The sequence below is a fragment of the Anser brachyrhynchus genome (genome assembly GCF_964034855.1).
Source record: "Anser brachyrhynchus genome assembly, chromosome: 1".
NCBI lineage: Eukaryota > Metazoa > Chordata > Aves > Anseriformes > Anatidae > Anser > Anser brachyrhynchus.
Genome location: NC_137694.1, coordinates 61,776,677 through 62,263,817, shown reverse-complemented (window position 1 = coordinate 62,263,817; position 487,141 = coordinate 61,776,677). Strand labels below are relative to the sequence as shown.

General features: G+C 41.9%; 7 protein-coding genes and 1 long non-coding RNA gene across 18 annotated transcripts; 1 reads left to right on the top strand and 7 right to left on the bottom strand.

Moving 5' to 3' along the window:
- Positions 1-9,944: 9,944 nt before the first annotated feature.
- Positions 9,945-88,296, bottom strand: PTN (pleiotrophin). The gene is made up of 5 exons (XM_080553094.1): positions 87,903-88,296; positions 34,747-34,856; positions 33,024-33,197; positions 31,818-31,979; positions 9,945-16,564 (listed from the first exon to the last, which is right to left on the bottom strand). Exons 2-5 carry the CDS (start codon positions 34,853-34,855, stop codon positions 16,512-16,514), a joined length of 498 nt encoding a protein of 165 aa, XP_080409220.1. The 5' UTR covers position 34,856; positions 87,903-88,296; the 3' UTR covers positions 9,945-16,511.
- A 23,945-nt stretch (positions 88,297-112,241) lies between these two features.
- On the bottom strand, positions 112,242-324,459 carry DGKI (diacylglycerol kinase iota). Of its 5 annotated transcripts, none has more exons than XM_080582487.1 (34): positions 324,274-324,459; positions 249,768-249,876; positions 239,316-239,411; positions 235,935-236,009; positions 233,205-233,261; positions 231,563-231,628; positions 227,670-227,741; positions 227,015-227,131; positions 221,478-221,573; positions 221,099-221,173; positions 220,298-220,393; positions 219,213-219,295; positions 216,905-216,965; positions 213,214-213,327; positions 212,486-212,623; positions 211,239-211,317; positions 207,486-207,541; positions 206,966-207,028; positions 206,672-206,745; positions 205,099-205,210; positions 201,976-202,175; positions 186,848-186,948; positions 173,866-173,945; positions 171,989-172,033; positions 166,625-166,694; positions 165,092-165,132; positions 163,333-163,460; positions 162,636-162,761; positions 142,260-142,285; positions 128,368-128,405; positions 126,664-126,784; positions 119,318-119,354; positions 117,425-117,524; positions 112,242-115,965 (listed from the first exon to the last, which is right to left on the bottom strand). In XM_080582487.1, the coding sequence occupies exons 1-34, from the start codon at positions 324,456-324,458 to the stop codon at positions 115,849-115,851; spliced, it is 3,054 nt and encodes a 1,017-aa protein (XP_080438613.1). In that variant the 5' UTR covers position 324,459; the 3' UTR covers positions 112,242-115,848. The 5 variants fall into 5 exon arrangements, with proteins under 5 accessions (XP_080438613.1, XP_080438612.1, XP_080438609.1 ...); XM_080582486.1 differs by lacking the exon at positions 221,478-221,573 and adding an exon at positions 267,415-267,581 and having other exon boundaries at positions 324,274-324,390; XM_080582483.1 differs by lacking the exon at positions 221,478-221,573.
- Positions 260,041-260,798, bottom strand: LOC308190858. The gene is made up of 3 exons (XR_013947536.1): positions 260,774-260,798; positions 260,173-260,265; positions 260,041-260,073 (listed from the first exon to the last, which is right to left on the bottom strand). It is a non-coding gene; the product is annotated as an uncharacterized lncRNA (long non-coding RNA).
- Positions 324,460-330,780: 6,321 nt separating the features above from the next.
- CREB3L2 (cAMP responsive element binding protein 3 like 2) lies at positions 330,781-410,233 on the bottom strand. Of its 3 annotated transcripts, none has more exons than XM_080582557.1 (12): positions 410,028-410,233; positions 369,911-370,127; positions 355,214-355,380; positions 353,529-353,616; positions 351,529-351,710; positions 350,746-350,892; positions 349,121-349,179; positions 347,678-347,746; positions 340,400-340,499; positions 339,334-339,460; positions 338,412-338,637; positions 330,781-337,557 (listed from the first exon to the last, which is right to left on the bottom strand). In XM_080582557.1, the coding sequence occupies exons 1-12, from the start codon at positions 410,136-410,138 to the stop codon at positions 337,482-337,484; spliced, it is 1,569 nt and encodes a 522-aa protein (XP_080438683.1). In that variant the 5' UTR covers positions 410,139-410,233; the 3' UTR covers positions 330,781-337,481. The 3 variants fall into 3 exon arrangements, with proteins under 3 accessions (XP_080438683.1, XP_080438684.1, XP_080438685.1); XM_080582558.1 differs by having other exon boundaries at positions 351,529-351,707; XM_080582559.1 differs by lacking the exons at positions 369,911-370,127; positions 410,028-410,233 and adding an exon at positions 362,216-362,339.
- Positions 410,234-417,079: 6,846 nt separating this feature from the next.
- SSBP1 (single stranded DNA binding protein 1) lies at positions 417,080-422,114 on the bottom strand. The gene is made up of 6 exons (XM_080582620.1): positions 421,970-422,114; positions 421,501-421,561; positions 420,290-420,430; positions 419,557-419,644; positions 418,637-418,725; positions 417,080-417,242 (listed from the first exon to the last, which is right to left on the bottom strand). Exons 1-6 carry the CDS (start codon positions 421,991-421,993, stop codon positions 417,199-417,201), a joined length of 447 nt encoding a protein of 148 aa, XP_080438746.1. The 5' UTR covers positions 421,994-422,114; the 3' UTR covers positions 417,080-417,198.
- A 58-nt stretch (positions 422,115-422,172) lies between these two features.
- Positions 422,173-436,182, bottom strand: WEE2 (WEE2 oocyte meiosis inhibiting kinase). Of its 2 annotated transcripts, none has more exons than XM_080582543.1 (12): positions 436,068-436,182; positions 435,306-435,677; positions 432,631-432,830; positions 431,717-431,765; positions 428,670-428,842; positions 427,895-428,016; positions 426,888-427,034; positions 426,060-426,161; positions 425,659-425,744; positions 424,560-424,730; positions 424,337-424,479; positions 422,173-423,456 (listed from the first exon to the last, which is right to left on the bottom strand). In XM_080582543.1, the coding sequence occupies exons 2-12, from the start codon at positions 435,636-435,638 to the stop codon at positions 423,303-423,305; spliced, it is 1,680 nt and encodes a 559-aa protein (XP_080438669.1). In that variant the 5' UTR covers positions 435,639-435,677; positions 436,068-436,182; the 3' UTR covers positions 422,173-423,302. The 2 variants fall into 2 exon arrangements, with proteins under 2 accessions (XP_080438669.1, XP_080438670.1); XM_080582544.1 differs by lacking the exon at positions 436,068-436,182 and adding an exon at positions 435,898-436,051.
- A 1,801-nt stretch (positions 436,183-437,983) lies between these two features.
- DENND11 (DENN domain containing 11) lies at positions 437,984-453,562 on the top strand. Of its 3 annotated transcripts, XR_013947509.1 has the most exons (10): positions 437,984-438,302; positions 443,094-443,193; positions 444,263-444,421; positions 445,127-445,280; positions 445,540-445,678; positions 446,134-446,265; positions 446,452-446,602; positions 447,096-447,164; positions 448,299-449,749; positions 450,147-453,562. XR_013947509.1 is itself a non-coding variant. In XM_080582581.1 (9 exons), the coding sequence occupies exons 1-9, from the start codon at positions 438,056-438,058 to the stop codon at positions 448,492-448,494; spliced, it is 1,347 nt and encodes a 448-aa protein (XP_080438707.1). In that variant the 5' UTR covers positions 437,984-438,055; the 3' UTR covers positions 448,495-453,562. The 3 variants fall into 3 exon arrangements, 2 of the variants coding, with proteins under 2 accessions (XP_080438707.1, XP_080438708.1); XM_080582581.1 differs by having other exon boundaries at positions 448,299-453,562; XM_080582582.1 differs by lacking the exon at positions 437,984-438,302 and adding an exon at positions 440,444-440,711 and having other exon boundaries at positions 448,299-453,562.
- A 1,323-nt stretch (positions 453,563-454,885) lies between these two features.
- Positions 454,886-486,529, bottom strand: AGK (acylglycerol kinase). Of its 2 annotated transcripts, XM_080582606.1 has the most exons (16): positions 486,145-486,529; positions 479,825-479,864; positions 476,253-476,332; positions 474,973-475,048; positions 473,484-473,576; positions 472,476-472,508; positions 470,409-470,503; positions 468,263-468,332; positions 467,379-467,458; positions 465,283-465,340; positions 463,200-463,347; positions 462,325-462,422; positions 461,435-461,505; positions 457,088-457,172; positions 456,126-456,154; positions 455,245-455,353 (listed from the first exon to the last, which is right to left on the bottom strand). In XM_080582606.1, the coding sequence occupies exons 1-15, from the start codon at positions 486,252-486,254 to the stop codon at positions 456,149-456,151; spliced, it is 1,143 nt and encodes a 380-aa protein (XP_080438732.1). In that variant the 5' UTR covers positions 486,255-486,529; the 3' UTR covers positions 455,245-455,353; positions 456,126-456,148. The 2 variants fall into 2 exon arrangements, with proteins under 2 accessions (XP_080438731.1, XP_080438732.1); XM_080582605.1 differs by lacking the exon at positions 456,126-456,154 and having other exon boundaries at positions 454,886-455,353.
- Positions 486,530-487,141: the final 612 nt, after the last annotated feature.

The window sequence follows — 487,141 nt, the reverse complement described above, 5'->3', positions numbered from 1 at the left end:
ACCATATCACCACAATCTCCTACTGTCACCAAAAAGACTCTTACATCATGACAGAGAAAGAACAGCGATTGCATGCTGAAAACATTGACTGTATTTCTCTTTACTGTGCCGCTTCATTCCTTACAGCCTGCTCTTTAAATAGAGATAAAAGCTTTGCCAAATGGTGCTTGTAAGTGCGATGTCCCTTGCAGAGTGTCCCTCCCCTGGGATTTTGTGGTTGGATAAAGGAACATCACAGATTAGTTCAAACCCAAGCATTTTCCAAAGGTTCAAGAGTGATTATGCGTGAAACTGTCTGAAGTGCTGCTCAGGGCTCTTCCAGACTGGCTTTTTGGAAAAGCAACTAGTGCTAGTTTTTTGTTTGTGAGCCATGTTTTCTTTCGGTTCCACGGAAGAAAAGAAAAAAAGAAAAAAAAAAAAAAAAGATTTCCTTCCAAAACTTTTCAATGTAAGCAGTTAAAGGGGATTATGAAAGTTTAAAATTTTAAGAGTTCACACAGAGAAAGTCAATGAGTAGGGAAAAGCCTTTAGCTCCATCCCATGACTGTTGAATATGTTTCATGGAGCAGCCTCTTCTTGTGAGGTGAAAACTAGAAAGCAAGTAGCTTAAAGGAGCGTAATGTATTGTGACAGACAGCAGAGTATTGAAATAGAGGTGTTTCACCAAAGAACAGCAAGTTAAATTCCCTAAGCTCTTGGTATGGTATGATGCTTTGGAAGCAGAGTTTATTTCAGCCTACTGTTCCAAGCCAAAAGGTATCTCTAATCCATTCTCTCACTCATTAAAGTTTCTTGATGCAGAGCTTTAAACTGTTTTGAGCAGTAGCCTGTCTAATTTTCAAGTGCTCTTTTGCAAGCCTACCTGGTAGACTATGAAAACATACTTCTAAGGAAAAGATGCTTTCTCTGGCAGAAGGCCAGGAGGTTCATTGTAAGCACTAGATAAATGTAGGAAGAAAACATATCCTGCCATCTATACAGCTTGCCAGGAGAAACCTCCTTGAAACCACGGAGCAAGCTTGAAAGTTTAGTTTTCTTTTGCCTCATTTTCCTTGTGTGCATCACTGTGAATTTGTCATCTTTCTCACACAATGTTCATTCACAATTTATCAGCTTTGTCCTTTTTTTCATATAATTCAGCTTTACTTTCTGATCTAGCTATGGGTTATCCCATTTGTCACTGTGGTAAAATGACTGTTTAAAATAAAATTTAAAATAAAAATTGCCCATCTCTTTTACCATAACATGGCTGAGGTTCAATGCATTTTTTCTGTGAACAGAAAGCTGTGATTCCTAGGAATGTCAGTTTGGTACTTCCAAAATTTCATGCTGGTTGACATTATAAAAATTCAGATTCTTACACACAATTGTTTCTCTTCCCATGGATATGTATAAAGTGTGTTTTCAGGATTAAAGACAGCTTTATAATCTGCACCATTTCTGGTGGGAATCTGTGTTCGCTTTTTTTTCTCTACCCCTTTCTCAATCTCCCATATGTTTTTACCACAGGTTTTCAGTGTCTCTTCTTTCTGTCATCTGAGAGTGTAGGAAAGGTAAGAAAGGTCACAGAGGAAGGGCATTCTGCTGGAGCCCAGAAGACCTGGACTGTCTACTCCTGTCAGAGAGCTGGGGGGACCTGTTCATTTCAAAGGTGGGAGGCCAGGCCAGCTTTGCACAGCTGAGAAGAAGGAGGCCTGTAATCTCTGAGGAAAGCAGCACTACAGCTTTCTGACCATGCTATGATCATGTTCTAGGTGTATAATCTACTCTTTGGATTGTCATGGTAAAATTGCTTGAAAAAATCTGTATATGTAATTTGGTTTCCACTTTCCTGCTCACTTGTGCACAAGGTAATCTATATGTCTGCCACTCCTGTTATTGTCTTTAAGAAAGAAGCATGTTCTGTTTTCCTTGGTTCTCTCCCATTGTATTTTGAGGGCTACATCCAGGGTTCTTCTCTCACTGACTGAGCCAGACCAATTTACAGATGCTGAAAATCAGGTGCTTTTTCCAAAACATATTACTGTGATGGAACACTTCTTTGCTTTATGATTTCCCATTTCCTTTTGGCTTAACCTCTCTGTCTCACCACTCATACTTTATATTTAAATGAGCCATTTTCTTAGAGAATGTCCATTTCACAGTTCCTGGAAAGATTTATCCAGTTTCACTCAGAAAATCTCTCCACAGGTGAAAGTGCTGTATCAGAAAAGCAAAATCTGCACCAGCAGAAATTATATGCCTCACTACCCTTACAGTGAAGAATTTTCTCTTAATGTCTAGTCTAAATCTATCCTCTTTTAGTTTAAGACCATTCCCCCTTGTCTTATTATTATCTACCCAAGTAAAGAGTCCATCTCCATTTTTTTTTATAAGACCCTTTTAAGTACTGAAAAGCCACAATGAGGTCTCCCCGGAGTCTTCTCTTCTCCAGGCTGAACATGCCCAGCTTTCTCAGCCTTTCCTCATAGGGGATGTGCTCCAGCCCTCTAATCATCTTTGTAGACCTCCTCTGGATTCTCTCTAACAGGTCCACATGTTTCTTGTGCTGGGGGCCCCAAACCTGGACGCAGTATTCCAGGTGGGGCCTCACAAGGGCAGAGTAGAGGGGGACAATCACCTCCTTTGACCTGGTCACAACTCCTTTGATGCAGCCCAGGATGCAGTTGAACTTATGGGCTGCAAGTGCGTACTGCTGATGCACACTTCTTCCAAGGGTAACATCCCTTGGAAACTACTGCTTGATGAGGCCCATTCCTGTCCCAGTCAGCCCTGATTTCCATATCAAATATCATAACACAGTCAATCAAATACCTTATCACACTCAATCAACTGACTGAAGAGCTTTAAATTCGTTATAATGAAAAGATTATCTCTGTTCAGCCAAAGGGTCTAATTCTCTGTAGCTCAGATCTCGTATACCTGCAAAGCAAAAGTCTGGAAAAGTTTTTTTAACTCACTCTTTGTGATGGAAAGGACAGCTTGGCATCTTTGGTTGCATCTGATTCATAAAAAACACAAGTCTGAACTGATTTCCAGGTTTTCGCTTAGATTCTCAAAGGTATTTTTGGACATCTAATTAAAGTCTTGCAATATTTCAGTAGGTGATTCTGATAAAATTAAATATGGTGACTGCAATCCTCACATTGTCAGGAAACATTAAGCCCAGAAGTTTATCTGAGTTTGGGACTATTCAGCTTAGAGAAGAGGAGGCTAAGAAGTGATCCTATCAATGTCTATAAATACCTGAAAGGAGGATACAAAGAAGACAGAGCCAGGCTCTTTTCAGTAGTGCCCGGTTCCAGGACAAGAGGCAATGGGCACAAAATGAAACACAACAGGTTCCCTCTGAACATCAGGAAGCACTTTACTATGCAGGTGACAGAGCACTGAAATAGGTTGCCCAGAGATGCTGTGGACTCTCCCTCCTCGGAGACGTTCAAACGCCACCTGGATATTGTCCTGGTTAACCTGGTCTGGGTGGCCCCGCTTGAGAAGGGACTCGGGCCAGATAATCTCCAGATGTCACTCCCAACCTTAACTGTTCTGTGATTCTGTGTTTCTGGGTTTCTCTCTGCTATGAAGCTGAAGTTTTCTGAGGGCTTTGTATCCAGATCATCTGGACTAGCTCCTGCTTAAAGTCCAGAACACTGTATTTCCTAACCACTTGCTCTACACCTTCAGAAGAGCCCAGTAGGGAATACTGTTCTCACGGAGTGTTAAGGTTATATGGACGCAATCATGGGTGCTTGAACACACTTGGGCAACGAGTCCCTTAATTCAGCACGTGCTTTAGCTCCAAAAGCTGGAGGTTCAGTCCCTGGTAGCAGTAGTTATCCCAGCCCAGTCTACTGTATCTGCTGCAGAAGAGATGATTGTTTCTTTATTTGGCTAGACTGCTAAAATCATACTCAAAACCAAATTTTAAAAGCAAGTACAGCCTTTCTTTTCAGAAATGACATGACTTGGCTTTGAGGCAAAAACAGCACCAACTTGAGACATGTCAAGAAAAATGTGGCAAATTCATCCATCCATCAGCTCTAAGTCCTGTTCTTAAATCTGCATTTCTGAAGCCCCTTGACAGCACCTGCTCCCCTGGAGCAACAGCACAGCCTGCCAGCTACAGACTTCAGCCTCCATTCTCTAATGTTCACACCTCCCACCTGGCACTGAAAACACAGATATAAATACTTGGTTTTGTCCTGTCAGGGTTTTGTCCCGCATGCCAGGCATTTGGCTTGGAGCTCCTATCACTTCAGTAGCTGATATGGTTGTAAGAGGAAGAACGCCAGGCTGATGAGAACTCGCCTGTGCCAAATAGAGAGCAAGCAGGCAACTGGGATGTGAATAAGAGGGGCCTGTGGGCACTGTGATATTTTTTTTAAAAGCTTACATAGCCCATTTCAACTGAAGAATTTATAGAGATTTTTTTGTCCAGATCAGCTTTTCACAGAGAAAAGTAGTTAGGATACCAGTTTTAGGTCTCTCAGGAGATGCTGAATGCCTTGTGGGATGAAGCCCTAAATCTATCAATGGGCCATTCTAGATAAGGAGTGGTCCTGCAGCGCTGTTCCCAAACCAGCCCCTTCTTGCTCCATGGCCCCCTCCTGCGCGCGCTTGTTTCCAGGAATTACTGGCCTGCTGTTGAGAAATGCAGCTTCTCCCTGGTTCCCAGCATGGCTGTGAAAGAAGTGGGGGCATCAGCGTCCCCATGTGCATTCATCCAGGGAGAGGAGCTTCCCATTACACCTGCTGTGTCACACAAAGGCTGCAGAGCGCCACAAGGACTCAGCTCCCTCTGCCCCATGGGAGGCACAGCCCTCGCCCAGCCTCTAGACTGTGGCTGAGCCAAACAAGTGAAAAAAAGCAGAGGCTTTCTCTCCCCTCTGCCTCACTACCATCAGCTGGGCCAAGAAGGAGGCAGTGAGCTCTCCTGCTTTACCTCTATCATTCTCTCTGGTCCCATTCAGAGCCGTGTTACATGAACAGTCCTCCCTCCACAAGAAAGATTTATACCGGAACAGTCATTGACACAATGCACGGTCTTAGCCCGTTTGTCTTACATTTTGGGGGGCTCTTTTAAGTTAAGACTCCTTACTTTTAAAATTCCTAAATATCTTTGAAGTGCTGGCCTTCAGTGTTGCAGCTTGCTATCTTAATGGGAGGGCAAAGTACCATGCAAAACTCAGATCAGCCTAAAACCCTTTATTTCCCTAAGCTCCCTCCACAGCTAGCAAAGAGAGAAGCCTTTCATGACATCTATCAGATTTGTTAAATTAGCTCTCTACTTTGAATCACCTTCTGAATAGACTTGTCATGCTCCATTGACTACAGAGGGAGCCTAAGGACAACATCAGAGGTTGACCCTCTTCCTCATACACAGGGATAGTGGGTACTTAGCATTGACAAATTGCTTAGAAGTTTTGCAATCAAAGGTGTTAACTGAGAGCATGTTGCTAAAATACTGTACAAAGCATAATGGCTGTTAAATTGCTGTTGTCATTGCTACTACTAGTAACAAAAATGCATACTTCTGTTTTTAAGATTAGAGTGTTTTCCATCTCTGTTGATGAAATCCATGTATTTCAGGGACTGATAGCATAAATACTACAAGGTAGGAAGGTGGCTGCCTTTTCTGTTTTTTGTCTGTTTGTTTGTTTGTTTGTTTGTTTTGTTTTGTTTTGTTTCCTCCACAAGCTAGTTCTTCTGCTTTCTTGTGCCATCATATTGTGACCCTGATATTAAGGTTGCATAGCACTTACTGCTTTTGATATGCACTGGACAGAAATAAAATATAGTTGTCTTTTCCTTCCCATGTTGCTAGATAGAACAGTGGCCTATTTAGGGAGCTTTCCTGATAAGACAGCAAGTAGCAATGACGATACACAGGCCCAGCTCAAATTCAGCTACTTATAAAACAGTCTATCTCAGGAAGAGTGTGTTTTGTCTTTGTGTCACTCAGTTGTGCAGGTGGCTTGATGGACCCCTGTCATCAAGGGAGGATAATAGTGAAGACAACAAACTTTCTACTTTAGTCTCAGTTAAGGTTCTGATTCTGTCATTCTTTGGCTTTTTACACCAGGAAGTGCCCTATTGAATCAGTGGGATTATCCACAGCACATAAAGCACAGCACTTTACAAATTGTTACAGGACTGAGATATTACGCAGCTGAGGATCTTTATACACTATATCATGATTCTCAGGACATTCCTCCAGGCTGAAAATGAGCTGTTTCATGTTCAGAATATATCTAAAATCAAGTCTAAAATATCTAAATTCAACACAAATCTTTTTTCAGTGTACCTTGCCTCAAGATAAGAGGAGGAATTTCTGGTCTTCCTTGCAACCAGTTCCATCTCCTGCTCAGGTAATCCTATTTTGGGAACTGGGAACAGGGCTCTTCAGCATCTCAGTCTTCAGCGTTTTTTTTGTTTTGTTTTGTTTGTTTTTGTTTTGTTTTGTTTTAATTTTTCTGGCGTGCATACCTACTTTACAAAGGAGGAGGGAAGGGAGGTGGGAAGGAAGGAAGAAGGAAGGAAGGAAGGAAGGAAGGAAGGAAGGAAGGAAGGAAGGAAGGAAGGAAGGAAGGAAGGAAGGAAGGAAGGAAGGAAGGAAGGAAGGAAGGAAGGAAGGAAGGAAGGAAGGAAGGTGGGAAGGGAGGTGGGAAGGGAGGAAGGAAGGAGAGAAGGAAGGAGGGAAGGAAGGAGGGAAGGAGGGAAGGAGGGAAGGAGGGAAGGAGGGAAGGAGGGAAGGAGGGAAGGAGGGAAGGAGGGAAGGAGGGAAGGAGGGAAGGAGGGAAGGAAGGAAGGAAGGAAGGAAGGAAGGAAGGAAGGAAGGAAGGAAGGAAGGAAGGAAGGAAGGAAGGAAGGAAGGAAGGAAGGAAGGAAGGAAGGAAGGAAGGAAGGAAGGAAGGAAGGAAGGAAGGAAGGAAGGAAGGAAGGAAGGAAGGAAGGAAGGAAGGAAGGAAGGAAGGAAGGAAGGAAGGAAGGAAGGAAGGAAGGAGGGAAGTCTAATAAGAATGAGATTACACCATGTTATTTCTCTCTGGACACCACCTCCATGTTTTTGTGCTCTGAAGAGAAAGTGGAAGCTGGTCCATTCCTGCAGCTGGAGATTCACTTTGCTCCACACTCATCGCCAGGCAGCCGCTGCATTGGACTGAGGCCCACTGTGCACGCTGCAGCAGCATCAACCACACACACTTGACCAAGGCTGAGTATTTAGGTCCCATGAGTACTTGTGGTGCTACACAGTGAATAGTAGCAATACATGAATTAATGTAATGAAAAACCTAGAGCTTTTCAGATGGTTAAAGAACTGTATAATTACATGGGTGTAGCCCTCTTCTTTATCAACAGCAGGTGTCTGAAGTTGTATATCAAAGTTTTAAAAATATATTAAAAAGAAAAGTAAAGAAAAATCTGTCTGTATTTCAAAATGCAATAGTATGCAAGCTGTCACTATTATAGAAAGCTCTTTTCCCTTTCCTCCAACCCCAGCATACTGCATTTCTCTTTCACTCTCTCTCCAGAGCCTTCCATAACACCTAAGTATTACTACATAGCTACCAATGAACAGAAAATGTTTAATGTTTATCAGTTTTTTTTTTTTTAAGAGGGAGCATTACTGATCTTGAGAGGCATTATCTACTGTACAGAAAAAAAAAAAAAGAAAGAAAAAGTTGCTGACCTTTTCAGATCCGAGCTGTTGTCTTTTGCTCCTGGGGTAGAAGTGGAGCAGCAAATTAAAAGGACTACAGTGCAACTGAGAAAAAAAACAGACAGGATAAATACAAATAATAATATTCTTTGCCAATGGAGACAATAGTTTCCATGGTGATTGTGTAGCAATAAGCCCTCCTATAACTCAGGGTACCCAGAAGGGATGGAGTTATTTTTGACTGTAAAAGAGACTCTGTGTGTGTGTGTGCGCACATGCATACTTGTGTGTGTGTATGCATGTGTGCACAAGTGTTCGTCTGTGTCCACATGTATATTTGCACTTAATGTCAAATCTCCCTTGACCATAAGTCACACATAATGGTGTTTCTTGAGAAAAGTTCTCAGAAAACAGTGAAGATTTTATAACAGATGTGTTTCACTATAAGATTATGCTTTTTTTCTTTCATTTGGGTTTTTGTAGGAATGATTAGTACTTATTGGACTAATAAGTAAGATAACCTGAGAGAAGACCTCTGCAAGGGTGATTTCCCACATCATCATAAAAGAGGACAATAGGCAAGGAGCTGAACTATTATTTTGGAGGAATGCTTTATCTTGTACATGAACAGTTGATTGTACAAAATCTCGACTCTGAGCAAAAATCAGGTGTCATCTCTCATCTACAAGGCAAGGGGTGAAGTGTGTCTGCATGTGTGAGTATTATGCATTTACATCAATATTATGTATTAATTACAATTTTACCCTGTACAAGGCCAGAGGGAATAACAAACAAGTTATTAGCTTCAGCTGTAGCAGTGTATAGGTTGAGCTGTGGGGTTTCACAGTTCTCAAAGTGGCTTCGGTTCTTCTAGCAGCTATTTCTGCATGGACATCTCCACCCACTCACAACTGGCAGTCCCTCTTGTAACCATAGACTCACTTCATGAACCACCAGTCCCAGAGTGGTAGCAGAGTTCGGATCCCTTCTACGTGAAGTCCCATCCATTCATGTAACCCATGCATAACAAAACGAATCTATGTAAAGACAGAGATGGCCTTCTAAAACCCTATTCCATGAAGGCAATTACCAGAAGAGAGCTGACCCAAAAATTCCTTGCCAAGCCTGTTTATGACTTAGTCAGCATTTGTGTACAGAGGTAGAAAGGACAGGAGAAATCAGAGACCTGGGTGTCCTGAATGATGGAGCTTTGGGACACTAAGCACTACTTGAGACAGTCCTTTAGCAGCTCAGGCTTACTGACAAGATCAGATAGCTCCCAAGAACAAGAGAATTTTAAAACCATCATTACTTACTAACCTAAAAATGTAAGTAGCATATAAAATGGGAATTAAGACTTTTCTTTTGTAATTAAACAATAGTAAGCACTTGGTTTCCTTTCCAAAGAAAAAATTAGGTTGTTGAGTCCATTGATGATTCGAAGAATGCACTATCGTTTTTCGTGGTTTATAGTAGTCCATTTGCTTCCAAAGAATTTCAGAAGACTGTATAATCACCTAGTCTTTTAACTGCTATGGAGCATCTCCCTCTTTGGCGGTGAGTGATGGAATGGCTTATAGTAATTAATTTTTTCTAAAATTTTAACTAATAGTTGGGCATAGAAACAAAAGCAGGAAGAGCTTTGGAATGGAAAGCAGATTTAGGAAGAAAAAAAAAAAAGTATAATGAAAGGACAAAAAGAAATGAAAAGAAATTACATACAATGAACATTACCTGAATTTCTTCCTCATTCAGAGTAGTCCACTAATGTAATTTAACATCTTTGCTCTATTCATGAGGCTTAATCATCTGTCACCAAACACACACTCATTAAAGTCACTGTTAAAGTAAAACAGCTGAGCATGACAGGGCTGGGAATAAGGTTTTCCCATTGCTTATCTGACAGAATAATTTAAAAAAAAAAAAAAAGTAATTCCAAACTCCTTATACAGACTCCTTAAGCCCACCACAGTGTCAATTACACCAGATACTAAAACAAACTCCCTTATAGAACTGACAAGTTTGGCGAATTTGGGGCAGTTTTCAGCACTCCCAAACCAAAGAGCCATTTTCTGCTAGAGCCGTTTCTGGTAGATTACTTCCTACAGATTCTTACTCTTCCTACTCTTTCTGAATTTACAGAGCTAAATATTTCTGTGACATGCAACACTTATAGCTGACAGGAAATTAGTACAGCAGAGGCAGACCACTAAAAATATTAGGAATTAATTAAAGGAAATTCAAAAGTCTTCTCCAGTTGCAACAACCAAATGATGACACCACATTTCTGTGTATTAGTTTATTTAATTCTTTATCTAAGAGCAAGTAAATTATGTTGATACAATTGGTAAACATATACATTCGCTAGAGCCTCCCACAATCCCACAGAGCTAAGGGAAACATTAAAGGATATTACAGAATTAATGCTTTCATTCTACAATATGGATATATGGCTTTCATACAAGTTTAAAAAAAAATGAAAAGGTAACAGACTACTAGCTTACAAAATCAATATACAAACTGAAAATAAAAAGGAAATTGAACAGGGTAAAGAATGTAACCCATGAGAAGATACTATATAGCACTGGTTTAATAGATATATACAGAATTAGAAATCCACTGAACACAATATTCAGGCTTTAACATTATTTTGACTTCCATTTCTTCTTTTCTTTAACACCCGAACTACAAGTGTCAAGAGGATTCCTCTTTTATTTTTTTTGTTGTTGTTGTCTGTTTTTGTTTTGTTTTTTTTTACTTTTCCTCACTTTTTCTTTGCAGAGAAAAAACCTTTTTCCATCTGGGCTTCTACTTAACCTAATCGGTTCTTCCACTTCAAAGCTTTGAATAAAGCCCTTCCATGTAATTGGTGTGACAGAAAAGAATGTCACCTTTATACTAAGTCCTATCGGCCATTTCATTGGTGTGTGTTTTGCATTTTTCCTTCAACACAGCCATCCTTAAATTGCTTAATACCCTTAAATAGAGGAGGGAAGAAAACTGTCTCTTCAGCCTATATACTACCATTGTATTAAAAAAATAATAATAATAATACAGGCCAAAAGCTCTTTCACTTCTGCTTAAGCTTTAAAACATGGCAGCACGACTTGTGAGAGATGTTTTGAGTTATGGGTACATTTTTTTTAATAGTTTTGCTTTTCCATATATGGACACATATATATATATGCAGTATGTATGCATGTATATTTAGAGAGCTGCTGTATCTGATTGTGACAAGCTGATGAGGTGGTTCGAAGCTCCAAGCAGCAGCAGTACTAGCCTGCATCTGCTACAAGTCTCCTCAGCAACTACAAGAGTCTCTGGACTACTAGAGGCATTTTCTTCAGCCATAAAAACCTAGATGTGCCACATAATTATAACATGGGAAGCATAATGACTCACCCATTGAGAGAAGTTAGCATCATGTTGCCAGACTGATTATGATGAGGGAATTCAAACAGTGTAATTAATTAAATGAAGTTGGCTAGGATAAGACAGTCCAGCAGAGGCTATCCATTTATCCTAGCTGTACATCACAGAATTCAAGCTAAAGCTTTTGTACAGTATTTAACTTTGAATGACTTTCCAAAATGGGAACACTTGGAGAGCCTCTGTTTTGTCTCATCAGTAAAACCATATATTGGACCCATGCTTTCAGTTCTGTTGTGTTTTTAGATAACTTCTGATTTTTTAGCCACCCGGGACCTAGGGAATATAGCTGAGGTCCCATGTTTTCCTTGACATATCTCATTTCTGCTCACGTCAGAGTGATGGGGCCTCAAGGCAGACTGCCATTTTTGAAGAGATGCAGAAGAGGAATACTAGGAGAATGATTAGACTTTACCATTTACTTTTAGTCCAAAAGCACATTAAATTTTCTTCTGCTATGAAAAACACTATCTAGACCTTCTCCAAGTTCAGAAACCCATGGGGAGGAACAGGGTCTTTCCATGCTCTACCTCGCTCATACAATTCTCACTGTCTTTGAAGCTCTATGTGCCTTGTCTCTTCCCTTTAACTTGAAGGTAAAGAGCATTCAGTGGGAGAGGATGCAACGTCTTGCTCTGTTTATCTGACTAAGGGGTTCTCCTGTTTGAGGATAGCTATTCTTTCATCACTGACTCTACTCTTCCATCATATAGGACTCATTTCTTTTCTCTAGGAAGCCTCACCCAGGTTGAGCTATGACAGAGGTTTTACCAGCAAGCCACCTTCCCACTGAACCCAGAGAATCAATAGCTTATTCTTACATTTCTTTGTCCATTGTTGTCTTCTGCTGAACAAGTTACATTCTGTCATTTATTTTTAATGTTAGAAGGACACAATAAAAGGTACCTAATGGTAGGGGCTTGCTGGGGCTGTTTTACAAGCCAGTAAGTAGTGGAGAATATACCCTCTAGCATGAGAAGGATCAAAAATGTCTGCAGAAGATTGGGCGGGAGGTAGATTACCTTAGCAAAAATCGATGGAAAAACTACAGACTATCAAAACTAGATGTGAGTAGTAGAAGGCAGACAACAGGTATAGTCTGTCCCCACAGAGGAAGAACACAAAAGTTCAGAGAAGATGCTGTCCTATAGAATTTAAAAAGATTGAATAAGAGATGCCTACCCTCATTCATATACTGTTTCCCCTTACTGTAAGAATTTGGGAGATGTGAAAAATGATATTGTGTCATATCAGAATGGTGTACCTCAACAATATTTTGCTTCAGAAATGTGGCAGGGTTACATTGCTAATGTTGTTGCTGGCCAATTTCAGCAGCATCTGAGTTCAGAAAATATATTCATAAAAATAAAAATAAAAAATACTGATTCCCAGTCTGAAAGAAAGCCAGGTTGCCTCCTGGTGGACACATTCTTTTGAGGTTGGAGTGGGAATTCTTCTGTATTTTCAGTAACACTCCACTATTGTCCAGTTTGTATTAAGGCACAAACCAAGTAAAGCATAAAAGCAAATGTGCCACTCAGTAATCCTGCCTTCTCTACTCAAAGAAGAAAGTGAAAGAAGTTTACACAAAATGTTCCTGACTTAGTATATGTCTCTTCTTGACATGGGCCCTACATGGCCTGTTGAGATGTATTTATAATTATTACACTTTTATTTCTCCTTATTGAAAAAATTTCTCCCTTTTGAAAATTTCTCCCTTTGAAAAAATTATACAGTTCAGAATGTCATTATGGAATTAGAAGATGAGAACTGGTAAGTTTGCTTTCCCTTTCTAGGACCATAATACATACCTTATGCTATAGTCTTCCTGCACTTCATAATCTGTTAAATATGCCAGGCTAACAAGCAATGATTCTCTTTCAATATGGGAACTTCTGTCAGGAGACATATCAAAGTGAGAAAATGCCCCAGTCCTCAAGTACTGATTTAAATCAAGATATAGACATTCCCTAATTGCTTGGAAGCATGGTTCTGTCTACCTAGAAGAAGGAAATGGAGCTAAATCCAAATCCCCCTCAGTCTAATCTTGCTGGATTCCAGGGTGTGGATGCAGATTCACCCTTAGCTAATGTTCAGCAACTCACTACTTTCTTTTCTGACCATCCAGATCTTCTAGAAAAAGGCTGTCATTTGGGGGATTTTTATCATCTCCTCATACCATATTATAGCTGTAGCAAATGAGAATGGAAATCACTTTGTGAGTGGGACATTCTTGAAATGAGTTTCAGTCAATTCAGCTAGTGCCTCATGGATGAAGAGGGCAAAACACATACTTCATCCAAAGTAGCCAACCCCACAACACTGTCACATAAGCTTGCCTTCCAGAGGGTGGCAGATAGAGGATTAGAAAACAAATAAGAGGAAATTTCATAATAACTCTGGTAGGAACTGAGCAAGATAGGGCTGGAAGAGGTTTTGTTCAGATATTTGTCTCTTTCTTTCTTAACAATGTCACTAGTGAAGCAATTACACCTGTTCTCCTAGGTAGCAGGTGCCTCCTTAAAGAGTTGAATTGACTCGCCTCTTCTTTTTAACCTTCCTCGGTGTTTTACCATCAAATACTTTCTTCTTTTTAACCTTCCTCGGTGTTTTACCATCAAATACTTTTATCATTGCCTTCATAGCATGAGTTCCCACAGACCATTTTCTGCTGGAAATTTTCTTCATTGTTTCTAAAGTATGGCATATACAAATACAATTATTATTAACAATATGTCAATATAGATCCAAGCATATGTGGCTAAGTAGTACAAAGAAGAGCTCTATTTCACACCCTTTGCTCAGAGAACTGCTGTGCTTTCTCCCGGTCCTAACACGGCATTTTGTTTGCTTATTTGCTTCTGTAAACTCTCTCCATGGAGTCCCTATACCACCATCACAACAATGGGATCTTGACTGGCCTCCTTCAAAAACTATTAGGAATGTTCCTTTAACAATCCAGATGAGCAGTTATTCTTAAGGGCCGTAAGATAACAGGGGAAACAGGGAAATTTATTATTTTTTTTTTACTCACAGAGATGGAAATCAGAAGTTATATCTAAAGTTTCCTAAAGGAAAGTCAAACTGTTGGTCTCAGCATCAATCCCAACTCCTGCCAACTCCCTGTGAAACATGGACTAGATTAACTGGTGTAGGACAATGGTGCAACAGTGTCTACACTCAAAGCTGAACCACTTTAAGTGAACTGCACTGATGCAGCATTTAGACAGACAAACCTTTGGTGAGTGAGAAAGCTTCTTCCTCCCTTTGCTTTCAATCAGATCTACCAATGCATTAGTTTAAGTCTGAGGCACAAGCATTGGTAGATCTCATTAGACCATGAAAAAAAAATAGCACCCAGAACCACCCAAATAAAAGCCTTTATGAACGGCAACTTGTAGTTTTGGGTTTGGTCATTGCATGTCCACAACATTTGGGACATTTTTAATTATACTACTGTCTCAGGTATGTCTAATAGTATACTCAAAATAACAAGGATATCAACAAAGACTGCAAAACACACCCAAGGAGTCTGAGAAATACTTGTGTGACTAGTCTATCTTGAGCTATGCGCAGCCTTGGCTAGCTGGCTTCAAAAGGGTTTGGGAATGTCCAGAAGGACTTGACTCACTGAGGGTTCAGATCAGCCATAGTCCCCATGTCAAAAAAAAAAAAAAAAAAGGTCAAGCTCTGCTTTTTTTATTTTTTGCTTAGAAAAGGGAAGTGAGAAGTTAGTCTGGAAAAAGACTCTACATCTCTACAAGCTAATTCCAAAAGAGCAGAGTGATTTACCCAGATGAATGCACCATGATGCAGCTTCACTGAAGTCAGTGGGTATCTGCAGGAATACAAGGGAGACTACGGGTGATTTCCTGTTGACCAGCAGGCAAGCCTGGAGTCTACATAAATGATGAAGCTTACTTCTTAGACTTGAAATTTAAGATTTATAATTTAAAAGCAATGATTTTAAAAAGAATTTGGACACTGAAATCCTATATGTTTCCTCTAAAATGTCTGGTCTGAAGGTTGTTTGGTTTGTAAGACAACCCTTTACCTGGGGATATACCAACCCTTTGCCAGATATTTTTTCTACTTTGTGATTTCTGTCAGGACTCATTATCATTTGAGATAGGTAAAAATCAAACTGAAAAACAGCAGGTTATAAGTTTTCTTCCCCCCCCCTCCCCCCCACCAAGTCTTCTTAAAAATAAAAATAAAAATAAAAAATAAATAAATAAAGTACAGAACTATTTTTATTATGGCTGAGATTTCCCAAGGTCTTTTTGCTTATATAAAAATGGAAGAAAGCAAAAGGTACTATGTTGGCATTTCCCTTCTGTTTTACTAGTAGAGAAATAAAAATTAATATCATTCCTATAGGTTTCAAGTCTCACAAATTGTCCCTTTTTGGTAAAAAAAATAAAACCATTTCAGTTTTCAAACTGGTTTCTTTTGTCACTTCCCAGCAGACATACTTTCTGTTTTTCAACCAACTGTAGTTAAAATCAACAGGAAGATTCCTACAAATACAAAAGGGAGTAGGGTCAGGCAGAATCACAACAATTTCAACTAGATTTCTGTGAAAAAGATATTCTCCTCTCTCACAAAATAAACAAACAAAAGAAAGCATTTTTCGGCTTTTGCAGGTAAAACAGTGGATACTACCAGTGTTGATATGGTGTTTAAGAAAAAAAAAAGTATTTTGCAATTTGAAAAATGATTGCTAAAAAATTGTGAAAATTTAGGACTCTGCTATATCCAACCACTAAAAGATTTTAGAATTTTACTGCCGTCAACCAAAATAGAGCCAAGGATAGAGGAATGTTACTGGTTTTAACACATAGATGCTAACAGTTCGGAAGGAGCATCACCACACATAGAAGAAAAATCTTTGCCCACAAATACTCAACAAAATGCCCCTATAATTTCCTCAAACAAATAACTTCACACAGTTATCCAGAAATAACAAGAACTTAAGAAACAAAATCTGTTTTTCTTTCAGACATACAGTCCCAATCTTAAATAAAACTGCATCCAGACGGACTCCTATGTCCACACAGGGCACCACTGGCTTCAGCAGGGCTCTACACAGGTTCAGGTTCTGCTTGCATGGAGTAATTACAAGACTGAGACTTGAGAATAAAAATGTTTTAAAAACCTCTACGTTGTTCAATATATAATAGACAATTTTCTAAATGAGTTTGGAGTCCTTTATTACAGGCCTCTAAAAATTGTTGTTAGGGTTATACATTGAAAATACTAAAGTAATAAAAAAAATGATTTTTTTTTCTGTTTGCTTGTTTCCTTCTATTGTACCATTAAGCTATAAATAATTTTAGAATAAAATGCCTAGTTATAAGTGAAATCGTTAACTGATCGTGTTTGCTGTTGTCCCTTTCTCACATTGCCCAAGTTGGCTTGATTAATCCAGCATCTTCTCTTGTTTCTTGCCTTCCTTTTTCTTCTTCTTGGATTCTGTCAAGATAACAATAACCACAAAAAAAAATCAACAACAAATACCCCTGAAATTTCCCCTTATTTTCTCTATGCACATAAGAACTAATTTTGTTTCCTCATTCTGAATAGGGGAAGGGGAAACTGAAGGAAAAGAAGTATAAAAAGAACAATCAGGGAGCTAGAGATGGAATGGGGATGCACGTCCAGTTCAGATCCCTTCCTATCTTAGCAGCTGACCCTGTTTGGCATGCAAAGCATTGTCTCAGGAACTTGCTTCAAAAATAAGAAAACAGTAGGCAGCTCCTGGAGAAACCGGGTCATGGCTCAGTGGAGAGCTGGAAGAAAGCTTTGCACACACTACCCACACATATTTCCCTCCCTTACTTCCTTTCTATTTCATTGTTCGTCTTTGGCTTTCCCTGAATATGAGAGCAACTCCAGAGCATGGTGAGAAAGCTCACTTGTTTCTTCAGTTTCTCCATTGCCAACAGTTCCCTTTTTGTCTGGGACAAACACCTACATACACTCGAGAGGCAGCTGAGGTTTGGCCTGGAGTCATTCAAGCACGGTCTGTCCAGCCAGTTATTACTGATAGGATAGGGATGGAAAGAGGGAACATGTGTTGCTCTGACTAATTTGGGGTCAGTAAGGGAACGATGTGAAGCTACAAGTGAAAGCATATGTATTATACCACTGTCTGCAGTAAATTCCACCGTGCTATCAGGTAGCATAGTGTTCTATGGGTAGAGGAAACTGACAGAGAGGCCTAAAAACTAAATATGGAATTAAGGGGACGAGATATTCTTATCACATATAACCTTATAATGGGGGAAATAACTCTCACTGGGAACATGAATAAATCCTCCCAGATACCACCGTGAAATACAGCAAAACGGTTACTGAAAAGAGACAGAAACAGTTTTTGTGAAGTACCTTGCCTGGAAACAAAACAGTAAGCAGTAGACTTATGTTTGCCTTAACCTAGATTTCACTGATATGTACTTCTCTCCTTTGAATACTGCCTTTATTTCTTCCTCGTCAGAATGTACCAAAAAAAAAAAAAAATCTCAGGATCTCAGGTTAAACAATGAATATCACAGAGAATGTAAAAGATGAGCACTTGGGCCTTAAGGTGGTCTTTTTCTTCATGAATATTTTTCTTTTTTCTTTGGCTAGTTCTGGTAACATAGTTGAGAAATCATCATCTGTGGTAAAACCAGCTTACTTGCATTAAAGCCAAGGGAGCTATGTTGACATTCTTCAGCTATGCATAGGGCCACGGTACCTTCAGGAGAAAGTAGACTTAGGACCTCTAATTTCTCTGACTGTTGTTTTTCCTATCCATTAGTTTTTCAAAGCAACATTTTTTCTTCAGCTTATACAACAGGACAAAAATTTTGAATAATCCTTTCATCAATGTGAAATAAAATACTGGTTTCATTTTTTTTAGCCACATAATCAGTTCTAAAGTCTCATTCCCTTAATTTTTTTTTAAACATTTAAAGAGGTAATAACTTAAAACAAGAAGCAATTGTTTTCAGTTTGAAAATGTGAAAACTTTTTTTTTTAATTACTATTATTTTTCCTCTGCCTTTGTATATGTGTCGGTGTTTGTGTGTGCATATGTGTATGCATGCCTGTGGCCTAGAGCCATTCACAGTATGTGGCACTATTTTACAAACTGTCATTCCAAAATGTCATTTTTCAATAAGTTAATATCGAATTTACTTTCAGGTAAAGCTTCCCTCACACACACTACTTTTCTGTCTCCCCTCTTATCCTCTTTTACCCATGTCTTTCTCTTCCTCTCATTTTCCCACTGTATCACTGACCCTCCTGAATTCTGTATTATTTGGTCTCTCTCCCTTTCTTGACTCAGAAACAGAAAGATTTTATCAATCAGACCAGCAATGGAATTTGTAATATCTATTCAGTCTCACCACAAACAAAAAGTGCAGACTTCAACTATATTTACTAAAAGGAGACATGACCATGGGCTGACCACTGAGAGTACTCTACCGAAGAGTATGTGCAGTTCATGTTTGGGGTGAAGTCACTTATTATCAGAAGTTTTTATTCAAGAGTCATTATGTGACCACATCAGATCCCCATCCTCAACGACTATCTGCCTTGCACTTGGTTTGAGGTACCAGACAACTTACTGTTTATTCATTTGCACTTGACCCCCTTGTGTCTGTATCTGCCTCTATTAGCCTCTCAGTAAAAGGGAATAAGCTAAATCCTCCCCATTGGCCACCTTGTGATAACCTGCATATCATCCAAACCTCCAAATCTGTCTACCTACACAGACAAGGGATTCTGCTTCATGCCTCAGGAGAATAAAAGGCTCCTGTCTGGGATTTAATTCCTCTCACACCACCAGAGCTTAGTCTTTTGGATGGGTATGCTGTATTGATGAAAAACATATTTACTCCATGAAACCACATGTACCCTCAGAGCTGTGGCAATATATATATATGTATATATATAATATATATATTATATATAATATATATATATACACATATGTATAATATAATGTATATGTATAATGTATATGTATAATATGACATAATACATATGTATAATATGTATATATATATAATATGTATATATATATTATATATATATTCTATATATATATATTATATATATATATATATATATATATATAAAAGCTCAAAAGTTTCCCGGTCTCTTTAGGCTCTTTTAAAAATCCTACCCCAGACACCAATACCAAGGTACTAACCTCTGAAAATATTGCTGGTCATACTGTCTTGCACGAGTCTGTTCATGGGTACCCTTCACCTGTTTTGACTGTAATCAGGCTACAGACTACGGTACGTAGATTTTTGCTTTAAGATGTACTTCATGTTTTCTCACTGCTTAGACCTACACTATGCATGTATCATGCATGTATGCATGCGTCACTCAGGCTTTCATTGTTTTCATTGCTGTTCACCCTAGACTACTATCTCAACTTTTATCACATGCTATCAAGTCAGCTCACACAACCACACTGGGACCCACATCATCTTGCTCACTCAGTCTGCCAATGTGTTTCTTCCCAAGGCCACCAGACTTGACTGAAAGGGTCACCACACCAGCAGTGCCAGCCCTGACGCCCTGCTCAAAAGCCCTGACCAATTCAGAGTACAGTGCCAGTTATCTGAAAACTCAGCAGCCTCATACCCCTTCCAGTAAAGTGAAGGAAAGATCACTGAGATACACTACCACCAATAATCCCATTCAGGTTTCTTCTCCATACATGAAGATAACCTGAATTAAATCTACCTTAGCACAGATTGGATGCAAATCCTTCAGCTCAGCCATTTCCTCTTAATGTGAACCTAGCCTGCCATCAGAGTCTGCAGTAACCCATGAAGCTGTGCCCACTGGAAACAGCTTTTATGATGGGGAAGCCTCTTCGTTGCTCTCCACATCTCGCTGGCATTGCAAAGCAGCTTGATCACACTGATGCTCGGTTTTGAGGCAGAAGGAAGCAATATGGTGAATGGCAGCTACCTTGAGCAGAATGCTGCCATCTGCAAGCACCCTGGGGCAACAGCAGCCTCCTGCACCTCACCTAGCTGATTAACGCAATGTTTGCAAAGACAGAGTCGCGGAGCTGTGCATCAGCTGTGCGTTGGCTACAGGGGATGTGTTTGCCTGGACAGGTACTACCAATAATATCCAGAGTCACTATGATGAGATGATCCAAATAGTTAAAATCCAGACCATGCAAATTTTTAAATCTGAATTCTAAACTGAATCTACTCACTGCACCAGCAGCTTTAAAACCAGGTGGCTTAATATTTTCAGTAGTGAGTCAGACATTGATGGGAGGTATCTTTATGAGCTACCTGTGGTGGCGTTCAGGATCCTGAGAGGAGGGAACGAAGCAGAAAGCAGGATCACTTCCCTGAATTTCAGGAGAACAGACTTTGGCCAACTAAGGGACCTGCTCAGCAGGACTAGGTGCCTTTCTGTGACAGAATTATCCTGGAGGCCACATCTGGTTCACAGGCCACAAACTGGAACATCTTGATATAAAACCTTATCAAAGGTGAGTGAATAACTTTGATATTTACACTCAAATCCATTAAAGGCCTTATCAAAGGTAGTTATCCTATGGACACCAATACCAGGGTCAGCACTGAGCTGGGAGCTGTGTTTTCTCTCACTGTCTCTCAACACGAAGTAAGCAGGCTGTGCAGTGGAGGGAAAGGGCGCAGGTAGCTCTTTGCCTATTTCTCTGAGTGCACCAGGCATTAGTTCTCCAGCCCACCTTCCACCTCAGCACACAGCCACACTGAGGAAAGCAGCAGCAGTAGTTGGATATGTCTTCTCTACTCCACACCAGGCTTGCTTCACATCAAGGAAATACTTAGCTTTACCATCCCTGTACATCCTTGCAGCAGAACAAAAGACCAGGACAGTGAGCTATGAATGGTCCAGAATATTACTGAGGATGGCAAAACAGTCCTCAGTTTTTGTGCCTGTTTTTACAGTATGTGCTTTCTACTGTCCCTCCCCCTTCCCTCTTATCCCACAGTGAGAGAGCTCTTGCACAGCAGGAGGCCAGAATCCTGGATCAGGGCGCACGCAAAGAGCTAATTCAGAACACCTTGCTGTTCCTGCAGAGAGCAGCATCCAAGCAGTGCACAGACAGCTTGCTTCCCACCCCTGGAGTCCAGAGCACTTCCAGTGAGATAAAAACACCCATGTGGCGTTGTACAAATAGCCCTGCGAGAACAAACTATGTTGATGTACACACACTTGATATTCTAATCATTCAACAACCTGAATAAACCTATGAATCATTACCTAAGAACTATTCACAGGATTAAAAACTGCACGGTCATGGATTAGCATTGGGCTCACTTCTGTCTGCTTATACTGTCTACCAATAACAAAAATCCAGTGAATTTAAGTTGAGGACCTTAACAAGTAAACAAATTAATTTGATAAGCCCAACTTTTCATATGCAATTTAGAATGGCAATGGCTCTCCCTAAATAGTCATCTTTATTCTGGAGCCTTATTCTTACTATGCAAGCAATAAAGGAAAGTAATTACGTCAAACAGAAGCCATGTAAGATTTGAAGCCCCTCTTAATGCATAAGGCACAAAAGTGAAGTAACTGCATTTTAATGGAATCCAAGCTTTGAAAGCCAGGACTTGCAAGTATTTATTTTCATTGGTTTAGGAGAAGGTAACAATTCACTCATGGCATTGCTGAACTTCTATACCTGAAAGTCAAGCAGTGTCCCCAAAAGCTATAAAAAAATAAAACATTCAGAATAGCAAAAGCTGTGCTGACAGAGGGTTAGAGCTATGCATTTCAAGACACAGTTTTCTCAGGAACCAGTGCTCAGTCGCACTCAGTACAGAGGAAGGCAGGTTTCCTAAAGAGCTCTCTGCTTCTTATTGCAAAAAGTTTCCTGAAGCACCTAGTTACTATGGTGGTAGTTACTGGATACAGGGCACTTCTGAAGTTTAGGGATAAAATGCCAACCTCTGTAGAAGAAAGATGACTTCATTTTGACAAAGCTAAGGATTTTATCCCTTGGTGAAAAATATCTCACCCTAAAAGGCTTTACCCTGCTCTCTTAAGAACAGGAACAGTAATATCTTGTGATTTCCATGACTGTGGAGCAAATCTATTGATTCTGAAATACCCTTTAAATATAGTATTTCTTCTATTTCTAGAGGAAGAGAGTCTTTCATGGCCATCTAGTTTCTTGTGCTCCTATTTCCTGCCTCACACGAAGCATTTATTTATTCCAAATCAGTTTAAGAAGCAAAAAATATTGCAATAGCAATTTTGTTCCAAAATGAGTTCTTCTTAAAAGGCTCTTTGAACAACACCCAGTTGTACTGGATGGTAACAAAAGCAATATTCCACTAGCTAAAAAGCCATAGAAGGCAACTCTCCAATGAATCAATGACCTTGATGTGATTCTACTTCATTAATGTATTAGAATTGATTATATCCCCCACAAGTAAGCTCTGTGTTGTTTAATCACTGTCTCTTGTTGTCTGTAAGTGTTTCTCCAAGCAGGTTTTGTTCTGTTTCTCACTTTGCTAAACTTCTGTTTGGGATAGCCTTGAATTTGTTCCCAGCTGAACACTGCATTCAAACAACTTAACCTAAAGGGTGAATATATGCTAGGAAGGTGTTCTGCTGTGTGTGTTATCAATGGGGAAACAGCTAGATTTATGCCTGTAACAAACACTAACATATCTGACAAAGAAATGGACAAAGGAGCCACTTGTGGAAAAAGCTCTCTAATTTCTTTCTTATTGGTATGGCAGGAAGAAATAAATGCAGGGAAAAATTAATCCAATTTATTCTAAAACCATCCACGAAGCTCTAAAATTCTCTTAGACAGGCAGAAGCCATCATTTGAACCTGTCATTTGAAGGTAAGACTTAAATGTTGTCCAGTTTAGCATTCTAACTTCAAACTAGTCAGGTATTATAGGATTTTTATTTTTTTTTTTTCCTAAAGATGTAATTTGTTGAAATTTGTGAGAAAAAATAAAAAAAAAATAAAAAAAATCAAGGTTGCTAAACACAGACACACAAAAGACAATGGAGATTCACGCATTTTCTGATTTTGCTAGATGTCCTATTTGTCCAGTGACAAGAATTAGGAAAGTTCTTCTCATTTTCTTTTATCCTGGATCGTATGTGTTGAAGAGATTAGAGACTTAAGAGTAAGTATTCAGAAGACCACAACTGTTAAACCTTTCAAGCAATGTCCGTTTTGCACTTGGAAGCTGCTGAAGCGGTCTGGCTAACTGGAAAGTGATTTCCAGAAGAAGCTAACTTTGCTCTTCTGTTTTTCTTTTCATCTGTATCTGGCATGTTTGCACTGATGATTCTTCAAGGAATGAACATTCTTACTGCTCTTTGTCATGTGCTGCGCTCAGCACAAGAGGGACCCCATCTCAGCTGGTTCTTCAGCTATCTGTCCCTGCTGTACACAAGATTCATCTTAATGCCAGTAAGACAGGTGCACGAATAGACTAACGCATTCAGAGCTTACTGTCTACATTCACTTGTCTACAGGATACTGCTTAAAACAAAGTAGTAATAATCCCTTTAAAGTTTGGCATTTACCTACATCCACAGAGAAGCAAAATGCTACATTGAGGCAGTTTCTATGTCAAACTGAGATCAGTAAACAGTTGTTTATCAGACAATTATTTGTGGTTAACTGTGAATAGAAACCTAATTTTATTTAGCTGTTTTTTGAAAACCAGACGTGCATATTTCTTAGTTGTGCTTTCTGCATCTTCCCCAGCCTGGGCATCTTCTGCATCTTCCCTCAGGGCATGGGACACAGACTTTGCTTTGGTCAGTGCTCCACAATGAAGAGTTGCCTGCAAAACTTTTGCAGTAAGTGCAGATAGAAGAACAGCTACAGAGAAGATGATGTGGAAAACGAGATGGAGGGAGAAAGAATGAAGGAAAAAAATAAAGCTTGAAAGGAAAGGAAGTGAAGAAGTAGAAAAGGAAAGGACAGAAAGGAAGGAACAGAGCTTTCTCTCTGTTTCACTGCTGGGAACAGTAATGAGTGTAAACATTTGCTGATGGCATATCTTTTATCACAGTAAGTCCCACAGCTTCAGGCATTTTCATGGCTCAAGGGCAGCAACTACTGCCAAGGAGGCTAGATGCTGTTGCAAGCCAGGAAAGTGAGACAATGAGCATGTAAGAGAATTGGCACATAGTGGGCTGTTTAAACTTTCACCCCAAACTGGCTGCATTAAGCACTAAAAGAAACTCCTGCAGGCACAAGAGGGTTAAACAAGAACATTTGTCACATCTAGTTTTTCCATCTTCTGGAGCAGCACATTAAAGAGCATTTGAAATACAAACTAGGGGGTGAAAAAATATGGAGGTCTAGGTTTCCCATGAAGTTTCCCAGCTTTTTTCTTTTCAAAGTCATCTGTTAAAGCTGCTGAACAACTAGAAACTGAAAAATAGTACTTAAAAAAATATTTCTCTTTCTCCCTCTCCTACAAGCATTTCTTGCTCCCTGGAATCAGAGCCGTGTGAATCAGATTGATGGTGCATCTGATGAAGCATTCAAATTATTTGTCCAAAAAGTCTAATTTTTCAAAGGTACAAAAGCAGTCTCAAGGGAAACTACAGTGGAAAGACTCCAAGAAACATAAGAAAATGGAAGCAGAAAAAAAAAACATTAAATGACGTCTAAACTTTATTAGGTTAGGGTTGCACTGGCAGCTTACTAGCAACTTGAGGCCGGTCCACACTCTAGCCAATATTGTGTTTTATTTTTCACATATAGCTTATTCTTGTTCTCACTTAAATTAATGAGAAAAATCATATTTCCTGATGATACTGCAGCAGGGAGCCAAGTTACAGAGACACTTCTCAGAGAGTAAAGTTCCCACTGAGTTTTACTTCATCTTGAAATAACTAGCCACGTCCTCAAGACTATGAAGGAGCAGTGGGAAACACAACCAAGCATTTAGTACCCGATCTCACCCCTCTGGACCACTGTTTCTCCTCTTGGTTTTCACATTTCTCGGCTCCATAAGGTATAAATTATTCATGACAAAACTGCCACTCACAATGTTTACGCAGTGCTCAGTACAATGGCACCCTTTTTCAAATGGGGCCTCTGGGCACTCATGCAATACAAATAATCATGATGATAGCAACAATAATAACAGCCAACCATGCTGTTCCCACTGGGCATCCACTGCCAGTGTCTGCCCCACAGAGCACAGATCACTGAAATACAGTGAAATACACTGCAGGCTCCTGGTCAGTGCCAGGGACCTTTCTTGAATAAGCATGCCTCATCCTTCAGGGGAAGAGAAAAAAACTCCCCTTTTTGCCTTTCAGGGTTTTGTTTAACTGTAACAGCTGTTTCCTAATATGAGAAAATCTCTCATTTTTATATCTAATTAGTTTGAGCACAGCCTATTTTTCTGCCTCCTGTAATACTAATTATTACACTAGCTGCGTGCCTGCATGACTAATGAGTTACATTAAGGATGGGGAGTTCTGCAACCTACAGAAGGAAGTACAAGAAGAGAGTGGTGCCAAAACAGGAGACACCAACGTCTTTCAAACAAAACAGAGTCACAGTCATAATGGGTCTCCCCTACATCCCCTCCAGCTACTCTTCAGAAGCAGGCATTTTGTTGCTGCAGAGAGGCAAATTTGAGGGAGGGCACCACAGAAAAAGCAGATCGCCCACCTTGCAAAATGGGGTAGGCCACAAGTGCTCTGTTTTGTCAGAGCAGCACCCAGCTTGTCTGAGTAACAAATAGCTGCATATCAGGTGAGCAATTAATTCAGACATTATTGTCAGCTCCTTGCAACATATCAGCAGCCAAGTCATTCTACCAATGTGCGGACAGTCTGTCCCAGCAAAGCACTGTTATTAAGATGTCCTTTCTGCAGGTAGGAATCAAGTCTGTAGCGCTCAGAAACCACATGTTGCATTCTGCTTCTGGCACCAAAGTAGGGACAGGGATGAAACCATTCACTAACAGAAGCCCAGCTCTACGCTTTGACAGCAAGCTCCCCTAAGAAGACACAAGGCAAGTTAATGTCAAACACTGTCATAAATCCACTGAGATTACCAACATCAACACCAAAGACCCTAGTTAAGGCCACAGTTCAGACACCTTGAAGTGAATTGTCACATTCTGATAACTGCAGACTGGGACAAAGGGAACAGCAGTGAGAGCTAATAGTGAGAGCAGGGAGCCAAGGGTCAACAGCTCCTAGCTGGGCAGCTGGACCTGCCACTGATACTGTACTACCCTGGAAAATCATTTAGTCTTTCTGACTTTCAGTTATTACTTTTCTTGAAACAACACTTCCTCAGCTCCAGGGAGTGATAGGAAGATAACATAGTTGCTGCCTGTAAAGTTTCTTTGATAGAAGAAGCAATGTAGTACAGATTATTTATATTGAATTAACTCTTAAATAAAGCTCATCAAACAATGGGAAATTAGTAAAAACACTAAGTGCACTATCTTTCCCCTAATGTAGGAACATGCACACTGTGCCAAAGACAGGGAACTGCACTGACACCTTGCTGAACTCTCAGATGCCACACCTGGTCTGCACTACAGGAAAGAGATTACAGCCAATACTATCTACAGCAGGCCTTCCCACGAGCAACCTTCCAAAACACTGGGTGCTGGAGGATGCAACCTTTGGTTGCCACTCCAATTATTAAAGACGGTGGCATAAGTAATGTCAATATTTGCCAGCTGTAGTTGGAATTATTTTCCTAAGTGTCAAGGGCTGAGCTGAGCCAGAATTAAGAAACTCACAGATCGGATACACTGTAAATTGATAAAGAGTTGTGAAGGGAGATATATTGAGAACTAAATACATCTGGGTGAGAAAGTTATCAGAGAATAAAGTAGCTGAAGTAAAAAAAAATGAAGGGTACATTGCTAAAAGAGCAGGTAGACTGCTTATCCTATTTAGTTTCATCTTTATCAGAAGAATAAGTAGCTAAAAGTACAAGAATTATGGAGAGAGACAGGAAGAATGAGAGTGACAGAAAGACATACTGAAAAAAAAGAAATAAAGCCTATCAGGCTACCTAGCTCAATAAAAATAAATTTCTCCTCTCTCAGCACTAAAAGCAAAATGTTTCCTGAATCCTGACAATACCCCATTCTTTTACTTTCTGGCTGGCTGGAATCCAAACAATCATCAATCACGTTTGGGTGGCTGTGAAGTAGGCCAGATGGAGTTTGTCGGAAGCATTTTCTGCTCTTCAGTGGAAGTTGGCCATCAGAGCAGCTGCTCAACAGAAGTGCCTGATTCTTTCACATCTGTCAAGATGGTTTAGGGAGACCTTGAACATCCCCAGCACTTCAGACACTGATTAGAATATGCAATTGTGTGTGCTAGAGGAGTGATGGCTGCCTCCAAGAGGATCCTGTGATAAAAATTATCCTTTGATCTTTTCCAGCCTTTGTGACGGGCTTTCTCATGACCTCATTTGTGTACTAAATACACAAACCCTAGTGTCTGGGATACTGCTGTCACATCACTGACAATCTTTCTGTCAAAAACAGACAGCATTCAAGAACGTTCACCAATTTTTATCCTGTGATAACTGTATTTCAGCATAGCAGCCCAAGACCAAGCCGCTGTCATCCAAGCTGAGAACATCTCAGCAAAACAAAGGAGAAAAGAGCTTAACAGAAATACAGATAAAATTCAGAGTCCTGATTCATCGTCTGCTTTCCCCCTTAAATCCAATTTAAGGTTCTCAAGAGCTTCTCAAATAATTCTCCTCTTCCAAACTGTAAGCTCCAAGACTACAATCCATACTTAGAGTGTCAGCTGTTCAGAAGGAAAACACCAATACCAAGCAATTACTAAAAAGGAAAAAAATATATTAAAAAAAATTATCCAGGAAGTAACATTAGTTTCCAAACTAATGAGAGTACTTCATAAAGATTTTAAGTCCTTTCCATGAATGATGACTAATGATAAAACAAATCCATAAGAACTCTTAGATCACCAGTTTATCAGGCAGGCATTGATTGCTAAGGTTAATGATGATCTCCTGGCTTAGTTTATCAGAAGTTTTGCTGCAGAACAGAATGTTAACCCTTAGGAGTTTTCTGTAGATACAGTTTTCCTTTCCCTTAAACACAGGTCAAATGCCCATGAAACAGCACTCATATTCCAAATTGAGTGAGATAAGGGAGATACGGGATTCATGCTACCAGCATATGTTTTCTATGTTCATGAGGTTGGAAGGTGGATAAGCAACAGAAGAACAGCAGTTACAGGTGACATCAATTCATTTGTGTTATTCTCAAAGAGCAGCGAAGGTGAGGAGGAACTTCAACCACACTAAGGAAACGTGCCTGGTCAAATCTGAGGCACAATACTGAATTGGGCAAGTCTAGATGAAAAAAATCTGATTTACCCACTTACATTCATTCTTGAGTTCTTAACTAATCATATTTTTATTTTATTTCTTTTAAATAAGATTTGGGGACAATTGTGGAGGTCTCAGATAAAGATAGCTGCTCCACATGCAAGCTGTGATCAGAAGGAAAACATTTAGTTTATTTGCTGAGCATAATGATGAACAACAAAAAGGAGTATTACAATGCTGTTTTCCTTTTCAATACAAATCTGTAGAGAACATGCTTGGAACACTTTGTACAGTCCACTCATTTAATCTCAGATATAATTTAGCAATAATAAAAGGAATTTGGGCAAGTCCAGTAGAAAATATGCTTATCATGGGCAAATTGTTATACAATAAAATACTTAAGTCAGAGGTGCTGCCTTTAAAAGCAGGCAAGTGACAGAAAGTAACAGGAGCTGCAATTGATTGGAGAAGCTAAATGGGGACTTTTACTGACCCTATTTATATTACCAAATTAAAAGGAAAAGTGATGTAATGAAGAGGCTACAAAAATGATCTAATAAAAGGAAAATTTCAGGGCATGGGAAAGAGGGCTAATCAGTAAAATTATTAAAACCCTTTTTCTGAATATACTGCTACTTTTCAGTGAAATATTCTTAGTCAGTTCACATCCAATTTTCGCACTCCCAAGCTACTGCTGTCAGAGATGTACTCAGTGATGTAGTTCTTGAAGCTTACGCCAGTCCGAGATGTAACAGTTTAGCAGTAGAATAGATTCCTTTAATCAATAGGACCCTCACTTACTATTCTGCTGCCAACACTCACAAATGCTAGAGAGCCACTGCCTTTCTACTCCAGGCAATCGCAGTGGGAACTGACAGCGGTTGAGCAGCTTTTACAGGTCTAGCTGCATATATACACAGACCTTATACAACATTACATCTCAGGAAAAAGATTGCTGCTTCCAAATAATGTATTATATATGCTTGTTTTTTTTGTTTTGTTTTTTCTCTTGTAGTCTCAAGCCACTGATGTGAAGCTATGGGAGAAAAAGGAGCCTAGTATGTATCTGTAGTTCATTTCAAGTGCTCAAACAATAATTTAGATCTTACTTCTCGGTTCCAAAGAATTAAATATGGTCTATTCTAACTATAGATTGAATTTTCCTTTAGATAGATGTGGGTAGGGACTTAGTCCAGTCTGTAATTTCCTTCCCCTCAGGAAGAAAACAGAAATACTCTTCATGTCAGCACTCAGATTTTTAACTCAAAAATAAAGTTCAGTGGGGCACAACATATCATACAGTATTCTTCTGCTTGACCTAACTTCTTATTCTAGTTCCTCCTACTGCTGTCAACACACTTTCCAGCATAGTTCCTATGCAGTTATTCACACATCTGCAATATTGATGTCTTAACTTTAGCTCAAGGCCCAGGCAAACTGGAAGTGTTGACTTCCATGCTTGGTGCTCCTACTAATGTGAACAGCAGATGAACAAGCAGGTGGCACACAGGAAGATGCTGTAAGATTTCTGAGACAAAACAGGAGAGCAGAATTTCTGCCCACGTTTATTATGACCGCAAACCTACATTTGTGTTTATTTCTCTATTTGCAATCTTTCAAATCAAATGAAGTCAGGTTTACTAATTAACTTGCACCTTATTATTATCTTGCTGCAGCTAGTCATGATCCAACTTTCAGGAACATCACAAACTCACTAAAATCTAGAATCAGTTAAAAGGAACCCCAGTCCAGAAATTACACATGCTCTGCTAGGACATTGCCTTTAAAACTGTAACTTGAAATGACCCTGTACCACCCAACAGCACCATTCTCACAAAAGAATGCAGCACCAAAGCTCTGCTTTGTCTCCCTTTTCTTCCAACAGCCATCGACAGAGCCCACTGACTCCACAGGGGCAGGACAAGGCAGAAGGCTTCAAGTGGCTCGAGTGGTTGAGCTCCTCTGGCAGCACAACAGGAAGCTTCATTCAGTAAAATCCCAAATGCCACTTAAGCATGAAAACTTGCTTAAAAAAAAATGTCTTTCCCTCCAAACTAACGAACAATAAAATCACACAGCTCAAAGCCCCCTTGCTGCTTTTATTCCCACTCAGTCACTTCTGTCCCCGAATGAAGATGTTTATTGCTGTCAACTTGACCAAGTCAGCTGGTCTCTGAAAATCTAGTTGTATCCTTTCTGCTTCACAGCTTGTATTATCTACACAGGTTCTTGACTCAGCACTTATCTGATAACTCAATGGAAAGTGTGCAAGGAAGGCCAGTTACAGATGCACTGACTGCAAAGTACATGGATTCACGCACACATACAGAAAGCATCTATCACCTAATCAGACACCTCTTGGGTTGCACAAGCAGAACAGGCCACTTGCAGGTACCCTACAGATCATTGGTGCACCACTATCCACAGTTTGAAAACTGGTCATCCAAGTTCCACCTGTCACTCCTAATCACATTTATTTTTATAATTATCCAAATACTCAAAGCCTATGTTTAACCTAGCTGATTTTCAGCATAATAAATGCCAGGGTAGCATAGCTTGCATCATCCACTTAAAAACACATTACTTTGGTAGCTCAAACAAGATCTCACAGCTTTAGCTCCCACTATAAGTCATTCTACATACATAGCAACAGTTATTCCAACAAAAGAGTATATTAAAAGGCCTTAATGACTAGGAAAAAAAATAAAAAATAAACCACAAGCTTGTCTAACTTAGGACACCAGGCATCAAAATGCAGGGCAAATGCCTTTCTGTATACCAGGAATTACACTGTCACTCCCAGTTATAAAAGACATTTACATTCCATACTCTCCTCCCTGCTGTCTTTTAATAAAGAATATACTACCCACAATGTGCAGGACATCTGCATACCCTCTTTTCAGCATGAAGTGAGCAAAACAACCCTTCAACACTATGTGTTCAGAAGGAAAGCAGTCCCTTTTCTCAACTACTCATTACTCAGTACCAAATGCCAATATGAAAGGTGTGTTTATCTCACCAAGAGATGTTTTTGCATGCTATTCCTGTGGTGTTCCTGTCAACATGCAAGTTATGAAAAGCATCTGAACTCTGAAGGCCTGCATCAGCAAACTAATGGCAACACATGTAGTGTAAGGTTGAAACTGGGACCCTAATCTTCATCTCACCTCTTGTCTGTTAGTCTGCCTTGACTATACAACACAGTAATATTGCCTACCTGATAGCTGGCAGACAGGAGCAATGCAGAATGAGGAAAGACCATTAGAGTACAATCTCTCGTAGTACTGAGTTCCTGCTGAAGCACGTGGGACATCATTGATCTGAGTGAACTAGTGTACAACTTTCCATAAATTGAATTTACCTTGAGGTTTGGATTTGGTAAGCTTTCCACAGGGCTTTGAGATTGTGACAGTCTTCTGGCAATCAGCATTATGAAGGGCTCTCTTTAGGTTCCCAGTTCGAGTCTTCAGGGCAGTATTCAAGTCGCATTCTCCCCAGGCCTGGAATTGGTATTTACACTCCGCTGCAATGAGTAAGTAAATAGCAATTTTTAAAACAGAATGACAGGATGAAAGTAAAAATGGTAAGAATCCAATAGTAAATCACAAACAACCAGTGCTTCTAGACAAAACTGGTGAAAGGAATCCCAGAAAAAAGTTAAAGATGATTTGCAGTAACAATTGCTGTCTCTCCTGGCACAGAAATGCTTTAGGATGGAATCTTCTTGCTTTTGAATTATTGTCAGTTCATAATATAGATACAAAGAAAATGCAATCAAATAAGGAGATACACAATAAAGAAAAAAAAAAAAAGAAAAAACAACTACGGGAAATATCGTTCACATTCTGTATGATTGTTCCTCCATTTCTATGATGCCAAAGGTTAGCAGACAAAGCGTGAACAGTTTCAAGAATGTATGTGCAACTATGAAGTTGTCAACTCTGAAACTGCTGCACTGATTGCTTTGGTAAGGTCACACTGATGTCAAAGCCATACAAGCTGTTTACTGGAAGAAAAAAAAAATCAAATTTGCAAGAGTAATCGGAGTCCTGGACAGACATCTTGTCTAACACATATTTCTGAACTATTATAAAGAAACCTTATGAACTGAATAATATAGTTGAAATACCCTGGTCTCCATTCACTCCTTTCAATGCACACACAGTGGTAGCCACCCATGCTCCATGCTGCAAATCACATATCACAAGGTCACGTAAAGCCTGTGGTAACCACAGCAGAGATTCACAGCTGTGAGAGAACAGATGATGCTTACATTGCTGCCTTAAATAGGGTTGTACACGACAGGAAAATAGATTTAAGCATGCTGCTGGAATATTGAGTTTAAAATAAGTAGATTATATGGACTCTCTGCTGGAGGAGCTGCTTTGCTCTGGGGAAGATGCCTTCTGATGCCTTAAATGCTTTAGTTGCAATGGACTTGAAATGTGGAGGTACCACCTTCACAGACATTTACAGAGCTAAGCAGAAAATATAGGCTTCCTTCAAGACATTTAAGTAAAAAAAAAAAAAAAAAAAAAATCCAGCCTCTTGAGACTGCGATGCTTACCTCCAAATTGCTTCTTCCAGTTGCAAGGAATCTTACACTTCTGAGTCTTGGTGGTTTGCTTGCACTCCGCCCCGGTGCGGGTGCCCTCGCGTGTCCCCAGGCCACAGTCTCCATTGGTGGGCACACAGACGCTCCACTGCCATTCCCCACAGTCAGACTTCTTCGCCTTTTTCTCTGAACAAAGGCAAGGAAGCAAACCCAATCAAGAGAAGTGGTCAGTACCCACAGCTGATAGAGCAGCTTCCCTTTACTAAACATGTTAAACAGTCACAGCACCTGAAAGGGTGAGTAAGGAAGGGGTTTGTAAAACTTCTTCACAAGCAAAAGATCTGCCATTCTTTTCACAGTTGTGCAGAGCCAGGTCAGCCTCTTAGGCTTGGACTCCAAAGCAGGGTGGATAGTTCAAATTCAGTCCCACTACTACATCTAATAGAGAAGATTCTCACCTTCAGAATGGGGAGTCATCTAGACCCCCTCAGAGACCACTGACCAAAACAAGAAGGAGAGAGCACTCAGAAAGGGACACTCCTCTGTTCCCCGTAACTGATGTAAATATTTTCAGTTTCATCTGAAGCACTCCACACTGTACAGATAAGGAATTTATGTGCTGACATCGTGTATTGGGATTTGAGCACCTCTAGGGAAGAGCAGTGAGTTACAGACTTTTCTCTTGGTGAACACCATGTTACAATATGTCTCCAAAGGCAAAGAACAAACCACATAGAGAAGGGTACGGGGCACGTTAATGCGAGTTACTTATGGTTATTGATCTTCCTGCATGTAAATGGTCAGAATCTTCAGTACAGCTTGAAACGCTGATAACCTATAGGGTTTTTGTTACTCAGGGACAAAAGTAAGAAGCGAGATTTCATTTAAATCCTTACACTCAACTCTGATGAGAAAAGGCAGCAATGTTATGAAATCCAAATGCTCACAAAAATAATAAATTAGCCCCCCAAATAACACAAGTAATTGTAAATAACCTTATATGGAATGATTTGCCTTTTAGTTATTGCATATTTTCTCATGCTTCCTTACAGCCACAGTGGTTAGAAACACTCGTTTTTAATGGGAACACTCACTCTGATGGACTCACAAATCATTATTAACCAGTATGTTAGCAGCCTGTAAATAATAAGACCTCAAGAAAAACACCATTAAGATGTGATTCTTAAAAACTATCAAAACTGGGTTTGACAGATGTGAGTTTTCTGCTCTAGGCCTGTCTCTCTTGCAATGAGGTCTGAGTTCATCACTAACAGAGAGTACTTACTGCTGGATGTCAGGCTGTCTATCTGCAGCACAGAGTTAGTTCAAACCTTTGCTGAAAGATTTCCATATCATGCAGCATTGGTGTAGTATTTACATATACCACACCAAACAAGTAACATGATAACTGCTCTTTCATCACTCATGTGGCTCTCCTTAAGTCAAGCAGGAACCCATTCCTAGAACAAATTTTAAGGAAAGCTGCCTTGCAGTACCCACTCTGTGATGAACTGAGGACTCCTGCCACTAGGGCTCTCAAGCTGCTAGCTTTCATGGAAATTAATTTCAGTTTTCCTATTTAATATAGAATAACATGTCAAAGCTACAAATCCCTATCCTGCATATTAAAAGGTTAACGAATGCCCTGAATTTCATAGCAAAACCAAAAACATATGACATTCTTCCACACATCCAATGTAGCTCAGGGATTAACCCTGGATTAACTGGACCTTACCTGGTTTCTCTTTCTTGCCAGCCTCAGTGGTACTCACTGCTGCCAGAATGAAAACAAGTGCCAGGAGGGCAGCTGTGAACAGTCGACGTTGCTGTTGTTGCTGTGGCATTCTGGGGAACAACCAGACAGAGTAAAATGAGGTTTAGTTAGATTGCAAAAAGTGGGACCCCATCTAAACTGCAGCGTTTTGGGGAAGCTCTGCTTCAGGGCCTGAAGACACAAGCAAGTCAAACACAACTAGCCATTGGCAAAATTAACAATTATTGTCCTTACAAAGAGAATACAAAGATTCTTAACATTTATTTTCCATCCCTTGTACCAAATCCCTGATCTACAGCACTGACGTTGTGGATGAGTTTTGCCCCAGAAAAGTCAATAATTATTGCTCTCTGTGAGAAAGCATCAGAGTCTCTTGATGGGCCTGGAACTTCTCTCATCTTTCCTGACCTCTGGCTGTGATTTACTGTGTAAAACTACACAGAGCACACAGTGTGTGTTCTACTTTATCCATTCATACAAAGTAGGGAACGTTACATAGTCTACCTTGCAAGGTTCTTATTAGGCTTACTCAACATCTGAAAAGAGCTTTTTTTTTTTTTTTTTTTAAGAAAAAGACTTGCATAGGTTATATGTGATGCATTACCTTAATTGTTATTGGCATGTTGCTATTTATCTTTTCCTTCCCCACCAATTAGTGTCTCTTCTTAACAGCAGTTAAGCTAATTGACTGAAATGCAAAATGGGCACAGAGATAGGACTTGTGCACACAGAGGCTATCCACAGCATTCTAATGAACCCCAAAACTGTATTTGGGAAACAAATATTTAAATACAGAGAAAAAAAAAAAAAAGAAAAAAAAAGGAAAAGAATTAAAATAATTTGCTTGGTGTTGAAGGATCAGTTATTAGCCAATCACCAAAAGTCACTCAAAGCTGTCTGACTTAAATGTGTCAGATCTGGATCTTAGCCTTCATCAGGAGTGTGGACAGCAATTTGAGAGGTGATCCTTCCCCTCTACTCAGCTCTGGTGAGGCCACACCTGAAATATCGTGTCCAGTTCTGGGCTCCCCAGTACAAGAGGGACATAGAATTTCCAGAGAGGGTCCAGCATAGAGCCACAAAGATGATTAGAGGACTGGAGCATCTGTCTCACAAGGAAAGACTAAGCAACTTGGGCCTGTTTAGCCTAGAGAAGAGGAGATTGAGAGGGGATCTTATCAAACTCTACAAATACCTGAGGGGACAATGTAAAGAGGATGGGGTGAAACTCTTCTCAGTGGTGGCCAGTGATAGGACAAGGAGTAATAGGTATAAATTGAATCACAGGAGGTTTCATCGCCATATGAGGAAGAACTTCTTTATGATTTGGGTGACAGAGCACTGGAACAGGCTGCCCAGAGAGGTTGTGGAGTTCCTTCTTTGGAGATATTCAAAACCTGCCTGGATGTGATCCTGTGTAACATGCTCTAGGTGACCCTGTTTGAACAAGGGTTTAGACTAGATAATCTCTGGAGGTCCCTTCCAACCTCAACCACTCTGTGAAATGGTTTACACACATTTCTTTCTCACTGGATATAATTTGCATTGTCACATTTTGACATCATTCACCTGAAAGTAGGGCCATAACAACTACTTATGTGAAAACTGGGAATCCTCCCCGTTTCCCAGAGGTGTCTCTCTAGTAGGTAGCAGGGTACCAAGACGGTGGCCTAACGATTGCTCGGATGGAAGGTTTCCCCAACCTTTTTATTTTTTATTTTAATTAATTTTTCCAAAAGAGGTCTATGCGAGAGCCTAGAAGGAGGCATCACCAGTGCTGGCCACTAAGATAGCCTTAAACACTCCACTAAACTGATACCACAGAGTTTAGAGAATATCTGAGATCATTTCACTGAGAAGAGAGAAATAATTCTCACCACGAACAAAGAACAAAATGTATCTGAAATTTAATTTGGCACTTCTCACTATTCCTTGCTGGCAACCATCTTGTTCAAAAGCAACATAATTGTAATTGACGTGGACAACAGGAGAGGAATCTGTAACACAGGGACTTCTAAGTATCTACCTTTAGATTGATAGATAGATGCTAGAAGCCAGATGAGAAAATTGAATAGTTTTGTTTCAATATAGTTCATGTGCAAGCTACAAGATACTTGGCATTCAAGTGCCTGAAGCAGCTGTCATTAACCCCAGTTTGGTTTACCGAAAAAAGGCCCAGCAGTGTTCCCAGGGAACTCAAACAGAGCCTGAAGCTGAGGCATGCAGGAATCCTGTGTAAGGTTTGTTTGTTTGCTTTGTTTTCTTTTACTGTATGTTTCCAACTAGAGCCTCTTCTGTTTTAAAGAAAATGAAATTAATAAATAAATACATAAATACCTTATACAATAAATAAGAAAATAACCAATCTGCCTTTTTATTCAACTTAGCACACAAACTGGTTCTCTATAATTAAACATAGTTACAATAAAGACTTGATCTTTCCCCCTTTAGCCCCTATTCCTTGGAGAAACTTCACCACCAGAAGCACTGCACCTCATCTCACATCCCATTTCCACTACAGTTTAACTTCTCACTTCCTCTCTTCCAAACAACTAACTCCTTAATTAAAGAAATATTAACAGCTTGTGTGAAAACACAAAGGGAAAGAGGGACAAATATTTCTGTAATCTCAAGGCACTGTCAGATGATGAAGCAAGGCAGCACCAGGGGCTTTGCAGCTCAGGGTGCCACCAAATGCAAAGAAATACAAGAATTGGGCTGAGAGCTTCCTCCTGCATTGTTGCTGCCCACGCCGAGGACCTGGGATGTGGTAATGCACAACCCCACAGGCTGCCAGAGTCACTGGGAGCTGTGAATATCTATCTCTAGGGAAGCTGACTTATACTGAATTGAAAGAGACTCAAATTCAAATCTCATCGATTTTATTTTCCACAAAACTGGCAGGAAAAATACCTGGGTTGTAGAGTCTGAAATGCTCCAGAAGCCCTATAAACAAAACCCCATGGAGCCCTGATGTAGCATATTTGCCAAAGACTCCCTGCAGCCAAAATCCTTGCCAAGTTGTCTAAGGAAACACTAAACCTGCAGACACGTGTATCCCTCTGGCAGAGGGAGCCAAGCTGCTTCCTAACAGCCTTTGCTATTAATTACAAGCAAGTGGAAAACCATGTTGCACAGAATGAAGCCTCATCTCACACCACACAAACACATCAAAACATAACAGGTGAGACTACAGAAATTTACATCATTGTTTAGTACATAATAGAACAGCAAGGGCAGGTGCTCCCATGAAATTACAAATATGGATAACATTTCTATTTCAACCTTTGATTTAAAGAACTGTCAAAGATATTATTAGCAAATGGACTCCTCTTTGACATTTTGATTTTTGTAATGAGACTTCCATCTACACCAATGGTAACAAGATCAGGTGATATTTACAACCAACAGGAAGAGAAAAAAAAAAAAAAAAGAGAGAGAAGGAAAGAAAGAAGAATTTTGTGGTGGTATGAACTGCAGGAAACAACAAAGAAAAGGTAGAGAAGAAAAAGTTTAGAACAGTTTAAATGATGAGTTAGAACAAGATCAGAAAAAAAAAAAATTTAATAAGAAAAGACACCGCTAAAACCATGAAAAGAGCACCAAAACAGGAACTACAGAAGAAAGAAATGGTTAATGAGAGTTAAACACTGAAACAGAAAGCATTAGGAAAGCATGAAGTGTGTAATGAGGTGAGAACTGAAGCCCAGCTGAGATGCACTGTAGCAAATGGCTTCTTCAAACAACTGTGAGGCATAGGAATTACTTCAATCTTACAGCTGATTTCCCAATCAATCTCTGCTTGGGAGACCAAAAAATAAATGGGATAAAAGAAAAAAAGAAAAAGAAAAAAAAAAAGAGATCATCAAAAAATGGATGAGTTCATCCACCATCCATCTACACTGAGAACCTGAGAGAGTCAGGCAGATGTCACACTGTGTGTGGAGTTTAAAGAACCTTCTGTGCAGAGCTTGAGCCTCCACTCCAAACCCCTCATGGCCTCCTGACCTGATTTTACAATTACACACATCTTTCATGAACCTGATTCATTAAATCATTCATTTCCTGTGATAACTATAGTCCACATGACTAAGTGGACCAACTCTTCCAAGAAATACCTATCCCATGGACACACATCCCAGATCTAACGGAGACCCAAATTGGTATCCACATAGTGTAGCACAGTGGCAGGCAGACACATCCACTTGTACAAACACTACAGACACTTTCATGCAGTGACTAGCAACCCAAGAAAAAAAAAGTTTACTCTCTCCAGCACAAGACCCTGCAAACGCAGCTTGTGTTCTCCATACCCAAGTTAGCAGCCCAAGGCAGCCCTGATGTCCCTTATGTTTTCACACTGCATTCCTTAGACCTTTGGACCTCAGTTAATGCAAGTCATAGTCCCTGGAGCAAATGCTATTAACTCACACACAGTTTCTCCATTTCTCACCTGCTCCAATCAGAATAAGTCTTTTCCTGAACCCTAACATCCAGAACAAAACAGACAATTTCAGATGAGGATCCACTGGTGAGCAGCAGCCTTTATTTTTCCTATCCCTACTGAAGTTAGCATATGCAGCATATCCTAGGATCACATATGCCTTTTGCAGGTGGCTTTTTTCCTGTTAATAACTATTACTCAAAATCTCGTCCCTTCATCTGTTCTTCCCAAAGCAACTGGCAAGGCCCCAGCTTATAGAAACAAGTGTCTTATTATTAGTCCATATGAGTGTAATCTCCCACTCCAAATTTTGTCACATGATTTAACCCATCCATAAGGGGGGTGTCCTGGTAACGGGAGACGCCGAGAAGGCGGAGATACTGAATGCTTTCTTTGCTTCAGTCTTTGCTTCAGGGACTCCCCCCCGGGACTCCTCGACCATGGCGGGAGGAGAAAGGGGCTGGGAAATGGAGGGCTCCCCCCTGGTTGATGAGAGAGTGGTTTGGGAGCGCCTGAGTGGGCTCAATGCACACAAATCCATGGGTCCCGATGGGATGCATCCACGTGTGCTAAGGGAGTTGGCAGAGGTGATCACCGAACCACTCTCTATCATTTTTGAAAGGTCCTGAAGAACAGGAGAGATGCTTGAAGACTGGAGGATAGCCAATGTCACTCCGGTCTTCAAGAAGGGCAAGAAGGAGGATCCGGGAGACTGCAGGCCAGTCAGTCTCACCTCTGTCCCTGGAAAGGTGTTGGAGCAGTTTGTTCTGGATGCCATCTCCAAGCAATTGGAAGAGAAGAATGTTATGAGGAGTAGTCAGCATTGATTCACCAAGGGGAAGTTGTGCTCGATCAACCTCATTGCCTTCTATGATGGCATTACTAGCTGGGTAGATGGGGGGAGAGCAGTGAATGTCATCTACCTTGACTTTAGCAAGGCTTTTGATACTGTCTCCCATGACATCCTGATTGTTAAACTGAGAAAGTGTGGGATAGATGAGTGGACAGTAAGGTGGGTTGAGAACTGGCTGACTGGCCAAGCTCAGAGGGTGGTGATCGGCGGCACAGAGTCTGGCTGGAGACCTGTGACTAGCAGTGTTCCCCAGGGGTCGGTGCTCGGTCCGGTCTTGTTCAACATCTTCACTGATGACCTTGATGAGGGAATAGTGTCTGCTCTCAGCAAGTACGCCGATGACACAAAGCTGGGAGGAGTGGCTGACACGCCAGAAGGCTGTGCTGCCATTCAGCGAGACCTGGACAGGCTGGAAAGATGGGCAGGAAGAAACCAAATGAGGTTTAATAAGAGCAAGTGTAGAGTCCTGCACCTGGGAAGGAACAACCCGACATATCAGTACAGGCTGGAGGACGACCTGCTGGAGTGCAGCTCTGAGGAGAGGGACCTGGGGGTCCTGGTGGACGACAGGTTGGCCATGAGCCAGCAGTGTGCCCTCGTAGCCAAGAGGGCCAAAGGGATCCTGGCATGCATTAAAAGGAGTGTGGCCAGCAGGTCAAGGGAGGTGATCCTCCCCCTCTACTCTGCCCTGGTCAGGCCTCACCTGGAGTACTGTGTCCAGTTCTGGGCTCCCCGGTACAAAAAAGACAGGGATCTCCTGGAAAGAGTCCAGCGGAGGGCCACAAAGATGATACGGGGCCTGGAGCGTCATCCCTATGAAGAAAAGCTGAGAGACCTGGGTCTGTTCAGCCTGGAGAAAAGAAGACTGAGAGGGGATCTCATCAATGTGTATAAATACCGGAGGTGTGGGAGACAGAGGGATTTGGCCAACCTCTTTTCAGTGGTTTGTGGGGACAGTACAAGGGGTAATGGCCATAAGATGGAGCACAGGAAGTTATGCACCAACATGAGAAAGAAATTCACAGTGAGGGTGAAGAACACTGGAACAGGCTGCCCAGGGAGGTTGTGGAGTCTCCTTCTCTGGAGATATTCAAGGCCTGTCTGGACGCCTACCTGGGCAGCCTGCTCTAAGGAACCTGCTTTGGCAGGGGGGTTGGACCCAATGATCTTTCAAGGTCCCTTCCAACCCCTTCAATTCTGTGATTCTGTGATATCCTCCAGTTCTTCCAATAAAATATAAAATCATCTGTGCTGACAATGCTGTCACCCTGCAAGTATTGCAATGCTGTATGTGTTGCTGTTCCTTAATACAGGCCAGAGGCTTTGTAATGAGTTTGCAAGGCCTTGAGACTGAGCCTTGTCATGATTTGCTCTGTCCAAGCTTTCTTTAATCTATCCACAGTTTTGTCACATTTGGTTTAGCTGCAGCAGCAATTTTTCTAATTGACCAGCTGGCTATGGCTAATTTGATTTACTTTTGTTTATCTTTGTGTGGAGCCACTCAGGTTTTATGACTCTATTACAGTAATGTACTCTAAAGAAATATAGGACTGGTGTCTTAGCAAAGGACTTGAGACGTGGAGACACAGGATACAATGTTGAGTATGTGTATGGGAGGTACAAGATGAGGTATGGGCTTGACAGTGCAGACCTCAAAGCTATAAAAGAAATCTCACCAATGGTCAGATAAAGAAATGAAGACCTGCAGCTAGAGAGAAATAGGAGTAAGAAAGAGAACAAAGAAATAATTTCTAATATATGCAAAAGACAACACATATATAGTAAGTTTGGGTATAACATGGAGCTACAGACCAATGGAGAAACAGAAAGGTACAAAAGCAGGTCAGCAAACATTTAAAAGCAACCCTAAGCTGATCCCAAAGTAAGAAGAAAGGAACTATCAACATGGACATCGTATTCCTCCTGGGAAAGGACTCTAGATGCTGACAGGTCACCACAGCATCACCAACACTATAATGAAACCACTGACCTCAGGGCTCAAAGGAGTTGGGGAAGGGTTAGCATAATATGAGGAAAAGCAGTTGAATCATAGTGTATGTGTAACTATTCTAACTGCTATTATTATATCTGATAGACATATTCTTTCTCCTTCTGTAGTAATTAATCTAGACTAATAATAATTCTTGCATCAGACTGCTAAGGTTTCAATCATATGAACAACAAAATTCATGATACAAATATATACAAAAGGCCACAAACAATATTACTCCTTGGCCACAAGCAGTATTTTGAGCATGCTATGATTCACAATTTATTACAATATCATTTTCATCCCATGATCATGAATAAATAAAATGCGTCCCTATAGCAGACTTACGAAATCCCTACAGCCCAGTATTTCTCTTCACATCACTGTTCATTTTGATTCCTCTATAAGCTCTTTACCAATGTTAGGACAACCTTTTGCATTGATACCTACCCACCCCCCTCATATTTTTTCTCGATTGAATTAACAATTTATCATCAAGTCCCGAAACAAATACTTTAATAAGTTATGGTTTGATTAGTCACAGACTAGTCACAGCTAGAAAAATCAGTTTTTAAGTGACCTAGTTTGGGAGATCAGTCTCCTTTCAGTAAGCACATGCCATGTTTAATGAACATTTACATCTAATACTACATTTACATCTATTTCTTAAGTATTTACTTATTCAAAACACATTTTATTTTGCAGTCTATCGGGGCAGATTAACAGGTCAGCAGTTACCTGAATCCACTTATTTCTTCTTTCTAAAATATAAATATTATATTTGTTATACTGCAGTTGTACAAAAGCTGGAAGCATTTGATGCATGTTTTAACAATCATTTCTAATGAACCCAAAATGTCAACTGTCACTTTGGCAGTTCTCTGAGATGGAAGTAGTTTTCTCTCTAAAGAAGAAGTTGAGAGGATTCAATTCTTAGGAGTTCGACTTCTGCAACAGCTGCAGAAACTTATGCTTCCCCAGTACTCTCATTGACAACCTGACATGTGCCTCTATGTCCTACATGATCTCTTGTATTGAAAACTGAGACAAATGCTTACTCACTTTCAGAGCTAGACCTTTGTGAACTGTAATCACCCCACTGTAAAGTGTTCACCCTCCCCACACAAACACACATTTCCGCTATTGTCTTTGTTAGCAACAGGAGGGGAAAAAAATAAAATAAAAATATAGATTTGCTTATAATTTCCCTTGAAAGACTTAAGTCAGCTTGATTTTTGTTGATTCTCAGCAGCAGGCCACTCCTGGACTTTCAAGACACTACTTTCCTGGGTGATAAGTATGTTTTCCACAATTCTTTTAGGCTCCTGATAGCCCTTTAATGGGTTGATTCCCAGTTAGGCTTGGAATTCCTCTAGGGGCTTTCTTTTCCTTCTTCTCTTTCTTGAGGAAACAGATTGTTTTTAATTTGATACCAAGATCTGAAAAAGTCCTTTATTAAAAATCTTGCATTGGGCCAACACATTTTACCAGTTCAACTAATTTCTTTTAAATTGTCTTTTAAAACTGAAAACCTTAATTAGACTTTTTTAGTTTATGGTCCAATTTAATATTATCTGAATCAGCTTATTAACATTTCTTACTAGTGGTCATTTTTAAGGATGAGCTTTGTGGTCATACTGAAATAAACTCTAAAATAGCATCAACGTATAATAGTCCTGTGGTAGGTAGTAAAGAAATCCTATCCACAGATACCTAGCCCCTATTACTATTAGGGCCTTTTGCCATCTAATCTAAATGCAGAAAGATAAACCCTTCTATAATGAGAAATATAATATTCTTGTTATAGAAGAGAACTATATTTTCCTCATGCATAACTCTACCAGGACTTCTAACTAAATCTACATCCACCTTTGGGCTGACATTAAAAACAGACATTCTCTATACTCCTCCAAATTAATTCAGAATCATGAGTTCTATCCTCTGTATACCAGTAGTATTTATTTGATTACTGTCTATCATTAATTTTGATTACAGCTACATCATTTTTACTCTGATTTCTACTGGGACATACTTTTCAAGCCCTGGCTGCTGGCCATGTTTACAATTTCAGCTTGTGCCTGGGCTAACCCAATGATATTTGCATGTTCTACACCTTTTTCCATTTTCTCCAATTCATTGCACAGACCACTTCCATCTGATATTTCTGTCTGATCTCACACAAATGTCTTTCAGGTACCAGCTTTTCCTTACATGTCTTCCACCCTAACCACTGCAGTTATCAATACATAATATATTTCTTTGTTATAGCTGTCCCTCCATGTTGTTTCTTTATCTAATGCTATATGTTTATTAACTTTATTTTTCCTTTCTGGGTACTGTAAGTAGACATGGAAATGACACACGTTTCTCTGTATGCTTCCTTGTGGGTAAAGATCCCCAAGCCCTCCTCACGGCACAAAGCCTTGAGCCAGCTTGCTGATGTCCATCATTTAGTTGCACTTTCACAGGTCAAAGAGAAATGCTGTGCTCATTTCAAGCAGAAATATTACTTTATGTTTGAACCACTAAGGCTATAAACAAGCTAAGTTTTCTGAGGAAAGTACCTTTAATTATAGTATCATTTGGTAGACAAATCAGTTGCTATCTGTCTTGGAAAAAAAAAAAAAAAAGCCTTCTCATTTCTCACCATGGTTATGTTTCAGAAAGATTTTATTAAAGAAAAACCTATTAGAATAATCATGAAACACTGAGTTTCCATAGATCAAATTAAATAATGAAATGATATTTTACCCTCATCTAGGAAGAGCAGGGAACAACAACAACAACAACAACAAAAAAGCATTTGTTCAGAGTCCTGCAATCCTCTACAAAGCATAATCTTTGTCCTCAATACTCTTGCACCTTTTACTTTCCTCTGAGGGATCATTACAGTTCTATGATCTGTACATGACATTTTGGGGCCTGCACCAGCAACACCAAATAGCAGTACTGGTCTTGGACTGTGTGCTAACAAGTTAGTTGAAAGCAGTGTAGGAAAGCCCAAACCCTACTGGAGAAAAGCTCCTCATATTTCAGCTGCAGGAGAACGGCTGCTTGCAGGGTTCACATCTCAACTCCAGCCTCCAGGTCGCCATTCCAACACACATGAAACACTGCAGCCAGCAGGTTGCTCTGTTTGGCAAAGCAATACAGAATTGCAGAGTTCACGCTAACAGGCATATCTCAGCTTTTGTTTTTTTTTTTCATTTTTCCATCTTCCACTTCACTTCCCTGTGTGGGGGAAAAGAAGGGCCACCGCACATGGAGGCAGCTCCAGCAATGCTCTCCCCTTTTTATAGGATCAGGGAAGCTGCTAAATGGTAGCTGTCAGGGAGGAGGCAATTGCCTCAAATGAGAACCAGTACTGGAAGGAGCTGCAATTTATTCAGTGGTGTAGTAGTAAGTCATAATAATTGAGTATAACTATCTGTTTGTTGCTATAGATCAGCCAGGGAGAAGTAGGAAAACTTTAGAGAGCTGAAATTTTATTTGGTCAACTTTCTTTTTCTTTTTTTTAACCAGCATTTACCCTCAGTTACAGCACAGGGCACCCATAATAACAAGCCACAATCAAACAGTTAGCTTAAAAGGAAAAATAAAATCACAGCATGACCCTGCTGATAAGCCCAAGTCAAACACTTCACTTCAAAAATTGCAGTGTACAGCTTGGAGACTACATTTTCCAATATGTAATCAACTTCACGTTCTCTTTCCAACATAGGCATCGTTAAGGGCCAGAAAAAATGAGCACTGAGGCCAGCAGGTTATGCCAATGCTATACAAATGAGCAGGGAACTAAGAGCGGCACAACTGAAGAAAATGATTTAAATGTAAACAAAGAAAAAGTTGAAAACAATGATCAATTAACATGCCTCATCTACCTTTGTTCAAGTAAATAAGCTAAAGTAATTAGTTAACTTGTGGATAACAGTTCCCCTAGCCTTTGATATTTGCATAATCAATTGCATGCTTGTCTCTTGCATCAGGCTAGGGCAAACACACGCTGTGGATATTTCATACTTCTGGTTCTCCAGACATAAATTAATAGTTCAAGCTGATAACAGATACCCCTGGGAATTCTGCCTTTTAGTGCAGACCATAAACTCAGAATGACTCAAGATTCAAGGAAAAAGCCAAAAAACAAAGAAAAAGGTTTTTTTCCACTGAAAATGTTTTGTCAGAATTGAAATGTTTCATGGAGAACAATTTTAACAAGAAAAGACAGCAAGTTTATGAAGGTATTTTTGTAAATTAAAATAAAATTATTTTTGTTCTTATGAGCTCATTAGTATCAAACTCTACTCCCTACCATAAATATATATATATATACAGGCTTTACAAGGCGTCCTACTTATTTCACCCTCATCCACAATGCACACATTTACTTCCTCTGTTATCCTCATGGTGGGTCTGAGTGAGTCAGTGGGAACAAATACTGACTTCTGCGACTGTCTCATGTATTAACCTTCCTCTCCCACAGCACTAGTTGAAAGACTTAAAAAATAAAAATATTTAAAAAAAATGAAATTTCAGTTCATACTGCTGTATTCCTGGATCCTATCAGGAAGGTCTCTTTTAAGTCACTTCTCTGTGATTTTTTTTCTTTCTGCTCTGCTCTTTCCACAACAATCGCACCTGCTGTGTCACTATCTATGAAGTCACACAAAATTTATTTATGTTTTCATTTTTCCAAGACTAGAGATGAGATTAAACAAGCCTGGATTTGATCAGCCAACACCTAGGCAGACCACAGGAGACCCACGTCTGGTCTCTCCATTTTTTCTCATTTATAGGAAAGCCAAGCTCCTGACTCAACTCTCCTGTGCATCATCTGCATCCACACATCTCTCCTGGAGAACCTATATGTTGCAGTCATGTTTCCACAACCACAACCATCAATAAATCATCTAATCTCCTTCGACGCCTTCACAGCTTCTCCAACGTACAGAAAATAAAACTGCTTGATAATAGCAGAAGGTCCAGGCATGCCTGTCTGGGGAAGAACATGCTCTTATTACAGTTATTCTTTCTGCCTCCCTTCCCACCCCTCCAGCTACTTTCTTTGCTTTAGCTAACAGTCTTCTGGTTGCCTGAGATGTTAAGACATATAAGGTATTTTTTCATGGTTTTGCAACTCCTCTGACAGAAGTGTCTAGATTGCTACTACTTGGCTACCAAGAAACTACAGGACCAGAAAAGGGAAAATAAACATCATAATACAGAATCTTTTGCTATAAGGAGCACAGCTGACACCTACTTGGCCAGCTAATGTGTTTTCATCTACCTGAGATGAATTTGGGTACCTTCTGAAAATTTACGAGAAAGGGGTGGCATATTCCATCCAGTTGGTAAACACATCACAGAAAAGAATTTCTCGTTGTCTCTGTCGAGCCAAGAGAAAGTTTTATTCACTATTCTAAATCTATTTATTGAAAATGAATAAGCTTGAGAGGCCTCATTTTCTTTACTGCAGTATTTGTAACAATGCCTATGGATAACAGATTAAAAAAAAAAAAAAGAAAAAAGAACAGAAGCAATCAATGAATACAACTATTTTTGTAATTAGGACCACAGCCAAAGACTATTACTTCTACCATGAGGAAAAGAACCTGTGTGCAGATATATCCTGATATCACCACAGTCCCAGTAGTCACATATCGGTATGGGGAATGCATCACAATTTGAGAGCTGTTTAAACTGTGATATGATTTTCATAACATACAGCTGCACCATACAGGCCAGGCAGCTACCTCCACTGTATTATCCTTTTCTTTTTCTCTTCTGCCTCAGTGAGGATGTTTTCAGCTCAATAGCAATATAGGCAAATCACAGCATCTGTCACTGTCCTCACTTCTCCATCTATGAAACAGGGATAATAGCACTTGACTCCTTCGAAAAACACCGAGACACCCATATGAAAAAGGTGTATATTCTATACACCTAAAATAAGATATCCCATTTCTTTATTTCCTTTACTTATTATGACTCCCAGTCTCCTTCACTGTCTGACTATTCAGATTCCATTCCAAAATATGCAATACAATCAGAACCCTATTTAAGCTGAAAGCACATGCCTCAAGCCTCTCACCTATGCCCTCTATTAATCTTTTTGAGGTACTACACATTTTGAGGTACTGCACATTTTTTCACGCCAGAGGAACTATTGCTTCAAATGACAAAAATCTCACGGTATAAGGGACAGCTATGCAAAAATGAATGAGGAAAAAAAAATATGACATGCAAATGAATATTTTTTAGCCACATTGTAACATAGGGCTACAATGTGTTTTTCAGTCGAACTTCTCCAAAAGTAGGTTTGCTCCTCTGCAGGTCAGAAAGGAAACAGCATGTCCGAGGCACATACACTCTCCTACCATAGAACCAGTCAGAAAAGAAAGAGAAAAGCCCAGGCCTCAGCTTCTTCAACTGGTATTCCCCAGACTCCAAGCCTTTCCTACTTAGCTAGGGCTTTAAGAACAGCCTCTCTTATTCCAGTGCAATTTAGCAACCACCCAGAAAGGAGCCTAGTTGAATTCATAAAGGGACACACGGACCACGGCATTTTATAGCAGCAAGAAATGAGTTGGGATTCAGAGCAACTCCTTTTTCAACTATGGGAGCCTGGCCAATGTCCACAACCACTGTAGGACTCTAGGAAGAGCTGCCATTTCTACTCCTGTTACTTACTTTACCTGCATTAAGCTTCCTATTTCTATCCAAGGCAGGAAGAAAAAAAAAAAAAAAAAAAAAGTTGAAGTATTGTGGCTATACCATTAGATGCAGACAGCAGAAGATGAACTTATAGAGTATGTGATATATAGGGATGAGACTTCAGAGCAGCCTCGTTGTGTTTTAGACTGTTGGGCTCTTTTGTATACTCCATTAAAAAAAATATATATATATATAGGAGGTAAATACAGAGCTGCATACTCCCACCAAAATGCTGTTAGCTGAACAATAAATCTGCTTGCTGTTGTAGGAGTACTGTTCAGAGGTCACTGTGCCTGTCAGCTATCTTCCAGCTACACAGCAGGTCAAAATATTTGTGATTTTTTCAATGTCTGTTTCCATCTAGCTGGTTGGAGAAAGGGGAAGTTGAGGGGAAAATGTTTTCATGACTGATTAGCTTTCCTCCTCTCTTGGAATGTACCTGGGGAAAAAAATGAGGAAACCCCATTAGATTAAAAATTCTCATTATCTGACATCCCTTCTTTAGTTTGATGTCCACCATTTAGCTCTGTTCTTTTAATTATCCTTCCAAGTCTCACCTTCTCAATCCCAGATGATCTCTCCCTTTACCTTCACTCCTTGATCCTTGTGCACACATTCTTTTCAAATAATCAATTCTTGAGTCACTCTACACCTTACAGCTGCTTCAGGTCACAGAATACTCTTAGGACCACTAAAACAATTCTTTTTAAACAACAACAAGTCGCCTCTCCAAACTGGAAGACAGTGTTCATCAAACCATTGAATGTGACAGTTCCTAAGAGAAGTCACGTCCTTTTAAAGCCAGACACATATCTAATTCCATCTATGTTTATGTAACAAAGACTGATATCTAACATTGGAGGAAAACTAGGCAGGAGCACAAAGAAAAAAAAATGGTGGGTGTTATTTATACTATTAAATATTTAGCAGAATAATGGGATGGGAAAACCATGCACACCAATAATCGGACAACTAAAAAATTATTAACTAATGTGAAGCGTGCAAGACAAAACAAACTCTTATTAAGATGTGGGCAGGCAAATATGTATTTCACAATGTTCACATACTCTCCATTTTGCATCTGCCAGAGATCTCTGTATTCAATGTCCAAGCAAGAGAGAGAAAATCTCAGCAAAACAACTGGAGATTTTGGCAGCTGACTGAGGGAGGACTGAACCCACCATTATCCTGGGAGTCCAAACAGAAGAACAGGATAGCCAAAAAAAAAAAAGTATTAAACAAAATGGAATTGAAGATGGTCATCTGTGGTGTACAGAGTTAATAGCCAGACAAGAATAAAAATGATCCAAGGCCTATTTTTTCAGTTTTTTCAAGATTCAGATTGATAAAAATGCAACAGGTCAGACATGAAAAGCTTTTCTCAAAGTTGTCTTTCCAAACCACAATGGATAGATATATTTTGTTTTTTTTTTTTTTTTTAAATAAAGTCCACATTCTGTGCAGACGTGGCAAGAATTGTACTTGTAACAAACTGTATCATCACAGCATCACAACAGTGAATGCCAGAATTACAAGACTGAGTTTAGGAAGAAAGCAGTTGGCATTTTTAAACTCTGAATGGAGGTTACAGCCCTGGAGGAGGTTGTACTACTGCTGGAAGGCAGCTTTGATTTGAATTGAGTTCTTATTATCATATAAATAAGGCAATTTTTTAAAAGCTATATCTATGCCACACACCAAAATGTAATAATAACTAGGAAAATAAAAAATCAGGCTGAGAACAGCTCAGATTTGCTGTTGATCTACTGGTTGGTTGTTTCCAGACAATATCCTTTCCCACTTCCCTCCAAACTAGGTTGTATTCAGCTTTAGACCTTACATCGCAGCATCCAGCCAAAAGCTATTTGAGAACCACCCCTCTGAGACTTTGGAAGATGAGTTAGTTACACAAACTGAGTGCTAATTCAATGGTAGAAATTAAAAGAAAAAAAAGTCATTTAAGGTTATGCTTTTTGTTGAATTTTATAATGATTTCAAAATAAAAATGTGAAGCTTGGAAGATCTGTCTTCAGATCCTTTCTGTGATTGATAGTAGAGGTTTTGATTAATTTCTTACTTCTCAAGAGAGTCCTTGCTACAGCTCAAAGATTTTTCAGGTGAGCATCTCAATCTCCCATGCAGAGACTGTAACTCGTTTCATAGTACAGATATTTCTAATGGCCTCAAAGCCATTTTCCTGGAAGAAAAGATTGCTGTGCCCTAGTAGCTATTTAAGTATTTTATACTACACGATTAACTTTCACATGAGATTTGGAGACGCTACCGCTATAAAATGCCTTGTAGGATAATATTTGCAGCATTCAGATATGTGAGATTTTGGCTGGGAGGAAAATTAAAAAAAAAAAAAAAGTTTTCAATCCAACAGAGGGGGGATACAAATCAGGGTTCTTTCACTAAATGTTCTATGCAAAAGATCTGTATATAAGGGCAAAGCAGTACAATATAGAGTAACTTCACTACTCTTTCTTCCCTTGTCTGAGCAGCAGTTAGTTGTTTTTTTTTTTAAACTTAACCTGCAGTTATATGCAGCTGCATCTCATAATTGCATTTCTTGGTGAATAAAATAATTGAGTGATTCAAGAGACTTTTCTTGAGAATGTGTCTCACAGCAGAGTTGCAAGACAGTCCTCTTTTTTTCGTGTATGAAAGTAATTGCTCATGAAGGGAGGAGTTTTAGAACAAAGTTCCAAATTTTTCTGTTCCCTGCATGCTGCACTCAGTGTTAATTAGAGATTCAAGTGAGAGGACTCCACAGGCTAAAACCTGCATTTCAGACTATATTGCTAAATCTGAAGCCCAGGTGGTCTCTTTAGAGTCTGCTGATCAGCAAAGCTCAAGGGATCACGCTGTTTACATCATTTTGGATGTACATTTTTTCTCTTCCTCATGCAGACTGCCACTTCTCCTCCTCCTATTCTTTTGCACTGCTATTATGTGCAGAAATTCAGTACTGTATTTCCCCATATGAAGAAATTGGCAAGGAAAGACTGTGTATTCTTGGCAGAAGTTTATCCTGGAATTATGCCAATAAGCAATCATTTTCTGGTTGCCACAAGCATTCCATTATTTCAGTTTGGCCATTCAGTCCACTCCAGTTCTGCTCTGTTAGTGCTTCCTTAATAAACCCCATTATCAGGGGCTTAGGCCTCAGTCATTTGAATTCATGCTCAGCTGGGACTTGGTATTCAGGGGCCCAGTCCGAATGTCGTTAAAAAAAAATATTTAAACACTTTCTTTGCCACAGAGCAGAGACAATGGTATTTCATTGGCTGCAAGTTATATTTGCACTCTTGAAGACTTAAGAAAAGCTGTATTTTGAGGCTTGTTTTATAAACACTTGGAGGCTTTGATTCTGGCTAGAAGAGAAATGTGACAGCAGTCTTTTTCCTTCATGCTTCTCTGCATGTATGTGCCTGTTGTTTACCACAGAGATGGAGGAGAAAATGAAACTATTTTCGTCACCTAGATTTTTTTGGGGAAAAATGAAAAGCCTGAGCCAGCACCCAGGGACAGCACCTGAGACAGCTCCTGGCCAGTGCGGGGCAGCCACAGCGCCCCTCTGCACAGCTCCTGCTCTGCGTTCCCCTTGGCTTCTCCTCCTGAGAAGAGTCTGTGGCTTCAGGAACACCTCGCACACACTAAGTAGCAAGGTGACCGGCTCCAGGCTCTGAATTTTAAGCAAGCAACGTCAACTGCGTTGCTGCACGCATCAATTAGGAAAAACAGTTTGCCCAGAGATTAGTTCTAAATCCCAGACTGTTGTCTTTGCCACCGAAAAAGCCACCTCCTTCCTCTCCTTTGCTCTCTGTAATTATAACCAGAAATGCAAACCTCGGAAAATGCAGCATCTGCCCTGCATCCTAATAAGTGTGGCTGATCCGCTACTGCAAACTGACTTGCAAGATGTGGAAGACACTGCTGGCTTGTTTTGGAAGTAAGAATAGGAAAAAGCCAGAAAAGTATGATAAAAACATGTATGTATATCAGACTTCTCAGGTGAAATCCTCCTCCATTTCCTACTGCTAGTCACTCTGCAGGTTACAGCAGAGTGTAGTCTAACATAAGAGGAGAAGGAAAGTACACAAGTTTTGCTCAAGAAAGGCACTTTACTCCAGAGTCCCTTTAGGAAGGCTTTTTATCTTTGTTCCCATAAATCCATCTGAAACCCTTTACTCCTATTGCTCATTCAGGAATTTGGAGAATAGCCTGGTAAAAGCTGCAGTCCAGGGACTGCACCAAGACCATTCGCTGCTGTAGCAGTAACAAAGGGGAGCTGGTGTGCAGCTGCAAAGCCAGTTTCATGGGCTCCTGTCTGGGCCCTGGGGCACCCATCAGAACAAGGAGCTCCTGAAGCCGGGTCTGTGTTCATCCCGTGCACCAGAACTACACAGAGATCAGATTGGAGTCGCCAAAAGTGCAGTTGCTTCAAACAGGATCAGGGTCACACAAACTCTGAGATTGCAGCTGTCTAAAATTAAAACTGAAGCAGCAGACCTTGTAAGATCTCTACTGAGTTTGACATGCTTCATGAGGCAGTAGAGAGCTGCATACATCTGTAACTCTAAATGGCCCTTCCCACTGGCACTTTGTTTCAAATTTCTTCACTGATGTTTAATAGACAGAAAAGTATCATGGTATGCATGGCCTTTACAATTTCAGTAAAATGGGAATTGTTTCAATGACTCTACCAAGAATATGGTCCTAGTTAACTACTGAGCTATGTTATTTCTCCTCTTCTTTGTGAATATGCAAAGAATCATCATGGTGAAATAAAAAAGCCCTAATAAAACTGCAGTAGCCAAAGAAGTTAATAGGCATGTATGGGGTGGGGGAGGAGGCATGCGGGGGTTAATAAAAAAAAAAAAAGAAAGAAAAAAAGTGGGGGACATTAACTTTACACCAAAACTGTCAAGATGACAAGTCATCGTTTTATTTCTCTGCAACTCAAAAATATAATGCAATCTATCCATCCTTGTATTGGCAACACAATATTCCACCAGTGGGAGAGATTTCCCCAGCCATACTACAGAAATTTATTAAAAAACCCCAACCACAAGGTTAGTATAATCTATCTTGAATTAAATGCATGATCTCTCATTAGAGAAGATAATTCAAAGGTCCTCGAGGTAGACTCATTTGCAATATCTGTATAGGTGCAATACAGCATTGCCCTCTGCTGGATTTTAAGCTGCCTACTTGTGCTAAAGTTGCCTCTGGCTGAGCTTTAAAGGATGATTTCTAAACAAGCACTGTAATCATCACAGGTGCAACACCTCGCCATGTAGCAAGGAGAGAAGTAGCGGATTAACACTTACTCCTAAGCCTTTCTTTCCTCAGCATGTTTTCAGATAGGAGTAGCATTGACTCAATTAGTCCTTGCCTGGTCCAGCAACAGTCAGATTATTATGCATTCCTCAGAGACCAAACACTGATCAGGAGCCTTGGACATTCAGATCCACAGCATCTGAATGTGCAGAGGCTAAATCTGAAGTGAACTCTGGCTAAAGCCATGGCACCACTCTGGTACTTACAAGACTGGTCCACATTCTGTCTCTTTCCACATCCAATTGGGCACTCTCAAACACACGGCATTTCTGCTTGACAAAAGTCTGCTGCCACTGACAGTTAACTCCATTTTTGGTATCTCCTTATGAGAAGTCAAGTGCTATTTCCAATCTCTTCATACAGATACAGCATGGACTGATGTATGAAGAGTCTGACAAGGACGAGGAATGGCAAACTGGACACAGCACTACAACGTAAGGTAAAGCTTTTTGGCTGTTCTTGCTGTTCAGTGTCTATCATGTGCTGACTCCTTCATGGCTTATTGACATTTGGTGTAACTACTCAAGTACACACACATACATGCAGGTATACCTATAGGTGTATACACATTTAAACACAGCTGCCTGCAATGGGTTAATTATAACCCATCCTATCTAGATAAAGACAACAAATCCCATTCTGTACTCCTTCAGCTATTATTCCTGCTGATCATGTAAAAGACACAGCAGGGCATTTTGCATCCTATAGCTTGATGCTGTGCAAAATGGGACCACATCCAGAGAATCAGGACATCTGCTAATTCAGACTAATATATGGGAAACAGAGCTAGCAAAACACTATTTCAGGGAAAAAAAAAAGGCAAAAAGAAAGCTGTTTTTCATTTATACTGCTTCTACACCCTTACTCTCCTTAGATGATCCTTTATTGAATTATTTTTATTTTAGCTTTTGCCACCATTCTTTCATTCAGTTGCTGCTGCCACATTCCCTGCTTTGTCTCATTTTAACACTTCTTTCATTTTTAGTCTTCCACCAAAAATGCATGCTTTATTTTCTCTTTTTAACAAGCAGCCTGCAAAAACAGCTGCTTATATCCGTAGTTTTCTTATGATTCCAAATCTATTTTGCATCTCTTCCACACTTGTTGCTGCGGGAGCACCCACTCTCCTCTGTTAGTGGTATTCTTAATGATAATAATACACAACAATAATAGTAATAATAAATAACAATAGGAACAAAAACAACAGACAACTAAATTTATAGAGATACTTTCTTGCTTTGTCACTTGATGAGAATCTCTGTACTCTAAAAAGCCTCTTGTCCACCTCTCTCTGCAAGGTATTCTGCAGTTCACTGTGGAAGGCATCTTCCTAAAAATAAATGTCACAATTTGATTTCTCTCGTGTTACAGCTAATTAAATGTTGCCACCATAACATTTCACTATTGCAATATATTGTATTTCCAAAGTATCAAAAAACACTTGGTCCTTTTCTTGCTTCTTTTTCTTGAAAAAAAAAAAAAAAAAAAAAAAACCACCTACATTGCCTGATCTCTTAGAGGAACTTAGCACCAATAGTCAAGAAGATCAGATAATCTAAGTTTAGCTGGCAAACTGTGGAAATCAGGATACTGAAGTGTAATAAAAGGTCTGTGTCACTACATATGAAAGCACTCAGATGTGACAATGTCAAGAATAGTGTAGAGATAAAAGACTGACAGACACAAGATAAGAATCATATCTAGTAAAAAAAGTGGTGAAAACATTCACATAATCCAGAAGCCAAATCTTGCATACAAAGTTTATCTAGATCCCAAAGTTTTATGGTACAGACATTAAAGAAAACAATTTACAGCATCACTCCATTTTTTTTTCAGACTTGTGCCTTAATTTGCATATTTGTGTAAACAAAAGGGCAAAATGATCCATTAATATTTTCCACTCAAATAAGTGACTGAACCACACACAAAGCCACAAAATGGATCTTGTAATCATGGCAGAAAACTAGTCATGCAGTAACTCCAAAATAATTCCAAAACAATCAATAGTTGGTGTTATTAGGAGTCACTAAGGCCAGTGATGCATCTGAAGGTTACCACCAAGGGAATAGGTCATGATGCAAATGGTTCAGCAGAGCAGTCACTGTTGCCAGGGAATATATAAAAGTCTCCAGAAGCAACACACAGGTGCATTCCCTGCTTTAGGTGTTAAAGCCCAACCACTAAAAGGAAAATACGAGGGGAAAAAAAGCATTGCTATTTGAAATATTTTTATTTATTATTACTTATGTTCTTAAATATCAGACACACTGTACATAATGAATAGAGTAGCACATTTTCTACAACATTAGCTGTTGTTTTTTTTTTTTGTTTGGTTGTTTGGTTTTAAACTGGAAAATGTTTTGTGATGACAATGTATCAAAATTAAATTTGAACTGTAAAAAATCTCCATGTGACTACTGTCCTGCCTTAAGTCTATCTACTTGTAAAAATACACATTGGGAAAGAAAAAAAAAAAAAAAGATGACTTTGCAAGACTATATATGGCCACAAATAAAACAGTGACAATATATCCCTGATAATTCTTAACAGCAATGCCAGAGAGCCAATGCAAGACAGCTACCAAACTGATGATTCCTCTTTTCTTTCCCAGGGTGTGGGTGTCCCAAAGGTCTTGGCACATTCCAAAGTGGTTTGCAAAGAGAGCCTGGAGGCCAGTACAGGAGTGGGAGGACTCTGGCAATATTCAGCCTCCTTTCAAGTTAAATTCTGCCAATGCGGAAAGGGGAAAATAAAAAAAAAAAGGGGGGGGGGGGGGGGAAGGGGGTTCTCTTTATAGCTATATTATATTATTTGGAAATTACTGCCAACAAGAAGGTAGAAAATGTCTAACATGGATTTCAAAGGATACATGTCTGGAGTATGGACTAAGAAAAAGTCTCAGGAAAGCCTATCAGGGAAAATATCTATGGGGATCGAGTTCTAGTTTAAACTGCAATAAAGTGTGAGCAAGGTAGCACAGTCTAAGCTCTAACAGATTTTTTTCTTATTTGTATTCACTCAGGCCTCTTGGCATCATGACTCTTAAGAAAATTTGCAAAACAGTGCAAAATGGTGGGGCAATGTTGATAAAAGTGTAAGGAATTACTTGATGTTATTCAAACTTTATGAAAATGATGCTGTTTGTTATTCTCCATTTTAAACCATGAAAAACATGAGCTGAAAGATGCTTTGTTTACAAAGCCTGAAATACTGGACGTTTTCATGCATACACATCTTTCCTACCTCGACTTCTGCACAAATCATAAAGTAAAACAAACACTCAATGGATCTGGATTCAGGTCTTTTCTCCCATATACAACTACAGGTGCGTGTGTTCATTTCTGTAAGGTTGCACACTTTAGGAAGTATAAACCCTATATTAAGTGAACTTGTTGCCTTTAATGAATGAGAATGGAGATCCCACAAACTCCATGATTTTTTTCTGGTAACCTGCCATACCGAGAGGGTTAACCAAGCATCTGCTTGCATACAAAGTCCCAATGGACTTAAGACTTTATTGGCATATGAGATGCCTACATTCATAGTATGTGGATCTTTTTTACCTCAGTGCCCAGATAGTGCTCATAAAGTCTCAGATTGCAGTGCAATTTAAATATAGCTAAATATAAATAGAGCTCAGCTTTATCCTGGATAGCTAGAATATTGGAAATAACTGGCATCACAGGGTTCATAATAAGCTAATTTACCTAATTACCTTTTTGTATTACTGCAGCCATGCAATCTTCAGCACCCAAGCTACCACTCAGACAGCAGGCTTTTCTGGATTTCATGTGTGTGTTCTTAGTTTTCCCTGTACATCAATCTTAATTCTTGATTCTGCTCCTAAACAACTAGCTCAACAAAGCTGAATTCACCTTCTATGATGTATGCCGGCACAGGAGACAAGGGAACAAACCCCAAGTCCAGCCTAGCCATGATGCTTTTTCCCTTCTAGATAGTTTGCAATACGTTTGGTATACTGAAACCTGTTGGCTCTTTTCTATTTTTACTTTTTGCCAAGAAAGGCGCAGTTCAGCTTTTGAGTAAGATTACCTCCCTCTTCAATAAAGAATGGCTGGCAGGCATGCACGCAGGAAGGCAGGATTAAATTCAGACTTGCATGGAGTTCCAGACCATTTCAATTAACTTCCTTCTTCACCACCCCCTCTTTAGGTCACTGTATCACGTTTACAAGGAAATAAACTTTCTGCATATCTGTTTGCCAGTTACTTTCACTCGTCTCTTTGTTAGAGGAAGCAAGCAAAAAAAGTGCTGTCACAGGGCACACATATTGGTTCACACAATGTTTGTAAGTGTATGAGATTGCTTTTCAGAATAATTCTGCCATTCTTTGTAATAGAAGGAACAAAACCACACAAAGCAGCACACACAGAGAAGAGTTGAGGGAAGAGGATACTTGATCCTAAAGCGTTCCCCTATCTTCATTTCATTAGTACTCACACCTTCTCCTATGATGGAAGGAAGAAAGAACAGCTTATATTGCCAAGGATCATAACACCAGCTTCCTCGTGTGTGGATTCAGGGAGGCAAGAGGGAGCATTCCTGCAGGTAATTAGCCTTGACTGCTAATCACATCAGCCAAAAGTGATGAGCAAATTAAAGCTTCGGTAGAGCAGTTAGTCTGAAGCTCTTCCTAGATCCCCAGAGCAGCATTGATGGTTACTACGATGCTCTGATGCACAGAAATCAGCATTACATCCTCACTAGCAGACCAGGGCTTGCCTTCACGGCCCACCCTTCCTATGGATGGGAATTAAAGACAGCGTGTCTTCCATCAGCTTCTCACTCCACCCCAAGGACCATGTTTCCTTATAGGTCAGGGCAGATACTCAACTTCTGATTCATTCCACAGATTTGCCTTCATACTGCTACAGTACAAACCAAAGAGCAGAATATTTGCTTGATCTTCTCAGTCAACATTTGCTTGTTTTGCAGTTTCTCAGAAAAAGAACCACATTCCACTCATACAGTGAATGCAGTAAGAGTTTGACAGGGACTTAGATTCAAATTTGTCTGTATCCCTTGACTACTAACTCTTTTAGACCTTTTTTTTTTTTTTAATTAAAAAGGGAGGGAGAAGGAGGGCAAAACCACCATAGCACTGTGCTTCTGCAGGACCTGTCACCTGAGATACTCATTTCTGAAGATAAAAGGTAAAGCCTCAGCACACATACCCCACCTGCAATAAAGGCACTTCAGTTCAAAAGTTATAGATAGGAAACAAGCAAGCATGGCACAGTTTGCACCTACACCATCCATATCTGGGTCCTGAGGGAAGTGAGCACACAAGCAGTCCCAGCACCCAGTTTTACAGATCTCTGCCAAGTGTCATACTTGAAGTACGAGACTCAAGAGCAGATTCCCTCCAAAAGCCCACTTAGAACCAGGGCTGGGTCTTACACAGGTGGGCTGTGGCACTTGCACCTTTCCTCCTGTGTCTTGAGTCCCCAGACCTGGCCCCTCTTCCCAGTGAATGCTGCCTTCCCAACAGACTACACCTGGGCACAGAAAAGGGATGGCTCACTTCTGCTTTGCAGCTGGGCATCACACCTATCCATCTCTCATTGGGTTCAGCTCCAATATGCAACACATACTGCCATGTTTCTTTGTTCATCCCATGCTTGATATTTGAATTATTGCTTACATTTGCAGCAGAGAAAGAGAAGTAGGGCCCTTGCTTCAGAGCCATCCATGGCCTATGCTACAGCCACCCCAAAAGAGTGAGCCTGCCTAGTCTGTGCACAGAACACACAACTGTGGCTCTCTACTACAGCTAAGAAGTTCCCAAGGGGGTGAGGGGGAAAGGGCCTGCTTTTACAAGTGTTGCATATACACACAGACGTGTTATGGGAAATAGTCTCCAGAAGCTGACAGGGATGGGACAAATGCTGCCTTTATGTTAGATACACTAAACCGAGAAAGAATCGGTCCCAGCTCTGTCACCCAAGAAACAGACTCTGAAACCTTTCAGGCTCTAGGACTGTGTCACAGATGGTAAAAGCCTAAAACAGATGGGATGAGAAAGGACTTGGAAGATGATGATGATCAGGAATGGAACGGGCCAGACTGCAACAAGCAGGCTGTGCGCTGAGGAGGGTCCCTGCAGGATGAAGGCTGATACACAAGTATCTCAATATGAAGCTCAGTTCAGCCCAGCCAACTGTGCTGAAGCCACGAGGGCTGAGGCAGTTGCTCAAAAAACTCTGAGAGCAGGCAACTACTTTCTGTGGTCTGACATTTTAAGAAACTCAGCCTAAGGAAATGGAGAAAAATAAATCCTTCTGAAGATTCTCTTCTCAATCCAAGATGATGGTAGCTTAATTACACTGGAACTTATTAAAGGCTAAGCCTTAAAGAAAAGCACCCTGTGAGATTTCAAAAGATGGAAACATAGAATTTAATAGACATTACTACTAAGCCCTACAGAATCTAATTGAAAACAGTCACAGGTAGATGTCAGATTCCAAACCACTGGAAGATCAGAGTAATGTGAGTCCACCTCACATAAACATTTACATAAATCAGAGGCTGCCAAGGGATTTAACAATGGAAGTTCTGCGTCAGAAGAGTGGGATTTCCAGCACCTATTTCCAGATCTGTGATTCAGGCTCTCCTACCCCATTTTCTGCCCCCTTTCTCTCCCTGTCACAAGACGGGCTTGCTGTAAGCAGCTTTCTGCCAGAACAAGCTCAGATGATTAAGCTAACTACCTCACAAGGCTCAAGGATTATATCTCCCTCTTTACTGACCCAGAAATAACCTTAGAAAGAAAGAGTAGACCTCGTGGTGGCAAAGGCTGGAGACCGGAGGCAGGAAGAAGCGAATGCATCTGAGGAGTTCAGGCTATTCCAGTACCAAGATGATACCAACTTGTTCCTGGAACACTCCTACCAGTTTTACTAGCAGCAAGTCATACTCATGGGTTTCAGAAAAGCCGTATTTGAACACTTCATGTAGTCAGGTCATCTGGACACCACACAGACCTTACAAAACATCCAAGTGTTCCTCTACATACGTTGGAGATTTGGCACTTTCTCCAAATCAAGCACGTTTCTGATTTAGCTAGTTTCCCACCAAAGCTAGCCCTTGGCAACTTTTTCCTCCCCCCTCCACAGCCAAGGGAGCCACACAGGATGCCTAGGACTCATTTTCCTGCAGCTTGAGCATGTCTTATACCACAATAAGGTCTCTATGAAGGAGTAAAAACATTGTCCCTCCAGCCACAATTCTTTGTCAGGATGTTAGTTGGTGCACATTGCTGGAACAGTAATTGAAATGGCAGCGTTTCTATCAGTAGTTCTTTCAAGTAAAAAGCCAGTTCAGCATCATTTGTCCCCTTCTTTAAATGCAACACAGTTCATGCCCTTCTCTTCACCTCTACTAGCACACACTGCTAATCTGTATACTTATCTGTAGCATACATATTGACCAACAGAAGGGCAGAGATGGGGTAAAAGCCTGAACAAGACAATCATTTGTGAGTCACAGAACTGACATGTACAGGAATCACAGCACTGCTGAGGCTGGAAGGGACCTCTAGAGGTCACCTGGTCCAACCCCCTGCTCAAGCAGGGACACCAAGAGCCAGTTGCCCAGGACTACGTCCAGATGGTTTTTGATCATCTCCAGGGAAGGAGACTCCACAACCTTTCTGGGCAGCCTGTGTCAGTGCTCAGTCAGGAAGAGACCCACAGTCTCACTTATACTCAATTCCACAAGCAGGCCTGGTTTTATACAAAGCTGGACACTCTAACAAAGTCCTGATCAAAAGCACTTAGCGTAGTATGGAGATTTGCATCTCCCAGCCCTGGAGCATCCACATCCCTATGTGGCATCCATAATAACGTGTGCAAGTTTCACAGCCAAGACAGAGGCAAAAGTCCTGTGAATTAAAGAGCTCCTAATCATGGGTGTCAAGAGAAACATGTATTGCCCTAAGAATGATATTGCAGGCCAGATCAGAAATGCTACCATCTGCTCTCCTTAACTGGAAACAGAAATAACAGTACTTGCGAGTGTGGGGAAAGAGGGAAGGGAGATACTAATACCTAATGTACAGCAAGTAGCTCTCCCAAATCCCTACCTATTCAAGGAAACAAAGTCGATCTCTCTGAAAGGCCTGATGAGCTCACAGACTGTTAAACTTTTTTCTTTTTTTTTTCTTTAAGGTTCATGCATAACCCTAGAGCTGAGTGAGAGCCACAGCTATAGATTCTGAACAATCACCTACCAGCCATGCTACAGGTTAAATAGGACATAAAACCAATTCACCCCTGATTCACTGGCAGCAAATCCCTCCCCAAATTTTCTAAATTCTTCTTCAGCCCAGGTCTTATCCTGTCAGCAAGATACACCTTCAAGTGGAAAATACAGCTAGCTTATGCAGTGCTGTATGCTGCCTTTTAACTCTTGCAAAATGGCTTGACAGAAGAAGGGAAACTGCTTGTGCTATACCCAACCAATCCTATTACAGCCTCTGCAAGGCAGCATACTCCCACGCCTCAGATAACACACAGATTAACAAGGTTAGCTCTGTGATTGCTGTTGGTACAGGAGAATCAACATTAACAGGTGGGTTTGCTACAGAGAGGGGAAGAATATATTACAAGCGGGTATGAAAATAGAAAGAAATGGGGAGGAGTAAGCAAGAAAACACCTCTGAGGGTGAAAGTACAAGATGCTATGTGGAGAAGTTGTATCGAGCACAGCAGAGCAGGTAAATCAAATCTCCACCTTAAATCTGTTTCCTCTCTATTGTCTGCATTTTGTGCGCGTTCTGTTTCAAGTGAAAGGAATAGAGGGAGGACTAACAGACCTGAAAGTCCTGCTGGAGCAGGTCTATATCAAACAAACATCTCACCAGCAAGAACAAAGGAAGGGTGGCGGGGGGGCAGGAGAATGGGCCTATCTCACTGGTCAGTGTGCTTGTTACACATGCTGCTATTGGGACAGATTGTAGCTCTCTTGCATTAAGCAAACACCGCATTGAGCAATACTATCCAGCAGAGATATCACTGATCAAATGCCATAATTACAAATCTGATGGCTGAAAGGACAGCCTTCCTGCTCTGGTGCCTGTAGACAGGGTGCAAATCTACCAAACTAGGCCAGTATCTTCCTTATTAACAAAAACTCTCCCCCCTCAGTCCCTGCACTGCTTCATTCTACCTCTCATGTAAAGAGAGCTACAATGCTTTTATTCTCCACTCACTTCATCTCTGCCCTATTTCTGAGGTCCCCTTGGCCCAAGTTTGCATACCTCTGAACCAGTGGCTGCTGCTGTTGTTTTGATCCTTTCCCTGGCTGGTTTAGTTCCTTTATTAGCTGCAGCATGTCTCCGAAGTTAGATCTGTTTCTCTCAGCAGTCTCCTTTTGCATGAAATACATATTACAATTGATTGTCTCCCTAATTAGGGGACTTTTAACATCTCTAGAGTTACATATGACTGACAGAGTTCTCATCTCGTTTAGTAGCGTAAGCATCTATTCCTCCTTTGCTTCTCAGTTTAGGATATTTATGGCATCTCAAGCTATGCCTTCACTATCTCTTACAAAAATAATTAAGTAAAAGCCACACATGAATATCAAACTTTCGTAATAACCTTCCTAATTCCCCATTTTTATCTCCTGTGGTAACTATATAGAGTTCCGGTTCTTATTTTTACTGTATCACAAAGATGTAAGAGTTCTGCAACTTCGTCTGAAAGTCCAGTATTTCTTTTCACTTTATGCTAGTTAAGAAAGTGAAGAAATGCCAAACAGAAAATAAAATAAAAATAAAAAAGTCCTATATACCATTGGCAGGGGGAAAAGGATGTAAAAATATGCACTTGGAAATTTAAAAAAGAACCTTTTATTTTAAAAGGTACTGCAAATTATTTGTGATACAAAGGAATAAATCATAATAAGCTTTTTTTTTAAAAAAAAAAAAAGCACTATAGACAAAGAACTCTACTAGCCTCCAGCAGCAAGAACAGCAGTTTTCTAAAAAACAAAACAAAACAAAAAAAAAATAATAAAATATAACAAGATAATAATAATAAACAACAAACACAGAAAATACAGGATCCTTCTCCATCTCAAATGCTTTGAGCCATTTCTTACAGTGCCACAGGGAAGCTCAGGTATGCTAGTGAACAATAGGATATGCAGAAGAACCATTATGATGCTACAGACCTAGCTAATGTATCCTGAGAGAGGAGCAACCAAGTCTTTCCAAACATTCCAACTTGACCTGGATGCTGAAGGCTTCACATCAAATACAATTCAGAGTACAAGCAGATTTTTACAAATCTCAGTTGCTGAATGCATATCAGGACTGGCAGGGACAGTATTGTCCAGTTTGGGATCTAGACAGATTTTCCACAAGCTGAGAAATATAGTGAGGGAGGTTTGAAAGAATTCAAAAGGAGTTTAACACCCAATTTTTCACATTTTCATTTAATACAGAAAACACAGGAGAGCAAGGATAAAAGTTTTATATAGTAGAAAATTAGTAAGCTTTTCTGATAGTGCATATTAAGATCAGACCTTCAAAAAAGTAGAACTAGATAATCTTGAGGGTGGAAGGGTAACAAAAGCTGAAACTCAGTAGTGCCAGGAGCAAGATCCTGCACTCGGGAGCTAACAGCAAATCGTACTTTGAACTGCTGGCTCATCAGGCATTACAAGTGAGAAAGGGGAATTTGCACACGGGATCCTGATTACAACCATGAGGAGACCATTCAAAGAGTGGAAATTCAGAATACATCATCCACCCAGGGAAGGAGGTCCTGTTGCCTCCTTTAAATTCCTCCTCTCTGTTATCAACATTCAGTGAAAAAGAAAATCCAGCGGTTTGTGTGTGTGTGTGTGCGTGCGTGTTTGGTTTTGTTTTTTAAGTATAGGCATTGGCGAGTTTCAAAATGTAATGGTTTAAAAAGACCTAAATTTTGAATGTTTGGAAACAACTTGATACACTTTCCTCTACTTTACATACTGTCTTCTGGGACACAGACTTTCTCTCAGTGACTATTTGTACAATGCCAAGAAAATGTCCCTCATCTTGGTTGGTTGAATCCCCCTGGCACCTCTGTGAAAGAAATGAAAGCAAGTAACCTAATGAAATCTAAAACGCCCAGGACATTTATCTATATTCAATTCCCTCCTCCCATTTCTTGGAGGGGAAGGGCTGTTTACTTAACCAGAAGATTACAATTGTTGATCAAAGGCAGAGGGGAATCCTCTCTACCTCATGCACCCCATCCGCATGCAGATTTCGGAGCCCAGCCTCACTGAAGCAGCACAGTGTATGGTAACACAAATGAACTACCCCTATATTAAGTCACCAGATGTAATCCTGACAGAAACTCCAAGCTCTTGGGTCCCCCCTCCTCTGATCTCTCTCTCTCTCTTTCTCCTGCCTCCCCCTCCCTTTGCTTTGATGACTTTGACAGCCAAGTTCTTGGAGAGTTACTCCAGGTTACGTGTCACCTTTAATGGGATTCAAAGCTTTAAGTCAGAAAGTGGCCACTCTTGACCTCTGGCCCCACTACCACCCACTCTGCCACCCCCCTTCTTTCTCCATCACCATGGAAATGAATAGTGGAGCGAAAAAATGGGAGCAGGCAAAGTCTAAAGCTTTTCACAGAGCCCCCAAAAGAAAGATGAATGAAACTCATTCATCAGTGAGCAAGAGACCCAGAGAGCAACGTTGGCTGAAAAGCAAGCCAGAAGGAGAGCAAGCAAGAGAGAGAGACGGACAGAGATAGAAAAGGTTACCTCATGCAGGAAGTTATGTGATTTGAAAAAGAAAAGCACAGGAGGTGTGAGGGAACATAGTCCATTTTCAAAAACTGCAGATTCCACAATGAAAGATGTTGTTATTTGGGGATGGGGGTTTATTTCCTCAGCCTCTTCCCAAAAAGAATTTCTCAACAGTTTACCAGGAAAGGATGGAATTTTAAGGGGAGAGGAGAGAAGTGCCTGAAGTTTCAGTGGATGCCTGTTGGATGGGTAGCTCATTTAAAGGAAAAAAGAAAATAAAATTACAAACAAAGCTGTGTTTGTAGTGTTGAAGTTCCCGTAATCACATCTCCTATGTTGCAGGTATTTTACCCCTATGCAAATATCAAGGCAATTTTTAGCACTAGAGATCAGATGTACATAAGATGCAATAGTTTATTCACTCAGATATAGCAGAGATTTTCCAGCATATTCCTCTAGCTTCTACATTTTTCACATCCTCACTACAACAGCACTGGCAAAGAGCTCCTTCTTTCAGGGCATCTTAAACAGATGCACATTAAAAGAATATATAAAAAAAAAATTTAATAACACCATGTATCCCAACATCAGATGAAGGGGAGATGTCCTGCTGCATGCTGGCCTACAAAGGTCAAGGAGGGAGCTTGTTGGTGCCAGCAACAGAAAGAAACGAAGAGGGAGAGAAAGGAAAGCCTGAGATGCAACAGCTCCAAAAAGCCTATTTGTCTCCACCATCCTGGCAGGTGGGGGGGAGAAGCAAAACAGAAGAAAGGCAAGAAGCAGCAGCAAACAATTCTCTAAAACTAGAATCTAAGAGGTATTAGATAAGAGAATCCAAGATTATACTGGGATATTCATACCATTAATGAATTCTCAGAATAACCTGTCAAAATTCATCTCAAGCATACCAAAAATTGTGCAGAAGCCAACAGGACAATTCAGGATGCTTATGGGAAGAAAAGCTATAATGGGCAGCCCTCAATAAGTGGCAAATTATTACCTAAGAATGTCTTCGTGCCTTATCCTGATAGAGAAATGATAGTGTAGTTCTGCCAGCCCAAAGATTACCAGTTAAGTCCTACCCAGAAGAGAGTCTACCTAGAGATTAAGTGATAACACCTGGAAATAGTTGCCCCTCGCAGAGTGATTACCCTTCTGAACCATGAGATCTTTTTCCTCCTTCCTAAAGCTAATCAGGCATGATTCCTTTCATTCCCTCAACTCCTTTAAAAAACAAACAAACAAACAAACAAAGACACTATTCTAGTGAAAAGGTATCTCCAAAGAGATGGGAATCACTAAACTTTATTCACTGTTAATCCAGTGAACAAGATGCCAAGCTTCCTTGGAGTGGTATTAGCACCTCTACTGACCAGTGAGCTCAGACCTAGAGTTCATACTTAAGCTTCAGCTTCTTGATAATCAGTATTACTCTCTATGGTGGCTCATACTCTAGCTGTAGCCAGAGCCACTAGGCAAGGTAGTTCAAGCACACAAAGAGAAAAGCTCACTTTAGCTGTGCCTCCACTGACAGCACAGACACAATCTGCTGGAGCTTCTTGGCTCGATGGAAGGATCACCACTACTAAAGAAACAGAAACAGCAACTCAGTGTACTCAAAGTCTTTTTAAAAATAAAGAAATATGTAAATGTCCTGACTTTTTTGCCTCTCCTCCCCACTCCTCTGGCCTGAAGCATTACCTCTTCTTCTCTCCCCACCGCCATGGACCTGTCACTTTGAAAACCAATTTTTTGAAGAGGCAAACAGCAAGAAAGGTCACTATGGAAAGGTGTTTCTAGTTATCCTAAATTACTACTCATTCAAGGCATAGCAAAATTTAGTAGGATAATGCTATTTCATGAATGTAGCGCAACCACTTGGTTCTGGTCTAAAATAACTTGTTTTAAGAACAGATAACAGTAACATCTTAGTGCTATATTACTGTCTAAATGATTCTTCACTCTGGTGGCCTCAGGCTAAGGCTTTGAATTGTCTTCAATTAAGATGTCTCTGGTTGATCCATCCTTAAATCCCACTGTAGGCAAGTTCAGGTCAGTTCTGTGCTGCACATCTGTTTGTTAAGCAGACAGATTTTGGCAGCAGTAAATTGCACCACAAATGGCTCCACAGAGGTGGTAAGCCTCATTTGGTCTTCAAAGTAACCAACTTCCTACAGTAAATTTAAAAACTTCAGTGCTCCAAACCATGAAGGACACCTGCATGTCATTAAGTACTTAATGCTGAGCATACAGCTTTCTGGGTCACCATCTGTTCCGTGAGAGCACCAGCCCTGGCTGCTGTTCCCAGTTTTGCCTGCTCTAGGGTTTGAACTGTCAGCCTTGGCAGCTCACAATTACCCAAAAGGTAGTACGGATGAATCTTCTGTGTCAGCTACACAAATTCAGAAACAGTGTCCCAAGAGAGAACAATTCAGCCAGCCAGAGTTCAATCAAGTCTGTTTAAGGATTAGGAGCTAATCAGGATAGCTCATAAGGTATATGCCTGTGTTTGTTTTATCTACTGCTGCCCTTCTAATCTCATCAAGATGTCTGCCTACCTGTAATTATCTGGCTCTGGTAATACTTATGGTCTATGTCATTTAATCAAAGTTCTCTCCTGTGCTTGTAGGTTTGCTATCTAGGCAACCATACACAAAAGATAGTTCAAAATCAACATGTTCTTGCCTAATCTGTGGAAGCTGTTGAAAAGACTGTAGCAGAGAGCTACCTGCACAAAGCCAGAGAAGAAATATCTAAACTGCACTGGAAATACAGAAAGATTTTCCCTCTGCTCCATAGGAACAACATGGGATAGATGTGCCTGTAGATAGACTTTGCCAAAGTTTTCAGCCTTGAGTTTCAGTCCTTTTCAAGTTGAGTATCTCCAGATGGTTACACCACATTGATATCATCATTAAGTTAGGAAATGCTAATCACAGAGAAAAAAGAAAAGGTAATGGGTCCTAGTGGTCACTGGGGAAGCATGACCTTTACACAAAGCAAAGTAGAAGAAATGAGAACAGGCTGCTCAGAGATCTGGGGAACCGATGCAAGCTATAACCACTCTCCACATCACAGGCTTACAACTTCTGCTTTTTGCCCTGTGTCCTCCCCACCCAAGTTGTATTACACGTGAAAATCCAATTCAAGGAAGTGTACTTTGTAGAACAATTCAGTATTCTATGGGAAAGAAATGAGCAGGTTTTTCCCCATTTGGGAAAACCTTCTTTGGGATTTGATCTTTCAAAATCTTCTTAAATGAAGCCAACAATTTATTATAACTATAGTTCGTTCTTGAATTGAACTAGATTTCAAAGCTAGTAAACTCTTTCATTCTCAGTGAGAAGAAAGCCATCATTTCTTCCAACTCTAGAAACAAAACTTGCTTATCCACATGACTGCAAGTATATAAATAAAAGTTCCTCACTCCCATCAGCAAAGGAAGCCAATAAAGCTGAAACCTTCCTTCTCTCTAATGCCTCTCTTTCCTGAGTATTGCAAAGTCCAGAAGACCTCTTTACCCCTGCACACCGTTCTCATTCCCCAAGTAAAAAGTAGGTAACTAATAGCACACACTGGCATAGATACTCTTCTCTGAATTAGTTTGATTTAGTTTATTTCACTCTAAAGAGGTAGACCTTTATGTAGACAGATCTGTTTCACCTTAGATGTATGCCTTCATTGTTCAGATTCACTTTTCCAAAAGGTTTTATTTACAGAAAGTCCTAAGAATAGCAAGACAATGCTTGGATAAAAACCATTTGTGCTAAAGGACCAGAATTTCAGAAATAAGGGCTATAAGTAAGGCAGGGTAAGAAAGGGGATAAAAATAAATAAATAAAAATAAAAGGAGCACACAAATCCATCTTTTCATGGTAAATGCCCTCCCAGCATGGCCCTTCTGGTTTTAAAATGTACGTTTCCCCATTCACTTTGGTTTTGACATTATGTTTGACTGTATTCTACATCTACAGCAATTGAGTTACAATTTCATATGATAAAAGGCAACACATTAGTTGTTACTTGAAACATGTTACAGCCTGTATATGAAGTAAATTGGCACCTAAATTGCAATATTCATGTATTACAGTTAAAATTAAAACTCCATTATTTGATGAAGCATGTCATATTTGCAATCTTTTAAAGCAGACTTCTGCTCCGTTGACCTGCCTACATTTCATCTCTGAGCACATGAGGAAAAACTCTCCTGTCAAGTCAAAATAGGTATTCTTGGGCAAAAGCCCCAAGTTAGTTCCTTATGCCAATCTTCTGGAATCCATGACCCTGCATTTGCTGCCTACTTTTCATAAAATGAGGGATCCACTGCCTTCCATGAAAGCGTTTGTGAAATTATCATCCTGCATCCCATCATCTACTCTGTAAAATTGTAAATTAGTTTTTAATTGAATTTTTCCTATCCTGGTTTTCTCCTGTAAGTTAGAGGCCTTCCAACTTGCTATTTTTCTTCCCTAAAACATATTTATAATGTGGTTATCTGTTCTTCTCGAGTCTGTCAGATGGATTAAGCTCTTTAAGCCACCAAGCAAACTTATTCCAGCTATTAGGTTGTTGGAGAGGTTTTTTTCCCCCCCTTTTCCTTTCTTTTCCTTTTGCACCTTTTGAAAATGTTGACACTGATTCAAAATGCATTATTCTGGTGTCTCTCAACAGCCACGTCTCCTTACTCTGGCCATCTCATGTACATGCCTAAGAATCATTTTTAGACATTTCTCCGGAGCACTACATTCAGAACTCACATGGCCGTGCCTACCCCCTATGAACCCTAGAAATCATTTTTAGTCATTGCTTTCCAGATATTTTCCACTATGTGACTTTCATTCATACATACAGACCTAGAAAGGACCAGATCACGCAGGGCTAGGACACCTGCATCTTTATTTTCAAACCTGAAAACACAACAGGGAAAATGTCACCTATCCCTGAGACACAGACATAGGCACGGGAAGGAACAGGTGGAAAGAGGCTCCCTGCCTTTCCCTGGCAACTCTCCCCATTTCCAAAAAGGTAGAATGAGGTCTTCAGCAGCCTCAGGCTGTTAATAACAATGCCAATGATCAGTTAGTAATGAGTTTTGCAACATTTAGCATTTTCCTTAAAGCATAAAGTCTAATTCTTCATTAATGTTTAAAAGAAGAAAATATTTTTTTTCAGTCTTCAGTTTTAAAGAAAAATACTTGGAAGTGTGACCAACGGGTTGCATTTAAATAATAAAAACCTATGCAGAAGACCAGAACAAAGGATCCCATCACTGTTTTGGATTTTCTTCATCTAGTGATTTTTAGGCCAATATCCTGACAGGAAAGGAGGAGGAGTGGGGCTGTCAGTACTGTATTCAATGAGTATAATTACACTGAATTAGCGCTAAGGGGTTTAGAGAAGAAAAAAAATAGTATTCCACAGAGTTAATATAAAGTGGGCTTTCATGTACATACAAACCCACAAGGAGTGAGCTACTGCCTGCTGAGAACCATTTGAGAGCCAGGGGATTGATCAGACTCGGCCAGCCCCTTGCTTAAGAAAAAAAGCTGCAGTTGTGAATTACTGTAAAGCAGTATTCACATGATTGATGGGTTTACCCCCCCCCCCCCCAACACATTTGTTTCAAAGATCCATTTTGTCTTCTGTGCTGACGGTGTGAATTAACCCCTCTCACAACGGCTGGCTGGATCCTGTAAAACCAGTCCAAGGTCTAGCAGCTCGACGAAGCTTTTATCTTATGTAGTTGTGTGACTGGGAAAATAGGAAAGAGATGCTATTTAACACCCAGACTTCTGAGGAGCACCATAATCCCAACCTCCTCAAATAGTCTGCAAACCATCTGCCATCAGACTAGCCAGCTCCTCATCTTTCTGAAGCATCGTTACTGAAGGAGCTCTGCTACTGATTTCCCTTGCTGTCTGATACTTCGGCACCCACTTGTCCATTCCAGGAAGCATAAGATATATCTCCACTTCTTGCCTTTTTAGCCCTATTTGTTATTAGCCCAGATCACATCCAGCTTTTAAAAAGCTCCTGAAATCTCTGGAATTGATAGTATGACACAAAGACAGATTTCCATGGAACTCCGATCACAGACACCTGCTTACCAACAGGCCCACTCCATCTCAGCAACAGATTATTCAGTCAGGAATAAACTGTTTATGACAATGCAAACTGCCCTGTGCTATTCCTGGTTCCCAGTAAGGCTCTTCACATGAGTATGATTTCTTTTTCCTTTAAAAAGGGAAGGGAGAAATGTATATGTATATAAAATATACACTTATATAAAAGGAGAGAAATGAAACAAACAAACAAAAGTATTAAATGCTATTATTTACACCAAGCTGCCTGCAAACAAGTGAAATGTAGCCTTCCCACACACAACCCCATAAATGCATATCACACTATATCTGCACCATTTCACTTCTCTTGCTCTGGACTTCCACAAAACTGTGTGTCTTACCCCACAGCACCTCCTCTGCATTCACAGTCCTGTTCTAGCCACATGGAGGAAAAAAAGGAAGAGAAGAAATGATGCATTGCCACCCCAGTTATCTGTGTCACAGCTGTACTCCCTATCAGCACATGGCCAAGATTTCTTAATGGCTTCCTGCAGCATCCTCTGCCCCTGCAGTGCAAGAGCCCTTCATCCTATTCCAAGCACAGTTTCTCCAGTGGTTTTACAATGAACATTAGGCTGGGGAGCTCCTCAGGGTGTCCTGCCTTGGTTTTGTCAGGGCACATCATGGAAGTTTTCTGTTCTTGAGCTTAGAGTGCCTTGTATCTCTCTTATTGCACAGTCCTTTCTTGGGTACCATCTGTTGTGATAGTTAGGGTGGATGTCACAGGAATCACAAATGCCAAACCCAGATACTACAAGATATCTCTGCTTAAAAAAAAAAAAAAAAAAAAAAAAGCTTCAAAAGGGACAGATGCTGATGTAGTACCAAATGGCACATGCATTCCAGCCACTACAGACTCAATTCTCAAATTCTCATTTGAGGATACAAGTTTTCAGGCCAAAACTTGTCATGACTGAAAGCACCCAGTTGCTAAGTTAGCCTATGTGCAACAAAGCTATCAGGGACCAATACAAACCAGGACCAGAGCTCAGCTTTCCAGGGATAAATGGGTTAGTGGTGAATGCTCAGCATCCTCTGCAGCATGCAGTAACTGCTGTCAGACCTTCTCCTGCTATACAACTACTTTGTTTCCAAATTTTATACGAGTGCATTTTATTTACCCCAAAGGACGGCATGTTTCATTTCTCTGAGAAGAACTCTCTCAATTTCAGTGAATCTGTCCAATTTGTCAGGATCATTTTGACTTTTACTGCGCTTGTGACCTCTGTTGCTGTGATTTGCAAGTTCTACAAGTGCACCTTCTGTTCCCCCAGGCAAACAGGGAAAAAGGAGAATTAGATCAATGGCTGCTATTCTGGGACCTCATGGAGCTGCACGCTGCCTGTAAACCACATGTATTGAAAAGCAGCCCTTAAGACAGCGTAATGAATTCTCCTCGAGCCGGGGTAGAGCTGGGGCAGCAGGGTACACAAGCATTACCGGCGTGCTGATATGACACCGCCATGCTAACAGAGACATCAAGTCCCATGAACACACTGTACAAAGCTTAAGGCTCGCTCCTGCGCCAGGCCAGCAGTCTTTTGTTTTTCCTGTCAAAAATGTTTCCACCAAGCTCTGGCCAGCACACTAAATTGTTCTCTTCCCTCCCCCACTAAATCCCCTAACTATGCAGCCTGGTCCAGCAGTAACAGCAGCAGAATGTCAAACACAGGTGTGCTATTAAGAAAGGTCAAGTTATTTAACTCCCAAAGCCTATGCACAGTGGAGTACCATTAAAAGCAGACTAAACAACAATTTACTTTAAAACAGAAGCTACTTGTTGTCACCTCGTGGGCTTTTTCATTTGCCATGTTCAGCAGCAGCACAGGCAAATGATCTAAAAGCATCATCAGGAGAAGCAGCAGGTTAATTCTAACCTCACTTGGCTTCTGCTCCTGCTGATACTTTGTGCGCCCCAGCAAAAGCGGTAATGCATTTAGAGTCACATGGTGACAAGCAGCACTAAGCCCTTGTGTCCATTCACAGCATCCTGCATAAAAGCCACTTGAGCTCATCAAGAATAAGAACGAGCTCTTTCTTAAGCCCAGCCCAATCCAGTTAACAGGCTTATATGGAAATGCTGAGAGACAGGGCTTACAAGTGGCAATGCACCTAACTTGCACACACTGCTTTACTGAAAATTAAGAAAGACAGTAGGCATGCACCATCCAGCATACCATCCAGTTCATAACCCTTTCCTCTCTATATATTCCTTCAGAGATCCTTTTCTCTAAAGACATGAATTTAAGAAAAGGCCCAAATGACCTTTGAGATTAGCAATCATTACTATAAGTCTTCTTCCAGTAGCACCAAAACCAAAAACTCCTAATAAATACAGCAGCACATTTCTGTCATCCTGGTCAGTTAGCCTTCCCTTCCTGCTCTTGGCATATGCTTGTGTAAGTTGATTGACTTCTGCTAGAGATGCCAGCGTACACCAAATTAGAAAGAAGATGCACTGAGGCTCTGAGATTGCTTGTTGTGACATTAGTTGGTGATAACATACTATTGCTGAATCCATCTGTGGACAGAGATGCAAGCTAGGGAAGAGGCTTGTCCTGACAGTCTTCTAAGGCGCTTCAGGAGGTGCCTAAACTCTGCCCCCACCACCACAACCACAGAGCATATGGGGTAGCTCCAATATGAAGGATGCAACAAAAGATGCCTGCCATTTTGAAAGCCCAAGATTTGCTTTGGGATTCATTACTGAAAGGGTAATATCCTTAAAGTACCTGTAACCTTAAAACCTCGATTTTTCATAATAGAAATAAGGGGTTAGGAGGGTGGACACATCAATTTTGCCCAGAATATGGATGATTCTAGGAGTTAAATGAAAGGCATTTAAGAAGTATGAGTGTTACTAACAGAATTTAACTTAAAACATTCTCCAGGAGATGCAGGGAGACTAAGTCAGCATCAGATTAATTGAACACAGGCAGACTTAAGGGAAAATGGGTAGTTTTGACAGGATATTCCACCTCTGACAACATACTTGTTTTCAAATAGTTGTCCATTTACCACAGCTGGAAAGCATCACAGCATAAAATTAGATATACATGAGCACAATCAGCTTGCATTTCTGGTATCACAGCTTCCTGGAGCACAGTTTGCTTGAGTGTTAATCAAAAAAAGGCAGTAACAAAAAGCATTAATGACAAGCTATACAACCAATCCAAATCACAATAAGCCTACTTGATATATAACATTACAAATATATAAATATGCATATAGTTACTATATATTTAATATAGTTACTTAGGTAGACTTTAGATCAAGCCTTTAGCTGAAATGCTTAAGGGGGGGTCATTCTAAAAGTAAAAAATGTACAGTCTTGAGCTTTACACTCTACACCCCCCCAGCACATAACAAAAAGACTGTCTGACTCAGAAGTATAAACCTACCTTTTCAGGTTCTCTACAATGAGCATTTTGTTGCTAGGAGGTACATTAGGAGAGTGTTTCCAACTACCATGTTCTGATCTAGGATGGTAGAATACAAGCCTCCAATTCAGACCAGAGATAATCGATGTAAAATACACAGTGATCTAATGACGATGACGTTATCATTTTATGGGAATGTGAAAACGAGATGATTTCAATCAACGATTTCTTGTCAGCATAACCAATTCATATGGTGGCAGCTCATCTGAAGCTTACAGAAGAAAATTTAGTCACAAAAAGATGGAAAATAATTGACTCAGGAACTGGGCTACATTTTTACACTAATTTCCAAAGGAAGAGAGAATAGCCACAGTTACAATACATTTCCATGGTATGCAAATATAGGATTCTCTCACAATTCTTTGAAATCTTAACTTAGCACATTATTATGGTGGATATTATGCTTGGGAGGTTGTTACCAGTCCTAAGAGAACCAGACTTCAAGCACAGCATTTGAGAGTCACTTCCTTCTGTTCCCTGCAAGTCTTCCTCTAATAAAGTATGCAAGGATGTATGAGCACAGATATTCTGAAAGGATGCCAAAGTGCAGTCACTTATGATACTCCTGGTCACTCAGAGGGAGAAGGGGGGCACTTTTTGAATGAATTTATTCACTCAAATATCCTTAAGAGAAAGAAAATGGAAATCCAACCCAAGTGAAACTAATAGAACAACTTTGACAGGTGAGATGTAAAATGGAGATTAAGAGGTACAAGAGCAAGGCTGAGGAACAAGGAAGCAAATACATAGTGACAAGTAATAAGGCATTATTTAAGCACACGGGAAAGCAGAACTCTGGAAGAGCTCATGGGTCCTGCAGACTGGTGAGATGCAAAGAAGTCAATGGGGGCAGAAAAGGAGATTGCAGAGAATTTAAATGGTTCCTCTGCTTCAAATTTCAACTGAAAGCAGGGAAGAGAGATGCAAGACCTAAGGTTATACAAGCAAAGAACTTGCCAGACAGAGTTAGGGGAAATAAAATAAAACAAACTCCTCAAGAAATTTGCTTGTGCTAAACTGCATTCCAGCACTAGGAGCTAGAGCTGAGAAAAATCCGTTAAAGGCAGATGTACACCAGCTAGCCTGAAATAAAAACTCTACAAACTATTTTTCACAAGGATAAATCATCCCTCTCTAATCTGCAAGAATCCTCTAAAAATCCTGACTATTCTTCATTAGATATAACTTGTTTGGATTTTCAAAGACTTTGAAAAAAGCTATTACGATACCTTGGTAATCATGGGATAAGAGCTAAGGTCCTGTCACTCTTAAAATATTAGTCAAGCAACTGAGAATCCCATGTTAAGAACAATAAGTTCTTCATACAGAAGGGGGCTGGTAGTGACCAAAAGATCAACCTAGGATCAGTGTTGTTAAGTGCATTTCTGAAGCATCTGATAGAAGGAATGCAAACCAAGGTAACAAGTTGCACTACTCATATAAAACAATAAGATTAGTCAAGCATGGAAGCCTTTGTCCTCTCAACTACCCAGGCAACTGAACAAATATCAGAAAAAGAAAAAAAAATCATCATGGGCATCAAAACTAAGTGGAAAGAAAAGAAAAAAATATATATATACACATACACATTTACATGCCACTATATACCAATGATTACTGAATTAACTTACATTCTAAACATCAAAAAAGTCCCTGAGACAAAAGACGACATACCCCTGTGCTTAGCTCAATAATTGTTTCAGAGTAGACAAATATTTATAAAAGAGCTTCTAAATTTTTAAGCTGTAATATGAAAAAGAGTTTGACTACAGCAATTATAATGCAATTCTGGAATGTCAGGATACATTTCAGATACATGTGCCCACTAGATAAGGGCATGAATTATGAGCACACTTAGAAATAAACAATCAAATAGTCTACTGATTTATAACTTAGCATAGGGCTGTAAAAGGCCACTGAGAATGAGAAACATAGGAGAATGTGTAACATTTATGAAAAATGACCTACTAGACAGTTCAAGTAGAAAAGAGGTTAAAGCAAATGGTAGCTGGGGTTATGGAAATAAGGGTATTAGATACACAAGAAATCACAATTAAGATTAAGAAATCCTCAGCTATTGAGAGTTATGAAAATACATCTTCAAAACCAAAACAGTTGGTTTTTGTCCACAGGGATGGTTTATATTAGGGGAAAAAGCGATTTCAAGTCTATGCCCATTTAAAGTTAAGGAAGATAAAAACTACTTGCAAATAGTTTTAAACAGTCCACATAAGCCCCTTCTACAATGTGACCCACACTCTTACATCCACTTTCACATCTTCTGCATTTGGACTACTGCTCCTCACAGGACATGACCCATGCCTTAGGAAAAAAATCCAGATCTATTCCACAGTTTTTATTGCTGCAACAGAAACAAAACAGCAAACTGGGATTGGATGGGAACCAGAGTATGGAAACTAGAGAAGTAGATGGGGCCCTGCAATGCAGGCAGCTTACCTGGGATCAGCTGCTGCAGCTTGGAACTTCTGCTACTGCAAGAAGGTCTGAGTAGAAGACATATAAATTAGTCTTAAAAGAAAACAAACAAAACAAGAAAAGCACAAGTATCCATTTCAGAAAAATCATACACGACCATCAGGAAGTGAAAACTATACATATTCTACACTAAGAGTCTCAACCTAACATTGAACCAAAGCTAAAATGTGTTTTGCAAGAGAAACTATGATCACATGGGAAGAAAATAAAAAATAAAAAAATAAAAAAATCCCAAACACTGTGTCTTGCGGAGCAATTGAAAATGAAAGCGTGCAAGTCTTTGGGGGAAAAAGTGAATCAAAATTTCATTTGTATTAAATTGTATAATTATAATGAAAATAATTGTAAATCATAATTACAAACTATTAAAAATTACATGTAAGTTATATTCTAATTTTCAAATATATACTTTGAAAGAAATTTATGCTGATCAGGAAAGGATAAGTTTCAGAAAATGCTCAGCTTTCAGTTTCTACTCCTCATTGCCTATCGATGTACATTATACTATCCTTTTTGTTAGAAATCATGATCATCAAAATGCCAAAATGAACAGCATCAGCTGCACATCATGGTGCATCATGAAAAGCTTGCTGCAGATAGCATATCTGTCTCATATATGGTTTGATTTCTGGTTTTCATTCCCTTGATACCCGTAAAATACTGCAAGTGTACACATATGAACTATATTTTCACTGACTTGGAATAGTTACTGAATTCAGTAATCAAGAATTCCTATTTTGATAGGCCTGATGTGAAATATTTAAGCTTCAATTTTTCTTTACTTAGACATGTAATTTACACTTCACAAACTTCTCCTGCTCTGTTTTGTTTGTTTGTTTGTTTGTTTCAGAATTCCCTATTTAAATAAGATGAGAAATTCCCACCTACAATTACTTGAGAAATCTCAGTTGGCAAAATCCCATCTTGAAGTAGAGCCTTATTGCACATGCTGAAAGTGTCAATACAGAAAGAAGTGAACTTGTCATTTATAGTATGTGTTGTGCAATTGGAAAGTCTAAAGTTAGATAACACATTTGAGAGATGCATCCCTACAGTTTGGAAAGTTTCTTCAAACAGAGAGGCACTTCTGATGTGTGTGTAAAGCACAATGTTGGGGCAAAGCGTCTACACATCTAATTATTTTTTTCTCGTATAAACGTGTTCAGTCTCCATATCCACTCAACCTACTGCTGTGATTAGCACAAGAAAGAGAGGTTCTCAATTATAGGAGTACTTCCTTGTAGGTATAGTCATAAATAATTCAAACTAAACTATAGTACACAGTGATTAAATGAACAAAGTACATGCTGTAATATGGTACACTTGGTTTTCAGTCCTTTCCTCGTATAGCTGTATTCAAATTCCAGCCATTCACAAGAGCACTCACCCTTTGTGAAAGCCAGCACAGATTTGCTGCATTTGGGCACAGAGAAGCAACCAAAGGAAAGCCAGGACCACTTCTCATGTTACGCTACTGAACAGATGTGTTTGTAAATATTATCTCAGTTGCAGAAGATTATAAGGATACATTTTTGAAAGTAGCCTCAAAATAATTTCCTAGCTCAGAATTATGAGTAGGAGGAAAAGAAGGTGAAACTCCTTGTTCTCATTCCTATCCTTTTTGAACTTGGGATTCTTTCATCACAAAAACATTACCAATTCTGCAGATTGCTGTGGGCAGGTAGAAAAAATGGTCCCCACATTGCCACATTTCTGATTTCTGACAGCTTTACAAAGCCGCCTTAAATGTTATGCCCAAAAGTTATCTCCCTTCACAGGTAAAAACAGAGGCTGCTCTTAGTGGACAGACAGAAGCATCCACCTCTCCTCAGGATGAAGTCCAAACTTTTCAGTGCTAGAAGGTTGTAAGGTAAAAGGTTTGGGCAATGGGTTATGCCTGGCAGACACTGTGCCTTCAAAAAATACAGTTATTAATGTTGATGGACAGAAGCTTACATCAGAAAGCCTTGGAAAAGTACAGTTATTAATATTGATGGACAGAAGTTCACATCAGCTCTCCACTAGTTTGACTTTTAATATGAAATACTTGAGCAGCTCACAGTTAAACAGAGGATACCAAAGGCACCACAGTAAACACATTGCTCTGAAACTTATCACAAGAGATGTCATCCTCACCTACACATAAAAGGTATGCGCCTGAACACATACAGTATCATAAAACACTCACTTCAGCTGTGTTAATCTTCTAGATTAAGGCATTGATCCAGCAAAGGTTTCATATGCTTTTTCCATTGTCTAAGTAATCCCACTGTTCCCAGTGAAATAACTCATGGCACATAAAGCTGTTCTAATGCATAAGATTCACAAAGATTGTAGTTTAAATTACAAGTGACTGGTAGAATAGACTGACTGCTTTTAAAAGACAAACATACCTCTATAATCCAAACGGCCAAACGATGAGTCCAAAACACAAACTGACCTCAGCATCCTATTTAAAGCTAGAAGTCACAAAGGGCTTTTGAGTTTGCCTTCTTTATCACCTCATAAACTCAGTTCCTACACTATTTTGCCAGGGCAGGGAAATTCCTAAAACACTAGATTCAAAATAGCTACTCCTATTTATGCAGTCCATAATCCCTGTAGCTCTTTATAAATCCTCTGCTGGTGGAGGATATGTGATGATTATTAACTGAGGGAAAAGTGGGAACAACCTTTAGGCTCCTGTGACTTCTGCAGGTCTTTGGTCAAACTGCCCATACTGCAACTGGATCTCTTGGGGCTGGCTGGGGTTGTTTTGTGTTTTGTTCCCCACCTCCTAATCTTCTGTTGCTTGAGAAAGCCTAGAAGAGGAGGCAGCCTGCAGCATGGAGCAAGTATGCTAATGCCATATCAAACTAACTGCCATGCCAACGGCAATCAAACACACACGCCTGCTCACACACTTCTGCCAAATAATCACTTAAGCAAACATCAACTGCAGAGATTAGCAACAGCATCTGACAACATGCAAATCAGGCAAGAAACATGGGCTGAAGGGACAGCTTAGCAAAGTGAGGATTTAATAAGTGAAATGTGATAAAGTTCCTGAGTCAAAACTCACAGGGTGTTTGGAAGATTTCTGAAAATCCAATCTGTTGGTCTTGGAGAGAGAGCTAGTAGATTGGTTTCTTTTCACCGCTTGGTCCCTACTGCATATCAGCTGCACCTAGGCAGGCTTCTAATAAAAGAAAGTGACTCTCATGCAGACAAAAACATCTTTGTGACCTCAGGGAACGCAGCAATCCAAACAACCAACCAGGCAGTCAGTCAGGTGGCAGAAGCTACTGGGAAGCAATCAGAGCATCTCAGGGGACTTTCATCAGCACCAGAAGGTAAGCTAAGCCTCTACAATAGAGGGCTGGGCTTTCGGAATAAAACTAAGGGCAAATCACCCATGGAATACAGAAAAAGAAGTTCAAACTAGTTCCATTTGGGAGCATGGGGAAGAAAAGCTACTTTCACGTAATTTTTATTTTTCAAACTACAGAAACAAAGTACTGTCCTACCAGAATTAAGACAAAGTATCAGAAAAATCACTTTATTGGTCTTTAATTTACTAATACATACACCACTCCAAAGACACTCTCAATGAAAGTAATAAGGTTCTGCCACAAGAAATGTGAGAACAGTCACAACCATTTGCCAGCATTATAATGCATTTGGGTCTTATTTTTAAGATTTTATTACCCAAACAAAGGGATGGGCACTCTTTCTAAATCTTAAGCTGAATTCTATAATCCATCTTCTGACAAAGCTCTTGCTGAAGCATCAACTTTCCCTGAATAATGGTTGGAGAATGTGTCTCACATACTATGTCTAAGTTCTTTCCTTATCACTTTCAAAGGCAATAGACAACGCTACCTTTCCTTTACTATCTAATGAAGTGCCTAGAGGAGTATCATAGAGATATTAGTATACTAGTTTAGGTATTTTGAGCAAATAGCACTCTTCTCGTTGTTGTTTGCAGGCTACAAGCAAGAAGGAAGAAAAAAAAATCCTACTTTTTTTTTTTTAATTAAAAAGGATTTTGATATGGAACTACTTACTTGCTGTGTCAAGCATATTTCAGATAATTCTGTCACAGAGGCAAAGATGCTCCAGACTGTGGGCCTTCTGTTGCTGACTACAGAAGGGCATATATATTTGTGTTACACTATTAGGGCTCTCTAGCACTTTGAGATACATGATGTGTGAAAGCTATAGCTAAATAAATGAAAATATTAAAAAATTAAAAATAAATAAGAAATAGATCTGTTGCACTAGTGATCCAGCTGAAACAAGGATCCTTAAATGCAATAGTTTGAACATCTTTAGTTGGCCATGAAACTCATCCCACTGTTCCCAGGATTCCAAGAAACAAAACCCAAGAACAAAGCAGGTTTTGTGCCTGATATTCCATGAAACTGAATTTGAGAAGCCAGTTCATTCACGGCCATTGTTTGCAATCAGACAGGGGCATTCTGACTTCCACAGGTATCATTAAATGCTTGTGTCAACACGCAGGGATTTCCTCACATCTTAGAACACACCTGTTGAGAACAACTATCTATTTTTTACCTTTATAACCCCAAGGGACAACCTAAGGCAACAGACTAATGCAGGTAGTGAGTCAGATGGTAAAGACAACAGTAAAGTGGTCTATCTTTCTTAATGGGCTTGGAAAAATCAGGATCAAGTTTGCTCTCAAGCCTGAGAAATGAGCTTCCTCAACCTTATAGCCTGCATGCCTCGTGCTGTGCCTGTCTCCACCACCAGCTGGACTGGCCCCACCAATACCTGAGAGCATCATCCCAAGCATGTAGCAGGAGGCTTGCTGATGGAAAGAAGAACACACACCGCCTATTTTCCCTTCCAGTTGTTCCATCTGGTTTTACTCCTTCTGCTGGGAGAACTTGTTCAGATAGTGAGCTGCTCCAAAAATATTTGGAGACAACAAAAATTCAGTTTCATGTACATTAACTAGCCGCAGACCAGTGCCAAAACAGGAATTTGGACTGTGGTATTAGAGAATTTCTCTTCTTTCTCTTCCCTCCCCACAGACATCTAATGATGGTATCATCCACAACTAACCAAGGGATGCTCTACAAGATCCAAGCTACATGGGAACTCTACAGAAACTAAATGAGGAAGGGCAATTTTTATAACACTCTCGTGAAACATTCAGTGAGCTCTGAAATAGCACTGGCAGGTCTCACAGGAGCAAGGACCAGTTTAAAATTGAACTTGAGTTTACTAAACAGTCATGAACTGGAGCCTCAAGCACTATTTATTTTCAGAAGCTATTTTTATCAGAAAATCCCCACCTCCTGTAATGCTCTTTTGCTCTGCCTCTGCCCTTCTGTTGCACCTGCCATTGAATAGCACTCACCAAGCACTGTGCTCCTTGGGACCAAATTAACATTTTAATACATTTTTTCTTAACATAAGGAAACCTCGGCATAAGGTTATACACACTGAAACCAGAATGTGCTATTCAGGGAAAGCAAGAGGCTTTCTGGGAAGAAGAGGGGGTGGAAGGGTAGCATCACCTGATTGCATCAGTAATACATATAGCTCTTTTCCACATTCACATTCCCTCTTCTCATCTCCCATGAAACTGCCTACAGCTGTGTTCTCTCAACCTGCGGTCTGAAAGACATTAAAAAGCAGATTGCGAGAGGACTACACTTTTTAAGAAGTCACTCCCACATATGTAAGCAAGAAAGGAAATTAGAAAAGTGTCTTAGAAAAATGCCCCCTTCCCCCTCAACATTCAACTGTTCATATTCAGTTCTAAACAGCAGTCATCATGGTGCCGCCACAGGAGGTAGTGCCAAATCCGTTCAATAATTCAGTGATTCCATTCTTTGGAATAACATAAGGTGAGACACATTGGTCTAGTTTGATAAAATCCTACAAATTCTTTCTACCTTGATAAAGTAAGTCACTGCTGGGAACTTAAAGTGAACTACTTTAATACTACTATGTCAAATATCACCTGCGACAGGGCATTTCATGCCTTGGAGGTCCTTACTCTTTTACTAGTGAAAAGACTGTTGGAGCCTGAAGACAGTCTGAAAAGTATTTATGAACTTGCAATCACAGATTCAGCTCTTCTGGCAACTTGGAGCAAATGAAATTTTAAGCAGCAAATTCCATACTAACTGCCAACTCTTATTTCATGGACTGGATCACGTTCATGTTAAAGACATTGGGATTAAAGAGTTTCTCCAGCTCACGACCATCTCGGTTTGATACAAGATCAAAGGTTTGCAAAGCATATTTAAATAATAATAATAATAATAAAAAAAACCTGCTTGTCTCCATTTAGTGTGTAATACTGCTAGCACAAATAACATTATTTGAGGTGTCCATCCCTGGGAAGTTAATGACACATGGAAGATATACCTGTTCTCAACTTGCTTGGTTGCTGTTGTATCAATCTACAGACACATTCTTTATGCAATTATAATGCTCCGTGGGTTTTTGTAGTGAAATGCAAACTTCCACATTACAGAAGACATTGATCACTCCTTTAGTTTCATTTTTCCACAGTGTTTCTGCTGAAGAAAGCTGATATGAAACAACAGACTCAGATTTCCCTCAAATCTCCTCAAATGCACATTGAATATTTGACAATGCCCACTTCTCTATTTTCCTCCACACGGCTCCATCAGAGAGAACCCTCTCTGCATTCAGAGCAGCACAATGGATAATGATTTCCAAAGCATTAACTTGGAGCCATTGAGACTTGGATGTTTTCAAAATGCATCTATTGTGCACAAAGTATTCTAGACTACCCCAGCTACTCTAGAAGAGTCTTTTTTGCCTTTCTCAAAACATCCACCCCTTGAGCCATCCCTGGAGTGCATTGTTGGGGCTGATTCCTTAGTGCAGCGAGTTCCATCAGTCAAAGCTCAACAGATACAAATAATATCAGGATATGGATATAAATTAGTGAGACAGACCCTAAATAGTTTTGACAGGTTTACTAAGTATATATAGCAACACAGAATGCTATTCCTGCTGTCAGACATCAATATGTAGACAGAAGATTGGGGGCACCATGGAAACTCAGTGACATAAGAGTGGTATTGATTGGACAGAAAATGAGGCTGCAATTTAAGCTTAAGGCTGCCAGAGATGCCAAGAATGGAGAATGACCTCCAGCAGTGAATTTTCAGCATAAGCTCCCTGTGAACAAACCAGTCCAAGAAGGATAAATCAGGGACAAGCTCACCAGGGATATGGGTCGACCGAATGCAGGCTACCCTAAGCAGACAAGAATCACTGTGTGCGTGCGTTACAGTGACCTAGTTCATTCAAAGACAGCATTTTGAATAGTTTATTATAAAGAAGCTCGAAACAAAGAGACTTCCTCAATTAAAGTCCTGAAATGAATCCTCTAAATGAAAATGCTTTTGATACACTGATCAGCAAGAGGTTGTAAATATCGAAGCAAAGCTTATATTGTTAAAGACCAGTTCCCACAGAAAACAGCACTGCTGGAGTATAGGTTATGAGGAGGTCTGAACAGAGTGCTAAGTTTCATGAGCAACACCCATTACGTCCCTAATGCCTCAGTGCTCCACTGGTACACTTGATAATCCTATCTTCCCTGCTGCAAAACACAATAAAATAGAGTATGAGTGGGAGTGCATTTTCAGAACTCCTTAAGAAAAAAAAAAAAAAAAACTATTTTTAAATTATTATCTGAGGACTCAGGACTATCTTTTCCTAGTATGAGCAAGAAGAAACAGAGGACATGATGGGGAAGTACCTTGCTGAAGCCATGACCGCTGGAAGGCAGCTACGGAACAACGTTCACACCAGCAAGAGAAGGATGAATCTACACAAAACATCCATCAGTACAGGACCTTCCTTAGTGCCAGTATGGGTATACAGGAATACGGTAGTGGGATCGCACCGTGTTTTGTATTACTTTAGTAAAACCAACCTTCTGCTAGCAAGGATATATCAGCTACAGACTGTATCTCAAATAACTGGTGATAGACATCTGGATAATTGCAAAAAGTCTGCTTTTGTTAGGCCACTTCCGTGCTATAAACAAAGACTTACCCGTTTGTAAAAGAAAGATTTGTTGCTGGCTTCTCTTTTTTTTTTCCTTCTAAGAGCTTGCTCTGTAGCATGCTAAAGTCAGTAAGTTTCTGTCCTTCAATTTCATCCAAAGTTTTGTAAATAATGTCATCAAAGTGTTTAGCTTAGACTGGAGACAGGGGTATATGAAACCTTTCCATTTCCTTTCTCTTTACGGAAAGTTACTAAATTGCACAGCAGGGTTTGTTTGCTTTTTTTTTTCCTGTTTTTTTTTTTTAGTTCTCTCTCTCCCCCCCCCGGCCTCATTTTGTCCTCTCCAATGAAATACCCTATCCATTCACTTCCAAATTTTTATTACTATAACAAATTAATATTTCTTGTCACAGATATGCAGATTCCTTTATCCCTTCAGACCATTTCTCTTGATCAAAAGTTCAGACCTCGTTATTTTTAAAAGCACTTTTTTCTTTGCAGGGAAGAAATAGAAATACATAGAAAAAAAATATAAACACTTTGCTTTGTTGATCAGCTCAAGTCCACTGTCGGGAAAATGTTAAGGACAAGTATTTCTTCATAGTGACTTTTCTCATACCTTTCCCTTCTCTCTCTCTTCTTTCTCTCCACCTCCCTAATGCAACCAGAGTTACACACTTAGTCTTTTCCTTGGCCAAAACGTTCAACTTTGCTAGAAGCATAGAACAATCATGGCCAAAGGGGGGACGAAAGAAAGAATAGAGTTCAAGAGTTGATGAGCCACAGGTAAAGAGTTCTTCCACTGTACTACAAACCATTTAGAGCAAGTAGGATCTAATTAAAGCACCCACCACTATCCATAGCGGCAGGGTTATCTCACAGAGAAGGATTTAACACGTTGCAAACATTTCCACAATGCTTCTAAGAACCAACTAGTCTAGGACTGACATCCTATAATGCAGCTTCAGACCTTCACTGAGCTAATGCACAGCAGACTGGCTACCAAAGCGGATCACTTGCAGTGTGGAAGAGAGGTGTGTGACGGCCAACTGGAGCATGTAAAAGGTGCAGAGGAGCTCCCAAAGAATTGATTTTTCCCTTTTCAAAGTTTGCCTTTTCCCTATGCAAAGCTCTACTTTTAAAAGAGAGAAGACGAAGGAGGGCAAGGAGTTAGAAGCATCAGCGCTGGAGACCATAACACATTTGCAGAATAACCTGTATGCTTAATGGGAGAAAACTGTATTTTCACCATTGTTAACCCAGATTTTCTCCCAACCCATCCTTCCAGAGGAAATGCAAGACATAAACTGACGAGAGCAGTTTTAAGTAAATCAGCACTTGCTAGAATCAGTTGTTTCACCAACATCAAAGTACAGACAAGAAAGCGAAGTCCCAAGGAAAAAAGAAAAAAGTATATATATAACATATAATATATAAATATATGTATAATATATAAATGTATGTATTGGTTAATGTGCTCAGTCTGAAGGTACAATTTAACCTCAGTTATTGGGAGTCTCAGCCAGGACACTGCTGGCATAGGGCACCTGGGACCTGCAGGAGTTTCGCCACCCTGGGGTCCCGCTGCCCTCTTGTCCTCCCAAAGCGGATCAGCCCGAGGACTCTGCCTTCCCTTCCCCGCCGTGCCACGTCCCCTACCACCATCAGCACCACCACCAGCACCCCTCTTCCTCTCCCCCTGCCGCGGCTCTTGCCGCTCCCCGACACGCCGAGCCACCCGCACCCCGAGCGGGGCTGCTGGTGGGCACCCCCAGACCCGGGGCAGGTGCCTGTGGGGCAACAGGTACTCCCCACCACCAGCACCACCATCTCCAGCCGCTCTCCCCAGCACCCCCGAGGACCAGGTGGGACCCGATGCGGTGCCGGGGGAACCCCGGAGCCGGGAGGGGGTCGCGCCTCCCAGCCCCTGCTTACTTACTTGGGGCGGCGAGAGGCTCTTCTCCCGCAGCTGAGAGGGGCGAGCCGCGGGTGTCCCCGGTGCGGAGCTGCTGCTGCTGGTGGTGGTGCTACTGGTGGTGCTGGTGCCGCAGCGCGTCCCTTCGCTTCCCCACGGACGGGCTCTTCTTCTTCTTTTTCTTCTTATTCTTCTCCTCCTCCTCCTCCTCCTCCTTCCTCCTCTTCCTCCTCCTCCTCACGCCCCGCCGCTCTCTCCGGCCGGGGGATTTCTTTGCGAGATTTTTATACCGGAGGCAGGGAACCTGATCCTCCGCGCTTTGACTCGACAGAGCCCGGGCTGCGGCGAGCCGGCGAGAGGAGGGAGGCGAGGCGGGCGCCGGGGCAGAGCGAGCGGCCGCGCTGCCCCCTCGTGTGATGCGGCGGGGGCGCCGGCGGGAGGGTCACCCGCGGGGCAGCCTCGCCCCCGCCGCCGGGGGAGGGATGGAGGAAGGGGGCCGGGTGCGGGACGGGGCCGCTCCGCCCGAGGACGGGGCTCCGGGGGGCTCCCGGGGCGCCCCCCGCCGCCGGGGGTGCTGGAGGGGCGCGGGGCCCCCGGCTGAGCCGGTGTCGGGCTTTGCAGGGCGGTCCCCCCCCTCGTCGACAACTTTTGTCGGGGTGTTTCAACGCTTCTGGTTGTGGTGCTTTGCTGGAGTTATGTCAAGGCTCTTATTTAGGCTTTTCCAGCTTTTGGGTTCATTACATCCATTGAAAAAGAATGTTCCCCAAGCCACAGCTTAATTTAAAACGAAGTGGACTTGTTCCAAAGTCCAGGCAATTTCTGCCTAATTCCTGATCCCCAGAGCAAGTCTCCGTCTTGATTGGAAAGTCTGAGCCCATTTACTGCTTGGGTCTCTGCTGGGGTTACAGCTTGTGGCTCCTGCTCCAGGTTTGCACAGAAATCCAGTTCAGATTCTTCTCCTGTTTCCAGAGGAATGAGCTAAAAAAGTAATTTGTCTGGCACCGTACACATTGCATCATCTAACACCTACCATCTGTGACAATGGAAAGCACTGTGCGGTTAGTCCCAGCGTGGGCAATCGCACCCACCTGGAGTCTTTCTTCGTAAAGTAAACTACTCCCTTCCATCCACACCTTGGCATCTTCTTTTCATCACAGAGTTATGTGTTTAGTCCTGGCATAGCTGTTAAGGATTTGCACGACGGGCAGATTTAATGACAGTGATGTAAGTTAAAACAACAACTTTGGTTAGCAGTGTAAAGCGATGGCTTGAGATGGAGAGAATATTCTTTCTAGCAGCCAGCTGAGTGGAAATAAGCACTCTATAGTACACTATGTCTTTGTGTTTCAGTGTGTGTGAAGCTGAATGGATCCTTGACAGCTACCCTGCACCTTCCTGAGGGCTTCTTAATGAAATCCTGGCATGCTAAGCACCACGTACATCTAGAGAAAGACGCTTCCTATCAACAAGCACCTGGTGGTGGCTGACACTTTAAGCCCTCAGTGGGTCTCTGTCCAACCACGATAGCACATTTCAGATGGTCAACCATGTCTGAGTAGCAACAAGAAAGTAGGGAGAAGACAATGTCTGACCTGAAAATTCACCTTGATTAAGAACAAAGGATCGCACCAAACTGAGTCAAGAGATTTTTTCCCTTCCTTGCAGAAATCTGAGTCTTAGCTAAGGACTAAAAACTTCATTTTCCACTTCTCAGCAAACAATAGGAACTTTCTGCAGAAAGCAAATGTTTTTCACAAAAATGTGTATGATCTCAGGAGCATAATTTGTCCATTGAATTTTAGAAGCATTGGCAATCTTTGACCAAACCTGCTTGCAGCTTTTCTCCATGCCTAGTTTTCCATAGCTCAGAAATTAATTTTCTGATGCTAAGTTTACATGCACTGAAATTAGTTTTGTGTGATATGGCTTGGCTCTTGACTCAAAGGCTAAACTAAAACTGCAGATGAGATTAACACAGCTGCTCAGGGAACAAATGGTCTGAAGCACCTAAGAATAAAAAAGAAAGTATCTCGGTCTTTGATCGACAAACAGCAAAGTGTCTTTTAATATTAGTATTATTTCTGTCTCAATAGCACCTTGAGGCTTAACCAAAGTTTCCGGTGCAATAAGCACTGTCCAAATGTAGAAAGATATTCTTTACCCTAAACTGCCCAGTGTTTGATGCCTTTGAAATTAATGGAGTACAACACTTGAATTTCATGACTGAAACTTTGCTATTGAGAGAGAACTTGTGAAGACAGAAGGAGGTTAGACAGTCGGTCAAGACAACAATTTTGGAAGGACCGGTGTAACTTCTTTTGCCAAGAAAAAGCTATCAACTGTATGTTAATCACTGCCTCAAAGGTGCCTGTTGTACTGGTTCCCAGTGGAAAAGAACAGGACAGCATGAAGGGATTGATAGAAGACAAGTCATGACCATTCAATTGCCACAGGGATATTTTCCTTATTGAAAGAACTGTGAAGTTGGAGAGGTTTACCTCAAGAAGTTCTCTGCTGTTTTGTTTCTCCTGACTTTCTTTTTTTTTTTTTTTTTCCAGCCAGGGCTTTTTCCTACATGATCTTTGAAACAACAGCCTAATCTAAGCTTCTTGTAACGTACAGAAAAATCCATACAGAAAAAAAAGTCTTTTATTATTATTTTCCTGGTCTGGATGCACAGATAACCTAGAAAGGAGAATTGCTTGCAGACTGTAAGTGTCTTTAACATCCTCAATGTTTGTTTACAGCTGCTGGTTCCAAAACAGCAAAAAACAAGTGAAGAATGGACCAGCAGCTGTGGAAGTCAAAAAAGCACTTTCATGTATCCCCTTTGCTTCCCAAAACTATAGCCTAATGAGCTGAATTTCCTTTTAAAAAGGAAAGATGAGGGCTAGGAGTATAAGAAGTTATAGAAGGACTTATTATTCATGCCACATGTAAGTGCTCTTGTAAGCAATCCAAAAGTATTGGATCCCAAATATTTCTATCTGTAAATGTTCAAGGCAGTTTTGGAGAAAGAAGCTCACAACATGAGATGCGACTTGTGCCAAATTTAGAAAGATCCTCATAATAAATTTCCTGTTACTGAGGTTTTGTTGTTGTTTTTATTTTTTTCTTCCTTTGCAAAGTAGTGAACAATTCTATCCTCTGAAACTGTTTTTTTTTGTTTTGTTTTGCTTTGTTTTCTGTACTTTCAGTCAATCGTTTCACCAGCAACCTGAAGGAGACACTTGGATCTTGTCATCTTCTAACAGGAGTTTAGCACTTCCTTTCTAAGATGCCCTTGAAAAATTCTGACTCCAAAACTACAAAGTCAGTAATTTTCTCCCAAGAAGTGCTTCACTGGTTTTGGTCCCACAGCCGAGTAGAAGGAGGCTGCGCTTTTCAAAAAGCAAACAAAACCACTTGTGCACCAGTTAAAAGCTCAGCTTGGCCTGAGCTTGCTTTGTTTGTTTCACAAACACTGTAAGTATCAATTTCTTTCTCCAGCCCTCTCTAGCCATCAGCAACAGCAGCTCCAGGAAGATGTAATGTGATTCCAGGAAAACAAAATAGAGAACTGGAGAACAGCTTAAAGATTTTTTCACCTTTTGCTCCATTGTTGTTCCCAAGCTATTGAGCTGCCAAACCCTGGCAACTGAGTGCCCCGCATCCCTATTCCTCCGCTAAGATCAGATTTCCATTAGTGATACTGAATTATTTAGTGAATGCATCAAACATGGAAATCAACCACTTCTGAGCTGTGTTCCTTCTCACTCCATCTTTCATTTCAAGTCCACACAATGGCAGGCTTATTGTCACAGGGACTATCAACCCTATAATTAGAGTGGAAAAATCCATGGAGTTCAAAAATAATAATTCATACTTCATTCTCTAGTATAGGTTCTCTAGTATATTAAAAATCAGTTTTCCCAGATATATGCAGAAGAAGGCAAACAGAGAATGTGAACCCAGAAGAGCTATTTTTTCATGCACAAATGCTAAAATCTTTAGATATTTTAAAATAATAAGTCACTGTCCCAGGACTCGGTCTTATGCTTCAGTCACCAAACCATGAATACATGTTGCAACTTTACACATTTGACTGATTCTATTTTCTACAATGGGATTAAAGGTCTTGTGCTCAAAATTATTCATGTGCATATATCTGCATGTTGCAGTTTGAAACCCACAGACATAATGCAACACAGCAGGCCTTTCCAGACCCCAGCATTTAAAAGAATGCCATTCGTAAGTTGGGTCCTCTCACTATTTTCTTCTTTTGTGTTGGCAGTCCTGGGAATGGAAGTCCTACATATCCAGGATTTGAAATCCATTAGGTAGGTAGGTAGGTAGGTAGGTAGGTAGATAGATAATCATAGCTCTGGTAAAGAAATTGATGCTATGAGTAGATAGACTAGCACTTTTTCTTTTTTCTCATATTTAAATGAACATGCTCATTCCAATTAGTTTTACAGTTTGGGGAGAAGTATGAAACATAACATAACAAAATGGCATTTTATTTTGAAGGGCTGAGTAAAAGCTACTTTTTTTTTTCTTTTTTTTTTCTTTGTCACTGTATTTTGGAGTTAAAAAAAAAAGTCTAAGCAAAATGCATAAACAAAATGTTCTTCCATTGAAATAGAACAAATAAAATTGACATTTTGATTTGGTTTCTAACAAATTGAATGCAAATTTCCTTTTCAATTTATCTCAGGAAAAACTTGATTTGCAAGTGTCTATTTTTTCTCAAGACACTATGTACCCATATGCCTAAGTTCTCTAGGAAAGGACTGGCTTTAGAAGTAGTGAAGGTAGTATTCATTACCCCACCAAATCAGTCCTTAATGCTTCTTTATGACAGTCAGCAAGCATTGTTCATAGTACTAAAGAGCTTTCCACTGGGCACTGAACTGAGACAGTCAATTTTATTCTCAGTGACAAGCTAGTGGTAACAAATTTCAGGCACTAACTACACATTGAACAAGTGATTTATAAATTAAAAAAAAAATAATAATAATAAAAAACTGCTATAATCATTTGCCTATAAGCTCAGTCATAACATGCAACTATTTTCCAGTTAAAAGTAAAACTACACTAATCAAATTTTTATATACAAAATCAATACCATTTCATTCAAAGTTTATACAATTTAAATAAATATTTCTTAATATATTCCTTTAGAAATTAATTACTCCTTCTGCGGGGAGATACCATTAGGCACGCCCTGAATTTACAGCTCTGAGCTGAATCTTTGAACAAAGAATTCTGCTTATAAAAATGTTCTCTTACCTTTTAAAATGATTTGTTTGTCAATTTGTAAAGGGTTCACCTGTGTAATTATGATTATGCTAAACTTCACATTTAAAGACTTAAGTGGTTTTGAAAAGTTTTCCTTATGTGCAATCAAATGATGAGATGTTCTCCTTCAGTGCAAGTGTCGAACAGACAGCTAAATCCTTGATTATGAAATTTAGTGAAATCACAGCAATAAAAAAGGAACACTGAGAATTTAATATCGACAACTAATTATCAAACATGCTCAGAAATACCATTATCAAGACTGGTTTATAGCTGGTACGTTTATTCTGCTGCAAATATCTTCCACGACTATAGTGGTTCAGCCTCAGTTCACAGTTTAGCTTATCAGCTTACTATTTCAATGGATATAGTAAAAGCTTGCATATATTAACTGAGATTTTTGTCTTCAGTTTAGCTAGTAGCACTCACTGGAGTAAAGTCAAGCCTGTACAGACTGAAACTAACAGTCTTTAAGTAGCAGCAGCTCATCCATAAAGTAGGACATAATAAAAGTGGGGCCCTAAAAATGGTTGCTGCTGAGGATGATGGGGTCACAAAGCTATTCAAGTGCCAGCTTGGTAGCTAGATGTTTTCATAAGAATAAAATAAAAACTGAATTCATTTTAAGGTTAAGTAGTACCCTCTCCATGCTACCATTTTAGAAATAATTCTGGCAAAATGGGAAATTTAGGAGATATGTAATGTATAGACATAGACACACACATAATGAGTAACCAACATAAAGGTCTATTGTCAGAAATACAGAAACTGGAAAATGAACACCATTATCCTGCGCATGTGCATACCATATTAGTTAATATAATGGCCATGATTTTCCTCCATAAGAACAAAATTAGGTACATCTGTTCTTAACTTACTGGCAATTTCTTGCTTGAGATTTGAGCCAGTTGCATGGCCCTAATAAAGCACAATACATCTTTGATGGAAACTCCTGTGGGATGCTGTTGGCTTCAACGTCACCTTGATCTTGATCTAGGTTTTCGTGGTGGTTCTACCCAGCTGGGCAGCTGAACTCCACCACAACCGGTCTTTCAATCCCCCTCCTTCTGCAATGACCTTGGTGTCTGCAGGGCTGTTTCTGTCTACATTTTCTCACTCCTCTCTCCCAGCTGCTGTTGCACAGCAGTTTTTTTCCCCCTTTCTTAAATCTTCTCTCTCAGAGGCGCAAACATCGCTTACTGGCTTGGCTCTGCCCAGCAGCAGGCCCCTTTGGAGAAGGCTGAAACTGGCCCTTATCTAACATGGGGCAGCTTCTGGACCCTTCTCACAGAGGCCACCCCTGCGGCCCCCTACTACCAAAACATTGCCACACAAACCCAATACAGTTTTCACACTCAAGAGTTTAACAAAACATGGCATCATCATCCATAGACCTAAACCTGATTGTTATATAAAAAAAATGAATACATTAAAATCCTTTAGCACCCACATTAAAAAAATCATATTGACGTCAAATTATGGGGACTACTGTGGCTAAATGAAATGTGCTTTTCCCCAGAGACCTAGTTCTCAACATTATGTGATTGCATCAGACATGCATTTTTTAATAGCAAAAAATGAACAAGAGAACAATGGAGAGGAAGTCCTTGTTATTCCACTCCCACTTTTAAAGGAAAAGTTTGAAAATATAAATGTTAAATGGCTGTTAAAAATTCCAAAGTTAATGAAAATGTTCAGAATGTGTGTTAAAATCTGTAACATAGACATATAGATACACATATAACATATAAAACAAACATATGATGTAATATAACGTAACGATATGATAAACATATAAACGTTAAAATTTGGAAGCCTTACTTTTTTCACATTTTAAATCTGAATTGTCAATATAGTGAGAAAGACCTAACAAAATAGCCATACTTACATTCTATATTGTTTTCTTCTGGTTTCTCCTCCAGCATATTTTGCAATTCAGTGGTTCTTTCTTCATATCAGAAATGAGAAGGGGACAGAACACAAGGAAGGTATCTTCCTGTGCAGTATAAATTCATACAGCTCTCAAAAGGTCCTGATTTTAGGCTCATTTTGACAAAACTACTATAGCTATTTCCAGTAATTGTTTTGTCCATATTAGTCATTTTTGGAGTGAAACTATGGAGATTTTAAAAGGAACTGGGTCTGATCAAACATTTTTGGTTCTACTTCAAGAAGTAGGAACAATCTGTGTAACTGTACAAAATCTATGGCTGTACTCATTTGTACATTATTTGGGCTCATTATTACTACTAAGAAATGGGTATGAAGTAGGGTTTCATACTCAGTCTTCTAAGATCTATCAGGGATTTTATACCTTTTGATGACCCTGAAATCTTTTAGTGTTATATATGCAATGTTTAAAACAAAGGAACACAATCTTAGCTAAGATCTGTAGTTCCTTTTGTTCTATTTTTAGTATTAATGATAATTAGTATACTACATTATTGATGAAATTATATTAATAGGCTTGTAGAACGTAAGAGGATAGAGGAAGTTGTACCTCAGTAGCAATATTCTTTTTTTCTTTTTTCTTTTTTTTTTAATTTGCTTTTCAACACTATAAGAGATTGCATATACTTTTACTTCAGAATTGTTTTTGCCTCCCTAAGCTATTTATTTTCCAATTACTCAGGCTAAACACTGTGATATAGCAAAGTAGACCTTTCAAAACAGTCAGATTGAGCTCCTTCATGCTTTCTGCATCTCTACGCTCTTCAGCGTTCTTCCCTGCTCACTTTAAATATCTTGCATCCTCCTCTTTGTCTGAATGATACGTACAAGATCCTATTAGGACGGTGTAAATAATGCATATGTAGAAATTGCACCATCATGAAGGAGTTGAAAGCAGTAACATCGCAAGATTTATGACTGGAACCACTGTTAGCTGCCTGAAGATAGTATAATATATAATGAAATGTTCACAATATTTAAAAAATGTTCCTGCGCCTGGTATAATTTACCTACTTACATTTGCTCCATCATTTGTTTTTAGGAAATAGAAAACATGAGACTTCAATGAGGAGCTTGTACGTGTCAATGACCTTGCAGCACTGTTGTTGTCTGAACTCTTTCTTTATTAACATATTTTAGATTTTGATTAACTTTTTTGTCTGTGTTTGTGTGTGTGACATCTGTTTTGTTTCAGCTGTCTGGGGTAGGAAATGAGAAACACTTTAATTGTTGGCTTGCCTGTCTTTACTCTAGCATCTACAGGTACCATTCATTTTTCAGTTGAAATATTGTTTTGGAATGTTGTAAAATGATACTCCCCATAAGTCTCAAATTGTTCCTACAATGTTGGTCAAAAAACTGAGACACCTAATTTTGAAGCATAGTCATTGGACCAGGTCACGAGTGTAATTCAATGCTCTTTATATAATGTTTTTCCCTTGGTTGTTCTGATGATGAAAGAAGTGCTGGGAATTTATGAACTTGTTTAGCAAGTGTGTTTTCTGTGTTTTTTATTATTCATGAAATTGAAAAGTGAAGATGGGAGAGGTCCCTGCAAACTGATACACTACCTGATCTGGCCAGGAAAAAGTCATCCTTCATGGAGACCTGGTTTATTAATAGGAATAATATTTTTTTATTCAATCCTACACAAACCCTCACAGCTGGAGTTTTCTCTGCAGCCAACACTCAGCTTCATTTTATAAGAAACACCCAGGTCATACTACAGGCAGAGTACACAGACACACATTCAAACTCTTCTCGTCATGGTGCCTATTCTCACCTCTGATTTGCCCCATTGACATAATAAGCCAGCTGCATAAGTGAGTAAGAAAAATTGCCTAACACTTTGCTAGAAAAATTGATCTAGGAAAGGGGCTTACGGTAAGTTTTACTGGGTTTATTGTTACTGAAGAAAAAAAAAAAAACACCATGGAAATTCATTGGAATTTACACCTTCTTGGGCTGGGGTAAGAATGCGTTCAGAATACTTCAAGATCGCAGCTACTCAGACTCACTGATCATCAAGCTATCACCCAAGTGTCACAAAAATGCTATTTATTTAAACTCTCCTCTGACTACAACTTTTCAAAATTCAGGTCTCACCCACTAAGATTATTGAATGGAATTTGAGAGAGGCCAGCAATAGCATTTTAAAATTCAGGTGCCTTGTTACTTGGGACAGTTGAGAACAGGAAGAGCATTGTATCTGGAGCCACTTTGGAATCCAGATTGCTGTTAAGCTCAGGCTGTCTGAAAAATGAAGACAAATTAAAGAAAATGGAAAGTGATTTCCTGTTCCCTGTGTGCAGAATTACTTCACCAATATTGTGAAAACTATAATATTCATAACTGCAAAAGTTGTTAACCAAATGTCTTCCAAACTGATGAGGTTTCACTGAGATGTAGGAACATCTCATTAATACTTAAGATGTGGGACAAGACTGAATTTCTATTTTTGATGACAATTCCATTGCCAAATTTTGGAATATGACTTCTGTAATATATTTCTTAAATTAGCATATAAAGCAGAGTAAATTAGCCATTTCTGCTCAAGATTTGTTTCTCTATGGAGGATGGTAAATTATTTTTTATTGTTTTGATTGATACTTTGGGACTGCAGCTAAGAATGGATATATTTATTTCAAGAAGAGGTTGATAGATTGAAACTTTTTTTTTTAAAGGCTTAGAACAGAAATTTTACCTGAAGAATAATTAATTTTATCTAATTCTTATTAATAATGGTAGAATATTTCATCTGAAAATCTATAGATTCATCAATATTTTCATCCATATTTTGATGGTAAAACTGATGGTTAAGAAAAGATTAATCCAGCATTTGTTTTCTTTAAATTAGTAAGTGAAACAAATGAGTCTAAGTTCAAGCCGCTGGATGCTAGCTTGCATGTGTGTATATGTGTAGGATACTAACTGGATTCTCCCTACCACCAGTTTCAATCCATACTTTGTGCCTGCTCTGATCCCATGACAAACAGCAGTAGCACAGCTTGCTCTTTTGTCTTGTGGTTACACCAGACCTCATCAGACTTCTTTATTTTATGGATACACAAGTAAACACTGGTGACTGAATGACTGTGGTGTCTGAGACCTGAGTCAGATTGCTGAACTATGTCTACAGTGTTAGGTGGAGTGGTGTCATGATCAGAAACCTACACCTAATACCCTTGTAGAAGAAAGGTGAAGAATGAATTACCTGCTTGTCTGGAAATTGCTCTTGCTTCTTCCAGGCAAACAAACGGCTTCTCCAAGGCCACAGTAAGGCAAGCATGAATGCAGCTGTACCCCGGAGCAGATCATTTTTTAATTGTTGTGCTCAGCTCACACTGAGATAAAACCATTTTTTTGTTGTTCTTGGCAGGTACACTGGTGTTTGAACTTGTGGGGTAAGCAACTCCATCTTATTCTATGGACTAACAGAGAACATCAGACTCAGGCTAGGCTCCATAGTGCATTATGCTCCCTTTAAAAGGGAGAAGAAAACAAAACAAAACAGAAAACATTCCCCTATCTATTGTTTTAGGGTCTCAGAATCAGACTTTTGCCTTGTGTAAATGCGTATCAATGGAAAGAATGTGGAAGGCTGCAGGCTGTCCCCTCCTTCTCCTCCTAGTTTCCCACTTAAAGGCCCAACAGATTCAAGAAGAACAAATCTGTTTCCTATTTTCTGCACAATAGGGATGCAACTTTTAGCTACAGGGAAAGGAAGGGAAAAGAAAAAAAAAGAAAAAGAAAAGGACACAAAACAAAGTGCATAAGTTCATGAAACAAGCCTAGGCACAAGAGAGACTGCAGCAACTAGAAAACTCAATAGGAGACATATACTGCAATAAAATTTGCCAGATGTGAGGTTAAAGAAGTGGGAGACAGGGGACTTGCAGGCCTGCTGTTTTTTCTAACAGTGGTTTCCTGGGTGCCTTTAAGTAAATGAAAGAAACTTCTTGTTAGAGGGCTGTGGTGCTTTCAGTTCCTGATATGGAAGTCCCATACATTTAGTGTTGCCTCAGGTTACCAAAGTGGGGGCAATAACAGCCCATTTGTCAATTCACGTTCCCAGCTCTTCACAAGTATTCTTTTTTTTTTTTTTCCCCGCCTTTTGCTTTTTGTTTTTATATAACACCAAGGAAAGCCTTGATCTAAATAAGGGTCCTAAACAACAATATGACCCCAAACACCCTGACCAAACTTCGAAGTTAACCCTGGTTTGAGTTGGACCAGATGTCCAACCCAACATAAATTATCCTGTGGTTCTGTGTTGCTGCAATAGAAATTCAGTGCATTTTAATAAGCAAACAGGTTGGTCATGAAAGTCTGCACATTGTCAAACTGCAGCTCAGGGAACCAGACAGCTTGCTACAGTTCCTAAAGCCATCTTGCTGGAAATTACTCACAGTGACTCCCACATTCATCTTGGGTTCAGCAGGCTCATATATCTGTGTATGGTTGGTGAACAATAACCCACCTCTCCAATCAAATAGGAGGTGCAGTTAAGCCTATTGCTGATGTTAGATAACAAGAAACAGCAAAGACAATTCACGAAGGCAATCAGTCACCCAATGAGAGCTAGCCCTTTCCTTCTAACTTAGCTTAATTTCCTTTTATGACAAGATTACCCATCTAGTCAAGCAAGGGAAGCTAGCAGACATAATCATTTTGGATTTGCAAGTCCCTTCCAACTTGGGATATTCTATGACCCTATGATTCTCCTCAAAATAATCAGTAGAGTCACTCAGAAATGGAAAGGCTTTGTGCAACTCTCCCAGTAGTGGTAGAACTGGAAACCTCAAGAAAAATATTTACCCCTTGTAATTAAGGATCTCTGCTGTATTCAGCAGAAGGGGATACTGCATGCATTGCCTGTGAGGAAACAGACACTGGAGAACACACTGAATTTGTAGCATCCATCTCCTCTCCCATTGAAACAATCCATCAAGCGTGGATTAAATGCTGTGGCTACAGAACTTAAAGTGAGCTTTCTTTCCAGTTGAACAGAAAAAAATATCTCTTGCTGTATGTCCAAAGAAGGCCCATAGTCACCGGCTTTTGTTTGCTTGTGTTGTTTCTGAACTAGTGAGGATACATGGCAAAGGGCTACAAAAACTAAATGCCCCACATTGGTTAGAGTAGATGTGAAGCAGAAATAGGGAGGTTTGATATGTCTGGGTAAGACAGAAAGGCAGTTCTGAGACAATTATAAATAAGCATCTCAGCCTGGAAGCAGAAAGTTCATTTCTGACATCAAAAAGCTCCAACTCCCCAGGTATTAGGTAGAAAAAAAAAAGAAAAAAAAAAAAGAAAAAAAAAAGCTAAAGAACAAAAAATAAGAATTGCCTTTGTTAGTGCAATGATATTTCTGAACCCCCAGGTTTCTGAATCCAAGGCCATCACATACATACCACAAATTTTATAGATGTCATTTATGTCTGAGTTGCAACAACGAAAAAGGCTGACATTCAGAAGTATTCATGAGTCTGTATTTTGGAAAAACTAATATCAGTGTTTGCTAATTAAAAAAAAAAAAAAAGATTGCTGGCTTTTAAAATCAGAATACAGAAAAATTATAAAAATTATAGAAGCTAACCACTTTCAAACATGAGAATGTTAGAAGATATTAATATGCCAAATCAAACAACAACCGACAAACCTAATTACCCCTTATTCTCCTTTCCCCACATAAGCACACAGATGCCTAACTTCCAGCTACAAGTCTGACCTCCCTCATTATCAAAGGGAAAAAAAATCCAAAATGAGCTGCAGAGCACTGCAATACTCCGGAGGAGATCACTTTTTAGAAATGAGCACTACAAACACAAGTCAGATTGACTGGAAATCTAGTGTCAGAATTTCAGGCTGACTTGTGGAGTCATGCACTTATGCAGCTACAGACATACTGCTCATATGGTTTTATATTAGGGGACATTTGTTTCTGTCTACAAGCTTAAATCTACAATCTACAAACTGTCTAGTGGTTTATTGTAACTCAATTTTGGTTATATCTGTGAGCATATTCCAAATTTCCATCCCTTACTGCAACATTAGGTGATGGATAACTGAAAATTAAAAGCTCAAGTGACTGAGAAGACTGCAAAGAACTTTTAATAGCTGTATGACACTGAGAAACTGTTGGTTACTGAGTGACCCTTTATTCTGCTATCAACTCATTCAGCTGGACACGATTATATCTGTTCTTCCATCTTACATTTGGTGCAAGGCAGAATGGAGAAACAAGGAGAACGAGAAAACAGCCAGAATAATGACTCTCAAAAGTATATATGGAGCCTTGCGACCCACTATTACCTACTTACGAGAGGATACTGAGACCCATTAGCAAAATGCAGGTACTCCTGGAGATAAATATATATTCATCCATGGAATAAGAAAGACCAGAGCTTGTTAGAACATCATTAGTTCTGCCAGCAAAGAAATGGATGTGATACATGCACACATTAACAGAAGTAGGCAGGTAATCATATGCTATTTCTAGAGAACACAATCCTCAGGATGCTAGCTAAATATGTCAGCAACAAAACCACCAAATTTTAGACACAAAATATTAGTCTGAATCACACAATAGCTTTGTTTGGCTTGTTCAGACTGGATAGGGTTACAGGAGCCAAAATACCATTCAGAGCTACCTGTTTAGTCTTACTATTTCATTTTTAAATCTCTTCTTCATTCTCCTATCACCTTTAAAAAACAAAGGAACAAAAATAACCCTCCATCTACTATGTGTCCTCAACCTTTTGTCCAGGATAAAAGAAATATGCACCTAAATTGATCCATACCCACCCCTCAGTGAGAAGCCTTCTACTTCCCTGTAACTTTGACAGAATGCTGCATCCCAAAACCAAATACATCTCAAATGACAGTGAATTACCCCATACAGTTCCCTCTCAAGCAATTAGATGCTTTGGTAGCAAATGCAGAACAGATTAGGCTGCCGACAAACGTTCCTCTGCTCTTAGTACTACTGCTTTCTGTTAGCTCCCTCATTAGATAGCAAATTGATTAGAGATATTAAGCAGGGAGTGCTTCACCTGGTTTCCTATCAAGCTACAGATTGTCCATCAGAGTTTAGGTCCCAGTGGGTAGCTCCTGTTTCAGGTCCACGGGATACAAAATCTTTATTTTTCTGGGTCTTGGGATTCACAGCTCACTTTCCTACCTGCAGGATTGCTTGCCTTAATGAACGAGAGCAGCAGCACCCCTCATCCCTGTTTCTTTTTTCTTTTTTTTTTTTTTAATTTCTCTGGTAGTAACCATGCAGTTGGCACACTCATAGTTAAACACTTGTCACTACAGTCAGTCCCTCACAAATACAAATGTGCACCTAGTGCCACGTAAGATTATAGATGGATGGATCAGAACGAGAAAAAGGGAGCAGCTCTGAAAGTTCTCCTGCCCTGTGATATGCCTGCTGTGAACTAATACGGCTGCAAATGTAATACCCATCTATCAATATCAACACTTCAACATGAAAATATGAGAGCCAACACCTTGAAATTATGGGACCACTTCCAATATTTACCTATTTTTAAACTTAACAACCTTGGCAACCTCTCTTAACAAGCACCACTACCTAGTTTAAAAGATCCCTTGCGAGAGGGAACAGCAGTTTAACTGCAGGGAAATACTGAAGTCACTTGGCTGAAGTGAAACTGCAGAGATGGGTTTTTGTTGTTGTTGCTGTTGTTTTTGTGTTGGTTTTGTTGTTTTTTTCCCAAAGCAAATGGTTCTCATCAGGATTCTTTCTTTTTTTCTCCTGAGAATGGCTTTTTTTTTCCATTGTAGTTGCATTCCTACTATGAGAGGCACAGATTTTTAAAGAAACCGTTAAAAAAAAATTACATTTCAGATGTAAAGGAAGGAGGGAATTCTCCACTTAAGAAAGTGCATGAGAAAGATATTTTTATATGTGTGTATGTGCATATGTTTATATGGATACATATATATATTTCTACAGCTTTATGAAAGATTTTTGTAGGGTAAGTTGTCTAGAAACCAGCTCTGAAGCAGCTAAAACAGCTGAACTGATGAGGAACGAGGGCAAATTACAATATATGAGTGAAGCAAGAGTTGGGCTCTCTTCAGAGCTGCATCCACATTCCAGAATTTGGGGTGCAAAGATTGTATGTGAAGCTGTACTGTCATTCTTTTAAAGGCAGGCCAAGCAGCTCTGCCTGCAGGTGGTGGAACACCTCCAGATGTTGCTGTAAGGGCAGCTCTGAGCACATCAGAGAGCACCTCTTCTCCGCAGGCATTCCCAGAGAGCAGCTGGCAGCCATTTGGCACAGCTCGTTACGGCAGAGTACCCCAGAGGAGCTAGTGCTTTGTACCGCAGCACTTATAAATGCCAAAGCTGTGCTTAGTACTGCTTTCATGCTGTGCAGAAAGGCCCAGCATAACCCACAACCAGACCAAATCCTTCGCTAGCTCCAGCCAGCCCTGTACAAGCAAAACATTTAGTCTTCTTAGCACCATTATTATTAATAATAATATTCTTAGGCTGTCTGAGACAGCAGGAAAAGGGCGTTTAAGATATCTTTTAACAGAGACGAGCACACAGCTGGCTGCTGGGAGCAGTGGTGAACATCAAAGGGCCTGGGGCAGAGGCAGGGGCCAGAACCATGTGCGAGGGAGGTGTATTTGTGGCAGGCCCTGTACCAGGCAGACGGGGCAGGGGAAACACCACAAAATGATTCAGGAATATGGTTTCAGGATGGGAGAGTGACGACAAGGGAACTGTGGGGAAGTATCACGCTGCACAGGAGAGGCCACAAGGATCTCGGTGCCTGAAACAGCACGGAAGCTCACGAGTGGGGCAGGCAGGGCAGCTGCTGAAGAAGGCGAGAGAGCAGGCAACGGACATGACAGAAATTTCGTCAGCCACACACAGCTGGGCAGAAACAAATGGCGCCATTATGTGCTCATGGGTTAGTCCGAAACAGCATTAAACCAAGAACCTAAACTAAACTGGGGAGTGAATCAGTGGGTGCACTGGCGAAATGCTCTTGGAAAGCATAGATATGGCCCTGAGGTGACCTATATGCCTGTGTTACAGTCCTGCTGGTCGCTGCTGGATCTCTCCTGCTAACAATTTGAGCATACTAAGGGACTGAGAAGATTTAACCCTTTTTGCTACCCCGAGTCTAAAGCTGGCCTACCCAAAGGCCTACCGCTCCCTTCCCATCCACTCCCCCCCGAAACACACACACAGAATTTTAACCCTTGCATCCCTTTCTTCCACTGCCCCTAACTCCTCACAGCTTTTGAGTCATGCCGGTTTTACAGCTCTGCCAGAAGCAGCAGCCCAGTTCTGCTGGCAAATAACAGAAGGAAACTCAGCCCAGCCACGGCATGCGCTTCTTCACTTTTATTCTGTACATTTCCACACAAGTCACAATACAGAAAAAGTGTCCAAAAGGAACAGTAACCGGCTCTTTCACTGCATACAGATTTCCTTCTTCCCCCTGTTTAAAATCTCCTTGTTTAGCAACACAGTGATCAAGATACTTCATATAAAGAGGAAATGCAAGAAAATCGGGGAAGAAAATACTTTCTTACTTTGTTAAAAAAAAAAAAAAAAAACTCCCCCTTCCCATGTCCTCCTTCACTGCTGGTTACCTGGACCCTAATTCTCTGTTAAATGTAGCTTCATTTCATGGGTGCTGCTGTGCGCCTCGGATTCCTTTTGCCAGCTGGCAGCCTCATGATGCACAGCTCCGGGGCATTATGCATGGGGTCAGACAGCATAAAAGAGCCCTTTGTGATGTTATTACTACTCCTGGAACAGATGTAGGTTCAGATAATAGGATAAGTACAAATACTGGAACTCTGGATGCCCATGAAATGTTGGCTGAATATGTGCATTTATTATTTTGCTTTACTATTCTGTGTAGGGGACTAAACACGTTATGGATTGGTCCAGATTCTGACCTCTGTCACACCTTGGTTCATCTGGACTGAATTCAGATCAGGATCTGTATTTTATCCTCTACCACCTCAAGGAAGCAGCAAGTGAGCATCCATTATACAGTCTGATGGAAAAAGCCTTTCCATCATGAGCGTGTTCATCAGCATCTCTCGTGACCACAACTCCTTTGATAAACCACAGTCTTAGCCTCGTTCCTTTTTGCAAGTGACATCCCCAGCTCTCTAGCTCTTCACTGACTCTTGTCCTTGTTCATCAGTTTTAATCTCTCACTTGCGGATGGCCAGAGCAGACACCAGTGTGAAGGCCAGAGAGTCTTCTCCCTCAGATGTTTGGCTTCCTTCCCTAGAAACATTTTGCATCAACAGACCTCGGTGGTGATTTTTGGGTTGTTGGAAAAGCTACTATGATACCTCCATGGTAGAACAGAGGCAACAGAGAGAGGTATTTTCTGAGACAAGCCCTCACAAATGAAACCCACTCTGCTCGATGAACTCAATATGATGGTATACAACTACTCTAAAATTCAGCAAAAAATCCTCTGGAGAAAGGGCAACCACCTGAATGCTTTTCTTGACTAGACATGTCACCTGAGGTTAAAAAAAAAAAAATAGTAGTTAAAACATGGAAATTTAGAATAAAAAGTGTGAATTAGCTCATTAGAAACTTGCCATCCTCCAGCACTCTTTACTATCTCAATTAAGTCAACTCAGCTAAAAAGCATGGGACTGCACCACTCCCACCTTTCTTCAGGAATGATTCCAGATGAAGCTGGATATTAAGTGGGAGCAACATTACTAGGCACAATGAGAAACTGATGAATGGTGAATATAGAGAAGTTTTGGCCATGCAAAGCAAACCACCTTACTTGAACGTGTGGTTGGGATTGGTGGTGACATCATGCCTGTTATACAGAAAAGGAAACTGAGGCACAGCAAGGCTAAACAACTTGCGCAATAGAGACTCAAAGACAGTGGCAGGAGTGAAACCTCAGCCCCTTGATTTGTTACCCTCTGCCCTATTCCTTTAACCACAGTACCTCTGGTAAGATATGCTGATTAATTATGACACACAGTGTTTTCCTATTCTGTGACATGTTCATGTGACACATGGTTAGACTTGTAAACTACCATAAGATGGTAGCATATCATTAAACGTAGTGATCAATTTTTGTATAACCTTTATGTTTTGTAATAAAATAAGAGGTCGATTCTTGCTCAGAATAAATCCCCACTGAGCTAGCAGTGACAGCCTCATAAACCATCTCCAGCCCTTATGTACCTTGCATTTTCATTAGCATGCACTTGCAGCCTGATGAGTATTTTTATCCATAAGAAAATAATCTTTCCCCAGAACGCATCGTGGTTGTTCCCAGTGAGAGGCTACAAAGCCATAGCTGTTGTAAGAGCTGTGCAGAAGAAAAGTGGCAATAACAGTGGCACAGAGGAAGGCCTGTAGTTTGTAGCAAAATGTTCTGCTCACTGACTCAGAGAGGACACTGAAACCTCCATGGACTGCCAGAAGGTTTGCGTGGGAGATGCAGAACACAAGTCCTCAGTTACAACATTTTCTAGATTTTCCCAAATCATTCACAGACTCCTGTTTCTAAAAAACTGGCTGCATCCAAAATGACTGGCACAGGGCTTACAGCACAAAATAATACAGATAGAAGAAAAATAACCTTCATTTCCCACTGTGAAAGCACACTTCACCTTGCAGAGCCTTCTAGAGAGATGCTGGCAGTCATTCTCCCCGTTCCCCTCCCCAGTGTACTGCAGGCCAGTGGCCAAGTCAAGCAACTCCCAAACCCATCTGGGGAGGGATTTTAACCCTTAATTATTTTGCTTTCCAGTGGAGTTGCAGGACGTGGAGCATATGCAGTCCTCAGTGTGAGGTCAGCTGGATGGCACCCGTTACAAAGGGCTGTCCAGTGCTGGCTGCTGTGTGAGGAAATGGGTAGGAAACACCACCACCACCGGAGCTGCTGCCCTGTTCTAGCACTAGTAAGAGAAACACGCTTGATGAGAAGAGCTTGGAAGAGCCCTTAAGAAAGGAAGGCAGCTCCTACAGGCTTAACAATGTCCACATGTATTTTACATTCTCCCTGGCTCGTGGTACAGTGCTTAGTATACGTAGCCGCCAAAGAGGTGCTGCTTTTGCCAGTAAGATGATATATGGATTTTTCTGCACATCAGCCACCCCTTTTCCCTAGATCTGTGAGGTGCAGCACTGAGCTAGAGGGATGCAAAGTTCCCAGGGGCTTCTTCAGGCTTTGAAGGCTCAGCCACTTATTTTCTTTTCTCCCAAAGCTGTTGTGTGATCAAAGGAGGCAGATGGAAGAGAATCACTCTGCAGTGACATGCAAACGGAACAACAACAACAACAAAAAAACCTGATAAGCCTTTGCCATCTCCCTGTGATTTTTCTGAGATGCAAGCTGAGCACAAAACAGTGTGGCAGCAAGGCCAGCCATTTCACACCAGAGACCAGCACACTCGCTTGCCAATTGGAAGCAGCTGCCACTTCTTGCAAGCACGTCACAGAGCAGTATGGTCACATTTGCCTGGGCAAAGATTATTTAACAGAAAAAAAAAATGGTAAAGAGGAGGAACGTGACAGTAGACAACCTCCGCCCTCCCCCCAAAAAAAGACTTTTTTTCCCCTCTTGATATTAAAACTAAGCCTGGAAATGTCATAATCAACCCCTCAGGTGTGAAATGCCCAAGCCCATCATGCTTCACATCTGCTTAACCCTGGCACATTACAGTTACCCTCAGAGGTGCCTTTAGTGCTGCATGTCTGACTCACTGCTGGCACAGCAGAATTTTAGTATTCCTACCCATGGTTGGGTGTGGTCAGAGGACATCCAGCCATCTGTGACACTGGTCAAGCAAAAGTGTCCCAGAGGCAAACAACTGAGCAGGGTTTTGACCTTTCCATCAAAAATCAGGATAACATGAGTTAAGGAAAAGAGCAGTGATCAAAGAAACAAAGACTTCAGTGAAAAGGGACTGAAAAGGACAAAGTAGGAAAAAAAAAAAAAGCAAAGAGCATTCAAGATGATTTTAAATCAAATTTAAATAAAATTATGTTCCATTTCCTTCCTGCCATTAGCTGCCAGCAAGCTCACTTCTTTTCTTAGCTTTGACATGAACGTACTTCTCCCTCATGTCATGGAGACAGGGACACTATTACAATGGTGGCAAGACCACAGGAAAAAAAACAACCCACAGCTGCACCCACCTCCTATTAAAGCAAACATAACTAACAACAGTTATCCCATTCTGATCAAGAAAAAAAAATGGTGAAGAGGTCTGAAATGGAGAACAGTAGAGAGAAGACAGTAATTTGCTTTGTGGCTTGTAGTAGTCATGTCTTTTGTCACGATGTGGCCTTGTTTACATTAATTTGCAAGCAAAACCTTTGATATGGCTAAGGAAAAGGGAGAGGTGATGTGCATCACTTAGGGCTCTTGTATCACCTCACGAGGCCTCAAGACTTGCAAACAGAACAGTCAGTCCCAGAAGCTTGTGTGGTGATCCTAGCGGGGGCAGGAACAAGATGCCCCCTGCATATGGATGACATAAATATTGGGAGCAGTGAGCTTGGAGAAGAAATAGCCCCTTCTCACATTATTAAAAGTGGATAAATCTAATTATGGTGCAAAATTGCTCATTACAGTGATCTTCAACAACTAGCACTGCAACTCTGCCCAGAAAATAGCAACGACTATGGAATCCATTCTGTAGGGTCCCCATTCCCAAGGTTGAACTTAGTTTTACTTTTCTAATCTTGCCTTCTTTCATTTACTGTGTGAATAGCATACAATAATAATAATTAAAAAAGAGAGAGAGAGAGAGAGAGAAAAAAGAAAAAAAAGGAAAGGGAAGGAAAGGAAAGGGGAAGGGAAAATCCTAGAAAAGGCAAACTATCCATTAGAGCCGAATTAGCCAAGTAGAAATTGTTCATGTCTGTTGAATCATGCTCAAAACCTTCTTGAGTTTCTCCTCCATACCTACAAACCTAACTGGTTCCTACAGTTCCGAGACAGGACCCGCATTCCTGAATACCTGTAGGAACAGGGGCTGCCTTCTCCCTTTGCTTGGCCACAGGCTTGAGGGAAAAAAGTGATAATTGAAGGTCGTTAAGACAGTTGGAATCAGAAGGCCATTTTTCTCACTAAAATAAAGGGTAAGGCTAAGAAATGAATTGCGGCTGTGTTTCATGCATTAGCAGTTAGCTAATTGCTGCAGCACTTGTCATAATGGAGCACCAGATTGGCACCACACACACTTTGCTGAGTGGTAGGTTACACATCAAGCATCCTCCTAGACAGGGACTAATTGAAGAGCCAGGTGTTACACTCTGCCCGCAAAAGGAGGCTGGTCTAGATGAAGCAATTACATATGTAGTAACTGTATTGCTAAAACAAATAGTGCTTATTTCTTGCATGTCAAATTGCTACGGCTTCTGTGTGCTTTGTATATGAAAGCTGGAGCTGTTAGCATACTTGGGAACTCTGAAATAGTATTCCCAAATCAGAGTTCCGTTTCCAGTAGATGAGGGCAAAATAATATAAACCACTTTCTGAAGATTGTCTGTCATTTGCTCTCGCAGGTATTCACCTTTTGTATGTCTGTGTCAAGAGAATCACTGCTGCCTTAGATTCCCCAAATCTCCTCCACATAAGGGAGGCAGGATCATAAACTGAATGCTTTTAAAGGGCTAAGCATAAAATTCTTTCCAGAATTATAGATGTGTTTATGTCAAAACCTGCTTTTGTTGCAAGGCACCCCCCTGCTTAGACGTCTTAGAAGAAGACGTGCTCCATCAGAATGAGGAGTTTTAAAACAAGCTGCTTGTCTTCCCCACTCCCTAGGTAACTGGATACATGTGTACTGCATAGGATATATTGTCTTTAAAAAAATAAAAATCTGGGAAACAAGAAACTGCAGCTGAGATTGGAATGTGGCACCTTATAAATAAGGCAGGAGACAAGATGCACTCTGATGGCTGAACACAGTAAGGTTATTCAGCTCTAAGCCTGCCTAATCACTGAAGTCAAATGTAATGAAGTTACTGGCATGATCAAGGCCTGAGGGAGGAATTTTCCCCCTTTGCAGTAGCGGCACCATAGGCAGGCCAGGAAATCCCTTGGCCAAAGTGGGGGGCACTGCGCCAGCACACAAGTACGAGCAGCAAGAGAATGCTGCTCTCTGTGGGCACCGTCCTGTTCAGGGGTGCTGGAAACATGCTGGGGAGAGAAAGGGAGGGACCTGAGCTCTGGTACCTACAGAGGGCCTCAGGCAAGGCAGCTGGGAGCAGTACGGTGCCCCATGGCACAGCTTGGAGTACACTTAGCCACAGTCCCTGCTTTGACTGTCGGGTAGCTCATCCCTCCCAAGCCAGCTTTGAAAGAGAACTGTAAGGGAGAAACTTCCCAGGTACCTAGCCCCCTTTTGGGCAGCCTAAGCCAAGCTGATGCAGTCTGTTGGCATTGGTAATGCCTCAGCAAATGCTGGGACATGCTGGCCCCTCTATATAATCTGTTTGCCCTGAGTGCTGGGTGCAGGGCCAGGTTATAACTCCTCTTGAAGCATTTCCACAGTGCAGCCATGCTCTGCCTCTGGCACTTCCAAAGGGAGTTAGAGCTCGAGGCCCATTCTCCACATAAAATTCAGGTCTTCATCAATATGCTGGCAAGTCACTTTTGGCACATTACTGAGTCTCCATTGCAATCAACTAATCTTGGCAGGCAGCTCTGGGATTTAAAAGCTGTAGCTATCCATTACTAAGAAAAATAGTTGTCTGCATTGTTGCTAAGAAAGCAAAATGAAAAGATGAGTACCACCACAGCGAACCCTGTAACACTATGTCCTGTAGCTTCACAAATATCCAGAAAGGCACACATTTATGGTAAGCTCTTTTAAAGACTGCTGAAATAACTGAAGATACTCACATTTGATTCTTTAGATTAATTAGGAAGCAAACAACCCAATATTGTTTTGGCTCAGATTCAGTCAGGAAAATAAAAGGAGGAAATAATGTCTGATGAATGGAAAAGAACAGATATAACGGAGAAAGAAATGTCACTTTCAACATGGTAGAAGAGCTGTTATACAGAAATTTAAACTCCATTCTTACAAAGTACTCCTCCATGGATATTAAGTCTGATGGAAAAGAAGCAAAAAATGGGGGAGAGAAAATTGCACACTCCGATGGATCTGCATGAGAACTGCTCCCCTTTTGGAGTACATGAAATGCAAGAACAGAATTGTCCTTGGAGTGATTGCAATGCATTCATGTCTCCAGCACATCCATAAATTTCTTAAGTGCCATTAAACACCTGCAAGATTAAGGCTACTTAAGGCTACCAATGTACCTTATACCAATGTACCTTGCCCATTTCATAGCTTTTGCCCAGACAGATCTTCTCCACATGTTCTTGACAAACTGGAACACATAAACGCACCCCATAGTAGGTATCTGGGATGGCTGAAAGGAAAATAGCTACCTTCCGGGTGAGGTTGGTGTTAGTGATTTTCATTACCATGCATGTCACTGTCACAGAAAAATAATAATTAAAAAAAAAAAAAAGACAAAAATGAGCAAAAGACAAAAAATACTGCTAAAACAGAACTTCCACTTCCATACCACCAGAAAAAAAAATGTATATATATATATATATATATATATTCATCTACAACAGCTTCAGCTCTGCAAATACAACTGGGAAGATCAATGGCAACAAACATTAGTTTTGTTCTATTTTCTTTGTGCTTATGGTGCTTCTATGTGATGGTTCTTACGTAGCAGGGGACATCTCATGTAGTCAGAAATCCAGGCTACAGCACCATGAGTGGAGACTGAGCAATTCCATGTCTGCTGGGGAAAAGCAAGGGTGACAGGTGTCAGTAAAAACATCTACAGACATCTTAAAGTGCAAAACCATGGACAAGCCATCATATGAAATGGTGAAAGAGCCACTGGAGTCTGAGGCACATTTTGTAAGCCAGTGCAAATATTTGACTTGAACTCCTGTCTTATATGAGTCATTCAGACTCACACCTCACACTATTGAAGGATGCTATAATTAGTGAGAAATGTATGACACTATCATGCCTCGGAACACATAAATATATTTCTAGCATTGAAGTGTGAAATAATAAAAGTAACTGATGCTATTAAATAACAAAAGTAAGTTTATTTTATCAACATTATAAATACTTTATTTCCCTCCATTTAACTCTGGAATGAGATAGTCAAACCAGTACAATGGAACAATTCAGGAGCTCCTCAGTTCTACTGAAAAGGGTCCCCTTTAATAACAAATTAAAATGGAAAATGACATTTTGTCAGTACGGCAACCTCAGTAGCTGAGCATTCCTAGGTACTTTGTCATTCAAATGGCACAGTTCTAAAAGTGTGCATGAGTCTATATATATGCATACTGATATTCATAAATATACATATATATAGCAATATGCACACATAAATAGACACAGCCACAGACACTTTTAGTAAATCAAAATGTTTTACATGTAATTTAAGTGGGCTTCCAGCTGCACGCTGAAATCTGGGCCCTGCACAGTGTAGGCACAATGATACTGTACTAAGCTAAATCCCCAGTGCTCAAGAGATTCAATATGTATGTGTCACTGTTAACTGCTGCAGAGCCACTTGTGGTGGCTGTCCAAAACTGAGAATACAGTAGCACTGGGGAAGGAGTAGGAAATAACCCTGCAGTATCCTGGCCCCAAACTCCATCCCTTAGTGAACCACGCTCTGATATCCCTGGCTGTGTGTGAGCCATCACAGAAAAAAATGTGCGTGCTCTGTTATCTACACATACAATAGATTGCCAGTATCTATGCATTACTTGTGCAGTGCTTTGGGACACCTTGAATATTAAAAGGCACTACATACAGCCGGCTACTCTCCTATCTCCAGTGCTGGGGTTCAATTTTCATCACACGGTAACTGCCGCCTATCACATACACACAGCAGGAAGCTTTCCAGAGGCATGACCACCTCACTCTGATCATAGCATGGCACTCCAGCTGCCAGGGAAGAAAGCATGCCAGGCTCTCATCTGTGCTCCAGCTCCTTTCAGCAGCCCGAATGGCACCAAGGAGTTCAGGAAATCTAACCATTCCTGAAAAGCTGCTCCAGAGCCAGCCCCTGCTATAGACTCCCCCCAGGAAAGAGGGACGCATCACTGAGGAAAGGAATACTGGGGATGGCGAGGGACCGGACCTGGCTCCATCATAACAATTCGCACATGGCCTCTGGAGGCTACCTGTGATCAGAGCAAGCCTTTATTGTTCCACCTTCTTCATGGGACTTCAGGACGAGGGAGCTGCAAGGTGCTCACTCAGCATCCTCAGCTTAGGCCCCAATCTGGCCTCAGCACAGGACAGAATCCAGCCCCTGGTATCTTTGAAGCTTCCTCAGTTTCTCACACCAGTAAAACAGCAAAAAGATACAACTGATACTAATATCATTCATATTTTTAGTCAAATATATAGAAATATTACAGTGTTGTCTTTCCTCACAGCTGGGAAATGATGCAAGGCCTACTATGAAACCACAGCATGAGTATCTTCCTTATGCAAGTTTCACATACACAAAAATTATACTCTGATGTTTTAACATTTGCCAAATTCTGTTCTAATATGTACACCTTTGCCACAAGCCCCTGGATTATTATCAAGGGAAGAAATTTGGCTTTCATATTTTATTTTTTAAACAAGAAAGGTAAAGATAGAAAATAAGACAAAATACATTTCATGTCACCATTGATCTATAGATTACAAATATATATAGTTTCCTTCCAGAGGAAGAAATACTAAAGAAATATTTTGCTCATATCAAATGAACTTTTGAAAACTGAAAAAAAAAATAATATATATATATATATTTTAGCTCTTCCCTTTCTGCCACAACAATCTCTCTTGTCAAGAAAGAAAGGAGGAGAAAAAGGGAGGGAGGAAGGGAGGAAGGAAAGGAGGGAGGGAGGGAGGAAGGAAAAAGAGAGAATGAGAGAAGAAAGAGAGAGAAGAAAAAAGAAAAAAAATGAAAAAAAAATGAAAAAAATGAAAAAAGAAAAAAAGAAAAAAGGAAAAAGGAAAACAGAAAAAAAAAGAAAAAGGAAGCAGGAAGGAAAGAAGGGAGGGAGGGAGGGAGGAAAAGAAAAAGGAAGGAATCTCATTCATTTCATTTTTACAACTTCTACTGAGGAAGAAGAAAAACTTATCTGAATAATGACCTGAGTTTTTTCCATGGTTTCCAAATTGGATGTAATCCTGATGATCACCATCTAATGGAGATCTTCCCCTAGCAATGCATGTGAAACCAAACACCACTGGATCTTTCAAAACAAAGAGCAAAGCAAAATTCAAAAATCTATTGCAAGAATTATGCCAAAAGTGGGCCATGAGGATCTTCATAAGAACTGAGCAAAGTGGAAGCTCTGCTATTTCTGGCAGCTGAATTGTCTTTAGTGATTGAAAACCTGAAGGTGAACATTTTGCGTATGTCTGTGTATGTCTGCTTTTTCTTCTTTTGTGGTTATAATCTTTGAGGTAAGACAGAGAACAGACGAGTACAGTAGACACAACTGGCCTTTATAGTGGCTAAGCAAGTTTAAGTTTCCAAGTCTATAGTAAGTAATGAGGCAAAGAGCTGCTGCCTGTCCTTCTCCGGGGGGAGAGCCTCTTTTTAAAACTTTGTTCCCCATCCCTTAGGGAATCAGGTAGTTTACAGGCTCAGCCAGAGGAGGTTTTCCTATTCCCAATATGACCAGGGCAGTGCCTGTTCATTTGTTCATGGCTGACAGATAGCCTTCCAGGTTTCCTCTCTCCATCGTAAAACCCATCTTGCCAGAAGTAAAAAATAGCTATCAGCTTTTAGATAGGTCTGAAACCTGAGCAAACCCAGTTGGTCGTTATAAGCTCAACGGTGATGCAAGAAACCTTAGGGGTAGATTTCTGCTCTGTCATACAATGCTTTATATCCCTTATAACTCCTTTCCATTCAAACGCCTGTCTCATGAGGATACCATAACCACATACCCAGCAACAATGAGGAGGTTAGATTTTGTTACTGCTGTAAATTTAACTGTGTCCCACACCCTAGAAAACAAGGCAATAGGCAGAATTCTCTCCAACAGTGAGAAAACTCCCCAGTGATTGAACACTGAGGAAGCAGCTTCTGATGGGACAGTGAGAGAGGGAACACAGCAGGTAAAAATGTTTTTTCGTAAGGGCATCCAGAGCTCCTCAAAATTTTTGCTACTGCCTGACCATTTGTGAAAACACAGAGATAACAGGTATTATTTAACTGATGACAAGTGAGATGAATGGGAGAATTAAAGGTATGCAGGAAAATGTAGGGATGAAGGAGGGCCTGGCTTGGTGTTTTAATGTCCCAGTTAGCTTGGTTCCCCCACACCAACTTCTCTTTTTTTTTTTCTTGTTTTTTTTAATAAATTGTACAGATGAACATGGGAGAAGTTCATGCTACTTGCTGGAAGCAATAAAGGTAAATTTCCGTGGCCCATGGATTCCACAGACCTTTGAGTGTCCCACCTCATCCATCATGGGCTAACTTATGGAACCTAACTGTTCCGTGGCAAGACTCAGTAGCCCTTAGAAACTGGTGGCATGTCCTCAGATATTTTCCACAAGAGCAAGAGACGCATTGATTCCATCAGCTTCTTCCTCACACGATGCCCAAGTGCTCAGGTGCAGCCTTGCTATTTCCAAGGATCCTCTTTGCCGTTTTCAGACATCAGACTGCTGTCTCCAGATCCTCATGGGGAACCATTTGGTAGTTCTGTCGACTCTCCAGGTAGGAGGCCAGGTCTGGGTCACCAGCTTGCTGAGCCCTGTCACGAGGGGTCTTACCCTAAAACAAAGAAACATGAAGAAAAAGTCTTGTGCCAAGATATTTAGAACAGATGAAAGTGCAACCCAGAGAAATTACTACAGGAAGTACAGAAGGACATCTGGAGAATTTACTTATTTATCCAATAAATAAGGTGTCCAATAAATTGATGTCAAGTTTTTCTGCGGAAGTCATGAGATTCTGAAGATTTTCAAAATCTTTGTGTGGTTTAGGACAAATAATTCAGCTCTGTAAGGACATGCTATTTGATACATCACACAGAAGGACTCACATGCTGAAAGGATCTGAGTTTTCATTCAAGGGCTACAGTCCCTCTGTGAATGAATATAATGCATGGTACTGTAGATAACACTTGAAAAGCATACTTCACAGACTACACACAATTTTACTAAGGATGTGGAGAGTGAGATTCCTAACATTAGAGATGAGCTCAATGTGGTTCATTCTGTCTCATGTCAAAATTTTTCATTTTTCAGTGCATCATTTTGCTATTCTGTTATCTCAGCTACCTTAAGATTACTGTAGAATTGGATAGTCTTGATCATAAACCATCAAAAATATTGAAAACACATTAATTTATCTCCACAAAACCATTCTTGGTTCCTGGATTTCTGTATAGATGAAAATTAACAAGTCAGAAGCCACTTATCTGGATTTCAGATGTTGCAGAAATTATCTTTTACAATGTATAGTACTCTCATATGAAAAAGTGATGATCTCTCTCTGGTTTATAGGCTACTCCATACAGCATAACATGGAATTTTTTGTCTTGTTGCAGTGAAACTGCTTCTTACTCACAGAATCACAGAATCACTCTAGAACCCAGACATCCAACCAACTCTCAGATACTGCTCACAGGTCTCTTATGTTTAGAAATGACAGAGGGGCAGCTTCTGTACCATGTTCACAAGTGATCAGATTGTTGTATTGACAGGCTATTCCTAGGATTTATTTTTTCCCCAGACATCTTCCTCTGCTAAGCATACATGGAGAGAGGGTTGTGGTTAGCTTTGCATTAATGAACACGGGGGCAAGTGAGGGCAGTAGAAGATGGTTAGCCATCCTCACAAAGCAAGTCAGCCACAACAATCAAGCCTCACAGACACTATGCAATCAAAAACCAAGACTCCCCCAGGTGGTCCCTGCCCACAGGCCTCTCTTTTGACCACACAGGAGAAGGATGCTGCTGTGCCATGGAGATGCCTCATTCACACCCAACGCACTGAATAGTTTGAGGCCAGGCTCTCACTATAGTGAAGATGACCCATGTTGGGGACTGAACTGAAGTCTCTTGTACTTGTTTCAATCAATACAGTTTTCTAAATAAAAATAGCTTGCGTAAAAAAGAGCTGCTCTTGGCACACACAAGGAAGCCTCAATCATGCACACAGCAGGGACGGATGCTGATCAGTCTCGCTTGGCTGCAGTGTTTTATAACTGGTCGACTGGGATGGGTTACCTTGGAGTCCGTCTTTCTCAGCGAGGCTCCCGCATCCACCAGGAGCTGGCAGATGGCACGATGGCGTTGGCAGGCCGCCTTATGTAACGCCGTCTCACCCCTAGACCAAAGTACAGAAACCAGCAGTGAGATGCATCACACCAATGTACATTTATGAAGTATGAAGTGCAGTGAATAGATGATGTATTTCTGCAAAGTTGCATTTTGCCAGCAGAGGTGGACTTGTACCCTCTCTCCCTTAGCATCTACATCCTCTGATTCAGTAAGAAAGCTTGTAATGTGCAAATTGCAGATGGAGAACTTCCGAAGAGTAGGAAAGAAACATGCAGATTTTTTGTATTCAGAGGGCTGAACATCACATTCCCATCCAACCGGCAGTTCTGTTAACTGCTGCAAAGGCAAATCAGAGACCTTATTTCACAGTAGGCTAAACTGTAACAGCATTTTTTTTCTTCCTACTATTTCTTACCTGAGCCTCTTTCTTGGAGGCATACTAGAAAAATCATGCCCATCAAAGCCATGACAGCTACTTTTGCTGCCCCGGTTCTGACACCTGGCTCTCATGGATATATGAGAGGAGTTTTGTGGTTTTATTCTCTACCATTGGACTAGTAAGCTACTGGTGAAGCTTGAACACGTTATTCAAAACAGAAGGCTGTGTATTGGGTGCAGATTTATTGCAAAGCTCCTCAACTCAGGCCGGAGCTACATGTAACAGGATTCTGAGACTGACTGTGCTAACAAGGTTAAGCTTTGACTAGAAAGAAGAGGAGGTATGCTTTGCGTGGGCTGAAAGAGGTGTCCATAAGACTAGTGTCAAACAAGAACAGCTGTTATATATCCCCTAAGATAACAAATGACAAGAATTGCCTTTAGTAGGGCAGATCTTGCACATACCTGACCAGAAAGGAATTTCAGTCTCAATCCTTGACAGGGCAAGTTGAAATATTAATAGGCAACATTGCAATGAATCTCCCTCTGCTGCATGAGAGAATGGGGTGCTACCTGATTTCACACTGAGGATCAAAAGACAAATTCATGCTGGCAGATACGGCTCGAACCTTCCCTTTTCAAGAGTTAGGAGTAGAGGAACCTTTGTAAAGGGAAGACCTCACAGCTTTCACTTGAACTTTATTTCAGTGTCTGTGCTATTACAACTGCATGAGGAGAAGCAGGCAGTCCATCTAGACTCCATCACCCCTGTGATGTGTCCACCCACAGACCCTGTGCAGAACCTTACTGGCATTCTTCAGTAGCTAAGGACAACTGTGAGATGGGGAATTACAGGTTAAACCCCTATGAGAAAGGCTGTTTTGTTTCCCACATATTCCATATGCTTTCCAGGATTATTCATGGATCCCTCCCATAGTCTTTGTGATATCATGATTGTACAACAAGATATTGAACAGTTGGGAATTGGAAAGTAAAGGCTTTTTAAGTAATATCAGAGATGACTGAGGTTCTAAGTACTTGAGAGAAATCTTTGCACAAGCTGTGGCCATTTAGGACAGCTAAGGCAGAGCATTCTGGATGAACCAAAAAGGGACTAAAGAAAAGGCACTGAGCAAGAAAAGTTACGTCTTGACTTTTGGAATTAATTCTTCATGTTGGTCCCTCAGCTACTAGATTCTGGAAACACTGAAGCACAATGCGGGACTTGTATCTCTCTAGAAAGACTAATGAGGAATGGGAAGCAATAGAGAGGAAAACCTTTTTGGAGCTCAAGAAACATTTGTTTTAGGCCAGAAAGCCACATGTGTTGCTGCTGTTGTTTGCGTTTGGGGGGGTTATGATGGATTGTTTGTTTTTGAAGAGATGTGCCATTATGAAAAATGAGAGAGGTCTGCTACTGTAACACATGTATTGTGAGGAGGTAGGGTAGATTGTACTTACGTTTCGCTGTCTGCCATGTCCAGCAATTCAGATGGACCTGCAAAAGACAGTCAAGTATGTCAGGTAGCATTTGTTTGCATAACTTTAGGAGCACAACTATCAGGAGAAAATATTCAGTGCAAATCTGTAAAAGAAACCAACTGAAAGCTCAGTTAGCACAAATATGCTAAACTTCAAGGTAATGTTTGCACAAGCCCTTGCACTAGCAAAATTCTGAATGCACAGTCACTGCTGGAGTTTCAGCGTCAGAGAGAAGCAGCCTCTAAATTATACTGGGAATGAATATTCATGGATTTTATTTTCTCACTCTTCACCTTGCTCAATTAAGTGGTTCACATAAGTACAGCGCATTGAAAATGCTGATATACTGGAAACCCTGATATATAACAAGTTAAAATCTATTGTTAGTGTTAGACGGAAAATGTCATTAGGAAGTTGAAATTAGCCAAATTCTGTCGTGAATGACATCCCTGCGCTACTTCATTTAATAGCACTATACAGAATGTAGATCAGGGTGGAATATTCCCAGCGGTCTTTATATTGATATGCAAATCCTGTACTCTACTGGTCAGCAATGATCAGGAAAGTAAGATTAAGAAAAATAGAAAAGATTTTTGTTAAGTTGGACAAAATAATTCATTTACATTAATGTCCTTTTGTTCTTGATATTCACTTCAGGCAGATGTTTATAGCAGTAAATTCCATCATTGAATCACAGCAATATGGAAAAGCTAGGATCTGAATTGCATTTGAAACAAGAAGTACTTTTCCCTTTGCAGCTTGTGTTATTATTCTCCTCTCCACTGCTCTGGAGCATACCGCCAGATGGTATGGGGCAGTTAGCAAGGGGAACAGTGAAACTTTATAGGAATTTTACTTCCTGTTCATGAATATTTCTCTTCATCACACTTTGACTTTCAAACACAAGGGTCCTCGAGCTTACAGCAAATCTCACCTGAAACTGAGGAATTTCACACTATTTACTTACAAAGGCCTACACACAACTTCTCTTCACTTATTTCGCTGAACATGTGTTGAAGTGAATCAGTGCTGTCTGTCTCTCTCTCACTCCTTTTACAACATATACAAGCAGTATTGTCGGGTGAGCTGGCTGCCATGGCTCCTGGAACTGCAGATAGCTCCTTACCTTCATATTCCACCATTCTGTGAAAGAGGTGGTCAAAAAAACTAGCATGCTTAGTCCCCAGGGCACAGTGCACCTGCATGCCTACTATGGCAGTTCTCCAAGCTCATTAGTCTCTCTCCTTTTTTAAAACACAGTGCATTCTAAAGAAAATCACATTGTTCAAAAATAAATGTGATTCCCCATGGCTTACTACAACACCACATCCCAGAGGTGGGTAACAAGGAATGACCTGCAGTGTTAAGTTAATAATAGTCTATTTCTGTTCACAGATGGGACAATGAAGGTTGTGATGCAATGGTGGAGCACGGTGTCTGGACTGGCTGCATTGGACATAGAGGTACTTACCCTGGTAAGTGGAGGAAAACAGAAAAAAAGGGTTAAAACATTAGGCGTAGAGTGGGAGATAAGTTAGAAGAACATGATCTGAGAGGACAGAAGAGCTGGAGCAGAGTAGGTCTGGTGAGAGGGAAAACCAAGGATAAAGGAAAACTGGTCAGGAACAGGAAGAAACAGCAACACTAGGTCAGAGGAACCGAGTGCTGAGGACTGAGTGGGCTGTCCGTGAGTACAAACCCAAGCAGGTGCCACGTAAAAAGAGGGCTCTCCAGCAAACTGTTCCAAATAAAGCATCTCATGGGAGCAACCCAGTTCCATCCCAGACATACTTAAGGACTAGATATTTGGGTTACTCAATTTGCAGCAACATCCAGAATTCGTTCATTTCATTCCCTCTGCTCTATCTCTGAAATTAGATGGTTCCAACTCACACACAGTCTGATCTGTGCCCCGCACTTCTTTATTTTATTTTCGCTTGTGCTTCTCTTAAACCATCTCACGCCCTCCTCCTAATTCCCTTTCCCCTCTCTTTTGGACCTCATTTTTACATCAGTCTCCCTGGCGCTGCCAACCGACCATTCCAAATCCCCCTCTGCCCTGGGACAAAAGCTGCACAGATGTGGGAAGGGCTGGCACTGGGAAAGCTAACGGCACTGTCATCCTGACCCAGCAGGGAGGCGGCTGTTTTACTCTAGGACAAGAGGCAAAGAAAGAAAAGGGGACCAAGGCGCAGAGAGAGAGAGGACAAAATAACCCCATAGAAATCCGGAAGGGAAATGCATGAGTGAGATTTCTATCAAGGAAAACAGCAGGGGGGGAAATAAAAACAAAAGATAGAAATGTGTGGAGAGGTGGAGGGAGAAAAAAAAAAAAAGAGAGAGAAAGAGAGAGACTTGGGGACTAAAGAATGGCAGGATGGGGACGCGGGGGGAGAAGTTCGCATGAAAGGAGCTGAAAAGCATGACGCACTGAGGGGAAGCCCAGCTGAGATCACTTTCATTCCTTAACATCTCCGATAGACTGTCTGTGTAGAATTATTAACTTTCTTCCTTCTCTCCTTCTGCCCTCTTTCACTCCACCAAAGCCCCTCTCCAGTTTCTCAGGAGGCAGAGAAGCCTAAGCTGGGGATGGGAGGAGGGAAGGGAAGGAGACGCTCAAAAGCAGCTGCCCTTTAGCTGAGCTCACTACAACATAAAAGAGAGGCAAAATGACCATATTTCTGAGGCATTTCCAAAATATACAGCACCATGCAGTACAAAAGGCCTCCAGGCCTGCAGCACACCCTGCTCTCTCTAATGGAGGTGGTTACAGCTACCCCCAGGAGACCCACAGCTATTAACCCCTGCCAGTCCCTTGTCCTGTCAGTCCCTCCATGGTAGAACCGAGGAAGAAGTGAATTTACTTTAAACAGCAATGTCTTCCATTAGCAGCATTTCTGGGTGTTTATCTGTCAAAAACCTCTTTGGTCAATAATTTGATTAAGGTTTTTATCTGTGGGACAAAAATGTATTTGGTTCCTTACAGTCGAAGAGGGAATATTTTTAAAATAGCAGTAATATGAAAAGGCAGAACTATTTCACGTCTTCCCCCAACTCTGCACTCCTCATTTTTACCTGATGTGAAGATTAATAGTGTCTGTTTTGTACTACTAGTGTCTTTTGGCTTTGAATTTCCACTGTAACATGGACTGTAGTCTGATTATGGGATCATAGCTTCCATTTGAACAGTCTCTCACCCATGTTAACCTCAAATTTGGTAAATTTAGAAAGTAAAATAGACTATTTTATACCTTGTGCCTTCTAGGAAAACGGAGCTGTTTTCTACTTAGGCCCCTCACAAATGTCCTCCCACCATAAAACACTCTGAAAATCTAGAGATAGTAATGAATGTCAGGCATACTCACTCTCCTACAGTGTTACTTTCTGATGGCTATCCAAATTTTGTCCCTGACATACATCTCTGTCACAGAAGAATTTGCTTTCCAGTCATAACAAAAAAGTAACAAAAGCATCTTCTTGCTTACTGGAGGATGCTGTCCAGTGGAGCAAGGACATTGAGATCTGAGGTCACAGAAATGTTCAGGATGAGATGCTCTACTAACTGACTATTCCACTAGAAGTTTCCAACACAAAATCCTAAGCAACTGTAATTAACTTTCCTCTATTCTGTTTAAAACTAATAGAGAATTCTTGCTTGTCTTTTGAGCCTCTAGAGAAGAAGAGAAAAGAAGGAGAAGATAAACCTTGGATTGTTTGTCTTGAATAATGGTTATAAATTACAAATAGTTCAGAACTGGCAGATGAAGATTCCAAGTGAAGTTTGATTCCAAATACAGATGTTGATTTAGGAGATCGTTTTTCTAACTGAGCTTCTTAAGCCTTCCCTACTTCTGATTGTGTTAAGCAAGTAAATAGTTAACTCTTTTATAATGTGTAAGCATTGGGTTGTGAGACAGTTGCTGACTGCAGCCATAAGCAGATGTGGTTCTGATACCTACTGAGTTTGGCCCTCAGTTTCTTGCTAAGTGTTTCTTAGCCTAGCTACAGACAGATCTTAAAAGGTGACCTTCCCAATACAAGCAAAGGACCCCTGATTTATGAAGGCCCTCTTGAACAACATTTAGGTCTGTGTTTCTGCCCTTTGTACACAAAGGATAAAGAGAAACTGTTTTGCAGGAACAGCAACCAGCATGACCATTCCTGCAGCAGTAAGCAGCTGTCATTCCACCACCTACTACATCGGTGCTTCAGCTTCTATTCCAGGCTTGTGCTAGTCCTCTGATAAGTATCTGGCAACACTGCACAGCGGTCTGTGTGACTCATCTCTGCTTTTTTCTAACTTGCGAAGGGTTATTTTCCTCCCCTTTAACATCTGAAATCATTCTGATCGAGATCACAGAATAACCTCTTGTATTAATTCCCCTGCATGTTTGCAGAAGGCGTAAAGCCATCACCAAAAAGGACAGCCTCAACATCACAACACCATTTTTCCTCCTTCATAAACCCAGTCTTATGGATGTGGTGTGTTTGTTGGGGAAGGGGGGGGAGAGAATTTCCCACCCCTTTACCACATTTAATTCATGCCAGTAGCTTCGCACTAGGTAGTTAAAACTCTTGGTATGGTGGGTTTTGTCTTGCTGCTTTTGTTACTTTAAAATATATTCAGAAGGTTTTCCCTGTGATTAATAATAGATTTTCTGTGCTGTGTGCTGGAGGGTATTTTGCTGTGGAACTCCCATTAATGTTAATAATCTCCAGCCATGTATGGAAAGCAGACAAACTATGGGGGAAGTACGAGTGGGCAGAGGTAATTGCCAGAACAAGAGTGAGATCCATTTTTATCAGGGGTGGGTATCAGCAGAAATGAGAAGCTAGAAAAAGGGAAAGACTCGGATATTAGTAGCGCTGGATTGGGTCTCATACACTAATTAATGTTGAGAAGATGCCAGGTGCCAGAGAACGCAACAGAAAAACAAGGATATTATGATGATGATGATTCAGCAAGAGAGCTCATTTGTGACTGAGAAGTACCCAGGGTAGAAATGAGTTTCATTAATTGCTTGGTAGGGGAAGAGAGAAGGCCTCTATTAGAGTATTGTCCCATGCACTCTCTGATCCCTAGAGTATGTTAAACAAACAATGCATTTGGAGAAGCCCAGAAGACATATGTCTGGAAAGCCGCAAAAGCTTCCTGCCATCCCTGGGGATAGAGGGGGGAGAGAGGAACTGAGCTGACATTTGCTCAACCTTCTGGTCTGTCTTTGTCTAGCAGTCCAAAATCCCTCACATTTCTCTATTCACTTCAAAAATTCCCATGGATATCCTACTCACATCCTTACCAGCTTAAATGATCTCATTCTAAACCTTCACCAAAGGAATGGTAACTGGGTCAGTTTGTAAACTAAGGCATGTGAACCTAAAAAAAATCCCGGAGAGGCATCCACGACAGTGAAGTGTCACAGGTCGTGTGCACTGAGAGAAGAAACCAGAAACAGTAAAACAATGTATGTGTAATTACACCTATTTACTGAACTTAGAGGCACATATATGAACTGTGACTAATGGGATAATCCAGAGGAGTTAAGAGGTAGAGTTAGTAATACTAGTTAGTAATACTAAGACTTCTTACAACTTGCGAGAAAAACAGCTAATATTTAGATATAAGGCCAACTACACATATCTACTCTTATGGAGGTATCTACACATAAAAAAGGGCAATTCAGATCCCCCTCAGCCAAATGTCTGGGACATAGTTCAGTTGCACACACTTTGTTGTTGTTGTTGTTGTTTTGTGCCATTTGATCTCTTGAACGGCAAGCCTCGGTTTGCATTTGCAATGACAGGGATGTTTTCCTGGCCTCCAGCTACCAGTCCAGAAGGATATGGGCCTTCGACAGGCCTTGTATGTTACCTTGCAGACCCATGCAGATGTCCTGGATGTTCAGGGGCAAATTATGTTAGACAGTTATGTTTAGCTAAATGAATGAAGCACACAGGTAGCTGTAATCTGGGTCACTTGCTGGGCTCCAGTGTCTACTTTGCCTAGGATCTCCCTTTAGCTACTCAGACTAGAAGAGTGCTCTGTTAAAGAAGCTCTTCTCATTTCCATCTGACACTGAAAGAAGATAGGTCTTCGCTAGTACCTCTATCATACAAGGACAAATGAACTAGATCTCTCTTGACAGTATGGGAACTTAGACCTATAGACTACGTGACACCTGTATGTAAGCACCTAAATGTTAGGAGTCAAACTGAAGCTAAATCCCACCCCAATTAAAACAAATATTAACAGATGGATTATTGCCTCTTCCTTTACTATGAGGAGTGGTTTTTTTCTCCTCTCTGTACAGTTTCTGTGGTAACTTTCAAGCATTAGCTAACACATTCCATTTGTCAGAGACGGTCTCTGTGTTTAGTGCTAAGACTTCTGATGAATTAATATATCTGATTCTGACACCCAAAAGTCAAAATAGCCATTGATATTTTGGAGAGGGATGAGAGAATACTTACAAGAATGTTTAAAGGACTCAGAATCATATCCTGCAGAACAAGAGGATGATCACTGGACTGTAGCTCTGCATTCAGAGCAGTAACACTGTTATTGTCTGTATCTGTATCATTTTCCAGCAACCACTGAACAAGATTACTGCAGTTCCAACAGGCAGAGACTCTACGGGGTGTACTACTGCCTCAAACATATGTACACACACAAATTGTTGTATAGCCCTTATAAGCATGCCTGCAATCCCATTACTGACAAAAATAAAGAGTCCAAAGGTAAAAAGGAACATGGCAAGATCATAGACTACAAATATATATACTTAAAATAGAGATCATAATTTTTGTTACGAATCTTGAATTTAACCGAGACATAATATTGGAAGGTTGGAGAGGAAACAAGTCAAATTTAGTCAAATGCACGGTTTCCTAAGCAGAGTATTATTAAATACTGAAATAATATCAATGATAGCAGGGGCTCTGCATCGCTGTAAATGTTTTAATAGAGATTAGATGCTTTCTACAACAGATGCTCTAATTGAAAAACAAATTAGTTCAGAGGAGTCCCATGCCAGAGATCAAGCTAGAGCATCACCCTGGGTCTTCACAGCCTTACAACTGATGCAACTGTGCAAATACCTATTCTCCTCAAAAAGCATAATTACTCTAGTTTCCCTTTATCTGGAGTCATCGCTGCCATTGCTAATACATTCCAAGCCTCTTGCTCACACATGCTGCAGATGGGCATTTGGCTGAGGGTGACCACAAGGAGTGCGGGCACTCCCAGCCATGCTGTGCTGTGCAATTTTACCTACTGACACTTGGCTGAAGTACAGCTCTCTGTGGGTTTGCCCACTGTGACTCACCATGCTCCAGGATATATTTCACAATCTCGCCGTGCCCAGTCTTGGCAGCATGGTGCAGCAAGGAGCCATGGTCGGGTCCTTGGATTAACAAATTGGCTCCTTTTTTACAGCATTCGATGAACTTGAAAAAACAAATAAACAAACAAACAAAAAAAATGCACACACAGAGAGAAAAATATGATAAGGAAGGAGAAGCAGAAAAACAAATATGCAGGCAAATAATTTTTTCATTTTTGTAGGAAATCAGTACAACAATGCAATGCAATGCGATGAAATATAATATTACTTTCAAGTCAGCTTTTAGGCCTCAATGAAAAATATCTGAAACTGGAAGTATTGACAACTATATGGGTTAATAAGACCAGGTCATATTTCCTGAATAATGAGGCATTGCTGCTCTACAAGCAGTGAGTTACTGCTTGCTAGCAATGCTTACAAACCCATGCTCAGTGAAGTTGTTGGGATATTTAAAAATATACATATTTGATAGGAAATGTTGGTTCATCTGCTGAAAATTCCATTTTTTTTCCTCACTAAGGGAGGCATACCCAAGGCAAACACTTTCTGAATAAACCAGAAAACTCAGAAATCCACAGGGAGCTGGAGTTGAGCTGCCCCAGATCTCCCTTCTCACACACTCTACCTTGTCCAGGGCCCTCTGAGGGGGAAACACTATCCAGGGTAAGAAGGGACAGGGAACACCCACTGGTTAGCTCTCAGAATTGCTGCAGACTCTGGGGGGGCTTCCAGTACAGATTAATGCAGAAAAGAGGGAGCAGCTTGTCACTGTGGGGCAATATTTATGATGTAAAACATGTGAATGAAGGCAAGAAATTTCCCTGTCAAAGCAAACGTGGGCAAAAAGCTTTCAAGAAGCAGAAACCGGACAATATTTTTATGACTGCTTGCTTGAGGAATGCTCCCTGGGTTCTGCAGCCACCACAGCCGAGGAGGAGGTATGGAAGGTGCACCTGCAGGCAAAGAGTTGGCCTAACAGCGCTGTCATTTTTACAAATGGCTCCAAGCTGGCTTTTCCCAGATAATATTGCAATCATTAATCACAGCCTTCATCCAAATTCTGGAGCACGTTTGCAAACCCTGACTTGGCTACTGAAAAACACAGCCTGAATAAATGTCAGACTTTGGGAACAAAACTTTTTAACACGGGTGCCTTTTCCTCCCAAAGCAGGGTACCAAAAACTGACAATACCAAGATACTATCCATTTTGAGATGTCCATCAGACCATAAGACACTAAACTGAGTTTCACTCTACCTGATCCTGTCACTACGTAGGAAGAAGTTAAGATGCCTCTAACAACTCTAGTGACTTGGCCACCAATATCACTACAATAAAATATCATTTAGTGTGTAAGGCTGCACCAGATCTACCCGGTTCAGTGCTGCCTCTGCTAGTAGAGTAATTTCCCTGTTAGTAACTGACACATTGCTCCATACAGTGCACTATGGATCCTAGGCTGAAAGGTGCTGCCTAACACCAGATCCTATTCACTCGAATTTCACACCTCACCTGACTGATGTGTTCCCCTAATATTCAAGGTTTCCTGGAAAGGCTGTAAAATGGCATTTGCCAGCAGTCCCTACAGCAGTCTATTTATGTTCTGAGCAGAGGTGTGACATAATTTACAGTATATCAGACCTGCAAATAGCTGTGAAAACATGTACACTCAGTGCTCTGTGCTTACCTTCAGCAGATCACCAGCTATGACTGCCTGTAAAAGTGCTGTAAAAGACAAACAGAAAACTAATGTTAGGCAGAAAGTATTCTGCATATAGCTTCACAGCTGAGAACATAGCTCACAGTATGTCTGGATTAAGACAAATGCCTCAATCCACTTGTGCACTCATATACTACCAAAATTGAAGAGGACCGTGGACTGACACGTGGGGAAGGCAGAAGGAAGATTGCCCATGTTGCCCAGTGCTATATGGTTATCAAGGCAGTGTTTCCAATGCTGCCCTGGAACTTCATGCTTCTGTCTGAATTATTGCCTTGAAGCACTTTAGGGAATTTTCAACAGTGTTCACAGGGTGGGCCTGCGGCCCTGGCACCTGAGCCTTAATTGAGGACATCCATGTCAAACACGAGGAACCTGAAAGTCCATTCATAGTGATGGTGAAGTGGTTAGTCAGTGTCAAATACAGAGTCCCAAGTCACAGATGACTGAGGGGCAAAATAGAGCTTTCTTAATATTTATTTGTATTACAAGAACACGTTGATGTGCCACCTGACAGCAAGTCCCACCAGCTGGGTAGGCAGGGTCAAACACAGAACGGGAGTCAGCCCCCACCCTTTGTAATGTAAAGGGACGCAGAAGGAAAGAGAGACAAAGAGAGGAAAAGTAAACAAGGGCTCACAGCAAGGCAGGGCAGAGCTGTGAATAGAGCCCAGGTCTACTCACTGCCAACACCTGTTTGTCCCAAGTCCAGGAGAAAGAGGTTGGGCAAGAGCCTGGGACTCTGTATTGCTCTGGGTATAGGCTGCACTCAGATAGTAACGCTACTGGTAGAAAGCAAGTAACCACCTTTTTTTCTCCTTCTTGCTATCATAATATTTATAGTAAAAACAATTATGACTAGTCTTTCTGGGAAAGCAGTTATTTGGTTTGCTGATGCAAAGAAGAAGGTGCAAAGAAAGCTTTAAACATTTGCCTCAGTTCATAACTTTTCAAGTGTGCCTAACTCCATTTCTACCCTCAAGTCTAGGCAGCGCAATCAAGTGAAGCATTTGCTCAAGTATCATCCTTGATAAAGGTGCCAAAAACTCAAGTAGGGAGGAACAAGGGGGAAAGAAAGCCATGGTATAGACTTGCCCCTGAAAAATAACACACAGGAACTGCACAGTGTGAATTTCATGAGGAGCTTGTTACAGCTCCATAAGTGACACCACATCCAAGCTAAACACTGCAGAAGAAGGGTATGCAAAGACGACTCAACAAATGTCCCTTTCTTTGAAAATACCTGGAGTTGTGTGTGGCTTTCAGTGGCCTCAGCAATGCCTAATGCCCTGGTCTCACAGCAATGGGAAAAGAAAAAACCCAGTCCAGCTAATTTCTGATTCAGGAAAGCAGGAGCTGCAATCACAGGTTATTCTTGTAACATTGGATTTTGGGCTGTTTTACAGTGATCATAAGTTAAACTAAGTCCTGTAAATCCCCTGGCATCTGTTGGGGGCTAGGGCACACTGCTTTTAGGAATGGAAAAACACAAACACCAGCAGGTAAGATAATGAACTGGAAAAATACATAAACATCTTTTCCTCAGATTTCATTTTCAGTGGGATACAGCTTTTTTTTTTTTTTAGCTTTTTTTTTTTTCTTTCCCAGCATTTCTAATACTGGCTCTGCACAAATTAATACAAGAGCAGAATGTGGCCCTTGCACCATTCATTTCATCTTTTTCCACCTTAAACACAGATCAGATCTCAGAGATACTGTTATTGGGTGGGCTGCTGCAGTCTAGGATTGTATAATTATTCTGCTCTCCTCACACGTGTAGAAGTCAAATGAATTGGTGACATCAGCTTTTCATTGCTATCTATATCCAGTATTTTAAGACACAGTTGCCCTGAAACTACTTGTTAAGAGACAAAGATGCACTTTTTCATGCAAACCAGAGGTGCTAGTTAAGGTTAGAGCTCAGAAAAGACAGGAACGAGATCTAGAAAATTATGAAGTCAAAACAAAAGCCTAACAATCTTCTACATTGAGTACTCGTAATCAGAGGTTGGTCTGGTGATATTAGGATAAAACAGCTCTAAAACACATGCAACAAAATGAAACCAATCTTTTCCTATATTTTCTAAGCATCCAATCCAGCAAAGCATTTAGGCAGGTACTTAGCTTTGAGCTAATCACATTCTTGTCACCAAGCCTACCTTCAAACTTAATTTTAAGTGCTTTGTTAGAGTAGAGCCTATTGTATAAATGAATACATTACAGAGCAACAAAACCAACAGGCATAACAGGTAGATTAGACTACTGCAAAATAAGCCACAACACTGGAAGACTTGGAAGCTATTGAACTAGAAATGGGGAAAGGTTTTTCAGAACACTAACCCCAATAAATTCAGATGGGACTGCTGGGCATATTCAGGAGGAGGGTGAAGATAGCAAAAATCACCTGATTGTAAAAGAAGTGGTTAAAACAAGCAAGCAGATGGTATTGACAAGAGAGTTGAATGAGAAATTGGACAAAAACATTGTTAACATGCAATGCCAGGCTACCTTAAAATTAGAAACATTAAAATAAGAATGGTTTTATTTCTTCTGAGCAACACTGCACCACTCATGTAATATATAACATGAATTATGCAATTGTTTTATATCATAACGTACCTTCAGGTCTTAAGAAAGTCTCAAAAATTACTTGATTTAATAAATATTTAAATCAAGTCTTTTTTTTTTTCTCAGCTTTTCCTGAGACAAGCGTTTGTCATGACTAATAGAAATGTTTTATTAACTTTTTCATTTATTTAGCAAGCAGATTTATTGGTGATGAAATGTGTCAGCTTGACAAGACTGGAGACTCAAGTGTTCTGTCCATATAACTAGGAATCACTCAACCTGTCATAGTGCTACACACCCTGGGCTGCCTTCTCAGCAAAGTTCAACCCCCTGTACCAGTACACCCCTACAGACAGCCTCTATCCCATCTCTTCAGCTTCACCAGCCACTCTGCTGAAACAGCCAGCAAATGTAAATCACTGACTGGGGTGATGGATCTTGACAGAGACACCTTACCTGATAGGATATGGACAGACAGAAATTCAGATTATGTAGGTAACAGCTGCTAGAGAGCAGCAACTTGGGGTGAATTTTGACACCTGGTTCTAACCACCTCTCTGGGCCAACTTACAAAAGGTGCTGCATTAAAAATAAAAACATAACAAAACATACATTTGACTCATAAATTAAATATTGAACCGTTACAAGTGAATAATGCACTAATAGGAAAAAAAAAAAAAAAAGCCAGGTTAAAAAGGCTGCTAATTGAATTCTGGTAATTCTGCAAACTAGTGCAGCTTGAGAAACAAAAATCACCTACCAGCACATCCACATAATAATACATTTCCTGTGGTATGTCTCGTTCATGCTATTTCCATGTTAGCACACACTGTTTCTATTGGAAACAGCTATTTTTATTTCCTATTCTAAAAATAAATTTTAAGGTCACAGAGTTGTAATAAACATTTTTGTTTCCTATTCATAGAATTAACCTACAGAGCCACAGTTGCTCCCTGGTTCTGCGTATGTGTTGGCAGCATTACAACTTAGCACTGCAAAACCAGTCATTAAACATTGGGAAGATAACAAAGGAGTGAAGTATTTGTACTCAGTAACTTCAGATGCTCTGAGATACCTAGAGGAAGCTGGTCTCACAGAGCTGCCTGGATAGCCAGAAGAGAAGTAATCCTTCAGGGAAAGCAACTGGGAACTCCTGCAATAGCTCCTGTTGTGCATCACCCTCCACAGACAATAGAAGTTTTATGGGAAATGACCTCCCAGCTTGCAGTACCTAAATTAAGAGCTGAAATGAGACAGTGAGGGGATCCTTCAGGAGTGCATTATCCCAGGAGACATGCCTGATCACCTGCAAAAACGGCCAAGAATGGGCAAAATGGGGCATCCTCCTTTTAAGTACTCCTTAAAATGGGGATGATACTCCTGGTACCAGGCAATGCTCAGGATATTTAGCAAGTTAGATAAATAATCGTTAGTGAGACTGTGATACCATAAACATCTTCCAGATTTTAACAGTCATACTGCACACTTGATTTGACCCTTCCCTGATCATAGTTGCAACTGCTGAAATCATACTAACTAAGCCCCAGTGAATACTGATAAAACCGTGTGGCTTCTTTGAAGCTATCACCATCTCCAGGGAATTCTTCAGTGAGGGTGTAAGGCGTGTCACTGGAGGGAGCAGAATTATTTAAAACTGCTTTAAAGTATGAGTACCACACAAAGGAGTTGTCACGTCCATGAATAAAATGCTGCCAATTTGAGGTATATGAATTAAATACACTGTGTGAGAGCAAAGTATTATTTATGATAATACATCTTAAAATGGGTTAAAAAATAGGAGGCTAAGCATGCATCTGAACAGTGTATAATAATAAATAAGGAATCATGCATTTAAGCACATGGGAAATTCTGTTGGGATTTACCTACTATAACTCCAACATGTAACACAGTTAGGGCTGATAAAATCGTTAGCTCTTTCAAAAGACACATAAGATAGCTGATGATCTGAAGGGATCAGGACCTTCCAGAAACTTCAGTCAGACAGTGCCTACAACTATCCATTTCATTCTAAGACACAGAACGTGGAATTAATATACCATCCACATTGTAGTACTGGGTATTTCTTTCTGGTTAGAGGCAGCTAATAAATATATTAGATGTTAGGGCTTTTCTGTCAATCCCCCTGAGTATGAATCTTAGTGTGCAACACCACTTCCTGCTAGATTTGCTCAAGGGAACTCTTAAGGATCACCTCCTCAAATACTGCCTCACTCAAACCTTGCTGAGATTATAATGATAAAGAAACTGCAGCAGAAGGTGACATCATCAAATTTCTTGACAGTTATTAAACTTAACTTGTCCTATCATTAGCTTCCAGAACATTTCCAGCTCTTTATTACTGTAGAAGATTGTGAAATTCATAGAACCAGAAATTTAAAGTAATTACTGTTTTACACATTGAGAAGTTAAAACCAGACCCAGACTAGAAGGGTGTTCTTTTTACACAGCTGGATTCTTCTGAGCTATTAAGGATCAGCAATACAAAAATGATAAGAAAACAAGCTCTTATTCTTAACTTCACACTAGTTTCATAGAAATCAATAATAACTTCTATTTTAATCACTCAAAAAGCTAAGCTCTCAAGTGAGCGTGAAGTCTATATAGATTATCATTCAGAAATACATTGTTTTCTCTATAAAACAACAATTTCCTTGTAACAGCTTTGTACAATCCAGTAAAGATCAAATCTAATACAAAAAAGTGACAGTAACATAACTTTCCTAGAAATGTACAGAACTGACCCTTTTTCTATTCTAGCCACAATCTTCAACCCTGACTGGCAGAAGGTGGTCTGTGGACTACTTGCTTTCCAAGATGACTATAAAAACCAAGCATCTAAATTATACAGCAGAGCATACACATGACATATCTGAAGGGTCTGCCAGTCCCATAGACAGTTTTTAGGGATCCACAGCAAAGAAAGGTTGAAAAACTCTGCATTTGAGTTTTTACAAGCCAGTTACTTTATCCTAATATTTAATCTGCTTTTAAATTTACAGGGGAAAAAAAAAAAAACTTTAAAATATGTTTGCCAAATTATCTACAAAATGGAGAAATTAAATTAAAAAATTAATAATGCTTTGTTGGAATGACTGCAAGCTTGCAGGTCTTTGATTTATAGAAAGTCTCAAGTCTTACCAAAGCTGATGATGCTTAACCATTTCTCTTTGAAGCTAAGCTGAGTGGAAAGAGCAATTAAATGTTTCTTCATGTATTTTATGCACCTGCAAGTACTGGAAACAACTACTGGAGATAACGAAAAAGAAAAGTAAATGGAAAAAAAAGCCTTGTTGGTGGAGGGGTTTCCTAGATGCTGAGAAAAACAAACAAACAAAAACAAAAACAAAAACACACAGAAATAAACAGCTCTACATGGGTATGAGAGTCAAAAGACTAGCAAACTAAAATGTCCACAACAAAGCAAAATGTCCACTAGAAAGACTTGCTTGAACTTCTGCACAAGAAAATAACCTCTATATTCACTGAAACAGGACTTTGCATTAAGCAGCTGTCTGACTCTTACAACCAAATTTTCGTCAGCTGGGCCAAAAACCTGCACCAAGCCCTAGTAAGGGATGCCCAGTGATTTTGGAACCTATCATTACACTGGTGCACAACAGAATGACTTTTTTCTTACCGCTGCATATAGGAAAAGCTGTGTTCAGGCGAAAAATGCCCACTTTCATGAGAACACACTGTAAAATCTGCCACGGGAATCTGCCTGAACATAAAGCTGAGTAATGGTGTTTCATAGCAAGACTTTTGGGTGTATCTGTCGGTGATAACCTTGATCTTGTTTTCTTTTTATGCTGATTTTTACCTTCACATTGAACTAAAGCTCATATATTCCAGCAGGAAAAAAAAAAAAAAAAATCTTGCACCAAGCAGAAGAATATTTTTCTGTCGTTTTTGAACTCTGACAATTTTGATGCTGAGCAAAAATATGGTTACCATACCAGCCTCACGTTTCAATACTTGAGAAAGAAGCTCCATTATAACCAAACGGGATATTTTGGCAGGGAATTTGATTGCCTGTAAGCCCAAAGACACATCAGCTTTTAAAGGTATTTATAACTAAAAATAATAATAATTAAAAAAAAAAAACTCTCACTATCCCTTTTGAAAAGCTTATTCCTTACCAAAGGAGCAGTGTGGCATGGGGACTGGGAAGAGGCAAAGGTTTCTTGACTTCCTAGAGGAGTTATACCTCAGCCTAAAGACTGTTTAAAAACCATGATGGAAATAAGACAGGAAAAATATATAGAATTTAGTGATTTCTTGCCTAGGACACAGTGTTTCACATGCTGACTACAGCAAAGATTGATTGATTTTGAAACTTTACAAAACGTATCTGTTTGCTGCCACTATACAGTACCCAAAAGAAACTGATGGTAAACAAGATTTCCCCACAGGATTTCAGCTTTGGGAAAGGCTTAGGCTTCTTAGAGAATCTGAGAGTTTCAGCGCTGGTGTAGGTTGCTCACAAGAGCAGTGCTGTGAGGCACTATTTCCATGAAAGAAAACCAGATAAAGAGCCCGAGAGTTCAAAATCTTCCCAAGAGACCAAGAAAACACAATGCAGCAACCTGCTGCAACCAAAAGCTCAAAAGCACATCAGCTGAACAGCAGCCAGACAGCAGAAGTCTGACGACTATTCAGCAAGGGGAATATTATGAAGGCCTTCACACAGCATCTCCAGCTAATCCATCTGCACAAGGAAAAACGTGTGCATAAGCATACAGTCTCCTGTGGTTTAAGAGACACCTTTGAAGCATGCTGGACACCTGAATAAGTCATACTTCAATAACATTTATTTCTAGGATTGCACAAAGAGTTAGAAAGTCCTTCTAAACATTTTGGGTTGTCATTTAGCTACAGCAGTACCACATCCTGTGCAAATCCAAAGGAGAGAACTGACACAGTTTTAACTGCAGCTGTTTGGGAATAAAACAAAAAACTTATCATGCAAAAACCATCCATTACTCAGGTGGTTATAAATATGCATTAAAAACCTTTTCCTTTTAAGAATTTTAGATTTAAACAACACACAGTATCAAAACACTGTTTAGAGAGAAAAAAAAAATAACCACACACAAGCTTGCTGAAGGAAAAGAAAGGCCAAATTCTCACTTACACAGAAGTTCCTTCATAAAACTCTGGAAGGATAAAGAGGCTTTTAAGCAGATGTAAATTACACTCAAGCTGTCTTTAAGGCCCCATTTGCACTGTCAGCCTAGTTTAAAGGTAATTTGATGCCAATTAGAGTCCACCCTGAATTGTTTATGTGGCATTGGTGCTGAGCTAAGAGTGCAATTGAAAGTTAGGAATGGAAGTATTCAAACCCTAATGCTGAACTTTTCCTGCAAGACCATTTCAACCAGTTTTACAAAGGGAAAGGATGACCATAAGGAAAAAGGACTTCCTTTATAAATGGTCCAAAAAACCAAAGAGCAGTTGCAGATAAACTAAGTACCATCTGGCAGGCATCATGACTTTTTTTTTTCTTTTTCCCATCCACCATTTTTATTTTTAAGCCAAGACAGGAACAATTACTGTCATTTTCAGGAGTGATGTGGTGGAAGAAAATGTCTCTGATCAAGCAAGAACACTGGGCAGGGAGACTTTGGCCGACTAATGCAGCCACTTTATCAGCGGAGTTGTATTACTTTGGCAGGAAGGGAGTTCTAAGTAAAATGATTAAGCAGTGATTTATTTTTTTATTTAAAAATAAGAAAGGGTAACAAAAAAGGAAGAGTGTAGGTCATGCTATCCATGCTATCCCTCCCCCTTCCCTAACTTGGTGGACCATTCCTATCACAGGCTCTCCCATTGCAATCCCTTCAGGTTTTTGCCGCTGCAAGGCTGGCTGAAGTGCCTTTGCCTAGGAATATCTAAGTAACTCATCTTCAGCAAACAGGTCTTCATAATAGGACTAAATAATCTGAAAGTCAATTCAAGCATTTACTTGCTGGAGGAGGCTTTGGGTGGGTGGAGGGAATTGTTTTCCTCTTTTACATTAATACGGTTATCCAACCACAAACAGCATCACTGCCTCCACCAGGAACAAAAACCAGGAGTGAAGTACATTGCAAGGTTACCCAGGGCTTCTGCTTGAAAACAGGTGCCCTGATCCAGACAACACTTTCATTGCTCCTACTTCCTTCTAAGAGGAAAGGAATAAAGACAGTGGCCATCTGGAAAGAAACATTTCCCAGTTTTCCTCTACTAGTCATTCAGATGCCTACATCTGCCAAACCTCTCCCTCCCAGCTGCCTACTGATCCCTCAGCCTGCTTAGATATAACAGGAGCTGGGGTGTGGGCACCTTTTAAAGATTTCAGACTAAGAGGATCTCCCTCATCCCTAGAGGAGTGGTTTGACAGAACACTTTCTCTTGCTCTAGGTGCCATGGCTTTACATCGATCCCACCCTCTGCTGAGCTGAGAAGTGAATGAACAAATTCAGAGCAGATCCCCACACAACTGTTGGCTCAGCTGGCCACAGACAGACTTTCAAAACACTGTCCAGGAGGGCTTTCTTCCCAAAGTGGCTAATTAATCAAAATAAATACCTGCAGTCAGGACCCCCACACACAGCACTGTCTTTGATTTGCTCAGTGAAAGCATTCCAAGACATCTTAATATGTTGCTAGGTAAGTGGCTGCAACATCACTCTGAAGAATATAGCTTCTCAGTTGGAGCTGTGCAAAACCATCACTCTCTTTTGATGGAATAGAGTGTATAAAACAGAGGTGCCTTTTTTTTTTTTTTTTTTGATGATTCTACCAGCACTGAGAGGTTTAGGTTCCTCTGGGGTTATCTGCTCTTCCTTTTATTCAGGACAGCAGGATATTTAAAAAATAAGAAACACAAAAGACTCCTGAAAAGACTGTTCTTTTGCAGACTATGACTAGCAAAACTAGTGGTCAGTAACTCCAAAAATAAGAAAGGATATTGACAGTGTGAAGGCCAGCTTCCTAAGGCTTCCAGGGAGAACAGGAAATCCCCATGTGCCAGCAAGTGTTCTCAGCTCATGTTCTTTTCTGAGACTCCCACAGCCTTCTCCTTTTTCCACAGGTTCAGACTTCTCCTTAATGGGGCAGACAGTACTGGAGTACATACCATAATGCACAGCACATCCTGCCTCAAAGGGAGAAGTTCATATTGGTCAGCAAAGCATTTTCCTGTATGGAATGGAGATGCCACCACCTTCTATACACACACTTGATCACTCCCTTCCTTATAATTCATACAGCAGCTCTCTTCATCCAGAGGGGCATCCAGAGACAGACTTGTATCTCCCACCCCAAGCTTCCAGTCTGAAATTATGCCAAGCAATCCCTGTGGAAAATTCCTTTAAAAATGTTAATTTGAAGGTCACCATTTAACCCCCCCTTCACTTCTAATGTACCCCTGGCTCTGCAGAAATGCCTCCTAAGGATAAGATATCCAGACTGGATTACTATCATAAAAGCATTCCCTGACAGAATCTGACAGATCTTTGGGTGTCTCCATTTTTCTTTTCAAGAAGAAAATCACTCTTCATCTTCACCCATTGTGGCATATTATGACAATGTAATAACCAACTGTCTCCAAAATATCTCCTTTGAATATATTTGCCTCTTGCCTTAATTTCTCACTTGTGCCCTACTCCCTCATGAATTTGGAATCTAATGCAGCAAAAAGATATTGTTTAACATAGCAGAGCTTGCTAGAAATTATGCTGATGCAACATAAACCTATCTGCTAGAAGAAAAGGCAAAAAGCTCAGTTTCATGGGCTTCCACCCTAAGCTCCTCTCTAAACTACTATGCTTTGAATTTTACTTAGCTAGTTCCATTTTGTCAGACAATTAGGGAATTTGGGGTTAGCTTTTCTATCTGGTCTTTTTGTGTTTTGGTGTTTTGTTTTGTTTTAAAAAGAAAGTAGATGAATTTCATTCTTTAAATGCTCATTTCCTAAATACCTGTATCAAAGACAAAGACAAAAACCTTCTCAAAATCTTTAAGAGATTTTGTTTGTTTGCTTTTGAGGCTTGGGATTTTCTATTAGCACTGTTTCCCTTTCTGTGGCAATTAAAGTGGTTCTGTTTTGTAGCTGATAAAGGTGCCTTTAACACGTGTCCACAACAAGGAGCATTGTGCACTGTTACAATTGTTCAATAGATGCCCAGTCCCAGACAGATGGTGCTTTATCCTCACCCTCTCCTCAATACAGCACAATGCGTTGTCCTGTCAGGGATTAATGGAAGTGACACTCACATAAGATGCTAATTCTGGTAGCAACTCTGTTACTACACTACAGATGCTGAAACTACTGCTTACAACTAACCTGGGAAGCAGGTGCTGAACACTGAACATTGAGAAACCAAAGTGAGGAGCACAATGCAAGAACCTGTTCACAATGCAACCAGAAGATCATGGACAAGGAGAAAGAGACATTTGAAAAGGAAGACAAGGAAGATGGGAAAGAAAAACACAGAAACAGTAGGGAGAAAAAAAAAAAAAGTACTGCAGATTAAAGAAGAAAAAACAAAGACCAGGAAGAACCAAATGGGAAGTTAATGTAAAAGATCCAACACAACAGAGAAAGTGTCTTTTCTCAGTAATGGCCAACACATCACACCATCAGTAAATCAGCACTAGAAAAGTGCCTCGTAATAGGGAAAAACAGATGAAAGAAAGTGATGCCACTGAGGTAGATTATTCTATGGTTGGATTTTAACCTGCTGTACACCCCAAAGCAATACTGGCTTATAAATCAACTTATAAATGTTTAACATGTTGAATAGGCACACAGTTGAGTACTGGTTATTAATGAAAATAAAAGCCCTAATAGTGATTCTTGGATCCCTACTCCAAGAAAAATATGCCAGTAAAAGTGTGCATAAACACTGCAAAATGCAGACAGTTCAGAGAGAAATTTTCAGCTCTGTTGTGGATTAGCTCATTTTGTGCTTAGATAGATTTCAGATCAAAGACTAATTTGAAATGCTTCCTCAGTTATGCTTAAAGTGGGCTGAGAAGCACCTAGGCTCAAATCAGCTTGTGCTACAGCACATCTGTCATGTTTTCCTTTTGGTATTGTGCTCATTTACCATGGTCTGCATGTGGCACAGCGGGGCAGAGGAAATCCAAGGTATTGGACCTCTCTTTCTGAAAAAATCATTGGGGCATGGGAAATCTCTTGTGTCTGAGAGACGTTCTTACATATTTAAATGTTTGACAAATCTAGCCAGATATGTCACAGTCATGAAACATAAAAATTCGAATAACTAGCACTATCCCATCAGTAATTGGTCAAGGAGACACTGGCCTTTCATCCTACACTTCAGAGAAAGTTTCTTATAGCAGAAAGGGAAGAGTGAGAAAGAGGAGGCTACTCTGAGATGTTTATCAAGCCTGAAAAGCCAGACCCTGGCAGCAGATGGTAGATGAAAAACAGGAAGATTTTGAGAAAGAATAGAACAGCATAAAAATACTGGAAAGAAGGAATGCATTAAGATAGTAGAAAATACTGAGGTTTAAAGATATAGTGGGAAATACAATCTACATTGTCTGTTGCTCCATTAATAGATAAAAAATAAGCAATAGAATAAATAGAAGGGAAATGGAAAAGCAAGAGCAGTCTATCGCTAACAAGCTTATCCACTAAGAAGAAGATTAAGTCCTGATCTTGAAACAGTATAATAAACTGTAATGTTTCCAAATTTATTCTGAGGGCTAGAGAAATGGTAAATACTGTTAACATCTCACAAGTCTCTAGCACTTTGTATTAAAAAGATATGGTCATGCTAAAAAGCAGATGAACTATTAAATAAGAAAGCTACCTTTCGCTCACAAAGTCAGTGTGCTGCAAATCACTGGAAGTAGAGTGAGCAGCAAAGTCAAACTGCATGCATCTGCCATTCTGTTCTTGTCAGGGGATCCACTGCTATCAGGCAGTAGGAATGGGCTAGATGGATCTTTGGTCTAACTTCTTTGTCCATTTCTATAGCTTTCTTTACTAAGAAATAACATGTCAAGGAGATAGAAGAGAATTTATTAATGATGGTATGTTTGACAGCCAGTATACTGGATTAAAAAGGTCTTGGTTGAAGCCAAGGACAATGCAGGTCAATACCTAACTAGTAACCCCCCACTCCAAGCAAACATACATCAGTTACACTCTGTAGCATCTCTTGAGTCCCACAAAACCTGAATTAGTATTTTTATTGCTCACTTGTGTAGCACTCCACACATTTCCAGGCTCAGACTCCCCTTACATCCTCATATGCAATTGTCTTTGTTATTTCACATCTGGACCTTTCTTGAATAATGTTTATTGTATTGTCTGGAAATTTTGCTGATTTTGTAACTGTATAAAATTTGGATGCCAGAAAAAAAAAAAAAAAAGATATTTCTTTTGCAGTCCAAAATAATATTACAGATTCAGAGCTACATAATGAACTTTCCCCTCTCAATTTCAGTCTCCTTTTGCTTTTTTTTTTTTCCCCATTCCTTGTGCAACTCTGCCAGTGTGATTCCCTCCTGACTTGCAGTATGCCTCTGGACTTCAGTATCAACACCACCTTACTTTAATGTCCTCTAAAGGGATATATGTACAACCTAGCTCTAAGAACGTAAGTTGGTCAAGTTATTAACCAGCTAGTCACTGCATTCTTCCTCTTTAGTCCATAGGGAAAGATTAAATCCTTCAGCCTTCTTCAGAACAAGCACATTACCATAACCTGCAACTCTTGAAACCTGAAAATCTCTATGATTCTTGCTACTCAAGCAATGATATTTTTACATGTAGAAGCTCCAAGCTGTGCTAAATTCCATACCCTGCTACCAATTTTATTTTTGAGGTAACCCAAGATAACTTAGGTTCAAGCCTTTAAAGCATAATCCACTCTCCTCTGTTACAAAAGTGCTGTCCTGGGAGCCATAAGAGATCAGTTCATCTTCGCTAAAACCATGTATTGTCCTTTAAGTCCACACACAACTTTCCATAGGTTCTCTGTGCAGTCATGTGAATAAATTGCAAACACTTTCAGTGGTTCAGGTTGCTTGAGCAAGATTCATTTTACAAATAACTCAGCATAGCATTAGCTTCTGCCAGGTCCAGCTAAATGAACAAGAACTTCATGTCTAGGTGTGAACGTTTGAGCAACATTGAACTTTCATTTTTATAAAGTCATTTTTGCCCAACATAACTGTGTTAAAACAGTTTCCTAGCTAGTCATTAATCTCATTTTTAATGTTATTTGTATACATAAAACAGATCTTACCTTGATCTTCTGAAGAGACTGGTGACCTGAAATAAAAAAAAAAAAAAGAAAAAAAAAAGTCCAATCAAACTTTGGCATGAAAAGGTCACAAAGAAGGTTCAAATCGTACTGTGGGGAATTGGATATGGAGGAATTGAAAGGTTTTATTCTTGGGCTTAGTTAGAAGGAAGGACTGGAAGGCAGCTAACAAAAAATATGCAGAAAAATGCAAAGATGTTCTCTAGCAGCAGGTCCTGCAGACCGGAGTAGCCATATTGAATCATGTTCATAAGACCATAGTCTCACTATTAAGCACTCAAGCCAATAGTTTCTTTTGGCTACATGGCAAAGAACTTACCTACTACTGTTACTGTCAAAAATAGCTGATGTTACCTGTTGAGAAAGTCCCGATCCCCCAGAGATTATCAAAGGGACCATAATTAAGTGCGAGCCAGGAGGAAACCTCATGGCTAGAGGTGGTGGAGGAAATAATAGCCTTAGAGGAAATTGCAGTTACTAAGGAGGCCATTTCTCTTACTACTCATAATTAATGAATTCATAATAATAATAAGCCAACGCTGCTTTCACAAAGGCAACAGAAATGGACAAAGAAAAAAAAAAACAACACTCTCTGGACAGATGTAAATGCCATAAAAATAAACTCAACAGCACCAACACAAGAGTTAGAGGATACCCTACCAGTGACTTAAGCCTCTGACAATACTCCAAGAGCAAGGGGTTATAAAACATGAGGGACATCTCAGTGCTCCAGCTGATAAACAGAAGGTCTCCACTGAATTTCAGGGATCTGTATCACAGTTCCTCTCACTAAAGAACTCACTCCTCATCGTATTGCCCAACATCCATGGCAAAAAGAACATAAAGAGGTGCAAACTATTGGCCCTTCATTTTTGCCTTTGCTGTAGTAGCTTGGCTCAGAAAAATGGGGCTAATTGTACAGCCAAATCTGGGATATGCCTTGGTCATCGAGACTCAGCTTGACAACACAGTGGATTGGACCATTGCCTCAGCGCCTCCCTGACGATTTTCAACTGCATATATAGTCTTCCCACACACGTTAACAAGAAGTTTGTTCCTGCAGTGAATGGAACAACTCATGCTTCCTTTCCAAGATATATTTAATTCTGCACCAATGTACAAAACTAACAAATTACTAAAAATTTAAAAAAGTTAGAGTTGTCAACAAATAGATCAAAGCTGGCATCTGAAAATCACCTAGAGAAGGGAGAAGGGAAAATACACAAGGAACAAAAGGGGAAAGAAAATACATATATTTAACTGAGTCAGCGAGGGATGGAGAGAAAGCAAAGGGTTGGAAATCCTGGATTTAGAGGAACAGAGGAGCTGGAGAAGGAGTCTTGATCTTATTCCATAACAGGGATTTGAAAGGTAAGGTTGAAGGATCATAGGACATCAGAAACAGATATGCACATATGTGGATGGAAAGAAAAGATGGAAAGAAAAAAAAATAAGCTTTCCTAATGAGGTATGCAGAATTTTATTTTTAAAAGATAAAATTGCAGAGAAAGAGATGAAAGAGTTACAGCACGGCTGGAGCAACGGTCACTGTGAAAGGAAAAATGTGATTACCTAATTAAGATTCTGACTGTGCTAGAAGCCAATGTATCTGTATGGATCAGAATTAATTAATTCACTACTCCCATTAAATCCTCTCACTACTGCTGCACATCATAACCATGTTTCCCACTCTGTTGCCAACCAAACCAGCTATGCCCTTCAACTTCAGCCATGTCTCTGGAAATATGGTAGGAATGCAGGTAACCCAGGGGATTAGTAGGCATCACTAGGACTCTCACAGCTTTAATCAGCAAGCCAAGCCTCAGCAGAAGCCCTTATGAGGGTCAAAACTCAAAACACAGATTTTCCTACAAGGTTACACCATGCAGAATGGGCCATATCAAAAGGTGTAATGTTTAGGTTCTTAAAGATATTTTTACATTCAGGAGTCATGCCAGGGTCCTTAGCTCACATATCCTGACACTAGACCCATTTCTAACACAGTATCCCACAGTATCAGAGGAATTTAGTCCTTCATTTCATTTCTTAATTGCACAGTTTCATCACCTTTTAGATCTTTGTGTGGAACAATAAAATAAACTAAACAGTTGGATTATCCTATAATTTAGATCATCATTATGTATGGTAAACTAGATGTCACTTGCTCCTTAAAAAATAAAGAAGAGATACTATCGCAATAGCATGACTATCTCCATTAAAACATTGAAGTGAGAAATGAAAAATATGTTTGTGCACATTTAACGTGCCCAAAATTGGAATGTATTTTACAAAATACTAATCCCATTTAGTAGATCTTCTGATCCTTTTTTGCATTCCTTGAACTTAGTGGTTAAACAGTGAGTAATCTAACAGTTACTACTGTCGCTACTAGCGGTGTTTTCATTTGAAAAGCTTCATCAAGCATCTTTTCCATAGGCTGGTATCCTGAGAAAATAAGGTTTATGCACACACCAAGGTGCTCTGATTATGTGTGTATATCTCTGCCTCAACCTAATAAAATTTGAGCCAGTTGGCTGATTTAATCTATCGTTAACAGAGGGGGCAGAGAGCCAATTACTGCTTTCACAAGGAAATGCAATAGCATGAGCTCAAACTTTCTGAGGTAGCTGTGAAGACACAAAGAGAGGTTCTGAATATCTCAGCCACAGGAAAGCCTCAACAAGAGCTTCCACAATGTGTGATACCAAAGGATGAACCACAATAAACTAGGCTTCCTTTATTCCACTACTCACAGAAAGAGTATTTTGGCAAAGAATAAGGCAGACTTTCAACACTCTCCTACAATTTCAGGCCATGCATTTAAGCAGGAGGAGAGATTTTTCCAAAGCATTCAAGCACTGGCCTAACTACGCCAAGGGGAGTCTTGCTTGTAACTCTAGCATAAGGAAGTGAGGCTGCTGAGTCCTTTTAGGGTCCAGGCTGATAGTGTTGGGCACTTCATGCACTGTCTGGGCTACCCCATGCTTATGACAGGGAGGAAGGAAAGAAAGGAAGCCTAATGACCTGCTCTAAACCACATCCACTCACTCCACAGTCACAGGGGGCTTGCCTGACAGCAAAAAATCTGGTGGATGCTCATATTTCCGGTCACACATCTTTCTTTCAGTTCTTTAAGAAGTGTGAGGGATATACTGTGGCAGCAATGGTCACCAAATGGGTGTCCTGAGAAGGGTGGATTCTCAGCTGCTAATGTACACATAGTAAACATCTAGCTGACCTCTGGCAGCTGCCCTCTGAGTATGATTTTAGTTGTTTTACAGTCATAAAGAGTCAAGTTATCATTCTCACAACTTCCATGTCGTAAAAAAGTAGAGAAAAGTCAGTGATATTTCAGAAGAACTAATATGCTGTCAAGATGTGTGCCCCTACCTGGATAAATACACTTTGCCAAATGGAATCGAGAAGAAATTCCATTTTTTTTTTTTTTTTAAAAAAAAGAAAAAAACGCACAAACAAAAAACAGGAAAGGGATCAGGCACTGCAATATCCTTATCCATTATGTATATATATATATATATCCTTAGCCATTTCAGAACAGAATTGCTTTTTTTTTTTCGTAACAACAGTTACTTGTTTGTGCTCTTACCTTCTGGAAATGTAACTTGCAGAAAATTAACAGTGCTGCCAAAATTAGCTTTTAGGCTCATCACCCCACCACCCCATCCTTCTGCAAAAGAAAGTAAAAAGGATAGAATGTCTATGGCTGGCTACATTTTCAGAACTGTGACATTTTTCTACCAACAATGAACTTTCACACACTTAAGTGTGAAAGGGAAGCCCAATTTCTAACATTTTCACAAAAAGGTAATGATTTGACTTCTCCCCTGCCCTGAGTTGGCAGAAGCTTTATGAAGAGCTATTGCTTTAGTGAGTAGCTAGACAAATTTTACTGTGATGATAAGAAAGCGGATGAGAAGAGAGGAGGACGGAAAGCATGTTACCACCTCCATTTTCTTTACACGCTGTTTGTACCCCTCCTTTTGCTACAGGTCCTGCAATGGCATTCTCTTCCTGTTGCAGAGTAGCAAGTTCTGCTCAGAAGAGATATCAGCCTCAGTCTGCAATGGAAGCTGCACTTTGCCTGCTCCACCATTCCTTAAGCAAAAAAAGCAGTACTTCCTGTTTGTACATGAGATGTGTAAAGCTCTCCCAGTAAATATTTAGCAACGCACAAAAAAGCCTGAATAACAATGTAAAAAGCCCCCTAATCATACATTCATGAGATGCTTCCAGGAAATCGGAAGACTTATGGTACTGAAGGCATGAGATGTGCCCACCTAAAACAGCACTGTACTTCAGAGTTCAGGGTCTGATCCAAAGTACACTGGAATCATTCCACTCTTACAGGCTTGGGATCAATTGCTGGCAAAACTCTAATCCCCAGTATAGCCAAGACAGCCTTCAGCATCATGCAAGCCTTCCCCAAACAGCCAAACACTTGCAGCTGTTTCCCAGTGCACTCTCCAATGTGCAAGCACAAGATTTATTCAGCACTAGAGGGATGGAAGAGGGAATATTCATTTCCAAGGAAGGCAGGGCAGGGACTGTCACAATTTAGAGCCTAGTCAACCAAGGCTTAAGAACCTAGAGAAACACAGCCAGCCTCCAGCAGATGAATTCTAACAAAATTGCAGGAACTGGGTACATTATTCATGAAGACAAAAGCCTCTGGAGAAACAAACCCAGAGCTGATGTAAAGCAGCTATTTTAATCAATAAACCTGTAGCAGAAACCATCTGCACCAGGTCTATTTAAAACCAGCCATTTAGAATTTAAAGGCCAAATAACAATCCATGCGCAGCAGTTCTGCTGGGTTTTATGACCATTCCTCTTTTTCCCTGCTAAAGCAATGTATTTCTGCAAACTTTCTCATTCACTCTGACAATACCTGCCTGTGAGCAACGGAGGGGAAGAGCTTTTAGATTAAATCCACTCCTCTTCATTTTTTGAGTACACCTCTTTGGAACTGACAGTGGCATCCGTGTGGCACTTATTCACATATTCTCCAATTGTAATGAAAGAAAAGTTTTAGCACATTAAGTATTTTTCAAATAAACGTGAAGAAACACCCTCATTCACCACTCTGCATCAATCCCTCTGGGACTGGCAAGTTCCCTGCAGCCCTTGCTGCAGATGGTTCCTTGTGTCTTACTGGCAGAAAAGCAGAACTGCTTGCTTTCCTGATCCCTCATCATTTCCTACTTGGAGAGGCCCAATAAGAGTTAAATATAGTGTTCAGCCTGGACACCACTATTTTGTTCGATGGCACTTAATGGAAAATACAAGTCTAGGAATTACTGAGAGCTTCCCCATCTTTCCACTTTCAACCTACACATGCCCAATTCTGAGTGACCCTGCCAGGCTGGAGGAATGGGTTAGCAAGTCCAACAAAGGCAGATGCGAACCCATGCGAAAAGGCAGGCTAGGGGCCTACCAGCCGGAAAATAGCTTTTCAGAAAAGGGCGTATGATGTTAGATGACCACAAATTGAATGTCAATCAACAACGTGATCTCATGACAGTGGAGGCCAACTGTATACTGTGCTGTACTTGCAAGAGCATAGATGTAAGGTAGATGGAAAGGACTTTTCCCCTCTACTCAGTACTTGTGAGACTGCATCAGGTGTATTGTGCTTAGTCTGGAGCTTCCCAGAACAAGACAGACATTGACAAACTGGAGTGAGTATCACAAAGATGGTGAGGGCATATGAGGAGAGGCTGAGGGAGCTGGAGTCATTCAGTAAAAGAAGAGAAGGCTCGGGGGAAATCTTATTGCTGCCTTCAGCTATCTAATGGGAAGGTATAAAGAAGCCAGAGCATTCTTGAAGTAAGAAGGAGGAGGAAAAACAGGATGAAAAACAACAGTCACAAGTTGAAACATGGGAAATTCAGAATGGATAATAGGAAAAAAAAAAAAAAAGTTATCATGCAGATGACCAAAGAGGGGAACAGGTTGTGCAAAGAGACTGTTGAATCTCCAGCCTTGCAGACATTCAAAACTCAGCCGGACAATGCTTTGAACATCTTCGTCTATAACTGGACTTATTTCAAGCAGGGGTGTACATTAGATGACCTTCAGAGGTCCTTTCCAACCTATTTTTTTCAGCAACCTTATAAATCTCTCTACAAGGCTTTCTTCTACTATTAACCCAGCTTTCCTGTCATTCTCTTCTCTCAAATATTTCTCACAGGCAATAGCAACACTGTCTCTCACACGAGGGAAAAAGCTGACCAGCAATGCTCCCCAAATCTAAAAAATTCCATACAAGTTTTTTATTAGTTTGCAGAAATCTGTTCAGACATACCCTGTTAATCGGTACCAACAGCCTGGAGAGTCTAATTTTTTTCTAATTCTGATAAAGACAAAGATCAGCATACCATTTTTTCTGGTGTCTCTGTAGCTTCTTCCTGCAGCCTCAGTCTATACCTGCACATAAACTGCTGCCTCAGGCTGTTCATAAGCAGCCCAACATGCAGGAGTGTAGTCTGGTGCTTCTTACGAAAATGAAGAGAGCTCTGATGTATTCCTTATTGTGTCTCAGACATATCTGCCCCTTAAACATTCTATATCTTGTCTCACTACTAGCCATATTTTTACCTCTTAGCATTTACTGTATTTCTCTGTCCACTGTAAAATACTTTGAATGAAGGTGTGGAGCACCACAATGCTGCTATACCTGAAATTGTACTGACACCCAGAGGAGTGTCCTGGGAATTGCTGCTTGACAAAGGAATAAAAAATTCTCAGAACAAAATGTTAACCCAAGTGGGAAGGGAAGGGAAGGGAAGGGAAGGGAAGGGAAGGGAAGGGAAGGGAAGGGAAGGGAAGGGAAGGGAAGGGAAGGGAAGGGAAGGGAAGGGAAGGGAAGGGAAGGGAAGGGAAGGGAAGGGAAGGGAAGGGAAGGGAAGGGAAGGGAAGGGAAGGGAAGGGAAGGGAAGGGAAGGGAAGGGAAGGGAAGGGAAGGGAAGGGAAGGGAAGGGAAGGGAAGGGAAGGGAAGGGAAGGGAAGGGAAGGGAAGGGAAGGGAAGGGAAGGGAAGGGAAGGGAAGGGAAGGGAAGGGAAGGGAAGGGAAGGGAAGGGAAGGGAAGGGAAGGGAAGGGAAGGGAAGGGAAGGGAAGGGAAGGGAAGGGAAGGGAAGGGAAGGGAAGGGAAGGGAAGGGAAGGGAAGGGAAGGGAAGGGAAGGGAAGGGAAGGGAAGGGAAGGGAAGGGAAGGGAAGGGAAGGGAAGGGAAGGGAAGGGAAGGGAAGGGAAGGGAAGGGAAGGGAAGGGAAGGGAAGGGAAGGGAAGGGAAGGGAAGGGAAGGGAAGGGAAGGGAAGGGAAGGGAAGGGAAGGGAAGGGAAGGGAAGGGAAGGGAAGGGAAGGGAAGGGAAGGGAAGGGAAGGGAAGGGAAGGGAAGGGAAGGGAAGGATGTTCTAACGTTCATATTAGAATAGAACGCTTTACCTTGGAATCACTGTCAAAACATAACTTAAGAAAGCTGTGTTGCATCCATGGAGTAGAAGGCATTGCCAAATGACCAGCATGATCACTTTAGGGTGATCCAGGTGATTTTTTTGTTTGTTTTGTTTTAATACTTGGCTCCTGTTTCTCTCACCACCACATGACACCAAAGTATCTCAGGGGAATATAAGACATTCAGTTTTAAGAAGTCTGATCCAAACCTCTTTGAATAGGTATTCTTCCATTTCCAGACTTGAACTAGATATTTAAAATTTTCACTGGCCTACTCTGAAAATTGTTGAACAAATCCGGGGGGGAGGGGGGGGGGGGGTGCGTGTAGAGACTGGAGGAGGAGAGGCAAAAGAAAGGCAGTGGCTGATGTGGTACTAACCCTAAAAAAATAAAGTGAGATCTAGACAGATCATGCAATATTCAGTTGTAATGACAGACTGTTAAGGAACTGGCTGCTGGATATAAGCACCACCTTAACTTCCTACATGAAATTAAAAAATAAAAAAATAAAAAATGTTAAGAGCAAGCAGGTAGCAAAACATCTGACTTCTTTTCTCAGTAACCAATCTGTGTACTTTTACATTTCTCAGGAAAAGAATAACCCAAATGTCATTTTTTGTGACTTTAACTTTTTGTTTAACACAAAGAAACAATTGGTTTTTGGTAACTGCAAAGCCATGCCAGCCACACTGCTGGCACATTAGGTATACCCTGATTAAGAAGTCACATCCCCAGTTTTGCCCTGAGGTTGGATAAAGGCAAAGCACAACAGCAGCTTGGTATCCTGAGACACCATCCAAATAATCTCAGGCCAGCTTTGGTTTCTAAACAGCTTAGAAACTGCCCTAAGTGGTGTGTTTATTACCTCAAAGCAAACCAGTGACTCCTGGTAAATTGCCTTTAGTGGTTTTGGGAGAAGGGAGACTGAAACATAGGAATCCTTTAGAAAAAGGTTCTTGCAATAATGTTCATAAGTAAGTGGCCTGATTTTCACAAGTGCAAAGCATTAAGGAAACCTCACTTGTTTACCATTAATTTAAAAAAAAAAAAAAATCACTTCATTTAATGCACATAACGCACAAGTCTTTCTATAATCCTAGGCAGAGCAGAATTGCTGAGCTCTTTGCACTCCTGCTATGGGATAAATAATGAAGAATAAAACTTTGTAATGGGAGTTTCATATATGGTTTTGTGCTACACTTTTAGAGGCCTGGCAGAGAAACAAGAATCTAGGAGTCAGGGTTATACTGGCTCTAAGCCACCTCTGGCTCTCTGGTTTCAGCTCTTGGCATAATTTAGCCAGGTCCATCTGTGTCTGCTTGCTCATGGGCATCGACGCTGCCAGGAACCGCAGCAAGGCTGTGTGCTACAGCCCCGCTCCTCATGTATTTCCCTCCCAAACACACACCGCTGTGCCAGAACTGCTAAATGCTCACTCAGTCTCAGCTCCTGAGACAAAGCTGTGGGTTTTAGTGCTCCTTTCCCAGCACAGAGGGGCAGCAGGCAAGCAGGGACAACTTTTCTCCCTCTCGCCTTGAATGTTTTCCAGATGTCAGAATTTTCTCCTCTTGCCCAAGACACCCTTCATGAGGCTATTCAAGAACAGACAGTGTCTTCTACATTGTGACATATAAGCCTGCAGCCAGGGACCTAGAACATGCACCCAAGACATGGAAGAATAAGGGCAGTAATGCCAAGACACCCAGTCTAGAGAAAGGGCTTCCTCATCCTCAGCAATTTCCAGACAAACTGGAGAGTCTCTCCCCAGCCCAAGCATGCTAAACCCAGGCCATATTAACAAGTAGTTTCTTTTTCCACAAAGCAACATTTTTCCACAGAAATAAACCTCCAACACACACACAACTACATCAAGCAAAAACAGATCACCAAAATATTTTTCAAGCAGCCCTAGTGAAAAAAAAAATCACTTCTAGTTCAAGAGTCAAGTGAATATTCATGTCAAAATATTGCTCTCAGCCTCATCAAAATACTCTGAATTTTGTGTGTCCAAAACACTAAATTGCAAACCTCAAACAATGACCTATTTTCATATGACTGTGCTTAGCCTCTAACTTTTTCTGCATAGTATTTTGACACTTGCCTTTCCAGTTTCCAGGCACAGCTGAAATTAAAACATGTAGATATCTAAAGTGTTAGAGAAAGTTGGCAAAAGTTTAACTTTTAGGAGTGTAACACCGTCAACTCAAAGTAGTGCTTCTGTGTGATGATTTAGAGCAGCTTTTTGGTTTGGTTGGGGTTTTTTGTTGGTTTTGTTTTATTTTGTTTGTTTTACAATATTATGTTTCTATTCTCTTTGCAAGCCTGTTAAGCCAGAACTTAAGAATATGAATAGGAAATCAATAAACACAGTCTGAATTCAAATTATGAGATGTCCTAGTGTGAAAGATTGGACACACTATGTATTTAAATGCATGTGTTACGTATGTACAGAACTATGCATCATATCCATGCCCTGAAGCTCTTAAAGCTTATTAGCCTTGGCTTTGATAAAGCTTAGTACTGAATGAGAGCACATTAAGAACTGGTGTCCTCTCCAAACAGATGGCTGATCCTTATGGCAGGGACAGAGAACAGGGACACGAGCTTGCTGCTCCTCTGAAATGCTCAGAAAACTAAGACCTGGATGTTGGTTGGTTTTGTTGGGTTTTTTTTTTTTTTGGTCTTACTTAAACTCTTACAAATAAAGAACAAGTATACACAAATACACACATACATGTTACCTAAGACAACAAGGTTCACTTCTTTTCCAGTGTTTATTGGACTGGAAGCTTGCAATGCCGGAGGACATTTATCCTATATTTATCAGAGTACTTAAAGCAAGCCCAGAAGAATACAGGCTCCCTTTCTGTCAATCATCCTGTATTACACAAGTAAACCCAGCTAGCCCTTCTTCCAGTGCCTGTAATGTCACTGGGGGCCCTGGGTCTGCTATTTCCACTCCATAAAGCCAAAGAGAGGGATATTCATATCCCACAGTGGCATCATCAGCTCCACTCTCTCCTCTACCCATCTCTTGCCAGTTACAGTTATCACATGCCTGACATTTGCAGGAAAGCAGTAGGCCTTAAAGATCAAATTATCAGATGTCATTTTCTTTTACCCAGCCAAACAGAAAACAATTGTACAAGAAGTGACTGCCTTGATATGTTCCCTTGTCTTCCATGCTATACAGCTGCTTTACTTCTCAGCATAGATTTTGCTTCTCACTCCAGGGACTAAACTAAGCAAGCAAGAATGGAAGAAAAAAAAAAAAAAGGGGGGGGGGGGGGGGGGGAAGAGTTGTAATGAGAAAAGAGAAAAAAAAAAAAAGAAAAAGAAAGAACTTTTCTACTTTGGCCTTAGCAGTCAGCCAGAGAGCAAAAACAGATTTATAGCTGTTATGGTAAACAATTTAAAACTGAGGCACCCAGCTATCTGTACTCTGTCAACATCAATTTCATCCTTTAAATACACTCCAAAACTTCCATTCCACTTTGAAAACTCATTTCCCTTGCCTTATATACTGGAAATATTTGGTAAGTGTTTTCAAGCTAGATGGCAGTTGACTTTCTCAACATCCAGTAGGTAGGACCCTTTGTCAAGCACCTGCGTATTCTGTTGCTTCAAGTCATAAAAGAAGAAGAGAACTGGACTGCTTGCATTTCTCTTTCGGAAAGTGGCTTGCCAGTCTAGAAGCAAGATCTCTCTAAGAAGCCAATTTGTAGTCTCATGGTGCATAGGAACATTTTGCATGTCACTGTCTGCCAAAATAACATGTTAGCAGGATGAATATCCTCAGCATCTCAGTTGAGATGCTACAAAATCATTAAGAGCCCTCATTCTGAGGGCTCAGGGGCAGGTGGGCGGGAATAGAGGAAGCTCAAATCCCACCCCATCCACTCTGGGGAACTACATCCTGAACAATAGAATTATTTGATAATAAGTACTGACGAGAGGAAAAAACATCCTACAGGATACAGTACAGGATGTACTCTATTTCTACCACATACTGAAGGGGCAGAAACACAAACCCACCTCTTCAGATGTGCCTGCTGTTGTTGAAACCCCTTAGAGTTGAAAGGGTTGCTAAGTTGAAAGGTTGCTAAGGTTGAAAAACCTTAGCAATTCAGCATCTCAACAGCACAGGCTGGAGACTTAATTCTGGAAGAAAAAATAAGCTCTATTTGCATTGCACTCACATGTACAAATAAGGTCATACACATGTAAATCAAAATCAAATTCTAGTTTCTTCCTTTTCTAATTACACCTAACAAGAGCAGAAGCAAAAGACAATGTCCTAAAGCTCAGTATTCCTGGGAAAGGGGTTGTCAGGATGATGTGTCTAGGTTCTGTAAGTACCAAATACTAATGACTGTTGAAGACATTTTAGTAAGTAAAAAACATGTTTTTCTACACAGCACAAGTTCTCTGTAGATAAAGTTAAATTTTGGCAGTAGTGACATCAAAATCTTATCAATTAATAGGAGAAGTGGTGACTAAAGAAGGTCTTCCATGGATTCAATCACTTAACAGAGACAGCAGAAGTTGCTAAAAGTTCATATTAAACAATTTTCAGAATCATCTGATTTTCACTGTTTGTGGAGGTTCTCTCAGGTCTAGTGGGTGCAATAACTGTAGAGGTATGGTTCATCCCCTGATATAGCAGGGAAGGTATGTGGTAACAAGTTTCCTAGTCCTGTATCTGTATCTTCAGATGTCAGAGCAAAATGCCACGATTTCCTCATGCCCAGAACTGTCACCAGATTAGTAACATCATGGCCAAGGTCATGCAAAGCCTCTTGAATCCTGAGCTGAAAATGACTCTTCTCAGGTTTAGCCTCACATGCGACGTCTGTGTGAGATACACTCGGGATACACCGAAAACATATATTTTGCAGGCCAGTCTTTGGAAAGATATTTTGGTGATAATATTCCTCTCCATCCCCCATGATTTTAAGCATTGCTTTTCTCTCTAAACTGTGTTCTTTTCTTCTGCAGTTTGGTCAAGGTATAGTTGACTGTATTCAGACACGTCTAGGAATCCCTCATCCTGACTATGATAGGGATGAGTATGACTACAACTAGATACATTTCCCAGGGAAAGTGGACATGAATTAATTAACAAGGTGGGAGAGGCTCAAGACTAACTTATGAATTAACGTTTGTCCAGGTATAAGTCTTATTTCCAGTTTCATGACATGCCATTTAAGAAATTCATCTATACCCTGTATCTACCAGCTACCCTGTAGCTGGATATGATCAAGCTTGCTGTACAAGCAGCACTTGAAGGAAAAAGAAAATTTCTTCTGGAAAAACTGTAAGAGCTGGACAATCAAATTAGCTTCCAGATAGTAATGGATACCAGCAGCAGCAGGTGTCCTTAAAGAAACTTTTGAAATCCCTCAGGCTACAAAGCAGCACTTCACTAAGCAAGATTTTTATTTGCTGTCAATCTGGAAGGAGTACGAATTTTACTGGGAAGTATTTCTATCCACAGTTCTACAGTCTCCAGATTGTTCTTATATACAGTGACTGTACCACAAAATAAAAATAACTATCCTGTTTTTGAGAATCTCTTTACTGAACTGATTATACAAAGAAAATAAGAGATTCAAGAAATTTCAGGCAGGCCTTGATTTTAAAAACATAGGGATGTCACATAGAAAACACACTCCTTTTTGTAAGCCAAATTCCACCATTTTAAGAGCCTTGCTATTTGTCAGGATGGAAAAAAAAATATCTTGATGGCAAGAAATGAAGCTTCAAAACAAATTATTCAAGTAATGCCACAATTCTATGGATTTCCATTGCTACATAGTAAGTTTTTTAAAGAATGTGAAAGGGCAGGAATATTTCTTCTCAGAACCACAGGCACCTATCATCACAGAAGAATTCCAAAGGAAAGCAATAATTGTTCCTTTTTTCCAACTGAAAATCTCCAGAGACAATGAAGAAGGCAAAAATATTGAAGTATATGGAGAGAATAAATATTCACATCAGGAGCATAAAGTACTTGAAATTCACTATTCACCATGTCTGGGTGCAAGAACATAGAACAATTAACAGGTGCCTTCTTTGTCAGGAAAGTCTCCAGAAATGGGGGCAATGGAAGATTTACAAGAGCAACTGAAGAAAAGATATCCTAATGATGAATAACTTTTAGCTTCCACCAGGAATTTAGGCAAGATTTTAGCTATTGTGACTGCACCACACTGACAGTAGTGAGAGCTTTCAAAATACAGGACCAGACCCCACATTCAGATACATCAATTTTTACTGCTCAGTCTTACTGAGGGAACTTACTTTCACTCAAACAATTTCTTACCCATTTGCTACATTCTTATAATTACATTTTTTTTTTGCATTCTTCAAAGTACTTTCCTATTTAACCCACATATACCTTTCCCTGAACCATTCTCAGTTCTCTCTACAACATTTTTCCTTTTCTTTTAGTCCTCATCTTTCCTTTCACTAACACTTTTCATTTTCAATATCACTATCCTAGCAAGAGGTGGAGAGCTGATTTAAGCACACCTTTTTCATGTTCCATCTTAAGGTAATAAGAATGATGCCTGACAAGCTATTTGTAAAAGTGTCTAGACAACAGAAGAAAAAGGAAATGGAGCTGAGCACAAACAGACACTGCATTTCATTATATTCTAATTCTATTATAAGGACTACATGAGCATACAGTGAAAGTGAGATATGATCTATACCATCACTCAAATAAGGTTTCACTGAAAGCAATCACTACTCATGTAGCATCACCTGGGACTTTAAACAATAGAAGAGTCATTTGTACAGTTGTACACAAACATGCATTTTACTCTTATGGCTTTAGCCTGTAAACTAAGTATCAAAACTCACCAGGACAGACTTCTTTGATTGTTTAAGAGCTGATGCGGAGTTTTCCAGTGCAAGAGTTTTGGGGAAACACTTGAATTTTTCTGTCCTTCACCAACCTTTAAATGTTCACTATCACTAGGCAGCTCCTGCACAATACATTCAAATGCAAGTGAACTCTTTATATTTTCCTAACTTTCACCAGATGAGAATTCCTTTTCCTTTCTGCATGCAAGCTTGTATCCCAAATGCTCTTTTCACCTTGTACCACATGAAAATTTCCCTAAAAAACAAACAAAAAAAAACCAACAACAACAACGATGACAACAACAAAACTTGTAATGTCTGTACAGTCACACTGATTTCCTGGGCAATGATCTGATTCTTGTGGTTGAGTTAAAACACTTGGCATTTAGCCTTTTTCTTCTTCCCTCTCAGGAACTTGGTTATTATTGCCTCATAAAGCAGTGCCTGGGTGGTATTACTAGCTAATTAATGTCTATTTAGTGTAAAGGTCTTCCAGCCCCTTTAGCTGCTTTTTCTTCCTTTCCCTGACAGGGCCAGATGGCACTCTGGCCAACCTTCATCCACCCTTCACGAGCCATGCACTCAATTCAGACAATGAATCTAGCAGCTTTGGAACTCATTCCCTTTACATGTGTTAGGTGGGCAGGTGCTAGAGGAGTGGTTGTTACTGCTCCAAACAATAGGTAAATGAGTGACTTCACTTAAAAGACATAGGTTAAACATCTACCAAGGAATAATCACCTTTTCATTTTTGTATGCTGTTGTGTTAGTTGTTTTTATTTTCTATCTTTCATCATATAACAGGATGACAAACACATACCTACAAAAAGAAATACATGTTCAACAATGAAACAGGCAACAGGGCAACAGGCTCTAAGGCAATGATTATGCCCACCTCACCATACCATTTGATCACAGGATAAATTAGGATGATGAACCCACTCATGTTCAAACAAAGAGTCCAATTACATGCTTCTGTGAAGCCAGCCCAGAGTACTTGGCTTTTTTCAAGATCAAGCACCAGTAATCCAAGTAACTGTCTTCCCCTTAGTGTTGTATGCACCTTTCACGCTGATTTGATGTTCTTATTAAGATATGATCTGCCCCAGCTCCAGATTACTGCATCAAGATGCTAATTTTCATGTCCTTTACACTCCACAAATTGGTCACACATCAAAGAGCCTTCAGAAAGGGTAAGGGAAGGAGGAACAAAACATAAAATATCATTAACCAAATGCCATCTGAAAATTAATTAGCATGAAGCTCACCTGATTAAAAGTGTAAATAATTTTCTCTCAGAAAACCACTGCCTCAAAAACATTACAGACGAATTGTTTTTTACCCCAAAAGTTTGTGATCAGAAACAATTCCAAATATCATCATTATTTTTAGATAACATATTCTCTTCTCTACTTTCATTGAATTAAGTCATTTAAGGCATCTCTGTATTAGTAGACTTTGTCTTTTTATCTACATTCCTCACTTCTCAGAAAGCATTATTACATCTTAAAGAAATTAAATATATATAATAAATTAAATTTAGGTTAAATATATATATAACAGTGCCAGAGACACTCCAAGCAGCCTGCAGCCATGCTATGATCAGCTGTGGTCTAATCTGCTTTCAACATCTGAGGAGTGTCATTCCCGATTCATGTTTCAAAGACAAATGACTACTGAGAAAACAGCCCTAGCTGGTCAACTGAATGACGCCTTCTCTCACTGCAAGTCCCATGTCACTTGCCCTAGTGACAGGATATAGGGTCTCACACGTTGAGCTGGAGGTGCTGTGCAATATTTCAGGCCAAACATAAAACACTGGACACAGATGACCTTCAAAGGGTCCATGAGAACTCCATGGGTGGGAGGAGGCATCTCCTTCATGCTCTGCCATATTCCTTTTTAGGGAACTGTACTCCAACTGGTTAGGATCCTCTCTGCAAATTTTATTCGAAAAAAAAATAATCCGAAAGGACAAACCTCTGAGCTGCTTTCAGCCGCCAAAAATATAAAAGAACTTTCTAAGCTTTTGCTTTAAAATGCCAGGTTATAAATGTTTGACTTTCCAACATAAGTTTGGTTGGAAAGTCAAATGCTTGGTTGGAAAATCAATACTCAGAAGCTTGGAAATACCAGAGCTCATGTCATCTAAGCATCATGCTCCAGCCCTGTTGCACTCATACATTATGACAACCTTTAATTACATTGCCACATGCTACTTTCTTCTATTGGACTCTTGCTTTGATGTTTAAAAAGACCTGCTTAATATCCTTTTGTATTCTGTATATGCAGCACACAGCCTCAAGGTTCATTTATCCCACACTACCAAAACTGTGCACAGAATGTAAAATGATTAATTTTCTCCTAAGCATCTCTGACAGAGTCTCCCCATAATATCCAAGTTTCTTGTGACTGTGAAATTTACCCTCACTGTGTTCCTCTAAGGTGAGGTTGCAACATTATCTGTATTCCGCAGGTGGGAAAATGAGAGTCGGAAGAAAGAAGGCACAAACTTCCCATTAATTTTAGTAACACAACCTAAGGCACACAGAAAGCATATTACTCAGTTTCCAGTCCTTCGCTCTGTTTCAAAGTCTCCTTGCAATGGCCTCCCAACCTACTTCATAGCAGACATGCATAAAATGAGGAGCCTGTTACTGGCCATTTGTGAAGTTTTTTTTTTAAATCTGCGTCAGTCAGAAATTCTGTGGAGGAAACTGAGGAGAGAAACCAGTCCTCCAGAGTAGCTTTCAGCTGCCTTAAGTGTAATATCTTGCTTTCTCCACTGCAATCCTCTGCTTCATTTACAATACATCTTTCAGCTTTGCAGCAAATGAGGCAGTGTCTAAACATACTTCAGAGCTTGCCCACCTGAATAACGAATAATCTGCATCAGCTCAGAACTCTAGATTGTGGTGAGAAACAGCCACCATGTTCCTAGCCTGTCTCCTTCTCTTATCTATCCGCACCCCATGTTCTCCTCTTTTTGGTTTTCATTTCCCATTGTGATTTCGTCTGTTCTTTGCTTTCTCTGCTTCTCTCCAACAGCCCCGAGCCTGCACAGCAGCCTGTCCCTTCTCATATGTTGCAGTCCAAAGTCCCTGCAGGCTGACATTTTCTCCTTCACTTCCTTTTCCCATTCAGTGTCATCAGCCTTTTCCTCCTGTTCCCTCTTTCTCTCCCCCAGACATCTGACTGTGCCCTGTGCTCCTCCATGGCTACTTCCCATCCCCTAACCCTATTTCCCAAGTTGCTGCATACACTCCTTTTTTATTTTTTTTTCTACTCCTTCTTTTGGATTTTTCGTCCTCTTTTCCCTGCTCCTCCATACACCTTTCCCAACCTATCCCCATTTGACCAAGATTGTTCCTCCTGGTTTTTTCCTTCCTGCTGGAGATCAGCAGCACAGTGCCCCTCCTCAGCTTCTGTGGGCCTCCTGCAGCCAGGAGTAAGCACAGAGAGACCCCGCTCAAAACCTCCCTGAGCTATGTACAGACACAAATTTTTGAAAACAGAGCTCCTGAATCTGAGGTGTCTCCAACGGGCATCAACAGCCTCAGGGCAAACTCAGGAGCACAAGACAGCAAAAGGCATTTCCTCAGTATAATGGGGATACTTTTAAATGTAAAGCCTCAAAAACTTCACTGCACTAACAGCACTAAAACTTCTCAGGAAACAATTTCTGGATTTACTTAATTTACAGAAAGTAATTTAAAGCAATACATTTTCCCCAAATCTTGTCTTCAGAAACTACTGACTTGTGTTAAACTTTAAACTAGAAGAAAAAGAGAAAGAATTGAAGACTGAGTCTTACCATGAAAAAAAAAATCAGCCAAAACAATTACAGTTTAGAGAAGCTTTCAAGGAAACAGTGCCTTACAGTAAACAGTGACAGGTACACTTTACTCTGGGCAATGCTACTTTGCTGATAATGAATAAACCTACCAGATAAACATAATTGTTCCAGCTAAACAAACATTTCCAGTCACACTGGCATAAATAAAATCATTTCTTTCATCAATTAGAAGCAAGTCCACGTGTTGTCACCATCTCTCCACACTGCCTAGAAGTGTCTAGGCATCATTTTTCCCCCAGCTTTGCAAGATCCAAATTTCAGGTTGTCCATTCCTATCTGTTAAAAAGTGCACCTGAGTTCGCTATCCCTAGCACAAAAACAAGAACTGATCCAGAATTCCCCCAGAGTAATGGGGGAAACCCTGGTGAGCATTTTCTGTCAGTGAAACTGCAGATCACCGTTCCTTTCCTCTAAAACTCCTCCTTTCAACAGCATCCATTTTGCTGGGAAGTTTCTGGTTTGTAGCCATGCAGCTACAAATTCCCATCCACACTATCTGCCCTGAAGCAGTACTCAGCAGGCACCGTGCAGCCTCAGTTTATGCACATCTGAGACAGAACACCTGGTTTTGAAAATCTAAAGCTGAAGGACCAAAAAGCTGAGAACCACTTCTAAAATGGGCTAGACGAATTAGAGGTGCTCTTACACAAAATCTGAACAAAGCAAACAGGATCACAGAGTCCATTGCCCATCTTTTGAACTTTAAAACTTTTCCTCTCCTAGAACAATAGTTTTATTCCAACTGGAGTTTTTATAATTTATTATTCCTTAAGAAATATTTTTAAAACATACTAGTGTAGAAACTGATGCTCATTTTACTGAGTCTTTGGTGAAGACACAATTTTGTATATCTTATCAAAAGGACAAAGCTGCACATTTTATTTAAACATTTAATGGCCTAAGATAACATTACATTAAAAGCTATTTTACAAACATCTTGCTCAAGAGCTTTCATCATGGCCATGGCAGCCAAAAGGGCCAAGCATACCCTGGGGTGCTTCAGGCACAGCGTTGCTAGCCAGTTGAGAGAAGTGACTGGCCTGCTGTACTCTGCCTTGGTGCAGCCTCATCTCGACTGCTGTGTGAAGTTCTGGGTGCCCCAACATAAGAAGGACATAAAACTATTAGCATCCAAAGGAGGGCTACAGAGATGGTGAAAGGTCTATGAGGAGTCGCTGAGTGGCTGAGGTCCCTTGGTTTGTTCAGCCCAGAGCAGAGGAGGCCGAGGGGATGCCTCATGGCGGCCTGCAGCTTCCTCACGAGGGGAGCGGAGGGGCAGGCGCTGAGCTCTGCTCTCTGGGGACAGCGACAGGACACGAGGGAATGGCATGGAGCTGGGACAGGGGAGGGTTAGGCTAGCTGTTAGGGAAAGGCTCTGCCCTGAGAGGTTGGTCAGGCATTACAACAGGCTCCCCAGGGCAGTGGTCATGGCACTGAGCCCGACGGAGTTCAAGGAATGTTTGGACAGTGCTCTCAGACATGTGGCTTGATTTTTGGGTGGTCCTGCGTGGAGCCAGGAGTTGGACTCAATGATCCTTGTGGGTCCCTTCTAACTAGGGATATTCTATGTCTATCAGCAGCAAAACCACTCTTTAGTCATAGAATCACAGAATATCTGAGTTGGAAGGGACCCACAAGGATCATTGAGCCCAACTCCAGTCATCCTATACCTGCAATGATATCACTGGCTAAAGACAATATGAAAAATATTGCCTACAGCTTTGAAAGTAAGCAGTAATTGTAGAGGTTTCTGCTTTTGCATGTTGCATCAGAACTACCTTAACGGTGAGTGCATCAGTCTTTTTCATTACCAATTGCTGTGAAGGTTCCTGCTGGAACATCAGATATCCTAAAATAATGTATTTACTTTTGGAAACATGGATGTACATTTTTAAGAGAGTGGAGTGACACAGAGGGGGGGGAAATAAAAATAAAAAATAAAAAATAAAATATACAAAAACACAGAAAAAATACCAAAGGCAAGAACATATAATAATGGAGAAAGAGGATGAAACAGAAGTGAGAACAAGAGAGAAGAAGTAGAATGACTTCTCTTATTTTGGCATGTCAACACAACTCAATAAGCTTAAAGAAGCCACTAGTCTGTGGTGATGGTGACAGCGTGTCATCAAGCAGAGAAATGCAGAGGGCTCTTACTGCAGCATATGGGTCTGGCTGGCGTCCTTTTGTTTGTCGGGTACCTCGTAGTGCGGGGAAATCTTGCCGAGGCCACTGTCGCTCAGCATCCTCTTTCGAACCGCAGGGTTCCACCGATCTGATATTCTAGGGAGGGAAAAATGAAGAGAAAGGCATTCAACTCCAGAATTTACTTTGCATGCTCCACTTTGAAGCTCTTTTATGTCTGTTTGTCCCCACCATTTTTCAGCCCACAGCAAGCTAGCTTAGCTAAATTCACTGTGAGTACAAGACTCTTCCTACAGAAGAACAGGAACATTTCTGGTCTGCCCAGAGGACGAGAAGAAAGACGTTCCACCACCATTCTGACGCTCAAAGGACTTCATGGACTTATATACTGGTATCAAAGCCTTGACCATGCAGAGAACAGGTTTGTAACTTGTTAGATACAGATTTATGCCAGGGGCATATATGCTCAGAGGGTGTGAGGACATTGAAAGGTGCTGAAGATACCTCTTTAGTCCTGCTGTTTGCTTCAGGATGTGTAATAGAGTAGATGTTACTCCGCTGTCCTTCTGTCATTACCATTGCTGCACCTGATCCTTTCCCCAAGTCCCCACCCTTTCCCATAACTCCCACCCCCTTCAGAAAAGGGGACCAGAAAAGAAATGCCCAACTCTAACATGGCTGCTGAAGGCCAGATTCTAGCACCACTCACCCAGAGGCCTGCTCCACTACCAGATCAGGCATTCCGGGTGGCGTCCCCCCCTGCTGTGACATTACCAGCTCTGGGTCCAGAATAAAAATCTCGTCCTGCGAAATTTCCGTCACAAAGTGCAAATGTTCCTGTCGGAGTGATATAAGGAACAGATAACGAACCTGTGGCATCACTGGTCAAACAGAAAGCCCAACTGGCTATAGGAAACCTGGTGGTAGATCAGTCTGAAGAGCATTCATGTGACTCTGTGTGTGTATTTATTTAAGTGCATACATATACACACACAATAATAGCAATGCTACTGAGGTTGTAAATAAGCAATTCTTAGATTTTAAACAAAACTAGATTCCCAACCATCAAGCTTCACATTCGCAGCAACACTTAAAAGACTGTTGCTCAGTGACTCAGGTCCTGTCAACGCCATTCAACTGAAAACTGGACGTCTACCCAAAAAGCTGAGGTTTGCATTTCCAAATGAGGACCATCATCTAAGGTCTGCCCTCAGCTGACATCTGACAGTATTTTTCATAGTTTGCAGGTATTTTCTCAACCCTCAATTGCTTGTATATTCTGTTTTTGCATCTCCATTACCAAAGCTCTCTTTCTCAATCCCTCTTTTTTGTTATTGACACAGAAGTCCCATTGTCTTTCAAAAACACTGTGTGAGTAGGCCTGTCTAAGTAGGTGGATGGACAGGAAACTTCCGACATTTCGTGCACAGGGACCATAACACAGTATTGGTCTTTTGCCCACAGAAACATAGGGCGATGAAGTAGGAGGGGAGGATAACAATTTGTACAGAGTCAGAATTAAAGAAATGCAGAATAAACCAAACAGAATGACACTGTCCAGTTTAACCTGTAGCAGCATCTCCTTCATCTTTGCTTTACAAATGTTAAAGCACAACTTCATCAAAGCATGTATATGACTGTGTGCAAAGGCCCTTGGTGGCTATATGCAGACACTGAACCTGGGACCTCTGAGCTAAAGTCACAGCTTCTTCTGTTGAAATAAACCACCAGCTGCATATGTCCATATAATTCAAAAACTGCTTACATAGTTCTTAAGGGGACCAGGTGCAAATTACCAATAGGTGAAGCAACAGTTTACACTTAATGCTGAGCCACTAATTGATCTGTTCTGGCTACAAACCAGAAACACCAAAAGCTTTTTTGCTTTTGCAAAAACTTTTGCAAAAGCTTTTTTTTTTTGCAAAAAAAAAAATTTCAGTGTCTTTCAGAAAATAAATTCAGATTGGCAGATCTACACCACAGGTTTGAATCTAATGAAACTACATGCTGCTTTGGGTTTCCTTGGGCATATCTGATACAGCTCTGTTCATCATTCTCAACTGGTAACATCGCATTAATTTCCACAGCTATTTCATGTCACACAAAGGATCAGGACTTCTGGTGACCAAAAACATTAGTGAAAAGATAAAATCAAATAAGCTAGTGTCACACAGATACCCTTAGTAAGACTTGATAAGAATGACAAATGTAGAAAATCCTGATTTGTATATCAGGTTGGCAGTTAAATAGAAAAGCACACCATCAGAAGATATAAATCTTCAGTGAGCTCAGTGAAATGATGTGAATTATATCAACTAAAAAAAGGCCCAGAAGTTTTTCTCTGATTTTCACAAGACATCAGCAGCATTCTAGAATACACGAGAACAATGGCAGAGAATTCATTTTAAGCTGCATGTGGCATAGCTTTAAAAAAGATTTATAGAAACAGTAACCAAATAGAGATTTACCTGAGATCTGTCAATGCGGTAAAAACGATCAGCAGAAGTTGCTGCAAGGAAGACAAACAAGAAAGCAGCAGTGAAGCAAGTGGTCTGAGCAGGACTGCATGAACAAGATGGGCTGAACTGACATCAGCACCATGTAAAGACAATCTCTGTGTCAGTGAAGTGACATGGGTGTCATAAGAATATAATTTGATTAATTCATTATTTCCATATTTCTACCCCATTAAATGATGAATTTAAATGTTGGGCTTAACAAAACAATATTCACTGGAACTACTGACTTGAAATAAATAGTTAAAAATGCAAGAAAATTAGGTTTCAGGCATATAAGAAGACTTAATTACATTAAAATATGTGACAGAAAGAGCTACATTCTTCCAATGACAGTAGAGCAAGCACATCATAAAATTGATAGGTCTAATAGTATTAATTCCAATTTTGAATCTAAAAATAAACTGTAATATGCTTGGGACATCTTTGTAAATCAAATGCTCAAATATTCCACCTGAATTACCAATACACTCAGGAAAATTTATTCTGCTCATGAAAAACACATGTACAGAAGGGAGAATCACTAAAGTCCTAATATGAATCTTGGCACTGCCAAATAATCTCTATTGATAAAAACAGAAGTACTTTATCTCCTACAATACGCTTCATCAGATGCATTTTTTATTGTTGTTTTGTTTCTGCTTTGCATTTAGTTTGGCCAGTGAAATCACAGATTTGCTCATTCTGGGCTTTTGACACAGCAGTGCAGTAATACAGCATTGTCATTTTTGGCTTTGCTAGGGAATATCAAATACCTAAAGACAAAAACTGAATGCATCTACCCAACCAGCTTTCTCTGAGAACCAAACAGATCCTAAATGCATGTTTTATCAATTTCCCTCATGAGCGACAAGGAAAAGTGATTAGAAACCATCAAGGAGAAACTGGTTTTGTTTAGAACAATAAAAAATCAGTCACCACATGCTGAAGCTTCTGCAAAAGCAGATGCCATCCATTTTAGCTGCTAATTCTAGTGTTCTGGAGCCTGATGTAGAGCCCAGTTAAGCTGTCTGCTTTGGCAAAGTTTGGGTCAAATATAAGAGTTACACGACATGCACTCTTACGGGGAGGGGAACACTTTTCCATCACCTAAACACTGCAGTACTTACACAGAAAAGAGAATGAAGAACACTGTCTTGCTGACAGCAGTGTGCTGCCACAACCATCTGCACTATGAGTCCAGGTACCGCCACGTGATAAGTGCTGCATCACAGCATAGACACTAATAACACAAATCCCAAGCCACACATGGAAGAACACACCTCCTGGGGGCAACAATGCTACAGAAGACATTTTGATTGCTAAATGAAGTCCCTGTTTCATTTTTCAGAGGAGAAAGGGGGGCTCACAGCTCCGTTTTCAACTGTTCAGCAAAGCAAGAAGGAAAGCTACCCCTTTGTGATGGTACTCTTAGATGTGTTATCCTTCACATCTGCATCAGAAGCAAGCACTATGCTAGGCACAACAGAAGGGAAATGCACTTACCATCTAGGAAGCACCATCTAGGAGAGAGCCTCTGAACAGAAAGCACTCTTGGGAAAGAGCTTTCTTGGTCCTGGATAGGGCAGGGAAATGACATAAAAAAAAAAAAAAAAATTCTTAAAAGGACTATTTCCTAGCCTCCACTTTTTTATTTTTCTCTACTGATATCACACAATTTGCAATACCTGCATAACTCAAATTCACTGGATATGTTCCACACTGACATCAAGGTTCTAATGTATTATAACAATTGCTATAATTAATGTATATAACATAATGTATTATAATAACTGTTATAATTGTTATAATTATATTTAATGTATTATAACAAATTTAATGTATTATAACAAGAGAGCAAACAATTTACTCTTTGTAAAGAAACTTCAACTACATCCTCAGCTATCTTCCCTTCAGCTCAGCAATACCAAAAAGTGTTGCATCAAAACTAGCCTTCTCAGTTGTCTACAGCTCCCTTTGTTTGTAGGGACAGGAAAACAGAGGGAGGTGAAAGAGAAGGTCAAAGATACACATCAGTAACAAACAACAGCTATGAACTCTAATTACTATGCTTGTTTGATGTGTGCCTGTCATTTTCCTTTATGCCAGAGCAGTGTTTTTACACCGTTTCCCACCTCTGTCAATCTGCCACTCAAAGCAATTGCCCACTTTGCTTGTTCCTAGTATGTCCCAAATGCACATCAGGGTGAAAAAAAAAAATTATTCTCCGCATACAAAATACAGACAGTGCAGGCATGGGGACCACCATCAGCCAAGACAGCAGACATCCTGCATCAACTTGTTCCCATTCTGGCTAAAAAGACCTGCCCCTTGGGAACCAAGGGACATTACTTCAAGAACCAAACCAAATGGCTGGGGAGGAACAAAGGACTTCAGACAGCCTGCCCCTTGCTTTCTCAGCTCTCACTGAGCTGGAGACAAAAGGGATCTCAGAAAGGAGAAGGTGGCCATGGCTCTGTGCCATGCTGCCAGTGGATGGCCAGCTAACTTCCTAAAGCCACTGGAACACAACATCGAAACACAAACAGATTTGCACAGGACAAAACACAACAGCACAGGTTGTGGGCACCCACCCAAAATTTGCATAGAGCCAGATTCTATTCTTATTTACATCTTAGGCAGTAAAATTAGCACACCTGCAAATGATGTAAATTCAGGCACATACTGGCTCAAGATCAAAGTTTATTCTTCCTGAAGACAACAGGCTGTGGACGGGTATGCCAATGCACAAGGCAAGAAAATGAAAAGTGGAAGCAACGGGGAGGAAAAGTACCGCTATGCACAGAAAGCACAGGATGTGTGTATCCATATATATTCATAACATAGAGATGTGACCACAGACGAGGATACAATGAGAGCTCACTAGGATTTGCCAGAATATCATACAGAAGCCCACCACCTTTCTTGTCTGCAGGATGCAGGACAAAAAATTTTTGTATTGGAAATTGTACAGCTATATCTGGTGAGTAATCTTTTGAGGGTCTAGCATCAGAAAGTAAAGGCTGGCTAAAGGAGCAAGTTCCAAAAACAGATTTCAAACAATCGTGGGCTTTCAGCCAGCCTTCTGACAATGGGACTATGAACTCTTAACCACTAGCATAACACAGAAATCCACCCTACTGCTCGTGCCTCAAAGTTACCACTCCAGTCCGAACTACAGCAGACTTTTAGAAAGACATCTAGCCTAGGTGACAGACTCCAAGGGACACAAAACCCACCAATCCCTCAGGCAGCTGGCATCATGTCCATGGTTTGAAGGAGGAAAGTGAGACTGCTTTGCATACAAGAGGGAAATTGTAGAAACACCACCACAGAAAATGAAAGTTTACGGTACATCATACACATCCAACACACCTGGAACACTCATACAGATTCTCAAAGGTTTGAATTATTTTATATGTTTTACTCTGTTTTTACTGCCTGTTTTCTCATCATTTTCTTCATCAAAAAACACTAGAAGTATTAGTTATTTCTCGTCAACTTATCTTACATTTTGCAAATCTGACATATTCCTAATCCATTTCTAATCCAAACTGCCATGCATCAGAAAAAGTTAAGAAAAAAAATAAAGAATATATCCAGAGAAAAATGGGTGTTTCATTGTCTCACTTCCCCAGGCTGCCCAGTCATGAGTAAGTAAGACTGAGAGGAAGAAGCCCATTGCTTTCTTCAACCTGAGGAAAATCTCAGAGAATACTGAAGGAAGTTGTCATTTCCATTTGAGTGGATAAAAAGATTTCTAAACTGATTACAGAGCAAATGATGCCCTCATGTGTCAAGAGACAGACCTCACTCTTTGATTTACATAAAGGTATCTGACACATTTTCAGCCATCTGAGGAAAAAAAAAAAAAAAGAGGTTATGTTGATGTTGTATGGATACACACGAGTTTTTGGTTTCCCTATATTCCCGGTCAGCAGAGTGTCTGCATGCGCTAAGTATTGTTTTCAGGCAGCTGTGATGACAATTAGCACTTTAAATTTTGATAGATACTCATTTCACAGCCAGGTGAACTGATCTCAGTGCCTGGCATAATGCCATTGCAAAATGTTAACAATTTTATCTGGTATCATTACAGGTTTTGTATGATTCATCTTATTAGCTTCTGCCACTGGAATTGACTGAAACCTCCTATTATTGCCTTTCCTTTCTGGTTATCCAGGACAGAAAAGCAAAGACAGCTCCAGACAGCTCATGTGGCTTCTTCTCAGTGCCCTAGAATTTGGAGCTTGGCTATTGTCCTGGCAACAGATCTTGTCTGCAACGTTACTGCAGCATCTTAAAGATTTTGCTCAAGTAAAAAAAAAAAAAAAAAAAAAAAGCCTTCTGATTCTTGATACCTGCATCTATAGCCACCCTGACAAAAATCAAACTTCAGTTGTGTCCCATATTTAGACTCACAGATTTTATTTGATCCCTTAAACATTGCCCTAATGTACTGGTTTTGTCTCCAACTTCTGTGCATTACAGGAGAGATGAAGAGGACGGCATAAAACTCAACAACATGAACTATTTCTGCAGATATGGACCAAAAAACATATCTCAGTGGTTGAAACATCAGATTTTAATCACACTTATTTCTTTCTCTAGTATGGGTTTACTGAGCTGTGGGATTTAGGTCTACTTCTATCACAGTCGAGTGTAATGTGTGAGAATCAAGGACTTTCTGAAATCCACTACGTTTGCTAACTTCAATATATCTAAATGCATGAAGCTGTATGTGTCTTAATATTTACCCCACTATTTGAGTAAAGGTTTGGGCTGGGATACAAAGGAAAGAAGAAAGAAAGCACCCAAAAATAATGATGCATATGAAAATGATAGATGATACGAACAGGAGACATGAGTAAAGGATTTCATAGCTGGCAGAATACATAATGATGGGAAAATGAAGATGGTGATAATGCTGGTAAATGTAAACTCCAGTCACGAACTGCATAGGCTCTTTTGACAAATCTGTTCCAGCTCAAAAGCAGAACTAGCTTGGGAAGTCTCAGGCCCATGAGAATAATATTTCGTATACATTTAGCTTGTTACAGAAAGAAAGAAGAATGAAGAACAACTCTAGCATCATTTTTCTCATTTGCACTCAGGCTTGCTGATATTGTTTTTGCTGACTCCACATGTGTTAAGCTGCAGAGGAATCACACAAGAAAACCATGTTTATGAGACCTAAAACAACCCACGACACCTTATTAGTGAGATAAGACAGTTTCATCAACTCAAGAACATTTTCATACCCTTTATCCCCTTCTGTAATTTATAGAGAGATGCCAGCAAATGCAGAACAAACTTCAAATTGACCTAGCAAGACAGTTTGTAGAAACGACCTGCTGAGAATAAAGTAGTGTTTGAAGAATTCAGGATAAACAAGTACTGGAGACAAAACACAGAAGGGGTGCATTCAAAATGCGGCATCATAAAAAATTGATAGAAAGTTAGGGATTTCACACTGATGTGCACTAGAGGAAATGGCTGGGCAATTAATTTATATACTGCTGTAACTGCAGAGGTTAGAGCCAAGTATGGGGCTGATTTCTGACATTTCATTCTCTGTTTTGGCCCTCACCATATGCACAGATTTAGTTCTTTATTTTACCTCAGGCAGTTTCCTACACATGGAACAGTCAGCAGCCACTCAGGTTAATTTATAGGCAGTGGAACAGAATAATACATGCTGGTTTATTAGGCAATTCACTAGACAATAATGTTGTGCTAAAACTCAGTTCCAGGGCAATGATTGACACAAATGTCAAAAATATGAGGTTAAAGTTGGATGCAGAAATGCAGAAACAAACCATGAACTGGTATGAAAAAGACAACTTTAGAAAAACATGCCAAATCTGCGTTTTCTCATAGTGTCTTCCTGGGTTCAGCACATTTACTGGAAGTCCTGCCAAACTGGAATTCTGTATCACCCAGGTAATCATTAAACCCTGAGAAATCATCTACAGTTTCACTACTATGCATTCCTATCCACTGGATCTCTGCATGTTTTCTCAGTGAACACATTCCTGCTGATCCCAACAAGACTTCCATTGTTAAACCTAGGAAAAGGCTATCAACACCATGCAAGCTTAAGTCTTGTGGTCCCAGGCACTGTGTCAACTGACCATTGTTTGTGTCAAGTCTCTGCGCTAATGTCAAGTTAGCTTGGGAGTCAGTAGAGAGAGTCTAAATTAGTTTATTCCCAAATAAAGCATTGTGCAGTGCAATATTTTACTGAGAGTAATATGTGCTCTTGAACAATGTTTCCAACTATAAAGCCAAGTTCTGTACTGTATAAACTGTAGAATATAGCTGTAAAACACACAAAGAACACAATTTTGAAAACTAGCCACCTAGAAATAGAATGTCATCACATACAAAAGACAGATTTGTGTTCAGGATGGATCAAAAAATTACTCTGAAGATTATGTTAAATGAGAGGTAGATGACTGTGGTGCACAGAATCATTAGAGGTTAGGCCTTCTAGTACACCTCTTTTCTCAGTGGTAGACATTATTTCTACGTCTATGCAATATAACATGTTGTTCCATTTCTCAGAGAAACAATTTTACTTTTGTCATTTGTCCTAAAGCACACATTTTCCCAATCACTTCAAGAGGCAAGGCACATCATGTTGTGCTAATTTTAAAGATTCCATAAGGTTGCAAGGAAAAGGATTGTCCTAGGGAAACCAGAATGAACTTCCATCATTCGGGGGTAAGTGATAATCGAAAATTCCTCTAACACATTTTCTCATAAAAAGAAAATCTGGGTTCAAATGCAGAGTGCAGTTCACATTGTTAAGTGTCTTTTTTCTTTTTCTTTTTTTTTCTCATTTAATAAAAAGAAATTTCATCTTACCTGGTAGTGAACTCTCTGTGTAGTAGAAGATACCGCCTGTAGGTCCTAGTAGGAGGATGAAAGACGTGCCAATGATGAAAAAGTTATTTGCAGTTCTGCTATATGAAGTGGTTGGGCAAACACCGTAAAATAATTTTGCAAGTATTTCTCACTGTTTTTAAGGGCATTGAACAAATACCAAAGAATAGCAGGTATAGAAAGCTCACTTAAAGCTTAGATTTGCATGCATTTGCATGCATGCATCAAAAAAAAAAAAAAAAGATGCCTACAAAAACTTATACAGAGGTTATGTTAATGGATCTTTACCATATCATAGATGTATTTGTTCCATAAAAACTATCTAAATTTAAAAATATCAGCAGCAAAATGAAATAAAAAAAAGCTATAAGCCCTAAATCTTTTTTTTTGCAAATATTTCTGAGCAATTAATACACTAAAGAAAACCACTGGATATTCTCCCTGTTTTAAGACAACCTCATGCCAGAGAGGTCATATCAGAATGACTGTGCTGCTTAGCAGGCTTCAGGAATCTAATTTATTTTGACAGGTATTTTGTCATACAATTTTAGCTTATGATATAGCCTACCAAAAACCTGGCCTACAGGCTATAGCTCCCTAGTTGGCATGCAAGTTGGCAGAGTGCAGAAGGCCTTGGCACCTCCATTCCCAGCATATGGGACTGAGCCAAATCAAGCCAAATAAATAAATAAATAAGACCCTTGCAAAAGGCTGGAGAAACACAATTCCTCCACAACAACTGTGGGTAATTCATTTTCTAGCCATGCTTCCTCCATCGCTGCAGAACCACTCTCCATCAAATACTGTCCATATTAGGCTGTTCTGAACACAGTCAGAGATCACATGTCATTTGTAATCTGCTGTGAACACCATCCCAATTATTTTATTGTATTTTTCCATCGTCAGATACCTTAAGTATACATTGCTTTACAGTAAGTTTTTATGCCCAATAATAGTCATAAATCAGGTCTGAAATGCAAAAAAGGTGAAAACCTGTAGTCAGATACAATGGTCCATATTCTGGATGCAAGTGGCAGTTTCAAAATCACAGCAAATTCAGTGCCTCTCAAGTAGTTTAGGGGGAGAAATGAGATCCATAGCTCCCATGTCAATTGGGACAGCTATTTAGAAACCCATGTAGAGTCCTCACACTTGAAAATGGTTTTGAAAGATATCAGTAAAAGATTAAGAAACAGTGAGAGGTACTATGCTTATGAAAATACATCAGCTTTATCACTAATGCATACACATTTAAAATTACTCAGGTAATGGGGTATTTGGATTCTCCTTTTTCCATACTGTATTGTAGAATGAACTCTCTTATGGCACAACATTCAAGATGATAAAAGCAACATTGTTTTTAGTTTATCAGCATACATTTCTGTATATTTGGAAATTTCAGATTGATACCTAGTGTTGGTGTCTCTGTTTACTCCATAGCAGTGTTAGAGAATTACATTTTCATAATTAGATCCATTCAAATACTATGATATTTATCCTCACAAAACACACTTTCTAATCACAATTTTGCTTAGAAATGTGTATAATTTCAGCAATGTACATGAAGAATCCTAGTATTTTGTTCATGTTCAAGCAGAAGTAGACACAATAATCCATGTCAATTCTGCTATCATTTAAATGGTTTCAGTGTGATCTATTATTTCCTGTTCAGGAAATGATGTTCAGTGTTACTCATCTTTTTTTTAGCATATCATAACTCTAAGTTTTGCTTTCAGCAGTAGGCAAACTGCAGTACTCTCAATACAAGGTTGTTGCAACTATTAGACCTCTGCACGCGGGACTAGAAGAAGCAGAGCACAGATTAATAAATGACACTTAAATTCACAAAAAAAAATCACCTCTTGAAGACGGTCAATGTACATCCGACAGGTCTCCAAGTCACAATCTCCTCGTACAACTATAATTCCTAAGGGGATAGCTGGGAAAGCAAAAACAAAGAAAAAATGTCCTTAAATGAGGTCTGTTGCACTTTAAAAGAAGATTTGCAATATGTTTTGTTGTTGTTGTTGCTTTTAATATCCTTACTAAATCTCTTTGTTATCTATATCTTAACAGTCACTTAAAAACAGGAACATAATATTCATCATTATGATGAAAAATATCATTAGTCTTACCCATTTGTAATTATCAAAGATTCTGGCTTTCAACTGCTTTTCATCCTGAAGAAGCTAAAGCAGATTCAGTTAAATTTTGTACTTCATTGTCTAATGTGAACATCAATTATTTAATGCAAAGAAAAGAACACACTGCAGAACCAGAGTTCAGGGAGGTGTTCTTGTGCATTCAAATATGAGTGAAATTTCATTTTCAAAACTTAAAATTCTACAGAAATGATTCAAAGTATTGAAAAATAAGAAAAAAATACTTAGATGGTTAAAAAATAAATATATTCTCTAATTTATTTTTAAATTCTACTAGGATTTTGTTGTAAACAGTATTCTTTGGATTTCCTCTTTATTCTCCAGCAGATCTGTCCTGGAACTGCATCAACTAATATGAAAGAATAGGGCTGCTTCTGTTTTCCAGCCTGAGCTTGTTTATTTGTTGACATAAGTAAGGTTAGAGACATACTTGTTTTATAATTATACATTTACTTATTTTGGCAGGGAAAAAAAAAAAAACAAAAAAAAAACTGCAGCATGGATATTACTTCACTTCATTTTATACTAGCATTTAAGGGAAAAAAAATACTCAGATGTTATCAGCTTCAGCTTTGTATTTCCAAAGCCATGTGACAACCATAGTAAGCAGCCACAGTAAAGGTCAACCAAAGTTAAAAGGTATCCCTGAAGTCACAGCCTCACTTAAGACAAAACTATCCAGCGTTGTACTATTTTGATGTAAGGGTGCTTTTAAATCAAAACAGGTATTATTCCATCTACAAACAACATTGACACATGTCCATATTTTCTCAGGGAAAAAAAAATATGTAAAAATACAGCAAATAATTTCCCTCAGATGAAGGCAGCATTTTTAATAACATGCTTTTCACAACCATTCCATTCCTGCAGCCACTAGGAGGAAAAAAAAAAAAAAAAGAGAGAGAGAAAGAGAAAGAGAAAACATATGTGAGTCTACAAGGAAGGTATCAGGAGAGCTGCCTACCAAAATCTCATTAAATAAAAAGGAAACAAATAAGAAAATCCTCAAGCACCTGAACGCCTGAAACTGAATCTCTAAATTAGGTTCTTTTTCCTCCCTGGAGGGTCTTTAATCAAACAATGCCCCCAAACATAGGGAAGCAGCAGGAGAGAGATTTAAATCATCACATGAAGTATTCCAGAAGGAGAGAAGAATATCATCTCATAAACAATTTTGGTAACTGAATAACAAGAAGCAACTTAAGGTCACTGACAGTACTGAGGTAACTAGAAAAAGTAACTGTTCTGCAGCTCCTCCTGTCATTCAAAAAAAGTTGATTAAGAGGGACCCTGAGATACTTATCTACTGAGAAGCTTTCCATCCTGATAAGTGAACAAGACAGTGACAAGAGGTAATGGGGAATGTCTCTGTGGCTCATGTTCTTGTGGCCCACTGAGGCTGGAAGCATACAGAGAAATTTAGTGGTGTCAGGGAGGAGAGTCAGGCAGCACCTACAGCTGCCAAGGTCATTATGCGCCTTAGAGGCCAGTGCAGGACTCCAGAGATACATCACCAGTGCTGCCAGCATCATATTCAGAAGGCAATTTAAACAGCAGAACAGCTATGAGTCTGGGAAAAACAGAAACAGGAAACAAACAAACAAACAAACCACCAAAACAACAACAACAACATCAAACAGCAGGGAGGGAGAAATGAGGAAATAAGGAAGGGCTAAGCAGAAAAACTAGGAAAGAAGAGAGCTGCCTGCACGTCTCCTGAAGTAACACTGACATCTAACAATGATCCCAATCCACCTGCTCTTTTTCAGAAAGGCCAGCAGGGAACAATGCTCATTGCAACCTCTAGGGTTTTTTCATTACACAACAGAGCTTGTGAGACAAGTGGAACGAGGGTCAATTGCCGGCTGGGTTTGTTTTACGTCTGCTGACACCCTGGGTTACAGACTGATTCTCTTTGCTTAGTGTTCGCTATCGGTTAACGTGCTCTGACAGCAGACCCTTAAGCTCTTTGCAAAGAGTACTTAATGACTATCTAGTTTCAATTCAGGAGATCCCTCTGCAGCCCTTACTGAAGGAGTGTTTGTTAAGATCTTTTATAGCACTAAAAAGTGAATTGCAGCAGACATGACTACTCCTCCAACAGTTACAAAGGCACTAGGGAGCTACACCACTGTCATAAATTGTCACCACATATTTTGTCTTGTCTATCGATTCCTTCCGCCATGAAGGAGTGTATGCACTTAATGGGGACCAGAGCTTTGACCCACTGAAACGATGCAGTTAACACAGAATGGCAATCCTTAACCATCACCGTTCCTGACAGCCCAAAACAGAAGGACCTTAGAAATATTTGGAATTCTAAAGAAATACACCAAAAAAAAATCTGAAAAGAAAGCACTAGTATGCAATACATAGTTCAGCAGTGGCACTTCTGAGCCTTTTCCGCATGACTGAAGAAGCAAGTGATAATTCACAAGTGTAATTAAATTACATCACATCTGTTCTTGGTGGCTATAGAAGAATTTTGGGTCATGTGACTTTGCTCTTAAAAAGAATTGTGTGACTTCTGCTACCTGGAAACCCGGAACAAGCACAGCCTCTGGTTTTATGGGTCAATGGCTAGCCAAGAACATTGGGTGGGTCTCAGATGGTTCCATCCCGCTTGGTTCATGCTCGCTTAAAAACCTTTTAAAATGGATAATACTACAATATAAGCTAAAATTTTGCTTGCCAAAAGTTGCTTTTGGGGAGGGTGGGTTGGGGGTTGGGAGACCCATTTGTCTTCCAGCACGTAAAATGTTTCCAGTCCTCATTTATATCATAAACCACAGTAAGCATGCACAATACATTGTGCAGACAAGATTTTCAAAACGCTTCACAACAGCTGCTGTTTGGAAACAAAAGCAAACCCTTACAATGGGATTGAAAATCTGAGATTGTTGTTCCTTCTAAATATAGGGCAACAGTGTGCTACAAAGCCAAAATGGGGTAAGTTATGATGAATCAGTTAAAGGCATAAAGTTAACCTGCATGCAATGCCTGGCATTCAGTGTCATTGTGGACACTTTCATTAGGGAATAAAGGGACTACTACCTTTTCTGAATAGCTCAGTGTGGTTGAGGATGTGAACAGTACAAAACAGTGCTGTGGGACACAGTCATTACTAGACGTGTCAGGTCAGAGGTGGGAGGGGAAGACAAAGCCTTGCACGTGTTAAGATCACAAGCGCCGCAGATCAACTTTCCCATACACCCACACACTGTCCATTCCTGTGACTACATGGATATATCCATGTGTGGGAATATGCCAAAAATATCAGATAGTCTCAGATCACAAGCCAAGCCACAGCATTCAAGTGCCAGAAATTTTTCTCCTGAGGCGCCTGCTCTTCTGGCTGCTTGCATCCAGCTCCCAGCTTCTTTGTGTTCTCTAAATGGTGAAAAGAACTTTGTCCAAGAAGCTGTGGATAAAGACTCTAGTATTGCAGTGATGAGCAGCAGTGCAAGAACCCTAGGAGATGAGACAGGCATGCAGTTGCTTCATATTCTGAACCAGCACCATGGAAAGCTTTTTGTTCCTAGCAGTGCTAACCACAATCAAGTATCAGCAGGAGGAGGGTAAGGTAGGTACAGCAGTATGGCTAATGTGATGCTCTAATGACTGCAAGATTAGTAGTGATTTCCTAAGTCTTCATGAAATTAGCTATGGAATTTATAAACAAAGAAAAAATATTCCTATTAACTGTCCATTATGTTGAATACCTAAAGCTATCGACCTCTTTAATAGTACTGAGAACATAAATGGAAGAAGCCTGAAAATATTGCATACTACACCATCAAGAAAAAGTAAAATTCAATTAACTTCCCCATTTATTGTTATGAAAGGATTCAATTTGTGATCTTAACACCATGATTAACCCACACAAATCCCAAACAAAACAGCCCCAAGACAGATCATTAAGGTAGATATGAATGCCAGGAAAACTCACTCCTATTCTGACATACCTCAAGGGGGAAAGGGAAGATTAGACATTAGACTGTAAATGTTTAATGTAGCAAATAAAGGATCCTCACTACTGAAGATGTTATAAGAATGTCATTTTCCTGAGGGGTTTCCACTGATATTAGAAGTGTGTAGAACCAAGTAAGTTCTTGTGAGAGAAATCTAAAATATTCAGACACTTAATTTAAGAGGTTTGACTTTTCCAGCATGGTTTTAATACAACTAAGTTTGTACGAAAGGATTTTCTTCCCAAACAAATCTAAGCCATGTGTCTCTTCAGATCTTTTTTGTTTATTCTACGGACAGAAATTAAGCCTCCTTCGGTTGGCTTGGCTGTTTGCTAGTTTTTTTCAGCACTAGTGATTCAATTTTAAAATCCTCATATGTCAGGAAGTAAAACACAATGGAGGTAGTTACCAGACCTGTTTTAGAACATTTGAGAGGGTGGTCATCCCCTCCAGGCCGTCAGTGACTTCTCCAACACCTTGCTACACCAAGGAAGAAGACCGTGAAGAGCTTGGAATTGAAACTGGTAAGGAAGAGGTATTAGGACTAAGATCTGAAAGAGGCCTGGCTGAGCAATGCATACACATTTAGCATTAAGAACAGGAACATGAGCTGTGAGATCTGAAGAAATACACAAAGATAGACAGGAAGGATATGAGTGGGACAGGACACCAAAGAGGAAGACCAGGACTGAAAAGGTGAGAGGAAATCACACAAGGAAAGTGATAGGAAACAAAACAGAAGTGGAATATGCACAGAAAAATCTCTCAGAAAAGTCTATGCCATAAAGTCAAACTATAGCATGATTTCCTGGAAAGTCTGCAATGGAACTTAGTATTTTGTTTCTCCTGCTCCTATGGGGTCAATATATATTTATGAAATGTACTGGAATACCACCCATCTCTTCTAGGTCAAAGGAGAGCACAGCCTTACACTTGACAGTTCCCCCACTAGCTCAAAAGGCAGGAGACTGTGTTAACTGTGGATGTTGCTCTGTGTGGAATCCACTCAATGACATAAGATGTAAATTCAGTGGTTTGGGTTTATTTTTATGCTGTTGTTTCTTTAATCCAGGCAATGACATACTCTGTTAAACAAATGTTGTTACGACTACAAAGCCAACAGCTCAAATTAGAAAAAGCCAAGATTAAAGTTGCCTATTTCAAAATGTGTGTGTATACTTATTGTGCTACTGCCTTTAATTATCTGATCACATCATATTTTTTCTTCTGTTGGACTCCGGTGTCTTTCTAATCTTTGAATACATCTGTGTATGCACACATGCATGCGTGTGTACATGAGTCAAAAAGAGAAATGTAATTTATTGTACTGTCTGGACAAAGCCCACAAGGTCTCATCCAAAAAAAAAGACCGAAAAAAAGACAAAAACAATGCCTTTGGCAACTTCACCTTTGTTTTTGTCATTTCTGTTTCATTTACAAACATTTATCACTGGTTTACATCTGTAAACACCAGCATGAGAATCTAGGAGCACAGAAACAGCAGTTTCCAATATTTAACTCACTGCTGACTTCTAATCCTCTTGGTTTATCATCTTTCTAGGTGACTTTAGGCAACCTATTCAACCCTCTCAGTTTCGGATCTTACTACACCACTGTGAGAGAAAAATGCATGAATTAGCTAATATCTGAACAACACACATTGAGAAAGCAAAGCTGTTAGAGCAATGTGGTGACTTTTCAGCTGAGTGAAATCTAGTAGACAGTCTTTGGGCAATGTTGCCTTTTACAGAACCTCTACAAATAAGCCACCATGTACTCTAAGACACCTCCTGACAAGTGACCATTGGTACTTACTTTACAGGGCAAAAGAGTGGGTTTGTAGCTATGCAATGCATTCCACCTACACCCATTCAGATCAAATAGCCTTCCAATCTGAGCACATTTCCTTAAGTGGCTAATCAGCCTTGTCCTGGCTTCATCTGCTAGATCAGATTTCCCTCTTTAAAATAGACACCTAGTAGAAGATCCCATGTCCTCTACATTATGAGGATTCAAGATGTAAATACCAAATCCTCAGCACTGACCTCTTATTATTTATTTTGTTGCTCAAAATCATGTGAAATTCTCTCCAAATTGTATTTACCCACTATATCCCTGAGCTTTAAAGAATCAGAATACATTTCATAGATCTGGGAGTCTCAAACTGTGCTAAGTACACCACCGGTATAGGGAAGCCACGTTATCTCTGTATATGTACACATCTCAAATTACTCAAAATCTTGTTAGTCCGTGTACTCAATAAGAACTCATCAGATGACCCCCAAACTCTCAGATAACCTACAGAAATTGAAGGCAGTGACATATGCAACATAGATATTTGGCTAGATATAGTAGGTAAGGGACAGATTACTGGAGAAGAAATAAGAATCTGAGGTTGATATCACATCATGTTACCCTCCATCCCTACACACACACACACACACACACACACACACACACAAAGCAAGGAGGTAAAAGAGAAAGCTATTTAATTTACTGTGCCATTTTATTCCAGAGGAGATAAGGGATGGCTGGTTCTGTGTTAAAGATGGTGGTGTGAGAGAGTCAGAGCTGTCACAGAGCTGAGACTTATTTCTGATACTGATGCCACTGTGGTTGAGTGTGATTCCCTCTTAGTCTTAGTGGTGTTGAGCTACTAAGATGGGATCTGCAGGGCTACAGTATGCAAAACATGTAAAGGGCACTAAGAACTGACAGGTTATATTAAAAAATAAAAACAAAAAAATATAAAAAATAAATAAAAAATATCGTGTGCATTTACTGCTGCTGGTGAGCTAATTCACCCCTCCATCTTCATGGTGTAAATCTACAGCAATGTTGCTAGGAAGGACAAAGAAGGTGTGAGGACCTCTTGAGCACTAATTAATTTATGGATGTGCTTGGTTTCAATAATTAATTTCTGCATATACTTCCATTGTCAAGAATTTCTTAGTGGAAATGGAATGGGGAAAATTGGGTATCATAAACAGAAAGATTTTGCCTTTTTAAGAACAATTGTCTTGTTCCCCCATGTTCAGACGGTTGTGCTTAGTGGTGTGGTCTAGTTGGAGGCCTGTAGCTAGTAGTGTCCCTCAGGGGTCAGTACTGGGTCCAGTATTGTTCAACTTAGTCATTAACCACAAGGATGATGGAGCAGAGTGCACCCTCAGCAAGTTCGCTGATGACACAAAGCTTGGAGGAGTGGCTGACACCCCAGAGGGCTGTGCCGCCATTCAGAGGGACCTCAACAGGCTGGAGGGTTAGGCTGAGAGGAACCTCATGAAGTTCAACAAGGGCAAGTGCAGTGTCCTGCACCTTGGTAGGAATAACCCCAAGCACTGGTACAGGCTGGAGGGTGACTTGCTGGAGTGCAGCTCTGCAGAGAGGGACATGGGAGTCCTGGTGGACAGCAGGCTGACCATGAGTCAGCAGTGGGCCCTTGTGGCCAAGAAGGCCAACGGTATCCTGAGCTGCATTCGGAAGAGTGTTGCCAGCAGGTCAAGGGAGGTGATCCTCCCCCTCTACTCAGCCCTGGTGAGGCCACACCTGGAGCACTGTGTCCAGTTCTGGGCTCCCTGGTACAAGAGGAACACAGAACTACTGGAGAGAGTCCAGAGGAGGGCTACTAAGATGCTTAGAGGGCTGGAGCACCTGTCGTACGAGGACAGGCTGAGAGAGCTGGGCCTGTTTAGCCTGGAAAAGAGAGGATTGAGAGGAGACCTCATCAATGTGTATAAATATCTGAGGGGAGGGTGTCAAGAGGATGGAGCTAGTCTCTTTTCAGTTGTGCCCAGCGACAGGATGAGAAGCCACAGACAAAAACTGAAGCGCAGGAAATTCCAGCTGAATATGAGAGGGCATTTCTTTCCTGTGAGGGTGACAGCACTGGAACAGGTTGCCCAGAGAGGCTGCGGAGTCTCCTTCTCTGGAAATATTCAAAACCTGCCTGGATGCCATCCTGCGCAATGTGCTCTAGGTGTGTTCCTGCTCATCAGGGGCATTGGACTAGATGATCTTCAGAGATCCCTTCCACCTTTGGCCATTTTGTGATTCTGTGATTTATAATGCTGCTTTGGATCAACTATCATATTGGGCAGGAGGAAGTGAAACTGGTGATTAGGGTGACAAGTGCTTGGGACATATAAGGAAGGTGTTAGAGTTGACAACTATGTTTGCAGCAACAAAGAACATTATAACATAAAATGAAGAGGATATATCCCTTTCCTAAGAGAGTGCATGGAAGCATTCACCCCCTCACAGAAGGATCAATAAGCATCCCTTGTACCAGCATCAATCATCGCACAGACAATACTGAGATGCTGACAGAAGAAAGAATGAAGGAGAAGAAGAACATAGGGGAGAGAAGGAAGGGGAAATTCAGAAACAGTGTCTTGGTTAAATAGCAGCTGCAGTGCTAAAAAAAAAAAATAATAATGTAGAGAGCAACAGAAGAGACCAGGCTAAGAAGAGTTTTGACCTTCAGAGGACAAAACGACATTCTTTAATTGCTCAGAAGGTTTTCAGAATGAGGTGTCTACCTCCAGTACAGTGAAGATTAATCTTCATGGAACAGTTTGTATGACGAGTTGTTAGATGTCAGGAAGTACAATTTCAGATGAAGCAGCTGATAGAATCAAATCAGTATTTCAAGCAAACAAGAGGAGTGAAATGTATTTACTGTGAGTTAAAGTGATCCAGATTATTACACTGATGTCAGAGCTTTCAAAACTCTATTATCTAGACATGTGACAGGCAAAAACCATAATAGCTTCTTTGCTATTGTTCCTTCAGGGATAACAGCATGAGTCGTTATTAACTGGCTTCCTTTTCCTTTTCAGATTGCTGTGGGATTCTGGTTTAGTTTTCAAAAGATCTGGGGAGGTAGAAGTGCTTTTAATTGGTGTGGGCAGAGAATGAATGGTAAGGCACAGTATTCTGGAATTAAGTTGCAGGTGTTCTGCCAAAGCCTTGACAGATATGTAAAGCGAGTCTCTTGTGAGTATCAAGAGAGACACACATGCACCTGAGAGCTATATTTGTGCTGCAGGAAGCTACCCCTCTTAAAATAGGCCTTGAAGAAATACTACTGTAACAAGACCCAATGTGACTGCTCTTAGAATCATAGAATCACAGAATATCCTGAGTTAGAAGGGACCCACAAAGATCATTGAGTCCAACTCCTAGCTCCACACAAGACTACATAAAAATTAAACCATATGTTTGGCAACATATTGCCCAAACGAACGCTGGCAGGCTCGGTGCCATGACCACTGCCCTGGGGAGCCTGCTGCAGTGCCTGACCAACCTCTCAGTGCAAAACCTTTTCCTGACACCCAGCCTGACCCTCCCCTGTACCAGCTCCATGCCGTTCCCTCGAGTCCTGTCGCTGTCCCCAGAGAGCAGAGCTCAGCACCTGCCCCTCCACTCCCCTTGTGAGGAAGCTGCAGGCCGCCATGAGGCCTCCCCTCAGCCAGCTCTGCTCTGGGATGAACAATCCAGGTGACCTCAGCTGCTCCTCATACACCTTACTCTCTAGATGCTTCACCATCTCCATAGTCCTCCTTTGGATGCTAATAGTTTTATGTCCTTCTTATGTTGGGGCACCCATAACTGCACACAGTAGTAAAGGTGAGGCTGCACCAGTGCAGAGCAGAACAGGACAATCCCTTCCCTCAACCAGTTAGCAGTGCTGTGCCTGATGCACCCCAGAATGTGCTTGGCCCTTTTGTCTGCCAGGGCACACTGCTGACTCCTATTCAACTTGACATCAAACACAGCCCCCAGATCCCTTTCCATGAGGCTGCTCTCCAGTCTCTCATGCCCCAGTCTGTACATATACCCACTGTTGCCCCATCCCAGGTACAGAATCTGGCAGTTACTCTTGTAAAACTTCTTACTGTTGGTGATTGTCAAGCCCTCTAATTTGTTGAGTGCTCTCTGCAAGGTCTCTCTACCCTCAGGGAAGTCAACAGCTCCTCCTAACTTAGTATCATCCTCATTGTATTTTGCTAGTGCACAAATATTATCTGTTTTAATTTTTGATTAAGACTGGCAAAATTTCAATCATTAACTTGTTATGGTCATTTATTTTGGACAGCAAAACTCTTTCTCCTCAACCCACCCTGCCCATTATAGACTCCTAGGTAAAGAATGAGAGTTACTTCTTATGCCTCAGCACTCCCTCTTCCTCCTCTAACCAAATAACTTCTAGTGGCAATGCTCCATGAAAAGGTTTGCTGATGAGGACTGAGACAGCATGCTTATTCCATAGACGTGTTTAGTAAATGATAGGGACAGGCAGGCAGTGATCTATAGACTTCCCATCAGAAAGCCATTTAATATGTATCCAATTATCTATGTCAGAAATACAATTAAAATGGCTATCTGCTCTTCTTAAAAGGAACATTTATGTGATTTTCCAGCTTCCTTCCTCAAAAACTGAGGTTGTGCAGTCCTCTAGTATAATGATTCAGCTTGATGTCTGACTACATCTCAGTTCCCAGAGGAGATACAAGCATTTTGCAGTAAGTCACAGGGAAGCTGGGATCTTAGTTCTAGAACCACAGGGATTTTCCATTTTTCTGCTTCATGGAATTCAAGGAGCTGGATGAAATTCAAGGAGTTCATATTTTAAACAGTTTGATTTCTGACTGTTTAGAGAGTGCTTCTCTTCCCATACAGGATTTTCTTCAGCCATAGTTAGCATTAGCTAGGAATCTTCAAATCAAGATCAGCCTCCTGTAAACTTGTTAGTCCAGCCTTTAGGTTGAACAATTCTGATAGGACACGATAGGATTTATGTCCAGAAAAACAGACTGATGACTATCAGTGTATGCTGTGAATTGTGTGTCCTTATACAGGGCTTTCCTAATATCTGCAGAGGGTAAGGTGAGATATATTTTCTGATTTTTTTTTTTGTAGGCTGGTGGGGATATTATTTGCTTTCTGATATTTTAATGTGAAAACAGTAATACGTAATAATCATTGAGACGGGTAAAGAAGGACAGACAGGAAAAACAACTTCATGAACAGAGTCAGGGAAGAATACTCTAGCCCAGCTATATTATATTATCAATCTGATCACACACGAATTTGAAAAAGATACAAAAGGACCCCCCTGAAGATGGTCTGCCAATGTATGAAAGCAACCATTTTAACTTTTGGTGTGCAAACATCTACTTTTTGAATAAAAACCTCTTAAGCACATGATCAGCAAGTGATCAAATGTGTGTATAGTCTAAAACCAAATTTGAAAGCAGCTAGATCATTCTCTGGACTTTTTCTTTTTAAAAATGTTATCATTATGGTTTTTGAAGGTGACAAATAACAAGTACTTATTTACAGTTGCAGTGACAACAGTGTAAAAGGTTGTATAACTCCTGTCAGACCACATAAATGGCTCTTAAGATCTATTTAATAAATACTAAATAAACAAAATTTACATCTGTAGTGAGGTTGGATGAGAATAGTTGTCCTCAGCTGGAAAGGCATAGGAAGAACCACCAAAGGAACCAGACTGTTTCCAACAGGATTGAAAACACATCTATCCAACATGGCCCTAAGGATACTCAAGGTCAAACTCTCAACTTAAACCTGAAAGAAATTCTTCTCCAGTGAGCCATAATACTCTTCTTGTTATTATTCCTCTCAGTCCAGAGATGAAGGCTTAGATTGCTTTAATTATGGCTCAAATGTACTAACAAACTTCAGAAAAGGCTGTCAGGACCTCCATTAAAATTCAAACCATTTCAGTTCTTTTGTTGGATGGAGAGCAGATGAACTGAGAGAAGAATAAGGAGGGGTGGAACTGGAGGGGTGAAAGTGAAGCAGTTTAACTATCTTCCAACAGTAAGATAAGTAAACCAATTAAAAGGAGTGTCATCCTGTAATTACCAGAGCACTCTATATTACAGAGGGAGCTGAAGCTTTGTTACACAACAAACAGTCATCCTTGTAATTTAATACGAATAATGAGCCAGATGCATGAACAAGACTCTATTAAATTGTTATCACAAGCAGACGTGTCCCTCATTGATTAATGACTGTGTGTCACCAAGGAAAGGAACTCCATTTCTAAGCATGGATCATCATCATCAGTGTTGCCAACGCAACCGTCTGTCTGCTTTTGACTTACCCCTGAATGTGGCAATTAAACCATTACATGAGGAAACAAAACAGTGATTATTTTCTTACGTGCAAAACTGAAGGCTCTTAAAGAGTAAGGGAAACCAGATTTGCTTCTCAAGATAAATGCACCTGTGCCAAACCCATGTTCAAGATCAGACTGCTCTTGCAATATGAAATTAATCATGGTCATTCATTCAGTTTCAAATTTGGTACTAATCATAAAACCTTAATAAGTTTCATATGCTAGGAGAAACCCAGTAGAATCAACAGAGAGACGCAAATAAAATAAGAGGTATGAAAAACACTTATTTTACAGCAAATGAAATCAACTTGCAGAAGGCATAGTTAAGTAAGAAAACACATGAATTCTCTGTGTATGCCCTTTATACAGGCAGTATTTATATAGACAGAATGTATATATGCATATGCACAGATCGATAGATGAACATATAGTCCACATAGGACTCACTCAAAATGTGTGCTTGACCCTGTTTTGTTTTTGTTTTGTTGTTACTGCTAATATAAGATCTATACAGAATGCTCTACCAAAAGCAGCTACAACCTAGCTTCTTCCAACTTACAAGCTTCACGCAGTTTTTCCTTGTCATAAAGTAGCCCCTCATATTCTTGCAAATTAATCCGGTTCACTCTGATCCGCAGGCGATCTGGGATGGAATGAGGACTGTAAGAAAAGAAGAAAATTTCTTAGACAAGGTTTTCCATGGAAGAACAAAGAGAAAAATAAGATATGAAGAGATTTTAATCTTCTGTGAAAGAAGAATAAGAGCAAGCCTCTTCTAAACTGGGCCAGTTCCTCCCAGGCCCATCACTGTGTTTGTACAAGATTAGGACTACCCACCGTACAAAATACCTGTTACATCCTAAATGACAAGCAAGATCAAGAAGCCCATTTGCTGGCTGTGTGGTCTGGAATTGCACGGGCTTTTCCGAGCTCTTCAGTCTCTACATAAATAGCCCTCCCTGCTGCAATCTGCCTTTTTGCACATCTCTACAGACCTATTAAAGTCAGTAAATCCATGAAGCTTTGATTCAGGATGCAGATGATTTCTTGGGACATCTCTCAGGACAATTATTTCTCTGTCCATGAGACCATCCACCCAGATCTTCAGAAGATCCTGTTTCAGCAGCTCTGTCCTGGGGAGCAGGCAACAAATGTTGCCAAGAACTGGATTTCTAAAGTAGAGTCCCATACACAAACTACAAGGGGACTTAAAAAAAAAAAGATACCTCTTTTCTACTGATTTAGATGATTTAGATGCCTCAGCTGCCTGCATACTTTTGAAATTGCCCATGGGTTCCCATCTATAAATTTGAGTGCCCATATGTTGACAGAAAGTTGTTCTGAAGAGCTTTGTTTTGTTTTCATATTTCATCTTGCTGTTACTACTTGATTTTTTTAACCAAATGCTATGTAAATTAACTTAATCACATTTGCATTTTACAATTCTAAAGAGAGAAAGATAGCTTCTGTATTATAATTCATATATCAAAAGTCTGTCCTGGCAGGTCTGTCCCATTTAAAAGTAGATTCTTCATTCAGTGCTTCCACTGAAAGACTATTTCACTATGTTTTATTTTAGTTAATGACAGAACACCTAACATACACACAGCCTTTTAAAAGTTAGCATTCTGTGCACTGTCATAGACAGAGTTACTGTTCCCTTTGTTTCAGTTTTAAAATATTTGACCTACAGCATTTGCACTGCTAGTTTAAATACCAATGAGCACAATCCACATTTTTTTTTCCTTTTTAAGCAAGCCATTTTCTTTTTGGCCTGAAAATACTGCAGATCTAACACACAGTTTGTAACCATCTCTTGGTAAAGATTTTTTTACCACTGAGATGGTAATTAGCAAATATTTCAGACTTTTCTTAACTGCATACTTTTTGTCTGTCACTTATGGACAGCTCTGTCACACAGGGGCAGATGAAAGTAAAGATTAAAAATCAAATCCCAGTATAAAAAAAAAAGCTCTACTGGCACAAGTGCTCTCAGCCTAAAAAGTGATAAAGGATAATGAATTCAGGGTGCCTTGATAATTGAAGTGTAAGACAACATGTTACAAAGAGCTGCACTCCTTCTGTTCTGAACAGGAGTTTCTGTATTAAAAATGAAAATAACCCTAAGATACATGGAAGATAACTTAGAAATCAGTAATCCTTAATAGTAGCTCTAAGACTGATGCACCCAGCAGCACATAGGCTGCCCAATGTGTTTCATTTGCTGTATGATGGGGACTGTTGTGTAAAAGCGCCCCAAGATATAGGCTCATATATAGGTTCATATTTAAGGTAAGCTTTTGCAGTTTGCTTGACAGACACCTGGGATGGTAACTTCCAGCAGAGCTTCAGGGGGCAGCCTGCTAACTCAGGTGCCATTATATTATCCTACAGATCTGTGTTCTCCACGTGCAGACTCTAAAGCTGGCTCAGCAATCCAGGGAATATTATCACACGCAAGCTGGAGGGAAAGGTATGTAGATGGAAGAAGACTAAATGCAGTGAGTCTGACACTTTTTTTTTTCTCAAAAATAACTTTAATGTCACACTGCTGGATCAGAAATGAACATAGTCTGAGGAACTGTGTTCCTTCCCTTCCAAATTATACAAAATGCAAGTTTCAGAAATAAAAATCATGGGGGATTTTATTTTTAGCCAAGAAAAGATAAGAAAATGTTTAAGTCAGGAAACATAGAAATTTAACTGCATAGTCTTTGTCTGAGGGGAAAAAAAAATAATTCATTGCACTTAGTAGGGTTCATGAAAATTACAGACTGACAGCCTTGAAAAGTGAAATCTTTTATGCACTGGTACAACATGAGAAGAAGCTATGCTGCTACTACCACATATTATTATGAAGGTAGCTCAGTCTTCCAGCAGATACGTTTATAACCTGGGGATTATCGGTAGGTTTGGAGGAGTGACTGGTTATGAATCACCTCTTCTTTGAGCTCAGCTGGGAAGAAACAGGGTGGAGAGACAGGAGAACTCAGCAATGTCTTATTTCTCCTGTAACACTCAACCACGCTATGAAGACAGACATCATTCTTGTTATGCCCTGAATTAAGCCAAGTGTAAACCCAAACCAAAAATTGTCTCAAACTGCTGTTTTGTCTGAAACCAGAACCAAATCTATATTATTCTTCTGAAGTCTGAACTACCCAAACTGGAACTGTACTGAAAAAAAAAGAAAAAAAAACACGCCTTCCAATCCCCAGTGAAAAATAAGCATTTTACCAAAAGCTCTTACCCAAGTAGGACTTCCTTAGCCCCGGACTGGTGATGTTTGCACTCCAAACCAGAACCATGCCATATCTGTTCCCTACTCACCCTTTTCCATTTCTTCCTTGCTACACATCTCATTAGTGTGTAATGTTCAGGCCTCCCACTTCCACTCTGTGACCCCAGCACTGCTCTCCACACCAGAGGGAAAACACTTCAGTACAGGTTTAGTTAACAACGTAAGCTGCAATTGTAACTCCTAAGAGATCACTTACTCCTTTTTCTCCTTGATTAATCCTTTTTGATCACACATAGCAGATATCTGACTGATATTTGTCCTTCTACCATATGTTGTTTCCCACCAGTCTGGTTCATCCAGCACCTGCTGGCGTTCTTCGCTTTGAGTGATGATTTTTTTTTAATGTGTTTTTGTGTCTCTGCAATGTCTGTGTGGGATTTACTAAGGCTGTGAAGTCTTTAGTACTTCCTACTCAAAATTTCACTTCCTCTCTTTCCACACACTGTGTCCTTTCTTGTGTTCCTTGGTGCACGGCAGGACAGGAATGTGCCGGATACAGGCAACTGTAGACAAGCTATGCTCTATTGCAAGAAATATCGGGTGAATTTCCTGGTACATCAGTGCACTGCATATCTCTGAATTAGCATCCATGATGAAGCAAGAACACTATCTTAAATGTAATGTATTACTTGAGGAGAAATAGCTCCTTTCCAGGTCAAGTGCAGGAGCATAATCAGCTGAAAAGTGTCATCAGGGTTTCCTATTTTCTTCTCCTGCTCACCACCTTTCTTCAAAGACATGGAACATTAAGATAGTACTACATAAATAAGTCGTATGTGTTGAAAGATACAACTGAACTTGCCATTTTGCCCATTTGAGAAATTCAGCTATCTTACTCATAAAAGCATAACCTCAGAAACTACAGTTTCTAGACAAAATTAGCTATTTTCAGAAACATGAGTGCTCAGAGGCCCTTTCTAAGGGGTAGAGATTGTATATACTTAGCTAAGTCCAGACACAAGTAATGCAGTCACAACTCAAATACATATAAGTACATGTATGTGTATATATGCACAAATATATACACATATGCAAAAACATTTATTCAGTGGCTTAAATCTGAACTTTTGGGTATGATTTATTTCCAAATACTCTTTTCTGCATCAGAATATAGTTGTTGGCTGACATTATACTGTCTTACTGAATTTTAGACCTATTTAAAATAGCTTTGCCTCTGAAAATTCACTCTGTGAATATTCACTCTTTGTGATATCTTACGTGTTAGAATATTGTCCTCATCAACCAGCTAATTGACTCATTCAGTCACACAACTCATGAGCTGCATACAGTGCTCTCTTAAACACAGTTGAGCAAAACACTTCCACCATAAATACTTCTGTAATCACCACAGACACTGTATAATAATCCTTACTATTATACAAATTGCACTATTCCTTTTGTTTAAACATACTGAGCATATTCAGAAACCACAAAGCTCAAGGACACAAGCGTATCTATGCAAAAACTAATAATACAGTGCTGAATGTCACTGAAAGCAAATGTTGACATTGTATTAATAGAAATTGATGTTTCTAAATACTGCATATAATAACTTGCCCATGTGTAAGGACAGGAAGAAAAGCATTCCAGATAGAGCAGTAGAAAATTTATAAATAAATATTTACAAACTGCTGCATTGCAATTCAACCTAACATATTTAAATTTCTTGCACCTATTATTCTTCAAAATAGTGTATTACATAGTCAATGAAAAGTAATCTAAAGTACAGATGAATGAATTCCATTACTTCCTATAGAACCTGCTTAAGAACCTCGTTCCCCAAGCAGGTCAATCCACAGAATTACCTTCTAAAGGTCATATGCCCCATGGGACCATAAGTACAGATTCAGGTCAACTGAAACATTCTGTTCATTCGTGTTGATTAGCTAAAATGGTTTCCTTTAAACACAAACCTAAATATCAAACTTCTCAAAGCAGGAGCATGGATAGGCTATTTTACCATATTGAATTTTATATGATGGACTTTTGATTAACATGGACCAGAAGTGCACATTTGAGGCATTATTTAATAACAATCCAAATGAGCCTTGTAGAAAAAGCTATGCACATTAGTTCATTGAAACAAACTATAAATGATTGTATGCAGATGTTATGAAGTCTTCTCAAAATTACTCTAATTCACCCTCATCAAATATTATGTAATTTCAGTAATAAAGAATTATTTTCTTTCCTTTTCTAGCTTGCAAAGTAGCTGAAAAGTACAAGGAAATAGTATTAGTTTCTATCAAACAAATAGGATTTCATTTTTCCGCAATACAGAAGATGACAGATATTGAATAATTCTTAATTTAAGGAAAATGGGATGCTTTCTGGGAGCTCTTAAAACTTGTAGACAGTCATAAAAATAGTTTTAAAAAATTAAATGTAAATAAAGCATAAAATTGTTTGCTTTAACATAAAAATGGCATAAAAATAAAAAATAAATAGCATAAATATAAAAAATAGCATAAAAATTGTTTGCTTTAAAGCCTACTCCTCTCTGAGTAGATATTCACAGAATGGCACACCAGGGTGCACATTGGAATTGGAACCACTCTTTGTACGGGGTAGCTCTTAGAAAGTCAGTGTCATGCTGAATAAACTGTTTATAAGGTGGACTCATTTTTAACACACACACAAACCCCCATACCTGCTGCAAATTGCTTACTGTAGAAGTATGTTTGCTTCCCTCCTACACCTGAGCCATAGCATTTCTGTAATTTTAGAAATGTTGAAAAAAATAAACAAAAAAAAACACAACAAATACCTTACAAAAATGAGAAGAGCTTTTTTTTCCCCCCATTCCATTACTTGTGGTTCTAACCCACAGAAGCAGTCGCGTGTACCTATTCTGAGACTGCGAGCTGCTCTACTTCCACTCGCCGATAAAACCCACTCAGCTTTTCCTAAAGCTGTGACTTCCTTCTCTCACCCCTATTAATCATTCAGCAACTGGCAAGAGGATACCAGCCAACTCACTTGGAGCACAGCTGTTTCTCTTAAGAAACGTGTTCCTGCATCCAGCCACCCAGGAAAGAGAACACAGGCAGAGCAAGTTTAGGTCCTGCCCTAGGCGCTCCTGCACAGCAGCTGGATAACGCTTCTGCTATGTCACCAGGCTGATTCAACTGGGAAGAGGAACTTTTAAATTATGTATGCCCTAATCCACATATTAATTATTAATAAACCCTGTGAACCATTTCTTATTTTTTGTGTCTGCGTAACGGAAATAATGATGATGATAAAAATGGTCCAACAATTCTACAATATCCAGTGACAAATTTCTGATAGGCCTTCCAGAATACAAACCACATCAAACTACCCACATACAGCTTTTAATTTGATTAGGCAAAGAGTAAAGGAAAATGAAATCTTCTCCTGCCCCTCCCTTGCAAAAACTAAACTTTAGAAAACACCATATTCCTCTGGGGCACGTTTGCAGTGACAGATTAATAAATTGCCTATCTCCTAGAGAAGAAATAAACATGCAAAACTGATTAAATGTTCCAGTGTTTAGAACAATTGGAAAAAGGAAAATAGCAACCAGAGGAGAAAAAGAAATTAACCTTACTTTTGAGATCTCATTCACAGAGCTTGCAAATGATATATTAAAAATGTGTTTTTGACAGCTTTTCTCTGCTTAAAACATAAGTACTGGCGCAACAGACCAGAATAATCTAGCTTCTTCTAATGGACAAATTTCAATACTTCAGAAAAGTCTACTGCTATTTTAAGGCAAAGCTCTTTCTGAGCTTTTTACCAAAAATATATATATATAAGTTCCACCAGGGAAAGACTTTTTTTTTTTCCTTCTGTTTGATGAGTTTTATCCCAGATAAGCCAGGTTAACCCAGTTGTACTAAACCTTTTTGCCCTTTTTTACCTCACACTTGCTCCAGCAAGAGCTCAAACATTTTGCTGTGTAAACGCTAGACCCACCCATACACTTAAAACACTTGCCCAGGCGCCATGGTGCCATGTAGAATCCCTATCTTTGTTTTCCTTAATTTCACCAGGCTAGCTGTGGTCCTCCCATGCTTTGTGCTCCCAAGCACTGTGGATTCTCCAATAGTAACGATCCCACTAAACAGGTGCCCACTTGCTAAACAGGAAAATCTGTCAAAATAAAAATGAGACTCAATTTCTGATAATTCATTTAGCAAAGAAAAGGAAGATGTATACAAGCACTTTCATCTTTAATTATGGATTTGGAGAATAGCTCACTTTGTAACACTTTCTTCCTTTTGCCTCATTTCCCCCCGATCTTCATTAGATTCTCCTTCTATAGACAATACCCATATTCAAACCAACCCACAAAGCTGACCTCTACACACAAAAATTATGCCTTTCACCCCTTTTTTATTCACATAGCCTGCATGCCATGCATACAGACTCTCTAGGCACACCCTATTGCGATCAACTCTATTAATAAAATCTCTTTACCAATAAGGCAGTGTTTGTATTTTCATTTGTGCAGATGTTGTAATTTTTTAAAAAATCACGGTATATCCACAGTGTTTATTTTGATTGTAAAAGGACTGTACAACCTTTGTGAGTCAATTTTTAAATGGTAATTTTTTTCAGAACTTCTTTGAATTAAGCACATAATGCAGATGTACTATCATATGTATATCCTCCTCATCTCTAATGAACATCCAGCTGGAAAATGCAAGTCTTTACCTTCCTTTTAAAAGAGCCCCAGTTAAAAATTCAGCACTTGTATTTACTCATGCACCCTGTACAAACATTTCAAACACATCACACTACAGTCCCACTCTCTCTGCAACAAAGACCATATGTGCCTAATAATTTTGGCTGCTTCAAGTTCCCATGCCTACACTGCTGCAGAAAACTTGGAATTTATCTAATACAAGCTGTATCTATCTCCATGACTCTGAAGAATCCGTCATGCTGTTCAGTACTAACTATAACTCAGGCTTTTTATATATTGTTCAACAAACAAACAAACAAAAAAAAAACGCATTTGAATCTCAAAGCCATCACAACCCAAATCAAATTTCCTTGATACATCATGGGTTCTTATTTTAATTTGTCAGACACATTAATTGGCAGCCACAATACAGAAGCATGTTTAATCTATTTTTGTTTGTTTGTCTTTTACAGATTTTAAGATACAGAATATCTTTGACTTTCAAATTAGTTTGGGACTTATGAGTCTCTCTCTCTGTCTGCCTTATCCTGAGAACTGATATCAAATGAGATATTTAAATGAACTGTATCAAAACTTGGATGTCATTTTCCAAGGGATACCCCTCAACTTGGCAACAATCCTCCTTCTCCCAGACTTACAGCTTGGTTAATGTTCTGTGTAAGCAATAAGGCATATCTCAAGTATTCTTAAAGGCTTGCTTAGGATACTAAATCATTGATAGAGAAGTTATTTGTATTATGTTTTTTTCCTCAGCTGAGTACAGCCAATATGATACGAGGGTAAGGCACACTGAATTGGAAATCATTCCTTGTTTGCAAAATAACAAAGGAGGAACTTGCAGCTTTCTGAAATGTGACCGAATCGCTGAGGTTGGACAGGACCTCTGGAGGTCATCTTGTCCAACCACCCTGCTCAGGCAGGGACACCCAGAGCCTCTAGCCCAGGACCATGCCCAAACAGCTTTTGAGTATCTCCAATGAGCAAGACTACACGACCTCTCTGGACAGCCTGTGCCAGAGTTTGATCAACCTCACAATAAAAACACTTTTCCTTATCTTCAGATGGGACCTTCTGTGTCTTAGTTTGGACCCATTGCCTCTTGTCCTGTTGCTGGAAACCACTGAAAAGAGCCTGGTTTCATGTTCTTTACACCCTCCCTTTAGATACTTAAAGATATTGATGAATCCCCACACCAAGCCTTCTATTCTCCAGACTGAAGAGTCACAACTCTCTCAACCTTTCTTCATAGGACAGAGGCTCCAGTCCCTTAAACATCTTTGTCACTCTTTGTTGGGTTTCCTCCAGTATGTCCATGTCTCTTGTACTGAGGAGCCCAGAACTGGACCCAGCACTCTAGGTGTGGTATCACCAGTGCTGAGTAGAAGGTAAGGATCACCACCTTTCACCTGCTGGCCGCATTCTTCCTAACACAGCTCATGACACCATTAGGACTTCTTTGTCACAAAAGCATGTTACTGGCTCATGGTGAACTGGGTGTTCATCAGGACCTTCAGGTCCCTTTCTGCAAATCTGAGATTTGCTCTAAATATATATATATATATGTATATATTCAATCAATTTTCCACATAATCCTTGACTGGCTGAAAATTTACATTGTCTATTGCACATACCCATTTTTTAGAACAGAGAAGTGTTGGTGTTTTGTTGTTGTTTGTTTTTTTTTGTTTGTTTTACATAATCCATTGCTTTTCTTCTATGATGAAATAAGAATTATGCTTGTAATCAAGTTTCTGCTCTGAATATTTGGATTTATAGCTCAGCAATTTACTATTTTCCATCATGCACCTCCAAGTTATTTATTTGGTAGTCCCACTTGAAAAGATATCCAGCATAAGACTGGCAAAGCAAGAAGACAAAAGGGATGTCAATAAAAAGCAAAATATTTTGGTTTTTTTTTTGACTGAATAGTCAGAAAGTATTTCTGAAGCCAAACTATATTGCCTGAGTTGACATATTAAGTTGGGATTTTTTTTTATTTTTTTTTTAAATTGTGCATACACAGATCTTTTCATAATAAAGCGTGTTCCCATAAAGGGGATGAATTAGAAGATACACACACATAATTGTAAAAGTGCCAATTCAACATACTTAAAAATATTAGTCTTTTCAATACTGTAGCTGCAATCTAGCAAGTTACTACATGGGACTTGCTAACAATCAAAATATTATTGAGGTGGGGGGGTGTCTCCATCTTCAATGCAGCTGCAGTCAATATCATGACACTTATCGTGCTACTCCTTTGGTAGACCAGTTTTCTGTTTTAATTTCTTATCTAGAAATGTTTTATGGCTGTGTTCATACCATGTTTTTTATTTAAACCAAAGGACAAAAGCCTGTCATCTAAACTTGTCCTGTGGGTTGTACCTGGCACTTCTCAGACGTGCCTGTCGCTATGGATTTGTCTGGCAATCTGTACTCTGGGCTGAATATAGTCACAATTACCAGACCTGCCCTGCTCACTTTCCTTAGGTACTGTGCGACTGCACCTTAACTGGCTAGACCATTGCTCCACGCCTGCCATGCTGTCTCCTGGGTTCCCATTTCCCCTTTGTTATTGGATTTTACTGGCATGTCTCCTGGTTGAACAATGCACAATGTAACAGCAACAAATTGTGGAACTTCAAAGGTAGAAAAAAGCCAGATACTCACACAGTGAAGGAATCAGGGGGAGCTGAGACTCTCCTCAGGTCAGCAGACTGCACTTTATGGATACTATAGGCAGCAGGAAATGAGTGGCCAGGTGAAAGGCAGCACAAGTGTGGACAGACAAGGAAAAAGGAAGTAGAGAGAGAGATTGGAAAGAAAGAGCAGAAGAGAAGAAAGAAAGAGAAAGACATACAACATTTAAACAGAAACAAAAGGAATGTGTCACATAAAAGTTGAATGAGAGACATGCAGAGCTCCAAGGTCACACTAAGAAGCCAAAAGCAACAGAAGACATGCAAATGGAGAAAAACACTTCTACACAGCACTTAGGAGCTTTCTAAAGACATGAACGAGGAGGACCAATGACAAGCTAGCTATACAAAGAAGACTAGGAGCCCCAGGATATGTGTTCCACAGGCACTGAAACATTTCAAGGCAGCAGACTTTGGAAGCAAGTCCAGAAATGCAAACAAACATCAAAGCCAAGATCCAAATGGATGGAATTGTCTACAAAGACTGGTTAACTTTAGTTAACTTTTAAGAAACAAAAATACCCTTACTAGAGATTTTGTATCCACAATGAAAAATTGCAGTCTCCATTCTTCTTTCATGTACCTTAGGGAAACATGCATTTTATATAAAGTGACTCCCAGGACTGACTCTTGGTGTTTATATTCAAATGGTCCCTTTGATTTCTTCAAGGATATGGAACATCATTTTACCTATAAGCTGTTCCTTCTTCTATCTCTTCTATCATGCAGACCATTCTTCCTCAACCTGAACTAAAATCTATCCTTTGGGGTTCATACAATGATCACTAACTGAAACTTACTGAGCAGCATACTAAACTGTAGTTTCCAACTAGAAAATGATTCCTGTAAAATTGAGCCATGGCTTCTCTTGTTATTCCACACACGTTTTACTTTTAATTCACAAGACCACATTCCTGGCTTGATCATAGAAAACCATGTTGTCTCTCATGTTGTCTCTTTCACAAACTACCTTCACTAATAGAGATTAAGGAATCAGAAATCAGCTGGCAAGTCTTTTTAGAGAAGGAGAGTAAGATTATTATTATTATTATTATTATTATTAAAAAAAAAAAAGTCTGCTGATCTGACTGTAGCAAAAACTTGCTTTTGCTGGTACATTTAGCAAACACGATGGGGAAAACCAACAGAAGAGACATATGAGAAGAAAATAAACCTGCCTTTTTTGCCACAACCTCAGTATCTGCCTTGTTTCCATCCATAACCAAGTGTCAACTGCATCACCTCATTCTTGCACCTACATTCCTTGCATCTAAAAAGGTGTTTCTGGATTGTTACACTTTATTGTTTGTTACTTATCTCTATTTTTAATGCATTGTAGGATCACAAAGAGATTGTGTCTGCCTTTTATGTTTGAACAGCCTCCATTAGAAACAAACTAGAACAAGCATTGTAACTGTCCACCAAGCAATGACTGTCCTCCACTGTTCTCCAACTCAAAAATTTAAAATTGTCATGAGAGTACAAACTGAAAATAGGCCATCTTCTCTTGCTCAAGAGTATGTTTATAATCTGTCATATCAACAAAACTTAACTTTCCAAAAGTAAATATTGAAAAATGAATGCTTGATGAACAATAAGAAGAATTCACTATTTGCAGCAAGTAGTCCGTAATTAATTTGAAATGTTTAATATACTGAGAAAGTCATTTTTTGTTTGCAGGCAATTCAGCAGTGAAAGAAAAATTAACTAACTAAATAAAATATTAATTACCAGTAATTTGCTCAGCTCAGACAAAATTCAGCACAGCATATTTACTTGTTCCCTAGTAGCTTGAACGAAGCTATTCACTCTGTTGCTGCTGTCAACAGGAAAGGCAAGCTCCTTCAGTTCAAGTAACGCCACAAAAAGAAGTGTTTTTTTTTCCTTAATTTGATTGCATAGTCACTGTTTTAATTAGTTATTTTTAACAAACTAAGAAATTTTACCCTGTTCTAAAGTGCTGCTTAATTTCCCTGACACCTTGAAAAGGTCATATTATTCAGTAACAGATAAAACAGAATCAACATAGAGGAATTTCAACCCTGAAGGGTTGTGTAGAACCATGTGAGGCAATGTCTGTGCAATTATAAGGTGATAGAAGCATAAAAGTGGGAAAATGGAGGGAACAAACATGTCAAACAAGGCCCAATCCTTTTCTGCTATATACAAGTGTCCTCTGTAGGAGCATCTACACATTTCAAAGGAGAGCAACTGAAATCAGGAAGATGGGCAACTCTTACAGTCTCAGAAGAACTATGTTTCTAAAGCCTTCTTGCTCCCAAGCAAGAAAAGGATGTAATCTCTGTTCCTTCTCAGCTACAGTAAATATGGGTTCTTCAATTTTAAAATACTATTTCTCCCCAGAAACTAGAGCACATCCACAAGGCAAATGACAAACTCACTATACTCTAAACACTCTCTCCTCAAAACTCCCAGAACAAAGAAGAACATAATAAGAAAACAGAAACAAAGGGTAAGGCATCTTAAAAACCAAATCTTTTTCCATTTATGACACTGGATTAGATAAAATTGCAAAGAGCTCTCCTACTTATTCTCCTCATCTATCAATATCCTCGTGGCCAGCAATAATAGCAACTCTGAGTTACTGTGATACATGATAATCTTATAATCACTTTCCTTGCAAGGAGCCCATGAACAGCTGCCTAATAATTGAGGGAGTAGCTCCAGACCCACTCACTAATCTCAAACATATAATATTCAGATGACAGTCTTAAGAAAAAAAATAAGTATGTTCAATCAGATATAAGAATTTCTAGTAGATTTTAATGGAATGAGGAGACATTCTAGCTATCAAGTTAAGAAGTGTAGATAAACATATTTAATTGAATATTTTCTCTTGTGAAATGCTGCAATACAGCCTCATAATGAATGTACTTCTTAAAATATTAAATGCCTCCTAGAGTTTAACCTTTAACATGCCATTTACTTTTTGTCACACTAGAATAAGTAATTCCTATCTCTCATTCCCCTTCCACACTTGAGAGCAACGTACATAACACACAGATATATACACACCATGAGGTTCACACCATGAGGCTGAAACTAAAATAGTCAACAGATCATTTGTATTTTTCCAGAACACAGGTCTACAGAGAAGCATCTCAGGCAAATCAAAAGACTCAGATAGCAACAAAGCATGTCATCATAACTTATCCAAATCAAGCTAAACCAGAAAAATTATCTTCTTCACAACTGGCATACACTATGACTGTATTTCCCTATGACAGTTCAAATTCAGACATCAAAATCCAAGCCTAGCCATGCTAATTATCAGATCAAATTATCAGATCAAAATACCAGGAATTTTCTTTTTTCATTTGCATTAGCTTCCATTGGTGTAGAAGGAGATGCCTCAGGATTGCTCTCTGCCCAATTTTAGCTTTCACAAATGATTGAGCTGTAGTGGCTGGATGAAATCAGGCATCACTGCTCACAGGCTATTCTTTACTCTTCAAGAGCGATGAGTATGCCTTATGCATTTTCCTGACAAACAGGAATTGCACATTACAGACACGAGGGTCTACTGAAGCTTAAAGCATCAGTCTCGGTAAGAGAACGCTAAGTGCTAAACTGAATAGGAAGATGTTGAAAGTAACCAAGGAGGCCTTGATTACGTGAACAGATTGACAAACAGAATAACAAGAAGCTCTGAAGGGTTGAAGACAAAGTTTGAAGAGAAACAATATCTTTCACTACATGACACAGACCGAAAACACAGACAACCTTTAAAATACCTAAAGAGAAAAAGGTGTGTCTGAGACCTTGTTGGCTTTTTCCAACTAGATTAGTCTAATGAAAGACATTATTTCTCTTCACAAGTGTTTCCTCACTTATTCCCTGACACAGTAACACCTGCAACAACAAAATCTCTCACCCAGATCCCCAGAAAAGTGAAATCTTCAGTGCATGGATGCATAAATGAACTGCGTATCCTTCATAACTTAAAACTTTTAGGTCCGTACCTCTCTATAGAATGGACAGACTGTTTTGCATCACTTCAAAACTTGATGAAAAACAGCAAAGGCACTTATCCCTCATTTTTAGCACAAATGAAGACCTCCTGTATGAAAAGTATAAAAATTAGGTCTACAAAAATAATCTGAGTTATTTTATTGAGTGAACATTTTCATAGGTTAAAATGAAAATATCTTTCTTCTATTAAAATATTTCTGTAATACAAATAAATTTTAATTATGAAAAGGAAAGTTAGTCTTGTATTTTCTTCTTTGTGTGTTCCTGGTTTCCAATTGTTTTTGCTTTTCTCTGTTCATCTTTACACTACTTGTGCTACCTCCATCTCATGCTATGTATTCTTATTTTCTGATCATCATTCCTTACTCTTCCCCTAGTTGCTGGTTCCTTAATCCACCAATCTAATCTTCAATAGTACAATCTACTGCCATTGAGCACAGGAGACTAGAGGAAGAGTTCTTACTTTTAGCTAAGTCGCACTGGATTTTCTCGTTTGGGTTTCTATACTGGAGATTCCCTATAAAAGTGCAAAAATCCCTTTCCAGGACTCCAGGACTCTCTCCTTTAGCAGTCCCAGGCAGCACGCTCCCACAGTACAGACTGCAAGATGTCCTCAGTAGCTCTTGTTTGTGGCAATTTGTTATAGTCTCTAATGGAGCTTAAAAAGCAGGCTGATAGAGCTCAGAAAACAAACCATAAGAATTTTAAGGGCAAATAGCATAGATATGCAGAGCTGCCATAAGCCAAGAGGCATACCGCTGAGCCTACACAGACATCTCTAAATATATAACTGAAAGATACAACACCTTTCTAAAAGCAAGACAGAGGAGAACCCAGAAGGTAAAAGAACAAGAGGAAGCCAGTAAATTAATTACAATACAGTAGAAAAAAAGTTCAGGAGATGTGATTGATCTTTTTTGTCTTTTTAAATGCACTGCAACTCCAGTACATGCAAAATCTATAACTGAATACACTGGCTCAAACAGGCTTCCTGGCATAGGACATGCACATATCCAACTCACTCATTCAGCAGAGGCATAGATGTTCTCCTCTTGCTTTTCTGCACCATGTTGGCTTGGTTCCTTAATGAGATCCGAATGAGCGAGGGAGCCAAACGACAAGGTTCACCATCCACTTGCATGGGGATTGACTTGTATGTTAAAAGCGTCACCTCACGGCACTGATGCAGCCTCTCTCCGTGACCACCCACTTGGAGAGCGGCCTGGAAGGGGGAGGGAGGAAGGAGAAAAATACACCTCAAAACAGATATTTGAGTCAGTTAACAAAATCCAGAATGCACTGTTTTGCTGACAGCATGAATTACACAGCATTATATGTGTAAGACGTTCTAATAAGGGACAACGGATGTACTTTGATTCAAAAATTTAAAAGGAGGACTTAATATTTTACAAAGAAAACTGGTACGCAACAAGCAGGTAAATCAGGACAGGTACTAACCGTATATGCATCACGTCTCATCACCTTGTATAAGTCAAGGATATTTTACACAAACTTACAAGATACATACACACAAATGTATATCTGTGTTCATTCCTAAGAGTTTCAATATGTGTTTTGTTGCTTTGTTTTTACACTAACAGCAATGTTACATTTTTTTTTCTCTTTGAAACTACCACCATAATTGTGTAAATCTAGGAGACAGAAGGATGATTTCCCCTTCCTGAACAGAATAGAATCCTTAATGTGAATTAGATAAATCTAAAATCCTTAATTATGAGAGGTTACGCTGCAGCTCAACATCAAGACCAGACAGGCTGAAAAGAACAAGAAGGACCTTGTTAAAAACAATTACATATAGTGTTCAAGAATTCATTCCAAAGAAATGAGACAAGAAAGGCATGGACATGAGCAGATTCTTCAAGTTTTAGGCAGACATGTTTGGGCAGAAATGTATTTTATAAGTGAGGAATATGACCATTAGCTATCAACTGTCATATGCAGAAAAAAAAATTAAATGTATTAATGCACTATTAACAGAGAGCAGCCTAAATACTAGTCAGGAACTTAGTCTGGCTCTGTGCACATCATATTGTGGAAAAAATTATAATATGATTAATAATACAGCTTATGAAGTAGTTCTCCTCATTGATCTCACAGACCTTCTTGGGCATGACCAAGCACATCTGGGAGTCCTACAGAGCAAGTCAGAATTATGTGTGTGTTCTAGAGTTACATCCTCAGCACCACAAGCAATACAGATTTGTAGATAATCAGTTTTGAACTGATTTTCCTTCAGAAAAAAATAGCAGCTCAAAGGTCCATGCTTCTTAAAAAAATATAAAATAAATAAATATTCAGGGATGAAGTGATAAAAGGTTCATTCTACAAGATCTATCATGTTAATAGAATTTTTCCTACCTGTAGGTTATTTCCCTAACTCACTAGATTGATCAAAAATAGAAGCTGTAAAAGAATCCATAATATAAACGGGCTAATGATTGCTGGTCAAAATGACCTTTTACTTTTTCTCACTTTGAAGATCTGATTTGTCTAAATATATCTTTGAGGAAACAAACAACATTATCAGAGGTATTCACTGATTAAGAGCAGGGACCTGAGGATGATCAATACAAATTTGCTAAGAAGCCCAGATACCTGGCCACATTAAGTTCAAGCCTTTGGTAGATTAACACAATTATGGCAATATCTACCACTGCATATAATCATCCTCTGAAGAAACTGTCATTGTGTTTGACCACTTTGATAGTAGAACACTGGAGTACTTTTGTAACTCAGCTTTAGATCACTTTAAGGACAGCATTGACAAAAAGTTAACTGCCAATTTAAAACTGTTGGTTGAATTTTCTTTCCCTAATGGAACAAAAAGAACAATATTACTCAATTTTCACAACATTTTGGATGGCCATACGGAAGTTATTACTATTCTATTTTCAGTAAATGGATTTAGACAATTATATAAACAAGAGTCACATGGGAGTGAGAAACGGTGATGTTTCTGGATACCAGTCCTATGTTGTCCTGTTATTTGGTATATTTATGTTATGAATGTACAAGGTGATGACCTGGTACTAAGACTGATAAGGGATGCTCACTCTTATTTGTGTACATCTTCTGTAATAATACATTAGCATCACCTTAGGTACTGACATACAGTATAAGAACGTATTTTTAATGTCTGTTTTGGTTGATAATAATTTCAATTTAATATCTGCATTGGCTAAACTTATTCTGCCAACAATATTCAGAAAATTCTGATTTTCTTAATGCATTTTTTTTTTAATTCCCCAAGTGAAAAGAAAAAAGAATGTTTTTAGGACAGTAGTACAGGCAGTCAAATAGAACCAGTTAAGTTGTCAAGAATGACCCAGACTTAAACTCAGATTCAAAATGCAGACATTGCCTTCAAAGACTGTTAAGTCCCTATACTGCAAAATAAAAGCAGGATGCAGGTCACTTCTACAACCTGACGATCAACACTGATGCAGTACATATCTTTCAAATTGTGTCTCTCTCTTTTGCTGAGAGAATGCATATGAGAATGCAAATGAGAATGTACTCATCTGAATAGCATGCAGTTTTTCACTAAGTACCCTAACCTTCAAAAGCAGATTTTCCAAAGTATTTTGAGATAAACACTATTGTAATCTGTCAAAACAGCTGGTTTTTAGGAGAAAAATATCTGCTAAGGAAAGTAATTTCATATAGTATTCCATATTTTTCTCCAGAAGCCAGTTTTAGGAAAAAAAAAAAAAAAAGGAACTTTTATGCCACGGATTGAATTATACAAAAGCTAGAAAGAAACAGCAGTAATTATTTGACCATAGAACATTCCCACAGTAAAAACATGCTTATATGCTGTTTGTTTCACTGTCATGATCTTGCTGTTTAATTTGAGAGCATTTTAAAGCACTGCTAAATATGTGTAAATTAAAAGTATGCTCTTTGCAAAATATTGTTATTATTAAAAAACACTTATTTACAAACTACAGTTTTTCCCCCTCATTAAAAACCTAACAGCAGAGCATATTTTGGCCTTAGCTGAAAACACAGAACTGTGGTGTTTTTTTCAGTATTTAGAACAAATTTCTCCTCTGTAATGCTACCCACAGAATTCACTGAGTCTGGTCCCACCTTCAGGAGGGCAGCAGCTTCCATATACTCACCAGTGAGGCCATTGTGAACCCAATGACTTCAATGTAGCCATCATCATGCCGCTGAGGCTCGAAGTCTCTGTGATCTCCAGGGTTTCCCCAGGGCATTGTGCCAGCACAATACCTATAGAAAGTTTGGAAAGCAAGCTTTGAGAAAACAGTTTTCCCTGATGGGTCCTGACTATTAGCTTGACTATTGGCCTGTTCTGATCTCCTCCAGAAGAAACACCGAAACATCTGTTTCAGGATGTAGTCGAGGGACAATTAAAAGTTATGTTGACACGGAATGGACAAAAGGAGAAACCTGGTCTCTAATTTCTAAGCTGGTACAGCATCCACAAATTTAACCATCACAGTCTTCGGAAGGTTCCTCCCCAGCAGGGAAGTGGGAGAAACACTAAGCAACAGGCAACAGAGCAGCACCATTTTGTTCTCCCTATTTGCTCTGCTCTCTGCAGATCAGGAGTTGAGCTTCACTGGCACCTGTGATTTCCCTTCCTGAAATTTGCTTATCCCCTCTGCTAGGAAGGCACAGGGGTGCAGCAGCAGCCCCAGCCTCAGAGCTTTGTTGCTTCTCTCTCTGCTGGCTCATAAGCTCTGACAGCATAAGGACTGCAAAACGTCGCATGGCTTGAGGAGGCAAGGGAGAAATAAACAGGAACAGACGCAGCTGTCATATATACCTTTCCTACCATTAAAGAACAAATGTAAAAGTGATCTAAGAACAGGAGGGAGCTTCGGACAGGAGACACCAAATATCTCCTTACAGCAAGGGCAGTGCTGGACTACCCGGTGTTTGGGCTTGCACATGGAGTAAAGAGATAGGCTCCAAAGTGTGGGGCACAAGACAACCCATTTGAGGTGCAGGAAGAAAATATTTTTTGTACTGTTAATAAATAAAACTATTACTTCAATAGCGTTTATTTCATCTTTGTGACTTCCTTTTCTAATTTCTCTTTTTGTGTCTGTTTTATAATGTATATATTAGTATACTAATACATGTATATAAGTTGTAAATAAACATATATATTCATGCTCATTTTTTATTTTTTTTTTAACATTAGGGGTGCACAAACAAAAAGTTTTGGAGACCACTGGTCTAGAGAGCAGGAGACAGACAACTTTTAAAGATACAGACCTATTTATATTTTGACCACCTTCTACTATATTAAGAAAAAGCATTTATTTCAACAAATTTCATGTTTGTTTCTTGAAAAATATTGATTTTCTTTTTCCACGTCCCACACTGTTTCTAATTAGGCAGAAGACCAGTCATCTTTGTCTGGTTTACTATCTGGTTTGCAGGTTAGGCGCACAACTTTTGAAAGTAAGTTTGTTAAACAATCCTTTCTACTAATTCCATATCAAAGGATATTCAACTTTTTAAAGAATATTGCTGCACCCTGAACTCCCATCCTATTCCATGTTGCTAATTAACAGTATTATAAGCACCTAGCTCTCGGGAAAGCAGCACAGTAGCAATACACTTCCTGCACATCCACCCAACCTAGGACAACTTGCAGATACTGATTTTATTATTAATATTATTTTCTATTATAACTCCAAGCATCTGTCTTGAGCTTACCTGGGAATATTTAAAAACACTATACACTGGAACTTCAGCTCCTGGATCTTTGGAGTCAGGTCTGTACCATCACACTACAAAGCCAAAGTGACAGAGCACAGAGAAATTGCTGAATGGAGCCACAGACAAGAGAAGTGTTGCTGCTTTGTAACAGCTTTCCCAAGACTTTCCTTGGAATGTGATGCAAATGTCATGCTCAAAACTGAAAAGTAACAGAGCCATTAAACTCTCACCTCACTCTTTCTCCATTCCCCCCTCTTTCCACAATACTATGACACAATTTCCTATACTTACCACAACTTTAACGTGCTTGGATAAATCTCTTGAGCTTCTTTGCAGAAAGTCTGAAAAGGCTGCCTACAACAGAAATAACAGTAGGAACCATCATCATTGTCTCCTCTCCTCTATTTCCTCATTTCTTATCCCACCAAAGAGCTTATTACCAAATGCCATTATTTTGTCAAACCTATTCTTTCCTGATGTCAGGAAATATGATTTTTTTTAATATATATATATATAAGTATATATATATAATTGTAAAAGTTATGATACTTCTCCTTTTGAAAGGTTAGCAAGAGAATGTCCTTGGGTAAAATATGATCAGTACTGTATCCAAGGGAATACTGTAATACAATCAGCACTCTCCAACAGAAACGTGTGTGATTGCCAGAAAGAGTATATGTGTGTTTCTAACTTGCAGCAGGCAAAATGAATCGGTACAAACTGCTGGTGTGAGAATGGGAGGGAGAAAGGATATAGTAAAACATTCAAGAATCTAAAATAACATAATTCTGTAAAATGAATCACAACTCACCCCTGCATAAAACATTTTATTTCTAAATCGGCTATTGAATTTCTCTGGATTTGCTTCTGTGAAAAGATACAAAGGAAAAATATGAGCACCTTAATAAATTGAGTAGATTCCATTGTACTTTCAGATTTTCTATGAACATTGTAGTGCTTTCAGCACACATCACTCAGTAAAAGTATTAACATGAATACATTTTTCTCGTGTGAGGTTTCTGCATCCGTGCCATTATCTGCTATCAGATTCCAAACATTGATATTGAATTCTTCCCCCTTCCTGTACAGTGAAAATAGATGGAAACATGAGCGAAGAGGTAACAAAAAAACAACCAGCTTGCTTAGCACCTCTCAGACTATTCATCTCACGACCCCTCCGTACCATCTGTGAGACTTCTGTTTTCACCAACATAGAACAGATTTCTTTAAGAGTTATTAGAAACCTGTGAAACACTAACCCATGCTCCAAAGCAGGACTAAATTGTTAGTAAATTATGAGACGAAAAAGAAATTCTGATGCATTACAAAGAGGATATCCAGAAAGGTACTCAGGAATTGCCATCTCTACCCGAATATTCCTGCAGCAAAATATAAGTGGTTATTCCAAAACCTATTTAGAGAGCTGTTTCATTTTGATTAGACTCAAAGGAATAGGGAATTTCAGTAGTCCAGTAGTAATGCCAATGCAATGGTTAATTATTCTCACCATTAAAATAAATCTGTGGATCTTTTTTTCTTATTTTGAATGTTTCTGGCTTCTACTGCTAACTGCTAAATCTTATCATATTTCTCTGTCCATTAGATTAAAAGGCCCTCAACTATCAGATATCTTCTCCCTGAGTAAATACTTATGGGCGGTGATTAAATCTCCTCCTAACCTTCTCTCCGATAAGCTAAATGGAGCTCCTTTGATCTTCCAGTATACAGCATATTTCCCAGAATACAGGTCACTTTCATGCCTCCCTGCGGACTGCTTTCCAAGTCTGCAGCATTCAGAGATTTCAGAAGCAGTCCTTCTGATACTGTATACAGCAGTAGAACCATTCACCTACTCTTGCTCAGTGATTCTCTAGCAAAATCATCCAAGAAGTGACCTTAGTCTTTCTGGCTAAAGCAGAACACTGGTATAAACACTTCCAAATTACTTCATCTCAAATGACTATTTGTAACAACTCATCTAGTTCTCTTTGAAGTCACTACATCTCACAATATAATGCTCCATTTCATAAGAGTGAGTTACGTTGTTTCTTGTGTGATTGTCTGCCCCACTATTGTCTCATGCATATGTTCTGTTGTGTAGTCAGGGTCACCTCTTCTTAAAATTATTCATTTAATTGCGTAAGTAAATCTCATCTTTTATTCACTTACTGAGCTGACAGTTCTTTACAGAAATTCTCAGAACCCCATTCTAAGAAGTGGGTGGCTCCCAAATGCTCAAGTCCCCATGCTTCATGTTCTCTGATGTGGTTATCCCCATTGGCAGCAGCCACCAGGGTACTGACTCTTACGCAGATCTTGTGACAAATATTGACCTGAATCAAAGCCCCAGTTTGGAGCCAGCTAAACAGAAAAGGAGACTTTCTGAGGCCAGGGACTCAGCAGTCTTTAAACATACCAAACTGCTCCTACCACTGACATGGCAGATGAGCATGGGCAGGGAGGAAAGACTGTTTCTACCAAGCTGAATAGAGCCTAAAGTTGACTAGAGTGTGAGTTCCGATTGTAGAAGCAAATCACTGATTGCGTATTCAAAGCTCACTCCATCCTCACCCTTCAACATTAACAATGTCAACAGGGATGAAGTAAAATGCTTAGTCCCTGCTCCACCAGAGCATAAACATAACAAAGGGGTAAACTGTGGCTCTGGAAAGAGTTGCTACCCGGAATGCTTCCTGAAGAAGCAAAGCTTGGAGCCAACCCTCAAGGCTCAATCTCATTAGTCACAAGAAAAGTGTAGAGGTTGCCATGGAAATAGCCACAGTCACATACAGGTTCCTCTGAGACACTGCAATCACTGCTTAGTTAAAATATAACAATTGAGCAATCTCCATAGCATAAAATGGCCCAATAGCCTGAGAGTTCAAATCAATCTTAATTTATTTTGGATTTAGGTTTTCTGTGTTTTTGTTGTTGGTTTTGTTTGTTGGGGGTAGGGGGAGGGAGGAGGGGAGGGTTGATTGGTTAGTTTTTGTATGTTTGTTTTAACACTACATGTGATTACAAATTTTCCACATAAGAAACTGCATACAACCACTTGTCTTATCGGGCCAAGTGCAATGGCCATGACAGTGCTACAAGTTTTCCTGAATCCATTGACTTCTAGAGTTTCTCTGGATTTTCATGACTTGTAAAAGAGGTCAAAATCTGTTCTGCATTGCATAATTCCACATGAAACACAACAAAACCCATGCATCAACAACACCTCCAAAGCTATAAGCTTTTCTCTCCTACAACATATAGGAGTGACTTCATATTTTTTAGCATTCAGGAGGGTAAGGAAACACTAACAGAATGACTTGTGAGAGCAGGCACTAGTGCTACGAAAAACTCTTCTGTCCATACATATCCACTCACAGATAGACAGCTTTCTCTGCCAAGTATTTTTCACCCACGTAAATTTTTAAAGCGCTGGCATCTCTGGAATAACATTCATTCTTTACAGGGCTCCATAATTTCATTATTAAGTAATGCCTCCATTAAGTGAGAAAGTAGCCATGCATTTCATCTGAACAGTATATTCACAGTCACATTAGCAATTCATGTTGATATGCATTCACAAAAAAAAAAAAAAAAGCATACAGCTGTCATCATTTCATTCATGTGCCCTTTTATGCCCCCTCATTATTATTCCTAAAGCTTGAAGCAGTCTTAAACATTATAAAATATGCATTAGCTCATTCCATCATGTACTCTGCTCTTTATTTAGCATGGCATTCAGGTGCTATCTTTTCATTTTGTAATGACACTGATAATATGAAAGTGAAGATAAGGGAGGCTGCTGTTCAGAGGAAAATCATGAATATGAAGCTGAAATGATCAAAAAGGGAACACAGGCAATTGGACAAGGTCTGTTTATACAAGCATGCTTGCCTAAACCATACAAATCTAACAGTTCACATCACTCCAAGGTCTACCTGTTAAGCCACATGTGGATTGGGTGGTAATAACTACCATCAGCAAGGGGACAAGCAAGATTCTGCAACAGCTCAAATTGCTGACAGTTTGCGGACTTCATTAAAGCCTTTCATTTGCTGAGATTTATTCTGGGTCTGTACCAAGTCCAATGACATTATGTTATACTCATCCATAGGTAACAGTTGTTCATTTCTAGATCAGCCATCCTCCTGCTACCCTGCTACCATCCTCACTGATCTTATCCTTTCTCCACCGTCACACTGTAGGAAACGCACCTGGCTTGCATTTGTTCTTCTTTCTGCTCTTATTCTGACACTTGTATGTCAGTGTAAGCTTCCTTTATAATTGTATTTGGCATCTCCTTTAAAAGGTCAAGAAATATAAAATCTCCCCATTTAGCCATTTTACTCCAGTGAATGCCATTTTTTCTTGTACTTTTTTCATTTTTAAATCACCAAATCCCTTGGAAACTCATGATACAATCATTTCCTTGCTACCTGTGGTTTGTACCTTGGGTTTGTATGTCCCAGCACTCTCTGAATTATAAGAACATAGCATTAAATTCAAAGCCATTTGTAATTTATAAAATAACTGTCCAAGGTTAAGAAAAGAAAAAAGCTCCTCTTACCTCTGGATTCATGGAACTCCAGTGTAACATGTGCATCAAACCCAAGGCTGAAGTAATTATTGAAGACACTGAGTGGAAGCTATAATTGGATAATAGAAAGACGTGTAAAAATAACACGAATTAATTATTCCATGACACACCAGGCATTAACTACTTTAAATCTGGCACCTCATGAAAAACTAAGGAAATGGAATAATTCAGGGAAGTGTATGCAGAAGTTGTTCTGAAGGCTAGTAACAGCTTGTGGAAGATATTCAAATACAAAAGCCTGAAGAACACAAGCACATCTACAGAGTTTTATGATCATATAAGTGTCTTTGTAAATACATCACAAGGTTCTTCATTTATTTTCTCATTGAGATTTCCCTGAACATTGCTCCACTTAACATGTCAATACAAAGGTTTTCCTAATTGCTGGCACTTCAAGCTCAGCATGGCGAATGAAACTCAAGCTGTGTTCTTCCTGCTTCATATATAACCAGGAGCAATGCAAGTCCCAGACAAGAAGCCCTAATTCTATTGAGGACGCATGAAGCAGGGAAGAACACATCTGGCCTCTTCATCATTATACTGGCCCAGCAGGGCTGTAGAGAGAGAACAGTAGCATCCAACAGATAAAATGGAAATTATAACTGAGAAGAGGAAAATGGTGCACAGAATCATTTTTTGATGACAGAGACACTTTCAACATCTCCAGTCCAAATGACATACCACTACAAATGTGATCCCCTCACAAAGATTTTACTGTTCTTCAACTCTCAAGGTACACTAATGGAGATCATATGGAGACCCACACACAAAGATGTTAAATCCAAACATACACTACTCCTTGCTGAAAAGAAGGGAACAGTTGGTATCCATCAGCAGAATCCTAAGGAATATAATTCTACATCATTTTTTAGATGTGCCTCTAATGGATGGTGTTCACAGTGTTCCTTCTCCTGCCACCTCAGGTTAACTAGAGAAAAAACAGCGACCTTTTAGATAAGATGCCATGGGGGTTTTGCCAGAATTTGGTTCTTAAGATAAATGCTTGAAATCTGAAAGTATAACAACAAATATGATGGCTGATACGCATTATGGTTCGCATGTCACTGGAAGCACTGACACAAGAAAAGAGCAAAAGGTGAAGATGCAACTAGAAAATTAAAAAGTTTTGGAACTTCCCCACTCATACATCTTATGGTGTATCCCAAAAATGCTCTTAAGCATACTACAGTCTCCCTGGGAAAAAAGAAGGCTCTAACCTTACGAGCCCCATCCTCCAGCTCATCCTGTGGCAAATCTGGGTTGCGCTCAACCTGGAGATTCCACCGGTCCAGCTGGACAATGGTTCCATCTTCTACATGGCACAGGATCTTGGACACTGGCTCATCCGTGTAACCCTGGCAGCGGAATGAGTGTCACCAGAATATCAGCCATGGATAGACAAAACAAAGCAAGTCATTCATCAATTACCTGGAAGACCTCCCTCCTTTCATACAGATTTAAAACAGTGGATCAAATGTTCTTTAGAACACCTCAAAATATTGCTAGATTTTGATATATGAAACATTTTGGAAAACTATTGCTTAGGAACATAAGTCTTGGACAGGCATGGTAAGACCATAATGAGAAGAAATAGAGTGTGTTTGCCCTGTGTGAAATAACTCCAGTGTGTAGTCAAGGATAAATATTGAGAAAAAAAAAAAGTTAAATATATGCTTAAATTATAAGTCTACCTATCATTCTCATTATTTAGCCTGAAATACCAGACAGATACATCTATGCTCCCTTTTATTACAACAATTACATCATTAATAATTCAAGCCACCAAACTGGAAACTGAACTGAGCTGTTGTGTCCAAGTGAAGCAGACCTTGCACAAAGCCCCACCAGCTATTTTAGCCAAAAGGAAGTTCCACACTACTACACCACTAAATAAGAGCAGCAAGTTGAGAACCCACATGTAAGGGTAACCCCAGTCAGTGCTTACCCCACCCCAGTTGAGGGTGCGGGCAAGGTCATTCCCAGTGCCAAGTGGAAGGACAGCCACAGGAGGCTGGGGGTTGAGCTGCAGTTCATCTAGGATGGAGAGGATCCACCCAACCTATAAAACCAGAAATGCAAAAAACTGTTAGTCATGATGATGAAAAGGGAAGCAATGAAGGAAAAATGCATGCTTTGATTGTATCCTCACCACACAAAAGGTCAAATAAAACAAAAGGGAGAAGGAAAAATAAGGATATCTGAAATTTAACTCTGCAACTGCCCCATCCAAGGTTTTGCCTTCCAGAGAGCTAGTAAAGAAGTCTTCATGAAGCTCCTGTGCAAGCAGAAGCAATAGAATGTAAACACTGGCTATTGTTAATGGCACACAGAGATTCTGAGGAAAGTCAGCAGAGAAGTTGCTATTCTTAAGAAATGATAACACGTAGAATCACACCAGGTATTTGTAAGGCTGCCTAAAAAAATTTCTCTGAAAAATATGGTAAGTTAAAATTAGTGAAGAATGATTAACAGTGAATTAGGAATAATATGGACAGTTCAAGCTAAATATTTTAAATTACCCGTATGGTAAAGGAAACTAAATCTTTGAGAACTGCCAACTCAAGAGATGCTTTAGAACAGCAAGGTATCTCAGAGCATGTCCTGGAATAAAGGGTCTAGATCAGATCAAGCACTGAGGTCCAGAGGTCTCCCATTCCCTAGATGAGAGACCTTAGTGCTGAATTATTTCACTGTGGCCAAAACATAATATAAATATAGATAGACAGATAGATACAGGACTTGTCTTGTTAAAAGACTATCTAAACTATAATGCTCAGGACTGAACACTGTGGGTTGGAAAAATGAGTCTGGATCTTTTGCACCATAAGCAATTTGGTTATTTTAGAAAGCTGATTCTCTCTCTTCCCCTACTCTGGACTACATAAAACTTTTCAAAACAAATCTGGCCAAAAGGAACAAAGTACCATAAAATATTTTGGTTTCATTAAATGGTAATTTCCATCAGTGAAAGGAGTGTTGCTGAAAATATTCTCAAGCATTTTATGACTGAAGCTCTTGCTATAAGAAAATAGCACCATTACTTAGATTAATTCTCAACTTAAAAAAAAAAAAAAAAAAAAAGTTGAAGGAATCTGGGGTGCATTTTAAATAATGAATTAAAAAAAAAAAGGCAGATAAAGATAAGGAAAAAAACCGATTTTTTTTCCTGATGCCAGTGTTCAAAGAGTTCAAAGATGCCATCTGTCCTTAAAATGTAATCTTTTAAAAAAGATATAAAACTACTGACTTCACCTGGATGGGACTTTTCCTCTTCCAGCTACTATTTCTGTGATTTCAAATAGATTCTTACCCCAAACTGGAATAAAACTGGAGCTTCCGGAACTGCAGCTAAAACATGAAGTACTGGAGAGGGAGTGGCCTGGTATTACAACCACCACCCTATTTGGTATTCTAAGGTAAATTTTTTTCCAAGTCCCTTCACAGAGAAATTTTATGTTGTATAAGTAGCATTTATCACACAATTATTTATGATAACCTACTGCCAATTGTTAGAGTGTCCATATGGGATGCAGTCCTACATTAGAGTTCATTGTCTAACGGTCATATGAATCACTTAAAACTCACAAAATTGGATGTTACCAAAGGTACTTGAGTTTATCTTAGGCACCATGGTACAACTAAGTGCAGTCCTTAATGGATTGTCAGAGGTAAGTAACCTTCCAAAAACCAATCCTCTGGTATTGAGAACAGGATACATTAGAGACCTATACAACTCCAGAACTACTTAAAGAGCCCTTTGTCATTGCCATTGACTTAATCCATACATCTGTACCTCTGTCTCCCACTGGGACAGGTAACATTACAAATACCAGCCACTTCTGTAAATGCTATAACTGATAAACTTCAAATTACTAATTTATATTTACAACATTGCTATTTAATTTGAGGTCATTTCTAAACCTTGTACAATCAAGGATGTTTTATAGTCAATGATGACAAAGAGTATCACTTCACTCTAAAAAGAAAGCCCCTGACTGCTTCGGAAGCAAAGTTTTCCACTCACACCCTCGAAAGGAACAACAAGCAGCGATGATGGAAAAGTTACAATAAGTTCTGACTCACCTCAATAATGCAAGATAACATCTGGTCTCATTGAATATTCACGAAGTCCATTTGAGCCAGATTTCTCATTTCTAGATGTAATGGCTTTGGGAATAGCTAGATATTAATTTGCTTCAAACTGAGAAGCAGCAAAGGTAATAGTGGAGTGCTGCTCATACTAATGAGAAGGTGCTGCCCCCTGTTGCTTGCACTGCTCAGTGAAGAAAAAAGAGAGGATGCCAAGATTCAACATAGTTGTATTAATTTGTATTTTAATATTTTCAGAAACAAGGTATTCCTCCTATTAAAATTCTGGCTTCCTCAGACAGCAGCTCCAAATGCTTTCAGAAACAGACTGAAAACTTCTCTTTTTTTTTTGCAGCTATATCTTCTGCTGAAGGAATACCTCACAAGTTTCTCAAGGAGTGTTCCCAATTCAGTGACAGTAATATTTTATTGTCCCAGGTACCAGCATGATGGCACTCAAATCACATTTTTTCTTCATTCTTTCAGGGGAAGCACTAGTATTAATAACCTTTATATCTGGGGGTTTAAAAGAACCCACAGAAGCTGAACAGAAACTTCCCTCAGAAATTCAAGCAGAGAGTGGTTGAGAGCAGGTTCAGCTCACTTATTAAAAACAAAAACAAAAACCAAACAAAAATAAAAAATAAAATAAAAAATAAAAATAAAAAATAAACAAAAACATTGTTTAGGTGCCCTAAACATCTACTTATATATATATCCTGGCCAGCCATTGCACCTTTCAGCCAGAAATGCATTTTCCTTACTATAGGGTTATGAGTATTATCAAATGTATGTCTGGGGAACTGAGCTTCACAGAGACTAAAGGTCAGTTTTTCAACTGTATTTTGACACTCGGTGGCACAGAGTGAGATTTATAATATTCTTAAGTACTGGTAAGATTAACACAGTTGTAATTACTTCATTATCATTCTTGGCCTCCAGGCCCCAAAACTGCAAGAGCCCATCCCCATCTGAAGGTGCCTAAATTCTTTAAAGATCAGATCCTACTCACTTACACAAGAACACATAGAAAATCAATAGCAAGGAAACTCCTGAACCTAAATCTGCCATATCCCAGGCTAGTAGTATGACCACTTCCTCACAGTGAATTTTTAAAGAAAGTGAGGAAACTTGAGGCACAGAGGAGAACCCCATTTGACTGTACTCAGACATCATGAAGACAACAGCAGAAAATTATAGAAGTTAAGATTTAATGACCCCCAGACACCGATTTAACCTGCTAGATCCTCAGATCTGTGCAAATAGTAAGAGAAGGCCAACAAATAAGGTCTTTATTTTTTAAGCTGTGCCAAATCTTTATGCATAAAGCAGATAGAACCTAGGACATTAGACATAAGAATATAGCCCCATCACTAAGCAGGCCAAATCACACAGAAAAGAGGAAAAAATGAGTAGATTTAATAAACGTAAGGTGGAGATACAATCAAAAATGTTCTCTACAGGCACTACATGGTGGGAAACCCATGACTGTGACCACTTTCATCTCTAGGCAATGATCAAAGGGCTGCCAGGCACTGGTCACCTACCGTCCCATCCCCACCACAGGCCAGGATCCGCAGGTTTGGCACTTTTCTGTACAGCTCCAGCCTGGCCGAGGAAAGCAAAAACAAAAAATAAGTGAAAAAAAAAAATTCAACAGAACAATGTAGGTAATATTTATGCATTTTGCTGAGTGACAGTTTAACAGCCACTTATTTTTCTCTAGAATATCCATTATCAGTGGCATAGGGTGGAGTTAGAAAAATAAAATTAAAAAAATGACATGAGGCCTTCTTTCACAGTTAGACAACCCCTCCTGAGAAGTATTTTTTCTGTTTAACATGGGAACATGTAGCCTGAAAGGCCAGGTGCTCATCTCCCTCTGGAGATGATAAAACCTTCCATTGTCCTCTTATCCTAAGGCAACAAATGTAAACATTGGGGTTTTTAAACCAAACATAGTGTTTCTCATCAGAGTTTGCTGAGCTCTGTTTCTGAAGTGTTTAGAGCATGACAGCTCCTTCAACTGATAATTGTATTTCTTTAATACCACGGAAGACAATATCACCTAACAGAGCTCTTCTTTGGCTATCTGGTATAAGATACCAACAGGAAAGCCAAAAAAGGCCTGTTCTATCAGTTGCATGAAAGAGAGGCCTAGTAAAATGTCTCCCAGTGGAGGGGATCTAATTCTCCTTTAACTCCATTACACAGCTCTGAAAACTGTAAATCTACTTTAAAGCTTCTGTACATCATGAGAAGAGTGGCAGGTGTTTCAGCAGGAAAAAATAAATAAAAATGAGTGCTTTAGAATATGAATAGCAAACATTTGGTCCATTCTCATATAGGTAAATATATGATTTTAAATGATTGGTCCTTTTGTGCTGCCCAGATTGTCAAAATATCACTGAAGAGACAGTTAAGTAAAGCAAAGATCCTTGTCTCAAACAACAAAGAAGGGTGGTCTTTTAGCAGTGAGAATCACCCCTTTAAAGACAGGTCCTCCTGAGGGACACTCATCCTTCAACCACTGCCCAGATAAGCAGCATCAGTTAGTCAGCAATCAAAGATAGTTTCATGCTGCTGTCATCTATGGAAATATAAAAGCAGCTTCACCCCTTTATAATGATCAGCCACTAGGAAATGGTCAGGCACTGTGGGATCCGCAGCCCATAGACTCTACTGAGATTTAGGCATAATGTACTGTTCAATGAACTCCCTACTTAGACTACCTGAATCTGATCAGCCATGCAATTGCCTTCAGTTGGTGCTCTGTTGTACATTTTAAAGCAGTAACTATGAACAAGATTCAAAGATGTTTTCCTAATATGTGATTTTGTGTTAAAGGATTGCCTTCTACAGGTTTGTCTTACTTCTCTTGTAGACAAAATTCTTAAAACATCCTCTATGTATCTATTTACAATATGAAGATCGTGTAACATCCTTTGTCTCTGCTTCTGTCACTTGCTGTGGGCACTCCCAAGCCATTTAACAAAAGGAACAACAATCAAAATCTGGCCAATAGAGGGTGCTCCTTGACAAATGTAAAAGATCATATCTGAACAACAAAGCTGCCATACCTCTCACACATCTATTAGAATGGTGTATATGCCATCCCCATCTTGTTTCATATGAACTACCTTTTCCTGAATAGGTATCACCCACAATACCAGAACGTCAACTCCAATTGGTTGTCTTCACACATGTATAAATGTATTTATTTAGATACATATATTTATACGTGAGGATGGAATTTGCAGACAACACAACAGAGAAAATACAATAGAAGTAACCTCCTATTTAACAGAAAACCTATTAACTTGTCATAGTCAATCACAGAATAACAAGACAATTTGAGTTTGAAGGAACCTCTAGTTCAGCTCCAGCTCAAAGCAGAGTCAACACTGAGATCAGACCATGTTTCTCAGGGTTTCATCAAGCTGAGGCTCCACATACGAAGAGAACCTGTTCCGATGGGTAACCGTCCTCACAGTGAAAAAGTCTTTCATTATATCCAGATGGATAACCTCTCATTTCAAGCATCTCTTTGGACAATTTGTACATTGTTTCTTGCCCCTCCTGCCACAGTGCTGTAAAGGGTCAGGCTCTGTCTTCTCAATAGCTTCCTCATAGGTATTTAAAGCTAGTGTTAAGACCCCCAAGCCTTGTCATTTTCATTCACATGCTGAAGCACCTTATCTGAAGTCATTTTAAGGGCTTAACTATACTCTGAAACTGATTCTGGATAACATGTATGAGCATCATTAGTTTACCAATCTATCCAAGCTAGATGTTCATCTGCTTTCCTGATATAAAAAGAATTATGGTTCACATGGTGAGTGCTTGAGAACTTACGCATCTTTTGGCCCTTCCTGAGAGAGATCAAAGACTTGGCGTGGATTCAAATACCACATAAACGTTTGGAGAATCTTGGTACCCTGGGAAAAGAGAAAAATCAAAGGAAGGGAAATTATGAATTGTATAATGATTATTAGAAATAATAGTGCTCATTATTCACTATATTTGGACTGCTTTTCCTTCCTCTGTGCTTTATAGTGCAAAAATAAACTAAGAAAAATACAAAATAAAAAGTGGTGTAGCTGATGACCCCCCAATAGAGACCCAACAATTCACGCACAATGCACATGTATACATATAAATTGAATTTAACAACACAGATCACTAACAGTTCATAAGAATAAGAACTCAGGTTCAGACCAAAGATTTATTTCCTACAGAAACCTGTTCTCCTACCTCTGACCACATGCAACTATAAACCTCTGTTATCCCGCTCATCCTCAGCCTGCCAACCATGACAGCAAAAAGATGAAAAAGCTTGCAGGCAAAGTCACCATAGTGAACAGTGTCCTGCCCATCATTCAAGCAATGATGCTTCTTTGACACCCACCATCACCACCATGAACACTTATAACCATAAGCTTCTACTACCTTGTGAAGCAGGAACCAAGGACTCTGTGGGCAGTAGCTGCACCACTGCTCCCTCAACTCAGTGCAGAATGGTCAACCTTTCACTGAAATATCACCTGGTTCTCTAAGGTATAGTATAGGAACAGAAGTGATTTCTTAAATGCCATAACAATGTGGCATTTCACATTCACTGGGCTTTCCTTGTAAAATTACATCATATTTTGCATAAAAGAAGTCTTAGATACTTCACCAGGAATCTAAAATTTCTGTGGAAACATGAGTTCTGAAAACTTCCAAAATAACATTTCAGATTCCTTTCAACTTGAGACAACTGCTCATATATTCAAGTATACTTTCTTTCCACTTCAGTAGAATTAGATGGAGGTATAAGGGGAATTCTACAGAAAGCACCTCTTCTAGGAAACTGCAATTCAGTTGCATAGAGTTCTTATTCATGACTGACTGAAAACTATTCTTATCTGCAGAAACACTGTTATTAGACTAAACTTTACCTGGTTCCCTCCACTTTTTGGATTGACAAAAACCAGCAATGGTTTCATGAGTGGAGAGGAGATAGGCTTTATCACAAATGGCCGACCTTTGTTATCCTGAGAAACAGAAGCAAGAAATAACTTTAGTAAAAGCTATGGAGAGGGTAAGTTTCACTGGCACAACATGCAGAAGACCCAAAACAGCTCTGGCAAAACTATTTTGGGTATTGGAAACAGTATAGCCATGATAATATGGTGCTCAGTTGAGACTAAATGTATCCAGCTAAGACAATTCGGTAAGAAAATAAGTAAACCTAACCATAGGACCATTAGTATGATTTTTTTCTCTGTGGCCCAGTGTCAAATTTCACACAAGTAGAATATCTCCAACTGGAGATCAACCAAGGGAAAAATTATCCAACTGGACCTGCAAACCACCCCAAACTGAGACCCTTGCAGTCAATACACTCATCATGGATTTCACAACCCCATTTTTACAATCCTGTTCCACCTAATTGAACCCAAGTGTCTGAGCTGAGTCTTTCACACCCCAAGGGAATGCTGTTTCATTAGTCTGCTGGTAGTCCTGGAGTCTGCTATGTTGTTTCTTGAAAAAATTAATTCAGCAATTAAGAGACTTCTCATATGAGTTTTTGACAAAACATGTCTTTTCTCACAACAAATTCAGTAATATGGAATTTTCCAGTAAAAAAGAATATTTTTTTTAAATCTATATTTAAAAAAAAAAGAAAAAAACTTTAAAATCTGCAATTATACATTCAAATAAAAGGAGACTGATTTTCAAAGCTCTGAAATACTTACTTCATTGCCTCTTTTGCTGGCTTTTCTTTTAAAAGATGTTCTCTTCTTTCGTCGCGTTGAAGTCTTTAATGAGTTCTATGTCAAAAAAAAAAAAAAAGAACACATGAAAAGCAAAACAAAATTGAGAAGACAGGCACAGACAGAGCCCCTTTATGAAGCTCTTCCATGCATGTCCACTTGGAGAATGATAAGAGTATTTGGCACATGCTCAAGATTTAAATCACATGCGCTGCATGCTTTACACTTCCACACCACCGTTTATGGAGAAAGCCACACACGGAGACCAGACTGGTGCTTTGGAACTGGAAACTTTCCCACGCTGTGAGGGGGGAAAAAGATCAGATGCTCCCATAGACTCACATAACACCACATGTTGTACCTGCCAACCCTCCCAATAGGGGTAGGAGACGCCCATTTCCCCTTCGGGGCTCCAGTCTCCTGCCCAATCAGGCTCGTCTCCTGGTATGGAGACCACCTGCATAAAGATGTAATAAAAAACATGATAAATGAGATATTTTTCATGTTTTTTTTTTTTTTTTTAGGAAAGAAAACAACAAGTTTTAGCTCTGGCAACCACTATGACTCAACATAACGTAGGCACCATGGTGTATGATGCTGGCACTGCAGAGTCAGTTCCAGCTTGTCAAGAAGCTTGTGTGATCATCTGGTGAGGAACAATGTAAATTGTTAACATTTAAGGATTTGTGGGTTTTTTTGTTTGCTTGGTTTAAATAATATCACTGAACCACAGGAAAAAAAAATGGAAAACTGCTTGTATTTTTGCAGAAACTAAAAAAAAATGCATGAAAGCTGTTCTCCAGGCTGGCAATAGCCTACTTAATAATACTGGACCACAAAGGTCTTCTGGTTGATAAGAACATACCAAAAAAGGAATTATTGTTTTTCCTTAAAATGCAGTACCTGATGTCATATCAGCAGGAAAATCTTTCCTTTTCCATATGAATGAGATTTTGTATTATAGGAAATACTGTAAATATTTCCTAAGTATTTCAACTGTTGGTCTGTGCATTACTAGGAAAGAAAGTAACACAGGAAATTAGAAGAAAGTTAATTGACTGTTTTCTGACTTCAAGAGGGAAGCAAGATCCACTCAGCTCATCCAGAAGTTAATTTCTGTCCTGATGTTATTCAAAAGTGTATCATTAATGAAAAGAAATTAATGATCAGACATCACCAAGTCTGTAAGTAGTGATATGTCCCTACTCAATCCTGTTCACTAACCAGTAATGCCATTACGTTAATAAGAAGAGTTACTAGATTCTCCCTTGGTATGCCTAATACCTACTTCCAGAATTTCAAAACCCCAGTACAACACATCAGATGCAGAAGTTAGTTTTTCCTGACTTCTCTGAAATGTGGAAACATTAACAGCTATCTAAATCAAATTGCTAAAGACACTATCCTCTTCTTTTTCAACCAGACCAAGAGAAGCCTGCTGTAGAGCAAAAAGTCCCAAACTTTTTGTCACCTCCCAACTTTTCTTGTGGACATTGATGTATTCATGCCTCGTTGCTTACTGAAAATATTAAAGACAATATGGTTCAGCAAAGGAATTCCTCGGTACTTGCCCTCTTATGTCATAGTTTGAGAAACTATCTAAGAAGGCATTCTTATTCTTCCCTACTTTGATACAAAGTGATCTTGAAAACACAACAAATCGTGAAGACTGCACTGACCACAGAAGTGGATGGACAGTATCACCTTCATAGTCTTTCATTGCCCTACATAAAGAGTCAGACTGAAGGTAGACAAAAGTCTTTATGTCAATATAAAGGTACAGTACATTAGCCTCAAAGGTCCAGCAGGCAGCCGCGAGCAGTAGGGTTCTTGGCCTATTTTCTCAGCTGATTTCTGCTAAACAATCCTCCCTGGCGTGGGGCAAAATAGGACAGATCAGAGATTAGTCTATCCACAGTCTTCCCAGCTATCTGCTGAAAGGTCATGGGCATATCAAGACTTTTCCTTGTGCTCCAGTCTCTCCAGGTGTAAAATTTAAAATACTTATCTTATTAGTAATGTGCAGTGAACTCTACTGGCAAATCGTAGACTGTAACTCAAGTCAGGTATTATGTCAGGAAAGTACTTAATTGTACGACTTGAAGGACTGTACATGTTAATTCGGCCTCCACAATAGATGGACTTAAGGCCAGTGAAATTCTTCTGGAAAGAGTAAAGATAGTTCAACAAAGTATTGTCTACTTTAACAAATAATGTAAAGACTGTTTAAGTGTAGCTGTCATTAAATCACATCATAGCATAACTCTTTTCTTGCCTATGGTTGGGATGGGAAGAGGCTATACAACTATATTAAGGAAAGAGTTTTAGTCTAAGCCTCTATCATAACATTTTTTCATTTCTACACTCAAAAAGCAATAACATATGTTACAACACAACTATGTTATTTTGCTTTTCTTTTTTTTTAGCATGCTTATTTGTATAGTGTTAAGAGAACCTAAATCTTTGTTATAATAATGATAACTGCACATCTATAGCAGATGAAAGGCAAGAAGCTGATCAAACATATGCAGGTTCTCTTTGCAAACATGCAGAAGAATAACAGCCAAGAGTAATCATCAGTCTTCACACATGGAACTGAAGAAATGGATGTGTACTACCTTGTCCACATAACAAGGTGATGAGTATTTTTACAAACATATAATGTTATTCAGCATAATACTTGATAGCAAGGCATACCTTTAACTGTGCACCATAAGTAAATCCTAACTTGCATCTAGAGAGGAAACCTCTCCTTTGTGGATGTCAGTTTGGCCATCTTCAAAGAGAGATTTTTGGTATTATTGCATGGTCACTATAGTTCTAAGCAAGCTTAGCTAAATGAACAGAAGAATTGGAGTCCTTGCATGGTATTGGTTGGTGTGAGGGCCACAGACTATCTTGAGCAGATCTTATGAACCTGTTCAACCTTTTCCTTTGCAACATTTCAGTCTTCATTTTCAAAGGCTTTTAACATGTTGGGCTTCAAATGATGTAAACAATTAACAGCTTCTGAGAAGGTCAATCTTAACCATCTTCTGATTGTTCACAAACCGCAGTCGGGCAAGACAGCTGCAGCCAGCAATTGAGGAAGGGAAGAAATAAACCCAGAAGTATAAAGATTCACTAACGCTTTTTGAAGGTCCTTGAAGGAGGAGTAGAAGGAGAAAATACCATGTTTACTCACCTTGAACAGGAAAAATAAAATAATAAAATAAAATAAAATGGAATCTTACAGTCACTGCCTTTGCCTTCTCAAACAGAAGACAGATTGAATTCTAAGTACATCAGCCAGATGTACACCTTCTCATTGTCTTCTTTTCTCACACAGCAAAAGCATAGCTAGTCTATTCCTAGCACTAACACCACTTGGGCTACCATGCCTGACTTATAACAAAATGTGACAGGGCAATAGGGTTGACAGCTTTCACAAACTAGAAGACAGAACTGATTTGAACCCTAGGAAATCAGAGATGGTATCAAAGTGCTGCTAACACAGTACATAAATACTGGAAATCAGTAAAAGCATTACAGAAGTGGCTCACATTATGAATAAAATGAAATTGGTACCGGGAATTTTACATTTATGAAAATGGGTCATTACAGACAGGGCTACCACCTATCCCAGCACTATTTGAACCATTCGTAATATTCTTCTACTTGTAATCAATTGCTTGCAAGCAGCAAAAGCTCCCCGCTTAGAAAGCAAACGGTGTAAGCAGAGATTTTTCCTTAACCAATTACATCACCATGTTTTACTACTACAATATTGCGGGTAATCAGAGGGGGAGTGTGCTCTTTATTCAAATCCAGTATCTGAAAGGTGGTGACCCATGTTGTAGCTAAGCATGGGAAAACATTTTTCAATAAAAAGAAAAAGAAAAATCAAAAATCAGGACAAGGGTTTGCTACAAAAAGCCACCTTATTTGCTTGAAATTAAAAAACAATAAAAAGGATGAAGGCATGACTAAAATCAGCTTTATGAGTAGGAAATTCATTTCAGGAGTTGCCCGTGATCAATGTGAGTAGTTAACTAGAGCTGAGAAAATAATTTATAACCAAAAGGCTTCTAGCCAAATTTATTCCAATTATGGAATACGTGAAAAACAGATTGCTCATTACACATATTTATTTACTATCTCAATTTACAAAAACTTGAATATTGTGTTTGTATTATGTGGACTGAATGCAACCATAGTGTTCACCAAACACACATATAGGGTTAAAGGGGTCACAGTACACAGAAGTAGAGCTGGCCAGAAACAGCAGGAGGGAAGAAAACTTCCTAAAATAATAATAATAATAAAATAAGAATAAAAGCAAACAAGATTTCTGCTAAAAATCTAAAGATGCATCTGAAAGATGTGTTAATATTTTCCACAGCAACAGATGCGTTCCACAAAACTAATACTGCACTGGGTATTGTTGTTCAGAAATGTTGTGGAAACTTGCCCATCCTCTGTGCTACATATCATTCCAATTCATCTAAAGCTTCAGTTATTCAAGGTAAGATTTTTGCATGCTACTGACCATGAATTTCAAGGACTTGACATATGATGGGAGGGAAAATTGGACTGAAATACTTCCTCTCCATTCATGACTCAGGCACACAGAACTAATAGACACTTTCATTACGCCTAACATTTAAAACACGCATTTAAAGTACATTTTTCCCTATGAATTATAATTAACTAGATCAGATTTTCTTTTGAACTTTTCTGAAAAAATAATGGACAAGAAAGCAAACTGTCTAAAAATATTCTAAGAAAGTCATCCTTTGGGCAACCACCAAATCAGGAGAAAATTACAAGTGCAATTTTTTTAATATAAAAATAAGAAAAATACAAAATAAAAAATGCAAATACAAGTAAAAAATTAATAGAAACCCCAAAAAATAAAATAAAATAGACCAAAATAGCTTAAAGAAAGACTTCTTAATTAGTTCAAATATGGATACTATTGTTTTTATTAGTTTATTTTCTTTTTATTAAAATTAGTATTTGTTGTTTTTAATAACCTTTTCCTGATTTTGTTTAAAAATAAAGGTAACAGTAGTGTATTGTTGGCTCACAAAAAAAAAGGGGGGGGGGGGCGTTAGTAAGCTAGAAATTATATCACAAATTCAATAATCTTCCTGTTTTTGTAAGAAACTATACCAAAAAGCATATGAAAAATATTTTTTTTTTCAGTGTGTGTTCGTCTGTTTCTTTTCTACCTAGAATCAAAACAACAACAACAACCACCTACTTCTTGCATGACGGGAATCTCCTTTTAATTTTTGGCCAGTTTTCTTTTGGATACCTTCTCTCCCTATTGCGTTGATTAGTGAATTAACCTCTCTAAAACATATCACATCTATTGCAAAGCTTTGAAGTCTTGTCCTTTTTACCTGCAACTAAATGAGCATGTAGGCTTACTGCTGGCATTCAGCAAGAGCTGATGTGAATAAGACATGATTGTTTAAGAGTCCTTTGATGAAAAATTCAGAAGCATGCCAGACCAGCTACAGTGAATTCTTACTGCAGTTCAAGTGAATGTTTGTTAACAGTTTTTCCCCTGTATTTGCTCAGCTCTATTTAATGGAGCATGCTTGACCTCCAACACAGTGTATTGCTTGCAGTATGCTAGCTGAAGTCACAGTTAAGAGGAACAAACCCGAGCTGCATTGCTCAGAACAAAAGTCATGTTTTCTGCTAATCATCCCAAAGAGGGAAACCTACTGATGGCTAGATGGAAGGGAAGGAGGGTACAGGTTCATAGTCACCATGGATGTATGCTGGGTATCAGGGAGAGAGACAAGGTTGAACAAGCATGCCTTAGTGGAGGACTACTGAGTGCCGAAGCCAGGCTGGCCCTGTACAGCCATACAGCTTCAGAAACAGACATCAGCATGCAGTTACCTGAGGTTTCTTCACCTTAATGATCCAGGTGGGAGGCACAATGACAGCTGCGTGAGCCCCCAGGGAACACGGCTCCTCGATGTGGTGTAGCATGAAGCAGGTGACTTTGTTATGAAACTGGAGAAGAGCAAATGAGTAGAGTCAATAAGGAGGTCACGAAAGACAAAGGCGGAGAGGAAAAAGAGAATGACACTGAGAAAACTGGATCAATGCTCCCAACTCTGTCATCCTCAAGTTCCCACCTCAAACCCCGGGAGCTTTAAGAACATAAAACTAAAGATCACCTTTCTTAGCCATGCTTTATACCAATGGGGAAAAAAAATCTCTCCTATGTAGATAAACACAGATTAAAGCTCATAAACCAGCCTGACAGTGCTAAATGTATTAAAATCCCTTTGACTCTTTGAGATGGCAGCAGCATTGTGTTGATGGTAGGTAGCCAGTGACTACACTGGGCAGCAAGACTCTTCTCCTGGAAGGATTCATGTGTTAGCCAGCTAAAATTATGGTGGTTTTGAGCGAAAGGAAAAGAAAGAGTAAAACTGGGGGTGATTCACTGAGAGAAGAAACCTTGAAAGCAGGGACAAACAGAATTAATTGCTTTGAGGCCACTCAGTGAAACTGCTACCACTTGCCCTGAGTATTGTCCACTTACCGCCAGCTTGCACCAGGAACAACTGATGGCCACAATCTCTTTACTATGGAAGGAGAACTTCTGCTGAAAGCCCTACAACAAACAGGAGAAAAAGAAATAAATTGCTCTTGACTACAACAAAATTTACAACTTGAGCTCTTGTCGGGAAACTGTGCTAGGCTAAATCAGTTCAGTGCAGTCAGATACTTTGGTCCAGCCTCAAAGCTCTTAGCCATCAAACTGATTTTGTAGGGATATAATAATAACAGGATTCATGGAGAAGGTTCTTCAGCTAGGGCATGTGCGCACTTCTCTATCTCACTCTCTCATATCCCCCCCCACCCTCCCCCCCAGTCTTTAGAGACACAAACATTTTAATGCATTTTTAAAATTGTATAGTTAAAGAGGGAAAGGAAGAAGAAGAAACAGACACGGAATTACTATTTTAATGGGTTTCTAGAGATATGACTAAGATTCAGATTTTCTGTGGAACAGAACATTCTTTCTTTGCAGTCTTTTTTGCCCTAAATACATATATATATATTAAAAATAAAATAAATTATTTTTTTATTATTGTTATTATTTTTTTTTTTAATGCACAGTTGAATCAACTACCATGTCTGTCTGGAAATGTTTCTTTTGGGAAATTAAGTTTGTTTTATTAAGCTGACTCAGATCAAAATCCTTTTAGTCAACTCAAAAAAAAAAAAAACAAACATTATCTAATTCAAATAAAAAAGTTATTTGTATGTATATTTTTATAGGTTTAAAGAGAAAAAAATCACCGTTATCAGCAAATACGAGATTTTATTCCCTTACAGAGGAGTTTCATTTTGTAGAATGCTATTTCAGCAGACATATCTTTTTCCTCTAAATTCTAAGTCTGGAAAAGACCATTGGGTCAAATATACCCTTCTTGCACATAACACAGGTGACAAAGTGTAACTGGAGTTATAGTCTAAAAATTTTTGTTCACTTAAAGCTTATTTAACCTGAAAAAGAATTGATTTGGGTTAATGTTCAGCACTCCACTGAACAGTTTGTTATAGACAACTTCAATGTTGAGTCTGGATTTATTTCAAATTTGCAGTTGTCTGGAGCCTTTGTTCTTTGTCGTTTATCAGGCCTTTCTTTACCACATTAAGCAGCCCTTCAATACCCAGAATTTTCTGCCTAATTGGAAGTCTCTCTATCAGGTCAGGAGGTTATGAGTCAGTTTACTTTTTGACAAGCTGAGTACTACCCAAATCTCCCACATGCTAGTCAATATCCAAGACCCAAGGAAAAGAGTTATAGTAATCTGATTTAGTAACATCTATAAGGACATATCTTCACTGCATCCATAATTAAGGTCCCAGCTGCTGTGGAATGAGATGGATATATGCAAGATGGATACATGCAGGAAAAACGAGACTATTAGGACACTAATGGTGTGCTTGACAATGACAAACACAGCAAGGAGAAATAAACAACCAAAAACTCATCCAGAGGTACAATGCTGTTGTCAGCTGAGAGACTGAGCTACAGTCTGTCCATAAGCAGTAGCTGAGGACAGCCCTATCAATACACTGATGGGGAGGAGGTTCTCCCCATCTACCTGCTGTGCAGAAATACACATTGCAGCTAGTTCTTCTGGTGTCCCCAGAGCATATTCAAACCAGCTTGCCAATAGACCACACCACCAACATAGGACAAGTCCCTGAGCTTTTAGCTTGTGCCACTTCTGTCTAGAATTTTTTTAATCCTTACGCTGGTATCTAAGGTTTTAAGAAAAAAACTCAGAGAAACTCAAAGAGCAGGTTCTTCATAATGAAGGTGATTTAGTGTGTTCAAGTTTAGTAACAGATCATGGCTAAATGGCTTCACAAAGACAAGCCATCCAGCTGCTTCTGTCTGGGCAGATCCAATCTTCTATTCAGTACAAAAGCATTTCCAGTGCACAAGAGCAGAGTGACAGTATGTATGACAAGTGCTGAAACTGGACAAAGTACTTTATTCTTATTCACTTAGTCTAGTGCTTCGTACTGTTTCTTACAAATCTTACTCTTTTTTGTCCCAAAGTATTAAAAATAATCAGCCTCTCATGGTCATGAAATGTTTAGTTTTGTTCTGGTTTGTAACAAGCAGGAGAGAAATCCTCTCCCAAAATCTCTACTAAAAACCTAAAATTCAATACATTAATTCCACAGCCCATCAGTGATATATTTTAAACATACGGACTGACTGAGCAGCTCGTCTCATTCTGGATGGACTGTTTTTCTTTTATTCAGTAAACCATTTGTTTTTTAGGGAGTCATAAGAGAAAATGATACAGCAATAAAAACATATTAATGATAAGTAATAATGAAACACTTTTCATCCTCAACTTGCATTACAAATGTGAACTAATTCTTCTAAAGATATATAGTTTGAAGTAAGATAATAATTATTTGAAAGCTAACTTTTCAAATAAAGGAAGTGATGAAATAAAGTGATGTGCTGGAGGTCACAGTGAGATTTGACATGGACTATCAGGTTGAAACACTGGGGGACCCCATACTCCACCAAAAATTCGCTCTTCCTCCTTTCCTCAGTGAGAGAAACTTTGTGAGAATATCAGCCTATCAGTACCTGATTAGCCCTGATTCACTGGCAATCAATTTCTGTGCAACACATGAAATTCCATGCTGTGAGTTGTTCCTGTGGAAGTAAATAGTTGTGTATACCAGAGGAAATACATTTGGAGGAAAAGAGCACCTGAATCCCCAGTTTGAACTGGTTATTACAATCTGCCTAAATAATTGGGATCAAAGCCCCCATTAATAAAGGCACTCACACACACATACACAGCACATAGGGTTCCATAGCTCCAGCGTATTTTGGCTATATCCTTTAACCTGTTTATCATGACATCTGCAGAAAAATACAATTCCTTCTGAACTTCCCCCCACCAGTAAGGACTGATAGGAATTTTAGGACAGACTGGTTACACTGGCCACATGCATGTAACCAGCACAGGTCTTAATGTGACAGACTGCAAGAACTCCATATGTAAAATGAAATCCTAATGCCTTTAGGGGAGATCCAATCTAGAAGGGCAAAGGAGGCATGCCATAAGAATGCTGCCTGTGAAGTGCCTCCTTGCAGTGTTCACGTCACTTTTTATAAAAGGGTACCATATTCGTATGGTGTGCCTTGCTGCAGCTGATAATCTACATCACTATTCAGATACAAATCTGATTTCTTCTGACTAAAGTGCCACGCCATGGAGATTAGACACAATCTTTCTTACTAGTTGATGGTAAGACGGAAACAAAAATATAATACAGTGCTAGAGAAGGGAAATCAAATCCCTGTGTTATTTAAATATCTCTCACCAAATTTCAGGGGTTCATAAAATTTCAGAAGAAATGTCCTCAGGACATAAGGCTCTTCTTACTCCTTTTTATACCTTTTTAGAAACAAACTTTTGTTTTGCCACATAGATAGTGAATGTGAAGCAGTCTCACAAATCCTAGAGTCTGCTGAGACAGAAAGAAAGCAACAGCCTTTCTTTTTCCAGAAGCCTGAAAAAATAGGCAATCACAATTTTGGTGCAGAGAATAGTACTATGAGAGCACAATATTGGCACGGGGTTGGTTTAACCAAGAAAAAAGCTCAAGGAGCCACTGCCTTCTTCCTCATCATTTTCATTGGCCAGTGCAGCGCAATGGTCCAGGTCATAAGATATGCCATTCCTGCACAGATGCAACTGCCTTTTCTCTTCCCATGTGTGAATCAGGGCTGCTACCACTCAACACATCAGTCTTGTCATTTTCTGCTTAAGAGAGGCTAAGTATTTAGCAAAGAAAATATTCCATGACTGGAAGTAGCTACTGACTACCCTGAATGCATATGTGCCCAGTGTTGTGTTTGTGCTGCATGGGCAGTCTTACCTTTCCACACTGCTTACATTTCCCCTCCTGTCTCCGCCTGTGCACCCAGTGATGTCGGACAAAATTCTGCAAGAGAAGGACAAAGAAAATGTTACAGGAAGTGATGGCAGCTTACATTCAAAAGGTACCATCCACGTGAAATTGATTTACAGAGATCAAAGAAAAGGTCCCTTCAGCCAAGGCAATCATTTCTGGAGTAAAATGCAGTAGTCCCCCCTTGAAAACCTCAGACACAGCCAAAACCACATGAAGAAAAAGGACAAGATAGGGTTATTTATCCATGTCAAAATGTGTCCAGAACTACTTCCTTGTTGTCCTCCTATAAAAAGAAGAAAGTATATTACATGAAGATAAGCATCACCTACATATATACTCAGCCACAACACAGGGCCTTGTTATATTCTACTTGGAAATACACCCTTAAAAGGCAAAAATATTGCAAGTCAATGCAGTTAAAGGGAAGGCAGGGAAGGAGGACCAGTCACTGAAGTAGTCTGGAGTCCTTACACCCTGGATGGCGTCAAGAGGTGGGCAAGAGAATGGAGGATGTGCAGGACTGCAGTGCTCCTTTTCTGGAGGCAAGGGTGTTAGAAGAAGCCTTACTTGTGCCCTGCTGTTATGCCAGCCTGCACAGCAGAACTCATGTGGCAGGGAACTGAGCTACCTCTGCTAAGAGCAAGCCGTGACATGATCCTACCAAAGAAAGAGGAGGAAAGTCTCTGAGTTTCCCCATCTCTGCTTTTGGGGAAGTGAACAGTGGCTCTTAAACAAGTAGCGTTCTATTTCTCCCCCATAACTAACAAAAATGAAACAGAACAACACGCAAAAGCAGTCACTTCCAAGTCTTCTTCCATACTGTGATTACTCATGGAAAAAGGGCTTCCATAGTACCAGACTGGCAACCAAAACAACTATAGCAGTTAGGGTTGTGGTTTTTTTTCCCCTCTTTAAATAAAACAAGAAAAGAAAAAAAAAAAAACACCACCACAATCTAATGTGTAAATAAGTTTCAACAACTATCTACTCTTTTTTGGTGGTGGTGGTGGTGGTGGTTTTGTTGTTGAGGGGTTTGGGGGTCAGGGTTTTTTATTCATTTTTTTGACCACTGACTTCTAACTCTGTAAGAGATACATAAAAATAGCTATAAAAATAGCTATAAGAACAGTAAATACCCAGTACCTTCAAGGGAGATGGACTCATACAGTAGTTGGATGCAAACCACAGGGTTTTTGAATGTTTGATATTTTGACTAACAAAAATCTTTGAACACGAGAGATGCTTGAAAAAAATAAAATTAAAAAAATGAAGGGAATGTTCAGCTGAAGCTTAGGGAAGCACAGAAAAGCCAAAATACTAATTCAAAGGTCAGAAAGAAAAATGAAATGCTACAAAAAAAAAAATAGAGAATGGCTGAGTGAATGGGAAAAGAGACAGCAGAAAGACAAAATGGTTCCTGTCAGTATAAGTAATGCAGCAATTCAGCTAGAATTCATTTTACATTTATTCTGGGGTGAAGAACAGATCCCACAGGGAATCAATACTCTAAGACTCCTCTGAATCTAGAAGCACTGCTGCAGCTCCACACCAGGTGAATCAGCCCACAAATCAAATGTAAAGCAACCATCATTTGTCCATTACTTACCTCTCTTGGAGACCTGGAGCCCCCTTCTCGGAAAGTTGGTTTGCAGCGAAAATTAATCTGGCATTAAAATAAAGGTGTTAGAACTGGAACTGAGATGAGAGATTATTCCAATATGTTGATCTAGGCCACATTTCCAAAGTATTTGTTACTTATTATAATATTTATTTCATGAGTTGAAGAAAGTAACTTACCTGGATGTCAGAAAATCTCTTCACATGCCACAATAATACTCCTTGCTAAATCTCTACAAAGCCCTCACCTTCATTAAAGCTACTGCTGCCTTCTCGGTTCCATTATTTAAACCATCTCTCCCTTGCCAAGACGGCAACCATTTCATCTGTGTTTTTTTTCTGAAGAATGTCATTTGCAACCAAAGTGGACTTAAGTTCTCAGAAGTTAATAGGAGCTGGAAAGCTAACTCTAAGACCTTTTTGCACATCCCAGCCTTATGCCTTCATAAGCAAAAGCTGTGCAAAAATCATCTTAGTTTACAGGAAAAAAAGTGTACATTATTCTAAATTTCTACCTTTTGTTTAGAACACTTCCCCAGTCACAAGCCATTTGGTGAATATAAAACTGCCTCATGCAGTGGTATTGTCTCCTTAAGATGGGGGAGGAAAGGCAAAAAGAGGACAACAGGAACTTCAATGGAGAGAATAAATTTTTAGGAAGTCAAAAAGAAAAAGCATAAAATAAATAATGAGGGGATCCTATAAGAAAATCCTAAATAATTTACTAGGGACTGTAGTGATAAGATAAGGGGTAATGTTTTTAAACTAATATTAAGTAGATTTAGATTAGATTTTAGAAAGAAATTCTTGCTATGGGGTGGGGAGGCACTGGAGCAGGTTGCCGAAAGAAGTCTGGAATGTCCCATCCCTAGAAGTGGCCAAGGTCAGCATGGATGAGGCTTTGAGCAACCTGGTCTAGTGGGAGGTGTCCCTGCCTATGGTGGGGGGTTGGAACTAGATGATATTTAAAGGTCCCTTCCAACCCGAACCATTCTATGATTTTATGATCTTTTGAGAAAAGAAAATCAACAGAAATGTAAGCAGGGGAATATATAAATATATATATAAAATATATATTGAAGAAGGGAAAGAGCCAGAAGAAAACGACAAAGGATAAGTGGAATACACTAAATTGAATGGATTCAAACTTAAGCTCGAAGAGTAAAACCTTAAGGATACTGCGCAGCCATGCTTTTGTTATGAAAGTAGAAGGATCAAGTTTCCCCAGTTTTGAACACAACCCCCTACTTCACACAGAAATAAGTTTTTATTCTCATATAATCATGGCTTTCAAAATAATAGCTCAAGGGAGAAAAAAGAAAAAAGTGAATGACATACTTATTACTTAAATCAAAGCCATAGCACAAACCATAGTCACAGCCATTTGTCTTCCTCCGTTGCTCCTCATGAGGAATTGCAATTTATCATTTCACTGCTGGGTCCTAGCAGGTTAGAAAGATCTCCATCTCTTAAATTCATTTTACTTACAACTTGGACTTTTGCAGAGAAAGCCAAACTGAAGACTAATGTACCAGTTTTAAACTCCACAGAGTTTAAGATGAATGCAAACTTAATAACCCTCTGCCAAGAGGTGAATTTTGTGTTTTCTAGAATAGCATAGACAAGCTCAACAGAATGGGTTTTATCTAAGTGCTCATTTGCTACTGCTGGCAAAGCCACTACCTTACTGGGCTATGGAGAGCCAGCATCCCTGATGATTGGAAGTCATGAAAAATTCACTGGTAACATTTTGTGCTGAAAGCATGTGCTAATGCTAATTTCACTGTGGGTAAAAGCATTGGGGGTGGAAATGGTACCTCTCCAACTTGGTATTATGGCAATCACTTTGACATTTGTCAACACAAGCCCAAATACTGGGAAAATAAAAACCCTTTCCAAAGGGTTGCTGCTATAAATTTGTTTTGCATCAACTTCTTTTATGGAGAACAACACTGCAAAACATCTAGTAGTGAAAATGAAGCTCTAATGAAATCCATGGGTATATTCCCACTTGTTTCATCACACATATCCCACCAAGAATGAAAAACAGCAGAGGGGGAGGATTCCTTTTTCACGTTCCCAGTTAGGTGTAATGAACAAGAAACACTGATGGGAAGCCTGAACCCTGTAATCAATATTCTATAAGCACTTGGGGGCAAAGAGGGCTCCTTGAAGAAGCTGATAAGCAGAAAAGATGTTCATAGAATTAATGGCATTATAAAGGAAAAGTTTCATGTTTCATACTTCAAAAACAAAAATTTTATTTCTGAGTCTTTGAGGAGAAAACAGCATAGTCTAGTAAATACAGTGGAAAATATTCATAGTAGCACCTTATGCTGCATTGCTCATAATAAATATAGCTGTCATAAGACGAATTATTCTGGGTTTAGCTGAGGAATTTTGAAAGGCCAATTTTGCACATGGCAGGATACTGCATTTTCTAGTTTCAATTTTCAATCTAGAAATAAAGGGAAAATATCTTTAATTATAAAAATGTGAAAGCATTCCTTTTTTTTTTCCCTAACGGTTCACAGGGTTTGAAGAAATCTATTTTAAAAGATATGCTGAATTTTTAACTCAACTTTTTAACAAATACATTGTCAAAACAGCTATGAAAACCTAATTTGGCATATGGTGTTTTCCAGACTGAAAGCTCAGTATGAGAATGAAATAAATGAGTGTTGTCTGCATCATGCTCCAGAAGATGGCAATGTCTTACCTTCTCTAACTGCTCCATGCACGCATTGTGGACCACAATCTTGCACGCAGCACACTTCCTCCGCAGAGCAGATTTCTGCAAGAGGAAAGGGAGAAGTATGTGGATGGAGGTGCACTATTCTCCGCAGGAAAAAAAAAAAAGTTAGCTGTGAAACAGATGTTTTTCTCTTTATAGAATACATATGTTTTCATCTTGGTGTTCTCAGCTGTCCTGTATATTGAAAAAGGATTCTGAAGCTCTTCCAGTTAAAAATTGGACTTTGTGAAAGACAGAAGATAGTGGTACTCCAGTTTGTGAACTAACAGTACAAGGCTCATTTTAGGTAGCAGATAAGGAGGTTACAGCACAGATCATCACTCTGAAAGGAAGCAGCCTACAAAGATGATGGGCAGAGCCAGTGAAAAGAAGAGAAAAAACATACAAGCAAATCAGAGGACTCAGACCAATTAGGAAGAGCATATCATTACATGTTTATCATTCAATATTGATTTTGATGGGCTTGACCACTGCCTTGCTGAAAAAAAAATGAAGTCATCTGAGAATGATAATCTTCTCACTGAATGTTCTTAAATGTTTACGAAATGTTACAACAAGGACAAAATTCTCAACCTAATTATGATGGTTAGTTTCATTAATTTCAGTAGGGCTTTTAAAATAATTTCCATTGACTCCCATGGGCCAAAGCATATCACAGAGAAGAGAATGCATCCAGGAGAGAGAGTACATTTATTTTTTCTATTTTTTTTCTTTGCATATACTCAATTTAATAAACCAGATGAAATTAATTTTATACAAATTTTAATTTACAGACCTGCACTTGAGGGAGAGAAATGTTATAAACACACAGTACATCGAGACTGGTTTAAGATTTTTACATTCTTTTTTTCAAGTTAATTTAAATTTCTAATAAATTATTTCATTAGAATTTTCAGTAAATTGTAAATAAACTCAAGAAGAAGCAGGGAAAAACACAACTTTGCCTTACATTATAATCATTACAATTTTATGGAGTCTCATAATTAAATAAAAATACCTTCATTCTGTGTGCTTGCCTGTATGTTTTAATGTTTCACCAGAAGAACCGTGGCACTATATAACTCTCCAATATTTCATGTGTTTTGTGACATGTTAACTTTCCAGTCTCCATATTTACCAAAGAGACTGAGGAATAATACACAGGAATCAATCCCTAAGATGAAAAACTGCAAAAATCAAATAAAGATCATGCCTTACAAGCAGCTACGTTTGAATATCTTGAGTATGTTGCTGGTGGCACTATGAGTAGTTACAGCCATTTATGTTGCGAGAATAGTAAAAATTCAGACTTCATCTTTTATACTACTTCTGACCTATTTGATTTATCACAAAATTTCAGCTCCATATTCCAAAGAATATGAATTAATGTTCTGTATATGCTAACATTTTCTACAAAGTCTTTTCTTTTATAGCTTAGCTCTATTTTTGGCCATTTCTCCATTAAAAACCTCTGGTATTACATAGGACACATGTAAAAGAGCTAAGACAAAGAAAAATCTGGATAGATGTGAAAAATTCAATGTCTTCAAATGATTCCAAATGGAGAAGCATTAGCTTTTTGACAGTTCAGATTAAACCATCCACAAATAATATTAACTGCATTTCCACCTCCATCTCTCTAAACTAACAAAAGCCTTTTGCACTGTAACATGTTATAAAAACAGATACCACTTTTCCCAAAGGGAGCCAATAGTACTTAAAATAGAAAATAATCTCAGTCAGGTCAAGCAAAAGCCAGGCAATTAAAAACTGAGCAACTTTAAACTCTGCTGCTTACTAAATGTGACTCAGTATCTCCATGCCTATTGGCTGCAAAAGCTTGCTGCCATGTAAAACATGCTCCAACATTACCAAATAAAAGTGCAAGTCAGTGGGTGTAATTCACCAGCTATTGCAGGCAGTGTTTCCACCTTCCATAGAGATGCTCCTCTAAAAAGCGAAGTCTCAGCCTTACAGTCATATGCAACACATTATTACATTTTCATGCTACTCCCAGTAAGCTAAATCATGAGGAAATGTTTACTTGTTCTATTCATAACATAAGAACAGTCATATTGGCAGACAAAAATCCTGTCTCCTGCTTTTGCCCAAACCCATTGCCTCAGGACCACTGTAACTGCAGGGCAAACACATGATGCTTCACTTGAATATTACCCCACAGTAAGTAGTCTGTTACAACTGGGACTTTGCTTCAGCAGTCTTTGTAAACAAGAGCACACTTCCCAGGTTTGGCCTTCACGTTTTACACTGTGAAGTAACTAATTTGCTTGAGAAGTTATGGGAGATGGATATTAAATTAGAAATTGGAAATTCCATAGAAATGGAATTAGAAATTCCATAGAAATTGGAGCTACATAAAGCACTGCTGGTCTGGATCAAACAATGTGCTGCTAATGCTGGAGGTAACTGGTAAATCAAAATACTTCAGTTTGAATCAAGTGATCTGAGTTCTTGTAGCTTTTTTTTTTTTTTTTTTTTTGGAGGCAGGCAGCAGGGGCTTAAACAAAGCAAAAAGACAGCATCGCAGAAAAGCAGAGGCACTATTCACAGACGTCACACAGACGGGGGACTCCCATTACATTTTGCAGTCCAAGAGCCAGGAAACTCACTTGGGCATTGATTCAAAGCAAGGGTTTGAACACAGGATCGCCACTCTCTAATAAATTTTCTCACCTTACCAAAGGAAGTGTATTGTTTTTTTCATTTCTTTTCATCTTTTCTGCTGAAGCAGTTTAACTTAAATATTAGGAAAATGAAGAGTTACTGAAGAAAGCAGAAAGTATAACAGCGACTCCATAGTCAAAGAATAGAGGAACATGAGTTAGATCCAATGAAATTTTTTAATATACAGCAGAAAAGCTTCAATAGGAGAAGGCCAACTTTGAATCTTCTATTCATTGCTGATGAGTGCACTCAAGAGTTCAGAAAATGCAGTTCAAATACTTGCAGTGAGAAAATCACAAAAATGTGATCAGAATCCTGCTCAGACATCCCAGCAAGTGATAACGTGTATATATAAATGAAATAGGCTCATTCATCTTAACATTTCTGAAATATCTCAGTACCTTAGCTTTTTTCCTTGCCATATTAATCAAAACTACTCATTAAATTCACTCTCATTGTGTAAATAATCTGGGTCATTCAAAATTGTTTGGGGCTTTTTGTTTTCCATGCAATGAAGTATTTAATCAGCAGTCTTTCGTCTTTTTTGCATTCTTTCTTTCAGAACATAGGCATCAACAACAGAAGCAAACAATTCAAACTACCAAGCTTCCAAGCAGTGCACCGATTTGAAGTCAGGCTCATTACATCAGAAGCAGAGAAGAAAATCTGAAAATAACTCACTGAGAATTTGACTTGGCAGCTTTCCTCCCCCAGGTAGCAGAGGTCCCCAGAAACATTTGTCTCCAGCCACAGATGCTCTCCATTCACAGCATTTTCCTATGAAAAATAAAAAGAAAAAAAATAAGAAGAAAAAATAGAAAAGATAATTGTTAAACTGGTCTGTGAAATTCAGCCATGAGGACAGAGAAGGAAAAAACGTTATATCCGATTTTCACCATAAATAAAATAAATAATAAATAAGTAAACACACCATGTGTTGTTTTGGTTTTCTACAACACTAAGACGTGAAAATATTAAGCTAGCTGAACACCCCTCTTAAAAGTCATGATGCAAGGAATGATTTGTCACCAGTGAGAACCAAACTATTTCACTGAACAGCACAGAAAAACTTCACCCATTTTCTTCACACTGTGCCTAGTTTAACTGAGACTCATCAATGGATGCTTATGAGCTTATAAGATGTATACAGAATTCTAAAGAAACAGAAAGCAAGAGAAATAAAACTAAATGATGACTAGTGAACTTTCAATTACAAAAGATCCAAAATCCAAGAACTGGCCCTAGAAATGCAAAAATGACATATTGACTATAGCTTTAGGATGACAGGATAGTTTAGACAAGGAAAAATAAATTCTTTAAAATGGATGGATCAGCACATGCTTATGAAAATGTCCACAAAATATGAACTATCCAGAAGAGACCAGACTTTAAATTTCTATCTGAAAGTATGATACATTCAACTGAGCAATACTCTCAGAAATCTACCTAGCACACTGATAGTTATTAGTGATTAACAAGGCAATCCAATTTTCTTCATCAGTCTCCTCATTTAACCAAATCTGCCCCTTAATTCTTTAAAAATTCTTGGTCTGAAGAAATTTAGTTGTAGAAAGACTATGGTTTTCACTCTACTATAATGCTGGCTCGACTAAAAAGACTAAGAAGTTTACTGTACACTATTTGAGCAAAGTGAATAAACAGGATTTCTGCTCAGCCAGAATTAGAGCATGATGGAAAACGCTTTGACAGTCTCTGACATTTGGTTCCCACACTGCAGAAGTCACAAACGATGACGCTTACCAAACAGATGGCGTCCGACAGCAGGATGCTCTGAAATAGCCCTTTTGGTTAAAATAATTTATTTAAAATTCCACTGACAGTTTCAAAGTGACGAAACGATAAAGTTTCTCTTGCCATGTGGATTTCTTAAGTAAAACAGAGAAGCAGAAGTGGCAAAATTCTTTGTATTCTGGAGTACACGTGCAACCACAAAAGCCAAGATCTAGACAAATCTGCACGTGTGCCTACCACAACTGTGGTGCTCACTTCCAATAAACCAAAAGGAAAAGAACAATACAGGTTTTTCTGGTGAGAGACCTACCTGTCCACAGGCCACCTAACTTCACCAGAAATTTTCCCATTAATGTCATACTCAGTATTACCTCTCAGCACTAGGAGCTGGATGAAAGCAAGACACGGATTCCAGTCTACTGCCATTGCACTAACTAAACTTCAGTTGGCTGCACACTGTTCTGTACCTTCATTTCTTCTTATCCTATCATCTGCCTGAATCACAGGCTCTTTGGGACAGAGATTTTCCAGAACTGTACTGTTCAGTACACAATAGCTTAGAGCTGAGGCTTCAAAACTCAAAATAGCCTCTAAGGACTTGAACTCGCTTAAAGTTTTCAAGCCTTACTCGGATGGTAAAAATATATTGAGACTGGAAATTCTTTCCCTTCAAGTTTATACTTATATTAAAGCAGTTTTCCCTGGCAAGAACTGTATCAGTTTTACAGCACTTCATGGAAGCCTAGTCACATCATGCGAATAAAATTACTATGCCCACAGTATTGCCCAAAATATTAAGTTCCTATCTAGTTTATGAGGAGCCAGATAGAACGAGGACCAAAGCACGAGGATATGAGCTCAGAGTGTTTGACCTGAGCACATTCCCTGCTGAAGTAGCAATGCAAGCTCACATTACAACCCAGAGTTCAATTTTACAGATTATAAAAGATGGTTAGGAAGGATCAACTTGGGAAGCTAAGTAAGAAAGCACAAAGCTCCTGGGACATAACTTTTAATCAGGAATCAAAAATTCCATTAAAAAATAGATTAAATACCCCTTCATACAGACTACATGCACATAACTTGCCATCCAGGATTTCTAAAGATAAAGTGGCCTATTTCCATAACCTAGTTTAGGCTGATTGAGTTTGTTCTCCATTGTTCCCAGGCTCTGTCATAGATTCACGTCTGATTTTCCATCACAGTGTAAATAAAATAAGTAGTCTACAGGGATGACCTTTCTAGTTCATGCAATGAGAGAGTTCAGACAAGACTAGATAATAAAAGTGTAAATAACCTGATCTGTGCCACTGAGAAGTGGCACACCTCCAGATATCCACTGCCACAAACAATTTCACAGCACTGTGTAAGAAAACTCACAATTTCAATTCTAGCAAACTGACATTTCAAAAATCTTTTCATCCTGAATCAGAGGGGGGGGGGAAAATATAGATTTCCCAAGGAAAAATGCCTTCCCCCAAAGAGATTTGACTGTCAATTACTTTGTCTCAATAAGATCAAAAGGAATTATTTGGACTTCACCATTTTGATTTTTACAGGGCTCTGCCATTTATATGGTGACACGTTTTGTTACTGCTTATGAAAATCAAAATTATATAGTCAAAGGAAAATGCTTTGACCTTTTCCAAGCTCAATTTTTCATTCATTTACAATAGGAAGATTTAACAAAAATCAATAAATTTATACTGAGCATTTTGACTTCAGCAAATCAGTATTACCACTCACTTTTAAAGGCAGCATTCCACAACGTACGGGACAAAAGGGTATCCACCTGCCAACACGTAAGCTGACAGAGATCACTGGGACCACCTCTAGAATGAGCTTCTGCGTAACACAAAACTAAAGCACAGTAAAGTCGACATCATCACTTGTGGATTTTGACAGAGATTTTTCCACAGAAGATTCAAGTTCAGCAACCTTTTCATAAATAATTTGCCAGTTTAGTTTATTTAGCACTTGATGTTTTTATGTTGGGTTTAGTCATAAATGGCTGCTAACGGGACAACCATCCTCTTTCTGTCTCTGACCCCAGAGACCCCACTCTCATGCTCTTGCCATTTCCCTCGTGCTAGTTCTGGTGGCTGCAAAGCTATACGTGAATCAGTTCTACTGCTGGGAAAAATAAAAGATAAAAAAAAGCAACTAAAACAGATAGACAAAATGACTCACCCTGTGACCCCACAACTGCTGGATCTGACACAAGGAGTGGTGGGTTAAGGGTGGGTTAAGTATGACCAATGCTTGTGGTACCAACTCAGCATTAGAACAGATTAGCTGATGTGTCAAATCATGCTTTTAGGCTGACGTGCTTTGCTTTGACCTGCTCTGTAGAAAAGAGACACTGTTCATCATCTTGGATAAAACAGGAATGAGCATGGCCTGTTAAAAGGAGGACTGGGAACTCTGATTCCTCGCCTGGCTTTCCAGCTGTTGCAAGTGTGTGCAGTGCCCTGGGTCAAGAAAGAGCCCCTGCTCACTGAGACAGAGGCAGCATTGCTTTCCTGGCAAATGCAGCCTGCCCTACAGGGGACATGCAGACTCAACATGCTCTCCCAGATGGAGACCTCCCATTTGATTGTTCCTGGTCCGCTACCACCTTATAGCACACTAAAAAAGTTTCAGTATGACAAACATTTTTTACATATGAAACAAAAAATGTGCAATCCCCCCCCCTCCTCCCCCCCCCCAAAGCGAAAGGGAAACAGGAAATCATGGACTAGGAGTTTGGGAACAACGTAATTGCATGCGTCTGATCATAACTTGCTTTGCACATTTCACTAAGTCAACTTGTTTTCTTTGTTTAAGTGACCCAGCATGGTTAAATGACAGAGCAGGTGTTACAGTTTTTTTCTAAAGCCCTCCAGTATCTCCATACCTTACTGCTCTTCAAGCTGCAGTCATTATGGTTTCAAAGGCAATGCAAACAAACTTGAGGAATTTCCTGTGTTAAGGATACATGGACATTCAGCCAAACAGATTAGCCAGTCCTCCCAGATTTTTAGTTTAAAGGACCTGTAAAAGCCCTTGTAACAGGAGTGGAGCTCTAATCCACTCCTGCCAAGGCTGGCATTTGGAAAAAAAATCTGTAAGATAGATTTCTAAAATAAATAAAGATTTTTTTTTCCTTTGTTAACACTACAGTGACAGAGATTAATCTTCTTACACATACACATTTGGATGATAAAGTTATGATTAATATATAATTAGTGTTCATTAATATAAATTTAATTAAACATATTTGCAAGCAAAAATGATCAGATTTAGCCCTTTTCTTGACAAGGGCACTGTCAAGCAGAAACAAGTTTGTTTGGATGTCTTTTTCCCAGCTGTCTGTCTCTTATACTTGGCTTATGTTTTGCTCTAAACCCTGAAATTCCTGAGTTGGTAATGCCCATGTTGGAAACCAAAATATCACAAACATTTTTGTTGTTGTTGACTTATACTCTTAATTTTAACTCCATCTTTGCACATTTTAATTTGAGAATATTTTTTATGTAGAAGTCACTTTTTCTTTAATTATTACAAGTGTAATGCACAGATATGAAACAAAACAAAGCCAAAAGCATCAGAGATATGATACTGTATCATTATTTCAAAACAAAATATTAAAAAAAAAAAAAAACAGCCTTGATGATATGAAATCTCCAACTTTCTGAACTATTTTAGGGAGGTTCAACTTTTAGGTTTAGGTTCACCACATTCTCTAGCTGTTTTCTGCCATTCTTGTTTCCCACCCCACCACGCTTTCCCATGTCCCTGCATCCATTGCCCACTCCTGTATTCTCTGCTGAGCTTTTGAGATTGTCATTACCATCATCTGAAAAATTATCTGTATGCAGAAGCAGAACAACAATATTTGTCTTCATGGAGGAGCAATGTCCAGATGCTTTCAACTGAGATGATGATTCCCTATGCTCTCATGAACCATTATTTTAGCTGACAACAGCTCAACTTCAGTCTTTTGGGCAGTAATGGGAAAAAATATTTTAGAAAGGGCACTTCCTGTAATATCATTCCAAAATTACAGATAGCCACCATTTTGAAATATGACAGCCCTCTTTTTCTCTTTTGATCTCTCTAGAAAGAACATTAGTTCTTTTCCAAGAAATAAGAAACTGCAATGTAGGATTATTGATCCTGAACACATTGCTTCAAAAGTCATCCGTACACAAAATTTCTGCAATTTTTAAAGTATGCATGGGCTTGCACTCATCACTATTTCAGTGGAACTAAAGTTCCCAGTGCCTTGTCATGTTTTTATGTGACTAATGAAATACCCGTACTCCAGGGTCCTCCCTTTCTCATGTGAGCATCTGATGATGTACATTCAATTCCGAATTACAAAACTTAGTCTTGCAGAAACTCTAATGAAAGGGAAATATCCTTCAGTGTAAAAATGAGTATAGCTTTTAGGAAATGATGATACAGAAGCCAAACCATTCACATGGAAAAAAAATACATTTATCTATGTTAGTGAGGGAAATACTTCATCATATGTAGAAGACATATTAATATATTAACGTGTGTTAATTATCTAAAGTGTCATATATCACTAGGCTCTTACACAAACGCCCACTGTCCATGAAAATAAGTAGTCAACACTACTGATTAATGTCAAAAAGATTCAGAATACAATGCAATAGATTCTTTGCAAAGTCACATTCACTGATTACAATTTTATCTCATAGGCCAGCTCACTGTATTTATCTAGCCCATAACTCCATCAGTTTTACTACAACAATGTTATAGGAGACAGTGTTGAAAGCTTTGCAAAACTCAGTGTAACAGCCATTGCTCTCCTCTCATCTACCATGACAGTCAATTCATTATAGAAGGCTGTCAGGTTGGATGGGCATAATCTACCCTCCATAAATCCATGCTGCTTACTCCCAATCACTTTCTGATCCTTAATATTTTTGGAAATGGCTTCCAGGAGGATTTGCTCCATCACTTTCCCAGGAATCAGTGTAAGGCTGATCGCTGTAGCTCCCTGGATCCTCCACCTTCTTGAAGACAGGAATAACACTTGCTTTGTTGCAGTCCTCAGGAACATCCTCTAATCACCACAAATTTTCAAAGACAGTAGAGTGGACTTGCAACGATATCAGACAGCTCCCTGCATGCATTCCATCAGGTTCCTTGCTTCAGCCACTAGTCTCAGGGGTCTGGGATTCCTGAAGGCAGGTCTTAACAGTAAAAATGGAAGCAAAAAAAAAGCATTGTACACATATATTTTTTCCATGTCTTTTGTCACCACAACCCCTGACCCATTCAGCAGTGGCCCAACATTTTCCCTAGCATTCAGAATCACAGAATGGTTATGGTTGGAAGGGACCTCTGGAGGTAAACTGGTTCAACTCCCTGCTCAAACAGGGACACTTAGAGAAGGTTGCCCAGAACCATGTCCAGGCAGCTTCTGAGTATCTCCAAGGTGGGAGACTCTACAGCCTCTCTGGGCAACCTGTGCCAGTGCTCCGTCACCTGCATAGTAAAGTGCTTCCTGAACCTCTTGTTCTCCAGTTTGTGCCCATCGCTTCTTGGCCTGTCACTGGACACCACTGAAAATAGCATGGTTCTGTCCTCTTTTCATGTTACTTTGTTCTTACTGTTATTGATATGTCTACAGAAGCCATTATTATTGCCCTTCTTGTTCCTGCCAGATTCAACTCCAGATATGTTCTAGCTTTCCTTAATCCATCCCTGTGCAACTGGGCAGTGCTTGTGACTACATTCCTCCTGGCTGGCCTGACTCTGCTTCCAACTCATAGTGTGCTTTTTTATGTTTGAGTTTTTATATTTGTTTTTATGTCTTAGTTTTGTCTAGAGCTTTTTGCACATCCATGCAGGCCTTCTGCTGCTTTTGGTTGATGTACCATATGTGGGGATGGATGATTCTTGAACATGGAGGAGGTATCTTTGAGTATTAACTAGTTTTCTTTGTCGCCTTTTCTCTTCAGAGTCATATCACACATTATTCTCCCAAGCAGGTCCTTGAACAGGCCAAAGTCTGCTCTCCTGAAGCCCAGGGCTGGGATTCTGCTGTTTGCCATGTTTGCTTTTCTCAGGGTCCTGAACTCCACCATCTCACAGTCATTGCAGGCAAAATTGCCAGTGACCTTTACAGTTCTCGCAAGGTCTTCCTTGTTTGTAATATGAGATCCAGCAGAGCACATCCTCTCATCAGTTCCTCAATCGCTTATGTCAGGAAGTTATCAATGTATTCCAGAAACCTCCTGGACTGCTTGTGCCCTGCTCTTCCTCCAGCAAACTTCAGGGTGGTTTACATCCCACTTGAGGACCAGAGCCTGCGAACGTGAGGCTTCTTCCAGTTGTCTGAAGACCTCATCACCTACTTCTTCCTAAAGACATCTGTAGCAGGCACCCACAGCATCACCTGTGCTGGTATGCCCTCTAATCCTGACCCATAAACTCTTCATAAGTTTCATCATCCATCCCACAGCAGAGCTCCGAGCATTCTTGCTGCTCTCACACATGAAGGACAACTTCCCCTCCTCACCATCCTAGCCCCATCCTTCCTAAAAAGTCCACATGTATACATTTTGACATTCAAGATGCAAGTGCTATTGTACCATGTCTCTGTGATCTCAGTGAGGTCATAGCCCTACAATCTTCTATTACTTGGTAGAAAATAGAAAAAATATTTTTTCCTTGGATGTTAAAGCATCCTATAAAACTAAATAGACCTTCTCAACCAATTAGTTTTACAGGAACAGGTAAATGTAAAACCTCCAAAACTGGTATCTCATATTACTAAACATTATAGCTTTTAACTTCTACTCATCTGCATAGTGTTTTTATTCTTGTTAAGACCTATAAGTTTGTTTTATTTAACATATGTAATTTATGGTTTGAGGTTACAATATTTCTCCTCTGAAGAACATTCAGTTTGTACCTACATAACTCTGTTGTGCATTCGCAGTACATAAAGTACAGACCAGTCTAAAGTTTTCTCATTGACTCCAAGAACAGAAGCTGCATGCTTTCAAAAACCCCTTAAGGGACATAATAGTTATGGGTCCTGAGGCTGTGTGATCATGGTCCAATAAATATCTACTAAAGAGAAGATGAAAGTTTAACAAATTAACAAATACATGATAGACAAATACAAGAAAATAATGACACAGCTTTGGTCAGTTTCATTAATATCCTAGTGACTGTCAAGATTTTTGTAGACACCAAAAAGTAAAAGCTATAAGGCAGCATTTAGAAGGAAATTACAAGATGACTCCGCAAAAAAATTTATGGTTATTTTCCTTGGGGAAAAGTGGAAGTATGAAAATAAACAATGACCAGGATCCTCAATGATGTGCAGGTACTGTATGAGGTGCCTCAATCCACACTTACTTGAGGATATGGGCCAGAACTGCTTAGATCATTATTTATTTATTATTGCTTACTTTATTATTATTATTTTGTAGGATGGTTGCCTGAAATCATGGAGAGTTAGAGAAGGGATTGGACATAATAAATATATCATAGGGACAAGCAGTTAAGGTGGTTCCTTTTGGTAAGGCATCTTCTGCATTGTCCTCTGGCTATAATATCACCTACTCCTGAGAATATATTCTGTAAACTGCTGTGAATAAATAGCATTTATTAATTAATTAAATTTGAAAAAGAAGCTGCAAGTTAACTTGAATTAGGTGTAGAAAATATGATGAAACTGGGTATCTGTAAGTATGTGAGAGAAAATAAACCTCAGGGATGATAGATAGTAATCACAGCAATGCAATAATATTGTTTCTTATGTAAAGGGTCTTTTAAGACACCAGAATCATCACCTCCATTCTACAGCTAGATCATCTGGTGTTCCAAGAGGCAAAACAATTAATCAGCTCACTCACAAGGTCAGTAGCAGAGCAGGGAACAGAAATCCCACTCCCTGAATCATTGTCCCGTTCACAAGGCCATCTGATAATGGCAAATCATCTGCAAAGAATAATCGAAAATGGAGAATATAGCCAGGAATTTTTTCATCATTACTGTGAAGATAAGGACAGATTCCTACTGCATTTTCTACTGTAAGGTCAAGCAACAAGTTATGTTCATGCCACTTAGACTTTGGAAAGATCTCCCATCATGGGTCCTTGGAGAATCATGTTGGAAATATCAAAGAAAGAGCAGGATGATATAGATGGAAATACAATATGCACTGCTTAATTATACCTTCCAGTGACTAGCTACAAAGACTTCCTGTCTGGCTCCAATATATCTTAATGCAAACAGCCATTCACTTTACAAAATACACCTCAGGAAATAAACATCAGTATTGAAAATTTAATATATATATTTTTAATTGCCATTCACTACCAATTATAAACTTCCATCCATTTTAGCTTCTTCACACCTCCAAACCACCTCCCTATTATCTCTTTTTCTTGTGCTGCACCTCTGATTTGCAGAAGTCCGTTTCTCCCCCACGTTCACCAGTTACTACAGCTGGTCAGTCCAGGTTCCTCCCAGCCTCAGATGTCTTCCACTCATATCCTGCACCTTTCCCCACATGCCTCACTTCTCCAGTCAAAGTGTGAAGTAAAGCAGCAGTGCTGATCTGAGAGACTGGAAGAGGTGAGAAGTTGAACTGATCAACATCTAATTCACATGCCAGGAAGTAAAATGCAAAATATAAGTATTGGGATTACAAGAGGAATCACCTGGCAAAAAAATGAGTAGCAGACAATGGCACCTTTAAGAGGGTTGTTTTTTTGTTTGTTTTTTAAAGTACAAATTTGAAAGGTGTTTAATTTAGACCTCCTGGCTTAAGGCTCAACTTCTTGACACACACCAGCATATAACCACATGAGAAAGTGCAGACAGTGCTAAGCCAGCCCCTTCTGAACTGATCCAGAAATAGAAGCAGGAGAAGCAAGACTGGGGAGACAGAAACACACTCTCTCTGTGTCTATAGCCCAGCTTGGACCCAAACAACATTTTGCGATGCTTGCAAAGCATTATGAACAAAGATTTCTACTACTGCTCCTACAGACCCAGCAAACCCAACATGTATTCTGAGTCTTAAATTTTGGCCCACAAAGCAAAAGTACAAAATCCTGCTGTGCTAAAATCAGTTCACCTTTGGATGGCAGACCTTGTCAAGAAGGCAGTGAGCAAATGTAGCCAGACAGTTCCCAAGGTGGAAAGTCTAAACCATTCCGTCCTGTGTTGCTCAAGTCACCACAAGTTTTCAGGTCTCTGCCATGTGCTTTGTTTCATAATAGAAGTTCCTAATAACCAGCACTAATTCTGATAGCGATGCAATGTGTAATGCTGTTTTAAGGTTGGAGGGAGCGCTAGCCAGAGATACAACTCAAATACATTGCCATAGAAACAAACACCTACAGTCCACTCTAATGCTGCCCTTGGTTCCTTCACAGGTCCATTGGAGACTGCAATGTTGAGGGAATGCACAGGAGCCAAGTGCTGGAGGCCTGACCTGGAGATTGCTTTCCTGCAAATTGAAAAGACAAAAGAAGAAATAAATGGTGCATATATCACATATAATCATCCGATATTATTATCCGCCCCACCCTTCTCCAGAAATCAGAAGAGGAAGCACAGCATCTAATTTCAGATTGGGTGAAATGGTGCTTGAATGCCATCTTCTGCTAAAGCAGTTTAGGAAAAGCATAAAGTAATCTGATCACTGAAAATTACTGTTTAATGAAGATCAGTTACTCATCTGGCACTAAACTGAAACATCAATCCAGTGGGCTGCATATGGTTCTGTTTGCCAGTTTCAGCGGAGTCCCCATTCATTACACTTATTCTTTACATACCAGCAGAACCTGCTGAATCAATTTATGCATAATTCCAAATAGCTTTTATTGGAGGAATGAAATATGAGTTTATGCCAAAAATGCAACATCTGGCAGTTTTACTTTGTTTGTAGGCTGGGGAATGTCTTCCATTCAGCATCAGAATATGTAAACATGACACTGGGACACCGCTTAGGAAAGAGAGTGATGCACTACCCTTCCTAATCGTATCAGCATGCCCTCAAGGTATTACAGCTGCTTTCCACTTATATTTCAATTCTATCTTTTTATTCCAAAGCCCTTCTTGAGACATAAATACAGCCTCCGTCAAAGGTCACAGATGTTGACCGGAAGCACCCCTGGAGCTCACAAGGACTGTGAGCGTTTCCACCAAGCTGTTTCCCCAGCTGCACTCAACACTGCAAAATCAGCCTTGAATAGCAAGACATTAGGTAGGAGCACAATACACTGCTGATACAAAGTTCAGCTGCTCCTGGATGATAGGTTTCATAAAGCTCCATAACACTATTGTGTTTTATATTTTAGCAGCTGATGGCAGCAGCCAAAACAATCTTACAGATCCAGCAGCAATGATTTAGAACAGGGCTTAAAAATAAGCAAAACCAAAAACCAAATCTCAAGGAGAGATCTCCTTTCATATGCCCAATGCACTCATCCCGCACAAAATGAAGTGACAGTCTGTTTGTGTAAAGTACATTTTTGCGATACCACTCCCACAGTGCAACAGCTATTTATAGCTATTTATAGCATCTCCTAATCTTACTACTGTCCCATGGCAATAAAGGTCAATTGAGCCTGTGATGACAATCCAGGTCAGCCATATGCTAAATAAATCTTTTCATTGTCCTGAAAACATACAGTGCAGTACATATCCATGGTAAAGGAGCTTGGAAGCGTCGTTGCTCACAGCATATGTCCAGAAAAACCAAGAAGGCTGTGTCAGAATGTCTTAAATTCCCTTTTTTGTGGGTAGCATGAACAACTCAGCACATTAACAATAGCCTCTGGTCATCCAGTGTTCCCTTTCCACTTAACAGTGGGAAAGACATTGACATTAAAGGGTTTTTTCCAAGATATTTTACATTTGACTAAAACCCATTAGAACAAGGGAGCCAATGAAAAGACTGTCACTACTTGGCAATGTATCAGGACTGAACAATTAAGCCTAAAAGATTTTATGCCATATATTTCAGCACAACATAATCTAACATACCTTCTCAATGACCAGATGAAGGCCTTAAAGAAATGAACCAAAAGAAACTACAAAAATACATTTTCAAACATTTCTAAAAAGTGTCCAATATTTGGCAGTCTCCTTCCGTGTTGTTTTGCTATCAATTTAGTTATTAATTATACCTAAACACAGTAGTACATTCTCCTGTCTAGTCAGTTATAACATTACAATTTGTTCTGGTGAAAATGGGGCTGTACCACATTTTCCATCCTGCATCACTGACAGTGATAAACCCAACCAGTGGTTACTTAGTCCTGCCCTCATAGCAGAGGAAGTTTCTACTTTGTGCAAAGTACTTAAGCAAATGTGGCTGAATAGGTGTTAGCAATTAATCTTTATTTGATGAAAAACACCAACATTTCAGCTAACTCTGCTCGCAGTCTATCACTTGTCAGGCAATACAGCCAGTAAAGTTGGATCCCTCCACCACAAGAACTTAATAAAGCAAAGTTTGCTATGATTATTCCATGAATAAATTCATCTGACCAGTCTGAGGACAAGGCTTCCAGCTGGAAGGCAAATTCAGCAGACTTAGGTAAATATGTCTAATGAATGGCTACAGGCATCACAGCATCCAGCTTTCGACACTCTTTCAAGACAGAATTAGAGACGTGCAAGCCTCCTGTAGCAGAACCCACTCAAAGGCAAGCCGAGGTCAATGAGTCTTTTGGGGGAGACTTGGCAGAGCTTTGTGCAAACAGCCAGCCCTTCCTTCGCATGCCAGGCTGGATCTAGGGCTTTGGCTGGAAACACATAAAACACAGGCATGGAAACGCTTTTTTTTTCAAGTTTGTTTGAACACAAAAGCCTTAAAATGATCTCAAGGATCATGATATTGCATGAACTGGGCAGAAATGACACTTAGACCCAAGGGCAAGCTAAAAATGCCTACTCCCACACAGGTTCTTATCAGAATTTTGTCTTGGGACAAAGAGAGACAACAGTGTGTGCACCACAAAAGCCAAAAAAAAAAAATAGTTGAACTAAAAAGCAAGCATGTGCATTTCTAATAATTTTAATTCAGAAGAGAGAGGGAAAAAATAGGGGAAAGGGAGGGCAGAATAAATTCAATAACAGAGCAGATGCTGAGTATCCAGGTGACTATCTCATATTGCCCTAACTAGCACATCACACCATCTGGCATTTTTCCAATAGAAAGGTAACACAAGAGGCTTTCAGTTATCTTCCCCAGCAATTTCATCTCTACTGTGCTGAGTGCATGAATGAAAGAAGAGGCTCAACAGGCAGCCTTTCCCATAGAAGTGAGAGTAATCGCCATTCACCTGATAAGAGATAGCCAGGAAAAGTGAATCTGTGCCTTCCTAATATGATCTATTCTTCAGACAATGAAGTCCACAACTTTGCTAAAATAGGCACACCAGCCTGCTTGCAAACTCAGGAGAAGAAACGAATGTGGCAACAAGCAGCAAGGAAATGCTGCATCATAATGTAATGAGTTGTATTTTCGTAATTACTTTTACAGATCAAGTAACAGTAATTTGTGATAGATGGTATTATCAACTCATTTAACACACTACTACTGTGAACAAGCATAGGTGTACATACACACGTATGTCATTAAAAATACAGCATACAAAAATTTCTGATACTAATTCCACATCTGATGCTATTACGGAAATCCCAACACAGAAGCCAACTGCCTTGGAAACCAAAGGAAATCTGGCATTTAAGCTAGGCAAGTATAACAACTGCATTGAAACAAACAAAAAATGCATTACATTTTCATTTTGCTGAAAAGTCAGGCAAGACACAACCTACTTATTAGATCAAAGGATATATACTTTATTAGGGGGAGATTTGAGTTTATATCCCAGAATTTGGCTTTACTGAGCCTTTTCCTCTACCTTGGGTGTAAAAAAATCCTCCAGTGCTTGGTTTATACTGAATAGTTATGCCCAAATCCTCAAAGACCACGCAAGACAACAAGTCAATAGTGTTTATCTCATTTAAGTGTTAGGAAAAACTATCTGCAAATGAAAGAGTACGGTAGAGCTGCACACGGTTAATAGGTTTGAGCATGATTTCAGCCGTCACTGGGGTTGGAGCTCCTGCATTTCCAGGCTGGGGTTATTATCCTCCTTTTCACAGGGGTGTACATTAGCATTAGGACAGTCTCTAAAATGGAAGGCTGAGTAATCAGAAGAATACAGGGACTGACTTCCACAGGGTCTATGGCAAGGACACCCACCAGGAGGCAGATTTTGGGCATCTTTTCTCAGATGGAGATAACCTAGATATTTAGCAAGAAAAGAACAGTCCTTTGTATAACAATGTTTAAGTTACAATGCTCTCCTTTTCTTAAATATTCAGTGTAGACAAACCCTATGCTTGCAAGCTCTCAGGTCTGCCAACCACAATCAGAAAATACCTGCACACGGCCAGCCAGTACCCGCACTCTGTATGAACAATTTATGTGTGCCAGAGTCTGTTGGAGGCGGTTTTCACTCCTGCAATTTGGTGCTTATGAAAGTCATGAACAAAATGTACTGGCTAAACTCTGGCATTATTTCAGTTTTCCACATGCATCTCCACTGACTGCACAGCACTCCTGCAACCTGCTGTTCCCAGTTTGCCTTCAAGGCATGTAATGTTCTCCTTTGCACCTAACCACAGGACAACATCTCAAATCCACTGTAACATTCAAGATTTCCCTTTTTTTTTTTTTTCTTTTTTTGCATTACATATGAAAGGAGCCACCTTCAGTCAATTAAAAAATAATAAAAAAAAAAGTTGTCTGGTCCAGTATTACTTTTCTGGCAACAGCCAGTAGCAGGTGCTTAGAGAAGCACTGGCACAAATTGGGTGATCCTTACCCTGACATAGTTCAGTCCCAGCTTCCAGTAATCAGTAGTTTAAGGACTTCCTGAGCTGGAGGCTGCTTCCAGACCTTTGTGCTTAATAGCCTGTAATGGCTCTTTACTCTAGGAATGTGTTGGTCCTTCCCTGAACCATTTATACTCTTGGTCTCCACAGCAGCCTATGTAATGAGCTCCACAATTTGATTATGGGCAGTGTAAAGTACTTCCTTCTGTCTGTTTTAAAAATTCTGTTTGATAATCTAATCCGCGTATCATATTGTGAGGAACAGTGAGTAATCATCTGCCTCTCTACACCTTCTGTGATTTTATGAATCTCTGTTCAGATACCCCTTCATTCACCCTTTTTTTTTTTTTCCTTCCCCCAACTTGAAAGCACTCTACACCATTTGGGCTTTTGCTGATGCTGAAATTCTTCCAAATTTGTCAACCTTTTCTAGCTAAATTATATCCTCTTTTTTTTTTTTTTTTTTTTTTTTTTTTGTAGGATTGCCAGAACAAGAAGTATTCAAGATCTGGCTGCACCAAAATTTATTCAGTGGCATCATCAAACTTTCTGTTTTGTTCTCTTTTTCTATTTCCTTCATATTCTCAGCCTTTTACTTGCCTTATTATCACTGTGAGCATGAAATTAATCATTTCATAGTACTTATTTATCCAAAGATCCCTTTCCTGAGTACAAAATGCTAATATGAAGTTCAAACTTTTAGACTTTCCCCACCCCTTCAGGTGCACGATGTTTCCTTCATCATTCTCACATTTCAGCTGCAATTCGTGGCCTTCTTCATCAGAAGATCCTTCTGTGACTTACCGGTTAGCCTGTGGTCACCCCAAGTGGCTGTGCAGCAAGCAGCAGCAAGCTTGCCCCCCTCACACTTTGCTCTTTGCCAGGCCACTAATGTGTGTGTTGAACAGCACTGCTCCCATCACAGATCCCCCGTGGTCCCCACAGGTAACCTCTCTCCACACTGAAAACCATCCCCTGGTTGCATGCTACATTTTAATTGTTATCTGAGCACATGAAGACCATCCCTTTTACCCCTACTTTCTGCACCAGGAGCTTTTCCCCCACCTCAGTGGAAGCTGTGTGTACTCCCTCAGTCAGACCACCCCAGGTCATGGTCCTGGAGCCTCTGCCAGCAATGTCTGCGAGGCTCATGAGTCCTGGCTTCCCTGAGAAAAGCAGTGCTGGCTCTCCTCCAGCACATCACGTTCAGTTCTGTGTTTACTAATCCTGCATTTTATCAACAGCTCTACCAGTTTTCCTCACAGATTAAAACTTACTGCTGGGCTACCCACAGCAGCACTACGTAAGCCCTAATGTGATCACCCCTGCTCATTTTGGACTGAGGATGATTTAAAAGAGAGATTATAAAACTCTCTCAGCTATTTATTGTTTGAATTCCTTCAGAATACTTAGCAAAATGAAATCCTATTGATTAGTTATTGGCCCTTTTGTCAATGCATTCTTTAGCCTCTTACATTAAGTCTCCCATTTTCCTCAGGTTCATCCACACAAATAGCAGCTCAGCCTACTACACTCTCAGGCATCCTCAGTGGTGAACACTGATGCAAGAAATTCAATTAACAGTAAGGAGAAATAGACTTCTCGAGAAATACCCACTTCTGCATGTCACTGACTGCCCAGGGAACAGGGTATGGAAAAGCTGAGATGTAGGTAGCTTCCCAACCACTCAGTGGGAACATCCCCAGCAGATCTTTCCTCCCTCGCTCTCAACCCCTCGACACACAGATCAGTGCAAAAAAAGCTGCATGGAAACTGCTCTGTCTCCACACAATGCTGCTCTGACCAGCTCTGCTTGCAGCCTTCAGCCCAGCCCTCCTCCACCTAGTAAGACAGCTCACGTCCACAAGAGACCAACCTAGAGACAATGAAATAAATTTCACTAATTATCTAATTAAGGATTTCCAGCAGCAAACCCAAAGCTGGGAGGCAACTACTGTATGTCAGATCCCTACATAAGTTCTGGTAGGAGCACCCAGATTATCAAATAAAACACCATACCCAAATTTGAAATTTAAACAAATTTTAGTTGACCAAAGAGAGACACCCAGACTTTCTGTCATCACTTCTCCATAAAGCAGCAAATCTACTAGAGACCAAGTAATACATGGGACTCCTGGGAGAGTCTCCTAAATAAGAGAGAAAACAAAAGGAGCATAAGACCTGCAGAAAGTTTGATCAGGACAACAAAGAGCATCTAGCACATGGTGTTGTGTTTTCAGAGCATACACATCCATTCCTGTATTCTGCACATGAAGAGATACTTGTTTAAAAAGTATTCTTGCTCCCCAAACTCTGGGTACAAAAGTGGTAGGTTACTTTTCCTATCCCAAATAGATTATGAAACAATCTGTGTGTTAAAAGAGGCAATCCTAGCCTGCATTATGAATATGCTGGTGGGTTCTTAAACACAGACATGGAAATTGCCACTGCCCTGCAGTTATGCTTGGAGCTTAGGTTAGTGTCAAACAGCACAAGTCAGAGTAGTGCAAATGCCAGCCAAATTTCTCCAGCATATTAATTTCTCTATTCTCTGCTCAGCTTCACTCGTAGGCATATATTAAGTGCCATATTTTACCTTCTGAAAAGTAAATTATGGATTTAATTAGATGCAGGGTTATGCTAAATTCCTCAGTTCTTTAAATCTTTTCTTACATCAAGAGTCCATCTTCTCAGAAGTCATTAAAAGCTTAAATCATCTTATCAATTCTTGCCAAGGGGACACTGACAGTAGAAGACGACTAGATTTTAGGACCAACAAGGTCCTTCCCAATCTTTTATTTAAATATGCTGTTTCTGAAATAAATACTAATGTGGCAATTCCTCTTATGGCAAAAAGCGACAGTCCTTGAAGGACTCCTTGCCATAACAGAAATGTCAACTTAAGTTTGTGTGAAGAGGAAAGGAAAGAAATGATGCAAGTGGTAATCTAACAAAGAAAAAGAATGCCCTTTATCCCTGTAATTCACCATGAGAGAGACTAATAAAGGAGCCTAGGAAAGCAGGAAGAAAGAAAAAAATGCTTTCTTGAACTAAATTACTTTGCTTTGTATTTTTCTGCAGTCTTCAGTGTTCAAAGCCTTGAATGCCAGGTTTGGAAAAGACCTGGAATTTTTTTTCTTCTCTGTTAGGCAAACTTATCATATGTTTGCATTCGTGAAGTTATCAAGACCCATCTATTTAGTCCATTTGTTCCTTCTTTTTTTATTTCTACTGAGAATCTATGCCAGTTCTCCACTCCTCGCATGATTAATTTTTTTTTTTTTGAATTTTCATCCGATATATTCCCTGTACAAATCCTTAAATTGCTGTTGTTAGGATTTTCACATTTTATCCAAAGAGTTAAAACTGAATCTACAAGCTCCAACTTCTATATGACCCTTCTACAGAATAAAAAGGTCTAGATCAAGGCACCCAAATGCCTTGATCTAGAAATCTTGAAATTCTTTGGTCAAAACTCTTTGACTGAGGTTATGTTAGGACAGAGGCATGCATAGAGATTTGGAATCTCAAATTTCAGAGATTCTGGAATCAAACGAGCAACTGGGATGATAAAATTTAATCACTGTCTTTCCAAATAAACAATGAGAAACGCTCTAGGGAACTCTGAGCATAAATGATTTCCAGCTGCATCACAGACTGGACATCAGCATTACAGAAGATTGATATGTTTTTACTATTTCAGAAGCAAAGTCAGTCTGAGTGTGAAGTATTTTCATGAACATACATTTGATCCAGACAAAATCATACTATATTCCAGGACCTGTGTGCCGTAGTTCAACTACAGGTACAAAATGACAAGCAAATTGGATGGAGATGACTATGGTATGATTATGCTACTTATTTCTTCTATCATATGCTAAAATCATATATACTGATTTTCAGAAGGGGTACTGATAATCTATAATAGCACTCTGCCAACGAGAGGAAAATAAGTAAAGACTGAAGGTATTTTTTGGGGGGTGGGGGTTCTTGGTGGCATCAAATATTCATTTGATCTAGAAGATAAAGAATGGGTGGGGGGAAACAATGAAAGACAGGGAGGGAATGGTACTAAATCCTCACCAATTTGGAACAGCAAATTTAAATTTAAAAAGAAGAAGGGGAAAATATTTTTGTTTTTATCTTTTAACATTAGTCCTGAAAATGTTTTCTTGCTCTCAGATGCTCGCACATTGCTCTCAAAAATAAACTAATTTAAGGTAATTTCTCTATCAGACCTGGATCCTCTGCTGGCATAAGCTATTTACACAAGCTGAAATGTCATTATGACTCAAGAACTATATGGCCTTGCACAAACTATGTAATGAAGTATTCTGATTTTCTTCTTTTCTACAAATGAAATGTGTGCCTTGCAGTTTTGCATTGCAAGCTACAGACAGTTGTTACAAATGTGAATTTTTTAGAATCTATTTCCATAAGCCTGAATCATTAAGTGTTTTTCCCTTCTATTTGTGTACTCACTCTTCCTTGGATATGGAAACAATCTGAAATTCTCACTACCCATCTCCACATTTGTTCCCCATTTACAAGCTTCCATTTAGTAAATATAAGGTATTCGTGGATCAAAAATAAAGATCTTCCTTTTCTGAGTATGAAAACAAAAATTGAAATAGGGAATAAAGATCCATAATCACTAGTCAAGTGAGAAATATTTCAAGAGTTTTTTAGGTTGTAGATTAAATAGAGGAATATTGTATTTTGTGCCAGAAGAATTCTGTTACCAAATATTGATACAAGAATCAAATTCTCTTCCTCCAGGATACACAAATACCTAGGACTGAAGGAATGATCGAGAACAAAAGCAAACTTTAAAATAATCTAGGAAAACAGTTTTTCTAACAAAAGATTTTCACAGCACACAGGACAGAAAAATAGTCTTTCTTCTGAAAAGCCAGTTAGACTTTTGAATTCCAAATACAATTTTTACAGAAAGGAGGGAGTCTGGATAACGGAGCAGGGATAGAAGCTCAGACTTCGCCTGCATGGTTCTTGAGGGGGGAAAAAAACCAAAACCTACATTTACTTTTCATTAGAGTGACACTTGAGAAAGGCAGATAAAAACTAAAACTATCTTCAAAAAATAAATAAAAATAAATTCTATTTTCTCTCTAAGGAAGGAAGCCAGTGACTGAGATATGACAAAGCTTTTGTTCCACCCTCCCTCTCCAGGATTGTATGAGAAATAAAAACAGAGACCAAAAAAAAAAATTCAATCAGTACCTTTTTCTTTTCATTCCTCACCACAAAGACTATACAGTTCAATATACAGTTCAACAGCAGACAGTGCTGTCCTTAGGCAGCCTTATGTTTTGAGCACCTGGAGCAAGAGGCCCCTAATTCCTGGCAGGGCTTACAGCAGTGGACAAGCTCTACCATGCACCTGCACCTTTGTCCCCTCCACAGCGTTTCTGACTTCCATTTCCTCTGGCATGGTGTGCATGGCTCAGCCTAAGTCCCAAGGAAGCAGACACATGCCCACTGCTCCCAATTCCTGTGTCTGAGACAAAGTACAGCACATGGTGGAGAAAGAGGATGGAAGGTAAGTAAAATGCAGACAAAAACAAAACAAAACAAAAGTAAGTGAGATTCCCCAGCAAGTCTGCATAGCATCCTGCTCCTGCAGGGCCCCATCCAAAGCTCATCCAATTAAATCAAAAGGTTTCACCTATTTTTAATAAGTTTTAGGATGAAAGACTGGAGACTCAGGGATAGCTCTTCAGGTCTTCCTTTTTGGTTTGTGGGACTTCTGCCTGGACAAGGAACGAGGGATCTGGGTAGCAAAATTCATAATAAGTCACCACCTTTCTGACAACCATCCCACTCCTCAACAACTGACTGTCAACACCAAAGTAAAAAGAAAAAAGCACACCTGATATCACACCTGATGTGACAATATGCTCTCGGCCACTTTCCTTCAGTGCAGAGAAAGCAGAAAACTTAAGAAACTGCTTAAAATAAACTTCTAGAGATGGAGGAGAAACAGAAAAGGGCTTGAGTCAGGGGAGCATTAACCTCAGAATACCCAGCGTGTTTATAAAACATCAATTCATACTCATTTAGCCCTGAATAAAACATGACTTGTCTACCAAAAATACTTATGTTCTAAGCTTATTTGTGATAATCAACTTTGCAGTTATGTGTAACCATTCACAAATCAATCTCTTTGTACCAGGCTCTAACATTTCTGCCCGGAGGAGCATTTCACATCAGATTAAGAAAGTATCATCTGTGTCATGTAACGTTACAAATCTCCCTGGAATTATATGGAGGGCCTGCTGCCTTCAGCATGCTGTGGGCACTAAAGCAGTGCCCTGGTAAGGCTCCAAGGCACCACCAGCCAGGAGGGAAACTTCTGCACCCCTCTGACTCCACGGGACAGCTGTCGTGGGGCCGTGCCCAGGTCTGCTTTGAGCCTTCATTTGGGGAAACTTCCAGGGTTACACCAAGGCGAGGAAGTGCGGATATCCCACCTGCTAGAGCAATGATCCTCATGGCTGAGAAGAAAGTGGGGGTCTTCAGCAGTCATTGGCAGCTCTGCTGGATTTAATTAAAAAGATGTTGTATCTGGAGTCTTTTTATTTGTTGGAGCCAATTTCAAAAATGCTCATTTTTCTCATGACCTGCCCTTTCAACAGTTTCTCTTTTTTCATCTAAATTCTGTTAAAATATACATATGGGCTTTTTCTTCTTCCCTGTTGACTCACCAGTTGTATGTAAGCAAGCTAAGAGAGACTATACAAAGCACTGTCAAATGCACATAACAAGCAAACAGCAGGGAGGAAAAGATTTATTTTCCTCTAATATCTTTTTGGCTACTGTAATGCTAGGTGTTACTTCAGTAGTGCCTATACATCTCTAAAAAAAAGCCAGTCAATTGATGGTGCTCCTTCAGGGTCAGATAAATCTCAGATGCCACGACTTGACAGCAGCCTTGCAACTCCAGCACACCTAGAGCTGGGACAGACCTGGACATTAACCTCGTGGTGGGTCACGCCACACTACTTGGACATTTTTTTAATCTGAAAGATTTTGACAGTACAAAGGGGACTTGTAATGGCATGCTCTTGGCTCCTGTGTTAGTGTATTATTTATTTGCTGGAGTCATTTGGAGAGAAATACTGATTTGAATTGAAGTCACTGAACAAGACCGCCATGGGATCAAAGTAAAATAATACCCATTTATGCATTGTTTTTATTATGAAAGCAAAAAGACCAGTTTCTGAGGCTTCCTTCTACCAGTGAGCATTAAGATGTGAAGATAACAGGATGGAAGAGTAGAATCCTTCACCACTAAATTACCAGAGCAAGAGGTGTCAACTGTACAAACATCCTGCCCACTTTCACCCTGCAGTGCCTCACCCTCAGCACAGAAGTAACACTTACAGCATTGAGAAAGTAGGTCAACCACCAAAGTCAATCCAACTTTGACCTTATAATTTTTCATCCTGTGTGAAATAAAAATACACATCCCCTAAGATTTGGCCCATGTGGGAACGTCTCCTCATTTTACAACTGACCGGTCTGGCATTCTCAACCAGAAGAAACTCTGCTGCTTAAAACCAACAAGAGAAAGGTGAATGCTCACAAGACCTTGAACCTTACGGTTACTTCTTATATAATTTTCCCAGAAAAAAAAAAAATAATTAAAATTTAAAAAAAAAATCTCCCCCAAGCTCCACTCTGTATATCCTTTAAATAAAAAGAGTTTTCACAAAATAATAATGGAGAGCAAAGATGGATAGAATGTGAGAAAAGACATATTTTAAATACATTTATATTGAAGTGGTATCATTGCCCCCCTTCCAGTGATATTCCTGATGTAACACAGCACAGCTTAACCAGACCTGAGAATCAGCCCCACAAAGTACAGAGCAGGAAGACAGGGCAGCACTGTGAAGATGAAGGAACCCAAACAAATGCCTCATGGCAAAAAATAGATAAATCATAAAATTTTAAGACGAGCATGCTTAATTGCTGCTCCACCTAGGATTGAAATGTACTTTTTAGTACAGATTTTTGCTGCTCTCAAGGTGAACATAACAGTCAGTACTGCTGGGGATAGTGGAGGGTGCCCGCTGTTAATACAGACCAGTGAGCCATAGACCATAACTGTGAAAAGCAGCAGCATGGTGCTTTGTGCATGGCACGCAAAGAGTGAATGTACTCACACAACTACATCTGCAACTGGGAATGAGAGAGGCGATTCAGGGCTTCCAAATTTTGCAAGTACCACCTAAGTGGCAAAGTTACTGTGACCACAAGAGCCATCCTTACCCACCCGTCATCGCAGCAGGTTGTCCTGACAACTCCACAGGCATCACTACCTCCCAACAGCGGTGTTCAGGCTTTCAAGCCACAAAGTGATACTAAAAGGTTAAGAAAAGTTCCTACAGAGAAAAATCCACCAGAAAGGCAATTACAAACACTCATCAGATCCCAGCAATTGCACGCAGGTCACTTCTGTAAAGCAAATTTTCAGGGAAAATTAAAAAGATAAAGAAAACTCTCCAATTCTTATTGCTGTTGGAAGCATGTAAGCAGATAACTTTTAGGAAGACAAGAGCTAAGATAATATTATAACCCAAACCAAAAAAAAGCACAGAACCCGGAGAAAGACAAACACCTTGTTTACGTAAGAAAATTGCAGTGCTTCAACTTAAATGAGTGTTTATCTACTTTAGTCTTAGTAGTGCAAATTGGAATGTGGAAATGACTGCCTCTTAATAACACCTTATTGTGATTGAGATCGAATCTGTGCCTCTTGGATTTAAAGTAACCTTAAACAACTGCTCTGAGTGCCTACAGAGGAAGCTGTGAACTTGGATGGCTTCAGAGCACTTACCCTGGCAGGTGACTCAAGTACAAACTTCCTGCTTAGTAAAGCTTTAAGAAAAAGGAAACAGTAAATCATGTACAATAAAAACTGTCCAATCTACTGTGGAATGAATACTAAGTGACAGACTCCCACATGTCCTCCAGGACATCCATATATTTTGTTATTCTGACTGCTTGGGTTTTTAAGGCATCTGGTTGCAAGGAGAAATACTGAAACCACAGCCCATACATAATGCAGCAATGACTGCCTGAATTTGTGAAGAAACTGATGCAGTAATTTTGGTTATAAAGGGGTCATGATTCAAATGCCAATGACATTACTTCAACGCTGTTGACAATGCACTGCTAATTGAAGCATGTAGGAGAGATGAGGATGAATACCTACACAGCCTATTTGAGTGACTGCTCATTTTGAGTAGGCTTTTAAAACAACATTGCTGGTAGCAGCGGTACTGTAAGTTTCATTTTCTTGGCAGGTCAGGATTCAACTTTCCAAAGTTGAGAAATGCTACATTAACTGATGAAGACTGTAATTCCACCTGGGGGAATGAGATAAATTTGAGCTTTGTTCTTGTGGTCTATCATGTCACCCGAAACCTTTGCTGGAGCTACAGAAGTACTGCATGCAGATGAGAGTGCATTACTTCATCAATAAAATGTTTCAGGAGCTTTTCCAGAAGCAGCAGAAGAAATATAAAGAGCAATTGAACCTGGAGAGAAACTATTTGTTCTGACTTATGAGATAATTTATAATGCCAAAATATACTGTTAATTAAAATAACAGTGTATTTGTGACTTCATTTTAAGCTCAGTGACAAAAACAACTTTATAGCACTTTAACTTGTGAAATTTCATTTCTATAGTGTTGTTCATATTGTGGGTTTCAAAATACATTATAAAGCAGGGAGTAAGCCAGCATTATGCAGACACGAACCAACAGAGATATCTGTTTCAACCACAGTCTTTTTCCACAGAGCTCTGGATCCCAGAATCAGATTTGGCCAAAGTAGCTAATATTTTCATTGGATTCTGAGGATTAGGATTTGCTTTTTTTTTTTCTTTTCAAACAGAAATAAAAGGAATTTTCTATCATACCTCAACTGAATGACTGCATCTCAGATGTAGAGCTGTGTCTTAACCTTCTAATCTATATAAGACCTTGCTCTCTGACCATGTTCATTTTAGTGTATCCATTGTCACTGGCTTCAAATTCAAATGAGAAGGGAAAGCGCTAACAATTTTTTTCTGAGAAGTACTTCTAGGGAATATCTTTGGGAAAGGGAGTAAATGGTTACTTGACATCATCATATTCATCGTCTGTCTCACTAACATTACCTTCTTCCAAAGGCCACCTGAAAACAGACTTCCCATTGAGCTAATTGCCCCTAATTGCACCAGCTCACCAACTTCATCTCTCCCCATAAATTCACCTGACATGAGGCACTCACAAGAAAATGAGGCCAGACCCTATGCAGAGGCAACTAAACTAGAAACTTACAGAAGTAGGTTGCCCAGAAATAAGCAGTCTGTCACAGGTGCTTTGAGCCTCTCCTGCATCCCCCACATTTCGGAATTTCCCTCTGTCGCACTGAAGAAAAGCAGCAAGCCTGGTGATAGTCCCCCCAGCTGGAACATTTCCCCCCAGACACCTACACAGCCCTGTCTTCTCATAATTTTTAGGAGCTGCTTGACACTGAAGCAAAAGCAGATACGCTTGCCATCTTTGGTTCAGCTCCGTATGTGATGTCCTACATTCAAGGAGCTCAAAGCGAAAATATGTTACCTCCCTTCAACAGCAAGGTTCAGGGAGGCAAAACTTGATTTTGTCAAGGTCGCAGTACATGAAGGAGTCAGATGGAAACAAAATTAACACCACTGCTGAATCCAAAGCCACCTCGGTGTTCTCATTTTACTATTTATAGGTGATGCCTCACGCAGGTATCTTGTCACGTTCTAGGTTTAATCATCTGCACTGCTCCTTTGCCATGCTGGCAAGGGAGTAAAGGGACATTTATGTATGTAGTTCTCATTATTCCAAACAGTTTTAATATTTGCGGTCGGAAACTTTTCTGAAGGTTGTGACAGAAATGAAAGAAGTTCAGATGCAGCTTAAACAGGAACAGTTTATATTCAAGTGGAGAGAGAGAAAGAGAGGATGTTTTTAAATCAGACCAGGGATTTCTCTCAGATATGGAAGAGATTTGGTGGTTTGTGAGGGAAAACAAATGGATGTATAACGTGAAATACTTTTGGTTGAACCAGATTTCAGTTAAGACAATAGAAACATTACCAATGATATTGACTGGATTAGTATTTTATCACTCAACTTCAGTATATGGGTTATTTTTCTATACCACTTAAGCCTTCTTAACCATTTCCTTTATTTTGCCTTTTGCACATTCCAGCTTTCTGTGCACCGTTCAGGTAAAAAGTATGTTATACAGTATTTTATTGGTATTTTGCAGTCAATATAATGCAAATACCCAAAAATATGAATTATGAAAAAAAAAAATATTCATTTGTATGTCTATCATACTAAATGGCTACCACTATTGACCTAAAGAGAAAAAAAAAAAAAAAAAGAAAGAAAAAATCTGTTTGCACAGTTACTAGCTTCCTTTGACACTAAAAAAAAAAAAATTTAAATAAAAAAAATTACATCCTTTAGATGTTAGATTTAGTCAATCTTACATCAGGAAATCAGAAAAAAATGTTTTAGATGACCCTGTTCATTCTGCAGCAGAAGTAAGACTTACTTATATTTTCAATGGTTGTTCAGGGATTTACCTTGTCTAGGTTCAACTTTCAATCAACCCACAGGGTACCAGAGCTCTGGGACAAATCCCTGGCTGTTGCAAACTGGTCTAGTACCCTTGGCCTCAGTATTGCCAGACTGATTTCCACCAGCTGATACATACATCGTTACAGCATTAGGGAGCAGAGAAGTTAAATGCCATCCGTTTTTATAACTGTCCACCTCATTTAACATGGTAGCTCTTAAAACATTTCAGCATTGTAGGTTTCTTTGTTTTAAGTGCTTAAACAGGAGACAAAATGCTACCCAATAAATAAGGGACCTTTAAGTCTCCAAAGCCATTTCCCCATGTTTCCATGGAAATAGGGACCTACCTCCTTAACCAGGATGACATTAATGATCAGGTGCCTGCAGTCGCACAAAAGAGAGAAAGGGGACAGAAATTACCAGCTACTCAGTGGTGTGTCAATCTGCAGCACAATCCCCCCAGTTAGGGGTAGGATCCGATGCTCCTTTTGCACCCTCAGAGCTTCAGCAGAAACAGAGCTCACAGTGTCAGAACAGAGGAGGGTTGCTGCTTTATTTTTAAAGCTGGCTTGCTAACTAAGTTTGCTAACTATAGAATTAAAACAAATAAAAAAATATCATCATCTGAAGGAGGAAGAGGAGGAGGAGGAGAAAGAAAGGGCAGCTTTAATAAAAGCAACACTATAAATGTGTGGCCACGCTCCAGCCCCCTCGCAATGTGTCTGTATCTTGGTTTAACCGAGCACTGCCACCCATGGCTAAATGCTGGGGACTCAAAAGGACTGCCCTAGATCACTGTGTTTGAGATTATCAGTGTTACAGCATGACCTGAAACAAAAATCAAGGATTTCTGAGCTAGGGAAACATGCTCTAAATAAAAGACCCTGCTGGGTTAAGAGCTATCCATCTAAGCAGAGAATGGAAAGGAAGCAGAGGGGTGAAATGGCTCGTCCAGGCTCACAGCCTTTGCCATGGCCAAGACCAGAGAACCAGGTTTCCCCAAGGCCCATCATATTCCCCAACCACTGGGCAGTGCTGCCACTGTGCTGTGTGGAGAAGACTCACCCTGGCCAACCTGAATTGTGGATGACTCCATGACTCCAGTCATTCTTTTGCCTTGTTCATTTGCTTTAACACGTCCTGAGTCTCCATTTGTCCTAAATGGATTATCATTGTTTTCCACTGAGCAGAGCTAGAGCTTCTAAAAGGTTTCAAACAAAGAAATTTCAAGATCACTTTTGCACAGTGCCTGCCCAAAGGAGAGGATTTGGGTAAAGATTTGCCACCCACCACAGGGGTGGTGAAATGTCAGGGAAACAGTCCCCTACACATGGGCCAGAGAGAGCCTTCAAGTGAACCTTCAGATCCAATAAAGGGAAAAAAAAATAACAAAACACTACATAGGACAAATAAAAGTTGCATGTCACACACACTTGGAAAACGTCTGTCAGGTTACTGTTTTTCAGGACATCAGAATTGCATACCAAAACCTACATAAGTATTTCTATGTTGGATCCTCTTCTCCCATCTCCCTTCTCCCATCTCCCATCTCCCTTGGGGTCACTGGGACCAACCTCTGCCACTGAACTTTGTGATTTTCAGCACAGAAATAATGCTAATAAAATTCAATGAAGGTTGGGTCTGAAAGCCATCATGCCAAACTGTGAAAAAAAAGAAACCAGACCTAATTATTAATGTGTTCATCTAGGTATGCAACACCACAAAGAGACAACATAAAGAAAAAAACATTCCTTTAGCCCCCCCCAAAATTTGGATCCATAAAAGAGAGCAGCTCCAAGTCAGTCCACAAAGCAGACCTGTCCGGTATTCAAGTTGTGAAGTCAAACACTGGAGGTCTGGGGCATCAGATCTGGAAATCGTGGACTTCTCTCATCAGTTCTGTACAGAAGTGTGGCCCTGGTCCCTGCCCATATGTGCTCAGGGTACCACAGGGTAAAAGGAATGCCAAAGGTGATTGCTTTGCATAGATTAGAATAAAAGCTTGGCAATCATTCAGAAGTTTTTAGGTTTGTTTGAACATGAAACCCTCAGTAGATCCCACTGTGAGTCAGATACAGAGAAAATATATGCAAGGCAAACCTCTTATACAGAGAATTTCCCAAATGCTGCAATGATTCTACACATTAATCTGGAAACAATTACCATTTTTCATAGGTAATTCAGAACACCTATATTAATCGCATGTTGTAAAAAGACCTGGAATTCAGAGCAAGACTAATTTTCAGAGTAATATGCATTAAATATGCATACAGTACTACCTGCAAAAAATGTGTTTTTAGCAAAAAACAATATATTTAGATGACTCATTTTACAGTTGTGTTGTTTTCCTTCCTTTGATTTGAAATATGGTCAAGTCAAAAAGCCCTAGGGAGGTCTCTCAACCAACCTGATCCTAGACTGACCATCATGTAAGGGCTTTAAGCCTAGTCACAATGACTCCAGCCCAACTATATCACATTGAAATAAGACTCTTCAGACACTTTGATGAAATGGAGGACAATGCAGATGGAAAGAACAGTTAATTGGTTTCATTTTAAACCGTGCTAATCAAATGTAGCCATGCTTTGCCAACTCAGACTCCAAAACTCAGCTTTACAAAAAGACCGGGACTAGAAATAACTTCATGTTTTGGGTAAACTCAATGAAAACAAAATATAAACACTAAACACAATCTGTGATATTGATTACAATAAACGTATGAATTATGGTGTCATATCTACATGTCAATGTATTTTATGCTGGGATTGTCTCTGAAGCTAATATACCTGTAAATCAATTAAAATATAACCATCTGAGTAGAACAACAATCAACTTATTTAGCTCTCACCACATATAACTATTTTGGCATCCTCCAGCATTTATTGATTTTTTCTAATAATGTCACCATGAGAAAGAGAAACAATAATATTTTGACTTTTAGAAATGAAAATGGAAACATTAGTGTTTTACTCAACTCCCTACAAAATCTCAAAAGCACTGAAGGAAATGAAAGCGAGAATCTCACACCGTTGCCTAAAGACCCACCTGTTCTTTTTCATTTCTACGACTGCTTACCAGGAGCAGACTGCTGTGCCTACCTACCAGCTTAGAGAAAGCTGATGGATGACATTTAAATCTTCTCAAAGCTGTTCTTACAGCAAACAAATGGAAAAATTTTACTAAAGCAGGCAAGGCCAAGCACAATGTGAAAAGAGATGGAAAGCGGGCGTAACAACACTGTCTTTCCTGATCTTTCATATTTCTCCCCCCTGTCATTCTCTAAGCATTAATTTAGGAAGTGGCTTGGGACTTTATTCTGGTACAGATATCTCTAGAGAAGGTTTAAAAACCACATAGAGATAATAAAAAAATAAAAGAAAAAAATAACAATTTACTTTAAAAAACAAGTAAAAGCCAAATGAGCAGCAGTTTAGAATAGCGTACAGTTTTGGGGGTGAAAATTACAAACCCACAGTCCATTACAGTAATCAGCACAGTTATGGATGCTGAGAGGTAAAGTAATAAAAAAGACCAAGCTGCTCACGATATTCTTCTTAACTGTATTTATAAGGCAGAATCTGTGCTATCCGAGCAAAGTCAAAATTACAAAGCAGCTAAGACATTTTTCTAAATAACTTCCCTTTCTTCGTGCCTAAACCTAATGCAGCTAACTGCTTCTGAAAGGCACTGGAAGAACACCTCTTGAGAACTCAGTTTAAGCCTACGCTGCAGCATGCCATTCCATGTCAAGGTGCTCTGGCACAGGAGGATATACAGACACATTAGCACGACACTGGGGCTGGCATAACCCACCCTGGCAGGAAGCCCAGGGCTGCTGTGCTGTACCACAGAGGTGCTGCAGCCTGTACCAGCTGCTCGTGTCTCTGCGCTGCACCGTGCCATGCATGGCAGCTGGCCACTGAGGAATCTACCGAGAAACAAAGCCAGGCAGGAGGGGAGGCAAAACCTAGGTCTGGGATCTGAGGTGGGAAATCAGGAAGATCGGAGATAAGGAAATCAGAGATAAGGAAATCAGAAACACTTAGCAAGGCTGATTGTCCAAGGAGACTCAAAGATACTCGTTGTTGTTCCATTCCCAGTCCACAAATGGGGACAGCATGGCATCCAGGATGAGACAGGGCCACTGCAAAGAGCGTCCACCAAACACCACCCGCTTGTGCTGTGGTAAAGACCAGCAAGGAAATAAAAACCATGTGGCCATCAGCAATTCTGCCCCCGTTGCATGGCCTGAACCATGTCATGAGAAACCACAAGGAGGAAACAAAATATTGAATAGCTTCTTATTCAAGCAGCAGTGGACATCCTGTGCACAGAGGGATGCAGGAATTCTGTGGAAAAACAGCGTGCAACTGCGTAATTGAAGGCTGAATCATAACACGTATGTGCAAGCGGGTGGGAAAATTAATGTCCTGGCATTTCCTAACTTTTGCACGTTTGATTTTGCAGTCCTGATGGCACTCTTCTTCTGTAGGGCGCGAATGCGTGTCCAGTATGTAAACGAACACTCAAGGCTGCAATTCAGCATTGTGCTCCCCAGATCAAGTGCTGCACCCCGCTGAACCACTTCCGCACAGGTGCGGCTGTCAGTCTGTGCCCTTGCATCACAGCGAGGATGGCCATGACCTGGTGTACAGCTACTGGGTAGAGTGCCCAAACCTACAACAGTTTTCCCTTCACACTATGAGAATATCCTGAAACAAAATTAGAAGAACAGGTCCATTTCTATTACTTCTATTTCTACCCCCTGGGAAAAAAAATAAATATATACAATATATATATATACACACATGTATATACACATGTGTGTATATATATATATACTGAAGCATTGACTGGAAAGGTAATAATGCAGGGCAAAGAGTGGGTATTGCAAAAACAGCCTTTAAAAGAAGACTGCAGCCAGTGCACAAAGACTATCACATGCACGCACCTTACAGTAACTCAGGAGATGGGAACCCAGAGGAACAGAAGTCAGCCGCTAAGGGAAAAGCTTCCAACACCAAGCTGTCAAAGGATTGTTGCAGCATCAGTGAAGGGGTGGGGGAAGAAAAGAGGAAAATCTCAAGTGTCTCCTTTTAAGGGACTTAAATTGGCTACAGCCACCTAACCCAGCTCATATGCCACACTAGTTCAGGCAAATTCTCCCCCTTCCTCCCATAACTCCTGCCTGCCAACAAAACATGTGATAATGAATAATTGGATTCCGATAGTCTATTTTTTGCCACTTGAAGCACTACGTGGGCAGTTCAGAGGCTGTTGATATGCATTGTTTCCTCCTCTTGCAGAGATATGCTTTGGGTTTAAATTATTCCACCTCAAAGCCAACGCAGTGACTCGAGGACTCCAGGGGCTGACTGTACTGTACTCACTTCCAGAAGAAAGAAAGGAGGAAGGTCAGATTTTACATTTGGATCACCTACTGAAAATCTTGTGATTCTTCCAGCCATTTGATATTAGGTGTTATTTTATAACAAGTGAACTATGATTTTATTATGTAGCAAGTTTTGTAATTTTCACCTCCTCTGCCTGTTCACTGAATGCATGTGGAGGAACAGGGGGAATAGAAAACAGCTATCAAGAAACAGAGTACCATTGTGTTCTCGGAGTAGCTGCATCTCTGCCCCCACTCCCATCTGCTCATCTCTCTGACCATTCTTCCTCAGGCAGCACTGTTCACCCTCCTCTCCCACGACACCCCATCCTCAAACTAGGTCCTGGGGCACACCAGCATCTCTCAGTAACCACTCCTATCATGCTGATTCAACTAGGGTTAGCTAGCTCCTCCCCTTTGAAAAACTCAAGTCATGGACCACATCAGAACAGAGCATCATTTAAGATGAGTCCTAGGAACAAAGCACAGCAGAGTAAAAAGCCTGGGGAGAGGGGACATGACAAGTTGTCTTGCTAGCACGATCTCTTTACAAAGCCACAGGCAGATGTGCTTTAGCATCTGGATAATATGGGTGTCTGCCTTTTCTCCCTCCTCCCTGTGCTTCAAAGGCCATCTTAAACCCACCCATAACACTTCTCAAAGCACCCTGGGAAACTCAGCAGAGGGTCAAACTAGATCACAAAAATGGAAGTGCCTTCGGTGCTGTAGGCATACAATGGATCCATTTCTTCCACGGAAGAGCACACGCTCCATGACAACCACCTTACTACCTTCACAAAAACACACGGTAACATGTGCAATAACCCAGCCAAGACTCCACTTTAACAGACCATCACAGTCTGTTCTAAATCAACTGCACACAGTTTGCTCAGAACATTCCCAATTAGTTCTTCCCATATCTCCTACTATGTAGCATGAAACAAAGGGTTTGCAGCTTTGTTTCCAAAGCTAATCAGCCCTCCATATTGTAATAACACATACAACGAGGGACAGACTAACAAAATGACAGAATATTTTCAACACACACACACAAAAAAAAAAAAAAAAAGTGCCTCTGTGCCTCAAGTCAATTTAATCCAAGATTATCTCAAGAAAAACATATTTTTCCTGTGCCTTGGGAGCTACAAATTCACATCAGGGCATCAATTCTGATGCAGAAGTTCGGCTCGGTCTCCCCAGAAACATATATCTGCAGCTGGTCCACGCAGACTGCTTCAGAGGAAATAGAGAACAGCAGCAATAGTGGATGTGATTCTTTCAGACAGCTCTGTCGCAGGTAGAAAAATCCCAGCACAACTCAAAAATTTCCATCCCAGTCCCATCTGCTAACCAATTTATGCCCTCATTCTTGAGATTTCCTTCCCTTCAGCATTAACTCAAATTGCTGCAGTTAACTGCTTTTGGGCTAGTGCCCTAAGTTATATTTATTTATGCTTCCACTGCCTACCACCAACAATTCACGCTCAAAGTTGAACTCAATATACAAATAAATCTGGCAGTCATAAATGCTAGAAAATAATTTCCAGCAACATTTCATCTACTACCAGTTAACTTCAGTGAGTGAATCGTGGTTCCACTAGAGCAGAGCTCTGGTGCACAATTTGGTTCATTTTAAAGTACTATTTTGAAAGAGGTGTTCTTTCTTTATTTTCAAAGAGGCTTTGAAAACTGAGAACAGTTTTCAAAAATGCTTAATAACTTGAAAACCTAAAAATAGCCTTAGAAATTTATTGAAAGAACCATGGTTTGGCAGTCAAGTCTATAGTTAGACTACAGATTGAAGGCAGAGGCAGGAGACGAGTGTCAAAGGGACGCAAACTGAAGACAAGACACACACTCCGCAGGGAATGCAGTGGGAGAGGAGGGCAGAAACCCGTGCCGAGGCCACACGGGGAACAGAGGGGAAGCAAACACCTGGAGCATGGCTGGAGCCAGCTCTACTGGAGGCTACACCATGTGCTCAGAACCCAGTGACGCACAGAGAGCAGTCTGATCTGGTGGCCCTAATACGTCCATGTCCTGGAGATTTTACTCTGGGGACACCAACGGACAGTTCCTGAAGCTCCTGTACCTCCACCAGGTGCTGCAGAGCTGCCCAGGGAGCTGCTGGCTCCTCACCCATGCCAGTAAATGAGGAGACAGGGGATTCAACATAAAATGAAAGCTCTGAAGTCACCTAGGTATTTTTTAAACAGTTATATGTGTCCAGCTAGGAAAGCTCCATTCATTTAAAAGTGATAGGAGAACGCACATACTGTGTGAAGCCCTGGACTTGGATTTAAAGTGTTTCCCTTAAGCCTGGCCCTGATAATCAGCTGAGGCTACACTAAGAAAAGTAATGTCAGTAAAAATATTGGTGTCCAGAATAATACTGTGAATTTAAATTTACATCAGAAGTTAAAATGTTATGTCTTCCCCTCTCCATACAATCTTACTTTGCCAAATAATTTGTCTCCTTAATCACCTCCACTTCTCTTTTCTTGGGAAATTCCAGAAAAATAAATAAATAAAATAAAACAAAAACCTCCAAATATAAAGTGCATCCTTCTGCATTTAGAAAAGCAGAGGAGCAAATAAAGCAAGTATTTGCAATGGTAATGTGAAAGAGAGAGAAAACATAAGAGCTACTTTGACACGTAACATCCATAATCTGTTGGAGTCATGCCTGGTTCTGTTCAGCTGCTTCAAACAAATGAAGTTAGTCCATGCAGGTTGGGAAGTTGAAGGGGGAGGAAATTCTCACTGAAGGGACCTGGACTAAAATAGTCTTGATTCTCCACTTGGGCTCTAATGAACTCCTCATGCACAAAAGACTGACAAATACACATACCGCTTAAGAGGTCTGAAGTGCGTTCCCCCCTCCACAAAAAAAGGGTTTCTCATCTTTAATAGAGGCACATTCAGAAAAAACAGTCTGTCAAGTTTATCTAAATTGAAATGAAATGCTTTATTGACAATATGATCTTTCTTGCATGTGGTATGTTTTTGCACAACAAAAATGCAATAAATCACAATTTAGTTTCCTTATAGGCCTCTTTACCAGCATCCTTCCAAACACATGAGCAACTTTAATATTCTTGTTATTTTTGTTACTTTACTGTCCTGTTATCCACCACACAGATTAGATTCTATATCCCTTGTTTACTTCCTGTGCAAGTTTAAATGATTATCCTCTTCCCTTTTAAATCCCAGATGAAGGCCTATGTCTCCCGTGTTACATATAAGAAATGGGCTCAGCATGGTCTTCCTTCTCTTCACCTAATTATCATGTGGGCCAAGAGTCAAAGCAGGGGAAATGGGGAACTGAAGTATAAACAATGTTGGAAAAAGAGGAACAGGGCTCTTTTTAAAAAATAAATACATAAATCAAACAAGGCAACAGCTACTGAACTACATGCCTATCACTTACAGGCATCGTTAACAAACCATACTGCTTGCACCACCTTTCACCCCTCCCAGGCCTTTCAGTTTCAAAGCAATGATTAAATTTCCCCTGGGTTTGGACAGTGCCTAGTATGCACCAGATGTTATCACAGCTTAGATATAAAGAAAAATCTTTGCCATAACCCTTAAGTAGGCTAGCCTAATGAATTAAAATGCAAAATCAGCACAGATAGTCAGGAAACTTTTTGAGTCCGTGGACGGAATGAAACCCAGATAATATTTTTCCACACCTACTTTGAGATTTCTAGTACACCTCCATATTATTTATTGGTTTATTTTCAGTTCATCTTATAATGTATCGGTTTTCACAGGTTTTTTTGGTTGGTTGGTGTTTTTAGTCAAAATTTTTGCATGTGTCAGATCTGTGGAAAATAAAATAGAGAATATTTTAAGTATTAGAATGAAATTTCTTCCATCCTCTTCAAGAAAGAGTTGTGGAAAATATCCTTCATCCATTCTTCTCCTCTTCTCCCACTATAAACCAATGTGGAGTGAAATGGCTTTGTGTTCTCTGCCCAAATGCCTCTGAAGAAGAAAGAAACAGGACTTTCCCTTCTGCGTTAGGGCAAAAATCCCAGGTTCTGGAACTGTGTTGATACTGCATGTTCTGCTAGTATAGAGTTAGCAACTAAATTGCTTTTGTGGGATTGTTGGTTTTTCGTCATTGTTTTTGGTTTGCTTTTTTTAACATCTAACCAAAAGAATGGAAAGCAGAAAGATATGTTGCTTTTTTTAGTGCAGAACTTTCTGTCAAAGTATGTATTTTCTATTTGGTGCATTACCTTGCGATACATAATGTGCTAGGAATTCGTTTTATGCACTGGGTACACCTCAGAAGGGTTCTGAAAATAAGCAGCCAGAAGGGCAGGTCCTTGTGTGAACTCAGAGTCTAAAAAGAACAGAGGGAACCCCATGCAATCAATCTTTCATGTGAATTCTCCAGGTTGCTCATTTCAGGCAAATCAGGATACCTTTATTACTTGTATTATACTTATGACTAACAAATCCCACTCAGCTGGCACCCCCACCGTGAAGAAAAGAATTAAACTCTCCCAAAACTTCATTTCCCCGTATCTTAGATAAGATTGATATTTAACAAGACCTACAGGGCTTTGTTTTCTTTTCTTTTTTTTTTTTTTTCCTTCCCTCTCTCTGAGCTGAGCTGTCTGGGTGGAAAATGTCTCTCCAACCAGCAAAAGCAATAAGCTGCTCATTCACCATGCCCCTGCTGCTGGAGCTGAAAGGTGCCAAGCAGATGTACGAGATACACAAGAGCAGGCAAAGGACACTGCTCCTTTGGCTGGTAGTTTCATCCAGGAATGTGTCACCACCTGTTGTACCAAGAAGGTGCCACCACCTGCATCATTCCTCAGCTGTTCCCAAAACCAGGACCGAGACAGCTCGCGTAGCACCAGCCTCCACTGACCCAGTTCTCTTGTTTCCATACCACACGCATAACTTGTGTCTCTAAAGAGCTGTACTGAGCAGGAGTCACCAAGCCGAGGGAGAACATCCCAAGCCTGAGCATCCTGGTCTGCTCAGAGGCTGAGAAACCACTTGTTCCAGGTTAGGAAGGCCAGCCCTGGACCCCACAGAGATTGAGGCAGGTAGTCTTCCCCACATCATCCCAGTGCCAGGAAAGGCCATTTCCCATGGCCAATCCCACAGACCAAAGATAATCCCCAAAAGACCAACACAATAGTGCAAAGACCTCCTTGAAGTGAGGCAAATAATTCTGACCCCTGCACCTCATTTTTAGTTCTTTATACACAATTAAGAAATGATTTTGTTCTTCAGAAAGCTTTTCTTCTCTCCCCCACAGTTCTTTTTGTTAGACCCGCTTTCTCTGTATTTTGGGGCTGGGTTTTTTAGTTTGGTTGCTTTGGTTTTTTAAAGGTTCTTTTCCTCTCCCCATAAATTGCTTTGCAAAGGCAAAGCAAAACATTTATTTTCTCTAGTTTGCAAGAAAATCGCAGATCCTTGAGAACAAAGGTAGGTAGACTAAGGTACTTGAAAAATCACTTAACCCTCTCAAAACTTTTGTTTTCTTCATGGGAGCCACATACTTCTTGGAGTAGGACTGGGGGGACCACCTGGAATTCTCCTTTAACCCCAGTTACGAAGAGTCAGGGATGAGATTCAAAAACTTTTTTTTAAAGGAAGAAAAAACAAGACGTCTGAACTGGAAACTATAGAAAAGAGACGAGATTTACAAAAAGCCAGTGTTTTCTTTCTTTATACTACATTACTCTTCCTTAATGTGACAGCCAAGCCTCAGAGGACTGGTGGAGGGCACCGTGTACGCATACACAGGAACTGGAAAGCACTTTTCATTGCTTTTCCTGGAAACTATATTCCAGCTTCTGCAGAGAATCTCTTTTGGCATGGATCTCTAGGATGCCACATGCTGAAGGACAAGTGGATATCAACTGAGCTCATTGACTTCAACGATACCACCTTGTGAAAACCCTTCACTATAACTTTGACCAAAAAGCAACTGCTGAGCTCCTCACACATCAGATTTTCTGCTGATACAAACTGCAATAGCACAACTGAGCAACAGGAGCGTGCAGTGGCCCACATCATTCTGCACAGCTCTGCAATGAGGACTACAGCATCAGGAAAGTGAGCAGCTTCCATTTTTGTCTCCGTTTGTAAACACAAACAAAATCTGACTGATGTGACCATTTCTCTGCCTGGCAGCTCAGACAAAATCCTTTATTCCAGACTGATCTTTATGAAGGCTGAGGGATTTTCTGAGCATGGATTACACATCTTCTGCAGCAAAACTAGAACCAAGTGGGTAACACATATTATTTCCAAGCTTAGTAGTTCTCTGTAGTTCCTAGTTGTTTTTAGGCTATTAAACCACACACAGGCACAGTGAAAATTTTAGCTTTCAGCACAAGTCAAAACATAGCAGGAACCACCCATTAAATAAAAAAAATAAATAAAGAAAGAAAGAAAAGAAAAGCTTGAGGCATGAGAGGACTGTTTTCAAGCAGAGTTTTGCAATGCATAATTTTTAGACAACTGGCCCCAAGTTAAGAAATATGGTCTCTCTACATGTTGTTTTATGGAAAGGAGTTAGGTTCCCCCAAGCCACATTTTGACTAAGCTGGCTAGTACAGAAAGGTCAGGAAGATGTGGCAAGGGAAGCCTCCGTCTCCGCTCAAAACTCACACACGGTCTGATGCCTCTGCAGCAGCAAGCCCCTCTGCATCTGTACCACTTGCACATGGAAGGTATCAGCCCACTCAGCACCACCAGCCCTGCTCTGAGCCAGTAGGATCAAGCAACCCTGCTGGTAGAGCTTTTTGGATCAGTCTCAACACAATGAGCTGGATTTGGGGCACAAGCTCACAGCTGGTGCTAGCTCAGGGCAAGCAGTACAAGCAGCTCACCTCTGTACGCTGTAGGCAGAAGCTCCAACTAGAACAATCTTAATGAGACAGAACACGTGTTTACCTAAGCCCATAGTTGGCAATGGATGCTTACAGAAAGAGCACGAGAGCAAGACAAGCACAAAGGTATATTGCCTTCCACATCACCACCTTGCCTTTAGCAAAGCAGAGCTACGTTTCCCTGAAATGGGTTGGGTCAAATCCTCCCACTTCATGCTCACCACTGGATTTTTACAGTGTTCCTTTGACTGGTCTTCTATCATTGTGTGCCAACGAGTCCCACTGCATAATAATGAATTGTGAACAAAAATAATTCCCTTTCTTTTAAACCTGTTTGATAAGTTTATGTGATATTCTCTGCCTCTTATGTCATAGGAGAGAACGAATTAGCAGTCACTATCTGCCTTCTGCTTGCTGCTTATGACACAGAGGCTGGTGAAACTTTTTATATCAAGTCTTTTCTCATCCATACACTGTTCCATTTCACTGACCAAATTACTATTGCTCTACTTGGCTTCTCTGACTACTGTTTGCTTCTATGAGCAGGAAGCAGAAATATTCACAGAATTATCTACAGTGACTACTAAATCTCTTTCCAAATGGGTAATAACTAATGCACAGTCCCTCCTTGCATGTGAGTATTGTTAACTGCAAAGTAATGCAGATGGAGAAAAGCAGCCCCTATCAACGCAGGATCACTTTCTCCATTTTACAGTCCATTCATTTGCTACAAGGAGATCCTTCTGCGACTTGGCAGTTAATTTTCACTTCAAATAGCCTAGATACAAGTTTCATCACCCTGTAGTTCATTTCCTGTTTCCAAACTGTTTCCAAGAGTGCATTTAGCAACAACTATTCTAGCTCTAGCCCCTGTGGGAATCACTGATAACATCCCTGCAGAACGAAAAATGATAGTTTGCCTCTAGTCTTATTCTTTAATCAGTTTAGACCAAGAATCTTTACTCAGGGTCTGGTACAGCTGAGTTTCTTCTAGGCTAAGATGAGGAATGCTGTTCAAAAAAAGAAGAAAAGGAAATGAAATTACATTATGTCAATCAGGTCATAAAATAAACAAACAGCTTTGGCAGAGGAACCAGAAGTACTGTGACTAAATACTGCCACTTCAGCCTATCATCAGCCTTGAGCATTCTTACAGTCAGGCTAAGGGATTTGTCTGCGTATCAATGGTAAATCCAAATCCCCAGAGGATTCATGGTTATCTCAAAGCTCACATGTATTGGAAATAAAGCATTAGCCACTCGCCTCTACAGCTGAAACACACCACAGCTCTCGCTCATGACAGTGGGTTAGTGGTGGTCCAGAGGAGGTAGCAGTAAAGGGGCAATGCACTTGAAGCCTCCTGGAGCATTTCTGGAGGCTGAGGTGAGAGGGAATAACATTTTTTAGCTACTTGCAAAATAAATCTCTCACTTTCTAAGGCACACAACTCAAATACTGTTTGCTACAGAGGTAGCAGGCTTGCTCAGCATCCTCTTTATTTTTAGATTAAATACATTTAGATGCATTTCAATTAAAATGCAATCAAAGTGTGCCTCAATAGCCTCTTCCACTGCTGCCACCAGACTGCTTAGAGACTTATGTCGCCTTTCAGCTGCCAGTTAACTCTGACAGAGCAACTGCCCAGCACTGCTTCACCAGCAAGGCCGGCATGTTCCAGGTGTCTGCAGGAAACTGGGAATGGCTGCACAAAGGAGAGGAGGAGGGAAGGAGTTCACAGTCTCTGTGGCATGGAGCTTGATAGTTTAGGAGGACCCACTAAACAAGCTTATATCATTTTAGCCCACTAGTAAGGCTTCACAAGCAGAACTCACAATGAAGAAAGAAGTCTGGGAGCTCTGCTGCATGTATTTTCTGCTCGGTTCACTGGGCTGTGCAGACAGTCATTTTCTATGCAGCCCAATAGCTCCATTTGTTGTCTCAGACTTCTTCCAATTTCAAGCCCTGTAGACCTCAGTTTTGTGTTGTTTTGTTTTAAGAGAAGCATTGTAAACCTATTCAAATCCACACACATCTCTAAATAAAGTGCACTTCTGAAGCCTTTCTCATCTTCTCCCCTTAAGAGCGCCAACATCCCTAATCTGAGAGAAAGAATACAACCACAGTTCTTCTGTATCAACGATTTTGATCACAAAAAGGACAACAGAGATTGAAATTTGCTATCCATATATATATGTCTAAACACAACAAAGGAAAGTAGTCATAAAAACAAACAAAGAGGTCCCTCTCTTACAGATAAAATGTGAAGATTGTCGCTGGCACAGTTTTCCTAATGTAAGCAGTACAGACATGAAAACTTTATTGGAAACTGTAATATAGGACATAACTGCAACAGAAAAGACCACCGTGCTAAATAACACAGATAAAACCTGGGTACACCTTGTGGAACAGAAAGTACCGTGGTTAACCATGTTTGAACTTTGCAAGGATGACGTAAAGTTGAGGAAGAGGTCCGAACGCAAGCCAAATCATTAATAAGAGAACTGAACCTCATATTAACCAGGACCAAGAAGTGCCAGGCTATAACTAAGCCCCAGAACATATGGATTTGTTTTGTGTTTAAAAGCACCAAAGAAGATATCAGCAGAAATGTTTTTCAGAAAACCATCTCCTTCCCATATAGGGAACGGCAGAAAAGGATGCACTTCAGAAAATGTCAGCATAAATCGATTCAAGGGTTTATTGACTCTACAATGACAACAGTTTTGTATCTTCCCACAGAACATAATCATAAACTGCTCGAGGTGTCACTTTGTTTGAGTAAGGCCCTTTCTGCACTTTACGGGAGACAGCCAGATATTTACAAGTTCACCAAAATATGAATGGACCCCAAACGTCAGTGGGCTTTTAAGCAGTAAATAACAGGGAATCCATTTTGCTCTGCAACTAACTTTAGGCACACCTTTTGCATAAACCACATCACAATGCAAGGCCAAAGCTGTAACAGGGTGATTTATATCAAGACCAAGGAGAAGAAAGCTCATAAATGATAACACTGCTACCAATTTTACAGTGCTAATTTTCTCACCTAAAACATCCTGCAGAGTGCACAGCACACCTTAGGTAAAACAGTTATACAGAAAGGTCATCTATATTCCTCTGAAGCAGGTGAAATGCACCTGAAAACGCACACAGGACCTTATAGGAGTGAACCAAAGGATGCCAGGAAGCACACAGATACTGTGCTGAGCTGGGCTCCTTGTTTGCCTGGAGGAGTGCCTCTCAGCAGCTACCCAACAAACCCCATTTGTTCAGTCAAGAGCTGACCCCACTGGGAGCCTGTCCTAGCCCCTCTCCCGTCATTCGCCTCCCTGCCATAGCTCACCCCATCTCATGCAGCCCACGCGCTCGATCCCGGCCTCATCTCCGGGGAGGCGAGCGGGACATTGCTCCTACACGATGTTGCTGCACTCAGGAGCTGCTAAGTGCTTTTAATAGCAATTTGTACCAGTCACGCTCATTTGGACACCACCTGCTGCACACAACAACATGAGACATGTTCCCGTTGGAAGCCAAGCTCAGACCTTGCTCAGCTTCTCCCCGTGAGTTATACAATGCTCTGCCTCTGTCCCTCTTTTCCCAAAAAATCCAGATGCCTCGCTATTTCTCTCCTACGGAGAGGCATAAACCCTAACCTAGAGCTCAATAAAGGGTTAAATATGCCAACCCCTGCTTTCTCCATGCCCCCGCACCTCCAGTACTTCGGCTAAATGCACGACATTCACTTTTAAATAATCTTTTCAAACCTGATTTAAAAGTAGCAGTTTCCCACTCAAATCCAGGGCCATGTGAGCTGCTTTCAGTTTTTCACAATTGCATACATAATTGCCAAACAAACAAAAAAAAAAGAGCAGAGAAGAGACAAAACAAAACATTTCAGCTGCTTTCTTTAAATTAAAATAAAAAATAAAGGCCTTTGGCGGTGCAGCACTGTGCTCCTCATAGGGACTCCCCTCCAGCCAAAGGACTCCAGTGATTCATTCACAATTCAGAATGATTAGAACAACATTTACTACCCTGAAGCTGAGGAAAACCTTGAGTTAAGGGAATTTAAGTAAATATGGAAACACCTGGAGAGTTTCATTCAAGATCTGTGCAGGCAAGGCAGGAGTAGGAGTGAGGCAAAGGTTTCCTACCTCGGTGCTGCTTTTGATTAATTACAGTGGAAGTGCCCTCTTTCATCAAGTATTTGAAATTAGAATAAGATTATTGCAAGAGAGATTTATCCCTTAGAAATTGCAGAAGACATGGATGAACACAGATTTATACATCATTTATACAGAAATTTGTACTTTACCTTCCCTGTGTTACTCAGAAACACCCTCCTTTTCTCTCTCTCGCTCTCTCCTTCAAACTGCAGTAACAGTGTAGATATCCTCACAAAGCTATCCGCAGTGGCTTTTATTCCTTGAGGAACCCCACAGCTTCATAGCACATCACTGTGTGTGAGTTTAGACCATTTTTGCTAGCTCTTATTACCTGACATTTAGAGAAGTTACATTCCGAACATCGTCGTGATGCATAGACCTTGGTGCACTGAAATCTACCAGGAGATTTTTGTCATCCTTTACAGCCTCTACCAAACACTTTCTTGTCTCCCTTTTTTCACATTTGAATTTATTGCAAATGAAAACTGCCCTGCTGATAGGTCTAAGCAATGCTCCACTTCTCCAGTGAACACACAGGGGAGAAATGGATGGAAGTTTTTACATTCAGCTTTACCTCAGGATGCTGATAGCATCATGCCATGGGATCACTCCCAAAAGGAAGGGGTGCCCAGGGTGTAAAGCCCAGGGAGTTTTTCCATTTCCTATTTCCAATGCCAGTTGGATTACCGTAAAACATCAGGGCTGACAGCAGGGGGCTGTGGTGGCATCCAACCACTGTGAACCATGCAGCTGCTTCCAGACTCTTCTAAATGAAACCACAGCACCCCACATGCATTTCATGTGCTTGCAGCATGCTGCATATTCACAAATCCTCATCTGTAGCTTTAAAAAGTATATGTCCTGACTGCACTCATCTTTGGGAATTTGAACGTGTTTGTTTTTTGAGACTGTTCTAGCATAAGTAATATTTGATGAAACAGCGCACTGCATGCAGATCTCTCAGAAACCAAGGATTAAGAATACTCTGGTGAGCTATGTTCAGCCACCTCCAGGGTGAGATATAAAATGTAAGTACTGGTTCAGACCAAACCGATTAGGAACATAAGAACCTACTATCTAAAATAAGCATTTCACTGGCAGAACAGAGACAAAAGCTGGCAGAAATTATATTAACTTTCTAATTGTTATCATCACCATTTCATGATTGGTATTCCAAGGCCTGACACTTACTCAAAGTCTTCGGAAAATGCTAGTAACTCAGGTCTACTGCCCTCTATAGCCCTTATTCTGCATTTACATGCAACTCCACATCTGTGTAATTTCATTCTTCACAGTCTGACAGGTGTAAGACTCCCCTTTTCAAATGCAGTGGTAATTTGACCACAGAGTCATGTCCAGCCAAGCACGGCACAATGCTGTCCCAAGGTTCTTGTGCAGCCCCCCTGCGACTACAGGGCAGACAAACATCTCATGATTTCCTGCGTCTCGCCGCTCCGTTTTGGCATTAGATCCCATGTTGGTGGGATTGGTGGCCAACTGTCACGAACAGCTGCTGATTTTTCAGGATGTATCCCATGTCCTCATCAGTACCTCTGCTATTTCACACTTTACTCCCTGCAGTAACCCGAGATGAGCAGCATCCGGCCTAGATGGCTGGCTGCCCCTCGGGTTCTCAAGTTGCTTTATATAAAACACAGGAACATGCAGATCAAAATCCCAGAATACTAAGAGTATGTAATCAGAAGTAATGTTTTGATCCTGACGGAAAAATCTTATGTTTGCTTGAAACAAGTATTTCCATATGAGGCTAACACCTTGATTTTAATTTTAATCCTTTACGGTGAAGAAATGTTTTCTCAAGATGACCACAAACAGACACAAATCAGAGTGTGCTATCATGAATCCAGCCATGAATTGCTGTTGTCTGAAAACTTTGAAATATGAAAATATAATGAAGCTTTACTTCTCACAAATTAAGGAATCCCATCAGACCTCCAGCTCCCTCCCTGGCATTTCTGGTCAATTCTTACAAACATTTCGAACAATGGAAGGATGAACCAAGGTACTGGGCAACCAAAAACTGACAGAAGAGCTTCCAGTCTAGGGCAATTATTGTCACCCGTAAGGAGCTATAGCAAATCTGACTTTCAGTTAGAGAACAAGTGAACAAAAGCCTTCCAATTGCCTATACAGTTGCAGATAAAAATTTGACTCCTGATTTTGCTGTCGATCAGAGGAGACTGAAGTTATCAATATTCAGTCTAAAAACAACTTAAGAAATGTTGATCATAATTAATATATATATATACATATATGCATTTTATAGATGAGGAGGCGAACAAATAAATCCCATTATCCAGGCAGCGAAGCATTTGTCTCCACGGAGAAAAGCACACCCAGCTGTAGTCATTCAAACAGATGTGTATTGGTCTACACATCCCAAGGGGACCAGCTTTCTTCAGGGCTCCTTGCTACTTGGCTTGTGACTCCTCAGCTCTGCCTGTGTAGGTCTGTGAAAACCTCAAGGGAACGTAGGCAAAGGACTGTGCTTATAACACAGGGTCCCCATGCTGAGACAGAAAGGTAGAGGGACAGAAGCAGAGAGATAAAAATAGAAAACAACAAATAGCTAAACTTTCTAGTACTGAAAGGAATGATTTCTAATTCCCTAGAGATGTTTTGGCAGTGAAAGGAGGTTTGTTTTTATCTTAGATGACCTATGTATCAGTATTAATTAGTAGTCATTAGATAATATTTTCTACTGGAAACCAAATGTACTTGAAATAGAACTTTGTAAATACTATGAACTCAGAATGAGACACAATGTGTGCAAACACATAACACAATTTTTTCCATTGCCACATAGATCTTATTTCACAGAAAAATGGCTGAAAGTTCAAGCAAAAACTGTGGCTTCAGAAGTGCAGCTCTTCCATGTATGAATGGCTATTTTCCCTACTCCAACAAGTACAAAATGTGAAGGACACTGCAACATCCCACGGTTCTGCTAGTTCAACTGTAACTTTGTTCTGGAGAACTTGTTTTCAAAAATAACCCAAAAGCCTAGAGGTGCCTTGCTGCAAACAGGATGAGATCCTACACAAGAACTGGAACTAGGATTGGAAGCTAAGTCCTTTAATTGATTGTTGTCTGAAGTATTCTACTTTTACCAGATCAATCCTAAACCACTAGCTGAGGGTCAAGAATTATTCCCTTGCCTCCTTTAGAAGTGACAAATGAGAGCAATCTTCTACAGTGGGAATGAGAGAGAAGTTTTCAGTTTTCATCGATACATGTCAGTATGGTATTAATACAAACCTGTCTTTGAATACCTCCACAAGCAATCTCAAAGAGTTAACAAGTGATTTTTCTCTTCTGAGGGGAATAAAATGCACTTAGTAAAGATTGCCGACTAACTAGTTTTTTTCATAGAAATCTATCTCCAATTAATGTGATGAAGTTCCCTTGCTTTCCTAATTAAGGAGCATTATTCAGTATGAAATCTTTTCTTTTTATTATTTCATTTTAAGTGCAATTGATGAAATCAAGTGCAACTGTACAACAGGATTCTTCTGGTCCATACTCAGTATGATGCAGGAATTGTTGTGAAGGTCACAGGCAAATAATTTCCTGCCATTAGCGTGCGCCTGGAAAAGGAGGAAAAAGGTCTACTAAGGCAAGTGGAGGGGGGGTGGATCCAACCACAAAGCAAAGCAGAATTTCACAGCAACCAACGAGAGCTATACCTGAGCCCAATCAGAAGCCCCCTGCAGACGATGGCAGGCTTTCCAGCTCCTTCAGGATGCTCTGAGTCAAACCCTCATCAGGGCATTATACAGCAGTGCTTGGCTCTGTCATAGAGCCTGCAACAAGCAGGCAGGTTGAATTCAACACCCCTCGTTTGGTAAGGATGGGGAAGAAGATGGTAGAAAGACTGTCATCTTCTGAAGGGAGTCCTATTCCTCCGTCCTCAGCCCATTTTTGCAACAGAGACCCTTTCAGATGGGGAGGAAAGGGTTATGCATGGGCAGGAGGAGGATATCACAACTCTCAGGTGTGAGAGCCACCCAGATCCTGGTTTCCAGAAGACAATTCAAACATTGCCCTACCACCCCAAAATGGCATAATGCTGACTGCTGAGGACTACAAGCAAAAAAACTGGCATTTCTGAATGCCTACTGTGCCATCCACCCACCCTTCCCAACGCCCCTCTTCTCCCCCCTCCTCACTCCTCAAGCCATTTCCACAGTACTGCATGCACACAGCTCAGGATGCCACGAGCAAACATGACCCAGTGCAGTCGGTGAACTGTGCTGAATAAGGTGCATCTAAAAACATCAGCAGATACAGCACAGCACCGCGCGTGATGGTAACTGTCACTCTTCATGTATTATTAGAGGAAGGAGATAGAGAGATCTTGAAACGCGTTCAGTGCTTGCAGACGGCAGTCAAACAAGACTGGCCATTATGTCACTGAACAGCTCACAATTCAATGGCTCCTGCAAGAGCCCACTTACCAGCTATCCAAGGAGCCTGGCACGGACAATTTACACCTGTTCTGTTTCCTGCTGCTTTTGCAAAAGAAATCCATGCATCCCACACTCATAACTTCCAGGAAAAAGAGAAAAATCTGAAAATCCTGCTCCTCAGAGAGCCAGGCTAGGTAGGAAAACGGAGGTGTTCAATTTTCGAGGAAATCTTCTCCAGTGTCAGTTCATACGCCCCTTCCCCTGCCTCCCACCACCATATGTCAAACTGAATTGGGGAAATCTAAACCAGGAGGAAGAAAAGAAGAAGCATCAAAGGCCAATTCTCATAAAAGGAGTGGCGCTTGCGAGCTGGTCAGTATGAGCCTGCCGAAATGATGTATGGCTACATGGGGAGCGTATATGTACATGCACATGCACGCAGACGTCAGCCCCTTCCTTGGAAGTGGATTAAGTGGCAGATGGTGTCAGAACCTGAGCCACTGCTGAGAGCAGAGTTCACGCTGTCCTGCTTCCCTGTGCTGAGGGAGGGGACCAGCAAAGGTGAGCCATCCAAAAACGGCTGACAAATAGCTGGCGATCGGCTTTGTCATCGGCAGCGAGTGGAATGGCAGCCCTTTGCTTGCTCCCTTCTCCCCCCCACAGTCCCTGCATGCAAAATTCTCTCTGAAATGGAGACAAAAGAGGAAACAAGCGTAGATGTGCAGTCTCCAAGCCTGAGAAAAACCAGAGGCTCAGTTTTACACAGGGAAACTAGAACCTGCTATTACCAACCCAAATACCAGAACCTAGGACAGATAGTGTGGGGGGAGAACACCCAGCTTAAGCTCTATTAAAAGCAGAGGGAGAACAAAGATGAAAAAACCACTGCCTTTGATTGCCAACACAATGAAAATAAATGAGGGAAATAACATTTGGGAGGGACGCACCAGCTGAAAGCAGTCACAATGACTTTGTGCAGGCACCCCTGTTATTAATAATTATTATAGATAATAAGGGTTTTCAGACTGAGCAAAAGGATCTTTTTTCAGTTCCTGAGACCTCATCTCTCCCTGCCCTGTCACCCACCTCCCCTTTTTCTCTCTCCTCTGAGCACCTGCTTTACATAGTTTTCCTTGTATTATCATCAGCTTCATGGATAATTGATAGCCGAGCTCGTCCAGCTGATGCTAAGAAAAGAACGACAAGGTGGTTCGACACACGCCTACTATAAATAGACACACAACATGGCCAGCATTTGCCAACATCTGATGACGCTTTCCTCCCTCCTGGGTCCTAAAGTTAGCTAGTTTCTGAAAGTCAGGGAAGCAAATGAGAGCAAGGTAAAAATGCTTTCAATTAATTTTGCAGAGATTGAAGGGATAAAATAAGAGTGGGGCTTCATATTTTTACGGTGTGCTAAAAATACCCATTTTAAGAAACCTTAGGCATAGTTTGCAAAGCGTGGTTTAATTTCCAACCTCCCCCACCCCCCCTTTTTTTTTTTGCTTGGCAGCAGCCACAAAGCTCAAAATACTTAGCTAGTGCCGAGGTCTCAGGAGGTAGGGCCAAGAAGGGTCACAAGCAGATCTTGTTGCTACCACAGCGTTCGGGAGCTAGACAGAACACAGCAAAACTCACAACTGCGCTAAACCCCGAGGTATCTCTGCAGAGCACAAGTGCTCCTGCTCAGCAGTTCAGAGGGCAGACTCGGAGGGCGAAGGCTGTCAATCGGCCAGCACAAGGGAATTGCAGCTGCCTCCGCATGGCTGGCACCAGGCACAGGCTGCCGAGGGCACTGAGTCAGCAGCAAAACCTCCAGCCCCACTGCCAGTTCGGTTCTGGACACCGGGGCAATCTCCTGAGCTGTCCTTGACAGGAAATGCCAGAGGTAGGCTTCCAGCTGGAAAACCCTTAGTCGCGCTTGGCTTGTACACCAGCAAGTGAGGCAAAAGCTGGGAGAGGTTCACTATTCCTCCATGCAGTCGCTCTTCAGCTGCATCTTCGTGCTGAAGGCCCTCCCCATGGCCCCGTCCAGCCCTGCAGTACAGGACTGTCCTTTGCACTCAGGCTCCCCAGCATGCTCACCCCAACATACAGCTCACCTCTTGGCTCAGTCGCAGAGCGAGCACACAGCAGCCTGTCCTTCACAAGGCGGGTGGCACTTTCTGCCTTCAAGCAGGGCAGAAGTGATGGCAGAAAGGTTCCCCTGAGCATTTCTACCTCTGGCCATGGAAGCTGAGCACACGATGCTCTCAGCATGCCTGGTGTACCTTTTACCAACAGCTAACCCAACATGGCACAGGCTCCAAATTGTTCCTGGACTGGAGCAACTGCTCATCTCTTTTTGTCTTAGTCATTGTGTCCAGTTGCATTAGTTGCATTTTGCTGATCAGATCTACTTTTTTTTGGCTCATGCGAAATGCTTATTTCTGGAAATTCTCAATGCTAGCATAGGCTTTTTCTGTTTGCCAGGTCTCACTCGCTGGCAGCCAACTAAGCTTCACCAGTACAAATAAGGCAAGTTGCAGTTTAAAATTCATCCTGCCTAAGGAAAGCGGCTGTAGCCAGGTGTTTGCCCCAGCATGTGCTGAGGTATCTGTGTTGGTTTTGTCCTCACAGTAACTACCTCTCTTTTTGGAGCTGATTGAGTCGCACATGACACATGCACTCAGGTCTTTGTCATTGTCTTTCCCGGTGGTAATCTCAGCCTGAAAGCCATTTTAAACTGCAGGAGAAGCGCTATGTGAAAATAAACAATTAGTTCTAATTCTCAATCAAATCTTCAGATGGAAAAAAACGGCATTTCCAATAAGAGAAACTGTTTGCCTCCCACAATTTTCCATAGCTGAGCTGTCATTACACACAGACAGTGCCCAGTCATGATAAGAGCTCAGAGTACAGGGAAGAGAAAAAGAAAAGAATCTAAACCAAACGTCAGCGCAGCTCTGTGCCAGGCAGCAGGCACACAGAAGGAACAGTGGTACAAAGCCACGCAAGTTTGAGGAGTAGGAGGACTTTTTCTTAAAAAAAACTCTAGAGATCTGCATAAGGTGGAGGTTTCATCTTGAAAAGCTCGTAGCCCAGAGCTACCAAGAAAAGCTGCATCAGGAGCAACAGAAAAAGCTCCCTTTTATAAAATTGCTTACCTCACCAGTGCTGGAGGGCAAGCACTGTACAGGGGAAACAAAGGATTGAAACAATTTTTCTTCTCACCAGCCAAAGCATACATACACCAAAATGGAAGCTTTGAATATTTAATGTCTAAAACAAACAAGAGAATTTCCCCCAAACGAGACTGCTGGTTCAACACAAACCAGCAAGAGTCGCAGTAAAATTAAGAGAAGTTTTAGACACAGCTGCAATAATACCAATGGGAGATTGATAAAAACCCATTTAGAGATAAAAAGAAGCAGCTTCCCTTTGCAGCAGGGGAGAGCCAGGGATCAGGCAGAGAACGACTGACCTTCCCTGTCTTTGTCAGGCTTGCACGAAGTGGTTAATGCCACCAAAAGAGTGGGAGGCAGTTAGCAGGGATCAGCGCTAGGAGTCTCAATAGATTATGCTATTATTTTGAGATTCTGTAAGAGAACAAATTAACCTTCTTTATAACTCTTGGCTCACTTTAATAGATTTAATGGATGTCATAGGCTGGAAATACCATCTTACATTCCTTTAATTTCCACACTGATTGTCCTTCTTACAATGGAAAACCACTATTTGAGACCCTGGGTGGGGACGCGGGTGCTGTTAACCGCATGGTCAGGCCCTCGGCTGCCTGGCTGCTACCTTGCTCACACACCCATGACTGAAGCAATCACCACCCTGGCATCAGGAACGCCTTTTTCCCACAAGCTCAGAGCAGCGGAAGCCATCAGGATTATTCTGCCTTCCCTTATAACAGACGGCACTGTGCATCTCCTCAAGCTCAGCTGGGTACCTTCACCTCCGGATCCCCGCCACTGCAGGGACCCAGGAGGCTGGCAGTGCCTGACAGCCCTCTTGGTAGCTCCTCATGGCACTTCTGTGAGTTTTTCAGACTTGCTGCTAAATGGCTTAATCTTAGCACAGGGAAATAAGTGTTCCTTAGAATTTGTGATACACAAAAATTTAAAATATTTTTTCCCTACAAATCCAGACTCTGCTGCAGCTAAATGTTTAACTGTGCTTGCAGGGATGAGTCCCAATGCGCAGCACAGTCCCATCCAAGCCTTTGCTCCCCTCACCACACACAGACCTTTCTCTTTCCCCCTTCTGTTGTTTTTCCCACCATTGTTTCAAACATTTTTTTTTTTTTAAATGTTGGTTGGTTTGTTTTTCACCTGTATACAGGCCTGTACAACTCCCACAGACAGAAAGGTAGAAGGAGGCTGAAACTAAGCCTGGGAAAGGAAACCTACCTTATAAACACCAGTATCAGACTCCACACAAATGGCTCAGCCAGAGTCCAGCAGACACTGTTTGGCTGAAGCCCCCTGAGGCCTCACCCTGCCCATCCACCACTTACTCTGTTAGCTCAATTTTTGACTGTAAATAGCAGAAACTTATAAGGTTCGGGTGGGCAGTGGGGTGGCACAGCTGCAACCCCCTCTAGGAGAATTCCTTCATAGTTCTTATGAATTGGAGCACGTATTTGACATTTCCACGGGAGGCACTTCCCTCTCTGACAGAATTTAGCCACAAGTGAGTGCCTAGGGTACATATCACAGCTTTCCTTAATGTGCTGTTTTGCAGGCAGACCAGAAAGATGGAGAAATAGATGCCACAGGCTACACTCGTGAATTCATTCGAAGCATGAAATGCTGCGAGGTCTGGTGTAGAAATGGTGGCATTTTGAGACACTTCACTGTTGCTGCAAGAACTTGATGGACCCACAGGAGAATCCCACACATCCCCTGGGTTTTGCCATTACCGGCTGTCCAGCTCCAGTTAACAGCTTTTCATCGCTGCCCTTGAGCTAAGGCAAGTGATGGGGAATTATGATGATAAGCTCCATCCCAAGACTGTTTGGGCATTGGTCACAGGATAGGTTTTGAGCATTGCAGGGTCATGTACTGCGTGGTTCAGTCTGCCAGCCACTCAAGATGCACAAATCACATCTGCTTCTTGAGGACAGCATTAGCTCCTGCCACCATACCCATTGCACCTCTGTGCAAATCACTGAAGAGCATGTACATGACCCAGGCAGCAAACACAAAGGGCACTCTTTAAATGGCAGGAAGGCACTGGAAACAGGAAATAAAGCGTGCCCTGACCCTAAATTTATGTTGTAAATGTACGGGCAGAGGTGGCTTGGTGGACATTTTTCTTTGCATGTCAAGACGGGCATACCCCATAGCTGTGGAGATTTTGTCTCCTTTGGGAGAGGCATTTGTGCCCTGCCCGCCTATTTAGGTGGAGATGGGGTTTTTACAGACTCGGGGGGGGGGGGGGGGGGGGGGGGAACAAAGATAAGCTGGAAAAGCGAGTTCACAGCAGCATGTTTATTTGAGGAACTCCTGATGGCACAGTGTCTGCAAAGTAACACGCACTGTCTCCCTTGGCTCTTGCTTCTTTTTTCTTTCTCCTTTTACTTTTCCCACACTTTTTCTTTTTATAGCTCTGTCTTTCTTCTGACATTTTTGATGTCCACAGCTCTCTGCAATTAACCTTTTTTTTTCCCCTCGTCTTATTTTTTAAATGAATGCTTTGTCTCTCTAAAAACCTTTGCTTTCCCTAGCTAATAAGACTTTCCTTCCTCCTTTTTCCTCCTGCACCTTTTGGTATCCCACCCCCCTCCCCACCTCCTGCCATGCTCCTCTTTCTAATTCAGTATTCTCATTACTTTACACTTATTTTCTTTCCCTGCCTTCTACTTTCTACTTTCTCCATCAGTCCCCCTCCCTCCTCTTGCCTTAAAATCTCTCCCTGTCCCACCCAGCTCATTTTTCTGCAAATCATTCCTCCCTTCCCCTTTTAGCCTGCTTTCTTCTTACTCCCCCATTTCATTCCTACCCACACAGTGCGCAGCATGCCCTTTCTTCCCCCATGTATCAAACCTGTTCATTACATTTCACTTTCCAGATTTCAGGTTCTTGCATCAGCCTTCTCTAGGCTCAGATGTTCCCTTCTTCATGTCACTGTGTATTTCCTGTTGCCTACCCTTTCCTTTCCCCATATGTTCCCCATCCACCCTCTCCCCCTCTTAACTGTCCTAGGATACATCCTCTTATTAACAGGAAAAACCTATCAACATTTTGGACACAAGTTTTTCTGATCAGGACTAAAATCCCTGACACTGGGGGCTCTCCCAACACTCCTCCATCCCCTTGTGTGTCTACAAGATCCCCACGCATGCCTCAGTCCTGCTACAGTCTTCTCCTGTCAGTCACCCTCAATCTACTTTCCTAACCTGGGGTAAACCATATCATTTAAACCTGGATAGCCAATGCTCACAAAGACAGGCATGTATTATGCCATGCAACTCTCACAATCATTCTTTCTGGTGGGACAAGCTTACAACTTGCTATTTAACGCACGGATACCAAAATCATCCCGATTTTAGATTTTACCAGCAGTACGTGGATGGATAGGCTGCCTGTCACACCCTTGCTGGCATGAAGTGGTGTGTGTGTGTGCACATCGGGATGAGCAGGGAATGCTGCCCTGTGCCCACTGCTCAGCAGTAACACATGCTCTAATGGAAGCTACAACAACCACCAGACACCAAAGGAAAAAATACAGTTCTTTCTCAGCATGAAGTGTGTTTTTCAGCAGACAGAAGGGCATGATTTTAATGAGTTATTTTTAAAAAGTGAGATCAACAAACAAAATCCAATTAAGGAAATCTCTCAATCAACCTCCCAGGTCTGGGGTTGATCAGGGAGCCATTCAGTAGGACCTCCAGTACAGAAGCTCAAGGCTGTACAAAGATGGTTATTTTCCATGCTGTGCTGATCTGAACAAGAGCTACACTTAACCTCCTCCAGCCTCCTCTCACTCCCTGAATCGAGTGACTGCAGGCTTTGGTGTTTTATTTCCAAACGGGAAACCCACAATACCTGGTGAGAGATGTTGTTGTCAGTAGGGGGCCTGGCAGTGAGCAGACAACACAAGCACCAAGCACCCAGGCTCTTGGAGCTACTACGGCAATGCAGCGAAACAAAAACAAAAGAATCACCACAACAGCAAAAGACTAAGTCTTCTGCTGTAAAAGCAAGCTTCCGCATACATGTATCCTTCTGATTTTGAGATGGGGTGGTGTGAAGGCCAGAAAAAGCTGTTCTTCAGGCTTTTACTGGATCAGGAGAAGGAGCCATGGCTCCTAAGAAAGTTGTGCGGAAGCACTGCTACTGAGACCTCCAGGAGAAGGGGTGATGAGCAGACATCACAGGCCCTAACTAATGCCCCTTCTGCACTTGCCACTCAGTCCCCAAGCTCCCACTATCTCCCTCTCATCACCTGCCGTTTCCCACTCCTCCTTCAAACCACACAGAGAGGGAACTTAGCCCAGGACCACCTGTGAAATACTCTGCATCATGACCTTAAGGCCTAGCTGAACCCACGTGGAGAATTTGTCCTCTGCCTTTGGTGCAGATTACACAGAAGGGACGTTCCTCAGCAGAGCTGCTGCTGCTGCTGCAGCTGGGAAGAGCTCTTTTAATCCAAAATATTGGGGCCTCGTGCTAAACTATTTCATCATCCCCCCTCCTCCCCAAATCCTTGAGGTACCTCTGCTGGTAGCCAGTTGCCATAGGAACCCTAATCTTTATCTGCTTTGCTTGCTAAATAAGCGAGCATCAGTACTCTCCTCCATGGGCTGCTCAGTCCCTCTCCTCCCTTTAACCCTCCCTCCCCTACAACAGGGATCAAAAGGAGGAGATGTGTCTGACAACCCTCCGTGCCTCTCCTCTGCCCTTCTCCATGGCGCCTGTGAGCTTTCTAAATCCAAACTCCAGAATTTGGCAGAGGCAGCCACCATAGTGCAGAGAAGTGAACTAGGCCTCTGTTTTCCAGATTCAGCAGATAGGAAGGGAAGCAAAGCCAAGGCAGATAGCAACAGGTAACGTAACACAGCTTGAAAGCCAAACACTACAATGGCAAAGACAACTAAGCCTAATTATTTTAGATGAAAGCTTTCCAACTCTTCCAATGACACTTCCCATCTCCTGCAACCCACAACATCAGTGTTGTCCTACCTTCCTCCATTTAAGCAATGCAATTTTAATGCCATTGGGGAGGGGACAGCTCTGAAAAGACATTTCAGAGCTGTAAACTGAAAAAGGAAAGCAAAAACACCTAGGAATACAAGGAGCACCAAAAAGAGAAGGTGTCTGCCATGGCCTAGAGCTCTTTAACATGAAGCAGGTTTTTCCTTTCCATGGACCAGAGATCCAGGCCAGAACTATGTAGGTCGCAAGCAAACCTTGTTTCAGCTGGTCTTAAGCCAGCTTAGAAGGTGATAGCTCCCACTCAAACACACTTTTTTTTTCCCCCTCCATGTGTTCACTTGAGAGATACAAAGAACTGAAATGGTGAGGGATGCTGGGTGAAGGAATAAAGCTGTCTGGCTTTATGTCATGTGCAATAGTCTAGCCATGCTTTCCATCTCAGTAGGCATATGCATATGGCAAATGCACTGATTCTGAAGCTGTTCTTCCCCTCAAAATATTTTCTAGCAGAAAATATATATATATTATCCAGAGAAAGAGTGATTTGATCTCATTCATTCATATGGAAAAAAAAATAAAAGACCTAGAATGTTACTAATGTCAAGATGGAAAAGAAGAGGAGGAAAAGAAAGCTCAAGAGGCTGGATTCATGCTGCATACAACACTGAAACAGGCTAGCAAACCAGAATCCTGATTTACCCCAAACTGAAACACCTCGGTAGTCCTTGGTTCACACCAACACACACCATGGCAGAGGCATTCGTTTCAGGATCATTTGGACACAGCCAGGCATCTTCACTGGCTTTTCACAAGTGTATGAATCCTGTCCCCACGGAAGATTTTGTAAGGATCAGCCTGCTCCCAGAGGGTAAGGGGGCAGCTCAAAGAAGTTGAACTGATGATTTCCAAATAATTCCACCTAAAACCTGGGCAGATCTTAGATTAGTTGAAAGATTTGGCAGCTCAGGCAAGCCAGAGACAGAGAAGTAGCTGCTGTTCCAGCAGCTTTTACAATTAGTTGCCTCATTACTGCACATAAGGATCCTTTACTTGCCCAACACGTATGGATGCTCTTACATCTCTGTTTAGCTTGACTCTAGCTAGGCTTCCTCTCCTTACCCACCTCTTTTAGATATATAGTTTCTTGAATTAGCCACCCTTAAATTTGAGATGCACAGTATAGAGTTTAGGTGCAGTTCAGGAGAAGAGTCAAATATCCAATTCTGGTAATGCAAACTGTGTCCACACTAGCCCATTCTCTGCCAGACTGCAGTCTGTTAGGATCTGGACCTCTCAATATTCCTTCTACTTGTAACTCCCAGAGGGTTGGGAACAGCACTCAGACACCCTTCTCTGGAGATATTTATGCATGTGTGGTCAAGCTCACAAACAGAAAGAAGAAAAAAGTGAATAAACCAACATTAACTGAAAGTTCTGCTAAGGTTCATTCTTATTCTGGTTGAGGATGTTTGCAAATTTATATTTTAAATGAATCTGCCTTCTGTCAGAAGTTTCTTTTCCTTGATAGACATGGTCTCTGTTCTTCAGAAATGCAATTTTTAAATTCATCCTTTCTTTTCCCCCTTATTTTATTTTTTAATTTCTCTGCGAGGGTTGCCTTTTTAAAGAGGTGAACGCAGAAATCCCAAGTAGCTTTTCTAGCCCCCTTTCTGTAATGCTTATTCCAGGCTGGCAGAGTGCACGAATCAGCATTAAAACATTGTGGGGGTTATTTCTTCTGCTTCAAATGCCGTGAGCCTCCCACCTCCAGGTTTGCTCAGAGATTCACAGCTGAACAACCTTAAAAGAAACTCAGCTAATACAATTGAGCCTCCCCGAGTTCGTATCTGAACTAGAAAGAGGTGACCAGGGGACAAAGGGAAAATTGGGTAAGATTTATCCAGGAAGCATTAATCATTTGCTGTTTATTTGAAATTAGACTTCCAGTCACTCAGGAGTTTTGCATGCTCTGTTTTCACAAACTTCATAAGGCAAGCAGCAGTAATGAAATAGGTGGGTACTGCAAAGAGCCTGAGGGCTTCTCTGCGAGAGCTTGGCACAGAGCTTGGTTCATTGCTTCCCCTCCCCAGCGCATCCCATGCCCACTTTCACAGGGTCCTCCTCAGTTTACGGATTCCTGCTGCACTCAGACTTCTCTGCCACCACCCCCACTCTCAGTGACTCAGGCTTATTAAGATAACTTCTCTTTTTCTAGTTCCTCACCTCCAACACACACTCAGTGCATTAAACCACGCAGTCCTGCACATATGTAAAATCCTCCCCCGACCACCCTCTCTCATCCAACTTTCCTCCCACAGTTCTTGCACTCCCCCATCCCGGGATGACAGAGCCAGTCAAAACCCACCCAAATGAGCTCAGCTTTTTCCCGTGTGCATGGCTCTTCTCAGGTACCTTGGTGTGAGCTGGTAGACACCAGGACAAACAGGACTGGGGCGTGAGTACAGCTCTCTCCTTCCCCCGGTGCGGCTTCTGGTACGGTCAAGGTTTGTGACACGCAGAATAACAGCCGTGACCAGGCACGTGGTGGGGAGAGGACACAGCGCTCCGCTGCAGCTAGGTGTGCGTGCTGCATAGGAGGCCTGGCTCTGACCTGCAAGCTGCATACAGGCCACTGACACAATGTGCCACGGGCTGCTTGTGCAACCTACTGCCTCCTCGGCAGGCCCAAGCTTTGTGCCACACAAGAGGGATTTGTATATCACTATTTGCTCCCCCTTTAAAGAAGTTTCAGGCAACAACAAAAGCTTCTCTTCAGGTTTTAGGGCCAGCAGGTACCCTAAACTCTCACCAGAGCATGGATGCTGTGCAGGCAGCGTGTAATCACTGCGAGTGAACAGGATGCTGAGGAAAGACAAGAAAAGAGCTGTTCCGGCCCCAGCATCCCACTGCCTACGCTGGCAGCAGCAGGACCACGAGCTGCAAAGAAAAATTGGTACTGAAGGAAAACAGACCTTTGCCAGAGCTGGGGCTTTGCTCAGATTAGTAGCTCTGCTCGCATTCTCGTGCTTGCTTTTGTTCTTGCTCTTCCATGACCGGCAACAGGTGGGGGCAAGTGGGATGTGCATGCAGAAGGAGGACATGACAGGAGCCAGCACATGTGTTTCTTACATTCAGGGATGTGTGCAGGGAGCCTTGTCTGCCCAGATCAGAAAGTACCTCAGAGACAGGGGCTTGTGAGCCACAGGTCACCCGGGTAGGAACAGGGACAGACTGCTAATGCTGGCAGCTGACAAGGGAATCTGCATCCTTAGCACCAAACATAGTTGTTCTTAAAATCTTCTGTCTCACTTTTGTACTGATTAAGAGGCAACATTCACATCAGAGGCATACTTCTGTGTGCCTTCATTTCATAACCACCACCAGCCTGCTAGAAACACCGAGAGCAGGGCAAACGGCTTCACTTTTTTGCACAAATGGCTCTGCTGTTTCCCCAGTCAGCACAGCTGTGTTTGGCATGCACCATTTCTTCCTACACTAATATCAAGGTCTTTTTTCAGCAGTGACTTTCAGGTCCAACTGACCTGTGATGTGCATAAGCGAGTGACCCTGCTGGAGACCTAGAAGAGGATTTGAACTGCATCCGTCTTGGGTGAAAGATCCCTACGTTAATTGCATTGCAGCCCTTTCAACCACCGTCTCCAGTTGAACAGTTTTCTAATTTGCCCTGCACTATTCTGCTTTCTGGAAAACAGGAGTTGGATTCACTTTGTTCCGCACTCAGAGCATTTATCTTCCTCTCAGTGTCCAAATGTGCAGCGTAAGCATCGCACATAAAACACCATCAGAGGGAAACAGAACTAGGGAGAAGAGGCCCAGGAGAAAGAGAAAAGTTACCCTCTTCATTTCTCCAGGTTTTTCCAGCAATGCCAGTGGATTATTTTGCTCAAAGAGATGTTTGAACACTATGCTTATGGGATGTTGTAAGTGGGCAGAAGACTTACAAGTTCACTACTCAGACAACAGCAAGACATCAGCAGTAACAGTGACAGCAGCTAAGCCACCCTGCCTTGATGCCTCATCTTTGAGCATGAAGATATCACTCCTGCCAGAGAACAAGATACCGACATCTGGACACACACAAACCTGGGCCTCTGTCTGTGATGAGCTGCCAATAAGTGCCTCAGCTCTTGTTAATTATGGTGGTGTTTCTACAATGATGAGACCACTTCTCTGTGGAGAAGAGCTCTCATCAGGAAATTGGTTCTATTGCAATTAACATCTTTGAATATCCAAATTTAACATCCTCCTTGAGCCTTCTCTCTTATTTCAGGAAGTTTGTGATCAATCAAGTCCTGAAATAGAGATGGAGATCTGAGATTCAGAGGATGGTTGGAGGAGGGGAGAAGGAGAGGAGAATTGTATGGTTGGCAGGGGGGTTAAGTAAATAACAGCTTCAAAATCAGCTGGTTGATGTCTCTAGCAGCATTTCGACCTCCCATCCCCATAGGAATTATTTCTGAGAAAGCTAACATCATCAACATGGCCTCTATTTAAAGTCAGAACACGCAACACATCCAGTCCCTCAACTCAGCCCTGTCTTCTGGTTCAGCTATAGAGCAGGCTCTGAGACAGAGCTGAAAAATCTTGTCCTCGGGAGGTTCAAACATCACCTACCAGAAAAAAACAATATAGCACCCCCACACAAAACACCTTTCCCCCACAAAACACACAAACTCACCACTTTCTAGGGCTCACACTCCATCCGTCCCTACCTGCTGCATCTCCTCAGGAATCTGAGTGGAGCACAAGCAGACACCTAAGCAGAAAACAAAAGCAGCAACGCATCTTGCTGATCTTGCTCTGGACCACAGTGCATCTGAAGCATCCTATCTCACAGGAAGAGGCCAAATATTTATTTCCAATATACCTACATTCTGGGATGAAGGAAAACAGGTTTTCTGTCCCAGGCATACTCGAAGAAAAGCATACAGACCTATCTTCTTTTACCACAATAACAAATACGAGTAGTAAATGCATTTACTTCATATCATTATCAACAACTTTTTCCCCTCTGTGTGTAGTAATTTTCCCCAGTAAAAACCTCACTGCTAGCTAGCTATTACATTTTTTAAAAATAAAATTAACAGCTAATGCCATCAGAAGGCTGAATTTTATAGCTTTTGGGTCGTAACTATGAAATACATTTTTGTTTGTTTTTGTTTTTTTTTAATTATGAGAAAGACCCTGAACAACTTTTGTGGCATTATATTCAGTTAAATAAAATGTGATTTCTTGCTAGATGGCATTAGACCTTCAGCTACTTTAAAAACCCAACAAACACTGACTGCTTATAAACTCAGCTAAGCAAATCATTTTAACTTAGGGAAACGTTACTTTCAGTGAAATTAAAATAAAATGTAATACCACTTTTAAGTTCTACACTGCCATCTCTTGTCACAGCTGTACAATAAATAAGAAATAACAAAAATAAATAAGAAATGATAAAAAACACTTTGGTGAAACTTGAAAGTAAGTATATGTATATGAGGGACATAAGCAAGTTACAGTCGTGGGCTACAGCTAGAGCTGCTCATAGTCATACATATCTATCCAAAAAATCAACAAAATATGCTCTAAAACCACAGCTGGGCAGTAGGGACCAATGTAGTAACAACAGGAATAATTGGGAATCTATCTGTCTTAATGGACATGAAAACAGACATGACTTGAGCACAAAATGGAATAAATTGATCCTGCAATTTTTAATAATGGGTCAGTTTTCATTTTGTTTGTAAGCGGCAGATGCTGCTGAGACAGAATGAAATGGAAGGAGACATGGATGAAGCCTGCTCAAACTAGTCTAAAAAACAGAATAAGAAGTGGGCACTAGCAAGCTGATGGGGAAATGGTGCACAGCGTGACAGTTTAATAGCTGAGAACACAGGACAGAGGGTACTTGTGATGTTCAGTGCCTGGCCGGGAGTGGGTTCAGTGAAGAAAGGCCCTGAGGCAACAAAGCAGGAGTGTCAAACCTTCTGTAGGGCTGCATCTTCCAACTGAGCAGGTGAGAGAAGACAATGAAGTTATCAATTCACATTTATGAAGAGCTACACCCAATATTATGAATAGTCAGTGAAAATTAAGAACTAATAACTGGGGTTCCCTTGTCCCAAATTATTCTGTATTTAATACCCTCTGTGCAGTGGTTTATCAGGAGCTTCCCTTCTACAGACTCACCCCTGTCTTCCAAATCACTGTGATATGGCTGCAGTAAGAGTGGAAAACAACCTGTCCACAAGGAGTTTCAGAACACATCAAAATTTTGTGTTGTAAACTGTAAAGTTTAGGGCACTCAAACCCAGGTTTATTTTAACAAAAGAAGGAGGAAAACAAGAAATCCATGTCTAGGGATTTCCACCCACTGGTGGAAATCAAATGAGGAATAACCATTATACGTGAGCACTGGATCTACCCAACCAAGTAACCAAAGGGAAAGGCATGGAGTAAAGTTTGCTTCAATGCACCAAAGCTTTCATAAAGTAACCCAACTTTCTGAGCCTGCTGCCAGTGGGTCAACAGCAGAGAGCATCTGCCATGCTCAGCACATCACACCCTCATTGCATGAGGAATGAGAACTGCAGAAGCATTAAAGCAAACATTATTCCCAGAGCAGGTCAAATTTGGGTCCTCTCACCCTTGACAAAACCCCTCAAAAAATTTTTGCACTTGAAAGCATACATTCACAAGAGGTTATTAGAAGTGTAACATTATTCAGAGCCTGCAAAGTCCTTCGTCACACGCCAGCACATCCAGTGTTCCACACCATCCATCTACAGCCACTTAGTCCTTGGTGACATTTCAAGAGAAAATTCCCCTTTAGCTCCTCATTCAAATTGCCATGTCGAAAACCAACAGGGTGAATCGTTTAACCTTAAGTAACTACCTTGTTACTCTACTACATAAACTCTATTCTGGCACGCATACGGACCGCACATTGACACCCACATTATGACAACTTGGACCATATAGATCTGCACACACAAGTATATATAAAAGTTTCCAACCTCCGTGTATTCCAAGGATGCTTGTCTTTCCACCGGTCCCACATCCCTGAGGACTTTTGCCAGCTCCTGCACCTCCTGCCCCCCAACACGTGGTGCCCGACTTTCTTGCTGACTGCATGAGCTGCCTGGCACAACAGCATGAAAGCAATAGATCCCGGCCGGCCTGAGATGCGTGTGCCCTGTGGCTGCCTCAGTGGGCTTGAGTGGAAAAACAGATGGAGGGGAGGGGAAGAGGTGGCTCCTGAGATGTCACTGGAACTGCTGCCATATCAACAAGTTCCACTTCCCTCCCCATTTTTATTTTTATTTTTTTATATATTTAGGTCAAAGCATGAGTAGCTGTTACTTCTAAAAGGAAAAAAACACAGCCTCCTTAGCTTATTGTTTCCAAGGAGGACCTGACAATGTTTGAACATCAGGACAGCAAGTAAATTAAGAGCAAGAAAAACCCACACAATTTCTAGATCCTCTTGAAATCCTTATTTTAAATAACTCCAAGGACAGTAAGCATCAAGAGTTAAGAGTACAAAATCAAGAATCCCTTGCCTTTGCTTCAGATAACAACCATTGTGACTTTGCTGAAAGCTCTAAGTGTTGTAGCCTTTCATAATAGGTAACAAGGTCTGGCAAAGCACATAACACTTACCTTTGTAATAGTATAATAATACACTTCCACATTTTGCTGGTACATCTTTACAAGAGTAGGAAGAAGCTACTATATTCATCTTATAAACATTAGGAGCTTTGCTTACAGCCACACACAAAGTCAGATTGGACTCAGAAATAAATTTACTTAATTTACAGTGCACAGCAATACTTCATATCCCATTTAATTGCAACTCTTCTGTTTTTTGTCAATTTGTCCTTTCTGTTGGGAATTTGGATGGCTGTTTAGTTGGTTCATTTGCTGTTTTGTGTCACACATCATCAGTTCCTTACTGCTGGTGTTTTCCAGCTTTACAGCTGAGAATTATCCCTTTGGGCTGATAGTCCCTATTCCAAAAAGGCAAAGCTATGAAATATGGTAAGCAGCAGGTATAAAAAAAAGATGCGGAGTGGAAAGTGCTTTCATAGATATCTGTTAACTCTTTAATCTTTCCATTCTCTGAATACACACGTCCTGTTAACACCTCCTACCAAAATGTCTGAGCTTCTGTGCACACACAAAGAAATCTCCCTCCTGTGTGTTGGTAAGACCACCGCCTCCTGCAGACTTCCCAGATTTTGCTGGCCAAAGGGCAACAACAAGCCTCCATGGTCACTTGTTAACCCACAGCCCCAGCTCCAAAGGCCACTGAGCCAGTTCAGCCAGGTAGCACTGTAGTCTTCTTCTCCTTCCTCGGACATTCCACTAATGATATTTTTCTGACACCTCTACCGTGTAAAACAAGGCATCCACTGACTTGAGCTTGCATCGCTGACCTTGATCTATTCCTTCACCTAACATATCTGCTGTTTCTGCTATAAAAGACTAACCCAGGACACTGGGCACAATACTCCCAAAGCAGCAGCTTCAATTTAGAGTGATCTCATCACTACTACTACTTTCAACGCTTGCTATCATTTCTGCATGGAGATAAATAAATCTCCATTTCTATCAGAGACTGAGATTGTTCTGAAATATTTCCATTCAGCATTTTTTCCAAACTGCTTCTTTAAAATGTCTTTTTTTAAAACCAAAGCTGACTCACTCTTTAATGCACGATAGTCTCTGACTCACATTTAACACTTTGATCTCCACAGATCATTTTGGTCAGCAGCCAGCCTAGCCATACCCTTGTACTACTTGTAAGGGGTAAGAAAGGAGAAAGCAAAGTGTACTTTAAACATTCATTCAGTTCCAGACCACTGAGAAATGTTCAGGATAAATCTGCAGAGAAAGGAAGATTGTTGCAGCACCTGGAGACCTATTACAAATTAGAACACAAATGAATTTTTTTCAGCAAGAGACAGATTTGCGCTTTCATGTTCCTAGATTCAGATGAAAAGGGGGCTCAGAAGAAGAGATATTTTGCTAGAGGGGTTTCTCTTTCTCATTTAGCTTCATCAAAATCCTCCTGATAAAACTGAACAGCTCCATTTCAGAAATGAAATAACAATCCGGAAATAATCTCCTGTTCACACACAACTCGCAGAGGAATTTATTACTTAATACTGCTAAAGTACCCAAAAAGGAGAGCCCTAAAGAGTGAGGCACAAGCTTAGGCCTGATATAAACCATCACCACAAGTCGCCAGGCCACCAGCCAGGGCAATGCGGGCAGAGGCAGCGTGAACACCCCATCAGTCACATGGACTTGACCCAGGGATGGCTCCCATGAGGTGGATCTGATCCAACAGCCTACAACCCTTTCCTAGAAAAAAGGAAGAAGCTGGAGGTAGTGGGGGGAACAGATCCCACTGACAATATGGTCCAGGACATTGCTTCCCATTAACACTCGTTGAAAGATCTCTGGTTTAGCGTCAGTGCTTATCCTTGACCTTGCTGTGGAGACAGCTAATAAAATCAAAACAAGGTCTGCACCCACAGAAACAATCATTTTCTGATCAAGTCAAATGAAAGATTTTTACCTAGTGACTGAAGGTTGATTTTATGCGATGAAAGGTGGAACAAGCTTGGCTTACAGCCACGTTTTGGAAAGCACGGTGTGCAGACCTTGAGGTACCCATGTATGCACACACAATAAAAGCAGCTTTCTCACGATTCTTACCTATATATCAACAGACAGAAAAAAATCCCCTTACTTAGCATATTTCCCCTCTGCTCGGGCTGACATCAGGGCCCAGACGGCTGCACCCACGCGTGCCTCAGCTCCACCTGCATGGGCGCCTCTGGGGTCGGAAGGACGCACCTCCCACAGGCACCCTTCAGCCGGGCCATGGCCTCTTCCCCACCTCTGAGCTCTGCACAGACTTTGAGAAAAGCTGTGCTAAATCGCACACACATCTTGTACCCCACCTGAAGGGAGCAGCGGCCCTGCCAAGTTCCTTGCTGCCAGCAGAGGCCCACCATAACGCCTCCTGTCACGAGAGGCACTTCCTTCACCAACCCCAGCAGGGGAGCGAGTGAGCACAGCTCAGTTTTTCTCCAGTATGAGGTAGCCAGAGGTCCAGCTTACCATGTGCTTGTCAGCTGCCTGTGATCAGCCATGAATCATGTTCTCCTGACGAGCTCAGAGGCATGTACCATGCTCCCCCACTGACCGCATGCCACACGCAGGCCAGCACACTTCTCCCATTCTCAGCTAAGTTATGCTCACACAGTGTTTTACACACGGGTTAAGGTATGAGAAAGACCCACATCAGACCATCCAACAAAATTTTTGTCTTAGGTACACTGACACTTTGCCTCCTTATCCCCCAGCATTAGGGGGTGTCTGCGTAGCGCACCTGCCAGGTGACAATGCAGCATGCCAGGTGACAGCCCTGCCACCACACTAATGCACCATCCACCCCTCCTGCCCTCACTGGGGCACTTTTCCATCAAGCTGCACACATCACCTTTGTTGTTACCGGAAAGGGAGGAACATGGAAAAGCCTGTTGAAAACAAACAAACAAAAAAATCCCTCTGATTTCACATGGGCAATGACGTTTCTAAACCATGTAGGACTTAAGCGGAAAAAACATCTCCGAGAACAAGGCAGGGCTGAGCTTGCTCCCAGATGCACTCCCTGACCTAGCAGCAGGCCTCCACAGCCAACATCCCTGCACAGGCTGCTCCAGGTCCTGGCACAAACCTGGGGTGGGGGAAGCCTGGTGCTGAGCTAAAGTATTGAAGGGCAGGGCACAGCTCTGCACCTCCAGATGTTCAGGGTACAGTTTGTGGGCTTCCAGATGAGCACACATGGGGAAAAAATAAAATAACAATAAAAAAATACATAGTCCCTTGGGTATCACAACCTCCAAGTGACTAAGATGCATATCCAATGGTGAGCACACCTCCCTCAGTCTGGAGGAGCTAATCAAATTGCTAGTGCCCTCCTAGCCATTCCCCAAAGAATTACTATTCGGATCTGGTAGGAAACTCAACTAGATCACCTGTTCTTAAAGATGTCACTGCCCCTGGCAGGAGGGTTGGAATTACATGATCTTTAAGGTCTCTTCCAACCCAAACCATTCTCTGATTATAAGACAGCTGAAAGACTGTTCGAGGAAGGCAGGAGTAAGTGAAGGAACAGCCAAGCCTGCCTGCATAGCACCCACTGAAATCTGCAAGAATAGTAGGAAAATCCTCAGCCTGACTAAAATGCAATAGAGAGTCTCCTAAGTGCCCCAAGCTCATCTGCATCCCCAAACATGTACCCAAAAGAGCTATTTACCCCTCTAGCAAACTTCTGGAAAATTCACAGTTTAGCCTTTATTCCTGAATCTCATCTCCTTGAGGTAAGACAATAACAACTTGCTCCCCTGCCATCCCGGTGGTGCTGCGGTTATTAATTTATTTCTGTATGTTGTTCTGAAAACCACAGTAGAAGTCCCCAGAATTTTCCATTCTTCTCAGAAAACACCTTCAGAGAGAGGCTCATGCCTGACCAGCCTCAGCCACTGGTGACCCAGCAGAGCATCACAGGGATACCTGGCGTATTGGTCACTGCCTGCAAGCTCTGACAATGGTATCCATGCACTGTGACAGAAGATGCAAGAGCAGCTATGCTTGAGCATTCAGCAACAATAACCAGACAGTGCTGTTCTCATTCCCCTTAGAAAGTGACAAGAGACCGTATCACGGCTAAGAGCAAGGATCCCCCAAAAAAACTCAGGACTTCTGTCATTAAGCTCCCTCACAGACAGAAGAACATGCTCTTCTCTGGCAAAAAGAGAGAGAAGGAGAGAGGCAAAAAGAGCTAAGCAAATGTCACAAGAGCAAGCAACAAAACAAAAGCACTGACTCACACCCACACACAAGCCTTCGGGCAGTGTCTTGCCAGCAATACCATCCCCAGTGCTATCCTCAGCTATTCACACCACTTTCTGTCCCCTGCTATGTATTAATAATTCTTGTCAATGGCCCTTCTGCTAATACATTACTGACCGAGTGGCTCAGGTCAGAGCAGTAAACAGCAGCAAAAAGAGTCGAGCTGAGCAGTTCCTGCCTGCCTCCAAGGGAACATGCAAGAACACCAGAGAGGGCAAAGTAGCCAGCACAGATATTAATGCAGAAATAATTCAGCATCTTCCAAAACTTCGTTCACAAATTGCATGCTGTCAACAGCAATTAAAAGCAAAACAAAAGAAAAAGAAAACCACAAACATAAAACAGAACTTCCCACTCTGTAAATGTCAATAGACCCTCCCAGCAAGATAAGAAGTTACATAGATGGTTAGTGAAATTGTGTAAATTGACCATTTAATACTGTAGTACGGATCCCAGCAGCTTGGGCACTAGATTCCTATTTGCCTGATTTAGTCTGCTCCTTGCTAGGAAGCCCTCTTAGCCTTAATAGCACAGGCAAAAGCTCAAGTACCAGTTCACCTAACCTGAAACATTCCAGCTCCAGAAGTCCTGATTTTCCTGACATGAACAAATCCAAAAACAAGCCATGAAAATTTGAAACATCCTTACCTAGCAAGCAGTTAGGTTGCTACAAAATTTGTTTATCTTTTAAATTTCACTACCATCATGTTACCTATGTTTATTTTTTTAAACCAGCTAGAGTGAAATATTAACCACAATTGCACATAGTCTTCCACACTTAAAACCTCAACAAAAAACAATTCATGGAAAGAAAAATTGTGGATTGACACTTAGAATAAGTCCATGTAAGACAGCAGATCTGTTGCTCATTCTAGCATCTCTCTATATAAATGAGATTTCTTTTATAATGCAGCATCCTGAGAGACCCAGAAGCTTAGAGCAATATCCTTTCGGATACACAACTGTTCCTTCAGAGCACATTTACCAAATTTCTCCTAACCCATCTCTCTTTATTTGGAACAATATCTTTATGCATAAAAATGGTAGCTTTCAGAGGAGGCAAGTGTTATTAGAAAGTTCATCTGCTCCAGCTACTTATTCCTCACTTAAGCTCATAATTAATCCTCTTTTTATGACACCATAATTGTTCCTATGGTAACCAATTATGATGTCACAAACAGGATCAGAATTTTAGATAGGGGAACAGAATTAGCTCCTTCGTTATTTGTTTAAGTCTCTAGTGGCTGTCATTCCTGATCAAATCACTGGTCCCTGAATTGAAAAACCCCCTGTTCTATAAAACACCAATACCTGGTGTTTTAAGGGAAATCAAGCAGAAAAACAAGCAGCAGTGTGCCCATTGAAGGATGGAAAGTTGCCTTGCATGGAGATAATCCCTTTCCAGCCCTGGCAGGTGATTCGTTTGCCCCCTGAAGCAAGAAAACATTGGCAACACTTGCAATAATGTGAGTATACTCAGTAGTCAGACTTGCTATGAATATGATTCATTTTCACATAAAAGCCTAATCCTTCTTTGGATCCTACTAAATATTTCCCTTCTATGATTTCCCACGGCAGTGAATTCCCTATTAAATACACACAAAACAGTCATGTATGGCAAGTAAAGGAAAAGCCCCTGGGCTCACTTATTTCATCATATTTCCTTCTACTAAAACTAAATAACCGCAGTCTATCATCTCTCTTCCTGCAAAATAATCACAAATTTGCTTGAATGCCTGAAGTGATGTACAGTACTGTTCTCTAGTCTTTTTTCATGTCACCTGCATATTTTTAAGCTCACAACAAATGAAAGAAAGAAAAAAATAGGAAAGAACAAAAAGGTTAAATATCAGCCACCCAGGTATCATTCAGCACATCATCAACGTTTTGAGATGTAGCATATTCAAGACAAAGATGCTGTGTCTCTATTCCTCCCCCCACAGATTTAGTTTGCCTAGCTCTGATGAGGTGAATGAGTTAGGGTGCCAGGGAGAGCTAACATCAAGGCTCAAGAAAAAAGAAAGGGGGCTGGCCTCTGGAATGAATGCCAGGAGCTGCACAGAGACACCAGATCCCCTCTAATAAATGCTCCATTCACCAGATGGTGGTATGTCCAGGTCTGCCTTTAAACTGTTAAGGAACGATCCTAAGAGACCAGCATAGTCATGAGCAACGCATACATTTTACTTTCCAAGTAATTTATTGTAGCTCACAGAAAACATGACAATGTGCCCAGATACCACAGATAAGAGAGGCAGAGGGCAAGAGATTTACTTTGGTGTTCTGCACTGGGACTGAAATACAAAACAACTGTCTCCCAGCTGCCCTTGCAGCTGGCAAAGGAAATCCTTTTAAAGATGCAGTTCACAGCAGGCAAAATGGCAACATCTCCATTTGGCTGTAGAGCTACTGCAGCAATTTTTAAAATTGACGTACTTGCCAGCATCCACTAAAAGAAGTCACCACCTCCACTTCAAACCAGATTTATCTCTTGCCAAAAAAAAAAAAAAAAATCCCCCAAACTCTCACCCTGTATTTTTTACAAACAGAGTTCCCATGTTTTGCATTTTCTGTTTGGAAACATTTTTCAAACGTTAACGAGCACATGCATCTATTCATCCTCTTTGTAGGAGGGGTCCATATAAAAACTAATTTTAGCTTTGTAAGACTGTTCACCACAGACTGCCTGCAGTCAATAGAAATGGGCTCTTCCAGAGGACAATTTGGAGCCAGAGCCTGAATTAGGCTGGCAAAATTGTCCTCTGGAGAAGACTCTCTTGCTTGCTAATGACTATTGAAGACACCAAGGGAAGGTAGCCTTCTTAGCCCCAAATTATCCCTCAAGAATAGTTCCTCCCCTCCTTATATTGACTTCTTCACACATATTAGAGCTCACATTTTTTTCCAGAGCCAGTAAGAAGTGACACTTAACATCAATGCATACACGTGGGGACTGATTCATCACAACAGAGCCATTAGAAGGAAATGCATTAGTCTTAATAGCAAGAACTGCACACACACACGGTCTCTTCCCAAGAAAGTTCTTAAATCCTGAGGGAGTCAGATGTCGGGAACAGCAAAACCAGCACAAGCAGACACTGTTCTTTTGACAGACAAGTCAGCAATCTATTGCCCAGACATAATGTATTATAATAAATACCATTCCTGCTATCCTGCATATCATCTATATTCCTTTTCATGCTGTAGTTATCAACACCCTTCGGTCTCAAACAGAAGATGGTCAGTGACCCTCCACCTGTAGCCATTAAAAATATGATGGTTCCCTCCTCCCCTACTGCCCAGATTAGCTGGATGGGAGCTCCTCCGTCCTGAAAGCCAAATCTGACAGCAACTTGGCTTCTACAAAACCCTGCTGACCCGAGCAGACTGTGGCACAAGCCCAGAACATGGAGGGATACAGTACCATCTAGCCAAGACCCACTACTCTGCCACCCCTCAATGAAAGTGTAGATACCAATCTGACTGCTCCGTGGTCAGAGGGAGAAAGAAGACACAGACATGCAGGAGGAGAGGAAGCAATGTTTTCTGAAGGCAGAAGTCTTTCCAATCCTAAAAATCAGCGATCACTCTCATTTTCTGTATAAGACAAGAGTTAATATCCAATAAGTGACTGCTTGGGTTTTAATATTACTAGGTGCATTCTGCCAGTAGCTCTGGATGTAGGTGCAGAAGACTCTCAGAAAGAAAAGCAAAGAACAAAACAAAATAAAACAAAACTAACTGCAAGTCTTGTGTACGTTCAGCTTTCAAACCCCCCTGGAGAATGACCTCCCTGCTTATCCATAGAAATGTGGACAGCCATCCAGTACCCAATATTAGCCCATTAATATACTTTAATCATGACATCAAGCAGCTCCTGCAAGCAGTCAGAGGACAATTCATCTTTCAGGTTCTAGTCTCTGATCCTTCAGAGGAGGCTAAGTATCATTTCATTGATTAACACTAAATATGGTTATTACAACACAATTCTATCACAGAAGATTAATCATGACCAAGCTAGTTTCACAGATGCTAACAGATAACTTTGGCTTGCCAAAACTCAGCATTTCCATTCTTCGGGAAATTTTGATATTTCAAATCAAAACAAAATAACTTCTTCTGAATCTGAAGGAAAACAAAAATTATCTGAGCATAAAGATATTCCAAAGATTTATAATATCAACTATTCTGTATTTCAGTTAATACGTTCAGAAGTTATGATGAATATTTGAATGTGTTGCTCATCTATTTTTTGAAAACAAAATTAGCATCGTCCCCAGAAGATTTCAGTTGGAAAACATGCTTATGTCAGCAGATTAAAAAATGTTCCACAGGATGTATTTCAGCCACCCTTCTCCACTGTAGAAGGACTGAATTACAGGTGAATATGCATGTTGTGGTACCTTCAGAGGTACTACCTCATATCCAATTTTCCTTCTCTTCTAATTTAGAATGAGAGGCCACTGTTTTAGGAATGGTAATAAGTTTTCCCATTGCTGCTGTTTGAACAGCTCTCTCACAGAAGTCTGTGAAGCCATCCTCACGTTTTTGCATGCACGCGTGACTCAGGATTGAACCCTTCAGACACACCTGCTTGTTTGCATCACTGACTTGTTTGTATTCCTCTGCCATTGGAGTTGTACACCGACATGTACTATTGTGCCTGCAAAAGCTTAATGATACCTGGAAAAGATTCTTTAAGATGATCTCACTGTTTTGCATTTATCCCCCTATTATTTATGTTTTCACACATAATAGAAGCTGCTTTGTCTGCATGTGTAGTAAATTCACCTCATTGTCTTACAACCTCACTGTGAAAAGCTGTTAGATTTGATTCACAATAGGGCCAACATTTCCATCAAGCAAATATCACTCTCAGCACCTGACAAATTGTGACACTGTTTTCAGAGTGACTGAATCAGAAACAAAGCTCTGGCTGGGTGCTGGGGCGGCGGGGGAGGGCTTGGGGAAGGGGGTATCTGGCACAGCCTCTGTGTAGACACGGAGGGCAAGTGCCCAGGCATGGCTCAGCCACAAGACCCGGGAGAGCCCCACGCTCTTTGGCCACTATTCCCAGCATGAGGGGGTGGGAAAGCTGAATTGGCAGGGAACAGCCTTTTGAGACAGCAGGCTGCTTGTTTCAGTGGAAGGGATTTAACATCTTTCTTCTTTCAGCCTTTGGATCAGAGAAGGGAAAGTCGCGCTACAGTTTTCCATCCCAGCTTATTTCCTCCTCCTTTTCTCTGTTTTATATCACTAATGGCCTCTTTCAAACATGGGAAATTTGCTGTGTTAAAGCATCATCTAGCTGACTGTAAGTCATACTTCACACCATCCCTTCCTTTCCTCATCTCAATTACATGTGACCCAATGGAAATTCCTGTCTTTGGTCAGCTAAAGGGCCCAAATGTATGACAGGGGCTGAAATGATCAAAATGTATTTTAATGACCAGCAGATCCCTCAAAATACAAGCAGATGGGAGAAGCAAGCATAGCCTGAGCTTCCAGACCCAACTGGGAACCACATCCACATCCTCCAGGAGACCTTCAGCTGCAGCTTTCATTTAGGACATTGCGCAGCTGCAAAGAATAGAAAAATAAGGTCATTGGTGGCAGAAAGGCAAGGCCATCTGGTGTCTTGGCAGTTCACGTGTGAAAGAGAACGATCTCTGAATTTCAGGAAGCAAAAGGCATGAGTAATCTCAGGATGAAGGCCAAAGACCAAAAAGAAAGTGAATTACCTTCTGTTTCTGCTAAGTCAGGAGAGAGGTGCAGTCTGCACGTGATGGAAGACGTAGCTGCTGCTCTCTGTGCTACAGCTTTCCTTGGATAAAAAAAAAGGCCTTTATCTATTAGGGGGAGCTAGGAGGTAAGAACACAGCTCTTTCACAGACATGGGTCCCCAGTTTTTTCCATTTCCCTCCCAAAATTAGTCATTCCCTTTTGTGTTCCAGCAGAGAGACAGCAGGAGCTGTGAAGAGAGAGGAACCCTACACAGGGGTTCAGCAGCTGTGGCTCACTCTTTCTCTGTATTCACTTTGTATATTTGTTTTATCTGAATTCTGTACAAAACCAGGGACTAATATGAATGCTAAGCTGAAACACTTTCTTAGAAAAGAGGGAATTGAAAATGTAAGCAGCTATTGTATGAACAGGCTGAAGCTATTTTCACAGCCCTATCAGAGCTGATGACAGAATTATATTTGGTTACTTTCCCTCCTGCACTTAAGGAGGTGGGGAGAAGGAGAGAAGACCATATTGCCCAACCCAGGAATTAAAAGAGGCTTTTCTTTAAAGTCTTCAGTTATCTCATCTCTCACATTTTCACCAGACTAGAGGTAAAATTGGGAAGAATGCATTACTTGGTCTTGAATACACTGACACTGGGAGGCTACGGCTGAGGAAATTAAAAATATTTGTGCGTCACACTGAAGATGTCTTCTGGTTACGAGTAATTGCCATCAGAGATAGCTTAGCTCTGTGCCTTTCATAAAAGAAAGAAAGAAAAAAAAGGAGCAGAACTGACTTCATTTACATTTAAAAAAAAAATCACGTATGAGATTCTTTTAAGACATGTTCTTCAGTAATGGGAGAGCTCACAAGTTCTCTGGGTCCATCCTTCCCTGGGAAGCAGTTCACAAAGTGCTTCCAGCTTGATTTTGCCTACATGCTTGAAGGAGCACATGTAATGCTTGGAAATGCAATACCTGGCTTTTGTTGATGGCCATCACACTCCCAAGAAGGGTGAGACAGTGGTCTGCACAAAAACTTGCTGTGGGCTGGAAGAGTCCAGGCTATTCCCAGGGGAAAAATACATGCAATATCCTTTCTGGAAAGCAGAAAAGCTGTGCTCCAGCCAGCCCTTCCACTGGGGGGCACCTCCGCTCTCCAGGCCAGACTGTCAACAGCCACCCCTGCTGAGGGTTAGCTTTTCTCCCTTTAAAACGGAGTAAGGTTTGTTAGGAAAGGAGATGTTACAGGACAGAATTGTCACTGCTAGCTCACTTGTCTGAATCCTGGTCAAACCGTTAGTTTATGAACATAGCGCACAAGCTTTGTGAGGGGACATCTTGACTGTTATATTGGTCTCAGTCCAGCTCATAATTGCCCCAGCATCACAGCCAACATTAGTCATCCCTCCCACTATCCACTGAAAGGAAAGAAAATAAGAGCTGACAAGACAGAGACCAGATAACCCAACGCTCAGTAAGCTTGCTGTTTACCCCGGATCATAGCACATTTGTCAAGTGATGATATGGCCCACGTCAGACTCAATGAAATGAAAAAAACATTGTTCCAGCCTGAACAGCAAAGAGCAAATCAAGATTCGCAAGGCCAAAAGAGACCATCCAAGCATCACCATGCTACCTTGTATTCAAGCCACTGTTAGTCTACTCCAGTACTATTTGTCATGTATCAGCAGGGTCTGCTGAGCACTTTTCAGCATTCCTTCAACAAGTTATGAAGCCTGAAAAGCTAAAGAAGGCAACTGTTTCCTCCTTCCTTTTGCTATAGGATTGCAGTGATTCAGAGAAGTCCAAGAACTGTCTGTCTATATATCCAATTGCACTTTAAAGATGTACTACTTTGCAACCACTGCAACATATTCTTCCATGGTAGAGCTTGAAAAACTCCAGTACTACAGATGGAAAGGGGGAAAGGAAGCAGCTTATCATGAGTGTCTTGATCAGAGATGCAGCAGCAGACTATAAAGCTCACGCTGGCCATGGCAGACAAGAAAAAAACCTGTCGGAGCAAGCTGAATAATTTAATCCTAACCTTGTAGAATGTGAAGCACGGTGTTTATGTAGCTGTGTGTTCTTCATTCAGCGTACATGCACCACGCAGATACATAAACCCACACAAAGCACCAGTGTATTGGCAGGAATCAGGAAAAAGCCAGAAGCATGCTGCAAGGCTGAAGACAGGGCAGCAAAGGCAAGCTACAGAATGAGAAGGGAGAAAGAGCAACTCACAAAAACTAAAGAGATCCAGGAATTCTATTTCAGCAAAACCTGGCCAGGGACAACGCAGGTACAGTGAGAAATGACCTGCTTCAAAGCAAAAAGTACTGTTCTGCAGAAGTGACAGTTGCAACTGTTGGCTACCTGCAGAGGTAAAATGAAGAATCGCTTAAGTTGCTCTCGGCTAATGGAAGGCCACCTGCAACCAAACATGCCGGCTGCATCACTACAGCTGCTAATTCCTTCTTCAATGTCTTTTTAAATTAGGCTGAAACCTGGAGGTGACTGCAGCACCAGCAGCCAAGGATTCTATGAGCATAAGCAGCTGGCAACACACTGGTACTGGATATCCCTGAAGGCAACAGCAAAGGCATTTTTCTTTTGTTTCCTATCTAGACAGGTTTTTAACATGAGTCTCAGTGTCTCAACTTACAACTAACCTCAAAACTCATAATGAAACTTTATTCACATCACTGGCATTTCACTTGTTCCACAGGAGAGTCCATTGCCCTCTAGGGCATCATCTTGAAACCATAAATCAGGCTAACATCAGCAATTAATACCCGAGGACCTAGCCTTGCATGCACCTACACATGGCATTTCATTGCCTTCAGAGAACCTGCAGGATGCGGCGCTCCAGTTGGAATGAAACTCGATGTGTTTTCACAACAAAAGGATGTCCTCCTGGGATCATTCACTAATTGGATAAAAGCATAAGAACTACACCATTCCCATCCCTAGAGGAAACTCATTAGCAACCTAATGAAATAAAGTGATGACAGGAAGGTATTTTCTCATCATCTTTTAATGCTAACAGGCTTCAAAGCCATTTCACTTCCTCACCCTCTCCTATGGTGCCCCGAAACCCCACGGCACCTCTCAGAGCATCACAGACAGTCCCCTCTCCTGCATATTACACAGCATCAGGGAGCAGTTTCAGAGCACAGAGGGATTCTAAGTTGTCCAACTCATCATCTTTGATGAATCTGTGCAATTGAAGCTTAATCCCTGCCCCACTTGGAAAATGTTCCCCAGTGGGTCAAGTTTCCCGATGAGTCATACAGCTTAGAAGGCATATAATCTGCCTATTAGGGGTTTCACTGTTTGTTTTTAAGAAAAGTCAAGCTCAGAAACACTAGAAAGAAATTACAAATATAAAACAAGCACTGCATAAGCACAACACTTTTTTCTTTTCTTTTTTTTTTATATAAGTGTTTATATTAAATGAGAATTTCATTTTCTCCTCCTGTAAACAGTGTCAGGTCATACTCCCAGACACTTGTGTATTGTAGATCTAAAGTATGATTGGTTAGGGCTATACATATTAAGCACGTTATTTAGTAATGGAAAGGGAAAAATGAAGAATTTTTAATCCATCTGAAGAAGATAAAGCAAGACAGGGTATTCACCTACCACTTTCACGCTATATGTACCTACATCTCTCATCCCCAGAGAAACAACTCCCTCCAAGTCCCTGAACATTCAAAGAGAGCCCACATCTTTCCACCAGGGGCTCTTACATACCGTCAAACAACCGAAGCCATCAATATTATTCATCTCTGCAATGGATCTATAGCCTAGCTGAGGCTATAGGGCAGCTAGCGGCACCATTCCCTGATCCCAGTGAGTAAACTCATTGCTCACAGCATATGCCTCACTGGCAGCCTGAGAAAGTAACATCCTACAGCTACTCATACCCCATGTTTATCCACAAAGATACGCAGGAGGAGCAATGATGCAGAAAGTTAGTGTATGCCTCAATTAGACACCTCTATTCTCTCTAAATATGTGGCCATTTGTCTACGACAATGGGGATTAGTGTTACGTACTATGGAGGGCCAATGATCTGGAAAACCTTCTAGGAAGAACTGGAAACTGCTACCCCTCAAAGTGCAGACACACCAGATGATGAAAAGCAGTTTCCCATCATGAACTGCAATTTTTGAAGAGAGATAAGCTTTTGAACAGCTGTTAATCAGAAGGGGAGGCTGGCAGTGCCATTCAGAACTGCACTTGAAGGGAAATCCAGGACTGAAAGGTTCAGGACCTCATTACCAAGACCTTTTCTAGAAAGAAAAAAAAAATTTCAATCCACCATGTTTCCTCAAAAACACAGTACAGAAAGGATGGGATAAGTATCAAGCTCAGTCCCAGAGCATAGACAGACCAAGCCCTACACCTACTTACTTTGTCGAGAGTGCTGTAATTGGTGACCACTAGAACAAAAACTCTTCCCCACCACCACCACCCCTTATCTACATTTAAGCAGAGCCATTTTATTATGTTAGTTGGAGGTGCTAGGAAATTCAGGACAATCAGTTAGTGCCCTGTGGCAGCCTCGGGCTAGCACAGCTCTTTAAAAATGAACTGTCCCACTTGCTCCAAGCACAACAATTCAGAGGCAAAACTTGGGAATATCTTGTGTTACCTGCTTAGGAAAGCTTGGGTACCTGCTCAGATCAAATCACAGTATTCATGCACAGATGTCCTCTGCTGCTTCCCCAAATTTCAGGTTTGCTCTGAAAGTTGCAGTTTTGATCCCTCCTCCTCCCTCCCCCTTCTAGAAGGGTGGCTTGCTGTTAGAGCTAGGGCTAAGGACTGGTTCCCAGTTTAGCACACAGACTCCACATGCCATCTTGAATAGGTCACCATCTTCCTTTTTCTCAGCTTTCTCCATCCCTAAGGCTGTAATCTGTAAGTGGTAACATCCACCTAACAAAGACAGTGCAGAATTTGACTATTTGTAAATCCACTTTGAAAAACACCATACAATGGACAAGTAGTAGATTTCTGCTTAAGGTAAGGATCTGACCAACAAACCAGATTTTTCATGTTAAAAAGCAAAGCATTGTTCCTTGACACTATGCTGTCTCCTACTCCATTCACAGTTCTCATCTGCAGACAGGGAGACTTAGGTCTTTTATAATTGAGACACAATTCTAGTGAAATTTAAGGTGGAATACCCCCCTTCTCTTCCTAACCACAGTCGTCCCAAGCCCAGTGTTATCCTCAGAGAGATATTCAGGCACAGTCTGGATAGGGAAGCTGTGCTGTGCAGGATCATGGCCAACCTGTGGCATGTGCCAGCTAGCACACACTAGATGAGGTGGTGTGGGTGCGAGGGCTGCACGTATCTTAATCTTGATGGATGTATTTTTTCTTGAATTCAATTAATAAGCAAAAAGCAGCTTGCACATTTCCAGAGAGGTTAGGGGAAGCCTTTATGAGTTGACTGGATTTCTATCATCTTCCTTGCTGGCAGCATCAGATGGATTGGACATGCATCAGGGATAGCCTTACCAGAAGCTCAGCACAGGAGAACTGAGGGACTGCCACTACATGGGCCCCAGGGCAGCAGCTGTACACACAGGCCAGCACATCTACACTGAGAGAAGCAGGAAAGAGAAATAGAAAGAAAAGTAGTCTAGACTGAAAATGAGAGCTGAAACTGGGGCAGAGAGACCTGGGGGCTTTAGATATGGCTACAGCTCTTTCAGACAGGCCCAAGGCCTTCACCATGAGCAAACACCTGAATATTCATAAATACCTAGTACCTCCACAGAAAGACGCTTAAATACAGGGAGAAAAACTGCACACAGTATACTGGAATTAGTAATATAACAGCAACCCTTCAGCTTATGTTCCTGCACATTTTCACAGAGCAGACAAAAAGAGAAGTCTCAGCCCACACAAAATTATTTACTAGAAAGTACAGGTGATATTCCCACACAAACGCAACCTGGAAAACACACAGCAGAGTCCTCCATGTCCCTGTCCTGTCACACACCTTCCTTCGCCCTAAGGTTATGCACCATGACATCACCTTACCCACACATAGCCAGCAAATACCCAGCACTAGCCCACATGGAGATGCCTATGGACACATACAAGCTTCTCCCAATGTACTCTTACACCTTTTTTCATACACACCATATCCCACACAAGTGCGTAACTGAGTTAACACATCTCCTCCACTTACAAAGGGTTAATAAAAACTTGGGGTTTGGGAGGGTCAGTGGGAGAGAGAAAGGAGCTCCAGCTTTCCACATCCATTTTACTCCCAGGTGAGGCTCTTCATAGTTCTGAAACTAAAAGAAGTGGCCACAACACTGCAAGCCTCCTTTACCCAATTCCTCCCCCCTTCTTTAATATTTGGAGAATCCTTCAGCTGATTGCCAGTGTCTCATGCCCAGGCTGTAAAGCACAGGAGCACAGAAGAGTATTGCATGTAGGCATCACCTCCCCGATATCCCATCTATGTTGCCAAGTTGGCCAAATAAAAATCTGCCAAAAGCCTGGAGAAGCTTCAATCAAATCATTTAATCAGCCCCATGACCAGCCCTGGTGAGATCTGCCTACCTGCTCATTTCTTCCCAAGGAACGGCCAGAACAACACTGCCTTTCCACCTTATCGAACTCACGTGGCAGCTGATTCAGCATTTATTACCTGATAACATTTTCCATCTGCAAGAGTCCCAGGGCAATCTGAGCTTACAGGTCTGTGCCAGTACTACATAACAGCTTTGTCATGCGCTTGTAGAGGCTCCCCATTTCAAATCCCTCAGGTGTTTCTCTGCTTCTGAGCACATACGTAATGCCTCCGCAGCACACATGCAGATTTACTCAGAATTGTCATTCATAACGTGTCTTTTGCAAAGTACTGCTAACTTCATATAAAAAGGGAGAATGGAAGAGGTGTGCTCTAAATTCAAAGAACTAGTCCTGTTACTTTGTGTGACCTACAGACATCGATGGCTAGCCTTGCAGCCATCTCTCTAAGTCAGTAGGGAATTTTAAAGGCAAACTTGTTTTTCCTGTGGTATTAGTCTTTGTTTCTGAACTATCCTAGCCTTTTTCTGCATTTGTTCCAGCACAACACAGGGCTTCCATTTCTTTCCTCAAAGCTTTAGACATGAAAGCCAGTGTTACAAAGGTCCCTTCATGTACCTAAAAGTGAGAAGCGGTGTCCTTTGGGAGAAAACGAAGTGGTGAGGGGTGTTTTGGGTGACAAAGTAAATTGAGTCACTGTTGTGCGAGTGGGTGGTACCAACCCTGTGCAGAGCATACCCGAAACTCTAACAAAAGAACGGCGTAAGCAGATCTTACAAGATTAAGCCAGAGAGCAAGCATTATTTTCTTGACATTTGATAGAGGATAAAAATACGTCCATCATCTTCATGCAGAACAACCTTGCTAATTTATAGAAATAGGACATATCAAGATTCAAGGAAACCTGAATATAAGAAATAAACAAAAATCAAAAGATCAACGGTTTGTGTTGGATGTTTTCGTTTTTACGAATGTCAGTCAGATTTAATTATTTTAAATGCTACACAGTACACTAGTAAATGCTGTCATATTTCATAAAATAATTAAGTCTTAGTAATAGGAGACACCTCTACCATCCTGTCTGTATTTAACATTTGCTGAGAAGCGATGTGAGTCTTATGATTATTATCACATCTGTAAATAAATGAAGCAAAACCCAAGGATGTTTCCTGCGCTTAAGTTTCTATTTTGGTCCAAGGATTCATCTGTAGTCCCAGGTACTCATGTTCTCTGTCTCATCCAAACACATCAGCAGTGACGAGGCCTGTTGAATTGGGGAACTTCCCAGGATTTCTCTGCCACGACTTTTCCCCTGCAAATGCAGGAACAAAACCCACTCTGATTATCATTTTGGCCCCTTTTTGCCAGAACTACCAACCATGTATTGCTGATGGTGCAGGCAGAGAGGTCGGCTTGGTTCTTGGCTTGTTTGCAGACCTACCCACTTAACATGGGAGGGCACTGAGCAGCTTTTCATGGCTGGTTAGAAAAGCACCAGGCGTGGAAACTCAACCCACCCGTTTCAGACAGAGACACCTCTGAGCGGATCTGGGCTCCAACGGACACGGCAAGCTGAGAAAACCACCTCTGGCCACTTCTGTTACTAAAAGTGAAACTCAGTATCTCCATCTCAGGTGAGCCACCGGAGCCAAAAAAGCACACCACCAGCCTGCTGCCTACCAGCATTGGGCCACTCCATGGGTCTCCTAACAGCCCCAGTTTTGGGAAACTAAGTCACAAACGAGCAAGAATCCTGAAGTCTGCTGTGCACAACATCAGGCAGGATTCCTCCGCTTGGTCAAAGTGAAATTACATTTCCCTAGATAAACTGTCCCCTAGTGACAATCAGTTGCCAAACGCCACTTGAGCTCTCACAAGAGGGCCATTAAAACTTCAGACTGACTTTTTTTTTTCTTCCCAAGGCCACTAACCAAGATTCCCTGGATTTCTAGATAATAATTATTAAGAAATTAAAAATCATTTGCATTATTGATGGTTTGAGTTCGTTTTTAGCTTAGGTTTTGTTGTTGTTGCCGTTGTTTGTGTTTTGGACATTTTTAAGTAAAAGCTTAATTTCTCTTTATTTCAAAAATTATTTGGAGGAAATTTCATGTGTACTTTAGCTAAAAGAGACCGTAGAGTTCTTCACAGTACCCTGCAGTGACAAAAATAATGATAAAAATTTAAAGGACAGAAAATTTTGCCTATTGCTCATGTCACAACACCTAGTACACATTCAGCCAGGTCTAGCAACAGGGGAGGTAAATACTATTCCAAGAAGCAGTCAGTCTGCAGAGAGCATTTCTCTTTAGCAGGGATGCTTATTTGATTCATTTTTCCCCCTTCTCTCCATTTGCCAATTTCTTTGCAGTGACTTTGAGTTCTATCAATTTATGAGAAAAACATATTTTTCACTCTGAGCCCATGGTTCAGATTTGTAAGCAGGAAAGCCAAAGAGTCTTTAAGATGCTTAATTCCACATCTGTAGGGTAAAAATTAGCCCTAGACATGGCTGCTTATCTGTTGGCATTCTGAAGTTAGCATGCAGCTCCTACATAGGCTGTCCTCATGTAAGTGGACGAGGATGAAAAGGGCAACCATTTCTCTGAGTTTTCATTCGGGCTGCATGGGGACCAGCTCTGCAAGATGCCCCTCACCAAGGAGGGGACACCCTGGGTTTCCGACCACCTCCCTGCCCCTCAGTGGGACGAGTGGTACCCTCCAGCCATGGGCTGAGGTGCAGCAGCACCGCCGCTCACGGCGTGGTTTATCAGGAAGGGCAGGCACCCCGTCTGCAAATTAAGATCCGCTTAAGTAATGTGTGTTGGCAACACATAGACACACACACAAACAGGCACGCTTTAAAGCCATTAACTCACGCACAAGCACAGATAAGTGGCATATCCCCACTGTGTATGTATACATAATTATATCACATTACTGGGAAGAAAACAGCAAGCAGACATCTATTCTTAAAGGAATTAAGACTGTTAGGTGCAGGAAAAAAGCTTTGGGAGCATGGGATGTAAGGTGGTATGTGATGGCTGGGAACACAGCGAGGTCAATGGGGCTTGGGAGCTCCCTATGCAACGCACCTGTAGTATTTACAGCATTACAGCATAGCAACAAAAATAAGGGAAAAATGGATAATACTTTAAGCCAAATTCAAGTAAATCACGTTTGCATGATAGGGAGTGATAAACGTAGAATTGGTACAGGAAGCATATTTCTTCACCCACTTTTCTCCCCCCCCCCCCCCCCCCCCCCCCCCGTAGCAATACCTTGACCTCTCTTTCAGCCATCTACTTCATTTCTTCAGTTGTCAAAAACAGAATTGTTACATGCATTTGCAGAACTTTAAGCAAGTTCTAATTATATTTTTTGTTGGTGTTTTTTTTTTCTGCTCATATAAATGAAGATATATGGGTGTTTGTCAACGTAACATACATATGAGCTATGAGCTTCTATATGAGCTGTTTGAAAGGCAGCGCAAAGCCTTGAATAACTTCTACTGTACTAGTGGATAAGGGAGTCCAAGTACCAACATAAATAGATTTTTTTTTAAATATAGTCATTTACATTTACAAATGTATTTCAACACCATAATTTACAGAGATAATGGTAGCAATTTGAGGAGGCTGGGGGTTGTGGGGTGTGGAGAGCTCAGCAGAGGTCCTTTATGAAAGTCTTCCATTCTTCTATCTACTCCGATCATTCCCATGGATAAATGAGAGTGCACATATTATTTGTAGAAAACCAGTTCCAATAGAAAAAGTGTGGAAGTCTAAGGATACAAAGAAAATGTACTTTCTTGCACATAGTCTAAGTCAAATGGAATGAGTAATGTGCATCAAGAGGTGCTTAGGAAAAGGCTTCCTTATCTAAACATTCAGGAATTGTCGTACACCTCCCTAGCTGGAGGAGGAGAAAGGCAGGAGGAAGAAGAGAAATAAACCCTGCATTTCTCCTATTAGCATTTATTTAAAACTCTTACAAATATACACCATGCAAAAAACTTCAATACCACCTATAGCTTCAGCACACTTCTAGATAGTCTAGAAAGCAGGGTACTACAGATTTTAATATCTCCCCACCTCTCCTCAGAAGGGGAAGATGTCCAAACTAACGAAATAAAAATGAGAACATACAGCCCGAGTAGAAGCATCTCCAAAAACGTGTGTTACAAACCCCATGCCTTCTCTGCCAAGATGATACCCATTAACAAATCTGCCTTGTTAACCATTACTTCAATAGCCCACCTACGGAATCTGCCTTTACCAGCAATAGGCAACACACTGCTAAGTGGCGTGTGCTAGAAAAACTAGCGGGATAGACGTGCAAAAGTACTGAGAGGTTACTGGTATAATATAATGCCCTCTAGGTGTTCAGTAAGTTTCTCCTTTTCACATCACTCACCTTATGGAGTCCTGGATGAATCACCCCAAACTTTACGCTCACCACCGAGACCATCACCCTTCTGAGGAGGTCTCCCTGCATAGCTGAAGTATTATATAAAACTTCAGCTATGAAGAGTGTTTAATTACATCATTCTTAAGCCCTACCACATGCAGAGACTCAAACCATTACTAAGCTATCTCAGATTCAAGCTGACAGCATGAACACGTTAAAAAAAAAAAAAAGTAACTCCGTGTCAGGGGAGATTCTTCTCTTGCCTACCTAAGCCTAGAAGCACTCTTTCGCTGCAGAGACAAAACAAGGAGCAGCTCTGTGCTTCCTACCCTCTCGGCTAAGAGCGCTCATCCCTAGCACGCTGCAACACCAGTAGCTGATGGCGTGCTGCCTCTGCAGCCAGAATTAGGTAAGACCGAAGAACTTTTTTGCATTAAGCATCTCAGACAGCGATCGCTGGCTGTCGGCAGCTGCTGACCGTTAGCAGACTGCCGGCGGTAGCAGCAGAGCGGCTAAACCCCGCCACCCACTCACCCGTACAGGTGCGTTCCCAGGAGGAAGGAGCCGGTATATTGGTTACCGCGGGCAGGGGATAAAGGCACAGCGGCAAAACCGCAAGACCCTGGTTACGAAAGCAGCGCCCTGCCCGGGCTGTGGCACGCCGCGGGGGGGCTGGTGGCAGCGGGCACGGGGAGCCGGCACCCACCTGTAGGACACCTGCTTCCTGAAGGTGAGGCTCCGCAGCTTCTCCTCCAGCGACTCCTCGCCCGCGCCCAGCCCCGGCTCCTCCGGGACCCCCGCGGCTCCCGCCGCCTCCCCGCCGCCCTCGGCCCCCCGGCAGCCGCCCGCCGCCCCCGGCTCCTCGCCGCCGGCCGCGGCGGGGGGGTTCATTGCGGCGGGGGGCCGCGAAGGACGAGGAGGAGGAGGAGGAGGAGGAGGGGGGGGAGGAGGAGGAGGAGGAGCGGGAGGGGGGGGCGGCCGGGGGGCGGCGGGCGGCGGCTGCAGGCGCTGGGGCGCGGCGGGGGCCGGGGGGGCGCCGCCGCTGCCGGGGCCCCGGGGCGCGCTGCGAGCCGCGGCGGCTGCAAATGGCAGCGCGGGCGCGCAGCATCCATCGGCGGCCGCACCGCAGCGGGGCATTGTGGGAAACTCCCGGCCGCGGCACGCCCCCCCGGGACACGCCCCCGCCGCCGCCCGCCAATCGGAGCGCAGGGAGCCGCCGCCAGGCCACGCCCCGGCACGCCCGGACACGCCCCCGCGGGACGGGGACCGGGACCCCGGCGGCCGGGGGGGGCAATTATTTTAATAGAATGAAAATATTTAATAGAATATTTTATTTAATAGAATAAAAATGTTTTATTTCATTTTATTTTATTCCATTTTATTTTATTTTATTCCATTTTATTTTATTTTTATTTTTATTTCTTTTTCTTTTTTCTTTTTTTTCCTTTTTCTTTTTCTTTTTCTTTTTTTTCCTTTTTCTTTTTTTTCTTTTTCTTTTTTATTTTTCTTTTTTTAAAATTTTTCTTCATTTTATTTTTCTTTCTTTATTTTTTTTTGTTTTATGGGAATCTGCCATTACATGCTCGCAGCCCAAACAGCCAGCCCCACAGAGCTGTCTTCCATCACAAACCTCACAGTGTCTCATAGTAAAATGACTCGTCCTCCCACCAAGTTAGCCCCCTTACCCTATGGGGGGAATGAAGGAAAACTTTGGAGGTGGGTACTGTTTAAGCACATGAGCTAGCAGTGAGAATGAGACTAAAAAGAATGGAAAAGGTCAAGCTCTGGGGCTATATGAACGTTATAGCACAAATTATGCTCTACAAGTGCTTTATCTTCTGCATCCAAAACCTGTCCAAGGCAAAGTGATGGAAAGCTGTAAGAAAAAATAAATAAATAAATAAATAAAAGAGGAGAAACCTGAACATCACCACTCTCCTGAGAAGGCAAGCCCTACAGGAACAGATTTCATGCATTTTCATGAATTTCCATTTCCCTCCCTCTTTGCGATACCTTTGCACCAGCACAGGCAGTGACAAAGCCCAAAGGCACACAGGCAAGCAGCATTTACATGCTGCCGTAGGCACCAGAGTTGCACCAGATGTTGCAATACCTTGGGTGTAAGTGAGCCAGCCTTAAGCCATTCAATTGGCTCTTTAAACCTGAGCTTTGCTCCTCCTCCAAGCCTATTTAAAGTTTCAGCTTATCCGTACTTAGCACACATCATGTGTACATCGCTTGCCTCGACTTCAGTAATGACAGGCTCCCCGAAAAAAAACAATGTTTTCCCATCCCCTGTTGGCAGGAAAGAAGGGTGATGAAAAGTATCTCTCTTTGCTACAGTTCGAGCATTTTAAAAGTTTAGCCAACCTTCAAAATGATATTCCATCCATATGCATGGATGATCTATGTGCACATGCTTCCTCCAATCTGTACATAAATTTCCTCCTGCAAACATCAGACTACTTTTAGTTACTAATGAAGCACATGGAAGAAAGCACAATAAAACAATGTAAAACATGGCTTCATAGAAGCAAAACTAAAGCTGTTGTGCAGAGCTGTTAAATAAAGGTCCGGATCCTGCTCTCAGCTGCAGGCAGAGAGATCTGCAGGCCAGCAGGAACTCTGCAGGCCAGCAGGAGCTCTGCTGGAAGCATCCCTGCCTTTTCCATGGGACCTCAGAAAGCCTCCAGACGAACTTGCAGGGAAGCTAGCAGCCAGTATTGCTAGTGAAAGCATCCACTTTGAGAGCACGTGGCCACTCTTTTCACAGAAAGAAGCTACAACCTTTTGGGATGGAACCACCAGAGATGTTTGGACCTATCCTGAAATCCAGCTTCAGGGACATGGAGCATTGCCGTAAGCCCTGCTCGAGTCATTTAAAGTGCCTTTGAGCCTTTGGTGTTGTTGAGAACCGTATGTGCTGTTGCTCTGGAAAGATGCCAGTGGCATGTGCAAAAACACTTTGGTTCCACACGAGTTTTGCACTTGGAGAGCAGAACAGCGTGCACCATCCACAGCCCTGCTCCTTTCAGCCCCTGGTCCATGGCAGAGCAGCTCCGTGGGCTGTGCCCCTGCAAACTGCTCCAGCTGTCCCTGAGCACTGGTGCAAAGCCCAGGAGCAAACAAGAGTTTCCTAACCCTCCCTTTGGCTAAAATCCAGGCCAGCGAGCCACGTGCTCCTTCCCCAGCAGGAACCATATCGTGGCTCCTGCTTGTCGGCAGCAATGTTGCCCACCGTGCGCTGGGATTACCTGCTTTAACTCCAGCTGCCGCGATTTGCATGACTCATTTGCAACGTGAAGTGCTAAAGCAACTTCCTATACCTTTCGCTGAATGTGAGCAATTGTGAGCGAACCCGAGGCTGGGGAAGGAAAGCCCTGCTCACACAGCCGCACCTGCGGCACAGCTGGCAACCCCGGTGCTTTTAGACAGGCAACAACGGCAGGAACTTCCTCGGGTTCGCTCACAGACGTGCCTGCAGACCTACTGCTGTACCGGGGGGCGAATGAGGAGCACAGAGAGAGATTTCCAGCAGGTTTTGCCAATATCTGGGAGCGCTGTGCTGGCAAAAGCCTGGATTCCCACAGCAGGTGTCTTCTTCCTCAAGCTGGCTCAGTGGCGGGGCCCCCTGCTCGTCGGGGGAGCTGGCGAGCTTTGGTGGGTGACAGGCACTTCTCCTGGAGGGACCTTACAGCAGGTGGATGGGGGAATGGAGCAGGAAATGCTGAGGGAGGAGGGAATTCAGCCTTTTGGAGTCAAGCCAGGAGGAGGAGGTTTATTCCGTCACTCACGTGCCTGCTAAAGCCCGTCCTGAACACTCCAGTGTGCACAGGCTGCTAAGTTGTATGCAATGGGAGGGACTGAAAATCTGGTAAATAGGTGAAAATATGAAAAAGAAATGGGAGTAGGGAAGAAAGGGATGAGATAAACTTACATGGTTGGTGTGCCAGGCTGGCCAGGGAGAAGTGAGTCTACTAGGAATGTCCATACTCCTTAGGGCCATACCAAATTCACCCTCAAGGTAACACAGATAACAACCCTTCACTTGAATCAGCAGGTCAGCACTTGAATTTCAGGCACTGCTTATCCCGCAGGGACTGACGGTGGCTGAGGTGACACGTGGAGATCTGCCCTCACCTACGCAGCTTCTCTGCTGAGCAGAGCAACCTCACCGCGCAGCTTGCCAGTGCTCGCTCTGGTCAGTTATCTGGTGAGCTTTGGCCTTTTGCTACTTTTTTTTTTTTTTTAAAAACGAATTTTCAGCTATTTTGTAGCATTGCTGCTCCCCTTCCTGCACGCAGGCTGCCACAGCTAGAAGTAGGCCCTGGCTCCTGTTGCTGAGGTGCTCCGTGGCGGTGACAAGGGCCTGATCCTGGCTTGGAAGCGCCTCGGTGCTGCACCTCACAACCTCCACAGTCCAAGCCCAGGAATTCACCAAAAGGGTTTAAAATGGAGGTAACCAGCACCCCAGCACCACTTTGACCAAAGGAAGTGAGACAACCCAGCAGACATGGGCTTGCTCTACAGTGACTGGTTTTTTGTCAGTTGTGTCACAGCAAAGATAAAGGCCAGACCATGCATCTTCCTCCTTACTGGAGATAATCAGAGAAGATCATTTTATAGCAACATTTACAACTCTTGCAAACACAACTTAAGATTAACTCAGTTACAAAAAGTTAAACAAGTCATTCCTTACAACATGGCTCCTGTGTGGAGTGCTTGAAGCCCTTGTGAGACAGCACCAAGAAAATGAGAAATCAAGTCATTTGCTTCAACTTTTTGAAGCACAAATCAGAGGGAGACAAGGCACACAAGCATTATGCGTTCTATTTGAATCAAAATATGATCTTGTTTTTAATTACTAGCTCCACTAGATCTCCTTTCTTTGGTTTATCTTTATGGAGAGGAGAGAGCCACCACTAGCCCCGTTTCACAGACCACGAAACTGAAGCCCAGAGAAGAGTCAGCCAAGTTCCCCGCACACCATGGGCAGGGCTAGTTCCAGGATCTCATTTCCTCAGTCCCTGCCCTTGCTCTCTGCATGACTACCGCAGAATAATTTTCTTTATGGCAAAGGTGTAGGCTTTTTCTCACTGCTTCTAAATTCCTGTCTAATGGGGTCCATTTTTCTAAAAAGCCCAAAGCAAACAAACAAGGGAAGAGAGCACTGCTAATGGATCCACCACAAAATATCTGCCGGGTTGATGAAGTCCGTGTGATTATAAAATAGGCATGAGGCTTGTACAAGAGCAAAGGATGGAGATTCACTGCCCAAACCATGCTGGGATAGGCATGTGCAAGCTGCATTGCATCCTTCCTCCTGCCTTGCAGAGGGAATGAGCCTGAGGAAGAGTGTCAGTGCCCTGAATCCAAGCAGAAGCAGGCTTTCCAAGGAACAGCATGTACCGAGGGGTGAGAGGTAGCGAGCACGACAGCTTATCACCCAGCATTGCTCCACTGGATGCGTGGGTTTCTTTTTTAATCACAGTCTCCCTGCAGCTTCGCCCGCTGTATGATGCTGTAAGGGCGATGCTGAGACCTGACGAGGTTTCTCACCAGTCGTTAATCACCCGTTGGTATTTGGTATTCTCGGAGGAATTGAGCTCAGATAAAACAAAGCTGAGGGTAACTTCCACGAGCAGTCACGGTCTAATGATTTCCCTGTAAAAATGTTTTGCGAGGCTCGATGCTGCTAACAAGTGCTCTGGATCGATAGCTCTGGCCAGTGGAATCGTCTGCTCAGAAAGCAAGGGGCATCCAGCAACAGAAAGGCAGCAGCTGCAGCGATCTCTGAAACGATGAGAGCAGAGAAAAGGAGCGGGATGCAGATCTTCAGGGACAAAGCAAAACCCTTCTCTCCCCACCTCCTTCATGAAGGAACCAGGCTCCACCTCAGAGACCGTCCTCGTAAAGCGCTGCACAAAGACGGCGTGTGAGATGGGGCAGACCAAAAGGACAGGACAGACAAAACGATGCCTCTCACTCCCATTTCCTTCTCTTCTGATATTAGGTGGTGGTGCACAGCAAAGGCAGTCCTTGGGTTAAAGCACCGGTGTACGGACCAGGAGAGAAGAGCTATTTTTTGCTTCACTGCAGATTTCTTGTGCTACCTTAACCTCTCTGGCCCCAAATCAAAGCATTTCTGAAAATCTGCATCAGCCACAAACTCAGCGCAGGCCCAAGTGTTCCCGTGTTCATGGTACACTGCCTTCCACAGCCTCTAAACAAGCTGCTTTAAGAGGCTCAAAGAGGAGGCACCAAACCCATTTGTCATGTTCCCATGGTCAGTTCAGCAAGATTGGAACTGTTATTTCCATCACTGGCATTTTCTGCAGAGGACGAGCTCTTTGTTGCCATTTTAGAGATGCATGGTACTGGTACACGTGGTCCCTTTCCTGGTAGAAAACTGGCAGAGTACAGATGACTACACCATTTGTGAAAGCAGCTCTGCAAATGGTGATAGTCACATCTGCACTAGGCCACCCACTGCCAAGTTCCCCGGAGGGCCAGCACAGCCAGAGAGTCCCCAGCCTGAATGACACGCTGGGGTTTCTTTTTCCATGTCTACTCGGAGTAGCAAGGGTCAATGCCATCCTCTGGCTGGATGCCCCTTCTGGACCACTCATGTGGGCGAAATGGCAGCTTTCTGAAGAGCTAAGAAAGCTCCTGAGCTATCTTGGGGACCTAGCAGAGGACCCAACACCTAACAGCAAAAGCTGAAAGAGCTCTTTAGGAGTTCACATCAATTTCCGCAATGAGGTACCCAGTATGAAGTCAGTGAAGGAACGGCCTTACCTTCCAGAGAGCCATTCGGCCAAGAGAAATTAAGCCTTAGCATGCTCTAGCAGACCGGTATCACCAGGCTGAAGCCCCCTTGAGCATCAACCTGCCCGGATCCCACTTCTATAGAGAGAGAAGTTACTATTGATGTGGCTGCATAGCATAGCTGCACTCAAATGCCGTGTTAATTAAATGCCATCATGCCTAACTTCCACCCATTGCTGACAGACATCATTCTCCAGTAATTTCGGAAAAGAAAGGGGCATCCAGCTTCAGCAGAAACCCCACTGCTGCTTTTGCCCTTCTCTGTGTAGCAACGTGCCACATTACCGGGCTTCTGGATGGCTGCACCGCGCTCGGCACCGCGCTTGGGAAAGCCAGGAGGCCGGAGCTTTTCCAGCCAGCAGGAAAGCAAACAGGTGATACTTGCTTTTTCTACAGAAAATATTTATTTGCAAGAAATGAAAAGCATAACATACTTAACTACATACATGTTCAGGCTACAAAAGCAGGTAGTCTGTTCTCTTGTAGAACTAAGCCAACAATTTAAAAGGAAAAAAAAAAACCAGCAATTTCTTTACACCCAATGGACATGTTTGCAGTGTGAAAAATCAGGTGGGCACACATCCAGATGACAGCGCTTGTACAAAAATAGAGAGGCCACTGAGCACACATACACAGAGTTAAACAGGCTGTTGGAAAAGAACAGGGATATCTGCAGTCAGAAGAGGCTCCAATGCAGTTTACCAAGGATTTTGGGTGGTGGGTGTGCTTTTGTGTTACTATCACTGTCTTTTTTATCTGAAATAGATTTAAGTTGTTTGTACAAACCCATACTGTGTTCACATGTACAGAGGGAAAGGGAAAGATCAGCTGAAACTTTTTAGGGGTGTTACACGCAGAATGACTCAGAGTCACAAGGTATTGTTTTTTATGGCCCTAGGCAATGGTTTTGGCCTGTATTTCTCTTCAAGAGGGTAATATCAGGTAATTTGCCCCATGGAAGGCGCAGCAAAAACTCAGTGGAGCTGCAATGTACTCACACCACAGACACACCAGCTCCAGAGATCAACTCTCCCTCTTCCCTGAACCTCTGGTCTCCCAGGGCCATTTTTAAGGCTAACTTACAGCTTTGAGAAGAAAGCATTCGAAAGCAGCGTTCTGCACAACAAAAATGACACCCAAAGACTAGATACAATTTTTTTTTTTTGCACCAAGCCAGAGCTGTCCTACAGACGGGCCAGTCTGTGCACACACACAAAAGGGCAGCGCAACAACTTTCAGCTGACATTTGCTAACAAGGCAGACATCAGACAGCAACGCACAGATGGATTTACGAGTGCTTGTTGGTGAGGAATGTGAGCCGGTCTCAGTCTTGGAAAGAAACACCAGGGCTTTCTGTTGCACCAAGTGGAATGTGCCCACGGCATTCAGGTAAACACCTTCATTTAGGGACACTTACTGCATTAGGAAACAACTCTGCATTTGTGTGTTTTTTTGGTTTTTGTTTTTTTTAACTGCTTACCATGCACACATGCACAGATACAAGCACTCACACTCATCCCTACTGACAGTGCAAACAAAGAAAGCAAGATGCTATTACTTCAACACCAATGAATTCAAATCTGATGGGGCAAAGTCAGGCATAAACGGAGTTCTATTAAAAAAAATCGACCACTGCCTCTGCTTCCCCTTCTACCTCCTCCACTCCCTTAATTACGGGCTGCTGAAGTGCAGAAAGATTTTTACCTGCAGGTTGGAAGGGAAAATGGCATGCAATACAAAGGTCAGATAAGCATTCATTTTACCTAAAAAGGACTGCACAGTGTTGAAGAGCAAGGGGAGAAGTAAAGATAAAAGAAGGGGGGAACTAATGTAAAAGACTATCATTGCTGCTCTAAGGAATTAAGAACTAGGAAGTTTCCCTGGGATGTCAGGAGTCCTTTCATCTGCCATTTCTTTCATCTTTTCTGCAAGACAAGTTTACAAATCCAGCTTTCCCATGCTTCAGTCTCACCTATATGGTTTCATCTCTTGTGGAAAAGTATGGAGATGGGCTTTAGAGCAGAGTAGGGACTTCTGGTAACAGCCTAAAATAATATACCAACTCCATTTCAGCATCACAAATGAGTTTTCTGAGACGCACTCTTTTCTACATAGAAAGTCAATTCAGGAGTATACGCTGGAAAAGCAGAAAAGGCCTTACACAATAATTGCAAAAACAAATGGCAATCCCCCTCTCAGCCCCGGAGTCTCCAGTGGATGCTGATCCCCTAAGCAATGCCGTACTGACGGGGATCACAGCCTCAATACAGCCTTGAATGCCCACTGTTGTTTTATCAGCTGTAAGAAAGCTACAATATCCTGGCCCATTGACTGAATCCTTACCCCTCGTTTATAAAGACCTTAACATTAAAATCAGTTCTCACACCTTTGCAGCCCCTAGAGTTGTTTAATCCTTAACACTGCAGCACAAAGCAGCCACATCACAGCACTAGGCTACTTATATAGGCTACTATAACTTTTGTAGTTACAAAGTACTGACCTACCATTTCACCTTCAGAATACAAAATGTTCCCTATCTAATTAATGAATTGAGAAAGAAATATTTTAGTCACTAAAAGTATAAAAATACTCCGTATACTTCTGTTCTTAGCTGCATAGGCTTTGTACAACGGCCTCTTGGCATTAGCTAGAATCTAGAGCCCAAATACTCAGTGGAAATCCCTCCCAACATAGCAATTAGTATCATTCATTTACTTGACCCACATTCTAAATTCGTCTAGACAGAATTCACCGCTGATAGTTTGGGGGGATGGGGTGGTGTGAGGTGGGGATTCTTAGCTGGGGAAAAAAAAAAAAGAAGGCAAATTTGGGGATTCTACATTAAAGAAATCAAGAATAAGCTTGTATTGAGATATGCTGTTATACAGAGCAATATCGAAGAGGTCCCCTGCCAGTATGGACCTGCAGCCTCTGAAAGTGGTAAGTGAGAAGCATGCTGCGCTGCATCAGCTGGGATCTGTCTGAAGAACCTCAGCCTAATCCATTACTAGTCTCTGTTGCTGGAAAACATTGAATGGTATGGATGAAATAGGAGAAATGCAGCAAAGAACTATAAATAGCTTGGCAAAAAAAAGAGCAAAAAACAAACAAAAAACAAAACACCAACACCAACATTATCTACACACTGGTAACAAGGTTAGAACTGTCACATGCCCTGTGCTTGACACTTCTTAAATATATATGTATAAAAAATAATGCCCTACATTCCTTTGTAGCTTATCTCCCTAGAAGCAAAGACCTGACAGATCTAGACATGCTTTAAAGCTATGGGCCAAAAGCTAAGATTACTTGTGTGAAATCACACTGCCAAGCTGCATAGAGTTACAGCTAAAGACTCTGAGGATCACTTAAGTCCTCTAGTGGAAGTGGAAATTGGGCAGCACACGAGGCCGCTGCCTGCCCTGTCCACAGATGCACATCATTGTACAGCACCAAGCCACCGGCCGCTGCAAAAGGCATACTGGCAGAAGGCGAAGACCTCACATAATATGGCTGAGCTAATGATAAGCACTTACACCAGCATGCTCCCCAAATGCCCCTCACTGCTCCTCCCCATGCCCTTCATGTTCAGCTCCCTCTCTGCACAGCCTGTGGCGCACCCGCACGGACTCTTGGATCTCCACAGGAGCACCGAGGCCAGTGGGGCAACTGCACGTGTCCTGCATCCCCTGTCCCCTGCTGGGGCATGGGCATCGTTACTCCGGAGACAGCGGGTCCTCATCACGTAACAGCCTATAGATGGGTGATGGCGGGAGATACTTTGGCCCCTACTACCTCCAAGAGAAACCTGCTCTATTAAGACCCCTGAAGAAAAAATGATCACGAACATACCAAAGTCAAGCAAAGGATTTCCTTATTCTAAAGAAGTAATATTCATGATAATAAATCCACAAATAATGTGTGTGCTAGCTTAAGAGATTCCCAAGAGTACCTAAAAATCATTTAAAGGATGGGATGAGTTAAGATTATAGAAGTAGATTATTAAACAGTTACAAGAAAATTGGTACTGCCATACTGGTTTGGATGAATTAGTTCAGTGGCCTGACCCAAATCGTGGCCAATTTAAAATGCTTCAGATGAAAATTCGACTATCTCCCAATCAGATTTAAACTGATAGGTCCAAATTAAGCAAACACGAATGCAAAGCTCCACTGGTGACTACTGCAGTAGCTTTCAGAGAAGGAGGTGTTATTTGGGTATTGCAAAACTGTCTCTCCTTGAAGTATTGGGAAATAATTCAATTTTAAGACAGTGAAGTCAGCGGTATCTGCAATGAAAGGCGATCATTTAACTGGCAGTGGGCATGAGCTCACGCAGCTTGGCCTCCTCTTTATGCACAGTGCAAACTGCAGCACAATTAACAGCAGTGTTGTGCTTGACAGCTTGGTGCTTCTTTTGCAGAAGACTTAAGCATTCAGTTTCACTCAGACAAACCATGGGTGCTCTGAAAAAAAGATAAAATAAAAAGACCATTTAAGGGATTTTCTAAGCTGTGACCTTGCCCACTTACATGGGCCAGCCGTATTATAGTGGAAGGGTCAGTCCTGGCTTTCTCCTGTCACTTTGCTGACCTCATGTGGCTAAACTATGCAGCCATCCCTTGTGTCACCTTCAGTGGCACCCACCAGTGTCCATTATTTATGTGAAGCCATTGCTCCAAAAAAACATCCAAACGTCATTGGTGGATACTGGAATGATACAGAGGACCCAACAGGATCACTGTGAAGAGAAAGAAGCTTCATGGAGGACACTGAGTCACAATGAGAGGGGAACTCTTGCAAAATAGACTACAGTGGCATTGTTCTCTCATTTCCACCAAAGGTAAAATAATAAAAAGGCACTTGCATAGATGAATAGGGCATAAACTAGAAAGCACGTCTGCACACCAAAACTCACTATTAGCTCACGGAGTCTGGCACACATTTCACTTTCGCTAATGTGAAACACCTTTTTAAAACGGCACAGTGGGGGTTGATCCCACTGTAGTCCACCAGATTCTTTCCATTCCCTTCACTGAGCTTTGAGTCAGGCCTACAGGCAGGCAGCAAATGGGATATCAAAGGAATAAAGTCTAAAGAGAATGAAGAACAAGGAAGGAGCAGGTATGGCAGCTGCTGTAATAAAATACAAATCCAATATTTTACAAAATAGAATACTTGCAGGAAATATCTACTGTACATGGTAAAAAATTACTTGTAAGGCTATGTTAGTTTTTCCCTTATTTATCACAAGAAAAAAAAAGGAGCTACAGTATTTTTGTTGTTGTTGTTTTTCTTTTTTCTCTTTTTTTTTTTTTTAATTGACTTCTGGTAAACCATAAAGTAGCTATGCTAGCCTGCTGAATTAGGATTTCCCCATTAAATCCATCCTCAATGGAGTCTGAGTGCCCTTCTGAGCAATCAGATAAAACCCAGCCCAAATCCTGGGCTAGATTTGGCTGTGCCATTCCAAGGATAAATTCCAAGAAGCACAGCTCAGACAAAGGCATGAGCAGGGTACCAAAAGAAGGACAAACCTTAAAGGCAACAGCTATGTGGGACAACAAGGAAACACAGTGAAGAAAGAAGTGTACTGGACCAGGATCAAATTTGAATACGGCTCTTGGCTTTTCCACTAGACTTGGGCCAGTCGCTTCACCTCCCCATGCGCCTTTCTCAACCCTCTTTTGCCTTGTCTGCTGCCTGCATAATAAACTCTTCAGGTCAGGGACTGTCTTGCCACACAGTCACCTCCAGGCCTGAGCTGTACACATCTTTTTGGTTAAGCGGTTGGTCTAAGATCACATCTGGAAAAGGGCATAAGAAGAGGAGACCCATGACATTATTCTAGGGTGATTCAAATTGGAGGTGGGGGGAGGAGGGGGAATGGGTGTTCAGTGATATTTGTATGTCTTTATGTCCAATTTCAGAGCTTGCCCAGACCACATGCAGGGTTAGGGAAGGTTAATTCGCTTCATTGTGACTGCTTGAACAAAATCTTGCAAAGCTAATAAATACTATTTACAACAGTAACAGGAAGATGGCAAGAAAAAGAAAACACAGGACAATCTGAGACCTGGTCTACATGAGAAATTCCATCAATGCATCTAGAAGCCAATAAATAAAATCCATATGGTGCTCTCAGGAGGCACTTCTGGTTTAAGCCTTATATTGATTAAGTTTGTTGGGAAGGAACTGATCCAAACTAAACAGGTTAGCCTTAAGCAGACTAAAGGACATCCACCCAAAACATTGCATGAAGTTAACAAAACCTGCTTTCTAAATAGATTTAGTTAAACTAGTCTAATTCTCCCACACAAGCAAAGTGTGACAAGACAATGACTGATCTTTGCTTGAATTCCACATCGGTGGAAGCAGTAGAGATGCCTACCAGGACTGCTTCCAACCCAAAGAAAAAGCTACTCCACTAAATGACAAAGGGGTTGGTGGGGAGAAGAGTGAAAGATGTAAGGGAGGACAATTCAGCACCATCATTGCCCACCCCTCTCCTGCCTGTGCTGTTCACAAAACAGAACTGGGGTCCGTTCTTGTGCCTTCAGAGCAGATGAAGCACATGCTTCTCAATCTTCCCCAAAAGGCCCAAATGCTACAGACCAATAGGCATGGAGCTGTGGCTAGATTCTGAGCAGCATCGTGCCGCCTCTCCTGTTTCTCTCAATTACCTTCTCCCAAGGATCCCATCACCCACATGCTCCCATCGGTTTTGCATATTCCACTCTTTTACCAAATGTCTTTGTGCACAGATGATGATGTGTACATGCAAGCACAGACACACATACACAAATCAATCATCAGCACACTGCTGGTATCTTCTGCGATCATAATTCAATCCTGCCCTTGCAATATCAGACAGGAAAGAAATAAAAGCAAAGAGGGATTGTGTGTGAAGTAAGGAAAGGAGTTACAAGACGAGATCCCATCTGCAGTCACAGCCTCACCAGTCAATGCAGAATTTGGTGAACTCCCTCTCTTTTGTGCTTTGGTTCACTGAGGATGACAAGTCAGGGGGACTTTGGTTGAAAATATGTGGGAAAGAGGGAAGTCAAGAAAAAAGGCCTTTTTATTTTTAAGAGGTGGCATTGACTCTTCTATCTATTTCAATTATCTTCAGTGTTTCATTTCCTTCTATTTCAGAGTTGACTCTGTAGGAAAAAACAAAACAAAACAAAACAACAACAAAGGTTAACACTAAGAGTTAGTCATTTTTAAAAGCACATATCCTGCTCAAATTGGCTAATGCTAAAAAGGCACTCGGTATTTATCAGGTACCCGTCAGTTGGAGTATGGTAACACATTGAATTAGTCATCTCTTTGGCCCTGGGTATAACTTTGACACAAATGCTCAGAAGGCATGCTTGGTGTGATATGGCTCAACCTAAGCCTCTGAAAAGCATACTTCTAAACACAACCCACCTCCACCATTTGGTGTGCTTACTACTGCTTGTTAGCAGAGACTAAGAGCTGAGCCAACAGGACAGTGGTGGGACAAGCAAAGGTAGAGTGGAAGGAAAACTGCACCCACATATTTAAACCAGTGAATCTGTCTTTTTGCAGAGGCCCCAAACACACATTCATGCTAGAAAAAAAAAAAAGGAACTCCATGCTAAGAAGTTCAGATAATAGATTTGTCTTTTAAGTCTGAATCCTGCAAACTTTCTGCAGCATGCATTAGTAAGATCACTGCTGTGAGAAGCTCCAGCTCTTCGCACCCTAACCTCAGCAAAGCCCAGTGAGTCACAGCCTCACACTTCCACCCAACTGGTAAAAGCTTATTCCTTTAGGAGACACGCAACTAAGTGCTTAAAGAAGCGGAGTAGGCATAACTAACAAGCCTACAAGGGCTAAGTTTCTGGTAGAAGCAATGAGCTTGGCAGCTTTGTTGCTAAAATATTGTTGCAATCACTTCTCCAAACAAGAGTAGCAATACCTTTGCCTATAAGCTCTCCAGACAGAGAGTCCAAACTCTTATTTCACAAGAAGCCCATCCAGCACTCACCTGTGCTGCTGCAGGCCCAGCAGCACTGATTTCTCTAGCCTCGTCTCGTTGGCTATTGTGAACTCCATGATATCATCCCGCTGCATCCCCGGCACAGCTTCCAGAGCTAGCGCCGTGTACTTGGAGCTGTCTGCGTGCCTGTCGTTTCGATCTGCAAAGGAGATCGGGCTTGACGACTCCTCCAGCTGGTGAGGCTCTTCATATATTAGCAGACTCCTTGATCTCACTGCATATAGACAGAAGGGAAAGGAGAGATGAGAAGGAGGCAGGTCAAAGAGAACAGCCCTGGCCGTTTCAGGAAATGGAAACCATCAGAGCAGAACTAGAGCTGCAAAGGTCTTTTCATTGCAATTAACTGGGTAGGTTGATAGCTGTGGGAAGATACCACAGCAGTGGTCCAAACAGACATCAAAAAGCTCTTAACTCTTCACAGAACAAGAGCAAAATGAAATAATCACTTTAATAACATACGTTTAAAGCAACTGGTTCCTAACTGGTATGTAATACTAACAGCTTCCCACTCCGTCCTTGGACCCTTAGTTGACACTGGCAAAGGAAGCACCAGCTGACAGCCGTTGTGTTTTCTGACAGTATGAACAAGTGGTACAGAGCAGAAAGCAAACTCTCCTGCTACCTTTCACAGACTACTAGCCTTAGCTCCTCAAACAGAAACATAAAGGCTTTAAACCTTAAAAAAAAGTACCAAGCAGGCTAGTGGAGAAAGGCTTTTCTCATCTTTATGAAGTCTGCTGCCATCAGCACACCTTGCCAAGCTATCTTTCTTTGATATAGATACATCCTTCTTCTGTATCAATGCATGGCCAGCTAGGGAGCAGAAAAACATGAAGTTCTTGGGGATGGATTTGGGGATGGGGGTGGAAAACAAATGCCAAAGAGCAAGACTGAGGTGGTTGTCACTTACCAATGGAGTCTGTGTAGGACTCTGGTGAGGAATGTTGCCTGGGCAACACCATCTTTGTAGCAGAAGGATATGGCCCATAGCTCTGAGAGAAGCTGCCAAAAACTACTGCAAAGCACAGCACCACCATCTGGCAAAGGGAAGAGGCAGAAGAGGTTAATTGCACTGCCTCTTGGCCCATACACGCACATCAAAATGAAAAATTGACACAAGGCAGATCTGATAGCTTTTTGAAACAAAAGACTTGAGACTATTTTTATCACTAGATTCAGTGCCTCTTAGCAAAGGCACATACACAAGAACAATTCAGCGCTTTAATGCTGGGGTTTGTTTTCAGTGTCTGCCATCATTTTGGCCTGTTGCCTTATTTACTCCCAAAGTTGAAAAGCAGACACAACCGCCATGTGTGTTTTACAGATACCGTCGGGAATTTCTGAGGTTATTTCTGCTGCTGGCCCCAGTCTTGCTTCAAAGTGACAGAGAGGCTGGCAGCCGATGAGAACAGCATAGGCCTTGAATATCATTTCCATCAATTTATAGCACCAGCATAAAGAGAACTTGCTGGCTGGGTGTTAAGGTGGGAAGAGCTTCATTCTAACCCTTTTCTTATCCTGAAAAATATTACTGAAATAGGAGAGAGGTAGATTTACAGCCTCAGTCATATTTTTATTTGGATGAAAAGGTTTATTTTTACTGGAATCTGAAAATCCAAGCATCAAAGGGCACCCGTGTTTTCATTTTACAACTCTAGACACCATTTCTCACATACAAAATTGTAGGAAATAATAAAACAGGTTACTCAGAGGAGCTGTGCTGCTTCTTTCATCACAGCAGCACCCCATCAAAAGCACAGGCCCAGTCTCCTCCAAAATTTAATGCCCATTAACAATCATTAATCTTCATCAGCCAGGATTCTCAGCTATCTCAAAATTAAATGTCAAATTATTAAGAGAAGTTTCCCAACCTGAGAATTTGGAAGTGAGGGGCTTCACAGAACAGAAGATGTGCCTTTGAGCAGTGGAAAGGGAATCTCATTCCCCTACAATTACCAGTTTTAGGGAATACTCACCATAAGACAGGTTCCTGTCTGTGTGCTAGCTGCCTTACATGAACGGGACACCTTTCCAGCAACTATGGCTTGGAGTCTCTGCAGCTGCTGCAGAAGTGTTCTGGAAAGCAAAGACAAGAGACATGACCATCAGATGTAGTGATCTACTTGCTGGTTAAACAGCTTTTTGCTTCAAATTCCACACCTGGCAATAATGCATTTAGCACTTGCGACAAGGTACAGATAATTAAAATCACCACCTTGAAATCAGAAGTAAGGAATGTCTTCAATTTTTACAAAGTTCTTGCATGCATTAGCAATGAATCTTTCAAAAATATCTTTTGCCTTCCATCAGATGCTGTCCCTGAACAATGACTTATTTACCTTTTTCAGAAAGTTATTACAAATAAAAACTGTTTCCAGGGTTTCTACGGGAAACAACTCTGGTAAGTGTACAAACAACTGAAACTCTCTCCATGCAAGTGACTGGCTGCTTACATCACCTGGTTCTACGGCGTGAATTGAGCTGGAGTTTCACCATTATTTAAAATGGTGCAAAAGCAAGCTTATAGTTGCTGTAGTTGTTGCTAGAGGTATATATGTCTACCCACTTTTTCTGAAAATGCGCTGTACAGTGAATTGCTTCATTTTCAAAGAAAGGGATTTAAAGCACACACTTCATTTCCCATAATCTCATTTACTAAATAAAGTATTTTATTGCAATTTGTTAAATCTTCCAGGAGTTTATGAAAACTACAGTTGCTTGAAGCAGCTATTCTGACTGTGCCGTTCAGAGGTAACCGCAACGGTTATTCTGTTCTGGTTGGAGTCAACAGTTGCGGACCAGGAAGGTATTTTTCTGCCTTTCTGTCTGTTTTTCTTCTGCTGTAGCATCATTACTTGCTACAGTCAGGATATTAGTCATTCAAGATGGAAATGATCTCAAAGAATAATTGGTATAGGGTTTTCACAACTGTTTCCATTTTGTTTCCATTAAAGCTTTTTTAACAGAGGAGGAGTAACCCAAATGCCTGTCCTCATCGCAGTCAAATATAGTACTATTTTGCCTCAAGATGTTAACTTTGCTGTTTGTTTCCAATTTTACTTTTTGCTTCTCTTGTACGTCTCACTACCTATTGCTGAGGGTAACCCTCACAAAACTCCAGGCAACAGCTTTGGAGACCATGACGTCAAATGCTAAAGCAAGAAGCAAGGTTAGGGTGTCAGAGAAAATAGAAGGTTTATTTTAAGATCAAACCAGCTAAAAGCTAATTGTAGGACAGACCCAGAGGTGCCTTTACAGCTCAATATATACTTGTCTGTCTATTATTATAGATTTTTTTAATCATCAATGATCATTGCTAATTAGGGTTTAATGAATTCAAGGACTTCAGGAATGCATTCTGAAATGAGCACAAGGCACTACAGCACATTTATCTGGGCCAGCAGATCCTTCCCAACTTATTAAGGAAGAATGTCTTGCATGCTCTTGAGAGCACAGTTTATACTGCAACTCAGTATTAAAAAGAAGAAAGTGATTTCATTTTTTCTTCTTCAGTCCTTTATTCACAGTTAGAGACCACAGGCAAATTAAGAGATGGAAACAGCATCCATCACATAGATGAGACCATCCTAATGCCCTGCTCCCTGCTAACATTTCTCCCCAGTCTCACTTTTCCATACAGTTCATGGCTTAGGGGTCACGCAGACTTGCACACATGCTACGTATCATCTTCTGGCACAGAACAAACTACATACAGCATTCCTTCCATACGCCATGTTACACAGCAATGCCTTTTTAACCCTGCAATCTCTGCGCTATTACACAAGACTAAATCCCCCCCAACCTACTTCAGGCCTGAGTCACTGGGATTGACAGAGAACAGCTCTGAGGCATGAGAGGAAGGCGCTCTCCTCCTCCCCAGCTTGGGGGCTGGCAGCAGCAGCAGCAGACTTGAAATGCAGATCACTCCTGCCTCTTTTTGTGGAGGCGTCAGTGAGAAAACAGTTAATGGCTGTCGAGGATATCGACAGAGAAGAGGCGATTCTCCTCGGTTTTGCTCATCTCTGCCTTTTTGTGTCCAATTTAAAAAACCTTGCTGGGCAGAGGGGGGCCCAGAGAGCTGACACCAAAACACTCTTGTTTCGGAAAGTATAATTAAGTAGGTATTCGAATCTGAAATGTTGGAAGATTGGATTCCAGGGTGAAAAGACCTTTCCAGCACACCCGTTGCCTTCATTGTTACTGGTTGGCTACCGGGATGGTCTGGACTAAGAACAGAGGACTAAGGAGCAGTTCTCCACTCTGAAGAACAAGGACTTGGGTTATACCAAGATGTTTCCTCTAAATATCATCAGGAAGGCCAAGAATGCTCTTAGTGCAACATACTGCCAATGGCTAGATCCTAACAGGAGAAAATACAATCCCATGGCAGCATGTATAAGGGGCTTTGCACCCACAAGGATTATTTTCCACTGTGTCTGACACGTTTCCCAGTGATATTCAATTAGAGGGTCACCTCCGTAGGAGGTGTGAAATGTGCTTTCACGCTTTTCCCTGCCAAGGGAAGCACCTCAAAGGAAGGCTGTAAAGTGACTGAAGACTCCTGCTCTCCTTTCCAGCACTCCCAGCAAATCCACTCTGCCCATGATGTCTTGTTTTCATGTGTGCATTCACGAAATAATCTTCAGAAGGTCCCTTTTCACTACCAGAGTGAGGAACAAGTCAAGGCTTCCCCTCTGCTTCCAGTGACGCTTTCAGTATGGAGAGGAAATCTGTCACTGCAGGACCTAGCCACCTGAAAAACTTCCTCAATACAGTATTTAAATTTAAAATCCAACATTGATTTATACAACAATAAATAGCTTCTAGGGGAAAGAAACAATGTTTATTTTGACCTTTTTATTTCAGAGAATGTATCTACTTTGTGAGGCACAAAACTTATCATTAATGACTAAAAAGCAAGAAAAAATGTTCTCTTTCTTTCAGCTCTACACAGAGTCCTTCTCTGCCTGTCCTATTTGTAGGACAAGGCAAACCCCAAAGTAAAGTTTTCATTTAAAGACCAGAATACCTCAAAGGAAAAATAAACCCAACGACAACAACAAATCACGATTCTTTCTGTTTTGAATTACAAAAGAAAAAAAAAAACCAGCATTTTTTCATCAGTGTTGCTTCAGCATAAAAACACTGCTCTGCTGCTTTCAAAATAAAGAGTTGGGTCCAGGGCTGTCAAGCTTTGTCAGCTGTTATGGGGGTGGTCTGAAGTGAAGTGCAAGATGTCTCATTGCACGTAAATCCAGATCCCTCTCTTCTTGAAACAAGACTTGGTTAAATGGATTTATCAGCCTCAAATGAAAGAACAGCCATGTAAATCAGTCAGTAAATGAACCTGCTAGTCATTACACTACCAGAACAATTCCAGCAGCTACTTGTATGCATCCCACAAGGATGATCAAGGGGCTGGAGTACCACTCCTATGAGGACAGGCTGAGGGAGTTGGGGTTGTTCAGCCTGGAGAAGGGAAGGCTCTGGGGAGATGTTAAAGTGTCCTTTCAGTGCCTAAAGGGGGGCTCCAGGAAAGCTGGGGAGCGATTCTTGGTCAGTGAGTGTAGCTACAGGACAACGGGTAATGGCTTCAAACTAAAAGAGGGTAGGTTTATATTAGCCAGGAAGAAATTCTTTACTGTAAGGGTGGTGAGGCACTGGCACAGGCTACCCAGAGAAGCTGTGGATGCCCCATCCCTGGAGGTGTTCAAGGCCAGGCTGGATGGGACTTTGGGCATCCTGGTCTGGTGTGAGGTGTCCCTGCCCATGGCAGGGGGGTGGAATTGGATGGTCTTTAAGGTCCCTTCCAACCCAAACCTTTCTATGATTCTGTGATTGTCTATTTGTAATAATAATATTTACATACTCAACCATATGCTAATTGGATCCTATTTCTATCTACTTCTCCAGGAAAAGTGAACGTCAGTGTATTTATTTATAAATATAGACTTAACAGGATTGAAAAAGAAAAGTACTTCTCACATGTCATACATTCAGTACCCAGTGTTTCAATTCTGTCTCTTTAAGCCCAAATAGCCACAGCTACTGGTGTCATGGACCACAATAAAAGCCTAGACTAATGGCAGCTTCTGTCTTCATCCCCAGTGCCACCATGTGAATGGATCGAGCCTTCTTGGTGACAGGGAAAAGTCAGTTCAACTCTTGATATCAGCCTCTTCTCGCACCCTTCTAAGACAGCAGTGCTCAACATGTTCGGACACTAACCAGACCAATGAGATCCTTGCTCACTTGTGGCTACAAGGCATAAGAGACGTGCATATAATAATGTGTTCCTGTAGTTTTGAGAAAACTCCTTAGAAAGGAACTTGGATGGGTTTTTTGCAAGGCACTGAGTCACATAAATTAGGAGAGGAAACATATGCCAGTGTTCTAATACTGAAGATGCCAAAAATGCTGCTGTCACCCACTCACATTAATGAGAATTAAAAACTCCCCCGCATCTTGATCCCACAGCCTCCTGCCTTGCCTTATAAGATACATGAAAATCAAGGAAGATTCTTCTGGATGCAATTTTTCTTTGACCACATTAACACATCTTACATCAAATCTTTTCAGACCCAGAATTTCAAGCTAAAGCAGGTTCTCAGGAAAGATTCTTCTAAAATTTCTTATGCTACTTTTTTTAGCAAAAAATTGTGGTGCTTCCATGGTTTGGAGCCAGACTTTGAAATGTAAGCAGGGTTTCCCTGAAGTCTTAGGTATGTATCTGTGTAAAATTTGTTCTATATATAGAGTAACAACATGCTCTGAAAAACTGATTCCACATACTGAAAGAAAATTCTGCTGCTCAATAGTTGTATGTTTTGGAAATTGCCTGTCAGCTCCCCTCAACTCCAGACAGACTATAAAAACACAATAGTGACTGACTGTACATACGTGTGCACAAACTTTTAAGTGAGCAGCTATTGCCCAATTTTCCAAGGGAAAAAAAAAGGAAAAAAAAACCACGAACTTTGTCTTCATCCACACTGAATGCATGCGCATTTTACATGTAAACAAAGTGCTATTTTCTTGCTCTCTTTTTCCACTCTTAAATTTTTTTGCTATCAGAAGACAGCTCTAACACTTGTAGATCTACTTTCATATAAAATGTCAATGAGGTTTTTTGTTTTTTTTTTTTTTTTTACTACATTGAACACTCAAAGTTGCAACTGAAGTCAACTTGGGCTCTGATTTGAGCTTATTAAATAAGACGTGTATGACTGTGTGCTTAGGAACTTTGAGAAATAAGGTCCTAAATGTTTAAATTTGGGCATCCAAGAATAAAATTGGATCTGCATAATTTGACCTTAACTTCTTTATGAACTTCGATCCCTGACTATAAATATGAGATGAAAGTACCAGCTACAGGATGCTATGAAGACAAGTTCTGAAACACTTGATTAATTTCTGGATGACACATCAAGGCAACGTACCAGTGAGGAAACCAGTCATTTTGAATTCAATGTAGAAAAATGGATTATGTATATTAAGCAAGGACCTTGAATCATTCTCTGAACAAGACATTTACACAGCTATACACTAAATGAAAGAAAGCGTCTCTTTGGGGTGAGGTTTAAAAAAAGTGGTGTTACATAATTCAGGCTTGATGAAAGCAGGCTCTCTTACAAATTTCCCAATACTTGGATGTGCAGCCTTAACAGTTTTCAGGTACAGTTTGCATCTAAATACCAAAATCAGATCACCATAGAATACAAGAATTTCTGTGAGGAGGGTCAGGAACATCTGTTTCTCTGCGGGAGATTACAAATCAGCACTGATGCTCGTGCAGAGGGAAGAAAACAATGCAACTCATCCCATATGCCCAGAGTATAAAGATTTCAGAGATAATATCATGTAGGTAGGTAAATATTTTTAGACCGTTTATCTTTAGGGAACTAAGATCATAAAATAACAGAAAAGATGCTAAAGGTCCTGTCTAAAAGAATGGAAAATATTAACAAAGCCATTCTCATGACTTCATCTGCAACAAGAGATGTAAATCTGGCCAAATTTAGCCAAACTAGGGAGAACAATTCAAGGCTTGAAAACATCTTGTCCCTGAGTGGATCATCCACAGCTGCACCCCCCCTTTTAGCAGCTGTTTTCAGCACCTACTGGGACAGATCCTAGGAGAAAGAACCCTATTCCACACCTGCAGAACAATTCCTGGCTCTTTTACGTAAAGCACTGCAGGAAGATACAGGAGGGACAGAAATGGCTTGGCTCTCTTCAAACAAGCAGCAGATGTCTTTATGCATGAGCAGTGTGTGGGAGACACTCTAGCAAATTACAGTGCTACAGGGTCTGGCTCCATGAAATTAGAGATTGGATCCGGAGATTAGAAACAACACATGCCACTCAATTAGCAATACATTGGCTGCCAGACAAGCTCTGGGGCCATTTTTCATGATTGTGGGTCCTATCTTGAAAACCAAGTTTCCTCCCACACGTCAGTGCTACCATCATGTTTAGTGGTAATATTCAGCCATCACTTCAAATGCCTCTAAACAGAAGGTGTTACCAGTGGGCTCATATAGTACCTACTCTTTGGAATTTGCCTTCAACAGAGAACACGCTGAGCATAAGCCATGACTGACACTCCATTCTCAGCTAACATCCAATTCAAAGCTCAGCTATAGATCATTTTCTGCCACGTATCCTTTGAGAGTCACCACTGAGACACCCATTTATTCAGAAATGAAGAAATGAGAAGAAGGTGATTCCCCCTCCAAAGGAAATTGTATTTCCTGAAATGAAAGATATTCTGGAGTGTCAGATGATCAGAACAGCGTACAGTAACTGCAATGGCATCTAGTAGTCCAGAACAAACTAACAGTGACTCTTGAGCTTCATCACTACGTTCTGCAACTGTCATGTTCCTGGTCACAGCCTCCTGTCAAAGCAGTCTTTCACAGACAAAAGACAATTTGAAGAGTTGGGCTGCAGTTTTTTGTTTGTTATCTATCACTAATTATGTTTCCTCGGGCTGTAGAAGAACTCAAAGAAGAATACTAAAAGGTTTCTCAAACACACCACAAGCTAGAAGACAGTTTAACAGCTGACATCAAAGCCCCACTATTTTACATTGTGCTGCACTGTCATGGTAACTGTTCTCCATGATCTTTCTTTGACGCTAATCAGATCAGATACAGCTATTCTTCACATTTCAATTGATCTCTTAACTTTTGTGTTTTTCTTTTTCCCTGTAAAATCATGCCAAAGTTTGATTTATTCCCTTCACACCTTACCTGTTAGTATTCTCCAGGACTTCAACCTTCTTACGCAGCTCACTGTTTTCATTTGAACAATTCTCAACTCTGGAGACAGCAGAAGGAAAGACGAATATAAAAAAATTAGTCCTTTATTAAAGACATTCTGGAACAAAACAAATTTGCTTTTACAGAGAGCTCTGTGATTCTGCCTGCATTTACAAAAAGTTACACCAACTAACTTTAGTCATAACCTTTAATCCTGCTTGAAGGTGCAGAAGACATTGCACTAGATACTACTCGCTATAGAGCATCTGCTTACAGTGCTCAACTACAACCCAGTAGGTGCAGCTTATTCAGGATAAGCTGTAACTACTTTTCGCCCCTTGAAATAGCAATGGCAAAGACCCTGCTCCAACCTTCTCTGTCCATCAGGCCACAGGACAGATACTTAGAAGTCACTGAACATGTTCTATTTGTATTGCTAACAATTATTTTGTGCAGGGGTGTTCCATGTGTGCATTTCATTTCTAGGATGAGGCACTAAATAATTTAACAAATACCATGCTTCTGAAATCAGATCCTTGAATTTCAAGTGTATTGAGGTTAACAAGCCAGAAGATTCATTTCCAAGTGGGTGCTCATTTCCTCACTGCCCCTGGAAACTCCCTAACAAAAGGAGATTATCGTATGACCTGCCATGTAAGAGGTTCAAGTAAAAATATGGGATTCCTAAAAGACAACTATGACCTGCCTGAATAGCTTTAAGAGGAAAAAGGCAAAGGGAAATACTTTCATATCTGTTTATGTATGCTAGAATTTCACAGTCTAACTCTGAGAAAGCAAGGCTCACCCATAAAGACATAAGAAGAACAAAAGGAAATTTCATCAAGGATATCACCAAAGATGGTACATAGGGTTTAGCAGATCCATCTGGTGAAGTGCATAAGAAAAATACCAGGATACTTGTCTCTTGAAGAAAGATTAATTTGGGATATAAATCACTAACTGGGGATTTGGCTCCTTCTTGTTAAAGGAAGTCAGTTGGTCACATGTTGTTTTCCTGAGTCCTGCTTACTCTCCCAAGCAGTCTTGACTCACCCACTTCCAATTTCTGTCTCCATCTGCACTAGAAGACAGAATATATTCACTCTGACCCTACCTTTCCCTGGACACTGCCCACCCACTAGACCAACACAGTTGCACAAGAGAAAGGCTGGTAGTAGATGGGTCTTGTCTTATTTGAGGTTTAAGGTCTTTGCCAGCACATTACCTAAGCATTGGAGATAGACACAGTTATGTACGGAGCATTTCAGGACATGTACCACAGAAGCCAGAAGAAGGGCCTTTTCTCAGTCACAACCACGAGATGGCAGCTGGCACTTTGTGCACGAAACAGTCCCAGCATCAACAGCTGGATCCCTTCCCATTCCAGCAACCAGTGCTATTGGAACCTTTGAAACAGGAAGGAGGCTGGCTTACTTTTTTTCCAGACTGTCCATGTATTCTTTCTTTTTTCTTCTACTTTCCTGGGCAGAGATCTAAGGATAAGGGAAGAAAAACACCAAATATTTGCAAAGAAAAAAAGCAGCAGAGATGAATTAATAAACTGGTAAAGAGCCCTGACATTATTTGATTCAAGCCTCAGTACTGTTCTGATTCCCATTCCTGGCAAGCAAAGCACTGACTTGGTCTGTTTCCACATCCTGAAGCAAGACTGCTCCCTCTCAGTAGTAGGAAAAAGATCACTCTGCTCTTACAGAACTATCCTTAAAAAGCAAATCAGATTCATCTGCAGAGAATATCCTAGGGCAAATACTAAAAGATGATGCCAGGAGAAAATCCTGCAACTGGGAGAGGAAAAACCCATGCATAGGTTAGAAAGCAGCTTTGCAGAAAAAAAGACTTGGGGAATCCTGATGGACAACCAGACAAACATAAGTCAACAATGTGCCCCCATAGCAAAAAATGCCAACCAGGGCCAGGGCTATGTTAGCAAGACTGTAGCCAGCAGGTCAAGGGAAGTATCTCTTCCTCTCTATTCAGCATCTGCAAGACCACAGTTGAGAACCATGTGAAGTCTGGGGCTCTGAAATAAATTCTTTGGATATATTGAAGCAAGTCCAGAGGATGGCCATGGCTATAACAAGTATGCTGGAGCACATGACATATCAGCAAAGGCAAAGAAATCTGAATTTGTTCAGATTTAAGAAGATAAGGAGAGAATCCTATTGCTAAAACAAAGATGAATTCAGTCTTCTCAGAGGTGTATATAAAAATGACAAGAGCACTGAATATGAGTTACAACAAGGAAAATTCCAATTAGACACAAAGCTTTTATTTTATTATTTTTAACCAGAAAAACAGCCTAATATGGAAACAGGTTGCCCAGAGAGTGGCTGAGGACACATCACTCAGACAATAAAATGTGACTGGACAAGCCACTTAGTAACTTGATCTAAGCTGACTGCTTTCACAGCAAGGAGTTGGACCAAGGGACCTCCAATGATACCCTTGAATACAAATGAGTAATTATATGAAAGTGTTACATAAAATACACAAGGAAATTTTAAACATTTTTGAAAAATCATATTAGACCAAATTTCAGTTCAGTGTGGCCAAATTTACACCTGTCTGCCAAACCAGTAACAGAATGCATTAACCTTCAAAGATGTGCTAATATCATCCAGAACAAGCGAGTTTGCCAGGTCTGAAAAAAAATGCTTTCCTCCCCATCACTAGCTCTTTGCCATCCTGGGAGAAGGAGAAGACTTGCAAGGCATTTCACAGCCTTGATATCAACCATACATCTAAAGGTCATGGAATTCAGTGATTTTTAAAATGGAGCCAGGCAACAGCAACTTGATACTGTACTTACTAAATACTCTATTGTTCATGTGTTCAGGTAAATACCTAGACAGAGAGGCACTGTCACAGTGGCAGACAATTTGAGGGATGTGTTAAGGAATAAAGAAGAATACTTTGTTAAAAGACATTTTACAGCATTCAACACTATCACAGACCATTGCTACTGAAATGTTGCAAAATTTTTAGCGAAGGATGAGGAGGTATTACCCAGCAAAACTGCTAAACAAACATTTATTTACCTTGTTCTTTATTTTTCTGCGGATTTTCTTCAGCACTTTCTCCTCTGCTTTTGTCAGGGGCAGTTTGGTAGGGATTGGGTACCCCTCTGCTATCAGTGTCCTCTTCTCCTCCTCTGTCAGGATGAGCGGGCCAGTCCCTTGCAATTTCTGCAAGTGTCACAGAAATGAAATAATGTCACAGTAAGTGCACACAGCCCTAGAGAAAGGGTGTTAAGGAACAGAGTGAGTCAGCAGCTCTCCCACTTCAGAGAGCACTCTGTCTACTAACTCAAGTTTCTTGCAATTGGGAGTGAGTGGAAGGGGAAGACTTTTTAGATAGCTTTTATTCAGAGACTGAACCTTTGGGGCAGGATTGCCTCAAAACAATTGCTTTCAGCCCAGCTCTGAGGCCCACAGTAAAACTCCCCTTGGCTCAAATGGAGAAAGAGACAAATGAGAAGCACTGCTGAAAATCCCTCCCTAAAAATCATCACTTGATTTCCAAGACATAGCAACAAGAGGACAGATCTACCAGTGACAAGTTAGCCCAGCAGAGCTGGGTGCTAATGCGAAACACAACCCATGATGGAAGAAACTAACTAACACTGCTCAACCCTGCCTCAAGTCAGAGAAGAGGCACACACCACTCCCGGTAGGAACATGATAGACAAGAGAGCAAGAATTACTGGATCTGCAATTTTGACCAGAGGTGGGTGCATCCAAAGAACAACAGAAATTAGCAAATGTATGGCAAAAACAGTAATTAAAAAAAAAAAGATTCTAGAAAAATTGAGCCCAACTTACATGTGGTGCAGTCAGGAGAGGGGAATTGGAAAGCGCTGAAGCTGTGCGCGACGTGACTTTAGCCATGGCTTGCAGCTGGATCGGGCTTGAAGGAGGGAGCGATCTAGCTGGGCTCTGCCCTCCTTCAGAGTCACTGCCATGACTGCTGGGAGGGGTTGGAGGCAAATGCAGGGGGTCGACTGCTGAATGGCAAGAGAGAAATACAATGTAAGATTTGGAGGTGCTAACGTAAACTTCCACTAGAGCCACTGCCGCCACCACCACCACCAGTTGTCCAAGACTAGGACTCTCTGCTAAAAGATGGGTCAAGAAAAAGTGGAAACTTGGAAAACTTTCAGAGCATGTAGGTCTCCAAAGAAGGCATGAAACACAGCAGCTGTCTTTAGGTTCAACAGACAAAGCAGAGCTCTGCTAATCTGCTCAAATCATTTCTACCTACCCTTCAGCTTCTCCAAATGTGTTGAGATTTAAGTATAAACCTCCAGTACAAGTACCCTACTTGGGAAACCACTTTAGTAGAGAGGGCTCTGAGCCAGTGCACCTCCTTTTCCAAAAACAACAGCCTTTCCCAACCTTGCTATGGATTTAACAAATTGCCAGTATTTTTCAAGAGAAGATAACATGCCCAAGATGTTACATCAACAGTAAGAAAATAAATATTTTAGCTCCTAAGGATCTAGTCTGGTACAACTGGCAGGTGGTGACAACCTTGTGAAAGTGAAGGCTTTGCCATACTGATAGAACAGGAATAGCATAGGTAGCCACTGCAGGAACCTCTTTCACATTGTGCCCTCTAGAGCCATAAGTAAACTTGTGCTGCACTTGCAGCCAACAGAACTTGTGCTGCAACTGGCAAGCAAAGTGCTGCTTATGACCAAATGGGGTCCGGACCAAGAGAAACGGTGCAGTCTCACCTACCCAGATTACATGGACAACTTAGTTATGGCTCTTTTGGATGTCCACTAACTCATTTTTCCTCTGAGATACATTTACAGCAATCACATTTGGGAGTAGGAAGATACAGGGCTCCATTTTCCACCTTCCACTTCTTTTACGCTTTGCAAATTTGAATGGAAAAGATCAAATGGGTGGTGGGGGAGGAAGGAACAAAAACAGTAAAAAAAAGTTATTACACATTAGGTTTTTTTGGCTAGCATCTTAACTCTGGTTGCCAGATGTACACTTGTAAAACAGTAATGCCCTTAATCTCACAGATTGAGCAATCCCATCTATGTTTTGGATTAAGATATAGCCTTTTTTTTCCACCTGCTAAGTCAATTGCCTCTCCTCCTAGAGCAGTTCTACTTGTCTACATAAAAGAATTCACTAACAGAACACCGAGTGTTCCTAACTGAGATACAGTTACCTTCTTAAATTTCAGTCAAAATATTTGGCTCTTTCAAACTTTTCCCAGGCTAATAGATTATACGCCACAAATTCATGTTTTACATTTGGGGCAGGGATCATCACTCCTTCCCCCTCAATTTATATATTTCAAAGGGACCCTGGTGGTTCTTAAACCTGAACTGCAACAAATATGCTAAAACCAGATGCACCTAACTTAATTTCATATACACTCTCTTCCTTGCTTTTGTAACAGAGGTCAAAGAGGTTAAAACCAGCCAAGTTCCCACTTGTGCTCTTCATATTTTATGTGCCTTAGTTAAGTTCCCTCAAGCTGATTTCTCTTCTAACCTAAATAATCCTGTACTTTAAAGATTCAAGCTCCCTCCAGCAACCGCGTAATTGTTAGGATGTTGCAGACAAAATAGAGATCACTTTCTATGTGATGTGCAAGACAAAAACAAAGAAAAAGAACATATAAACGGGTCAGAAAGGCTGGCTTTTTAACCGCCTGAGTCAAATCCCTAGAAGGAAACAGCTTCAGCCTAAAGTTTAACACGGCAAACAAGGAAGCCAAATATTTAATCAGGGTAAAGTACATTCATCGCACATTCTGGTCATCTCCCTTGCATGTGTTGGGTTGGTAATTAACAGACCTTCCTTAGAAGAGAGGTTCAGAAACTGATCCACTTCATGGGGCTCCAATTTAATCTCTGGAAGGACTTTCTGGCTCAGTGGTTTCATCTAGAAAAGAGAAATTAACAGCATGAAAACCCAAAGCACACTTCTTAAGGTCTTTATAGAAGGGTACAAGGATGATTTCTCCATAAATGGAGAGATTTCCCTCTCCTACTCTACTACAGGCAAAGCTTGAACTGCTTCACACAGTGTTGCTAAGCCAGGCTACAGAGAATGCTGCCCTGACTGGTCCTGCTGTGGCTTTTCTTATTGCTATATTTAGCTAAATAAAAGATTACGCCTCAAAGATGACATTTCAGACTGAAAGCTAGCAGGCAACCCACTCAAATTACTTCTCTTAGCAACAGAGCTGCCGCTAGGATTTGCCGGACTGCACAGCCAGCTTGAGCAGAGATAGAAATGCTCCTGGCAGTGGGGGAGAGCCTGTTCAAGGCCATTGTCACCTGGGAGCGAGATCCAGGTGCCACTCAGTGAGCCCTGGATTGTCAGACCCAAGTTCATTTCACTGTTAGGAGGAGAAGGAACAGAGACAGCCATGGCCAACAGACATTTGGAGGACATCTGACTTGCCCTGTTGACAGGGCTGGCTCACCAGGCTGCCAAGCTGCTGGCCAGTCTGCCTGAATGCTACATCCCCAGGCTTGAGGAAGTCAGTCTGGCACACCAGCATGCTCAGTGCAGCCAGAATCTCTCCCAATAACCTGTGTAACTAATCCATGCAAAGGTAATGAGACACCAGTTAGTCCCAAGATGCTCTTTGTAGTATCACAGCACCCCAAGCTACAACAAGGCTATGTACTGGGAACAGTACATGCAGACTACAAGAGGACTATGGGAAAGATGTGTTTCAGTTTTCCCAGTTTCTCATGAAACAACTTCTGTTGCACATATTTCTGACCCACATCCTAGTGGGAATGTTTATTTCCAACATTTTCCAGCTCCAGATGGACTGGGCTGCCATCACACCCTGGGGAATGAGAATGTCACAGTACTTTCTCCACTGGTAGGGAGCTCGGGTGAGCCACCAGCTGCTGCAGTTCATTCTCCTAAACAGCCAAACTAAGCCCTTGTGAATGCCCACTGGCTGCTCCAGCTGTGGTCAGAAAGGGATCACAAACGCCTTACTGGGAAGGTTGGAGTGAAAGCAGCAGCACCTCAAAATGTCAAAGCTTGACAGGCCTGGCAAAAGTGACTTTGTAGGCGAAAAGGAAAACACTCCAGTCACGTCAAATAAGGAGTCTCACCCTGATGAAGGGAAGGTGCAGCACTAAAGCAAGTCATTGTGGAGGATATTAGTTTGTCAGACTCCATAGGGCAAATGGGTTAGTCACTTTAGGTGGGACTGGCTCAGAAGAGATTGTTTAAATATTTTTAAAAAGCATCAGCCCCAGGCTTTTGCATGGTCTAGCACAGAAGAGAAAGCTGTGCATCCGACCATTAAGACCTGAAGATGCAGATATGAGTTTCGAAGCACAAACTCTTACAGCAGTAGTGGGACACCAGCAAGCATTAGGAAAAATTAAAGCTGACTGCAGTGCACCCTGGATTGATACCTTTGGCACAAAGGAGGCCAAACTGGCACGTAGCATCCTAGGAGAATCTATACCTAATTGCACAAAGAGAAAAGAAAGTCTGCAAGTACCAGGGCATCAGCCTGCAGCTCGGCTTGCTCCCCGTCCAGCGATGTGGCCGTGACAGTGAGACTGACGGAGGGAGTAAGGCCTGACGTCTCGCACAACACTGGCTCAGTCTTTATTGCTGCTGGAGTCAGCTCGGTACCCAGACACCATTCCTCATTTTCCAGGTCACCTGCCAGGGAAGGAAATTGGACACCACATGTTTAGGTCAGAGACAGAGAGACTACAAACGAAAATAATGTCATCCCTCCCGCAGAGAAGGGAAACAAACACAGAAGGCATTTCAGTCCATCAGCAACACTCTGCCCTTACTATTCAGCTCTCAGTCAATGCAGACAACTGTTTTGGGGCTGTAACCTAATCTTAGCCCCAGGATACAGAGAGGAGCAGTGAGGAAAGACACAGAGCACTAATCGCTGCACACTGCTGAAAGCTGCTAACACCGAGCAGAGCAAGACTAAACAAGCCTTCGGGTAGAGCAGCCAGGGAGCCACGTCCTACACACGCTAATGCCTGTTGACTCAGTTGTATTCCTCCTTGCACAGGCAGTGCTTAGCCAGCCCTCTGCTCCTCTCGCTGCCTGCAGTCACCACATACCTGGAGTGGTGGCATTACACTTCTAAGAACAAAGGATTTTACATTCTCTCAACTTCAAGATTTTTCCCCAATGACTCATTTAATAAGTATAAAAGAAGGCAGTGGCTCTGATGATTTCACAGGAGCACCAGTGGCATGGTGATCATGGTAATTTCCTCCCCAGAACATCTGGGGGACACAGCACTGGATGCATATTTTGACTGGCAGCAACAAAACGTGCATTATATGTTGGCAGAACTGACCTCAGCCCCCAGTTACTGCAAGCTCACTAGTCAGGAGAAAGCCATGCAACCTTTCACTGAATAAAGCTGAACAGTTTGCCTTGCATTATTAAGAACTGGAAGAAGGTTGGTCTGGTAAGTTGCTAACTCCCTGTTTCCATTCATGGGGTAGCAACTGGGAGGGAAGATGTTTGGCTTGCAGAAAAGGGATTTATTTTCTTGGGTTTAAAGTATGACAGAAGATCAAGAATTCAGGATTCAATCTTTAAAATAATTTCCCAAGGCCATCAAAATCCTTATTAAAAAAAAAAAGAAAAAGTAGATGTATTTTTGGCAGTTGCAATTCTACCCTAAAAAAACCCCATTCCCATTCCTACTGCTGGGGTTCAGTTGTATATGGTGGTCCTTCCTCTTGCAGCAGATTACCCCACCCCTCTGTACTGTACCCCAGCAGCATACAGCGCAGTCCTCTGCCACAACTCGTCAGCAGCTGCAAGAGGCACGTCCATAAATCAAGCAGTTGGAAACCAAGGCCAAACATACAGAAGGGAAAAGGGTGTTGATTTTCCTTTCGGAGCTCTCTCCTGCCTTCATACGCAGTATTTATGGCATATATGGAATTAAAGCAGAGAGCAAGCACATACACAAAGAGGAGTGCAGTCAGTACACAGCAACACGGCTTCAAATTAACTGGACACCACATCAGCACGGCGGGAGTCAGCCAGGGTGCTGCGGCTATGCCACCAACAGCCTGCGAGGCTGATACAAGACCTTTACACATCTCGGCGGATCACGCTGGCGAGATGTCACCAGAGTTCAGCTGCAGGTAGGTAACAAAAATAAGAGCAGTCTTACAGCCTCCGTGTTTGCCTGCCGCTGCTGTTAGGACCACACAGACGGGCGGCACGCAGGCGCTGAGCGACTGCAGGATGGGAGCAGTATGCACAGCGCATGGGCTGGTCGCTGCTTTGCGGTGGGACCTAACCTCCGCCGCTGGCAAGGAAAGGGGTAATCTGAGTAAAGGCACACCGAGGGATTAAAAATGAAAACACGTATCCTGTAATCAGACGCTCCAGAACTGCCAGCCCAGCTCTGCCAAGAGGAGTAGCTGTACAGCAAGGGCTAAGCACCGTATTTAAGTTGTCGAAAGGCTTACTCCCGAAGCATTCCGGGAAATGCAGAATTATAAAAATAGAAGTATTTACAAAAAAAAAAAGAGGTAGCATTGTCTAAATATTAACTCAGGAGAGAGGACGTTGCTCTCTTTCCACCCTGCCTCCCTGCACCTCCCTACTTACACAGACAAAAACGCCATTCCCTCCCTGTCGATTGTAACGAAATATTCGGTGGATTCCCTCTCAATTGGTGTGTGTAGATCATTCAGATAAGAGTTTTAAAGGGGTAAGTTTGCCTGAAAATCCAGAATCCCTTGGCAAATGCAGCTTTCAAATGTTTATTTGGATAACGTCTGCCAAAGCCTTCCCCTCATGGTACTGCATGGAGGCTCCACTTGCTGCCTGTCTCACCTCGGGGTCGAGCTGTACCGTGGCAGCGCCAGCAGCGTCTGTAAGCTACCTCAGCCTCCCTTTGGGAGGGCAGGCTACTTTTAAACGAGAGTTGTCAGTGAACCAAGTAATTAGCCCTGAACTTTCTGAGATTCGTATCATCATGCAAGTCGAAGGGAAGTCTGGCCGCGGGTGCCCAGCAAAACAGGGCACGTCCTCTAAGACTGTGGGTTTTGATGTTTATCACCTCTAATCCCCCGGCTCATCGCAAGGGCTCAGCTGCTGTAAGGCAGCAAGAAATGCTGGCCTTCAGCCTGTCTCTGTCCTCCCTGGAACCTGACTGTGCTGACAAACCTGACGTCCCTGCCACCGCCACTTTGCTCCGCGCTAACTGCTCCGAGTTATTCCAGGCATTAAAGCCAGTCTAGCCAGTTCACAGGGTTACAGATGGTTTTCAGAGACAGCAACACAGTGCATTTAACACTGAGGTAACTTTGAAGGACTGCATTTATCTCTTCTTTGACATTGACTTTTATGCGTGCATGGTGACAGCTGTCATTCCAGATAAACCCTCTGAAAAGGAGTGATGGAGCAGCACACTGGTCAAATCCCACCTCGACACTCCCCTCTCCCTGCTTTTTCCAAGCCCCTGTTACACAGTCACCATCTTGGTCACCAATGAATCACTATCTTTTGACATCTTCCAGCTCCTGAAGTCACCGGTGATCTCTCCTCCAAGCCAGGAGAGCTGCGAGTACATTTCCCCCTCTCCTTCCTCCTCCTTCTGAGCACAGTAGGTTGGCAATACCTGAAAATCATTATTAGTTTATTCTTATAACAACCCCTAAGAGCTTTAGTCTACTCTGCCAAGCCCTGTACTAGCAGAACAAGGAGTAGCCCGTGCCCCAAACTCCTTGAGAATACTGCACAAAACAAGATACATTTAGGCACACAGAGGAAAAATTGACCAGACTACACAATACTGGTCATATTGAAAGGCATGGCACACCCTTCATGACAACGTTATTTCTGATGGAGGGGTCTGAAGAACCATGACAGAGGATTTACGGGAGGATGGGAACGAGCAAGAAGGTGCACATGAAATCTTGAAATGAAATATGCACTGGAGGAGAAGGGCAGTGTCTTCTCCAAACCAAGCAACACACGTTGTTGTAAGAGTAGACGACTGGGGTTTAGAAGTTGAAGGTGAGTATTCATCTTTATAACTGTCATGATCTAGGAGCCACACATGAAGTAATGAGACAGAGTCCAAAACAGCAGGCTGAGAAAATGCCCTTGGTGACTGTATTCTGTATGGATATGGACAGGGCAGCATTGCAATGCCAAGATGAGATAAAATACACTGCAAACCACCCAATAATAAGAAAAGAAAGCCTGAACGAGAGATTAAGCTATCCAAATGGCTGGGAAAATCCACATCCTACAGCTGGTCACTTTGGCTGTTAAAGAACTCTTCTCAGCCTTCAAAACCCTGACACCAAAGTTCACTGCTGAGCAAATGATCCTGACTGCTAGGACCCCCTTGCCCGGATGAACTTTCCTATGAACTTCACAGCTCTGTCATGCAATGACTCTAGATGAGAAGCGTTCCCCTTCACCTACCTTTTCAGTAACTCCATGAATGCCAGGCCTTTTGGCTTAAGCCATCCATATACTTCACAAAATCTCAGCTAAAGATCCTACATGCAATGCACTAGCACTGTTAAATTGTACATACAGAGTATGTTAACTGAACATTACAGTTGCAAAGCACCCTGGTATTCAGAAATACCTATGAAGGTTTATTTCAGTGTGTCTTTGCATATTATATAAATCTAAAATTAGCAACATTCCTAATGTGATTGAAAACTTTCTCTGCAGCATCTGAACCTTACCCAACACACAGAGTGCACGGCACTCCCTTAGCTGGGGTGAATACCATGTTTTGTTATTCCCGTTGCCTCTTGCACAGCCTCATCTCTCCTTTACCAAATACATTTCAAATTCAGTTCCTACAGAGTTGTTTAATTCCCTCCTAGGGAACAATCAAAATGCTTCACCAACTGGAATTAATTTCCACAGCGGTCCTGAAAATTCAAGTGAGCTATGGAGAGATTAAGGCCAAAAAGTATCGATTAATTTAAAATGACCAACTGGAGACAACTGGAATTGGATTTTTAAGATGATTTAGCACTGTTATTATACTTTACTTTATCAAAACAGTATGCATTGAGTTCAGGTGCAGCTGTGAGCACTTCTGCAAGTTAAACCTCCATTCCAAATCAAGCATCCAGAAAAACAATTCACCACAGTAACCAAGAGTTTGTGACATTTGCATCTAAGATTTCCCACATCCAAGACCAAAATTACATTTCTTTAGAAAGCTTTTATGTGCTGCTTTGGTAATTAAGCTGCCTCACTTTTCCCACAGGCTCTTGTTTAGCATGCATCTTCTACCTTCTTTAAAAATAAATAAATAAATAAATAAATAAATTAAAAAAAAAAAAAAAACGCAACAAAACAAGGCAGGATACAAAGCACCAAAGCAAGTTCAGTCAGTGTACTGAACAAAATTCTCACTGATAGGAACAGCTTTAAATATGGACTTTCCTTTTCCAGCTGAACTCATTGTGTGTCCTGCATGGTCCCAAGTACAACACTGATAACGTGTTGTAAGAACCAGTGTATCCAATAGCACAGGAGAAGAAGCTCAAAATAAGATGCAATTCCCTCTTTGTGTGTTTAAGTACTGCACATGGTGCATATTTACACAAACTGTCCAAGTAGCAAGCAAACCATTTTTGTCCTCCACCTTTAGTTTAGAGTCCCTAAACCTGCCCCAGGTTCAATCATCTGCAGTTAAGACGGACAATGCTAGTAGGACCTACCCAACATACCACAAGTGGACTTTCCCTTTTTCCTTTCCTTGCTCCGGATCCTTACACCCAAAAGGGAAAAGGTTGTTCGCCATTTTGCTCAGTGAAAGCTCAAGATCTTTAAAATCCATTATGAAGATTGAGTCACGCAAAAGTACAAATTCTTAATTTCTCCACACTGCCCACCACATACATTAAAAAGGTAACATTCAACAAAAATGGAGTTCACTGCTCCTGTAAGCATTACAGCTGTAGCAATAATCAGTACATGTGATTTAGGGATACATGAAAAACATACACAACTAAAAAGGGCTGTGTTTGTACAGCAATCAAAATACCACCTCTACAGATTCCTAACTTTGTCCTTTCAGCTGCCAATATTTCCTATGAAGAGTCCTGGAACTGGAGGGGGAAGGAAAACAAAATAAAGCAACCCACGTGCTTTGCTATAAGATATTTATCAGGTCCCATTTCTATGAAAATCAGTCAAAACTCTCCCACGGAGCTCTCAGGTAGCTGCCAGCTGCTGAAATAAGAAGCCAGGTTTCTCCATTCTTTCAAAACAACAGTTAGGAGGCTGTGGTAACTTAGAGAAAAGGACAGAGCTACTTTTGTTCCTAGATGTGCTTTAAAGGCTGCTAAAACCCATAAAAATACATCAGGATTAATATATATATTTATATATATATAATATATGCTACTGTATTCATTAAAAAACATGCACACACACACATATATATAAATTTATATATTTAGACATAGTCTCTTAACACCACCATGTGCCACTTCCTGGGATACTCATATTTCTCTGATGACCTACAACATTTTACTTCTTCCTTGGCTTTCCCCTTCCTTTCCATTTTTTTTTACTTGTATCCAACATTATGCTTTGCTTTTTAAAGACAAATTCTTCAATCTCACCCAATATACCAACTCCTCTCCTGAGAAAACGTAAATCTCCAATGTTAACTGAATTTCACCTTCCACAATAGATGTACAGAGCTTATGAAATAACTAAAAAGACGTCCCTTGCTCCTCACGTTCAGCACTATTCATCGAAGAGTTTAACAGAGGTACTTTTTGCACGCATAGCCAAGTTGAATCAGGCACTTGCTCTGTATTTGACATGAAATTAGAGATGCGCTACACATTTCCACCCATACCCACACAAGTGCTGAGAATGCAAGCATTCAGCAAAACACCGTCATTTTCACCTCTTTCCTGCAGTAAAAAGGAAGACAGCACCACTAGGCAAACTAAGCCACCTGAAGGATGTACCACAGAACCTAATCTTGATGGGCAAAAAAAGAAACCCAACCAAAAAACAACCCCTACCACCATTACCACCATGTCAGATTGCAATCACACAGAAAACAGATGCATTTGCTGCATCGTCATTTGAAACAAGCCTGCAAATAAGACACGTAGAAGCATCGAGGGTTATCCTTACATGTATAAGCAGAGGGAAGAGGCTGTCCTTGCCTCCTCAAAGTTCACTTTCCAAGGAAAAGATAAAACAGTTAGAGAGGGATGGAACAGGAAGCTTAAGGAGACAGCAACAGACTGCTCATCCGAGCGCTCTGCACATCTGTCAGAAGAGACAACTCAGGACAGCATAACGCAAGAAGACCCCTAATGACTCCAAGTGCTCCCCAGCCTAGCGCATTTAAAAAAACTCCCCTCTTCAGCTGCTTCATGGATTTCAGCTAGAGGGCTCGAGTTTGCTCCTTTCAGTCCGTGACAGACCTCGCAGTGCCCGTCACACGTTAATAAGCGGCTCTCAGTCAGAGCTGGAGGTACGCTCGCACCAAAGGCCTGCGTGTGCCAAGCTGTGCTTCGGCCAAGCGTCCAGCCCTTTGCCTGGACCCACCAGCAGCAGGATGACTGCTTCCTTGTCCTCCCAGGGCCCAGGCTCATGTAACTGCCCGTCAGACACAAGACACCTTCACAACACCCAAAGTACTCAAGTCCCACCTCCCCTCAGCGAGGCAAGAGCCCGCAGCCACGACAAGCGCTTGCTTTGACAGCTTTTCCAGGCGGTGGTCCCCCCGCCCCAAATAACGACACCAGGGCCCTTGAAATGGCCTCCACAAAGAAGACGCTGTTTGACTGCCAAACTGGGGGCCTTTTTAAAACACCAGGAAGGGGAAATTAAATAAAAGGGGAGCGATATAGAGCAAAATAAAGCAGCAGCGATACACGGACATCGCAACACACGGCAGAAGAGGCCTACCATCTAATGAAGGATTGCCAGCCGTACCTGCTCATCCCCTCCAAGCGGCCCAGAACCCACCCAAGCCCCTCACATTACTTGCAGCACTACCAAAGTTGTTAGGACAGAAACAGGGACACATTGTTCCTCCCACACCTAAAGAAAGCAAGGTCAATACCCTCTTTTCTGGAGAGAACTTCATAGTTTTTAAACCAGAATCAGCTTCTCACATAAACCCAACCAGGAGATATCTCGGGGTTACAGGCTTTGTTTCAACCACTCTTCAGGCTGAGACTGCACAAGGACAGAGTTCTTGATGTTTTTATTTTGTTTACAGGGAGAAAAATGTTATTTTTATAGCATCACCCTTAACACGTGGGAGCGAGATGCTGAAAGAGGGGCAAGCTCTCAAATGCCAACAGCCAAGTCTATGTTCCGCAAATGGGCTTTTATTGCCTCTGCAAATTTGCTCATGCCTGACAAGAAACTATCCTGAGAACCAAAAGCCACCATAAAATAAGATAAATTCAGTCTTTCTAATCACTCCAATCCCTATCTAGGTTCCCCCATCCCCCTTCCAGGCAAAGTACATTTTGCACTGTCAGTGAGGTCAGTTTAAAAAAAAAATATATATATATATTTGATGTACTGACAAGAGGTACAGACTAAGGTGGTGACTGGGATTTACAACCTTAAAGCTTGACAGTATAAGAAGCTACAAAAGATTATGATTTTTTTTTCAAGATATGTGGAAATTACCCACAGAAGCACTGTGTTCAATTTAAATGGTTCTCTCTCAGCACTCTGAATTTTTCTCCCCACATGGATGCTGTGAAGGCACATCTGCATTAAGGCAGCAATCGGGCTTTGACGCACATTAAAAGGACTTAATGCTCACAGCAAATCACTAAGTGAGCATGAACTCCCAGTGCAACAGTACAGCTAAAAGAGAATGAGATCACTGGTTCAGAAACAGCAGGACTGGAAGTGGGAGGAGTATTCCCCTAATATTCATCATTTGGGAAACTATTCCAGGGAAATCAGCTCCCACAGTCACTTTATACAGAGTTTTGAAAAGGAACTGCAAGTGTTCCTTTGTTTAGAAAGGAAATGCAAGAATAGCTCCCTGTCCAGAAGATACACCATACGGGGCAGCACCAAAGTGCAGTTCATTTAAACTGTATCCAAGCAGAAATCAAGAGGGAACGTAATCACAGCCTAAAAACACCTGGGGAAAGAGGTTTCTGAGCACAGATGGTTCTCTACTCCAGCAGGGAAAAGGCCATAAAGAGATCTCACATGCGGAACTGGAAGCTAAAGAGGGTCTGACTGCAAATACGGTTGTCAGTTATAACAGTAAGCATAAGTGATCACCAGAATGCCTACCTCTAAATCAAAACTAACAATTTTCAGACACACTGATGCAGAAGTGGAAGTTTCAGGCTTGATTCAGAGTGACCTATTGAGATTTTGGACCTCAGACATAGAAAAGGTCAAAAGTCTTTTCATCCTTTCGAACTGCAGATGCTGATAAAGCATAATGACTGCTAGCCTTCCACATAAAAATCACTCAAATACAAGACATCATCACCAAACAGCTTCCTCCCCACAAGCAAACAAACAAAAACAAAAAATCCACACAGGAAAAAAAGTGAAAAACCAAGTGAAAAACAAGTTGCACTGGCATGTACTTGCAAAAAAAATTATCAGTATGTCTTTCACAGCATCTTTTCCAATCACGAATTAAATTCTTTAAAGAAAAGGGAACTGGACAAATCCAGCATAGAAGAGATTCCACTTCCATTGTTCACATCCCATGGATTTGGTATTGGGAGAAAAATAGACCGAAGTAGGACAATGCATATAGATGTAGACTATATACATATAACCTATTATACATATAATAAATACATGAAATATCAGTTACACATATACTATATATACACACATATCTATTAAGTACATATATTCACATAAAATGTATGAAGACCACTCTGAGCCTAGAGCCCACGGGTACCTCCTATGCAAAAAGGTGGCGCACGACAGATTACTGCATTGCAGACTCTACACGTAAGGAAGCATTTCCCTGTACAAAGCGCTGTCTGGGATGAGGGCTGGATTTGTCATTGCCAGGCTATTTGCACTGGAGAAGTGGGAGCCATGTACAGTGATTTTGTGGGTGTTTCTTTTTCTTCTCCAAACCATGTAGGGAGATTGAGTTGAAGCTTACAAGGGAATTTTGGCTTTAAAAGCACATTGCAGGAAAACATAACCTCAGCAATAAAAATTAAAAACACAATACAGGTTATATTCTGGGGCCAGCCCCAGCTTTGGTACAGGCAAACATAGAACAGAAACATGCCATTTCTGCAGAAATCACTGTCAAACCTTTAGCTATGGCAAGCTGCTTCAAATCCAAGTGCAACTTCAAAGCATTCCTGAGAAGGAAAGCATGAACAGGAGGGCAGGTGGGGACCAAGACAAGCCTCAGAAGCAGAGCCTGCAGGGGACTAGGAAAGGAAGGCACCCAGCCACCTGGCCCCAATCTGAGGAGAAAAAAACAAGCAAAGGACTAGTCAGCTGTTCACTCTCTCACCTCTGCAAGGCTCACCAAGTGAAAAACAAACAAAAAACCCAAATGCACCCATTGCTAGCCACTGCCTGATCACTGTAGCTTATCCCAGAGGATTAAAAGCCCCACACAGATGCTGCAGCCCCTGCCCTGTAGGTTTTCACCTACTGACCTAACAAGTCCAAAAGAAGGGGCAGCTGCTGTCCCAAGGAGTTTGTCCCTACAGCAGACAACGAATGGTGAGAGAGCAAGACTGGACCCCAAGCCATATAGGAGGCTAATCACAATCACTGCTTAAACTCCTGGCTCACCTTGCTGCTGGCTGGCTGACCACAGCCTTCTTTTCCAACCGCTGCAAAGACAACTGGAGAAAGACATGCACCAACTGTAACAGAAAGCTTTTTTTCCCTAACCATTTACACCTGTTGGAAGCAAACCTGTGCCCTGAAAGACCCCAATGGGTCCAAGAAGTCTCCTTACCCACCAGACTTGTTCTCAGCCTCCCTTCCCAGCTTCCTCATGTCCTTCCATGAAGCACTTTTCACTTCATAACAACACACCACGCATCCTCACAGCTACTCTGCAGTTATGTCTTAAAACCCGGGGCTCACAACCAGAAAGCAGACACCTGCTGTGAGAGGGGCAGCAGCACCAGCGGTGCTGTCAGTACCTGGGATGCAGCCTCCTTTCTTGTCCTCCCCGGGATCCCTCCCAAGCCATGATCCTTGCTCACCAGCTCCAGCAAACAGAAGTGTATGGTCAGCCAGCTGCAAACAAGCAGCCCAGACCTATAAACCTTTCTCTCAAGTATCTTTAGTCTTAAAAGTTTATGCAAAAATGAATATAAGAATAGATTCTGGGAAAAAAAAAAAAGGCAACAACATACCAGATGTCTTGCACACATCTGCTTTAAAATAGTTACACCTGCGAGTGCATTCATAAGCCGGAGATTTTGGGACTGGTGCTTTCAGAGGGTGCACATTAGCAATGACCTGTGAGTGTTTGAAAAAGCTCTTCTGCATAAAGCCAGGGAAAAAATCTGAATACAAACAGGACAGAATGACTAACTGGGAAAAACTGGCGCCTGGACCTTGATCTTATGAACAGTTATTAAGCATGTTCACCTTGGAGTCAATGGGACTTCTCAGAAGAGCTGCACCCAGGCTGATACACTTGCCAGGCTTTATACTTCCAGCACTGTTTTCTTGTTGTTGTTTTTTGTGTGTGTTTTTTTTTGACTCTTTTGCTAAGACTGCCCAACAGGACCCTGCTCCAGCTGCCCCACGGTGCTGCTCCCGCGGGAGCCCCCAGCCTTGGCCAGGTTGCAGGACGCGCACCCACAACCACCATCTGCTATGCACCCATTGCCAAGGGAACAAACTTCAGGCCTGAAGGCTATTTTTAAAGGCAGATAGGCATGCAAGGCCACCAGGCCCACGTCAAAAAAGCACCCTCCTGGCCCCCCACTGCCCTCTGTGGGGGCATCCTCCTCCCTCCTGTCCCACCCAAAGGCTGGGCCAGCACGGGGCTCAGCAGCCACCTCCACCTCTCAGATGGCACCCAAGGGCTGAGCAGCAGATTAGTCTCATGCAATTAAAATGCACTGAGTTAAAAGAAGAGACATGCTGGAAGCCAGCTGGCATCTAAATATACCGAGGCACATTGCACTTGAGACTTTACCTTTGTGGAAAGGAGCTAGCAGCTCCAGGTTACATTGACAGAATGCTGCTGGCATGACAACTCCAGTAGGGACCAAAACAGGCGCCTTTGCCAAGTACGTATTACCTAGTCATACAGGCTAAGGGGTCTGGCCCTAGAAATCCCTTCTTTTCCCCTCCCCTTGCACATTCCCCCTCTTTGCATGCCCATAAACTCCCACTGACAGAGGGGTCAGCAGTGCTACACACCCTGGGGATCACGCCACCAGCGCCCATTGCTACGAGAATTACAAACGGTCTTAAAAAGAGAATTATAAAGAGGAAATGTCACGTTATTGACTCTACTGCAAAATGAGGACAAAGCCTGTTTACCATATGCTTTGTATAAAACCCCAGACCCTTAGTCTTCTGGAACTACATGTGAAGCTCTGAAACAGCATCCAAGATCCGCTTCTTTCTCTCTTCTTTTTTGCACCACTCTCACCGCAGGCGAGTACCCATGCACGCACACACGCATGCAAGAATCTCATGCGAGCCTCCTCATTAGCCTGTTTCTACCCTCGGTCCTGCAGGGCTGGATCCATGGAAATGATCATGGAAACACAACAGTAAGAGCAATCCGCCCAGTGGGGTAGTTATTTGGAGACGCTGGATTTTTTGCACATTTTTTGTATTTGCCCCTCTGCCAAGGGAACCGGAGTTCACCAGTGTTGCCAAGAGCATTGTGTGGCTCCGCTGTCTAACCACGAAGATGCTTTCAATCTTCAGCACCAAATCCTGCAGTGCTGCCACCTGCAAACTACCCCTCTCTCTCCCTCATGGACTCAAGGACTGAAAAATTATCAGCATGATGCAATTTGGATATATATTTCAGACATCCATGTTAACTGTAATACTGTGATTTCCTCAAGTATTTCTCTGAGCTTCAACATTTTGAAGTCAATATATATTGAAAGGTTCAAAAGAGTCATTCCAGGGTGAAGATTAAATAAAATCACAAACACCAAGAACAACTCCTCCTCCTCCTCCTCCTCCTCTCTTATGAAACACTGCAGAATGAGCAGAAGATGAAATACTTTCCATTCATTTTCTATTTTTAAACCCACTTGTTAATGTTTCTTGGCTTTTAAAAATATCATTTGACTAGAGCTCTATTAATTACCCAGTAGTCTCAGCAGTATGAATTTCTTCAGGATTTTTCCCCAAAGGAAACTCCCCTCACTCTTAGCCTAGTTTGGAGCTTCTCTCTGTTAACTTCTGGGGAAGCTTGCTTTCTGAAGTTTCTTGTGCTTGTTCTCCTGCCACAATAAAAGTTTCATCTCCTGTATGTATTAATTTAAAGATATTCACATAAAACAGTTTGGAAATACAAAAAGGGAAGGCTTTATGTAGATGATGTTTCCAGACCATCTCTGGTCTCACCTTGAAAAGCCTTCTCACAGGTTTTATTTGTTGTCCTCAGTGAAACGCAGCCAAACTTGTGAAATCTGCAGCAGGTCCCACCTTGTTTAAAGAGAGTGTTTTGGACTACAAGACTGTCAGCCTTTGAAAACTCATGACCTGGTGGATCTTCATAAACAGCTTAGCCTGTTAATGCTTAGACATAAGCACTAATCTCTCTCTGCCTTTTATTGCGATGTAGCTTAGTACTCTACTGCATTTCACTGTAAAGCTAATGTTGAACACATAAACAGATTATTAGGAGTGAAATTCTCCCATGGTGAGTACTCCTAAGAGATGCCAGTTATTCATGTCCTTGCTCCTCCACCAGCACTAGCTTTTAACTTGAACTCCCCTCCCTGCCAGCAGGTATCTTCATACCAGAACAAACAGGTTGAATCCCATCCTCCCACCGTTCCTGCATTTCCTTTTTTTTTTCCCCTTTAGATGTTTATAACAGCTGAATTAAACATGACTGCTAAAAAATGCCAGCGGCGTTCATCATATCCTGTGCATCACCATTTCCCACAACATTTATAACGCTGCAGTCACTGTCTTCACAAAATCACCAATGGCTTCTTGATGCTTTTAATTCTTTGCCTTCATTTTCTTCTTTTCTTAAAAGTATAAAAACAAAAAACAAACAAAACCAAAGAAACAGGACTTCAGCAAGACAGCTTTAAATACTGGAGCACCTGAAGTTGCATTCCTGCAAACATATTTAAAAAAAAAAACAAATAAAATGAGCGAGTTTTCATTTGGGGATACCAGAAAGCTCCACATACTACTAAAAATAACTTTAGTTTAAAGGGGAGGGGGTTGTTTTTTATTAAACCTGAAGTGATGTAGGTTGGAAGAGACCTGTGGAGATCAGCTTTCCCAACCCTTTGCTCAAAGCACAGCCAGCTCAGATGAGATTACGCAGGTCCTATTTTGGCTCAGCCTTGGATACCTCCACAGATGGAGACAGACTCTGACACCTGTTCAAGCACTTGACCCACTCACGGTGAAAAAGGTTTTCTTAGCATCCAGCTGGAATTTCCCTTCTTGCAACTTCTATCGTTACTCTTGTGCTATCACTGTGCATCTCTGAGAGGAGCCCAGCTCTGTCTTCTCTGCATCCTTGCATCATGGAGCTGTAGACAGCAGTAAGATCTCCCCTCTGCATTTTCTCCTGAAGACTGAAAAGCCTTCTCATCCTTTCCTTACATGTCACGTTCTACAGTATCCAGACTTCACTCATTTGGTTTATCGGTCTCCATTTATCTTCAAGAACCACAGATTTGGATACATGGAAACTAGAGTATTTTTGGAACTTCTCCCATTTCTTTTGGATGAACACTTCAGTTTTAACTCAAAATGTTAACAGTGACAAGTTAGTAATTTCTGCTGAGCACAACTTCCTTGTTTGTGGACAAGTTTCTTTACCCACAATGCCTACAGACTTAAATCAAAGAAATCCCCTCTGTGACTTCATTGTAGGTATTTCAATTAGCGCAGAAAGTCCACATGCACCCGTGGTGCATCACCACCCCACCAGGAACATTTCATTACTCCACCAGCACGACAAGCAAACAAGGACTCAGGGGAACGACATGAATTTTGCACACATCAGTACTACCTTCGTTGAAGTTGTCATCAGTCGAGATGTGGGTGAGGGGAGACTGGGGCCGGGAGTCCCCACACAGGGAATAGCTGTGCTCTGCCTGGATGAGGGGCGCTGGGGATGCTGGAGACAGCTCCACCTCCATCACTTCATTCTTCTCAGACAAGAAGGGATCGTTCAAGAGCTGGCCTAGGACATCTGGTGAGAACTCATCCAGGAACTCTGTGAAGTGCTGTGGAGATAAAAGGGGGAGAAAAGTCTATCTCCTTGCCTGTCTTGTCAACAACATGAGAGCATTGATCAGAACAATCCTAGTATCTGCACCAGGCATCTGTGCCAGCCAGCAGCAGGAACTACCAGCCCTGCTTAAAGACCTCCTGCTACAATCGCTACTTCGAGTTGAAAAACTACAGCTAGGACAGCTGTCCTCTCACAGGCATACATTGAAACAGAAAGGTCTGTGATTAACTCACAACAAAAGCAGAAAATAGAAGCACAGTAGCCATGCCCTGAAGCAACCTCCTTTTTTGCCCCAAAGGTACTCAGTATGCCACCACCAATGTGATACCACACGTCACCCAGACAGCATGAAAGCTCCTGCAGGATTTATTGTCAGAATACTTCGTGTGTAGAATAGAACATACTGGGTTAATGTTCACAGAGAAGAAAAAGGAAACGTACCCAGGCACAGACCCTCTGCCACTGCAAACGACAATTCTAACTGCCCAGAACAGGCGATGTGCTCTAGCGAAACGGGTCCACACAAGTCTCCAGACAAGCAAGCAATGCATTTGCTATGCAGTAGATTTCCTGGCTAATTTATATATCTATTTCAGAAGTAGCATTCCAGCTAGGACAAGAGCACTCATCCAGCTTCTAGGCCCCACAGCTGGAGCTCCTGCCAGCCAGTACTAATTATCACTTTATTTATTACACTGGGTGCATTACACTGACAATGCATGATATGCCTCTGTGCACTACGAATAACTTTGTGCTTGTTTCTTATTCAAAATGAGCACAAACCAAATCTCCTGATCGTGATCTTCTTCCTTGAGACCCCAGTGCAGTTCCCATCAACATCCAAAAACTCTGCAGCTCCTTCTGTTTTCATTTCAAATGTCAGAAGACATCTTGGACAGACTAAGAAACTGCACTGCAAGAAACCATTCCTGCTCATCTTATTCACACAAAGAATTCTATTTTATTACAAAAATGTTTGTACAATGAATTATAACGAGCTTTTCCAAACAATCAGGCATTATCTACCATTTTATATAGGAGTCTTTGTCAACTGGGGCACAGTCCTAAGTCTGTTTGATTTGCTCTGTTTTTGCAGGCAGTATTGATCTTGGCTCTTCATCTTGCTCTCTCCTGCAGAAACAAACACTGAAATTCAAGATCTGACTTCCTGTAGGCTAAATTAAGAATTAAACTAGTCAATATTGTATGAATCCATGAGGGAAGTGGCGTGCTTACACCTCTTGCATGCACATTGCACAGCTCCAGCAGCATTTGTGGCGTCAAAGCCTGATGCTGGAAAACACAGAGCTCAGGCGTCTCTTACAGAGCCCATGATACATTTGAAGGGACACAAGCGCCTCTTCCAAGATGCTCACCAATACTAACTGGAACTTCTTTCAAAATTAGAAAGGCTTCAGTCAATTCTGACAGACACTGAGGAAAAGAAAATATTTACTAAACATAAGGCAACAAACAGAGAAACACAGTCACTATGTACAAACAACAAGCTAGCTAAAATAAAGCCTGTACAAATGGCAAAATGGATTCATAGTCTTGTATAGCTTGCTGTGAATGACAGCTCTACTAAAATTCTCAGACGACTCATCAAGAAGGTCATCACCACATTAGAAAGCCATTTTTATTTTAATTTCAGTACCCAAGGACTCACTCTTCACAGCCAGGACTGCTTCCCAATATCTGAAAGGCTAAATGTATAAACTACTATTCCCTACTAAGCAAAGCAGAAAGAGAAAGGATGCTCAGGATTAGCTGAATAACCTCACATACCAATAAGGACACTGAGTAAAGCAGGGCAGGCAGCTATCAAAGTGTGAACAAGGGACAGTAATGCTTCCCTACCATGATAAAAGGCAAGGATGAACCTACAAAAAGCAGTGCCTTGCTTAGAAAGAACTTTTTCCCCATAGTCTACGCGCTTCTTTTCCATCAGGCTAGTAGTAAGTGTCAATTATATTTGCTTGCATATTGTCCTAAAACTGGCTAGAACATTTCCCTCTATCTAATTCCTGCATACATTACTCTGACTGATGACTAACATAAGCTGAAAACGGGCTGCTACAGCATTTGTACACTGGTTTCAAGACACAGCTACATTACCAGCGGCAGCATCTAACCTGAGGATGTCACCCTGGAAAATATCATACCTAAACGCTGACTTAGTCTGACACAATTCAGTTGTTCTAAATTAAAACAGACCCAGCTGAAAGACAAGGCGACCACAGGCTACTCAGCTATTTTTGGTAAATTCACACAAAGATTTCTGTTAGCCTTCTACATACTACTGCTTCAATATGGAAGAAATTTGTACCATTTTACTTCTTCCACTTGCTTAAAGTTAGTTTAGATTTTTTTTCCTTCTACATGGGGAATTTTCCTAAAACCATTTCAGGAAAAGCAACAGAGGAAACAAACGTTTTAACTTCCCAAAACCAGACAGAAAGAGGACCTTGGGGTAGGGAAGGGAGTTCAACGTGTTCCTCAACATGTGTGCTTTCTCCTTTTCAGCTGCAAAGCTGACAAGCAGCAAGCTGTGAGGAAGAAAAGAACGTGCACGTACAACAGAAGTGTCTGACAGCAAATAAATGGTCTGTCCATTTTTAAAATGGTTCCTTAGTTTTGTTATCATGTTTTAATCTAATTTTTAATGGTCTGTGATGTAACTTTGAACACTGGTCAACAAAGAAGCCTCCAACAAGGATCACAGGCCAGACTGGATTCAGTGAAGAGATACAGTTTTGGGGGACCTGGACTTCTCAGTCATTAGAAAAAACAACACTGCTTGAATCACAGGAATATTTTGTATATACACGTCTCTACTACAGTGAACACATGAAGCTATCTTGCTTTTTTTTTTTTTTTAAGAAAAACAATAGTCTCATTGAAAGCAGCCCCGTTTGCTTATAGAATTAAAAAAGAAAAGGCATGTAAGCAGCAGCTACAGATGAAGCTTTTAGTAGTTAGGCAGCCAACTCCTCACAGTTTCCACCTAACCCTAAACTGCTCTCCTCTACCTTTTCAAGGCACGTCCTCCCATCACCAGCCCTCCTCCTCTCCTCGCTCTGCCCTCTATTTCCACACACACTGCAGTCATCAGCAGCCACTTCCAGAGCGGAAAAGCCACCGAACAGCCCTCCATTCTGATAGTGCAGCAACCACCCCTCCGCTCAGGAAGAGGAAAGGGCAATTTCGGGAGGAAACAGAGAATTTTACACTGTCAAAAACTGAATATACATTTGGTTGAAGAAGAAAGAAATCCTTTGTCTGCAGCTTTCAACTTGGCATCTTTCCCCAACAAAGTTTACCTTTAAAAAAAAAAAGAGAAAAGAACACTCACATGAAAAAAGTGCTTTTCAGAAAACAAACAAACAAACAAAAGCCTCTGCAGACAGCTCTGTTGCCAACTTCCTGCTATCCTCACACACCACTGCCGGTGACAGCACTAATTACAGCTACATTGGTACAAGGAGTCCACTTGAATTATTAAACTCTCCTCCCCGCAGAGCAAAGTGATGTGTTCAGCTGGGATTTTAACCTCTGTAAAAAGTCATGGATTTAGGACAGCCGTAACCTTATCTTCCGCTTCCCCTTCTCCCAGAGCACTGCAAAGACAAACAAAACACCAGAGTTTGCAGGGAGAAAGCTGCAGCTCCACAGAGTTTCACCACCAATCTGCTTGGATGTTGGCTCCCGCCTATGAGCCAGGTGTTTTTGGGGAACACAAAACACCTACAGACATCGGCCCCGCGGTAAGCAAACAGGAGAGAGCTCTTGCATCCGGGCACGCGGTGGATTTTGGATAGCTCTTAGAAAGTCCTATTTGGCTGCAGGCCAAGTGAGCCGCAGGCTGCAGCTCTCACAGCGTCGGACTGTTCCTGCCAGACAAAGCCCCTTTTCTCCAGCTCTGCCTAAGGACAATTTTTTTTCTTGCTTGTCTGCTCAAATGAGCATCTCTGAGGTAAAACAGACTCAGGTTTTGGTAGTTTCATGGGAGGGCTGACTTCTCCAGCAGATAGCCTGAAGGCAGACCAGGGCAGCGCTAGCGCTGGTTATCTCAAGGTGTCACGTTATCAGGACAAAGAATGAAACAGTTGTGCCCAGGAAAATGGCTTTCGAAGAACTCACTAAAAAAGGAATGAAGCCGAGAACCCCAAACGGCATTCCATAACTACATTTAAATTATTAATCAAGTGACATGCTTTTCTGAGCCTGGAAAATGTACTGTGTCAAACAGGAGACCTACGTGCTTCCCACAAGAGTACACCCAAGGTTTTCCAGCAGAGATATCCCAGATGGGAGCTGCAACAGCAGCACCCCGGCCCACCACAGGCACCAGGACCCTGCTTGCCAACCAAGTGTTACAAGTAGGCCGTGCCCCGCGCTCCAGATGAATCCTACAAGCAGGCCATGCTCTTCAAGAATCAATCCCAGGGCAAGCTGGCCTACATGCAATGTGCTGGGGCGAGAACCAACCACAAATTTAAGATATTCCCCTCCTGGGAGTTTGCTGCTCCCTCCTGGCTCCCCAAGTCAGGGCAGCAGGCCTGCTGCTCCTGGAGGGATCCACGTCACCCCCCACAACAGGAACCCCCTGTGTGGGAGCATCACTTCTGTCCACCAGGCACTTGGGATAAAAGTGAAGCCCACCATTGGCCTGTGGGTAAAAAACTACCCAATATTAACCACTTGTAAGGTCTGAGCTGCAATAATGGGAGCAGGGAGTAGGGCAGGGACTGCATCCTTACCTCTGTACCAAAGGAATAAGCAGAGTGGGCATCATGTACAAGGCAGTGCTCACAGAGAAGATATGGAGATAGGGGAGGCAAACCAGTCCCCATCTGTAGGGATGTAGATGTGTGTGCACCCCAGGCATGAATTTGTCCCCACCCACAGTTTCCTCTCTCCCCCTAAGTTAATTGGGAGAAGAGGGAATCATCTCCTCCGCAGCTCTTTCATGGTTTGTATAATCAAAGGTGCGTAGGAGATAAAAGAGCATCACAAAAGGTAGCACCGTTTCCAGTTAATAGCATCAAACACCAAGAAGAGTGGCTACATGGAGATACCATCTCCTTTTCAAGGAGCCAAACACACATTTCACAAGCATCTGGCAGCTGCTTATATGGTAGCTGAGGAGGTCTGACTAAGAGTCACAGCTGTTAACACAAGGCTTCAAGCCCTGGGGCGTCCAGGCAAGGTGCCAGTTGTTAAAGATGGCACATACATGCTATTCTGTCTCAATGAGCTCAGCTCTAGACTTGGTTGTACGGCAGGAGCTGTCGAAGGCACCGCACACAGTTCTGCCTAGGTTTGAAAGTGCGGCATCTACCTAAGGGCCTGGAGCAGAGACCTGCCTTTTCCAGCTAATGAAGAACCATGCCTAGAGACATTGCTCATGGAGGACTGCATATCCCAATGATGATGATGCAGCAGAGAAGTCCATGACTTTCTGCATACCTCAACTCAAAGGCACTTACTAAAAAGCTCCCTCAACACCGGTGTTTTCTTCCCAGGCATGTTGCTGGTGGTGCAGTTGGCTTTCCTGTTTCAAGTTCACCAGCAATAGAGGTGTGAGCCAGCTTCCAAACAACCAAGACAACTGTTCCGAGCACTCATCGGCACTTGGGCATCAGTTCATTTTCACATAGATTCAAACACGAACTCCGCAGATTTTCAGGTACATCGCATTCCTCAGCTTCTTCCTCTTCTGGCAATTCTTTATGTTTGCAGCAGGGAAGCTGGCCAACACACATTCTTCTCCAAACTCAGCCACGGCTTGAATCACGTAGTATTCATCTTTGTCAGCTTTGAGAAGAGCTACCAATGGAGCCCCCTATAGCCTCACCTCCACAATTCACTCACACATACCCTTCAGGGAACAGAAAAGCTCATCTACTGGCATAAGATGCGTTGATACATCACTGTTACAAGGCACAGATCCAAGCTCCTGCTGCACTGCTCTTACAAGGATGAAAAATGAAGGACGACCTGGCAGCAACACAGTATTTTTCCAGAAGACTGATTCCAAAGATGGGGGCTGAAAGAGAACCAAGGCCAATCCTCACCAGCACCCCCACAGGGAGAAGAGTGGAAGAGCAGATGGCTGCACACTATACAATTTGATGTACCAGGGTGCTTACCTTAGGTATGTGTTAATTTGGGGAAGGAGAAGAATAGAGGAAAAGAGAAACCAACTATGTTTGGCAGTGCATATTTGAAGAAAAAAAAAAAAAAAAAAGTCATCCGACTGTACCTGAACTGGCTGAAATCTCAGTTTCCCAGAAGACCTCTTAGATAGACCATGGTATTAATGGGCATGCAATTGTAGGCACATCTAACTGCTCACTCTTAAATGAGACACAAAGACCCTCCCTTTCGGCCTGATTAAGGACCAGAATAGCTGGAAGAGCTTTCTGATGGCAGGAAAAACGTCTTACACACAGCCACTGCAGAGAACAGGGAGACTGAGGACTGTAAACAGTCCCCACTAGTCACGCCTAAAACATGCTGATAAAACAGCAGAGATTGGCTTATGTACCTGCCAAGGACAAATAGAAGGAACCTCAGATTTCTAGGTGTATATCTTGTACAGTGTAAAAAAAATCAAAACCAAGACCCAGAGGAACAGTTGCTTAATTATTTTACTCTACTATAAAATTCTTTACTATATAGTCATTGACTACACTGAAATTGCCTCATTTGCAGGAGGATGTGAAGAGTAACATGAAATTGGTATTTGAAAACAGCAAAGAGATCTACCATAACAGCAGATAGGATCATTTGGAGTCTCACACCAGCAATTACTCATTTTAATCACAAAAAAAAAAAGGATGGATTAAAAAAAACCCACTAAGTGAATAACATTCAGGTTGTGTCATCAGCAAAACAAATGCCAGGAAATTCAGAGCTAATGGATTTACATGGTAATTAAATCTGCACATCTTCCCAACTTGCTCAGGTTACGCAGCTGGAAATGCTGAAGTTCATGCTGAGCAAATCTTATAATCCACCCCATTATGCACACATGCATGCACACACTTCCATTGCAAACACTCAAGTATTTCCAACCCACAATCGGCAAAGCAGCAGCGTATTTATTTTTAACTAATGGGGGATTTTTCAAGAAGCATATTTATTCCTTTGCCGTTCCTCGTTCAAAAATATTCTTTCACTTTCTTTAACCTGTCCTCCTCCAAAGAATTTTGGATTTGAAGAGGGAATTAAAAATAAAATTAAACTCTGTAATAATCAGGAGTAAAGAGGAGTTGAAAGAAAAAGGAGGAGCCCCTGCACAGTCAAGGCGAGGGTGAGATGCAACCCTCAAGTTTAGTCTCTCTTAAGCCCAGTGTCCGCAGACAGCAGAAAGGATGCTATTGCTCATTCCTAGCACGGGCCTCTTGGGAGCCATTTAAAATAGGAAAATCCTTCTCACATTCCCCTGCCCTCCCCCCACTACACAATTCTTGGACCTAGTCTAACTTTTTAATAGGCTGGGTGCGTGTTTTTCTATTTCCCCTCCCCATAGGAGCTAAAGTCAGAGAGGAGTGAGTCACGGGGGGCAGCACACCAGTGCGGTGACTCAGTGAGCTGGAAGCCCTTCAAGAAGGCTCCCCATTTGGGTCCCTGGGCGAGACCTCAAAAAACATTATCAATTTTGTGTTGCAAGCATCTGGATTATGCGCTCAGGTCAGACATATTCATTTGTTTGTTTCTACTACCGATTTTTTTTCATTTTTTAAGGGATTTTTGGTTTGGGGGTTGTTTGTTTGTTTGCTTGTTTGTTTATTTTTCTCCTCTGACATCAGGCTCACTGCTATGCACTTCATTTGTCTCACAAATCAGCTCTTGGGCTGCCAGCTTGAGCTGCAGAACTACAGAAAACTGAAGCTCTCCCTCACTTTTCCTCACGCCCTTCACTCCATCCGTGAGCAGCATGGCCACAATTATTTACCAAGAGTGATTTTAGAGGCTCCGAGACAAGCCTGGATGACAGGTCTGCCTTTGACGAGCTTCCAAAATGCCAAGAGTAGCAGCAAGCCTCCCCCTGCCACCTCCAGCTGACGTGACTCACCCTAGACAGAGAGGGTAGTTGAGCTTCCAAACCTTAGTCATTGGTGTCTCTGGTGGTTTCTGGCATCCAGGCAAGGCACTTAAACTGACCAGTTATGTCTTTTTTAAAACTCATCTAGTGAAGAAACGAACAGATGCAGTTGGTTTTGTTTGTTTTATTTCGTTTTTGCCCCAGCTATGCTCCATGCATTTAATGCCAGTCAAAAACATTTGCTATGAGGGTTGGTGCACCTACTGGCTATTTGGAAGGAACTTACATTTGCTGCAAGTTTTGCATCTAACTAGTGTCTCCTGGGCAGCCACCCAGTGTTTAGCCAAAAACAAGCAGTGAAAGAAAGCCTTCAGGCAAGCTGAAATCTCTGTATACAAATTTTACAACTCACCAGTGGGCATTTATGGTCTTGTTAGCTGCCCAAGAGCTAGGCAGCGGGGATAACACGTTTTGTCATTGCACAGCTGGTTTAACTTATTGCCACTTTTGAAAGAAAACAGTTACTTTGGTTTCTTCTTAAATACACACAGAACGGCCTTAACATTAGAGCACTATTTCACAACATTTGGGCACACTGCACTTGGTTTCATTTATCACCTTCCCTCACCAGGGAGGTGGGAGAGGAGGAAAGCAAGGAAAACTTGTCTCAGTCCTCGTGTATCAGCACAGCTTGTTGAAGGGCACAAATAAGCCGTTTGTAAAGGCCACAGCCAGCGTGGTAATCACTGCATTTCAAACAGAACCACTAGCTTTGCACCCATCTTAAAGATGACTTACACACGTAGCAGGAAGAAGAAAAGAATAACCAAGGGAAGAAATCAGAAGTCACAGGGACTACACCGGGACAAAACCCTGTCCCCATCACTGACTAGCACCACGCCGGTCAGTTACTTAAAGCAGAGATGCTGTAACCTGCCCTGCAGGCAGTTCACTCATCTGCTCACCCCACAAAGTCTCATCACCATCCCCATACATCAAGCAACACCTGAAGCTGCCAGCCTCAGGCCAGGGGCACAGCCTCCCAGGAACAACCGCCCCAGCGGGCATGCTGCACCGGGTGCTGGCAGAGCAGGGCAACACCGAAACGCCTCGTCTAGCTTCCCCTTAGTGCAGAGGGCTCCTGCAGAGCACAGATGCTCCCCAGCTCAGCCTGTTTCGTGTTTGAAGTGTTCCCAACAGCCTCCTCCCCAAGGACCAAACCAGTATCTTTCAAAGGAGGATCTTAAATTAGTCTGAACAGTGTAGGTAGGAAACAACAACTTCTGCTCCATTGCTGGAGCTCGCTGCACGCTCTCGCTTGCCACTCATGACTGACAGGACACTTAGCATTTAAAACAAACATCGCTATTCTAATCTCCAAGAACTTTACTTCTTTAAGGGCTGCAAAGTTTAAATGGCAGACTTCCAGCTTGCAGAGGTTATCGTTCCTTCTTTTTTCCTAGCAACGGCTGCAGACCTACATTATGACCACAGTCATAATTCAGGTCTTTAATTAAGGCTTTCTGGTTATTATAAAATAAGTAAGGCTTTACTATTGGTATTGGGCAGCTTAAGGATAGGGTGGGCATTTTATTTCACTGAAGAGTTATTAGGTTTTGTTTTACAAATGCATTTTTAGTTGGCGGGAGGGGTGTCTTTTGGGTGTGCTTGTTTTAAGAGTAGAAGTATGGAAGCTGAGGCTGGAAAAGAAAGGACACAAAGTTAAGCTCCTAAATGTTTATTTAAATGCTCTTGATTTTTGAAGAGTCAGGCTCTCTCTCCAAGTGTGCAAATGTGGACTCCGTAAGTTGATTATGGAGAACATGATAGCTTTTATAAAGTGCTGCCTAATGCATGCTGACATAGTGGTTAATGTTGCAGAGGCATTTAATATTTTAAAAGCAAAAAGAATACCACACACATATAACCCTTCCTTGAGCTCAAAACAAAAACAAAAACCAGGTGCTTGATCACAGGGTAAGGAGAAAAAATAAATATATATATAAACAGTGGTTCTGCAAAACAAATGTGAAGAAATCCATAGGTCACATTACCTTACCTGGGAGATGAACTGCCCTGCCTGAATCAGAGCTCAAGGATCAGCAGCCTTCGGCTAACAATGACCTCAGCTGCCACGGGGCTTAGACCCTGCCCAGCAGAAACTGCTGCCCCCTCTATCAGACAGATATCTACTATCAGGCAGAAAGAGAAACAACACTGGCAGGACTTTGTGTTCTGTGTTGCTATCGCAGACCGTTACACATTAAGCACTGTGCACTAGGACAGTTTGATGTCAAATCCCGTTCCAGCATATGATCGAGCCAGACAGTGGAACAAGCCATCACATTAAAGAACCCCTTACCTGTAAGCAAGTCCTACACCTTGCTTCCAGCACAAACATCCTCAGTTTTCATCTGATATACCTCTCATCCTTCCCACAACCTTGCACTGTGGCTCTGTATGCATCCAACAGTGGGTATAATCAAACCCAGACATTCCAAAACCGTCAGAACTCTTCCAGCTTGCAACTACGCGCTATGCTTCATGCCCACACAGCTACTGCCCTGTGAAGCTAAGAAAGCAGAGCAATAGGACTAGTGAAGACACCTGGGAAGACTGTCCCTATCTTGTACCTGAAGCCATGACACTAGAGCTGCACTGAAGCAGCCAGCACTGCCCAAACCCACCCCACAAAAGTACGCCTTGCGTTTCAAGCTGCCTCCAGTGGCCCTCCTCACCACGAGCTGGAGGCTTCAAGACACCCATTGCACTAGTACATCCATAATTCTGCAGAAATCCACAAAGAAATTCACAGAAATAGTGCTGGCACCCCGCTTCGTAGACCAGTACCTTCATCAACACCAGCACTCGGGCACCCTCCCTCTAGGAAGAAGATGCCTTTTGCATTACATCAGCGCAAGAGCAGTGGGGGTCACTTGCTATTACTTGTGTCGGAGGCAAACCAGTTTGTTTTGAAACTGTACTGAAAGCTGTAGAGAGAAAGGAAACAAGGAGACAGGATGTGAACGAGATAAAATAAATATACATGGAGAAGTATGCACAGCATTTGTCTAGACACATTATTTTAAGGCACCCCATACTTCAGAGCCAGTATTCCAATTTCCTACAACAATTCCTTTGTCACAGAGCCAGAAAACATTACTTCAGTCATCTTTATTTATATAATAAAAAGAAGGAAAAGAAAAGGAATGGTTCTGAATCAAGGTTCAGGCCTTAATATAGCAGTAGATGGAAACATCTGTATCCTAACACATGGTCTTAAAAAACGAAACAAAACAAAAACCAAAACAAAGTCTGTAAGCTTCGTTCTCTATGCTTTCCTGAGATACAGGGACTAGTGGAACAGCTTATTGAGTAATATGTGCACTGTCTCTGTCTTCACAAGACTTCATGATAGAGGGGAGACTTTCAAACCTGCATTGCCTTAATTTGGCTATGAACAGGCATTTCAGCACCTTCCAACAGCCCTCCCCCATTTAGAGCATCATAAATCATAGAATGGCTTGGGTTGGAAGGGACCTCAGAGATCATCTAGTTCCAAGCCTCCTGCCATAGGCAGGGATGCCAACCACTAGATCAGGTTGTTCAGGGGCTGATCTAACCTGATCTTGAACACCTCCAGGGATGGGGCATCCACAGCAGAATTGCTGCTGTTCCTGCAGTTCCCTGCAGAACCCTGCATCTCACAAAGGTCTGGACATCAAACTTCCATTTCCAGACCTTTGCTCCCAAGCAGCATCACTTCTCAGGACATACAGGAGTTCCTGGCAATTGGGAATGATGCTCCGAGCTACAGGCAAAGGCTCCAGGGGAGGAACAGAACAGAGGCACAGGGGCAACAGAGCCAGAAAAGCAGAGATGCACAGGGAAAGCAATAAGATGTGGAAGGGGGAAGTCACCATGCTTCAAAAGGAATAAAATAAATCTACAAAAGATACACAGCATTCTAAGGTTATGCAAGGACTTCCTCCATCCCCAGTTATGTAATTTTGCCGAGCGTCACTGAATTCTGCACCTTGACATTTAGAAACCCCCACTGTAAAATGGTCGTTCTTGCCACTGTTATGGACTTAACTCTTTTTTTTTTTTTTTTCTTCCACACCTGAAATGAGTTCAAGAAGGAGCTCAGACATGTTAGGGGATGGCAGTGGGCTCCTGCATCCCCAGGTCGGGGGGAAGCAGGCATGCTGCTGCAGGAACACCACCGTCAGTGCAGCCCAAGCTCAACTCCACTGAGATCTCCCTACCCTTCTCCTGCAAAAAAACACACAAAATATACTCATTTCCTCCAGCCCATGCTCTGCAGTCCTGAAGAGCTGGTCAAGCTCTTCAAGCTGCCCCCATACAACAGAGGATCAAGAGAACCCAGGAGAAGGCCTTTAAACAAGAAGGCATCAAGGTGGAAACAGATGATCTTTGAGGTCCTTTCCAAACTGGGCTTTTCTCTGATTGTGTGTGGACTGCAAATCATTTATGAACACTTCAGCATATGCCTAAATAAACAAATAACAACAACAAAAAACCCCACCAACTCACTGTGGCAGGTAAAGAGAAAGCCATACGAGGCAAACAACCCTGCCTACCACGGAAATCAGAGCACCCACAAAACTCTTACATATTTAGGCTACTGGAAGAAAGGAGAAAATTAAGGAGAGTTAACATACATCAGAACGTAGAAAACAAGAAAGAGTTAACAGAAAATACAATTCAGAGGGAAACAAGACCACTTCTGAGCTTGTTAGGCCCTAGAAGAATGTTAATTATATATCAGGCAATTGCTTGGCTGAAGCTATGTGGGGGAAGGGGTGAGGACCAAAATGTTTAATTGAACACTCCTGGGAGGGGGCGGTTCTGAATTACTGCTCTTTATATGAGAAATAACAGATGATACAGCCATCCCACAGGATGGTAACGAACTGATTTTCAGCCCAACAACAACGAAAGAGAAGATAAAAACAACAGCTACTCAAAGCTGACCATTTTAATTAGCAGGCCTAGAAAGCCTCCATCTGAAAAGTCTGAGCAGAGCTGCTAAGGAGCTCTTGAAACTATTTTCAGTAAGAGACAATACTGATGGGCTGGGAAAAATACAAAAATATTTAAGTGTAAACAAGGCAGATGAAGTAACAGCAAATTAACCTACCTGCTGTTCATCCCTGACTAAGGGAAGAAATGGAGAAGGAAGAGAGTAGTTAGAGTCCAAGAACAAATGGGAGAGAAGTCTGATTTTTGCTTATAATTCCACAACCATTTATAATCCAGCTTTTCAAATGTTATTTCTTTTTGTAATAATCTTACAAGCTTAATACATCTTTTCTCTGGCAAGGCAACTCACATGGTTCTATAGAAAATGAAGCCACAGTGATATGAAGTCAAGATGACACATTCAGTGGGATAAATAAATAAGAAATCTTTCGATGTGAAACATAAACCAGTAGATTGCACCATATGTTTTCAGTGGGTTCCCACAGGGATCAGTTCTTGGCCCCAGACTCTACTATTTTATCAGTGACCTGAGAGGAGAAGTCACAACCACTGAACTTTGCAGATAACACAGCTCCAGCAGGAGCAGTGAGTAATGAGAAGGTCAGGTCACAAAAACAAAACACATTACTTGGTAAGTGGCCATAAACAAGCATCATGTTTTAAATAAAGCCAAAGGTAAAAATCTTACTGCTACAAAAGAAAGGCCCCCAGTCACGCTCGCCTGATGGACGAGTGGACAATCAGAAGTGGAGATCTCGAAGAGGACTTGGGATCGTGGGAGAAAAGTGGCCAAAGGAGCACCCGCTGGGCAGGTACCGCAAGCTTTGGGGCCTGGGGAGGAATTCCTGCACATGGGAGAGCCCTCCCCTCCCTTCAGCCCAGCTCATGCCCTCAGCCAGAGCTGGAGCATCTCTGCCTCATGCAGTCCCGGGACCAGCACTGGGATGTTCACAGCCATCCCGACATGGGTGCCAGCACCCGGCCCCCACAGCCAAAGAGCTGGAGTGAGGTAACGGTACCACCTGACATGCAAACCTCTTGCCTTTTTTTCTTTCTTTCTTATATTAAATGACGCTTCATATTTAAAAGAAGTCCCCCATAAGGCTTGATCCCCAGCTACACCCTTATACCAGTCACACAACGTGCTGCACATGTCTGCGTCCAGCACACAACCCACATGGGCTTAAGAGACTTCTGAGGTCAGAGGCATATGAAGGAGGAATTTATTTTCTCCATGCTCATTGTGGATGATGCTGCTACTGGCCACGGCCATGCTCAAATCCTGTACTGCCAGATTCCAAAAAAAAAAAAAAAAAAAAGATGTTGATCAGCCAGGGAATTCCAGAGGATCATCAGAATCACTGCAGAGCTGGAAATCCTGCCTCAAAACAAAAACAAATAATGAAAGAAGAAACCAATATATTTAGCTTGTCAAAGAGGAAATGAATCCAGAACATGAACTTTAACTACGGAAACCGAGAGAAAGCCTTAGAGGATGGCCCTACCAGCTTGCAGATAAGTTTATATGTTAAAGCCAGATCCATTCATAGTGGTTATAAAGGGACAGAATATCAAAAAAAAAAAAAAAAAAGGAAGGATGATCAGTCACCATTGACTTTATAAGCTGAAGCCAGATCCATTCATAGTAGTTATAAAGGGGCAAAATATATATATATATTTATAAAAAAAAAAAAATAGGTGGGAGAGGATAACCACAATGGAACAGCACAAATTCTTTGACCCAAGCCATTCTTAATCCAAGACTGTAGGTTTCCCCACAAAGATATGCAGGAATTCAAACAGGAAACAATCTGGGGAAGTTTTACAATCCATGATTTACATAAAACTAAACTAATTAATCATAATCACTTCCTTTGGCCTTCTTGCAACAAAACAAGGCTGTTTATTAGAGCAGCAGCACGTTCTGGAGAAACCTATACAAACTCAGAGCTGGGAAACCTGCTGATGCTGCTTTGCATTCCTACACTCCAGATAACTCACTATCCTTATCAGGAAGGCAGCCAGGGAACACAGTTCAAGAACCAAGGTTTAAGACCAAAGGTTGTTGCACTACACACAACCCACCCACTCGGGAGCAAGCTCCAAACAAAGCGCTCGATAAACTCAGCACTTCAACTCGCAAAGGCGAGTGGCAAACACATCCTGCGGCACCAGCCCATGGAAAGCCTTCTCCCTGCATTTATTTTTAAGGCTGGGTTCCCGAGCCGTGCTGTAGGAGTGACTCAGTGCTGCTCCCCACACCTGAGCTGGTCTGGCGAGGGCTGCGGACACCCCAGGGAAGGAGAGGCAGGCAGGGGCTGTGAAAGGGAGCAGCTCCGCCACTGCAGGATGCTGGCCACGGCCCTGCGAGCTGCAACCCGAAAAGAGCTGGGAGAGGGTCACAGATGAAAAATTCAGCAGGCTTGCACTGGACTTCAGGGTTTCTCAATCAAAGAGATCGAAAACAACAACAGCCAGCAACACCCACACATACAAACTGTTCCTTACCCTTTTGATACGGATTTTTTCCTTAGGGGCAGCTGCAGTTGTACCAAAGCATAAGTGAACACTCACAACAACCTGCGAGGACTCACAAGCAAATTGCTATGTGATCGTGTTCAGATCCCACACTGAATTCCCAAACACACCACGCATGATAGATGCCTGTTTTCAGTGGCAATGGGAAGTTCCCAGCAAGCAGGGTGAGGGCAATGCCAGGGCACGTGGGGGAATTAAAAGGAAGCTTCCACGTGGAGGGAGCGATTTCAAAGGAACTCATTCAGCAATTGCTCTTTTCAAAGTCTCCTTTACACTTCCTAGTTAGCAAAGCTGCACATGTCTGGGCATCTCTTTAACAGCCTCTCCTCCTTTCCAAACGCTGAGTTTGCAGCATCAGAAGGCTGTCCGTAGCAGAGATCATCTCATCCGAGGAAAGTTATTTTGTTCTTGCTTTCAACCTGAGAAGGAGCACAAACACAAGCATCCCCAATTCAAGCACACAGAGAACAAGATACTTTGGGCTTTTAATAAATAAATGCTTAATAAAGCTTCCTTAATGTTTTTCTTTATAAAAATTAAAAAATAAATAAATAAAAAGCGAGCAAGTGACAAAGAGGAAGCAGAGGGAGCATTTAAGGAAAGAAGGAGTTTCATCCTGTTTCAAGGATTAATTACAGGATTAGCTCCACCAGGCAATGCGAGTTTCTGGCACTAAAAGCAGAACTGCGTTCTAGCCAACGCCTCCAGCCAGCACACACACACACACACACACACACACACGCACACGCACGCATCCCTTCCCAATCCACATCCCTCAAATGCTAATGCACAAACAAAGGCACTTTCCCTTGCAGTGCTGTGATTTAATTAACTGGCTATATTGAGCGAGCGCACCGCACGGTGCAGAAGATGACTCTCCCGAGACAGCCAGAAAAGTTTGCCAGAGTCCTGGGGATAGAGACGGGCGGAGGGAAATTTCAGACATTGCATAAGCACCGGCACATGTAATCGCTCCCTGGCGTTATCCCAGCCAACGCAAACGCAGACCTGTGCGAGTTGTAGCCAAAAGCTACGCGAGCCATTCAGAGGCAACTCAGCGCCTGATGAGCAGGCAGGAAAGGGACCGAGAGGTGCAGCCCGTGCGGGAAGGATGGACACACGGCCTTCTCTCAGATGTCCACCCCAGCATCCAGCAAGCGCTGGCTCCACGTCCCCACAGGCTGAGCCCTCAGCCCGTGCTTGTGTAGTGATTATCCCGGAGTTCAGAAGACAGAAAATAGTGTTCTTTTCCAAGTTCTGTCAAAATTCCCGTAAGGAAAGAAATACGGCCTGGCACGTAGCCGCCCCTGCCCAGCCTGCAGGGCCACCAGGCTGGGCTCCCCTCATCAGCATCCCTCCCAATCCACCTCCCTCACTTATCTGCTCAGCCCAAACCCATGCTGGATTTGAGCGGGGGCAGGCACCCCTGCTCGCCCATCAGCCAAAACACCTTGGCACATAAAAAGGATCACCATGAAGCAACAGGCCCCTTTCCCGACCGAAGCAGCAACAACCAAAACACAATTCTCATTTAAATGCGGGACGTCGTGTTTTTTCCATGCGTTCTGCGAGCCAGCTGCAACGCACAGCCATGTGAAACCCTGTTTATCACCCAGCCAGCCCAGCCCCCGGCATTACGCCTTCTGCTAGCTCAAGCACAGAGCACCTGGCGGAGGGAAAACACTTTCCTGGAACCAAATGAGTCTGTCTGGTTCTAGGAAAAGAAAGGTATATAGCCAGACAAATAAATGAGGGAACCTTGCACTACTTATCTGCAATGCACAACTCCAAAGCCAGTTAAGGCTACGCACGCATACACTCATATATACACACACACAGAGCTATATACTTGTGTGTGCATGTGTCTCCGTGTGTATTAAATATAGTTTAGTTTTTCATACGGCACTGTTGGCTGCGGAACAGTTCCAGCGAGCATCTGCTACAGACCATCTGGGCCGGGAGGGAATGAGAGCGAAACGTTACAGGACTCCTGAGGAATTTGAAACTTGCTGTGGATTTTACACAAAGTCGTTGCGTAAGGTACACCAACAAATGTGTGATACCGGGAAGGTTCCTGTAGTTAGAAGGGGGGAAAAAAAAGAGAGAAGTGATCCTGAAACTGCTACTTTCTGCTGGAGTTGGAGTTGGCTGCAGACAATTCAGCGATCTCACAATCTCACTGTGATCTCACACTGCTGAAATTCAGCATCATTAAAAGAAACAAAATCAGGTTCTCAGGACATGCATCAGCATGGCAGAAGATTTAGAGCTAGACTGGGATTGTCCCGAAGAACTGAAAATGGTACTTGAAGTTAAATGGGTTACAATGGAGTATCTTAACCTTCCATCGAAAAAATTAATAAAAAACAGTATTTTTATTCATTACATTAGATTAACAAGCACACGTGGAGATATTATTTAGCTGTAGTCTTCGCCAAAGGCTACAGCTAAATTCAGTAACCGAGCAAGATGTTATAAATCAAGGCTCACAGTGACCATGCCTCGTCTATGCAGAACCAATACAAAGACCCTTAGACGTGCCAGAACTAAAACCCTCTCATTTTCAGTACTGCTGAGCACTCTCCTCTGGGTTTTTTGTTGTTGTTGTGGTTACAAGATCTACAAAGGATAACAAAGGAAACTAAACAACATCAAGTAAGTTCAAGTTTGCAGCGTCCACAAACTTCCCCAGAAAATTGTTCAGCACACAAAACCGAAAAAGGGCTTGAAAACCACTGCTCTAGTTCTACTGAGAAGCTGCAGTTTCAGATGGCTTGGGAAGATCAGGTCCTTGGCAAGAGTCAAAATGACTCAGTTGGCACTAATGCCAAACGGGAACTCAGCATTTCTGGGATTTCCATAAGCTGAATCGTACTTATTCTGTAACAGTCCCGGGATGCGAGTATATAGACACCAGGAATTCCACAATAGGACAATACAGAGGAATAGCAACTCATTTTTAGAAAGAGTAGTTCCCCTTCGTTTCCCCACTATCAATCATACTTATTTTCCCAAGATTGCAATAAAATGTATCTAATAACTCTTCAGAAGGGGCAGTAGGGTAGCATTTTGTGAAGGGAGCCCACAAGCCTATTTTACAGAAGGGCCTAATAGCTCCGTTCCACAAAAGGATCCAGTTACACAGGCTTCCAGTTTGAGCTTTACGGAGACAGTCAGCCACACAGCAAAAAGCCTGCAAACAGATGGAGATAATAGAAATATAAATGGACCATCCAGCTCTCGGTATAACGACCGTATGTGGTATTTTAGAAGTTGCCAGGTTAGTGGGAGGGAGGGAAGGAATACAAGAGATCATTGGTGTTGCTCCAATCTCTGGTTAACACAGTGCCAACCAAAACTATACCCCTCTTGAAAGGAATTGCTAGGCCAGTCATGAAAGGTTAGGCTAGAACGTGGAAATAGATTTAGGCTAGATGTCCACGCTAATAGCAATTCAAACTCCATATTCCCGACCTAAAATGCAAATATCAAATAAAACCAAGACAATTTGATATGCTTTTAAAGGTTTAGTACTCTAGCCATTTTTAAGCAATTTGTCTGATCTTGATGCTAACTAACGTTCAAAAATTCAAGAAGTGAATAGAGATGCACACTAAGAAGCAGTCATTTTTCATGTGTTGAAATCTGTACTCATGGCTTTTCAAGATAGCTGCCATACACAGAGCTAAACCTGCAGGAATAAAAGCTTGATATGAGTTTTCATACCATATAATGCACTGTAAATAAAGCTTCCTATTATTAGGCAGCAATGCTACCATACAGCTCCAGGAGGTGCAACCAGAGCAGTGATAAGCAAGTTGGCTTACTGACCCAGCCAAACCGTGTGAAATTTCTCATTGCTGTGAGATGCCCATCAGACAAATACCATCTGTATTCAGATGCTTTCCTAGTATACTCTGAAGCTGATGTTTTGTTTAGGGAAGAAATTAAGCAGTTAAGAAGGACTACAAAGAAGCTGCCTGCTAGTACTTGTGAGAACCATGGTACTGACCTGGCTAAGGCCACTGCTGATGAGACAGGCAAAAAAGAGGTGAAAAGGCACAACAGGGGAACAGGTAAGGAATGCACGCAGCTCCTTATCTTGCTTTTCAGTGATTAAATTTCCCTGGCAATGACTGTTTCTTATCCCAGACACCACTTGCATAACTTGCACAGGAACAGCCACAGGCAAGCCTCCTCTGCTGAGATACCCAAGTTTCATCCTGGGCAAGTTAACCTGGAGCAGCAAAGAGATCATGCAGTCATTCACCTTCTTCAGCCTCTCTGCCAATAATGCCACAAGAGCACTCTGCTTGTGATGGGGAGAGCCCTGGGGATATTGGAGACAGGGATGACACTTCACTAAGAGCCACCCAGAGGCACCCAAGGTGCATTTTGTATATGATACCTGCCCAGCCTTGGGATACCCACACCCTTCCATCTCTGCCCAAGTACTCTAACAAGTTCTGGAAAAAATCTACAAAAACAGCCCTGGTTCACAATGACTTTGCCCTCCTGCTGCCTGCTCCATCCACTGCCTGCAGGACTATCACTCTCATGCAGGGAGGAGCACATCTTCACCCCAGTCATTTCTGCTCACAGGATGGGACAAGGTGCCCAACTTATCTTCCTCAGTGGTTTAAACTAAAAAAAAAGGGCTCATAAGGCCTTCCCTTCCAGGAAAGTCTCCAGCAGAGATGAAAGACAGACAACCAAAGGCGGTAGCAAAACTCCCCTGCCATGGCTATCAGCAGGCATGCTTCAAAAAGTGTATTTTGAATTTAAAAATCTCTATACTCAAAATGATACAGTTATTCACCTTTCCTCAGTCATTACAGCAACACCAATAGCTGTGATTTGAAGCCATCTCTTTTAACAAATTAGGTAAATACAGCGTCTCTCACACTCAACACCACCCTCAGGAGAATCTATGGTTTGGGAACCAGCAGAGTGACCACGACAGAATGCAACCGGAGTGGCTTCAGAGCTATTTTGGCCTGGAGCACAGACACAAAAAGAGCTACTGTCCTCGGAAAGAGCAAAGAGCATCCCCACAATTCACCACAGAAGCCCCAAGCGGAGCCCCAGCCCTATTCGCACTACGCTCATGCTTTATGTTCAACTGACATCACCTGACGCGGTAAAAACCCCTGGATTTACATCATCCAAAGCTACACACGTACGCAAGGCTCAGCAGCCCCAGGATCTGAAAAGCCCAATTGTTGGCACCAAGCTCCGCTCCTTCCCCACCAACCCAAAAGGAAACACAGGCGCATTTGTTGTGGCAGCGCCACGCCGCCGGCACACAGAGCAGGGGCTGTGCACAGGCGGCACGGAGCCCAGGGGGCTTCGCCTCGGGCCCAGCCACCCCCAGCGCAGGGTGGTGCGCTCGTTTTCCCCTTCACACGGGTTTCTGAGGCTCCTTCTTTCGTTAACGGAGCCTGCCTGTGGCTTATAAAGTGCACACAGAGAACAAGTGTGAAATTCCTGCGCTGAGGTAGCTCCCCCAGCACAGCTGGCTCGCATGTGCCTCGTGCAGACAAAGAGCTGGGGTCAGCACCAAAAGCCAGGGGAGAGGAGCAGTGCCAGGAGTTTGGAAACCCAATTTCACTGCTCGCAGAGAAAGAACAACACCCCTGGGAGGTGAAGCCCAGGAGTGCCTGCCAGCCCCCCAGGGCTGCCCGGCCACGGCAGGGCCCAGGCATGCGTGCTCCCCAGCCAGGGGCCCAGCCACCCCAGCGCCGCCCCACGAGCCTGCAGCTGCAGGAATGTCTGGGACCGAGCACGCAGATTTTTTTAATTGCAGGCTCACTGGCTCAGTCTGTCCCGGCTGGGTGGTTTTTTAAGGTTTCTTTTTTTGTCTATTTTTTTTTGTGTGTGTGTCTGCGCGTGCTTTGTTTTTGTGGAGGGGGGAGAGGAGCAGTTATAAGGCAGGCCGCAGCACACTCCCTAGCCTATTCTTAGGCCCAGTGCTGGGGGCTTTGATGGGATACCCTCCATCCTGTTTGACCACAGTCTTATCTAACCCTCATTTTTGTGTAACAGTCTCCTTTTGAAACTCTGAGAAATCAGTTTTCTCTGCTGATAGTGGTGGAGAAAACAGGGCTCTCAGGCTATACAAACTAGTACAGTAAAACCAAAGGAATACATTTCAGAAAAACCTTATGTGCGTGAAAATCCAGCATGTACGGAGGAGTGTTATAATGGTATCAAGCTACACAACGTACATTGGCGACCGGTCTTTTACAGCTCAAGAGGCTTAACACAGCCCAGATGCAGTGCACGAGAGCACATCTTAAAAACCAAGCAAGTATGGGCAGTTGCATGCAAGCTACTCAGGTACTCCAGCTCTGTAACCAAAACTCAGACTGAATACAACTAAGAGGCATGTTCAAACTCCGGTATTGGGTTTGAAGCCATCATACCATATTTCAGATACTGAAGGAGTTGATAAACATGCAATTTCTTACATCCTGACCTGAGTATCTGTTTCACCAATTGGTGTGGTCCAGCCCTTTTCAACATCCCGCAGCATTGGTACTCCTCATAAAAGAGTATCACCAAGAAAATCCCAGTGTTGCTATGTCACTTGAAATTCTAAAATAAAATTATTTAACAGACATAATCTGCAGAGATTAGTACTCAAGCTAACACAGACCATCTCGGCAGAGCAGTATGAGGAAGCTACTCCAGGTTCAGTTATGTCAGCAGATCTAAAGGGGTCAACAAGGGGTCTTCTTTTCCCAAAAGAGCACACCTGACCAGAGTCAAAGTTATTTGGTTGTTTCTTGCTTTCTTTCCCAAGGATGATTCCTGCCTTCTCCGACCTGTGTGGCTGATCAGGACAAACCTCATTTGAGAAGCCAGCGAGAGAGCCTGCATCTCAGACATCTCACAGCTGCTCATTAGCAGCCTAAGCATTGAGTGCTGCAGTAATACAAGCTTTTCCAAGAAAACAGGCATTTTTTTTCACCCACCTCTCAAAACTGCATTGCTTACAGTGGCAGCCTGCCTCACAGAGAATTTCTTCTCAGAAATTCTCTGCACCTGGGGTCTGCCTTTTAGCTGTAGGCATTCCCACAGCCTTTGACCCTTCCAGCAAGCTTTCATTGCAATGTCACCAAATCCAGAAGCCAAAGTTGTAGCTCTGACTCATGAGAAGTGTTGCAAACACTCGTCAACTGACAACAGGGTAAAATCTAATCAAATCCTGCAGGGCTTGTTCTCTTTGGAAGTAGATGCTCATCCACATCCACTTTTGGACCCACTACCTGCATGGGCACCATCTCCACACCAGTTTGCTACCAGAGGAAACCAGCTTCCACATACACGATTGCCTTGCTCTGCTCAGGCCTTGGCTCCCACCAAGGCAAACCAAGTAGCAGACCCTCTTAACAGGCGTATCATTTGATCAAAATGAGTTTTTCCTCCAAGAGAAGTCAGATCAGTAGATTAGAAGAATCTCAAGGGAAATGCCCTCTTAGCTACTACAAACCTGGTGCTGTTCCCTATAAATAGCATTACCTTGCACAAAGCACAGCCCCCTTTACAGGTGTTAAGAATGATGTAATTTGTGATATAATTGTAACAACTAGCCCATTCTGACTGAGGTCAGCTCCACAGAACTTATTCAAAGTGTGTTTTTCACAGTAAAGCAAAAATAAGACCCATGTTCTTGCAGTGTATCCTTCTCAACAACTTAGGCAACCCTTCTTTTTCTGTATTTACTCCGTAAAACAAACCACTGAGAAACTTCTTTATTTATTTTCCAGATACAGTGATGCAAGTGACTTCCTCAAACTAGAGCAGTATTTGGTGTTGGAAATGAAACAAGAACTGGAGTATTCCTGTACCAGGGTATGAAAATCTACCTGTTGGTTTGTATGAGGCTGGAACCCAGATGTCCTCTCTTTAGCCCCAAGAAGAACCAAAACTAGTACAAAGAGCAGACATCTTTAAAGGTTCCCTACAATGAATAAATTCCTACAAACGTAGGATGAGTGATTTGAGCTCTGTCAACAACTTCACAAAATTTCTGTGTGTGAAAATGAACTTTAAAGACCAATTTCACTGCACTGTCATCCCATGATCATTTGAGGAAATTTCATGTTGTCCAAGTTTGCATTGTGTAATCCTAACGCATCTTCAGGCTGAACTGCTCTCTCATACAGACCTCTGCGTGGTTCCCTTTCCTCGTGAGCTCATGGATCAGCCTGAAACTTCTCAGGCTGCGGTGCATCCTCGTCAGAACATACCGTCTCTTAAAATGTTGCAACAACGACATTTAACTGCCTAGTATGATTTTGCAGGCTACTTACCACAACCCTGAAACCCCTGATGGGTGGAGCTGTCAGAACTCCTTTAAATCAGCAGGATCAGTCCAGCAGGCTGTATTTACAAGGCTGCCACCACAAGCCCTAGGAGAACGCTAGCAATAATGCTTCTCTGAAGTGTGAGCACTCGTGTGTGTCATCCCTCCCTCCTGAAGGAAACATCTGCTTCCAGCCTATGATGTTCCTAAATACCATTGGAAAAGACTTGACTAGGTGGCAAAGAACTTTATGATCAACACAGAGAGCCTCAGACTGAACTATCTACTGGTCCCCAGACCACTTGCCATCCATCAAACACAAAGTACTTGTTTCTTACTACAGAAACGATCCAGACATGCTGAAGCAATTAGAAAATTCAGCTGAGGTTCTTTTGGTAAGCAGCCTGACCACTGCAGTGTTTTTTTCTGGTATTCCATATATAGCTGTGACAATTGCAGTAAAATATTCGCTCAGCCACCCTCCCCTAGCCAGCCGAGTCTGTAACCACCCTCCCACACCACAGATGTACCCTAGAAGCAACAAAACCCTCCCTCGCTATTTACACAGCTTGACAAACTGGGATGTCACTGCTGCTGCAGCATTAGTGCTCCAGCCCTCTCACCAGATACCAAATCTGTGTCTTCTGAGCAAGGGCGTATCTACACAATGCCTTTAGACAGGCAACTTGGATAGCACCTTCTGTTCAGCAGCAGGGTACTTCCCATGTTGTTCTAGCTCACTATAGGATCCGAACTGGCTACCAACAACCAAAAACTCATAACGGGAATTATTTTAATAAACAGTTATTACAGCACATTTTAAGCTTTGCATATATAGGGATAGACTGCAACGTATTTCATGCCTCCGTGCTTTCTTCTTCAGATAGGCTTCCATTTAGTGGAACCCCACAATATTAATGAGCAAAGTCTTCACCTTCCCTTATTGCTGTGCATAATCACACTTAAAAAATATATACCAATGGCAGGAACAGGAGCGATGCCCCTCTGCAGCATGGCACCAAATATGCCCCTGTGTGACACAGCATCTAGGGCAGGAGCTGGCTAACGCAATGCACATTTCTCAGCCTCTCTTTCACTTCCCTCTGCCCTTCCCTGGTGTCCTTTACTATGTCCTACATCTAAATCCTTTCCTAGTAAGATATTATAGAAGTCCTTTTTGCTCCCTGGACTTGTTACACTGGCGCCTCTTTATGCGAGCCTGTTCACAAATGAAGAAGTTGACGCTGGTCTTTAGCATTTAAATACACTGCCTTTCTGCAGACTGCTTGCCAGGTCCTAGTATAGAGGCCCTGCCGTTCAGTCCGTATGTGGGGAACATCCCTGTTTGGCTTGGCTCGGCTTCCCGGAGCGCCGCGTCACTAACTGGAAGCAGCCGGGCTTGCACGGAGCTTCCAAGAACAGGCTCGGAGGAATGATGCAACGCCAGGCACCCTCCCCTCAAAACACGCAGGGGGGAAACAGGGAAGGCTTAAGGAATTGGGCCTTCATCAAGTCCCCAGCTAAACTGACTTGCAGTATGTTCTCGGAAAAGTGATATAATTTTGTCTGTGTGTTTACTGACAGCTGGGGCTTAGGTGCCTCTTGTGGATCGCAAACGGAACTGCTGTATAGCCACAGTCAGAAGCCTGAAAGCACTGGTTACGTTAATCATGCTCTTTCACTTTACAGAGATCCTTGACAATCTGTTTAGAAATCAGAAAACCATGAGGGCTACCTCCTTTCCGTTGCTACGAGACACTGCATCAAGCTATATATAACCCCTGGGCTATTTCTGCACCAGGCCCCCTCCACTCCAGAGTCCCAAAGAAAAGAAAAGCGCCTGCATGCATACAACTTACACTGGGGAAAAAACTTTCCATTTTGAGACATGTTTCAAATAAGTCTGCTTAATGCAAGTATTGAAACAAGGCGGCACACAGACACATTTTGGATAACTATGCCATGACCTCAAAGCTCTCGGACGCTGCAGCATCTGCTTGTTACAGACCTTTTCGACAAGCTGTTTCTCAGCACCCGTTTTGCATGGCCATTTCTCTTGGGTATGCTTTGCACATTGCAGGAGTTACAGCCTGGTCTGGTTTATTCACACCCCTGCCTGGTCCAGAACTCCTCTGGAATCTGTTTCGCTCACTTCTGATCACCTCCCCGGGCCTTTGACTCACATTCCTTCCCTGCTGCTAGACTAAACTGGCGCAGCACAGTCTGCCTGGCTCAAACACCAGACCTCTAGTCAGACATCTCTGCTGAAGCATGAATCAAGATTTTTGGGACACCTGCCTGAAAGTGCCTTAAAAGGGCTCAATTAAGTGAGGGCACGTAGTTGAAAAGATTCCCCTCTAAGGCATTCTAGCAGTACTATGAGAAGTCAGAGTCATTTAAAATCACTCCCTGTTCCTAGGAAGAAGAAGAATAAAAAAGAAGAGAACTTTACAACTATCTTATGCTTTTATTTCCATCTTTTCTGATCCTTTTCACTGGCTGTAGCTCAAGTGTCCAGCTCCCAAGTGGGTGCTTCAGCGGTGAAGGCAGCCCCTCCATATGGTTTCTATATGGGCACATGTGGTCCAAAAAGAGATCTGCTCTTCATCTGCCAGCCATGCACTGCTGTTCCTACTGTCGTGAGGAACTCAGCTCCACTACATATGCCAAGCAGGAACGAGATAAGGCAGCTTACCAAAGATAAACCTACCATGTGCCCATAGCAGGAGAAAGCTAAGCACACATTCAGGCTACAGGCATCTAGAGGGGTTTGAGGTGTTGCATCCATCTTGTACTATTGCCCTGCTGCCACAGGTCATTGTTCCACAGCAGAATGGCACAGGAGCACTCCTCCACTCCACAGATTAACTAGGGTTACTTATCAGCTCTGTTCTCCGAGGGGTGGAAGCGGTGATTCCCAGCAGCGCGCCAACCTGGCCAGACAGTGGGGATCACCAAGCTGAGGACTGCATTCCCAGCAGACCCGTTGGAAGTGCTTCTCCAGCAGGACACTTGATGCTGAGCAGCAAGCCAGGAAGGGCCCACTTCGTGAGCTTAGCTCCCTCCACACCGACACTCTGCAGGTGCACTGGGTGCTTTATGCTGAAAGGAGAAGCAGCAGCACTGCTTTAAAGAAGCTGAACACGACTGTTGTGCTTCCAAGACAGATTTCATACAGTTTTTCAAACCATACCTGCTGTCCACACCAAATATAGTCTTTTTTTTCTGCAAGCACATTTCAAATTAAAAAACTAAACTAAACAGCACTACCACTAGAAAAGATTATGCCATACCATGAAAGCAGTTTAAGGCAGCAGCTTCTGTCTGCCAGCTATCTAAACACAGAGCATGTCAAGGAAGAAAAAGTTCTCACCCTTCTCAAACATCCAGGGCACTCTCCTCCTTCTGTCTCAACCTACATGCCAAAATTAAAATGGAGTCCCCTATAAAATATGGGAGACTGACTCCACACCAAAAAACCAAACTACTGGTCTCATAAAAATGATGCAAAGGTTCTGGGCAGACAGTAATAAGGTAAAGTCTGCCACAGGCAACGGATTTTAAGTCCCCTCCAGGTGGTGGTGGAGCAAAGCATAGGTTTGAAGTATCACAGCAAAACAGGTGGAGGGACAATGACAATCTTCCACCACTATAAACTGGGGTAAAAGTCAGTACTTTTAAAATGAAAGCTAGAAACCTTATTTTTGTCCGGGTATTTCCCCACACTTCCTCATATATTCAGCCTATTGGCTTTTCCTCTTTCTCATCATATTTGCTTTGTTCCTTTCCTCTGCCTTTAAGAGAACAGACTTCTTCACCTGTGAGGGCTGAAGATCCTGGACAAACTGACACAGATCAGATGTATTTTAGCAAGTCTGTCCGAGCCAGGTACAGGGAACGCAAGGCCGTCGTTGGTACTTCACTCCAGCAAGGGAGCATACGTAAAAGTGACCTCTGGGGCGAATGCCTTTCTCTACCAGAATGTTCTACCCTTTCCCACATGTTTTGTGTGTCGTCCCCTTTCTTTATGTGCCAAGAGATGTCATGATAAACAGAAGCAGTTCTAAACAGCTCAAAGCAATTAAAACGTTTATTTGAACTTCACTGAAGTCAATGCAGTTTAGGTGAATGGCCAAATGCTGCGATGCATTTGGACAGATAAAAGGAGTACTATGTGTGCTGCTGCTCTGTGTTCTGCCTTACAGTACCCAGAGTCAACAGGTACAGCAGTAAAGTTTTATAGCATTTAAAGCCAGAAAGGACTATGAAACCTTCCTAGTCTGACCCTCCAACATGTCCCAATCCACTGTTTCCCTGAGGTACTCTCTTATAGGGTCTGATAATTTGCCCCTTGTTGAAATATAACCTCCAGAAAAGCACATGGGTGAGCTACAAAGATCGAGAAATGACCATTTCACTAGCTAGCCCTGCGGTTTGTTTCAGCAGTGATTGTCTCTGCTAAAATGCTAGCCTAGTTTCGTATTTGAATGCGATGGGCCTTGAAGTCCAGCTGCTGATTCTCATTGCATGTTTTTCACAAGATTATGGCCTCCTGCTTGGTATCTTTTTACAGAACCCAACAAATTTATCCTCTGATACCGTCTATTAGCAACTACTTTGAGTCAGTCCTTTAATTTCATATATATTTTATAGTAAGTTTTTAAAATACGTTGGAATAAATATCCAATTACTTCCAAAAGGTTTCCATTTGCTTTCAAACCTTTCATCTGAAAGAATCACAGAATCATCTAGGTTGGAAGAGACCTCCAAGATCACCCAGTCCAACCTCTGACCTAACACTAACAAGTCCTCCACTAAACCATATCACTAAGCTCAACATCTAAACGTCTTTTCAAGACCTCCAGGGATGGTGACTCAACCACCTCCCTGGGCAGCCCAGTCCAGTGCCTAACAACACTTTCAGTAAAGAAGTTCCTCCTAATATCCAACCTAAACCTCCCCTGGCACAACTTTAGCCCATTCCCCCTCGTCCTGTCACCAGGCACGTGGGAGAACAGACCAACCCCCACCTCGCTACAGCCTCCTTTAAGGTACCTGTAGAGTGCGATAAGGTCGCCCCTGAGCCTCCAGGACATCATTCATCTGACTGTATGTGCTTTTCATAAATTGATTTAATCCTGGTCAGCAGGATAGCTCTACCCTTCTACTTTAACTACAAGATCCAAAAACAGCTTTTCTATATTTTTAATACATTTGGTACCAAGTTTCCCAGTATATATTTTTTATTTTCTTCCCTTTACTCTTTCACTTAATCAATTTAACCTTTTCAAACTTTCCGCCACGATGGCATGACCTAATGAAAATCAGTGTCAACAAGCCAAACTTCTCCTTTGGGACCTTTTAGCCTATTTGGATTTCCAGATTCATTGGTTTCAAGGAGTTCTGTAACCTGATTACTGGCAATGGTTCATTTTCTTTTTTTTTTTTAAAAAAAAGTCCCTCTTCTACACTTACACCTGCCAGCACTGCATTTTCCCTTTGGTTTTCTTAGCTGATCATTATCAGCTCCTCTCTGCTTCACCAAGTCTACTTTACATTGATTGTTATTTACTCCTTTCTTCTCTACTCTGTGAGTATTACTTGGGGCAAAAAGAGAAAAGATATTTTCAGAGGACATCAACAGAAAAAAAAGAGTAGGATAATCATAGCTTAAGATTCATACACCCCTTCACAATAACGATAATTTTACTCCAAGCACAGAGCTCTGAAGAGATCTTCCTGAGAGTACAATGATATTCATTACCTTTGTGTTATCAGAACCCCATCTGAAACCAAAGCTTTTGCAGATTCTCTATTCTGGTATTGATACCGAAAATTGCCTTATATACTTCACCCTCATATGAAACTGAGAAAGATGCCTCTATAATATTAGTGTGAACATAACATAAACTGTTCTCATCATATCGCTTCTACATCCTCTTCCAAACACCTGTCAAAGCAATACATATTGAATGTTTTTAATCTTTCCTCAAAAACCAGCCACTTTAGCCACTCATTTTTGCTGTTCTTCTTCAAGTTCCCCAAAATTAGTCTCTCTTTCAGATATCCAGGTGTCAAGAATTACAAAACCCACAGCCAACCCGTAGCATACTAACGCTTACAAGACGCAGGTTTCCATGCATCTCCCCAAACTGCACTTTTCAACGCCTTAATCACCACCGTGGCAGCGGTGTAGTTAACGGGCCATCCGCAGTTACAACCCTGGCTCCTCTGAAATACAGACTTTACAACTTGATACACTGAATAACATTTCAGTTGTCTATTTCCTTCGTCTTCAGTGATGCAAGTTTCTGCAGATTCCCATTTCTTGCTTCTGTCTCCAACCTCCGTTTTTTTCCGCCCCCTCAAATGCCTGCAAATTTGAAACGCAAAATCAAACGAGCCCAGAGATTCCCTGTAGCCCCACCCCACCATATCACATAATGCCCCTCATAAATACTGAAGCTCCATCTTAAAATCAAGTAGTGTTTTGTTTTTTTTTTTATCCTCAATTAATCTTGCCAGAAAGCTGCTCCAAGCAAGGTACTGAGGAGGGGGTTGTCCATATGTCTCTCTTCCACATCTATTTCATGAAAGCTAAAAAAAGATGTTCTGGACACAAAAAGCCTTTAATTTTAGTTTTTAAAAAAATAAGGCATTTACTACACAGTTTTCAGTATTATAGTGCCACTTTTCTTTTGGTTTTGGTCTTGCAGACATGTTTGAATTTGAGAAAAAACAGCAGCATAAATTGAGTCCCCCTCTCCCCTGTGATTTTGCAAAATATTTGTAGCAACCCAACAATCAAGTAACGGCCACAGGAAAACATTCCCAATTCCTGAGCAGACTCCCTGCAGAACTTTTTCAGCAGATAAAGACACAGTAGACAGGAAACCAGCTGAAATTTTGCACAAAACCAGGACAGCTGAAGCGGTAGCCACAAGCCACCCTGGGCAAGGCCAAAGGCAAGACTTCTCTTTCTCTTTTGGTCCTCTTTGTCTGCAAATGAAAAGCATCCCCCGAAAGCTCTGAGGAGCAAAACAACCAAACGGAAACAGAACTGCAGAGCACCAAGGCAGGAGGGAAAGGCAAGTTCTGCATCCAGACGGCTGGCCCCTTAAAAGCCATGCCAAGGCAAATCCGGCCACATTGGATCCTCCGGGGAGCCATGCCCGAGCGCGGCCTTCCAGCTGCCGGCGGTGCGAGCCGGCTGGGCACCCCGAGGGCACGGCTGAGGCACAACGAAACCGCACATCTGGAGGCCTTCTGCAGCGCAGGCATCAGCTCGCTCCCTCCCCTGCTCACTTAAGAGCTTTTGTCACTCCATGGCTGTGGGCACGAGCCCTTCGCGCCACTTTCCTGGGGTACCCAGCTTCATTTCCTTCTGGGTGTGGAGGAGGGAAGGAGAGGGGTGCCCAGGGAGAAGGGGGCAGGAGGAGATGCAGGTGTGGGTCTCCAGAGTTGAGGGGGAAATGATTTCTGCAAATCACATCCCCAAGGCCAGGCAGAGGGCACGGGGCCAGCCGCTATGGACATCCCTCGCAGCATGCTTATCCCCTGCAGCAGTGCATCAGGGAGCACCAGAGCCTTGCATGGGCAGGTTCGGCTTTCTTTTCCTTCATATCTACGCTTTGTGCCTGCTCTCTGAAAAAATTACAGCTTGCCAGCCTCCCCCAAACACCACACCATCCCCAACCCCAGACCACTTGTGCTGCTGCGCGAGGGGAGACAGTGGAGAGGAGGACAAGGAGGAGAGAGGGTGAGCGACAGGAGCTCAGGCGAGACACAAAGGCAGCACTGATGACGAGGCCAGTTACACCCGAGATGAGAAAGACAGATGTTTGTAGAAGGTCAGCTGCTGCCTCATATTACAAGGTATGAAAACAGACAATTCAGATGCCCTATATTCCTCTGTTATCATCTTTTGCTAGCAAGGACAGATTCAAGAAAGCCAGCTATCTAGAAATAACATCCTTCTTAGCCTTGGTCCCTTGTGAAGGTCTCATCTCGGCCATACTATCAGAGGCCGTCCCCACAGGCGCCAGCCCCATTGCTGCTTCTGCTGTGAAACAGGCAGAAGGAGCAGATCAGTTCTCCACTGCATTTTGCTCTTAAGTTTTGGTTCTACAAATACTTAGGCAAATGAAAACACACGTTTTCATGCAAAATTAGAGACAGAGGGAAGCAGATTAACGAAGCTCACAGCAGAACCTATCGGAGGCTGGGAAAAAAGCAGCCTTGGGATAAGCTTCCCCTTGTGCCTGACGGTAATTGCTGGACTGTGGGGAAGAAGGCACAGAGACATGCTTAGTATTCCAACCTTGAGATTTGTTTTAGGGTTATTTTTTTTTTCAGTTGGCTGGTTTTTTATGTCTACAGAAATCCCTGTGAGCCAGTCACATGCACTACTATGCAGGGTGGTCTCTGCCCACAACGAGCGTTTTGGGGTTAGCTCTGACAAGGAAACAACACAGGTAGGAGACAATCCTAACAGGCATTAGCTTGGACAAAGACAAACTGCCTTGAAGCAAATACACGGTCATATTACACGGTCATATCATACAACAGAGAAACAAGGAGGTATGATACACAAAACTTTATCATGAAAATCCTGAAGAAAATTACGGGTGCATAAACAAACCCCAAGACCAACACAGAACCCTGCAAGTCATGTTTGCTGCACAGAAGCAAAACGTACACACAGAGCAGTCATTTGTTCAGGGCAGCCGGAACTTGGTGCAGTTTCCTTCTGCCATTTCAGTAAACCCAAATTAAAAGTGCAAAACACCAAACACACCACAACCAAAGCACTGCTTCTGCAAAACCATGATCATCAGGAACATCAGTTTCCTAATAAAGAACAGCAAAATCAGGTGGTCTCCTTTGCTTAGTAGTTTAATGGAGACATGGGAAACTTGGGGATCAGACTCCTGCCTCCCAAGGCAGTATCTCGATAAGGCAGTCCCTTGGGTTCACAACTGTTGTTGTAGAAGCAAAGACTGGAAGGGGTCTCAGGTGGCCTCCAGCCCAGCCTCCACCTGAAGCAGGGACAGCACTCAGCTCACCCCGGGAGGCTCAGGGCCTTATCCAGGCAGGTCTGGGAAACTCCCAAGGATGGAGGTGGCAGCACCTCTTGGGCAGCCTGATCCAGCGCTTAGCTGTCTCACAGTGAAGTGGCTTTTCCTTACAACCAATCCAAACTTCTCTCGCTTCAGTTTACATCCATTTTCTCTCGTCCTCCTGTCATGCCCCGGTGCAGGGTCTGGCTCTTTTTCCACTCTGTTCCACAGACCTTTCCATCCCAGCATCCAAACTTTGGAGAAGGAAAACTAAACAGGATACTCCAGATCTCAGCAATGTCACAACACTTTCCTTGCTTCACGCGCCAACGCATGCTTGAAAGCATTTTGCCACGGCTGAAGCCCCTGCTTGCGTCACAGCACTCCCAACACCTTTGGTGCAGGACAAGGGCACGGGAATGTCCCCCCTGTGCTCTAGATCAGCCCATCTCACCCGAGGGAGCACACCTTCAGCAAGAGCTGGGAGATGAGCGCTGCCGGGTGTCACCGGACAGCCAGGGCTTGTCCTGGCAGAGCTACACGACAGGAGCTCACCCGGCATGTACAGCACCAAGCGAGCATCAACGACACTGCTCTTCACCCCTAAGCTTTGGGTGAAGCCTCCAACACCAGTTCGCTTCCCTCGTGCCCCTTGCTTGGGACACATTGGACCTGGAAGAGGAAGGACAGAAGCTCCCAGAGCCTGGGCCCTGCCCTAAGAGCGGCCTGGTCTCTCTTTCACCCCATACGACTAACAGATTGTGCAGGACAAGGCCAGCCCCAGCGCGACAGCTGCAGAGGAATGTTTTTTCTTGGCAGAGAGGAAAGAGATGAAGTGGGTGCCACATTTTTCCTTCAGATTTTTGCTTGTCACCACAGCAGAGCCGGATCACACACACAAGATTGAAAGCTGGTTAGTGGCAGATGGCAAGAAGAAAAAAAAAGGGAGTAGTTCCCAAGACACAGCGGAGGCACAAGGTCAGTGACACTATTAAGCTACACATTTGGACAGGTGGCAGCTTTGGGGACAGCTCTAGCAATTCAGATCTATACCATTTAACCTTTCCTTATTTTCTCCCATTGCCTTCCCTGCTTCCCAAATTGCCCTCATGAGAAGAAGCAGTCCTTATTTGACAGAGCATTCGCTTCCTTACTGCATGCACGTAGCACTGAGATTACAACCCAGTTCAGTTTTCTGTGGTCACAAACTACATCTGACAGCGAGAACAGCAGCCCCAGCCATTGGGAGCTCAGCACCTCAGGCCACAGAAAGCAGCCTGCACACCTTCACTGAGCCTTGCTAAACCTCGCCATTTTTGACCTGTTCTCTTTACCAACTATTACTCAAAGTGAGATGAAAGGGCAATCAATCTGCCAGGAAAAACGTGGCTCTCAGCCAAGGTTATTTTTTGCACACCTTGTTTGTTTCTGTTGCCTTTACGCAAGACAAACAACTGTGCGGCCACGGCAGCCCCTGCTTCTCACCGACACGCAGCACCGTGGCGGTGCCATCGGCCAGGTCCAAGACGAGTACTTCTTTGAACCTCCCTTCTGTCCATTGCTCTTCTCAAACAACCTCTCTTCCTCCTGACCCTTGAGCAACTGCCTCCTCCAGGTAACCCCTTTTCTTTCTAAGAGAAACAGTCCGCTGGTATCAAATAAATACATACGCTCTTATCAGGATTACACGTCTTACACTTCCCTACACCTAGGCACACGCTCCTGAAGCTGGCCACACGACTCCCACTGCACATTCCTTTAACCCGAAACGTGATTCCACCACCCTCTTCCCCAGCCAAGCCTGCCCTCTCACCTCAGCACCAGGACCTGGGCTGCTACAAGGTAATCTGCACTGGGAAACTGAAATCACTGCAAACTAATTTCTTTCTTGCAAGAAAGTCATTTTTCAACTGGATGAGCTCCCAGGGAGCTGCCACAACAGCCTGCAGTTACGTCCAGGTGCAGAACTGCACTGTCAGGTCTTGTCACTCAGAGAAAACACGGCCAAAGGGCATCCAGACAGCACTGATTTCTCACCTGCATGATTCAGGGAGAGATGAAAAGGGAGCAACAGCAAAACGAGCGTGCCTTCCCTGGAGAGCCAGGTGCAGAGCTCTACTGCAAGACAATCACTAGGGGATGTACTCCAAGTCCACATCCCGTGGAAAAAGAAAAGCTGCACCAGGGAATGGGAGTACTTAGATCCTGTAAACCCGGTCTGAATTGACTGTTCCCCCTGTGAAACACGTCACTGTGCTAGGAAAACCAAGAAAGGTGGCTACCCATAACCACTAAGCCTCACCTACAAAATGACCCTTCTCCAAAAGGGGGTGAAGCAGCCCGGGACAGAGGGAAGAGATGATGGCTGTTTACACCAAGCGCTACAGAGCGAGTAGGGAACAACTTTAGGGAATGCAGGGAAGCAGGAGCGTGGTCAGAAATGAAGGGCAGGCAGCAGGGGGTAAGCCTTCAGCCCCTCCACTTTAAAAAAAAGTCTCACAGGAAACATAGGGCACCCACCCAGCACCACAGCAGGGCACTGCTGCACACAGCAGCTCCTGAGGAGCAGAAGCGATGTTGCTCTGCAGCAGCTACCTCCCTTCCACATCTGTTAGATGGGACGCAGAGTGCCTTTGCCAGGCAATGGTGCAGGTGACAGCCACACAGCAAGAAGCAAGGACAAGGAAAGAGACTGCCAGAGCTGGTGGTATGCCAGCCAGTGGCCTCTTTGCTTTATTTTCATACTTATTATATCTTTATTTTGTCTGTCTTTGTCGGCATGAGGTGATCAGCTCTGACAGAGCACAAGCAAAAGCGAAGGCAGAGCTGTGGAGGAGGAGGAGCACGGAGCACACTAACTGCTGCAGCTGGAGCCATGCATGGGAAGCCAGAGGGACAGAGATCCGACCAGACTGCACCACCCCAGCCAGGATTTGCAGCTAGTCGGCCTCCTCAACAGGCACAGATGCTCCTAAAAAAGTGAGAAAAGACTGCTTTAATAAAAAACTAGGTTATTTGTTTTTTTTTTCCTTCCCCCCAAAGGCTAGCGGAAACTTACTTAACCCCATCTATGAAAGAACCCCTAAGAAGGGACTCCTGACAGCACGAACAAAGACCTGCAGAGAGCACAAGTTCCCACCATCCGTGCAGGAGAGTTCAGCAGCTCCAGACACAGGAAAGCACTGTCTGGTAGTACCGTGAATGAAATTCCTTCAGCCCGGCTATCACGCACTATCGGCCCCACACTTAACAGCAGCCGACCTTCCAAAGTAAGGCAACATTTACGTAGGACAGCACAGACCAGCCACTTCCACGAGGGGGGAAACAAAAAGCAGTGTTTTCATGCACTAAACACTGGCTCATTCTTATCGACCCTGCTCCAAAGTCAGTCCTGGGACAGACTAACATTTTTTCCAGCTGCCATCCTCACGGCAGATCAAGCTCTTCACTGAAACCAGCCAGCAACTCGATACGCTTATTTTTCTAATTTTAACTGACAGAAAATAGTAGGGTACAAAAAGTAAAGTTTCAAAGCATCACGTGTGTTTATCTCAGCTTTTAGAGGAACTGTGGATTGCTTAAATCCATTCTGAGTATCTGGCATGGCCTGTGGCAAACAGGAATTATTTTCTTATTTAAATTCAGGAAGAAAACATGGGGGAAAAAATGACTTTCAGCACAAAGCACCAAGTACAACTAGTTCTGATGTTCATCAGTTGTGCCTGAAGCTTTTAATATGGGGAGATATTCTCAAATAGTAACACTTTGTACAAAGTCTGTATACAAATATTTAAAAAAAGAATCTCACTTTCAATATTTTCCCCCTCTTTGCTAGAACAGTTTGGCAAAAAAATCCCTGAAAGTACTGATTTTAGATAATTTGAGGTGAACATTTTCTATCTGATCTTCCATTTGCAAGTATATAGAGTAGAAAAAATGAGATATTTCAGTTTTCTCATTAGCAAGCAACAGGCTAAATCCCATTTTCAAGTAAATGGACTACTTCCCCTCCAAAAAAAAAATTGGATTATCCTATATCAACGCCAGATTTTACAAAGAGCCACCTTATACACAGGCGACCACTAGAGAGTAAGACACAGCCAGCTCCGCATCCACACACGCCGCGATAACCACAACTTTTAATCAAATACATTCAGCATATAAAAATGAAGCACTGTATCCCATCCAAATTAAATATTGCCGCTGCCATGCTCTGAAAACTAGAGGCAATCCACGGCAGCTCACGCAGACGGCCGATTTCTGCAGAAATCATCAGAACACAGAGCAACAGCCCCCAGTGTTTTTGTGGCAGAGGAAATGAGTCACCGCAGGCTCCCGGTGGGGCTCGGAAGCTTGCAGCGGGCAGTTTTTAATCTGAAGAAAGAAGGCCGGCTCGAGGTTTTCCCTGACCTATCTTAGGGGACAGGCGACGACGACGAGCTTGCGGGGCCGACGGCGCGAGGTGTGCCACCCTGCGAGGCGGCAGCCACCCTGCAGCATGTGGCACACACGTGCTTTGAAGGCGGGCTGCCTGCAGCACCTTCAGCGACACGGTGAGGGGTTTACCAAGCTCTAACGCCGCTCAGAACACGGCACCAGCACCGTGGTGCTTGGGGCATTTCGGTTTGTTGATGATGAGCCTCCAGAGCAATATTCAGGCCTGTTAGCGGGCGAGCAATTTGGGCTACTTTGAAGCAACAAGTAGTTAAAGTGTTTAAAAACACCAAAAATCATGAAAGTGGAGGGGGAAGGGTAAAAAGCCTGCCTCTTCAGGATTAAATAAAGAGGTTTTAAGTGTCCGAAGCTCGTAAGAAGCATCTGCCTTTCAGCTGCCCTCTAGCAAGGGGACAGGTAGATGGCACCTCACAGCGCGTTTGACAACAGCCTTCTCCATCTGCACCAGATGTGGCATTTGCCACCGGTGAAGCCGGGACGCGTACAACCATGGATCAGCCCCGGCAGAGACCTAGGAGCCGTGCAGCTCTGCCACTTCGAGCCAGAGAGCATTGCACACAGGAAGCAGGCAAGAAGGTGAGGAGCCTGCAGCCTGGCCGTGCTCCTGCTCCCTTTGGGCTGCAGCAGGCTTTGTGCTTCCTTTCTGGTTGACCACCAGGAAAAAGAAAAAAACAACAACAACAACAACAAAAAAAACTTATAATGCCTTGTAAAATGCTAGGGTATGGCATTACCAGCACACAACCCCAGCAAGCCACGGGCCGGATGAAGATTATATGCAGACACGCCACGCGTGCCATGAGCACACCCTTGGGAAGTCTTTCAGCCTTTTCTTCCGTGCAAAACCCAACCACTCTGGAAAAACACGCTGCTGCAACCTATCTGGCATCCAGGTGACTCCGTATAAAGTATGCAGACTCCAACGAGCTGCCAGAAGGGCCGCTGGCCACCCCAGCCCAGTCGGAGCCCCCCGAGGCAGTGGTTTCTCCCAGCGCCGGCAATGAGCTCACCGGCGGAGCAAGGCTGCTGCTGCAGGCGCTGGTGAAGTCATCAGCTGTTAAAAGAGAAATTTAAGTCCCCGGGAGGCTGGAGTTCAGCCCTGGTAATTACGGCTGGAATAGTTTAAAGTAGAGGTTGAGTCTTTAAGCATATGCGTACTTTCGCGCTTGCCTGCTAGCTTCAAATTCACCAGATCCACGAGCAGCCTTTGCAGTTGTAAAAAAAAAAAAAAAGGTTAAATTTTAACTTAAAATACACAAAAGGCAGCTGGCACGTAACTTCCACCCTCGCCAGCCTGCACACGGCAGGTCTGGCTGCAGAAGGAAAGGGACCCACTCAATGGTGCTGGCCTGTCCCGTATGGTGAAGTTCATCCAAGGGAGGAAACCAACTTCACAGCCTCAGTCGTGGCTACGGGGTGCCACAGGGCACGTGCTCCTCGGCTGCGATGGTGACAGCGCTGGCAGAGCGTAGGAGGCTGGGCTCCGCACAAAAAGCAGAAAACAGCTGGGGCAAAACAGTCCTCCCAGGCGGGGAGCGTCAGGCAGGAGGTAACTGATGTTTCGTCCAGAGGGTTTTTTGAGTGGGTGGCTTTGTTGTTTTGGTTTTGTTTGCTGAGGGTTTTTTCTGGTGCTGTTGTTTAAGTGATCCTGTGAACTTTTAGCCAGAGGTAAACGGAGAATTTGTTTCATGATGGCAAGCACCACACAGCAGGGCACACTTCCCAAAAGAAATAAAGTTCAACGAGCAGAAACGTGTGCTTTTTTGTCCCTAAAGAGCGATCACTTCAGAAACTTTTTTGCCCCATTAAAGGCCCCGATACACTTACTTCACCTGTAGCACTCTGCTGCTTTTACTCTTCTTTACTGATCAATTCATTTGGAGTTCTTCCAAAACCAACAAAGGCGGCAGATTGCCTCCATACTTTTTACTAGGCTCTAAGGTAGCCTTTTCTTTACGAGCGCCCAAACGCAACCGGCAAGCCGCCCGACCGCGGCACGGGCGGAACGTTGTCTCCCAGAGGAGGCGAGCCCACGTTGCCCGCGACGCGCTGCCTCCTGCGAGACACGCGGCAGGGCAGCGCTCGAAGCCCCAGACCCCAGGAAGCGCTGGGAAAAGCAGGAGGCGTGCCGCCACGCTCCCACCCACGCCCAGGCCACGCCGCAGGCTCCACGAAGCGAGGCGAAGGCGCGTGCTCCCGCAGGAGCCCGGCCAGGAGCTGCACCCCAAACGCGGGAATTCATTTAGGGCGCTAATTAAGAGGGCACTAATTGGGGGCGGAGGGGACCTCCCCAGCCCCAGGGCAGCCCCCCAGCACGGGGGGCAGCAGCTCGAGGGGGAGCTCCGGGGGGCTGCGGACACCGGGATCCCCCCCTGGCAGCGCCCCGGCCGCCGTCGCCCCCGTCCCCGAGCCGCCCCCCGGCGGGATGAGCCCCGCGGCTCGGCTCCCGGTCCCGCCGCCGCTCACCGTGTGTCCCAGCAGGGCGTCGGGGTCGGCGGGCTCGCACAGCTCGCTCAGCTTGCGGTCCCACTGCAGCAGCAGCAGCGGCGGCTGCTCGCCGCCCTCGCACGCCTCCATGGCGGCACCGCCACCGGCCCCCGCCCGCTCCCCGGGGCCGCCGCCGCCGCCGCCACCGGCGCCGCTGCCGGGAGTGCCCGGAGGGGCGGGGCCGTGCCGCCAGCTGCGCGCCGCGCCCCCACCCGGCCCCGCCCCCGAGGAGGAGGCAGCCAATGGGAAGCCAAAGGGGAGGGCGGGCGGAGGGACGCGGTCCAATCGCCGCCCGGCTGCCCGCCCGGCTCCAGCTGCGGAATGCGGGCGGGGACCCGCAGGGCGCGGCCTGAGAGCGGAGACTCTCCCCCCGCGGCCCAGCTCGGCCAATAGAGAGGAGGGGGTGTGAGAGCGACGGGAGCGGCAGCCAATGGGGCAGCGACAAGACTGCGGCCGCCGCGCGGAGGCCCGCCCCCCCCCCGGCTGAGGGCAGCGGGAGGGGGCCGGGGCAGCCCCTGAGGAAAACAAAATGCGGGAGGGTAACAGCGCCCAGCCGGCATGACGGGACGGGCAGCGGGGACGGCCAGTTGGGCAGGGCCGGCACTACGAGATTCATTAATCCTCTTCTGACGTGACCAAAAAATAAAAAGTTAATTAAAAAGTTGAACAGAAGCTGTGGTCGGGAACAAGAAGGGAAATCCCAAGCAGCCACACCCCGAGCTCCCTGAAAATACGCCTTATTTTAAGTTTTGGTGGCACAAATGAGCCCAGCACATGCCCTGGGCAGCACCCAACCCAGAACATCTGAACACAAATCCCTAAGCTGTGAGTTTGTGCCTGCGGCCATGGGCAGCCCGACCGGAGGTACAGCCCCAGCGCCCTGGCACTTTGTCAAGGCACTTACACTGTGCCAGCCCTGAGCCCTCGGCTGTGAGACCTGTAAAGGTCAGTTCCTTGTCCAGAAATCTCCTTGTGTTCATCCAATGTTTTCTTACTTTCAAAGCTTGTGCAGCCTCGTGACAACCAGCTGGACAAAAGGCTCTCCCCCATCCTGTCTGTTGGCTGATACTAAATCCTCCTAAAATACTGAGGCACGTTTGCCTGGTAAGCCAGCAAAATAAAAGCTGCCTCAAGAGAAGAAAGAAGGTGCTCACTGGGCGACTGCAACTTCATTTGCTCCACGTGCGAAGGCCAAGGGCCTCATGAGGACGGGGTTTGACCAGGAGCAGTGGGGTGAAGCTTCTTATCCTAACACGTCTCAGGAAGAAATAGTTAAAAGTTACACTATAAGTAACTCTGTCATTTCCCCCTTGGTTAAAGCACTGACAAGAAATTAGGCATACTAGGCAAAGAGCACACTGCTTTTTTCCAATGATTTCCACTCTTCCTGTATCCCACAAAGTTGTGTCCCTCTCCCCTCTGCAATTGCCTATGTACTCCCTTGTAAGAATCATTGGTACAGCTGCTTTTTTGGTATACAATGCTGCCAAGTATTCATAAACACTGTGGAAGATTTTTTTGGCCACAAATATTTTAATACACAGACTACCCATTTGTGGGGCTGCACACTAATCTATAACAAGACATTGGTAACTAATAACTAGACATTGGTAACTAGGTGTCCTGTGCCCACCACATTATTGAAATTAGTATTGAAGGCTACGTTTCATTTTTGAGCTTCAGTGTTTCTAAAACAACTCCCTAGGACTTCATAATGAACCGTGACCAATTGGCCCTGCAGTGGGACAACTGACATGTACTACACCGAAGTTTTTGTGCTGCAGAACCAGTTATTGTTGGGAAAAGAAATACGTACTAGCAAGTTTCTGCTAAAAATTGGCAGCATGTGCAGGGCATCAAGAAGCAGGAGATAAAAGTGGAGGAAAAGTAATCCTGTCCAGAGGATATTAATTAATCAACACATGGGACAGCACTCCAATGTATTGTGCATTACTGGTCACAAACTGACTCTACACCAGAAAACACACACACTGGAAAGACGCACAGCACCACAGAAACATCAAGAACATTATACAGACACAACTATCCTCCTAACTTTTTCCCATACTGCTTGGAGGATTTTAAATGCCAGATTTCAACAGTTACTAGCATGCTGAAAATCAAGGCTGTTTTTCCGTGTTTCATAACTTTCCTCTTTGGGCAGATTTAGCAGCAGTTTTAAATTCCAGTTCAGCTAATTCTGTGAGCATTTCAGCCTCTCCTTTTGCATAAGACCGTTTCCTCACCACAGTCTTCTGAACTCTGTTCAAACCCACTCTCCAACACAGGGGGACAATAGAAAACCAGACCGTCAAGCTCCAAGAAGAGAAAAGGTGGGGTTTTATTGCATGCAGAGATGCAGCTGAGGGGGAGAGGGGAGAGCTCAGCTTTCTTTTACTCACTTGTCTGTTGCCTTTCTGCAAGGAGCAGAAAACCCACACTGAAAAGCCACACAGAAAACCAAACCAGCTGAGAAGGAGGCAGCTGTTAAGAAGGTAGAGCTCCAAACAAACATGACTGACTTTAAATATCAAAGAAAAAAGCTAGCAAAAATACAAGGCTGCAAGTTAAGTCTCAGAAAGCCTGGCAAAGGAAAGGTGCTCTCTTTTCCTTGCAGATCCGGGTTACAGAAGTCACTCCAGTGACTCAGTTCTTGATCGGGTCAGTTGCACAAAGGCTCATTAAATATTTACAAGTGACATTTTTCTGACTTGTGACAACCAAGATCAAGATAACCATCCATTTTCTAAAGCCATTTTGTTCAGGTAAGTTTGAAAAGTCAACCAACAAGAAAAGGAAAAATAGCAGCAGAGCCTCTCCTATAAAAGGATAACAACTGTGTGCTTTTTTTTTAAAAAAAACTACAAATGAAAAATCTTACCCCTTAAAAACCATAGAAAATGGCCGCATGTAGAAAAGGTGAGTTTCTACAGCAAAATTAGCACCTCTTAAAGAGCACAGGGCCCAAATTTCAGGACTAAGAGCGAAACAGAGAATGACCAGGCTATCAATTTCTAATCACAGTGTTTTCTGGAGATTGTTCTGAAAGTGCAAAGTATGGTAACAAGCTGTTTTTTTAGGTGAGACACAAAGCAACAAGCAGAAGAAAAAATTTTACACACACCAACACACGTTTCCCATAAATGGATGTCTTGGTAGAAATCCCATGAAAGGTGATTTCTTTGCATATTTGTCATCTGCAAACACATCACTTACACTAGCCAGCAACTGATAATGCACTAACAAAGCAAATTTATTGTGCAAATGAGATCTGCCACGTGAAGAAGCTCACCATCACCAAGGGAAAACAGGACAGGACCTGGTTAGAACAGGCACCAAGTTTTAGTTTGTATGTACAGACATACTCAACTATTTGCAAAAATGCTCCCACCACAGAAATTTCAGTTAAAAATAGAAGGTGTGCTTGAGAATAGTGAAGTTTTCTTCCCACAATCCTGGCATTATATTCTTTTTCTGACATGAATACTTGTGAAAGATGTGGGATTGCCAGTACTGGAGACAGCCCACTGCTGAAACCACATAATAGGTACAGTGACAGAAACACAAGATCCCTTTACCAGAATATTCCTCCCTCCTGTACCTAGGGATTTCTCAAAGCACTAATTCAGTTTTCCTGCCTTTGCAATTCAAGACCTCTCTGCATGAGCTTTTACCAAGCTCTCACAGGCAACTCCAGCCTTCACAGTAGCGCTGGGACAGGACCCAAACACCCACCGCTTCATGTGAGACACCAGTCACACCTTTTGGCTGTGACAGAAGTCAAAGCAGGTACCCGCTGGTAAAAACCTCTAGTAATTCTGTACTAGTCCAAGCCCTCGGTCACGTTCAATCATGTTGTTATTCTGAACCAGAAGCAAGAAAAGTTGGTTTGGCCAAAGACATCCAGTCCTGCTTCACGAAGCAGCCCTCAAGTTACCCTGTATGTGGTGGTGGGGAAAATTTTATCTATATTCTCAAATGCATGTCACACTACCATTAAATATGAAAGTGTTCTTTGCTGTCTGATATTTTGAAAGCTCTTAACAGGCACAATGCCTGCAGTGTTTTCCCCAAACCAGAGCACTACAGCCACTGAAATGAGCACGGAAGAGGGTTTCGTGCACCTTGCACTAGACTGACAAGAAATAATTGCGTGGCACTAAGGTGCCTCACTGACCAAAGTAGCTCTGCCTCAGCTCTCTTAAGAAATGCTCCAAATACGTAAAAGAAATCATCTCTATTTTTTTTCTCTTCCAATCTATCTTCATAAATACATAAAATAAATTCCTTGTGAAGGTCAAACACATCTAAATGCCCCAGCTGTTGCAAGCAAACAGGGCTTACCTGATCCAGTTTACACAAGAGGTTATCAGGGACAATCAAAAGCTGAATGCCATTCACCGAGGGACAGCATGGAAAAATATTGCCGAGCTATAAACAAGGTATCACTGTATTTAACTTGGTAGATACCACTCCACTCTAACATTTCCTCACAGAGGAAGTAGCTAGCCATAAAAAAAAGACCCAGCTGCTATATGTTGATTTCACACCTTATTTTCTCATAACCCACATTACTCACTTATACATTAACTTTGCCCAGTAGCTACAAGGCACAGTTGAATGTACAACATTTGCCACCAGTTGTTTTTGCTCTATATCTATTTCTAGTAGTGTCTCTAAGGAAAATCTGCCCTAATGCAAAATAGTGGTGAACAATCAACATAGTGTGTGGCCTCTCAAACACCGCGTTCTCACAGTAGATGTGTTGTCTTCGTAGCAGGTATAACACAGCAATCTTTAAAAATTTATCAGCGACTTTATGTAGAACAACTGGAAAAGCAAGAAAAGTTGAAGCTCTTGAGCAAATATTTTTTTTGTTGGCACCCAGTCGTATACCTTGTGTTTGCTCATCTCCGTCCCCATCCTGAGCCATGGGCAGAGACTAGGATGAGCCCTTCGGCACTCACCAAGACTTGCAGGTGCAGCAGTGAAGGTAACCATTACTGCCAACTCAGTCCTCCAAGTTCAGAGCACAAAGCCAGTTCCCAAGCTCCAAAGCAAGCAGTCATAAGTAGTGTTGGGCTCCACTGTCATGGCAGGGTGTAAATAAGGAGGCGATCACTAAATGAACAGGCTTAGCACATTCACTCCAGGCCTCCTTGCTATGAAGAAAACTTAAGAGAAAGCTCAGCTTTCAGCCACCAGGAAACTTCTGCGTGGACCAAACACAAACCGTGTTTGGACGACTACCGTTGAAGTGCACCATCACAGTAACCCCATGGCAGTTCGCATTCTTCTCACCTGTAATCAGGAGGAAAACAACAATGCCACTTTCTACTTCAGAACCCATAGTCAACCCTCCTATTAGTCACCCTTTTCAGAAAGTACTGTGTGCTACGGTAACCTGTTATCAAGTAACACAAGCACCCCTGGAGGAGCTTACTGGCTGCCACCCCTAGAACCAGCTGGAGGTCTGTGTTATTAGGACTTGACAGTGGGTTTACCTTACGCCACAAGGACTTGGCTTTTTCTGTCTAGCACTTCCTTTAGACAGAAAAAACAAACACAGAAGAGTCCTTTGATTTTAGTACTGATACTGAAGTGCTGAGCTTGCATGTCTCTCTCATTGTCATGAAGATTTGCCCCTCACCTTAGTTGCTTTTCTGTAATATATCAGCCAAGAGTGAAATGAGTATCACATTCCTGCATGACTGTACTTCTGCTGGCCTGACTTAAACGGGGGAGAGCAACATGGGATCACACCAAAATAACACCAGTATGTTATGTTGAACCGACTTTGTATAGAGACGGAAAAGCCAGCAAGAAGTGGGAATTGCCAGGTTCAGCCTTGGGACAGCTATGTTTTAATGCATGCTGAATGTCTAACCACAAAATGTTTGCTCTTTTCAGCCTCTGAAAAGGCTGACGTACTCCTCTCACAGATAACTGCACTAAGAGGCAGCACTTCCCCCCTCAGTACAGATCGGAGCCTCCCAACAGGCTCAGATCTAACAAAGAAAAGTTATTGAAATTCAAATCTGAACTTTCTATTTTAAAAGATACCACAGCCTCATGTGGATAACACAGTGAACTAAGCACTTGCAGTACATCTAACACCTCAGCATGCCAGCGGCAGGGACCAGGATACTAGCTAAAGCAGTAACTTTATCCAGAAGTAAGTGCCAAAATGAAAGTTTTTGGTAGTACTGCCAGTGCTCATAAAGAGGAACGTAAGACAATTCTACAGGGGAAGAGCAGCAAAAGCTACACATAAGCATGCTTTGTACTGGAATCAAGTAAAGATGAAATAGAAAATCCCACCAGCTTTGAAGGCAGGAAATTGTCACCCCATACATTTTCCTTTCCCTGTTCACATCTTACAGTGGGAATTTTACCACTTCCACGTGTAATAATGAAGCACCTTTTAGCTTGCCATTTTTTTTTTATTTTTTATTTTTTTACTAAAAACACTAATAATTTTCAGTCTGATACTTAAAGTCAAAGCACAATAACCACCACTCCCCCAGTAAGAGAACCCTGGATCAGGAATGATTTTCACAGTACTGTTGGCCTCCCTTAAGGGATGGACGAGGCAGTCGCTCTGCCAGCTCCACCTGATGGCAAATGGCAGGAATAGCACCGTAACACGGTACTGGGTTGGGAATGCGGATTTTCAGAGTCACAGTATGTCAAAGCCCGTAATAATGAAGACCCAAGCCCGTGACCAAAGCAGGCTTTGATGAAAGACAACATCTGATTTGATCAGATGCTAGAGCTGACACAGGGTCAGAATCAAATGCACAGAAGGCATTTCTCCTACAGGACAGAAGAACAATTAAGGCAGATGAGGATATAAGGTTTGAAAAGTAGAGATTCAGAGAGGTGATTTCAACTTACATATTCATCAGCTCAAGAATTAATATAGCTTCCTGGGTTATCCTTTCCTTTAAGGAAAAAAAAGGACCAAAGTAGAGATGATGATGAATAGAGAGAAAGCACACAAGAAAACAAAACAAAGCACACACACATAATGGGTATCAAACATGTTATTTATTTTTTAAAGAAACTACAGCAATATACATGATTACAGAATTATGAAGCACTATGATGCACAAGGAATGAAATGGCCTCAGTCCAAGCACTAATGACCTCATGCCTTTTCTTTCACATTATCACTCAGAAAAATTACGTTATCTGAAAAGAAATGGAGAATTTATACTTCAGGATTGTTTTGCCCTGTTGCACGCCTGCACATTCACGAAGACAACCTACCTCTGTAAAAATAAGCTGCAAAGACATGTATTTCAGAACAGAACATTTCACAAAAATAAAACACTGTCCCTTACAAGGTTCCTGTTTTTATCTCCCCAGAAGGCTGAAAATTCAGGATGACCACACACACTATGAAACAACTGTGCTAAACGTGATGAAAAGTTGCTGAACAAAGATGTCAGAAACATTTCAAAATAACATTTTAATTCTTTAACTACGATCTCTATCAGTTACAGCTTATTTTATTTTCTCATTTTCATTATGCACTATCATGTCATCAGCCCATGGGACTATAGTTTTATTATTTCATCATTATTTTTAGTATTAGTATTTCATCAAGCCTCAGTTTCTGAAGCATCTTGAGACTAGGGATTTTGAACACTAACAAGAAATCATTAGGGTAAATAGTAATTTAAAACAACAATAACAAAAAAGAGGATTTGCTTCTCTCCTCCAGCTACTTATAAACAGCAACCTATAGCACTGCTAGCTGGAGCTGCTCGTGTGAAGCTTTGATTGCTATTGTTTTAAAGAGGTTGAACTGTATAAACATCCAAAATATTTTTTCTTTTTCTCCTCTATTTTTTTTTTAGATACAGCTGTATAACAGAAGTGTTTGCTTTACTACCCAGTTATTTCAGCCCTTCTTCAAAAGCCACGAGACAGTTGCTCTACCCACAGTAAAGAAGTAGGACCAAACTGTCCTTGGCTATCCTCATGCTATTTAAAGACTCAAGGAAAAAGTTCAGTTTTCCAGTTCTATTCTTCGTTGTGTTTACCCAAGGGACAAAACTACTCTGTCCAGTCTGTGCTCTTCTTACCACTACTGGCTGCGAGACTGAGGTCTTTTTTAAATTCTCCATCAAGTTCTCTCTCCATAAAAAATTTTTCACAAACAGAGGCCCTTCAAGTCAGTGAAGCCTCCTATCTTAGAGGAAGAAAAAATTCCCTGCCAAACCTAAGAGAAAAGTACTAAATGGACTCTGCTTTGGCTAGAGAAAGAATCTGTCTGACCTGCAGCACTACTTGCCAACATTTTGAAAACATGCAGTATCAGCCTGCTGCACCAACTGGTTTGTGTGAGCGAACTACGCAATACTCTGCAACTAGATGCTCTCACTTTGTCTCTTCATACACAGTGCCAGAGGACATCTAGTGGCACAGGCTGGAAACTGAAGACAGCCTCTTCATTCTCTCAGACACCCCAACTATGAATTCTGAAGATCAAGACAAACCAAGTTCTGTTTCAAAGGTCCTCCACCCCCTTCATCTCCATTTTAAAGATGCAAAGTGGACTTTGGTGTGTTGCTCCTTACCTGCAACAATTGTTGTTGCCTGCCGCCTCACATTGTTTTTGTCCGTATATTCACCATAGTCTAATTTCCCTTCAACGTAGAGTCGAGAACTGAAAAGTCAAGAATTTGGTTCTGGTCAGAAAAATGTACCACTCTTTTCTCCTTTATATTTGATTCTGAATCCACAGGCTTTTGCACCACTTGCGTGTAGCATGTTGCTAGCTTACTGTAAGGCACTCCTACCTTAGTACGGCTCCTGGTCACCATAACTGGCCAAGAAGCCCTAAAGCATCCTGGCTTGTATCAGAAATAGCATGGCCAGCAGGACTAGGGAAGTGATTCTCCCCTTGTTTGTGGCACTGGTGAGACTGCATCTTGAGTACCGTGCTCAGTTGTGAGACCCTCACTACAAGAAAGACATCAGGTGCTGGAACATGTTCAGAGAAGAGCAACAAAGCTGGTGGAGGGACTAGGAAACAAGAGTTATGAGAAGTGGCTGAGGGAGCTGGGGCTGTTTAGTTTGGAGAAGAGAAGCCTGAGGGGAGATCTCATCGCTCTCTACAACCACCTGAAAGGAGGCTGCAGTGAGGTGTTGGTCTCTTTTCTCAGGTGACAAGTGAAAAGATGTGAGGAAACAGTCTCAAAGTGCACCAGGGGAGGTTTTAAATTAGGTATCAGGAAGAATTTCTTCACAGAAAGGGGTGCTTAGACATTGAAGCAGGCTGCCCAGGGAAGCGGTGAAGCTGCCACCCCTGGAGGTATTTAAGAGACATGTGGATGTGGCGCTTGGGACATGGTTTAGTGGTGGTATTGGTAGTGTTACGTGACAGCTGGACTTGATGATCTTAAGGGTCCTTTCCAACCTAAATGATTTGGTGATTCTATGAATTCTTAGATCAACTGATTATGAAGGCATTATATCATCAAGCACGTTCACTTACCCTTTCTTCACATACTGATACGTAACATCCCTGAGGCCTGGTCTGAAGACAGAGATCCTGTGCCATGTTGTCTTCTGACTGATATCACCTAAGGTACATAAAAATAACAGTCAGATGCCACATCCTCTTTTTCAGGCAAGCCTCAGAAATTAATTTTAACGTGTTGGGCATTCTCAAATTATGAGAAGTGATTTAAGAAACAGAACTACACTAGTACTCAATGTTCCACTCATCTGTGTCCAAATAAAAGTGCAGGAGCACAGTTCAAACCAAGAGACCAGTTTTCCTGGAAGCCTATGCTCATACTACAAGACATTTCCCCCCATTACAGACTCCACATTGGACAAAAGTTAGAGGAAAAAAAGACGACTGTAGCTACAGACTGATGGAAGAATTGTAGAGAAAATGTATTATTCTTTTTTTTTTTCCCCCTCTTGGAATACAGAGTATGGAAGCTGCTGCACCTCTAGCAACGCCAACAAGGAAGAACTGCCAAGTTAGTGCTCTTTCCTCTCCTCCAGAGGAGGGTCAACAAGCAAACCCCTATTCAGTACATGCTGCTGAAGGTGAGTCTGGGACATACAAACATACAAGCATCCTCACCGACCTCAGAGGAACTTTTCTGCACCCGAGAGATTTACAGAGCAGCCTGAAGACAAGGCATGGTGCTACTGAATATGCAAAAATATGACCACAGAACAGGGCAGAAGCAGGTTGCTCAGTGCAGACTCACCTCCCTGGGCTTCCTCGTTTTCTCCTGTTCGCCACATCTCGTTGGTTGCAAGAGAAAATATGGTAACAGGATTTTTGCCGTCCACTTGCCTCATGATCGGGTCCTGTCCAACCCGACCAAGTAACTGAACACGATTCATGGCTGAAACACAAGAGTAAATACAAGAGGAGATGCACTACTGAGTATAGGACAAACCCCTAAAGACTTAATAATCATTTTCAGTACTAGGAAGAGATTAAAGATTTCAAAGAGGTTTACATGTGTGAATTATGATCCCCCTAATCTTGAGAAGTTGTAAATCAGGAGCTCTCATCAAGGACCAAAACAATCACTTTCGGCAATTTCTGACCATTTTTCCAGCTTTTGTCACGTTTAGCTAATCAGGCCCTGCAGTGGTTACTATTTCATTTTTTGTTATCACTGTTGAATAACCTAATTTAGAAAGATGAAGGGTGTTTTTTTAATTTCTTTCTGGTCATCTTTTTCAGACACATCCATACATGACTTGAGACTACACTGCATTAATTTAAAAGTATCTTGATTTTTATTTAATTGTAATATGTCCATAGTATTTCATTGTCCTTTTCATAAAAAACAATGCATTTTAAACAATATTGCATTATTACGCCACATCCTCTAAATTTCAGGGTCAATAATTTTAACACAGGTCTGGATGGACACAGGTTATTCCTTCTCAAAGACAAAAAGACAGTGGATGGACACAACATACTCCTCCTTGTTGAGGACAAAGAGCTGGAGATGCTGGAGCACCACTCTTACACAACAAGCATGTGAACCGAATGGTAAACTCTGAAACCTACACCTGGTGTGGCAGCAGCAGCACCCAGACAAGCATCCCAGGCACATGGAAGTCCATGCAACAAGCACACGATGCACATAGAGGCAGGTGCTGGAAAGCACAACAGCGCACCCAGTTCACTGCCACTAATAAGGCAAGGCCACCTTCCTGTTTCAGGCTGTACTTTGTCAGGGCTTTTTGGTTTTCCCCCTTAAGTGCTGCTTGACCTGACACAGACCAGACCAGAAAGCTACTTAAGAGTTTGTTTGAAACAACAAATTCTTAATTTCCACAATCTGGAGCTATCATTCATATGCGTTCCTCTCCTGGCATATTTCAGCCATTCTAAACCTGAGATAAAATCACAGAGAGTAGCAGCTAAGCATTATCTCAACACACAGGAGCTACTTACATCTTTCGAGTACCAAGGAGCCAACCATATCAGACTCATGCCTTACGAACTGGCGAAACACCTGAAGGAACAGACAGGTATTAGTCTCCAAGACACACAGTGCGAACACCACACCACGCTTTCTGAGCCCTTACAGAGACCTTGCAATCGCATTCTTTTCCAGCGACCCGTGGGGGCTGGGGGAAGAGCTCAGCTTCACTGAATGAAGCCAGGGGGATTATTCAGAGACTATTTCGTTAATTCAAAGACTGTTTTGTTAGGCTGGGGTCTGACGGCCGCCTAGGAAGACTCTGCAGAGCACAAGCCCGTCGGGGTGCCGCACGCCCCCTTGACTCGCACGCAGACAACCCGCGGCGGTCCCACGCCTAACGCAGGCCTTCCCTTACGCTCCGCGGCCGCAAGCTGCGGAGTAACAAGGGCCGGGGCCCGCACTCCCGGAGCACGGCCCCTTCCCCCCCCCGCCCCGTACCTGCCACGCGGCCGGCCGCAGCATGCCGCCCGCCTGCCGCCGCCAGCGGATGGGGCCGGGGAGCAGCGCGCACGGCCCCGCCCGGAAGCGGAAAGGGGCCGGGGCGGCCGCGCTGCGCCGTCCGGGGGAAACCCGGCCCCCAGCGCCGCCCCCTGCCCTCCCAGGAGGCAAAATACCGAATAAATAAGAACAGGCACTCGGTCTTTAAGTAAAAAGAAGCGTTAAAAATCTTTATTTGCACGTTTCGGGTTTTAAAGGGGGACAGGAGGTTAAAAGGCACGGCTGTACCAGCACTTGAGCACAAACGGCTTCAGCGAAGCCGGATAGTGACAGAGCTATCGCTTCACGCTCTCCCTCACGGCAGGACACCACGTACATCAAGCTGTTTCAGCTAGACATGCGACCGACAAGAATTCGGGAAGTTACATTTAGCAGGGGGATGGGATTTATTAAACGTTAAAATGCACGCTTCACATAGGCAACTCCAAAACAAAGAAAAGCCTGAAAACACCTAATGCTTTCTAACTTCCCCCATCTAGGTAGCAAGCTGGATAGTCCAGGCAGGTTGTGGCTCCACGGGAGAGATACCAGAATGGAAATAGTTATCCACCTGCCAGGACACACTGAAGTCATCCCCTCCCCACTTTAAGCAAAATCCTTTCCAATCAGCATAATCCACATCAGGCTTCAGGAACCCTTCTGCTAAAGCATATTGACTTCAGTTCCACAATTTCATGCATGTTGCTGAAAGTTAAGGGAAGGGAAGTTTCCTTCAGCTTCCTCAGGCAAGGACCCCTTAACTAAAAGCACTTCCTTCACTCTTTATCTCCCTCCCTCAATGAAATGCTGCTCCAAAGTCATCCTAAGTCCATCAGGACTGCTATGTAACAGGTCTACCTCCTGACATGTAGTTAAAACTGTATTATTCTCACCCCCATCAATGATGCTGTACTCCTTGTACAGCCAGATTTCCTTTGAAAGATATATAGGTGGCCAGTGTTAAGACCACAGAAACATCAATAATAGGGTCCATCTAAACAAAGAGGAGCAGAAATAAATGCCATCCTTCCCCTTGTATGGGAAAATATTCTTACTCTAGAACAAGACCAGTTACACAAGAAATTAAACAGGTAAGACTGAGGACAATACTCTTAAATCACATCTTGTACTTGTGAGCTAGTCATTCTTCCCTTTCCTCAGCCAGCATCTCATCACAGAGAATGAGGGAAACAAAACACAACAGGGAGAGCTAATATGGGGCGTTGGTCTGGGCAGACCCTCTGCTTTCACAGGGCCATTCAGCAGCCAGAATTTTCTTGGACAACACAGAAATTCAGTAACCCAAAGTAAAGCTAAATGAGCGACAGTTCTTCCCTCCCACCAGGCGCTTGCTGTTCTGCTTAGAGGTTTCAGACTCTGGTAGCTTGGCACTTCCTAATGGCTGGTCCTTCATGAGGGTCTGGGCAAGGCGGGCTGCTTTTAATTCTCTGCAGGGAAGAGAAAAAAAGAGGAAAGAAAGAAAACTACATTATGTATGAATCCCCATCATCTGGGGAAGAAGGCTGTGAACAATCTTGCACAGGAGGGTTACTGCAGTACTGCTGAATGGTGACTTTTGACCCAGGTTCGACATGAAAATTACTATAGGTTTCTCCACAGTTTCTACTCCTGACTGGATCAACTTTAAAGGTTTAGGTAGCCCATGCCTCAGGTCATGAAACACACAGACCAGCACCAGTATGAAGAATCCCTACCTCAGTCTTCCCCCTCCACATTGTTTCACTATTTGTATTGGTGGAACTTAGATCAGTGTCATTCCAAGCAGCAGATATCTAATAAAGGCATATGCTTCTTCTCCACTGCTTTTCTTCCCTGATGCTTGCTGCTCTCCCAGAGCACTGTCTTTTGTCTACACTGAAAACCTGTTCCACAGCTGATTATTACAATGATAGGGGTGGTACGACCATCTGAGCACCTGGAAACATTACTGCCAACAACAGCAGTGAGGGAGCATGGGGAAGGAGGATGTCTGCCACCCCCTTGTATTTTTCTCATCTTGCTGTGCAAGACCCTTATCTGTTCAGTAGTATTTTCTTATCTGGTCGCACATTGTATCAGTATTTTCCATCACCCATGGTTGCAGTAAGTGCACAAGTTCACTGCTCTAGTTCAGCCAGTGTCTCAAAGCCAGAAGTGAACCACGGGAACCACAGCTGCCTTGGCACTGCAAGTCCCTAGCTACAGCCCCACAGCCCTTCCAGCTCCAGGCACATGTTCCTGCATGCTACGTCTCCCAGCACTGCCGCCCTACATTCAAGCCTGGTGATCAGACCTGTCTTCTCTCCCTCGTGCCCACACAAGCCCTACCTTTCCAGCATGGCAGTCTTACACTTCTCCACATTTAGCTGCTTCTGAAGCTGCACAGCTTTTTCAAGTGAAGGACGGAGAACTGGGTGCTTAGTAAGAGCTGTGGCAGAAGGTCTTTCCGCTGGGTCAGGATGGATCATGAGCTAGAAGGCAAAGGAGTTCAGGGTTTAAAACTCCATCACATGCAAACTGGAAAAATCCCCATCCTGTTAAGACTACTTACCTTGAGGAGTTCACGAAAGCCATTGGGAAGCTTCTGAGGGATCGGTGGGATATTGCCTTTGCGGATGTGGTGCCACATGGCCCCATTGTGAGGCAGTGGTCCTGCACCTGCTGCTAGAGCTACTGTGAGTGACAGAGCAAAGATGTCCGCCTTTGGCAGATGGCAGTATTGCTGTAGAGAGAAGATGAACTGTTATACGAAGAAAATATCTTGTTATACTCAGAGGTGTTGGGATATCAGCTCAAAAAGCAGCAGCTAAACAAGTATATGATACTGCCTTCACTGTCCCAGTTAGTTTTCTCCTCTTTAGAATAAAAACTTTGGCCAGTAATATTGAATTCTGTAGTATTGTTGGCTAATTGTTAATAGCACATTAGCTTTCACCCACTCATGAGGAGCTTGCAGCCCACCTTAGAATCACCAGAGCAAATCTAGGGGACAGACACCTAACAAGTGTGCCTCTTGCCCGTACCACAAGACAGTAAGCCAGGCATACCCAACTCAAACCAAGGACTGACTGCATGTGATATATTGACCAAACAGTTCCTAAATCCACTCGCAGCACAGGAAGATAACATCACAAATATCTGAGCTGATGAACACATCCAGGCTGGTTGTTACATACTGATTGCCTTTTTGCTCACTGGCCAGAGTGACAAAACTACTGCAGGTTTAAGAAGAGGACTTGCATAGTTCCTCAGCTATGCCTCCTACCTCTCCACACTACCTAATTGTGGTTTGTTATACAAAGCATTTGCCTGGATGCATACATCACTCAGTCTCAGTAGTCACATCCAACAGTTTTATGTCCACTGGATATGTAACATGAAATGGACTCAAAGTTTTTGTCCCATTCTCCCACTGCAGGTAAAATAGTTGCAATAATCTAAAGTTGCTTCTGAAGCATGTTAGAACAGCATGAAGTATATTAGGATAATACCCAAGCATATACTATTCAATAAAGTTAACTTCACTGATTTCACAGCCAGACCTGGCACAGTGAAGAGAAGATAAGACAAGGAATACATCAGAATAATTATTTTACTATGGTTGATCTCTCCACTTGCTCACCACCCTGTTCTCCCACCAGCAGCTTTACCTCTTGCAATATCTCATTGGCCAAAAATCGTCTGTCTCCTTCCTCCACTTGGGGGTTTGTTACTGATGTCACATGGCCAAGATCACCTAAAACAAAAAAAAAGTGGCCAACAGAGCAGACAGAAGTAGATCTCCAATAAAAACCAGCTTTTTAAGAGCACCAACAGAATAATCAGAAACAGAGTAAGAGAACAAGCCTGCTTCTACACAGCAATCTGGGTTTGGAAACAAGCCAACAAGTTTTCCAAGACTGTCACTTCAGAGGAATTAATTCTTGTAAGTACAAGAGGTATTTAGGATGATGCTATCAGTTCTGTTATGCAAATCTCTTCAGCAACTAGGACATAGCAATATCAAGCAGCCCTAAATTTAAGTCAGTTGTAAAGTAAGCAAAAAGCCTACCGATCTTATACATCACACCAGAGGAGAATTCATCTTCACTGTCACTCTCCTCCTGCCCAGCATGGCCCTCAACTGCCAGCTTGTGACAGATGAAGATATTACCTGCAAGACAGTGAAGTTTAGCAACTATTATTTGAGCAACCTGACTGCAGCAGTCAGCAGTCTGACAACTCTGTAGAAATCCCACCTGTCAAGCTAGCTAAGCTTTGCAGCCAGAGAAGTTATGCATGAGCTTTCTGCCCAGCTTACATATCCAGCAACACAACTGACAAGACAGTTGTATCTTATGCATAAAACATCCCAGGGTAATCAACTTTTCTGCCCCTCCCTCTGCTCCACAAGCTGGGAGCATGATTTCAGCACAAAAAAAAGGAGATCCTCTTATAAGGATGTAACTACATGACTGTGAAGAAATTGCTGTGGATATGCCCATCCTCAGCTGCACAGAAAAGAAAGCTTGTAACTGTATTTTGCAGAAACTTCATCCCTCAGTGTAAGCACAGAAGAAATAAACATTCACTTCTCACTGCAGCTCTCACAAAGGTTGAGCACCGTGCAACAGAACTGCAACAAACAAAGTCTATCTTCTTCTGCAATCCTACTTGCTCTACTAGTAGGAAAGTGATTCCCATGAACGAGAATTATGAGGATCATAAGAATTAAAGTCTGCCAACTATCAGAGAAGGTTCTGTTTTACAGCCACAGCAGTGGAAAGCTTAGAAATCCACAAGACATTCACTTTCTAGGGCAAGATACTCTTTCATTTAAAGCACTGTAATATATCCAGCCAGCAGCACTCACAGGGCAAAGGAAGAGTGCTACACTTACTAGGTTTGATATCCAGGTGTACAAGGCCAGAGTTGTGGATGTATTTTAGCCCCATAGAGACTTGTAACAAGATTTCCTTCAGCTCTGCTTCAGAGAAATACTGTCCACGTTTTTCATTTTCCAGCAGCGCATCTTGGAGGCTTCCACCTAGGAGAAAATAGTCAAAGACTTTGTGGAGCAGCGTGTTTAGAATATAAGTTATTGACCAGAACACTTACAGGCTTCCTAGTGACAACCCTGACCAGACCTGGATATCACCACTTGGCACCAGCCTTCCCATTGCCTTGGAGCACCCTGCTGCCTGCCAGACATTAAGCAACTGCAGTTCTACCTACAGCACCAAACTGGCTGACCTAGTAGTGATGCTGCTGCTGCAAGTCTACAGAGGAGAGGTTTATTACTTTTATCTTTACAGGCATAAAGCAGGTATGTGAACAGTGGAACAATGAAATTAATCCCACATCCACTAGTGGTAGTTTAAAAAATGCAACATCTGACAATGCAGGAAAATTCTGTGCATCTCCATTAAGGCAGCTTGGCTATTTCACAGGACTAGCAAATACCATTGCCTCACTCTCCATCAGTTTTCTTCTCACCACTTCTCCTTTAGTCTCAAAAGTTCATTCACTAGAACAAAAATACATCCCCATGTTTCACAGTTACCTCCACCGGATTTAGAGTTATTACTCCAAACTGCTGCCACCAGTGATCACAGCTGCCAGGCTGCAACACCAGATGAGCAAGGAGAGCTGCACACCAACACCGCCTTTCACAGCTCCTCTGGTAGTCAGAGGTGTCTTTCCCAGCATCTCCCAACAAGCCACACGGCCAGAGCAAAGTGAGTGTACCACCCTGCTTGCAGCACCAGTGAACAGTTCACCCCATTATTTCACTCCAGCCCTGAGCAGGCAGCTGATGAGGCCTTTCTCCTAGCCAAGAGGACTGTAAGATACTCATCTCAAGTGCACCCATCCCAACACCTCAGCCTTTAATAGCACTGTTCTTACCATTACAGTGCTCATTTTGGATAATCATGTGATCATCTTCTGCCCACGCCGAGTAGTAGCGCACAACATGGGGGTGGTGTCCAAGGACAGCGTGAGCATAAACCTCACGCAACGCCAGCTGCCTAGAGAAGCATGCACAGAAAAAGTATTGGGGACAGGGCATCAGGGGCTGCTCAGGACCATGAAAAGAGCCATATGTTGTAGCCTGTCCTGGGAGAGGGAAAGCAGAGGTATTTTGGACTACTTCTTTGGTTTTGACAGACTGACTAGCTCTCAACTACTGAAGCAAAGCCCAACCCTTAAAAAGGATGTTCAGAAGCACCACATCAAATTAGTTGAGTAGCTGTCAAAAATACTGAACAAGTCTTTTATTAAAGAGAGGAAGAGGCAGATTTGAGGTAATTGCTTCAGTATGTCAGCACAGAACAACTGCATGGCCAATACAGATGCAGAAAGGCTGCACAGCGGGGTAGGGCAACGTCACAGATGAGCTGTTTAACAGTTATTATTTTAAAGACAGACTGGCTGTGTGGATTTGAGGAGCTTGATAAGTTGCCATGTCACTTTACAACGCCTGAGGATTCTTTTCTGACATTCATATTCAGCAGACCTAAAGCAGTAACTTTCTCCACCTTCCCACTTGTTAGAGCGACAGCAGCCAGCTTTTGCTCCTACCACACTTCTCAGATACCTTTAGGACTACACTCCTTTCCCACCACACCTCCCAAAAACACATCCATCATTTCAACCAACAGTTTCTAGCTAGCACACTCACTCATCCGAGGATCCTGCCAGAGGCCTCTTGGAGCGTTTGATGGCATAAACACATCCATCAAGGCGCTTGATGCACTTGTAGACAGAGCCAAATTCTCCCACACCAATCCTTTCTAGCTCCAGAAATTCCTTCTTGTAGCGGGAAACCATATTGCTCTCTTTCAGAGGACATCTCTAGAAGGTCATAAGAACAGCAGGGACAGCAGTATGAGTTGAAATTCAGATAACATTTGCCATGTTTTTAGAGATGTGTAGCATTTACCTACACAGAGCTCCCATTTTACTCCCTCTCCCATTCTGGATTCTACATATGCATGCAGATACGCTTCCAGTCCTTCCACTTAAAGAGGTTGCACTCTTTCTGGCCACCTGACAAAGGCCATCTTGACCTGACTCTGCCAAGATTTTTTTATTTGTTTTATTTTTAAATCATGACCTGCTAGCCATAGTTAGAAGTCACAGCTAAGGAGCAGGGAAGCAATCTAGTTGGCTGTATAACACCTTTGGGTTATTGCCATCATCTTTTCTCTTGGCAGCCCTGCCCAGTTCCTCGACCCATGGCTGATGGAGTCAGGCAGGGAAGAACAGTGGGGAACAAAGTGCTTGTCTTTAGCCCACGTACTGCAGACCTGAAGACCTGTTACCAGCCTTGATAAGTGGACATCCAGTATTGCTGAATTAGCCAGACTCACGTACAGAGCTCGGGTTTCAATAAGAGGTATGACTACCCTGGGTGCAGGAGAAACTTGGTGCCTTAGTTTAATGCAGCCCCAGTAATATAAGAGCTGCTTTACTGTTAGGCAAGAGTGCCTGCAGCAAGCGCATTCTGCATCAGTCCAGCCTCTCATCAGGCTTGATGCACCAGCTGTGACTAACTGCATATCATCAGGTCTCAGTATTTGTATTTCCTCACCAGGAGCCACTTTTCCACGAAGGGCTAAAAGCCTGCAGAGCAGCTGGAACATTATTGCTACAGTAATAGACCCCAGGGATATAGAAGATGCTGGTACTGCATGTAGAGTCATGTCTACTGGCAGGGGAGGTAAGCAAAGAAGAAAAGATAAGCAGTGGAGCATGAAGTGAACAAAAGAATGGACTAAGTGGTTTTTTCTTTATCATCCTGCATCCCTTACAGGGATGGGGGTTCACATCGGACTGCTTTCCAGACAAACCACTGTTGTGATTGCTGCTAGATTGATATGACCTTAAAGCAAAGAGGTAAAGAGTTGGTTCCTACAGCCAGGAAGATGGGCCCATATCAAACAGTAACTTCACAACAGGCTGCATTTCATAAGGCAACTGTATATTACAGTATCTTAACTCAGGAAATAAATACAAGTCCTAGTAGTTTTATACCTGTAGCATGCCCAATTTTAATCACTGAAGCAGAATAATATTTCAGTAAGTCACAAGTAATTTGAGGCTTCCATCTAAAGAAAACAGTAATTGTGGTAGCCCCGGATGTTGCACGGTAGAACTACAGCTGCGTAGTAAACCTGCCGCAGACCGGTTTTTCTGCAATACCAGTCTTCTCTGCTAGAGGGCACTGGACATTATTCTTCCAGTAAGCCTAAGTATTTCACAGTCACAGCGAACAGTTCCACCTACCTGCACAAGAGACGTTTACTTAGAGGTGCTGCTCAGGAAAACGGAGCTTTTTGCCACACCTGAATACAGATGTGATCAAGAAGCCACCTGGATGAGTGGTTTTCTCCCAGATAAAGCGGAAAAAGGGCAACTGGACCCAGCTCTGCCAGCATGGCTGGGGATACGCAAGACCTTGCTCCTGCCCCGTGCAGCCAGGCCAACGCAGCCTGCCACAGAGGTTTGTCAGCAAAGCACAGGCATCAGCAACAGCAAGACAGATTGGTTCTGCATTTTAAGGCAGTATCTGCTGTTCTGTAGCTACACAAACCATAGTGGGGTCTATCATGGACCCAGAGAAGCACAGGCTCCCCAGCTGGACAAGAAAGCCCAGGGCAGGGGGCAAGGGGAAGCCCAGAGCCCTTTGCACAGCTCTTCCACCACACCAGAGACCAGCAGGAGTAGAGCAAAGGGCAGCAGCAGGGAGAGGCCCAGCAAGGGTACACTGAGCTCTTTCTCCAGCACTGCCAGCAAAGCTTCAGTGTAGAGCCAGATTAACACTGATTCACAGCTGGCCTCATTAGAGCCTCATTTGTACACTGGTCAGAGTGGGATTTTCAGCCAGCGAAAACTTGTTTTTCATACTTGCTATAGCGAAGTACACAGGGCCACAGATGTAGGTAGCTCTGCATTTACTGACACTACCACTTTTCTCTAGATGACTCCCTTTTTTCTGTACCTCAGCTTTCCTCACACGATTGCTGCACACAGTAGCCAAGGTTGCTAGCTAGCACAATATACTGTTTGTGGTATTCAAACATTAGAAGTATTGTCTTAGCTCACCTGATGAGAGCTACAGCAAGACATTTGCCTACTGAAGGTGAATAAAGGATTTGCTGCCTCATTTCATAAGTTTGCCATTGTGACTACTGCAGTTGAAGCTCAGATCTTGATACTCATCCACACCAGAGCCATTCAGCTCAAGTCTTTGTGTTTGTGGTACAGGTACATATATTATTTGCAATATAGAAACCATGTTACCCTTACATCCAAAGATGCTCAGTACACTTGTTCATAGCTATGGTAATACACATGCTTCTTCAAAGCACAAAGGTACTGTCATTATTTACAGTAATATAGCAATACAGTAATTACTTTCCCTCAAGGCAAGGAGCCAAAATTATTTTAGTTCCCAGAATGACCTACTGACCAAAATAGATGAGTCTTAGGATCACTTGTTAAAGTTTGATCTGCTTTGGCACAAGTTTCCTTTCAGAATTATTTCCAAGTTTGCTGTCTCCAATGTTAACATCAGACATACAGCTTAGAATTATTCTATCAGAGGTACCCATCTTCTGTCACAATGCCATGATTTGAACTCCGATAGGTGAATAAGTTCCATCAAGCACTGTATCTTTGCTAGCATCTTGTGCTCTCTGTAGGAGATTATGCAGAGGCACTTACCTTGGTACGTAGATCCTGTTTTAATTGGCTTCTTGGATCAGGATTCCTCCTATAACAGAAGTTCAGGAAAGTCTAGATGCATCACTTCAGTCCAACAACCAACTAAGATTTGACATGAAAACATCTCACAAATCAATCAAATCCCATCCTACAGATGTATTTTGTAAAGGATTAGTATGTAGTGAGGTTCTTAGTGAAGCCTGAAAGGCTGTAGACTCAAGCTAGGAAGTCTCAGTCAAAAAAAATCTTCCATATATCAATTTTTGTAGTGCCCACAGGGCACAGAAGCATCATTCAAGGCACCTTTCTGCTGGCTACCTTATTTCTGGTGAAGATACATGGAAAATGGCCTTGTACAACAAGCTCCTAGTGATGGAGAAAACTGCCCTGCTGTGCTTTCAAGGGGGTGGGGAGAAGCCTCTGTGCTCTTACAGCTGGGGCTATGAAAGACAAACATCATTGTAGTACACAGGTACTCGACTAAGTTTGTGTTGGCTAACCCAAACCAGATTTGGATCAGAGCTTTTGCAGGTCAATGATACCAAGTTCCCACCTTAACAATCTATAAGACATGCAAACATGCACATCTTCTGAGTCCCAGATATGGGCATAAACCAACCTAACTCCACCCCACCTGTGGTCAGGAGAGAGGTGCAGTTTTCTTCTAAAGCCAAAACACTGACATTCACCGTTGAGCCCCCACTTGCATTTCTGAACAAGTGAAACTATTGGTTTTACTCCTATTTCTGCTCTATTACCCTCATGTCTGCTGATGTTTGTTTTTCATCAGTGAATGCTACTGAAGTGGATGATTCATCATTAGCAAATAAGTCTGGGAACTAGATGTCTCCTTCATTACTTATCTCATTCAAACAGACTCCTTCCCACCTGTTATTTAAGAGCAGTTCACTTACATCTCTCCTCTGACTTTCCGCTTGCCATTAGGAAGAAAGAGCATTTGCCGGTATGACTCTGGTGTAAAGGGATTAATATTGACAAGAGAAGATTGGGTAGAGTCATCTGAGTCAGCGCCAGGAGTAAATCTCAGATGTCGGAAGCCTTTGGATGGGACCTTTGACCCAGGTGAAGGGAAAGCTGTCTTGGATAACAGGCTCTGTATTGAGGGGAGAAAAAAAGCAATGAGCCAAATGTTTTGTTGCTGTCATGTCAGAATAAAACCACTGCTGTCCTGCAAATGAAAGAGAACTCAGCTCCCTTCCTTCGGATAGGGGAAATCACAAACTCTACATGCTTAGTTTAGTCCTGACAGCTTTCTCCTTCTTCCACAAAACATTAAGTTCATTACCAAGCCCTTTCACTGTTCTCTGCTGTCTTCGGTGAAGGCTGCAGAGACACTTCTACAAGCTCAGTCCTCAAGAGGAACCAGCTGTTCATCTTTCCCACCTACAGCACCACAGAAATTGCACGATGGTTGCATTAACACGGAAGACAATTTCATCAAACCTGGACTGTTACATCAGTTTGGTCAGGAGGGGTTTGCCAGGAGGATGAGGTGGGACACGACCTGAGTTCCCTTCTGGTTCCTCAGCAGTAAGCAGCATTACAACAGGAAATGTGTTAGAAATACTTGGATATGGCTACTGACAAAAGTGACCAGAAAACAGGTCCCCTTGAGCAACAAAACTGAAGTTTTAGGAATTAAATTCAGAAGGAACCTCTGTATAGTCTAGTCCAGCTTCCCACAAAAGACAGGCCACTAGTTTTCAGCCTACCAGGCTAAAATCCTGCCCCCAAGTAAAGCATAACTTAAGAAAAACACCTATCTTGATCCAAAGATAGAAAAATCAACTAACTTTGTGATATTTGAACCCTTCAGTAACTACCAGCTTTTTTTGAAACAAGTCTAGTTTTTCAGTTCACATCTGACTTGTTTCAGTTTCAAGGTGGCAGTAAGAAGTCCAAATGGGTTTTTAATATACCTCTTTCTCCTAGAGGAAAGCCCTTAGAAAGGCCTTTAAATCCAGAACTCTCTACCATGAGGATCATGATACCTGTTTTTTTGATCCAACAGAGTTGCCTCTTGTGATTCTGGAGCCACATCTTCACTGATATCTAGAACTCCTCCCACCCCCCCCCCGATGTTTCTACAGAAAAGGTAGTTGCACTCAGTATTGTACATCAGCCGAATTGATGCTGCACTGAGAGATATAGTTACTTCTGGGACATTCCTATATTTCAATACCATACTGGCAGTTTCAGCTACTGGGTTATTATAACCCTGAAGTCCATCTTGATCACTTTCTCATGCTCCAGTCTATATACCCTTGTTCTTTGTTGGAAAGCTTCTGCATACAGATGTATCAAAAGCAGTATATGCTTAAGTCCAATTTACCCAGGAGCCAAGAAGCTCTACAGACTTGTGGCTACGATCTGGTCAAGCCACAAGTCAAGAAGAGGATATAAATTACCATCACAGCCTGCTGTTGCATGCATGCAGTTTCCATCTGCCTTACTAGAGCTCTATTCCATGACCAGACTTGTCTCCTATAACATCATCTGAGCACAGCTGCTAACACACAGGGTAAGCAAGGCAGCTACCGTAGCTATCTCTAGCAATTTGTTCAAGGATTGGGTATGTACACAACATGTAGTTGTCTGCCTGCTCTGCCACACGTTAGCAATTTCATTTTCATTTCATCGCAAGTCTTGAATGCTAGAAGCCAGCACACACAACAAGAGATATTTAGGAGCAGAGAAGCTGCCTCCAAGTCCACACTTGCGCTCACAGAAGACAGGATCAGTTGTATTATCTTCTATACAAGAAGCTTCATGGAAAGTAAGGGGCCAAGACCATTCTCCTAACAAGCCAGATAAGTAGATAAATGACATCTTAGAAGAGCAATGCAGAGGAAGACGGGCTAGTCTTCCTCCACAAGCATACATCGATTTGTTGCCCTGAGAACAAATTCCTGCGTTCCCCAAGATCACTGAACAGCTGAGTTACACGCAAAGAGAGAAGCAACATCAATGAACAACGAGCTGGTTGGAAGTCTTCCAGCCTCACTAGACAAAGTAACCCCCAGCAGCAATGTCACCCCCAACGTGCTCTTTCAAGAGAAAACCCACTTTCATCCAAAAATGAGCTGAACAGAGCATGCAGTGTGGGCAGCTGCCTGCCTCCAAGCTCCCCCTGGGGCAATAAGCACCTCAAAGAGACACTTTTGTCCCTCAGGGAGCACAGTGCACACTTCCTACAGAGATGATACAGACATCCAGTGTCCTAAGCAGAGCACGAGGGACACATGGGCAGCCAAGGCATATGGCCGCTATTTTTTTTTTTTAAAGTCTGGCTGAACTAATACCAGTTAAGTAGTTTCAACAACAGCTTGGAAAGAGTCAAGACACCTGCTCCCACACACAGGTTTCTATTCACACTTGGAGAATAATCACTCCATAGCTAAGGAGCCTGCTGTCCAGATTTCTAACAGAACAGAAGAAGGCCAACAAGGGTTAGCACTAAAAACATGCTTTCACAGAGCTAGAACAGACTCCCCACATCACACACTCAGCAATACCCCAGTGATGCCGCATACCCTGCCCACCAGGGCACAGAGGTGTGTGACATTACCTTGGGAGTGTGCGGGGTGTCACAGAGCTGCAGCTTCTTCCAGGTGATGTGCAGCGGTGTCTCAGCATTGCCACGGCTCCTGGTCACACCCAGGGAAGACTTCAGCGTAGGACTCACCCAGGCTTTCGTCCTGCTCAGGAAAATCTCACTGAGTTTCCTGTGAGGGGTCACAGGGAGAGGACTGTCCCCTTGCCACTTCTGGGAGTCACAACTCCTGAGAGGGCTTGAGCTCAGGGTATCCTCCTCATGTAGGCTTCTCTCTTCACCCTCTTCTCCACAACTGGAAAAATCCAGCCTCTGAATGAAGTCATCGCTGCTGTCCCAGTCATCCATTTCACCATATGAAATGGAACAGATAGAGCTGATCCTGGCCTGTTTGGTTAGAGGGAGAAGGGCAGAGGGAGAGGAAGGCAGCATTATTTACACAAGCAGAGTAACTGCCCCCTCCCTTAGGGCACACATAACTAACATTTAATTGCATTGATTAAGGATTGTCCCAACTACAAATCCTTTCAGCTATCATTCATAGGACAACAACAGCTTTGACTTCCACCTTGCTGGTGCAAATCAAATAAAACCCAGAAGTCACTACCTTTCCCAGTGAGCTTCCAAGGGAAATTCTCCACCCACCAGCACTTCATCAACTACTGCTGTCACAGAGACTGAGCTACCAAACCCTACAGAGCAAAGCACAACAGCCCTCCCCCAGCCTTTTCTCTCTTAAATTCCTCAAGTAGAAAAAGGAGACCCCGCTCCACCTACAGCTGTAAAAGCAGAGGGACCCCTAAGCTGTTACCAAACACCTTACAAGGAGCCCTCCTCCTGCGCATTTATAACCACCTTACACCTGCCCCATTGCTAATGGCAAGCAGCTGGAGCTCGGCAGCACCTGCGTATGGCTGCTGGTGGCTGGGGGGCTGCTGTGGGTCTGGATCTGCTGTGCCTGCAGCCAGCTCTACAGGGAGCCAGTGCTCCCTCTGAGTCATCCCCTTGCTTCTGCACGCTCTTCCCTCCTCCAGCTTCCCGGCCCTGCGGGGAGGTGATGTTTGCTGACAGCCAGGCTGCTTCGTGTTAATCCCACGGGGGATGCAGTCTCCGTGGGCTCAGCTTACATAAACGATCAGTCTGATGGGGACAGACCCTACTAGGTCTGAATTTGGGCTTCCTGCATTTAGACGTGTGTTAGTGTGGAAAGCATTACCGCCTGCGCTGGGGGCTTCATAGCCTAAGTTACAAAGTGCTAGACTTCATGAGGAACCACGTGTGGGTCTCGGTGTGGGTTCCCATCTCAGGCTGTCACGTATGTGTCCAGGGAGAGGGGGGGGGCACTGGCCATGCCAATGCCGGTGGCACACGCAGGTGGTCTGCTGTCGCTCAGCAGGAGCAGGATGAAGCCTGTGTTTTGAACAAGGATCAGAACTAGCTTTAGTGAGCTGAGAACAAGGTTACAGAAGCCTTTTCTCTAAGCATCAAGGAGGGCTGCTGGAGGGACGTGCAGAAAGTGGAAGCAGTCACAGCCCAGAAGAGACCGGGGCTTGTCAGCACTGGCGTGTAGTTGCCAGTGCACAGGTCAGGGGGAATTCCCTCCACGAAATAAAGGGACATGTCTACGTGAGGTCAATTGACCCTCATAAGCTGGCCTTTAAATTAAAAGTGTGGCCATCTGGGTCTCTGAAGTTGCCTGCTAAGACCGTGCCCAGCAGTTCCCTTGATACACACCACCAACACGGTGTTAGGACATGCCAGGCACTCAGTATTGTTTTCACAGCTCGCATCTGGCCCCGAGGTTGCAGCATTTCTTCCAGGCTCTTGCTGCCTTGCAGACCCACTTCTCCCATGGCACAGCTGCTGTCCTGCTGTCCCTTTTTTGTCCTTTTTGTTGTTGCTTTTGTTGCTCTTAGGGGCTATGGGTAGCTATTCCTCTAAGGAGGAATGCGAGGTGTAAAGGAGGAAAGTTGGACCGAGTATGAAGAAGGCTCTACTTATTACTCTTGCATCTACCTAAAAGCCACCACATTTTCGCTTCTTATTTTTTCTACTCAAAGATATGGAGACAATTTTCTTAGCCCTCAATTGGAGGGAAAATTTGCTCATTTTCTGTTGAAAGAGAGTTTTTCTCCTCAAACAGTCATATTCCCTCTGAGCTGGTCTTTTTGATCTGGTGAAGCAAGGAAGCAGAGGACGTGGCCCTTGTTTTAAACTTTGCACATCCCCAACAAATGATGTCCTGTTCCCTCCTGCCGGGACAGGACCACACAGCAAAGCGGGCTGGGAGGCACCCTGCGCATGTGGGCCAGGGCTGGTATTTGGGATTTGTTTCCCCCACTGGGCTAGTGTGGGGACGCACCGGCAGCTGTGCCTGTGCTACCGTGCGGATGACAGAGAGGGGAGAAAGAAGCTCCCCCTTTTTTGTGTGTGTGTGTGTGCAGGGCTGTTTTTTTCCCCTTTGCCCACCGCCTTCCACGAGAACCTCCGCCAGGTAACCTTGTGCCGGGCTCCGTCACACCGAGCGCCCGCTCGGCACAGGAGCTGCCGGGCACGAAGTTCCCAGGGAAGGGCTGCTGGGGGCCCAGGAAGAGGGGCGGACCCCCGAACCCCCCCGCCCGGCTGCCGGCGGCAGGCCCCGCCCGCTCCCCGCCACAAGCCCCGCCCGCCGCGGCCCGCCCCGCCCCGCCATCGCCGCCCCCCGGCCTCCCGGCGCTGCTGGGCCCGGCCCGGCCCGGCCCGGCTCGGCTCGGCTCGGCGCGGCCATGGTGGAGCGGGGGGACGAGGCGCCGCTGCTCTTCTGGGCCGAGGGCCCGGCCGTGGGGGCGCCGCCGGCCGCGGCCGATGCCGGAGGAGGCGGAGGTGGAGGTGGAGGTGGCGGCGGGCGGCGCCTGGCCGGCGGCTGGAGCGCGGCGCCCTGGGGCGGCGCGGAGGCGGCGGGGCCGCCGCGGGCGGAGGAGGACCCGGACCAGATCGTGGCCGTCTTCGTGGTCACCTTCGACCCCCGCACGGGTGAGGGGGGCCGGGGGTGGGGCGGTTCGGGGCCTGGCGGCCGCACGGGTGCCCAGGGGGCTCGGCTGGGAGGCGCAGCTCGGGGAGCGGCTGGGGGCGGCGGGGGGTGGCTGCCAGCCAGCCCTGCGGGCGGCTGCCCCTTCCCTCCGGGGGCAGAGCCGGCGGGGGGGTCTCCGTAAAGCACGGCGGTTCGGTGTGCTTTGGGGTTGGGGTGTTGGAAGGGAGGGCCCTGAAAGAGCAGACCACATCCCCGTCCCGAACCGAAGATCCCTAGGAAGCGGTGAGAGCTGACCCCAAGTGCTGTCAGCACCGCGCTGCCAGACAGGTGGGCTGCTGTGCCCCAGCACCAGAGGGCTTCCAAAAATGTACCCGTCCCGTACTGCGCCAGGCACAGAGCCTGGGGTCACGGGCTCCCGGCTTGCCCAAACCTGACGTGAGGTTGGCCGACATCTCCCCGATGGGAGGTGTTTGTCCTAAGTATCCAAAACGCGGAAGGGTTTGGGCAGCGGCAGCAGTTTGTCTGTCGGTGTGACAGCATGTGCCTTCTACGAAATGGTGAGATTTTCTTGGTTGGCAGGAAGCTTAGCTTTCTCAGGAGTTTGTCTGAACCAGCTGTTGCTTTGAAAGAAGTCCAGGGAGAGTTGGGAAACAGCTCTTCTCACATCTGATGTGCAGTTAGTGCGGGGCGTCATCGGCCTCGTAACAGTCCGTCAAGTCCAGGAAGATTCGGTACCGGTGCTGAACGTAAGGAGCACGATATGGCTGCGAGGAACACAACAACAGATCTCAGCGTCACGGGTGGAAGGCAGACCGATCCGTGGAAGATGTTGGCTCAGAAGAAAGATCTTGGAGCTGCAGTGGTATGAACTTGCTGGGGCCGGGAGCAGGAATTCCTGGGTCAACCTCATCACATCTTGTGAAGGACTTGTGCAGTGTGCGTGAGAGTACCTGGTCCCTGTGTGGGACTTAAAGGCGATCATCTGCTCGGTGTCCAAGCCAGAAACCTGTCTGATCCTGCCCAGGAGAGGCACAGCACACCTCCTTTGGTGGCTCGCTCAGGAAGGCAGAGTTCCTGGTGGTGGCTGGGAGGGTGACTGCACCAGGTGATGCCTGCTCAAATGCAGGGGAGCAGTAGCAGTTCTACTGCACTGTAGGAGGAGGATGTGGTAACTGAGCAAATAAAGGCTGTAACAGATTCCCTCTCAAATTGAAAAGGGCTTGAAGCAGACAAGCTCAGTGCCTCCAGCAGGTGCGTGTGCTGGGCTCACAAAGGTCGGTTATGGGGTTGCGAGGCCACTGTTATGGTCCCACTGTCCCTGGGGCTCTGGCAATGCTTGTGTGAGTGGCTGAACCTAGGGGTCAGAGGCAGCGTCTAGACCAGTGGTGGTCACCCCACTTGCAGCATGGTAAACCTGTGGGACTTGAGAGGGAGCCTTTTCATGGCTATTACAAGGACTAATGCGCTGCGAGCTAAGCGCAGAATGGTGGCAGCCTGGGAGCCAGCCACGCAGTCCTCTCTTTGCTCCCTGCCTTTTGGCAGTCATCTCCTTAAGGGAGTAATGAGCTGGGAATGTCCTGAGACTTGAAAAAGTGCGAGCACCTGGTCTGTGCAAATGCTGCCCCACAAAGAGCGCAGTCACAAGGTGTTTTAATGAGTTTAAACTGAACTTCCTGGTACACATGTTCTCTTGGGCAGTGAGTAACCGAAGACCAGAGATTATCTTGGGCAGCAGTGGGGATACATCCGCTGGTGTGATCTACTTGGCATTAGGCTCCAGCTCATGTGCTCTGCTAGACTCATATTTGTTTTGGGTAAAGCAAGCAAAAGAGAACAGGACAATAAATTTTGCTGTGGGAAGAAGATAAAGAAAGATGAAGTGAAGTCAATGGCCACATCCTCTCTGTCAGAATACTGTAAAAGAGGCTGAACCGTCTTAGCCCTTTTTCTGTGATGGTGATGATAGACAACCTTGTGGAGGTCCTGCGCAGTCTGGTGGCTTACAGGGTGATGTGACTAATGGGGGAGGCAGCGAGGGAAGAAATGCATTTTCTACCAGTAAACATAAAAGTGTTGTTTTTCTGTCCTGCATTTCTTCCATCTAGGGAACTGAGCCAGAATACTGCTAGGTCTCACTGTGTGCTTCTCCTGTCCTGGCACAACACAGTAGCACTGCACGGCTGGGGACCCTAAAGACCTTGGGAAATACCTAGTGGTGAGGAGGGCCAGGTGATGACTACACTGCAGCCACCAAGTGCTAGCATTGTCATCATTTCTGTGAGGACCTAAAAGTCCGTGGGAGAGAAAGGACAAGGAAAAGAGCACACCAAAAGAGCACTAATTTTGGACACCAGAAACCAAGAGCGCGGTTTGTGACTTGGCCTGGTGCTGGGAGATCTCCAGATCTCCAGGTTTGTCTCTCGGCACAACCTCTCGCCAGCTCTCTAGCACTGCCTGACTCTCGCTTGGAAAGTTTCCTGTGCGCACGAGAGCTGCTTTATGCCCAGGGAAGGGAAATGCTTCCTGTTTTTCTGCATTACTCTCTCCTCCCTCCTCCTGTTTTTCATGCAGGCTGGCAGTTGCTATTGCATCTGGGTGAAGTCTCTCCTTTGTTTGCTCTGCTGTTTCACCAGACTGACTTTTTTTTTTCTTTTTATCTCCACGTTTGCTCTCCGACTGCCACGTCGCCAGTACATTCATAGGGCAAGGTGGCGTGAGGAACTGCCAGGAGCACAGGTGTGGATTGCTTATGTCAGCTCCCAGTGACAGATCCCAGGGAAAAAAAAAGCTACCTGATTTGCAAGTAGGTTTCATGGATACGCATAGGATAAGGCTCTGTTTCAAGACATCTTTTCCTTCCTTGCTGTTGCAGCACACCTGTTGTTTGAGCCATGTCCACGTCGATGCCTCTAATGAATGGTGTAACGCTTCGCAGTAGTACTTCTGACTGAACTGAGCAAAGGCAAAGTTTCCTGTGCTCGATGGTGCTCTTGCTTACTGATGTATTAATATATAAGCGATGACCAATAGGTGATTCTTTGTGATGCAAGGCTTAAAAGAGGATCTAGCCCTAACCCCAGTTTTGCGGTTAAGAGGCGACAGTCTTAAGGGCTTACTTCCTTGCTCTGTCAAGGAAGGGTCTTGTGCCTTTAAAAACAAAACAAACCCACACAACAAAAGCCAACATCTATATATAATATGCAAAGCCTACAGGGGACCGTGCAGGCTGCCATGATGTCACTGGCTTTCTCTGCCAGCCTTTCACACTTCTTAAAGGCGACGGTGCCTCGGAGCGGAGCTCCGTGCCTTCCCGCGGCTGTGCCCAGGGTCACCAGGCTGCTGCTGCTGCTGCCGCCCAGCTGGCACGGCGCCGTGGGAGAGGTGTGCTCGGGGACTGGGAGCTCTTAGCTGGATGCAAACTCTCTCTGATTGCCGCACTTATGCTGCTGTATTTTCAAGTCCTTGCCAGGCAGGGCTGGGGGAGGTCTGCTGAATACAATATCTGTGTGAGAAGAAAAATAGCCCGTTTAAATGTCAGCAGCTAAACCCAATTCCTGTGCGAGTTTGCATGCATATACTTATGCAGGATGAGTAATAACACAAGAGGCAGGCCTCAGAAATAGAGCTATTTAAACATGAGGCATCTATTTCTAAAAGTCTGGGCTAAGCGTAGGGCCCTTGCAAATGTACATGCTGTGTCCGTGCAAGCGTGGCTGCGACGCTTATCCCTAAAGGCAGGAGGAAGGATGGGGGCAGTTGAAAGCATCTTTGTGCTGCATCTTCCATTGCATTATACCAAAGAACTTTTTTTTTCCATTTGCTTTTAAAAGTAAGTTGCATTATTTCAAATTCATTGAAATGAAAACAGTATTTCAAATACCAGCGGCTGAGCCTAGAGCACGTCACTGCAGCAGTTGTGTCCAGAGGAGCAGGTTAGACTCTGAATTGTATGGAAAAGCCTGAGAAGTGCCCATTTTCATCCGTGGTAAACTTTCCAGTGACAAGGCAGGACTTTGTCAGCTCTAGGGACTTTGTGACTGCTCTATCAGGCTCCTCAGGTGGCCTTTTCTGTTGAACAACTGCGTGCTTTCAGGCTGGGCTGTCAGGTGACAGGTATTTGCTAAGTTTGATCTAGTTTGTAATTCATGTGCTTTTTGTGTGGTTATTCTAGCATGCACAAACATGTTGCAGAGCTTGGAACTCCCCGGCCTCCAAATAAAGCTTTAGCTAACTCCTCCTACCCTTCCAAAAAAAAAAATAGAGAGAAATTCTAGGGAGTAGTGACGATCAGGATGCTGGCTTAGGGGTTACTGTTTGACTGGTCCTATAATGCATAGCCAAAGGGAGATATTGATGCTGATCTATCACATAAACTCACCCTAAAGAGCAGCAGTCCATACTTAGGGTTCTGTCTGTATCAGATACTGGTGTAGGCAGCTTGAAGGGACAGTATTAGTGCTACACTGTCAAAGTGCCCCCTGGGGCAGAATGGTAGCTGCTCTGTGATAAAGTGTATAAAGAATAAACCCATAAAGTACCACTAGGTTCCAAAACAACTTGGAAAGTTTTGCAACATCTGGGTGCAGTGCTGCAACAAGTAACATTTGCAAGAGAGGTGTTGAGTACAGTATCACTGCCTCTGTCCAAAACAGTTAAGGAGTTCAGGAGCTGTGTTGGTTCAGTGATACCGGCAACCCAGTGGTGTAAAGGCAGCAACTTGCTATTGCTGGTGTTGACCCTTTACTAATGAGCACTGCATCCACGTTCACTCAAATAAATTTGCTTATTTCCAGGCAACATGGTGGAATGGTGTTTACCTCAAGATATCGATTTGGAAGGCGTGGAATTCAAATCCATGGCAAGCGGGTCCCACAAAATCCAGTCAGACTTCATGTGAGTATATCTGAGCTATACTGCTGCTTCTCTGAGCTGTGCATCTACACCACCATCCCTTGATTCAGGACATGCAAGGAAAATACCACCTATGAAGTTAAGTTCCTGCACTGCCGTACTGCTAACCCGTATCTAGCTAAGCAAAAGATACTGATCAGATTCACTCAACACGGTACGAAGTGCAGCGAGCTATGTGGCATCTGCTGCGTGACAGCTTTGAGCTGTGGAGGTCAGCCAGTGAATGGGGAAGGCCAGCTTCTCAGTGATGTGCAAATTTTAATGCTTATCGGGCAAATCGTACTGCATTGCAACCTTCCAGACAGTCAGCAGAGACCTGCTGTGAAGGAGAGAGGATGGCAGAACTGAAATGGGAAGGATCTTGCAGAAAAAGAACTTAGAAATGATGTGGTTCTTAATTCTGTCAGTGCTTTTGGATCCTTTAAATGTTGTGGTAAATGGTCCTCACTTACTTTCTTCTCCTCCTTCAGTGGAAAGACTGATGGCTAGTTCTCCATTCTCGTGCTTTTATTAGCCCAGTGCTGCAATGCAGCAAGGTTTTGCAATGAGTTGCACTTACACCATTGCTTTTGGTCAGGAATAACAGTTACTTTCTCAAAGACATACAGACTCAACCTTGCGCTCAGCTAGAGCATGCTTCCACATGCAGGCACCCAAAATATGACTAGGTAGCCAGTCCATACTCACAACTCCATGCACTGCAGGCTTTTCTTCCTTAAAAGACCACCACTGCGTTGATCGGGTCCTGCATCCTCAAGTGGCTTTCTGAGTTCTTTCCTTACTGGCTGCCATGCTGTGACGTGGCTGCTAGGGGCTTTAGTGGCAGAGGCTCTGGGAACTCCTGCCTTAAATGTCCTGTCCTGTTCCTGAGAAGGCCGAGACACCCAAGGCCAGCCCTTAACCTTTCAGATAGCAAGGTGGGATTTCAGGGGGTTCCTTAAAGAAGGAACTGTGTTCCTGAATCAGTATTTTTGGTGATCACATAGACAGATAACCTGTTGTTCATTCCCAGCTTTTAACACTAACTCTTCTGTCAAATGTTTGTCCCCAGTTATTTCCGGAAAGGGCTCTGTTTTGGCCTGGCCTGCTTTGCCAACATGCCCGTGGAGAGCGAGTTAGAGCGTGGTGCCCGCATGAAGTCCGTGGGGATTCTGTCCCCTTCTTATACCCTGCTCTATAGGTACATGCACTTCCTGGAGAATCAGGTCAGGTAAGTTCCCTTGGGTATGGGACTGGCCACTCCCCACCGGGAAAGGTAACATTGCCCTGACGGAGAGTAGTTTTAGATGGGAGTGAGGACTTGGGCAGAATGTCAGGTTATAACTCGAATGACAGGCTCACCAGAGAGAGGGTTACAATTCACAGTGGGGAAGGAGAAAAGGAACCCATTTAGCAGCAGCCTGTTTGTTGCTAACAGCCTAGTGGAACGTTACCCAAACCCTACTCACTCTGAGGCACAGTGGGGAAAAAACTGTCAGGGGAGAGCACAAGAAGTTAGCATCCTCTTGTTGAGAGGACAACAAGTTTCTCTCTCCTTTTGAAAGCTATTTTTCTAACGGCTCACAAAAAAGCCTGTCATGGTGATCCTGGTCAGGTGGATGCCTCAGCTGCGTTGAGTGGGCCTGGCCAGGAAAATGGTTCTGGTAGAAAGGAAGGCTGTTCCTACCTGAATGTGCTTTGAAACAGGATCAGTCCTATATGTAAATCAGCTCACTGTCTGCTTCATGCCCATGTTCTTTGACTGCGCTGAAAGTTGGTGTTACCCCTGATCCTCAGGCTGCCCTCCTAGATAAGTCTGTGCAGCTGAGGCACCCGGGGCTCCTTTGCTACGTAGGAAAGCAGATGCTACATGGGGGCAAGGCACTAAATAAGTAGAGTCTGGAGATGCTACAAATCTTTTTCCTTTCTTTTCCAGACACCAGCTGGAGATGCCAGGGCACTACTCCCATCTAGAGGCATTCTATGATGACAAGAAAGGAGTTCTCCCTGATGGCAAGGGCACTGCCACATCCCAGCAGCCTGTCCACTGGCTGCCGTCCATCCACAGATACATGTACCCCGAGATGAAGGTTTGGCAGGGCCTCTGAGGCTTGCAGGAATGCACAGTGTGCTGCTGCTTTTTACTGGTGTCTCATACTTCTTTACATAAGCAGTCACCCCAGCACTTTGTAGGCTGCTTTAGATGAGATTTTGTTACTTGGGCTGTTTGAAGCTGCCGTTCTCTCGTTGCCGTGTTCTGGTCTTGCTCCCACATTCAGACTTAGACATCTGTGCATGTGTCCCTGGTTCACCTCTGAGCTGTTTTCTTCCCTTTCCCTCCACCTGCAGATCACACACCCTGCTGGCTGTATGTCTCAGTTCATCAAATTCTTTGGTGAGCAGATTCTTGTCCTCTGGAAGTTTGCCCTGCTGCGCAAGCGCATATTGATATTTTCACCGCCCCCAGTTGGAGTTGTCTGCTACAGAGGTATGTTTCCAGGGACATCACGGAGCTCTTATATAGTAGGCTGAAGAACTGCAGAAATGCCTGTGGGTATTGAGGGTACAGACATCATGCAGGTCTTAAAAATCCATCACAACCATTCCTTGTGGAGATACAGTTTGGCCTTCATTTACCTGTTTCTTACAAAATGCTTTTCTTCGGGCCTTTTGGGTAAAGACATACCTGGGGCTATCAAACACAGGAAACTAAGACTGCTGAATGCATCTGTGGGATCTAGAACACACAATTCCTGTGGGAGAGCTGATTATTTCCTATCCAAGATAAGATGTTCCCACTTGAGGAGTTCTGGTGTTCAGAAGTATTTCAAAGCCTTAACCATTGTTTACATAGGAGCGTGTGGGAGAACTGGGTAAGCGGGTTCGTAATGCCCTTGCAGAGACTACTGAAAGCATCTCAGCACATCCTCCTCTTGTCTGCAGTGTATTGCTGCTGTTGCCTTGCCAACGTTTCTCTACCTGGTCTTGGAGGAACTGTCCCAGAGTCCAAACCGTTCTTCTATGTGAATGTGGCAGACATAGAAATGCTGGAGACAGAAGTATCGTATGTGGCCTGTAAGTATGATGGGTTAGGCAGAACTTTTTTAACTTCAGGCTGCAAAATGTCTTGAGACACCGGACTGTGAGTTAAAACTGAAGATAAGATGTGCATGGAATGACTGTCTGCAAAGGCAGGAGAGAACAGTTGGTCTGCAGGGAAAGCAACATGCTGTTCTGAAAAATCTTCTCTGATTTTGGCAGGTACAACAGAAAAGATCTTTGAGGAGAAACGGGATCTCTACGATGTCTATGTGGACAACCAGAATGTGAAGACACATCACGAGCATTTGCAACCACTCCTGAAAATTAACAATGCTGACAAGGAGAAGTACCGACGGCTCAACGACCAGAGGTAACACTAGAGATCTGAGTGGTCCTGGTTCTGTTAGCAGAGCAATACTATGTGGGATAGAGAGGACACTGCTCCTTGGTACTTGCCACCTTCTCTTAATATTTCTCAAGTTTTCCACTGCTTCAGCTTATCTCTTTGATTCTGGTTCCACTGTAGCTGGCTGCTATGAGAGTCCCTGAATACTCTGCACACGTGATCACTCAACCAGTGAACTGGTGGAGCAGACAGAAGGCAGGAAGAGAAGCAGAGTGTGATTCTGTGACTGATCGTTGACGCACCGCTGATCAGTAGCAGAACTGAAAACATTACCCTTGTATCCTGATTTCTAGTCCAGTGCCTTATAAAGGCTCCCTTGCCCCAGATATTGGGGCAATGGGGATAATCTGATTTGTCACCAAGAAATTGATGTGAAGTTTTCATTGTTGATCATCATTTCATAATGCTTTGAGCTTCACTGGAGGCACGTGCATTTAATCCATCTCCCTTCTCTCAGGCAGATGTTAATGTATTCTCAAGAAGTGGGTGAGGATTGTAGCTCGTGTGAAGAGGACCTTTTCATCTTGTAAGTGGATATGTCTAACACTTAGTTGGTCACTGTTGGGCTTAGGGAGCATCTTTCACTGATTTCAAGTTGCGCTAGTGTAGCATATTATGAAACACCATGGTTAACATAATTCCATAGTCAGTTTTGTGTTTCTCTAGGGATCCAAGAGCCAAACTGGTTCTTCCTTTTCAGCTCATCCCCCTTGCAATGCGAGAAGCCAAAGGCAGCCATGTTTGTCTCCACTGGGGACTCTTTAAGTGCTGGAATGGAGAAGGAAATTTTTAAAACAAAATCAGAAATGCAAGATTCCCCTCCCATTTCTGAAAACATAAACACTGTAGGACTCATCATGCGAGAAACATTTGGCTCAGGAAAGCACAATGTCTGTGGGAAGCAGGCACTGTACCGCACTGGGGGAGGTACAGCGTGGAGATAAGACCTGAGCGTGAAGGAGTAGCCCATTGATGCAGCTGGCTCTGTACTTGGGAAACAGAGGAACCAGAACTGGGTGTAGACTGTGAGGTGCAGAATTAGATGAAAACCACACCTGTACCACCTCTGAAGCCCTCCGCTGCCTGTTGCTATTGTTCACAGGCTGCAGCAGTAGGTGAGAAGTTACAGGATGAAATTGTTTGAGGGACTGTCAGCGCAGAACTTTGTGTTGAGCTGCACAGATGTAGTCAGAGCTCTTTTTGAAAAGCCTTTTGTGTTCCTAGGAAAGCACTAAGTAAGAAGTAGCTCTCTTTGCTGTGTTCTGCTCCAATAATGGAGAATTCATTTACCCAATGGCTTACTTAGATGGATAAAAACATTGTTTCTTCCTTTGCTTTATGGAGCTATAGGTCTGATATACCCACTTAATTACCACAAAGTAATTGTCAGCTCTAGCTGACAATGGGACTTTCTTCTGAAAAGTGAAATGCCTACCATAAATCAACCAGACAAAAGCACCGCTGTAAATTAAAAGTTACTGCTTTGTTTATTCCACCCTTTGTTATAGGGTGGATAGAAACCTCCTACAGTATCACCTAACAGAGTGGGATCTGTGCTTAAAGTGGGTTAAACATGATTCTGGGGCTTTGCTGCCTGTTTGGTAAATATGCTGTCTTTTTGGGGTCCAATGCCACCATCTCAGCTGACTTTACCCTACAGGTTTTTCATGGAGCAGAACAACCGGATATTTCAGACCCTGATGGAAGTGTCAGCCAGCCAGGACAAGACGCTGACAGCTGACCACGCACGAGGCATGGGTCTGGATCCCCAAGGGGATCGAAGCTTCCTTATGGACCTCCTGGAAGTGTATGGCATTGATGTTATGCTAGTCATTGACAACCCCTGCTGCACTTAAACCAAGGGCCAGAGAGATGGGGAACAAAGACAACTTTTTAAAGACTATCAGACATTGCTTAGGAGCATCACTGGAACTCACCACAGCCACTGGACAGATCTCATTTTATTTAATAACTTTATATGGAAAGTATTTATAGTTTTACAACAAAATGTGATTTTATTTTTACCACCTTGATTTCCCCAAGAAGTACCTGCTTCATTTTTTTTTTGTTGTTGTTTTCATCTCCCCTTCTTTCTCAGTTGTGTTTTTTTTTTTTTTGTTTTTTTTTTAGATAGGACCAGTGGCACCTCTGCACCAACCCTCACGGGTGCCAGTGATAGCTAAGTTTTGGCCTAGTCTGGATGCCTGAGGGCTGAGGACTTCAGGAAAGCACTATGTCTGATGGGGACCAATGTGAAATGCTGTCGCTGAGCTCTCAAGACTTGACTGGAAAACCCATCCTATCATTTTGTCTTCTACTTGGGGACTGAAGAGAGCTTCAGCACAGGCTGTTAGTTGCCCAGTCTCATAAAACATCTCCTGTCCCAACATGCTTTTGGGTGGGGACAGTTAAACCAATGATAAAGAATGGGACTCCTTTAAACACCCCTCAACCAGCTTTCAGCAGCTGAATTGGAATAAAGCCACCCTTCCTCATCAATGGCAGAAGCAATTCTGGGATGAGGGGGTGCTACAGGAACTAATGACTTTGCTTACCAGAGCGGCACGGTTTCACTTTTAGCACTGGAGGTGGTGTAAACTGTTAAAGACTACACCTACCCATCTCTCGTCTGGAGAAGAGCACCATCTCTATTTAGTCCCTCCTGCTTCCTCTGGTTTTCAGTTGTATTGAACCTGCTGCTTTGGATTAAAATCTTCAAACCAGCAAGACGGTCTCGCACTGAAGAGGGACCACCGTCACTGAGCCACTTTGCAGTCACTATGCTTTCCAGTCTCAGCTCAGATGAAGCTGGGCAGGATTGGGTTGAATTAAGTGTATTCCAACTAATGCCACTAGCCCTTTCTTTGTAGCAGACAGTAGTTGCCCCGCCTTTGAGTTAATACTGTCTGCCAATCCTTTGTCAAACAGCCTCCAGCACTGCCTGCCACTGTCCTTGTCTTCGCTGTGAGACAGACAGCAGTATGCGACCTTCCAGCTGGGACAATTTACGGTTTGCAGGCGGCTCCCTTGGAGTTTGTTGTTCCTAACTGGCTAGAAGCACTGGTTAACAGCAAGCCTTTTTCTTCCTGAGCAGAGGAGCTGTAGAATCAGGTGAATAGCATTCCTCAGTCTTTTACTGTGAAAAGGTAGGATTCACCTGATACAGGGCCAGTTTCCCTCCAGAAAGGCTATGTCTGTAAAGGGCAATCCCTTTGCCACGCCAAGTCCAAGAATGGTACTGCGGCTTGTAGGTGTGACATACTGCTTTGTCCAAAATCCTCTGGCCAGTAGTAGCATCAGCTTTAAGCTAACTGTTCTTCCTGAACTATCACCATGCCTACTTAGCCTACTGCTGCTTCTACTGTAAGAGACTTCAGCACTTTGAAGCCTTTCTGCAGTTTGTAGAAATGCAAACTGTAGTTGGTGTGTACATTTACCATAGCATTTTTATAGAATGAGACAGCACCTGAACCACCAAAGTCTCACCTGCTGATTCTATTTAAAATAGGTAAAGTAAATCTCCAGGAAGACCCCCTGTGGATTTTCTCACTCGAGGAAGGAGGCTGGCATTATTCCTTGACAGCTAGCTGCAGCAAAGGGGTAATTTTGCTTGCTCTGGATTCAAAGGTTTTAGTGAAATGTGGGATCAGAGGCTTCACAAGATTTACTGCACAGTCCATTGGTATGAGCTTCAGCATATTATGGTTTTGTGATCCGTTTCTGAGTAGTTGCTTCCCTGCTTGCTTTTTCAGTGCTTTGAATGTTTTCCTACAGGGCAAAACATGCTGCTGCTTGTATTGCCAGTTGCTCACAACTGTAACAGGTTAGGGAAAAATAGAGAGAAAAATGGGACCTGAACATTGTGTAATGGAAGGGTCAGTGGTTTTTTTTTTTTTTTTCCCCTTGAGGAAAGGCTTTGTTTTTAAATTGATGCCTCTGGTGTAAAAGCAACTCACAATCTCCAAGCCTTCTAACTTTCACTTTAATTTTAACAAGGTGTCTGCAGTGAAGACCCCTGGGAAAGTGTAGTGAACACCACATTACTGTGATTTAACTTCCTTCAGATATTAAAAAAAAAAACAACAAACTGACACTAGTCTCTAGCAACTCTTCATTTTCTATGCAGTTTAGCTGTGATCAGCTGTTAATGACTTTGTTCTCCTTGATAGCAGTAATTCTTTTGCTGAACTGAGTAAGAACAAACCTTTAACATGTCATTGAGATTTTACAGCCTCAGCAGTCAAGAGTTTTTCTAACAAACTGCATTACAGCACCATGTTCAGGAGCTGTCAGAACATCACGGCTACAAGACAGCACTGCTAGAACCCATTGAGCAAAACCCCCTGAATTTATTATTTAGCATTTATCTAACCTCTGCCTTTCAGAAACTAGGTCTTTGGTTGCTAGCAAGAGCGTGGGTGCAAAAGCATCAAAGCAAGCAGATTACTGTAAAAGTAACAGCCACATTACATCCCAGCTGGATGGCTACAGCCTATTTTGCTCTTCCTTTTAAATCTGTTTCTCTACAGCCTTTCTTGGAAGGTGACTGCTACAAAAGCCAGGAAGTATCCAGACAAAACAGAACAAAAAGACTTCTCTATCCTAACCCTTTTTTTTTTTTTTAAAATTCTCTGCAAATGAACTCTTATCAGCACTATCTGTCTCTCTAACACTCTCTCTGTGTCCTTTTTAAATATAATCAACATTGCTTTTATTGGTGTTGCATGTGGAAAATCCTTGATAAATGGGTACTGAATATAAATGAATGGCTACAGCTTGTCCCATGAAGGCTCGTTTAGCAGGCTGTTTTTGTTTTCTAGCCTTTGAGCTAATTTCACTGAATGTTATCTGTCCAGGAGCTAACTGTTATACCTTGAATGAAGTACAGCTTTTTAAAATCCTATCCTTGGAGCTTAACAGCTCTGTTTTTTTTTGGATACTAGCAGCTGGAAGGGAGTCAGCTATTTGGTGTATTTTGAATTAAAAGCAGAAGGAAAGTGTGGCATAAGGCAGGACATTGCTGACTACTGCAAGATCCTCTTCTTCATTTGAAGTACTTTGCCTTTATAGTGGTGCCTTTGATTTCTTTGGTGTGATGTCTCTGGTCTGTAGCTGGTGATGACAGGCCAGATTAAATGGTTTTAGTAACCATGTCTATCCAGTGCTGTAGTAAACAGTCTGGTATGTTTCTCTCTAACATTTAGGCCATTGTACAACCATTACAGATTCTCAATTTGTACTTGCATGGGTATAAACAGGAAAGCAAGAGCTTCACAGTTGCATCTTAAGTTGGACTAGATGTGTAATCAAGTAATGAATTATTACTACTTTACTCTGGAGTGGAAGGTAAAGCTCAAGAGAGAAATAAATGCTAGATTTTTAATCTCAATAAGGGATATACTCTTCTAGACATTTAAATCATGAGAAAAGTCTTCCCACTGCGAGTTTAGGCCAAGCAGCATAGAGCTCAGCACAACTAACAATGATAATGGATACTAAGAGGGAGGTATTTTCTTGAATTACAGTTCAAATTTGTCTTAGAGACATGCTAATACCCTCTTTTCTGGTATAAATGAAGTAGTTACTCCAATGTATATTAGAGCTAATGATTCCATCTGTCACAGCAGATGAGCTCTCCTACCCAGCGTCCTTAAGGGCAAAAGAAAGTACTATTACCTTTTCAAGATAAAGTAGCTTACTGTACAGGCTTATGCTGTAAAGCAGTGTTACTGTGATACTTCTTGCGTTTTAAGAACAGCCAAAAGCTAATAGGCAAAAACCTAGGAGTAGCTGTGGACCTCTTGGTAACAGACTATACAATGGACAAGCATGCTTTAACTTGGGAGGGGGAAAGGGAGTGGTTTCTGAAATAGCGGGGCAAAAGTATTCTGTCCTCCTGCAGAAGTCTACATACAAAGCGTGCATGCTAACCCAAATTCTCTCATCATAGCTTTTTTTTTTTTTTATCTCTTTCCCCAAAGATAATGGTCTAGTAGTGATTGTGAGAGATGACAACACGCATCTTTTGCGAGGAACTGGAATGTACCAACTTCATGGAATGATGTCTGTCTAAACCAGAGGGTAATAAATGCCAGTGAACCAGGATTTCAGATCCTGGTTAATGCAACATGCCATTCAAATGGAAATGTTTAATTGTGGTTAAAATAAACAGGTGCCTTGGGCTAGTCTAATATTAGGTTGTTATCCTTCATTTTTATTTATGTTATAGTATTTTAAGCCCTTCTAGAATGTACTGTAAGTTGAAGCCAGAATAAGTGTTCTCATGGAGTGGGACTCCTCCTTTCTGCCTTAGAGTTAATACAAAAACAGTTGTTTGTCTTGCTGTCAGACAGAAAAATAAGAAGAGAGTCCTTTCTTTTACCCTGTAGACAGTGGGTTCAACCTCTGCTTATTTCTCGTTATGATTTGCTCACACCTTCCCCTTTGAATGCTGCAATTCAGGTATCTACAACCACTCCATACTGGAAAACCTCCAAATTGTAAAGGAAGGGGAAAAAAAATCACTTGAATAAGCTAATTAACTTAGTGGATATCAATATTTAAATATTGGCCCATATCTCAGACTTTCCTTAGTACTTTTACCATCAGAACAGCATTAGGAATATCAGTTCTGAAAGGAGCTCTTAGTTACTCTTGAGCAAGGAATCACTCTGTGCAGGAGCCATGTCTCTGATACTAGGGAAGGGAAAGAGTAATTTTCCCCTTAAAAATGGTCCAGATGGACCAGAAACTGGTTCTTATCATCATGCCCCCGTCAAACAGGCTGGCTATCATTATAAGAGCTCTGATGTTATTTGCATCTCGCAGATGTGTGGTTGCTCCCATAGGCCTGTGGCTGTGTAGTGAAACTGCTTACTAAAACATGGGTATTTTTTAAAATAATTAAAGCTTACCTTTTTGAAATGGCTGCTGCCTTGTCTTTCATGCTACTTGAGCAAAACATTGCTAATTTTACTGTAGAAGAATCAGCTTGAGGGAAAACTCTCTTGGTGAGAACTGCCCCAACAGTGGCTGCAGAGCGTTCCAGGTAACTCTGCGGCAGGCAAAAAGAGCAGAATACAGCCAATGTTTCTGAGTGGCCCAGGAGTCTACTGGGTACTCATGATTGCTGCAGATCAAATGAGAGCTCAACACAGGCCCTTATCACCAGCACAATTATTAAGAACAACTAACAGACCTCTACTGTCCTATATCTCAGTCAAAAAAAAGGTTAAGTACGTAGGTAGTTAGTTTTTCCCCTCTATAGCCAAGGGAAGGACAGCATTCAGTTTGGTTCCAGCATCACTCAGAAACCAAACCTGTTCCTTCCTCTCCAAAGCATTTTTTTCCTTAGCAAGCCTCCAAAAGAGGGTGCTGTTGCAGCAGCATGGAGCCAAGCTGCATATTAAAGAGAAAAAAATGTTACTGGAAGTCAATTCACAAATGTCCTTCGACTACAGTAACAAATCAACCAACAGATGAACTTAGATTAGACATGGGGGCTATGTACAAACAGCAATCACATCAGAAAAATAACAATCTATTTTTGTTCTCAAGTAAGCAAGGCAGAATCAAATAAATGATATTTATCAGATAACCTTGATGAAGTCAATAACATTTCCTTTCAGCAATTAAAAGTGAAGCTATTAGAAAAAACTCAGAAAATCAACAAAAATGTTATGGAACTGGGGCTCAAGGGGATATAGGTTGCATAAGGAATGATGAGCAGTGATTACATTAAAGAGAAGAGCAACCAAGTACAATGAATAAAAAAAGTTATTTGGATGCCCTCATTTGTACTATATTACTACAGGAATAAAAGGAATACTTACAAGCTCAGTTGGCTTGTTAAAGAGTCTTTCCACTTGGACTCCACACAGCCTCAGGTCAATGATGATATTCTCCGATTTGCTTCAGTGTAACATACCTAAACTTAATCAAAGGAATATGTTTCTACTATGTTATTAACTGGAGCTCTATGGTGTTGAATCTAGCAAGATGAAAAGATGACGTAAGTATCTTACCAAGATACATACTGGAAGTTTTCAGTCTTCCTCTGAAGCTTTGTGTCCCTGATCTCCAATTTATTTTGCAACAGAGTAGACAACCAATTACCTGTTTTAATATGGCAATTCCAACATTCCATATGCATTCTTCGCATTAGTCCCCCAAAACAATTTTTTCCAAGATTCCAGCCTTCTTGAGATTTATACATAGGTAGACAAACTCTTACAACACAAGGACAAGTGTGCTTTCATTTTACTTTAATATACAATTGCATTAAAGCAGTAGCATCTGGCACACAGCACTTAGCCTGCAGTGCTGTAAATGGAACACTGATGACTTCTTCAGGGGAGGAAAAAAAAATGCCATCAAGTTAACATGCAATTCTTAGAATTTTAATTTGCATTATTAGCCCCTTTGAGACTAGCCAAATAGCCACCTTCAGTGGAAGTTCCGTGTGCATAAAATTGCCGATTGGCTCATTAATCTGGTAGGGTTAATCCATTTACTGAGGATGTGCCTTGAAGAGAACCTGATAAGACTGGTGAACACTGGCCCCTTTGACATGAAGTCTCACTGTACTGCTGCACGGAGCATCTGCTCTCTCATTCGGGGATCACAGAAGAACCGGAGTTTCCGGGGTAATAGCTTCACCTCCACAGGCATAGCTTCATATTCCTCGTTATCAATACCAAAGGATCCCTCAGCACCCTGTGTACAGATAACGGTGGTGATCAGGGCTAAACAGCAAACAGATTATTTCAGCGATGCTCCAGTACTGATACCTGCTTTTACTAATTGGCTGCAGTTGAATGCTTTGCTGCGTGCTAACCAAGATGACCACCTTCCCATGCCTTCCAGCCCATTTGGTCTCAACAACACAGCGAGGGCTATCCTTCACTGCGCATAACATATTAAGAGTCTGCTGCATAAGATGTTACCTCAGTTAGTTGCTAATTGGTGATAATTAAATGCTAGGGAGCCTTAATGACCCACATTGTTTATACTGAAAGATTCTTTGCTATTGGAACTATAATTATATGCACTTAGCTCGTGGTCTGCCAGCGGTGACACAAGCTAATCTGCAGAAGTGCCTGTTAAATAATTCCTATTAAATCCATGTTACAAGCACCTTTTGGTATTTATTGATCCAAAGCGTGAGATGCAAAGTAATTCACAGGTCAGGAATTACTCAGCAGAATTTTCCTGAGCTTTTTCTTTAATGTTGATAAAGTCACCAGTGATTAAAACCATTCATCAAAATGTCATGTTGACCTTAAAAAAATCTGGTGTCTGCTTTGCATGCGCTACACTCACTCAAGGCAAGGCTATGTCACATTGATACTGAAACTAGTTCCAAATAAGATGGTACATCAGAACAGCTCAGACTGGAGAAAGTAGCATAGGTCCTGTAAATCACAGATCCACAGCAGTCCACCTGGATCAATGTATCCTGCTTCTCTGCAAAACTGGTGAGACTCACCTGAGCTGTCTCTGGTTCCTTCATCAGATCTAGGTCAAGGATTCAAAGAACAACACTACTTTGAGCCATGCACAAATATTCTGAAGGTGTCAACTGCAGTATGAAGAGCTCATTTTATACCACAACCCTTTCTGAGCTCAACACTCCAGAGTATTCTTTAAGAAATGCAAGACTGCCATGATACTAACTGGATGCAAGTATTAGGATGCTGGCTCATCATTACATCATAATTCAGGGTTTTTGCTTGGTTGATACAGATTTTCTCACTTTTTGGCATGTTTTATTATCCTTTAATATGCAATTCTTTTTTTCTAAACGGTATGAGAGCTCTGTATCATTTGAAGATAGAAATGATCTATGAGATTGACTTAACGCCCTTGCAAACACAAGAAAGTCCTCCCCAAGGCCACAACAGTCTCTTCTTTATAAGACACAACAACAGAGTAATCTAAACAACTCAGGCAGATGCAATTTTGGCTTCTTTTTCAGTTTCATCTATTCAAAGTTTCAAGACACTTCCCTGTGTTGATCTGAGCCCCACTGTCTTGCGTCTGCCTCCCCTGTCTACATAACACTTCTAATATTTAATCTTCTTCTCTACAGCATAATCCCTTCTGGGGTAAAATGTAACTGAGAAATTCAGTCTTCGATACTATGGTGAAGGCGTGCATATTCCATGCACCCAAGTAAAAGACCCTTTACAACCACCACTGCTGTATATATGAAGTTCTGTCACTATTTACTGGCTGAACAAAGCTTCCCCTCTAGTTTGCAAACCACTTGGTCTGTAATTCTAGTACATGTGTCCTGGACAGGGACTGAATTGCTGAACTGAGGAACTGAGTGTCTCATCAACTGTGTAATTAATTTCCCAGATTTGGAGTAGGGAGTTCTTAATGTGTGGCATTAACTGGCACCAAAAAATAAAATGACAAAGTTTCCTATCTCCCTCAGCTTCTTACCTCTGGAAGCTGCAAGATGCATCTGCTGGCTTGGATGCACTGACTCCCTTCAGGGCATGTATGTGGATCACGTATCTTTTGACTTCTGTTCAAACAAAAAGAGGCAAGGTAAGGAGGAAGTTCTGTCAGAAACAGCTATTTTTAGAGCTGACACATTGTTATGTGTTGGTAAATCACTATGCATTTGGTAAACTTGGAGGTTATATACATATACAAATACTTGTGGGCTTAACTGTGAGAAAATAAAACAGACATTGCCTCTTCTGCTGCAATCAGTACATATCAGTATGCGCTGACAGACTCCAACCAACTTCTGCTCTGAGGTTCACTGAATACATTTGCTTGTCCTTTCATAACGCTTTTGTCCTCCTCACTTACATGCTGAACTGTACAATTCCCACACTGGATGACTACCCTCTCCTCAAATTCCACGCACCCATGTAACTCACCAGCAGCCTAAAATAATCTAGCCAAAAGAACCTGACAGTTATATTGAGCCACTAGGCCATCATCAAACCAAACCAAGCAACCAAGCGACCAAAACTCTTCTCACATCACCACCACTCAGCATGGTTTCTAACTAGTTCCTTCTAATCATTCTTGTGTAGAAACCTGCAGATTGTCATTTTATCCATTCCAAATAGAACACTCAGTTTTCTCCGTTATTCTCTCTCTTCTGGTGCCCGTGAGATTCTTGGTTACAATACAGCACTTTGAGAAGTGCTGCTTTCCTACTTTGCTAATGTTGAACGGGGGCACATAGAAGGCAGTTACTTGTCTTAGGAAGTTGGTGATACAAGTGCAGTTTGGTCTGTTTCAAATCTGAGGTTGCTGTCCTATCACTGGATCCACCACTGAAGGAGAGCATGGTGCACTTCCTTTTCTCAGAGCGTGCTGCTGCAGAGTGCACACAAATTCTTGGGTATGCTGACCTCTCCCTGGTCTCCTGACTGAAAGCACGCAACCCTTTGGGCCACCTTTCACACAAGGTACACCACACCCCACCCTCAATTTGGCCTCCTTTCCAGACAGACAGCAACACGCAGGCAGTAAAACGGACAGCAGTTACGTGGCTAATATATCACAGCTTTCAAGCACAGTTACTGCAGATATTTCTTGGACAGGCAATGCCAGCTGTCCCCAGCTACTCTGTCTATTCTGTAGGCTGATATGGAAGTAGACTATATTTAAATAACCTCATGTTGTCCCGGTTAAAAAAAAAAAAAAAAAATCACAAAAACATGTCAGACACACCCTATACACCAAATAATCCATGCCCAGAGGAATGTAAGCTCATTTTAAAATTCCAGAAAATCCCAGAGAGAAAGCATGAGAAGAAAGGCTGAAACAGGTGAGGATAACCAAAGACAAAGGAAGAAAAGCAAAGACACCAAAGGAAAGGGCAAGGAAGGACAAAAGCAATATTAACTACAGAAAGTTTGGTTTTAATCCAATATGTGTATACTAAAAGATTAATGAGTGATTGTGAAGGAATTAAACATCCTCCTGGCAATATAAATTATAAATAATTGATGGTATGCAATACTGTCAGTTTATACAGTGCTGTACAAACAAGAAGCAGGATTCTCTGCTCGAGGTTTAATCTGTTCGCAGTTTAACATATAAGGTCCCAGATACTGCACTCTGGTGAGCAAGTAGATTTTTTGGTTCACGAAGGTAAATGAGGCTCTACATAAATGTGAATATGGGATCAAGATAAGCTCAACAGGGATGAGATACATAACTAAAGATTAGTCAAAGGAGAATGCTAGGAGAGGCAAATAGACAACTTCTCCTGCAGTGAATGCCTATCTAGTGACCCTGTGTTAAAGGATCAGGAATCACTTCCATGCGATTCAGCTTCTTACTCAAGACAAGACAGCAAAGCAAAACAGCATCAAGAACAAAGCCTAATAGCAACATTTTCAATTGATCATCTTATCCTACTCCACACACTGAATTACAAAAATACAAGCAAAAAGAACCTACTGTAGATAAAACACAATTTTAACCTAGTTCTCATCTTCAAAAGCAGCTGATGTGAAATTCTGTAACAAAAACACAAAACCAAAGAAGTCTTCTACACTGTAGCTGGCAACTGCATTCATGCCCTGGAGTGACTGCTCTCTGTGTTTCCACACACAGAATCTGAGCTGGCTATCAGGACATAGATTACTGGTGCTACACTTTCTGGCTTCCCTTCTCCTTCCCTTCAGCACTTTCTAGCAGACACTACGGTGTAACCACCTGCTCTTCCCCTGCCTCATTTGAAATATCACCTCTACACCTGCTGCAAACACTCTTGTTCACACAAATCTGATACACAGCCGCGGTTGCCCTCCAGCGTTCTGATGCATTGCCCCCAGCCACACAAACACAATGCCTGAACCTGCACTGTAGTTTCCCCTGCAGGATGCATGGCTTCCTCTGCGATCTACCAGTTCTGACCAGATCATGTCAGCGTCCTCTTCAACAGAAAAATAACTTGTTAACTGTACTGATACAGTATTTTCCCTAAAAACATTCTCAACGCCTCCAAATTCTGGGAGTATAAAACTATGCTTTAAAAACAAAACAAGCAAAAACAAAACAAACAAACAAAGCTTCTTCATACATTCCCAAAGGCAAGCCCTGCTGGTGCTAGGCAAGGGGGAACCTGTAACAAGGGCTTGATTCAAATGCAGCTCCAAAATGGCACTGCACAGTGGAGAGCCACTCTGAACACCCTGATTTTGCCTTGCAAAAAGAGGGCACTTTATTTCTGTTCTGACTCCTCTCTGTAGAAGTAACTGGTCCCTCCTGTTGCTCCACCACATACACCCCTCTTTCTCTTTTGTTGTTACCTACAGACTGTGGGCAGTGTTTAATCAAAAGAGCTTGTTTCTTTGAACTTTGCTTGAAAAGCAGCTCAAAGCTTTTGGCACTGCCTCTGATTAGCTAGCCAGCAAGGCATGTTACCACTCATCAGAGGCTTTTTCCATACAGCAGTGTAAGTGCAGTCAGAAGAACGTGACACACTACTGCATGAAGCATGTCCAGTTCACATGGGAGATATTGTACACCAGGTGTAGATTTGACCACCTCTCCCTTATATCACCCAAAATCATCCATGTTTTTTCTGGTAGCAAAGTGTTCAAGAACCCCGTATACTGTCTCTTTCACTTTCCCCTTAAGAGGTCAAACTCCTCTTGCTGCTAATGGGAAAATCTCCTCCTCCTTTCCCTTCTGCAATCTTTAAAACAAAGATTTCACTCTCAAACATATATGGTCCACATGGCTCATGCAACTTAAAAGCAGTTGCAGCGAGCATCCGAATCCACTGTGCATGCACACATCAGAAGATCCTATTCCCACTGAGGCTCGTGGGATGATCAAATAAGGGGCTTGCTGCTGCTATTAGTATCATTAACAAGACACATGCAGGAACTCTTAGGGTGATGACAACCAGATAAAAATGTATTCATATCTTTCCATCTGATTTCACTAGAGGGGGCTCTACGACCAGAAAACAGCATTAGCAAATATAATAGTAACATATGGAAGAGTTTAGTAGGACTAGATTTAGTAGGAAAATCAATTGCTAATAAAAACTGAATGGAAGATGCAATGTATTTGCTAGTGGGACATTATGCAGGAGCTGGAAAAGGCAGCTCTGATTTGTATTTGGTGATAGCAGATAAACAAGCACATTACAAGACAGCATTCCAAGCATAAGTAAGGCAATACGTGTTCACTCTTTTTCTACATGCTGCTTCTTCATACCTGCAGCCACCTTGCTCCACACACAGGGAGCACCAACACATTTAGTTAAAGTCACTGTTTCAATTCACATCTTCCAAAGTTCCTCCAGCTCAGACCTCATATCTCAGAGTAGTTACTGAGCCAAGGGAGCCTTTCATTTAAAAGCTGGGCCTATCTTGTCAGTTTAAAAAATCCAGGTACCACTAGCACAAACATATCAGGTCTGTGACCCTTCTCTTAAACCACGGAACAGCTAGGGCTAAAAGACTCTGAAGTCTTTTGGGCTGCCTATAAAGCTCTGGGTTATGACAGTGTTTTCCAAGCATCATCATTCAATACCAGTGGAGAAAAAGGTGAAAGGTATAGGAAACTGAGAAGCTAGGAAGAACTCAAGGTAGACTGATCTGCCTTGTTTCCAGAAAGAGAAAATTAGTTAAGAGTTTTGAAGAACAAAACCAGTAACCCCCATGAAGCATTACTGACTGATGACCTCTGCTTTGGAATTTTGCAGCACAAAATAAGAGAGAAACATAGTGTACTCCTCAAAATTAGCATTCTGACTTGTACAGAGATTTGGACATCTGTTTGCAGCCTTCCCATACTCACCCTCTGCTCACAAACTGTCCCTTGCTGACAGTATCTGCTTCAATGCAAATATCCATGAAGTCTTCAGTGCGCTAAACAACAACAACAAAAAGATTCAGAAATGAAGCAGTTAACATTTCAAAATGTCACATCCATGATACTGCAAAAATGCCCAGTTCTGTGCCTCACAAAAGGAGGCAGATGCATTTCTGCATTTCATGCTTTTTTGCTTTCTCAGCTTGAGATTCGGAAATTCTTCCCTATGAGGGTGGTGAGGCATTGGCACAGGTTGCCCAGAGAAGCTGGAGAAGCTGTGGAAGCCTTATCCCTGGAAGTGTTCAGGGCCAGGCTGAATGGGGCCTTGGGCAGCCTGGTCTGGTGGAAGGTGTTCTGCTCTTCCACAACCACATGCATTTTCTGTCCTCTAACTCATTGTAGCCCCTGTCCTTTCTTTAGTGCCAGTTCTTTTTAATTCTGTGCTCTGTGAGTCAGGAGAGGAAAAAAAAACACACACACTCCCAGGCAGTCATTCATGCCCACAGCTTCATTCCAGCACCCGTTGATAAAACAGAAGTACTTATGTATCTGATTTCCACTCTCCCATGGGTCAAGAAGGAAAGGAGTGTCCACTTCAACGCCCTGTTTCCTCCTGGGTAACCCTAAAGCTTTTGTTTGGTTAGTGAAACTTTCTTGTCATACAGATTCCTCCCGATCTCACCACATTTGTTTTTACGTAAGTCTCCAGTGCTTTTACACCAGCTCTGAAGTTTGCCCACTCCTAGATTCAATCATGGGCCCCTACTCGCACAGGGCAATGAATTATTTAAGCAGGCAAAAGAATGAGAGTTTTGCAAGAAACAAAACCTGTGTGGGCAGGGAGCATTTGGAATCCAGTTATACTACAGTCTTACTGTCAGATCAAGCTGTCTGTTCTGAGTTGCAATGGAAAGCTCAATGGTGGATAATTTCAGTTCTTCCCAGTCCTCTGGGGCTGCCTCCTGGGGGATTTCTGTGAATCAGAAACAGAATATAACATTAAAGGGAATTTACTTATACAGATTGTCATTTCACTGCTGTGAAGCACAAAACATCAATGCCAGCCACAAAAGTCACTTTGACCCATTGTGACCACTAGCTTTCTTTCTTTCAAACATCACGTTTTTTGGGGGGGAGTACTGAAGGAAAAAAAAAACCACACTGGCGTTCACACAGTAACATGAAAGACTATCAAGCATATTACCTGGCAGCTCTGTAAATCCTTATGCCAAGGATTAACAAATCTCCTGAACTAGTATTACAGGAACATTTAAAAAACATATGAAGTGCTGCTACCAGAAAAAAAATGAAAATCCAATGTTCAGGATGCTCTGGTAACATATACCTTCTATAGGAGAAATCCCCAGGGTTCAGTTTTCACGTACGGGTCCCTTTGTCCATGCTTCCTTCTATCTAAAACACCTCTACGAGGTGACAAGAAGGTGACAAGCCTCTACTAGGAACAAGCAACTGTGAGCCCACTGCACATACTGGCTCCTTCACAAATCCACTTCTGATTATGAGACCACAAGCACTGACAGAACTACCCCTTCCATTTCTGGCAAATGCCACTGTAACTATCTTGACAAAGTCACAACATAAATGTTAGTTAAAAAAAAAAGGGGGGGAAAGGGAAAGTAAGAGAGCGGAAAAGTAATGTAGAAAACAAACAAAAAAAGCACCCACAACTCTGATCTATTAGACAAGCAAAGGCTGTCTGTAACTTTACACCAAAATACACCCACCTCACCTTTTGGGGGAGGTGACCAGTATAAGCGAAGTCGTCTGTAAAGCCTCACATACAAAGGAGGTCTGGATGGTTTCTCCTCTGGCTCTTCTGGAGGTCTCTCAGTTGGACCCAGGTACATGAGATCAGCTTGACGTTTCTGAGGCCATTCCTTGGATTTACATGGAAAGGAAACAAAAGACAGAGGGCCTTTTGTTGAGCACCTGCCTGTTTATTGTGCTTAGTCCTCCAGCCTACTTATTCTGTGCTCACAAGCACTTGTTCCGAGCTACCCAGATCCTACCACTGCCTCAGCCTACTTTTTGGCTCTTCAGGCTGCAGATTCCTATGTGAGATGACATCTCTGCAGCTTGAGAAAGATCACCCCCAGTTCCCAAGTCTACTAATCTACTCCTTCCCTACACCGAAGCGAGGTACTTTCCCCACCAAAAGCAGAGGGTAAAGGGAGGTGTTTTTTTTTTCTGCCAGTGCTGGGTGGGGTGACACAGCTGCTTCAGGGAGAACAATTAAAACTGGCAAGGTCAACATTAATGTCTGAAAGCACAATTGTTTTCTGCGTGGCACCAAGGGAACCTCAAAGAGAACTGCACAACAGGGTCTAGTGCAAACAGGCAGAGACAACAGTGCTGTGTGCAGCCACGGGGCACAAAAATCTGGCAGGCCTTTGTCTTTCAGCACCTTAAACAATTGAGATCTGACCTTATTAGAGCACCCGCCTAGACAGGTGCACACAACGGGTCTTAGGGCAAGTCAGGTGAGCTTTATGAAGATCTGAGGAAAAGAAATAACACATTATTCTCAGCGATACTTCAGATCCATTGCCAGAAATTGATGACCTACAGCAGAACCTTAGCTCCTGAAAGCCTCCAGATGCTGACGCTGGAGACAAAGTTTATTTTCTTTCATTTTATTTTAAAACTAATTTCTGAAAATGCTTAAAATAGAGGACTTACGGACAGAATAATAGGATTTTTTTTTTTTAATGTATTGCCATTTCAAAGGAGAGCTACAGCAAAACCAGCAAAGATAAAGCACACAGCAGCAAGGAAAAGCTAGGATAAGATTAAACTCAACACGCTGGAGCCATTTCTTACACAAATTAACGAAATGATAACATAGGAGGCACATAAAGCAATGGAGAGCACAACTGGGGGAGATCAGGAAGAAACGTTTTTATCTTAATAGCAAGTAAAAGTGGGCACTTCTCTTTAACCTTCAGCAGGTTAAACATATCTTTTAAATGTACAATGAATAACTCACCAGTGAGACTCGCTATCACTGCTGCTCACCGAGGCTAAGGCCTCAATAAAAGTGAGAAAGGGGCTGGAGAGAGGTGAAGAATAGGTTTCTACCTAGATTACCAGCACACAAAATCATCATCTCAAATCTCTTGGGAATGGGGAGTGGGGTGGAAGTCTTTCATGAACGCATTACAGCCTGAACTCCATGGCTGCACAATCTCATCTACCATTGCAGCTCCTGGGTATTTCCAGAGCCTTTTCATGAGGCTCCTTATATGAGAAGAGAAAGGCATGCGAATGAAAATGCCTCATCTTTCATGCAGGTCAAATTTTTAATTTTCCAGGATCATTTTAAAGCAACAGTTAAAGGTAAAATAAAAGCTATTAATCTTCATGTTCGTTTTACTACACATGGAAGCCTGGTTATCAACATTCATGAGCAGTCTAATTATAGACAATTCTGCCAGACGAATAAATCAGAATGAAATGTTTTCATAAGAAAGCCTGTTTAGAAAAGGTGACAGAGCACTTTAATGGTTGTGTTCAGCACCACTGCTGCTCTCCAGCTTCAAAAATGGTTACTGGCTCCCCCTGGTGATCTTGCAGCAACAGATCTTCAGAAATGATATATTTTTAAAAGGTATTCTGCCTCCCCTTCACCTCTTCATAAATCAAGTCTATACCAATCGCTAGGTATTTCAACAAGCTGAGTTTCATTCCCATTTTATATATTGCTACCAGAACTTCAGAAAAAAATACAGATAACATATACAAAGCACAGTCGGCCTTTTCATTTCTCACGTACACACAACCATTATAAACACTTGCCCCCAGTTATTCTTTACCTTAAAAGTACTGAAAAAGTGAGCTGCTTTAGTTTTCAGAGGCCCAAGGTACCAGTACCTGAAAAAAGAACACAGACAGAACTCGTGAAATATCCAGGTGATGATACTGGGAAAGGGAGAAATCTTGCTTCAAGTTACAGCAGAGTTGTTTGCCACTGAAGTTAGTGCTCCCCTACAGCTTTAGCTTCATGATACTACAAGTATCTACACACCACCAGCAGCTTAGCAGTGACATCCCTTTCTGGAGTTACCAATTACCGAAATGCAGTATACAATCTTCACTACAGGCAGCCTGACACCTCAGTAGCAGATTTTTACCTGGTTATGAAACACAAATAGGAATAACTTAAAAGTCTGTGGTCTAACCGTTGGTGGGATGCACAATACCTCCACAATATCCCATAAAGAATAAGGTCGGAGGAAACAAGGAAACAAACAAAGATAAGCACCTTAAGTGGCAAGTGAACAGAACCAGAAAACATTCATCTGCCCCTAAGTACTCTCAGATCAAAATCAATGTTTTAAAAAATAAAAATCCTGTCAGCCATGAAATATTGTATAGAATCTAAAGATGTGACTATATTTAGGTAGGCTTGGTACACATTTTGATCGCTGTCTTGCATCAAAGAAGGTCAACAAAACACATTAAGCACCATCAGCTCAACAGTACTGAAGATGTAAGGATATCATTAACTACTAAGGCATGCGACAGTCACACCATTCCCATCAAGCCATGAAATTGTCTGTAAAATAATAAAACCTCAAAAACAAAGCACACACACGTTTCCACCAGAATAATATTTAGCTAAGGGATAGCCAGACACATTTCTGGAACTGTGGCTTACAAATCAACTCTTTGTAGTTCAGCTGTACTGGAACACACTAAACATTTATTTAGCCCTATATCCCCTCTTTGACAGACCAACAGGGACCAAAACTGTATGGTTATGGAGAAGTATAAAAAGAGGACAAGGATACTGGGCTCTTATCTCAAGCACACTGAGCCCCCGTTCATTTGTGGCTGAAGTGCTTTCCAAGCTGGGCATGTTTTGTGTGCACTCAAAACCATTCGTGGAAAAAAACGAGGTTTGAAGTTGTTCACACTGCCCCAAGTACAAAAGGTGCTGTCATACCTCCAGCACACGGTCCAAGACTCCTATGAAAGGCGACTGCTGCAGGAAAAGATGTGAAGGCCAACACTAGGCAAAAAACAGGGCACGGGCAGGAAGCCTAGTAAGAACACAGAGGGGAGAGAAGGGCTCTTCCTTAATCTTGGGGCTGCGATTAGGAGAGCCCACAACACAGACAAGTCAGCAACTACTGACGTAGCCAAGGGCTGTATACTGCATCTCTCCCATCCCACATCACCTCTCAAACCTACTCAAATACCTACCAGACCCCTGAGGTCTGCTACCTCCTGCTTCCTCACGGATAGCTCATTCTCAAAACACACCTCCTTTCCTTATGGCTGTGCAGCAGCAGACTGTACTGCAATTCCTCACTAGCAGTCTGAGAAGTGAACTGATTTGGCCCTGCTGCTACTTCACCAGATAACACCAGTCATTTGATACACAGACAGAGGCATATTAAACGTCCATTTGGAGAAAACCCAACAATTATTAGTTTAGCATTCAGAAAACAGCCCTCAGACAGTACAATCCACGCCATTCCTGGCAAGAATGGAAGGGCATTTCTACTGCATCTGATGTTCCTAGTCGGAATTGAGTTACAGAGTCTGCATGCATCTTTTCATTGGCAATTGATGAAAAACAATGGTCAACTACTTTACTTAGACTTTCCTCACGGGACAGCTTTTCCCACTGATTCAATCTGAATGAAGTTCCAGAAATGGGCACCAAAAGGCAAGCAGAAAGCAAATACCTTAAGAAATAGTCAGCACTAAATAAATGATTATTTCACATGACAAAAATCCTGAAATGTCTTACACTTACGTGTAACGATAGACCTAAAAGGAGTGGGTGCTTCTGCCTGTGAGAAGCCTACACTCAAAAGAGACTTCTTTGCAACAGGGGGGTATTTCTTTTTAGACAAGATGCTAAAAAAGGTGCAGCTTCAAAAGAATGGTGTTTTCTTACTTGCTAGCTTTCACTCCTGCATCTCTGTAAGATCCCCATCTTAAACCGGTCACTGCAAACACAGGCTGTTCCTTTTCTCCCTGTAAAGAAAATTAAACAGTGCAAAATTGCGTTCTCTTACCTTTTTTCCAACTTTGTTTTTTGAAACTAGAAAAATGTTATTTCTATATAAAAACTGATTTCTGATTAATCCCAGAAGAGAAATTTTGCAGGAAAGGTATGATAAATAGCTAACAGCAATAAAGGTTAAGCAGGATTTAGGTATTACACATTCCATTTACTCCCAGAGAGAAATACAAAAGGTGAAAATTTTAAGAGGTTCATTGATCTTGACTGCACACCCAGCAACAGCCATTTAATTTCGTGGATAGTGTCAGCCAAAAGCAAGGTGCTCTTGTACAGCAACATTAAGCTCTTGCTGCAGAAACGTCTGTTCTACAACACAACAGAAAAATAATAGATACTTTAAAAAAAGGAAACATACTGGGAACAGTCAAAAGTTTTCCCATTTCACATCTTTCAGTTTAAAAAAGAAAGCTATTAATTCAACAATACGTATGAATGTATTAAATCAGCCTAGACAGCTATTGTTATCTTTCACCATTTCTACAGAAATATCAGTGTTAGTAAGTTTTGCATTCATCAGAACTCTCTAAGCCTCCCAAAAATACATTCAGGCATTCAAGTGTTTTCTCCAGTTTAAACCAGCTGATGTCACAGCATACTGTGGAGAAATGACTGCCAACCAAACTGCTGATATTATAAGCTAATATCATGAAACTCACAACAGCATTAAACAGAGGAAAATTAGTCTATTTAAACAGAACTACTGAGAGTAGGAAAGTTTTAGGAATGTTGGGTGCCAAACAAACAGGTGCTTTTACCTTGATCTGCAAGACATCAAGTGGAACGGTCTCTCCCTTCAAAATGGCCAATGTAGCATTAGTAATATGTCTGCAAAACAACAGAGAAGGAAGAAAAGGAAAACAAACGGGTAGGAAGAAAAGAACACACTTTAAAATGAAAAAGGATACGCTTTAAAATGACACTTTTTTTTTTTTTTAATCCTGCAGGCCCCACTACCAATCCTAGTGGGGCTTTTTCTTGTAGTAACCACAATACAGCCCCAAGAAAAGAACTCTGACAAAGTGCTGCACCTCCTTGAAATCAGAAAGCAAACTAGGTGGCTGCAACATGGTGACAAAGCCTGCATTTTAACAAGCAGGAAAAATTCTGACAAGCAAAAGGAATTTCCCAGACAACGCTTTCCAGAGAAGTGCCAGATCATGCAGGAAGAGTTACCTGCTGTTTTGGATAAATCTAAGGATGGAAACATGGTTTTATTTTACTGGTGGCAAGTGTAATAATCTCAGAGGTAAGCAGACAGGTATGAGACTGGTCTCAATTCACTGTCTCTGGGACAATATTACCTCTCCATGTTAACTTGAAGTTTTTAATCAACATAAATCTACCTATCAGCAGTGGTCACGTTGTTTTGGTCTCCATTATGTTGTGGACATTAGTTAAGACAATTCTTATTTCATGTCATAAAAGGTGGCTTCAGACCCTGAAGAATGTATTTCAGTAAAACCTTTCTTCTTTTAAGAAGAAGAAAAACCATCAAAGTTGGGTAAAATTTAAGTTCCATATTGTGCATAATTCCTGTGTTTCAGCTAGATAGGAAAACAAGCAAACAAAAAAAAAATCCACAACCAAATGCAGTTTTCAGATCCAACCCAATACCTATGTGAATCCACAACAGAAATTGCCCTTGGCTTAATCACACTTCGGATAGAGAAGGAAGCTGATACTCCCTTGGGCCTTCTTTTCTCCTAACTCATACCTTTCTGTAAGATCTCTGAAATTCCTACACTCCAAAGGAAAGATCTAATAGTGATGAAGGAACCAAAACCTAAGTATTTCTTCTTAAAATATCACTTCTGCACTTCTTAAGTCAGGTTCTGTTACTGGTGTAGGTTGTTAAGCAGCCTATTGACCAAATTCCTTTCAACTTCAGCAATATGCTGCAGTCTAACTTCCACAGTTCATTACCTGGGGACAAGAAGATCACTCATTTCAAACAGCTTCTTTAGAACCCAAATATAAATTATTATTTTAATCTTCGCTGCTGATTACAGCCTTGCCCATCTTGCTGAGCTTCAAAGCACTCTGGTGGTTTTAATGAAGGATGTTATGCCAGTTGGCTCGTGGATTTTATGTATGATGGATACCAGCAAGGGTTCCGCAAAGAAGAATGCTAATGAGTTACTGGGAGAACCAGAGTGAACAGATTTCAGTAGCAACGAGAAATATATTCGTTAGTATGGGAGGAGAATGTAAATTGAAAAGGAATGTGTGGGGAAAAGAAAGATTAGTTGACCAGACTTTGTATTTTAAAAGTGGACACAACAACCTTGCAACAAACTGAAACACAGGCAACAGATACTGCCAGGCTGGGTCATATCAACGGTGCTGATAGGCAAGATTCAGGTTGTTGGACAGTTGCCATCACAGCGAAGGGCAAGAAACTCTGAAGAAGTCAGTAATGGGATCCAACCTTTCCCATAAAGAAGCACTCATATGCCTTACTGTGCAGATACACAGCAGGTTACATGGGGACTGTTTTCCAGAATTCTTTAACTGAAGAAGGGATGGAAAGAGGATTTTGTTTTGTTTTGTTTTCATATCCTTGCTATTGGATTTCCGAATATTCCTAACAGGCTTGATTCTATTGTGATTCTATTGATCTTTTTTTTTTTTTTGAAACATGCCAAACTCAGCATCACACAACCAAAGAGCAGTTAGCCACAGTAAAGAATTTTATGTTTTCATGATACATACTTTTCCTTCTTTAAATTTTTAGTCAGCTTTTGGAAGTCATTAACACAAGCAAGTCCAGAGAATGATCAGGCTCGCCAGAGACTGCCAACTTCTATGCAACATAGAAGAAAAAGAAAGTATCAAACTACTAAGATGAATTGCTCCTTGAAAACAAACAAAAGACGCATTTCAGAAAGGTGTAATACTTACTGAACTTGGTTCATGCTCTCAGGGTAGAGTGTGTGGCTCAAAGTACAGGTCTTTCCAAGTGGTATGAATCCTATAGGAATCTTACTGAAAGCAGCCTGGACACATAAGGGGAGTAAATTAACATTTGCATCAGCTGAAAGAAGCTTTCTGTGTGGAGATCACAGCTGTGTCTGATATCACCCCTTTGGCACTAAGCTGCCAGGCACCTCCTTAAATGAGGCAATAATACACAACGACTCAGAACATGGCATCCAAATCTCTGAACCCACCACTGCCAACAGGGTACAAAGGAGCTCTCTGTAATCATTACGAGCATTGTTACATGCAGGTTGGCAGACATGTCCTAACTAATGCATGGGTTCTGTCAGCAATCTGCCATCTTTCTTAATACTGATGGTGGCAGCGCAAGCTCTGCATCTCATTTACCATTGCAGAAATCCCCATCTGACAGAACACCCTTGCATGGCAAAGAGATTTTCTCAGTTAAGGAAAGGAAATTAATTGGTTCCTCTGGCATCCAAGTGATGAAGCAGCAGAAGGTCTAATTTTTGGAGATCACTGACCATGTTATTTTTCTGTAGCACAGTTCAGTAAAAGGGCTTGTCGAAGGAGCAAGTTATTACACTGCACCTCATAACAAGCTGTGCTTTGTGGAATGTTTCAGAAAATCAACGTAAAGCACTGCATATCACAATGTACCATCTCCCTCCTGGGTGGTGCTCCTAGCAGCTCCAGGATACTGCAGATCCCCACTGGCTAAATAACATCTATCTCACTTCATGCCCACCTGCTCTCCCTTGCTATCTCTGTCTCACCTGCAAGTGTTAACACACCTCAAACACCCTTCTCTCATTTTCTTCAGAATTGCTTTACAGCTTGCAAAAGACAGGCCATTCGCAGCTCATGCGGTCAGGCTCTGCCCCCTTGGCTACTAGGATCTATGCTTCTGGAATACCTTGCACAGACTCTTCTTCTCCAGACAACAGTGGTATGACATACCCGGGTGAAAAGGGAAGCAGAGCACAGCGTGAGGGGGCTGAACTGCAAATCCCTACTCGTAGGACAGAGTGATATGAAGGATGAGAATTCCTTGGCCATAGACATGATGGCAATACTACATTGCAGTACTCTACCCAAAATAGTGCTGGATGCAGAATTTTCTATGCAAATCAATCCCAACTATATCAAGATAATAAGTCAAAAATAGAGATGAAGAACTAGCCAGTAAAGCCTCTAAATTTTTTTTTCCAGAATCTTCAGATTACAGAGGTCTCAGGGATCATCTACAATAATACTAAAATAAAAAAAATGATGCCTCAGAACTAATACAGCTGGCACCCCCTTAAAAACACTGGCATAGTTGCAGAGTTTCTCTTGTCACATTCAGACAAAGCAACTGCCTAAAGAGATGCAATTCTAGCTGCCAAGTATATCATCGTAATCTTGTCTGGATCATTTAATTGAGTTTTTGCCAGCTCTTGCCGGAAGGTTTTGGGAACAATGATCCCCTCCTTTCTTCGATAACACTGTCCTCCCTCTTTGAAAAGAAAAATCTCTCTCATTTCCATTCTGAGTGTTCCACCTTGAGAGGTTACAATTTGCTTTCCATAGCCATCTACACAGGTAGATATTCACAGCTTGAAAAAATGGCAAAACAATCATAAAGCAACAGGAGCGCAGCCATAAGCAAATTCAGTTTCAAGCCTGTATAAATACAAGAAAAACAAGTACTTTTGCCCAATGCTTCTGCAAAACAAAGCAGCATACACAGCTGTCTATGGATCTTTGACAATTGTGCATCGGGCTTCTCAACAATCCCTGCTCTGAAGCTGGAAACTTCCCAAAGATGAGGCTTGGGAGCCATTGCACTCCGTGAGAAAGGGAATGAAGAACAATGGGAAGAATTGCAGGACACTAGCATGGCTGACTTATCATGCAGCACGCTGGCTTGGGATTAGTAAACCGTAGTATCTGCAGAAAAAAAGCTGGGACCAAGGGGTCACAGTGGATACACAGACACTTTTCCTAAGAAACGGACAAAATTCTAAAAACAACAAACTTCCTCACCTCATCAGCTCTGCGGAGAAGTCCAGTTATGACCTGAAAAACATGGGAAAGCCTTAATCTTTGAGAATTTTATTTTGCAATTACAGTAGAAAGCTGTGAAATTCGTATACAAATTTATTCTTTGGAAAAGATTTAAGAAACAGCTTCTCTTTTGGAACATGTGACTGTTGCTTGCATGGGAAAGGATGCATGCTCAGTGTGCAAACATGATGGGAACAGCGGGGTTCTGAGTGCTTATGAGTATATGCTGGCACCACAACTGATGCCAGTGTAAATGCTTTAATGTTGAATAAACCCAGATAAATCCCTTCTGTATAAATGCAAGAACCGCAACTGGTCAGTGTGTGATTAAGAATAATAAATTCTAAGCTCAGGAGAAATTTGCAGATGTATTCCAACCACTTTCTCTTAAAGTCATTGTACTTCATTTAGCCATTGCCTTATGAAGCCAGTAGTTAGCATTCCTGGAAATGCTTTAACAAAAAACAACCTGCCTTGAAAGAGAGTACTCCCCAGTTATGCTGGCAGTTTGCTCCTGTCATTAATTGTCTTGACAACAGACATTTATTAAATGCATAACATGCTTTGGCATCACTCCCACTTAATTTTTAAATTATTTGATTCCCTCTCAACAAAACACACATTCATCCTGGGCAGTACAGATAGGCTAGTAATAAACTTTGAAAATTAAACCATTAGAGCTACATTACACAGAAAGGAAAAGTTGGAAACATTTCTCCTCAAATAATTTTCTCATTCTAGAATGAGAAAATGCCAAACATTCTTGTTCCCCACCCCATCTCCCATCATCACTTTTAGGCAAAAAAACAGCTATCAGAGTTTCCTTATTCCAAGAAGCTCAAAAGACTGACTGAAAACATGGATGCTAAAATAGACAAATCTTCAGTAATAGATGTTGTGATGCTGTTGTCGCATTACACAGACTCAATCTTCTCACCCTCAGCTTGGCTATGATTCTCAACAAATAGGACAAAGCTCCTGTAGTACCTCTTGTACTGTGCCATCTCCTCCTGCAATAATGATCAAATCTGTGTTTTCCATCAGTTCCAGCAGCTTTTTTGCTTGCCCTTCATAATCAGTCTGAAGAAACAGAAATACAAACGTGAGAACTCAGGTGATTATTTCTAGGATTTCTCTTCTGTAGAAAAAAAAAATCTATCCATTTGTTTAATAATTATTCTCATATAAGCACAAAGTACCGTATACTTCTTACATTACATTCACTGAAATTTCTTCACCTTATGAAACAAACCCCTTGCCTAGTACAATATAAAAAGTAAACACGCATACACAAAGCCTAAAAGAATACCATAGTAACTCTCATTCGGTGGATCTAGATTATCCAGCAATAATCAAATTTCCAAATAGTTTTACATTTAAATAAAACCACAGGCAAACTACACTCTTGCAGAAAAAAGTCCCATCACCTTTAGCAGCCAAGGTGCTGTATTTCTCCTGAAATACAGGATCAGCTACATGAAAGGCCGCTGCCCAACAGCAGGCTAGGAAGCTGCTGACAGCTGCTTCAGCAGTAAAGAATACACCGACTTTCTAAACCACCAGAACTGTTTTTTTTTTTTTTTTTTTTTTTTTTTCAAAATGAATGCTTTTTGCAAGGACGTTTCAGTCCCAGTTACTGGCCTAGCCCTGTTTTGCTAACTTTTCAGATCTGAAGTTACAACGTGTCAGTTTTAATTCTTGCAAAACATTTTTTGGTCTTAGGCTAGGGCTATACATTTTCAATGAACAGAAAAGGGCATTAATAAAAGCAGCATTTTAACACCAAACAACAGCTTACAAAATTATTCCAAGACAGGAAGATAACTATTAGGGTACTTCACTGCCAAGACATAGTGACTACTAGACAATCCACATATCACAGCCTCAAAAATCTGCAAAAAGATCAGAATCCCTTCATGTTTACTTTTTGTTCTCCTTCCAAAGAAAACTTCTCTGCTAATTCAGACCATTACAGCTCAGCGTTCTGCTTTTGTGATGGGGATGTTGAATTATCTGGGGATACACTGAAAAAAAATTAGTGGAAAAATAAAAGGTTATTTTTAATTAATTTGAAGAGTTCCACAGCACATCAAAGTTCCTCGCTTCTGAATTCTGCAAGTTCAGGCAAAACTGACAGTTTCAACAGCGATGGGCATGCACCACTAGCCAGCACGCAAGTATTTAGAGATTTTCCCCTCAAACATGAATTACAGAAGGGCTGCTTTAGACAGTCAGACAAGTAGATGTGCTGCTTTAGCTGAAAATTAAAAAGTCCGTACAGAGTTTGTAAATTAACTGTGAATTAAAACGAAAAAGATTAAGTACTATTTTAAAATCTCAGTAATTATTTCCTCCTACCAGATGCCTATGGGACAACTAAGAATTTCAAGTATACCTAAAATTGAATTTCAGTTCTTCAAGAGCAGAAAGCAAAGCGGACAATATATCTACATTAACAGAACCTCTCAGTTCTTACCTTAACCACAGTTACATCCAAGCCAGATAAGTGCAAAATTGGAGCAGCATTCTTCTCAAAAAGGTTCCTGGCTTTACTAGTTAAAAACAAGGGAAAACTATTTCAATAATCTGGCAGTTAAAAAAAAAAAAAGGAAGAAAAAAATGAATAACAACAAGAAATATAGTTAAAAACAGAGCATACAATCTACACAATCAGTCACCAGACCTGCCAGTCAGGAAAGATGAGATTTCATTTGTTTCAAATGTGTTATATTTCTAGACTCATATCTCAGATGTCAGCTTTTTTGTTACAGTTTTAATAAATGCAGAAGAGGTTATCTGGCTTTCTACAAAAATAATTTTAAAAATCAAAACAAGATCTCCAGAGAGAGATTTATTAGAAAAATTAATGACTTACAGAGCAGCAGGCTTTAATACAACAAAGAAAGTCCATTTGGATTTTCAGAAAGATTAAAAATATATATTTATTTACTTTTACATATCATTAAATAAGTCTGGAAGCAAAATTTGATCTGACCTTCTTTTGTTAAAGGACTCATGCATTTTATGCTTGTAACCGCCTAATAAAATAATTATTCATTAACTATATGTTACTTAGAAGTAGAAATATGAGACCAGAAGTCAGAGACTTTAATTTATTGACACTATGCATTTTTCAGTCATGGGTGTTTTGAATAAAAGCACGTAAGTTCAAGTCCTCCCATGTCAGATATATCATTTCCCTGATATCATTACTGAGATGCAACTGATAGCTTAGCTGATTAGCAGAAATAGACATACATCATATCCAAGATAACTGTTTTCCACTAATGAATATGCAAAAACAGCAGCTGACCTCTTCCAGGAGTCTTGCCCTCAGCCCATATTTAGCCTCCCAGTTTGTAGGCACATCCCTTTCAAGGACAGGTCCCTACAGAAGTAAGATCACTGCTGGCTAACTTCAACTCTTGAAGCAATCAAGGTCATCTCTTATTTCTATAGTTTTTGAGAAGGGAAATGTGCCACATACAAAGGTATGTGGAGGAATGACAAAGACCCAAACACAGGATAAAAGAAAATTTATATATATGTATATATATTTGAAAATAATTCTTTCAACTCAAGCATCTAATTCTGTTCTTCATTGTAATATTTTTGGTGATAGATATTTTGGCATAGTTACACAGCACCAGCTTGGCATCAGAGGGGGGCAAAAATGAGCTCAAAAATTTGGCCGGCTTTTATAGTGAATGGCAGATTAGAAAAACAGAATAAAGCGTAGGGGAGGGGAAATTTTACCCTTTGCAAGCTGCTGGGTTGAGGAACACTGTCGCTTTCTTCAGTGGCATACTGGAAGGAATCAGCTGGTTGCCAAAAACCTTAATAAGAAAAAAAGAGCACAGTTCGATTTCCCTTTTAAGCACATTAGTAAAGCAGTTCAAAATAATGCATCTCCCCAAATGTCAGTAGGCTTTCACTTTCAAGCCTCATGACAATCAAATGACTTCCATCTGCAGTCATTGTACAGGTCTCCTATTCAAAGATCACTACGCTTAGCAACAGCTCACACCATTGTCATAAGAAATCTTTAGCTCATTTTTACAGTTCAACCAATTTTTTCTTTTTTGGTCAAATTCTAGTTGTCTGGCATGGGAGATCCAGGGAGAACTATCCTTGACTCTAAGGTTATTTGATTTTCCCATGTAATTCTCATGCATCTGCTTGCCATCTTCTTCTTGCGGCTTCTTCCACTTCTGTCCTTCATTTCTCATTATCTCCTCTGCTTATTTTTGTATTATTTTTGTATTTTCTATGCTTAAGTTTTTGAAAATACAAAAGAAGATAATCACCAGAGAGTTTGCCCTCACCTATGTGCAAACCCAGTGTTTTCTCAGACACTTTTTCCTCCTCCTCTTTATAACAACCACTCAGTTCCTCTTCATCTTTTAATCCAGTTCCGAACAGATGCCTTGATTTTAAGTTCTTTGAGAGTTACTTCATGCAGCCTCTTGTGCCTTTTAGCCATTTGTACCTATGTCCACAGCTTTTCAGCACAGGAGAGGCACGAGAAGGCAAGGCTTCCACATATTACTTTCCACTCTGCAGACTTCTTTTAGCTCATCTAAAGGCATCCTCACTACCACACAAATCAAACTGGTTTGGGATACAAGGCTGACAACATTCAGCAGTACCAACCAGAAGCCCTGGAAATAAAGCAGGAACAAAAGGCTACTGTGCTGAACATGACACTGTCATCTGTCCCTACTTTCTTTTCCCTTTACTTTAAAAGTTAATCCCCTGGCAGGAATTTTTATATTGAAGAAGGCAGACACTGTGCACAAAACACAGTAGATTTTAGTGATCATTAGCTGTTTAAAGTTGAAATTACTTCCCCTTGCCAACTTCGCTCAGGAAGCCTCAGTTAGAAGTGTGCAGCTGGCTATGTCACTTAAAACATTCAAATTTCTTCTTCAAGAAAGAAGAAGGATAAGAGAAGTTGCTAAGAGTAAAGGAATGGTCAAAGAAAGGGAAATAAATCAACAGCTCTTTAGTTTTACCACAAAATTAGCTGGCAAAATGAACTATGTGTTTTATTGCATTTAGGGGAGAGAGGGGGGGCAGGATTGGGAAAGACAGGAGACCTCTGGCACGTTACTGCTGTTAAAAACAATTAATTATTTACTTGGGGGAGCACGATGTGATGTATTTGCTTGCTCTAAACAACCTAAAAAGGCTTATAAAAAATTTAGGAGTACTGACATGATCATTTCTTTATATAATATACTTAGACATTTATGTTACATATGGGGGCACTTCTAAAGCAAATTCAGATTTTTAAGACAGGAAATAAAAAAATAATAATGCAACATTTTCAAAGTTTTGTGGGTTTTTTTGTTGTTGTTGTTTTTCTCCCAGAGCCCAATGTAAGGAAAGCCAACTTAAAGCCATTAAAAATTGTTATTAAATATATATGAAGCTATTATTTAGGAAAGGCAATGCCTTTTTCAATTCCTTGTTAAAGCAAAACTCCTGGTGTTGCGTTTCTGGATTCCTAGTATGAAACTTACTATTTTGCAATTATGAAAACCCCATTATAAAAAGGCTTTACGGTGTTTTATGAACACAAACAGAGAAACAATATTCCATCACGGAAAACCATTCCCGCTTCACAGACTGAATTTGTCACCTAAGCACGACCTGTCTCATACAGACCCAGAGTGCACTAACATCAATCAGAGAGGCCACGTCTGCAAAGGCCATAGCTGGCTGACACCGGTTTGTTTGGGAGAGGGAGGTGTAGAAGGTTTTCAGTTTGGTAAATGGGTTCTTCATTGGGGAACCCTTCTGTAATCATTTGCTACCCCAAGGTTGTCATTGCGAACTGATATTTTAATTCGGACACGCACGGTGGAGTTTTTGCAGGAAGTACTGCTATAGGGGATGCTTTGGCAGCAAGGCAGGTTATCAGCAATTTGGTATTGTTCTAGGCTTAAGAACTCAAACAACTTACATAAAAATAATAGGGGGCCCCTCCCACTTCACTCAGACCAAGCTTTTTCTTGAGTGAGCCTGCCTCTATTTTTCTCAGCACTTATACAGCGCTGTAAACACAAGTAGCATTTTTCAAACAATTACAGATTGTTGCTATTCCAAAGATTAAACCAGACATTTAATGCCTTGCTACTGTATTGCTGTGCGTTTTCAAGCTGTATTTGGCACTGACACATCAGTGAGAACAGAAATTACAGCATGAACTTTCTGGTTCATTCCTTTCTAACGCAGGAGTCTTCTGCAGGATATCTTCCCAAGCTTTACCCCCCTGCAATTGTAGGAAGCTCTATTTCATTTATAAGAATAAGCTTCAAATACTGAAGTATTAACTGCTATTTCTGGGGGAAAAAAAAAAAAAAAGCTATTGCTTTGATATCTGTGCAGTGAAAATGAATACAGAAAGCATAAAAATGAAGAACAGGTTCTTTGAGTTGGTATAGTCAAATACTGTACGTATTCAACTCTGAAGGTATCATTTTTGAAAGCAATATTTTCTTTTTTTTTTAGTTATTATATTTTTAACTATAAAATTATTATATTTTTTTCCTCATTCTTCCATGAGACTTGAGCTCCCTTACATCTATTTTGGCAAAAAATTCCACAGTCCAGATCAAGTTGCCGTGAACATCTTTCCTTCAACATCTGGCAGATAAAAACTGGGATTACGCAGGTGCACCGCTGCTATAAAGCAGGGTAACCTCAAGCAAAGATCTTTAATGAGAAAAATAATGTTCAGCATTCTTCTCAGGCTCCAGTACGTAGCAATGGGAGCAGTATCACGCCCTGCAAAATCTCTAACATCTGGCATGGAGAAGTGGGTTTAAAATTAAATTTGTTTGAAAGAGGTAGAAAGACTCTTAAAATCCTGCACGACACCACCGAGGCAACCAGAGCTATCGGCACAGCGTCCTTGATGAAGGCGCTCGGGGATGAACAGAGAAGGGTGAAGTCTGCCCAGCGGAGAGCTAACTGAAGCAGTTTGCCCTGCCTCTGCCCTGACAACACGCCTCGTGGTGGATCTCAGATTGCAGTCTCCTGTCTCGTCTTCTTTCTACCAGAAAATTTCAGGCCCAGAGGAATGCAGTCAGCAGAAAGAGAGGCCTGTGTAGCTGGAGCAGTCACTGAGGTGTACCCCAGCGATAGCACCCCAGCTTCGGGCTGGAGGCCGGCCGCCCTTCGGTGCCTGAGCAGCAGGACGCAGATGGCAGCATTGTAAGGCTCGTCACGGAGAGAGGGCCTGCTGGGAGAAGCCCAGGAGCCCTGCACGGCCAAGATAAGAGGGGATTTTAATCTAATTTTATCACTTTAGATGGTATTACCTCGGCTTCTTGGCACGCAGCTCTTCGTAGCAGGTTATCGCTGTTAGGTAAGACAGAACGGAGAGTGGACATTAGGTTGAGTAAGTTTAAAACAATTTGCTCATTTTCACGATATAGGTCTGTACCCTTTTTACACATGCTTTAACAGCTCTAAAATAAAAAATACAGGTTCTTTAAGGCCTATTTAACACACGTTTAAGGATAAAATGCCCTTGTAAACACACATGCATAATTTTTATTTTTTTAACATGTACACGCAAACACACAGTGTTTTCAATAGTAAATCAAAGCAGGAAACAAAGAGAAGGATGCCAAGTGTGCTGAGATTACAAAAGCCACGAGACACTGTACAGCTGTGATTTAATTTTAAATTGCTACATAACTGTACAACTGTACTCCAATCTAAGTTTTTTTTTCAATGCTAATATTACCTGTTTTTTACACCGAAGGTACTTCCCACTCTGACAGTACAGAAGAGCGTTAGAGTAGACTTAAGCATAACTTACATGGACTTAAATCTGTGTGCCTTACAACTGCGAACTCCCCCATCCATCGGACTGTAAGCTGGACATGTTAATGCAGCACATACCACCCAGCCAGGTCTGTGCATGGACTAAAGCTACAACTCAAAGCGGTGAAAACCACTCACCTCACCTCAGTGAGATTTAAAAATAAAAAAGAAAGTGTTGGTATTAGACGTGCCACTGATGGTCATGTCAGAAAGAGATTCCAGGCTAATCCTTGTGCTTGTCATTGGTGACGGACAGCCACACCAGAGACTGAGCTACTGAGTGCAGAACACAACGCAGTTCTTCTCCAGACCCAAAAATGCCCTTTTGGGACTCCCGGACAAAAAAGAGAGTCCTGTTCTGCAGCACCCGGTCTCACCTGTCCTATAGATGCCAGACACTTCCCGCTCCTTACTAAAACCAAAAAACTCCATCAGTTTTCCCTTGGCAGTATCTGGCAAGACAGTACAGTCTTGCCTCAAAAATCTCCAGTACAAAAAATCAATACCAGTTATAGTCAGCGTAACACATACCAAAATTAACATATTAGACCCATTAAAGGGACTCAAGGCCAGCCATGAAAAGCAATCGACTGGGAAAGCGGCACACTCCCGCCCCAAACTGTGCTCATTGGGCCAAATTCTGCAGCCGAAATGGCAGAAGAGAAGGCAAAGCCTTGGCCAGAACAATGGACCCAAGGAGGAGTGGGATCTGTCCCATTCCACAAGCCTAGACTATTCATCTGTCACTGGAGCCATATAAATCACTGCTTCTGACATCATCAAAAGATGCTGCAGTGCCCTGAAAGGAGAAGTCGGGCGACTTTAGGTGAGATACTGAATTCTGAGAACATAACTGTGAAGAAAAAAAAGACAGATTTATTCTTAGTCAAAGTAAAAAGACTAAGGGAGAACTCACGCATGGAAAAAGAAAACATGTAAATGATACCCCATCAAGATAACAAGTAACTGGAATGTCTAAAAAAATTTCCTTGGAGGCACAACAATGCTTTTAACTGCCACGTTATCTCCTTAAGACCAAAGCAGTAAGCCATTTGTATTAACTACCTGAAATATTACTTAGAGGAGCAGCAGGCCTGTGTTTGATTGCGCTAATCTAACGAAAGAGCACCAGATCTAATGACAGAGCACCAGTTAAAATAACTCTCTCTGCACAGGTTTGTGTACGGAGCTAAACCCGAGTGCTGCAGCTAATTCCCATTCAATCACGACAGCACGGGGGGCTGCGTCCACGCTGCCCTGCTGATTACAAGCCCTCACACACGGACTTTTCCCCCACCCGTGATTATGTATGGCTAGAGGAAATACAAAGCAATTGCAATGTCAATATATAAAGCTGAAATATTATGGGGTACCAAGAAAACCCCACTAGCAAATGATGGCTGCACAGCTGATCCATTTGCGAACTGCAGTCCTGACCTCATTAACAAATTCTAGTCAAGTCTGCGTCATCTGATTGCTGCACATCGCTGCTGCTTTGCTCAGAAATCAAGCTGGGTCACATCACCAGCCAGTCTGTTTCCTGGTGCCTGCAACCTTATAATGCCTGCAGCGTTGATAATCTTTAAAATCGAGTCCAGCATAACTTTCAAAAGCACTCGAAAGATACTGCGTTGTCTGTCCCAACCTGCAAATACCCCCAAAATAGTGATCAAGAAGCTGTGAGAGGCCTGCAGCCACAGCAAGTGGCTTGGGACAACCAGCTCCCCTGGAAGCGACTGTACCATGAGTGCCTAAAGCAGCTTGGATGTGAGATCCCCTTTCAGGCAGGGTTACCAGCATTAAATCTAAGACTCTGAAGTATGTTCAGCCAACAAGAAGCCTAAAAGCACTCTGTTTGACCAAAGCTGTGCGCACAGGACCAGTCTCCAGAGCTACCACAGAACTCCTTCCAGAGTTTATCTTCACAGAGAGCATTTTGGCTGCTTCCAACACAACAAGACCACAGCATCCTCTGCTTGGTATCAGCCTTTACTTCCAGCTTGGCTTTGGAAGGACATGAAAGACAAACCTACGTTTGAATCAGCTTTACCCACGAATTAGAATTTATGCCCCACGTTTTTTGATGAAGTTTTGATGAAATAAAGTGGGCCGCTGAGGAAGAGATATGCAGGAAGGTGACCAAGTGAGTTATCACTTGGCAAACACTCAGAGACTAACGCTCAAATTACAGATAAGAATAAGACTCAGATTGCTGGCAAGCAGTCAAAGGCCCAGATGCTTTGCCAGCATTTTCTATGGAGAAAGTCAATACTTCAATGCATACAGAGCTCGGCTGAGTATCTGAGGGGTCCACTGCCTCAGTGCAATGCAGAAGTCCCCGTCCTGACCAGCATGATCACTTACCCAGCGGTACCACTGCAATGCTCTGGCCAAACTGGACAACCAGTTAAGCTGAGATTAAACTCCTGCTGGCCTGCCGTCGCTGGTGACTCACTGCACCACCTGGACACACAGCGAGCAGCAACAGCCCTCCTTAGGAGAGCAGATCCAGGGCAGGAACCGGGAAGTGAGAGGGGATTCCAAATCCGGTGGAAGCTTTAAAATAATCAAATGGTATCTTTTCTTGCTGTTTTATTCATCAGTAAGGAACCATCTCAAGAAAAGACAAAATACAGAATACAATTCAAAAGGTTTTTAATTTTATACTGTGACTCCTTACACTAATGAATTCACTGAGCACCAGCAGCTACCACACAGAAACACAGCCAGAATTGTTATGTGCCCTCTTTCCATCCTACTAAGTAAGAGACAAAAAAAAAAAAGCAAGTTGCTTACTTCTCTGCAATTAATCTCATCTATGTTAAACAGAAGTACAGCACTGCATATGAGCACATATCTGACAATCTGCACACCCTCTAGGGTTGGATCTGGTGTACCTGTCGTATGATATGCTGTTGGTTAAAATGAAGTTAACACACACATTCATGTAATCCAGAGAAATTAAAGGGAAACAACCTCACATGTGACAACACTGAGTTCCTGTCTTTCTTCTTCAATATTCCAAGGGTATTTGCTATCTCAAATGCAACACAACAGATTTTACAAGTATATTCCTTTATGAGAACCAAAGGAATTTTAAGGCTCACCAAGGTTTTATAAGAATAGCAAGAGGGTTTTAATTAAAAGTAGTTCAACCAGACATTATGTCTATCACTCTACATCTGAAAAGCCTTTGCCACCTCCTGACTGATGTCTCTTTTGAAGAGGTGCTCTCCATTGCATTACGTATCTAGAGTGGCTGAATCACAAATGGTGAAGGGGAAACCAGCACAAAGCTTCCTCTGTACTCTTCCGGTTCATTTAAAAAGCCCTGACTTTTAAACCAGTCGGCGTTTGCACAAACACCTCCAGAGATGAAAGGCTAACACACTGATCCGAAACTAAATGCTGCATGAAGAAAGTAAGACTGGGCTACGAAGCTCCTTGGCCCTTACAGTTACTGTCACCGACAACCTTCAGTCTCACTCGGTGAGGAATCCTTTCACTCCAGTGCCCCTCTCTCCTGTACAGCCTACATAGCACAAGGGCATCCACATCAGACCCCTGGTGCAGCCTGCTGGAAGGAGACAACCAGCTCCATTTCCCCACAGGGGAGATACACACAGGTCAAGTCTGGAGAAGGCAACATTATTCTCGTCCCTGTCTGCCCGTGTAGCATCCTATAAAGTCTTAAGCCAGTACCCCAGAGCTCTTCTGTCCCTACAGGCATGCAGAGACTGACTACGGAAGAGTAGCCATTTATTTGCAGGACAGATTGTTACTTGCAATGGCTCCACTTAAGGCAGACATCATAGCCTCTGCATCCAAAAGAAGAATGAACCTTGAGAAGTCAGAAAAGCAAGTTATCTTCTCCTTGCCAGAGAAATAACTTAGAAATTCCATGAGAATGGAAAAGCCAAGAAGAAGGATGCAGGAGGGGAAAAAACTTTCTTCAGCTGCAAATAAATGAGCAAGACCTCAGACAGCTAATTCCAGGAAGTCAGAGGCTAATCTGAACTGATGCTGTGCTAAAGCAAGCCCCTTCGTCAGAAAAACTGGTGATGCCAGAAACTGAAGCATAAGACTTCGCTAAACCTTTAATCTGTTCTAAAAGGGCAAATATAAGTCTAGCAAAGTACGCCTGATGCATAGTAATTTGGCCTCGGATGTCGACAGCAGCAAGCCTCACGGCCAGCGCAGCCCACGCGCGGCTCCCTCACTGACCTCTCCAAGCGCTGCCTGCAGCAGGTTCTGCACGGGGTGACGGCACCTCACACGCTCCCCAGCGCACCTGGTACATAAGCAATGACACTGGGGATGACTGAATGTATCAAAAAAACCACAAAATCCATTTGGAGGCAAAACAGAAGGTGCAGAGAGGGACCCTGGCCTATCCCTGCTGTCCAGCAGCCACAAGATAAGGCCTTTGCTGGGCACATGGTAGCAGGGAAGAGCTGCTGAGATAACCTCAAACTTTTACACTCTTGCCACCAGGCTTGTTTGTCTCTCCTTCTTCTATTCTCTGGTTAAAATAAACCTCCACAGAGAACAAGAAATGGCTAAACAGTTGTTACTTTTTCCCAAACTACTTAACTCTCCAAAAGCACTCTTACAGCTGTGCTGCACTCTGCATCAAAGTCACACAGAGCTGTTTGCCATCACAGGATTTCCTACCTTGCATTTCCTATGTGCAGTAAGGAAATGGTGTGTGTTTTCCCTTGCAGATAAAAAGGGAAGATCGAAGAACAGGATGATTTTTCCCCCACTACATCACCTGGGTTAAAGCACTGTGCCTATATTCGGTGTAAAAAACCTCTGAGTGCTGAAATGTAGATACCAGCAGTTCCCTTAGTCTTTTGCCTCTCATGTTTTTCTCTTTATTCACCTTTGGTTCTGACAGCACATCACCTACGCTGTGATCACTTTCTCTGTGATCCTAAGCTGTTTTCACAGGTACTGCGAGAGAACCGCGCAGGGAGTGAACACAGCCAAACCCCACGGCGTACAGGCACACGAATTCACAGAAACAGGCATAAAGGGGAGGCTGGTTGTGCCTGACGCTGCTCCTAGGCCCCCTCAGGTGCCCACTCCCCATGTGCACAAGGAGCAGATTTAGCCTTTTTCCTAGTGCTCTGTCTCAGTAGCTCTCTCCAGCACCCAGGGCAGCCGCGCTGGCATCCATGGCAAGAGGAGGCCAGGGGAGAGGCCACGCAGCGTACCTGGGGTGGGCACGGGACTCTCTGCCCCAACAGCCAGCCCCTCACAGGGATGCTGCCGAGCAATTTCTTCCTCCGTCCTTTTTACATTTAGTTTACTAAAACTGGCTAACGGGTATCTAAAACAGCAGCAGCATTTGTGATGACTTATTTGCGTTTTGCTATTTTATCTGGACTCAAAGTTGAAGCCTTCAGAAGGAAAAGCGGAATGCAAGCCCAAGGACTCACTGAAGGAAGGCATTACAAAGCCAACCTGTTGAGCACCAACACCTCTGCTTACAGCACGGCCATACCCCGCACCTCTCTGCGGGCCGGTGCGTGTAACCACGATGCCACCAGCACTTCCACACGCCCAACATCATTCTCCCTCTCCCCAAAACCCACCCTACCATCCTCGCCCTCCACCAAAACCAGAGGTGCTGGGGGAGAGTTTTTGGCTGCTCGCCTGCACCCAGCGGAGCCCTTTAGCTGCAGGCGAGCAGCCAGCACCTAATGCGATTTAAAATCTCCCCGGGCCCCGACCTCCCCCTGAAGCCGCCCCCAGGCCGGGGGCCGGCCGCTGTCGGAGCCGCACCCCCCTCAGCGGCCCTTACCGGTGCCTGCCGTGCAGCCAGCTCGCCCCCCAGCCCAGCAGGCCGGCCCCCAGCGCCGTCTTCTTCCAGTGGCTCCGCAGGGTCGCCAGCACCCTCCTGGCCCCGGCCATGCCGCCGGGGAAGCGGGCCCGGCCGCCGGGAAGCCGCGCTCAGCCCGCGGCCGCCGCCGCCCGGCTCGGCTGGAAACGGCTCCCCCGGCCCCGCGTTCCGCACGGCCCCGGCGGGGCCCCGAAGTCGCTTAAAAGCCCAGATCCCAAGAAAAAGCCTTTTCACGGCCCTGCCGCTGTCCCGCCGGGCCGCCCAAGGCCACCGCCAGGAGCCAGGGGAGCGGTGGCCCCACACAGTTGTCTCGCAGAATCACAGAATCATTAAGGTTGGAAAACACCTCCAAGTTCATCTGGTCCAACCATCCCCCTACCACCAATGCCACCCACTAACCCATGTCCCCAGGCACCACGTCCAACCTTTCCCTGAACACCCCCAGGGACGGTGACTCCACCACCTCCCTGGGCAACCCGTTCCAGTGCCTGGCTGCTCTTTCTGAGAAGAAATGTCTACCGATTTCTAACCTAAATGTCCCCTGGTGCAACATCCAACATACAAAACAATCCCAGAAACTATTTCTAAAGGTCCAGACAGCTGTCCAGATGGCGTCTGGCCTAGGAAATGCCTGGGACTTGCTGTCTAAGCCCCAGCAAGTGGGTGCACCAGGAGAAACGTCTCCAGCCCCCCCGGAGGGCAGGCCCTGCTCGTGGGGATGCCATGCGGCCCCAGTGTCACGCAGGGCGAGGGGGGGACGTGAGCAAGTGACAGGTCCCAGCTCCGCAAGGGGACAAGTGCTCGGACAGCCCAGGGGTGACAGCCCCGTCCAGCCTTCATGCCTGGCTTTGTCGGATGCCTGGAAGAGCACAAGCAGCCACAGAGATACATCAGGGAGGTGCTGAATGTGCTGATAAACAAAGAGATCCTCCCCGTCCTGTGAAAAACAAAAACTCAA

Excerpts from the sequence above, each read along its gene's own strand:
- PTN (XM_080553094.1), bottom strand. The coding sequence starts at position 34,855 with ATGCCACAGCAACAACAGCAACGTCGACTGTTCACAGCTGCCCTCCTG. Across the intron at positions 31,980-33,023 it reads CTGGAAGAAGCAATTTGGAG|CGGAGTGTAAATACCAATTC; the intron begins GTAAGCATCGCA and ends TACTCATTGCAG. Across the intron at positions 16,565-31,817 it reads TACCAAATCCAAACCTCAAG|AATCCAAGAAGAAGAAAAAG; the intron begins GTAAATTCAATT and ends TTATCTTGACAG.
- DGKI (XM_080582487.1), bottom strand. The coding sequence starts at position 324,458 with ATGAACCCCCCCGCCGCGGCCGGCGGCGAGGAGCCGGGGGCGGCGGGC. Across the intron at positions 207,029-207,485 it reads ATAAAATGTTTTATGCAGGG|GCAGCCTTTTCAGACTTTCT; the intron begins GTGAGTTGTGAT and ends TTTCTGTTGTAG. Across the intron at positions 206,746-206,965 it reads CCAAGCACGTTAAAGTTGTG|TGTGATGGTACAGACCTGAC; the intron begins GTAAGTATAGGA and ends TTGGCTTTGTAG.
- CREB3L2 (XM_080582557.1), bottom strand. The coding sequence starts at position 410,138 with ATGGAGGCGTGCGAGGGCGGCGAGCAGCCGCCGCTGCTGCTGCTGCAG. Across the intron at positions 355,381-369,910 it reads TGATGACAACTTCAACGAAG|GTGACCTGGAAAATGAGGAA; the intron begins GTAGTACTGATG and ends CTTCCCTGGCAG. Across the intron at positions 353,617-355,213 it reads AGCTGCAGGCTGATGCCCTG|ATGAAACCACTGAGCCAGAA; the intron begins GTACTTGCAGAC and ends TCTCTTTTCTAG.
- SSBP1 (XM_080582620.1), bottom strand. The coding sequence starts at position 421,993 with ATGCTGCGGCCGGCCGCGTGGCAG. Across the intron at positions 420,431-421,500 it reads CTCCTTGGTACTCGAAAGAT|CCATGAATCGTGTTCAGTTA; the intron begins GTAAGTAGCTCC and ends CTTGTGTTTCAG. Across the intron at positions 418,726-419,556 it reads TATCAGTATGTGAAGAAAGG|TTCTCGACTCTACGTTGAAG; the intron begins GTAAGTGAACGT and ends TTGACTTTTCAG.
- WEE2 (XM_080582543.1), bottom strand. The coding sequence starts at position 435,638 with ATGGATGACTGGGACAGCAGCGATGACTTCATTCAGAGGCTGGATTTT. Across the intron at positions 428,843-431,716 it reads AACAGGATCTACGTACCAAG|AGATGTCCTCTGAAAGAGAG; the intron begins GTAAGTGCCTCT and ends ATGACCTTCTAG. Across the intron at positions 424,480-424,559 it reads GCTTTCGTGAACTCCTCAAG|CTCATGATCCATCCTGACCC; the intron begins GTAAGTAGTCTT and ends TTTGCCTTCTAG.
- DENND11 (XM_080582581.1), top strand. The coding sequence starts at position 438,056 with ATGGTGGAGCGGGGGGACGAGGCGCCGCTGCTCTTCTGGGCCGAGGGC. Across the intron at positions 443,194-444,262 it reads AAAATCCAGTCAGACTTCAT|TTATTTCCGGAAAGGGCTCT; the intron begins GTGAGTATATCT and ends GTTTGTCCCCAG. Across the intron at positions 446,266-446,451 it reads AGAAGTATCGTATGTGGCCT|GTACAACAGAAAAGATCTTT; the intron begins GTAAGTATGATG and ends TGATTTTGGCAG.
- AGK (XM_080582605.1), bottom strand. The coding sequence starts at position 486,254 with ATGGCCGGGGCCAGGAGGGTGCTGGCGACCCTGCGGAGCCACTGGAAG. Across the intron at positions 479,865-486,144 it reads TGGCTGCACGGCAGGCACCG|CGATAACCTGCTACGAAGAG; the intron begins GTAAGGGCCGCT and ends CTTACCTAACAG. Across the intron at positions 473,577-474,972 it reads TGGATGTAACTGTGGTTAAG|ACTGATTATGAAGGGCAAGC; the intron begins GTAAGAACTGAG and ends CTGTTTCTTCAG.